The 422,422-nt window shown below is 51.4% G+C and overlaps 152 protein-coding genes across 152 annotated transcripts; 70 read left to right on the top strand and 82 right to left on the bottom strand.

Annotated features, from left to right (window-relative positions):
* The first annotated feature begins 3,889 nt into the window (after nucleotides 1-3,889).
* On the top strand, nucleotides 3,890-6,126 carry BKA58DRAFT_424849 (nucleotide-diphospho-sugar transferase). The gene is made up of 4 exons (XM_046172907.1): nucleotides 3,890-4,236; nucleotides 4,305-5,151; nucleotides 5,269-5,598; nucleotides 5,638-6,126. The coding sequence occupies exons 1-4, from the start codon at nucleotides 4,172-4,174 to the stop codon at nucleotides 5,806-5,808; spliced, it is 1,413 nt and encodes a 470-aa protein (XP_046020271.1). The 5' UTR covers nucleotides 3,890-4,171; the 3' UTR covers nucleotides 5,809-6,126.
* Nucleotides 6,127-10,709: 4,583 nt separating this feature from the next.
* BKA58DRAFT_370296 (uncharacterized protein) lies at nucleotides 10,710-12,424 on the top strand. The gene is made up of 2 exons (XM_046168982.1): nucleotides 10,710-11,666; nucleotides 11,768-12,424. The coding sequence occupies exons 1-2, from the start codon at nucleotides 10,931-10,933 to the stop codon at nucleotides 12,163-12,165; spliced, it is 1,134 nt and encodes a 377-aa protein (XP_046020270.1). The 5' UTR covers nucleotides 10,710-10,930; the 3' UTR covers nucleotides 12,166-12,424.
* Nucleotides 12,403-14,613, bottom strand: BKA58DRAFT_325815 (uncharacterized protein; the record flags this gene model as incomplete). The annotated part of the gene is made up of 3 exons (XM_046168029.1): nucleotides 12,403-14,304; nucleotides 14,366-14,393; nucleotides 14,501-14,613. The coding sequence occupies 3 exons, from the start codon at nucleotides 14,611-14,613 to the stop codon at nucleotides 12,403-12,405; spliced, it is 2,043 nt and encodes a 680-aa protein (XP_046020269.1).
* On the top strand, nucleotides 14,497-15,958 carry BKA58DRAFT_63580 (3-oxoacyl-reductase). The gene is made up of 2 exons (XM_046175660.1): nucleotides 14,497-15,354; nucleotides 15,418-15,958. The coding sequence occupies exons 1-2, from the start codon at nucleotides 14,957-14,959 to the stop codon at nucleotides 15,878-15,880; spliced, it is 861 nt and encodes a 286-aa protein (XP_046020268.1). The 5' UTR covers nucleotides 14,497-14,956; the 3' UTR covers nucleotides 15,881-15,958.
* Nucleotides 15,713-16,943, bottom strand: BKA58DRAFT_63590 (uncharacterized protein). Its single transcript, XM_046175661.1, has one exon. The coding sequence runs from the start codon at nucleotides 16,928-16,930 to the stop codon at nucleotides 16,037-16,039; it is 894 nt and encodes a 297-aa protein (XP_046020267.1). The 5' UTR covers nucleotides 16,931-16,943; the 3' UTR covers nucleotides 15,713-16,036.
* Nucleotides 16,944-21,932: 4,989 nt separating this feature from the next.
* On the top strand, nucleotides 21,933-23,348 carry BKA58DRAFT_325840 (blue light regulator 2; the record flags this gene model as incomplete). The annotated part of the gene is made up of 2 exons (XM_046168031.1): nucleotides 21,933-23,181; nucleotides 23,233-23,348. The coding sequence occupies 2 exons, from the start codon at nucleotides 21,933-21,935 to the stop codon at nucleotides 23,346-23,348; spliced, it is 1,365 nt and encodes a 454-aa protein (XP_046020266.1).
* A 1,376-nt stretch (nucleotides 23,349-24,724) lies between these two features.
* On the top strand, nucleotides 24,725-26,416 carry BKA58DRAFT_325632 (beta-lactamase/transpeptidase-like protein; the record flags this gene model as incomplete). The annotated part of the gene is made up of 2 exons (XM_046168022.1): nucleotides 24,725-25,162; nucleotides 25,220-26,416. 2 exons carry the CDS (start codon nucleotides 24,725-24,727, stop codon nucleotides 26,414-26,416), a joined length of 1,635 nt encoding a protein of 544 aa, XP_046020265.1.
* Nucleotides 26,417-26,437: 21 nt separating this feature from the next.
* BKA58DRAFT_63459 (uncharacterized protein) lies at nucleotides 26,438-28,200 on the bottom strand. The gene is made up of 3 exons (XM_046175656.1): nucleotides 27,784-28,200; nucleotides 27,514-27,727; nucleotides 26,438-27,458 (listed from the first exon to the last, which is right to left on the bottom strand). The coding sequence occupies exons 1-3, from the start codon at nucleotides 28,130-28,132 to the stop codon at nucleotides 26,459-26,461; spliced, it is 1,563 nt and encodes a 520-aa protein (XP_046020264.1). The 5' UTR covers nucleotides 28,133-28,200; the 3' UTR covers nucleotides 26,438-26,458.
* Nucleotides 28,201-29,992: 1,792 nt separating this feature from the next.
* BKA58DRAFT_450248 (heterokaryon incompatibility protein-domain-containing protein) lies at nucleotides 29,993-32,585 on the top strand (the record flags this gene model as incomplete). Its single annotated transcript, XM_046174345.1, has 2 exons — nucleotides 29,993-30,374; nucleotides 30,494-32,585. The coding sequence occupies 2 exons, from the start codon at nucleotides 29,993-29,995 to the stop codon at nucleotides 32,335-32,337; spliced, it is 2,226 nt and encodes a 741-aa protein (XP_046020263.1). The 3' UTR covers nucleotides 32,338-32,585.
* BKA58DRAFT_63479 (chaperonin 10-like protein) lies at nucleotides 32,473-34,003 on the bottom strand. Its single transcript, XM_046175659.1, has 2 exons — nucleotides 33,614-34,003; nucleotides 32,473-33,549 (listed from the first exon to the last, which is right to left on the bottom strand). The coding sequence occupies exons 1-2, from the start codon at nucleotides 33,756-33,758 to the stop codon at nucleotides 32,609-32,611; spliced, it is 1,086 nt and encodes a 361-aa protein (XP_046020262.1). The 5' UTR covers nucleotides 33,759-34,003; the 3' UTR covers nucleotides 32,473-32,608.
* A 245-nt stretch (nucleotides 34,004-34,248) lies between these two features.
* Nucleotides 34,249-34,828, bottom strand: BKA58DRAFT_406354 (ribosome biogenesis protein SLX9-domain-containing protein; the record flags this gene model as incomplete). Its single annotated transcript, XM_046171950.1, has 2 exons — nucleotides 34,249-34,770; nucleotides 34,826-34,828. The coding sequence occupies 2 exons, from the start codon at nucleotides 34,826-34,828 to the stop codon at nucleotides 34,249-34,251; spliced, it is 525 nt and encodes a 174-aa protein (XP_046020261.1).
* A 986-nt stretch (nucleotides 34,829-35,814) lies between these two features.
* Nucleotides 35,815-37,644, top strand: BKA58DRAFT_63417 (uncharacterized protein). The gene is made up of 4 exons (XM_046175655.1): nucleotides 35,815-36,237; nucleotides 36,286-36,711; nucleotides 36,763-36,905; nucleotides 36,957-37,644. The coding sequence occupies exons 1-4, from the start codon at nucleotides 36,139-36,141 to the stop codon at nucleotides 37,540-37,542; spliced, it is 1,254 nt and encodes a 417-aa protein (XP_046020260.1). The 5' UTR covers nucleotides 35,815-36,138; the 3' UTR covers nucleotides 37,543-37,644.
* Nucleotides 37,645-38,112: 468 nt separating this feature from the next.
* BKA58DRAFT_63367 (Zinc/iron permease) lies at nucleotides 38,113-39,628 on the top strand. The gene has a single exon (XM_046175654.1). The coding sequence runs from the start codon at nucleotides 38,325-38,327 to the stop codon at nucleotides 39,465-39,467; it is 1,143 nt and encodes a 380-aa protein (XP_046020259.1). The 5' UTR covers nucleotides 38,113-38,324; the 3' UTR covers nucleotides 39,468-39,628.
* Nucleotides 39,629-40,370: 742 nt separating this feature from the next.
* On the bottom strand, nucleotides 40,371-41,444 carry BKA58DRAFT_406351 (uncharacterized protein; the record flags this gene model as incomplete). Its single annotated transcript, XM_046171949.1, has 3 exons — nucleotides 40,371-40,541; nucleotides 40,604-40,974; nucleotides 41,024-41,444. The coding sequence occupies 3 exons, from the start codon at nucleotides 41,442-41,444 to the stop codon at nucleotides 40,371-40,373; spliced, it is 963 nt and encodes a 320-aa protein (XP_046020258.1).
* A 3,115-nt stretch (nucleotides 41,445-44,559) lies between these two features.
* On the top strand, nucleotides 44,560-47,921 carry BKA58DRAFT_415091 (phosphatase 2C-like domain-containing protein; the record flags this gene model as incomplete). The annotated part of the gene is made up of 3 exons (XM_046172527.1): nucleotides 44,560-45,304; nucleotides 46,228-47,537; nucleotides 47,664-47,921. 3 exons carry the CDS (start codon nucleotides 44,560-44,562, stop codon nucleotides 47,919-47,921), a joined length of 2,313 nt encoding a protein of 770 aa, XP_046020257.1.
* Nucleotides 47,922-48,202: 281 nt separating this feature from the next.
* On the bottom strand, nucleotides 48,203-50,870 carry BKA58DRAFT_63331 (uncharacterized protein). The gene is made up of 5 exons (XM_046175653.1): nucleotides 50,041-50,870; nucleotides 49,769-49,992; nucleotides 49,349-49,723; nucleotides 48,725-49,303; nucleotides 48,203-48,615 (listed from the first exon to the last, which is right to left on the bottom strand). Exons 1-5 carry the CDS (start codon nucleotides 50,730-50,732, stop codon nucleotides 48,485-48,487), a joined length of 2,001 nt encoding a protein of 666 aa, XP_046020256.1. The 5' UTR covers nucleotides 50,733-50,870; the 3' UTR covers nucleotides 48,203-48,484.
* A 433-nt stretch (nucleotides 50,871-51,303) lies between these two features.
* Nucleotides 51,304-52,735, bottom strand: BKA58DRAFT_394539 (INO80 complex, subunit Ies4). The gene has a single exon (XM_046171209.1). The coding sequence runs from the start codon at nucleotides 52,375-52,377 to the stop codon at nucleotides 51,649-51,651; it is 729 nt and encodes a 242-aa protein (XP_046020255.1). The 5' UTR covers nucleotides 52,378-52,735; the 3' UTR covers nucleotides 51,304-51,648.
* A 1,159-nt stretch (nucleotides 52,736-53,894) lies between these two features.
* BKA58DRAFT_394537 (WD40-repeat-containing domain protein) lies at nucleotides 53,895-55,844 on the bottom strand. Its single transcript, XM_046171208.1, has 4 exons — nucleotides 55,669-55,844; nucleotides 55,555-55,616; nucleotides 55,275-55,504; nucleotides 53,895-55,224 (listed from the first exon to the last, which is right to left on the bottom strand). The coding sequence occupies exons 1-4, from the start codon at nucleotides 55,736-55,738 to the stop codon at nucleotides 54,138-54,140; spliced, it is 1,449 nt and encodes a 482-aa protein (XP_046020254.1). The 5' UTR covers nucleotides 55,739-55,844; the 3' UTR covers nucleotides 53,895-54,137.
* Nucleotides 55,845-56,233: 389 nt separating this feature from the next.
* BKA58DRAFT_63261 (DNA-directed RNA polymerase II subunit RPB1) lies at nucleotides 56,234-61,787 on the top strand. Its single transcript, XM_046175652.1, has 3 exons — nucleotides 56,234-56,680; nucleotides 56,751-61,606; nucleotides 61,676-61,787. The coding sequence occupies exons 1-3, from the start codon at nucleotides 56,324-56,326 to the stop codon at nucleotides 61,689-61,691; spliced, it is 5,229 nt and encodes a 1,742-aa protein (XP_046020253.1). The 5' UTR covers nucleotides 56,234-56,323; the 3' UTR covers nucleotides 61,692-61,787.
* Nucleotides 61,788-63,033: 1,246 nt separating this feature from the next.
* BKA58DRAFT_63251 (uncharacterized protein) lies at nucleotides 63,034-64,359 on the bottom strand. The gene has a single exon (XM_046175651.1). It carries the CDS (start codon nucleotides 63,929-63,931, stop codon nucleotides 63,095-63,097), a length of 837 nt encoding a protein of 278 aa, XP_046020252.1. The 5' UTR covers nucleotides 63,932-64,359; the 3' UTR covers nucleotides 63,034-63,094.
* A 661-nt stretch (nucleotides 64,360-65,020) lies between these two features.
* BKA58DRAFT_432696 (kinase-like domain-containing protein) lies at nucleotides 65,021-67,573 on the top strand (the record flags this gene model as incomplete). The annotated part of the gene is made up of 4 exons (XM_046173141.1): nucleotides 65,021-65,390; nucleotides 65,697-66,438; nucleotides 66,565-67,220; nucleotides 67,260-67,573. 4 exons carry the CDS (start codon nucleotides 65,021-65,023, stop codon nucleotides 67,262-67,264), a joined length of 1,773 nt encoding a protein of 590 aa, XP_046020251.1. The 3' UTR covers nucleotides 67,265-67,573.
* Nucleotides 67,574-67,575: 2 nt separating this feature from the next.
* On the bottom strand, nucleotides 67,576-69,460 carry BKA58DRAFT_394527 (cyclophilin-like domain-containing protein). The gene is made up of 3 exons (XM_046171207.1): nucleotides 69,342-69,460; nucleotides 67,821-69,225; nucleotides 67,576-67,764 (listed from the first exon to the last, which is right to left on the bottom strand). The coding sequence occupies exons 1-2, from the start codon at nucleotides 69,419-69,421 to the stop codon at nucleotides 67,881-67,883; spliced, it is 1,425 nt and encodes a 474-aa protein (XP_046020250.1). The 5' UTR covers nucleotides 69,422-69,460; the 3' UTR covers nucleotides 67,576-67,764; nucleotides 67,821-67,880.
* A 2,702-nt stretch (nucleotides 69,461-72,162) lies between these two features.
* Nucleotides 72,163-73,837, top strand: BKA58DRAFT_406341 (uncharacterized protein; the record flags this gene model as incomplete). The annotated part of the gene is made up of 3 exons (XM_046171948.1): nucleotides 72,163-72,390; nucleotides 72,507-72,620; nucleotides 72,665-73,837. 3 exons carry the CDS (start codon nucleotides 72,163-72,165, stop codon nucleotides 73,835-73,837), a joined length of 1,515 nt encoding a protein of 504 aa, XP_046020249.1.
* Nucleotides 73,838-75,607: 1,770 nt separating this feature from the next.
* On the bottom strand, nucleotides 75,608-76,871 carry BKA58DRAFT_394520 (short-chain dehydrogenase). Its single transcript, XM_046171206.1, has 3 exons — nucleotides 76,676-76,871; nucleotides 75,997-76,608; nucleotides 75,608-75,943 (listed from the first exon to the last, which is right to left on the bottom strand). The coding sequence occupies exons 1-3, from the start codon at nucleotides 76,737-76,739 to the stop codon at nucleotides 75,726-75,728; spliced, it is 894 nt and encodes a 297-aa protein (XP_046020248.1). The 5' UTR covers nucleotides 76,740-76,871; the 3' UTR covers nucleotides 75,608-75,725.
* BKA58DRAFT_394518 (choline dehydrogenase-like protein) lies at nucleotides 76,872-79,436 on the bottom strand. The gene is made up of 6 exons (XM_046171205.1): nucleotides 78,923-79,436; nucleotides 78,587-78,873; nucleotides 78,414-78,540; nucleotides 77,912-78,361; nucleotides 77,096-77,859; nucleotides 76,872-77,043 (listed from the first exon to the last, which is right to left on the bottom strand). Exons 1-6 carry the CDS (start codon nucleotides 79,107-79,109, stop codon nucleotides 77,005-77,007), a joined length of 1,854 nt encoding a protein of 617 aa, XP_046020247.1. The 5' UTR covers nucleotides 79,110-79,436; the 3' UTR covers nucleotides 76,872-77,004.
* Nucleotides 79,437-79,768: 332 nt separating this feature from the next.
* BKA58DRAFT_63153 (uncharacterized protein) lies at nucleotides 79,769-80,232 on the bottom strand. The gene has a single exon (XM_046175650.1). The coding sequence runs from the start codon at nucleotides 80,138-80,140 to the stop codon at nucleotides 79,847-79,849; it is 294 nt and encodes a 97-aa protein (XP_046020246.1). The 5' UTR covers nucleotides 80,141-80,232; the 3' UTR covers nucleotides 79,769-79,846.
* Nucleotides 80,233-80,325: 93 nt separating this feature from the next.
* Nucleotides 80,326-81,659, bottom strand: BKA58DRAFT_415080 (sorbitol dehydrogenase; the record flags this gene model as incomplete). Its single annotated transcript, XM_046172526.1, has 3 exons — nucleotides 80,326-81,237; nucleotides 81,321-81,497; nucleotides 81,534-81,659. The coding sequence occupies 3 exons, from the start codon at nucleotides 81,657-81,659 to the stop codon at nucleotides 80,326-80,328; spliced, it is 1,215 nt and encodes a 404-aa protein (XP_046020245.1).
* Nucleotides 81,660-83,315: 1,656 nt separating this feature from the next.
* Nucleotides 83,316-85,496, bottom strand: BKA58DRAFT_63130 (NADPH oxidase). Its single transcript, XM_046175649.1, has 4 exons — nucleotides 85,277-85,496; nucleotides 84,974-85,228; nucleotides 84,516-84,925; nucleotides 83,316-84,464 (listed from the first exon to the last, which is right to left on the bottom strand). The coding sequence occupies exons 1-4, from the start codon at nucleotides 85,378-85,380 to the stop codon at nucleotides 83,584-83,586; spliced, it is 1,650 nt and encodes a 549-aa protein (XP_046020244.1). The 5' UTR covers nucleotides 85,381-85,496; the 3' UTR covers nucleotides 83,316-83,583.
* A 2,927-nt stretch (nucleotides 85,497-88,423) lies between these two features.
* Nucleotides 88,424-89,263, top strand: BKA58DRAFT_63058 (uncharacterized protein). Its single transcript, XM_046175648.1, has 3 exons — nucleotides 88,424-88,612; nucleotides 88,673-88,989; nucleotides 89,044-89,263. Exons 1-3 carry the CDS (start codon nucleotides 88,555-88,557, stop codon nucleotides 89,107-89,109), a joined length of 441 nt encoding a protein of 146 aa, XP_046020243.1. The 5' UTR covers nucleotides 88,424-88,554; the 3' UTR covers nucleotides 89,110-89,263.
* A 1,034-nt stretch (nucleotides 89,264-90,297) lies between these two features.
* BKA58DRAFT_444733 (uncharacterized protein) lies at nucleotides 90,298-93,108 on the bottom strand (the record flags this gene model as incomplete). Its single annotated transcript, XM_046174094.1, has 4 exons — nucleotides 90,298-90,549; nucleotides 90,618-91,418; nucleotides 92,043-93,040; nucleotides 93,093-93,108. The coding sequence occupies 4 exons, from the start codon at nucleotides 93,106-93,108 to the stop codon at nucleotides 90,298-90,300; spliced, it is 2,067 nt and encodes a 688-aa protein (XP_046020242.1).
* A 157-nt stretch (nucleotides 93,109-93,265) lies between these two features.
* Nucleotides 93,266-94,078, bottom strand: BKA58DRAFT_325770 (vacuolar protein sorting-associated protein 28; the record flags this gene model as incomplete). Its single annotated transcript, XM_046168027.1, has 3 exons — nucleotides 93,266-93,652; nucleotides 93,706-93,942; nucleotides 93,995-94,078. 3 exons carry the CDS (start codon nucleotides 94,076-94,078, stop codon nucleotides 93,266-93,268), a joined length of 708 nt encoding a protein of 235 aa, XP_046020241.1.
* A 171-nt stretch (nucleotides 94,079-94,249) lies between these two features.
* Nucleotides 94,250-96,968, top strand: BKA58DRAFT_394504 (nucleolar complex protein 2; the record flags this gene model as incomplete). Its single annotated transcript, XM_046171204.1, has 3 exons — nucleotides 94,250-95,101; nucleotides 95,149-95,239; nucleotides 95,286-96,968. Coding segments are annotated over exons 1-3 (2,315 nt in total), but the record flags the coding sequence as incomplete, so codon positions are not given.
* A 553-nt stretch (nucleotides 96,969-97,521) lies between these two features.
* Nucleotides 97,522-99,399, bottom strand: BKA58DRAFT_325621 (PUA-like domain-containing protein; the record flags this gene model as incomplete). Its single annotated transcript, XM_046168020.1, has 2 exons — nucleotides 97,522-98,886; nucleotides 99,160-99,399. The coding sequence occupies 2 exons, from the start codon at nucleotides 99,397-99,399 to the stop codon at nucleotides 97,522-97,524; spliced, it is 1,605 nt and encodes a 534-aa protein (XP_046020239.1).
* Nucleotides 99,400-100,672: 1,273 nt separating this feature from the next.
* BKA58DRAFT_63019 (platelet-activating factor acetylhydrolase) lies at nucleotides 100,673-102,517 on the bottom strand. The gene is made up of 2 exons (XM_046175647.1): nucleotides 102,016-102,517; nucleotides 100,673-101,962 (listed from the first exon to the last, which is right to left on the bottom strand). Exons 1-2 carry the CDS (start codon nucleotides 102,297-102,299, stop codon nucleotides 100,681-100,683), a joined length of 1,566 nt encoding a protein of 521 aa, XP_046020238.1. The 5' UTR covers nucleotides 102,300-102,517; the 3' UTR covers nucleotides 100,673-100,680.
* A 1,100-nt stretch (nucleotides 102,518-103,617) lies between these two features.
* BKA58DRAFT_406330 (E1-E2 ATPase-domain-containing protein) lies at nucleotides 103,618-108,854 on the bottom strand (the record flags this gene model as incomplete). Its single annotated transcript, XM_046171947.1, has 5 exons — nucleotides 103,618-104,468; nucleotides 104,523-104,557; nucleotides 104,616-104,702; nucleotides 104,733-104,854; nucleotides 105,438-108,854. 5 exons carry the CDS (start codon nucleotides 108,852-108,854, stop codon nucleotides 103,618-103,620), a joined length of 4,512 nt encoding a protein of 1,503 aa, XP_046020237.1.
* An 891-nt stretch (nucleotides 108,855-109,745) lies between these two features.
* BKA58DRAFT_394494 (uncharacterized protein) lies at nucleotides 109,746-111,252 on the top strand. The gene is made up of 2 exons (XM_046171203.1): nucleotides 109,746-110,221; nucleotides 110,271-111,252. The coding sequence occupies exons 1-2, from the start codon at nucleotides 109,888-109,890 to the stop codon at nucleotides 110,837-110,839; spliced, it is 903 nt and encodes a 300-aa protein (XP_046020236.1). The 5' UTR covers nucleotides 109,746-109,887; the 3' UTR covers nucleotides 110,840-111,252.
* Nucleotides 111,253-111,602: 350 nt separating this feature from the next.
* BKA58DRAFT_62868 (uncharacterized protein) lies at nucleotides 111,603-112,757 on the bottom strand. The gene has a single exon (XM_046175645.1). It carries the CDS (start codon nucleotides 112,591-112,593, stop codon nucleotides 111,655-111,657), a length of 939 nt encoding a protein of 312 aa, XP_046020235.1. The 5' UTR covers nucleotides 112,594-112,757; the 3' UTR covers nucleotides 111,603-111,654.
* Nucleotides 112,758-115,125: 2,368 nt separating this feature from the next.
* BKA58DRAFT_444724 (uncharacterized protein) lies at nucleotides 115,126-116,995 on the top strand (the record flags this gene model as incomplete). The annotated part of the gene is made up of 4 exons (XM_046174093.1): nucleotides 115,126-115,549; nucleotides 115,599-116,111; nucleotides 116,172-116,716; nucleotides 116,828-116,995. 4 exons carry the CDS (start codon nucleotides 115,126-115,128, stop codon nucleotides 116,993-116,995), a joined length of 1,650 nt encoding a protein of 549 aa, XP_046020234.1.
* A 217-nt stretch (nucleotides 116,996-117,212) lies between these two features.
* BKA58DRAFT_326163 (uncharacterized protein) lies at nucleotides 117,213-118,886 on the top strand (the record flags this gene model as incomplete). The annotated part of the gene is made up of 1 exon (XM_046168042.1): nucleotides 117,213-118,886. The coding sequence occupies one exon, from the start codon at nucleotides 117,213-117,215 to the stop codon at nucleotides 118,884-118,886; it is 1,674 nt and encodes a 557-aa protein (XP_046020233.1).
* Nucleotides 118,887-119,057: 171 nt separating this feature from the next.
* BKA58DRAFT_62957 (putative zinc metalloprotease) lies at nucleotides 119,058-120,800 on the bottom strand. Its single transcript, XM_046175646.1, has one exon. The coding sequence runs from the start codon at nucleotides 120,680-120,682 to the stop codon at nucleotides 119,228-119,230; it is 1,455 nt and encodes a 484-aa protein (XP_046020232.1). The 5' UTR covers nucleotides 120,683-120,800; the 3' UTR covers nucleotides 119,058-119,227.
* Nucleotides 120,801-122,175: 1,375 nt separating this feature from the next.
* BKA58DRAFT_415068 (cutinase-domain-containing protein) lies at nucleotides 122,176-123,034 on the top strand (the record flags this gene model as incomplete). Its single annotated transcript, XM_046172525.1, has 3 exons — nucleotides 122,176-122,449; nucleotides 122,502-122,680; nucleotides 122,735-123,034. 3 exons carry the CDS (start codon nucleotides 122,176-122,178, stop codon nucleotides 123,032-123,034), a joined length of 753 nt encoding a protein of 250 aa, XP_046020231.1.
* A 679-nt stretch (nucleotides 123,035-123,713) lies between these two features.
* On the top strand, nucleotides 123,714-125,345 carry BKA58DRAFT_432679 (major facilitator superfamily domain-containing protein). The gene is made up of 2 exons (XM_046173140.1): nucleotides 123,714-125,078; nucleotides 125,136-125,345. The coding sequence occupies exons 1-2, from the start codon at nucleotides 123,880-123,882 to the stop codon at nucleotides 125,305-125,307; spliced, it is 1,371 nt and encodes a 456-aa protein (XP_046020230.1). The 5' UTR covers nucleotides 123,714-123,879; the 3' UTR covers nucleotides 125,308-125,345.
* An 865-nt stretch (nucleotides 125,346-126,210) lies between these two features.
* On the bottom strand, nucleotides 126,211-127,903 carry BKA58DRAFT_62829 (uncharacterized protein). The gene has a single exon (XM_046175644.1). The coding sequence runs from the start codon at nucleotides 127,809-127,811 to the stop codon at nucleotides 126,345-126,347; it is 1,467 nt and encodes a 488-aa protein (XP_046020229.1). The 5' UTR covers nucleotides 127,812-127,903; the 3' UTR covers nucleotides 126,211-126,344.
* Nucleotides 127,904-129,107: 1,204 nt separating this feature from the next.
* Nucleotides 129,108-130,291, top strand: BKA58DRAFT_394483 (nitrilase family protein-like protein). The gene has a single exon (XM_046171202.1). The coding sequence runs from the start codon at nucleotides 129,224-129,226 to the stop codon at nucleotides 130,115-130,117; it is 894 nt and encodes a 297-aa protein (XP_046020228.1). The 5' UTR covers nucleotides 129,108-129,223; the 3' UTR covers nucleotides 130,118-130,291.
* A 439-nt stretch (nucleotides 130,292-130,730) lies between these two features.
* Nucleotides 130,731-132,656, top strand: BKA58DRAFT_394480 (uncharacterized protein). The gene is made up of 3 exons (XM_046171201.1): nucleotides 130,731-130,891; nucleotides 131,109-131,573; nucleotides 131,628-132,656. The coding sequence occupies exons 1-3, from the start codon at nucleotides 130,817-130,819 to the stop codon at nucleotides 132,282-132,284; spliced, it is 1,197 nt and encodes a 398-aa protein (XP_046020227.1). The 5' UTR covers nucleotides 130,731-130,816; the 3' UTR covers nucleotides 132,285-132,656.
* A 55-nt stretch (nucleotides 132,657-132,711) lies between these two features.
* On the bottom strand, nucleotides 132,712-134,933 carry BKA58DRAFT_450200 (uncharacterized protein; the record flags this gene model as incomplete). The annotated part of the gene is made up of 3 exons (XM_046174344.1): nucleotides 132,712-133,204; nucleotides 133,270-133,822; nucleotides 133,922-134,933. The coding sequence occupies 3 exons, from the start codon at nucleotides 134,931-134,933 to the stop codon at nucleotides 132,898-132,900; spliced, it is 1,872 nt and encodes a 623-aa protein (XP_046020226.1). The 3' UTR covers nucleotides 132,712-132,897.
* Nucleotides 134,934-135,534: 601 nt separating this feature from the next.
* Nucleotides 135,535-138,471, bottom strand: BKA58DRAFT_325651 (TEA/ATTS domain family-domain-containing protein; the record flags this gene model as incomplete). The annotated part of the gene is made up of 3 exons (XM_046168024.1): nucleotides 135,535-137,411; nucleotides 137,644-137,820; nucleotides 137,958-138,471. The coding sequence occupies 3 exons, from the start codon at nucleotides 138,469-138,471 to the stop codon at nucleotides 135,535-135,537; spliced, it is 2,568 nt and encodes an 855-aa protein (XP_046020225.1).
* An 862-nt stretch (nucleotides 138,472-139,333) lies between these two features.
* On the bottom strand, nucleotides 139,334-142,087 carry BKA58DRAFT_406319 (uncharacterized protein; the record flags this gene model as incomplete). Its single annotated transcript, XM_046171946.1, has 3 exons — nucleotides 139,334-140,833; nucleotides 141,023-141,814; nucleotides 141,863-142,087. The coding sequence occupies 3 exons, from the start codon at nucleotides 142,085-142,087 to the stop codon at nucleotides 139,334-139,336; spliced, it is 2,517 nt and encodes an 838-aa protein (XP_046020224.1).
* Nucleotides 142,088-142,374: 287 nt separating this feature from the next.
* Nucleotides 142,375-143,001, top strand: BKA58DRAFT_444713 (dynein light chain type 1; the record flags this gene model as incomplete). Its single annotated transcript, XM_046174092.1, has 7 exons — nucleotides 142,375-142,411; nucleotides 142,470-142,492; nucleotides 142,545-142,578; nucleotides 142,632-142,666; nucleotides 142,731-142,757; nucleotides 142,810-142,879; nucleotides 142,937-143,001. 7 exons carry the CDS (start codon nucleotides 142,375-142,377, stop codon nucleotides 142,999-143,001), a joined length of 291 nt encoding a protein of 96 aa, XP_046020223.1.
* Nucleotides 143,002-143,568: 567 nt separating this feature from the next.
* Nucleotides 143,569-144,643, top strand: BKA58DRAFT_473580 (uncharacterized protein). Its single transcript, XM_046175319.1, has 2 exons — nucleotides 143,569-143,957; nucleotides 144,059-144,643. Exons 1-2 carry the CDS (start codon nucleotides 143,927-143,929, stop codon nucleotides 144,397-144,399), a joined length of 372 nt encoding a protein of 123 aa, XP_046020222.1. The 5' UTR covers nucleotides 143,569-143,926; the 3' UTR covers nucleotides 144,400-144,643.
* A 155-nt stretch (nucleotides 144,644-144,798) lies between these two features.
* Nucleotides 144,799-146,756, bottom strand: BKA58DRAFT_406318 (heterokaryon incompatibility protein-domain-containing protein; the record flags this gene model as incomplete). Its single annotated transcript, XM_046171945.1, has 2 exons — nucleotides 144,799-146,372; nucleotides 146,420-146,756. The coding sequence occupies 2 exons, from the start codon at nucleotides 146,754-146,756 to the stop codon at nucleotides 144,799-144,801; spliced, it is 1,911 nt and encodes a 636-aa protein (XP_046020221.1).
* Nucleotides 146,757-147,396: 640 nt separating this feature from the next.
* On the top strand, nucleotides 147,397-148,167 carry BKA58DRAFT_394467 (scytalone dehydratase). Its single transcript, XM_046171200.1, has 3 exons — nucleotides 147,397-147,490; nucleotides 147,537-147,592; nucleotides 147,642-148,167. Exons 1-3 carry the CDS (start codon nucleotides 147,454-147,456, stop codon nucleotides 148,104-148,106), a joined length of 558 nt encoding a protein of 185 aa, XP_046020220.1. The 5' UTR covers nucleotides 147,397-147,453; the 3' UTR covers nucleotides 148,107-148,167.
* Nucleotides 148,168-149,335: 1,168 nt separating this feature from the next.
* On the top strand, nucleotides 149,336-151,347 carry BKA58DRAFT_62327 (mRNA binding post-transcriptional regulator). The gene is made up of 6 exons (XM_046175638.1): nucleotides 149,336-149,483; nucleotides 149,607-149,886; nucleotides 149,995-150,099; nucleotides 150,154-150,294; nucleotides 150,349-151,120; nucleotides 151,175-151,347. Exons 2-6 carry the CDS (start codon nucleotides 149,687-149,689, stop codon nucleotides 151,175-151,177), a joined length of 1,221 nt encoding a protein of 406 aa, XP_046020219.1. The 5' UTR covers nucleotides 149,336-149,483; nucleotides 149,607-149,686; the 3' UTR covers nucleotides 151,178-151,347.
* Nucleotides 151,348-152,553: 1,206 nt separating this feature from the next.
* Nucleotides 152,554-155,441, top strand: BKA58DRAFT_394457 (uncharacterized protein). Its single transcript, XM_046171199.1, has 5 exons — nucleotides 152,554-152,805; nucleotides 152,877-153,060; nucleotides 153,115-153,158; nucleotides 153,211-153,453; nucleotides 153,506-155,441. Exons 1-5 carry the CDS (start codon nucleotides 152,709-152,711, stop codon nucleotides 155,218-155,220), a joined length of 2,283 nt encoding a protein of 760 aa, XP_046020218.1. The 5' UTR covers nucleotides 152,554-152,708; the 3' UTR covers nucleotides 155,221-155,441.
* BKA58DRAFT_394453 (uncharacterized protein) lies at nucleotides 155,442-158,490 on the bottom strand. The gene is made up of 6 exons (XM_046171198.1): nucleotides 158,267-158,490; nucleotides 158,125-158,211; nucleotides 158,054-158,080; nucleotides 157,618-158,001; nucleotides 155,891-157,570; nucleotides 155,442-155,817 (listed from the first exon to the last, which is right to left on the bottom strand). Exons 1-6 carry the CDS (start codon nucleotides 158,285-158,287, stop codon nucleotides 155,497-155,499), a joined length of 2,520 nt encoding a protein of 839 aa, XP_046020217.1. The 5' UTR covers nucleotides 158,288-158,490; the 3' UTR covers nucleotides 155,442-155,496.
* A 143-nt stretch (nucleotides 158,491-158,633) lies between these two features.
* On the top strand, nucleotides 158,634-160,777 carry BKA58DRAFT_62583 (uncharacterized protein). Its single transcript, XM_046175643.1, has 2 exons — nucleotides 158,634-159,885; nucleotides 159,934-160,777. The coding sequence occupies exons 1-2, from the start codon at nucleotides 158,908-158,910 to the stop codon at nucleotides 160,363-160,365; spliced, it is 1,410 nt and encodes a 469-aa protein (XP_046020216.1). The 5' UTR covers nucleotides 158,634-158,907; the 3' UTR covers nucleotides 160,366-160,777.
* Nucleotides 160,778-161,838: 1,061 nt separating this feature from the next.
* BKA58DRAFT_406312 (uncharacterized protein) lies at nucleotides 161,839-165,912 on the top strand (the record flags this gene model as incomplete). The annotated part of the gene is made up of 2 exons (XM_046171944.1): nucleotides 161,839-162,783; nucleotides 162,832-165,912. 2 exons carry the CDS (start codon nucleotides 161,839-161,841, stop codon nucleotides 165,910-165,912), a joined length of 4,026 nt encoding a protein of 1,341 aa, XP_046020215.1.
* Nucleotides 165,913-166,882: 970 nt separating this feature from the next.
* Nucleotides 166,883-169,150, bottom strand: BKA58DRAFT_62471 (uncharacterized protein). Its single transcript, XM_046175640.1, has 3 exons — nucleotides 168,941-169,150; nucleotides 167,867-168,893; nucleotides 166,883-167,819 (listed from the first exon to the last, which is right to left on the bottom strand). Exons 1-3 carry the CDS (start codon nucleotides 169,061-169,063, stop codon nucleotides 167,203-167,205), a joined length of 1,767 nt encoding a protein of 588 aa, XP_046020214.1. The 5' UTR covers nucleotides 169,064-169,150; the 3' UTR covers nucleotides 166,883-167,202.
* Nucleotides 169,151-170,143: 993 nt separating this feature from the next.
* On the bottom strand, nucleotides 170,144-171,631 carry BKA58DRAFT_394450 (NADP-dependent leukotriene B4 12-hydroxydehydrogenase). The gene is made up of 2 exons (XM_046171197.1): nucleotides 171,401-171,631; nucleotides 170,144-171,349 (listed from the first exon to the last, which is right to left on the bottom strand). The coding sequence occupies exon 2, from the start codon at nucleotides 171,280-171,282 to the stop codon at nucleotides 170,218-170,220; it is 1,065 nt and encodes a 354-aa protein (XP_046020213.1). The 5' UTR covers nucleotides 171,283-171,349; nucleotides 171,401-171,631; the 3' UTR covers nucleotides 170,144-170,217.
* A 466-nt stretch (nucleotides 171,632-172,097) lies between these two features.
* Nucleotides 172,098-173,353, bottom strand: BKA58DRAFT_61910 (Maf-like protein-domain-containing protein). Its single transcript, XM_046175637.1, has 3 exons — nucleotides 173,005-173,353; nucleotides 172,573-172,954; nucleotides 172,098-172,523 (listed from the first exon to the last, which is right to left on the bottom strand). The coding sequence occupies exons 1-3, from the start codon at nucleotides 173,227-173,229 to the stop codon at nucleotides 172,285-172,287; spliced, it is 846 nt and encodes a 281-aa protein (XP_046020212.1). The 5' UTR covers nucleotides 173,230-173,353; the 3' UTR covers nucleotides 172,098-172,284.
* A 98-nt stretch (nucleotides 173,354-173,451) lies between these two features.
* BKA58DRAFT_61905 (uncharacterized protein) lies at nucleotides 173,452-173,943 on the top strand. The gene has a single exon (XM_046175636.1). It carries the CDS (start codon nucleotides 173,538-173,540, stop codon nucleotides 173,835-173,837), a length of 300 nt encoding a protein of 99 aa, XP_046020211.1. The 5' UTR covers nucleotides 173,452-173,537; the 3' UTR covers nucleotides 173,838-173,943.
* Nucleotides 173,944-176,114: 2,171 nt separating this feature from the next.
* BKA58DRAFT_394444 (uncharacterized protein) lies at nucleotides 176,115-178,418 on the bottom strand. The gene is made up of 2 exons (XM_046171196.1): nucleotides 177,823-178,418; nucleotides 176,115-177,775 (listed from the first exon to the last, which is right to left on the bottom strand). Exons 1-2 carry the CDS (start codon nucleotides 178,136-178,138, stop codon nucleotides 176,535-176,537), a joined length of 1,557 nt encoding a protein of 518 aa, XP_046020210.1. The 5' UTR covers nucleotides 178,139-178,418; the 3' UTR covers nucleotides 176,115-176,534.
* Nucleotides 178,419-180,426: 2,008 nt separating this feature from the next.
* BKA58DRAFT_61892 (sulfate permease 2) lies at nucleotides 180,427-183,276 on the top strand. The gene is made up of 4 exons (XM_046175635.1): nucleotides 180,427-180,750; nucleotides 180,798-181,808; nucleotides 181,859-182,590; nucleotides 182,642-183,276. Exons 1-4 carry the CDS (start codon nucleotides 180,645-180,647, stop codon nucleotides 183,184-183,186), a joined length of 2,394 nt encoding a protein of 797 aa, XP_046020209.1. The 5' UTR covers nucleotides 180,427-180,644; the 3' UTR covers nucleotides 183,187-183,276.
* On the bottom strand, nucleotides 183,276-184,205 carry BKA58DRAFT_61857 (endoglucanase-5). The gene is made up of 2 exons (XM_046175634.1): nucleotides 183,783-184,205; nucleotides 183,276-183,711 (listed from the first exon to the last, which is right to left on the bottom strand). Exons 1-2 carry the CDS (start codon nucleotides 184,121-184,123, stop codon nucleotides 183,366-183,368), a joined length of 687 nt encoding a protein of 228 aa, XP_046020208.1. The 5' UTR covers nucleotides 184,124-184,205; the 3' UTR covers nucleotides 183,276-183,365.
* A 3,276-nt stretch (nucleotides 184,206-187,481) lies between these two features.
* On the top strand, nucleotides 187,482-188,912 carry BKA58DRAFT_325667 (uncharacterized protein; the record flags this gene model as incomplete). Its single annotated transcript, XM_046168025.1, has 1 exon — nucleotides 187,482-188,912. The coding sequence occupies one exon, from the start codon at nucleotides 187,482-187,484 to the stop codon at nucleotides 188,910-188,912; it is 1,431 nt and encodes a 476-aa protein (XP_046020207.1).
* Nucleotides 188,913-189,894: 982 nt separating this feature from the next.
* Nucleotides 189,895-193,348, bottom strand: BKA58DRAFT_61807 (uncharacterized protein). Its single transcript, XM_046175633.1, has 3 exons — nucleotides 193,185-193,348; nucleotides 192,971-193,114; nucleotides 189,895-192,877 (listed from the first exon to the last, which is right to left on the bottom strand). The coding sequence occupies exons 1-3, from the start codon at nucleotides 193,240-193,242 to the stop codon at nucleotides 190,065-190,067; spliced, it is 3,015 nt and encodes a 1,004-aa protein (XP_046020206.1). The 5' UTR covers nucleotides 193,243-193,348; the 3' UTR covers nucleotides 189,895-190,064.
* Nucleotides 193,349-193,992: 644 nt separating this feature from the next.
* BKA58DRAFT_61779 (uncharacterized protein) lies at nucleotides 193,993-197,232 on the top strand. The gene has a single exon (XM_046175631.1). The coding sequence runs from the start codon at nucleotides 194,126-194,128 to the stop codon at nucleotides 197,108-197,110; it is 2,985 nt and encodes a 994-aa protein (XP_046020205.1). The 5' UTR covers nucleotides 193,993-194,125; the 3' UTR covers nucleotides 197,111-197,232.
* A 1,420-nt stretch (nucleotides 197,233-198,652) lies between these two features.
* On the bottom strand, nucleotides 198,653-199,796 carry BKA58DRAFT_61786 (uncharacterized protein). Its single transcript, XM_046175632.1, has 2 exons — nucleotides 199,444-199,796; nucleotides 198,653-199,383 (listed from the first exon to the last, which is right to left on the bottom strand). Exons 1-2 carry the CDS (start codon nucleotides 199,579-199,581, stop codon nucleotides 198,730-198,732), a joined length of 792 nt encoding a protein of 263 aa, XP_046020204.1. The 5' UTR covers nucleotides 199,582-199,796; the 3' UTR covers nucleotides 198,653-198,729.
* BKA58DRAFT_394431 (uncharacterized protein) lies at nucleotides 199,764-200,782 on the bottom strand. Its single transcript, XM_046171195.1, has one exon. It carries the CDS (start codon nucleotides 200,688-200,690, stop codon nucleotides 200,013-200,015), a length of 678 nt encoding a protein of 225 aa, XP_046020203.1. The 5' UTR covers nucleotides 200,691-200,782; the 3' UTR covers nucleotides 199,764-200,012.
* A 3,328-nt stretch (nucleotides 200,783-204,110) lies between these two features.
* Nucleotides 204,111-205,004, bottom strand: BKA58DRAFT_61692 (uncharacterized protein). Its single transcript, XM_046175630.1, has one exon. It carries the CDS (start codon nucleotides 204,911-204,913, stop codon nucleotides 204,245-204,247), a length of 669 nt encoding a protein of 222 aa, XP_046020202.1. The 5' UTR covers nucleotides 204,914-205,004; the 3' UTR covers nucleotides 204,111-204,244.
* Nucleotides 205,005-205,094: 90 nt separating this feature from the next.
* BKA58DRAFT_415047 (uncharacterized protein) lies at nucleotides 205,095-207,305 on the top strand (the record flags this gene model as incomplete). Its single annotated transcript, XM_046172524.1, has 2 exons — nucleotides 205,095-206,298; nucleotides 207,301-207,305. The coding sequence occupies 2 exons, from the start codon at nucleotides 205,095-205,097 to the stop codon at nucleotides 207,303-207,305; spliced, it is 1,209 nt and encodes a 402-aa protein (XP_046020201.1).
* Nucleotides 207,306-207,916: 611 nt separating this feature from the next.
* On the top strand, nucleotides 207,917-208,777 carry BKA58DRAFT_406299 (uncharacterized protein; the record flags this gene model as incomplete). Its single annotated transcript, XM_046171943.1, has 1 exon — nucleotides 207,917-208,777. The coding sequence occupies one exon, from the start codon at nucleotides 207,917-207,919 to the stop codon at nucleotides 208,775-208,777; it is 861 nt and encodes a 286-aa protein (XP_046020200.1).
* A 1,472-nt stretch (nucleotides 208,778-210,249) lies between these two features.
* Nucleotides 210,250-211,360, top strand: BKA58DRAFT_394429 (uncharacterized protein). The gene has a single exon (XM_046171194.1). It carries the CDS (start codon nucleotides 210,495-210,497, stop codon nucleotides 211,161-211,163), a length of 669 nt encoding a protein of 222 aa, XP_046020199.1. The 5' UTR covers nucleotides 210,250-210,494; the 3' UTR covers nucleotides 211,164-211,360.
* Nucleotides 211,361-211,732: 372 nt separating this feature from the next.
* On the top strand, nucleotides 211,733-213,700 carry BKA58DRAFT_325842 (amidase; the record flags this gene model as incomplete). The annotated part of the gene is made up of 7 exons (XM_046168032.1): nucleotides 211,733-211,897; nucleotides 211,962-212,083; nucleotides 212,129-212,165; nucleotides 212,248-212,513; nucleotides 212,558-212,649; nucleotides 212,698-213,496; nucleotides 213,550-213,700. The coding sequence occupies 7 exons, from the start codon at nucleotides 211,733-211,735 to the stop codon at nucleotides 213,698-213,700; spliced, it is 1,632 nt and encodes a 543-aa protein (XP_046020198.1).
* A 300-nt stretch (nucleotides 213,701-214,000) lies between these two features.
* Nucleotides 214,001-215,560, top strand: BKA58DRAFT_406296 (uncharacterized protein; the record flags this gene model as incomplete). The annotated part of the gene is made up of 1 exon (XM_046171942.1): nucleotides 214,001-215,560. The coding sequence occupies one exon, from the start codon at nucleotides 214,001-214,003 to the stop codon at nucleotides 215,558-215,560; it is 1,560 nt and encodes a 519-aa protein (XP_046020197.1).
* Nucleotides 215,561-215,963: 403 nt separating this feature from the next.
* On the top strand, nucleotides 215,964-217,982 carry BKA58DRAFT_61597 (concanavalin A-like lectin/glucanase domain-containing protein). The gene is made up of 3 exons (XM_046175628.1): nucleotides 215,964-216,445; nucleotides 216,493-217,240; nucleotides 217,292-217,982. The coding sequence occupies exons 1-3, from the start codon at nucleotides 216,367-216,369 to the stop codon at nucleotides 217,575-217,577; spliced, it is 1,113 nt and encodes a 370-aa protein (XP_046020196.1). The 5' UTR covers nucleotides 215,964-216,366; the 3' UTR covers nucleotides 217,578-217,982.
* A 99-nt stretch (nucleotides 217,983-218,081) lies between these two features.
* BKA58DRAFT_450192 (acyl-CoA dehydrogenase/oxidase) lies at nucleotides 218,082-219,725 on the top strand (the record flags this gene model as incomplete). Its single annotated transcript, XM_046174343.1, has 3 exons — nucleotides 218,082-218,173; nucleotides 218,229-219,080; nucleotides 219,135-219,725. The coding sequence occupies 3 exons, from the start codon at nucleotides 218,082-218,084 to the stop codon at nucleotides 219,499-219,501; spliced, it is 1,311 nt and encodes a 436-aa protein (XP_046020195.1). The 3' UTR covers nucleotides 219,502-219,725.
* A 7,506-nt stretch (nucleotides 219,726-227,231) lies between these two features.
* Nucleotides 227,232-229,335, bottom strand: BKA58DRAFT_370122 (amino acid/polyamine transporter I; the record flags this gene model as incomplete). Its single annotated transcript, XM_046168981.1, has 6 exons — nucleotides 227,232-227,960; nucleotides 228,009-228,344; nucleotides 228,395-228,414; nucleotides 228,470-228,900; nucleotides 228,947-229,125; nucleotides 229,180-229,335. 6 exons carry the CDS (start codon nucleotides 229,333-229,335, stop codon nucleotides 227,490-227,492), a joined length of 1,593 nt encoding a protein of 530 aa, XP_046020194.1. The 3' UTR covers nucleotides 227,232-227,489.
* Nucleotides 229,336-230,310: 975 nt separating this feature from the next.
* Nucleotides 230,311-231,932, top strand: BKA58DRAFT_61506 (uncharacterized protein). Its single transcript, XM_046175626.1, has 5 exons — nucleotides 230,311-230,656; nucleotides 230,712-230,816; nucleotides 230,861-231,085; nucleotides 231,140-231,282; nucleotides 231,349-231,932. The coding sequence occupies exons 1-5, from the start codon at nucleotides 230,462-230,464 to the stop codon at nucleotides 231,740-231,742; spliced, it is 1,062 nt and encodes a 353-aa protein (XP_046020193.1). The 5' UTR covers nucleotides 230,311-230,461; the 3' UTR covers nucleotides 231,743-231,932.
* Nucleotides 231,933-232,121: 189 nt separating this feature from the next.
* On the top strand, nucleotides 232,122-233,115 carry BKA58DRAFT_444685 (uncharacterized protein; the record flags this gene model as incomplete). The annotated part of the gene is made up of 3 exons (XM_046174090.1): nucleotides 232,122-232,332; nucleotides 232,405-232,752; nucleotides 232,820-233,115. The coding sequence occupies 3 exons, from the start codon at nucleotides 232,122-232,124 to the stop codon at nucleotides 233,113-233,115; spliced, it is 855 nt and encodes a 284-aa protein (XP_046020192.1).
* A 2-nt stretch (nucleotides 233,116-233,117) lies between these two features.
* Nucleotides 233,118-234,950, bottom strand: BKA58DRAFT_61407 (S-adenosyl-L-methionine-dependent methyltransferase). The gene is made up of 3 exons (XM_046175623.1): nucleotides 234,242-234,950; nucleotides 233,640-234,185; nucleotides 233,118-233,591 (listed from the first exon to the last, which is right to left on the bottom strand). The coding sequence occupies exons 1-3, from the start codon at nucleotides 234,695-234,697 to the stop codon at nucleotides 233,475-233,477; spliced, it is 1,119 nt and encodes a 372-aa protein (XP_046020191.1). The 5' UTR covers nucleotides 234,698-234,950; the 3' UTR covers nucleotides 233,118-233,474.
* A 413-nt stretch (nucleotides 234,951-235,363) lies between these two features.
* On the top strand, nucleotides 235,364-236,712 carry BKA58DRAFT_325864 (uncharacterized protein; the record flags this gene model as incomplete). Its single annotated transcript, XM_046168034.1, has 3 exons — nucleotides 235,364-235,430; nucleotides 235,490-235,527; nucleotides 235,579-236,712. The coding sequence occupies 3 exons, from the start codon at nucleotides 235,364-235,366 to the stop codon at nucleotides 236,710-236,712; spliced, it is 1,239 nt and encodes a 412-aa protein (XP_046020190.1).
* A 490-nt stretch (nucleotides 236,713-237,202) lies between these two features.
* On the top strand, nucleotides 237,203-238,526 carry BKA58DRAFT_61539 (cinnamyl alcohol dehydrogenase). The gene has a single exon (XM_046175627.1). It carries the CDS (start codon nucleotides 237,327-237,329, stop codon nucleotides 238,416-238,418), a length of 1,092 nt encoding a protein of 363 aa, XP_046020189.1. The 5' UTR covers nucleotides 237,203-237,326; the 3' UTR covers nucleotides 238,419-238,526.
* On the bottom strand, nucleotides 238,456-239,028 carry BKA58DRAFT_61420 (uncharacterized protein). Its single transcript, XM_046175624.1, has one exon. The coding sequence runs from the start codon at nucleotides 238,835-238,837 to the stop codon at nucleotides 238,493-238,495; it is 345 nt and encodes a 114-aa protein (XP_046020188.1). The 5' UTR covers nucleotides 238,838-239,028; the 3' UTR covers nucleotides 238,456-238,492.
* BKA58DRAFT_450166 (uncharacterized protein) lies at nucleotides 239,029-241,115 on the bottom strand (the record flags this gene model as incomplete). The annotated part of the gene is made up of 2 exons (XM_046174342.1): nucleotides 239,029-240,781; nucleotides 240,883-241,115. The coding sequence occupies 2 exons, from the start codon at nucleotides 241,113-241,115 to the stop codon at nucleotides 239,413-239,415; spliced, it is 1,602 nt and encodes a 533-aa protein (XP_046020187.1). The 3' UTR covers nucleotides 239,029-239,412.
* A 3,075-nt stretch (nucleotides 241,116-244,190) lies between these two features.
* On the bottom strand, nucleotides 244,191-244,842 carry BKA58DRAFT_444680 (HRDC-like protein; the record flags this gene model as incomplete). The annotated part of the gene is made up of 3 exons (XM_046174089.1): nucleotides 244,191-244,336; nucleotides 244,387-244,514; nucleotides 244,583-244,842. The coding sequence occupies 3 exons, from the start codon at nucleotides 244,840-244,842 to the stop codon at nucleotides 244,191-244,193; spliced, it is 534 nt and encodes a 177-aa protein (XP_046020186.1).
* Nucleotides 244,843-245,983: 1,141 nt separating this feature from the next.
* BKA58DRAFT_61332 (uncharacterized protein) lies at nucleotides 245,984-250,187 on the top strand. Its single transcript, XM_046175622.1, has 5 exons — nucleotides 245,984-246,412; nucleotides 246,585-247,920; nucleotides 248,032-249,141; nucleotides 249,187-249,473; nucleotides 249,524-250,187. The coding sequence occupies exons 1-5, from the start codon at nucleotides 246,101-246,103 to the stop codon at nucleotides 249,953-249,955; spliced, it is 3,477 nt and encodes a 1,158-aa protein (XP_046020185.1). The 5' UTR covers nucleotides 245,984-246,100; the 3' UTR covers nucleotides 249,956-250,187.
* A 603-nt stretch (nucleotides 250,188-250,790) lies between these two features.
* BKA58DRAFT_348058 (uncharacterized protein) lies at nucleotides 250,791-252,931 on the top strand. The gene is made up of 3 exons (XM_046168467.1): nucleotides 250,791-251,101; nucleotides 251,155-252,163; nucleotides 252,210-252,931. Exons 1-3 carry the CDS (start codon nucleotides 250,855-250,857, stop codon nucleotides 252,775-252,777), a joined length of 1,824 nt encoding a protein of 607 aa, XP_046020184.1. The 5' UTR covers nucleotides 250,791-250,854; the 3' UTR covers nucleotides 252,778-252,931.
* BKA58DRAFT_394390 (trans-aconitate 2-methyltransferase) lies at nucleotides 252,922-254,279 on the bottom strand. The gene has a single exon (XM_046171193.1). It carries the CDS (start codon nucleotides 254,074-254,076, stop codon nucleotides 252,997-252,999), a length of 1,080 nt encoding a protein of 359 aa, XP_046020183.1. The 5' UTR covers nucleotides 254,077-254,279; the 3' UTR covers nucleotides 252,922-252,996.
* Nucleotides 254,280-254,493: 214 nt separating this feature from the next.
* BKA58DRAFT_415032 (tyrosinase) lies at nucleotides 254,494-256,673 on the bottom strand (the record flags this gene model as incomplete). Its single annotated transcript, XM_046172523.1, has 7 exons — nucleotides 254,494-254,685; nucleotides 254,737-255,427; nucleotides 255,476-255,768; nucleotides 255,825-256,079; nucleotides 256,150-256,283; nucleotides 256,336-256,470; nucleotides 256,523-256,673. 7 exons carry the CDS (start codon nucleotides 256,671-256,673, stop codon nucleotides 254,494-254,496), a joined length of 1,851 nt encoding a protein of 616 aa, XP_046020182.1.
* Nucleotides 256,674-257,739: 1,066 nt separating this feature from the next.
* BKA58DRAFT_394383 (uncharacterized protein) lies at nucleotides 257,740-259,387 on the bottom strand. The gene has a single exon (XM_046171192.1). The coding sequence runs from the start codon at nucleotides 259,289-259,291 to the stop codon at nucleotides 258,122-258,124; it is 1,170 nt and encodes a 389-aa protein (XP_046020181.1). The 5' UTR covers nucleotides 259,292-259,387; the 3' UTR covers nucleotides 257,740-258,121.
* Nucleotides 259,388-259,484: 97 nt separating this feature from the next.
* Nucleotides 259,485-260,923, bottom strand: BKA58DRAFT_394381 (uncharacterized protein). Its single transcript, XM_046171191.1, has 3 exons — nucleotides 260,443-260,923; nucleotides 259,717-260,392; nucleotides 259,485-259,581 (listed from the first exon to the last, which is right to left on the bottom strand). Exons 1-2 carry the CDS (start codon nucleotides 260,591-260,593, stop codon nucleotides 259,755-259,757), a joined length of 789 nt encoding a protein of 262 aa, XP_046020180.1. The 5' UTR covers nucleotides 260,594-260,923; the 3' UTR covers nucleotides 259,485-259,581; nucleotides 259,717-259,754.
* Nucleotides 260,924-261,307: 384 nt separating this feature from the next.
* Nucleotides 261,308-262,917, bottom strand: BKA58DRAFT_424772 (chaperonin 10-like protein; the record flags this gene model as incomplete). The annotated part of the gene is made up of 2 exons (XM_046172906.1): nucleotides 261,711-262,917; nucleotides 261,308-261,660 (listed from the first exon to the last, which is right to left on the bottom strand). Exons 1-2 carry the CDS (start codon nucleotides 262,483-262,485, stop codon nucleotides 261,308-261,310), a joined length of 1,128 nt encoding a protein of 375 aa, XP_046020179.1. The 5' UTR covers nucleotides 262,486-262,917.
* A 129-nt stretch (nucleotides 262,918-263,046) lies between these two features.
* On the top strand, nucleotides 263,047-264,206 carry BKA58DRAFT_473546 (uncharacterized protein; the record flags this gene model as incomplete). Its single annotated transcript, XM_046175317.1, has 3 exons — nucleotides 263,047-263,322; nucleotides 263,395-263,576; nucleotides 263,630-264,206. 3 exons carry the CDS (start codon nucleotides 263,047-263,049, stop codon nucleotides 263,856-263,858), a joined length of 687 nt encoding a protein of 228 aa, XP_046020178.1. The 3' UTR covers nucleotides 263,859-264,206.
* A 202-nt stretch (nucleotides 264,207-264,408) lies between these two features.
* BKA58DRAFT_326003 (uncharacterized protein) lies at nucleotides 264,409-264,908 on the top strand (the record flags this gene model as incomplete). The annotated part of the gene is made up of 2 exons (XM_046168038.1): nucleotides 264,409-264,526; nucleotides 264,583-264,908. The coding sequence occupies 2 exons, from the start codon at nucleotides 264,409-264,411 to the stop codon at nucleotides 264,906-264,908; spliced, it is 444 nt and encodes a 147-aa protein (XP_046020177.1).
* A 1,654-nt stretch (nucleotides 264,909-266,562) lies between these two features.
* Nucleotides 266,563-267,628, bottom strand: BKA58DRAFT_60894 (uncharacterized protein). The gene is made up of 2 exons (XM_046175620.1): nucleotides 267,101-267,628; nucleotides 266,563-266,981 (listed from the first exon to the last, which is right to left on the bottom strand). The coding sequence occupies exons 1-2, from the start codon at nucleotides 267,470-267,472 to the stop codon at nucleotides 266,829-266,831; spliced, it is 525 nt and encodes a 174-aa protein (XP_046020176.1). The 5' UTR covers nucleotides 267,473-267,628; the 3' UTR covers nucleotides 266,563-266,828.
* Nucleotides 267,629-268,215: 587 nt separating this feature from the next.
* BKA58DRAFT_444671 (fungal-specific transcription factor domain-containing protein) lies at nucleotides 268,216-271,040 on the bottom strand (the record flags this gene model as incomplete). The annotated part of the gene is made up of 4 exons (XM_046174088.1): nucleotides 268,216-268,287; nucleotides 268,343-268,534; nucleotides 268,584-270,861; nucleotides 270,916-271,040. 4 exons carry the CDS (start codon nucleotides 271,038-271,040, stop codon nucleotides 268,216-268,218), a joined length of 2,667 nt encoding a protein of 888 aa, XP_046020175.1.
* A 1,184-nt stretch (nucleotides 271,041-272,224) lies between these two features.
* BKA58DRAFT_415027 (DNA repair family protein) lies at nucleotides 272,225-273,404 on the bottom strand (the record flags this gene model as incomplete). Its single annotated transcript, XM_046172522.1, has 2 exons — nucleotides 272,225-272,248; nucleotides 272,439-273,404. 2 exons carry the CDS (start codon nucleotides 273,402-273,404, stop codon nucleotides 272,225-272,227), a joined length of 990 nt encoding a protein of 329 aa, XP_046020174.1.
* Nucleotides 273,405-275,145: 1,741 nt separating this feature from the next.
* BKA58DRAFT_60835 (uncharacterized protein) lies at nucleotides 275,146-275,778 on the bottom strand. Its single transcript, XM_046175619.1, has one exon. The coding sequence runs from the start codon at nucleotides 275,690-275,692 to the stop codon at nucleotides 275,375-275,377; it is 318 nt and encodes a 105-aa protein (XP_046020173.1). The 5' UTR covers nucleotides 275,693-275,778; the 3' UTR covers nucleotides 275,146-275,374.
* Nucleotides 275,779-276,041: 263 nt separating this feature from the next.
* BKA58DRAFT_432640 (uncharacterized protein) lies at nucleotides 276,042-277,571 on the top strand (the record flags this gene model as incomplete). The annotated part of the gene is made up of 2 exons (XM_046173139.1): nucleotides 276,042-277,452; nucleotides 277,549-277,571. The coding sequence occupies 2 exons, from the start codon at nucleotides 276,042-276,044 to the stop codon at nucleotides 277,569-277,571; spliced, it is 1,434 nt and encodes a 477-aa protein (XP_046020172.1).
* A 526-nt stretch (nucleotides 277,572-278,097) lies between these two features.
* Nucleotides 278,098-279,004, top strand: BKA58DRAFT_60819 (uncharacterized protein). Its single transcript, XM_046175618.1, has one exon. It carries the CDS (start codon nucleotides 278,378-278,380, stop codon nucleotides 278,954-278,956), a length of 579 nt encoding a protein of 192 aa, XP_046020171.1. The 5' UTR covers nucleotides 278,098-278,377; the 3' UTR covers nucleotides 278,957-279,004.
* On the bottom strand, nucleotides 279,005-280,730 carry BKA58DRAFT_60818 (cytochrome P450 3A17). The gene is made up of 3 exons (XM_046175617.1): nucleotides 280,569-280,730; nucleotides 279,989-280,519; nucleotides 279,005-279,929 (listed from the first exon to the last, which is right to left on the bottom strand). The coding sequence occupies exons 1-3, from the start codon at nucleotides 280,626-280,628 to the stop codon at nucleotides 279,054-279,056; spliced, it is 1,467 nt and encodes a 488-aa protein (XP_046020170.1). The 5' UTR covers nucleotides 280,629-280,730; the 3' UTR covers nucleotides 279,005-279,053.
* Nucleotides 280,731-281,402: 672 nt separating this feature from the next.
* BKA58DRAFT_60767 (uncharacterized protein) lies at nucleotides 281,403-282,564 on the top strand. Its single transcript, XM_046175615.1, has one exon. The coding sequence runs from the start codon at nucleotides 281,430-281,432 to the stop codon at nucleotides 282,495-282,497; it is 1,068 nt and encodes a 355-aa protein (XP_046020169.1). The 5' UTR covers nucleotides 281,403-281,429; the 3' UTR covers nucleotides 282,498-282,564.
* On the bottom strand, nucleotides 282,565-283,716 carry BKA58DRAFT_60766 (uncharacterized protein). The gene has a single exon (XM_046175614.1). It carries the CDS (start codon nucleotides 283,566-283,568, stop codon nucleotides 282,633-282,635), a length of 936 nt encoding a protein of 311 aa, XP_046020168.1. The 5' UTR covers nucleotides 283,569-283,716; the 3' UTR covers nucleotides 282,565-282,632.
* Nucleotides 283,717-284,264: 548 nt separating this feature from the next.
* On the bottom strand, nucleotides 284,265-285,835 carry BKA58DRAFT_60772 (uncharacterized protein). The gene is made up of 3 exons (XM_046175616.1): nucleotides 285,644-285,835; nucleotides 285,403-285,588; nucleotides 284,265-285,337 (listed from the first exon to the last, which is right to left on the bottom strand). Exons 1-3 carry the CDS (start codon nucleotides 285,684-285,686, stop codon nucleotides 284,508-284,510), a joined length of 1,059 nt encoding a protein of 352 aa, XP_046020167.1. The 5' UTR covers nucleotides 285,687-285,835; the 3' UTR covers nucleotides 284,265-284,507.
* A 95-nt stretch (nucleotides 285,836-285,930) lies between these two features.
* BKA58DRAFT_394351 (uncharacterized protein) lies at nucleotides 285,931-288,114 on the bottom strand. The gene has a single exon (XM_046171190.1). It carries the CDS (start codon nucleotides 287,661-287,663, stop codon nucleotides 286,242-286,244), a length of 1,422 nt encoding a protein of 473 aa, XP_046020166.1. The 5' UTR covers nucleotides 287,664-288,114; the 3' UTR covers nucleotides 285,931-286,241.
* A 159-nt stretch (nucleotides 288,115-288,273) lies between these two features.
* On the top strand, nucleotides 288,274-289,946 carry BKA58DRAFT_432637 (RmlC-like cupin domain-containing protein). The gene is made up of 2 exons (XM_046173138.1): nucleotides 288,274-288,780; nucleotides 288,838-289,946. Exons 1-2 carry the CDS (start codon nucleotides 288,399-288,401, stop codon nucleotides 289,566-289,568), a joined length of 1,113 nt encoding a protein of 370 aa, XP_046020165.1. The 5' UTR covers nucleotides 288,274-288,398; the 3' UTR covers nucleotides 289,569-289,946.
* A 1,397-nt stretch (nucleotides 289,947-291,343) lies between these two features.
* On the bottom strand, nucleotides 291,344-292,393 carry BKA58DRAFT_444660 (uncharacterized protein; the record flags this gene model as incomplete). The annotated part of the gene is made up of 2 exons (XM_046174087.1): nucleotides 291,344-291,578; nucleotides 291,648-292,393. The coding sequence occupies 2 exons, from the start codon at nucleotides 292,391-292,393 to the stop codon at nucleotides 291,344-291,346; spliced, it is 981 nt and encodes a 326-aa protein (XP_046020164.1).
* A 157-nt stretch (nucleotides 292,394-292,550) lies between these two features.
* Nucleotides 292,551-294,157, bottom strand: BKA58DRAFT_60653 (uncharacterized protein). The gene has a single exon (XM_046175613.1). It carries the CDS (start codon nucleotides 293,878-293,880, stop codon nucleotides 292,708-292,710), a length of 1,173 nt encoding a protein of 390 aa, XP_046020163.1. The 5' UTR covers nucleotides 293,881-294,157; the 3' UTR covers nucleotides 292,551-292,707.
* Nucleotides 294,158-294,176: 19 nt separating this feature from the next.
* BKA58DRAFT_444658 (uncharacterized protein) lies at nucleotides 294,177-296,130 on the bottom strand (the record flags this gene model as incomplete). The annotated part of the gene is made up of 4 exons (XM_046174086.1): nucleotides 294,177-294,386; nucleotides 294,449-295,206; nucleotides 295,336-295,917; nucleotides 295,971-296,130. 4 exons carry the CDS (start codon nucleotides 296,128-296,130, stop codon nucleotides 294,177-294,179), a joined length of 1,710 nt encoding a protein of 569 aa, XP_046020162.1.
* A 576-nt stretch (nucleotides 296,131-296,706) lies between these two features.
* On the top strand, nucleotides 296,707-299,137 carry BKA58DRAFT_394340 (heterokaryon incompatibility protein-domain-containing protein). The gene has a single exon (XM_046171189.1). It carries the CDS (start codon nucleotides 297,035-297,037, stop codon nucleotides 298,712-298,714), a length of 1,680 nt encoding a protein of 559 aa, XP_046020161.1. The 5' UTR covers nucleotides 296,707-297,034; the 3' UTR covers nucleotides 298,715-299,137.
* A 379-nt stretch (nucleotides 299,138-299,516) lies between these two features.
* On the bottom strand, nucleotides 299,517-300,410 carry BKA58DRAFT_424758 (uncharacterized protein; the record flags this gene model as incomplete). Its single annotated transcript, XM_046172905.1, has 2 exons — nucleotides 299,908-300,410; nucleotides 299,517-299,715 (listed from the first exon to the last, which is right to left on the bottom strand). The coding sequence occupies exons 1-2, from the start codon at nucleotides 300,321-300,323 to the stop codon at nucleotides 299,517-299,519; spliced, it is 615 nt and encodes a 204-aa protein (XP_046020160.1). The 5' UTR covers nucleotides 300,324-300,410.
* On the bottom strand, nucleotides 300,395-301,948 carry BKA58DRAFT_394338 (uncharacterized protein). Its single transcript, XM_046171188.1, has one exon. The coding sequence runs from the start codon at nucleotides 301,890-301,892 to the stop codon at nucleotides 300,549-300,551; it is 1,344 nt and encodes a 447-aa protein (XP_046020159.1). The 5' UTR covers nucleotides 301,893-301,948; the 3' UTR covers nucleotides 300,395-300,548.
* Nucleotides 301,949-302,037: 89 nt separating this feature from the next.
* BKA58DRAFT_394337 (heterokaryon incompatibility protein-domain-containing protein) lies at nucleotides 302,038-304,561 on the bottom strand. Its single transcript, XM_046171187.1, has 2 exons — nucleotides 302,739-304,561; nucleotides 302,038-302,686 (listed from the first exon to the last, which is right to left on the bottom strand). The coding sequence occupies exons 1-2, from the start codon at nucleotides 304,502-304,504 to the stop codon at nucleotides 302,170-302,172; spliced, it is 2,283 nt and encodes a 760-aa protein (XP_046020158.1). The 5' UTR covers nucleotides 304,505-304,561; the 3' UTR covers nucleotides 302,038-302,169.
* Nucleotides 304,562-305,241: 680 nt separating this feature from the next.
* Nucleotides 305,242-306,592, bottom strand: BKA58DRAFT_60622 (NADP-dependent leukotriene B4 12-hydroxydehydrogenase). The gene is made up of 3 exons (XM_046175612.1): nucleotides 305,622-306,592; nucleotides 305,369-305,570; nucleotides 305,242-305,319 (listed from the first exon to the last, which is right to left on the bottom strand). Exons 1-3 carry the CDS (start codon nucleotides 306,408-306,410, stop codon nucleotides 305,267-305,269), a joined length of 1,044 nt encoding a protein of 347 aa, XP_046020157.1. The 5' UTR covers nucleotides 306,411-306,592; the 3' UTR covers nucleotides 305,242-305,266.
* Nucleotides 306,593-307,067: 475 nt separating this feature from the next.
* On the top strand, nucleotides 307,068-310,532 carry BKA58DRAFT_325886 (uncharacterized protein; the record flags this gene model as incomplete). Its single annotated transcript, XM_046168036.1, has 5 exons — nucleotides 307,068-307,202; nucleotides 307,302-307,546; nucleotides 307,667-307,858; nucleotides 309,248-309,339; nucleotides 309,526-310,532. 5 exons carry the CDS (start codon nucleotides 307,068-307,070, stop codon nucleotides 310,530-310,532), a joined length of 1,671 nt encoding a protein of 556 aa, XP_046020156.1.
* A 1,082-nt stretch (nucleotides 310,533-311,614) lies between these two features.
* On the bottom strand, nucleotides 311,615-311,884 carry BKA58DRAFT_444651 (uncharacterized protein; the record flags this gene model as incomplete). Its single annotated transcript, XM_046174085.1, has 2 exons — nucleotides 311,615-311,713; nucleotides 311,762-311,884. 2 exons carry the CDS (start codon nucleotides 311,882-311,884, stop codon nucleotides 311,615-311,617), a joined length of 222 nt encoding a protein of 73 aa, XP_046020155.1.
* Nucleotides 311,885-314,899: 3,015 nt separating this feature from the next.
* Nucleotides 314,900-318,346, bottom strand: BKA58DRAFT_394320 (PLC-like phosphodiesterase). The gene is made up of 3 exons (XM_046171186.1): nucleotides 318,162-318,346; nucleotides 316,062-318,097; nucleotides 314,900-315,492 (listed from the first exon to the last, which is right to left on the bottom strand). The coding sequence occupies exons 2-3, from the start codon at nucleotides 317,930-317,932 to the stop codon at nucleotides 315,318-315,320; spliced, it is 2,046 nt and encodes a 681-aa protein (XP_046020154.1). The 5' UTR covers nucleotides 317,933-318,097; nucleotides 318,162-318,346; the 3' UTR covers nucleotides 314,900-315,317.
* Nucleotides 318,347-318,939, top strand: BKA58DRAFT_394318 (uncharacterized protein). Its single transcript, XM_046171185.1, has 2 exons — nucleotides 318,347-318,665; nucleotides 318,717-318,939. The coding sequence occupies exons 1-2, from the start codon at nucleotides 318,586-318,588 to the stop codon at nucleotides 318,916-318,918; spliced, it is 282 nt and encodes a 93-aa protein (XP_046020153.1). The 5' UTR covers nucleotides 318,347-318,585; the 3' UTR covers nucleotides 318,919-318,939.
* BKA58DRAFT_394317 (uncharacterized protein) lies at nucleotides 318,940-320,703 on the bottom strand. The gene has a single exon (XM_046171184.1). It carries the CDS (start codon nucleotides 320,586-320,588, stop codon nucleotides 318,957-318,959), a length of 1,632 nt encoding a protein of 543 aa, XP_046020152.1. The 5' UTR covers nucleotides 320,589-320,703; the 3' UTR covers nucleotides 318,940-318,956.
* Nucleotides 320,704-320,762: 59 nt separating this feature from the next.
* BKA58DRAFT_60482 (RNA polymerase III subunit Rpc25-domain-containing protein) lies at nucleotides 320,763-321,999 on the top strand. The gene is made up of 4 exons (XM_046175610.1): nucleotides 320,763-320,899; nucleotides 321,072-321,267; nucleotides 321,317-321,648; nucleotides 321,699-321,999. The coding sequence occupies exons 1-4, from the start codon at nucleotides 320,888-320,890 to the stop codon at nucleotides 321,804-321,806; spliced, it is 648 nt and encodes a 215-aa protein (XP_046020151.1). The 5' UTR covers nucleotides 320,763-320,887; the 3' UTR covers nucleotides 321,807-321,999.
* A 1,685-nt stretch (nucleotides 322,000-323,684) lies between these two features.
* BKA58DRAFT_444647 (uncharacterized protein) lies at nucleotides 323,685-324,275 on the top strand (the record flags this gene model as incomplete). Its single annotated transcript, XM_046174084.1, has 2 exons — nucleotides 323,685-323,792; nucleotides 323,838-324,275. 2 exons carry the CDS (start codon nucleotides 323,685-323,687, stop codon nucleotides 324,273-324,275), a joined length of 546 nt encoding a protein of 181 aa, XP_046020150.1.
* A 144-nt stretch (nucleotides 324,276-324,419) lies between these two features.
* BKA58DRAFT_60572 (uncharacterized protein) lies at nucleotides 324,420-326,434 on the bottom strand. Its single transcript, XM_046175611.1, has 2 exons — nucleotides 326,272-326,434; nucleotides 324,420-326,221 (listed from the first exon to the last, which is right to left on the bottom strand). The coding sequence occupies exons 1-2, from the start codon at nucleotides 326,285-326,287 to the stop codon at nucleotides 324,564-324,566; spliced, it is 1,674 nt and encodes a 557-aa protein (XP_046020149.1). The 5' UTR covers nucleotides 326,288-326,434; the 3' UTR covers nucleotides 324,420-324,563.
* Nucleotides 326,435-326,913: 479 nt separating this feature from the next.
* On the bottom strand, nucleotides 326,914-328,419 carry BKA58DRAFT_60438 (uncharacterized protein). The gene is made up of 2 exons (XM_046175608.1): nucleotides 327,350-328,419; nucleotides 326,914-327,294 (listed from the first exon to the last, which is right to left on the bottom strand). Exons 1-2 carry the CDS (start codon nucleotides 328,320-328,322, stop codon nucleotides 326,930-326,932), a joined length of 1,338 nt encoding a protein of 445 aa, XP_046020148.1. The 5' UTR covers nucleotides 328,323-328,419; the 3' UTR covers nucleotides 326,914-326,929.
* A 206-nt stretch (nucleotides 328,420-328,625) lies between these two features.
* BKA58DRAFT_60411 (uncharacterized protein) lies at nucleotides 328,626-331,744 on the top strand. The gene is made up of 12 exons (XM_046175607.1): nucleotides 328,626-328,986; nucleotides 329,039-329,133; nucleotides 329,182-329,387; nucleotides 329,438-329,702; nucleotides 329,759-329,803; nucleotides 329,856-329,928; nucleotides 329,976-330,123; nucleotides 330,175-330,306; nucleotides 330,361-330,463; nucleotides 330,515-330,865; nucleotides 330,916-331,072; nucleotides 331,121-331,744. The coding sequence occupies exons 1-12, from the start codon at nucleotides 328,929-328,931 to the stop codon at nucleotides 331,555-331,557; spliced, it is 2,070 nt and encodes a 689-aa protein (XP_046020147.1). The 5' UTR covers nucleotides 328,626-328,928; the 3' UTR covers nucleotides 331,558-331,744.
* Nucleotides 331,745-332,909: 1,165 nt separating this feature from the next.
* Nucleotides 332,910-333,654, bottom strand: BKA58DRAFT_60314 (uncharacterized protein). Its single transcript, XM_046175606.1, has 2 exons — nucleotides 333,359-333,654; nucleotides 332,910-333,308 (listed from the first exon to the last, which is right to left on the bottom strand). Exons 1-2 carry the CDS (start codon nucleotides 333,459-333,461, stop codon nucleotides 333,106-333,108), a joined length of 306 nt encoding a protein of 101 aa, XP_046020146.1. The 5' UTR covers nucleotides 333,462-333,654; the 3' UTR covers nucleotides 332,910-333,105.
* Nucleotides 333,655-334,076: 422 nt separating this feature from the next.
* On the bottom strand, nucleotides 334,077-335,417 carry BKA58DRAFT_450142 (uncharacterized protein; the record flags this gene model as incomplete). The annotated part of the gene is made up of 2 exons (XM_046174341.1): nucleotides 334,077-334,820; nucleotides 334,868-335,417. The coding sequence occupies 2 exons, from the start codon at nucleotides 335,415-335,417 to the stop codon at nucleotides 334,513-334,515; spliced, it is 858 nt and encodes a 285-aa protein (XP_046020145.1). The 3' UTR covers nucleotides 334,077-334,512.
* Nucleotides 335,418-336,507: 1,090 nt separating this feature from the next.
* On the top strand, nucleotides 336,508-337,705 carry BKA58DRAFT_326044 (RGS domain-containing protein; the record flags this gene model as incomplete). Its single annotated transcript, XM_046168039.1, has 3 exons — nucleotides 336,508-336,674; nucleotides 336,724-337,417; nucleotides 337,469-337,705. The coding sequence occupies 3 exons, from the start codon at nucleotides 336,508-336,510 to the stop codon at nucleotides 337,703-337,705; spliced, it is 1,098 nt and encodes a 365-aa protein (XP_046020144.1).
* Nucleotides 337,706-338,118: 413 nt separating this feature from the next.
* On the top strand, nucleotides 338,119-340,439 carry BKA58DRAFT_473517 (sporulation protein RMD8). The gene is made up of 2 exons (XM_046175316.1): nucleotides 338,119-339,683; nucleotides 339,737-340,439. Exons 1-2 carry the CDS (start codon nucleotides 338,381-338,383, stop codon nucleotides 340,165-340,167), a joined length of 1,734 nt encoding a protein of 577 aa, XP_046020143.1. The 5' UTR covers nucleotides 338,119-338,380; the 3' UTR covers nucleotides 340,168-340,439.
* Nucleotides 340,440-341,049: 610 nt separating this feature from the next.
* Nucleotides 341,050-342,001, top strand: BKA58DRAFT_444640 (prokaryotic phospholipase A2-domain-containing protein; the record flags this gene model as incomplete). The annotated part of the gene is made up of 3 exons (XM_046174083.1): nucleotides 341,050-341,332; nucleotides 341,402-341,469; nucleotides 341,573-342,001. The coding sequence occupies 3 exons, from the start codon at nucleotides 341,050-341,052 to the stop codon at nucleotides 341,999-342,001; spliced, it is 780 nt and encodes a 259-aa protein (XP_046020142.1).
* BKA58DRAFT_394302 (uncharacterized protein) lies at nucleotides 341,653-343,306 on the bottom strand. The gene is made up of 2 exons (XM_046171183.1): nucleotides 342,784-343,306; nucleotides 341,653-342,492 (listed from the first exon to the last, which is right to left on the bottom strand). The coding sequence occupies exons 1-2, from the start codon at nucleotides 342,947-342,949 to the stop codon at nucleotides 342,143-342,145; spliced, it is 516 nt and encodes a 171-aa protein (XP_046020141.1). The 5' UTR covers nucleotides 342,950-343,306; the 3' UTR covers nucleotides 341,653-342,142.
* Nucleotides 343,307-343,369: 63 nt separating this feature from the next.
* Nucleotides 343,370-343,760, bottom strand: BKA58DRAFT_60252 (uncharacterized protein). The gene has a single exon (XM_046175605.1). The coding sequence runs from the start codon at nucleotides 343,678-343,680 to the stop codon at nucleotides 343,465-343,467; it is 216 nt and encodes a 71-aa protein (XP_046020140.1). The 5' UTR covers nucleotides 343,681-343,760; the 3' UTR covers nucleotides 343,370-343,464.
* Nucleotides 343,761-343,841: 81 nt separating this feature from the next.
* BKA58DRAFT_326002 (uncharacterized protein) lies at nucleotides 343,842-346,146 on the bottom strand (the record flags this gene model as incomplete). The annotated part of the gene is made up of 3 exons (XM_046168037.1): nucleotides 343,842-345,489; nucleotides 345,623-345,855; nucleotides 345,955-346,146. The coding sequence occupies 3 exons, from the start codon at nucleotides 346,144-346,146 to the stop codon at nucleotides 343,842-343,844; spliced, it is 2,073 nt and encodes a 690-aa protein (XP_046020139.1).
* Nucleotides 346,147-349,473: 3,327 nt separating this feature from the next.
* On the bottom strand, nucleotides 349,474-350,704 carry BKA58DRAFT_394292 (ubiquitin-conjugating enzyme/RWD-like protein). Its single transcript, XM_046171182.1, has 3 exons — nucleotides 350,406-350,704; nucleotides 349,984-350,313; nucleotides 349,474-349,928 (listed from the first exon to the last, which is right to left on the bottom strand). Exons 1-3 carry the CDS (start codon nucleotides 350,435-350,437, stop codon nucleotides 349,820-349,822), a joined length of 471 nt encoding a protein of 156 aa, XP_046020138.1. The 5' UTR covers nucleotides 350,438-350,704; the 3' UTR covers nucleotides 349,474-349,819.
* Nucleotides 350,705-350,898: 194 nt separating this feature from the next.
* BKA58DRAFT_347970 (uncharacterized protein) lies at nucleotides 350,899-352,043 on the bottom strand. The gene is made up of 2 exons (XM_046168466.1): nucleotides 351,736-352,043; nucleotides 350,899-351,684 (listed from the first exon to the last, which is right to left on the bottom strand). The coding sequence occupies exons 1-2, from the start codon at nucleotides 351,928-351,930 to the stop codon at nucleotides 351,121-351,123; spliced, it is 759 nt and encodes a 252-aa protein (XP_046020137.1). The 5' UTR covers nucleotides 351,931-352,043; the 3' UTR covers nucleotides 350,899-351,120.
* A 755-nt stretch (nucleotides 352,044-352,798) lies between these two features.
* On the top strand, nucleotides 352,799-353,224 carry BKA58DRAFT_444635 (uncharacterized protein; the record flags this gene model as incomplete). The annotated part of the gene is made up of 1 exon (XM_046174082.1): nucleotides 352,799-353,224. One exon carries the CDS (start codon nucleotides 352,799-352,801, stop codon nucleotides 353,222-353,224), a length of 426 nt encoding a protein of 141 aa, XP_046020136.1.
* A 2,138-nt stretch (nucleotides 353,225-355,362) lies between these two features.
* On the top strand, nucleotides 355,363-357,179 carry BKA58DRAFT_325701 (major facilitator superfamily domain-containing protein; the record flags this gene model as incomplete). Its single annotated transcript, XM_046168026.1, has 7 exons — nucleotides 355,363-355,598; nucleotides 355,652-355,941; nucleotides 355,994-356,125; nucleotides 356,188-356,420; nucleotides 356,468-356,889; nucleotides 356,943-357,093; nucleotides 357,144-357,179. 7 exons carry the CDS (start codon nucleotides 355,363-355,365, stop codon nucleotides 357,177-357,179), a joined length of 1,500 nt encoding a protein of 499 aa, XP_046020135.1.
* A 387-nt stretch (nucleotides 357,180-357,566) lies between these two features.
* On the top strand, nucleotides 357,567-358,429 carry BKA58DRAFT_394281 (uncharacterized protein). The gene is made up of 2 exons (XM_046171181.1): nucleotides 357,567-357,901; nucleotides 357,958-358,429. The coding sequence occupies exons 1-2, from the start codon at nucleotides 357,589-357,591 to the stop codon at nucleotides 358,245-358,247; spliced, it is 603 nt and encodes a 200-aa protein (XP_046020134.1). The 5' UTR covers nucleotides 357,567-357,588; the 3' UTR covers nucleotides 358,248-358,429.
* A 1,470-nt stretch (nucleotides 358,430-359,899) lies between these two features.
* Nucleotides 359,900-366,941, bottom strand: BKA58DRAFT_59990 (uncharacterized protein). Its single transcript, XM_046175604.1, has 4 exons — nucleotides 366,672-366,941; nucleotides 361,203-366,617; nucleotides 360,200-361,150; nucleotides 359,900-360,148 (listed from the first exon to the last, which is right to left on the bottom strand). The coding sequence occupies exons 1-4, from the start codon at nucleotides 366,831-366,833 to the stop codon at nucleotides 360,131-360,133; spliced, it is 6,546 nt and encodes a 2,181-aa protein (XP_046020133.1). The 5' UTR covers nucleotides 366,834-366,941; the 3' UTR covers nucleotides 359,900-360,130.
* Nucleotides 366,942-367,401: 460 nt separating this feature from the next.
* Nucleotides 367,402-369,759, top strand: BKA58DRAFT_394275 (uncharacterized protein). The gene is made up of 3 exons (XM_046171180.1): nucleotides 367,402-367,745; nucleotides 367,806-368,678; nucleotides 368,756-369,759. The coding sequence occupies exons 1-3, from the start codon at nucleotides 367,610-367,612 to the stop codon at nucleotides 369,475-369,477; spliced, it is 1,731 nt and encodes a 576-aa protein (XP_046020132.1). The 5' UTR covers nucleotides 367,402-367,609; the 3' UTR covers nucleotides 369,478-369,759.
* Nucleotides 369,760-389,608: 19,849 nt separating this feature from the next.
* BKA58DRAFT_394271 (uncharacterized protein) lies at nucleotides 389,609-391,966 on the bottom strand. The gene is made up of 3 exons (XM_046171179.1): nucleotides 391,623-391,966; nucleotides 390,690-391,562; nucleotides 389,609-390,612 (listed from the first exon to the last, which is right to left on the bottom strand). Exons 1-3 carry the CDS (start codon nucleotides 391,756-391,758, stop codon nucleotides 389,891-389,893), a joined length of 1,731 nt encoding a protein of 576 aa, XP_046020131.1. The 5' UTR covers nucleotides 391,759-391,966; the 3' UTR covers nucleotides 389,609-389,890.
* A 460-nt stretch (nucleotides 391,967-392,426) lies between these two features.
* On the top strand, nucleotides 392,427-399,467 carry BKA58DRAFT_59933 (uncharacterized protein). Its single transcript, XM_046175603.1, has 4 exons — nucleotides 392,427-392,696; nucleotides 392,751-398,165; nucleotides 398,218-399,168; nucleotides 399,220-399,467. The coding sequence occupies exons 1-4, from the start codon at nucleotides 392,535-392,537 to the stop codon at nucleotides 399,235-399,237; spliced, it is 6,546 nt and encodes a 2,181-aa protein (XP_046020130.1). The 5' UTR covers nucleotides 392,427-392,534; the 3' UTR covers nucleotides 399,238-399,467.
* Nucleotides 399,468-400,937: 1,470 nt separating this feature from the next.
* On the bottom strand, nucleotides 400,938-401,800 carry BKA58DRAFT_394266 (uncharacterized protein). The gene is made up of 2 exons (XM_046171178.1): nucleotides 401,466-401,800; nucleotides 400,938-401,409 (listed from the first exon to the last, which is right to left on the bottom strand). The coding sequence occupies exons 1-2, from the start codon at nucleotides 401,776-401,778 to the stop codon at nucleotides 401,120-401,122; spliced, it is 603 nt and encodes a 200-aa protein (XP_046020129.1). The 5' UTR covers nucleotides 401,779-401,800; the 3' UTR covers nucleotides 400,938-401,119.
* Nucleotides 401,801-402,156: 356 nt separating this feature from the next.
* BKA58DRAFT_59858 (major facilitator superfamily domain-containing protein) lies at nucleotides 402,157-404,193 on the bottom strand. Its single transcript, XM_046175602.1, has 7 exons — nucleotides 403,769-404,193; nucleotides 403,426-403,715; nucleotides 403,242-403,373; nucleotides 402,947-403,179; nucleotides 402,478-402,899; nucleotides 402,274-402,424; nucleotides 402,157-402,223 (listed from the first exon to the last, which is right to left on the bottom strand). Exons 1-7 carry the CDS (start codon nucleotides 404,002-404,004, stop codon nucleotides 402,188-402,190), a joined length of 1,500 nt encoding a protein of 499 aa, XP_046020128.1. The 5' UTR covers nucleotides 404,005-404,193; the 3' UTR covers nucleotides 402,157-402,187.
* On the top strand, nucleotides 403,896-404,701 carry BKA58DRAFT_59815 (uncharacterized protein). Its single transcript, XM_046175600.1, has one exon. The coding sequence runs from the start codon at nucleotides 404,076-404,078 to the stop codon at nucleotides 404,604-404,606; it is 531 nt and encodes a 176-aa protein (XP_046020127.1). The 5' UTR covers nucleotides 403,896-404,075; the 3' UTR covers nucleotides 404,607-404,701.
* A 1,320-nt stretch (nucleotides 404,702-406,021) lies between these two features.
* Nucleotides 406,022-406,853, bottom strand: BKA58DRAFT_59835 (uncharacterized protein). Its single transcript, XM_046175601.1, has one exon. It carries the CDS (start codon nucleotides 406,662-406,664, stop codon nucleotides 406,143-406,145), a length of 522 nt encoding a protein of 173 aa, XP_046020126.1. The 5' UTR covers nucleotides 406,665-406,853; the 3' UTR covers nucleotides 406,022-406,142.
* A 470-nt stretch (nucleotides 406,854-407,323) lies between these two features.
* Nucleotides 407,324-408,468, top strand: BKA58DRAFT_347948 (uncharacterized protein). The gene is made up of 2 exons (XM_046168465.1): nucleotides 407,324-407,631; nucleotides 407,683-408,468. Exons 1-2 carry the CDS (start codon nucleotides 407,437-407,439, stop codon nucleotides 408,244-408,246), a joined length of 759 nt encoding a protein of 252 aa, XP_046020125.1. The 5' UTR covers nucleotides 407,324-407,436; the 3' UTR covers nucleotides 408,247-408,468.
* Nucleotides 408,469-408,662: 194 nt separating this feature from the next.
* BKA58DRAFT_394254 (ubiquitin-conjugating enzyme/RWD-like protein) lies at nucleotides 408,663-409,893 on the top strand. The gene is made up of 3 exons (XM_046171177.1): nucleotides 408,663-408,961; nucleotides 409,054-409,383; nucleotides 409,439-409,893. The coding sequence occupies exons 1-3, from the start codon at nucleotides 408,930-408,932 to the stop codon at nucleotides 409,545-409,547; spliced, it is 471 nt and encodes a 156-aa protein (XP_046020124.1). The 5' UTR covers nucleotides 408,663-408,929; the 3' UTR covers nucleotides 409,548-409,893.
* Nucleotides 409,894-413,223: 3,330 nt separating this feature from the next.
* On the top strand, nucleotides 413,224-415,555 carry BKA58DRAFT_450107 (uncharacterized protein; the record flags this gene model as incomplete). Its single annotated transcript, XM_046174340.1, has 5 exons — nucleotides 413,224-413,415; nucleotides 413,515-413,747; nucleotides 414,050-414,410; nucleotides 414,476-414,903; nucleotides 414,930-415,555. 5 exons carry the CDS (start codon nucleotides 413,224-413,226, stop codon nucleotides 415,489-415,491), a joined length of 1,776 nt encoding a protein of 591 aa, XP_046020123.1. The 3' UTR covers nucleotides 415,492-415,555.
* A 531-nt stretch (nucleotides 415,556-416,086) lies between these two features.
* Nucleotides 416,087-417,728, top strand: BKA58DRAFT_394245 (uncharacterized protein). Its single transcript, XM_046171176.1, has 2 exons — nucleotides 416,087-416,591; nucleotides 416,869-417,728. Exons 1-2 carry the CDS (start codon nucleotides 416,438-416,440, stop codon nucleotides 417,237-417,239), a joined length of 525 nt encoding a protein of 174 aa, XP_046020122.1. The 5' UTR covers nucleotides 416,087-416,437; the 3' UTR covers nucleotides 417,240-417,728.
* Nucleotides 417,383-418,323, bottom strand: BKA58DRAFT_444622 (uncharacterized protein; the record flags this gene model as incomplete). Its single annotated transcript, XM_046174081.1, has 2 exons — nucleotides 417,383-417,802; nucleotides 418,183-418,323. 2 exons carry the CDS (start codon nucleotides 418,321-418,323, stop codon nucleotides 417,383-417,385), a joined length of 561 nt encoding a protein of 186 aa, XP_046020121.1.
* A 793-nt stretch (nucleotides 418,324-419,116) lies between these two features.
* BKA58DRAFT_394242 (uncharacterized protein) lies at nucleotides 419,117-420,919 on the bottom strand (the record flags this gene model as incomplete). The annotated part of the gene is made up of 9 exons (XM_046171175.1): nucleotides 419,117-419,376; nucleotides 419,537-419,614; nucleotides 419,680-419,745; nucleotides 419,807-419,863; nucleotides 419,902-420,025; nucleotides 420,060-420,178; nucleotides 420,262-420,421; nucleotides 420,573-420,778; nucleotides 420,889-420,919. 9 exons carry the CDS (start codon nucleotides 420,917-420,919, stop codon nucleotides 419,195-419,197), a joined length of 1,023 nt encoding a protein of 340 aa, XP_046020120.1. The 3' UTR covers nucleotides 419,117-419,194.
* Between the last annotated feature and the right edge of the window lie 1,503 nt (nucleotides 420,920-422,422).

Genomic DNA, 422,422 nt, shown 5'->3' with positions numbered 1-422,422 from the left:
TGATGCGAATGAGAGAGGGTGTAATCCGAAAGACGTTCCTAGCACGTGCTGCCGTGAGCGACCACTCTGGTGTACCGTGGCTTATGCACGACATCAGAGATCGACCAAAGTCCTATTAGACGACCACTCGCTTCACTTGGCAGTCTTGTATATTTCGACGTAATCGAAGTATGCGTAGAAGCTATTGGTACTCGTCCCGTGGCAGCGAGTGGCTTGATGGTCAACAGAGGCGCTTGGAGGGGTGTGCCTTGTTGGAATGTCCGCAAAGATGACTGTAGATGCCAAAGACTAGAAACTCAAGGTCTTTGTTCTACCTTCCTTCCGAAGGATCAGCTTATGCAGCTAAATAATTTTCACACCGTTCGCGAAGGGCCATGGCTATGCACAAGGACATAAGCTATCTGGGCGGGTTTGGGATCAGGTGTCGGCAGCCGCATACAGTACAGAATATGGATAAGGACATCGCTATAGCCCCCAACCCTAGTCGGATTATAGTGGCCTCTAATCTCCGGCAGTGCGGGATGTGTTCCAAGTAATATGACGCGTCCAACAGTGTCGCAACTGGTAGCCTGCAAAGAATGTTCAGCGACATACCCATGGGCGGATTTTCGCGCCGCACAACTGTATCGCACGACTGCTTAGGCTGTGTCGCCGTCCGGGCAGTATTACCGCTCAAAGCACAATACGTAGTGACGTGTGAGGGCCTGCATAGGTGGCTCGGCTAGAGGTGGTGTGAGTGTGTGGGGAACAGGTCGAGAGCGCTTCGGGACTGGCGATCAGCACGATTGATTAGCGCGTCGCTAGCGTCCTCCAGGGACTCGCATGACCCTGGCCCCCGCGCGGAAGGTCAAGCATCGTACGAGACTGTAGCCACATTTGATACACTGTTAAGTTTAGCATACATCCGTACGCTTGACTGAACGCGTCGTTGAGTGCAGGAGGGTTGTGGATCATGTGTTGGCGAGTACGATAGGGCATTCATTTGCCCAGGTGACTGATCGGCGCTAGTCTCTCAGTCGATCTCAAGCTGTTGTAGCTTCAGGCAAGCAACCACCACCACCATTTGACCCGCCTCGATCCGTTACCAGCCCACTTCTTTCGCCTTTGCTGTCTTACCATACTGCTTTGGTAGCACGCTTACGTCTTTCAATGAAGTGAGTCCCAAAGCACGCAAGACGCGCGCACTTTGGTATGCCTTTTCAGGTCGGTTTCCTGGGTCGGTTGCGCCCCTCTCCGTACCCAGAGGCAATGGCGGTTCCCCAAAACACTCCTTGCATGGAGTCGAAGAACGCTATCATCATCCAGCTGAGTGTGGCAGGTATCGCCGACGAAAGTTATACACTAATACCATAGGAACGGCTTGGCTGAACATACCGTTCACAGAGACACTGAGACAGCGAAGGTACCGCTGGAAACCGATGACCGAGCTGAATCTATGATTACGCCCTCCAAGAAGACACCAAGATCTCGCTCCTGGTCACCCCCGTTCAGGGTGCACATGGTGAGATGGCAAGAGCAAACCCGATCTTCGGGAAGGTCATCTGGACGTCTTCTGTTGAGAGGTTGCAGCTCCAGCAAGAAAAGCCTCAGACGATGCAAGCCTTCAAACTTTACTTGTGTAGTCAGCTGCGACATCTCATGGCGAAGAAACTACACACTTTGTCCGCGGACCCAAGCTCCGGGCAAGTGGAAGGCATCAAGGCCATCACCAGCCTTGTCCAACATTCGATGAACTTTCAACAGCGTACCAGATAAGCAACATACCCAATTTCCGGTCGGATGAGACAGCCATAGCTGAGGATAGCTTTCATTCGAGGCCGATTCAAGCTCATGCTCAAATCGCCATCTCATGCCTACTTTTGCCCAAGAGTTCATCAATTCACCTTACGTTATCATCACTGAACGCCAACCGAAGGGTTGACGTTTTTGTACCACCTTCCAATTGACTAGAGCAAATCTGTGTGACGGCTACAGGGTGCTAGTCGACTTTCACAGGTCTTCGTCTGAACACTAGCGAGATGTGTCTCAGATCTTGGCCGCTCAACCTGGTAGTCGAGTACCTTACTACGACTCTCACTGAGTAGACCCATGACAGTATTCTCCAACATGGATCTACCAAGGCGCCGCCTCGTACGTCGTATTGATAGCGTGGCTTGTCGAATAATACGGATCTGTTGTCACTTCAGTTACACTGGAAAGTGTTTCTTGGATGCATTAGATCTCGACAGCGAAAGCCCGCCTGGTCGGTCTTGATAGTAGTTGAGGCTCCATGGCGCTGGACCCTGTTCGTCTGTGGCGCGGGAGCGCTTAGCATGTTGTACATTCGTGTATGGCTTTGGCTTTCGCGAGGAACCGGCAAGCGATCCGCAATATGTGGAGGATCCTCTCTGCCCGTGTCTCTGCTTAATGACGCAACAACCGAGAATATTCTGACAGCTGTCACCTAGTATCCGTGGGGTGTGATTTTCGCCTTGCGATACTGGCATGATGATCCACCAAGATCAATGCTCCTTTCTGCGCATTGTGCAATCTTTTGTAGGCGTTGGGCATCAATGTGATTTACTCACCCACAAGGTCAAGGATACAAGACACGCAGTCTACATCTGCTCATCTGAAAGCCGGATGTAGACGTTGACGGGACCGAAAGGGAGGGCTTCATGCAGGGAAGCGCCAACAGCCATGACCCATCTTTCGTTCGATCGCTCGCATGCTGGACGCCCACCCACCTTTGTAAATTACATGCAGTATGCAGCAGCAAGCCGTTTACATGGTTGACAGTCAGGTAATTGGATGCGCGTATGGCTTCCCGCGGCCCGACGACTGGATCTGCATAAGCATGGTATAAACCCCGTCTCTGCAGCGTTCTACACGACGTTTGAGTTTGGAGGCATGCGTACCCGGACCTTGTACGTCTTCATCCGGTGCAGGTACCTTTCCATTGTTCTGGTCCAGCGGGACAAAGACAATAAATACAGTCAACCTGAAGCAACATAGCAGTAAGTCCAGGCAATTCGCTACTGTATACGGTAATGTCTCCGACGAAAAAGCCATCGGTCAACGTACGACCAATACAGCCTACTAGTGTCTAGAGGGACGGAGCACGCCAACAATACGGACCGGCGAGGCACATGGCATTGCTGCTCTAGCAGCGACACACCGTGGCGAGCCGTCGCTGTTGCAGGTGCTCGGCTACAGAGAATGGGCAATCGAGTAAATTAAGTGAACAGCCCCAGAATTTTTCCCGATGGTCAGCGGCAGCGACACAACAACGAGGGCTGCCGCAGCATGAGTGTGTATGAGTGGTAATAAGTAATTAGCCGTGCCGGAAGCATGTACAAACGGAAGATTGAGACGCCAGCCCTGCCGCCAAAGGGTAACGAAGCGCCTATCGTCGCTATTGCGCCACGCTTGGTAAGGTCCGCTTGCAGCGGCTAGTGCATGGGACTCTAAGAGGAGAGAGTGGGCAATTCAGGCCTAGAGCCATTGATCTCAGATGGTCTGGCGCCAAGCGGGGTCACATATTGACCAGGACCCATCGATCATCAGCCGCATCGTTCATAGCCCGCGCGTCGGCTTCGTATCGACGAGCTGGCGGCGTCAGGAGGACCAGTGGGCGATGGCAAAGGCATGTCAAGATTCGCCGTAGTGGATGGCGCGATGAGGTGAGAGTAGTGGGGAGGCGTGTTGTCTCGTGCCCCAACGGCACCAGCACCGGAGCGACCGCGGGGCGGTTACAATGAGGGCCCTTGTCAGCAATGCACCACGATGCAGTCGATCCCTGAAAGCGCTGCAGCTAGGGTGGCTAGGAATATGCGAGCGATTCAACGGCTGGCGGGATCCAAGCATGACGCTCGAGCTCAGTGGGCGCATCTGCTATTCCCGACTCGTACACACCCTGGTCACTACTGGAATTTCGCAACTACCTCATGCTCCAGCCATGTTCACACTACCCCAAAGTCTGCTAAGGGAATCTCATGCAGCTTAAACAGCGCCGGGAGCGAAACATGTCCTCGCCGCCCTAGCCCGCTCGCAAGCATCTGTTTAAATACCTGTCACTTCCGCTGCTTCCCCGATGCAAGCGGCTTTTCACTCCCACCATTCGATGTGATCTTCGTTTACCGTCCACCGTCGTAGTTCACGTTCCGCACTACCACACTCGTTGGCCGTCACAATGTTCCCTTTTCCATTAGCCTTGTTCCCCAATTGGAGTTGGTTTTGTATCTTTTTGGCTCTCTTGTATGTCTACCATGGCTGCCACTGGCAGCCATCCCCGCACTTTGGACGACACTGACTCGCTACCACAGTTTGTTTCGATATGTCAGATTATGGGTGAACCTGGCGAGCAACTGGACGTACACACCCATGAAGCCTGTCGACGACCCTACCATCACATCAAAGGACATGACTGTCATCATCCCAACAGTTGCCGAAAACCTGCAACAACTGAAAGAGACGGTTCAAAGCGCATACCGTCTCGAGCCGTTGAGCCTCCTCCTCGTCACACCCGACTCGCGAGTAAAGCGTGTGTACCAGATGGTAGAAGAGCTGGGTAGCCCCAAGATCATTCAAGTTCTATCCGTCAGCCAGGCCAACAAGCGTCGACAGCTATGCCGGGCCATTCCCGAGGTCGAGACCAAGATCACGCTTCTACTTGACGACGATGTATGGTTACCGGAGAAGTTTACCAAGTGGATTCTCGCTCCTTTTGAGGACCCATCTGTCGGGGGTGTTGGAACCAACCAGCAAATCCGCCGCTTCAACCGCTCCAACATCTGGGAGTTCCTGGGTGCCATCTACCTGGTGAGGAGGAACTTTGACTGCACCGCCTGCAACTGGATAGATGGTGGCCTGCCGTGCCTGTCTGGACGCGCCGTTGCCTACCGATCCGAGATCCTGCAAGACCCCAATTTTACCTACGGCTTCACGCACGAGACATGGGGCAGCGATCACTTTCTTAACGCCGACGACGACAACTTCATCACGCGATGGTTGTTCTCACACAACTGGAAGATCCAGATGCAAAACCATCGCGAATGCGAAGTCGAGACGACGCTCGAGGACGATTCAAAATATCTTCGTCAATGTCTGCGATGGGTCCGCTCCAACTGGAGGAGCAATCTGACTAGCCTGACGGAGGGTTACATGTGGATGGTGAGTGCCGCTAGTTTCCAATATTTGCACAGATTTCGCGTTGTTGGACGCCCGCCAAGCCAGCCCCTCTTTTGACTTCGCCGATTCGCACTACCTTTGCTAATCCTTGCGTAATAGAACTACCCATGGTCCCTCTATGCCGTCTTCCAAACCACGCTTACGCAATGGGCCTTCCTCCTCGATTGCGCCCTCTTCGTCTCAGTCTACCTCGCGCTGGCGGAGGCAGGATACTACGCAGCAGAGGATGACAAGCAAGCCCATGCGCAGGACTGGCAGCGCAACCTTTTCTGGGCGCTGTTCCTCGCACACTGGGTCTTCGCGAAGACGATCAAGCTAATTCCCCATTTGTTAAGAAACCCGGGCGACGTCCGCTTCGTCCCGATCTCGATTCTTTTCGGCTATTTTCACAACCTGATCAAGCTCTACGGCTGCATCACCGTGACAGAGGTATGTCATGAATCATTCATTGCGCTCTGTTCAACGTAGCTGACGGCTTGCTACCAGACCACATGGGGTACTCGCGAGGGTGCAGATGCCGACGACAACATCAGGATGTTACCTATCCCGCCGATGGCGACAATTACCCCTCCCTTGACGCCTCCACCAGGCGGACGCGTGCTTCGCGAGCGAGGCGCCGGTTTTCCGATGATGAATTAGACGACGATTTTTCCCTTTCTGGCCGGCATTCCAGGCCCCGGCCGCGCGTTTTTGGATGCATTAATGTTAGACGCATGTCAGTTTGAAGCATAGCATCTACCAGTACACGCATGGTAGAGCAGCGCTGTGTTGTTTCCTACTATTGAGCGTGGCAGCTCTCGGATACCAAAATGGGCCAGGTTGGATGCAAGGTGTTCAAGGAGTTTACGGCCATGGTCGAATTTGCAGCGTCTTTCCACGCGCCGTGTTGGTGAATACCCAACCATGTAGTCTACGCAAAAGTCACAACAAATGACAATGATGATGACCGTTATTACAGCCGCTCTGTTTGGTGCCTTCCTCAACTTTCAACGTCGCAGCTCGCTCCTGCCTTCCCCCGAGGCGCGTGGTCAGCCGCGACTGCTCTGGCTCCACGTCTCACGATTGTGCAACCGCGGCACAAAAACTCTATCCCAACATCACAGCTGTTTCCCGAGCAACACACGACCCCCTAGTCAGCCGTCTTAGGCGTCTTACCCGCGCTGCACGGCCTACAAGTAGCGCGAACCATCACCCGCATCGAGGACATCGCCTGCTTCATCGTTTACGGCAAAGATGTGGGAGTCTGGGCCGCCTCGAGACAAATAGTGGCACGTTATCTGAGACGGGCGCACTACGAAGAGCATAGGTAGGCAATACTCCCGACGCGAACCACTCAAAGACGGCAGGTGCGAAGGGCAGGTACCTAGGTACCCCTCGGTTTACGGGATAAGGGAATTGAAGAACCCACTCCCCAAGTCTCGGAACTACCTCGTATCTCCGCTTTCGGCCATGGCCCGCAGCATCGTTTAATCTGTGGCTTTGCGCAATGTCACTCTCGCAGCTGGCCTTCTACCACGCCAAATGCGCCTCTCCTCTGCTGCAGCAGTAAATTCCGTCCAGTATCGGCTGCAGTAAGCTCTGGGGGTCAGCGTTGTTCTGGCACTTTCGACTCCCCTATCGCGATCCGATGGCGCTGAAAAGTCGATGGCGTCCACAGGTCTTCCCACCAACGAAGCTGCCCACTCAAGCGGGCCTGCATGCTGCACGTCCTAGCTGAAGCTTCAAGGAAACCATGCCGGCGCCGAACTTCTCATGCACACTTGCATCGCTGGCCCTCATCAAACATCATCGTGCGTTGCGGCAATTTTCTTCCCTACCCACGACACAAATTCTGCGTCTCGTCAACAGGGACGATGACGGATGACAGATGCATGAGCCCTGGTCTTCTAGCGAGCCAGCAAATCGCACGGAAGAGACCCTTTGTCCAAACCTTATGCTGGTCATCCCGCTCCCGCAGGCCTGTGTGTCCAGAGCCAAGCTCCCACGCTAGACTGGCGCTGTCTGCGGCGCGACGCCTGACCCATTTCTCCACCTCTCGTCATAGCTGCCTGTCACTGCGTACGTAGCATTCGCAGCAAATGGGCCAGCAGGCATCGAACAGCACACATGTAAATTGATACTCTGTAGCCAAGCTGTCGCAAGCATCTGTGCCGCATCCCCGATGCAACACGCTGCAGACAGCTGTAGGCACGGACTTGCAGTTCGACACTCGCGTGCCGTGTCCCAGAGCATTTACCAATACCGGACGGAACATTGCCATTGGTGTCTGGCCTGCCAGTAGTACTACAACTGCACAGGTGCAGACTGGGCGAGCGCCACGCACTAGCCAAAATGGCAGTGAACATCTCCAATCGAGATGACAATGAATGCTCAATACACACGCTTGAAAGATGGCTCAACCTATCTGCTCCCCACGTTACACGACATGGGCCGGAATGCCTGATGATGGCAGCGAAATCAGTTTACAAGTCCGGACATTTGACATTCGCTTGATCCTGCTTGTCAGCAGCCGAAACGTTGTCCAAACAGCTGGGTCGAAGGCGAAAACTCTGCACATCTCGCTTCACGCGCGAGACACGCTGTCGGGATGCACGTTATCACACAAAAATCTTTACATCACTTCTCGTCCATCCAGTTATCTCACTTCAGGGAACTTATGCGCGAAGGTCCAAATTACTCGTATATCTTGAAGCAAGGGGCCCAGAGCGGTCATGCAATGCGTACAAATACCCACTTCATCCTCGCCAGGATACACTGCGCTAAGGCCATGTTGGCTATTACCGCGACAGCAAAGACTGTGTATTTGCGGAGTCCCTGTCGACTCTCTTAGCCTCTAAAGATGCTGGCCCTCTGACGACATCAGACGTCTAGCCTAAGTTCCAAAAGGCCCAGATCTACCCCATAAGTTGTTTGAGGCTACTTATCATGCAAGTTTTGGATCTGGTCATGATCGTGTCATGATTGTCTGACAAAATGCTGGAGCCTCCTCCGAGCGTGCGTTTGAATCGATCGCGGCTCCATACCGGCAGCAATATTCCAAGTTCGACACGGGCACACAAACTTGTTCAACCAAACCAATACATAATCTTTACATCATCAGCAATCTCCAACAACACCGAAACTTAGCCGTGCTTGTTTGGGGATTTCGGTTGCGAAATTGTGAGAACAACTTCTCTCCGTCAGTATGGGCCTTGAACTGGCGCGCCAGAGGTAGCGTCGCGCCGTGCCGGTCGTGAACCGAGATCCAGCGGCAAGCAAGCACGAGCTGCAAATCATTTCGAGTCAGGTCCCTCTAACGTTTGCGGTACAGTTATCGCCGGAATCTGCTCGTCGCGGCATATCTTCGGATATGTCTAGTAGAAAAGCTTTCATCTTCGGGGCACAAGTCACGTGCACGAGGTCGATCTGGCCAGTCTGCCCGAAACGGTTTGTATCCAGGAACGCTGCAACGTCGTAATGTGGGGAAGATACCATATATGACATCGTCATCGTCTCAACCTACTCCTTCCAGCTCCACCGGCTTGCGCGTCGTTTAATACCGCAGATATAGGTGGCCTTTTGGGAACCCTTACTAGCCATTCTTAGGCTCGGTGCGACTTTGGTAGAGTAGATCCGATCAAGCCTCGTCCGTCGTCCGCTACGGGTCCCGGCGCTTTTCTTTTTCCATGGTTCGTCGATCTTAGATGACGACGTCGCACGACATCCTCACATGACTGTACTGTCACTCCGCACAGCAACCTTGGAACACCATCTATGATAGCGAGTCCCTGCAGCTGCACGTCAAACATCGCGTAACCAAGATTAGCATCGTCACACAGCCGCATTCCTATATCATCAGCCACAAGAACACATGATCTATAGTCCACTCCCTAAGTATCGGTCTCTTGAACCGAGCGAGCCGCAACACATGCCTCTACTCCACGGCTATAAACGCGCTAAAATGACGTGCATCCTGACTGAGCCGTGGCTGACTCGGCGTCAAGAGACATCAGGGGTCTTGCCTGTCTTCTCCACAATCACGGCTACTTTCGTTGCATCCAGACTTTTCACCCCACCCTCTTCTTGCTTTCACGATCAGAACAGCCGGACGGCCTCTCGGTCCTTGATTGTGATTTAGGCGTTCGGCGCCGCACGAGTCAGCTTTCAACACCTCACGTCATACATCGCGGGATGAGGCCGCCAGACATTCCCATAGTATCTGTAAAGGGCTACTTCGGTCTTAGGCCCACTCGCTGATAGATACTGGCGGATGATGGGCAAACGGGTGTGGGTACAATAACAACTAGTGCTCAGCAAAGTGTGCCATAATGCACTATATTGGTAAGCGCTGAGGTGATGTTGGAGACCAACAGGCGAAGGTCCATCGGCAGACCCTCTCTTTTGCAAATACAGAGAGGGTCCTGCTGACAGTGGTGGAGCTGACTAAATGCTGAGATTAATAGGATCGGAGACGCTCAGCCACCACAGATTTTGACAGCTTCGGCCATACATCTAATTCGCGCATGCTGCGCGCTGCCGATACAAGAATTTCGGCAGATGCAGTAAGCAGGCTCCCCAGTCACATGCCACGCTCCACGGAAACAAAGTGACCTTCGCAGAGCCTCACATATGCACGACTTCTGAAAATTGTTTGTTGAGCTGCGCGCCTGGCAGTGTCGGTGCTTCTCCGGCCCTCTTTGCTCCGCTTACCCCTCCCTCGCTTCCGAACCTTCACGGGAATTACTGTACCGTGAGAGGTAATCAAGGGCAATAGCACCAGGATCGATGGGCACCCGCGCTCGCTTTCCAAGCGAAAGTATATTCGTACCCTCTTGCCTATGGCTACCCCACAATTGCCGTCGGCTTCATAGGCATTGAGTTTGACACTTGTCCTTGTGGCTGGGAAGCGCGGGACGACTAAGCGCCTATCACTGCACGATCGAGGCGAGCTGCCTTCTGAGACCACGTCAAAGTCGGCGTCGTGCGTGCAGGGGACGCCTAATTGCTGTACGTTTCCTCCGTGGAGCGCGTTTGGTGAGGTGTACGAATATGTGGGTTCTGCTTTGTATGTGGTATGTACTGCGCTCCTGTTGTGATGCCAAGATGCACGTCTTGCATGTGTCTAGAACCAACGGTCGTGCACTCCGGTATATCATCTGCAGGATACGAAGCATGTGTTCCGGCATCAAGCTGCCGAGGCTGGAAATCGTCGATACGTTGTACGTTGCCTTGATTTATCACCGGCCATATCGTGATGAAGGGCGGCCAAGCCGGACGGTCTTTCCTAGCCATTTGAGTTTGCTTCATATCAATCAAAATAACAGATCTTGTCGTCTCCAATAGCTTTGAGTTCGAGTAGTCCGAATGCATGTTGCTCATCAATACTGCAAGTCCATTACTAGTACTGCTATTGGGTCATTGTAGACGACAAGTTCTCTGATAGGAAAAACTAAACGTCTTCAGACACGAAAACGTCCAAATCCAAACAACATGAATCAGAATCAACCGTGATCTGCGTGAAGAAGTAGCGTTTGTTGGTACAACAATCTATACTCGGAGCCACTTACCCCGCCAACCGAAAGCATCTCCCCGCATTACAACACCACAGTACTCAGTATAGCATATCAATTCAACAAAACATCCAACCACCAGATTTCTGGGCCTACAACCAAAAGAAGAAAAAACACCCCTTTAAACACATCCGTCCCAAAGCCTCCCCAGCCACATCAGCCTCCCTAACACTACGCCCCGCGGCCCGACCACCCTACCAACCAATCCCACAATGGCATCTCAAGACATACCCATTCTAGACACACACATCCACCTCTGGCCGTCAACCGCAACATCAGCCTCAAACCATGGCTGGATGACCCCTGGCCACCACCTCTCCAAACGGCACGGCATATCAGACTACTTGTCCATTACATCCCCACAACCCGCGGGATTTATATACGTAGAAACTGATCGGTATCTTCCCTCCGCGCAGCCAAGTATCAAAGAGTCTGATAGTGATGAGGGAGTGAAGAATAAGTTGAGGGAGTGGGCGAAAGAGCCACTAGAGGAGGTCAAGTTTCTGAGGAGGATAGTCGAGGGGACGCCGGATGAAGGTGATGGGTTTACAGTTGATGAAGCGGGGAAGATGAAGGGGGTTGTTGTGTATGCGCCTTTCCATCTCTCACCGCGTGTGTTTAGTTTGTATTTAGATCTTGTTGAAGAGGTGGCTGGTCCTGAGCTCTGGCAGAGGATTAAGGGTTGGAGGTATCTGTTACAAGGAAAGGGGGAGGGGGCTGTTGCTAAAATGTTAAGGGATGGAGAAGAGAACTGGGTGCGAAATCTTTTCCGGTTGAAGGATCTTAGGGACGGGTGCCAGGCGTGGTGTTTTGATGTGGGCGTTGATAATCATAGGGATGGGACGGAGCCTATGGAGGCGGTGGGAAGGTTGATCAAGACTGTTAGGGAGAGGGAGGAGAAGGAGGGAGGAGGAGATGGAGATGGGAGGAGGGTCAAGTTTGTGTTGAGTACGTATATGTCTTCCCCTTTTTCCTGCACACCTACACCGTGGTGTTTTGCCCATTCTCACATGACATGCTACGGACTTCTCAACTAACACAAGTCCCAGACCACCTGGCCAAACCCCCCCTCTCCCCTACCTCACCCATCCCCTCTCCCATCTGGCTCTCAACCATGTCCACCCTCTCATCCGACACCAACGTCTACATGAAGTTCTCAGGCGCCTTCAACGAATTTACCGTCTCACCCACTCCCTCCGACATTCCCAGTATCCTGACCGCCTTATCTCCTTTCCTAGACCATCTTTTCAAGTGTTTCCCAGGCAGAGTCATGTTCGGAAGTGACTGGCCGGTTTGTAATGTGGGTGGGCCTACGGGAGAGGAGGGGAGCTGGAAACTGTGGAGGAGCGTTGTGGAAGCGTGGATGGAGGGGAAGGGTATGGGAGAAAGGGAGAAGGAGAGGGTTTGGAGGGGGGCGGGGGAGGAGGCTTATGGGGTGGTGTTGTAAATGGAGGACCTGACGTGATGATGTATGTGAGGGGGGTGTCTTGTTCGTGTTTTTCATTTGACGGGCATTCGAGATGGATTTATACTTGATATTGAATTATATGGCTTGATGTGTGACGATTGAGGGTAGGTTGCTTCATAGATGGTTCAAGATGGGGACTCATCTTGTCTGTGTCGATCTAGAGATGCTGCATGACAAGATTGTGATAAGCAGTAAAACCCCATCCCGTCCACCCACCTACGCAAACCCCCCTGCCCCCTCTCCACCCATCCCCAACAGTACAACAAACGTCGCCTTCCCCTGAGCAGCCGCCCCATCCTCACCCCTCCTAACAAGCCCTAGATACGCACCCAACTCCTCATCATCCGTGACCTCAACCAACACCTCACTCTCCGCCCGACCCCCTCTATGTACAACCAACCCTTGTAGCTTATGCACGATGGTACCGGGGTGTTCGCGCATCGCTATATTGTGTAGTTCATCGACTGAGGGTGTTTGGATGATGGAGAGCCAGACGGATCGCGCAGGGTATGGAGTTGAGGAGTGGGCGTGGAGGCGGAAGTAGACGGGAAGGGGCATGGAGATATTTGGAGAGGCGGGGTAGTAGGCTTGTTGAAAGTGGGCGTGTGGGTCGGGATGGCGGTGCTGGTGCTGGGATGCTGGTTGGTAGTGGCTGGACTGGTAGTGGTGTTGAGGCTGATACGAAGGGACGGGTAGTATTGCGGCGTCGCTCGCGGCTAGTAGAAGAGATGGGTCGATCTGAAGGTCTGAAGCTGTGGATAGAGAGGGTGCAGCAGGATATGTCGTCTGCGTCGTTGCCGTTCGACCAGCACTACTGTGTTGCCTCCCCTTATTTCCCGGGGTCGTCGGATGTGCAGCGACGACAGGCGGCGCAGGTCCTGGGCCCGGTCCTTGATGGACCTGTTTCTTTTTACTGGGATCTTTGGCAGTCTTTTCCTGCTGTTGGCGCTTCATCACGTCTCGGGCCAGCACTTCGAGAGCTCGTAACTTCCGCGCATAGTCCGGATCGTCTTCCCCATCTGCGAGCGCCCTCACTAGGTAATCGGACTCGTTGACCCACACTTGCTTCAACTGTGTCCAGCGGTCCTCGCCAGCTTCATGCTTATTGGAAAACTGAGCTGCTTTCAACTTTCCGGCAAAAGCGCTTCGGACGTGTCGTGTCTGTTCAGGATTGAGACCAAGAAGGTTCTTTGCATCGGCGAGCGTCATGCGCGTATCCATCGTTCGTAAGCGTTTCGTAACGTCCATACAGATAACATCAAGTGACAGCGCTCTCTGGCCTTTCGGACGGAAGAGCGCGTCGACGTTCTGCAGCACCTCTGGCTCTTGTTGAAAGACTTGAGCCAAGTGCGTGTCGTCTCGAACGAGTTGTTGTACAATCTGCGCCCACTTCTCCGGACCGGCAATAGTCTTCTTTGTAACTTGCTGCTCCTTGCAGATCTGGAGAAAGCTCTCTCGAACTTGGCGGTACATATCATTGTCCAGACCGAGGTATGCTTTGGCTTCGTCGATGGTGGTTTCGGATGGGAATCGTGGAGGTTCGCCGGGGGCGTCTGCTGGCAATCCGGCCCAACCGCGTGTTCGACGTCTTCGCTTGCGTGTCCGCCATTTCTCGTCGCTTTCGGTCTGAAGTTGCTGTTGGCGCAGTTGCTTGCGTAGCACTTCCTCCTCGCTCAAGCCTGTGATGTCGGGTTCGGGGAGTATAGGTCGCGCTTCTTCCATAGGTGCCCCACCCTCCTCTCCTTCTTCCTGAGCAGTCGCGGGCTCTTCTTCGCTTCCATCATCATCGCTCGTAGATTCCTCTGCCAATATCGCGTTTCCAAGCTGGTTGATTAGACCCCGCCCTGGCACAACCTTGGTACGCTTCTTCTTCGGCTTCTTTTGTATCCTCCCTTCATCAGCCTTTGTCTTCTTCGATCTGGAAACGCTCTCTCGGAGTAGGAGCTTAAGCCTCAGGCGTAAGCGCAACAGTTCGCGGTCGTTGATCTGAAAGCCTTCAGCCTGTAGCGTGTCCACCATATCCTTCTGCGTATAGTTCTGCTCCCATAGTTGCTGGAGTCGCGCGACTAGGGCGGTGTTCTTGTGCGCCGGATTCTGCTTCGAGGGGAAGTCCCATCGCTATGACGGTATCAGTCAAGGATTCGGAGTGGAGGCTGGAAGTTGTGCGGTAGCGACGCACCTTGAATTGCGTCTGGAAGGCACGCTTGCTGGAGCAATATTGTCAGCGTTGAGTGTTCTAGACATGTAAGATTGCGAAATGACGGTGAGCGAGTACGGCGACCCATATGTACTCTCCCGCGCAGCGCTTGCATACCTTGGAGTGAACCCTCGTATCTCAAAGTACGACATGACCTCTTCCAGACTCCTCCGCTCCTCAACATAGAGTTGATAGCATACTGCCTCTTTGTCGTCCCAAGAATACACCATCCTCGATCTCGCGGTCGTATCGCAGTATCTGGTGGAGGCTCTCATGAATTGCGCAACTGGTTCAACTGGGGAGCGCGACGCAATCGCCAAGACTTTCGGCCTCGGCTGATGATGTCCCGAACACCCAGACCGAACACGGCTCAACTATACATCGCACCTACCGAACCAGATTGCGCATAGCGGCATGTATATTATGGCTTCCTCCTGGATAGACGGTAGTATCGGACAAATTATTTCTCGCCGTCTTCTAAGAGATTCAATACCTCCAAACAGACCACCCTGAGCCCCTCCTATGCTGCGATAGTCCATCTACCATACCCCACACTCTATACCTACGAGCAACATGTCGCACGCCCGTAAGAACAGCCTGTGGACGCCCACCGCCCCGACAGCGGCGCAAACGCCTCAGCTCCTCTCTGGCAAGTCCATGATGATCACGGGCGGTGTTACTGGCATCGGCCGCGCCATCGTCCTCGGATATCTTCAACACGGCGCAAACGTCGCCGTGAACCACTTCGGCGACGACAAGTCCTCATCCCAGTACCAGACCCTCGTCGAGGAAGCAGCCTCGAACCTACAAACCAGCAAAGAAGAAATAGAGAAGAGGCTAGTAGAAGTACCCGGCGACGTAGGAAACCCCGAGACAGGAAAGAAGTTGGTGGATGCCGTAGTACAAAGATGGGGACGATTGGACGTTGTGATAAGCAACGCTGGTATCTGCGAGTTCAAGGAATTCTTAGAGTACGTTTTCCCTCATTTAGCAACGACACTGTAGAAGTGCAGAACTAACACGCCACACCTTAGAATAACACCGGACCTCTGGAACACAACCCTCACCACCAACCTCACCGGTGCATTCCACACCATCCAAGCCGGCGCAAAGCAAATGTCCACGCAATCCCCTCCCGGCGGCTCCATAATCGGCATATCCTCCATCAGCGCCCTTGTAGGCGGCGCATACCAGGGCCACTACACACCCACCAAAGCGGGTGTACTGTCTCTCATCCAGTCCTCTGCATGCGCACTGGGAACACATGGTATACGGTGCAATGCGCTGCTGCCGGGTACAATCAAGACTCAGCTCAACGAGAAGGATCTTGAAGACGAGGAGAAGAGGAAGTACATGGAAGGTAGGATACCGCTGGGAAGAACGGGGGTGCCGAGTGATTTGGCCGGTCCGGCGATCTTTCTGGGCAGTGATTTGAGCGGTTATGTGAATGGCGCGCAGTTGTTGGTTGATGGGGGTCTATTCGTAAACCTACAATGAACAGTCTCCGAAAACCAAATTTAAACACGGGGATATTTCGCTCTTCACCATGTCAGCTCCAACTCTATGCGTTGCACCCCCGTCACCGCACCCAAGATATCTTCCCTGATACGCTCAGCAGCATCCCGCTCTATCCCCTCCATCATATCTCTAATCTCATCCTCTTCCTCCATCACACCCAACACATTTTCTCGCCGCTTTCAACACACCCCTGTCCTTCCGAGTCTTCTCCCTAAGGACCCAGTACGTCTCTGGCGCCATTCCATGCAACTCTGCTCCCCTAGGATTCATCCCGCCTATTCTATCAACCAACACCACATCCATGATCTCACCCAACGGCATCGGAATCACAGACTCGTTGGGTAGATCGTGGTAGCTACATGGATTCCGCCCGCAGATTATACATGCGCGGCAGAGAGGGCAGGAGTATGTGAGTGTGCTTTTGAGGAGCCAGGAGGAGAGGCAGGGGGCGCAGAAGGTGTGCGTGCAGGGAGCGCGTTTGGGGATGTGGGTGTGGGCGTCGAAGAGGGATGTGCAGATCGGACATGAGTCGTCGTCGGCAATAGATACTGTTTCGAGACGTTGAGAGGCGGATGTGAAGAACCACAGTGCATCTGGGTCTTTTATCAAATTCGCTCGGTCGTATGCAGTTTCATGCCATTCATGCCCCGCCGCGAGAGCGCTCGCTACGATACTCCCCACATCCATGCATGGGCCCTGCAATGTTTGAAGCTCTACGATGTGAAGGTATTGATGCTGTTCCACCGTCCTTCGTTGAGGATGTTTCAACATCCCATCTTCCACCCAATCCCTAAACGTCACTTGCTCGTAGAAAGAAGGCAAGTCGGAGTAAATTCCTTGCAGTGTATAGTTCTGTGCCAGCTCGATGACTGCGGAGTCGTTGGCTTCCAGCGCATGGATGAGGGACGTGGTGAAAGTTTGGAATGTGTGCATGGAGTGGATGTAGGGGTCTGAAAGGTTGGTCAGGGGCGTGACGAAGGAGTTGTGGTGTCTTAGGTCGAAGAGAAGGGTTTTAATGGGGGAGGTCATTTTTTCAATGTGCAGGGGGCGGAGCTTTGGTGTTGGGGTTGAGGGAGGGGTTAGTAGATCGGGCATTGAAAGGAGTGAGAAGTTCTGGTCGGTTGGGTTCGCAGGGTTTAGAAGGGAAGGAGAAGGTGAACAGATGAATCTGTGGCGACAATGTGTATGTTGCGTTGTGAGGTGAAACAGAAGTTGATAACGCGCTCCTGGGCTATGGGAATTACACTGTCACCTTGATACGACGCGGATTAGTAAGGGTGAATGTATTGAGACCCTACGTGTGATCGTCTTGGATACGTGATACCTGACAATACACTTGAGGTCCTCCTGGAACAACGCCCATCATGCCAACTCCATCGCTATGATACCCATATCAACACCTAAAGGCTATAGATGCGAATGTACGAAGACCGTGAACACCTCAGTATGCGAATATGTACCGTGTAGCCGAACGTTACCAAAGAGTGCGTCAAGAGAGGATGCTGTGATCAAGAAACCTGTCAAATGTTAGAACCTGTCCGGTTCATTCTTCAAAAGCGACCCTATTCAAGAGGGAGTGCCTGCTCTGCGCGAGCATCAATGGGGGTTGGAGTGCAGTTACCTCAGCAATGTTCTGGCGCTCGATATAGCTCTCCTGCCTCACGTCTCTACCGACGCGCCAGTAGATGTCGGTGTAGTCAGCACAGTTCATCTCTCGTAGGAACTGCTCGTCGTGCGTGATGACCAGCAGCTGAAAATTGGCCTGCTTCCTGCGGCTCTGGATGATCTGAGACAAAGACTCGGCGAGACCCTTGATGTTCTGCTGATCCAGATTGGTAGTGGGTTCGTCAAGCGCAATAAGACCGCAGTTTGTGCCGAAACATTCTGCAAGCGCGAGACGTATGACTATTGAAGCGAGGACCTTTTGTCCTGCGGAACAGCGGCCTCGCATGTCCATCTCGGTGTCTTGCTTTACCATCACAACGCGGTAGTTGTATGTCCGATTACCTTTGCCATCACCATCGGACACGATGCGGATCGCGTCCACATCCGTACCTTGATATGCGTTGCGCCACAGCTCAGCGAGAATGGTATTGATCTCCTCCATCTTGAGCGTGTGATACTTCATGATCGCCTTGTCCAAAGCACCAGCATAGCGCCCCAGGTCATCGATGACGGCTTTGGTAGTTTCGACCTTGATGTGCGCCTCACGGTACTGCTCCGCAGCCTTTTTGTAGATCTTCTCGTACTCCGTCATGAGCTCCGTAAGCTGGTCATCTTTGTTTTTCATGTCTCGCTCAAGACCCGTCTTCTTGAGATTGAGGTCTCTGTATTGAAGATCCCAGTGTTCAGCTTGACGCTCGTAATGTTGCTTGTCACGCTCAGCGCCCAGATCTTCTAGCTTTTTGATCTCGACTTCCAGGGTGTCGAGGGAGCGCTTGGCTTTCCGATAGCGTAAGTTTTCACTGATAGAGCGCTTGTTCGTTTCCGTGTCGCGCACCGTATCTTCGAGCTTCTTTATTTTGCGAGTCAGATCAGACATGTCGGTTTCGATACGTGCGACTTCGCCTTGCAAGTTCTCAATCTCTCGATGAGTGCGTGCAAGTTGCTGTGGTCCGCCACGGCCGATGTAAGCATTGATTTCTTCGTTTGCCTGGTCGAGCTGGCGCACAGTGTCGGATAGCTTGGCAGCTTCGTCGTGAGCACGTTGAACGCGGTCGTTGCCACGACGGTTGACATCATCGTACTTATACTGCGCTTGCTCGATCTCGGGGTCGATGTTGTTGACGTCCTGATCGAAGCTGCGTATGGCCTCACGTTGCTTGTTGTTCTCCTTTTTGAAGTCTTCCACTCGATCGGCAAGATCCCGCTTCTCCTTCAGTTTTGACTGTGCGCTGCTCAGGTCCGCGTTGATGTCACGTACGCTCAGCTCTAGAGTCGAAATCAGGTTACGTGACTTGTCCCTGGCAGCAGTAAGCTGGTCCAGCATTGTCCTGGCGTTGCGGCTTTCCTCGGACACACGCCTTAGGTCAGTTTGAATCGCGTCAATGCCCCGCGAAAGTCCAGCAGACTTTTGCTTCTGTGCCAATTCTTTGATCTCCGCTTCGAGTTCATGTGCTCTGCTGAAGTAGGCAACAATGGTCTGCACCTCCTTTGACAAAGACTCAACCTCTTGCTTCGCGGCCTCCAGATCGTAGATAACAGCATCCTGATCTTCAAGCTGTTTGTTGAGGGTATCGCGTTCAGCAGTCAGCTTGGTTAGGTTAGCCTGGAGCGCTGGAAGTTCAGTCTCGCGGAGACGAGTCGCTAGTTCATAGCTGGGTTTAGCCTTGCGAGCAGCCTCGAGCTCAGCCATGATCTCATCTACATTGTCTGCTTCCATGTTCTTCTTCGCTTTTGCAATAATCTCCTTGAGACCGCTAATGAAACCTGCAGTCGTGAAGTCCTCCTCGTGATCATCATGAAGTGTCCGCTTACAAAGACGGCACATGTTGTGTTTCTCAGCGTATTGCAGGCATTTGCTCATGTAGTCGATCTGTGCATCGAATTTGGCTTTGTCCGAAGAGGACGCCTCGTACTCATCCTCTAGCTGTTGCAGAGTCTCGTCAAAATCGGAGACATCATCCTTCTGGATAGACTCTTTCACAGTCTTTTCGTACTTTTGTAGGTCAGCACGATTCTGCTTCAATTGCGACTCCAGGCTTGACAGCTGGAAGTTGACCTTGTCCAACGTGGTCTGCGCAATGTCGCGGCGAGATCCAGCCTCCTTGACTTTGCCTGCCTTCTCTGCCAGCACCTGCTGGAAAGTCGTCTCAAGGGTAGCGGGATCCCAGTCAGAGTCGACCAGCTGCGAAAGGCGCTGGTTGTGAACCTTCTTCATGGTTGCCAAGCTGTGTTGCTGGGTTTGTAGCTCCTCGCGCTTGACGTCAATGGACGCAGACTCGCGCGCCTGCTTCGAAGCGTCTCCAAACTCAGTTGTCAACCGCTCCTTCTGGTCTTCGAGTGTTCGTACGTTGTTGGACGCTTCGGAGATGCGTTCGTCGTAACGTTCTGAGCTCGCCGCGGTAGTCGCATTCTGAAGCTGCTTCTCGACATCTCGCTTCTTGTCTTGGAGAATGGCTTCGCTACCCTCATCCGCCTTGATGTGGTTCATGGTCTTCTGGAGGTCGGATATACGCTTGTCGTTGTTCGAGATTTGACTCCGCGCAGAGTCCTTGCTCTGGCTGAGTCCTGATTTACGTGTTTTAAGCTGGTTAAGACTGTCCTGTGCTTCACGTAGGTCACGTTGCGTCTCCTCCCTAGCTCGATCTAAAGCTTTGTTCTGATCGCGCGACATCTTATTTAGGATCTGCTGGAACTCAACCACCTGCTTCTCGGTGATGTCATAATCGAAGCCTCGGATGGCATGTCGCTTAGCAGCTTCCTTGATCGAGTTCTCGCGTTGTTGGATCTGACGCTCATAATGCTCCTTTTGCGCCTCGTACTTGCCGATCTCGCTTTGCTTCACCCCAAGGGCGTCCCTGTTGTCTTCGAGGCCATTCTTGAGCTCAAGATACTGATTCCGGAACTCTTTCGCCTGGGTGGAGTACGTAGCGACGCGTTCTTCGTACTGGTCGAGCATGTCTTGGAGTTCCTCATCCGATTCAGCCAACTCCTTGATGCTGTCCTGAAGCTCTGCAACATTTTGCTTGTTAATGTCTAGAGTCATGCGCTTGGCACGCAGCTGTTCTACAATCTGTTCGAAGCGCGCAGCGTTGCTGTAAGCGTCTTTATGCTGTTGCTGCGCCTCGGTACACTTCTCATCGACGCCGTTGTAGTCCTCTCGCAGCGTCTCAATCTCGTCAAATAGGCGAGCCTGACGCCTCTCGCTGTCCGCTGCGCGAGTCTTGTCCTCCTTGGCGTTGGCCTCGATGATCTTGAGCTGGCCCAGTTCAATGTTCCGATCCTTGCGGATCTTCTTGATGTTGTCGATAGCTTTGGTGTATTTTAGAGCTTCGAAAATCTCGTCAAACTTCTTCTTAAGGGTGGTCGCGTCGCTCAAGGGCCACAGACTGTCCTCTTGATGACAGAAGATGACGTTTTCCAGGATGGCTTTGGATACACCGAGATATTGAGGGATGATCTGATCAAGCTCGGCAACACGGGTTGAGATGGAATGCTTCTCGCCATCTTTGATCATGAGTAATGAGCCTTCTAGGGTCTTTTGACTCCTTGTAGTCTTCTTGACGGTGACTTGCATACTACGGGTGGCAACCATGCGTACCCCAGAAGTAGAGCGGAAAGACAACTTGACCTGCGCCACACCATCCTTCTCATTTCGGAGGGATGGGTCGTGGATGAAAGCGCCTCCAGTCTTGCTGCTTGATGGCAGCTCGCCGGTAGTCGCATACTTGAGAGATTCGATAATGGTTGTCTTTCCAGAGCCGTTCCAGCCGACGATGAGTGTCAGGGGTGCAGTGAACTGTATGACCTCCCCTTTCTCTGGACCGAAAGAGCGGATGCCCTGAATCATCAGGCGATCGACTTTCGACATAATGGCGGCTCGCGCTGCCGGCGCTGCCTCTTTTCTTGGTGTCTGTAAGGCTGTGCTTCTGGTGATGGGAGATCGGCTATTCGTTGTCGTACAGTTGAACAGGCGGATGTTGAAATTGCACTCCGCAGCTGGGTTGATATGGCAGCGTGTTGTTTGCTGCCTGTAAAACAGGCGCGGTAGCCTGGACGCGTTGACTAGCGGCGCGGTATCACGTGCACAAGAGGGCCGTGCGGGTTGGGCTCACAAGCGCAACACTGTTGTCGTCATGCTAAAGTGCGGGTGGGCATGCAAAAAACATAGAAATCCCATCACGTCCTCGGGGAAGCTGCCCGCGCCTATCACCTTCGGCTTTATTGCACGACACCATATGCAGCATCGTGCATTTGAGACGCCATGGCGCAATATCAAAATAGCGGTGCAGAGGTACGCTGACTGGCCCTGCATCCTTAGTAAATCTGAACAACTGTCTCATGATTGTAGATGATGCCCGGAATGCCTATGCACCCCCAGACCCAGGAGTTTAACGGGCTGCCCATGGACGATGGCATGCAGTCGATGGACCTGGATATGGGGTCGCTGGACGGAGCCGAGGGCGGTCAGAACGGCGGATTCTCCTTTGCGGATCCACAGATGCAGGCTGCGAGTCTACCAGCCAGCAGCACCATGGGCGACATGCAAATGACAGGCGCAGGCGCTGGGCCTCTACCGACGGGCTTCGGCGCCCCCAACATGAACCCCTCTGGCAGCACCCTGACCGAGTTTACCAAGCGGCGGAACTGGTCGCAGCGCGTGCTCGAAGAGCTGCGCGACCTGCTGCACATACTGACTCCCGACGGCAGGGTCCTCTATGTCTCCCCCTCGTGTAAAGCGCTCACGGGATGGGACCCCACGCATGTCATGGGCCGCTTCATCAACGAGTTCATCCACCCCGACGACATTGGCATCTTCGTGAAGGAGTTCAACGAGTCGATCGCGTCCGGAAACCCTCTCCGCTTCTTCTACCGCTTCCGTAAGACGGACGACACATGGGTCATCTTCGAGTCCCACGGCCACCCGCATCTCAGCAGCGACCAGAACTCGTTTGCGCCGCCGAATTCCATCAACTGCCGCGGCTTCTTCATGATGGCGCGCCCCTACCCGACCAAGAACGCCGCCCTCCTCGACTCCTTCCTCGAACACAAGATAGAGAACGAGCGCCTCATGAAGCGCATAGCCGAGCTCAAGCGGGAGGAGCAGGATGAGCAGGATGACTGGACAAAGAAGACGGAAGGCGCCACCACCTCGATGACTCCTTCCGAGTCGCATGTCACGCAGAATATGAGCCAGGCAGATGCCGCATCCTATGCGCAAATGCCTCCGCCAGCCAAGCCAGTCATCTCCAACACCGCCCTCACCCGCCAGAACCTCGACGAAGCCCTCGCCGCGAGCAAGCCCGATAGTATCAACGATAAGATGATGCGGTATGAAGGCGCAAATCATCTAGAAACAATCGAGATGTTGACCGGCCTCCGGTACAGGGACGGCGAGCGCTCACAGGGTATAAGTACCGGTGACGCCAGCCCCAACCTCATCCGCGGCGACGCAGGCATACAAATATCGCTAGACCGCGATGGCAGAAATTCTTCAGACAAGAAGAAGAAGCTGAAACTTGCCGACGAATACGTATGCACAGACTGCGGCACATTGGATTCGCCGGAATGGCGGAAGGGTCCCAATGGGCCAAAGACGCTGTGCAATGCATGCGGATGTAAGTGCCCAACTCCAGAAGCAAGGACATACCATGTACTAACTGCGACAGTGCGATGGGCCAAGAAGGAAAAGAAAAAGCAACAAGGCCCTACCAGCATGCCAAGTGGAAGTGGCATGATGCATACACCATCCATGCCCATGCATAGCAGTACAGGCTCCAGCTAAACTACTGTTTTGCTGTAGTCAGTCGTGGTTCCTGACGATTTTTACGCGGCGTTTCTTATGAGTCTCTTTTCTCTATTTTTTCCGGGCTTCAGGGTGTTAGGCATATCAATGGCGTTGCATTCGTAGCTCTTCACGGGCTTTGGGTCAGGTTTCCTTACAATTAGCATATGATTCCCAGGGCCATGGATAGATTCGGGCTGAGCAACGATACCACTTCTTTGTAAAGGGAATTGCAAAGTGCTAAAATAACACTTTCGTACCTAGCCGCTTCATAATCGGATTGTATCATGACGTTATGTCGATAACGGAACCACCTTCTCTCGGAGACATGCTTCCTGTCATCGGCTGCACGAAGCTCTCAAATTCAAGACGGCCCGCCTTAATCGCCGTCATCATCCACGATCTCCACATGGCAAGGCTGATATGAACCATCTCTGACCATGGGTTGCGCCACCAACTTGTCGACCAATCTGGTGACTACATCGAGCGATGCTGCCCTCTCGACAGTCGATTCATCAATGTCGACGATGAGCTTTGAAGCAACATCTTTTGAACCTTTTCAGCGAACGCGCAGAACCGAACACAAGGACCTGGAAGTTACAGCACAGAAGATGTGTGACAAGCATCGTCTACGCGGAATGTGGATCTTCCACTTTCGTACTGAGCGACCAACACATCAAGCTTTTAGCACCGATGGAACTCTCCGAGAGATCTACTACGGTGTGCTGCGGCTCAGCGGTCGTCGTTTCTCTGATTCGTTCGTACAAACTGTTCGTTTAAACATGCCTCAGAATGTACGAGCCAGCCAATCAGACCACAAAGCGCGGGCGCTAGAAGCAGCAAAGTTGGCGTAAGGGCCGCAGCCGCTTGGAGAGCCCTGCCCCATTTTCCAACATCCAGATACATAATTTTGAGATATGCGAGCTGCGGTGTACAGCCTCGCTGTTTGCGGTGTTGGTATTGATCCGATATGTTTGACGTCTACAATGGAGATCATCAGGCATGACTTGAATGTCCATGACTACCACCACGATGACTTCAACGTCATTCGGCCAGGCTGTTTGATGGGTAACAACTTCCATGAGGCGTCTGTTGAGAGCTAAACAATCTCCACAGGGCGTAAGGACTCGTTGGATGTTGCGTAGATCTGCACTAGAGTCGACGTCAGCCCGGATGAAAGAAGCATCACAGCTATGAAGTAGGCAGTGCATACACTAGTGCTACCGTCTGTCATTGAAGCCTCATTTCGCCGTATAAGAAAGGGCAGTACTATCTTCTCGAGACGCATCACTCATCTCCAGGCTCACGAAGAGCTTTCCATTTCAACAAAACTATCGTCTCTTCATCTGGCCTGTCATATACCAGTCATGTCAAACATGCTACTTCCAGTAGCCGCAGTAATCTCCTTACTAGCCCCTACTGTACTCTCCTTATGCCCACCACCAGGCCCAATTCTTCCACCTCCATCACTCGCTGCCCATACCTCCAACTTCAGCATACCAGATGCCGTCTTCAACAACTTCAGCTTCGTGCAGAACACCTCCTTTGCGATCCAAGCTTCGATCAGTAACACCACGGTCTTCCAATATGAGCACACAGCCCCTGGCCGTGAAGTCAATCAATCGCTCTTCGACACCAAGATCCGTTTAGCTAGTGCTACCAAGTTGATCACGGCACTTGCTCTGGAGTTGAGCAAAGACAAGATCAGCTTGGATGATCCAATTACAAAGTTCATCCCCGGCCTGAACGAGGAGTTCTACAGCGATGTAACCATCAAGTCCCTGACTGATCACACCTCCGGTCTTGGTCGCTTCGTACGTCCTCCACTCCTGCAGTCCTCACCCACACTCTGAACTAACACACCATCTCAGGGTTACACGACAGACATAGCATTCGGTCAAAACGCCACCGCCCTCGGCCTCCCCAAACTCAACAACAGCCTCCCAGGCTGCGACCCCATCCCCGGCGGTCGGATGTGTACGCCCCAAGAAATCCTCGACGAGTTCAACAACCCAGTCTACGCCCCACACTCCCCTTCCTCCCGCGCCATGTACAGCAACATCGGTTACATCCTCCTCGGCAAAGCCCTCTCAGCAGCGTACAATACAACCTACGAAGACGTGATCCAAACGCTCATCCTCGACCCCGTTGGCATGACGAGCTCCTCCTTCTCCGTCCCCGAAGACGACGGAACCGCCATCCTACCCCGCCGCCCCGAAGACAAAACCTGGTTCGTAGCTCCCTTCGGCAACTTGAATCCAACAGGCGGCTTATGGTCCACCCCCAACGACATGCTCGCCCTGCTTGACGCGCTCAAGAACGGGGAGCTACTCAGCAAAGTAGCATTAAGGGAGTGGATGCAGCCCACCACTTTCCTACGCTCTCTCCACCAATACGTCGGCGTAGCCTGGGAAATCTTCCGCATCGATGACCTTTCGCTCGAGTTTCCGCGCGCGATTGATGTGTATACGAAAGCAGGTGGTGTACCGGGGTATGGGAGCTATCTTGTGCTGATCCCGGAATACGACATCAGTATCACGATTAATGCGGCGGGGGGTGAGACGAGTTATTCGAGTATTGAGTTGTTGGATACAGTTGTGAGTGCGTTGGTTCCGTGGGCGGATCAACTAGCACGTCAGCAGACTGGGGAGAAGTACGCGGGGAGATATGTGCTTGAGACGGCGTCTTCGAACGATACACTTGTTTTGTCTTCGACGTCGGGACCGGGGCTGGCTATCGAGGAGTTGAGCGTCAACGGCGTTGATGTCATTGCGGCTTTGGCTATGAAGCAGAAAGTTCCGCTGGACAACTTTAGCGCGAGGTTGTACCCGACTGATCCAGATTCTCTGGGTACCCAGAACGAGAATTGGAGGATGCTACCTGATCAGATCAGCCCGGCGAAGAAACTGTGGGCGGGGTTGGAGTGTATGAGTTGGAATAATGGGGATTGGGCGAGGTATGTGGGGGAGCCGCTTGATACGTTTCTGTTTCATATGGATGAGGACACTGGGAAGGTTGAGAGTGTGGAGTTACTTGGTTGGAGGGTGAATTTGGTAAAAGTAGAGTAGCATACTACTGCCCATTTATAGCGGTAAATTGGGAGCATGGCTTTAGTAATCTGGAAACTCGGTATCAACACTACTTCTCCATGCCTGTAGACCTCCTTTGATATCACCAATATACCTCTTCCCTCCCGCATCGAGTCCAAGCTCTTTCATCTTCTTGACTGTGACCTGCGAGTCGTTGCCTAATCTGCACACAACGAAGATAGGCTTCTCAGACTGTCGTAGCATCTTAGCCCAACCCTCCTCTTCGACAGCGGACGCAGGCCCTCGGGTAGCTGAAACTGTAGAGAAAGGCACATTTATACTCCCGTCAATATTACACAGCTCAAACTGTACTTTCTCCCTGACGTCGACTAGCAGATGGCTTTCTTTCTTCGATACTGTTCCCGTGAAAGGATTAACACCTGATCGTAACTGCGCATAGTTCTTGGCTGATATGCGTTCTTCGGGGGCCAGTGGATTAGTATCTGGAAGTAAACTACCGCAGAACTGAACATAATCCAGGCTTCCAGATTCCAGCGCTTCCGCGCTAATCGTCGCATGCGTAGAACACGCAGCGCACTTAGCCTTCCGACTCCTGAGGCGTATGGATCGGAACATCGGATTTGAATAGGCTGAGAAGAGAAGAAGACTCGGCGGCTCTGCGGGTGTTGTAGTAGGTTTGTGGGTGAGGACTTTGATCGCTTCGAGTGCTTGCAACACGCCCATTACGCCGACGACGGGTCCTAGAATGCCGCCGTCGCCACATGAGACGACGGATTCGGGGGGTGGTGGCTTGGGGAAGACGCAGCGGTAGCACGGGCCGCCGTTGGGGTCGCCGGCTGGTAACGGGGGGTTGTTCAAGACCATCATTTGGCCGTCGATGCGAAGGGCTGAGGCTGAGACGAGGGTTTTGCCTAGGAGGACACATGTATCGGATATTAGATAGCGCGACGCTGGTGTATCTGTGCAATCCAGGACCAAATCATATGACTTGAAGGTCGAGATCGCTGTCTCTGGGCTCAGTCGGGATATGTGAGGGATGAGTATGACATTAGGATTGAGCCTAGTCTAGTAGGTTAGCTGAGTCTCTTGTAGTATAGACTGGTGGGTAGACGCACGACTTCAGAGACACCATCGCGCTCTCGACTTTGGTCATTCCAACTCTGGCCGTTGAGTGTAAGATCTGTCGGTGCAAATTCGACTCTTCTACCACATCGCCATCGACTAGTCCGACGGTACCAACTCCTGCTCCGACGAGATACGCAGCAGCTGGACAGCCAAGACCACCAACACCTACGATGAGTACACGGGCATCTTTCAGGCGAAGCTGACCTAGAAGACTCGAGCTCAGCGCAATTCCAAGTCTCATTGTTCAAAATGTGACGCACCTTTCAGTCCGATCTCAAGCATAATCAGCTGCCTTCCATATCTCTTGTATTCGTTCTTCTCCAATGGCCATCTTGGCGCATCCTCGGCTGCAATGCTTGCAGCCTCCGGCGCCTTTTGCTCTGGCTGGAGGATCGAAAAGACCTCGTCACGAAACTGATCAGGGACTCCAAAGTTCATGTCATGATCCATTGGATTTGTAGGATCAGTCGCTAGCGGCCTTTTCTGCGGCACAACCTTGCCCTGCTCGCGTTGATTGTGTTCCGCTTCCGCCAGCTGTTGACGCAGATCTTTGAGTGTGGCTTCGCATGTTGCAATTTGCTTACGCAAAGAGCTGATTACCGACATCATGTTGGTGGTGCCGGATGATTTACCTACATCGTGACTCTGGCACGTCCACTGCGACTGGTATGCTTGTGGCGGCCCGATGTGGGGTCGGGTCGTCGCTACCACATGCAGTTCCGCAACGCTAGTCTCGATTCTGGTGGGGAGTGCACGTGCGCTGAGCCCTTCACTCAGACACGACGCGTAGTCTCGTGGCCATGGTGAGTAAGACGCGATTTGCACAAGCCACGTTTGGCAGAAAAGATAGATAGAATTCGTGTTTCACCGATCTATGAGCGCTGTATATCCTGGAACCAGAATGTAGGAGCCTACGTGACGATGACACAAGCGTGATGGAGTAGGGAGTCGCCACGCTATAGGACACTACAGCATGGCCGTCCGCAAATGATGCGCAGCTCCAACGAGTCTTTGAAGCTTCCACGAGTTTAGGCAACATTTTCTAATCATCTTGGCTTCGCCTTGTGCATACTTGAGCGGGCAGCCTCTAGGAGAGCTCTCAAGGCTGCGGTTCACAGCCATTGCATCTTGTTGGCCCGGACTCTCAGACCGCAGAGCAAATGGCGAGGCAGAGTCATGAAGGCTTGCATATGAGGCAGTCGCAGTGGCTCATGGATGCATAAAGACACATTTCGATAGAACCTAGCCTAACCATCTTGACGCCTAAATGATGACACGCAGCGGGAAATTGCAGATTGACCTTATCGTTAGACTTGAAATCGCTGATACACGTACTTTTGCGCGAGTGTGGCTCTGCTTTCAACCTTCTGGGCAGTTGGAACCGTGTCGCCGTCCTTTCGCAACCGATAAATGGCCAATGTAGCCGGAAGACGATTAACGAATCTGACATGCTGACGGTAGACTGGTGGATAGATTGCACATGGCCGAATGATGCGCCGGATATGGATATGGAATGCAAGTCAGAAATGTCCCGTAGGCACGATTGGCTGCTGAAGATGGCTTTTGAGGCGGAAGTAGGGCGTTTTCCATGCATCATCCTGCGTGGGTGTCTGAAAGCAGGCTGAAAAAACTTCGGCGTGTGGCAATACGGCTCTGCTGATGCCAGAAGGCTTGGACATGAAGGCATACTCATGGCTGTTGTCAGGTGAGCATCTAGATCTCATTCCTGTTAGATGCAGCACCTGGCCGAGCGATGGCTCAGCTCATGTTTCATGGTAAATTCTCCTATTATAGCTAGCAGCTCGAAAAAAGCATCATATTGACGAATGAGTGAGCAAGTGGGCTGAAGCACGTTGACCCGGATCTGCGGGCGCGAGGGTCGTGTTCACGGGAGAAGCACCGAATGAGCGGGACCTGGGCATTCGTCGCGATCCATTCGTTACCAAGACTCGGCGGGCGCAAGATGAATGTCAGCATGCACCAGCTTGAATGATATCGCCATGTGCGATGCGCGATGATCTGTGCTGCAGGCCTCCGAACGAGGGGCGAGACAAGGCGGCGATAGGTCGCCGAATACTTATCTTTCTGCAAATGATAATCGTAGCCTCGGCGCAGTGCGACAAGAGATCCTTGTGCTTTGGAAGCTGGGCGTCCCCACAAGAGCGAGAGAGGTTCACTGTTCGTAGTGTTAGTGGCACCTCCACTTTTTGGTTTGGTTCAGAGCTGACCTTCCACCTTAGGCCGTCGAATGGTCTGGAAGCCGCACGCAAATGTCAGCTGCTGCTACTGGCTTCGCAGTCCAGCAATTTCACTAGTAGCGACTGCTTAAGGGGTTTCAATTGACGTATACCTGGTCAGTGTGCCGTTTCCCTAACACTGTCCTGCCGCCCCCGCGGAACAACGGGAACGAACCTCAGCACCCCGCACCGTCGTCATATCCATCACCAAACTCAACCACTCCACGACGCCATGGTATCTGTTTGCGCGACATGTAAAGGTCTCCAGAAGCACCTCCATGGATCGGACAGCGTGCAAGAGAATGGGTCAGATTCGTTCGTTTGGGTAGACACGACGCTGCCAAATCTGAGGTCTAGGTCAAGTTCCTGCCGCGCGTGCGCGCTCCTCCTCAATGGCATCCTCCTACACCACGACCGGTTCCCAAACATCAACGAAGATAATGTTAGAGTGAAGGCAGAAACATTCAGGCCAAAAAATGGAAAAGTTCCCCAAGAACATCTTTCAGTTGAGCTCCGATGGAAAGACAACGACGACCATGACGATTGCCACGAGGACGAACATGAACATGCGGCAGGCCATGCAGATCTGAAACTCGAGTTCTTCACCGATGGAGGTATGCCAAATTTTCTTCCGACGTGCTTCAGTTGATGTAATGACGGTCGCGGTCGTGGAACGATCACCTACTGCTAGCTCATTCGCTCTGCAGGAACGCGTGGACTGACAACACCGCAGACGGCCAGTCTCCTTTCTCCGCCATTGGGCGAGGAAGACATGTGACAGATAACCCACTACAGGGTACTGGTCTAGCAACAGCTCGAGACTTGATAAAGACCTGCCTAGAGACCCATGTTACATGCAGTCGCCGAGGTAAACCGACCACACTGCCGAAGCGCGTACTAGACTTGTTGTCGCGCGACGACTCCAAGAGCATGCGCTTGCACGAAAGTGAATACGTCCAAGACGAGAGGAGATATGAACACGGCGAGTATATCGCCTTGAGTCATGTTTGGGGGCTGGCCAAAGGGATCCCGAAAACTACGTTAGCAAACCTGCAATCGCACAAGAAGAGCATTCCATGGTCAACATTGCCAAGAGCATACCAAGAGGCCGTCTTCCTCACCCGAGCGCTTGGTTTCCGCTGGCTGTTCATCGATAGTCTGTGCCTCATACAAGATGACGTCCAAGAGAAGCTTGAAGACTCGCTCCAGATGGATGAGATCTTCGGCAACGCCTTCCTGACGATTGCGGCGACCTCCGCATCCGACAGCAGCACTCAACCCCTCTTCCCTCCCAAAACACAGCCATTCAAGATCCAAGCAACGGACAACAAAGGCTCGCTACATAAGATCAATGTGCGGGAGCAGCCGAGTCATTATAGTTTCAAGGCGCCTTTTGACGGAAATGCTCACATGAACGAGTGGGAGCTACCCTTCAACATGTCCGAAGAAGCAAATCTACACACGCCCCTCTTGATTCGCGCATGGCCATACGCCGAACGCCTACTTTCGCCGAGAGTGCTACATTTCACCAAGAGCGAGATGATATTGGAATGCCGAAAAGGTTACCAATGCGAATGCGGGCGTATTGACGACGGTATATATGATACGCGGCCATGCGACCAGGTCAAGCAGGAGTTTGGCAGAGTCCTACACGAAACAGCCAACAGGCCACAGCAAACTAGCAGCAACGGAAACATGGGACACACCCGGATGGACAGCATGACAAACCAACTGGCCTCCACAAACCTCACCAACGGCGCTCAGCAAGAGCTGTTACGCAGACGCGAAGAAACACTTCAACTATGGTCCTACATCATAACCGAATACACAGCACGCCATCTCACCTACGACAGCGACCGCCTGATAGCAATAGCCAGCATCGCAAAAGCCCTCTCTCTGACCCTCCACTCAGGTTATATAGCTGGCCAATGGACCTTCAGCACCCTCGGCCTCCTCTGGTATCCCAACGACAGTTCACGTTGCCGGCGCCCGAAACTAGCCCAAGGACAAAACGTGCCAAGTTGGTCGTGGGCCTCAGTCGAAGGCTCACCTATCTTCTTCGACAACACAAGTGCCATGGATCTTGCGTGCAGAGCTTCTTTTGGTCCAAAAGGCAAGCGTGCGAGTGCTTGGTCACCTATCATGGGCGAACCCCTCGAACTTTCAGGTGCGATGACCGCAGAAGTCGTTTTTCACACTTGTCCATCTCCCTCTACATCGTCAGACGCCCCACCCTCATACATGCTAGCCAAAAACGGCATGACCGTCGATTTTACCCCCGACGTCGTCCCTCCCCGCGGCGAAGACGCGCTGCAAGATGGCGAAACCCTCGTTTGCGTCCTCGTTAGCATGACATTCCGTTCTTCTATCGTCGGTATCGTCCTCAAGTCTTCGTCTTCATCGGGGAACAACACGTTTCGTCGCGTGGGTAGACTGGAGTGTTATGAGTGTACGCCTGAAGGGACGGAGCAGGAGATGAGTGAGGATGCTGAGGCGCTGTTTGAACATTGGTTTCCCGAGATTCAGGATATGACGCAGTTGGATAATTATCCGCAGAGGACTTTCACCGTTGTCTAAGGGCATGGTTGGAGGGCAGGGTAGTGTAACCTGAGTTATTGTTTGAGGGAGATTGGGATGGAAACAGCCATGTTGGACTTGTGGGGTTGGCTGGGCTTTCGTTCGTGCTTTGTGTATTCGATACCCCCTTTGCTACTGGCACATCACGGTAGCACTTTCATTGTTCGTGTTTGGATGTGGGTAGAAGAGGCTGGGAGCTGGTATTTCCACAGGCATATATACTAGGTATCATACACAGATTTGATTTCCCAAAAATCCACCCTAAAAGTCCTTACCCAACAACCTCAACAACAAACCTCTTTCCACTCGCACATCCCTCAATCATCCCCCTCAGAACCACGTCAACACCCTCGAGCCCCTCCACCATCTCAACAACCTGCCCACTCATCCACCCCTTCTCCATGCCAAATGGTAAATACATCCCCACAACCCATTCCATCAGTCCTTCATTCCCCTCCTCGTACAACGAGTCCGACCACGGTTCAAAAATTCTCTCTACACCCTCTGGCAAGCACTCCGGGCCGAAAGCAGGCTGGGTAGTGAACAGCTTTCCCCCACCTTGGGCGACCAGGATGCGGCTTGTGAGAGGGATAGTTTGGGGGGTGGATATCATGTCGACGACGATGTCGTATGGTCCACGCGCTTTGAGTTCTGCAATGACTCTTTCGGGGGGTTGCGTATGGTCGATGACCTGATTGTCACTGCCAATGAGCGAACGTACGCTGGCCATGTGCAGAGGCGACGACGTGGTGGTGACATCGTACCCCGCGCATCCAAGGTATTGCACTGCTAGACGGCCAAAACTGGAACTTCCGCCGTATACCAAAATCTTCTCCTTCTTGCTTGTTTCAATCTGTCTTACCCCCGCCTCATCATCATTTCGTTGTTCGTTCTCCCTGAAATCCGGTCTGCGCAGTCCCAATCGCCCAGAAAATAGTCCAGGCACACAACTCGCGTTCATCACCACCGCCACTAGCGCCTTCTCCTCACTGTCAGTGAACCAGCCTGGTACACTTATAATAATCTTCTCACCCGCAGCAACAATAGCGTAGCGTTGATACGCGCCATATGCATTTCCCTGTGTACCAAATCTCTTGCTAATGAGAACGCGGTCGCCAACTTGGTATTCCGTGACTTGGGAGCCGACAGCCGAAACTGTACCCGTGTAGGAAGAGCCTGGAATGAAAGGGTAGGAGGGCGGTGGTGGCGTTGCTGTAGATGCGAACGTACGAAGTTAGTATGTGTCTTACATGCATTTCGTACTATTAGAACTTGCCCTGTTTAGAAATCTTGGCTTCGATAGCATTGACGCCTATAAAATGCACCTTGATAAGTAGTTCATGGGGTGCAGGGCTAGGAATGGGCAGTGATTGCACGACGAGCGGGGATCTGGGGGAGGTGAGCACAGCGGCTTCGTTCATTTTGGGGATGGGTTCCGGATAGGTGGGTAAAGTACATGGTGGGAGGGACTTTGATGATGATGGTATGTTATATGCTTTGATGACTTGCTAGTTGTCTGCGGCTTTTTGGAGATAGCTATTGTGTATGGTCCTCGATGATTAAGCGATCATCCTGATACGGAAACTTTCCGCCGCGTATTACGCAGCACGAAGCGGGTTGCTGTTCATTCGCGGAATTACTATTCATGTATCCACTAATTGGTGTACTCTGTGTGGTGCTGACATCGGCTCAGACTGTAGGTGCTGTAGAGCTTTGAAATGCGGGAGAGCAGGTTGCCTGATCTTGACGTATTAGACATGACGGAGATCTGGTACCAGGTCAGATTGCCTTGGACTATTCCAGCCAACATCTTATGCTTCCGCGGGTATCTCTTGTGTATTTCTCGCCTGCCGATGTGTTTGACTGAACCATTGGTGTGGTCTTCGTCCTTGCATCTCAGACGCCTGGCCTTCACTGCTGCGCGAACTCGGGCTTCGTTTGCATATTACTCTGCACATGACTCTTGAGTGCCGCCCAGCGATCTTTCACCGCATCAGCGCTCTGTGTCCCGTTCCCACTCCCGCCCACCAGCTGTGCCAGATTTGCATTGAACCTCTCCTTCTCCAACTTCTCCAGCTTCTCTTTCCGCTTCTTTGCACCCTTCGTTTTCTTCATACTGTCGGGCATCTTCTGAGGTTGCACTATCCGCGCTTGGCTTGTTTCGAGCCCATCTTCTCCAGAATCTGGGAGTGCGTCCGCGAGCGACTCGAGGTTTGCGATGAGCTTGTTGTTGGGGCGTCGCCGTTTTTGGGTCTTGGCAGAGGACTTTTCGATCTTGGACACGAATGAAGAGTGTTTGATCTTTAGCTTGTCGCGCTTGGAGGATGGGTACGAGGGAATGCCGTCGGGCTTTGGGAGAGTTGCTGTGGTAGTGGTGGGACGGGCGGCGCGAGCGGACTTTGCGCGCGCTGTTGTGCGCTTCTTTATTGGTGCCTGGGGATAGATATGAGTACATGTAGGGTATTCGTGAGCTATGAGAGAACCATACCATTGCTTTGTTGTGTGAGAGGAATACTAAAGAGTTCCCGTCGCGTAGGGCTGGTGGAACGCTCTTGCGCAAAAGTTCTTATCGATAACGACAAGTGCCGACGTCAACCACCCGGTCCGTGCAACCTTCACAGACACTGGACGTACAACTCGGCTTCCGTCTCACAACACTCCATTCGGATGTAACTCTCAAGGCTGCACAAGAGTCTCCAGCTCGCACGCAGCTAAGACTGTGTGACTTTCTCCGACGTGGTCCGACGGCAGCATCGCCTCAGTGAGCTACCATGGCTCCCTCATCATGCCCCTTTGCTCATCCTTGTCGCATCCACCAGACCAAGCCATGCCTCACTCTTCACAGAAGCTTCCGGTCATCATGCACATGCTCCTATAGCTTGAAGAAACGCGTTCATCCCCACCAGGGTGAAGTCCGAAAGAGCGGCCTCACTCGACGCCACCAACAACGAAGCGGACTTCGCACCAAAAAGCAAGCTGCATCTCTTCTCGCAGTCGTGTCATCTGGTCATGCTTCAACTCTTGGGTGGATCTACTTCCATGAGCACTCCGGTAAGACTGGAGCACATCGGACTTGGCTAGGTGCGGCCCGTTCCCGATCACCGTTCTATTGGCTGTCAATCGCATACGATGCCCATCGTGATCACCAATAATACACTGCGAAGGCATAATTTCCCTTCGTTTCGTTTCTTACAAGGATGATTTCTATCGAACATGTCATAGAAGCGATTGCCACAGGCATGTCAAGGTATACGATAGAGTATTGCTTTTTTACATCCCCAAACCTCTCCTGAAACGCTATCATCTAACCTCAGCTGCCACTATCCGCGGGTTGGCAGCGCTCCGGCATGTACAACATCCCCGTATCACTGTGGCGCCACCCTTCATCCCAACACTACGGACCTGGGCTCAGCTCCACGACGACTATCTAGCCTGGATGCAGGCACGCGTGCGACCGATCAGCATCGAATCCCCCCCTCTGCCGTCATTTTGCCCTACGATTCGCTACGGGTCACGACTCGCCTCCCTTCCGCTTCTATTTGTGGTTCTCTAGACGAAACTATACGAACCCCTCATCGTCTCTGCCGCGACAAAAGGCAATCATTCGCATGAACTGCAAGATGCGTAGTCCTTGTGACTCGGACTTTAAGGGAGCATTACGAACAGTGTATGCAGCTTGTCCGGAGTTTGAGAACATCTGGCCTCATTCATACTCTTGTAGCCGCCGACATGCTATTTCGATAAAGATTCATCAAGGCTCATTTCAATGCAATCTCCGAACCGCGTCTACAGCAAGTCACGATGTGCGTTGAACAAGCCCAGCAGGACAATGCGCTCATTTCAACTCACAATCATGGTACTATTCTGGTAATGGTAGCTTGGTTTCTTGCTTGCCTATTGGTATGATTTCCTTCTTGGTATCCATTCCAATGCTGACATTTGGCTCAGGCTATATGCACTGTAGCAAGAGTTGTCGCTCGATACAGGTCTAAACATCTTCGCCACCTCTCGTCGACAGATGACGTGATTATCGTTACCGCGTCGGTCTTTGCCCTTGGAAGTACCGTGATAATATCCACGGCTGTTGATTCGGGCTTAGGGAAGAAAAAGTGTCTTTTGAGCGATGACGACCTGGAGCATATCCAACTCAAGCTCTTTGTCACGACGATACTCTTCGTTTTGACAATAAGCATAACCAAAAGCTCGGTCCTGCTGTTCCTCTATCATTTGGCCGATAGCACACTACGCAGGGCAAGCGTCCTCCTTGTCAGTACACTGGTCCTGATATGGACCATTGCAGTTTTGGCAGGCATGGTCTTCCAGTGTGAGCTGCCGACGCCGTGGCTGGTCTGGACGGGGAAATGTATCCCATTGGTGAGTCTGATCGTCATATCGTGACTGGGCTCATATCTGACTGTGATTTAGGTACCTTTCTGGATGATCGCCACTGTCAGCGATACTGTTCTAGAAACAGCTGTGATCGCGCTATCCGTACATCACATATGGACACTGCGCGAGTCTTATCGTCAAAAGACCTTAGCGACACTCCTCTTGTCCATGCGCTTCATGTGAGCGAAAATCTCTCTCTCTAGTTACAGCCTTACTGACAGCCTTTTTAGCCTAGTTGCTGCATCCATCATTCGTCTAATCTACCTTCAACAAGCATACGGTCGCAATGGAGACCTCGCCTTTGACTCCTTACCCTACGCTGTCGTCACACAAGGCCAGACCACACTGGCCGTCCTCATCATTTGCAGTCTCTGCCTCAAGCCCTACTCTCGCTTCCAAGCATCCCCATCGCAGTCTCCAAATCGCAAACCAGCACACTCGAAACAGTGGTCTGGTAGCATCACGGTTGGCGGCACGCCCTACGAATCCTACAACTCTTTCCCACCGCCAATCACACGAGAGCCTCTGTTGTCTATACAAGCCAGTATGTCAACACCAAACTCGCCGGCAGGATCCAGGCACTCGCTGAACGAAGAGATATTGCTGCCAGATACACCGGTACCGCCGCGGTCTGCTAAAAGGCCTCCTCGGCCGCCTCCTCGGCCGCCTCCTCCAAGTGAGGAGCAAAGACCGGATCTTAGTATGTTTACTAGAAGTCCTACTACACAGCAGTCACTAGTAGTGACAAAACTTACTCCTTGTCGAGAAAGAGAAAGGGGCATGGACCTGAAGTCGAGGGGCTTGTTAATTCAGTAAGACGTATGTACGTAGGTTCCTTTACAAAAGATACAAGGTAAACTGCTGGGTGGTTGCGACAAGTAGCTACAATGAATAACGCATTAGCCGATGCACCGTCAAGAACGCAGTGCCTTCAATACTGTCACGTACAACTCATTCTCATGAGTACAAAGGAATGTTTAAGCTCTACAAGATGCCGGTGTTATTATTTGGAGTAGTACATATACGCAACGAAGCGGTAGGTAGGGGTAAAAAAGCGAACACCTGCATGTCTCCCGACGCACCGACCACACTCAACACCCATCACTGGGTGCCTACAACAACGCAGCCAGACGTTCTCTTCAGGTCAGCAGCGATAAAACCTAAATCTCAATGAGCATATTAGCGTACAAGATCACCCAACGTGTACATGCAGGGTAGCTAGAGGCGCAAAAGCTTTACCACTTTCCCACACAATGACTCACCAGAAATAGCGAAGCAACGTTGAAAAAGCTTCGACGTCTACGACTTCCGGAACAGGATAGATGCCGAAGGTGCCGAGTAGTCTGGTACCTCCATGGGCAGTACGATACATACTGCACTTTCTCGACGGGTTGCAATGCCTGCTGTCCATCGTCCAACAAGGTACTTGGCATGCAGACGATAAAATGCCCGACGTCAGAGCCGCAACCACACTGAGTCCTTGAGGGTACCAATTGCAGTTCCGACACCCAGTAGCTAGAAACCACGTCGTTCGAGTCTCTGAAGTCCATACTACCTCTCATCACTTCCAAACAACCTCCTCTCTCTCTCCGCCCATCATGGCGACACGAGCGTTCGACCCCTCGAACGTCGACCTCACGACAGCGGACAAAACCCAAGTAATCTGCTACTTCACCGTCAGCGAAAACGAATACAACGGCATGCTCGGCGCAAGGATCTCCTCCATCTTTGTCATCGGCTTCGTCTCAACCCTCGTAACCTACTTTCCCGTTATTGCTCGCAGGAAGCCGTCTTGGAAAATTCCGCTCGGGCTCTACACCTTCGCGCGCTTCTTCGGGTCCGGAGTCATTGTCGCCACGGCGTTTATCCACTTGCTGGATCCGGCGTATGAAGCTATTGGCCCTGGAAGTTGTGTGGGGGAGAGCGGAGCATGGGCGGAGTATCCGTGGTGTGCGGCGATAGTGTTGACGTCAATCATGGCGGTGTTTTGTGTGGATCTAGGTGCGGAGGTATACGTAGAACGACATTTTGGCATGAAGAAAGAGGAGAGCGAGGTTTCCAACAACTCGTTTCTTCGATCTGACAGCAATAACGCCATCGCAATCGCCGCAGCCATGGTGGACCCAGAATCTCACAACCCAAGTCAACACCAAAACGGGGACCAAGACCACCGCAAACACACAGCAAGCCTTCGCAGCTACCCCTCTGAAACCTCGCTCTGCACCACCTCAACAACCGCAGCCCGTCTCTCCTTCGCCCAACAAATCGGCGCCTTCCTCGTCCTCGAATTCGGAATTATATTCCACTCCGTCATCATTGGCTTGAACCTCGGCGTCGTCGGCGACGAGTTCAAAACGCTCTATCCCGTTCTGGTTTTTCATCAATCCTTCGAAGGGTTGGGTATCGGCGCCCGCTTGTCCAACATCTCGTTCCCCCGCGACAAGGCCTGGATGCCATGGGCGCTTTGTGCGCTATATGGCCTTACGACGCCGCTGGCTATCGCGGTGGGATTGGGTGTTAGGACGACGTATCTACCAGAGAGTAAAGCTAGTTTGGTGGTGCAGGGCGTATTGAATGCGGTGAGTGCGGGGTTTCTTATATACAGTGGATTGGTGGAGTTATTGGCCAAGGACTTTTTGTTTGATAGGGAGAGGACGAAGGATTTGGAGAGACTGGGGACGATGGTCGGGTATGTGTTTCTTGGGGCGGCGGTTATGGCTTTGATTGGGTGGTGGGCTTGACGGGGGCTGGAGGTGTGAGACTGTAGATTCATGTCACGGATGCATGAGTGATGTAGTAGCTAGTCGGTATTCGGATCGTTTCCACAATCCAAGCCTACCCTGACACCGCACCGAAGCATTCCACACTCTCTCATGCCTTCACACCATACACTCTTTCAGTCCTCCCCAGAGGAGTACAAAGCCTTCATATTCTGCAAATCAGCAATAATCCTATCGATCTGACCAACTTCCTCCAGTCCAACCACCTGCTGATAGATCCCCGCAACGCTGATATTCCAATCCGTCGTCTCATCATAGAAGGAATCATACGAAGGCACCGAGGATGGTCGCAAGGACAACTCATCCGAAGCCCCACCGGGCGGCGGACCAGGTGAGGAGAAGACAGAGGATGGCGACGGCAAGAAACCTACGGGCGAACTTGGGGAGCGCAGGGCTAGCGGCGCGGGACGGTCGGGTGCTGATGTTGTTAGTAAAAAGGAAATCTTTGGGGGTTGGGGGTGGTGTGGCGTACTATTGGGAGGGTAGTCTCCTCGTCCACCGGGGGAACCGAGGGATGTCGATCTCAAAGCCTGCGATCCTATGACCTTTTCTCGCTGGAGGTGAAGGGAAGGCGGCAAAGTGTCTATGCGTGGGCTGACGGGCGAGGAGAAAGAACGTGTTGGTGTTGTAATGTTCCGATGTATGCGTGACTCGGCAGCGGCTCGTTGTTTGAGGATGGTGGTACGAGATTCCCTACAAGTAAGAAGCAGATGTCAGTTTCCGTAATGCGAGAAAGCAGCTATGACATGTATATCCGGAATCGGTTAAATTATGGATGGTAATGAAACGCTGCTGGCAGTAGTAGACATGGGCGAGAAAGTAGGAGGTGATGAGCTGAGGGGGGAAAGACATGACAGAGGCATTTCAGAACATTGCGTGACACCAAGCAGTGCCCGGATAACGCAAGTTCCCAATGCGTGCGCATCTATGGAGGAGGATTTTTGAAGTGGGCTTAGCGTACGAGGGGCGGATATCGTGAACGTCGCGGCAGAGTTCTTCGAGGCAGAAGTTGTTGAGGCGGGAGAGGTTGTAGCCCTAGTTCTCACATTAGTTCTCTCGTATCAAGATCAGCAAGTGTTGCATGGGAAGCAACTCACGCGATCAAGCCTCAACTCCCTCAGATACTTCTTAGCTTCTTGAAAGTGCTCGTCGCTCTCTTTGATCCAGTATCCGAAGAGAGACAGGTGGACGTCTGCAATAGTCATGTTGCGGACTTCGTCGGCGTACTTCTTTACTTCTTCCGGGCTGAGGTTAACGTGTAGGGACTCGTTGTGGCGGTGTCGGCTGCTGGGTGTAGGACTCGCGAGGTCGTGGGCGACGTGTGTGCCTTCGCACTCTCCGCACTCGTCTCTGAAGCGCCGGTTATCCACGCTATCGTCGTAGTCGTATTGAGAGTAGTCGCCTGGGTCGGCGGTGAAGACAGTGTGATGGTCGTATCCGAGGTCTTGGAGCTTGACAAATTTTCGGTCTAGGGACTTATTAGTTGTGAATTCGAAGGGGAGGTCGAGGGTACACACGACGCTCTCGGATCTTTTCTCTGTCGACAACGCTCATGAGATCGCCAGGCGAAGGGATGTCCGAGCTGATGAGTGTGGTTTGCTGGCTGGTGCGCTCGGTCTCAGCGCTTGTGTCTCTGCTCTCGGACTCGGAGCTCATGACCTGCGTCAATGGGCTGCTACTAACGACACTGCTGCGGTTGCGCGAGAAAAGACTGCCAAAGTTCTTGATGCTACTCTTGCGAAAGGCCTGGCGCTGTTCTTGGTCGTCACAATTATCGCTCTTGTTCTCTTGAACTTTGGGCGGCTTTGGAACGAAGCTGTCTTTGCGATGCGCATTCTTCTGTGACTTGGCAAGCTGAGGATATAGCGACGGTACTGATTTTGGCGAGAAATTGGTCGCGGCTAACGTCGCTTGCATCTGCGCGTGCGGGAAATCCATATCTTGAGGTCGACGCAGCGTGTGCGAAAGCAGTGTAATGCGAGGATGGTGCTTAGCAAGAGATGCGGGTATAGACGTGTTGCTGCGTTGACGACGTGACGCCGTTTGCCGGACTGAAAAGTGACTGAAGGGCAGCTTGCGCACTGACATCAAAAGTGAAGGTGAATGTGAGCGTGAAGTGGAGTCAATATTGCTGGGTGACGTCCGAATAGAGCGATTGTACGGCCAAGAGCGGATATTGGAGAGAGGTAGAAAGAGGAGGATAAGATGTCTAGGTCTTCCACGCGTGCGATCTCTTCCATGGTGCAAATTGTACAGAATCTACTTGAGATGAACGTGAGTCGATGCGAAATGGAGCAGTCTATGATAAGGTCGAAGTGTCGGTCTTATCTTTCACTGGACTTGTAGCGCTATCTCGATATTGAGATGCCGGTGGAGTGTGGGCTCCAAAGGAGGCCGGTTGACTCTTCTTCCGCGATTCTGCATTGATCTCCTTCAGCGAGATCAGCTGCGCTGTTGTACATCTGGTCAAATCTGGTCGAACCCATTCGACCAGAGCGTGCCGCAGCAGTTTCGTGACTTAGGACGCAACTCGAAGAGCCTTTTACCAAACTAGATGTTCAATGTCAGCTGAGCATCGTTCGACGAAATCTGCCATTTCCGGGAAAGACTTACTGCCTCAAGCGTGATGTTGTCATCCACCTACATGCCGGAAAGCATAAAGTCCGGCGACTCGCAGTACGAATCATTAGTCCAGCCGTGAAGCATGCTCGGCGAACGTGGAAGGATCTGCGATGTCGGAGGAGGACTCACTGTCACTGTGATCCGAATTCGCAATGGGCTCAATCAGAGCCACACCAGGAAGTTCAAGATGACTGGTGTTAGAGTCTCAGGAGGTGACATAATCGCCGTGTCGAGGATATCCGACTGTGTTGTAGTCCAACTGTATGACTAATCACAGAGCGCGAGATTGGTTTTCACATCAGGTTCAGGGAATGATGATTGTCAATGAATTGGTGCTGGCATGGGGGGGGGTGGCACCCATAAGACAACAAGACCATGGTAAATTCGACTCAAAAGTTACTCATCTTGTTGAGGAAGTATAGTTGACACAAAAATGGAAGGAGGCAGCGTGCGAGACAGAACCTCGCTCATGAGACGTCCCAGACTTCCTCTTACTCATTTTACCTATGTCCACGCAGTCTCATCCCAGGAAATGAAGAACAGGCGCATCTCATCTGATGCAAGCCCCGAGCCTCCATGTGCTTTCCACTAGTCAGAGAAAATCAACAGCGATAGACGGTCCAAATCACTGCAGCATGTCTGGATGATCAGGTGCAAATCCACCGCTGTAGACGTCCCACACCCAGCGTTGGCTGCATCCAGAGGGCAAGTCATGCGCAGACAAACAAGTAGTGTTGCATGGTCAGGTGAGGTTCAATGGAGACATGTGTGCAAGCTGGAAGGGAGGGAGGGTCTGATGGCGGCTGTTGAGGGTGGTCCCGACGCAGAAAGTTCCTTGGCGACCCGCATCTTCCAAGTTCCTGCTCCCCGCTGAAAGGGCCGATGCAACAACACGTAGGATCGACTTATCTCGGTCAATAGCCGTTGAGAGTCAAGCTTCACCTGCATGCGGTTCTTCTTGGACCTCGTCTCGGCGATTCTGATCCTGCTGACGGCCCGAGCTTCTGTCCCGCGGCCTGCAACGACTGCGACACGCACCATTTCCTATCAACTACCCGAACGGCTTAAGAGCAATTTGCAACAATTCATCGCTTACCATGACCCCTCACGGACGCGCATCGACTTAATCTAAAAAGGCTCTTTGACGCACGACTGTGTCTACAACTAGTATGGCATTCGTACACTCCCACCAGTAGCCTGCATGGATCAACCTCGCACGGCGCTTATGGGTGTTACACAACACTGCACAACGGTTTCTGCCGCGAGCAAGATGGCTATACCCACTTTTTGACGACCTCGATATTGCGGCGCAGTCGTCCTTCGACCAGACGCGCCCGACACTGCCCTAAGTTCTAGGTCGTCATGGAGGACGAGTTGGGGGTGACCTCTGACCACTCAGGCCTTGGGGGCCAACTCTGATCAGCGAACTCATGATCCTAGCTCTAGGCTGAGCGCCTCGGGAACGAGAACTGGAGGAGCTTCAGGGCAGCGAACCACACACAAGAACGCCTTCTTCTTATGGCCTGACATCAGGTCCGAGGATCTTACTTACACCTCGAAACGGGCAGTGGTCATGCTTAGCTGAAGGGGCTCGCAGGCTGAAAAGGTGCTTCGTGGAGCTGATTCGCTAGTCCATGCAACAAAGTTGAGCGAATGGGGGCTGTGAGCCGCCTTGCTTCGAGACCGAACCACGACAGCAGATCCCAGCCGTTCAGGACAGCACCCGATGTTGGTCCACCCCCCGGGTCCCCGTTGTTGGCACTTCCCATCCTGCAGGCGCTGCTCTATATGAATTTGCGGCGTGGTTGATGCAAGTTGTCCGCCGTCAGCCAATGAAGCGCTAAAGTTAGCGCCCCCGCGAGTTGGGTCGCCAATCATTCCCTACTTAGCCGCACATCCAACGTCCTTCATCCTTTAGGAGCTTCTGTGCCATGTCGCGACGGCGGGGTCAGGACAGGCGGCTCTCGAGTTCTGACACGCGTATAGACCAACGGGCGTAGTCCCACATTGCCACCTCAGTAGCAGGAATGTGCAGAAAGATCTGTCAGCTGTAAACGGTGTGGTACGCACCGTCGCGGCGCGGATGACGCGTGTGTGGTGCATTCATATAACAAAACTGTAGCCTGCAGATCATAGGTTGAACCGCTTTCAGCCCTCTGTTATCGTTCTGTTTCGTTTGGAGGCGCAGCTTTGGTCTCTGCCGTCTGATTTACCCAGTTGACCGGTCTCGTTGCTACGCCGCAATACTCTCCTTTCGGTACTTACGTGTCTACGGGTTCCGCCTTCTTTTACATCCTTCGCCGCCGCCATTCCCGCGCTTCTTTTCGTATTGTGCGTCCCGTTCGCACTATCACACAACGCCTCCGCGATTTAAGATTACTACCTTCACTGGAAAGCTTGTCCCTAACTTGGCATTGTCACACCCATAGACATGGCTACACTGTCGGTGCCGTCGCCTAGCCTGGGCTCAGGTTCATTGGGTAGCAGCATTCACAGACCGCTCTCCACTCACGGGCTGCCAAAGCAGCCGCGTACAATGTCACCCGAACGACCACATCGTTTCTCCGCGAAAAGTTATCCTCCTCCAGCTCTTGTACACACTCCTATGACACCACAATCGTTGGGCCCGATGTCTCCCCCACCCATGTCAGCAAAGTCCTTTGGCACTTTCATCGACTCGGAACCGTCGACGCCAGCCTACTCACCCAGGATGGACCACCAGTGGGACGACTCATCGGTGGTGCTAGTCCGTCCCATGTCCTCGTCTTCCGAACCTTCCAGCCCTACTGAGCCAGTATGGCGCATGTTACAACCACTACCGGTGAAGGCCCCACCAAAGCCCAAAGCCAGCACCGCCAGACCTCAGTCCAAAGAACCAGTCACTACTGCCAATGAGATCTCATCACAGACATCACTTTCATCGCACCCTACTAAGGAAGCGAGCTACGCCAATCGTCCACACGCGATCAAGCTAGCAAGCCTATCACAACAAGATTTCCCCCCGAAGAGCGAGGATATTCCACAGGGTGATGTTACATCACCTCAGCCGACGGCCAGCACTCCCACGACGGCTGCCTTCGGGAAACTGGCAAACAAGATGAAGTTGATGCTACGGCGTAAGAACACGAACGCAAAGAAGAAAGAGAAGAAGAAGCGAGACTACGAAGAGGTAGACCGTATAGAGGATGTACACTGGACAGAGATGTGACCTTCCCCTTATACCGAATGTTTCGAACATCTCGAAGTCCTGCGTCTATTGCTACACACGGAGATAGGAAGGAGGCTGGACGCTACGACCCCTTGGCGGTGTATCGTGAGGAAGCATCCGGGAATTAATACAAGGCATCGGTGTCCGAGTGGAAATGGAGCTGTATCAGAACTACACATCAAGACTGTTGCTTATACTCGTCCGGTCAGATTAATGAGCTGCTGGCCACCAACATCACTCTTATCGGCGTATACGTGGCGTACTTGATGTTTCCCTTGGGTTTTGGGAGGCGTTTTCGATCCTTATGGCTTTCATGAGTTGCACAAGCAAGTAACGACGATACCCAATCCTTACAATAGTCTATTAGTAGCAACTATCTTTTTATCACTAAACTTGCAAAAACCAGTGCCGATGATCATGGAACAATGAGTTCTGACTAGAATCATCTATAATGATCACACAGAGACCATCAAACAGCTTGTATCCCACAAAGGTCTTCCAACTACTAGCTAGCGCGTGCCTTTCTGGACTCATCGTTTTCGTGCCAAGCACCTGCCCGGTTACTCCACGTGAAAGGGCGATCAAACTAGCGCGTGCACAGACCATCAAATCTAAGCTCCACAACGCGCAAGAAGCAGAACACATCTCACTCAACTTGCGATCCAGGTAAATTTATAGGTAAAATGATTCCAAGAAGGTTGGGAAGCGCCGTACGGCTCAAATGCGCCGGCAAAGCACAGCCTCAAACGCGATTACAGAGGCCACTAGCGGTGACGACCCGTGCTTTACGGCCACACACAGGACGCGTTCATACAAGTCCGTTATCACGTGCCTTCTCGCGGACAAGACTCCTCCAAACCCAGCATGAGAGCCCCAAGCTACATGGAGAAGAGTCTCTCCTCTCCAATACGCGATGGAACCAACCGACCCAGGACCCCGCAACCACACTCCTAGAATCACGCTTCCCAACCAAAACCGTCCTTGTACTCCTCACCCTAGGCGGACTAGCATACTACTTTGTCGACATAGTTGAAACCGACTGGACCGACAGCGTCTACGGTGCCTTTGAAACAGGCGATGATGCCTCCCAGCTCGCCCAACCCCTCCACTTCTACTCCTCAAAGGAAGAAGTCCAACACATTCTCGACTTCCACATCCCGGATCCCAGCGCCCCGATGAAAGACCCCGCCGTAGCGAAATTCTTCTCGGAGCAATTCGACAAGCTATGTTATGGGTGGATGATGACGCCGGACGACTCCAAAAAAGGCGTAGAAGGCATGCCAGACGTGCAAATGCCCATAACACACGGGTGTCGGTTCCGTAGTAACGAGCCTTGTGAGGATTTCTTCGCACTGGGAACGTCGCCTGGCCCCGGGCAAAACCTATGGAATTACTGGACGGTGCTAGATGGCCATGCAGGACGACATACCGCGTTCTACCTCCAATGGACACTAATCCCCATGGTATCCTCCGCGCTCAGCACCCTCACTCCCCTCGCCTCAAGCCACCAGATCGAAAGCAGTATAAAAACCGCCTTTCTCGCCACCGACAAAAGCATAATGGACCGCGCCAAAACAGCCGCAAACTGGTTCCCAGCCGCAAACGCCGCCGCCATCGCCGCTCTCACGCCCGCTTTCTCTGGTTCCTGTGCGCTACTCGCTGCACTCGATCCCCAGTCCAATAAACTCCGTGTAGCATGCACAGGAGACTCGCGCGCGGTACTGGGCCGTTGGGACCCTTCCACGCAGTCCTACACAGCAATTCCCCTCTCAGAAGACCAAACCGGCTTCAACACCAAAGAGGTCGAACGCCTAGCGCAAGCTCACCCCGACGAACCCTCCGTCATCGACCCCAAAACAGGCCGCATGCTAGGCATAGCCGTAACACGCGGTTTCGGTGACCATCGCTGGAAATGGGATAACGAGACTATCAAAGCGTGCCAGCATAAGTTCTGGGGTACCGCGCCTAGACCGGGGAATCTGACACCGCCGTATATGACTGCGGAACCTGAGGTTACGGAGTGCGATGTTGTGAGGAGGGAACCGCGGGATGGGATGCTATGTGGTGATGGCAAAGCAGAAGGGGGAAAAAGCGATTTCCTCATCCTCGCTTCCGACGGCCTCTGGGATAGAATCTCCTCTGCTCACGCCGTTGATTGCGTATCCCGCTATCTCGCCTCCCGCGCCCGTGGCGGCGGCTCCGTGAAACAAGACCCGGAACTCCTGCGTAACCCTCCCGCCTTCCCCTCCAACTTCTCCAGCTTAGATCCGGGTGTAACGTGCGACCCCGCGGCAGGCGAAGATGTAGATTGGAAAGCAGAGCCGCAGTATTTCGCGATTGAAGATGAGAATGCGGCGGTTTGTCTTGCGCGGAATGCGATGGGTGGGAATAGGAGGGGGTTGTTCCTTGGGGTGTTGGCGGGGCCGGAGCCGTTGAGTAGGAATGCGGTGGATGATACTACTATTATGGTGGTCTTCTTTGATAGGGTGGGAGAAGATGGAGGGAAGGGGAAGGGAGGTAAAAATGTAGAAGAGAGTAGGAGTGGGGATGGCGAGAAGAAGAAGAGGTGGTGGTGGCCGTTGTGAAGAGCGTTCTGATCTGACGTGAATGGGTAAAGGCGAGAAGAGGGACGAAACTAGAAGGGTAAGCATCACTCAAATGATGAGACATGGGTGGCTCCGTTATTTGAGTTCGGACTACAGATGCCTGGTGGCAGGCTATGAAAAGACAAGCAAGAGAGTAGTGATGTCGATATCCTCCCAATCTCAGTCAGTCGGGCCAAAACAACGCCTTCGACGCCTTCAACCCAAGCTATGCAAATGCTCCTTTCCCCATCCTCTCAAACCAAGAAAAGAATAATGATATCACAACCCCCCATCCGAAAACCGCAATAAACCCGCCCTCTGTCGGAGTTTACGCATCTCCTCATCTTCCCAATCCTTAGTCACATCCCTCATACTACCCACCCATCCCCGTCTAAACCACAAGCCCAACCCTTTCCAAGCCCCCCTGCCCATACCCCAATACGTACATCTCCTTGCCCATTGCCCACTTGCATGCACACGCCATACCCCTCCCTACACACACGGATATCTCTCCTCGCAGTGTTGAGAGCGAGAATATACCGCGGACCCCCCTCCGAGGAATACTATTGTAAAAAGTCGCGTTGGACGTTAATGAAGGCGCCGGGCCCGCCGTCGTCGGCGAGCTCGGCAACGAGGGCTTCGGTTTGTTGGATTAGGCGTTCGAGGGCTGCGGAGGAGGATTTGCCGAGAGAGACTAGGTGGGGGAGTTAGCGTGCATATTCTGAGTGAATGGAAGTGCGAAGAGGGCGTTAGAGGCTTGCCGTCGTTGCATGACCTCCTTCGACCTCAAGTCTTGTACGTACCTAAAATGGCGCTGTTGAGCTCCTCAGCGACAGGCGCACGACCGGATATGTCAAGTAAAGGCGCCAGCGTGCTTTCCCGTGCGTCCGCGTACGCTATAAGCGCGAACGTATCTTCGAGCGCCCGCTTCACTTCCCGCCTTGGGTCGTTCGCGAACTCGGATTTCAGCTCCATGCCATATGCTATAGTTTCGCTTGTCGCGCGTTCGCTCTTTGCTACCTTGTCTTCTATGTCGTCTTCATCTCCGTCTTCCAGCTCGTCGTCTTGGTCCTTGTTGTCCCAGCTGGGTGGTGGGTTGTGTACGCCTAGTTGCTCATCGAGCTCCATCTCGAAATCGTATTCATCTGTCGCGGTCGAGTCACGCTTGTTGATGTTCGAAGTGGCCGACCGTTTGGAAGATGATGTTTGTGCAGATTGGCATTGTGCATTTAACTCTCCGCATCGCCGTATCATCTCGATGAACTTTCGGCAACGGAGTTTGAAGTAGATGTTTTCGTTGTCGCGAAGTACGGAGGGGTAGTATGCAGTGGTGTGCTTAAGCGCCTTGTCAATGTCGCCCTCGAGGATCGCTGTCCGTATTTCTAATTCCTGTTAGCCTGCGTTCGTACCCTGAGGGACGAGCTTACTTTGTCGGTTCAGCGCGTCCAGATCTTCTACTGCTGATCGGTATGAAACGTCTGCCTCGTCGTCATTCGCAAGCGCTCTTGCTTCCTCGACAATCTCATCCGAGAAAGCTCGTGTGGTCTCTACATAGCCGTCGTGCGCCAGATATTGTCCAACCAGCTGATGTATCAACGCATCCTCGCCTCCCAACGCACCCGCCTCTGTTTTGGTCCGGGCGATTTCAGCTTGTATAGCGGCCTTCTCGTCTTGTACCATCTTGTCGATATCGAAAGCGAAAGGTTCTTGACCGAAGTTGACGCGGACCATCTCACCGGGCTTCTTCATGCCTACGGTAGGATAGTACGGCATATTGGGTTTCAGATCTCGGAAAGCCGTCCCTGAACCTGTTAGTTCTACCCATTTTTCTCACTTTGTTTACTTACCTTGCATATGACCATTCTTTGTGAAGAACGCAGTATTTGTCCGAAAGTTGATGCCACAACCGATGACATCCAGTGTGCCAAATTTGGGTCCATATGACTTTCCAGAGGTGGTATTACTGAAGACCTGACCATCATCGCCATGGTACGCATACGAGTCAGGCTCCCAACCCGGTATCCTGCTGAGAGCGACTTTGGGTCCTGAAAAGCCTACTCCGATCATTCTACTGCACCGTGAATTAGCTTGTGTATTACAAGTTGTCAAACATACATACCCGTCCTTCCCCTTAGAAACGACAGTAACCTCATAGTAGTAGATTCCACACTGCCGCGGCATAGGAAAGTCCGCGCGAACCGACGCAGCTTCATCGTGTGTCTTCTGTGTGCCCGAGAACTTGGCCAGCCTCTGACCGTCCTCCAGCTCAAGCTGAGGGAACCTGTCTGAATCATTCCACCGTGTCGGCCATGGCGCTACCGGCTCATCCACAAAGACCGGCGCGCGCTCCACTATCTCATGCGTGAGACCGCGATGTGACGGCGCCATCTTGTGCAGATTGACGCTGCTAGAACTAGTAGACAGCGAGCCTGCGTTGGACGAGTGTGTTGACTTGTGTTCCCGCTGGGCAGCCAGCTTCGCCTTGTGCGCCTCTTGTAACTTCTCGGCGTGCTTGGACCCGCGCAGATATGACGGTACGAAGAACGGAGGTATATCCTGGGTCGACCCTCCCAGGCCATGCCAGTAGCCTGACTGGCTTGAGTATGAGGGCAGTGGCCCACCGGCCCTTCCGAAACTCGTAGACATATGACCGTCGGCGTCGATGGAGCGAGAGAGGCGGTTCGGGTGCGATGTTGAGCCGCTGTTGGCGAGATGTGCAAAGGCGCCAGATCGGGTGGGTTGTTGGAAGGAGCTGTTGCTGCCTGCCGACGCAGCGGCGACTCTGGCGTAGCTGTCCCTTCGAGGGTTCATGGTGAGTGATAGTGGCGCTACCAGCGTGTTCGGTGGTCGTTTGGAAGCGATGGCAAAGGGCAGACACGCAGATTACGCGAGTAGTAATGGTCGAGCGGGCGGTAATAGTCGCTGACGAGGTTTGGAGACGTCCAACAGCGGAGTGACGCGTGGGCTAGCTGTCTATGGCGCCGAGTGAATGCGGTACTCTGTGCTGGAAGGTGCCAACGGCAAGGGCAAGAATCAACGGCACCCGGGCTCCTGTGAAGCGATCGTCACAAATGCATTCATGGTATCATCAGAGGAGGATTTGCTGGAGGAAAGCTAGCGAGGGCGTGCTGTGCAAGTTGTACGTCAATGAGGTCCATGGGCGGAGGTTTGGATGCGCCGAGCTATCGGTGGAGATCCCCGCGATCCACGGGTACGATAACGCCATCCGAGTCACGCTCAACCTTGGACATTCATCATGCTATGTAGCTTCAAAAGTGGGCACTCCATGATACGAAGGCGCGAGAGGATACACACTGTCACGTTGGCGTGTCATCACATAGCATACTGACAATGCTCGTTACCGAGGTACTCCAGATGCATAGACAAGTACTTGTAGTTTGACATGGATATTCAATTCTCTCCATAATGCTATGCAAAACCCCCCTTTCCGTCTCTATCCGGACCCCATATCCGTATCCAGTATTTGTGATGTCCATTTCACAACATGCTTGTGCGCCGTACACCATGCTGCCTGTGGCAAGCCAGTGACGCCCCAGTTGGCGCCTTTTACGTAGTTATGCAATGCGCTCCCTCAACGCCAAACAAGACAAAAGGAAGCAAGGCGATATAGAAAACAGGTAGCAAGAAATGAAGTAATGTCTAGCCGCGGAAAGTGCAGGCTATGGCGGATTACGTGAATGAAAATGAGACCAAGAATGCTCATCGCTCAAGCGGGAATAGGAGCAGGAGAGCTTGCTATGCCATTCATCGGCGTTGGTACGGGTGTGCTGTCGCCGTTCAATCCGCTCTTGTCGCTGATTGCGCTGCTCTCGTCCTTCAGTTTGGACTCACTGGTGCCGGTGCTGTCGCTCTTGACGTCGTCGGCGAAGGCGCCCTTGCGGCCCGGCTGGTATGTAGGCACTTGCCACATGACGCCGGTGAAGCTGCGGACCTGGAAACCCTTCTTCTCCCAGCGACGGCACTTGGCCCCTGACCTGTCGAGGGCACGCAGACGCTCGTTGATGGCTCCCAGGTTTGCCTTGGGGCCTGCCTTGTTGATGGCTGCGGGTGCTGGAAAGGGCCCCTTGGAGTTGGGGTCGTTGATCATGTCGCCCATCTTCTTCCTCTTTGGCCCTGGCTTGGCCTTGGGTTGTTTGGGAGTTGCGCCATTTGCGCCAGCTTCCATCTGCGCAGCACTCCGCTTGCTGCCGGGCTTGGGGCCCTTCCTCTTCGAAGAGGGAGGGGCCAGCGACGACGGTGTGCTTCCGTTCATGTTGGGGGTTGAGTCGGCGGGCGTGGCAGCAGGTGAGGGTTCGTTAATCTGCGGCGCGGGTGTTGGTGGAGAGGGCTTAGCCTCTTCCTTGGGCGGTGTTGCGGGCTGGTGTGGAAACTCTTTCAGAGAGTCTGGTGACAGCTTGAGTGCGACGACGAGTGTCCTTGGTGATTTCGTGGTCATGTTCGCGTGCAGAGGAACGCGGTGGTGATGGACGGAGATGGCTGAAGCGCAGGGGAGCAGAGTTGGTGATGGGGGTTTGGCTTGCAGCGGTGAGGATGATGGACAGTGGCTCTGCCGGTCAGCGCGTTGGCGTGTCGGTGGCTAGGGTGAGCAGCAAGCTGGGTGAGCCGTGCTTCACAGGAAGTCGAGGTATCGTCGAGCTGATAAAGCGCGTCGAAGCAAGCAAAGCGTGGTGAGATGCAGAGGGGGATGGGCAGGGAGAGTGGGTGGTGAAGAAGGTTGCCGCGAGGGCAAAGAAAGGGCTTCGCCGGCCCAGCTGGGGTGGTCGGTTTCCCAGATCATATTGGGCGGGAATCGTCGCTAACGTTTTCTCATTGTATTCCGAGACTCCCAAGAGGAGGAGGGCGCACGGCCCCAGTCACGCTAGCCTGATTTGTGCTCTGGATATCTCACTGTCGCTGCTGGCAGTCAATTATCGCATGTGCATCGCGTTTTCCATTGCATTCGCCTGTCTGTTTTGCCCGCCATGGTGTGCTCGGCATGATGTTGGCGTTCGACTGGCGAGGTCCGTGTGGCATCGAGCTAAATTGCGCGTTCCATGGAGCGGCGGGCGGTGCGGTAGAAGCATCGCGCATCGCCCACCCGGAGTCTGACACCAACGCAACCTTTTCTTCATCCGAGACGCTCAGAGTCTGCAGTCCAACGGACATGGTTCTATACTTGGAATGCCCTTGTTTCTTTGGGGCTTACCGCACTGCGTCGCGCCTCGCATCCTTCCCATGGTCTTCTCTCGCAGGCGCATCGGCTTGCACAGTACCGCTGACTCTCATGCATCGCCCCTGGGCCTGATCACAATCCACAATCAGGGACAACGCCTACCAACCGAGGCCGAATGACGTTTGCTGGACGTGCTGCCGCATCCATCGTAGTCTCAGCCATCCACGATGAAATCTAGACAAGTCGCAGCATTAATGTTGGCTTAGCCTTGACCAGAACAAGTTCACGGTCATCACCTTCAGATCAACGCCAATACAGGTTTCATCGTCGTTTGTGTGATGAAGCGACGCCGCGCCACGCCATCCGAAGTCAATCCGTGCCAATAATTGTGGACTCAATTATGTGCTACCGCCTACCATATGGAGAAACACGGTGCTACATTTTTCTCAACACAATGCGAGGTGGGTACGACACATGCAGTAGGTCCAAATTACAATGTCAAAACAACACGTTGTATTCGCTGGGTCCCTCGGCTTCATCTTGCTCATCAGTCGTGTACCAAGAGAATCTTCGAAAGAAAAAATGTTGGTAACAGATCAATCGCAAGAGAAGCATTATACTGGATTGCGAGTAGTAGATATGATGCGCAACATGCTGGTGGCGAGGGTTCAATCCCTCTCTCCGCGATGTCAATAGATATGGGACTTACACAGTTACCCACAATTAGATTGGACATCTTCAATAGTGGAAGCGAAGTATATGATCAGAGAAAGGACGGCATATCAGAGGAATATGGAGGCGTATTCGCCAACATGGCGTTATAGCCGCAGAGGAGAACAAAGTAGTGATGTATTGGTAAGATTATATCCTTAGTCCTCTTCACCGTGGCGTCTATCGACCACTTGTGCAATTGGCGATGTCTTGAGTTCAAGCACACTCCATACAGTGCTGTCGTCGCAGCGCCCTCTTATCATGCGATGCGTCCCGGCACTTCTTCTTACACAGCTTGGTAGTGACGATGTCAGCAGTCGTCGATTTTCAGATCATCCGGCTCGCCGTCTCTTAGTACCGTTCACTGTAGTACCGTTAGCTCTCCTTACCTCGTCACCACTAACCGCGACCTCATCATCGTTCATCCACTCCTTATTAGCGCCAGGACTGCGGCGTCTGAACTGACCAGCACCCACAGCCACCACCTCGTCCTCACTGTCACTAGCCTCAATATCCAACAACACAGGCATCCTGAACTCTGCGTCGCCAATCGCCGGTCCGAATTCCGTGGCCGAGGTCTTAACAGGGTCTACGGTGAGGACGTCGACTTCTTCGTCTTCTGCATTCAGACGCCGCTTGTGCAGTTCTTCGAGTGGTTGAATGTCGAATTCGTCTTCGCGCTCGATGTATTCTACGTTTTCTTCTACTTCGACGAAGTCGGGGGCGAGGGCCGACCAGCGCTGGGGCTGCAGGATGGACCAGAGCCAGACGCGGCCTGAGTCTACTCCGACGGCGGCGACGAAGGGTCTGAATGGGTGCCACTCGACTACGGAGAGCTCCTCCTTGGTGCCTTCTAGGATCTTGACCAAACTGCCTTGGCCACGCTCCCACACGTAGATGTGGTGGTTCATCCAGGTAGATGCTGTGACGTATTCGCCTGTGGGACTGAATGAGACGTGGTTCCACGAGAGCCTCTGCACAAGATCCTGGAACTTGTGCTCGACTTCCAGCTGCAGTGTGTCAAAGTCCAACTTCGGGTCACTCAGGTCGGGCAGGTGGAGTGTCCTGACAATGCGATCGCTCGAGTTGAGCACGACGTCTCTGCCTGATGGCGTCAGGCGAATGTATACGATGATGTTGTTGGTGACCCGGAACGAGTAGCGGACGGCGTGTGTCTCGGTGTCTATAATGTTCAGCCACCCCTTGTTGGTGCCTGCTATGATGTGTTGGCCAGTCGGTGTAAAGAGTGTCATGGTGGTCGTCTGCTTGGCGTCTTGCGCCGTCTGCTTCTCGGAGGCATTTTCGCGTTCTATGTCGGTTCGATGGGGCGCGGACGAGAGGGAGTGTTTGACGGGGACTTCCTCAGACATGTCGACGATGACGGGCTGGTCTTCGAAGAGGGCGGCTACAAAGAGCATGCTAGACACCAATTAGAAACCCATATTCTTGCGTGATATGTAAGCACTCACTGGTTCTTTGGGTGCAGCTCCGCTATGAAGATGGCCGCTTCAAAGCGGACGGTGCGCACCCGCGAGCCATCCTTCAAGTCCCAGAGCACGCACTTCCAGTCCTGTCCAGCGCTGAGAAGATAGCGATCGTTGGTAGACCAGCTAAGAGACTGGACCTGGCGCGTGTGGCCGCGCAGCTTGCGCGCAACGCCGTTTGTCTCAATGTCGAAGATGACGACGATGCCATCGTGCTGGAATCCAATCAGCGGAAATCACATGCGAGGTCGTAACATTCGCGTACCCGTCCGGATGCAAGCAGATCGCCGCGGTGGCTGAAGCGAATTGACGTCGAGTGGCCGCTGCCTGCGCGTTGTGAGTTGCTGCCTAGTAAGAAAAGTAAGGATGTCACACTCACGTAGGCGGCCGGTGATGACATCGGGGCAGTCCTGCGCGAGGACAAAGGGATCAACCAGCGAGAGATTCATGGTGGTGCACTGCGGAGGGCGGGGAGTGCAGGGGAAGGAACTCAATTGGCAGCATCTTTACAGACGCGACTGGTGAATGAGGTCCATAGGCGCAAAGTGAGCAACCTGGAATCGGCGTGGTGCTGTCCGCGGTGGTCACTGCACGTGAGACTCGGCTAGTGTCAAAGCGGCCGCAACTCTTTGTCGCCTTCCTGCTCTAACAGCACGACGCCCTCACCACCACCCCACCCGCCATCACCAACGGCCGCTCTTACATACCTAGAGCGCGTCTTCCACCTCGCCGACCCCGATAGTGCTCCCCCGAGCGCTTTTAATACGCGCGCACGCCTCCGACCCCGAGGCGCGACCCGGCGAGCCCCCGACCCCCGTCCGCCCTTTTCACGGGTACGACTCTTCGACCGCATCTCTTCCCGCGCGCGGCGCGCAATCAGTCTTTTACCAGGCGCCACAGCTCTCGACTCAGCTACAACGGCAGTCGCACTTACTACTTAATACGCGGAGGAACCGCCCGGCGTGGCCACCGCCGACCGATAGAACGGCCTCCCGCGACTCTCTCACCCGCAAGCCCTTTCAACCATCGCCAAAATGCCTCCCGGCGCCCCACAGGTGTCGAAATGTCCGCTCCGGACGATCAAGGAGATCCAGTTCGGGCTGCTCTCCCCCGAGGAGATCAAGGCCATGAGCGTGGTCCACATCATCTACCCGGAGACCATGGACGAGCAGAAGCAGAAGCCGCGCGAGCAGGGCCTCAACGACCCCAAGCTCGGTACCATTGACCGCATGTACTCGTGCGCGACCTGCAAGGAGGACATCCAGACCTGCCCCGGTCATTTTGGTCACATTGAGCTGCACACACCCGTCTTCCACGTTGGTTTCGTCGTGAAGATCAAGAAGCTGCTTGAGACTGTCTGCCACACCTGTGGTCTGATCAAGGCTGACTTCGTAAGTCTTCCCGCGGAAGACAGAACAGAGACTTCAGATCCTAGATTTTTCATGCTAACTGCGATATCAGAACCATCCTGACTGGGCCGCCGCTGCCAAGACCAAGGATGCAAAGAAGCGCTTCGACAAAATCTGGCGCATGTCCAAGGGCAAGACCGTGTGCATGCAGGATGTAGATGATGGCAGCGACAAGAATAAGCTCCCCAAGATCGCCCACGGTGGCTGCGGCAGCAAACAGCCAGACTCTATCCGCAAGGAGGGTCTCAAGCTGACCGGCACCTGGAAACAGAGCAAGAAGGACGACGACGACGGCCAAGGCGATCGCAAGGAAGTCATCACGCCGAAGCAGGCGCAGACTATCTTCAAGCTCATGTCCGACAACACACTCCAACTGCTCGGTCTGAACGCCGACTACGCTCGCCCCGAATGGATGATTCTCGATGTCCTGCCAGTGCCCCCGCCTCCGGTTCGCCCCAGTATTTCCGTTGACGGTACTGGCCAGGGTATGCGTGGAGAGGACGATTTGACTTACAAGCTTGGAGACATTATCCGCGCCAACGGTCGTGTCGCAGAGTGTCAGCAGGAGGGTTCTCCTGCACACGTAACGGCCGAGTTTGAGGCTCTCGTTCAGTACCACGTCGCCACCTACATGGACAACGACGCCAACGGTGTTCCACAGGCCATGCAGAAGTCTGGCCGACCGCTCAAGACTATCCGTGGTCGCTTGAAGGGCAAGGAGGGTCGTCTTCGTGGTAACTTGATGGGAAAGCGTGTCGACTTCTCCGCACGTACTGTCATCACCGGTGACCCTAACCTGTCACTGGACCAAGTCGGTGTGCCCCGATCTATCGCACGTACCCTGACATACCCCGAGGTTGTCACCAAGTTCAACATCAGCAAGCTGACGAATCTGGTGCGCAACGGTCCTAACCAACACCCTGGTGCCAACTACGTCATCAAGGCCGACGGTGTCCGTCTGGACCTCAAGCACAACAAGAACCTTGACGACCTGCGGTTACAGTACGGCTGGAAGGTCGAGCGCCATATTGACGACGACGACGTCATCATCTTCAACCGTCAGCCCTCGCTGCACAAGGAGTCCATGATGGGACATCGCGTCAAGGTCATGCCCTACTCAACGTTCCGTCTCAACTTGTCCGTCACATCACCCTACAACGCTGATTTCGACGGTGACGAGATGAATCTTCACGTACCCCAGAGCGACGAGACCCGCGCTGAGGTGCAGAACCTGTGCATGGTTCCCAAGCAGATTGTATCACCACAGAAGAACCAGCCCTTGATGGGTATCGTGCAGGACACGCTTCTCGGTGTTTACAAAATGAGTCGTCGTGACAACTTCATCCCCATCGAGCAGGTCATGCCCATCCTCATGTGGGTGCCTGATTGGGATGGTATTGTTCCAGAGCCAGCCATTCTGAAGCCCCGGCCTCTCTGGACTGGTAAGCAGATTATCAGCATGGCTTTCCCACGTGAGGTCAACATTGAGAAGAAGGAGGCCGACTCCAAACCCAGTGCATACAACGACATCGTTGACAAGTCGTTCGCTATCAAAGGTGGTCAGCTGCTTTACGGTCAGGTCACAAAGAAGATTGTCGGTGCCTCTGCAGGTGGTGTTATTCATATCATCTTCAACGAGCTCGGACCAGATGCAGCAGTCAAGTTCTTCAATGCCTGCCAGCGCATCTGCAACTGGTGGCTTCTTCACTACGGTTTCAGTTTCGGTGTGGGTGACACTATTCCGGATCCTGCCACCTCAGACAAGATTGCCTCGGAAATTTCCAAGTCGAAGGCCAAGGTTGAAGAAATTATTGCGACAGCCACTAAGGATGCGCTTGAGCCTATGCCTGGTATGACGATTCGTGGTACATTCGAATCCAAGGTCCAGAAGTTCCTCAACGAAGGTCGTGAGGGTGGAGGTACCGCCGCTCAGACCAGTTTGAAGGATTTCAACAACGTCGTGCAGACTGTCGTCTCCGGTTCCAAGGGTTCCACTGTCAACATCTCTCAGATGGTTGCCCTCGTCGGTCAACAAGCTGTGGAAGGACAGCGTATTCCCTATGGCTTCAAGTACAGGACGCTGCCGCATTTCTCAAAGGACGACTACTCGCCAGAGTCTCGTGGATTCGTCGAAAACTCGTATCTGCGCGGTCTTACGCCGTCGGAGTTCTTCTTCCACGCCATGGCTGGTCGTGAAGGTTTGATCGATACAGCAGTCAAGACAGCTGAGACTGGTTACATTCAACGTCGTCTCGTCAAGGCCCTCGAAGATGTTATGGTTAAGTACGATGGAACTGTGCGTAACTCCATGGGAGATATCGTCGAGTTCATCTACGGTGAAGATGGTTTGGATGGTGCGCACATTGAGAATCAGTCCATGGACATCCTCATGGCTTCCGAGGCTGACTTTGAGGATGGATACAAGCTTGATGTCCTCACGACGGACTACCCGGAGATTCCAGTGTCGAAGCTGGAGGGTGCTACTACATTCCAGGGTGACGTTGATGTTCAACGAGCTCTGGACGAAGAGTTCGAGATGATCAAGCTTGATCGTGAGACTCTCCGCAAGAATGTGACCGACGAGAACCTAGAGTCCTTCCAGTTGCCTCTCAACATCCAGCGTATGATCCGGTCCGCTCAGGCGCGGTTCAACATCAACCCCGAGAAGGCTGTCAGCAACCTACACCCGATCGAGACCATCAGACAGGTGCAGGAAACTCTGGAGCGATTGGTCGTCATTCGTGGCACCGACGAACTGTCAAGAGAAGCCCAGAGCAGTGCGACGTATCTGTTCAAGGCTCATCTGCGCGCTCGTCTCGCATTCAAGAAGCTTGTCGTTCAGCATCGTCTGAACAAGGAGGCCTTGAACTATGTTCTTGGTGAACTCGAAGACCGTTTCCTCAAGGCTGCTGTCGCTCCAGGTGAGATGGTAGGTGTTCTGGCTGCGCAGTCTATCGGTGAACCCGCCACGCAAATGACGCTTAACACTTTCCATTTTGCTGGTGTGTCTTCCAAGAACGTCACTCTCGGTGTGCCCCGTCTCAAGGAAATTCTGAACGTCGCTGCCAACATCAAGACTCCGTCTATGTTGGTCCGTCAAACAGACTCAAAGGCCAGCCAACAGGATGCCAAGCGCCTGCGAAGCACCATCGAACTCACAACTCTCCGCTCGTTGACACAAGCTGTTGAACTCTACTACGACCCCGACATTCAGTCGACGCTAGTTGAGGAGGACCAGGACATGGTTGAGTCTTACTTCATTCTTCCCGAAGAGGACGAAGTCATTGAGTCCCAGTCCAAGTGGTTGCTCCGCATTATCCTCGACCGCAAGAAGCTGTTGGACAAGAGTATCACCATTGGCGAAGTTGCTGGTAAGATCAAGGAAGAGTTCAAGCCTAATCTGGCAGTCATCTTCAGTGACGAGAACGCCGACGAGCAGGTCATGCGTGTTCGTTTCATCTGGGACCAGAACCTTCAGAAGGATGACGAGGATGAGGATGAGCGTGACGAGCGATGGATGCGCAAGCTCGAGAAGCATCTCCTCGATGACGTTACGCTACGTGGTGTTCGTGGTATCGAGCGTGCTTTCATCCGAGACCACATCACTACCGTTGAGATGCCGGACAAGTCTCTTGTACACTCAAAGAACAAGGATGAATGTAAGGAGTGGGTGCTCGATACCACAGGTACCGCACTGGCCGAGGTTCTTGCCATTGAGGGCGTTGATGCCACCAAGACCTACTCCAACTCTTTCATCGAGATCCTCGCTGTTCTTGGAATCGAGGCGGCTCGTGCAGGTCTACTCAAGGAGCTTGGTATGGTTTTGTCATTCGACGGTTCTTACGTCAACCATCGTCACATGGCCTTGCTCGTCGACATCATGTGCCAGCGTGGTCTTCTCATGGCCATCACTCGTCACGGCATCAACCGTAACGACACTGGTGCTCTCATGCGTTGTTCTTTCGAAGAGACAGTGGAGATCCTCCTGGAAGCTGCCGGATTTGGTGAGCTGGACGACTGCCGTGGTGTATCTGAGAACATCATGCTCGGTCAGTTGGCGCCTATGGGTACTGGAGAGTTTGACGTGGTCATGGACAATGCCATGCTCCTTACCATGGTGGAGGACAACTCAAAGATGATGGGTGGCGCTGCTGGTGCTGGCAACTACCTCAGTGACGGTGCTAATACGCCCTACGACTTGGGCTCTCCTACGTACGAGGGTGGCATGGGTGTCGGCTCTTACGATCAGGTTTCGTTCTCTCCTATGGCTGCAGCTGGTGGAGGCGACGATGCCGGTGGCTTCACTGCCTATGGAGGTAGCTACGGAGGTGGTGGCTTCAGCCCATACGACGGAGGCAGAAGCCCAGGTGGCTCAGGCTTTACTGGCATGTCCCCTGGCTTTACCAGCCCAGTGTCTCCAGGCTTCTCACCAACTTCGCCTGGTTACTCGCCTACCTCGCCTGGCACTGCCAGCCCTCGTTTCGCAGCAACATCGCCAGGATACATGGCTTCGCCTACATCCCCGCACTACTCACCAACATCGCCTCGATACGGCTCACCCACATCACCGTCGTACTCGCCTACATCTCCCGCTGGTTATTCACCGACGTCACCTCAATACTCTCCGACTTCTCCCAACTACAGCCCAACGTCCCCAACGTTCATGGGTGGCGCGACTTCTCCCGCGTACAGCCCGACTTCGCCACAATACAGCCCCACATCGCCGCAGTACAGTCCCACAAGCCCTCAATACCAGGCGAGCAGCAACAGGCAGTCTCCGACTTCACCCACGTCGCCGCAATACAGCCCGACGTCGCCACGCTACTCGCCCACGAGTCCAGCAGGCTCCTTCTCACCTACCTCCCCACGCTACAGCCCTACCTCTCCGGGCGGAGCGTACTCTCCTACGTAAGTACCCTTTTGGTCATAGTTGTAGACAACCTCCGTTTATCTCGCACATGCTAACTTCCATTCCAGATCTCCAAAGCAATAACTGGGTTGACGGCGATGTAGGTATCGGAGCCCTCTTTTTCTCTCGATCTCTTCTTCTAGTTTTTGTGTATGAAAATGTTCTTTTCCTCCTCTCTCTCTTTGCCGTGGATTGATGACATGTTTGTGCATGTGGGTGGTACGCTGTTCCTTTAACTAGGCTCATGGCATTCCCCCTTACTACTACCATACAACATGGAATCCGCGCAACGAGTGATGAGGCTTCTTCCCTCTTTTCACACGTTTGTACCACTATCATCCGAAGCTGCACGGTGGCACCAAAAACCTGCTTTTTACGCGTTTCTCTTACTGTTCGGCTTGTCACGCACGCGGATCAAGATTGCATACAAACACCCTTCGTCCTTCATCTTACGTCAAGGGTTGTTTTACGGGCGTTTAATCATACTTTGGAAGAAAATTGCGCATTGGGCGTTTGGAAGCGGAGCGTTGTTTTTGAGCTTTTGCTTTGCGCGCCCTCATAACATAATCGGGGGCTTTCTTTTTGAGAGATGGATGCTTGCGCATGTTTTTGCATGTTTAGAAAGATCAGACGGACTTGCTAGCCCGATACAAATTGCGTTCGGTGGGGCTCCTTTACTTGCTGGGAGGGAAGCGATGGAGGAAAATGAGACGCATGAGAGGGAATATAGAGTCACGTTGTTGCTGCGCGTTAGCTGAGTCGGAGTAGATAATCAAGAAGAAATATGACGATGATAATTGTCATTTGTTATGTTCGCCGTGGTGTTGTGGTTTTGGTCTCGGCAGCCGCGCCATCACGTGTCTTGCTGATGGCCTTGCTTTCCCGTTAGGTGTCCCTTCCTCACTCTTCCACCTCAGTGCATCCTCTCCCTTCTGGTTGCTGAACGCTACATTTTATCGCGCCCTGTCTTTGCGAGCGACGCGAATGAAGCTCGTTCGCGAAATGATGCCAAGGTAAAGGCGCCGCTCTTGCTGTACAGCTGTCCGCGGTTGCCGTTCGCGTCAGCGCGGTGGCAGGTACTTACCTCCAGGTTGTCATGTCAGCAGGTGCATCACAATTGCTTCACTCCGCCATGATACGATGCACATGGTACAATGCGCGTCACTGCCCACGCTTGGACGATCGAGCGGTGGCATGAGACTGTCGACGGCCTATTTCCAGTTACAAATCCATCTCTTGAACACGCCTCGCTGCGCTTCATCAACGTCGCATGCAGCAGTCCACGCCTATCTTCTCTCAGTTCACATGGGGAAACGTTCATACATCATCGATCAAAAAGAGGTGGTTTTGGGATTATTTATGTGATACTTCGAAATCACGCTATGTTAGACAACGCGCACCGGTTTCACTACGTTGTCGCCGGACAACGAGCCCGTGGAAGGTCAAGACATACTCGTCTCCATCTCTACCACTCGCTCGAGTGCCGTCTACTCCTGGATCGACTCCAGGTCGTTGGTGTAATTCGTCTTGCCCTTCTTCTTACCATTCGGATTACGTCTAGCTTTGGCGTCGAGGGCTGCGTTACCTGGAGCTGAGTTATTCGCAGATCTCCGGGCGCTAAGAATGGGAGCAGATAAGCCCGGTTGCGGTGCGGCATCGGACCTGTCCTCAAGCAAGTAACTCTTGTCTTTCATCGCTCTCTGCACGATGTCATACTGTTTTCGCATCTCTACGACATTCAGACCGGTGGCGTACGCCTCATCCAGCCTGGTTTCGACCTCTTTGAGATGCTCCAGGGCCTTCGACTTTCGCTGATCATCCGTCAAAGGGACCTCTGGGGCGTCGGTATCTTTGATCATACCATATGTGACCGTCCCGCCCCGATTCATGAGATCGTATATACGGTTCGGACCGTCCTTGTAGACCGTCTTTGGGTGGTCCGTACACTGCTGGGACTTTATACAGAACTCATTCATGCAGCGGACACGATAGACTTCTCCGTCGTACGGAAAGTCGATCCACTCCAGGCAAAATCCAAACTTGCCATCCTTGAAAGCCGAACGATCCTTGGCGCCTTCACCAGGTACGTGGTGGGATGAGTCAAACAGCACGCCTGTGGCACCATTCTTTACATCATTGTGCCAGTGGCCACCTCTCCAAACTCTAACTGTCTTGGAAAAGAGGTCGTCAAAACTTCTGATGACATGATCATCGGGCTGTGTTTGCTCCGTAAAGGTAAGTCTAAGAGGAAGTGGCTTGGCCTTTTTATCTGTGTTGGCTGCTGTAGCACCGAGCTTACTCTTGATTCCCTTGAAGAAAGGCATCTTGGACTACTTCTCAGTCTCCGAATTATTTACTCTGCACGGGCCTGAGCAGTTGCAAGAGCTGTACAATGACTAAATGTCACGGCTGAGAAAGTGAAGGAGGGTATCGATTCTTGATATTGGAGGAGCTCAAAAGGTAAAGAATGGAGGATTGGGTAGGGGCGAGTATGTTCTTGCGTGTGGTTGAGAAAGCTTCACTTGAGAGCAGGTTGTGGAGTAATTTGTGCGCGTATGACCATGGCAGAGAGGGTACCTCTTGACTTACTGCCAGGCAAAAGAGGCGAAATGCAATAGCTGCAGTCGGCCCGCGACAGTCGTTCTTCGCAAGCTGTCTGCGCTCTCGAGTACTGAATACCTTTCACCAAGCTGTCGAGACACAGAAAACCTTGTGCTGACCCTAACTTATTTCACACTTACCTTTGGTGCACCATGCAGCTGAGATATCGTTGCATCTGAAGGTCTTTATTCAGAAAGACTCGGATAGCTCCTCGTCAATAGCAGAAATGCTTGTCTTGATGCTTATATTCGGTCTCTACCATCAGAAATGACGACGGCTCATTACCAGGTTACCGAAATTACCGAAGATCAAAGACACCATCAACAGCGTAATCCAGCGATGTCTTGATCCCTTCCCCTGCTTCCCTCATGGTGTGCTTACACGGTATGCTTCAATTCCAACATGGAACTACGATATGTCTTACATGGTCTAGAACCGCTTGCTTTCGTCTCATCATATGGTAGAGGTTTGTTGACGAACGACAACGCTCGGATAGTGGTCTCGGCCCTTAAAGCCAACGCTTCTTGCTCATGATCTTCCGTTATCGTCTAGGGTAATTCACTACTATCAGCGCTGTATTCACAGAAGGTATGGCCGTGCTGAGATAGATTCACTCGGTAAGTCCAGATCCCTATTCGTATAACAGTCTCCCGCCTCGTGCCCTTGTTGTTACTGACTCTTTGTCTGGAGTCGGCAACTTAACCCTCAAAGCAGACCGCAACACTCTACACTTGAGTTGGTGAGACCTGACCCCAACAGCGCCAATTTTCCCAGCGAAACATTCTGAAGAAGTTCAGAACACCTGCGCAACGATGTTTGGCTTCAAGAACAAAAAGGGTGTACGCGCTGCGACTGCGACTTTGTTCTCCACCCCGAAGACCCCCACGTCATCTCATGCTACTTCATGTAATCCATTCGAAAAGGTGGTTAACATCGGTAAAGACATCTGCCATTCATTCTCCACTACCCTAGGCCGCAAAACTTCTGAGGAGCCGTCCTCGATTGATCAGTCGAACTCACCGATTCGTCTACCAAGCAACACGCCTACAGCAACGACTTTGTCGCATCATACATCAGAAGTCTGCAACAATGATCCACCCTCACGATCATCTTCAAAATCGACTGCCCCAACCGACCATTCTCTCCCGTATCTTGAATATGGTGAGACATTCTTCGTACCGGGTATATCTCCTTCTCCCGAATCGCATCCGGGCCCAGAGCAACCATCGGTCCAGGAGCAAGACGGCTTTTCCGTGCGCTTGTTGGGACATATCGCCTACCAGATCCCCACTGAATCTGTGGATCAAGCCGAAGGGGAGATCTCTGCGTTGCCAGAGCAGCCTGCTGGGGAAAAGGAAAAGAAACATCGTCTTCGCCGCTATGCGAAGGCTGCCTATAAGAAACTCGCTCTCCCGCGCTTCATGAATCTCCGATTCTCCAAGTCTAAATCAGATAAGCCAGGCCGTAATGACTCCGCTATTGGCTCAGGTACACTTCCTGATGCTGATAAGGACAAGCATTGCGAACGCGCGAACTCCAACAAAGAAGATTCGGATGACGATGGCGGCCCGCGTTGCGACTTCAAGACGATTGAGGCAGTTCCCGATGCAAAGTACCGCGAACTGATCAAGGCCTGCGATCTTTCGTCCTCGCCCACCACCACCGTAGATGTAGTGCGCCGTACGAAGGGCACGTACAACGCAGCGACTTTCGTCACTGTTTCTGAAGGCGAACAGACTCGCAAGTACGTTGTCCGCGTCCCTGGCCACGGTACGCTCGCACACTGGCAAAAGGAAGACACCTACGTGCTGAAGAACGAAGCTCAGCTAATTGAGTACATCCGCAAGAACACAACCGCGCCTGTCGCACAAGTCATTCACTACTCCACTGGTCATGACAACGCGCTTGGTTTCCCATACATCTTGATGACGATGTTGCCCGGCACGCCTGCTAACAATATCTGGTTTCCAGAAGATTATCCCTCCGTCGATTCCCATCTTATCTTCCAACATGCGGATGTGCCGCCTCCCCATATTGAAAAGAAGCGTCTTACGTTGCTACGCTCATTGGCACAGGTAATGATTCAGATTCAGACTCTTAAATTCGATGCCATTGGAGCACCTAACTTCGACGATGACGGCAACCTCACCGGTATTGGACCCACGTGCCACTGGACACACAAAGATGGCGATGAAGCTTTCAAGCGTCCACCGGCTGCTACAACCGAGGAGTATTTTCGGGCTCGCTTCAGAGCCAAGATGAAACAGATGGGTATTCGATTTATCGATCTCCTAAACAAAGACGAGTGGGAAGAAGACGATGGGCTTGAAGATAGTGGTGTTCGAACTATCCTCAGCTTAATTCTCCATCGTCAGCCGGCGTTCCGCGGGTCACCTGGCGAGACTTTCACCCTCCATCACAATGATCTCGATCTACAAAACATTCTTTGCGACGACGAGGGCAACGTAACTGGAATCATCGACTGGGACAATGCGATCGCAGCACCACGCTGCATCGGCGCCACAGCTGTCCCCATGTTTCTCCGCAGCGATTGGTTCCCAGAATACACATTTGGTCTCGGGATCCCGCCGTGCATGGCATGGAACTACGAACACTACCGCGAGATCTATGCTGCCGCTATAGCTGAAGCCAGCGATGCTGAAAACGCGGAGTTCACGATCAAATCTGGTCTCTACCAAGCCGCTGTCGCTGCAGTAACTCAAGGTGGGGACGCAGATAACCTCATATCCAAGTTACTCCGCGAGATACCTCATTGTCGTGTGAATTATTGGGAGTTCATTAGGGGGCTGGGTCAGGGTGGTTGGGTATCTGCGCAGAGCTTGCTCGAAACGCACCTTGCGCGGATCTTTGAGCCGGCGATGCCGCCTGAGGGTCTTCTTGAGGCGCTGGATAAAGAGCTGGAGATACAGACTACTTGGTGGTCGTGCTGTGACGAGCTTATCGACTTTTATGAGGTTGAGAAGGGGGTGAAGGGCGATGAGGAGGACGATGGTGCATAAGAACCACCGCATGATACTATGGCTGTCTCAGGTTGAACGGAAAGCGCGTCCACACCTCAAACAATACACTACGCCTCACTACCGGAAACCGACGATAGCCATGTTTTTCGACTAAACACCCCACTATCTCAAACCTCATCGGTTGGCAAAGATCGCAAATATTAAGGAAAGAGACCGTAATACTGTCGCATCATCATACGATACGGCGCCTGGCTCTTCAGAAGTGTTTTGTCTACACGATGGCACCCCGAAGTGAATGGCTGGCGCAACGTGACAGGCGCTCGATAAGCAGCATCCTCTACTTCGGCGGGATGTATGCTTGAAAGTTCACGGTAGTCAAGGCGGAAAGTTCGTTTTCGATTCTGTTATCTGACAGTAGCCAAAATACGTCTAAGTCGGTCATCTCCTAAAGATGACAGAAACAGCTATAGACCAAATTCAGAAGCAAATCTATCATACACAATACCGTAACTTGTGATGAGATGTGACCAGATTGGTGTTTCTTCGCGACAGGATTCGTGTTTCGCGTTGATAATCTTTGAGGATTTGCATTAACTACTTAGAACCACCAGCCAGACGTCGCAATACTGACAGTACAATCTTGGCCCTATCTTCAAACATAAAATTCGCCTCGATCTACAGAATAGTGCTCTCATCGTCGGCGGTCCCGATCATCCCGGCGATAGCGATCCCGACTCCTCTCCCGGCGGCTGTCACGATGGCGATTTGGGCTACGGCTTCGTTCTCTCCTCTGATTATACCTTCCATCATCACCATCACGAGGCTCGCGCTTGGGACTTCGACTCCGATTCCGCTTGAAGCGGTCGTCGTGGTATTCCGTCCTTCGTTCACGTCTACGTGTGTCGTCTCTTCGTTCATCCCTACTAGTGTCTCTTAGCCGTGGCGCAGTATCCTTTGAAACATCTCGATCGGCCACCAGGTTGTTGACGACGGAGTCGGACATGATCTGGCGCCCGGAGCCATCGCGATACTGCTTCTTCTTCTCGAGATTGTCGATACCACCGAAACCGCCGGCAGCCCGTCTCCGCTTCTTGTTCGTAACGTCCCGCCAATCGTCGGCTATCTTCGAGACGGACTGGGAGAAGTCGACGTGTATGCGGTGATCGTCGATGAGAACACCATCCATCTTGAAGTAGGCCTGCTCGCAGTCTTTCTGATTGGTGTATTCGATGAAGGCGTACTGCAGGCTGTCACCTGTGCGCTTATCCCTGATGACCTCGCAGCTGAGAATCTTGCCGAATCGCGAAAAGATAAGCTCCAGATCCTCGTCTTGCGTCACTGGGTTGAGCTTGCACACGAACAGCACGTTCTCGGGCGGTGCGACTTCGGCGAATGGCAGATCACCTACCATCTCGAGCGTGAGTGCCTGTGCGCGCGCCTCACGTTCTCTGCGGACCTTTTCCAACGCTTCCGGGTCGTTGTCTTCCTCGAGGTTCTCATCGTATGCGACGCGGACGGTGGCGAGCTGCGCGGCCGAAGGTATAGGGCTCTCAGGTGGCTCCACGAGGCCGGCGGGGTCGTCGTATGGGTCGTCGAGGACAACTGTGTGTAGTATGCGGATGTCTTTGAGTGGCTGGCCCTGGTCATCGATATATGCCGTGTTTATCTTCTCCAACGTGTCAAAACCCTCTACCACTGTTCCGAATATAGCAGCTTTGCCGTCAAGATAGTCGATGTTTTGCCCCAGCGTTATGATGAACTGGCTGCCGGCGAACCGCTCGTCTGGATCTTCGGGATTCGGCGCGGTCGCCATGCTGACGGTCCCCATTTCGGCATGCTTGAGCTTAGGCTTGAACTCGGGTACGAACGTCTTCTTCGCGGGCTGTGCGGGGTCGAGCAAGCCCCATATCGAGCGGCCGCCGTCGCTGTCTTTGGAACCAGGGCCGATGGGGTCGCCAGTCTGGAAGGAGAAGTTTGGTTGGACGCTATGAACGGGGGCAAAGTTGTAGTACTTGACTTTGCACAGCTTGAGAAAGCTAAGGCGACAAATTGTCAGTGTCTGTTTATGCTCAGCTTGGGAAGACAGCGGGATGGAGCATGCAGCATGCAGGTGCGAAAACCCAAGGCGCGCGTTAGGGATTGGTTGACTTACTTTTCACAGCATTTGGGCGCATCGTCGACCAACAGGTCGATGGTGATATCTCCAAGTGACGTTTCCAGCAGCACAGACATGGTTTGGGCTATGTTGTGCCGAGAACGAGTGTTTGTCGCAAATGTTCGTTAACGCGCGCGACAGCATCCGAGACCGCGTAGCCTCGACGCTTAGTCATCATGACGCAACACCCGATGCGGCTTAGCTCCAGGTACATGTCGCGTTTCTCCACCTTCACGTCTCGCAAGCTGCTGAGCCAATACTCCCTGGGCAACGTGCCTCAGCAGCCTTCACACCAGTTCGCGCTCCAGGCCGTCGTTTGTTCACCTTGTCTATATGCAAGAGCAGCATCCTGATGCATACACTATTGGCGTTGACAGATCGAACTAAAGATGCAGGCTTCCACGCTTGTCAAGCCATTGTCCAGAAATAGTGAGAGTACCAAGAAAGAGCTCTAAGCAATTTTGAGAGGCGGACCGTTGAGTGCTACCCGGCGTCTGACGGCAATCCCTGCACACAGATTCGGGCAGCCACTGCATTGCCTGCTGCACATCGATCCGAAATCCCCGGCCCCGTCCGTCAGGGGCATTGGACCAAAGGCCATCGTTCTGTATATTGGGCACGTCTCCCCACCACCGGCTGTCAAAATCCTGGAGCGGACCTCTGCTTCTCGCTTCCACTTGCTACCAGCCGAAGCCTGACAGCCAGCCCAGACCAGAGCGACAAGTCCATCCTTTTTCGAGGACCACGGGATTATCTTGCTAGAAGTGGAGGAATCTCTGTTATCGCTGCTGTCTTCGGGATTCCAGGAGGTCTTCTGCTCCAGGGAGGCGACACAGCATGACTGATAATTACAAGTGTGGTGACACTATCACTGCGAAGACGGAGCTTCAGCAATTCTCTCATGCGTACTCACAATCTACTTGTCCACAGATGCACAGCAACGATGGATCCACGAGCCTTGTAATCTGCCTGTCATCCCAACCCCACAGGCCTCAGACCGTATGCGGGTATAGCCTGAACCAACACAGCTGTGCGACTTGATGCACAAGCTAATACAAATCAATGCATTGAACCGGGGTATGAAGCTTTAAGTTCAGAAAGATCGCCTTACGATGATGGGTCATTTGCATGGGATGCGCATCGAAGTTTGCTTGCAGCTTGGCGCTGGCCTGTGCTGCGCCCATTGGCTTGTTACATCGACAGATCGAGCAATCTCAGTCCTCACCATCTGCGTGTAAACCCGTTCTGTCTTAATACTCATAGCGCTACTAGGGCCCTCGAGGTGCAGGCCGGGTTTGTTTCAACCCATGGTATGCTCAAACTTCGAGCGCGTTCGGATAACTCACTCATAGTGAACACGGAACATCTTTCTGAATGCGCTACGTAGCATCATTCTCAAATCGACCTTAGATGTAACCATCTGGAAGCCGGGCCATCATTGGGGACAATTCTTTTCGTTCGACGCAATCCATAATAGGCTTAGGACCCACCGGAACCTTACCCCAGCTTTCCCCGTGTATCCGTTTGCCGTGGGGCTTTGGGATAAATTTGCCACCGGTAGCATACATGTTCAGTGTAGGGCTGTTGGATCGCTAATCAGACAATCCTTTGTCCAACCCCTGAAGCATTCTCAGCGACCAAACTTGTAGGGTTGGGCAGATTGCTAGCAAATGACGTGATCGTAGATACTACCAGCGGTATTGGCTCACCATTCAGCCAATCAGGGAGTCTTAAAGGAGGTCTAGCTATCATCTGCAGGTACGTTTCAGCGCAAGCCATGTACGCTCGAAACGATTAGTTGATCTGACAACAGACTTTTCGTGGGATCAAATGTGCGAATACATGCTATAAGCGATACTATGGGACCCGGGAGCCCTCAGTAGGTCTCTCTGCTGGTAGCCAGCCTGATTTTCCTCTCAGAAAGTTCACTCCTCGCAAGTGTAGCGCACCAACGCTTTCGACACCCCTGCGAGCCTGGGGCACTCGTCTTGGGCTAGGGCGAGTCGAGCAAAAGTGTCAAATCTGTGCCTCACATCCCGGATCCGCGGTAACACCATGTCAGTTACAAACATCCATCGAATGTTTGCGAAAGGTCAAGCCTAGCTGATAACGTGGCTTCTTTGTAATGGGAAAAGTCATCAGTGTTTGTCCGATGGGGCATCTGCTAAAGCCTCACGACTGTGAGATAGCCCCATCAAGGAAGAGGCGGGGGCCACAGCACATACTTCATTGGTCTTCATTCGGCTCTGGCGCTTGTCGTGAAGTAGTATTTACAGCACCTAGGCCGTACAATGTTTCACCTGTCTTTCTCTCCGCGGCGCTTGGCCAGTGCTCTCTTGGAAGCGCAGGCCCAGGTTCTTGTACATCGGCGGTGACTGTACCGCGTCCATGCATGCAGGTGTCCGGGGCACTAATGACATAGCTCCCATGGGGGACAGAAAGTTACAAACAAATTCTTGATCAACACTTACACTCGAAATCAATCTCTGGAGCCACGTTCGCCTTGCATCATTCTCTTATCCAGTATAACAGTCCTTGCCGACGCAAGGAACTCCTTTAGGCTATAAACACACTCCTGCGAACCGATCATCGCTTGACCTGCTCACCGGTCTATTACACTTTCTCCCTGGAGGAGCACCTACGGTCCAGTCACTGCCTCCTGCTCACTCTTGACTCGGGCTTTGCATCCCGCGAACGCTATCCGAATCATACCTGAGGGTGATTCGCCAATAGTTGATCTTGTTGGTATCCTTGTGAGATGTAAGTCAACTTTAAGTCATGATGACTGACATAGCTAACGTTTAGTTGATTCGTCAGTATGTCAGTCAAGGAGTACGGCAGTCCGCGACGCTGTTTGCCTCACAACTTATCGTATCCGAACTACATCTACAACGATCGCAATGCTCCGCTATCGTTAGCCCATAACACGCGAGAAAATCCACGAGGTTATCCCATGGGCGGCCCAGTGGGCGGTATGCATAACCGAGCCAGCATGGAAGAACCCATGATGGGAAACGGGCCAGCGAGACGTCGCATTGCAGTAGCGGTAGGTCAGCATGTGCTTCAAGAACTCCGGAAGTATTCACGAAATACGATTCCTCGCCGCCTGTCCATAGAGGTTTGAAAAAACGTAGTTCCTATCTTGGCTAACATCATCTCTAGTGTGCGCGTTGTCGGAAGAGGAAAATTCGGTGCAGCGGCGATCCTGGAAACGGCATTGGATGCCTCAACTGTCGACAAGCTGCAGTAGATCCAACAAAGTGTCAATTTCACAGAGTATGTTAGCCGCTCGCGTTTTGTACTATCACTCATTCGCTTAGGTGGGATCCGACACCGTACACAAAGTTATGGACGACAGGGACATGGCTTTCAGTCTCAGTGGTATGGCCACTGGGCATAACATAATGTCCATGTACTCTACGGAAGGCAACGGCGCTCTTTACGCACGCGCGATGCCGACTCAGCAGTACTCGCAACTTGACTCGAAGCCGGCCTATCAACCAACCTGGACTCTACCTTATTCCGAAGACACATCACCGGTCGACAGTTACTCTCTCGACCCCTCGCCGGCATACCTAACTCAGTCTACAGCAATCGCAAACGCAAACATGTACACGCCTGCTTATCGCTGGGCTCAGCCGACTTCGAAGTCTTTGCAGCAGGGAAGCACATACTTTGACCAGGACTTGCAATTCGCTCATACAAACGCTCGACTAGCCACACCTTCAGACGTATCCCCTCTCAATACCGGCATGTCTTCTCTGCAATTGGCTATCCCTGAGAGGCCCCATCCACGACAACCTCTCCCTCTGGACCCCAGTGTGCCTAGGAGACAACTGCCAATGCCACAACCGAGCCCAGCTCAGAGCAGTCATGTTGTAGACCAGATGCAAGATGCTCGTCTCCGCTCGGCTCAGGCTATTGGTACTTCGGGTATGGACGGTAGAGGCTCGTTTGCGAAATCGTTACTACCGTGGACCACTGACAGCGAGAGTCACGCCAACGCATCCGGGGCGACATCTGCAGATGCCTTTACGCAGCTGATATCCCCGGTCATGCCAGACAACGCGGAGAGCAGGATGAGCTACATGCCAAATACATCGTCGACCGCGGACGATGCGACTGCAACCACCACTGCATCTCAGCTAGAGCTAAACTTCAGTACATCTGGTTTTCTCGAAGGGATGAGTGCGCCGGCCCCAGCGACAAACTACTCCTATGTCCGTGAGACACGCCCAATGACACGCCCAGCCTCACAGACAAATCTATACAGCTACAGCCCTGTCTCGTCGTCAAAGCGGAACTCGATAAGTGGCGAGTCATCGAGCGATTGCACACTCGTCAGTGGTCATCGCTACACACCTCTCAGCCACAGCCAAACACGGAGCTCCCTAGGAAATCGCAGTTTGCATCGCGAGACGTGCCAGGATCGGAATATGCAGCCTGTGCAGCTCCACCGCACTTCTATGGGAAACCTCAACAGCACTTACTGAGCTACCCCTTTCAGCATCACAGCGAATCGGCTTGCCTGCGCCACTCTTCTCGTCTCGTCACTATTGCGTAGTCTGCTCCTTTCTTCACCACCGTGGCGTACTTAATGGCCTGAATTTATACCAATGTACAACATCTCACATCGCTGCATCCCTGGACAGGGAGCTTCAGTCAGTACGCTGTTCCCTTTCTGCATCTTAGTCCCGGCAATCGACTCTTCAAGCACCCCGCCATCATCACGAGCATGGCTCTCGGCCCGGTTCACGTTACGCTTTCGCACTGGCCTCAGCAACCGGTGAGCCATTTCCGAGTGGCATTCATCAGATCATCTTTCTTTTCTACTTATTCAACACTGTGTTGTAACGCTATGTATTCGTCTCGATGTTTTACACTGTATTGCCTTCAGCATCATTACTACGCTACGAAACGTTACGATTGTTTTCTGCTTGGGCGGTTAATGTCTGTCTATACTTGTACATCAGTATCACTACCATGTCTTCTCATCAAGACAAAACGCCAGGGCCGCTCCCTAAACACACCCCGCATTCTTATCACGTTCACACTCGCTCAAATTGGGAAAAGCACATGTCGCAAGCTTAGTGTGTATAAGGTTGTTGCGCATGCGATACCACGGAAACATAGGAGGTCATGTACTGGATACTTTGTACTGATTAGCATAAAAAGTGTCATGAGCGAATAATGATAATCGTAACGAAGTTCAACCCACGGTTCCACCTGCAGAGTGAAGCAAGGTACTATCACCACCTGTCGCGCTTTCTTCACTACTCTCACGTCGTCCCAAAAAAGACATGCACGTTCTCGCTTCTCCAAAAGAGTTTACCTTGAGCTGCGCAACCACAATTCAACAGTATACCCATGCCTGACTTGCAGCTACCTCAGCTCACGCCTGATCGTGTGTCACTTCTCCCCAAAAGCTTGCTGCAAAATTCCGAAAGAGGACCCACACCACCTCGTAACGAAATCCCCAAACCACCAATCTCTCTTCCACATACCGCATCCACCTCCGTCTCCCCACATACATCGCAGGCTACACACCGCCCCCATCATACGCAACCAAACGCAGTAAACAAACGCGTTTCAGAACACGGGCTTCGGCTGCATCTGGACCCTGCCGCAGGGCAGGTGCAGGCATATCCATCCCACTCGCGTTACACAGGACAGCAGTCACACACGCACAAAGCCGGTCAGCAGGTGTCGCACTACAGACATGCAGGACTGATGCGTACTATGAGGCTCCACATCTGTACCGTGCGTCTGCTGGGATTATCCCAAGAGCGTTGCATGTGTCCTGTATGAGGGTGGTGGTGGATGGGAGAGTGGTGCCGGGTGGGGTGGGGGACACAGAGGTGATGGGTTGGGAGCTAAAACGGTAGCTTGTGGTATCGAAGGATTCTGTGAAAGGCTGGTTTGGAGGTTGGGGATGGGGATGGGCAGTAGATGGTGGGCCGTGGTCCACCTATTAGAGCGCTTGCCGCTGAGGGACGCTAGTGTGTTGGGTGAAGGCTCTCGCTCAGCCTTGTCTTCCTTCGTCTCACAGCTGCTGCTTGCCGGTCGGGCATGATACATCGTTAAACAAGGAAAAGAGGTTGTGCTGGTCGGCATGGTCAGCGAGGTATTGCAAACGATTTGCATCAGGCGGTGGATGTTCGGCGGCTGTGATGTCGTTGTCACAGTACGCACTTAGGCATGCAACGGCATCGCGACTACTTGTGACATCCACGTTCAGAGCTGGTGAGAACAGAAGAAGATACGGTTTGTCTTCATACCGATGGAGCAGAAGATCTCTGACCACCTCTTCATCGCAGGCTAGTATTTGTGACCCTAATTGTCTGCTAGTGCAACCCATACATGACCCTTACCCTACCATCTTCAATAAGTGCTAGTCGTAACACCCAACCTCCCTCCATCATTTACAAGAACCAACCCATTACAAAAACTCCCCGCCCGACTCGCAAGATACAAAACTGTCCCGCCCATCTCCTCCTCTCCGCCAAACCTTCGTGCAGGGATGAAGTTTGGATCATCGACGCTCTCCATACTAGGGTCTCTGCCTTCGATAACTGCATTGGCCATCTCAGATGGGAAGACTGCCGCACTATTAGCCACGCGACGAGAGGTTTTGGGCCAGAGATAAACACACATCCAGGCGCCAGAGCATTAACCCTTATCCCATGCGGCGCAAGCCCCGTACTAGCATGCTTAACCAAATGCATAACCGCTCCTTTACTCCCCGCATACGCCGGCGCACACTGCCATTCACGCAGGAACGCACCTACGCTGGATGTAACGATGACTTGCGACTGGATGCTCGGTACTTTGCTACCTTCTTTCAACGGCTTGCCGAAGCCACCAGCTACGGCGTTCTTATTTCCTGCATCTAGTAGTTCGATGAAAGCCAGCATGGTAAAGTACGTGGCGGTGGTGTTGACGTGGAAGGTCTGCGTGAAGTCTTCCATGGACGTGTTTTCGAACATGAATTTTCGCAGCTCCTGGACGCTTGAACCGGGCACGAAACTTGATGGTGGGCCGTAGATGCCGGAGTTTGCTACGAGGAGGTTGACGTAGCCGGTGTCGTGGGTGATGAAGTCCACGGCGGCTTGGAGGGATGCTTTGGATGTGATGTCGCATTGGAATGGGATGATGTTCTCATGTTGAGAGGCTGCGGCGGAGAGTTTGTCTTTGCGGCGGCCGAGTATGTAGACTTTTGTTGCGCCGGCGGAGGCGAGGGAGTGAGCTATCATGAGGCCGATTCCTGGGAAACAGTGTCAGGAGTGGTGTTGGTATCGAGACGGGATGGCATAATTGGGGAGATAAGGTACCTGTGCCTCCTCCTGTTACTACTGCGATCATGCCTTCGACACTGAAAAGCTTTGAAGTGTCCATCTTGAATGCGACTCGGTCAGTTGTAGAGCGAAAGAGTTCCTCCTCTGAGTTCAAGTATATATAGTCCTACCTACGATAACCCACTCAGTAACCACGCATAGGCACCTCGTTGCTGCGTAAGAATACTGTGCATTGAATGTGAACTACACGTGAGATAAGATCAACGCCCGACAGGTAGCCAACAGCGATAACTCCGCAAACCCCGACAGCTTCCCCAATGTCCACTCCGCGGCTTACGAACGCCAAGGACATCAAGAGATGGATCTCAAAGCAATCCATGACGCTTCTTGATCATCTCTGCAGCCTGGATATCATCAGCATACATAACTACATGCTTTTCTCGATCATAGACTCACCTTCTCAGCTCCAGCATAAACGCTAGCCTGTGGTCCACCACCAGCAACAAGCGGCCACGTACTCGCATCCACCACGCTCAATTTAAAAGTGCCATAGACTCTATTCTGCGGGTCAACAACTCCGCCATCTTCTCTTGGCATCATAGCAGCAGTACAACATTGGTGCGCGTTACTTGGCTGCAAAATTGCTTTGATCTTCTCCTTGATATCTTGCTCATTGCTGATACCCGGTGCGGGCCCTGTCTCGATAGGACCAAGGATAGAAATATCGGGTGTAGCCATCAATTCGCGGTTCTTCATGTAGATTGCGTAGAGGATATCAAGGTCGGTTGGGTCTGTCAACGCACCGTAATCGATAAGTGGAGCGTCGAAAATGCTAGTTGAATTTATGGTGATGGAGCCACGGCTGAGAGGGCGTGTCATGTAGATACTTGTTTCAGGGCCGGTGTTCCATGATAGACCACCCACAGCCTCTATATTGATGTCCTTGATGATGATGGCACGCTGCCTTTCGTAGCCAGCGAGGATTGATGGGTCGATATCGCTACCAAGTACATCGGTTGGTGAGAGTGAGGATGCTCGGGCCATGATAGATGCGGAGTCGTTCGTCCAATTGGAAAGCGGCAGCTGAATCATGAGATTGCCAGTTGTACTAGTGAGGTCGAATGCGCTTGCTTTTCCAGCTTTGAAGAGAGCGCGTTGTTCTGTGGCATATGTGGTGTTAGACTGCAAGGAACCGCCATTCGGAAAGTGGTTCGATGTATCTGTATCAATCAGCCAACCCATAAATGGCAAGCATGGAGCTCAGTCGCGTACAGTTGTAATTCACTTTCAGAACCAGATGATCCTGCAGATTTCGACCGACACCTGGGAGACCTGAAACAGTCTCAATACCCAAACCCTCCAAATGAGCAGTGTCGCCAATCCCAGAAAGTTGTAGGATCTGCGGCGTGTGTACGCTTCCAGCTGCTATGATGACTTCTTTGCTCGCGTGGACAATGTGTTTCTCGCCACCCGACGTGCCAGTATACTCCACGCCTACAGCGGTGCTATCCTCGAAGAGAACGCGCGATACTGCTGTACTCGCGAGGATGTGGTAATTTGGTCTCGCAGCATCCCTATCATATCGATTGACTCGAGCTGAAGAACGCGTCTGGGTTTTAGGATCAACGGAGCGAAGGAGACGGAATATGCCTTGAGCGTGGCCATTGTTGGGGTCCAGGGCTGGCTGGATACCTAGCTTCAGGGCTCCGTTGTACATATCGGCTATGCTGATGGTAAGCTTCTGAATACGGCAACTGAACTGAAGAGGACTTACCACTACCTGGGTAATCATATGGAGCATGTCTGGCTTGTACTGGGCCCTCAAAGCCATGTACGGAAACATCCCAAGTAATATTGTGGCTCGCTGCATAATCCGCGTCCGGTGCTGTAAACGTCTCACTCTTCTCTTCATCAACATACGGCTCACAAGGCAAGAGTAAACCATACCTTCTTAAAGTACGGAAACAGATCAGCCCAACCCCAGCCAGTCGCGCCCAGTTCTTCCCAAGCGTTGTAGAGCTCTGCATCTGATCGATGGAAGAACATGGCGTTCACAACAGACCCGCCGCCCACCACCCTACCACATGGCACACCATACGATGTACCACCAAGCGCTGCTTGCGGTGTACTCATCAATGGTAGCCAGAGATAAGGTACCGGGAAATACGCGCCAGGAATCATGACACCATCTTCTCTCTGGTCGAATGGGCCGTATTCGATGACTAGTACTGTTACTATTCCTCGTCATTAGCTTGCAGCTTTTCGAGTATGCGAGTGATGTACTATTTGGGTTCTCCGTCAAACGATCTGCTACCGTAAGTCCTGCGATACCACCTCCTGCAATTACGAAGTCGTACGTCGTCCGATTGCTGATTTGCCTTGCGTCAATCACCTGGGCAGTACGCCCGAGACGTGCATGAGCCTGTGCAGTTGTAGCGCAGCATAGCAAGAAAAGGCTTTGAAGTAGCATGTTCAGAGCTGAGAAGAGAGTGAAGAATACGCATTTCGAAAAAGAGCCACAGGCGAAACAAACTTATCATGTAGCATTTCGACCATAAAGTGCTGACAGTAAGCACATGCAGAGCCACGAGAGACCTGTGCGCGACCTGCAGGGCCTTCCTACGCAGGAGAAGCTAGAACGAGTAGGATAAATAGCTTGTGGTGGTTCATTGGCTACTGCTAATATGATAAAGCTTGTGTCTGACTTGCAGGGCCTTGCAGGGGCTTGCAGATTGTACACTGAGTCGAAAGCGATGCATGTGCAGAATCTCTATACATATTATCAATGCCAATGCGAGAAGGAGATGCAAGAAGCGATTGGAGTGTAGGAGGAACGCGTGGGTTGGACGATACTGGTCTGTGCATACGGTAAACGCGTCGAGGTGTCCCGTCGTCATCATCCCCCATCCCTCAACTCAACGCACCAATCTGCCCACGATGACGCGCCAGCCTCGTCAGAACACACGTCGAACTGTCGCTTCTGCGAGTTCGTTCCCTTGATGCAGTCATAACCACGGCGCAATGGCAACGTAGAGCGCAAGCAACTCTATGGATATTGAGACAAGACATACGCGCCAAATATAGTCTCCTGAGCGGAGAAATATAGTCTTTTATCGTAGCAGCATGTAAGCACTTCCTCACATTCTATCGCTCTTTCTGGATTATCACAAGGCTGACTTCTCTGTCTACAGATTCATGCCTACGGCTCTATGCTCCTCCGTTGCTTCGGTGCCGAATGACCAATGTAACGCTGCGGTTCCCAACACATCCGTATAGTTCCCGACATAACCGTCTCTCGTAACGAATGTAGAATGATCTGCAGACACATCTATCGGTCCATATCATGCTGAAGTGATCGAGCTGGATAAGCAACTGCTGTCGGATGAAGAGGGGCCCGAGGGAGGGATCGTTGCGAGTATTCATGGATGGAGTGATTCGTATGGTGAAAGCAGTATGTGGACGTACAATCAGACCGCATAGGAGCTGAGCTGAGCAACACATAGGCACAGGAGATGCATAGAGTCAAAATCTCATTTCTGCTAGATACCGTCAAACAGACGAACTCTCCCTGAAAAACGCCAAGATGTAAATGCTGAATGCACCCTCACACCAACCACCCCTTCGTCATCGTCACCGTCACATACATCATAAAGGAACCTCCCACCACTCAAATCCCCTGCGCACGCCTAATCTAAACTCTGAATCTGCACCTTAATACACCCCGTCTTGGGATCCGCAGCCGTCTTAAACGCCTCAACCGCATCCTCCAACTTATACCTATGCGTAACCAACTTGCTCAAATCAATCACACCAGACTTGTATAACCGGATAGCCTTGGGCCAAGTGTTGCAGTAGCGGTACTGGAACTGCAGATCCACCTCCCGGGTACTCAGTCGCATAAATGGAATCTTCATCTCGTTCTTTCCAACACCGATGACAAAGACTTTGCCGCCGAACTTTACGGTTTGGATGGCGGCACAGATGGAGGACTCGACGCCGGTGCATTCCATGGCGTGCGAGGGCTCGACACCGTCAGTGAGTTTGAGGATGGCGGATTGGAAATCAGTGGCGGAGTGGCTAAATTCGACTTTATGGGTGAGGACGCCTGGAACGAGGGTTTTGGCAAAGTCGAGACGGCCTTGGTCGATGTCGGTGATTACGAGGGGAGTCGCGCCGGCGGCTTGACAGCAGAGAAGTGTGACGAGGCCGATGGGGCCAGCGCCGCAGACGATGGTGGGGTCACCCAGGCGGATATTTGCGCGGTCCATGCCAGCAAGAGCAACGGAGAGAGGCTCCAACATAGCGCCGTCTTCGAAAGTCATGCTGTCGGGCAACTTGTGGCACCACATAGCTGGGTGCTTGAGGTAGCGGCGCAGGAGGCCGGTGACGGGTGGTGTGGACAGAAAGAGGACGCGCTCGCATCCATTGTAGCGGCCTGTGAGGCAGGGCTCGCATTCGCCGCAGATGATGTTGGGTTCGATGGCTACGCGGTCGCCGGGCTTGAGGTGCGTGACGGACTCGTGGCATGCCATTACTGTGCCCGCGGATTCGTGGCCGAGGACGTGCGTGTCTTCTACTATCATGGGTCCGATGCAGCCCTAGAAACGGTATTGTTAGCATACTGTTCTCCTCTCTATGGATGGGCGGTTTCTGTCGGGGTTTTGGAGGAGCAAAAACGTACAGCATGCCAGAAGTGAATATCACTCCCGCAAATTCCCGTGCTCTTGACATTGATAAGAACCTCTCCCGGCTTCAAATCTCCTCCTCTTTGCACAACCTCCAGACTGGGTTCCGCCTCCGCGACCCAGAGATCATGCGCGGGGTTGGTGTAAACACCGATATTAGCCTTTGACGAGAACTGAACATCCGTGCCGTTGCCGTTAGACTTGCTGACACCGTTCGTCGCCGGCGCAGCAGCAGCCTCAGTGTGTGTGCCGTTCATCTTGGGAGTTTCTTCTTTGATATTGAGTTGTTGCTTAATCTCCGACGCCCAGCTAGTGAAGAGGGGAAGAGAAGCCATGGGACGAACGCACGAAAAAGGAACGTTTAAAGGTAGGCAAAGCAAGGATGGGGATGCAAGAAAGGTCCGATAGAAAGTGTAGGTAAACAAAAACTGGGGGACAACCGCGTCAATAAAGATCACCTGCCACCTTTACTACTCCCGCGGCCCTTCTTTTCTGCCTGTCTGCAAGCGTACACCTTTACCGCTTCCAAGGTTGCCAGCATGTACCTAATACATTACTATAACCCAGACTTTACCCTTCCGCTCCTTCGCAATTGGTGCGGGGCACCACGCAAACCCGTGAATAATACTTCCATTCATGAGAACGTCACGCCGCCCCGCCATAGTAGTTGGAGGAGACCCCACATAGTCGCGCATCACCAGTCTTTCCACGAATGGGAGGGCAGACAAGTCCGCAAGAAGGGGCAGGTACGCGCAAGTATCGGCTTCCCAAACGAGCAGTTCCGCGATGCTGTTGGACCCCTTCTACGTTCCGCCGTGGAGCTACGGAGGGGGCTAGGTGGGATAAGGCGAAAGCTATACTGCTTCGGGTAGTGTAACCTACACCGAGCTTCCGAGACTAGAGACGAAGACAGATTTCACGATAGTTGGAGACCTGGTGTTGAGTGGAGAAAACATGGGAAAACCTTGAATAGCGTTGTGTAGCCTCGGCTCGTGACCGATTTTGGACGTGGGTTGGAGTCTTTGTTGGCGTGTTGGCTCGGCGGCTTCACCGATTGCATGCAGGCCTAGATGCGTCGGTTGGGTTGTCACGCAGGTACGGTGTACGAGAGAAGGATCCATATGTCACGTTGGCGCAGACAGTCAGCAGCTGTCAGGCTGTTTTTGTTTGCCTTGCTTGGTACAATGTCGTCGCTCGTGGAGGAACATACGTGTAGAGCGACTCGGGCGCATATACGCACCACGTCACACATGAGCATCGTTTGCGCGAAGCTGCGAACACCACCCGGAAGACGTACATCGACATTCGATCAGCGCAATCCACAGAACCATATCAGCCTATAGAGCCGCCCACGCCACATGCACATCAGACATGCCGTCTATTTCCATCCCCGCGGTCCACGGTCCGTCTTGCTGCTGCACGACTGCGCCGCAATATGTGGCGGCTGGCGGCTTGACGACGTGCATCGCGCTGGCAGATGCTGTGTATATCCAGTCAAACGCACATCGATAATCTGTGCATGAAGAGAGAAAAGCAGTGGTGGTCAATCGATATCGAAAGAAGACTTGTCGCGCGCGTACGAAAATGCGGCTTGAGGCAGGTGGCCTTACACCTACACACCTACGCTTTCTCACCCATTCCCCATGATCTATCCATCGACCCATCATCGCACCACCCTCCTCTTCTAACATCACAGCTTCAATCCTTTGCCATGGCTGCCGAGATATCCATAGTGGAGAAGTAGACGACTATAGTAGTATAATGATGCGTGGCAAAGGGTCCTGTTTCACCATGCGCATGGTTCGGAAGGCTTATGTACCGAAGCTCGGTCGCAGGGAGAGAGATGAGGCGAGAAGACAGGTGCATGATCGTTAGAGGTGAGATTGAGTAGGTACTTGAGTGGAGTGAGGGTGGTTCGATGGTGGGTTGTGGGTTTGTGTAGGGTGTGCTTGGTGAATGCTTGTCTTGCTTGGTGTATTGGTTCGTGTGATCGAGTCTACCTAGGTAGGTATGAGGAAGTCTCAACAACACATCAGATGTCGAACACGTGCGTAAAATGGAATGGAGGTACGACAAAAGGTTTTCAAAAAGTCTAGTTTCTTTCTTTGCATAATTCCGCATTTGTAGTAAGACACATGAAAATGGAGTGTACCCTTGGGTTACTACTCTGAAGGCTAATCGTAACAAATACACATCAACCTAATATACGCCTTTGCATTCAACCTCGCATACCAAATACACATTCTTGAACAGCGTCGTCTAGAAATGCTCCTTCCAGAACTTGAAGTTGACCTCCTGGCACGCCGCCTGCTTACACGCCTTCTTGATGTCGCGCGCCGCAACGTTAGGGCCGCAGAAGTAGACACCAACCTCTGTGCGTAGCGTGCTTTCCAGACCGTTCATGTAGGTGCGGTCCAAGATACCATCGCGCATGCCGCAGAACAGACGCTGGAAGTCGGGACGACCGAAGTTGGTGCGGGACTTGAGTTCGGTGAGAGGATCCTTGTCGGTGCCCACGGAGTTGAGGACAATATTTTGCGCGGTGTTGACATCCATTTTCTGGGTAAGGTAGGTGTGGATGCGCAGGAATTGGTCGCCGTCCGCGCCGCCGAGGGACTGCGCTTCGAGTGATGAGAGCAGGGTCTGGAACCATTCGAAGGATGAGGTGTCTTTGCAGACCCAGATGAATTCGACACGGCGGAGACGCTTGGGGGGGTTGGGGCTGAGACGGAGGTGGTAGATGGACTTGAGAATTGAGGCCCAGGGTGTGACACCAATACCGGTTCCGATGAGGACCGCGACTTCGTTCTCGAAAACATCCTCTGCGGGGGCTCCGTAGGGTCCATCGATGCGGAGAGCGGGCATCTTTTGGCCGTGCTGAAGTGCTATCTCGTACATGCCCATGGGGTCGAGCTCGTCGTAGAGCTTGGATTGCGATTGACCGGCACCGAGAGCATCGGCGAGTGCGCGAGTGAAGTCACCAACTTGACGCACGTGAACCGAGATGTAGGGGTCGTTGGGGCAGGAAGTGATGGTAAATGGATGCCACTGGTGGTAGCTGACATCGGGGCAGTTCAAGAAAAGCCACTGTCCAGGCTTGTACTTCATGCTGGGCTTGGTGAATTGAATCTCAACGGCATCTACTTGGTATTAGCGCATTGCTTTAAAAGAGACGTTCATGTTATGCTTACCGTATGGGTGGCGAACAACCTTGACGATTTGTGTCTGGCGTCTGCAACGGATCTCACGGTAGAGACGATCGAAGAGGTAAAGACCACCGCCTACAAGCTCCCATCGCCATCCCTCGTAACCAATGCAGTGGGTCCAGAAGTTGTCGTGATCGAAGGGAGAGAAAGCTGGAGCAGTATCACGGACGAAGCAGCTGGTTGCGTGCGTGTACATGCCGAGCAGGAACGGGATGAACAGGTGATGCGTGTACCAGAACGTCTCGAATGATTGTTGGCGAATCCTGTGGTGCGCCGTGGTGTAGATTAGAAGCATGCACAGCAACATGATATGTCCTGTGATTCCACCAGCCTCGGCGTAATGGATTTGCAACGCGATTTGGGGTCGGACCTGCACACGTTCGACGTTGAAGAAGCTATCTTTGTTAGCAAAGTCAAGCTTGGTAAGATGTATATCAACTCACTTGACGTAATGCGCCGCTACGTGGAGGATAGTGAAGAATAGCATGGCGTAGGCGACTTGTCGATGGAACCATTGAGACTCATCAAGTGGCAGTACGCGCACCTTGGGACGGAGCCATCGGAGGATGTTTCTGCACATTGGCATGACGATGACCATGGTGTCCACTGACAGGACAAGACCTGCACCTCGAGATACCCATACTGAGTACTGGAGGGCGTTAAGCGGTGCTAAACGTGCGTCACCAGCTTGTTTCCACCTGGCTAAAGTTAGTGGTCGATCAACGATATGAGTAAGGGCTCCTTACCATCCTATACCGAAAAGGGCCCAATGGAATCCCCAGAAGAAGAGGTGAAAGAAGAGTTTTTGTGGCGTAAAGAGCCTGGAAAACGATGTGCCGCCGCCGCCCATGATGAGTATTCTTCCGCGGTAACCGGTTGTGTCGTCAACAAGTCCACCTCAGGCGTGCCGTTCAACGGTGATTATAGAAAAGATTAAAGAGTATACGCGTGGTATAAGCGAACCCAACCAGGAAATAAACGATCCAGTCGAAGTTCGACCCGGCCAGCCAGATACGAAGTGAAGAAAAGAATGTGGGTGTCCCGGGACGAGCGGAGTGATGTAGAGAGAGAGAGAGCGCGCGGATGGGGAGGAGGATCCAAGGCTGCCGGGAACCAAGGGTATTAGAATGTCAAGCCTTGGGAACAAGCCGAGTCAACGTGCGCAGATCAGGTGCAGATAGGCAAAGCCGTAAAACCTGGGTAGAGCGGCACGCTGTGCTGAAACCGACAGGGCCTGTTCGGTACGGATGTGGCTCAAACCGATGCCCCACGAAGGTGCCGTATACCAGGAGCCGTTAAGACGGATGACAGAGATTATGACTAGGGAGGGACGTGATGCAGAGGAAATCCGGTGGCGCCAAACCTGAATGGGCGCAAGGTCGGATTTTGAGGTATCGAAGTTGGGGGAGGGGTTTGCTGCTATGCGCGAGCGGCTAGTGTGTGAAGAGCGTCTCAGACTTGAAGCGCCAGGCACAGAACCATGTTTTCCTTGCAAATGCGGTCGTATGTTCGGAGCTCAAGATCTTCAGTTGCTCTTGGATAATGCGCAGTAGGAGTGCAGCGTATGCGGGTGAGTGGCGAGGCGATTGCCGTTTCGCTAGTGGGTTTGTTGGGGTTGGTGTTTGTGAGGCTGCGAAGCTTGCGAATCTCACGATCTACAACTGTCAAACTTCAGACGTGAGTGCGATCTGACAGATGGGCCTGAGCCGCGTGGTAGGGTTTCGGAAAGAATTTCCTGAGGGGTGCGATTGACCGTTGGCAGATGCGCTCCGATTCTTTTGATGGGGTTCACGACGGATAGGCGAGGCGTGCTGAAACGATGCACGTTGGAAGGCGGGTCGTAAAGGGATAGGAAAATCAGGATGGATATCTGAATGAATCGCTGAAAATGGTATTCGCTACGTTATGTCGTTAGGTGAGTGAGGGTAGATGCAGAGGCTGGTGATTGATGACTGCAGTCGCGGAGGGAAGCGACTTCTCGTTTGGGTGGCGGATCTGGTTCTAAACTACCGCCCCTTGCGCAGAACACACTGCATCGAAGTCGCCAAAAGACACATGGTAGGAGCCTGTTGTGGCTTTTGCGTTAGAACCGCCGAGGCTTGAATTCATCGCTGTTGAAGGCTCTCTGTGCTCGTGGTTGGTAGCACCAAATCTAACGGGCGAGCATTGGCGTGGCGCACACGGCCAATCAAGGCCTGTCTCGAAGCGCTCGAGGGACCCCCACAAAGTTTGAGCCCGCTACTGCGCTGTGCTGGCTGCATGTGTACAAGATCTCGCCTCTATTTTGGGACCGTCTCCATCGCACACGGCTCGACGGACGGCAGCATGCGAATTGCCGGCCTCGTGGATGGCCGACGATATGAAGAGAGTCTTGTTAGTCCCGCCTTAGACTGTGATATGAGAAGCGGTGTGCAGTGCGAAGAAAGCCGAGAGAAGTGGTTCTCGGCGATGTGATAGATGCTGAGTGATGGTGGAGGGCTAGATTCTGAGCTATCTTCAACTCCGACATCTGGATTACACTATCATAGATTTCCCTATTGGGAAGCAGCGTAAACAGATCCCATGGTCGCGCCTTCCTTTTGCTTGCCGTTGACCAAAGCACACCCGCAGAAAACAACATCAGGCCATTGTTCTGCCCACAACCACACATACGCTCTGATCGACAGCTTGTGAACCACGTTCAATTCTCCGACAGGAGCCCTGCCAAAAGCTTCACCAAGGGTGCGAACTGATACCGAACGAGTATCGTACCACTTTGTTTTGCGTCAACGTCTGCCATGCTTGCCAGACCCCACCGTGACGGCATTGACAGCCACGAGGGGCATCTGAAGTAAACTTCGTCGTATGATGTTGTTTGATGAGCGAGCCTGAGGAACCAGGAGCGAGCTTCGATATGATCTTCCATGCAGATGACTGATCATCATGCGCCGGGTTTGCGGTTGGAGAACCTGAGGCACAGAACAGAAACCGGGACTCAGGCATCCGTCGGGACGGATTATCTGAGTGCTGCCGTGCCGCACGTGCGATGGCGATATCTGCGGAGAATTACCTATTCGATCAGAGTGGCCGATTGTTCGCACTGCGCTGGTTTCATTGCTATCGTGTACGTCAGAGCGAGCGGTAACGCGAATCGGCTTGCGTAAAGGCGTTTTGCAAACTCTTCGTCCGCCACGATCAACGAAATAGCGGTATAGAATTGAACAATGACCTGAATAATGCCTCCGCCGAGAGACAGGCACAAAGTCTTAGACAATTGCTACAAACCACGTGAACGCGAAGATTCACGCCTAGCTCCGCCCACGCTACACTACCTTTGCCAAGCTAGCGAGCATCAGCCGTTCATAGGATTGATAGGATAGACTAAAATGGCGGCGCGATCCAGGATACTGGCACCGTGGCTGCAGAGAGGCTGGCGTCGCATGCAGCATCACAGCAGCCCAGCCAATCGCGCCGCACACACGCCCAATCGTCCACGAAGCGGGTCAAGCGGCTACGAGCGACCATCTCTCCCCCCAGCGCGCGCCGAGCCAGAAGACGAGTGCGACCAGGGTGCGCGATGCAAGGCCCTGGCGCATAAACTGTCTCTACAATTGCGGTCGACACCCGCTGTCGCTCCCCGATATACTGACACACCTCACGTCGCGAAGCTCAACGGCAACACCACGCTGCCTGAACACCTAACACGCCTGATACTCGCCTACGCCTCAGCCCACCATAACACCTACCCACTATACACTCCACTCACGCTGCTCCGTGCCTGATCTCCCCAGAAGCCTTACCGCATTCGCCACGACTGCGAACCGCCCATCCGCGACCAAGCCAGTGTCTATAACACAAAACCTCGCCCTGCCACACCCAAGCCCATCGATGCTCATCTGTCGCTGAGGGACTACTGGTAGTCGAAGGGACATTTCCACTTTCTTTTCTTCATCTTTTTTCTATTTTACCTTTACTTTCTCACCTATACGACCGCGGGCTCGGTTTATTGCTCGTATCCTTTCTTTATAATACCCGTATTTCGACAATGGGCAAGTTAATCAAGAACCACTGGGCGCGCCTCGTCATCCTCACGGCTGCTGCGTGTAAGTCTTACCCCACAGCGATCGACACCATCAACAACACCATACTAATTACAACTCCAGACCAAATAGGAGCTGCACTCGAATGCTTCTTCTGGCCCAAGATCTTCTGGGACTTCGCTACCAAGAACCTTGATGGCGCCGTAAAGCCCATCCCCGTATTGCAGGTCATCAACATGGTCCTCGGCTTCATCGGTCTGGCATGGGAATGGCCGTTGCCGCTGCTCGCTGGTACCGGACTGCACCGCTCGATTGAAGCGCGCTTGATCATCTACCCGCTCAGTGCGCTGTGTGCGCTGTTGATCTACCAAGGCACCAACTCGGGACTCTACTACATCATCGGCATGGGAGCGTACTTTTGGGCGTTTAGCGAAGGCGAGGTATGTACCATTCTGGTCGCATCAGAGTTCGCTTCTGTACTAACTGAACATCAGGTCGTCTGCCCTGAGCCATGGACTCTCCCCAAGCGTGGTTCTACAGCCCGTAAGATGACCGCATAGTCTGGCCCTTCCGTAGACAGCAACAACAATGCACCTCAACTTCGCTTCTCAACAAACCTATACCCCACCTCCGCCTTTCCATGTACAAATGTCCACGTAGACGACGTACCACTCCCATATCTCTGGCAGACCACCCACCATGATTTAGCGATTTCCTGGAACCGCGCACGAGCGGAAGCGTTCATACTCAGCATCAAAGACGAGCAGCATCATTCATCTCACGATACCAAACCCCCAACAAACGAGCAGTCGCGCATCCTATCCCAACCAGAACGCCCTAAACGATCTCATCCACTGTTCACGGCGTCATGCAGCGAATGTACGGGCGTTGGATTGTTTGCACTACTTATCTAACAAATATACAAACGAACAAAAATGAATCAAAAACAAAAACACATCATGACGCATATGCTCACTGCACATCTCAGTCCTTCCACTTATCGCTGTCCCCCAACGTTGCCATTCTCCAAGGATTCACCTTCTTACCATGTGCTCTGACTGCTGTGACATCTCTGACATGACGAAACCTGAGGCAACCCCCTCGTTTCAGCCCCATCCACCCCCCACAATTCCCTTCCCGTTTTGAGAAGCCGTTTGTATGCAGTGTGTGCCTTGGCCTAACGGGCTTCCTACAGCTTGCGCCTCAGTCAAGATTGTCAAGGAAATTGGCTAAGAGGCGGTGTCTTGGCTGGAGTGAAGGGAATGACATGCGTGGCGTACTTGCTAGGCTGGTAGTGACATGAGCGTTCTACAGCATTGACGACTTTGTGATGATAATATATGATAGATACGCCGATTGTACTTTAAAGCGTTGTGAATGCGCTATTAGTAGCATGCGTCAGGCTGCATCTATTTTTGTGAATGTCGCGGCTCGAGATTTGTGTTTGCGTGATGAGAGAGAAGAGTATTGAAGAAAGCACGTATTAAAGGCTCACTATGATGTTATCAATGTAGAAACGTGGAAAATTACAGCAATAGAATAGTCATATTTCTTTGCTTTGCAAGAGAGATCAAGGTCGTGACATCGTGTTCGTAAGGATATCCACACTCGCCGCCTCTACATGAACACCAACACCAACTGCAGCCTTAAGCCACAGTTTTCATCACCAGGAACAGCCAAACCCTATAGCACTCACTGCATCCTCCCAATCTCAAAACAAATACAATCACTACTCAATGTCATCCCGTCTACTGCCCCTCCGGCCCCTCAATCAAAATCTTAATCCCCTTCCCGCCCTTGACATCCGCAAACGCCTTCTCTGCCTCATCAAACTTGACCTTTCCTGTGATGAGCTCCTTGACACTGATCCTGCCGCCAGCAACGAGATCAATAGCAGTCTGGTAGTCGCCGGAGCCGTAGCGGAAAGAACCCTTGACGTTGAGCTCCTTGGTGCACATGGCCATGATGGGGAAGTTGATGTCGGGTTTGCCCATGCCGCCCTTTGTCAAGTATCAGTATGGTGAAGATATGGGGTATATGGTGGGTAATGAAGGGCATGATAACTTACCTGGACGTAGGTACCGCCCATTCTCAAAGCATGGATAGCAGTCTGAATACACGGCTCGGCACCACTCGCATCGATGATAACATCCGCACCCATACCGAGCTCACATTCTTTAATCAGGTTCTCGGCGTTCTCCTGCGCACTCACTCTTGCGCTCTTGAAGCTAGCGTTTGCCGCGTACTTGAGCGCAAAGTTGAGCCTCTCATCGTTGATATCGACTGTGACGATCTTTTTCGCGCCGTAGGCCTTCGCGACGGCGCAGCACAGCAGACCGACAGGCCCGGCACCAAACACGACAACAGAGTCGCCGGGCTTGATGGATGCTTGCCGCGTGATGTGTACGGCGACAGCAGTGGGCTCAATAAGCGCACCTTCCTCCATGCTCATATTTTCAGGCAATTTATAGCAGTAATCCTCCGGTAGAGTGTAATACCTCGCAAGCGTCCCATCATACGGCGGTGTAGCCGCAAACGCCATGTCAGGACAAAGATTGTACTTTCCATCTTTGCAGCGTACGCAGCGACGGCAGGGCACACCAGGTTCCATGGCGACTTCATCGCCCACTTTGAGGCTCTTCACTTTGTCGCCGACTTTGTGGACGATGCCTGCGGATTCGTGGCCGAGCACCATGGGCTTCTCGACGATGAAGTGTCCGATTCGTCCTTCGACCCAGTAGTGTACGTCTGAACCGCAGATGCCGGTCCATCGTGGGCGGACAAGGACATCGTATGGGGAGGGGAGTTCGGGGATGGGACGGTCTTCGTAGATGACTTCGTTTTTGGCTTTAAGGATGAAGGAGGGGTTCTGGGGTTGTGTTAGTTGTTTGTGGATATAGTTGAAGCGCAAAGATTATTCATGGTGGTGTTGTAAAGGTATCGCATCATGTTTGAAGGGGCATGGCGGGGCAGTCAAGCTATACCTTCTGGGTTGCTGTTTGTGTCGCCATCGTGATATATTGTGAGAATTGCAAGTTCAGTCGCAATAGTTATATGATCGATTATTTGGGAAGAGATAAGTAAGAACACGTCCTCAAAACTCACGCGCAGGTGAAATGCTAATGACGATAGAACGGTGGATCCTAGTAGCCTCGCGGCAAGCTATCCCGCCTGGGTTAGGAAATGCCCCTCCATTGCAGGCGGGAGTCTGGAAGCTGTCAAATTATCCGTAATAATTATCCGGCGCTTGCATCACTGTTCTTGGAAAGCTGGAGTGGGTATCTCGGCGTTGCTCCGAGGTCGCTATGGAGCGCCGCGGCTATGCGAATGACCAAACCAAATTGCGCATGTTCCGGTTCGTGGGACACCTTGCCGTTTCGCCTTAGTGTAAGCTCGCCGGGTCTTTTGAGAGGGTAATGTGCGGCAATCTTGGTGGAATATCTCAGCTGGCCTTTGAATTTTGCCTTTTCCAACATGACCACCAGCAAGTCACGAGTGCATCATCGTCTTGATCTTCGCTCGCCTCGGACGGGCCCCAGTCGTCGCGTCCTTTCTCTTCTCCTTCATCCATTACCTGTAGCCCAAGCTCGAGCATCCGGCGGCGAAAGTCCTTGATTTCAGGCAAGTAGGCGTCTCGGTATGGAAACTCGATTATCACTGTAGCATTGTCGTCTGAGGACAGCCAAAAGCCGATAGTATCCACCAACATGCGCGGGTGGTCTGGAGAATAGAGCGAATCTGCAGCAAGAATCAAGGGAAATTTGGCAGAAATGGGCGCGTCATCGCCAGTACTGTTGTCGTCTGGCAGTGGCTCACAGGAGGTGGGGTTTGTCCAGTCAAGCATTGCTGTGCGGACTGTCCCGCCATTGAGACTGACGGCCTCCCGATTCTGTTGCGCATTGTAGGCCAGGTTCGGGCAAATGCTGGGCAGATCTGTCAGAACAACGTCTGCGCCCAAGCCTGCCATCGCCAGTCCAACTAGGCCTGTACCCGATCCAAGCTCAAGAACTTGTATCCGATTTTGTGTGTCCGAAGAGACGAGATCGAAGGTTCTGAGGCGCTTAGCGAGCATATATGAAGCAGCCCAAGTCTTGAGGCCCAGGTCGTCGCCTGTCATGGCAGGCTCGTGAATCTTAAGCTCGAACGAGTCGGAAGAGGTGGGAATCTGGAAATTGCGCGACATGGTGCTCATGGCAGATCGTCCGGATCGCTCGCTGAGTCGGGCGCTGGTTTGGTCCCATATGCGCTCTTTGACCTCGTCGTCTTCAATCCATTGTAACCCGCTGCTTATGATGGTAGTGAGGTACCGTGTAACACCCTCCGGATTGACCTGAACTGCGGGCTCGTGCGCTTCTGCCACCGCCTTCCCATCACGATCTGTGTGACTTGTACTCTTGTGTTCCCACGAAGGCGGAGCGGTGGTGAGGAGTGCGAGGGCTTCGAGGAGGGCCTCAGCGGAGGGCTTGGTGTAAAGTTGCGGCAGGTCAAGGACTACAGATGAATTTAGCACCAAGACATGTAAATGCAAGGCGCAGGTGTATACCATCTAACATGGACATTTTGAAGCGACTATGGCGAATGCGCGGGAAAATTGTTGGTCGGTGGGGTGCAGTACTCACCAAGTCCAGCGTGGGCCCGAGCTAGCCATCGCGGGGCTAGGATGCAGGTACCACGAGCAGACATGTGTGATATTCCAACGCTGCCTATATGCCGGTCTCAAGCCTTCTTCAGAGTCGTCTTGAAGCCATAGTATGCTTGGTCCATGTCGAATTGGAACTCGCGTGACTGCTCGTCGCTGAGCTTCTCGGCGGCCCGCATTTGGTTCAGAGTAATCAGCCACTGCACAATCTTGCCTTTGTTCTCGAATTCGACATCTGTGACCTTGTTGACAGCCTGGATGATCTCAACAAGGAGAGGGTGTAGGGTGTCCTTCTCCACCAGCCCAATCTTGATGGCGTCGAGCAGAGTGATGAAGGTCTCGGTCGCGTTGACGACAAGCGTGGCGTCAGCAAAGTCGCCTGACTGAGCTGGTCGTGAAGGTCCCTGTTCGATGGTAGCCGGTATGCCAACGCGTAGTCGTTCGATAGCGCGCGGGCATTCCATCTGGAGTCGTGTTAGCCTAGTACTGGCGAAGCTCATGACTTGCTATGACATACATGCCATTCCTTTGCAAACTGGTCTAGATCACCGAATGCTCGCGCGACAGTCTCATTGGCAAGATTGGATTTGTACTGCTTCATCAAGCGGTTGCATGTCTCGGTGTAGTCGGCTTCGGCAATGGAGTCTTTCAGGTAGGCCTTTTCTATGGCGTCGAGCGTGATGATGATGCTGTATATTTCGGCAAGCGAGTCGTTCAAGTCGCGCTCGGCATTGGTCGTAGAGAGCTTGACTTCCTGGGTAAACAGTGAGGATGCGCATGCGGAGTGGGACTGAGGCGCGTCATACCTCATCAAGGTTGATGGTCGCCGAGAGATTGGAGCGCGGAATGTAAGGTGTCGGCGCGTAGGCCAGCTGCCTGCCGTAGGACATTATAGGTGATGAATCAGCTTTTCTCGTGCAAAGGCAAGCTCTGGTTGCGTGGTGCCCAGGTGGTGTTATCGATGCGCCGCAGCTCATCCATCGCGTGGGGAAGGCGCTAGGGATCCATTGCAGGGTCCTTAGCGCTGGAACTTTTTCGAGGCCCAAGTTTTTCAACCGCCAGCTGCACGCCCGGTCAACAACACCCTCTCGCCTACGAGGACACGCCAAATACCGCCGACATGCCCGTCTCCAAGGCGACCAAGAAGTTCCAGAAGGACAAGCTCGGCGACGTCATCAAGCGCCGCAAGGATGTCGCCAAAGTCAAGCAGCGGAAGCAGATGGACACCAAGAAGAAGGAGCGCAAGGCTAGGGACAATGCCAAAGCCGACGACCTAGAGGAGGAAGCGGCCAAGAAGCCCAAAACGAATGGCGCAAAGGACGACAACCTGGGCGAAATGTCCATGGACCAGTTCTTCCAAGGCGGTTTCCAGATCCCCGAGATGAGCAAGAAGAAGACCAAGCCCAAGACCGGCAAGCGCAAACGCACACCAGTCGCAGAGGATGCCTCGGAAGGCTCAGATGAGGACATGGAAGATGCGCCCGACGGCACCGACGAATCCGGCTCCGAAAGCGACTCTGGCGACGACGCAGACACACACAAGGCGCAGCTCGAAGGACTGGCGGAGAAGGACCCCGAGTTCTACAAGTACCTCAAGGAGAACGATGCCGAGCTACTGGACTTTGCCGAAGACGCCGACCTTGCAGAGATTGATGCTCTATCCGCCAGTGAAGACGAGGCCACACCGAGGAAGAAGCAGAAGGCCCAGAAAGCGCAAGAAAGCGCATTTGACGACGAGGAAGACTCGGGCAATGAGCTTGGCTTGAAGACAATCCAAAAATGGAAGGCTGCTATGGAGTCCAAACAGTCCCTGCGCGCCATGAAGGAAGTCGTTCTGGCCTTCCGCGCTGCATCACACATGAACGACTCGGAGGCTACTAAATCATACAAGTACTCCATAACCGACCCAGATGGTATGCCGATCAACTTCTACTACGATATCAAGACTAACAGCATGTAGTGTACCACCAAGTTCAAGTAACCACTCTTCACCTAGTACCAAAGGTCCTCCAACATCACTTGCCCGTCAAGGAGAGCGCTGGAGGCAGGATGTGAGTAATCACCCTACTTCTTCAGGATCCTCGCTAACAATCTCAGTCGCGTTGCTACCGACTCGAAGAAGTTCCGCACACTCACGCCCCTCCTCAAGTCGCATACCGTCTCCATACATCACCTCCTTGAGAACCTCTCCGATGCGAAGACGCTCCAGATGACACTAGATTCGCTCTCCCACATGCTTCCATACATTCTGTCCTTTAAGAAGGTCGTCCGTGAGGTTGTGCGCTCCGTCGCATCAGTCTGGGCCGATAGTGCCAACAATGACGGAACAAGAGTGTCAGCTTTCTTGGTTCTGCGACGACTGGTAGTCATTGCGGACCCAAGCATCCGCGAGGCTGTCTTGAAGCAGGTATACCAGGGTCTCGTCAAGAGCGCGAGGAATACCACAATCCACACTATTCAGGGTATCAACCTGATGAAGAACACCGCAGCCGAGCTCTGGGGCATCGATCCCACTGTTGGCTACACCACAGGCTTCGGCTTCATCCGCCAGCTCGCCATACATCTGCGCACAAGCATCACCAACAAGACAAAAGACTCGTACAAGACAGTCTACAACTGGCAGTACATCCACTCGCTAGACTTCTGGTCGCGAGTCATCTCAATGCACTGCGAGTCCCTCCGCGAAGCAGAGTCCGGCAAACCCTCACCACTCCGCCCCCTCATCTACCCCGTCGTCCAAGTCACGCTCGGAGCCATGCGCCTAATCCCAACATCGCAATACTTCCCCCTACGATTCCAACTCATCCGCTCGCTTCTGCGCATCGCCCAAGCAACATCCACCTACATCCCGCTCGCGCCCGCCCTCGTCGAGGTCCTCAACTCCGCCGAGATGAAGAAGCCCCCCAAGCCCAGCACCCTCAAAGCCCTCGACTTCAGCATCAGCATCCGCGCGACCAAAGCCTTCCTACGCACACGCATCTACCAAGACGGCGTCGGCGAGCAAGTCGCAGAACTCCTCTCCGAATTCTTCATCCTCTGGACGAAAAACATCGCGTTCCCTGAACTCGCCCTCCCGGTGATTGTCATGCTAAAGCGCTGGGTCAAAGCCATGACGAAGAAGAGCAGCGGAAATAAGAACACAAAGGTGTCCTCGCTCATCGCACTGCTCGTCCAGAAACTAGAGGCCAATTCCCGTTGGGTCGAAGAGAAGAGGAATAAGGTTGAGTTCGCACCGAACAACCGCGCCGGTGTGGAAGGCTTCCTCAAGGATGTAGAGTGGGATAAGAGTCCGCTGGGTGCCTATGTGGCGGGCCAGCGCAAGAGCAGAGAGCAGAAGGCGAAATTGCTCGAGGAGGCAAGAAAGACGGAGGATAGGAAGAGGAAGGAGGGTGAGAAGTATGAGAAGAGGGGTGGAGAGGAGTTTGCGGCTGATGATGATGATGAGGAAGAGGAAGAGGAGGTTGAGCTTGATGGATTGAGTGATGAGGATTTGGAGATGGAGGATGATGACGAGGAGAGTGATGATGAGTAGATGGTGGAATGTGGTTTCTATCGTTGTATTGTACTGGGTATATCTGGTGTTAGGTAGCGCAGATACGGATATGTGTATGTCTGCAGGAGAGATATACACGCCGTCTGTGATTGGGATACGGCCATGCAATGTAACGCGGCATGTTTCCCTAAACATCCTTCCTTGTTCTGTTCATGCGAGTGATGACGACTTCAATACAAAGATTAATTCGTTTCTCAGCGAGCTGATACGGCACTCTGGATGTCTACAGTGCTACGTTCTGTACTTTTACCAGGATAAATACATGCTGTATGCCTTCAGACTGCAGTATAGCCGATGTACAACACGAAGGCAACGAGCTCCTCCATACTGGCAAGAGACGAGTCATGCCATTTAAGGTAGTCTAGAATATGTCAAGCTTTTGCGTTGCTTTGCTACGTATGCGCGATTACATAGACTAGAGTTGATACGGAAACTTCGTGTTTTGATATACTCCACAAGGAAACTACATGTGTTGTCGCTGTGCAACAGACGCGTCTGTTTTGCTCACCTCTCTTTGGAAGAGTGAACAATGGGTATCATGATGAATGCCTGAAGTGGGAGACATAGGAAATGAAGAGAAATAAGGCAACGGTATATCCGCCACCACCACCGCCGCCGCCGCCGCCATACCACCCATCAACCCAAACGAGTTTTGCATCTGCCACAAGGACAGAACAACCGTGAGACACACTCCATAACAACCCAGATCCCGTCATGAAGGTATCACAGCACAACAAGCCACAACCTTCCAGCCGTGCTGCCTTCCACCCATCCGACGTCCTACCAACTAACACCAACACCCTTATCCTTCAACCGCCTAAACTCCCTACACTCATACTCCGTCGGTCTCCTCCCCTTCCCCTGCCACCTAATCCCCTCCTGCCCCTCACACCTCTCTAGCCTGAACCTATACATAGCCTTCTCCCTATCCACCAGTGTATACCCCCTCACTATATACAAGCCATCGTACCTCAGTCCCAATTCCGGTCGGAAAGGATTCTTTTTATTCAGCTGCGCCGATCGAATGACGCGAATGGGGTTGACCAGTTCCGCGGATTTAAGTAGGTGCAGGGTATTCTCTGTAGGTATCGAATTGCGTCCTTCGGTGCCAGAGTATTCGATAGTGCCGCCGTTGTCGACATCGTGATACGGGTTTCCGCCTGAGAGCACAATGGAATAAGCACCTTTATCGCGCTCGCCGTAGATACCTCCCTGAGCGGACCCATGAGCGCCATCGCGCACGGTACAAAGTTGCGTGGGCCACCACTGACCCAGCACCAACTCCCCCTCGCCATAATATTTCGGAGTCGTGGGAAACTGAGCCCGGTACGTATCATCCAGCCGGTCACTCGTCCTGTTATCCCCCTTATGCGGTACGATACCCCGCAGTATATCTTGATTAAGATCGCACTTGTACCAGCGCTTATACAGTCGATAAGCATCCGCCTTCAAATCCCATGGGAAATTCGTGCCTGGTTTGAAGATGCGCGGGAGACCGTAGTCTGGGCTTAGAGTCATGGCTTTGCGGAGTAGCACTTGAGAGACTTGGATGTCGATTTCGGCTTTGTGGATAAGGTCGCGGATCTTGTCGTAGAGGATTTCGAGTTCGGCAGGAGATTTGTTGGGCTTTTCGCAATCGCCTAGGGCGGCTTTGAGGGCTTGGAGGGTTACGAGTGCGAGGGGCCGCTTTTTGGTCATGGCTTCCATTCTGGGGTCTTTGACATGGATGGATGCGTACCAGGATGGCAGCGATTTTGCGATGGGGAATTTGTCGTCTGGATCGTCTGAGATGAAGAGGTCGTTAAATGGCACAATTTCTGAGTCTGATGCGTTGGTTGACGTTGCTGACGTTGCAGCCCTTGAAGTGGTAGCAGCCGTCCGCTCTCGTGAAGCGTCTGCAGTCGATGATTCTGCAAACGTCGCACTCTTCGGCTCGTCCTTAGGAGGTTGCTTCTGCTCGTCTTTCAAAGGCTCCCTCTGCTTCCTCATCTTGCATGGAAGAGATGAAGGATTAGATCGATTTTCAGAGTCTTTCTCCTGTGGCTTCTTCTGGATCGGGGTCGGAGTCGAAGACTTAGCCTGCGCCTTGCCCAGCTCCTTCGTATTTACTTTTAGCTTTTTAGGCTTGTCAGCTTTCTGTAGCGGCTTCTTCGGAACCTGGACTTGAAACCTTGACTTGCTCGGCTCTTGAGCGTCTTCTTTTCCTTTCTTAGACATGTCTTCTTTTGGCTTCTGGGAGACGGCCTCCTTCGCCTTGGGCTTGTCTTGAACTCGAGGCTGGAGATTGTCTTGGACCTTCGCTTTCTTAGCGGGCGGATCGACAGGCTTCGTACCGGGAGATGTTGGAAGCTTACGCTTTTTACCCTGTTGTGCCGGCTTGATGGCCTTGGGCGTGACCGCAATGGTGTCCGCCGCAACGGGCTGCTCTGCGTTCTTGAACGGGTTCATCTCGTGCTTTGCTCGCAGATCCGTCATCTTCTTGCTCAGAAGGCCCATCCTCTTCTGATGCTCCTCATTGTTCGCTTCCTTCTGCTCCTTCGCTTTTTGTAGGATCTTCGCGACGGCTTCTGGTCCAGTGCCAGACGCATTCGCAGCATTCTGGGCTTTCTCCAGCAGCCATGCTGAGGATTTGGCGACTTCGTTTTTGGTCGCTGCCATGATGTTGCAGTTGATATTGTGCGAGGTGGGGTGGTGGTGTGTTTGTTCACAGTATCAGGCGCGATGGGCGTTTGCCATGTACGTACCACGCTACCTCTAGGCTGCAACAACAGCAGTGCGGGGTACAAAAGAGGAGCAGTGAATATGAATACTAAGGTACTGGTAGATAACGTGGAGTGTAATAGACCTCCGGTGCTAATTTGCTGCGGCCTCGTGGAAGCACGCGTGCCGGTGATTGTGAGGCGTTTACTAGACCCTACTAGAAGCTGCGATATGTCCGTGGGACAGCTGCAACCGTAATAATTAAAACTATGTAATTGGCATCAGGAGTCGGGTTGATGCTGAAGATGAATGGGAGGAATGGGTGAGGTTTATATAGTATCTCATGGTTGACTGCAAGTGCTCGATGTCGCGGATGCCGCGCTAGTCTCGCATTGTCGCAGCGCCTTGATTGGCCCACGCGTTATCTCGTTCAACATGGGTGTATGTATTTCTTTGAATTTACATTGGACAACAGTCACAAGATAATGCGCATAGAGTCGCTAATGCCTATAGCATGCATATACGAGGGATGAAAGCGATGAGCTTACCTTGAACAGGTATTTCTTGAAGAATTTCAGTCCTTATTGTATACAACTAGTGCATGTTAGAGTCACAGTATTATGTGTCTAGAGGCAGCGCAATGCACATATAAGGAATGAGTCACAGTAGTCTAGATAACCTTACAATATTGACCTCTACATGACGAGAAGCTCAAGTAGTACAGGACAAAGTATTCCGAGGTTTGACGCAAGCCTGGAAACTGCAGTTATGCCGACACATCTTAATACTCTTCTTACCTAAATATTTTGCCGAGTTCATAGCTAAGACACAGCTTCTGTTGCCTTCCAATCACGGTACTGGCGGCCGTGCTCGTCTTTCAGAACGAGCTCACTCAAGGTTGTCGCATGCGGCGTACCACATAGCAAACACAGGAACCTCGGGTGCAAGGTGTTGCAATGATCTCTGCGTGCTTGACTGGCGACGACTTCCAACCAAATCACTACATGCAACGCTTTTACGATATATTGTAGTGTTATGTTGCGGTCTCTGCTGAGTTATCAGGTTCTGTCTTCAACCACGCATACCGTTGGGAAGTAGACCATTTGAATACAGTATCATCATTCACAAACTCATCTCTATATACCCGGGTATGTCTACTCCAAAACGAAAAAAAACAACGCTATGCCAAACGCCATCCCTTCATTCATAATTCCAATCATTGACACGTCCATCAACAACTCATGCCTTCCCCTCAACAACCTGCCCAAGCGCCTCCCCCTCAACCATAGCATCCCCCGGTCCCTTCCCAGCACTTCCAACCTTCTCCAACGGGCTCATCACCTTCTCCTCTACCCTGTCCTCTTCCCCATCCACCGAAATATTGACCCATCCCCGCACACTGTCCTTCGTACGACTCAGGATAGTAGTGTCATTGACCAAGTTCCAGCCCTTCGCCGGCCCAGCCTCCACATCCAATTCCAAATCCTCCGCACTCGTATTCGCAACCCTGACTCCATTCTCTCTCAGCATCTGCAACACCGCGCGTGTATTCAGCCTCAACACACGCTCAGGTTCTTTCGCGCCAAAGACTTTGGTTGTAACCCAGGGGAACAAGACGCCAAAATCGGATTGCGAGAGATGCGCCGAGGCAATGGGGTAGAAGATGTGGGGGCCGGGTTGGTTGTTGTATTTCGACTGTGAGGATGAGGGAGGAGCTAAGATGGATTTCGTTTCGCGGAAGTTGGAGGACCATTTGTAGAAGCCTTCAGAGGCGATGGCTAGCAGATTCTTGCCGCCAGAGGGGGAATCGTAGCAGGGCATGGGTTTAGAGCGTAGCCAGTTTGTAGCGGGGCTCTGGATGGGAAGCGTCCAGAGATCGAGGAGGGTGACGGAGTTCTGTGGTGTTATTTGTTGGACTAGGCTGGAGTCTTCGGAAGGGGTGTAGAGAGGGTTGTAGCCTGCGGCTGGGGTTGAAGAGCGGTGGTAAACGGATTTTACGAATTGAACCATTGTGCAGGCGCCGAAGGAGTGGCCTGCGTAGCTCATGGAGCCGGGTTCGTGGATGTTGAGGATGTTGGAGAACATGCTGAGCATGTTTCTTCCCTTGGGTTGGTCTTGGGCTACGTTCTTGAGTTTACGTCCTTCGTCGATCTTCAATAGAGCGTCGTGGGCCATGCCTAACTCCCATAGCCGTATCTTTAATTGCTCGTCCCTGGCTTCGTATACTTCTGTGCTCGCCTTGTGAGCGATCGATCTGTAGTCGACTCGCTTCGTCTTCTGCTTCTCTTCCGGTGTGTGGTGGATGGCGAGAGGCGAACTGCCATCGCGGTGGTCTGCTGCCACTACTACGATTCCGTGACTTGCAAGTGAGCCGCAGATGTGCGAATAGGCGTTCCGTGTCCCTCCCAAACCGTGGGAAAACATCATGACGGGCCATCGATCGGACTTGGGTGGGGGTGCGAGGAGCTCGGCATTTTGGTGTACGGGCATAGAAATGTAATACAGTAGTTGTGGCATTAATCTAGACAACTGTCAGCATCGTGCTCAGCCAGAATCCCATCTCACGGTACTTACGAGAAAACACTCGCAAACGCGCTGTTCGCCCCCAGAAACCTCGCATAAGCACTAATATATTCCCTCTGCGGGCTAGGTATCCATCTCACAGCCTTCTCATTGCTGTCCTGTTTACACGGGTAGAAGATGCGAAAAGCGACAGTTGGCAGATCCGCAGGAGGCGCATCCGCACTCGGGCTGTCCAGGTCGCTCGTGGGTATTTCTACATCCACAGAGCCGACTTTGTACGGTCCCGTATGCGGTGGGAAGCCCGGCGTAGGATTCAACCGATGGAGCCACGACATATCAGCAATCGAAAGCGGGTTCGCTGTTCCGACCGGAAGTCGCGAAGGAAGAGCGCGAGTAAGAGATCTAAAAGCGCGTGAGAGCGACAGTTTGATTGCCAAGAACGTAAGCTGCACAATCTCCAATCTTCAATCGTAAATCTATAAAAGAATCAAATAGGCCATAAGGAATGCTGCGGAGGAGGAAAGTGGAGGAGGAAAATCACGATCGGAAACGGAGCTGCACACCGCGCATATATCCATCATGGAACTCTGAAGAACATGCCAGTGACGCACAAAAGCCCATGCTCACCACGCTACTGCCAGGGCACCGGAAACTGGGCATCCATCCTCGGAAGGGCACGCGACCCCCGAGTGCTTAGCCCGCCGGTGCCATCCATGACTGTGGCAAATGTAAATTTGTGTCAGTAAGGGAGATGCCGAGGTTTCGGACGCGTTACGGCGGATCCAGAAGTTTCCTCAACGCGTCGGCAAGCGCATGTTGGGCATACTGTGGGAATTGTTCAGAGTGCAGGGCTTTGGATTGATGTGTGCTGTTGGTGTAGAGCTGGATCGAGTTCAGATGGGCGTGGGGAGTGGCTTGAAGCGTGATCGCGTGCGCACGCATTATCCTTTTTCATGATGACGACACGCCGAACGTTGAGATCCGCGCCTGGCAAGATCGCGCTAGGCTTCACGTCGCCGCGTCTGGCCACACCACGAAACTTCTCGCCGCGGTACTTTACAGCTCAGAATTATAAGGTTTGGTTGGAACTATGTGTGTTTAGCTTGGTACGGGATTCCGTTGATTTTGCATCGAGCCCGACCGACTATTGCCCCGGAGGTAAGAACTACGGATGCAGGTGGTGAGAAAAATGTCCCGATGTAACTCCGACATTGTGGGTAACATGTGATCGTCATGTAGCTCCCGAGTAGCGCGCGATCGTGAGGTAGACTGGACGCGATGCAGCATCAGTGATGTGGATTATTGATAACTCATCGAATGAAGAAATATATTGCGTATGAGTTGCGTCGATCCATGACATAGACCTGGTAGACGAGGAAGCCTAGGTTTCCCTGTGACGGTGAAATGTCGATGCAAAGTAGAGGGCAACAAATGCCGCCAGGTACCTCTATAACGATTTTGATGAGAATCAATTCCCAAACACGTTGTATTAGTAGTTATATGCAGCTGTCAGAATTGAGGAAACTTGTCTCGTTCATGTGTGCCCAAAGGTCCTCTAATCCACATTACATCGTCCATCTATCTATATATCCAAACAACGAAAACACCGGGGTATGCCGCATATACAAACTATACAAACCGAAAAGACCAACATCAACAACACCCCCCTCTCCTCCTCCCCCCACCCCCACCCAACCTAAACACATCCTCCCATTCCCCCAACGCCCCAGCCTTCTTTCCCCCTCTCCGCCTCAACCTAACCCCCTCATCTCCAAACCCACTCCTAACACTCCCGCCCCCATCATCCCAGCCCAAATCGCCATACTGAATCCCACTAGCCGGATCATCAGGATCGATTTCGCCCAACTCGATCTTCGTAAGAATCATGCGGGCCAGCCTCGTAAACAATTCCTCCACGTTCTCTCCATTGAGTGCAGATACCTCCACCGCAACGGGAATACCATTCTGGCCCGCCCACCTACTCGCTGTTTCGGCGGGGACTTCGCGGCCGTCAGGCGCGACGGTGTAGCTCGCGTGCAGATTGGCGTTTAGGCTAGGCGTCCGACTTGACTGTGAGCTCGGCGTCGGCGGTGGTAATCCAGACTCTGAACTCGGTGTACTGGCATAACTGCCATACCCCCCTCCCCCTCCTCCACCACCACCTACCCCCACAGGCACACTCCCATCCTCCACATCCGCCTTATTCCCCGCTAAGATAATCGTGATATCCGGCCCCGCCAACGCTCTCGCATCATCGAGAAAGGTCTTCAATTGCTCAAAGCTGCGCCAGCTACTCACGTCGTATACGAGGATTGCGCCGGCCGCGCCGCGGTAGTAGGACCGTGAGACTGAGCGGAAGCGTTCTGTGCCTGCTGTGTCCCATAATTGGAGTTTTATGCGTTTGCGCGAGGAGGAGGACGAGGGGGAACGTTGGCGCCGGTCGGCGATGTGGACGATTTTGGAGGAGAATTCTACGCCGATTGTTTGGCTGGAGAGGACGCGCCCTGTGGGTGGGTGTTAGTGGGGTTGATGGCGGTGGGGAGGGGAGGAGAGGGTACATTCTGATTTTACGAAGCGATGGAGGAGGCAGGATCTATAGGTGTTCTTGTTATTCGGTGTTTATTATATGTCTTGCTCTTATCGCGACTTACTTGCCAGCGCCGCTGGGTCCCAACAGTACCACCTTAGCCAAATAATCATACATGCTCCCCAGCTCCTGTTCCTTGCTCAGCACAATCCTGCCAAGCTCAAATCATGTCCATACCTACTTGTAACGGTGGCTCGCTGCTCCGCGTCGAAGCATTCGACACGGCTCGATTCCTGCCCATGGTGAACGGCGGCCGGCCTCGTTTGTGTGTCTGCGGGCGGATGTAGGATGTGGAATTCGGTGCTATTCACGGTCGCATGTGTGTTCCGGGTAGCTCCACGAAGCGAGCAAGGGCGAATAGGCGTATCTAGTGGGAAGCGGTTGCGGTGTTGTGTTGTTCATCTTGGCCTTATCTTTGTGACGCCAATTGGTGGACCCTGGCCCGCCGCGCTTTCGCGACTTCGTCACGCGCACGGCAAGCTGCCGACGGTAAGCTACTTCAGGTAAGGACTTGGGCTATCGCATCACGATTCTCAGTATATCTGCTGTTTTGACGAGTAATGACATTGGGTTAACAAAATTGATCTTCACGTGCCGAAGGCGTCGTTGTAGCGTAGATCGGATTGGATTCATACGAGGCTGGAAAAACAGTATCGGGAGTCAAGAGCTATATACAGGGACTCCCAAAAAGGAACAACGGAAATGCAACGACATACGGACAAGGGAAAGAACCAAGAAAAGGTGGTATCCTAAACGCTTCGCCAATACTAACGACATCTGCTATGCTCAAAACGCATGCGCAAGATTACTGCTGCTCCATATCCCTCAAAGGCATATAACTTGTCTCCTCCTTGTTCCGCCTCCTCGCGGCCCATGTATCACTGACCCAATCCTTGAGAGTCGAAAAGACTCCCTTCTGGCCCAGCTTCTCCATCTCCGCTTCCTTCTCATCGATCGGCGCACCAGGATCAAGGACGCTGACCTTCATCCAGCTAGGTCTGTGCCAGAACTTGAGATGCAGAGAGCTCATAACAACGCTGACGGATGAGCATGCCATGGCGGCACCAGCAGCCATGGGATGCAGTGAGAGACCCCAGGGTAGGAAGAAGCCCATTGCGAAAGGAAGACCAATGAAGTTGTACATACACGCCCATGCCAGGTTCAGCTTGATGCGGAAGAAGATGGCACGGCTGAGGACAAGGGAGGCCGGGATGGAGAGGAGATCGGTGTTGGTCATGAGGACGATAGAGGCAGCCTCCATGGCGACGTCTGTACCAGTAGAGAGAGCAATACCAATGTCGGCAGAGGCGAGCGCAGGGGAGTCGTTGATGCCGTCACCGACCATACCGATGACTTGGCCACGAGACTGGAGGTCTTCGATGATAGCTTTCTTGTCGGCCGGGGTAGACGAAGCGTGGACATCTGCGGGATCGATACCAACTGCTGCTGCAACGACAAGGGCAGAAGCAGAGGTATCACCAGTAACAATCGAAGATGTTATGCCCAGACGAGAAAGGGCAAGAATTGCAGCGCGGGCTGAGGGTTTGATGGTGTCGGACATGCTCAAAGTACCAGTGTAGGTGTTGCCGATGGCGGTATGAATCGTGGTGATACCAGCGGATCGGTTCTGGGGTCCACCTCGAGGTCTGGAGTTTGCCGCAGGTGTGAGCGGCTCTTCTACGAAGTCGGGAACGTTGACACCTTCGGATGTGAGGAAAGCCGTGTTACCGATGAGGACCTTGTAGCGTGTGCGCTCGCGGGAGAGGGCTGCTTCGACCGTTGCGATGATACCTTTACCGGTGACAGCTTCAAAGTCTCCGACTGAGCCATCTAGACTACCATCGGGTCCGAGACGAAGATGCTCTTTGGCAGAGAGAACGATAGCCTTGGCAATAGGATGCTCTGAGCCCATTTCCGCAAGTCCAATGAGTGTCCACCAGAGGTTCTTCTTATCAGCAGTACCCCAGCCTCCCTGAATGTCCGCCTGAGATACACTCATCTTGCCAACAGTGAGCGTGCCAGTCTTGTCGAAAACAACATGGTTGATCTTTGTGGCAGTCTCGAGAGCAGCACCACCTTTGACGAGAATGCCATTCTCAGCCCCAACACCAGTACCGACCATAACAGCAGTGGGTGTCGCAAGACCGAGCGCGCATGGGCAAGCAAAGACGATGACAGCGATACAAAGCTTGAAGCAGACCATGAACTTGCCGCCACTAGCGTGATCAAGGAATACTTTGGGTGGGTAAGGTAGGACATGGCTGAGAACCATCCATCCTACAAAAGTTGCAAGGCCGAGAGTGATGATGATAGGGACAAAGTAGCCAGCGGCAATGTCGGCAAGGCGTTGAATGGGAGCACGACTCGTTTGCGCTTCTTGGACAAGGCGAACAATTTGACTGAGCTGAGTGTCACGGCCGGCTCGGGTCACCATGAACTCCAGACGTCCGTTCCCGTTGACAGTACCAGCCATGACCGGTGCGCCCTTCTTCTTGAGGATTGGCATAGCTTCACCAGTGACCATACTCTCGTTCAGGTACGACTCTCCACGTGTGACTGTGCCATCAGCCGGAAGCTTGTCACCCGGACGAAGAATGACGACGTCGCCAACCTCGATGAGCTCGGTAGGAATGACCCTTTCTTCAGCAGCATTGCCATCAGTCGAGGTGCGTTCCGACTTCTCTTCAGCAACATCCCAACCTTCAGCAGCTTTAGCCGCAGCGATGGGATCCGCGTAAATGGTGGTCATGGACGGAGCTAGCGACATGAGGTTGGAAAGGGCCTTGGACGTTTGACCCTTGGCACTGTTTTCAAGATAGCGGCCTAAGCTGATGAAAGTGAACAACATGGTGCTGGTTTCGAACAGTGTCGTTGGCTTGGTGTGTGGGGAGACCAAGAGTGAGACCAACATGGAGAAGACGCTGAAAAAGAAGGCAGCTGAAGTACCCAGTACTACCAGAACGTCCATCGTGGGAGAACCGTGACTCAAAGACTTGTACGCAGATATATAGAAGCGTTTTCCGATACCGAACTGGACAGGTATAGTGAGGACCAAGCAGATGACGTCGCCGAGATAGAGGCCAGGTATCAGACGAATACCGCCAAAGTTGAGGAATGGCAGGAACATGGGGATGAACATGCTTATCAAAAACACAGGAACTGCGAACCAGGCTGAGAAGATGACAGCTCTTCTCCACTCCTGGATTTCTTTGGTCTTTGCGAGGGACTCCAGTTGGGCATCGTTGTCTTCAGAATCAGCGACTAATGCGTTGTATCCAGCTGCCTCTACAGCCTCAACGATCGCTCGAAGACCGACGATTTGAGGCTCTCGTTGAATGGTGGCTCTTGAAGAGTTGAAGTTGACTGTCGCTGAGGTAATTCCGGATCGTTTTCGTAGTAATCCTTCTAGCTCTTGAGCAGCGCTAGCGTTGGGCAGTCCATAGATCTTGAGTTGTACTGGGGCGTTCGATGTTGACGACTGCTGTATGCTACCATCGACGGATGACAGAACCTGGGCGTCAAAGCCGCGGTCCTCAATAATCTCTGCTATCTGTTCCTCGGTGAGCTTGTAAGGGTCGTGCACGATTACGGCACGGTTGGCGAGTAGACTGATGTTGAACTGGTATACACCCTCAACGTCCTTGAACCCGCTCTCGATGGCTGATGTGCATGCGCCACAGGTCATGCCTTCAACAGCAACCGTCGTGGTCATTGTCTTCTGCTGCTTGCGGCTCCTGCTCTTCTTTGCCGCTGGTGTCGCGGCCACGGTATCCAGCACCTGCGCGTCAAAGCCAACGTCTTCTATAGTTTCAGCGAGCTTTTCCGGAGATATGATCGTAGGGTCGTGTTCGATGACTGCGCGCTCAGAGAGAAGTGATATGCTGAAGGACTTGATCCCAGCCACGTCCTTGAAAGCGCCTTCCACGGCGGATGTACACGCTCCGCATGTCATTCCTCCAACGGAAAGCGTTGTGGTCGAGGTGTTTCCGATCGTCTCCTCCTCTTCATCTTCAGAATCGCTCAGAAAGTGGTCATCTGCGCTGTGCGACATTGGTAAATCCGACGAGAGCACTTCTGCGTCAAACCCCCTGTCGTCGATAATCTCCCTAACCTCTTCCGCAGTGATGACCTCGGGGTCATGCTGGATGACAGCCCGCTCCATCACCAAGCTTATTGACACATTTCCTATTCCCTTCACGCCCTGGAAGCCCGATTCAATCGCGGAGGTACACGCGCCGCATGTCATGCCCTCGACTTTGAGCGTCGTTGTCGCCATGTGCGCTGTCGCCGGAGGAGGAGCCATGATGGCTAGAAGCGCTTTTCGGTGCCGTTGACTTCAGACGGATCGCGAACTAGACTGCCGATGCTGAGCCAGATGCAGCATTCAACGGTCAGATTGGGGCGAGGGCGGCTCGTACGAAGCGGGAGGATTGGGGCGAAGTCGAAAAGCGATCGCGCGACGGTATGGCGACAACGTGAGGTAAACGCGCGAGAACAGCGGACTCCGGAGTAAAAAGGAAGGCCAGCTTCCGGTAGTGCCAGATGGCGAAGTTATTAATATGGCGATTGATGAACGGAGTGCAGCAGCCACAATCTGACCCAGTGCTGATTAAAGCCCAGCGCCGTGGCACGTCGAAAGAAGGCTAGACCGGCTCCGCAGGTGGATGATAGGCCGTTATTGTTAAGGCGCCGCCACGAGCTGATGGTCGAGCTTTTAGAGTACAAGCGCTGTGAGATGCAGGGCACACTTCAAGTCCGCAGGATGACAGAAGGAAAATTAAGAATAATAACTGTGGTATCTAGGAGTTGGTGGTTTCTTTGATGCGGCACGGACATTAGACAATAGTGTTTCCTTCTTGGCATGTGAAACAGGAAGGAACATAAAACCCTTCCTGATCCTTAGATGAGACACGCGGAGCCTCAGGGCCTGTTACCGCCTTGACCGAACGGAACAAATTCCCAGTGTCATGGCAGTTTGCCTGGATTGAGGGTGCACCGTGTCAGTCGCCGAACACGACGGGGACCGGACCTGGTGTACTTCGTCTTACGAACTGCTAAGTTCGCGCGCTATGATTGATGATGTGTGGCAGACGAATGATCTCGTGATTGCGGAGCAGGCGGTGTCGGGTACGAGTCAAGGCCTGTGTTGTTGGCCCAGGGGTGATACCTGACAAATCTATTCCAAGCTTGAGCGCAAAGGGCAAAAAGAAAAGGTGTCTATTCAACTCCCTTTGTGGAATCGAACGGTTGAATGAATGGAAGTCCGAGCGTAGAGGCGGGTGGGGTTGAGTCGCGGGGCAGTCGCGACCGACCGCGATTGCCAAGACGTACCTCACATGCAGCTGCCTGCTCGCCTTCCACTATCGATAGACAGCTACATTGAAACCAACCTTCTAACACTCCAGAAACTATTGCATATTCAACAATCCAACATGGAGCAAACCAAGGCCCTTAATGCTCTCGAGCCCTTCCTTGCCCTCAGCAAATCCGCGACTTCTCCACGAGCAGCATCGGACTTGATCGTACAAGCCACCAGCGCGCCCAACACATACGTATTCGCCGAACTCCTACAGACACCGAACATTCAGAATCTACGGAGTTCAGAAGAGTATGCTTCGTATCTTACCTTGCTCGAGATCTTCGCCTGGGGAACCTGGGAAGATTACAAGGGTGCGTTGATCATACCATAGCCGTCAAATTGTGTACTGACAGCGCAAAGCTCAAGCAAATCTCCCCAAACTCTCAGCACAGCAACACCAGAAGCTCTTGCTACTTTCATTACTGCCGCTCTCGCACTCACATGCCACCCTCACCTACAAACATCTCATGACAGCGCTCGAGCTGCCCACCACCCGCGCTCTCGAGGAGCTCATCACCACTGCCATCTACTCCGGCCTGATCACCGCGACTCTCGATCCCGCACACTCCCTCGTCTCCGTGACATCCATCTCGCCACTGCGCGACCTCGCACCAGGATCCCTCCCCGCACTTCAAAACACTCTACAGTCATGGTCACAACGGTGCGATTCTGCTCTAGCAGATCTGGAGGCACAGGTTGCAAAGGTCAAGAAGGAGGCGTTGGATCGAGAGAAGATGCGTCGGAAGAAGGAGCGGGCCTTTGAGGCAGTCATGACGGTCGGTGACGAGAAGAACACTGGCAAGCGGAATCTGATGGGTATGGGTGGTGATGACGCTATGGAGATTGATGAGGATAGTAGCGGCAGGACCACAAGGGGCACTAAGAGGGGTCCTGGAGGGTTCAGCTTCGGTGGCTCTGGAAGGCGTTAAGGGGATGGTGTGTGTAGTATCTCAATATACTGCAACACGCCACGTCCTCATAACCGTGATTCACAATTCCTCAGGGCCATCTAGCCTGGGAAATCAATGTAGTCATAGCCTGGAGGGTTCGCTGAGGACTGCAGGACTCCACAAAAAATGCAGCCTCGGGAGTTGGTTGTGATAGATACATTCAAGACTACGACAAAGGAGACTTGATGGGAAAGCCAGGAGCACCAGCAAGCCCTCCATGGCCCCATATAGCGATGGGAGCAACCATCACTCCTCACACGGGGAAGTATGAAGCACAATAATGGAAACAAGAACACCACAAACCACAAACACCCATCTTGAAAATCTGAACATGATGGATTATGACTATATGCCGTGCATGCCTTGTTGCCCATCCATCCAAAACCCTTCCACCCATCTATGTAATCCGATAACAAGAACCATTACCCCAACAAAAGCTGCAAAGGCCCAGCAGAACATCTGGGGTATCTCGCGAAATGCCCGTCAAACGCCTTGTCTTGTAAGAAAGAAGCAGAAACGCCATGCAGTGCAGGAGGAGAAAAGGCCAAAGCCAACAACAAGTACCATCCTTAAAGACGGTCTTCCTACTACCGCAGTCCTCGATCCATTCTTCGTCTTGATCATCCTCGTCGTCGTATCCTTCGTAATCATGACCTCCGTGGTGGTGCTAGAAACACATCCGGAAACATAAAAATAACCGCTGCTTCGACTCCCTCATCTATCATCCATTGGATTTCCGCCTCAGCGTGCGCATCCATTTCCATTTCCATTTGTATCTCTGCGTCTACGGACTCCTAAGCCGGAGCCGCATTCGGCTGAAACGTCTGCGGCACCGCCTCGCTGCCCTCCGCCTCAACGGTACTCTGATGCAACTGCGCGATCTGGCCTGCCATTGTCCGCAGCGCCTCCCTCGTCGCGTCGATGTTGAGTTCGCCGCGCTCAGACGCTTCTTTGAGGTATTGTTCCCATTCTGGGTCCATGGGTATGTTTAGGGCGCCCGAGGACTCGCGGAGGGCGGCGGCGTGGAGGAGCCGCGCGTTTAGGGAAAAGCCGACTGAGGAGGAGAGTTCGTTGGATGTGGAGTCGGAGTCTGATTCCGAGTCGGACGCTTCAGCCGCGCCGTCGTCGTCGTCGTCGTCGTCTTCGGCTGAGGAGGAGGAGTCGGGCATTTCTGTGTCGCCGCCGTTGTGGTGGTGATTGGGCGGTTGCATGTTTTGCCGAGTGAGCGGGTTGTGCAGGAGGTGGTTGTGGTGTTCTAGTTCTTCGATTTCAACTTCAATGTCGGTCTTGACGTTGATGCCTGCGCCGTTGTTGTGGCGTGACGAGTAGGCTCGTCGTGTGTCGACCCATTCCCCTATGTCTACACCTGTCGTGTCGACTACGCGTACGCCTTCGTCTCGCTCGTAGCGCTCCCGCGCCCAGAGTGTGCCTTCCCATCTGCAGAAGCCTTGGATTTCAGCTTCGGTCAGGCCTAGTCGGTCGAATGCGTCGAAGAGTCGCTTGTGGTGTGGGAAGCGGCCGAGTCGTTTTCGGTGCGGTTGGAAGGCGTAGTTTAGGCCTGGGTACCGCGCTTCGATTGTATCGAGCGAGCCGTAGAAGTTTGCTGTTTCGATGCGGACTTCGCCGACAAGGTTTTTGGAGAGGTGCGCGCTGAAGGAGGGAGGGTCTGTGGGCGAGGGCGTGGGGAAGAGCGTGTTGTAGACGAGCACGCTGATGGGGTTTTTGCGGTGCATGGCTGCGGTTGTGTGTTTGGGATTTTGCTATGCCAGAAGCCGAAGTTTGTTGGTAGGGGAAGTGTGCCGCCGTGCGAGAGGGAAGCGTGGATAGATGAGTTGTCGCCGTCGCTCGCAGATTGCGCGTTTGGGTGCTCGAGTGTGAAAGGACAAGGCGGAAAGTGGGTTGTCGCAGAATGTGACCGCCTCACCCGCACCTTCTCTAACTTCCTCCTTACTAAGGGGCCGGCCAGGTGTGTGTGCTGACCTCGGGCGTGACCGCTGTTTCCAAGGTTCCCACGTTCTGACGCCGCCTAGCTCTCCCACTAGCTATCAGACGCTCGTCGGAATGGTGCACACCGGGTACCTGACAGCTGACTCTGCTGTCTTGCGCGTGGAGGTTCCGAAAGTCCCGTGGATGGTAATTTGCAAAATCGCTGAATGGACAGAGGGAATCGCTCGAATCCTATGTCTTTTGCGCTATGCTGCAGATCTTGCGGGCCAGAGGGGAGACCCCGGCTTTTGCTGCGAGATTGGTCGGGAAGGGTGGACGGCGTTTTGCAACGAGAATGCGGCACGGCGAAGACGTGGGAAAACGGCGCAGCTAGCCGTCACCACACAACACAAGCTAGAGAAGTCTGAAAGTCGAGGCCGGCGAGGGGCAGGGGAAGAGCGAACAAGATGGGATCAAAGGGGAGCAGGCGGGTATAAGACATGAAATCTACTCGCGTCAAGGCTCTCTTCCCTCACCGCCAGCACATGCACGATTATGGCTCACTATTATTCTGGATCCTCACAGTTGGCCACAGGTGTAGCAACAGGGACCAGACCCTGAAGGCCGCTTGCTATGCGAAGGCTCACACCGACGATCCCCAGTTTTTGCTCTTTCACCAGACTGACCTCGGCCACCCTATTGAACATTCTGCTCGCCACCCAGCACACATGCTAAGCAGAAGCGTCGCTACACCTGTCAAGCCCCGCCGACGGTACACACGAGAATCGCCGGCCTCTTCGCTGTCAAAGGATGCCTGGTGTAATCCCACCTGCGACGGCGGGTGAGTTGTAACCCAGCGCATGAAAGACCAATAGGTCCGCCCGCCCGCCGATTATCCGGGCCCGAGTATTCGACATGGATGCCGCGGGACGAAGCATGTACGAGGAACGACTGGTCCAGCTCTCTGTTCCACTGCCATGCCTACTGCAGGGTTACTCCAACTTGGCCCTTGCTATGCAGGCCAAGCCTTTGCAACTTGCTAGCATTTCCGTGGTCGCGCTCTTGCCGGCGACGACTTTCTTCCAGTGCGCCACGAAACTGCATTTGCCATGCAGGGTTGGTGTCGGCGTGGTATTTACTTTTTGTTGTTTGAGGGTGTACCATGGAGGAATTGTGGGCGAGATGATATGCCGAGAGTCGAGCCCCTGCCGTTCCGCCTCGACTATGTTTGGAGCCGATTGGGCAGCCACTAGAATCACGTGGCTGCTGCTGACACATCGAGTCCGCGTACGCCGTGGCTGCCTCATTCCATCCATCCTTCGATCCACCACACCCAACGTTTCTAGGTTTTCAACTGAACTCGTGACGAACAGTTGCCTGTAGCCCTATGGGCCCCTAACACGCCTAATTCGAGCCCGTGACGGACTGCTGCCTGCGATCCCTTCGCGTCTATAATCCGCCGAATTCTCAGCCTCTTCCTCCCTTCCCTATCCCAGTGCAGGGGTGTTCTGCTTACCAGTGAAGATTCGTCTGAGGTAGCAATTTTGCTAGTTTAAAACTAGATATATTGACTGCTCTGGTAGGCCTTCTGGACCTTCCAGGAATCTTTGGAACCCTCTTCGTTGGTCTCGGTAAGCCAGTCGCTGCTGAATTGAAGAAGGGGCTTATGTTGTGCTTCCAGCTCAGCTTACCTCAATGCATTCTTGTACAATCCGAAGCTACTCGTACTGCATCGGGGGTCTTGCAAGAGAATGGGGCGGAGATATGCCACTGCGATACCATCAGTGTGGTCTTTGGCCTCCACATCATGTTCTGGGGGCTCAAATCAGACGACGGCACTGGTGTAGCTGGCACAAGGCTGATATCGCCGCAATGATGGCGCGTTGCATCGTGTGACGATGACAGAGTATAAGGCACGGTTGGCCTTACAGCACAATCTCAATACTTCGAGCTCTTAGTCTCTGTCGACTTTCTTCATCTTCGCCCCTCCAACCTACCCGACAGACATGTCTACTTCTCAGGGTTCTGCGGCATCTAACCCATTGGTGGCAGATAGCCGACTTTCCTTCGATAGTTTTGCAATGGCTGACCTGGCGTCTCTTCGAAGCCAACCCCCCTCACACCACTCTGTCTCCCCAATATCGTCAAGAGCAGGGCCACCCTCTACGATCAACAGTTCAAATTCCATGTCAAATATCCAGCCGCAGCAGGGACCCGCATCTCCTCCAGTGAAGCCACTACCCACGCGACAATCACGTTCCACGGGCTGGTAGTGGGAAGTGGCGGCCTTGTTACTGAGCACTCTGTACATGACGCTTATTCTGACTATCCTCTTTACCATGGACGGCAAGCCCATGATAGACTGGAAGCTTCCTATTCAACCAAATTCTCTGATAGCGGTTTTCTCTACCATTGCCAAATCGGCATTGCCAGTCCCTCTTGCCGAGTGCATTGGACAGCTGAAATGGATTTACTTCCACACACCCCAATCGAAGCCTGTTAACCGCCTCTATGACTTCGACGTGGCTACCCGTGGACCTTGTGGAGCTTTTACCTTTCGTTACAAGCTGCGATTGAGGAAATCCGCTGCACTTGCGTCTTTCGGAGCAGTATTGACAATTCTTTCGCTTGGCTTTGAGCCTTTCACACAGCAGGTCCTGAGAGTCTACTCCGAACCCGCGCTGCTAGCCAATACTACCGGGACTGTAAGCTCAAGCAACTCGTTCTCAGACGTGTCGAGTATAGAGAATGCTGGTCTTATTGGTATGTCTTTGCGTGGATCACAAGTCATGCTTCACTAACCATATGACAGGCATAGAGCATCCTCTGACCGTCGGGTTCACGGATCACGTCGCTTTGCAAGACATCAACTTGCTAAACAACGTATACTGTCCGACAACAGAATGCGAACTTGATGAGTTTACCTCTCTGGGTTTTTGCGAATCCTGCAACTCAGAAGACGTTACTTTCGATGGCGATTTCTGGAATGGCGGTAACTTCGCAGATGAAGACTTTCAGGGTTGCGGCAAGTCCGTGGAATCTAGCTACAATGCCTCCAGTCAACACTTCTACTTCAACTATACCGCGATGACAGATTACGTTACAGACACGCAGCCTTATTCGTGGGAGAGAATGTGGACTATAAAGAAGCCAGGGTATCCAGAGTTGGTGCTCTGGATTACCGCGAGCCGCTACCTGAACGAGACCTATCCCAGTATTGGCGTTGTTGACCCGGACCTTGCTGCATTTGGCGGCTACCAATTCGGTATCATCCGCTTAGAACGCAGCAAGATCGATGGGACATATAGCCTCTTCTCTGCAATGAGTGGCAGTCCAGTGTGGTCTCTATCGACTGCGTTTCCACCACAAATTAAGTAATGCATAGGAGACTTTGAAGGTTACCAGGACGTAATAACTGAACTTTTCAAGCTACCACTGCAGACTATCTCCGCATTCACTTGTTTCAAGTCGACATCTAATCTCACTCGTGTAGGCGAAATCGACCGGCTCGGGTTGGTAAACGAAACGGTATCTCACTGCCAACTAAACTATTGTGCGAAGCGCTATCACAATATCACAGTACGAAACACTGTCGTAAGCTACGATTCGGCGGAGGAATGGCCACTGCTTCCACCTGGTGACGACTCTTACAAGGTGACAAGTGGATATGATGAAGCATTCCATGCAGAGGGTTTGAACGAGACTTTCTACCTCGGCAACTACTCACGCCTCTGGCTCGCTGCTTCCACGTCGCGCATCCTCAAATCCACGACGCTGAGCATATACCTCTTGGAGTACTTCCTCGATCACACTTGGTCCTACTTCTTTCGCGGCTTCGCAGAAGTAGGAAGTAAAGTCATACAAGGGCCTGGCAACTACGCAGCTATCTACAACACTAGTGCAGCCTACGGCCCAGACACCTTTGTTGATGTAAGATGGGCTTGGCTTGCGTAGCCGCTGGCGCTCCTCGTTTACTCCACATTATTCCTCTTTCCGACGGCGCTGGATAACAGAAGACGCTCCTACCTCTTCAAGAACTAGATCTTAGCTGTGCTCGTTCACGGGCTGCAGGGCTGGGCTGCGGCCGATTATCCTGAGCTGCTAACGGTAGCGAATGAGTTGAATAGTGACCTGAAACGAGCTATGGGTCCGGCAAAGGCGTCTCTCGGAGAGAACGACGATGGTTTGCTCAAGCTTAAGCGTGACTAATTCTCTCACTCGGACAGACTGATATGGCAGGCGCGGCTTGAGTCCCGCTCTCACTTTCACTTGTACTCTCACCTCGCGCTAGCTCCGCGCTTGGACCGCTGTTTGCCTAAAACTGCAGGTACAATCCCGCGCGAATCTCCCCCTACAATCTTCTCCCAACATCAATTGCCTGCGACGTCATCTCGACTTGCCGCGCTTTCTCGACGGCCGACCCAAGATGGCGACCGGTACCGTCATTGAGATCCCCAAAACAAAGTCCGGCGCCGCCGACCCGAGTGCGCGCAGCTTCCTCACTACAATTCCACCTGAGATCCGCAACCGAGTCTACGAGTGTTTGTTCAAAAGAGACGGTGCCGTTCTCCTCAAGAATGGCCGTACGCGTCCCGATAGACTGCGAGAGAGACTGCGTTATCTGGCCCTGAACCGGGCCGATTATTTCCTTGATGGCGGTTCTGAGCAACAACTCAAGGAAGAGGACTTTTATCATGGCTTTGCTGATTGCGTCGGGTTCCTAATGTCATGCCGGCAGGTATACCAAGAAGCAGTCGGTATCCTCTACGGCCAGAACACTTTCTTGTTCTCCCATATCCTCGAAGATCAGATGCACTTTATGTGCACATGGCTATTCAGGATCGGATCACATTACCAGCTCTTGTCCCACGTACATATCGACGCAGATTCACTTGGAAATCGACTTAGAGCGTATGATTTTCTACCTCTGTTGAAGCTCATTTGGGACAATCCTCAGGCCAAATGTCAATTTGCCTTTGTGTCTCCCGAAAGTTCATTGGCTGAGGAAAGAGACGACGACGCCAGCTTCTACGGCCCACTTTCCCCTATAACTCTCCTGAACGGTGTTCTGTTCGCATTGGGCACCGCAGACGCTCTCGACCTCAGACAGTACGCCAGACATCCTCGCCTGATGTCTTCGATAACAATCTTTTGTTCCGGTGTCTACACACGTTATGGATACGTTGAGCATGCTGATCCTGATGCCCAACATTCCTTTCCGCATTCAGAGAGAAAATTCGATATTCTAGACCATGGGTCTAAGGTTCAGTGGCAAGAACCACAAGAGTTGAGTCTTCTGTCCCTTCCTGATGAATTTCTGGCGGACATCAATGTATACGCAATATGCCCATGCGATACAATGGTTGTATTCGATCTGGACACCAAAAAATCCCGGGGGTACCACGTAGGTCTTGCCGGAGTCAATTGCATGCTGCGGTATGAAATCGACCACGAGCGTACGCGAGTGTACGACGAGATCGTGATCCAAACATCTACTCAGGAGACTACGACCGACTTCAACGGCTTCAGGGCATTGCAAGAGTGGTTGAATGTTGAGAGATTTGCCAATCTGATCGATTCGGAGTGCAGATATCAGGAGCGCTCCTTCAGTATGATACTGAAATTCAGGTTGTCTGCACCAATCTCGATGGCGGATCTTCGAATCGATATCAGCAGGCTGCTAACTCTGCTTCGTTGTGACCGTGCAGACCCTAGCATCACCATCCGAGTGTTGGACGGTAGTGACACGAAGCCCATCATGTGGCACAACCTGGCACGCAAAGTATTTCTCTTACTTTCAGATGTTCTGGAGCAGTGTCCTTCACAAGCCGACAAGCCTCTTCCACAGATCTGGATCAATGGTCACGGTACTATCTTGCGCGCCACATATCCCGCTACGGCCACCTCCGGTGAGATGATCATCCCCTATTCCAATACTATCGGCAGTTCGGCCAACGTCCACATGGAAGGCTATAGCAAGATTAAGGGTCTCTGGAACAGTGCGGGCATCAAGAGCGATCTGTTTACCTTCACACGCAACGGTAGCTTGATCAGGTTCTGGTACCACTTACGGATATCTTTTTGGAGCGACTGGTGGTGAGTTATCCCTTCTATCGAGTCTTGAGGCCATTGAGAATGATTTATAGAGGACTGACGATACTTGAGCCTAGGACATATCTGATGAGAGTAGGAGGAATAGGTGAAAACTTATGATGGAAGCTGGACATACCCAATGGTAGGAGCAGAGCCAGAGAACATTGCGTAGTGGAGCGTGGAGGAGTACGATTGAGGCTACTCGGCGCGGGCTCTAGCTTGAACTCGTGATCAAAAGAATCGAGTGATGTCTCGGAGGAGGGATGTGCGGGGAGTGGGAGACGGTGATCGACAGTTGGTTCCGAACGTACATAGTGACCTTCATCTCAATCAACAACTCTACTCTATCTAGCAATTCCTCGAGCATCCAAACGGAAACGGAAGAACAGCTGGACTCTTATACCCTCCCTTCCCCACACTCCTCACCCCAAAGATAACATTATCCTTATGAATTGTCGCCGAAGTAAGATTGAACCAGTTCACATTCCCCACCTCAATAACATTCGTCCAATGCGGCTCAATCGTCTCACGATACAGAATCTCATACCCTTCCACTGGCAGTCCCTTGGGTGCATCCCACTTGAACTGACTGAAGTTATCGGACGTCGTAGTGTTGATACCAACATTCGTTGGCTCACCCGGTGCGTTGGCTAGACTCCACATAGTGGATGCTACGACCTTGGCGGCGCGCGTGTTGTACTCAAAGTCTAGCCATTCGACTAGATCGCCGTATTGCTTTCCATTTCGCACGGTAACGTTTTGGTGCTGTTGCGTGTAGTCCTCGTTGGGCTGGACGAAGCGAACGCCTGTGTAGCCTGCTTCGAGGAAAGGGCGGTGGTCGCCGCCTCTGCTGTATCTGTCGAGACGGTAGATGAGGCGCACTGTCATTTCCGTGAAGGCATTAGATGCGACTTCGTAGATGAAGCGACCCATGTTACGAGCAGGACTGTCATTATCCCCGCCGATGCTGAGACGCGATGTCATCTTTGTGGAGTTCTCCGTCAGAGGCGTGCCTTGGCAGAAGAGGCGGATGTTGTAGGGATCGATGGTGCCATCTGAGGCTTTCGAATTGCCGACCATGTCGAGGTTTATCATCCCTGCTACATTTACGGATGCATTCTTGTAGGTTTGGGCGAGGTTCTCGGCGCCGAGGAGACCTTGTTCTTCGCCTGCGAAGGCTGTGAAGACGATGGTCGTCTTAGGCTTGTAGTGTGCGAAGATGCGGGCGAGTTCTAGCGAGACGGCGACGCCTGAGGCGTCGTCTACAGCACCGGGTGCGTCGCCTTGGTAGTCGATAGGGTCGCTGTTGCGCGAGTCATAATGCCCGCCTGTTACGTAGACGCGATCGGGATCCTCGCTGCCTCTCAGTGTTGCAACGACGGTTGTGATGTTGACGGGGAAGATGATGCGCTCGTTGTCTCCAGGATATTTGATGAAGCTGTTCCAGTCTACGGTCATCCTTCCCTCACTCTCATCAGCTGCTTCTTGGAACTTAGCCGTGAGCCATGTTCTCGCAGCGCCGATGCCTCGGTTCGGGTCCGTTTGACTGGACAGGGTATGACGCGTGCCGAATGATGCAAGCTTCCGGATTGTGGCTTCGATGTTGTCGCGCGATATCTGCGAAATGATGTCCTGGAGGTCTTCATCTGGCATCTGTTGCTCTAGCGCCTTGCCAACGACTGGTAATGGCCATTGTTCCGCACTAGGGAACGATTGATGGGGATGGTGCGCGTGGATAGGTGACGAGAAAGCTGTCTGCAGCAGTGTTGCCGCGCAGACTGCGAGGATGGATGTGGACCGCATGTTGATCGATCTAGAGAACTAGCCTTGACGATGCAAGAGATCTTACCAAATTCTTCTATTCCTACATTTTATACTCCACCATTTTTGCCATCCCACTCTTCGCGACAGGCTGTCGACTGCCGGTATCTCCAACATGTCGCGATACCGCAGCGACTACCGTCATCGGAGAAATGCAACTCTTGCTATCATGGCTTTCGCGAGCGCAGATCTACATCGTAAGTGGAAGCTGGTAATGCTACCAAGACGCCAAAAGAAGGATTAGGGAAGATTTCAACAGCTGTTGCTGCATGTTCTGCTTGGCAACGGGTACCGTGTGCGGGGTTCTCCATCGAGCTTCCGAATGTTTGCGACTATGTGCGATAACATCGGTCATCTTCCGGGTGAATTGACTATTAGTAGAGCGACAGCGGCTTCGCGACGCCTTCCATTCTTTGTTGGCCGGTTGTCTAGTCGCGATGGTAGTGCTGGTGTCAGTTACCTTCCAATGTGACTGGGAGCCAGGGGATTTGGTTATGCAGTTTGTGTCCCGCTTTATGAACAGCAGATGTTGGTCGATTGTGCAGCATGTGTAGAAATGATACCAATGTCGTGATGGAAGTCTGGTGAGCACATTGGCCAGGTCAGTCCAAATCAAAGGGACACCATCTGAACAAGATGGCAAAGATGGCGCTAAAGCTTGGCGTGACATCATCGCATTGACTGGAGAAGCCACCAAATTGCAACAATGCGACTCGACAGTGACATTCCAAAAGCACAAATATCTGTCAGCAGAAGTTATGATTACACACCCAGGTACTGCAGCAGCGGCTGCTTCCCGGCGCTGCATCGAAGACTTCTCACTGATCGACGCCTCGTAGCGCCGCAACATGCTTGACATGCCTCGGCTGCACGAATCGTATCGTCGATGGTTCTCACGTTGCGCAGCATTGGCTATGTACATGTTCTCTATTCGTCCTAGAAACCCCATGTCTACCCCACGTGTTTCGAGATACCCGGTGGTACCTGGGGTTCATGAACGTGCTAACTCCAAAGAAGAAGGTAACAAGACTGGCAGCAACACCAAACACGGAGGGAGAAGCCAAACTAGGAGTACACAATAAAGGCCCGATGCATCACAATGCATGTCATTTAAAGCGTCGGACAGGAACTAGACAATCACTGGTCAACGTGAACGGATCAGGTGTAGCCATTGGGTGTCGACGGCGGTAAACAAGAACAAACGAGCTTAACGATGCGGAGGAGGAAATTGAACTGGTAGAAATAGGCATGTAGGTAAGGTCTGATGACATGGCTTGCCAATGTGCTTGCAAGAGACGATGCAGTAGCGCAGGAGATAGTACTGAAGTGGCTATAGCCATACTCGCTATGCTTCGGTAGAACGATGGCTCAGGATACAAAAGGTCAAACATTCCACCTACTCTTGGTGGATCATCGCTACCAGCCTCTTCAGACTTCCTTCGTTTCATCTCGGCCGCCCTCGACAATCGCTCATCATGAAGACTTGCGCTCGCTCCCTTCTTGCCCTCGCGGCCGTTCTCACCACTGCCCTCGCTGCGCCAACACCAGCGAACGGAGTGAGCTTCCCCATCACCGACCTCCTTGACTCGGACCTCACCGTCGAGGAGTACGCCGCACAGCTTGAGAACCAGGACGTTGAAACACGTGACCTTACCAAGCGCCAGTTCAGCGGCGACACTTACAACCAACTGACCGACGGTACCGCCTGCCGTCGCGTAACCGTCATCTACGCTCGCGGTACCACCCAAGGTAAGATCTCTATACTGATTGTAGGGGAGTTGTATACTGATATCCTTCCTAGCGGGTAATGTAGGCGAGGCCAACTCCGAAGGCCCAACCTTCTTCAATGCTCTGGCCTCGCGTGTCGGAGGTGCTAGCAACTTGGCCATCCAAGGCGTTACCTACCCGGCTAATGTCATTGGCTTCTTGGCTGGAGGCGACGCAGCGGGTGCCACCACTATGTTCAACTTGATCAACCAAGTGAGTGTCATTATCATTATTGATATACCGGTGCGATGCTGACTGTGCACCTAGGCTATTACACGATGCCCCTCAACCAAGATCGTCGTCTCCGGATACTCCCAGGGCGCACAGCTCGTGCACACTGCTACACAGAGGCTATCAGCCTCCGCCGCCTCGCGTGTCACCGCCGTTGTAACATTCGGCGATGCTGACCGTGACGAGTCTTTCGGCTCTGTTGCTGCTAGCAAGGTTCTCATCATCTGCCATTCCGGTGACAACATCTGCGACAACGGCATCATCATCACTCCTGAGCACAGGAACTACGAGATCGATGCTCCTACTGCTGCCGCTTTCGTCGCCGCACGCATTTGAGTTCGAAGTTGAGGGAGACTGGAGGCATGATTATACACGATTAGTTTAATGGTTACGAAAATTTACGCTGGATTACTTGTTGCATAATCGTTGCCTGACCTTGACTTCCTTCTCTTTTCAATGCATGGGATATACTACTCGAATGTTGCCAAAGCAAAATTGAAGATTGACGCAACAAGGTGAAATGGAAAAAGGCATTTGAGTCGACGGAAACATAGCGATGGTTTGTATGCGAGAAAATCGTCTATTCTCTGTCAAGGAGCAGTAACAGAGCGGTGAAAAGACGTTGGTCGAGCTTCAAAGCCCGTAGAGAGATGAGTATCAGCAACGGTATGGATACATAGACTTTAGAAGGCAAGGCGCCCAACATGTTGTCGTGGTCCTTATTCATCCAGTCTCGCCGCCCGCGGATGTCAAATGCTCTGCGGTCTTCAGGCAATCCCGACATAACGTGCTTTCCGCATCTCATGTCGAAATGGCGCATTCAATGCAACCTTTCGCGGAAGATGTTCATCAAACCGACGGAAACCGCACCCTACTTGGCAAGCCACTGGAAAACTCGAGTGAAGTCATAACCAAAAGGGTCCGACCCGTGGACGCTTGGAGCGCAGGCCGCCACGCGCGAGTCATTTAGCGCAGATGTCGTGCTCGCCCCATAGAAAACACCAAACGTCTCGATTGCGGTGATTGCCTCAACGTCCATCACTAAGGAGAGAAAAATTGGATACCAAGCTCGCCAAGCATCGCGGTGTCGTCCGAACTCTTAAGATATGTAGTCTCCACGTTGGACTGAGGTTCTTCACCTCATCCCATATTTTCTCTCCATCTTTCGCCTCCGCATCGTCATGTCGTCCGCCTCCTTGTCTGAGCCCTCGGGCTCCATCAAGGCTTCTGGACCGTTCTTCCGCTCGGTGCCTTTCCAGATCCTTGTAGCATGCGGTGTCTCCTTCACGGCTCCGGGAATGTGGGATGCTCTTGGTGGGTTAGGGGCTGGAGGCGCTGCCGAACCGTACGCCGTCTCTGCCGCCAACGCCCTGGTATACGGACTCTTCGCTGTCGTCTGTGTTGCTGCCGGAGCTATCAACAACCGTATTGGATTGACGTATGGTCTTGCATTGGGTGCTATTGGTTACCCTCTGTATGGCGCTGGTCTCTACACCAACAACATCTCTGCGAACACATGGTTCATGCTGTTTGGTAGCGCGCTTTGTGGTATCTCCGCTGGTTTCTTCTGGGCTGCTGAAGCTGCTATCATCATCGGATATCCTTCGCCCGGAGACCGCGCTTTCTACCTCGCTATCTGGCAGACCGCGAAGGCACTTGGACCGATTGTTGGAGGAGCTATCAACCTCGGACTTAACGCAAACCGGAAGACCACTGGATCGGTATCTTCAACTACATACATCGTCTTCATCGTCATCATGTGCCTCGGTCTTCCGGTAGCCCTATGCTTGTCGCCAGCGCACAAGGTCTGGCGAAAGGATGGCACGAAGATCGTCACTGAGCGCGCCGCGACCTGGGGTGCCGAGTTCAAGGCTGTCGGCAAGCTGTTCGTCAGCCGCCGTATCCTCCTTTTGCTGCCAGCTTTCTTCATCAGCTACTTCTACAATGGCTTCATGAGCACCTGGTTGACGACATACTTCACCGTCCGAGCTCGCGCGTTCTCCTCCTTCTTCACCAACTTTGCCGGTATCTTCTCATCGTTCATCATCGCCTTCCTGCTCGACAACCAGAAAATTCACATCAAGAAGCGCGGTCGCATTGCATTCTGCACCATCATCACCATCCTTGTCGGCACGTGGATCTGGGCAACGATTCTGCAGAAGCAAAACTACGATGCATCGGAATCCCCGGTGTTCGATTGGTTCCAAGGCGGCTTTGGAAAGAGCTATGCGCTTGTCTTCTTCTGGCAATTCGGCGGCCAGGCCTTCCAGCAATTCCTGTACTGGCTAGTGGGCCAGTACGCGACCGATCTCTCCAACTTGAGCCATCTGACCGGTATTCTGCGTGGTGTAGAGGCGCTCGGTCAAACCGTCGCTTGGGCGTAAGTATTGCCATATTTGAAAAGCATTCCCAAATCATCAACTAACAATCGCGACAGTATGCAATCGGAAGGTGGTGCAAACCACTTCGTCAGTATTGGTATCAACTTTGGCATCACGGTGCTGTGCGTCTTCCCTACCTGGATCGTGTTATCGGAGCTGGAGGGGAGCCACGAGGTTCGCGTCACGGAGGATATAGTCCAAAACAAGTCTCTCGATGACACAGCTTGAGATGTGCCAAGGCACCCAGGTTACAATACATTGCTTAAATACTTCACGACTATCGCACTGCTGCTCCTAATCTGCCTGTCGCTTTCACTAATCCTTTTCGCGCACACACCAACCGTCCTTCAGATACCATGCGAACTTTATCGACCCAGAGCCACCAGACGACATAAGTGGTATTGAAACGCCACCGTCCCAGTCATATCTCGTCCTGTTGGACTATGGAACACTACAACCGGGTGGGATCAGTCAGTTTAGCGCAATTTTGTTCTTGAATAAGACTTACACATCGGCTTCCAGCAAATTGGACTAACGCAGCTCAAAGATACTCATGTTCTTCCTAAGGCACTGAAAAGTTATCCCGCTCCACCTCCACGACTTCCAACTATCCGTTCATCCACACAGTCGAGCATAAGATTTCATCATGGAACCCCCGGATGGTAGTGTTAGTCTCCGCAAGTGTGGTTAGCACCAAAGTCCGACACGTCCAGAGATTATCAGTCATCTCGGAACGAGGTCCACCATCCTCTCCAGCGATTGAAAGCGTGATCTTCCCGCTGCCAAGGAGAAGAGTGTTTTCGTGCCAGCCACAGCGGGGATTGCTGGGGTTTCCGGTATTGGCTTCGATCGTGGGGGCATCGCCATGACCGTTGAAATTGAGTGGATTGAAGTGAGTGGAGGTTGAATGTATAATGCGCTGCTGTACGGGTCATTATGTACAACGAAGGAAGAAAGGTCAGCGTCTGTGCACCAGTGCCGTTAGTACTGCCAGGCATTGTTTCACCTTGCTTACATGAAGTGAAGTTCTTTTCTCACGACTATAGCTGGAGGTGGGACAGCAATCGACTACCTGGTATCGGTGAAAGTCCATCTGCCTGGAGAAATCGCACTCGTACCAGGCGGGCAGTAATCCGGTGACCCACCGCCTTCCGAATCAGTGTAGTCGCGCTATTAGATTGCACGCACGACATTCTAGCCTTCCCTACGCATCCGAAATCTGGAAATTTATAGCAATCCGCATATCCCACACTCAACAACAGATCTCACAACAACTCACAGGCATCAGGCCAATGGTCCGGATTCCGACCAAGCCCACAACGCTGGAGCCAGCCGATATAAAAGCGTGCAGAGCCGTCGAAAGCCTCGGCAGGCAGAGTATAGCGCGAATAGTCAAAGCCGTCTCGTATTGGGATGCCGTATCCTCGGAAGATGGCACGGCGATGTGTGCTCCAGGGTGTGTACTTTCGTATGTACTCTTGAGGATCCATCGTAGTATCTGTGCTCTCGATCTCAATAACTTGACCGAGATCATTGATCCAGATGTTGACGCAAAGATTGCGGTTGGCATCCGGGTGCTTGCGGGTGAACTCGGTTAGAGCTATTAGGACGTACCAACGTAATTCGTTGAAAGTTATTGAAGTATTCAGTGGAGCTTCGCCCTGGCCTCGCATCGCAGATATGGTAAGCCTTCCTTTTTTGCTTCCTACAGTAGAAGTGATATGAAGGAAATCGAGTATATTAATACGGAGACTCTCGAGAATGGTCGCTGCTTCGACTTCAAGCAAACAGTCCAAGTGTTGAAGGGTATATTGTTCCCTGCCGCGCCAAGGAAACTGTGCCGATCTGGCAATACACCAAAATTTCTCCAGTTTGCAAAATCTCTCAAAGTTGGTACGTTTGTCCTTGGAAGCCGTTTTGATTACACACTTGCTGGTTAACTGGAATTGACTGGGGCTCTCCAGTCTAAGTTTTCGACACACAGAAGCCAGAACCGAGCTTCCGTCCGCACATGTCCTCTTGTCCAGGTCGAAGGTTATAGTCTTTTGATAAGAGAGTGGAGATCCGCACTGTGTGACGTGCTTGATTATCTCGCTTCTGATATTTCGTGGCAGTTTCAGTATGTTGTCCAATTTGAGGAGAGGAATAAGAGTTATTGCGTTGCCGTTTTCGGAAACGCGGAAATACTGCTTATGATTCCAGTCTGAGAACGAGCGACCAAAGAAGATACATCCTGTTCTGCCATCTCTCTCAACAAGAGTTTCGTGTACTGCATCGCCGTATTTGAGAAAGCCGAGAGGATCCTGGACTAGAAGTCGGAGTACGTTGTTCAGACGAGAGAGGTCAAGGCCGGAATTAGCTAGAGTGGTTGATAAGCAACCTGGATGGTTGAATGGAGTACCAAACACAGTCTCTACGTCGATAGCGTTGTTGGAAGGCTTGTGGAGCTCTTTCACCAAGTCTTTGAACCCGATAGTGGTGGCTAGATCGAGGTATGAATCCTGGATATCACGAGAGATATGATCGTCTTGACACGTGGGGGAACATGTTCCCACCATATCGATCGTCAAGTTCTTTAGCAATCCGGATTGGGAACAAAGTGCGCTCAAGAAGATTGTTGCGTCTTGTAAAAGTGTGACAACCTGGAATCTAGATGAACAGCGTCCTGATGCAATGGTCCAGGTATTACTTTCAGAAACGTAGTGACGGCTTCGTGATAGACCCGTCGACATATTGAGAGTAATGCCTTGCCTCCGAAAAATTGTGCACGTATGCTTTGTATACCCTCGATATAGCAACCGTCCCTTTGGAAGGATACATGATCGTCACCCATGTTCTTTAGTCTTATACTCGTCGAAGATGTCAATTCTGCGGCGGGCGGCGGATACCAAAGCCCGAAATTATAGCTGTGCAGTTGATGCACCTGACTGTCTACGACTATGGACCGGGGGCATCGTGGATCCAGTTGGCTACAAAAAAGATTAGGCAGATTGAGTCAGCTGCGAGCTGGTGTTTAGGATCCCAGATGCAGTATGTTCGACAGGTGAAGGTTGATGTCGCCAACGGATGCTCTCAGGGTACCTGTCTTAAGCATTCGTTATGGCATCAGAGCATCAACATTGCTCCCATCGTAAAGGCAATGTGGTCACCTTTAGCTACGAAAGCTCACTTCGAATTTGTATGCTCGAACGCGTCGTCTGACGATGGCGACGGCCAGTCGTACTTCGACATCAACACCGCGAACACAGTACTCGAGTACCTTTGCGCAGATACCGACGGCTTCAAAAAGTACTCCCGGCAGGTTGTTGCTGTGATAACTTCGCCATTCATGTCAGCTCCGGAGCGCAAGCCGAAGGGTGCTGGGTACGTCGTGCTTGGTCGTAACGGTAGTCATCGGGACGCGCGACAATATTTCCTGCTTCACCCTGGGATGGAGAACGGCAAACTTCGCGCCACAATGCGATCGCTAGCACCCCACCTACACGGATTGCCTCCCAGTATACGGTACCGTATTTATCGATACTTTCTGGTTTTCAAGAAGGCTGCCTCTGTGAATTTGCCCCTTGTCAATCGATCAAATAAGGGAATTCTATATGGATATCTTTTATATCAAAGGTTCCTTCGACGCCGGAAGATTATTGGGGTAACGTGTGATTGATAAGACGACTTTAGCTGGACAAGTACCAGCACTCGGTAAATTGTACTGTTCCATTGTGGACATCCATCGCGGAGAGTCGGGAAGGAACGATGAGCATGGTAGAGGCAGCAGCATCAAGCGATGAACATGGTCTTCTTGATACGAACGCGTTATAAGACAACTGCAGAGAACAGAGTGTATTGCTGCGAGTATCTTCAAGTGATGAATTGTGATGCGCTCGCAGCATGTTGTTGAAGCGGTTGGTATTGTCGTGTGGTGTGGATGAGTGAAGAGACGCGTCGAACGCGTCGGTCAGCATACCCCGCCATGATCGGGGCGGCGAGTCCGAGCGATGACATCGTGCGGACATCTGGAGCTAACCCCCACCCCAACTCTACTCCAACACTCCAACGAGACCTCCAACATCGCATTGTATATACTTTGACTCTAAGGTGCTCTGGATTATCTCTCTTGCAGTCTCACCAATTCCCCACACAAGCACCAAACATGGCGTCCCTCCTCAAAAAGTCCCTAAAGCTCGCGCTCATCCAACTCGCCTCAGGCGCCGATAAGAGCGCGAACCTCACTTCAGCGCGTCAAAAGGTGCTCGATGCCTCAAAAGCCGGCGCAAAACTCGTAGTCTTGCCCGAGTGCTTCAATTCGCCCTACGGAACAAAGTACTTCGACAAGTACGCCGAGACGCTCCTCCCATCCCCACCATCGGAGTCGCAATCGCAGACGTTCCACGCATTGAGCAAATTGGCGAAAGAGGCGGGGGTATATCTTGTTGGAGGAAGCATACCGGAGAGGGATGATAAGGATACGAAGAAGCTGTACAATACAAGTTTGACATTTGCGCCTAGTGGAGAGCTACTTGCTACTCATCGCAAGGTGCATTTATTCGACATTGATATTCCCGGCAAGATCAAGTTCAAAGAGAGCGAGGTCCTGTCGCCAGGCAATAAGATCACTCTAGTCGACCTGCCCGAATACGGAAAGATCGCGATAGCAATCTGCTACGACATACGGTTTCCCGAGCTTGCAATGATCGCGGCGAGGAAGGGCGCGTTTCTGCTATTATACCCTGGCGCATTCAATCTTACGACTGGCGCGTTACATTGGGAGTTGCTGGCGAGGGCTAGGGCGACGGATAATCAGGTCTACGTTGGACTGTGTAGTCCGGCAAGAGATATGGAGGCCGAATACAACGCGTGGGGACACAGCATGATCGTTGACCCTAACGCGGCAGTGTTAGAGCAGCTGGACGAGAAGGAGGGCGTTCTCATCCGCGAATTGGAGGCGGGCAAGATTGAGGAGACCAGGAAGGGAGTGCCACTGTATGGACAAAGGCGATTTGACGTATATCCTGACGTCAGCGAGGGTGGTCGCTTCAAGGAATAGATAGAACAATGATATCGAAGACGAATGTATGCGGAAAACATGTTTACCTGAACTGTACTTTGGTATACGCTATGAGCGGATTCAAGTGAAAAAGTAGAGTTTCATATGCTGCGTCGTTGTGGGCAGGGGCGCCGAACAGGGCCTGAAACACGCGCAAAGATGGGGGAGGTAGCACCAAAGCAAGGCTTGTCACGGGCGGGTTGGGGGCACTTGCCTGGCGCACTCTGCCCAGCGGATGGGCGCCCTCGCTCTAATAGGCGGCCTACGCCACGCAAGTTGCACAACACGCTGCAAGAGAGATATGCACTGCGCAGTAGAGATAGAATGCGCGCTGAAATTATATACAGACTTCTGATAGGTAGTAGATGCTTAGGAAAGACTGCGCATAGCTTCAGCGTGCAGTTTATCTGGGTGCATCTTGGAAACGCGCCTTTTGTACAGGCTGCACGCGCGAAAAGTAAGCCTAGATTTAAATTTTGGGGGCATTAATCTACTGGTGCCCCCCAGAATGGGCTGGTGACTGCCCAAAAATCAGGGTACGTTCGCTTGTGTTTGGGCACCTGGTCGACTGTCACTTAAGGGACCAATCCCCCCGACCCCCCGAAATTTCAGCGCTCCTCCGCCCTTCCCGCGCCCTCCCTCTTCTACCTCCCGCCCGTCAACGCGTCTTCAACCTCTTCCCATACCACGCCGCCCAACATGGTCCCCAAGAAGAAGCCTGCCACTGGCGAACTGCTGATCTCTGTTGCAGAATTCAATCGGACTAGAGACCACGTACGTACCCAAATTCCCTTTTGTAGTCTCCAATCGCAATTGCGACACGCGCGCCTACCTATATCGTCGCGTCGCATCGCAAACCCACGCGGTCAGCGCGCATTATCGCGCCACCATCACGTCGCCATATTGATGCGTCTGTGTAACATTAATCGCGTGATCTACGCGACCCGGTACATGGCGATTTCACAAAGCAAAAACTTACAATTACGCGCAGGTTCTGGGCTCTCTCCACAGCCTCCAGAATGGTCTCGTCAATGTACAACACCAGATCACCGTTCTCATGGATCACTACAACAAGCACTGCGCATCAGTCCTCGGCATCGAAAAAGAAGACTTCTCAACCGAAAACGATGCTATCACATCCACCATCAAGACCGCCGCGAATGTTGTAGAGAGTGGCCAAAAGCTCATGGACAACGTAGCTGGAGACGTCGGCGTGCCTGCTGAGAAAGCAATTGACGCTGTCAAGAGCAAGAAGCGCAAGCGCGAGAAGAAGGAAAAGGACCCTAATGCGCCCAAGAAACCCCTCACTGCTGCCTTCCTCTACCACCAACACGCGCGTCCCATCGTCAAGGCGGATCTGGAGGCAGCGCTCGCTCCCGGTGGCACACTCGCTCCAAGCGCCGTCCAGACTGAGGTCAACAGGCGATGGGCTGAACTTTCCGACGCGGAGAAGGAGGTAAGCACACAATCGCAAAACCCGGCAATCGGCGTCCTACTAACCCAATCGTAGGAATGGAAGGCATCCTACCGCAACTCCATGGAAGAGTGGAAAGTCCAAATGGCCGAGTACGTCAAGCAGAAGGGCATCAAGGACGCCGAAATCGAAGAAGATGACGCGTCCGAGGAAGGCGAGCCAGAAATCGAAGCTGAAGTCGAAGCCGGCGCCGCCGACACAGACGCCTCTTCTGAAGACGAAGACGAAGCACCCGCCAAAGCGCCCTCTCCCCCCGCAAAGACACCACGCAAGCGCCAGAAGACCACCCCCGCTGTAAACGGCAACTCAATCCCCGTCTCCATCGCGCCCGCCACAGCTCCCACACCCGTGCCCCTGCCCACCTCGCGCTCCGCAACCCAAGTCACTGCCTCAACCTCCACCGCCGTCGCCGAAACCCCCGCAAAGAAAGACAAGAAGAAGAAGGAAAAGTCCGCGCCTCAGCCCATTGCTCCCGCCCCTGCATCTTCTCACGACGAACCCACTCCTCCAGAGGAGACCGGTGCGGCGAAGAAGAAAGCCAAATCCGGTCGTAGCACGCGCAACACCGAGACGGAAGGCGACAAGGAGAACGCGGCACAGGCTGCGGCGCAGGAGAAGGAGAAGGCGGATAAGGCCGGTAAGGAGAAGAAGAGGGATCGGAGTAAGAGGAAGAGTGAGGTTGCTTCGTCCTAGAACGACGGCTTTTTTCTTGCATTCTTTTTAGTTCGCGTATACCGCCCGAGAGCTTTACTGTCGATCGGCCGGATTAGACAGCGGGATGTGTCTTTGTATATCTACATTCACTCGTCGCTGTCGCTGGTGTCTTTCTTATCACGGCGAATGGGGCGCGAATGGATGTTTTATTGCTTTGTTCGAGAAGAGTACCGAGATGGGTGCAGTAAGCTCCTGCTACACTACATGCAAAATGTGCCCTCTGGGCGAGATTATTCGCGGAAGGGTTTCAATGGACTACTAGCACTGTCTACTTCATACCTTTCATGGGAGGTAAGAATGGAGTGTACATGTGTGTATCATGGAGATGCGCGAATATTACTAGTTCTTTTATTTTGTTGTTTCATGGCTTTTGACGTGAGTGTGTGTGCGGATGTGACGAGGTCAATGTGTTGAGTATAAGTGGCACAAGTTTAGAGCCGTGGTATCTCGTACGGGTATTCATCAGAGACCTATACTACAGCCAACCCCAAGGTTCTCCTGTACCGAACCCAGCCCGCTGTACAGCACCCATAGTTCCTGTACAAGCCAGTCTTCTATCCCAATCCAACGCCTCCTATGTGGATATCAACTCTTAGCCCTCCATAGCATCAGCAAACACCTCATCCTCGCTACTCTCCCCCATATCCGTGTTCATATCCATCATCCTCTCATCCACACTATCCAACCCCGTTCCCAATCTCACCTTCCCACCCGCACTTTCAACCCTCTTCCCCTTCCCCTCTCCACCACCCATCTTTTCCCCTCCCCCCTCAACCCCCCTGCCCAATCCCCCTTCAATCACGCCCTCTACACCCTCACTCCCCAAAACCCCCCTCATAACACTCATCCCATACTGCATCCTCTTCTCCTTGACATCCTTAAGATACTCCAACGTAAGTCTGCGGACGTGGGACGCACGAAGTCAGCAAATATCTTTCATGAAAATCGTACAGTAGTTACTCACCTCGCACACTCCTCCTTCGCCTTCTTCTTCCCATAAATATTCCTTACCTCACCAATTGGTCCCTCATGCGGTCCTGCGCCCTTGAAGAAACAGCATACAGTGTGGAAGGTGGGGTCGGAGGGGTGAGGTGTGTAGGACCATTCGGGTGTGGGGAGTGCGAGGGTTACGGCGAGGGAGGCGACGCGGGAGGCGTAGGAGGGGGTGCCTGAGGGTGCGGGGGTTGTGCTGGTTGCTTGGATGGGGGATGTAGACGATGAGCCGTCTGGTGTTGATATTGAGACTATCTCAGGATCGGTAGGTTGAGCTTTCTTCTTCTTCTTGATGCCGCCGACGGCAGTGTCGTCGTCGGGCCATGTACCCAGGGCTTTGAAGTGCTCGACAGCGTGGCGGGCGGCGTCTTGCCTCGCGGCTTTTTTGGACGAGAAGAGGTTTTCTATGGAGCCGAATTGCTGGCCTTCGCCTTCGCCTTCGATGGTGATGAGGCAGGAGAAGCGTTGACCGGATTGGTAGTCTGTGTATGTTGGTTGGGGGGAGTCGGTTGCGCGCTGGAATTCTGTTGTGTGTGTTAGTTGGATGAGAACTTCCATGTATCTTTGAGCAATGGGTACGTGGGCCTTGCGGTATCACACATAGAGGAGAAGAAAGAACGTACCAAGCAACTTCCCAACAAAATTCTCATCAGGTCCCTTCTCCTCTTTAACCGGCTGGACGACCTGCTCCTCAGAGTTGTCCTGCTTTTTCTTCTTTCCCTTCCCACCTTTCTTCACTCTACCCTCCTTCTCTAATTCTTCCAAGACAGCCAACGCCTTCTGACTCAAAGCCTCCTTGGCTTCTTGCTTACTATTGAACTTCCTCTCTTCATCGAACTCCAATCCCTGCAGTTCCTCCGCATCATCCAGACCAGGAAAGCTGACAGAAACAGTCCATCCCGTCTCACCGCTCCCTCCGTAAGTGAAGAGTGGTTGTGGGATGCCGAGGGCTTGGTACTTTTCATGTAGGAGGATGGTGTGGCGGGATGAGCGCGCACCTACTGCTACGGGTGTGAGGGGAGTGGGGTTTTGCTTCGTGGGTTTAGGCTTCTTGGAGGGAGGAGGTGCGGGTTGTTTGGTTTCCTTGACGAGTTTCTGAGCTTCATGAGCGTCCCTATTCTGATTCAAGAAATCATCAATGCTGATGACGCCGTCAAGCGGTGTACTCTTATCCATCGTTTCTGCGTGCGCACCCCCGAGAGAAGTGGGTAGAGGGGTGTGTGTATCGACTTCCATCTTGCGTTTCTCAGCCTTGTTGGTGGAGCCTGTTTGCTCGTATTTCGTATCCGAGCTGCGAGGAGCAGGGATTGGTTTTCTTGAACTGCTAGCAGTCGGACTTGAAGACAGAAGAGATGATGAAGAGGAAGAAGAAAGTGGAGGCACAATTAAGTATCTCTTCAAATCTTCCCCGGCCATGCTTATGGTAAAGTCGCGACGAGTAGCGTGCCGAGCGCTTGCTGTGTCGTCGCTTGAATGTGGAGCTCGACGCTGTTTGCCCCACTCAATGCGGGCAAGCAGGCGTGATCGCGCGACAGCGCGTTTGTCGAGTTGACGCGCCTTGGGTATCTTGCAGGACCTTGGGCTGAAAAGACGCTGGTAAGCATGTGGTGTAACGATAGCATTAGGTGAACACATCTGTTATCGTGGCTGAGTGCAGCAAAGGATCATGCACATAGACTGACCTCTAGGGTTCTCGAGGCGCGCAGCTTCTCTTGCGGGTGTATTAATGGAGCCCGCCTACATACCACAAGTCCTTACAGATCGTTATGCGGGATCGGATGTAGCGTCGTTGGGCTCCCCGAGGATCAAAGCTTTTACATATGCATATCTTGTCTATCTTAGGTATGTATGCAGGTTAATCGGATGTGCAGCGTAAGGAACGCCCTATCGACCATTTAATGCCTGGCCGGGAGTCCTACGCTATTGCCTTTGCTAGCGTGTAGATTTGAGCGGCTCGGGTGTGTCTGTAAGATGCATGCGTCAGTGGGTGGGCCATGTTTCATATATCTTCGCGGTGTCAAAGGGATCGGAAACCCAAAGGGCTGTTGTACGTGCCAGAAATGAGCGTTTTTCGATCAGTGCGTCGAGACATGCCGTACGAGATAGGTACCTAATCACGCCGTTGCCAGACCTCTATACACTTTCGATAACCTACCAAATCTTAATCTAAATGATACATATATAGCCAACATAAAGTCATTTCGTCGTAAACACCAATAAGGAGGGCGAGCGAGGTCTAGTAACCTCTTCCCCTTTGGTCTCTCTCAACTAGATCCGGCACACCGTAGTCTGGACCGTGTATTTGGTCTTCCATGTGCTCTATTCGATGGACGGCACCACTACCCGTGTCGTCTTGGAATGTGCTTTGGAGTCCCTGCAAACCCCAGAACGCATGATTCACATTGTGAAAGACACCTGCCACTGAATCCTGTCTTTGACCGACTTGTTGATATGGATCGTGGCCATGGGCAATTCCGTAATTTGGTGCTACCTGAGCACGACCATCATGGTTGAGGCAAGAGCGATACTGTTCTGCCGCATTCTCGAGGTGCGAAACGAGATGTGCGTCCTGCCAGTTGGGTTTGGCCGAATAGCAAGCTAGATTGGTGGAATGGTGCAGATCGTTGTTTGCGTCCACTGGAAATAGCTGTCCATGTTCGCCAACAGCAAGCCCCATGGTTGCGAGCTCATCGTGTTCTAGTCCAGCGAACGCATGCAATCTCTCGAGTCCGGTGTTTTGGCTCAAGACTCCTCCATATACCAGGGGGTTGCTAACAGGTTCGAAGTCGCCTCCGATAGCTATGTGCTCGCCGTTGAAGTTGAAGTCGTTGCCTTGTGTGTTCGGCGATGCCATGCCTGAAGTACGTGATGGTGCAAAGCTTTCCCCGGAGAGCTCAGTCGTAGTAGTGGCCACAGATGTATTGAGGTGGTCTGAATCTGGTTGCATTGATTCAAGAACATCGACAGAAAGAGGTGCTTGTAAGTACGCATTGTGAGGCGCGGTCTCGTATGAGTGGTGGCTTATGTGTGTCTGTGCCAAGTCCAGTGGTAGTTGCGTAGTCTGATAATAAGGCGTCGCGTCCGTGTGTGTGGGCGTTGGTATAGCCAGTGTACGCTCGTGATCGATATCTGTGTCTTCCGAATCTTCAGTCTTGAATGTCGCCTCGAAACAACATCTTTCTCGTGCAGCTGACTGGCCATTAGCGAACCTCACGGAACGCCACTCAATGTTGCCCACTTCTGCAGAGTCGTTCGTCTGCTGGAACCTCCAAAGAACTTTAGTGAGACGTCGAACCTCGCCTGTGTTAGCAACAATGCCATATATATCCTGTATTGCTATCACGCGTTGAAGCGATTCTTTGACACTTTCCCCGTTTCTGTGCATCAGGTTCGACTTCTTCCTCGCATGCCTCACCGACGGCTGAGTCATAAACTGGACGCATAGGACACCCTGAGAGCCTTGAGGGTCTCGCCGATACTCGCAAGTGGTTCGCGTTTCTTTCCGTTCATGCCTCGCGTGGTCAAATTGGGGATCAACGGCATTGCCGCCGCTGTTGTAGAATCGCGTCATGCATTCCACATAGGCGTATCTAGAAAGATCGAAACGCGAGTGAAGATCGAAAACGATGGTTAGGTCGGCATCTGGTGGCAACTCTGTCATCAAGTCTGTAGACGCGGTTCCGACCAACACCTTTCGGCCATTCTCCATCCAATCCTCGGTCTTGGATCGGAGGAAGTCGAACTCGTGGTATTGATGGCGCCAAGAGGCAAGATCTACCACATCCGAGCTGTCGAGCCTGCTATGCGATTGTGTTTGAGCCAAATAGTGCATAGATTGATGATCATCCTCATAGATTATCTTGAAGCCCGTGACTGCGAATGACGAAGACACCGCATCGAAGTCCGGGCCGGAACCCAGGGCGAGGTCGGATTGTGGGTCGCCACAATGCGGCAAAATGTGCGGTGAGGAGGTACTGGACTCTGATTTGGTAACAGACTCTGTGCGCTGCGCATGTTGGCGGCCATGCAGCTGTGACGAATAGGATGCTCGAGCGGATGTATTCGTAGATCGGCGCTTAGAAACGTCCTTTGGTGTGGCCATATAGAGTAGAACTGTCGTGCAGGTTAGTCTCATTTTGGTAGTCCCTAGCGGAACCCTCCCGATCACACCAGGAATAGCAACCGCAAAGCCACCGCCACTACCTTCTAGAAGAATCCTGGAAGATAGGAATGCTCTGACGACATGAAGTTAGATCGACGCATGCGGGACCGCCGCCCGGATGTTATGGGCGAATGAGAAGAGGCTGATGCCGATCGTTACACGATGTACGAAAAGGGCACTCACCAGCAGGAACACCTATGAGCTTGTCCTTGAGGACCTGAAGATGGCTGGAAACCTGTTTGCGATCGCGTCTGATACCGGTGTCTCTGTAAATAGAATCCTGGATCAGCTCATTCCGCCCTCGCTGTGTACCTTCGAGCATGTATTTCTTTCGACCCATTGGCGGCCATCGAATGAGTGCTGTGGAATATTTGTCAGATGTTGGGCTGGGATTTTGAAGTTGCGTATTGATAGATTGGTGGTAGAACAAAAGTGAAAAACGCAGGTAGTGAGACAAGCGCACGGCGACATGCGGTGTGATGAAAATGAAGACCTACCTGTCCAGAAGGCGTGCTCTAAGAAGTCAGGCCAGACAGTCTTGTCCTTCTCTTGCTGTAGTCCCTGTGCCTTTCTGTTTTCCTGTTCTTTTCTCTCTGCGGCGTCTCGCGCGACGACTTCGGCCGGTGTGAGAGCTGGTTGCTTTTCACGATATCTCTGGTACTTTTCCAATCGCTGAAGTAGTTTGTATAGTCGCCCGAGCTCGCATCTGATCTGCTTCTCTGACCTCCCGACGCCGAAGCCTGCCAATCCGATGTGTTGTGCGTGTACATTGCCAGTGTAATAGGTTCCTGTGGCGACGCTCCGCTGTGCGTGAGAGCTGTCCGAGGGGCTGAGACTGCTTCTTTGTCCCACTTCTGGCGAGGCTGTACTGATATGAGTATTGTGAGACTGCGCAACGTAACGTTCCGGGAGGACAGCTCGATGTTGTGGCGATTCATCGACCGGAGTACCTTCCAAGAGGGGAATGTCCGTCGACAGCCTGCACAAGGGCTGGGGTGATTGGACCTGCATAGCGGGCTATGGCATGTAAACTTTAGGATATGAAACGAACGGTGATGATCATGAATGAGAGGTGAAGTACGAAGCAATGAATGTTAAGCAGTTGAAGCAACGAGCGTGGTGAACGATGTCAAGAATATAGCTGGGTATGCGGCGAGGTTTGCAGGTGATTGCATTGATAAAGTATGGTCCAGATGACGGGCCCTAGGCAGAAGGACTACATGGTAGGCATGTAGGCAAAAGCACCGACCGTAGGGTGCAATACGACTTCCGCTAGCCGGAAATTGATAGAAGGGCCAGTCATCGAAGTGACAATCCAGTACCACAAAACTAAGATTGGAGTGCTTCGTGCCTTTATCATGGCCTACAAACAGTCGAAGTCCGCCTTTTGGCCATTGATCACATCTCTCGTGAATCCTTTTGCTGCTGAATGGTAAATGTAGCGTGATTAGCAGAGTGATCAAGGGCATGGGGTCAACTGTCATCTGTTCGACAGTCACCTGATTGGCCATAGGCGAAGAAAGTCATCACGGACTGCTCAAAGCAATGATAGAAGTCAGTGTCCGCAAACAACAAACTACGTCAAGTCTGCATGATCGACAAACGTCTCGTTCGTGGCTTCCTGACTCCCTTTGGAGTAGCCTGAAACGCCGTGTGGTGGCCGTGCCCATTGATGCAATCCACTGGTGATATACCCTGTCGAAGCTTAGAAAACGATGCTCTAGATATAGCGTCGTGCAGCAGGTCAAAGCACCCCTACTACTTCCTACGGACCGCGGCAAAGGGCGGCCTAGCTTGTGTGGCCGGGGAGCAAGGGATGGCGTCAAGGTCTGACAGTGTCGCGCGCGCAACTCCTATCAAAATAATCTTGCGCTCAGTCGTCTAGATCATCGGTGCCTGCAACGTTAAACTTCTTGCGACCACCTTCTGTAAGGCGTTGCAAGGCGACCTTGTTGGCCTGTGCTCCCACCTTCTGTTGCATCTTCTCCAGCTCCTTCTCTGGATCATCAGACTCCGTCTCAGCGAATGCAAGGACCAAGCGACGGCCCAACAAATGTGTGTTCTTTAATGCATTCATAGCGTTGACAGCATCGCGTTTGGTAGTGAACTCTGCGAAACCGAAACCTCGTGAAGAAGCATCGAACTTCTTGGGCACTCGTACGGATCGGAGCTGGCCGTAAGGAGTGAAAAGAGCACGAACATCCTTTTTGCTGGCTTCGAACGGCAAGTTCTTGATGAGAATCTTCGTGCTTGCCGCCTTCTTTGCTGCATCCTCGTTGCGGCGTTCTTCGGCGGCATCGGCGCCCTTGTGGGAAGCTTTAATGAGCAGCTTGTGACCTTCGAGGTCATGTCCATCCATGGCTCGCAAAGCTGCAGTGGCAGTTTCGGGACTGTTGAACTCGACGAAACCAAAGCCCATGGACAGCACGCCTCGTTTGGGGTCGGTCTTGGTCTTGACCGTGGCACTACGGAAACCTGCCAGAGGTTTGAACGCCTCCGTGAGACGCTCAGTTGTGGTGGAGAAGTTCAAGTTGCGCACGTATAAAGTGGCGGTGTTTGTTGCCTCGGGCTCAGGGTCGTCGACGAGCAGGTCAGTTGCAGAAAGCTTCACGCCAGGCTGTGAGGACTGCAAAGGCTGGGCGGGGGGCGTGGTCTGTACAAAGTTGGTTGCTACACCTTCCTTGAACAGATCCTTGGGGGCCTTTTCAAGGTACAGAATTGAGTCTTTCATCTTCCGATACGACAGCGACATGAAGGCAGTCTTTGCTTCTGCGACGTTGGAGAACTCGACAATGGCTGTCATACCTGTCGGTGGCATCAGGAACTTGGTCACCTTGCCGTGTTCCTCGAACAATTTTCGAAGCTCATCGGCCGTCACAGTGTGGGGTACGTTCTTAACGAGAATCGCAAGATCCCCTTTCGCGCTGCGTTGAAAGGCCTCTAGGTCGACGCCATGCTGCGCAAAGTACGACTTGGTCTCTTGGATGATGTGCGTCTCGGCATGCGCTTGCCTGACTGCAGCGTCTGACGAAGTGGGGTCGAGCAGCTCACCCTTGCTAATGCCCATGCGACTCGCGATAGTGGACATGACTGCATCAGCATTAAGGTAGAGCGAGTTCCAGTTGAACGTGGCCTTGACTGCCTGTTGTTTCCTTCTGATCTCCTTCTGTTTTTTTAGAGGCAGCTTGGAGATCTCGTAGTCATCGAGCTTGGTATCTTTCTTCGCTTTCGCGGAGATGATGTGAAGAAGGCGTCCCTGAAAGATGGTGTTGTCGTTGTCAAGGTATGCTTCTACGGCTTCGTTTGGGTTCTCGAATTGTACAAAGGCGAAACCTTTGCCCTTGCCATCTGCCTTCTTCAACGGCACATGTACCTGTAGTAGTCAGCGACTGTCCGTACAAAACGTCCGTATGTGAGTATGGAATGGTTGCCGCTATCAGATAAGAAAGACATCTACTAAAATACTTTCCAAGGTAACCTCAGGTGCCGAAGCATCAGTTGTCCCTATCTTGATGTTCATCATTGCATGGGCGGGTAGTGAAAGAGATGTATCATGACTTACTTCCTCGAGAGCTCCATGCTTGGAGAACTGTTCCCTGATCTCATCTTCTGTCACCTCGTAGTGCAGATTTCTGAGGTATAGTCGACCAGTCTCGCGGATCTTGTCCTCCTCGTCAGGGGCAGCAGCGGTGTCAGTCTCCTCTTCCGCGGAAGCTTGTGGCTTTGACTGTGCCTCGACAGCAACCGGCGAAGGCTCAGCAAGTGCGCGTGGCTGGACAGCTCGTGTTTGCGCGACAGCGACAGGAGCCGTACTGGCTGATGGCATTTCGTCGTCTTCCACGAGCTCCAGAACCCTGTTTGTTCTTGACCGCAGCCAGTCCTCATCCGTGACAGGTCCTTGTTCGACGGCTGGCGCTCCTTGTACGTCTTCCATCGCGTCACCACCTTCTACAGCTTCTGCTTGAGTTGCTACTGCGCTTGATTCCATGGGCATCGGCTGTGGGACTGCTAGGGCTGGCGCGTTCGCAGGCTCTTCAGCAATCTTTGGCTTCTTTGAGATGACTTGATATTCGTCGTCGCTCTCGTCCTCTGGTACAGCAACCTCCGGTACGACCTCTTCCGCGACTGCGACAGGTGCTTCGTTGAGCTGCGTATCGCCATTGGCCCAGATACTGGTCTTGGAGGGCGGCTGATAGACCTCTAGGAACTCCTTCAGCTTCGGGTCCTGCTCGGCTTCTTCTCGCTTTCGCTTGAGATCGTTCTCTTGCCGTTGCGGTCGGTACTCGTCGCTTACTGGGGCGCTCTTCTCGAGTTTCTGCTGTCGCCGCGACTTTGGCAGTTCCTTGTCGGCGATCTGCGCATGTTAGCCCCGCTTGTCGCCATCTAGTCGCAAAGTACGTACAGGTCGCGCAATTTCTGCGTAGATCTTGGTGAGCTTAATGAATGTCTTGTTGAAGTACTTGACAGCCTTTGCAGCATCTTCGGGCGTCTTGTAGCCAACGTAGCCGATGCGGCGGTGGTTGAAGAACTTTACGTCAGTGATGGGAAACTTGGCAAAGTGTTTCCGCACGTCATCTTCGGTGAAGTGAGAGGGTAAATTCCTCACGAAGATGCGTGACGACTCCATGCTGTAAGAGCTTTGCCTGCTCGGGTTGTGGTGTCGTGAGAGGAGCAGTGGATGTCAGTGTCGCGTTTAGAAGAAAAAAGTGAACGACGCATGGGCCGGTAATCCACTAGCGCGCATTAGGCTCACAGGGAAAGGCCCGAGCGCAGACCGCCGCGAGCGCTTGCTCAAACATCATGACAAGGCCCTGGACATAGCCTCACTCAACCACACGCATTATAAGAGCTCGCCTACTTTGAAGAGAGCAACACCAAATCACTCAACCTTTGATATACATACAGATCAACACCATGGCCAGCGACAAGTCAGAGGCCCACAAGCAGGATGGTAAGACCTTTATTTATGTCGACGCGTCTACCAAAGCACAAGCTAATGCAGTATGCAGCTCAAATCAAGTCCGCAGATATGGTACGGGATAGCTAGGTTGCTGCTTCTGGAATCATACTGACATGTGTGACAGAGCGACGAGATGCAACAAGAGGCCATTGAAGTCGGTAAGTCAACTACCTCCAACATGCGGCTGACGGGAAACGCTGACATTGTGTAGCACAGACGGCTATGGAGCAGTTCACTATCGAGAAGGTGGGTCTTCATTATCCGCTCAGGCCGAGACCATCTTAGGACCGTACTGACCCTCGACCCGTAGGACATTGCCCAGTACATCAAGAAAGAGGTATGATCATGCCTTCGAGAGCTACTGGAAGCGCGCGCTAATTCCTCTGCAGTTTGACAGCCGGAAGGGCGCCACATGGCACTGCATTGTCGGCCGCAACTTTGGAAGTTTTGTCACGCATGGTAAGCTGAACTATTGTACTAGGACCTTTCATACAATGATGACTGACTGGACTGCAGAGACGAAACATTTCATCTACTTCTACCTCGGCCACTGTGCTATCTTGCTCTTCAAGACGCAGTAGACGAATGCGACTGGACCAAGGCGCCCGTGACCTCTGAAAGTCTCATCCATCTTCTCTGCTCGGGTCTTTTCTTGTGGAGCCAGCATTAGGTCTCTTTCCAGATTGGGAGACGCTACCTCGCTCTCTTCAACGGAGGTCTATGGGTTCTGCGGTTCACCGGTGTTGACATGCGAAGGATAATGAAGGGCTTGTACTATCCTACTCTTAATGACTGTCACGAGTCTCTTTCCCACAAGAGTGGCTCTAGAGGCTACTGCTCGATACCATAATGAAGAGTTGATGCTCAAACCCCATCAGCTATCTGTGATGTACTTTCGCGATTCTAATCAAGTGACCATCATCCGCTGCGAATCACGATGCAGGCGCAGCAGTCCTCTTCAGACAGGAGCTAGCCGTCGATCAACTCCTCGGCCACATCTAACCCTGGAGGTCAACACCTGAACGACATGCCAACAATCTCAACCTTGAATTCTTGGACCATTTCAAATGCAATAATGACCGCACCAGAGAAACAACACATGTGGGGTGCGTATGTGGATATGTACATGTAATAGCTGCTGCGGACTTAGCCGCTAGCCGCCAGGCCAAGTGTGGCTGAGACGCATCGATGATGACGCAGCTTCCTCGGCGCCAATGGTCTTCTATCAGCAACCAGAAACCCGCGCCTCTCATCGCAACACATCTCAGACGACTCTTCTTCCTTCCAGACAAACTTCGCAACACTATAAAACCTAAATACCACGCGGTATCGCATCCACGAGCATTACACACGAACAGCACACCACGATCGAACGCGTAGTATCCGTACCACTTGTCGCACGCGCATCGTTCCACTCGCCCAATCGCGACGAGATACCCGCCCCCGAATAGGGAAATTCAAGTATCACAACAAGTACTGCGCTATACGCGCATATAACCCGCGATCATGTTCTTCTTCTTTACTTGCGGAACACACAGTACGTCTGCCACTATCTACCACACACCCTTCCTTCCTATCCCATCCCATACCGCCCCCCATCCCCTTCTGCCACCATACATATACTAAGACTCCCTCTAGCATTCACATCCCCCCTCAAAGGCGCCGAGCACCTGACCCTGCGCTGCCAGAACTGCGGCAATCCCACGGGCAAAGTGATGAAGCGCTGGGAGTGGTTTACCTTCTGCTTCATCCCCGTTATCCCATTCAGCCTCAAGCCGTATAAGGAAGTCGGGTGCCACATCTGCCATTTCTTCCAGGACATCAAGCATCATCCGGACCCTGAGCTGCAGCAGTTTGGCGGTGGTACAAAGGCGCAGGGCGGTGCTATGCCGATGAATGGTTATGGTGGGCAGGGACCGCCACATGGTGGTGCGCCGGGTTATGGGCCGCCGCCGCAGGGAGTGCCGCAGTATAAATAGCTGAGGTGAATGAGAAGGTGTATTGGAGTTGAGGGGTGTGTGGTGTGGCGCACTGGGGTGATACCACTGGGGCATGGAGAGGAGCGGTTGATGTCCAGCCCGCCCTGTCTTTGGCGTTGTTTTGTACTTTGAATTTGGCGTTTGGGGATCCGCATGATACTGATACCACCCTATTCCTTGACATTGCTATTAGTCGAATACGTCACACCTGATGGACAAAGAATCATTTGGTGTCAATCCATGTTTTCATAGAGTCACTTGCCATTCTGGTTTCTATGAAAGACGCGACCTATCTCACCTCGCCTTAAGACAGACCTACTGTCTTTCGCGTAAGTTGAGACGATTGTTGATGCACAAGAAGACTACATAAGGTGTCTTTCCAAGCATCTGTTCATGTGACTAGACAATGTGCAAATCCTCCACGTTACCCAGCGGAAGACTGGACAATTCAAGACCCTTACGTGTCTCGAGTTCCATGTAACCAATCCGCTTGTACGTACCAGCTGCCTTGTTTATGTTCTGCAAAATCAACATGGCAAAGAGATATCTCTGACCTGCTTGGAATACGCCCACGGGCAGGGTTTTGACCTGCCCAATAGGCGTGACCGGCCTGTTGCTGTCCGGATGTACCGATTCCGGTGGATGATCGAGGTAAATTCTGCGCGGACACTTCCTCCAAGCGCGATGATCTGGGTACTTGATGGCTTCGTTCGGTGCAGCAAAGGGCTGGTACGTGCCTTCCACATCCGCGAGCAAACAGCGACATCGCAGGGTAATCTTTGCGGATAGAAGCTCCCCATATTCGTCTCCTCCTCTTACAGGGGTGATTTCTTTTCCGACATAAATCGGCAAAGGTGTAGAGTGTGGAACCCATTTTTGCCACACGACTCGCCCAACGACAGACCCCCATGACCATGACGGTGCACGCCATGCCGTTGGTTTAGATGATTTGTCCTTGTGGTCAGAATACCACAATAGGTCGTACATGATACTGCTCTCCCATAATCCAGCCATGTATGCCGACCTCTTCATCGCAGAAAACTCTTTGCTGACTCCTTGCAAAGCTGGGAAGCAGTCCGTTTCGTATGACAAGTCCGAATTGGTGTATTCAGTGACAACACCATGCCACAGAGCCGTGCACTCCTCCGGGTTAGCGTGATGTATCGTGTTGAGGTATTTGGGGCTGCGGAAACTTCCGAAAGGCACTTTTCCCGAGTCCGACCAGAACGAGCACTCGCATTTGTTCTCTGTCCTACATGCCCAAAACATCTCTTCGGCCGTAAAGTGTATCACTCTGCGTGAAAGTAGGCATTCTTGTAGCGTCCAGCCACGGCGCAGTAGTGGATACTCGCTATATCTCCATGCATAATGGTTTATGCTGGGTCGAACGCAAACGTCCAACATGGAGCCGTTCATGGCTGGATACGAAGTCTTGCTGATAGGTCGTTCTGGGTGTTTGCGGAAACAGCCTTGCGATGGAACATTTGCGTCGGTGGCAGCAATGGTAAACTCGGCACCGGAATATATCTGCGCCATTCTGCTACCTTCCTTTTGCCAGTCCCCGCGACTGTCTTGTATGATACAAAGACTGTCGATCCACATATACTTGTATCCCAATCGGTAGGCAAAGGAGATAGCATCCTGGAAGGTTTGAGGAAGTTTCTCCGAAGGGATTCTTCGCTTGTGTTCGGTCAAGGTGGCCGTCGTAGTCGTCCTAATTGTCTCTTTTCCCCAGCAGTGGCTGAGACAAACATAGGGCTTGACTTCGCCGCGGGTCTCGTACAGCTTGATGTTCTTTGGATCTTGGATCAGAACGACGCGGGTTGGCAGGCTCGATTTAGCACCCTTGCACAACTCATGACCGTGATCGCATTCTCGCAACCACGAGGAGACTCGTTGGATAGCTTCATCAGAACCGGAGTCTGAAACGGCTTCGTGGGAAAGACGTTGGATTCGCCACGGATTGTCGTGACCTGGAAACATTAGTTTATGAAAGATACCATAGCCGTCGCAGACTTACCCTGTGGATCAAACACCTCCCATGACGCATCTGGGTAGCATTCCAAGACAAGTCGTGACTGTTCCACTCTCCATGATACCCTTTGATTCAGGCCGAGCTCGAATGGTCGGCTGGAGCTTTTGGAAACCAAGGCACATTGGTGTACAATCCCACAAAGTATCAAGCAGCCGGCACATCCCTTGTCAGCAGACGTTATCAGAACGCCAACAGTGACTGCGCCCGAAATAGTAGGCCACTCATTGTAGTAGCATACTTTGCATTTCTTCGCCTTCGCATATGCGGAGCTGACTCGTTTGGCACGATCACTACTGAGTAGACCCGACACAAAGGTACGCATGCCTTTCGCAGGAAGAGTCTTCGAATTGTCATCTCCAGCCCACTAAGATGGCGATTTCCACCTGAGTATCTCTGCCATTGCGAGCCTGTTGGGAAAATGCGAGTTTGCCTGGGAACTCTGGAACTGCAGCGGAGTGTATTCTTGGGGCAGATGAAGCGTTAATCGAGAATGAAAAAGAGGGCCGCGGGCGCGATCAGTACGAAGGATTCAAAGAGATGAAATATAAAACTGGACTGAAGCGCGATCGATTGCGATTGCTATGTCTGGAGGTGAAGGAAGTTTGAAGCCACGGCGCACGATCGGGAGGTTTGATGTTTCAGTGGCCCGTGCGCCTTCTCTCTCCCGCGAGGGGTCGCGGCAGCAGCTGCCCTGCAGCACATTCGAGGCAACTCCGTTGCTCTAGTGTAGAAACATGTCGGCAGAGTCGAAACATAGGGACCTCCGACTCCAAAAACGTACTCGGCCCCGTTTCGCGACCGCTGGCACCGCACCGGCAGTCTCGAGTATGCGGATGGCGGAACCCCGTTGGGCGGGGACCCGAAGCCAAACGTCGCAGAAGGGAACGCAAATAGAAGGCTAGAATATAGAACACGACAGATATAAAGACGAAGGTAACGATGGGAGGAGACATAATTGCAATACCATACTATAACAGCAATACTTTTACCTACCAGAACCACCATAAACAAAAACCATCATGTTTGAGAAGAACGAATTGAAGCCGACGTTCGATGGTTGGTCCTCTATGCGATCTCTTGCGAGCATGACTAACAAGCTTAGACGTTATGGGTTGCCAGTCGGCGTGCTATGAGTGGGCAGACAGCTACGATAGCAAGGTCGGTCAACGCGCAGCCCTGGTTGATGATAATCACTCACACATGACAGGATTGGGTCCGTCTTAGCAAATGCATCGCCCCAACACTGAAGATCGACTACCGGTCTTTCCTCGACAAGATCTGGGAAGCCATGCCCGCAGACGAGTTCGTTGCCATGGCCTCGGACCCCGCCGTACTAGGCAACCCTCTCCTCAAGACACAGCACTTCATCGGCGGCACGCGGTGGGAGAAGACTGCGGAGGACGAAATTACCGGGTACCACCAGCTCCGTGTGCCTCACCAAAGGTACACCGATGAGTCCCGCACCAAGGTTGCCGTCAAGGGCCATGCCCACAGCTTCAACACGCACTGGTACAAGAAGATCGACGGCGAGTGGAAGTTTGCTGGATTGAACCCGGATATCAGATGGTTCGAGTACGACTTCGACAAGGTGTTCGCCGAGGGCCGTGAGCAGCTGGGCGAGGCCAAGGCTGCTGCTGGCATCCCAGAGAAGCTCACTGGCCAGGCATTGTAGGATAGGATAGGGATCTGCTTACTAAGATACCACTACGAATGATAGAAGACATTATTTGACATTCCTCAATCTGGTGTGCGTTGTCCTGACTATGTTTAATAACGGATTCACAGCTCCGTAAGAGCACAACGGTCGTGATACGTTTCTGTCGAGCTGGTTGGATGAAGACCACAGCGGCCGGCCGTCTAGCTGCAGGCGGTGGGACCACTGAGAGAGGATGGAGGGGTCCATGGCGGTACAGGTGTGTGATTCGACCGGCGCAAAACTGCGCGGCTTGTGTACAGAGTCCAGCGATGCGGCGCGAGCATGGGTGAGATATCGATTGGAAAGGCTGCAGACTGCAGAGGCTCTCGGTGAGGCACCGCCCCGCACATTGCGAAAGCCCGGTGACGACTTCTGGCTGCAAGTCATCTACGCAGCCAGGGTGGGTCGCCTATTAATAACGCAGAGCAGATCGCACGCAGCCGGCACCGTTCTTCATCTGGTCGATGCCAGCGTGGCAGCCGTGTTGAGCCTCTGTAGCGAGATGCGATGGGCCACTCGCAATGGAGCCGCTTCATCCTTGGGTCGCGCAATCCTTGTATCGATCGAAAGCTTAAACCTGCACTGGTCTACGCCATCCGCGTCCCCAGGTTCGCGCAGTCATCGCTACCAAAACCAAGCGAAGTAAATCCTAGCGGATTCTCGGCGCCGTACATCATCTGCAGTTCTTCGCTCTTCTACCGACCCCGCCCACCGACCGACCTTCCTCCCACACTGCCCAACACTCGCCGTCGTCGATCGTCTTTCCTCTCCGATTTCTTCGCGTTTGTGGTGTTTGGATCTCATCTGCTTCTCCAGTTCGCCGGTGTCCTTGAGATTTTTCGGTACGTTATATCTCTTGAGCAATTTTCATCTCGTCTTGGCGGGCCGCCCACTGCACAATTTCGTGCACCGGGGCATGGGAGCAGCGGATTGCACAATCAATTCGGCCACCGCCCGTCTGCTACGCCATGTGCGTCCATCGCCTACTGACGTCGTCGCCTGCACGGACTTGGTCGCGCGGCCTGCAGCAGCTCTGCCACCAGCCTGAGCCAGCGTCGCGCATCCCGACGCGCTCTCACTGCCGTGGGTGTTGCGAGCACCTGTCGTGACATGGGCCTCGTGCGCCCGCCGCATGTGATGCCTGACATGAAAACTACGGTACTGACCCGCCCACTCAGATTTCGTTCGAGCTTCCTCACGGTCACTCCTTCGCTCTCCCTCACCACCCACTCCTTCGTGCGCGACCCGGAGTTACTGTCGCCGCCTTTCCCGACTGTCTCCTAGGCGTGTTCCTTGGCCTGTACTCTCGACTGCCTCCGCGACTGCAGTGATAGAAGGAACCGGATCTAATCGGTAAGTGCAGCCTGCCACTCTTCCAGCTCCCTCACCTCGCTCCCGCTGCCTGACCTCCTGCGCGCACATTCACCGGCACTAACAATTGCTTTTTTTGCGCAGACCATATAACCGACGCTACAGTTCTCTATCATAATTAGAGCTCATACCCTTACTCCGCACCTCCGTTAGCTCAATCGTCTACCCCGCCTGATCTATCAGTCATGTCTTTCAATAACAGCTACGGCGACCAATTCCAAGGCCAGCCCCAGGGCGACATGAACAACCAGACCCCGCAGCCCGGCGACATGGGCCAGCCCATGGACGCTTCCGGCAACGGCTTCCCACCCCAGGGCAACATGGGCCCGCCAGGCAGCGCTGGTGGTGACGGCCAAGGCCAGGGTGCGGGCAAGACGACTCTCTGGTGAGTCTGCGGACGCGCCCGAGTCGTATATTGCGCATCTTAGATGGCGACACACGCGCTCGGGCGGCTTTTCACTAGGTGGGGCACATCGATGCTAACATGGCGCAGGATGGGTGAACTCGAGCCCTGGATCGACGAGAACTTCGTGCGCAGCATTTGGTACAACATGGGCGAGACTGTCAACGTCAAGATGATCCGCGACAAGTTCTCCGGGTAAGCACGGAGTCCACACAGGAAAAAGTCTCCAGGCTAACTACCGCATAGCAGCAATGCTGGATATTGCTTCGTCGACTTCGCGAGCCCTGATGCTGCGTCCAAGGCCCTTAGCCTCAACGGCCAACTGATCCCTAACTCCAACCGCCCGTTCAAGCTGAACTGGGCCTCTGGTGGTGGTCTTGCTGACAGGAGGCAAGTCTCACCCGGCTATCTATATACGACAGTGATCACTAATAATTCAAACAGCCGCGATGAGCGTGGTCCCGAATTCAGCATCTTCGTCGGAGACTTGGGCCCCGAGGTCACCGAGTTCGTCCTCGTACAACTCTTCCAGAACAAGTACCAGTCCACCAAGTCCGCCAAGATCATGTCCGACCCCATCAGCGGTATGTCGCGCGGCTACGGTTTTGTCCGGTTCGCTAGCGAGGAGGACCAGCAAAAGGCCCTCACCGAGATGCAGGGCGTCTACTGCGGCAACCGCCCCATGCGTATCTCCACCGCCACACCCAAGAACAAGAGCGGTGGTCCCGGAGGTCCCGGCGGAATGGGCGGCATGCCCCAAGGCGGCGGCGGCCCTGGTATGGGCATGTACTCTATGGGCGCTCCCCCTATGGGCGGCTACTACGGTGCTCCTCAGCCCATGAACCAGTTCACTGACCCCAACAACACCACCGTCTTCGTCGGCGGTCTCTCCGGCTACGTCACCGAGGACGAGCTCCGCTCCTTCTTCCAGGGCTTTGGCGAGATCACATACGTCAAGATTCCCCCAGGCAAAGGCTGCGGTTTCGTCCAGTTCGTTCAGCGCCACGCAGCCGAGATGGCCATCAACCAGATGCAAGGCTACCCCATCGGTAACTCTCGCGTCCGTCTCAGCTGGGGTCGCTCGCAGAACAACTCTGGCCCAGCCGGTACTCCTTACCGCCCTGCACCACCTCCACCAGTTCCCTTTGGCCCAGGCATGGGTATGCCCCCGCAACACCCCTACGGCGGTGGCGGTGGCTACGGCCCGATGATGAAGGTAAGTCAATAACACATGTTGCTGCATCCGTGTTTGATGCTAACTCGACTATAGTAAGCGCATTCTTTCCCTCTGTATTGCTTGCACGGCGCTTCTGTCATGGTTCATCCCGTTGGCTTACTGCAACGATCCCTTTCATGACTCAGCATGACGAATTTCGAGCGATTTGGTCTTTAGTTCTATAACGGGCGGTTCTCCAAAAGTTCTCGACTTCTTCTCACGACACTCATCTTGCTGGAGGGCCATAGAAGGGAGTCTTTGTATAACAGGCCATCTATTCTCCCATTCGGGCTTTCTTTTTAAGCGTGCCACTCATCTTTCTGGGAGCATAGGGATGTAGCTAGTCATGCATGGGCCGGATGCTGCTTTCTCTCGACTTGCCTTTTCTTCACGATTGTGCGCTGCTCCTTGCAGGATTGGCCATCATTTCCAATCACACGATTCTTCTATTTCTGCGTGCTTGCTTACTGGCTTGGTTGATTCGTCTAACGTTTTGTTCCAAGTGCCTTCTAGTATTTTCTTTGCGAGCTTGTTGTTAGTTCTGTCAGCACGCGCAGAGTCTGCTGCTTTGTCAATCTTCTTGGACATCTTGCTAACATCATCGTGTAGCAACTTTCCCGTCCAGGCTGGCCAGCCTTCCCCTTACCCGCCGTCGATGAACGCAAGCCTCGGTGGCCAGCGACCCGGCAGTCAGAACGCTCCTACGGCCAACCCTGCCGGCCAGAACGGCACTCCCACATTCAACAACTACCGTTTCACCCCCACCCAGCCCAACGGCCCCAACAGCCCCGGCTTCGGCTCGCCCGACTTTGGCGGTGCCTTCTCGCAGCAATTCCCTCCACCGCAGTAATTGCGCATCGTACGCTCTCGCATTGGTTATACGCATATCAGATACTGTTTTGCCGCTTTAGCAAGGAGTTCTTGGGGCATGAAACTTCATTATCACGACGTGGCTATATTCTTTGACTGGGGAATGAAGGTATAATGCTTTAGCGAGGCGTCTGGCGAACAAGAATTATATGGTATACCCATGCAGCAAGAGAAGGCGTCAAGAGTCTGTTTCATTTCTATCGTGGCGGGAGGTTCGCGTCTTTGCTATAAGATTGCGCTTCTTTTGAGGTCATGCGTTGAGTTGTTGCGTGCGATGTGGGTATTCTGATAGATGTCTATCGAAGGAAACGTCGCAGACTGATGGTCAGTGGAGTCCTGGTACGAGGTCGCTGCAAAGGTCCTTGGAGGGTACATCATAGACTGACGGTTAGTGGATTCTTAGTAGAAGGGCTTTCTGATGGATGTTTCATGAGCATGCGGCAACATGCGTTTTGATCGAGTCATGCCCAATTTATACAATCTACACTTCATCGCATCTGCACGAACCCTCGAAGATGTGAGTCGCCTCGCGCCATGACGTTGCGCTGTGACAATCGTGCCTTCCTCATTACTGGATCTTGGGCGCACCCTCCGTCGCTCAACCCTCGACTCTCATAAACAATGGTCTGCTTCCTCCTCTCCACAAATACACATCCGGCACAACTGCCAATTGCTTGTTGCTCTTTTGGACCCGAACAGCAGCAATCGCACGCCTGCCATGCGCTACGACGACTGGGACGTGATCCTCTTCCCAAAGGACTCTCACGTACCGATACAGGAGTTCAAGACTGCCTGTTATGTCTCATCTGAGGAGTGTGAGTACCGTGCTATACTCTACCCGCATGCGATCTTCTTTTACCTCAACAGCAGTACTGACAGTATGTAGATGGCCGCCAGTTGCCCACTCTGACCTCCTACATCAGCACTCTGCCGCCGTCCACATCGTTCCGTATCTCCGTACATTCATGGGCCACTGCATCGAAAGCCTCGGCACTAATAGAGTCTCAACGAAAGGCGAACCAGAAGGTTGTATACACAGTTCAGGTCATCGTTGACGGGGCTAGAGTCTTGTGAGCTCCACGCCATGGCCTGTCGATATGGGACCACAATGCTGATTAGCATAGCCGTGGCTTCTTTGACATAACGTCGAAATGGCCCCGAGAGATTGGTATGTCATATGAAAGTCAATGCTACATCACCGTTGGACTGACAATGGGTAGCGCAAGAGAAGAGATCACTCACCGTCAACGAATACCCTTCAAGCCAACGGAAACAATGCCTTGAGTTCCCACCCTTCCATCAACGAACCCTCATGCAGAACTCATGGAATGCTCACGACCCACAAGGACGAATAAAGATCATGTTGTCGGAACAGTTAATCACGAAGACGGCCAGTCCTGGAGAGGTAGACCTCGGCACGACCAACGACATTGTTTGCTTCTCATTCCAGCATGCCCCAAAAGGTACGCCAGAGGACTTTATACCCCTCACATATGCATCGCTAATTAGGAACAGACGTCCTAGAGCAGGCGGGCATCTCATGGCCCATCCGAAACCCTCTATATCTCCCCAATGCGCTGGAGCGGACCACGCATATGTCGCAAACATCTCCGACGAAGTCCTGGACACCGAAGGCTCGCACTTTTCCAGGCGATATCAACATGCAATTACCGATCTCGCAAGCATCAGCATCCGATTTTGCTAGATCACAGAACTCATTACCCAATCGACGCTCTAATGCGCATCTGCCCTCTATCTCACAGTTTGCGAAGCCACTTTCAGGTTTCAAACATAACGGTCGTCTAGGCATATGGGACGACAATCTCAACTCGCTTGTAGATTCTGCCGACGACATTAGCATGGATACTTTGTCAACAAGAAGGACGTCGGGCTCAACTAGCGACATGGCCATGCCTGACTATATGTACGCCTCTTCACATCTGTCACGGAAAAGTCAACCATGGATGCCCAACAGGTCCCAATACGATCAAGGCATGAGTACCCAATGGGAAGATCATCCGCCGAGGAAGGACAAGGAGAGGCAGCTCGTCGTCACCCTTCGAGATGACCAGCTAGGTCAGATCATCCAAGCCATGAGTCCACCAAAGCAGAATCGTGGATTATCGCATGGATCAGGCAATCAACCCCATGAGAATACTGGTCGCCTACCGACTACTCACAACTACTGTCCCCCAAAGTCAGATATCGATCCACCCATCAACCGCCCGTCGTCGGCGGCCATGGCTCGCAAGTCATCATACTCAGACTTTAACAATGCCCTACGGAACGCATCCAACAAGCAGTCGCCAAGTAGACAGCGTTTCCACGATGCGATAAATGACAAACCGCCCACGATGAACCTCCCATCTTTCTCAAGCAACAAAGAGAACTGTCCTCCTTCGCAGTCGCGATTACCTACTGCTTTTCCAAACACCAATCGTGTCCCTACTCCCAATCCCTTTGCGCAACGGCTGCCAACCCAAAACTCAGATATCTCCATGAGAGACCCATCTCCGGCACGTTCAAGTATGTATAGGTTCACTCGGAGTGAAGCGCCGCCTCCGACCATTGAGCCTGCTAAGTTTGGGTCAGCTTACGGCCCTTCAGCTGTGAATATTAGGAGCCGGAAGGAAGGTATGGCATCTGACTCACCGAGGCTGTCGGAGCAAGCCATGCGCCATGATCAGAGCCTACTACCATCATTGAAGTCAGGGTCTCAGAATGCACATATATCCATCTTTGAGGACAAAGACGGATCCTTGCACAGTACTCAGAAGAATATCCCCGATGTAGTCGAAATCATCGACGTGGATGTCATCGACCCCCACCTAAGCACCAATGCTTCCTTCGAGAGCAACAAGCTGTCTCCGTTCAAGTCCTGCCACAAGACTGGAGTGTCACTTTCAAGCATCGACAGTACTGGCCGTCTAGAGAGACAGCTATACAGTGCCCTTGGCGAGGAACTAGGCAGCTTCGAGCACCACGTTGACACTACAGGTATGGGACCTGAACTCGCACAAGCACTCGGTGGTGCCACAGCACACTCCGATCTCAGCAGCTCCGGCATGCTGAACCCAAACGCTCACGACTTTGAGCCAACGATTAAGCGGAAGAGGCAGAGTACCTTGGGTGGCGATCGGGAGAGAAGTCCGATGACGAAGAAAGAGAAGGCTGACTCGCGAGCTGGCGACGATCAGGAAGAGGTGGTGGTGTGTATGAGAGGGAACTGATCGTATTGTTAGTTTGAAGATGCTGTCCGGAGTACTATGCGTTAGTCTTGTAGGATTTGTTTTCAGAGCGGTTTAAGCGTGTCGCTGTACCTGTTAACCCTTTGGGGTAAGAACGTGTCTTACGTATTGTCAAATAACCAGTAGCTTATAGGAAAATTGGAGCAAGAGCTGTTTCTTCTAACAACGAAACATCATCACATACACGAATATAAAGCACACACTTAGAAAGCACAACAGCTTTTCAAGATATCAGAACTAACTCTACAAATTCTCTTCCTAATAAACAAAATACCCCTGCGTCAACGGTAGCGTCTCCGCAGGCTCCGCCTCACAAACCATTCCATCCGCCTCGACCGTATACCTCTCGGGATCGACCTTCATCTTCGGCTTCGTATCATTGAACTTCATATCCCTCTTACCGATATTCCTACAATTCTTCACCGCCTCGACGCGCTTGCGCAAGCCGTAGGACTTAACGACGCCAGAGGCAATGGAAGCTTGCGAGACGAACGTTACGCTGGATGAAGGCACCATGGGCGCGAACATAGGGCGCATGATGATGGGTTCGACGGTGGGGATTGAGGCGTTGGGATCGCCCTGGGTTGTATTAGATTCCTGCTTGATGATGGAGGGAAGATTATTGAGGGGAGGAAGGATGAGGAAGACATACCATCTGAGCATACGAGCAAAATCCACTCTTAACCACCAAACTGGGCTTAACCCCAAAGTTCCTGGGCGTCCAAAGCACAAGATCCGCCATTTTACCTACCTCCACACTCCCCACCAGATGCCCCATACCCTGCGCTATCGCCGGATTAACAGTATACTTACTGATATACCTTTTAACCCTAAAGTTATCCGCATCCGTTCCTTCATCTTCTTTCAGCGTACCTCTTTGCACTTTGTTCTTATGCGCAGTGTTCCACGTACGCAGAATGACTTCGCCGCAGCGGCCCATGGCCTGCGAGTCGGAGGACATCATGGAGATAGCGCCGAGATCGTGCAGTACATCTTCAGCGGCGATGGTCTCGGCACGGATACGGGATTCGGCGAAAGCGACGTCTTCGGGGATGTTGCGGGAGAGGTGGTGGCATACCATTAGCATGTCGAGGTGCTCGTCGAGCGTGTTGCGTGTATAGGGTCGAGTGGGGTTTGTAGACGAAGGCAGCACGTTGTCGAGTTCGACGACGCTGATGATGTCTGGAGCGTGGCCGCCGCCCGCACCTTCGGTGTGGTACGTGTGGATTGTGCGGCCTTTGATGGCGGCGATGGTGGACTCGACGAAGCCGGATTCGTTGAGTGTGTCGGTGTGGATGAGCGTTTGGATGTCGTATTCGTCGCAGACGGTTAGGCAGGCGTCGATGGCGGCGGGGGTGCTGCCCCAGTCTTCGTGCAGTTTGAGGCCGCAGACTCCTGCTTCGGCTTGTTGTTGGAGGGGCCGGATGTCGGCGTCGTTGCCTTTGCCGGTGATGCCGTAGTTCACGGGGAGTGTGTCGATGGCTTGGAGCATTTGCCTGATGTGCGTCTTGCCTGGAGTGCAGGTCGTTGCGTTTGTGCCTGTGCTGGGTCCTGTGCCGCCGCCGAGCATGGTCGTGATGCCTGATGCTATAGCTTCGTGTGCTTGTTGAGGGCAGATGAAGTGGATGTGAGAATCGAAGCCACCTGCTGTGACAATCTTATGTTCAGCAGAGATGACATCGGTACATGAACCGACTACCAAGTTGGAGTCCACACCATCCATGACATCTGGGTTGCCTGCCTTGCCAATTCCAACGATCATACCATCTTTGATTCCAATGTCCGCTTTGTAGATGCCAGACCAGTCGATAATCAAAGCATTCGTAATGACGGTATCCAGCGAGTCTTTGTCTGATACACCTCCAGCTTGTCCCATGCCTTCTCTTAGTGTTTTGCCTCCGCCGAAAGCGCACTCGTCGCCATATGTAGTCATATCTTTCTCGACCTTGATCCAGAGATCTGTTGCACCTAATCTGACCAGGTCACCAGTCGTCGGACCGAACATGCTGATATAGGCCAGGCGCTCCATAGTGCAGATGTCGATGTGTGCGGCGTCGCCATGCGGTTCTGGTTCGTGAAGGAAGCCACCGGACTTCAACCTTTCCACGATGCCATTTGCAACCGACATGTCCTCGATGAAGCCTGAAGCGATCTGGTTTCCGCCCTTTATGATCTTATTACCACCAATCTGTACCAGGGTGACTGTTTTGGTGTCGCCGGGCTCGAAGCGTACTGATGTGCCAGCGGGAATATCGAGGCGGTACCCATGAGCTCGTATACGGTCGAATTGAAGTTGCGGGTTCGTCTCGATGAAGTGGTAATGCGATCCGACCTAAAATTGGTGAGTTGCATGCCTGTGGTCGCGTGATAGTTCTATACCTGAATTGGCCGATCCCCCATGCTCTTCACCTTGAGCTTGATCCTCTTGCGCCCCTCGTTCAGCTTGATTATACCAGCCTCTCCCTTGACAGCCACGATTGCGCCTGGCTGCTTTGTGTCTTCGTATACGCTCGAGTCGGGTAGCGGAAACATGTCATTCGATGGGATTGGCAGGAACGAGCCATACAGCGCCTTCTCAAGGTCTCCATCGTCGGTGCAGACGGGGTGGTGGACGGTAACGAGGTATGTGCCGGTTGGAAAGGTGCCTTCGACCATCAACTCGCCGAGCGAAGCGACAACAGAGGGCTGTACATGGCGGCGGCCAAGCATCGTCGTGCCAATTGACATGAGATCGGCGACCGAGTGGTTTCCATCGCGGATAAGCTGTACGCGTTCAGCATGCGACTGGGGATGCTCGCGAAGTCTGAGGTCGTACTTCCTGGAGATTGTTCGCGATCAAAGCCTGGCAGTATTAGCAGCGTCCACGCGATATAATGCGAGACTCACGGTGGCTTCAGCATGGTTTAGCTTCACTCCCCTTGCCAGTCGACGTTGCGCAAGGAGGCCGAGCTGCGATATGACGAGCTTGTCAAGCTGTCGCGAGATGGTCAGCAGGGGTCGTACGCGTCAATGGCACCATGTCACACACCTCCTTTGGACACAACTGCATCTTGTGAACACAAAAGCAGCCAAGGATAAGGATAAGACAACGCGATTCTACGTTGTATTGTATCCATCATAACTCAGTCTGACTCTACCGCTCTCCCGCTCTACAAGCCTCACCTCTTTGGGCCATGCTGCGGGGTTCGCTTGCGATAAAGACGCGCGCTGATAAGGAGCTTACGTCCGCGGCAACGCGCTCTTAACCTTCATCCAGCGACATCCATGGATGCAATTCTAGGCACATGTGCTTCCGGCAGACCATTCAGGTGTCGCGAACCTGCGCGTGCCTGTGTTGGTTCGAGCTAACCTTAGCATGACGTAGGGGTTATTGGTTTCAACACCAGCACCACTGAGACATGTAGATCCACGCCCAATTCGGCCTATGCCACCAACTTCTTACCTATCTCGCTCCTATCCAACCTGACGCGTCTCAGGCCTTCATCCCTTCTCCCCTTTTCAACATTCTCGTATCGCGTCGCAGCCATGATAAGCTCAGATCCGGACTCACCAGAGATACCGCCATAGCCGGTAGCGTTGATGACATCCTGGGCACGCACCACTCGATACTCCATGACTGGCAACCCGCGCGTATAGTGAACGCCATCTCCGACATATTTCCACGTTACGATGCACTCCTTGATGCGACATCTCAAGGGAGGCAACGACGAACCAGAACAAGAACAGCAAGCACCTGACCCGCCTGTCAAGAGAAGTCGAGCAACGGTCAAGCCTCCGCCGAAAGATCCAAACATACCAAGGAAGCGCCTGCAAATCAACAAGAAATGCCTCTATGAGCGCCGGTTACCTGGGAACGCGTACATCTCCGCCCATGTGAATCGACTGCAACATGGCTACTACAAGTCCAACGAACTCCATCAACCCGTCATCAACAACCTCTTCTTCGTGTCGGTACACTTTGTCTTCCATCCCCATGACCCAGAGTCGCACCGTTTCAAGAGCGCCGAAATTGAAGTTACCGTTCATGGCGACGACGGTGACCCCAACACACCCCGGAAGCCAGGCGCATCGCATCCGCGCATCCTGAAGCATGCACCAGAGCTGATGTTCGGATCCGTGTCGCCAGAGAACCTGCAGTGGAATTTCAGCTTATCGAGCTCGCTGGGCGTATCTCAGGCCCCTGTTTCTGCTTCGCTGAACCCGAAAGCAGCTATGAAGAGCAGCTACAAGGTCTTCCACATGATGAGCATCCAAGGTTCAGTACGATCAAAGCGAAGCCCACATGGATCAGAGTACGATGTTGAAGACGCCAAGGCCGTTTGGACGCTCACGGAGAACATGCTTCAGAAATCAGGTCTACCGCGCGAATTTGACTTTGTCCTGCTTGTACAGAAGCCGGAAGATGTCGAGAACATATACATGTCGGTCGATCTGAACGCGGATGTCGGAGCCTGGTACGGCACATATCCTCAGTGGTACACCAACCTTTCCAAGTATATGCCGAATCAAGATTGTATGCTCAGTTTTGAACATGACATTGGGCAAAGGTTCCTTCCAAGTCGGCCAGGGCATGGGTTCAACTTCGCCAAACTGATGCATACCCTGGATGAATATGTCATGATGCCGGGAACTGTGTATCCAACACGCGTAAGTTTACTTACTGAACGGTCTCCCGATCCAAGCTTATCATTGCAGGGTACACGGCAAGGGGAGGTCAACAACCCGAATCTGATAGAGTATCAAGAGGCCGACGAGAGCAGAGCCATTGAAGCTGCTCCGTCCCCACCCCAACCTAAGCAGCCAGCTACGCCTCCGGATAAGAGTAAGTCGTCCAGAGGAGATTCTTCTTCACACCATCGGCGTAGCTCGGTGCCCGAGAACGTGAACATTCGCGTCGTGCTGGAACATCAGTATCCGCAAGGTCTTGATCCGCGACGCTTTTCGTACTCGCCCTTGAACAATTTGGAGCCCGTGCGGTATCCGTCAATACGGCGCAGAAAGTCACGGACGGGATTGAAGGAATACGGTGCGAAGCAAGCCTTGCATGAGCTTGCCCAAGATGAATCAGAAGACAAGGGCGATAGATCAAGTGGCGGTGATAGACTTAGCGGGTATACAGTGAGGTGATCGTCAGCATCTAACGGCGTAGAGTAGTTTATTCCTACCAACTACAAGCAAAGTACCCGCGTGAGAGCCTAATAAGACCCGAACTGTGGCGCTGCAATATAAAACAGGCAGACGACCACCTTATCATTACTCGCGTGAGAACATGCAGTTCCCAAGACTCGGCTACTTAAGATCGTCACCATTAGCGCAATTTGTGACAGGTTCGTGAAATGACAGCACACCCCCATCCATCAATCACGCACACCACCTCCTGCACCAGGCAAGCCTCCGTACCTCTCCCCCCAAATTTCATCTCCACCTCTCTCCACCAGCTGAGGTAAGCCTCATCTCCCCTACCGCGCAATGCCAGTCGTGAAGCTCGCAGGCAAACGCACCACGCCGCCTGATTGGATCCTTCCAACATCCGTCCGGCCTCCGAATTCTCGCCCGCTAGGCTCTGAAACGAGATGACGGGTATTAGGCCGCATCCCTCGGGGCAGATCAAGTGGTGTTGGACGCTCTCTCGCCATCGCGCGGCCCATGTCGTGTGTTTCGTCGCTGCAGGTGTCTGCGAGGTTTGACTGGTCAGACCGTAGATGCGCTAGACAAGGGGTCAAGATGCCGACGTCCACACATGTAGCTGCATTGCTCTTTCTTCGCACGCAACGGTCCCGGTAGGTGTAATGAGGTAGGGCAGCAGAAAGGATGCGTGGGAATTGTGTGGTCTGCTGAGCGTGACGAATGCCTGGTGCCCCTCGGAGCTGAGGCCGGGGCTGAAGTTGGGCTGGCTTCTAGGGATGTTCTTTCCGTTCTGTTTATTTTTGCTGGTCCGTCATCGTTCCTTCCTACTGTGTGTAGGTACCCGGTGAGAGAACATCGTGCCTTCTTCGTCTATCGCCGCTCGGGATATCTCGCAGCGTTCCTTCCTCTTCTTCTCTGCGGGATAGAATCTCGTGCCGCCCGTCTTCTCTGTATCGACTTCTAATCTTAATATCTCCCCTTCCCATCGTCGCTCGCTGCTGGTTCTTTGTTCCGCCTTCTCGGTTTCTCTGACGTCGCACCGCTCTGCCTTTACTACGCTTATCAGCACAAAACGACATCTGCGTTCACGAACACTCGGTTGTGACTGTACTCAGCCTTTTCCTCCGAAGGAAACCGCTCTTTCGAACATCAGCCCACTCCGGGACGGTTACGACATCCGTATACGGCGACTTTGAGGTTCATCAAGTACTCTGGAATCGCCGCGAGTACAGCTCGCTGACTGGCACGAAAGCAATTGGACCGTATCCATGCCCTCGAAGCCCATGGCGTGGGTCCCGCAATGCATTCGTTAAACTTCACCTCAAGTCCGACCCGAAGCGAAACAACGAACCAAGAGCCTGGAAAGCTACCCTACACATGAAACCAATGACAGATTTGTAGTCAGCAATCAGACTGCAAACTCCTAGTCACCACCGAAGTAAACCACAAACGGTCTTGACGGCCAAGTCGAAGATGGCGGCATTTTACCCCCACTCGCAGTCACCGCGACTTTCTGAGGCGGCTTCACTGCGGATGCAAGCTGGAAATCCTATGACGCCCGTCCACTCCCCCCACCACTCAGTTACCTCGTCTGCCTCCTCCCGGACTCCCGTCCACATCCTCACCATCCACGAGTATCGCAAGCAGCAACACACGCCCACGCTATCGCGAACAGGTACACCGTCAGGCAAGACTCTTCGGAGGAAACCTGCGGCGCTTGCCTTGAACGATATCGAACGCGCACCATCGGTATCCTATTCAACGCAGTCAGACTCTGGTCCGCCACTGCGCCCTCTTCACTTTTCGCAGTCGGCATATCAACTCCACGGGGATTGCCCGCCGCCCCAGCAACCAACACTGCTCGAGCTATCGCTTCGGTCGCAGTCGGCTGAGCCTCGCGTGCAGACGGGCAGTATTACCAGTATATCTACTGGCAACTCGTCTAGCAAGGTACGTCAGTTCAAATCAAGAAAGAGGTTACCGAAACCGCCTGCCACTACAGGTCCTGTGTTTTCTCTTTCGCTTCCAAACGTGAAATCTACGCAACAACGCCAATCACCGCGTCCTGCTGTGTTGAGCTTCTCCACCGATCTTTCACACTCCAGCGGCGCGCAGACCACGCCCACACTCTCGACCTTCTCGCTATCCCGCTTCCCGCAGCCGCCCCACCAGATCGACCCGTCGCTCTCACCACCCCACGATGAAAGAGAGCCGACGCGAATAGGCGCACCTAGTTTCGCGACAACTGCGCCCGCGACACCGCCCACGACGCCCGCAATTATCCATTATCGCGGTGCTTCCTTTGACTTGGTTAACCCGCACGACTCGCTAGTGCTTCACGACATTGTTACGCCCTCGCGCGACTTCGATTCTAGTGAATATCTTCTTCTACGTTCATCTGGCGACGCGTTTTCAGAGGTATGTATTACAACCCAACTCTGTTCTCAGCACAGCTGATCGCAACAGATGGCGCCCAAACGAGCCGTGTACGGCGATTTTCGTGCAGCGCATGCAGGTATTCTGAGACGTCCCGAAGACTCGTCAGAGCATTCGCATATGGAGCTTCCACTTGAGCCATTGCCTGCTGCCGTTAGTCCCAATTCCTCGTCTTACACATCGCCTCCATACAGCCCAGAATCAGTCAATGCGCCCTCCCCGTTGGCCATCAAGCCGCCCGCGCGCGAGTCACGATTCTCCCTCAAAGGATTAACTCGCACCTTGACGAAGAAGCTCAGCAAGACCCCGGCGGTGCCACAGGGCGAGGAGTTGCAGGATATGCGTAACGAAAACGTGAGCAAGGCATCAATCAGCATGGACGGAGAATTCCCGCGTCCGCTACATCAGACCTATGTTACCACCCCCGAAACATCATACTTCCCGGTCGGCCACATGTCGCCAGCTACTCCAAGTAGTCCCCTGTCACCCGAAGGGTTCCATGCCTTCACACCAGCCTTTCCCCAAGCATTCTCGACTGGACAAAATGAGGCGGAGACATCGCGCATGCATCCTGCAGGACATTACCAGACGGAGTCGTTGGCATCTATGCTGCCGGATGAGCACTCTACGCAAATCGGACGACTAGATGATTCTCATCTGCCATGTTCTACTGAGAGCGGTTTTGCGAAACCTTACTACGATGATCTTGACTCGATCTACCCCAGTTCGTCAATCTACACCGCAGATGGTCATCGGAAGTCCATGTATCAGCAGGGACTTCAGAGCAACCGGAACAGCAGTGGTAACCCGTTCGCACGGCTTAGTGGAATAAACGCAAGCGACTTCGCAAACGAGTACAATCCCAAGAGCTCGTACAATTACGGCGACTCTAACCGCATCAGTCGGCAAATGTCACGCCCATTCGCCCAGGACATGTACCACCCTTCCATCGAAGAAGGCGATCCTAGGACGGACACCATCAGCAAGCTCATCGATGAATATAGCCCGCATGATACTACAAGTGCGCCCCTGGCCACACACTACGAAGGCAAAGGAAAGGGGATCCAGCAAACTGGTGCAGTTTCAAGACGGCCTCCAATTACCCAGCACCCAGGTTCGCCCCCTCGTGAAGCGGCTCCTCTTGCACCGGCCTTTGAGTACGATGAAGCACCTTTCCTTCCTCCGCACCTGGCAATGTCGGGTATGTTCTCTGACGAGTCACGCTACTCGTACGGAGATACTCGGGATTTGCTCCGCATCTCGCAGTTGGATGCGTCGATTCAGCCCCCTATAGCATGCACTCTAGAGCCATCTTCGTCTTACTCTCAGCAAGAAGCCAGGGACCTTGAGCCTTCATCATCCTACTCCCAGGCGGACAACCCACAAAGCCCGCATACGCCTAGAGAAGCGCTCGAACAGGCCGAACAGATCTTCCAAGACACGACCAACAAGCTTCAGGACGATAGTAAGATACCCGCGATGTGGGCTAGGCGCAATTCAGCGAGCCTAATGCTAAGTAAATCAGCCACAAATAGATCATATTGCGTTCCCGAGGAGTCCGACACACCTCTTGGTGGCGGCGACGCAGCTATTCCCGGAGACAAAGCGGACTGGGAGACGGTTGGCGGCAATAGTCGCGATTCGAAAGGCCACGAGTCTCTTCTAAGCAGTATTGCAGACTATAGCAGCAGCGAGGGTACCCGGAACAGTCTCGGTCTGAACTCGGATGGCTCCCTTCCATCCTGGGCGAAGCTAGCTCAATCACCGGCTCGATCGACATACTACAACCATCCTAGTCCTACACGCACTCAACACCCTCACCATTTCGGCTCATCGCCACCGCAGTTGAGAGCCCAAGTAAGTGTCCGTACGGCACCCGATACCTCATCTCCTCCGTTGGCCACTAGCCCTCCAGCATCGCGAACAGCACCATTGTTCCAATTTGCTACTCGAGCTGAGGACGTTAGGGGACGCGGTGTTGTGAACCAGCCATATGACTACGCTCCTTGGGCGGACCCATACGCCTTCAGCGACAAAGAGACGCAAGAACTGCTAGCTTCAGGCCCTAATGATAACATCATTATCGATGAGCATCGCGCTTCGTCCGTGGGTCAGCCGCAAGGACATTATCGGTACCGAAGCGATGATAGTATTCTTTCGACTTCGAGTACCGCTGATGAGAGCGTTTTCGACAACAGCCTCATTGGTCTTGAACGTCAGAATACCTTTGAGAAGCTTTCCCTAGTTGGGCCCAAAGGCAACCTCACTGGTACTCTTCGCGGAACTGGCATGCATGAGACGGGTAGCAGTGTCGCAGATACCAGCAGTCCTGGTGTCAAGCTCAGCTCTAGCGTCGGTCGCCAGAGCTTTCGTTCAGACTACACCGGTTTCTACGCTTCGCCCTTTCCAGCTACAGGCAGTGTAACGCGCATCAGCCAATCGCGACCAGTCTATAAGCCTAGTCCTGAGCATCGAACACCATCAGAAGCCAGTCCATTCTCCCAGACGCCAGAATTGGAAACTGTTCAAGAGACGTCTCCAAACCCTGGTGCTCGCAAGCACCTCCGTAACTCGACCACGTTCCTGCGTCAACAGCGTCGCACCAGCCGCTCGGCCGTACCTGGGCAGACGAAACTGCGACAAATGTTCCTCGCGCCTGAGGCTGCTCGATTGACCATCTCGACTCAAGAGACGCACATCACGCGCTTCATTGCCGGTAGTGATCGTCCGTCAACCAGCGACACTACCACACCTCTCCGTGCCTCACACCCTAGCCTAGACATCTACCCTGCGCCGGTCCGGACCAACATTGCCCACCAGCACTCTCCACACCTGCTCTGTGTAGAGCGCGAGCCCAATTCGGAAGATGAGATACGGCGCAACAAGCTATCGTGGCTCATCTTCGCGGCTTTCTGCCTCCTGCCACCCTGTATCATTCTCTTCCGTTTCTTAGGAGACAAAGTCATCGCCGAGCTTACTAAAGGCCACCTGGGTCACGTCACGCCACAGTCTAAGCGAACGGCGCTCATTGCTGGTATCGTCGTTAATGTTGGCCTTGTCACTGCAATCTTGGTTCCGGTCTTGGTCGCCCAGGCGCTGAAAGCTGCGTGATGTGAGTCATTGGTGGGGTTGAAGAAAAACAGGTACGCAGTGCTACGGTCATGTTATTATGTGAGCTAACCTTCATGAAGAGCAGGGCTAGCAGTTTCGTACATACTCAAAAGTGCTATCAACGACATCTCGAACCGCACGCCTTGCCACGCGGTACAACATACGAAAAGTTTGCAAGCGATCTTCATCGCAAGTTCTAAGGAACAGTTGGCCAGCAACGTTTTGATTGCGGCGTCCATTCTCTTCTTTGTAGGACCCTTTTTTTTGTTCTGTACTATTTTGCGTTGCTTTTGCATGATCTGGGCGTTTGTTCAACTTTGAAGAAAGTCATTGGGCTCTTCAAATTCTCACGCGTTGGAGAAGGTTTTTATCTGGGATGCATGATTGGCGATGGGCGAATATCCAGGCGTGCATGTGGGTTAGGATCGACATCTGGGGCTTGGTCATTATGGGGTCTACTGGTATCTCTTTTTCATGTGTCATGGCTGGCTTCGTAATAAGGTCGGCTGCTCGACGGTGGGAGGTTTCGACATGGGGAGGCGGTTTTGGAGGCGGATGGCGGACATGTTTGGTTCAGGTTCAAGAAGGAATATGGATACTTCATTCAATGATGGAGGTTTTGCCATTGATGTGCTTATTTCCATGTCCTAACTTAGTTTTACTCTTTCCGCGTCGGGGGAAATGTTTTCCATCTTGCCAATGGAACAAGCCCGATATCTGCTTCAGTGTCTACTCTACATGTTCATCTTTTAAGAAGACCACAATGCGATAAGCTGGGTATAGGACAGTAGTATAGTTCTCGGGGGCCGTGTCGTGTTCGTGACGAGGTGTAGTCTAGAAAGGCCGAGATTAAGTTCGGATGTCTCGTGGCCTGTCGAGACGGTTAGCTACGTGTGTCACAGCGTATGACACACTATATTGGATGGAAACCATGACCGAATCAGACCAGACGTAACAATGGAAAGGTGAATGCTTGAGAGCTTTTAATGCTTGGTGGTGTGTATTGATGAATTGTATTATGACTCAGCCTTGTCTGATTGTAGTCCCTAAGCATATGCTGAGAAGTCGGCCGCAAGCGCCTACATAGTCGACTGAAAAGATCGTGAAGGCGGGGAGCGGTATTAGAGATCAGCCGTGCAGGTTGGGCTGAGATGTACCGGAGGGTGATGGTGGTACTGCAGGTCGCTACGTTCAGCATGTACCCCAGACCCATCGTCGCATCACTATAGTTCAAGGGCCGCCTAACATGCGTGCGATAAAAGAAACCCCATATTTTGGGCCGCCTGGCGATCAAGAACTCCCGTCTTGCCTGTTGAACAGTGCGTTCAAACCAAGGCTAGCTTCAGTATCCTGCCTGCGAGGTCGTTCGAATGTCGGGCTCGTTTCTGTCGCAGTGATGTGTGCATTTTCGCGCTGGTTGTCGGACATATCCAGGGAAGGCAGTCGTGGTGGGTTGTGCGATGTGCTATCTCCAGACGTGCTATGCGCCATCGGAGACGCCTGTAAGGAAGTTTTCTTAGTCTTGCGTGATTTCATCTCTTTCCATACGAATCGAGCCTGGTGAATTTGACGTCTCAAAGCGATGGTCAGTTTTGATAGCGCCCATGCTGGAACGATGCCCAGCAGCATGTATAGCTGGACGAAATCCGCACCCCCCACGAAAATCATTAGTGCTGTAGATGATGCACAAAGAACCAAAGATCGAGTCGCGACTTTCCTGTCCGCCTTAGATGGGAGCGAATTCGCAATGTGACCAGACCCGCTCACGCCATCACCCTGCACGCGGACGGATGGCTCGATCAGCGGCTCGGATGCGGTAAGGTTCGGAGATGAAGTGTTTGCGATATCGATCTGGTGCAAACTACCCTGTGTTGATAAGGAAAGGGAGCTGTCCAACGCGGTTTGTTCTTCATTGATTCAGCAGAGTCATCATGAGAGTGAAGACGTGGCTTACCGTTTATGATTTCAACTAGAGCAAGCAATGGAAGAACGAGCAAACCGATCGCAACGACTTGACCAAAGCCAAGCATCCCTGCATCGCTCGATGGGTAGACGTCGGCTACTAATACCGCAGAAATCGTATTTGCCGTCCCGAAAACGAATTGGAAAGCCCACACGGGGATCTCAGAGAGATACGCTTCATGATATTGCTCAAGAAAATACCAAACAGATATCTTTGCCGTATCACACGGTGGTTTCATTCTAGTATCATAGTCAAGACGGGCATCTGCGATGATGCTTGCCAACTCCATTTCGGAGGGGGGTTTCGATCGGCTCCAGAGATACATGAATATGCGATCCATTAGGGTAGCGGTGACATGACGTTGGTAAGCGACTTCCGGAGCAGCTAGTCGAGCTATGGCCGAGATATGTTTTCCCCATAAGATTGTCAGTATAGGAATAATCTGGGTTACGAGCCGGATGACACTCATAAGCCCGGGATCCGATGTCCACTCCTCCAACGTGCATTGGACTATTTTGCTGCTGTAGCCCTCTCGGAGATTATCCACGAGAAAGGTGAACGTGAACAGAATCAGAAACACAAGCGTGAAAGCTACGCGACAATACCTGACCCATCTGTGATGGGCTAGGTGATTTCGCAGTACATCAAGTGACAAGCTGTGCGTCGTAGCTGAAAAATAAGCCAGCGACGTAACGATATGCCATTCATTCTGAGATATAGCACATCTACCTGAAAGCGCAGCAATCAGTATTGAGATTCCCGTTATAAGCTGTTGGTCGCTAAGCATCTTGATGAATTTGACAAGAACATGGCTGCGGCTTTGTTGTTTTGGCGTCTGTATGAATATGGCAATTTCCGCGCTATCGTGGCGCCCTTTTCGCCTGAATGGGCCCTTCAGTATTGTAATTGCATGCTGATCAGTTGACTGTAGCAGACCCGAAGGCAAGGTCGAGGTTAGGTACCCCCGGATCACCACCACGAAGACAGCCAAGGCGCTGAAGTAGAATGATACGAGGATCTGGCCTTACATTAGCACAATGAATCAAATGAAGATTCACTACTTACCCCAATACCTGCGATGTCTGCATTGACCTTTCTTTGTGATGGGCACTTTGGTTCCCATCCTTTGGTCCCCCACCGGTCTCTAATGCACGCAGTACAGTCGATGGAACTACCACAATTGCCCATGATTGTAGTTACTCGACCAAACAAATCGGTGAAGTATCTGGCTACTAGGAAGGCTTTGCAGAGACGTAACAGACGTCGCTCGTATGTGCTGGTGATGATTCGCGAGGTCGAGGAATGGCCAGCACGTGGCAAAGAAGGGTCTTTGAAGCCGCTGCGAACTGGAATAAACCGGAATTAAACGCAGATAAAATGGTGAAGTGGTGAATATAGTGTAATTGTCCCCTGAGTTGTGTTGAAGAAAACGTTGGTGAAGATACCCGGTTGTCGCCTTGACAGCAGCATGTAAGCAGCCTGGTCGAGCAGGTGTGCCATCAACGTCACCCTCAACGCCACGACGCCTTGATTGGATGAGTCTGGGCCCCCAAATATACCACAACATGACTGCATTGAACAAAAGGCAAGGCAGGTTTAAATATGAACGGTAGTTGCAGATCCACGTCCCTCTCAGGATCACATTCCCAACACCGCCTCAACTGGGTAATTAACGAATGCGCGTCTGGAATCTATCGCAAATGATTAGCGCATGCTTGTACGGCACAGCAAATTCATGATTGTGAAGAAGAGAAGTAGGAAGCAGCCATCAAATGGGGAAGGTGCTGCGCTACACGCTGCTGACCACTGCAGCCCGGGGGTCGCTGTGATTCATCGTAGCCTTGGCGAATATACACTGCAGGAAGGCCAAGACCGGCTACGAGTATCTGGCGATCTATCGAGGAGGTTAGAAACACTCTTCAGAATGTGTGACGTACCATAGAATATACATACCTTTTTAACGTTGTAGTTGAAAGGAAGTGATAGTGACAGAGCGGGGAAACTGCCAGCACGCCCAGCACCCGACGGCACCTCCCTCCGGGCCGAGTCATGCTACAAGCTAACCCCCCGACTGCGCTATGATGCGCGAGTCATTGACAGCTACGAAAGCCTTGAGACTCGTTCAGTCGCTTTCCAGAAACTCTACTGCACTAGTATTACAATTAGCAAGGGCCTACAACTCTCTCGAATTACATAACATGTCGTTGCGTTGGAATAACAGATTGATGAAATCAGAAAGTATACAACATCACTGTTACAATTGACACACCATTATTGTTGTTCATTCATCTTTCATTCATACAACCGGTGCAAACCGGCCTCATTGGGGTATATACAACTTTCTACTCCTTGCTCAGATCCGCAATCTGCAACACCGCCTTACCAAAATTCTTTCCCTCAAGCATACCAATAAAGCCGTCGACGGCATTATCAATACCCTCAGTAACACTAATCTTCGCCTTGAAGCTACCCTCAGACAACCACTTTTGCAGCTTCTCCTGGTGCTCCTTTGCGTGCTTGGGACCCATGTTCTCATCTCCAACGATGAAACCACGGATGGTAAGGCGCTTGGCAACAATGTTCATGAGGTTGCGGATGGGGTACTGCTCGCCGGGCTTGGAGTTGTATTGGGAGATCATGCCGCAGGCGATGATGCGACCGAAGTTGTTCATGGCGTTGATGGCGGCTTCGAGTTGCTCGCCGCCGACGTTTTCGTAGTAGATGTCGATGCCGTTGGGGGCGAGGCGGGCGAGGGCATCGGCGGGCTTCTCGGTCTTGTAGTTGAAGCCGGAGTCGAAGTTGAGCTCCTTGGTGATGAAGTCAAGCTTCTTGTCGTCGCCGACGGAGCCGATGACGGTGAGGCCCTCGTGCTTGGCGAGTTGGCCGACGAGTTGGCCCACGGCGCCTGAGGCTGCTGAGATGAAGATTGTTTCGCCCTTCTTGGGTTGGCCAATCTCGTAAAAGGAGGACCAGGCGGTTAGACCGGGCATGCCTAGGGGGCCGAGGAAGTACTTGGGGTCGAGGTTGTAGGGGTTCTTGAGCTCCATGCAGTTGGCGACGGCGTCCTTGTCTAGGACGGAGTACTCCTCAATGGGGCTGATGCCCATGGTGATGAGGGTCTGGCCCTCCTTGAACTTGTCGCTGGCAGACTTGACGACCTTGAAGATGGAGCGGTTGGTGATGGGCTTGCCTAGCTCGAAGGGAGGGGAGTACGACTTGACGTCGGGTGCACGCATGCGGCCGCGCTGGTAGGGGTCGAAGGAGGCATAGAAGTTCTTGACGAGAAGAGCTCCCTCGGGGAGCTTCTGGTCGAGGTCAATGTCGCGGGCCTCAACAGCGAGGTCCTGGCCTGGCTTTGGCCATCCCTCTGGGACCTTCTTGAAGATGACGCCCTTGTTCTGAACCATGATGATGTGTGTAGTGTGTAGAATTGGGTATTAGGAAGGTATGTGTAGGGTATTGTATGCTGATGTTGTAGAGTAATGTTAATAATTTGATACTGGAGATTGAGACATGAGCACCTATCTATATACCAACACCTCTAGCTGACAAACTGTGATTTCACCGCCGAGAGAAAGACCCTGATTGCATCATGGGTGGAGGGAGGGACCGGAGGCGCCGTCCTAGCACGGCAAGCCCAGTCGTAACGTTGCATATCGGCCAGTGACCGGCAAAAAGACGCAAAAACGAATTTCGTCCGACCACCAAAGCCACTTCTTTGGTTGAAGGCCTCGACGCGGGGCCCGAAACTTGTCGCAAATGCAGAATCTTCGAGACAACGTTGAACGACACGAAGCCATGACGAGCGCTCGCGCCGGGAGTCACCCGTTTTGGGAAAGGTGCCCGCTGCGAGATTTAAGGCTGAGCCGAGGCAAGTGGGGCGTGGATTGGTAATGGAGGGGTGTAGCTAGAAGTCGCTATGGATTCAATGCACTCAGCGGTGAGAATGCGAGATAGTGTGCTGACTTGGAAGGCTTCATGAAACGTCCAAGCATGTTTCTGATTCGTCTTGTGCATTGGCAATTGGAGCAGCATGTCAGAAAATGATCACGAGCAAGCTAAGTGCGTCTCAAAGCGTGTCGTACGAAAAGCTCTACAGTATTAATGCATAGTCTGCCGGGGGGATACGGGCGTAAGTCGGTACATCGATTCCTATGTCTCCGTTGAATGCGGTACGGGATGAATTACTTGTGTATTTGTCAACCATCATCTTTCCTTGAAAACAGTCAATTGCTCCATAGAGCTATCTGACATGTATCAACCTCAAACATTTATCATGGCCTCTATTCCGTGCAAACCAAGAAAGTTACCCTTCTTATGCGATCCCATGCTTTCTTCCGTCGTCTATGCCCAGGTGGAGATGAATACGCATGCCAGGCACTATCGCTGTCCTGGAATACCGGGGGGCTCTACTCCTCCTCCTCTTCTTCCTCTCTGCTATCCACAAAGAAGTCCCCCTCTTCTTCCTCAGGCTCCATGACCTTCTCTATCAGCTTCAGCGTCTGCCGTAACGGCAAACCAACCACATTATCATATGATCCTTCTATACGCTCGATGAGGCATGCGCCAGCTGTCTGTATACCGTAGCCGCCTGCTTTATCGTTGCCGTCGCGCGTTCTGACGTATGCGAGAATGAGTTCGTCGGTAACTGTGCATGTTAGTGTTCTACTCAGACGCGTTTGGGAGGGATTAAGTACCAGTAGGATCAAACTTCACCGTCGTCTCCTCTACATGTGTCTCCATAGCATAGCCCGGGTCTACCGCAGACTCCAATGGCTTCATCACGGCAACAGCCGTCATGACCTTGTGCTCGCCCTCATCTCTCAGCATCTTCAGCGTTGCTATATGGTCCGCCTCGCTCTTTGGCTTCTCCAGTATTCGCCCAGCGTACGATACTACGATCGTGTCGGCAGCGATGACTATGGCGGGTTCGCCGCGCTCGCGATTGTTGATCTCGGTCTTGTATACGTCATGCGCTTTGGCCGACGCGGTTTCGAGGACGTAGTTCAGCGCGCCGAGTGAATGGTCCAGGTTTTCGGCAAATTTAGATGGGACTACGTCGATTTTTGTGAGGCCGATCTAATCCAAATTAGCATATGATGCTTGTCGTCTGGTGGTGAGCTTCTCACCTGTGCGAGAAGCTGTCTTCTCCGCGGTGACGCACTCGCGAGCACAACTCTCGATCCTCTCAATTCATTCAGCGCTGGCAGGCTGAGTGGCGGAGGTGGTCCTGGGGGCGGTCTCTTCGTTAATGGTGCGCCTGATCCCGATTTGTTTTGTGGAATTGGTGACTTTCGTGCATCTTCGTATGAGGGTGGGGGGTCGGACGGTAGTAGGGGCTCTTTGACGTCCATTGCGGCGGATGAAGTATGTGTAGCGATCAGGTGATATGCAGAAACTGCACTTCGACAACAAAAGGTTAAGAAATTGGGTATGCGCTGGTGTTGTAGTAATGTTGGGGATATCTCTTGATGAAGCTATGGATTTCGGGGATGCTGAAGGGTCCAAGCTCCTGCGCCACCCGACTGCATGACGTTCGACTGGGGAGCCGCAACGCAGATCTCTACTTCTGTTTTCCTTGAACTACTACACCTAATCACTGCCACGAAGAAATCGCAACGTATTGAGAAGGATACTCTAATTCAGTAATCATAAACAGCATATGGCAGGCACGCGAACATCAAGACCGCAAGCCATGTTTGACTCTCCGATCTATACCCATTTCTACGCCGCATATTTCCCGATTCCTTTCCTTTTCTTGCGCACAATCATGTACAGCGTAGAAGTTGACATCAGCATCATCACGCTCGTCTCCTCCCATCGACTGCGCAGGTATCCAAAACTGCAATATGCCATGGCTATAGTAAGATACATAGAACGAGCGTTTTTTTCCCGTACGTGCATTCATCCGATGTTTCTTTTCCTTCTCCTCATCCCCTGTCGCTTTGTATGGGACATATAATGGCATCCACCGGTACGCATCTTGTCCGGCCAAACGGAACTGGGCTCCTTCTGGGTAGTGATAGCTTTCAAGTCCGTTGCCACCGTAGCCACACGTTCTTACGTGTACTGTTCCAGCGCTGTAGTCCGAGTTGGTTTGATGTCTGCACCTTGACTGACGTATCAAGGTGAGATACTCGTTTGAATACAAGGCCCATGTGCCCTGCAAGGACGCTATAGGGAGCGTTCCACGAGCTGCAAAGATTCTAGCAGTCGAGCGTGACTCGCACAAAAACAATGCGAAACTTTTCCAGTTGTAAAAGTAGATCCAGTTTTGGCAAGGGCCTTCTCGTAGACATCGTCAGAACTTTCGTTTGGTGGTACAGTACCTGCTTGGCCTGCGCTCGCAGCTTCCGATATCCTACGTTGTATTCGTCCTGGTTTGTGGACTTTGTTGCATGAGCTGATGGTAATGACTACGAGCTAAGAATGCATACTCACCAGCAAAGAGATCAGCACGCCTGCATAGCTGACATGAGCCTTGATCACGTAGTTTTGGCCCAGAAAAAGATGTCGGCGCAAGATACCGTGTGCAACCTTGAGGTAAAGTGGAGATGTATGGCGCTTCGTAGTGTGGTACTGGTCTGCACCAATAGTTCTTTATGAACCTGGTGGTTGCTATTTCTTTCTCCGTCCTATCCAGGATCCCAACGAACGTGTAGTCGTCTTCCTTAATATTGCCGCCTAGTTCTTCCGCTGGAATGGTTAAAGTAGTGTATGGACCATCAAGGCACGACATTGTCATGCGTTTCGAATGCTTGAGCTTATTCCGAAATATATCACCATCATCCACCTGGATATTATGGATCCTACAAGCAAAAGATTTTTGCCTCAAAATACTCGAAAGTTAAAAAATGCTTGAATCCAGGAATTGTGCTTGCAGCCTCAGTAGTTTCTCCACCACTTTTCCAGCGTCGTCCCGAACGAAGGCTACCTGCCGTCCATGTACTGGCAAGCTGCTCGGTTCAGAGAGTCGGATTATCCTTTTAGTGCAATTCCGCGTACTGTGGAGAGTACAATGTATATTCACCCCGGATGGGTAACATTGGAATGTCGCCATAGCTTTTACGGTCTAAAGTTCCATGTCTTATCCCTGATACAACATGATTGAAAGCACGAGAAGCTTCGTATCTGTACTGATGATGTAGTTTGTGCGCAGCGTTGACAGCAGATCGAACGCTGTTGTCTTCGTCAGCGTCGGATGTGCTAGATGCACCGTCTCTTGCACTTTCGTTCCCCCTCAAAATCGCCTGTCCATGGATGATTCGACGGCCAAAGTTCCAGGGTGGCCGTATAGCGTGACTCGTAGATGTCCCAATCAAAGCTGAACTCGCTGCAGGTGTAGCCGTCGAAGACTTTATCGTCAACTTCCATGCCTTTGACGATGAGCATGTCGAGGTATGCAATCGAGTGAACGTCCCAAGTCACGGTAACATAATTTTCCAGGTCTGTCCTGCGTGCTTCGCTGCTTTCGTCGTCTTCTTCCTCTCCCGAAGCAATTCTTTCCTCAAGCGATCTTTCGATGGCTCTGCCACGCGCTTCGCGCTTCGCGTGTTTTTGTCGAGCCCTGTCGTGATCGCCGGCCGGAATATCGCTCTCGCGATCTGTGGTATCTTCGCCGCTAGACTCAGTGGTCTCAAGCTCGTCCTGTTCGAAATCCGAAATTGATCCGCCTTCTCCATCATCTGTCCTGTCCTCTTCAATGGCAAAAAATTCAGTATAACCAGTACTCTCCCTCCTAACAGGATCAGGTAGAAAAATCTTCAACCTCAAGTACCCGTCGCGGAGAAAGATCAAGTGTATTCGCAAGGAGTAATGCTTAGCCTCATCAAGCGCAGATATCTAGTAATTTAGCCATAATACTTCGAAAGTGCCTTGCCATTTGTCGCAAGTTCCATCCCAGTATAACCTTAAGCTCGCCTTTACCCTAATAACCTCGGCACGTCTTGAGATTTTCTCGAATATCAATCAATCTTGCTCAGACTCGTGACGGAAGTATGCTTTATGCGCTTTCCAGAATCCGTCTAACCCAAGATCTTGCGTTCCGAGTACATAATGTAGGTCGCGCATTTCAGGAGGGTTAAGATTTCGTCGACCTGCCGCAGTCGCTCAGATAGCTGTGCTTAGATCTGCTCGACCTTGTCTTCATATCTCAGGTGCCTAATCAGTGCATCTGGGTAGACTTTATATTTGCAATCATGTTCGTGAGAAGGCGGTCTATCCTTCTTTGAATCTGATGGTATTATGGCAGATGGGTCGTGTTGCCGCTCTGCAGTGCGTATACTTGAGTGGTTGCTTGCGTAGCTCCAGATACTTACGCTCCTTCGACGTAGAGTGTTGGCCCATGATACAAAGCGCACACTGAGAATTGACTGCCGAATGAAAATGTATAGTTATTGCAACAGAGATCGAATGAGACGACCTAAATATCCGCGCAGTAAGGGGAGCATTTAATAGTTCGATCCCCTTGAGGTTGGGGTGAAGGAGGCGCTAACTGACTAACCATACTGAGTATAATGCAGCGCGTCGCGCTCGTGTTACAGGGCCGATTACCATACAAACCACGATTTACAACAGCCAAATGATAACGATCAACCCCCTCAGCTAGGTTTTGAGTATCGAGACAGCGTTATCCGATATTGGAGATACTCTACAGATCTCAGTCTACCAATTTCGTCTTGTCAACGTGGAACATCTTGAGTATTGCCTCGTATGCTTCCTCAAAATCGATCTTGTCAATTTCCTTCTGCATCTTCTCTCTGCCTAAGACAATCTCTTTGGCAATGCTGAGCCAGTCGAGGGTGTCGCTTCCTATCATATCTTTGGCGCTGCTGTCTACCTGTACCGGCAGTAGCTTGCCATCCTTCTTCCTCACGATGCCATCGACAATGACAGTCTCGATATCGGCCGGGCTCGAGTGCAGGATGATCGCGGCGACGGGATTGTGTTGCGCAGCGCCGACCATGCTGGGACTCAGAGCGTCGAAGATGACCAGATCCGCTTTGTACCCTTCCGCAATACGGCCAATCTTGCTGCTCAAGTTCGCAGCCTCTGCGCCTTTGATCGTTGCGAGATTGAAGGCGGCCTCGACACTGAGGCTATCAGGAAGATCTCGTGGAATCTTGTCTTGCTTCATGATGTGTTCGTTGTGGTGATTTCGCGCATTGCCGAGACCAAGTTTTGCTTCAGCGATAATAGAGCCGGCAGTGGCGGAATGGCAATCAACGCCAAGCGCGCTGTTGTCCTGTAGTCCAATCGAATCTCCGCTCACGCCTCCATCTGGGAATGAGGCATCGAAGCAGTAGGACCTCCCCATGGCCATCTGGAGCTCTGAACTCGGGGTAGAGCTCACGAATGCACCAGCGGCCTTCAAGAGTTCAGCATCAGCCTTGACGATGGTACCACCGTGCGAAACGATAATCTTCTCGTCGAGTAAACCATGCTTCGACGCTGCTTGTATCACACTACCTCCTAGCGATACAGAGCCGTGGGTGGTAATCGTCTTGACGCCTTTGGCATTCACCTTAGCAAATATGCCTTTGATCATATCTGCAGGCAGAAACCAAAAGTCGAACGCGAAACCCAGCGTTACTCTTCCGTCCCCGAAAGGTCCATTATCGGCGAGTTCCTCGAAGGTGTTCATGACCCAGTCCTCGAGGAGGTTTTGATGCCAGGTGAGGGGGTTGAACTGCTTGACGAGCGAAATGGGAGTGTAGCAGAACACGGATCGCATGCCGGAAGATGCAGTACCTGCGATGGCGGCTTTGGCGTGTTCTGGTGAGCGGGTGATGTGTGCGTGCTCAACCACCGTGGTCGTGCCAGCTGCGATACTCTCCAGTAAACCGGCGAGCTGACCGTAGAAGACATCTTCGGGCGAGTACTGGAAAGACTGCGAATTGCCTGCTCTTTGTCAAAATGAGGTCCTATAGTTCGACATGAAACCATACCAGTCACCATGTACTCCAGCAGCTGCTCATTGGCGTGCCTGCCTTTGAGCTGTGTTTGCCAAGCATGACGATGTGTATCGATAAAGCCTGGGCTGATGATTTTGTCAGTGCAGTCAATAGTCTCGATGTCCTGACGCGATTCAATCTGATGCGCGACTTTTGTGATCCTGCCCTCTTCGACAAGAATGTCAGTCTTGGTAGGAACGACGTGGTTATTCGCATCATGTATCAGAGCAACACCGCCCCGCAGAAGAAGACTTTTGGAAGCCATCGCACGAGTCGCCAGACCTGTGTATAATTGTCGCGCTTCCACCATGGCTCAACCAAGAGGTTATATACCTCGCTCGTTACCTTGTATGTTGCATTACGCCCCGGTCAGGGCTGAGGTCATCTCTGTTGCCTTTGACCCCTCACTCCGCTTTTATTGGCACTCGTGGACGCATCAAGAGCGAGGCGCGAGTTTTCATGGCGTTAAGGCTTCATCGAACGACGAGAAACGGAGTTTAGAACAATAGTCAGTTGTGCGCCGAGGTTTACCTGCATTTCGGCCTATCAACAGGACACACGCATCGTCGCGTGTGGGTGTCGCTGAGGTCAGCTCTGCGGTGCTAATGTGTTGGTTTTCGCGCAGGGTCGATGACGTAATCTCGCGATTGGTTCAGCGCTGCATCGGGGGCTTCATGCGAGACTCCTTCTCTTTCATTCACTCCAGAACACAAGCGGTACGTCTATCCACGACGAAATCAGATCTTCTACATTCTTATTAATTTCTGCGGCGCTGTATTTGCGCAGCATATCCTGCGCGCCATAGACAGCAGTGGACGCCTCAATTCGCAGATTTACTGACATTCGCCAGATCACGCATGATCGATGGTCAAATGCGCTATCAAGACCAAGCACGTCACGCGTCACTTCTTTCCTTACCACAATGATCTCTTTTGAACGAATACCACGATCACTCCGATTCTCCCTCCTTGCGGACAATTATTGCCCGACTAGGTGGTGGCCGAGATGAACCCCCCATGAAGGACAACAGTAAACGCTATCTTAGTCGACCATCCCACGTTCTATACGAACCCCAGACCCTCCTCGGCGATATACACGCGAAGGTGCATAGGTTTGGGCTGGCCAGACGTCCGGGACAAACCGCCACTCGCTTCTTCAATCCTCACGAGGATGTGGCCTTGTACAGCGTAGGAACTCCCGCAGATCATGCAGACTTCATACTGTTCCAGACTCTCGGTTCGTGTTGGAACCCACGTCGGTGGTTCTGCTTGCATGCGATAAAGTGTGGTAAACCAATGGCGTCCAAGCATCTAGGATAGTTACACATCGTAGCACGCGGGCTGAAGAGGCGACCCAGGCTGGTTGTAGTGGCATTCCGCTAGCTCGTGAGGGTGTGTGTAACTGAGCAGTTGCTTCTTCTCGAAGAGCGTGTCGATTCGCTGGCCCGTGTGAGTGTGATCAATGCCTCAGATGGCGTGCTACCGCGAAGTCTAATTATATGGCCTAGAATCCAGGTAAGAGTTCAGCTGGAGGGCTTGTGCATGGATGGCATCAAACCGAGACCCTGGTTGCACGGCATCTGGAGATGAATCTGGCGCTTATCGTGCAGCAAATGAGGCTGGAAACCTTACCCAGATTAACAACCCCAAATGTGGCTTTGCGGAGAGTCTTGAGTTCTGAACCGCGTCCAAGAGCTCAGCAATGAGATTGTACCTTGTTCGGCTTTGCGCACAACCACCGCCTTCCTGGCGTACATTTGGTCGAAGTATCGGAACTATCTCCGCACTCGGACGAAACACACCCAATGTGAAGACATTGGGGAGGGTGCGCTTGGATATTCGCCATCTGTTTCAGTGCATTAGCTCTTCACATCTGCCATCCCGAATGTGACAACCTTCTTACAGCACCGTCTTTCGGGCGCTAGTGTGGCTGCAGTAGGCCTGTCCAGGTAAGCATCGTGTTTGGTGCCAATGCCGCCAACCGAGATGTCGCAATCCTTGGCATCAATTGCGAACGTTACGCGAACAGTGTACGCCAGATGCTAGTTCGTTGAGATACTGCAAGACTGGGCATGTCCACTCTTCCTTCCTGGCGTTGGTCTTGCCATGCTCGTTGACATGAAAATTTCCAAACAAAGAGGAAATTGCACAAATTGGTAGCATGGACAATGTCTAGGAGCTTGTAAGATACGGTGTACACTAGCCATGGCCAACCAGCGACCCCAGATCTCCCACGCGATCCTCCAACGCCTCCAACGCCATATCTCCGCCTTCGGAAGCCCAGACCTCACAAGCTCAACGCTTCGCTGAGCCCAGCCTGCCAAATTCCTCGTCTTCCATCTGCCAATAAGTAGGATTCTGCTCAATGCAAAGCACGTCATGATCGGGCGCTGTGCAGTGATAGCATTGCTGCACTGTGATTTGCACGGAAAGCTTCTCTCGCACACTCTGCCCACGCCAAGCGCAATGTGCCGTCTTGTTAGACGTCAAATCCCTGGGATGGCGTCGGCCCATAGCACATGCGGCTGTGCCTCCGCCTTGGATCTGGAACTATGTGGCATTTCTATTTGACCGAACTTGACATTCTCCCACTACTTCTCCACGGGGGGCTCGTTCACGCAACGTACTATAAGGTTGCACCCATCTTCCCTCGGTCTGGCAAAACGTCGGGTCTTCCAGATACTCGTTACCTTGTATCACCACGCGCGTCTTTGGGTACATTTAACCCGGCCGGAACCCTACTTGACTTGATTCAATCTGTTGTTCACAAAATCCTAGGAGTCCAGGATACAGCCTTCGCTGACGACGTCCGCCAATATGGCATCCGCTGGTCAGAAAGCAGCCAAGGTGCTTGGAATCAATCTTGACTACCGAAAAGAGCCCGAGGTTTCTGGCGCTGCATCAATATCATCCGTGGAAACATGTAAATACTGTATAGTCTGTCATCCGACAAGAGCTAATAGGATGTAGACGTCGAGCGCGAACCGACCGCAAAGGAATGGCTTTCTCGGTTCAAGCCGTCAGCGACCGCCACGAAACGCTACCTACGAAGCTTGTTTCCCTTCTGGGATTGGATATTTCACTACAACTTGACATGGCTCTTCGGAGACTTCATCGCCGGCTGCACCGTTGGATTTGTTGTCATCCCCCAGGGTATGGCATACGCTTTACTGGCGAAGCTTCCTCCTGAGTATGGACTCTACACCAGTTTCGTCGGCTTCATCCTCTACTGGGCTTTTGCTACATCCAAGGACATCACCATTGGTACCGTTGCTGTTATGAGTACCATTGTCGGCAACATTGTCACAAAGATCCAGGAAAAACAGCCAGAGATCGAAGCCGTGGACATTGCCCGGGCTCTTTCCGTTATCGCTGGTTCCGTTCTCCTGTTCATCGGTCTCACACGTCTTGGAAGGATCGTCGAGCTCATCCCTCTTGTTGCGATCACCTCGTTCATGACAGGCGCAGCCATCTCCATTGGAGCCGGACAGGTCCCAGCCCTCATGGGTATCTCTGGCGTCAACACACGTGGTCCCACGTACCTAGTCGTCATCGACACCCTCAAAGGCCTTGGACGCACAAAGCTGGATGCCGCTATGGGATTGACTGCCCTCTTCATGCTCTACGCCATCCGCATCTTTTGCAACTTCATGTCGAAGAAGCAGCCGTCGAAGCAAAAGGTCTGGTTCTTCGTCAGCACACTGCGGATGGCCTTCGTCATTCTCCTCTACATCATGATCAGCTGGCTCGCCAACAAGGACATCCCAGGTCTCCACAATGCGAAAAACGATGTCAAGATGGCCAAGTTCAAGATTCTGGGTCGTGTGCCGCGAGGATTTCAGCATGCCGGTGCCCCGAACATGGACACCAAACTTCTCTCAGCAATCGCACCTGACATTCCAGTTACGATCATCGTATTAATTCTCGAACATATCGCGATCTCAAAGTCTTTCGGGCGCATCAACAACTACGTCATCAACCGTAAGTCGTTCTCATGTCTCGGATGAGGAAATACTGACCCTGCTGTTTAGCCTCGCAAGAACTCGTCGCCGTCGGATTTACGAATGTTATTGGTCCATTCCTTGGTGCCTACCCGGCCACCGGCTCGTTCTCGCGAACCGCTATCAAGTCCAAAGCAGGTGTCCGTACCCCGCTCGCTGGTATCTTCACTGCAGTCATCGTCCTCCTCGCCTTGTATGCTTTGACGGCAGTCTTCTTCTACATCCCTTCGGCCGCGCTTGCCGCCGTCATCATTCACGCTGTCGGCGATCTAATCACGCCACCCAACGTGGTCTTCCAGTTTTGGGAAACGTCACCTCTGGAAGTAGTGATTTTCTTCGCAGGTGTCTTCGTAACAATCTTCACGAACATCGAAAACGGCATCTACGTCACCATCGCGGCCTCATTCGCACTCCTGCTTTGGCGCCAGCTGTTCACTCACGGAGCCGTTCTAGGCAGAGTCAGGATCTACATTGCCAGTCCCGAAACTATGGCCAACAAGGACGATGGTCACTTCACTCCTGGAACTACCGCTTCTGTTCGTGAGGCTTTCATCCCAATCAGCCGCAAGGATGGCTCAAACCCGCTGGTCGACATCGAATCTCCGTACCCCGGAATACTCATCTACCGTTTCACCGAGGGCTTCACATATCTCAACCAGCAAGGCTACATGGATGAACTCGTGCATCATGCGCAGACTATTTCCCGCCCAACGACACTGGACAAGTACCAAAAGATCGGTGATCGACCATGGAACGACCCAGGTGAGATTGACACATGACCAGACTGCCATTCAATATACTGACTTTCACAAGGCCCACGTCGCGGACAACAAATCAACGTCGACGACAACCGACCCATCCTCCGCGCCATAATCCTAGACTTCAGCGCCGTCAACAACGTCGACGTAACATCAATCCAAGGACTCATCGACGTACGCGCGCAACTCGACCGCCACGCCGCACCCGAAACAGTAGAATGGCACTTCGCCTCAATCAACAGCCGCTGGACCAAACGCGCCCTGACAACCGCTGGCTTCGGTTACATCGACCGCGAACGTTTTGCCGCACGCCAGCACTGGAACCCAGTGTACAGCTACGCACCTCTCGATAACTCGGGCTCGAAGTTGCAGGACGAAGAGGCGCAGGATGAGATTAGCGTTGTTAATAGGAGTAAGGGTCTGCCGAGTGGTAAGGTGACTACCGTGCATGGGCAGAACAGACCGTTCTTCCATATTGATGTGGCCGCGGCTGTTGAGAGTGCTATTGCGGGTGTTAATGGGAAGTTGGCGCAGACTAGCTCGGGGAGCTCACATGAACATGAAGTTGGGCAGGCGGAGTTTACGACCAAACAGGATTAGATAGACCGTTGTATACATCTTTCGCTTTGCCAGATTTTCGGCACACTCATCCATACATCGAATACTTCTCTAGCGTGACTAGCGCAGCCATTCATATCATTCTTTGTTTCATAAGTTCATATATACAAGAGGTCACCCTCATCATAATCATATACAGCGAATCCCCTCACCCATACCACCTACTGCCTAACACACCCCGTCTTATCCGTCAACTCCTTCGGGCACGTAACCTCCTTGAAGCTCACACTGGGATTATCCGCATTCTTAAACCAATCGAACCGCCACTGGCAGCCCGGCTTAAGCTTCTCAGGGAAACCATCACACTCCGACCTCGACGAGATACCGCCATACTGCTGGCCCCAGCCATTCGGCGGAGCACCGAACTGCGCGGTACACGCGTTGAAGATTCCGACGCCACCGCCCGGCATGGCGATGTCGAAGTGGTTGTCGCCGAGGTCGCCGCCGGTGTTTGTGGTTTGCACGATCATTTTCTTGCCGGAAACGGGGCCGGATGTGAATGTCATTCTGTTGTATCGGTCGTCAGTCACATCTCATCTAAATTCTGATGTTCAGCAGAGTGGTTAAGGTAGACATACTCATAGCAAGCACAGCACCAGTCCCTCTCCGTCTTCCCCGCGAGCTTCACAGCTGCGAATCCATACGCGAGGTCGTCGTTGACGGCCCATGGCGACTGGTTAGTGCACATGTATGCCTCGCCTCCTCCGCTCTCGCATCCGCTCTTTGCGTTTAGGTTCGTGAGGGGGTTATCGTTCTTGTCGCAGGTGGCGATGGGTTTGTTGACGGGCGCTTTTCCAGACCAGGCACAGGAGCCTTTGCAGCAGTCCCAGTAGCGTGTTGTTTTGCCTGTGGATTGGGCGGTGACGGTGGCGAGGCCGGTTGTGAGGGCTAGGAGGGTGATTTGCTTGATGGATACCATGGTGGGCGGCTGGTTCTGTAGATTAGTTTTGGGAGGTGGGAGTTGAGTTTGGTGAGCTTGTCAGTTGGAGCAGATTCACTCGAAGAGAGCAGCGAGGTTTATATATCAATATGCGCCAAGTCACTTCTCCATTCTATCACCCATGACGGCACTCTTCTAGACTACCATCTACCCCACAAAACGCCTTCGACGCCTGTCCTAGATGCCTTCCCGTCCTCCCACACGGTACTAAACAGCCCTAAGAACCCTGAGAGCCCTTGCAGCCGGTGGCACAAGGCCGCAGCCGAAATGATTTCTGGATCTCAAGAACGCCCAGCACGTCAGCACCCACTGTTAGCGCTGCACACGTGTGGAAACAAGAGCAAACATGCTTGCTCAAAGTCATCATTTTCATCTATTGGAGTAAGCGGTCAACTTGGCTTGCGGTGGCAGTGGACAAAGAGGTGTGCGACGCATGCGTACACTAGGACGTGACGTTCATATATTGCGGCGGTATTGTCGGCTCCTTCTTACTCGCTGGTAAAGTGCCGGGACGTAATTCCCGGCCCACCAAGTTTAATGAGACGTCAGGGAGTTTTGCTGGCTGGAAGCAGAACACAGCGGGGTGCATATACGAGGTGTTTGATAAACGTTCCGCGAAAAGCTTGATTCTGCTGTGAACTTTGCGGCTGAATGTGTAGCTGCTGATGATCGTACAAGCATCTTGTGAGGTCAGGAGTTGGGGAGTTGGAGAACAAAGGGCGGTTTAGCGCAGTTTCAGAATCATACCGATGCTCTTCCTAGCATGGAACACGGAAATGGCCAAGGATCTTCGCATGCTGCGAAGGATGAGGCGCTCATTGGTTGATTTCTGGGATTTAATTTATTGCAGCGTCATTCTTCGGCTGCTCGGGATGTACATGAGGCTGATGACGAGAGAGGTGATGAAGTTGTGCTTGGAATGAGTGCAGTCGCCGCGAGTGCTAGAACACATTCTGCAAGCCACACCACGTAGGAGGCGTGAAATTCGGGTTTCATAAGTGCTCATCGCAGAGCGTTACCGGAACCCTTGCGCAAAGGTATTTGGGTGAGTACCACCACGGCCTTTGTCCATCTTGACATTTGTCGGTGTGACTAGTGATCAAAATTGCGTGGCGCCCCACAATCTTCGCGGCTACTTCACAACCGTTCAGCTAACGGCCTACATGCATCTTGTATAGCTTCTAACCGTGTTCCACGGTCCTGGTATCCGTTTTGGTCTTTGTTCGGTGAAGTGTAAAGTGCCGAGCCACTGTTTTGGTGAGTTGGAGACACTGAGATGTCGGAGAACGCTCCGGTGCCGCTCATTCGTGGTCTGGTGTGCATTTCAATGGGTCCTTGCCGAACTTATGAACTCAGCCCAGATGATGGGCGTGTTGGCTTGTATAACCTCTCAGCTGGCGGCTGAAGCAACAAATTCCAACCTTGCTCTTTGATGCTTTCAGCACTGTGATGATACTGGGACGGTGCGACCAGCCGTCACTTATATCTCACCATGACCTTGTCGTATACGTGAGTAGTGAGCCGTGGGTGTATGTGTAAACTGCCATTGAGCGTGTGCCCTTCGTGAGCGGCGAACCTCTCGCTGCGCTATGTGAAGCTTGACTTCATGATTCAGGCCGTAGACCCGCGAGTAGAAGGTGGATCTCAGCAAAAAGACACGAGAAGCGAAAAGAACACCGTTGAAGAAATGACATCAAACAACGCCCTCCACCTCTGATGCCACCAAGGATACCCAGAAACAATGAGGTCGAATCCGTGTGACCTGAAGATCCAGTCGAGCATTAGCACCAACCCAACGACTCTTGCAGTATGCTTGATCATCAAAAGCGCTCCATACTTGCATCAGCCGTCCATGCGCGCTCAGCGGTCAGCGCTCAACGCTCAACGTTCAACGCCGACGATCTCTCCCTTCCACATATCGGTTGTACCATATCAGAGCCGTGATGCTCAAGACGAAGTAAAGTACATAACCGGCAGCAAGGGCCCACACTTGCCGTTGAGTAATCTCGGGATATTGGACAGCGATACCCGGCTGCTGCCGTTGAAAAAACTGTTGACTCATGGTAGAAGTTTGGTAGTGTGATGTTGCTTTTGGACTGGTTCGCCGTTAGTTCGCCGTTACTTGGGTCGTACTCGGACGCTGAGCGTTGAGGAAGTTAGTATGCTTTTTGGAGGACAAGGAGTAGTTGTGAGGTTAGCTTTTAGACACAGTTGATACAGGCAAGGCTATTGAATCAAAGAAGCAAGGCTGGAATGGGATGCAGTGAAGCCGACAAAGAAAAATGTGTGAAGAGAGGCATTGAAACATGACCCCTTCGTGGTTTGCTGCTGTTCCTTCGCGGACAGAAGGAAAACATTCATGCGCGTTGTTTGAACCACCGTCGCATCGGCAGGACTCTCGTATCACGACCCGAACTTTGTCGCGCATAATTTCTTTTCAGTGTTGAACGACTCCAAGCGGAGTAGCGTGAGTGGTGGACTTGACAGGAACCGCGGAAATGAGGCATCGTGAACCGCCCATGGGACGTCGAAGCATGGAATATCCCTCACAAACATCAGGTGAGAGTACTCCTTTTGTCGACGCGCGTTCATTTGGATTGATGATGGTGATCAACACCAGGATACAAACTTCCACAATGAGGCAGCAGCAAATGCCGATCCGAATCCGCGATGCCCGAACCAGCCACTTGAAACGGGCCATGACGTAGCGCTAGAAGCGGTAGGCGCAACGCCTCATGCCCCAGGTTACCAGCTCCTCGGCACCCCATTACCACACCCAAAACTCTGACACTGTGCAGCTTCACGCCCCCGTAAGCCGGTTAGGCGCAGCCCCAGCGCGGCATCAGCATGCGCTGCAAGGTCAGCGCCGTGCTTCATAACGCGCCATTATCATCATGCCCTGCTCACCGCGGTTTGTGGCGATCCTACGCGCACGGGAATGACACGCCGTGACAGGTCCGGCGCATTTGACGAATCCACACCGGGGGCATTGATCGCCAGGTCGCTTCGGCCACTTGCACACACGGTCATGCCAAAAGGTTATGATCGCCATAGCCTACAAGTCGCTCAAGAGGAGCATGCCTCCTCCCTTGAACCTTCCTCTTCTTTCCTTATTCATACGAACTACACTCCGCTGCTACCTCGCTCCCCGCTTTACCCAACCTCCGCCGGCATCCGATGGCTACGGCACCGCATCTCCACTCTCTATCAGAACACTAGCGAGATCCATACACACGTTCATTCTTCTTATTACTATACTGTCCTTTCCAGCTACTACACTCTTTACTTAGACTTTTCGCGGTTCAGCCCGGAGCTGCACCATCACTATTAGACCGCCATGCCTAATCGCTCCTTCCTATGCCGACTAATCTTCTGCGCCGTATTCGCCGTATCCGTCCTTAATATCTTCACCAAGGCCACTCCGCCCCTCTTCCACGCCGCAAAGACCTCGGCGCATGAGCACTCCGAAGAACTCTTTTGCCCGCAGTCCAAGCTCGCCGATGACGTCTTGGTCGTCTTGCGAACCGGGGCCACCGAATCACTCGAAAAGGTGCCGGTGCACCTCCGTACCACGTTACGTTGCGTCCCCCACTATGTTATACACTCGGACTTGGAAGAGGAGATAGATGGACACGTCGTCCACGATGTGCTCAAAGGAGTTAGTGAAGAGACGAAGAAGACGAATGACGACTTCAAGCTGTACCACCAACTACAAGAGCACGGAAGGCGAGGCGTGAAACAACAAGAAGTCCTCACATCGCTATCCGGATCGTCGCAGGGTGACTACCTGCGCACCGACAACGATGGCTGGCAGCTTGACAAGTGGAAGTTTCTCCCCATGATCGACCAAGCACTCGAGGAGAAGCCAGACGCCAAATGGTATTTCTTCATGGAAGCCGACACGTACCTAAACTGGAACAACCTCCTCGAATTCCTCGGCAACTTCGACGACAGCAAGTCCTACTACATCGGCAAGCACCTCTTCATCAACGAAGTCGAATTCGCCTACGGCGGCGCCGGCTTCGCCCTCTCTGCCCCCGCCGCACGTAAAGTCTCCGCCCAACGCTCCCCCCGCATCTCCGAATACGAAGACTTTACCAAAACCCACTGGGTCGGCGATTGCGCCTTGGGAAAAGTCCTCGAAGACATCTCCATTCCCCTGCACCGCGCCTTCCCCCATTTCCAAGGCGACTCCCCCGCGACTCTCGATCCCGCGACGTCGAAAATCGATCGCGACCTCTGGTGCTACCCGGCTATAACGTACCACCACGTGTCTCCCACTGAGATCCAAGAACTCTGGTCGTTCGAACAGGATTGGTACAATAGGCATCCTATTCTCCTCCGCCACAGAGACATCTTCATGGAGCTCGTACGCCCTAAAATCGGTCCTTCAGTCACAGCCTGGGACAACATGTCCGCCGACAAAGAATACAACGCCCACGACCACTCCGCCGTTGCCAACAAACTCGAGCGCAACGCCTGGAAATCTTTTGAACACTGCCGTACGCTGTGTGAGGAGCAGGATGATTGCATGCAATTCTCATTCAATGAGGGGAGTTGCGCTATTTCCAACAGCTTCAAACTGGGTTATGTGAAGCCAGGTGCGCGGATACGGAGTGGCTGGATGGTTGATCGCGTGGATGATCTCTTTAGGAGTCTGGAGGAGCAGTGTGGACTCAGGGATTGGTTCGCGCCCATGGAGAGTCCGAAGGAGAGGGAGAATAGTGAGTTGAAGGTTAAGATGAGGAGGAAGAGGAGTGTGATGTGAGAATCCCTTGCATCACCACATCAACAGTGAAAGATCTTGCGTTACAGCAGCATCAGGATTGGCGTTTTTCATGGTTTGCGTTTTTTGGTGGTTTGCCGTTTGATTTGATGGAGATGATGATACCCCCCCAAGACACTCGCTTTAGATTCATAAGTTTCAGTACTATATACTACATCGCTGGATGGAAAGAAGGAAGAAAGGCTGCACTGCGCAGGACCTCAACTCAAGTAAAGAACAAGAACAAATAAACAAATGCTAAAGACAACTTCACAACTGCTCGTCCTTCGTCCGCCTCATACTTGATATAAGAACGTCTGTGAGCGGATTTAACCTAGTTGCTCTCCCTCAAATTTCCGAGCTTTTGCAGTAAGTGCTAGCAACAAGCTGACTGCGTCTACATCCTTGTCATCAGTCATCCTAGTAGTCCGTGGTGATCAAAGTACCTTGCTTTTTTACTTATTCGGTATCCGTCAACTAGACATGATGCACTATTCTCTTACAGGTAACGCAGCATTGCATATAGTGTATCAACAAGCTCACAGTTCGGCGTGAGTTATGCATTCATTCCGCCATGTTCTTCCGGGAACGCAATAATAGGAGCAAACTCTTGTACACATGAAGTATAGTCGGCATCTTACGTCACACATGAGTACTTTTCAGCATCACCTTCAAGCGCAGGATCCAGTCTGTAGATCTTACTATTACACATTGTCATCCCTCCATACAGGCACTAACTACATCCATCCGCGCTCCACAAAGACAAGCTATAAAGTCTCGCTTTTCGCTACACACTCGTTCAACCCACCATCATAAAAGCGGCACAGTACAGGACAGGACAGGACAGGTAAAGGTAAGGACTCTCATCATCGATGATGCTAAGATGCAGGACTATATAGCGAAATCGCAGGTCAAAACAGTAAGAAGAGAGAGGGGTATGTTGTTGTATGAAGGATGACTGACCAGGCAGCCTTCAGGACGGTGTATTGATAAAAAAAAAGGAAATCTGGCTTTCGCTAATAAGAACGCCTTCCCAAAGCCTCGCCGATGCAATTGCTATCGTTTCCGGGGTGGCAATTCATGGAGCGGGCAAGTATTAATGCATGTACTGAACTTGGAAAACGAACGGGGTGGTATCGGAAGAGAAAGAAGAGGCTACATCGCAATTGCCGTTGCGGTACTGTCGTGTTTGTGTTCCTCAGGACTATCGGCGTACGCTAGCAACGCCTTCGCATCATCGAGTCCCGATATCGCGAGGCCCTTCTCGTCTTCTTCGTGAATCGTGCTTTCTTGGATGCTCTCTTTCGAGATCTCGCTCTTCCTTTCGGCATCTTCGATTCCGTCTTCGTCCATGAGATTTGGTGGCCGTTGACGCATAGCGCGTGCCTTTTCCAGTGAGATGGTCTTTTGCTGGTAGGTGGTCGTGAAGGGAAGAGCTTCGTCTCGGTCGATTGTGGCTTTCATGAGCGCAGCCATCCAGAGTCGGCCCACGGCAAGGCTATCGACTGCGAAGTAGTGCACGATGGGTTTTGTGAATTGGACACCTTTCTGGAGTCCTGCACGAGGTGGCACAAGCTTGAAGATGAACATGCCCGAGACGTCTTCTTCCAGCCCTGGGATACCTTTGGCGCTATCCGCAGATGCTGTTGTCTGTATGGTGGCATTGTGCGGAGATGTAGGTGAGTTGGCCGCGCCTGTTAGAGACGCGTGAAGGCCAGTCATTCTCTCGTTGTTCGCTGGTAGCACACGATGCGATGATATGTCGATTAGACCCTTCTCTTCGGTATCATTCTCCGTGTAGTAGTAGGCAAGACGGCGGCCACGAAGCACGAATAGACGCGTCTTCCATGTTGTCATAAGACTCGAAGACTTCTTCTTCATCCAGCCGCTATAGTCACAGTTCTCCATGGCTTGTTGGGGGGTGATTTGCTGGCGGCCCTTGAGATATGCACTAGTGCCATGCTTCTTGGCCTTCTTCTTTGCGTCCTTGGACGTGGTCGAGCCAGCGGTAAACCGCCTGTTGTTATCGGCCTTTTCAAGCTCAAAACTCTTCGATAGTGATGTGCCAGACGGTGTGCTAGAACCCGTCCGCGAGGGTGACTGCATTGGTGAGTCCTTGTGTTGTGTGGTGGAAACATCGGCGGAGCTCAAATTCGCCTTCTCGCCGCCGGTTATTGCGTCTGATATCGCTCGAAGACCCCTAGATTGTGATCCCTTTTTACTGCTGAAGAACGAGCGCGTATGAGATGGCACAGCAGCTGGCGAGGGCGATGCACGACCTGTGCTCGAGGTCTCGCTACCTGCGACGTTGGGCGAATTTGCAATGGCGTCAATGCTGTGCGAATCATATGCGAGCTTGGTCACGGTTGGATGCGTTTCGCTCGCTGGCTTGAGAGGCCGCACAAAGTCGAATGCACTAGAGCTGCGCTCGCTTTTAGTGCTGGTACCGTAGTATTGTTTCGCGGCAGCGGAAATTGGACTTGCTGGCCGGAGAGCCGAATCTGCGCTGCCAATTCTGCTGTGTCGGCGACTGAACGAGGCGCGCTGTCCGCCTTCGGTCGTGTAACTAGCATTGCGTGAATGGCTCGCGGCGCTTTCTCTCTTGCGCAGAACGTTCCTGCTACTCTTGCGGTTGTCGACCTCGCCTCCTGAAAAGTAGCCGCGGTCAAGATCCCCGGAGCCTAGGCCGGCCTCGCGGAAGTCGAACGTAGTTCCGTTGGTACTGGAAGCATGATGGTGATGTGATGAAACCGGTCTCCCGATATCTTGTACGGACTTGGACAAAGAAGTCGCACCCATGGTCCAGTTGCGGTCGAATGATGGCGTCTTCCTGTGTGCGTGGGCGGCCATGGGTGCAGATGTAGGCGGCTTCATCAGACTAGGCGTACTAGGCGTGGGTGGTCCCTGCCCGTATTCGATAGAAGAATGGCGTCGGCTGTGATTCATACTCCGGACGGAAGCAGCGGAGGGTCGTCTAGGCGAACCGGGCGTAGGTGAGGCGGGCGTGTGCTGGATGAGTGGAGAGGTCGCGTCGATGGTTGACGATCGGCCGGCAGACGAGGCTGCACGCGGAATATGCTGACGGCTGGTGTTGCCTCGGGATCCGATGCTTTCCCTGAGCGTCGGTATGCGAGGAAGGACCGCCCCGGTTGACGCAGCCCTGCTCCTTCCCATATCGGCTGGGAACTCGTCTGGGCTCTCTGAAGGCGGCAGGAGAAGGGTCGTCCTTGCAGCTTCAGCTTCCTTCGCGTTCTTGACCTCGGACTGCAAGGCGTTAATCTTCATCCACGTGCGCAGTCGCGGTCCCATGGGGCCCAGATCGAATTCCTGCATGAAGATGAAGTTGCGGTCCACGCCCAGCAGCGCTTCGCCATCGATGTCTTGGTCGCGGAACACATCGCAGTGCTTCTTCTCCACGCCCACGTCCTCGAGGTATTCGGCGACGCGCGCAGGCGACCATGTCTTGACCTCCTCCTCGGTGTGCCAGTTCTGCTCCTCCTCGTCGGTCTCCTGCCCGTTGATGTATGACAGCCGGTGGTGGCTGCTGTACTCGCTTCCCGAGTCATTGGACCGTATCTCCTTGCCCACGGCGCTGTGGCGCGGCGTGCTCATGCCCGTGATGTGCTCGTCGATGACGCTCAGCGTTTCGTGCATGACGGGGCTTCCTATCGTCTCGTCTTCTTGTGGCGCCTCCCCGCTCAATGTCATGCTGATGCTCCTCGGGCCATTTTGTATAGATGTTCGGCGAGCAACTTCTGGTCCCGACGCGATGTTCAGGGGTTCTGTGGGTGCAGACTTTAAAGGTGGAGGGGCGCTCGTGGAAGCCGGTGGCTGTGCGGCGGTCGGCGGCTCAGAAATGGCCATGCCGGGCTGAGGCGATGGTTTTTCTGATTGCACAGACATTTGCGAGGGATTGCGCGAGAGCATGGTCGGGATGGGCGTTGGTTTGGGTGCTGGCCGTGTGTATACTGATATACATCAGCTGTGCTACTCGCAAAAGGAAGCATGACGATCAGATAGGGGATGTGCACTACTGTGCTGCCGTCGATAGCGCAACATACCTTCAGGAAACAGGCCGTTCTCTCCCGTCTCGGTGTTCTTGCCTAGGAACCAGCCATCGCCAAAGTCGTCGTCGCGCTCAATCAGTTCGATGCGGTCTCCGCGCCTCAGGCTCAGCTCGTCGGGACTGCGGGCTAGGAACTCGTCTGCAAGTGCTGTCAGCAGATGTCGCTGGCATGTGCAACGCAATGGCAGCACGGGTGAGGGGAAACATACGCACTACGACGAGGGTATCGCCAGGCCGGCAGCCCTCGGTGTGGGTTCGTAGCGCCATGCTTACAGCTGCTCTCCAAGACTGGGTCGGGTCGGGGGGGCGTGTATGCAAGCAGTCTCCAGATCAGTACAGGTGGTTCATCCTCGTGGGAGTTCGCGCTATCGGCGGGCGAGGCGGGCGCAACAGTCGGACGTTTGGCAGACTATAAATGCTGGCTACCGAGCCACCGCTACTTGAAACAGCCTGACAGGTGCGCAATGAAACAAAGTGGCGATGTTGTTTGGAGCGAGGGGGGAGGTATATTGCTTGATCCCGTCGTCGTGCGGCTGCCGGGGGTGTCGTGTCTATACTTGGGTGGTGGGACAGAGAGGCATGAAGCTAGCGATGTGCATCCTTGGAAGCAGTAGGCGACCTAGCCTGCATGCGATATGAATTACGTCGGTTGGCAAAACCACGGACGCACCGGGCGCCCCAAAGCAAATCTCGACTAGTCGCTGCGCCTATTGGCAAAGTGGGTTTGTACGGCAGCGGGCAGCCCTGGAGCGGTTCTGACTTGGCCGCTGACTATTTGCCGTCCAGCGTCCAGAGCCCCGGCGGCGCCCATGGCCTTGGCCCAAAGCGACCTGGCATGTTCGCGAAACATCGCTGTCCGTGCGTCATGGCATCGGGTATCGTGAGGACTCACTGTCGTCGCGAAGCCGGCTTTCACCACGACCTCATTGCGCCTTCTCTCACGTGTCTCGCGGCAGCCTGGACAACAAAAGCTCATTCCCCCTCCACATTCACATTCGGCACCCACGACCCGCCGCGACTACCATGCACTGAGTCGCTCATAATCTCCCTGCACGACATGAACTCCCCACATTCCAACTCGCCCATGTCCAGCACTCGAAGGCGACAAGCGCGTACTCTCAAGCGGCTATACATAACATAACAGAGCGGCATGAACCACACCTGGAGTCACGCCATGACCCCAGGAGTGCCAGACGATGCGACGGCGCAGACGCTCAACTATGCGCTGGGCAACCTTGGGGGAAGACAGAAGAGCTTGATGACGCCGCTGCCCTCCAGCGCGCCTGCCCTGCCCCCCATCGTTCCTGCCAAAGTCACACAAAATCCGTTACCCTTCACCGTGCGCGGTCGCGGAAGACCTCGCAAACAGCCCGTATTTCCTGTTCCCTCGTCCACAAACGCATCCGCAGAGAGCCTGATCACGCGCCCGACCGTCGAGACCGAGCTGCAGCCACTCTCCAACTCCACGTCTCCCCAGCTCCCCAATGTCGTTGCCCACCAGAACAGTGCCAACCATGGACATTCGGTGGCCCGCGTGCTTCCGTCGCCCACGCCAAGCGAGGAGACATTGCGCTGTCCGCCCGCAGCACCACACGAGATTGCTCCTCCCAAAAGAGTCAGCGAAGGATATGGGCAACAGATGGACAAGCGGAGGCGCAGCGAGGCTTATGCAGGGCCCGCAGCAAACCCGACAAATCCTCAGCCGGACTTTCCGCGTCGGCCCTCCGGCCACTATTCACAGCTCGGCAGTCCTATGCTGGGTCAGATGGGTCAGACTATTAGTCGCAGCCCGTCGCTCGGCATGATGGCATCGCCACAACTACCCCAGGGCATGCAATTTCAAGATCTGCGCCTCAGCAGAACACTTCCTCAGCCATACTCGCCCCAAGCGGTCTCGCAAGAACCAGTCTCCCGGCCTGTATCTCGCTTCATACAGCCTGATAACACGCCTACAACCCCCTTGGCCCTTGATTTCGTGAGCCAGGGCTGGTACACGAAGAAAGACTGTGTGCAGATCTTGATGCAATTCCAGGCATCACAACCTCCAATATCGCCTCACTCTCAGGACAGGAAACGCTTTCTCGTGCTACAGGGTGCTGTTGAGATGTCAGACTGGCCCTATCTTACTATGCATCAATGTTACTGCCTGATCACCCACGCCCCTCATATGCTACCGGCGGGGTTGAAGGCGCTACCAGGTTTACCCCAAGCGCAGAGGATATTGCACGATGTCCTTGACGCAAACCACATACTCTCGCCTAATTATCTTCACTTCTTCTCCCATTTCCCATACCCAATGCAGCAGATTGCAGCCATGTGGCCGGCCACATTCGAGCACCAAGCACAGCTGTTCAGACAGTTTGTCGACCAATCGCACAATTATAACCAAATGAAGGCGATATGTGAGCACCGTCGATGCCCGCCCCTCGCCCGAGAACTTGCTGTCGAACTCCGCATTCCTTCTCTCACGTTCCAGCGTCTCCTTTTCACCGCTTTTCTGCGGTGTATTTGCCGCGCGGTGATCATGAATCCTAATGTCAAACCATTGCTTGCAAAGTTCGAGAACGACATAGTTGGTATCTTCGAGCAGAATCAAAACTACCACTACACACGACATGCTTACTCAGCTGCAGAGACGCCTGAGCAGAGCCAACAAATAGAATACGACGAGGATCGAGTTTGGGGCTCTAAGCTGAGAGCGCTAGTCGAGACATTCGAGGCTAACCTTCGCAAGAAAGGCGCTTCATTGGATGATCATACGTACGGCGCTCCCCAACCTCAGCAACAGGTACATGCCCCACCGTCGCAACCGTCGCAACCGCAGCAAGTACAAGCCCAGTCCCAGCCACAACGAGTACAAACCAGCTCGCCCGCTGTTACACCTCTCAATCATCTTCAACGAATGCCGCCGCGCACGACTAGATCGGTTGACGCAGTTTCGGCACAGGCTGCTATCCAGCAGTTGCGTGGGCCTGGTCGTCCTCCTACGCGCCCTGCCCAACCTACTGGGGTGCCGTCGGCTCCACGTGGGGGGCCCTTGCTTCCTGCTGCTGGCTACCAACAACCACAACAGCGTGTACCCAATCCAGCACGCTTTGGTCTACACCAAGCTCATCTCCGAAGTCCAGTTCTTCGTGCACAGTCTAAATCTCCGCCCCTATACATGTTTTGTCAGAATTTCCTCAAATCCCCAACGCGGTTGTCCTCGCCAGGCCGTGCCATTGAGAAGTGGACACTCACTCTGACACCTTATGATATGCAGAGGATTGGAAAGACTATTCCAGATCAACTGGGTGGACCTGGTACTGTGAACATTAACGAAACCACGAAATCTGCCCGTCTACGATGTGTCAAGTGGCCGGGGTCTGAGTGGACAGAGGACCGCTGGGCTGTCGCTGATACGTCCTGGATACCTCACTCGTATTACACGCTCAACGACACCCCTCTTGAACCGCGGAAGAAGATTCACTATGGAAAAGACATGCCTATCGACCTCACGCGCCTGCTCAAAGAAGGGGAGAATGTTCTGGAGATTGCAGTAATGGGTCGGTCCGGCGAGACAACTCATCTCAACTACATGCTCGCCATCGAGGCCATGGTCGTATCATCCCATGAGCCCATCATAAAACACTGTCTAAACCAGAGTCGCGTCCCTGCAGACAAAGTCCTACAAGGCATCAAAAACAAGCTCTCCGCCGTCGACGACGACGACGAAATCAGCGTTGTTGAAAGCACCCTCACAATTGGCCTCTTCGACCCCTTCAGCCAAGCCAAAATGTGCGACATTCCCGTTCGCAGCAAAGCCTGTCCACACAATGACTGCTTCGACCTAGAAACGTTCCTCCAATCCCGGCCACGCAAGGGCGACGCATCCGTGGCCGATCAGTGGAAATGCCCCATTTGCAAATCTGACGCGAGGCCACAGATGCTCTTCGTGGATGGCTTCATGGAGCAAATCAAGAAGCAGCTCGAGGCCCGTGGATTGGCAAATACACGCCATATCATCGTGAGGCAGGATGGAAAGTGGACACCTAAAGCTGAGGTAAGAGAGGGTGTTTCGAGTGCCACGCCTGAATCTGTTGCTTCGAGACGATTGGTTCCAGCTGAGGTTGAGATTATCGATCTTAGTGATTGATGGTTTCATCCGATGGCTTGTATATTTTCTTGTTTTATTACTCATGTATGTCTTTGGTCATGGATGAAGAAAACAAAAGCGGTGTTTCAACCGTGGCATGGTAATGGAGTTTGTGGAGGTTATACCCCTGATTTTTCGGTTGTTCATGTATGTATGAGGCGTCTGATTATCCCGTGTCTGAGGTGCGGCTGGGTGGGGATTCTTTTGATAGCGACTGTATAACTACAAAAACTATGAATTTATAATGTGTGGTAATACAAACAACCAACTCTGTTCTAGTCTTTGGATGCACGTACAGTGCGTTCGTGTCTACTCCGCGTATGATATATGCGCTGTCCAACATCTCACATGCCACATGAGATGTCTAGAAACCGTATCTCAACCCCTAAAGTCCCTTCTATACATTTGTGCGAGCGTACAAGATAGCTCACCTCAGATACGGATCTTCGCAGCGGAATATAGGCGCATCGGTGTTCCCCCGAAGATGGAGCTCGAGGAAACACCGATGCGCCTACATGCTGGTGCCATAACCTATTCACCCCAGGAGGAGAGTGTAGGCGCTTTGACACACAGCCAGAACGATGAAAATGCAAAAACCCATCTAGACTACCCTCCATCTGATCTGCATCGCACCGTAATCACACGATCTATTTCTTCCACTTCGCACATGTGCACGATGTGGAAGAAATGGATCATGTGACTAGGGCGCGATGGAGATTGGTTGTATAGTGGGTTGAATAGGGTAGGATCGTACTGACTCCGTTCACCCCATGGCTACGCTGGTACCGAACCTATTCACTCCCAGAAGAAAGTGTAGGGGATTTAGCACACAGCCAGTCTGATAAGACCCTTTTCAAGCTTCTCTCGCTACTGAGCAGTTGGGTACTCTGTCGCGTCCCATGTTACGCGCATTGATGACGGAGTTGGTTTGTCGTGATTGTGATACAACCTCCCTTCACAGCCGCCCATTCTCGAGGTTCTTTCAAACAGTGGCCAAGGCGGTCGAAGGGAATACTAGGCGGCCGCTCGGTACGCGAGTCGAATCGAGGAGGTCGGAGGGTCGGAGGGGGAGCGCCGGAGACGACGATCACACGCGTAGTACGCATGCCCTGTGGAAATCTGGATTCTTATCGTTGCAGATTCTTCCAGCCTTACTTTGATGGTAGTCGTGCTACTTCGACAGTATTATGATTACCGCCAAACTTAGGCTTGAACGATCGTATCTGAATCAGGATTTTGGTCGCGAACTCGAGCGTGTGAGTCGAAGCTATGCGTCCTCATTACGGCGATGGTTTGGGAATTTGTCGTGTCTTTGGTTCGATCGTTTTCGTTTCGATGGGGATATGCTGGAGGTCGACAGAATGTATAAACCAGCGCGACAGGCTTTCCCTGAGGAGGATGTCGTGGGTATGTGTCACATCTCCGTTCCAATCCCAGTGTTCCTCCACTTCATCGCTGCCATGTGAGCGTCCTGCCAACCGATCCCACCGCGTCCCGTCTCGACGTATAGTGTGTAGACACTCTTTCCGAAGTCGTCGGCTAAGACCATGTCGTGTGTGTGCCGCTCTGAACGCGACCGTTCCAGTCCGTCGTACAGTCTGTGCTTTCTTCATCCATCCTCAACCCCTCCCCCTCCTCTCCTCAAACCCCCTCTCATTCTCGCCTCCCTCCACAATCCCCCTCAAACTCGGCATCCTCTTCTCCACATACTCATTCATGACCCTGAGCACTCTTGCCGGCGTACGATATGCATTCGGCGGCCTCTTACTCACATCGCTCAGCCCCACATGCGGTACGCTCTTTTCCAAATCCGCTTGCGCCATGCTCTTCATGGGGTGGAATTGCTTCCAGTAGGGCTGGCGTTCGATGAAATCGGGGTGTACGGCGCGGGAACGGTCGACGGTTACTTGAAACCATTTTGTGGATTTCTTTTGGGAGGACGTGTGCGGTGGGGGGTCGAAGGGGAGGGGTTTGGAGGGGGGTGTTGGTGCGGAGGAGGTGGTGCTGGTGGGGGTAGGTAAGGTGCGGTTTAGGAGTTGTGAGGGGCGGAGGATCTCGTCGATGCCGTCTTTCTGGGGGGTTTGCTGAATGGACGTGTCGTCTTCGTCTTCTTCGGCGGCCTGGAATTGGGCGTCGGCGTCGGCGTCGGCGTCACTGGTTACGAGCTTCTCGAGGGCGAAGCGGAGGGGCGAAGCGTCGAGAGCGCTCTGGGCGGCGGCTTCGTCGCGGTAGATGGCGAGGGCGACATTGTCGGCGGGGTTCTGGTACTCGTACTGTGCGTCGTGTGAGTACTTGTTTGGAAGAAGCAGACACGGCGGGGAAGGAAGACATACCCGTAGATACTTGAAGGTGCTGATTTCGCCGAAGCGTTGGAGGACGCGGAATATCTCGCGACTTTCGGACAGATTGGCGGGACGTGGCACGATGCGCAAGTGGATGGAGCGCGGTGCCAGCGCTCGGCGGACAGACATGGCGGTTGTTGTGGTTGTGGCTAGGTGGGACGGATGCGGCACGAATTTACGAACTTGCGATCAACAGCCATGTGGGTCACCAATTTACCAATGCTCAGGTTCGCGGAACATGCAGCAACGCGGGAAAGGAACACTAGGTTGGGTCGGGTTGATAGGTCACGATAAGAGAGCATAATGGGAGTGTGTTGCATGTTGATGATGGTTGTGATTATATAGTTAGGTGGGTGTAACGACAGCGCTCAGCTTGTCGCACCCGATAACGCCAGGCTCAACCCTAAGGGAGCTCTTCCACCCGATGGTAATATAATAATACATCTCCAGGCCCTGTCCAATGTTGCCTTGTTTCCAGCAAGATCAAGTGGTATAATGCGCCCGTAGTGACATCCCAAACGCCTTTCGCTATGCATGTAACCAAATTTCGACTGATAGTACTATGATGACCGCCTCTTCGATACGCCGTTGCCCTTGGACCGCTTGCGCATGCGCACAGGTCGGGTGACGCGGACGCAGCTCTCGCGCCTTTCGTGTGCTTTCCACACTGGCATGCTGGCAAGTGTCTCGATGCCTGAGGCAGGAACATCGTAGTCCATGTCGACGCCCTCGTCATCTCCAGAGCTGCCAGATGCGCATGTAGATGTCGAGGATGTGGAGGATGTTCGCGACGAGGACTCGCTGACGGTGCACTGCTTCTCCTCCTCGATCATCTTGACCAGCTTGGAGAGGTCGCGGGCGTGTGATGAGCTGCACTGCAGGCGCGAGCTCTGTTGGCGTTGCATTCTGAGGACGGAGGCTGCGATGCGCGAGTAGGTGGGTCGCGCCTGCTGTTCTTGTTTTGTGGAAGGCGCGCATTCGTCATCATCGCTTCCCGGTGTGAGAGGGCCAGCAGGATAGCAGCGGACAGTGGTGTCGATGCGAAGGCTTTGCTGATTGAGTTGCACGGCGAGGTCGCCCATAGTGCATGGTGGAGTAGGAGGGCGATTTGGCGTGTAATGCGGGTCTATCGCCTGTGACGTGGGCGAGACGTTCATAGCTGCCCGCTCAGCTTCGTAGGCGGAGTAGTCAGGTGACGGTGCCGGGTCGAAGGAGAAGTCGCGGAACATGGTGGCCATTGTGTTGTTGTAAAGACTGGATGGTCGGCCGGGGTAGGTATGTTATCAGCGTCGTGACAGAGAGCTAAAGACGCAAATGACGGCGGCGAAGGATACTATAAGGCGCTGCCCATGGCGTTCCGCGGCTTGGGGGCGTGGGACTAGGGCGAGACTAGGGCGCTGGGGCCAAGTTTACCATGCTTCTGGCTAGCAGCCACTGGGCACTTGCCGTTGGCGCTGCACTCCTCATTCCTCAACCGCTCCACTCGAGTAGGATTGCAATCCCGGCCTAGCTCCCAATGCTTCATCTCTATTCCCTGGCGATGCTCCCTCCTATCGCGCGGAAGATGTCGATGCGGACACTATGGCATTTGCTGCAAATTGACGGCGGCGGTCATGCGCCCCCAAACTGCCGCACTTTCATCCTCACTCCCGGCTTACTACATGACGGCAGCAGTCAGGGCTGAGTGAGGGCAGCTGGAAGCGAGGACCAAGGGCTGCCTTCTGGAAGCCTGCAAGGACTCCCTCACAGCCCAAAAGCCCGCGGCACCTCTCATTCGTCGATGCAGACAATGCGAAATCTAGAGAAGCGATCGGCGCCCATCGACTGGCTGCGGAGTTTTCTGGCAAAGCCAATAAGTGCGCAGTCTGCTGCGTCTAGTCCTCGATCCAGAAGGAGAGGCAGAAGCTCCTCGGAAGCCGGTTCAAGACGGCGAATCTCAACCACGTCCCGGAAACCGCCAGCGTCAAACTGCAGTGCGAGCTATCCTTATTCCCACGCCCAGTGTCGCTAGAGCTGCTCACTATCGCCGCTGGCGCTCCCCATCATACGGATCGGCACTGCTTAGCAGCTGAAGCTGTAGGGAACTCCCGGCACATCACACATGACCCTTCAAAATCCCATGCACGCAACTCTGAAGTTTGAACACTGGGTCATCCACACGTTTGGTGAAACCACGCGCCGCGAGATGCCACGTCCCATCGTCCCCCCTAGCAACTTGCGGCGGCTTTTTCTCTTGTTCTCTCCTATCTAAACCTCCCTTTTCTTATTCCCTATATCCAATATTCCGAACCATCGAGTCCACCACGCTAACAAGCCTTGGGTAGCATCCGCTCCGACGTTACATGTGCAGTTTTCTTTAATTTCGGTCCTTCGACCATGGATGGCTTTCGCCACCGTGTGGATCCGCCCCGGATGCTGACCGTGACCCCTGATAGTTCCATTGGGGATCAGGGTGCTCTCCCGTCAGACGTGGCTGACTCTTGCATGAAGCCACAGTTTGAGGTACCCGAAGGTCTGGGGCGACACGCCTGTGATTCGTCAACAGTGGACTAACAACCCGACAGCGGAACTCGTTTTAGGCCTTCACCGGAATGAGCCTACCTGTTTGAGCTGTAACCTCCAATCTCTCTCTGCTCCTGAATCTTGGATCCACTCCGCCTTCCCCGTTAGTATCAGTCCCTGCGTCACTCAATGCAGCGAATCATGGACACCGGATCTAGAGTTCTGTCGTACTATCCTTCGCGAACATCTTCGTTTCTATCGCACTATCGCACTGAAGACAACGGCAAGTCGCGCTGCCCGAGCTGAAGTCAACCCAGCTCACTACTCACACTCATCACCGAGCCTGAACTTGTCTTATCTAGTCAGGGTCGCAAATGAGCATGTCGATCTCGAACGCCTACTTCGCGAAACCACCAAACAGCTGTCTCGACCAGTTGTAGCGGCCTCAAACTACTTACAAATCGCGGAGGTCTGATCAACTGCTGTCGCAATCAGGAGCAGAGTAATCTACCCGAGGATCGACGGGAATCATCTTACACAGTACTATCTCCTCAAACCTCACTGCATCGAGTCGGCGTCACCGATGCACACTGTAGCTGGGGGCTGAATAATCTCATCGCAAGTGGTCTACAGCTACGGTTTCGGTGCCATATGAGGCCAAAGACGCGGGGTCTATATGCTTGCGGCATCGGTTTGCTCAGACGCATGCATAGAGGCGCGTCTTAGATGCACCAATGACGAATGTCATCGCACGCTCATCAGCTCTCTCGGACTCCCCGCGACTGCTAGTCGGAGGGGGCTGAAGACACCTCTTCTTCGGCTGGACGTACTCACAATGCACACCGCACCGTTTGACCCCATCGCCAAGCCTCATTGCATGCTATGCTCGCGCGTAACGTATGTCGGGCATCCGACCGCATTCACCTTACGCTCTGTCCACAGAAACTTGACGAAACCCATTACTCAGCTTCCTCATCCCACGGACTCGTATATATACAGGAAGTGATCTGGTCTCGCTAACAAAAATAGCCTTGCGTTGTCGCGGTCGGGCGACATTGTAGTTACACGTTGTATACTCTGGGACTGCCTCTCGATGTCGGCATACTGGGCCTTCGTCGGCGCTGTATGCAGTGACCATGGCCCTCTCTTTCCAATGACGTCCGTGGTATTCTGTAGAGTCACATCATCTTCTCAAAGCGACGGAATGGCGGAGCGATCGTCCATGCGCTGTTTCCTGCTCTTCACCCCACATATGAAATAGTGGAGCCCTCACCTATCTAGCTTTAGCTACAAGCAACGAAGCGCTATGCGCATCTTCAGCCTCGTCTTCGAATAGACTCCTGCTTGACTATGCGGGGTCTTGTCGATGGATCGAGAGGACGGTATGCGTGTGCAGATTTGCGACTGTCATCTGCTGCACGCAGGTCCAATGATACTCTCTTTGAATGTAACGTATCAGCATAAGCGTTCATGCGCTCATCGTAGCGTATACATGTGGGCACTCAAAAGATCCCAAATGGCAACTACAACCCATTTTCGGTTTCACCATCCTGCAGAGATTTTGCTGACAATCAATGTGCTCCTGATAGGCTTCAGTGGGCAACAGTTTCGATTGCAACTTGTGCAACCATCCTATGATCAGCAACTGGAAGGAGCGTCTCAACGCGAAAGACTTGCGAAAGACTCTATCTGAAAAGGAGATGGCAGGCCTCCTGAACCACCTGTCGGAGATATTCTTCAACTCGGAACCTATTCCTCATGAACCATCATTCAAAGTTCATTTCGGCCGGGTGGACGATCTGTCCAAAAGCAAAGGGAAGATTCTTGGGGTGACAATGCACAGAAGCTACGGCTGCAGGATCGAAGTAGATCCTACCCTCACCAATCCGCTGAACAACGGGGTTCTTCCAAAAGTCTTTGACAAACGAAGGCAATGTCGTCTTGGTACGCTCATCCATGAGCTCTGCCATGCTTTCTTCTGCAGACATATCTGTTCCGCACGCTGTAACAACGTCAATCATGGCGTGGTCTGGCAGCAGTTAGCCCTAGAGGTAGAGTATGTCAGCTCCAATTCATTGGGAATACGCATGGATTTGGATCGATGCTTCGGCCTTATCTGGGATGAAGAGAGTCTTGGCATAAAGTCAAGAGGACGTTTGGATTGGGACGAGTTCAACCTCGCTGATACTGTTGTTGGACGCATGGCATTCAAGAAGCCTAGACTACTTCACTCTAATACGGTCAGGATGTGTCGGGCGATGGAATCTGGTTCGGTACAAGAATAACTGGCCTACCGGCGCGGAAGTATACCTCGATCCCAAGGCCACCGCACTGCAGAACACAGCGTCATCGCCAGCCCCGCCCGCGCAACAACGATCGGTGCCACAACGTGGGAACGCAGCACTGTGACGACAGCAACGACGACAAAAGAGACTCTGACACCAGAACGCGACGCAGAAGAAACCGGATATAACCCTGAAGAAGCGTCATTTGGCTGACTCGAAGAAGGAGATGGCACATGCCCGGGTGAACGTGCGCAACGTTTCACAGGACAGGGGTCGGATAAGCGGAAGCGGAACCTAGAAAAGACCCTGATAACGTCTGTCATGCACACTCCACACTGCGCCACGTGGCGTGCGAGAAATGAACAGCCACAGTATCGGACCGTTGTCTTTGTGGAACTTTCATCACAACCCAGGGCAGGAGTCCCGAGATGCCCGTTCGCGCCCACGAAACGCGCGTTCTGGCGATAATCTGCAGCCCCAAACATAGCCTCGACATACCTGTACTCGCAGAACGAGTGTCCATTATGTCTTGGATTCAGACTCTCCAAACCTGCCTGGCATCGTAACGGCATCACCTGCCACAACGAACCCTCGTCCCGATCCTCAGACGACCCTAACCGTCTGTGCGCGGCATGCCTCGCAATCGCGACAGATAGCCCACCCCTGTTGTGCATCCGAATCCTTCAATCTTACCACCCTTACCGCCTCACTGTTCGGTTAGAGCACCATGTCCCCAAAACGGCTGTCACGTCTTTCCAATGGGCCGAATCTCGGATTTGAGTTACTCTTTTGTTTTCCTTCAATCATGTCGAATTTATAGCCCTGTATCAAACTTATTAATATTACGCCTACCCCATGGGGAATCCGCCAGTTCTGGAAACGCACGATGCAAGCAATCTTGCAAAGAAGACGAAGAAGTCGGAGAAGAAGAGAAGACGAATCCATCCCATCCGGCGCATCGCAAAGCTCATCCTTGGCAATGGAGAAAAACATCAGAAGAGACAGAACGATGTCCGACGACTTGGTGACCAGCTAGAAGAGGGGAAAACGTGCCACGGCGCATCAAGATGGCACAATCTCCTCCCCTTCCTCGAACCACTCTACGCCTTAGACCCAAAATTGTCCTTCATCGAAGACCGCATCCTGGGCCGCAACCCAACGAAATCCCATACCGAAGACTACGCTCCCATATCAACCACGCCGCCCAAATCCCTCGCCGAACTCCAAGCCCACGTCCAGGAAGCAGACCTTCCGTGCACGTGCGACGAATGCGCCCCGAAACTCTACAAAATCTCCACCCTAGCCTCCCACGGCGCCCTCCGCGACCGTCGCAACAAACACACCTCCAAAAACCTCCACCGCAAAACGCCTTCCTTCTCCTCCGAAAAGTTGCCCAAACCCACCAGCCCAGCGCCGTCATTGACCCTCCGCTTCCACGGAACCTACGAATCCATGTCCCTAGTCCGCCATCACATATCCTGGCTCGACGCAACATACCTACACCCATCCGCGCGCCCCACGCCCTCCGTCCTGCACCTGCGCAGTCTACTCTCCTATTGGTACCCGCATCTCACATCGCACAATCTCCGCTCCACGCTCTCCGCACGCCAAGTAACAACGCTCTTCGCGCATCTAAACCGCGTTTTCTTCGCCGGAAACGTCCCATCCCACAACGACCTCTTAAGCGCCGGATTCAGCTATCTAGACTCACGACAAAGTGATTGTTTCGGCAAAAGTTTCTACAACCCCATTGTAGGAACGCAGGTCCTCCTCCATCCTATGCTGTACCGTGGATACAGGCCGTTGGACACACCGACACAAACACAGCAAGCGAGGATGAAGTCGCGGCTAGGTACCCTCCTGCATGAAATGATTCACGCGTTTCTGAAAGCGTATACGTGTCGGAGTTGTCCCATGTGGGCGGCTTGTATAGGCGAGAGGGGACATGGGAGGGCGTGGCAGGTTTTGGCGCGGAAGGTGGAGCAGGTTGCGGGGGTGGTGGTGGGTGGGAATGTGGATTTGGGCAGGTGGCAGAGTGCGTTGAGGGAGTGTGAGGGGGGTGAGTTGCCTAGTGTGCATGATTTGGAGGTTTGGGGGATGGGTGGTGGTGGGGAGAAGGGGTGTTGTTGAAGGGAAGAGGTTAGAGATACATGGAGAGTTTTGCATTGCATTGCGTTGGCGCATATATTTACGACATTACCTTTTAGACGGCTGCTGTGGCTTTAGTAATGATATCCTTCTACGTTCATGTCGCTGTGTCCATTGAGTTCTGGAGCATATCTGCATCACGTTACCGATGATCTCCACATCATCCACCGCCCGGCATATCCGTTCCCACCCTCAGCGGCTCCACAAACCCATAGATCTCCAAGTCATGTCTGCTCGGGTAGCTGAATGCAGCCCTTTGGCTCACCATGTCGTTCAAAACCCCATCCATCCTCCCCAAATCGAGGCTCAACCCAAACAACCTCGCGAACTGCCCCTCAACGCCCAAAGCCAACCTCTGCCACGCCCTCCCATGGTGCGCCAGGTTGTCACTCGAAGCACGGCAATCTCTACAACACAGCGTCTTAATCACAGCATGAATAAGCTCATGCATCAACGTAGAAAGCCGCTGTATCGCTAAAGCTCTGCTGTAGTTGGTGGAACGACTGGCGCTGATCTTGACTTTTGTAGGATGAATAGCAATACATTCGACATCCTCGCCATTACGATTTTCCGTCACAGTGACGCCGATCCAGTCGTTTGTTTCTAGGAGATCGCTTTGCCAGGCGAATTCAAACGGGATTGCTGCCCCAAAGAAGAACACGGATAGCAATCGCGTAATCAGTATTCTCATATCATTGACGGACAGGGTGCGACGTGTATCATAGGATCCAAGCTTCGCGATCAGACCTCGATGGTAGAGAAGTTCCTGTATCTCCGTTGCAGCTCGGATTTGCCCGATATCCAGTTCGATTCGTGGTCTACTGAAGTACTGGATGGAGCTGCGGACTAGTTGGAGGGCTTCATATCGTCTCATTCGGGAGTGGACGACGATAGTGGGTCGCTCGCAGGGTAGGATGAAGATTTAGTTTGGGCCGTGCCATAAACAGCATGAGTAGGGGTAGTTTAGGTGATGGTCTCTTGTTCAACTCTCGCAGAGGCAATCTTTGACGAAGATTTGGGCTAGGAGGCGGCGGTAGAAGACTGATTTGGGTTCAGTTAGAGGTGTCGTGGTTGAATGGGTGATGCTGTGTCCGTTTGAAGCCATAGTAGAGTATCTGGTGATGGGTAGAGGCTGAACAAGGCGCGGATAGATCTCACTTCATATCTCGAGACCTGTTTGCCTGTTTCTTTGTGAGTATGGCCTATTGTTCACGACTTTTGTGGTACGCGGCTCTAGACCTTTCCAGTTATAAAACTTACGAGAGGAAGTCTCTCAGAGTTTTGAATAATGTGTTTACGACTGTTTCACATCACTGTAGAAATCCAGTGTCTCGATCTGGTGCGACGTGCTGTGGCCGAGCTTTGGGGCGTCTCAAATATTGTGAGACTTTACGGCCCAGTACGTATATAGCTACCACGCGATGTCATCACAAGCAAGTAGCTCAACAAATAGCAACTCGCTCAGCCAGTCTCTGCAGAAGAGATACAACCAATTCATCATGTGTAGACAGCTTCGCGATGCATACAACATGTCTATAACTTCTCTCGACGCTGAATATCCGAAGACGCCACAGGAATACATCGACATGATCATCGATCGTCACAACATGACCCGTCTACAGCGGTTCGGGAACTGGATAAACAATGAGAAATGCCGCAATCCCTGTGACAAAGCCATCCGCGCTGTAAAGTACACCAACAAGCTGGGAAACCAAACACGTAAGCGCGACCCACTGCGAAGGACCAGTCATCATGCTCTTCGACTTTCCGACGAAGTTAAAGCTATCATGTCAGAAGGACCTGAGTTTGCCACGGACGAGCAGTTGGATGCGATCGCATCCTTTCAAGAACTGCTAGAGGACAAAGCAACGGGCTCTCTGTTGCGAAGACTGGGATGGTATGATGCAAGAAGCGTCTCCAAAGACCAGATGAAGTATCTGATAAAGCTCTTATCAGCAATATTTTTCCGCGACTATCAGATGGAGCTGGAGTTCGAATGGAAAACTTCTAACGACAATGTTTTTGGCCGTTACACATGCGATGTGCACCCCAGAATTGAAATGTCGGCTTTCGACTACATGGCTGCTTCGCCCCACGGAAATCTATCTGCCCGAACCATGTCACGCCTGAGTACCCTTCTTCATGAGCTGGTACACGCATATCTGGGTTGCTACGCTTGTAGATGCCCATCGTTTGTGAAAGATGTTGAATCACTTAAGGGACACGGACTAGCGTGGCAGAGGATTGCGAGCTCGGTGGAACACAATGCTCCTCGCTTCATTCACCTACCACTAATTCTGGGAAGATTCAGCTCTATACAAGCTAATTGGAGCGTACCGCTATATTGGCCAACTCAGCAAGAAGTCAAAGAGTGGGATTTGGAGTGGTAACGTAGGGTGTCATGGAGATTGAACCTCTTGATGTGTTGGCTTAGTTAGTAAATCAAACGTTGACTATTGTATAAAACAGAATCCGCAATGTCCTGCAGCTTTTTTCGAATGTCTCTGGTCTTTGATCTCTGTGTGGGTTTATTGGTCTTCCATGTCTCGCTCACATCGAGACATCTAATCAGTACTTGCATCGATAAGTACCGTGTATTGCATTGGAGGACATGTGTTGATGTACACTCTCTCCATTATTAGAGATCAAATAATGCCACCCATAAGAATTGATAAGCTGACGTCGCGTTCTCGTCCTTACGAAGGTGCTCGACCATCACATCGGCGCGAGCCTCCCAGAACTTCACACGAGTTTCTTCACGTGATCAAAGAGTACCAAAAGGCCAGTCCCGTAAAGCTCTCACAAGGTGAAATATCCCCCATAACATGCAAGAACTGCCGCAACACTGTCGTCAAACCCATATCCGTCCACAACCGACTCGGCAACCAAGTCGACGAGCGGACGCCATTGCTCTTCTGGCGCCATCAGGCTTCTCAACTCAGCGATCTGATGATGCATATGTCAAAAGTCAGCTGTGAGCACCTCACAGATGCCCAGCTCAAGGCCATCGATGCTTTCAATGCCATGATCGAAGACTGCTCTGAACAAGCAATGCTGCAGCGACTCGGTCACCCAGACGCCCGTAGCGTAAAAGGGTGAGAAATGGAAAGGCTAATCATCCTCTTGACAACAATCTTCTTCCAAACCACACCATGGGATAGGATGGATGTGCGGTTTGACTGGTCAGACCAGCCATCTGATCCGGATAGCCTGGGTGACTGCACCTGTGCGGGTCCAAATCAACCATATGCGGTAGTAAGACTGTCCGCATCGGAAGTCAGACTGTTTAGAAACTTTCGTCACTTGAGTGGCAGGACCATGTCTCGTATGAGTACGTTGCTTCATGAGCTTGTACATGCCTAAGTTTGGTACTATGCTTGCCCATGTTGTTCGTCTTACCGGGAAGACCTTGTGAAATTGAGCGGACATGGAAGAGTTCGGCAGAGGAATCGCAAGGTCTGTGGAAAGATTCGCTAATGATACACTTGGTCTTCCGCTTGATTTGTGTCACTTTGAGGCTGTTTTCGATAATTGGGACGATACGCTGTTTTGGCCTACGGAGGGTGAAGCTGAAGGGTGGGAACTGGTGTGGCGATCGGGCATGGTATACGGCGGCGTTGGTCAGAGCTGCTACCGGTTTCATTAGCGATGTTATTACTGAGTAGAGAGGTTGAAAAGTTTTCTTGAAATATACTCTCCCGACTCATATTTCCTCTAAAACGCTGCATAACATGACATCAAACTAGAGCATGGTGAAGAGACTTCTAAATATACGTAGCGGAAGATATGTTGAGCTCGATAGGCACAAGACGCTTCTCCCACAATTCGCATCGACCAGATGCGAAGGAACACCAGTATATTTGCTTCTCGAACGCTCAATCTGTTACGACTGTGACGAGCGTGTGGAAGATATCTCAAACGTAGTCACAAGTCATGGGGAAGTTGTCCAGACGTCATGTGCAAGATCAAACTTCTGCCGCCAATACTATATATCGGCTATGCAAGCCTGTCGCAAAGAACTACAGAAGCCAGGAAGCAGTAAGACAGATAATCTTCACAATAAAGTCACGGAAGCTCAAGGTTTGTTCCACATAGTCCAGTACAAGCATGAGCCCTACTACTTCACAGCAGAGCATAACCCCACCTAAAACGCCCGATGAGTTTCTCGCTATGATTATCAAGTTGGACGAAGAAAGGAAGTCGCAGCATTTACCGAGCCACACCACTGAGCAAATATGTACGCACTCTTGTGGAAGCATCATTACTTCCGAAGGGGGTCCAGGTGCAACAGGAAATCGGCAGCGAACACCCTTGCGTTCGGAGAGGCACCATGCCCTTCGACTTGCTGATGAGACCCAGCGCAGCGTGAGACTGGGCAAAGATGGATTCAGCCTGGAACAACAGGAAGTATACAATGCCTGCCATTGCGAAGAGATCTTAGACTCGTTCGAGACAAACGTCAAGCAATCAAGGGGGCATGGGCATGCGTGGCAGCGGACAGCGAATTCGATAGAACGTGCCGCTCCAGGAATCCTTGGTTATTCGTTAGACTTGACGAGGTCCGTGTCCCTTACGAATATGTTGGCCTGGAAAAATCTGAAACATTGGCCAAGCCAAAAGGAAGTCGAAAGCTGGCAGTTGGTGTACAGGGTGTACGGCAGAAATGAAGAGGAAGAGGATGACAATTCTTCGGTCCTAAGTGCCCCGCCCAGATCAAGCCTTGAAATGCCCAAGCCCGTCGACAGGGTGAGTGGCGAGGAAAGCGTAGAGAAGTAGAGTGTAGGCCAGATCGAAGATGAAACATGTTTGCTTTGCTATTTTAGTTCGGTTGACACTGCTGGTCGCGTGTAGCAAAGAAGCGCAATAACCTGGTGTAAAGTATGCTTGATGAGTACCAACCATGTCAGCGCGAGACGTGCAGACGCGCTCGACAGCCACTCATGTTGATGCTGCGACGACGGAGAGTATTGACTTGGGTTGTAGAAAGGAAGCTGCGAGTATTTGTTTGCTGCCATCATCATCGTGCAGGTGCGGGGCCGAATTCCGCGCTAGGCACCCGCTCCTATCGCAGCTGAGCACCAAGTCCTAGGACACAACCAAGCACAGCTCTGTCACACGTGGCGGCATGCGAGCTACAGAGGAGCGTTGGTAGGGTCGATGATATGAAGCCTTCCACGGAGAGACTTCGCTCTATGCCTACCGGAGACACGTTGACCGGTCCGTGGTTACCACATCGGTTTGAGAGATTACTCAACTACTTCGCTCCTATAGACTCTTCGTATCACCGTATACCCGCAGATAAATCAGGCAACGATACTCTTCGCCGGCGTGGTTCTTCAAAAGCTATGGTTTACGGAGTCCTCTTAGGCGCGTTGATTATTGGAGGCGCAGGCTCGGGATGGTACTTCAAACAACCTGTCGGAAAAGTTCAGTTTCCGAGCTTGTACGAAGCCGATATCGAAACGGTGACGAAGGGCTTGGGGCAGAACCAATTCACCAGTGTGGATCTCGTCAATGCAAGTAGCTGAACATTGAACACTATCCGCGGCATCATTGATTAACGCTGTGGAATAGACTTACATCGCTCGTATCAACGAAGTGAAAGACGTACTACGCCCAGTAGTCGAGATCAATCCCGATGCGCTGGAGATAGCGAGTGGGCTTGACGAGGAGCGCTCGAGGGGTATGGTGCGAGGGTGAGCACAATGTTTGAGATACTCACAGCATTCGCTGATTTATAGACCGCTACATGGCATTCCTATCCTCATCAAAGACACGGTGAGCTCTTTACCTCGCGTGGAGAAACGAATACCTTAATCTCGGGTGAAGCATGTTATACTGACGTCAACCCCAATTCAAGATCGCCACGAAAGACAAGATGAACAACACTGCTGGATCTTACGCGCTGGTCGGAGCTAAGGTTCCATCCGATTCGACCATCGCAAAGAAACTCAGAGAAGCAGGCGCCATCATCCTGGGGAAGACAAATCCCAGCGAATGGGGCAGCTTTAGGATACCATGGAACTCGAGCAACGGCTGGTCGGCATACGGTGGACAGACATATGGAGCGTTCTATCCTCATCAAGATCCGTCTGGTAGTTCCAGTGGGAGCGCCGTTGCAGCTTCGTGAGTAAGACTACCGAGGTATAGAAACCAGCTGATAATCGAAGGCTTGGTTTGGCTACAGTTACCTTGGGCGGAGAGACGTATGGTTCAATCATCGACCCCGCCAGTTGTAATAACATCGTTGGAATGAAGCCAAGTACGTGCAATTGAACTCAACAATGCAATATCATCTGACTGAAGATAGCTGTTGGGTTTACCTCTCGTCATCTCGTGATCCCAATCAGTGAGCGCATGGACACCATCGGCCCCCTAACAAAAACCGTCAAAGACTCCGCCTACGTCCTCCAAAGCATCGTGGGCATCGATACACAGGACAACTACACCTCTGCCATCCCAGACAACGCCGACAAAGACTTCATCGGCGCCTGCAAACTTTCCGCCCTCAAGGCCGCACGACTAGGCGTACCTCGCAACGTAATTAGGCTCATGTCCGACAATACAACAGCATCCATAGTCACAGCATTCAATTCCACCCTAGACATACTCCGCTCATCTGGCGCCACAATCCTAGAAACCGATTTCCCAGCCGCCCAAGGCTTTCTCGACGACAGCCTCCTAGGCCTACAAATCATGTCCGCTGATTTCGTCGTAAACATCGAATCGTACCTCAAACGCCTCACCTATAACCCACACAACATCTCCACCCTGGCCTCTCTCCGCGAATGGACACAGAAAAGCCCACTGGAAGGCTACCCAGCCAAATCAACAGGAGTTTGGGACTTTGCGTTGGGGAATTGGAATAATACGACTCCAGAATTTTGGCAAGCGTATCAGAAAGGTCTGTACTATGATAGCGAAGGAGGATTGCTTGGAACGATAAAACAGCATAAACTTGATGCTGTTGTCCTGCCGTCGAGGTTTGCATGGTACTTTGCTGCTGTTGCTGGGGCGCCAGTTGTTTCTATACCGATGGGGACTATGGGGGATGAGCAGCCGGTTGTGGCTGATCCTGATGGGTTGGTGCAGTCGGCGCCGGGTATTCCGTGAGTTGGTACTGGATTGTGGTTTTGTGTGTGAGTGCTGATCGTAAGGATAGGTTTGGGTTCAGTTTCCTGGGTGATAGGTTTGCTGATGCAAAAATTATTGGGCTGGCTTATGCTCTTGAGCAGCGGACGCTTGTGAGGGGTAAAGTGAAGCCGATTGTTAAGCCACGGACTGAGCTGGGAGATGTTGTTGGGGAGACGTAGATTTTTGGCTCCCTGTCTTTGCTCTTGATTCTAGTCAAAATAACAGCAGTCAGCGCACTGCTATAGCATTCAGCATTTTTCTTTCTACGCTGCACATGGCGGATATCAGGTCGGCATCCATAGGCTAAGGAGCTTTGTCAGTATCAGAAGAAGACCGCGCTGGGCCAACCAGATGCCCGTCCATACAAATCACGAAAGGTGGACCTTTAAGGGTACACGAAGCGAAGAGCGTTTTGGCAGCGACCACCCGGGGTCTGCAATAGAACCATGCTACGACATGTGTAACAATTAGAAGCTGCAATGGGCCGATTTTATAATCCTTTCAGCCCCCGCCGGTCGATAGTCGCAGCCGCAGATGCAGATGTAGCTACGGATGTAGGAACAACCCCCGGACCCACTGCGGAGCAACCGCTATCGAACGAACGCACAACGGTGCCGAAAAGCCGTCACGCACCCCACCCCTCAGTCGGCACAACCCCAGACAGACTAGACGATATAAAAGACTACGTGCGCGGTGTCAACAGCTACATCCAATGGCTCCAAGGCCTCACCGAACACGAACGATCGAACGTCACCCGCGTTACAGAGATCAAGCGCGAACTGAAGAGTGCGCACCGCGATCTAGAGAAGCTCAATGCTAAATTATACTGCGAAATTGGAGATGAGATCGAGGCACTGGTCAAAGATGCCAGCAGACATGCTTGGCGGTCGTATAAGAACGTGGTGAAGCTTGAAGAGAGGCTGAGAGGACCGAAGAGCGGCGGCGATACCGGCGTGAAGTTGCGCAGGATTTCGGGGCCGCAGAATGGAGGGAGGAGGAATACGTGGACGGACAAGGGGAAGGTTGAAGCGTATGTTCGCGGTGAGGCGGAGGAAGAGAAGCAGGGGTTTCGTGACGCTCTTGACGCGCGACGACGGTCTGTTGAGAGCAATCATTACGAAGATGCATACCACATGTCCGGTGCCCTACCAGTCGGTGATATACAACCGCCAGCTGCAGTCCAGAGAGTAGGACGCGCCAACGCGTTCGAGGCGCTGAGGCAACTACCGCGTCTTATCATCTACGGAGCGCCGTCACAATGCTCGGAAAGTCTACACCTACCTACAACGCATCCCCTCAAGTTCCCACAACCGAGAAACGAAGTCAAGCTGCGCGTACAAGAAGAGGAGGCTAACATGGATCCTGTTCTGCGCGACCCGTACAAAGAGCGCCGGGGTAGCTGCAACGGCTTCATGGTTACTGAGATGACGATGCAAGGGATCGAGGATGCTCGCTTCGTTTTGCCTTATCTGCACTACATGAAGCTTCACGAGCTGCGTGCGATCAAAGAGTGGCTGAGCAATGCAGGCTTCATTGCGAGCTCGGGTTCGATGAGTCGAATGGAGAAGGCTCTTCTGTGTATACAACTCCTGCAAACTGGCTGTCGATACGAAACGTTGGCTGTGATCCACTCGCGCTCGCCGCGCCAGGTCATGGAGTCGTGCAATGAAGTCATGCGGGCTTTGCTGCAATGGCATCGGATGACGGTCGACGATGGCGACATAGGAGATCAGGCCGAGTACATTGTTCTCTGGGGTATCTGGCACAAGTATGTCTTCTCTGATGGCAGAGCAAGACTGTACTTTGGTTTCGACTGGACGTGTCTCGCCAAAGTCCTCGTCGCACTTAACGTGTACATGGGCCGCTGGCGCATGCAGGGCAAGTTTGCCATGGACGGTCCTGCATTTGCATGGGGCAAGTTCTTCGTGCGGGTCGATGGCAGAGAAATCCCGGATACGATAGATGGAAACCAAGGAGAGCGTAATGACGCCGAGAGGAGGTCTCTGGACGAGGTGGCTCGGCGGGGTACAACTGTGTGAGAAGAAGCACAGACGGGTGAAGGACTCTTTTTGGCACGGTCAAACGGCCTTTTCCCTCAGGACGCAGCACGGCAATTCGGCTCGTATAGAGTGGCGCGCAGGCCGGCAATGGTGGGCCATGACGATGCGGATCCATTAAGCGTTTAGGATTCGTTCTCCACCCCGTATCGCTATCGCAGCGGCATATCGCATGGCAGCGCGAGTGGCGTAGAGAGCAGACGGTCGCTTCAAGGGTCGCAGTGCAGAGTGCCTGGTGTTTCATAATCTCCTTGGCTCCCGGCCTGGCGCAAAGCCACCCGCGGTATGCAGGTGAGACACGATAGCGCGAGGTCGCACAAGCGGCTGGGGGTATCGTTTGCGGCCTCGTCGAGACCAATTGACAGCAACGGACAGTGAGTGAGGCGAGTGCAATATTCAATGAACAGATCCTCAGCAAACAAGTCATGAACTGCACAAAGCGCTCAGGAGAGTCGCTATTCTCGGGGATCGACAAGCGCCGTTTGTAGTTTAAGGTCCGCCGACCAATCGCGAGCGGCAGGGAGCATTTGTGCACTAGACGACTCCTTAAATCTGCGTGCAGGGCAGCACCCCAAATGCTCTTCACCACGCAGTCTCTAAAACGCAGCCCTGACGCTCCCTTGAACGACTTTCCCCTCGTTTTCCTTTTCTCGTCTCGAGAATCCACTCTTTACTCAGCACTCGCTATCCCAGTCACTCCTTGATACAAACACCAACAGCGCGTCTGGTCTACGCGCACTACTACGCTCTTTACACATCGTGCTTACAGATCATCGTAATCCGCCGAGATGAAGTCATTCGCCCTTTCCACGGCTGCGCTTATCGCAGGCCTTATCTCGACGACTACTGCGCAGACTCACACCGACTGTACGCGACTTGGATGTTACTTGCGATAGACGTACTGACGTAGACAGGCAACCCTCTCAACACCACAGGATGTCCCGACATGGAGGCGCTCGGCGGAAACGCCACCTTCAACTGGAACAAGACCGGTATCCCGAACAACGACAAGATCTGGAGGATGCCCAACCAGGGCAAGATCGACTGGAACGAGAAGGGCGCGACCTTTGCCATTGAGCGATCCGGCGACTCTCCCACGGCGAACTCGGTCTTTTACATGCTCTTCGGCCGCCTCGAGGTAGTCATGAAGGTGGCTACCGGCAAGGGTATCATCTCCAGTGCCATCCTGCAGTCCGAGGCGCTCGACGAGATCGACTGGGAGTTCCGCGGCGACGACAAGATGATCCTGACCAACTACTTCGGCAAGGGAGACACCGAGACCTACGACCGCGGCAAGGACTTTGATCTTGGCTTTAACCCCCAGGACGACTACCATAACTACACCATCGACTGGAGGGAGGACCGCATCAAGTGGTATGTGGACGACAAGGAGGTCAGGGAGCTCACCCCGGAAGAGGCCAAGAACGGCACTCGTTACCCTCAAACACCCATGAACATCCGTCTCGGATCGTGGGCGGCGGGTGACCCCAACAAGAACGACCCTGGTGTTATTGAGTGGGCTGGTGGTGTGACAGACTTTGACAAGAGTCCCTACATCATGACCATCCAGTCCGTCTACGCGGAAGACTATACCAAGGCTGCCAAGTACTCGTGGGAGAACATGGACGCCTCTGGTGATTGGGAGAAGGTCAAGGTCATCCAGTAAGTTCATCACGTCCGTCTCTCAACCAGCACAGCGCTAACACGACGCAGGGGTAAATCCGAGACCCTCGAAGAGATCAAGTCTCCCCACGGTGTCAGGAACCGCTTCAACGATCTTTCCAAGGGCGCCAAGATCGGCATCATCGCCGGTATCCTCGGATTCGTAGCCATCGCGTCCATCATCATCCTCTTCTGCTGCATCAAGCAGCGCCGCGCAGGCAGGAAGGAGGCCCAGGCACTCCTCGCCGAAGAGCAAAAGGAGGCTGCCGAGCTGAGCGAGTACAAGGCGCAGATGCAGGCGGGCAGGTTTGCCATGGGGTCCAACAACCGCGTCTAGGCGTCATGAGGGGGGGCGAAGTTGGAGTTGCGGATATAACAATTCTTAATAGGATGGGGTTTTCTTGCAGCTGGAAGGCAGCTTTCCTTGTTGAATAGAGGCTGTTGTTCCCTTGTCATGTCAGTGTTACGACTAGTTGATTTCTTTGTTTCTTGCATGCTACCTTATATACCCTTGCGCTGCTTTCTGTCGACCAAGGCTATAGCTTAGTATCTAGTTTGCAATACACTTTCCACAGCTTGATGTTGTGTAGTTAAGAAAGATCCGACAGCATGCGGCTCTGCAGCACAGCAGCGCAGCGGCACAGTGCGTGAGGTGGGCTCGTTCTGGTTGGTGGCGGCTGACATGTGACGGGCGTTCTCCACAACCCCGGACACATGGCATGCATGGTGCGGCCTGCGCCGGCTAACTTTAAGCTGCCTCGGCATGTGAGCGGCGGGCTTCCGTCGTTGACTTGCAGGACTGCCACATTCGTTTCTTCTCTTCTGATCCAATATTGCAAAAATGGCCTCTTTCTCACGATCAATAAGACCCCTCACCCGCGTTGCTACTGCCTCGTCGCGTTCGCTGCGACCGGCTGCCCGCCCCGCCCCGCAGTATGTGTACACCAAGAAAGTGACAATATACAGGACTAACACCATGTCTGCGCAGATTACGATGCCTCTCTACGACAGCCGCCCGCCGGGAAGCCATTGACATCTCAGATGTGCCACCGACGCCCATTACCCACCTGTCTGAGACGGAGATGCTCATGGGCGAGTCCGTCTCGAAATTCGCCAACGAAGCCATCCTGCCCAAGGCCCGAGCCATGGACGAGGCCGAAGCGATGGATCCGGCGGTAGTAGAGCAGCTCTTCGAGCAAGGCCTCATGGGCATCGAGATACCCGAGGAATACGGCGGCTCAGGCATGAACTTCACATCAGCCATCATCGCCATCGAGGAGCTGGCGCGCGTCGACCCCAGCGTGAGCGTCATGTGCGACGTCCACAACACACTCGTCAACACGGCCATCCTGAAGTACGGCTCCGAGAAGCTCAAGAAGGAATGGTTGCCTAAGCTCGCCACAAACACAGTCGGTTCCTTCTGTCTGTCAGAGCCTGTATCCGGATCCGATGCCTTCGCCCTCGCCACAAAGGCCACCCGAACAGACAACGGCTACAAGATCAGCGGAAGCAAGATGTGGATAACGAACAGCGTCGAAGCCAACTTCTTCATCGTCTTCGCCAACCTCGATCCTAGCAAGAAGTACAAGGGTATCACTGCGTTTATCGTAGAGAAGGGCACACCGGGCTTCTCCATTGCGAAGAAGGAGAAGAAACTTGGTATCAAGGCGAGCAGTACCTGCGTCATCAACTTCGACGACGTCGAGATCCCCAAGGACAATCTGCTGGGTAAAGAGTTTGAGGGCTACAAGTACGCTATTGCGCTGTTGAACGAGGGTCGTATTGGTATCGCAGCACAGATGACGGGTCTCGCGCTGGGAGCTTGGGAGAACGCCGCTGGGTAGGTCTACACCATTCTCACAAACAAATCGGAACACGCATTAACATCATCTAGCTACGCCTGGAACGACCGCAAGCAATTCGGCCAACTAATCGGCGAATTCCAATCCATGCAGCACCAACTCGCGCAAGCCTGGACGGAAATCCAAGCCGCCCGCGCCCTCGTCTACAACGCCGCGCGCAAGAAGGAGGCTGGTGAGGACTTCATCATGGATGCTGCCATGGCGAAGCTCATGTCGAGTCAAGTCGCCGGACGCGTGTCAGGACAGGCGATTGAGTGGATGGGTGGTATGGGGTTCGTGAGGGAGGGACTGGCGGAGAAGTATTTCAGGGATTCAAAGATTGGCGCCATTTATGAGGGGACGAGTAATATTCAGCTTACGACTATTGGGAAGCATTTGCAGAAGAGGTATACGAAGTAGATATACCTTGGTACTGAGTAGATGGATCAAATGTACTAAGTATACGAAGCAAATGAGATGAACTTCAGTATAAGGCGTGAAAGAGGCATGTCCATTTGAGAAGTGAGTGTAAGGGCTACGTAACAGTTGATATATGGTCCGCGTCCAGGTGCGAACAGCACAAGGATTGTATCTTGTGACCAAGACAAAATGGAGATCGGCTGTATTGACGGCTTGAATTCATTATAGCGTAGGTCATCTATCGCATGTCTTACCGTTTTGCTACTCTACTACCGTGCTGTGAGATTTGCGTAGGCTTCGACTCTAGTCATCATTTTAAATGCGTTGGTGACTCAGCTTTCGGTATAGCACATCGAAGGGGTATGACCCCTCGTTCATGTATCCTGATGTCTTACTGCTCTACTACCGTGTCATGAAACTTGCATATGCATCCACTCCAGTTACCAACTACCACTTCCGCGCGTGTTGGGATCCGAATTGATATTAATATCTGAGTATTGCAGCCTGTCCTTTTTTTCTGATGTGGAAGCCGGTGCAGCCATCAAACAGGAATGATGCATGAAAACATCGATGTTTCTTTTCTAGAATGACGACGACTGAGTCGTAGGGTGGTCCTCTGCAACTTCGGTACTCAAAAGCAACGTACACCATGTCGCGGAACGTATCGAAGCGTCCCGATGAACCCAAAACGCGTCAGGATCTAGACCCTTCATCGGATTGAAGTTCTTGTTGTAGGGCCGTTGTGTGGCCGTGTTCGTATCCATTTCAAGAGGACCGAGATACCTGCTAGACGTTGTATATTATTGGGAATCAATAATCCGATTCCCGACATGCTGTAAATGTTCTTTTGTATTGACAAATATTGGCCAAATTACAGGCCGACGCGATGAACCAGATCGTGGGCTCGCTTCAAACATCCTGGGGAGATCGTAGCGCGTAGCGGGGACATGCAGCATTACCTCATCGCCGCAAGTAGCCTAGTGCATATATCTGTCAAATCTCATTCTTGATATCAGCCATTGGCAAACAGCTCGCTGACATGTCCTACTCAAATCACGCCACGCGTTCCTACGTGACTTGTCGCCTGGTAGCACCTGCCCGCGCAATCATTGTGAGTGGGCGAAGCAGTCATCGCAACCCGAGGTCATGGAAGAGACCTTCCGGAGGGGCATGTCTCTCCCCACTCTCGGTCCACCATCGACGCCGGCCTGGGAAGACCCATGCTACTCGACTGCGCCAACGCTTCGCGACCGGAAAATATCGCAAGAACCATGGTATGCCACCCACTGACAGCCGGAGTCGCTCCATCGTCATAATTCATCTTGGTGCGACGGCTGTCGCGCATCCTGTCCTTTCAGCCTGAGGCGCGTGTGTCAGCCCAACTTCCCACTTCACCGTCTACGTCTATAGATTCTATAGTCGCATCGAATCCTACAGTCTCTCTCGCATCCTTATCATACCCCTGTTTTCCTTGCAGCCCGCATCTCGCCTGTGACAGTGGCCCACCACAAATCACTCCTTTAGCCCGTTCCGTGCCAGTCCGTCAGCGCCAACGCAATCCAGGCGGTTGCAGCAGTTCCCCAGCCACATTGCATACAGAGTTTTGATCATCCTCTGGCGCAAGTCGCGTTCTCGTCACCTCATGGTCGCATAACCCACCGCCCACCATGGCGCCCTCCAAGGCCAAGGACCTGGACCGTCCAAGTGCTAGCGAGCGCATACATTCTGGCCTGGAGAACATCCTGCCAGCAAGCTTCATCGATATGCAAAAGTGCGCTGGCGACTTCCCCAAGGAGAACAAGTCACATCTATCTCCACACTCTCGGCCGTCTGCGACCCCACTCTCCAACTTGTCGCGTTCCGTATCGTCCATGACAGACAGCTTCATGCTAGAACACTGGGGCCCCTCTTCTTCAAAGTCTACGCGATCTGAACACGATGGCCGAGACAGCGCAGAAGCCCCACCCAAGGGCGAGGACGCACCTACTGTCATATCGAATTGGGCGCATCTTTCCTACATCAAAACCCAGCGTAATACGCTCCGCGCTGAACTCAAGGCTCACCAGGTCGCAGGGGCTGAAGCGAAGCGGTCGGTGACATCACTGCGGCGTCTTGCCTTTCGCATGGCCGTGAATATATCGGTCAAGGAGAAGCAGATCGCAACTACTGCAAGGAACCTGGCCAAGAGCCGGACAAGCCACTATGTCGAGGGCAAGGATGCACAGAAGAGAGTGGAGGAGTTGAAAAGGGCGCTGCGGGTTGAAGAAGGCAGGAACAAGGAGATTCTTGAGGCATTGGAGCGGGCCTCTGTGCTGACACTTCAATGTGAGTATACCGCGTCGAGGTTTTACCACTGCTGATGGATCGTACAGATTCTACCCCGAAATCTGAACCTCAACACAAGCCTAAAGGTCTCTTCATCTCACCACCACCATCCCCACCGACGCAATCAAGTGTCCCTGACAGCCCCACCCTCGCGCCGAGGACTCCAACACGACCGTCACCGTCGCCATGGCACGATCTAGATCTCGAGCTGACTCCTCGACTATCAAGCCCTTCCGAGATACGCACCTCCGACAGCCGTCTTATACGAGCGAAACGCGAGTCAGATCGAGCGCTTGCTGCTTGTCGAAGCCGCATAGAGCAACTACAACGTGAATGTGCAGCAACTAAGGAGGATGGAAAGCTCCTAGAAGCCACACGAGAAGGTCTGGAACAGGAGATTCACAGTCATCAGTCGCGGATTGCTGCTCTAGAACGCTCGAGGTCTACAGTACAGGAGACGCTGGAGTCGATTAAGGCGCAGTTGACTGTCACATCAGGTTCCGAGGAGACACTCAAGCAGGAGCTGAAGGCCAAATGCGATGAGATCGCAGAGTGGGAGCAGAAGAATGGAACTATGCATCATACGATTGAAGCGCTACAAAAGGAGAAGGTCGACCTGAACAATCGTCTAGACGAACGAAATGCCGAGATTAGGGAGCTCGAGATCCGTACAGCCACCTTGGAGGAAACTCTTCACTCTTTGCGCAACAAGGTCGAGACGGCTGACCGCTACGAGTCATCATTACAGGACCGTCTTGCAGAAAAGGACAGCACATGCCAGGATTTGCAAAAGCGACTTGACCGCGGACAGGAGCACATCTCACGTTTGGAGCAGAAGATTACCGGCTACGAAAAGGATGCGGCTGAACACTTGCGGAAGATCGAGATCGGTGGAAGTGTCATCTCTACGCTGCGCGAGCAACTTCAGGAGTCGCAATTGTCAAGCAAGAATACCGAAGACGCCTTGACAGCTTTGAAAGAGGAGCTGGAGCAGCTCAAGACTAAGTTGGAGGCTGCGAGCGATGGGAGCCGAGCGCTGTCTACGGAGCTTGAGACTACCCGGACCGAGAAAGCCAACGCCCTCAAGGAGTTGCACAATGCCCAAGAGAGCCTTGAACGCGAGGTCAAATCGAAGACCGACTTTCAAGCGGAGCTGAAAACTCTACATACCTCTCACGATGCCATTGAGAAAGACTTGCAACAAGCTCAACAGCGCAACCAGTCTTTGGAGGCGGCCGATGCCAACAGTCAGGCCCAGCTAGAGAAACTTCGTGATGAGAAGGCGGAACTCGAAGCCGATCTCAAAGACTCCCGACAGCTGTTGTTCAAACTACGTGAGGAAGTACGGATGAGAGACGCCGAGCTTTCCGACCTGCAGTCTGTCAAGTCAAAACTTCAAAAGAAGCTTCAAGTATCAGAGAAGCGGGCGTCGAACCTTGAGCAAGAACTACATCAAGTGAAAGCGTCAAAACAAGCCGCGGATGAACAGCATGCGGCAGAAATTCAGAAGAACGCCGAACACCTCCACGAACTAGAGGCGTCCATGGTCAGCCTTCGCACTGTACTTGACTCATCAAAGAAGCTAGAGGCGTCCTTACGTCAAGAGCTGGATCGCGCGCGGACATCCAAGGATGCAGTTGAGAACGAGCTAGGGCAGGCACTCCAGTCGAAGACAGATCTTGAAAGTCAGGTTGAGCACATTCAATCAAGACTCACATGGACTGAAGGTGACCGCGACAGCTTGCAGACCAAGATTACCCAACTTGAGAGCGACCTCAGTTCTAGCTCTCAGGCCAAGATTAACCTCGATGCGCGACTCTCCGCTACGACGAACGAGAGTGACTCGCTCAAGGTTCGCATCTCGGAGCTGGAGGCTGCACTCAAAGACAACACCGACGCGAGGACAAAGACTGAAGAAGCATTGTCGATTGCACAGCTGAACGACGAGACCTCTGATAAAGACCTTGCGAAACTTCGTGGGGAGCTCAAGGAGGTGGAAGCAGCTAGGGATGGTGTGCAACAAGAATTGAATGACGCGATGAATTCCAACGCTGATCTTGAGACTCAGCTCAACACAGCGAAGGATCGCTTAATCAAGGCTGAAGAAGCGTTATCAGCAGCACAGCTGGACGGCGAAACCTCTAGCAAGAACCTCGTGGATGTTCGTGGGCAACTCGAAGAAGTGGAAGCAGCTAGAAAGGGTTTGCAACAGGAGCTCAAGGACATGATCGGCTCCAACAAGGACCTGGAGACTCAGCTCAGCGCAGCGAATGATCGCTTGGCTAAGACGGAGTCTGAGGCTCACGACGTTCGCTCGCGACTTTCAGAGTTGCAAGATGAGGTCACAGAACTTCATCGATCAAAACAGCAACTCGAGGAACACCTGCTGGCCCACAATGCATCCCACGAAAAGCTCGATGAAGATCTACAAATTACTCGGTCCCAACTGCAGGAGGTTCAATCTCAAATCCCACACCTCGAGGCGCGACTAGCATCTAGTGAAGAGGAGCTCGAAGCTATGTGCCGAGCTAAGGCAGTTACTGAGAAGCGGCTCGAAGAGACGCAGGCTGCCAACGCTAGCTTGGAGAAGGAACTCGATATTGCTCGACGAAACAACCAGGACATCAAGAGTCAGCTTGATAGCACCACTACCATCAATGCGCAATTAGAGAAGGATCTCACTACGACTCGTTCCAGGATGGAAGAGTCGGACGCACACAATACCGAGCTCACTTCTAAGCTAGACAACGCAGAGAAAGAGCTTGACAGCCTCCGAGAATTGAAGGACGATATCGAAAAGAAGTTGGGCGAAGCGTTGGCTGTCTCGGCAAGCACAGAAGAAAGTCTCTCTTCGATTCGCACCCGTCTGAACGAGGTTGAATCGCAGAATGCCTCCATCTCCGCGGAGCTTACCAGCACGAATGAAGAGTTAAGTATCCTTCAGCAATCGAAGACCGAGTTAGAGAGCAAGGCAGACAGCGCTGAACAGCAAGTCGGCTCTCTTCAGGACGATATGACGAAGATGCGCTCACGCATAGCCGAACTAGAATCAGACAGCACTGACTTGGTCTCTAAGCTGTCGGCCAGCAGCAAAGCGCTGGATGAACTCAGATCAATTCACAAAAAGCATGAGGAGTCTTCTCAATCCGCGTCAGATCGCAATAGTGCGCTTGAGGCCGAACTTCGCGCTGCTCAGATGCGGCTGGACATTGCTGAGTCGGAAAGCCTGGAAATGCTCAACGACCTCATTGCGGCCAACGAGGAACTCGGATCTCTTCGCGAGTCGAATGTCACACTTGGCGCTTCTGAGAAAGACCTGTTCGCCCGCCTTAATTCAGCAGAGGAGGAGCTCGAGACCGCGCGTGAGAAGAACGCAAAGCTGGAAGGCTTCCTTGAGCGTGTGGAAGCGGACATGGCCGATGCTCACTCCGCCGTTGAGGATACCGAGAGGCGCTACCACGAGTTTATAGAAGAGTCGCAGGCTAAGCTTGATGCCGCGAAGGACTCCAAGCAAAGGTACAAGCGCAGGCTTTCAGAAAGAAACAACGAGCTTGAGATCCTCATCAACGAGAACTCAGATCTGCATCAACAGATCGGCGACCAGACGCGAGAACTGGGTACACTCAAGCAGGGCAAAGGCAAGCTGGTCGAAGAGCTATCGAAGAAGGAGAAGTACATCGAAGAACTCGGATCTTCTACCGATAGCAGGATAAGATCGATGAACTCGGCATATGACGGTCTCAAGCGGAAGTTTGAAGAGCAGCAGCAACAGCATCGAGAGCTAGACGGCAATCACGACAGCGCTGTTCGTCTAGAGGCCGAACTGGAGAGGAAGATGACTGAGATTGAAGAGATGCGGCACCATCAAGATGAGTATGCTGCATCATTCACTGCGCTCGAGCAGGAAGTAAAGGCCTTGCGAGACGACAAGCGAGCATTCGAGACATTGATCGCGACACTGCAAGATAAGATCAGACACCTGGAGGCCCTGGAGCAGTGGGATGAGCCGAAGGAGAACAAGGAATCGAGCGAACTAAATCGCACTTCGTCGCCCCGCCACATCACCATCCAGGACGGCTCTTACGACACCGCTCCTCCGAGCCCCATCTCGTCTCATACCAGGAGTTCGATCGGACACATCAGCATGCAATATGAGAGGCCGCAAACCAGCGCAAGTACCGTATCCCATGAGGGAGAACCCGATTCCTGGGGCCTGCAAATAGAAAAGATACGCATGCAACGCGACGACGCAGCCGTCCAACTCAAAGGCATGAAGAAATCGCGCCACAACCTCAAGAAGACTCTGCGGGACACAGACGCGCAACTCCACCGGTTGGAGAAGGAGACTAAAACGTAAGCTTCTTCCATCAGACCACCACATCATGAAATTCCAAGAACTAACAAAACCCCCCAGTAAACGTCCCCAAAACCTCCTCCGCAAGAAATCCCGTCCCATGACACCCAACCCCCTCACCAACACCACCGAATTTGCTCGCACCACCACACCCTCCCCCCGCATCGGCACCTCATCCCCCCAAACACCCGACCGCCCTAAGACCTCCCACGCCATATCCTCTTTCTCGCCTCGCTCCACCGTAAACGCCAATTCGAGGCATAGCACTTACATCGCTCCTACCGCTCCTATGACGCCTGAGACCAAGACTGCACCCTCGACGCCTGAACGACCCAAGACAAGTCATAGTATCAGGCATAGATTGAGTCATAGACCAACGACTAGTGGTGCTGAGGAACATGTACATAAGGGTCATGGGCATGTGAGGAAGTGGAGTTCGGGGCTGAGGAGTTTGTTTCATAAGCATGGTTGAGAGGTACTTGTTTTCTTGCTTTCGCGTTTTTTTGACTCCTCATTGTGTTTATTTTGCGTCTCTTTTCCTTTGGCCCAGGTCGGCTTTTCGCTTCGTGTTTTTATTGTTCGTGTTGTAGTATATTTTTGTCTTCGCTTTTGTATTCTCGTTAGTCTTTTGTTCATGTCAATATTGTGCATTCTTGAGATACCAAGGGATAGGGCTTATGGAAGGGGTAAATGGGTTCTTTCTAGGGTATCGTGGGTGGTCTTGCGGTCGCAGGCACGAGCGGATCCATGTCTTTACAGCTATTTACGTATATATTTGGCATGTAGATGGACGTTAATACAGCATTGCTCTTCATTTATCTATTGTAGACTACAACACCTATTTAGCCCAAACTGAATTTACCCGTGAGCACAAAGGCTATCGTTCTATGGTGTGAAGCTCTAGAAGTGATGCAGGAGCTTAGATTTACGGAACTTATCGCTATGTGATGGAAGCGTATACATAGTGTGCTATTGTTTACGTGACGATGACTAAGCGAGTCGCGGCAATGACGTGGGTCTCGCAACACACCTGAGTCTTCAGCAACATCGCCATCTACCTACGCAAGGGATTTGAGATGCACGATTGCTTCTCATTATTCATTCTATCGATGTCTATGTATCTATCGCGATAGTGTAGTCTCTCTTTCTCGTCGCAACGGCGCTACGGGCTCTGTTGCGCCCTGCGCATGTTTACGTGCAGAATGAAAGCCCGCGCAAGCTAGTGTGTTTGTTATGCGGACGTTGGAAGTCGCACTTGGCTCTACTGAGCTTCGCGCTCGAACTTGAAGTCGTTCTTCACCTCGAGCTACTACAAGGCTACCTCGACGATCGGGCCAACATATGTCTTCTTGCCTCTGACAAAATACCAGACGACGGCAAAGATTACCGTTCCTCCAAATGTGACTGAGCTGAAGTTCATCGATTGCGCATCAACCTCAACCGAGCCCGGCCAGAACGAGAAGAACCACAGTACGAAGAGATAGACACAGGCGAAGATGTTGTTGGCGATACCAAATGCGCCCGGAACCTTCCAAGGGCCCCATTGCAACGTCTCTGGTCCTACCATCGCTGCTCGCGCGTTATAGGGGCTTATGCCCTTCAGACGTCGCCACAGAAGTAGGGCGCAGACGATGAAGTATGAAGCGTAAAGGCCGCCGATACTGAGGTTGACGATGTTACTGAAGGCGACAAACGAGCCGAGTGCGATGAATGACAAAAGCACACTGATGACAGCAGTGATGAGGATCGTGTTGACAGGAATGAGCGTTCGGGGATTGAGCTGCGAGCGTTAGCATTAAGATTGCTATGACTGGGGAAAGCTGCTCACCTTGGTGACTTGAGCAGAAAATGGCATAGCGTTGTCTCTGGCGAAAGACCACATCTGTCGGGAAGTCGCAGCCATGAGGCCCACCAGACAGCAGACGCCAAGGGTCCACATGATCATAGCCATGGTCGCAGCCCCAGCAGCTGACCCAGTGCCTTTCAAGAACACGTATAGGTAAGGGTATCCAAGTGTTGCTGACGACGCCAGGACATCGTCCAGATCCCCAAGACAGAACAAATACGCAATCAGCATCGCGAGACCAAGTGTGCCGTTCAACAACACGCTGATCTGGATAGCTCGTGGAACAACTTTGGACGCATTCTTGACTTCTTCGGCCATCTACATTTGGATTAGCACAACCGCAACCGATCGGCGGAAGAGCAGCTTACATGCACACATGAATCAACACCTATCAGGGTTAGCATCGATGTTGGCCCTAAGACATAATCAGGAAAATCACTTACCAACAAGGGCGAACACGGATGATGGAAGTCCGACCATGAAAGAAAGCGCCTGCGTCGACCAGCCCCCGGAGTTGACGAATGTGGTGAATATTGAGGCATTGCTGTGAGGAGCGAGATACACAAGCGGGATCAAGATTGCAAAGAAGCCCAGGATATGGAGTATCAAGATCAAGCCTTCGAAGTGTGCAAGTGTTTTGCTTCCAACGGTGTTGATGATGACTGCGAAAGCGAGCACAGCCCAACCAAGCAGCATTGCCTGGTACGGCTTTGGTGAGTAACTTTCGTCACACATGAGTATAGTGCTCTGCAGAATGGTTCCTGCAAGATATGCAGAAGAGGCGGTAGTGGCCTGCCAGCCAATGAGTGTTACCCATCCGGTGATGTAGCTCAGAAACCTTCTATACGATGGCGGGGCTAACATAGCAACCCAGCTAGGAGTATGTCAGCTAGGAAAAATATCATGACCGGTCTCCTTACTGATACTGTCCACCTGCCGTAGGCGCCATCGACGACAACTCCGACAAAACCGTATAGATGGACAACGAACCAATCCATATGAGGATATAGCCCCAGAATACGCCTGCGGGACCACCATTGAGAAGACTGGGAGTCGAAACTTGGAGAATACCTTCCCAAGTCACCAACACAGTACACGACTACGAAGACCCAGTCAGTGTATGTCTCACGTATCCCGTACACCAAAAACTTACAAACCCCAAGATTTGCATGAAGCCAAAGTTGCGCTTCAGCACCGGTTTCTTGCCCAATCGCATGAGATCCCTGTCATCTCGAGTGTAACCATCATGCTCAGCGTCCTCGATGGCTGAAGTGACAGCTTCAGCTTTCGTTCGGTTGCCAAGTTCCATGACTTCGGATCAGTATGTACAGAGGTAATCAGACACAAGAGATAGTGACGGGCACTGTAACGGGGGCGAGGCAAACAAAAAGAAATGTAGGCACTTTGACTCGCTATAATGCGCAGCGTCGCGTTCAAACGTCGGTTATGCGAAGATTCATCCAGATTGTCTCGCTAAACACATGCAGCAGGTTACATGCTGTGCCGCATTCTCTGCCGCACTGCATGCCGCGCGGGGGTCTTGATAACGGCCTTCTCAGGATGGATGCTGCTCTCTCATGCGCAACTTCGTTCACATTCGGACATGAGACACAAACTCGCGATTTTGCGTACACACCAAATATACCATCAGCTCAGTGTCACACAGGCGCTCTGTACAGCGTGAATCGACTTCGATTCCTCAGCTCTTCCCAGCCCAACAATCGCACCCTTACCTCAATGAATAAACCCCTGCTCAGTCCGCATCCTGCAGGATCCGGGTGGAAGCTGGTCAAGGTGCCGCGGACGCTACCGTCCCGAGCGAGGCTTAGCGTTGGTCAAGCATGGGACGTCTTGAGCAGCCGCCATGGTCGCATAAACGCCCACGGTATGTCCCGCAAGGCTCGTTTACCGCTGCCTTCCTCTTTGCGTCTTATCGAAATGTGCACACGGTCTGCTTCTCGTCTCATTGGTGGTGTAATATGGACGTCTGCACGCATGTGGCGCAGATCTTCTAAGCGACCTATTACATCGTCTGAACATCACAACATACTTGCAACGCATATGCAAGCTGCCCGTGAGGGTAGTAATAGTGTAGCAAGCTTCTTTCGTGCCCTCGCTTGTGCTAGCTAATCGTGCATGCAGGCTCTTGAAAGGAGCATGTTCACACGCCTACGTGGGGGTGATACCAGCCGAGCGGGCTCAGTAATTCCTCGATGAAGAACTCCCAGGTAAGATGGAAGCAGTACCAGGTTCTGTTTCTCGCCTTGAGATGTCCGTGGACACCATGCGGTGTCAGCATGTTGGATTGAGGCGCAGAGATAACGACAGGAGAAGGCTGTGTTCTTCGCGTTGGAACATATCCCTAATGCCGCAACCTCGCGGTCGACCATCGGGACATCGCAGCCTTTCACTCAAACCCCCCCCCTTCCCCTATCATGTTTTCTCGACGCAAGGCTATGGACGCTGGTAAGCGTCCTGCGTTTCACGAAGGCCACGCATCGCCATTGATTCAGATTCTCGCATGGCTATTCCTTGCCTTCTCGATACTAGCAGTCGTAGCGCAATTTGCGACGAAGAAAGCCATGTCCAAGCGTCTTGTCAAAGCCGACTTTGTGCTACTAGTGGCTTTGGTAGGTCTCTGAGCAAGAGAATCATGACTATGTACACTGACAAACAGCGTTGCAGGTCTTCGCAGCAGGACAGACAGCGACTCTCCTCAGTCCAGCGGGTCAGCCGATTGGGAATCTACAATCTGGCCTCGAACCGGATCAAATTAATGGGGCCTGGAAGGTATAGAGTACGGAGACTTTGGCACGCAACGCTGACAGTGTTAGGCTCTGTTCAGCAGCGAGATCCTGAGCATCCTTGCAATCGTCGCCGCCAAGAGCTCTTTACTCGTCTCACTGGCGTCAGTGACGCCTATCGACACACACTGGAGGATGATGCGCGTTACAGGTGTTCTGACGGTGCTATGGGGGTTGAGCGCCGTTTTCCTTATTGCATTCCAATGCCCGTCTCCGCAAAGATGGGATATCACGAACCCGAGGTGTATGGATCTGGTAAGTTTGATCAACTACATCTCGTATTATAAATCAGCGGCTAACACTGCCCAGTGCGCCGTACGCACCTATAATGCTGTCATGAACATCGCGACCGACCTTGCGCTCGCAGGTGTACCGACACTGATGGTACTACCTCTCCAAATCACACCCGAAAAACGTTTCACACTCATCACAGGCTTCTGGTCTCGCATAGTGTAAGCCGTGTTACTCACTCTCAATCCATCTTATCATTCAGCCCAAACTAACACACACGGTCACAGCGTCGTCTTTGCCTCAGCCGCCCAGATCGCATACATCCGCAGCCTACCCCCAAACAGCGATCTTCTCCACTCAATATGGCAAATCGTCGTCTGCGGACAAATCGTACAAGTGGCCAGCATAATGACCTCGACCATCCCCTTCCTGAAGCCTTTTATGATGAGTCTCGACTCTGGTCTGCTTAGCGCACAACATGCGGGTGTTGCTACGACGTCGGGTTACACATCCGCGGGTGTTACAGGGCATCTGTCGAGTTACATCAAGATTGGTAGTCAACAGAATCGCAGTCCGTCTGTTGTGAGGAGAGACAAGGACGTCGATATCTGGGTGCGGAAGGAGATTGTGGTGAAGAGAGAGCCGAGTATCGAGTTACGTGATATTGGCAAGAGTAGATAACATCGAAACGCCGACGAAGATCCACAAAGTCATACCCGTCTTTAGCTTCCCCGTTGTGTTGGGCTTTCCTCTGAAAGCAGTACCAGAGCCTCGTACTCTCTCGACTGCGTCACGCGATGTGTTGCCCCCGGGCCACTATCCATTGCGCGCAAGGCGCACCTTCCATTCACCTTCACTCACGCACTCTGCGCTCGGACACTCCTTGCAACCTACTTAGCTCTTTCCCCACTTACAAACGCGAGCCCAGGTAGTGACGTACCACCACCGCGCTCTCACCTCCTCAGTCAAAAAGCTCCTTCCGCCTACTTCCACCTGCCTCCCACCTTCCTTCCTCTCCCCCACCAACTCAAATCACCCAACAGCCAGTCCACGAACCACCATGCGCTTCCTCACCACCATCTTCCTTCTACTCGTCAGCCTCGCCGCTCTCGCAAGCGCAGGCGGAGGAAATAAACCCGAGACGATCGATTACGATAATCTCGTGAGGGAATGCGTCTACAAGTGCAACTACGGCCCTCACTGCAGGCACTACTGCGAGTGCAAGCTGCACGATAGGATAGGCAAGGATACTGTCGTGTGTAAGAATGACGGTATGTGGAACAGCTGATACCCTACGGCAGGCATGGGGTGGGAGTTGGGATTTTTGCTAATACAAAGCATAGCGTGCAGGACTGCTCCTACAGGTTGCGAGAAGTACGAACTCAGTGGCAAGGTTCGTCGAGACCAAGCTACTTCCGTGGCTGTTGATCAGGCTGCGTCCGCGACCGTTGGTCAAGCTTCGTCCGAGACTGCTAGTCAGATTCACCCCGAGAACATCAATTACAACGAAGACGCCCCCGAGGACTTTGTTCAGACTGCTGATGTCAACGGCAACGACAACACCTGCGCAACACAGGGCTGCGACGTTGGCTTGCCGTATTGCCTCGAGAAGTGCGGCTTTGGTCCCCATTGCGGGGGTTACTGCGCCTGTTTCTTGCACTCGAACCCAAAGTCAATTTGTCGCCAACAAGGTACGTGACAACATTCTGTAGATGCCAGAGCTTCTTCGCATTTCCATCTATACTAACTCTAACATAGGCTGCGTCGAGGCTCCCCAAGGCTGCGAGCGATGGCAGTTAACCGACCACGACAACGCTCTTGCTGGCCCTGAAACCGCCGACTACGAGCAAGTCGCTGCCGCTGCCAACGCTCGAGAGGGAAGCGACGATGACGACGTCAACAGTGAACACTGTCAAGCTTGCCGCGATGCCGGGTACGAATGTAGCAAGAAGTGCGGCAGCGACGATATGATATGCAAGGCTCTGTGCCTGTGCGCGAGCACTGCGGGAGATAACTGCCTCAAGTGCAAGTCCGTCGACTGCCCACGCACTTAAGAGTGAACGGTCGTCGTGTGTCGATGAGCCATGATGGCAATTCTGACCACTATGTTGGAAGCTGGATAAGGCTGCGGAAATTCGGGTATTCACGTCCGAAACTGGAGCCGGTTCCTCTTCTCCTCAAAAAGATTCATGATCTGTGTAGATCCGATATCCAATGACATGCTTCCTTCATGACATTCCATCATGCTGTTGCATATGTGTGATGGGTAGAGATACGCGCTGGTTCCAAGGCTACTCGCCAGAGTCGTTGCAATCGCAGTCAAGCCGGTTCGTCTCTAGATACTGGGAAGAGTTGAGCCCGAGCGTGGAGCCGTATCTCGGAGTGTGTGAGGTCGATGCAACATGCCCATCTTTCACTTCATGGGCTTCCGAGCGTAAACGACCGTTCCGGGCAAGTACGCGTGCGTCCGGTAGCTTTTCAACTCCTTGCGCATCTGCGCTAGATGCAATTGAGCTCGTGCGACGGACCACTAGAACATGTCAGCCACATCCATCATACCAACCATAATAATACTCACCCCGCCAACCTGCGTCAGCAATCTCAACATAAACCCCTCCACCCCATCCATCAACCGCAACTGATTCCACCTCCCAATATTCTTCAACTTCTTATCCGTCGGCCACCCATTCATCGGCCACTTATACTCCATAACCGTCACATCCACAAACCCCGCTCGTCGTATCCTCTCGGCACTCTCCTCCCAAATCGTAAAAGTCTTGCCAAATCGATCGCCCATCTCCACGACTACTTTCCCCCAGGTATGGTAGAAGTGGTCTGGCCCCATGCTTCCGTCGTCAGATGTAGGACACACGGAATGCTCTACTATTTCTATCCAGCCACCCGGTTTGGTGTGCTTGTAGGCTTGCTGGAAGAAGAAATCCCAATCGGGGATGCAGCCGAAGAGTTCGCGGATGTGGATGAAGTCGAAGTGGTTGGGTGGGAAAGTCCATTCGAGCGAGACGTCGTCGATTTCGAAGTGGCAGTTTGGGGGGACCCATTCGGGTTGGATGGGGGAAAGGTCGGTTCCTGTTACGGTTGCGGAGGGGTATTGGTCGGCCATGTCCTATAAGTATCCATATTAGCCTGCGTTGGAGGAGTCCTTGGTATTGGGGAGCGTACAATGGCCCATATACCGGTTCCTGTGCCGCAATCTAATATCGTCTGTGGGTTTACCAGCGGCGCGAGATGCAGCTTCTGGTCGAGCGTCAGGAGGTACATGTGGTGCGCGAAATCCAGTATTTCCTTGGCCAGCTCATCATTCGGTCCCCAGTATGCGCCGTCGCGGTATGCGTGGTACTGCCTGCCATTTTCCATGCGGTGGTGGAGGATAGACGAGGCTAGCGAATCGGTCTCGTCGCCAAGGAGGCTGCCGCTGTCGAAGGCTGAGTCGGACGAGAAGCCAAGACCATCATCGTCGTCTACGGGGGAAGCTTCGGAGTCTTGTGGCGTTGCGTGGTGTACAGGGGCGTGTTGTTGTGGGTACGAGGAAGGCGCGTCGTCCCCTAGATGTACGGCGCTATCCTGCTGGTGCAAGCCGATGCCCTCGAAAGGCTTCTGAGAGGATGAAGACGCCATGATGCTGTCGTGTGAGTGCGCGGGGAGGAGGTGTGGGAGATTTCGACGCGACGCGCGGAAGCCAGCAGGTTACATATTGGAGAGTTGGAGCCGATGCACTGGGAAGGTGCTGGACGCTGGCCCGCCGCTGACTCTCGTTTGGTGGCTTCGGTCAATGGGCGAGGGGTCTCTGGCAAAGTGGAGCATTGCACCGATGGCGCCGCGTTCGCGCAGCATCCTCGAGCAGATCCAGCGGACCGGTCGTCTGCTCCGGTCGCTGTGATTCGTTCAAGCGCGTATAATGCACGTCCAAAAGGAACGGTGCTGCATCGCCTGCATGACAGTTACAGGCGTCGGGGTAAGCGCGTCCATGGCAGCACTTTACCGATGTTGTACGAAGACTCTGGGTGTCTGAGGCAGCAGGCCATTGGCGAGCATTCCGACAAGGTCGAAAAGGAGGGTGTCGATGAATGCATCGCGTGATTGATGGACTGGCTCATTTGCGGCCCGCAAACGGCGTCATTCCTTTCATCGCCCGTTGCCTAATCGGCCCTTTTAGCAAGCGGCACGGGTTGGAGAGGGTGGGCCAAGAGCACCTCTACAGTGGATACTCGAACTTTGTTGTAGAAGACGAAGAACAGGTTGAGAGTATGACCAAAATCCATCGATGATCTCTGGCGACTTGACATGGAAAAACCAACTGCCGACGGCGAAGCGCATGCGGCGCAGCTCCCTATCCTCGTCATTGGCTCTGGTAAGCGACGGTTGACGCCGCATACATGCTGCACGACGGTCGGTCTGACCAGCTCGCAGGAACCGCTGGACTTGCACTCGCACAGGGGCTCCGCAAAGTATGTACACCGTCTGTGTAATGCAAAGGGTAGCCTCATTCGATTAACTAGGCGAATATCCCGTGCGTCGTGTTCGAGAAGAACGGTGCCACGCATGGCGAACGCGACTGGAACATGGGGCTTCACTGGGGCGCGCCAGTCCTGAAAAGCCTCATGCCAGATGGCTGGTGGGATCGCATCCAGAGCGTCCAGGTCGATCCAAATGTCCCCACGAAAGAGCAGGACACGTTGAAGTGGCTGCGAGGCGATACCGGAGCGCTGGTTGCAGCCATCACCTTCGGGCCTTTCTACCGCTTACGGAGGAGCAAGTTGCGCGACTTGTTAATGCAAGGCCTTGACATACAGTTCGACAAGCGCTTACACGACGTCTCATACTCACCTGATGATGACTCAGTCACTGCACATTTCGCCGATGGAACTTCGACGACGGGACGCATGTTGGTTGGCGCGGATGGAGCGCGCTCTTCCACGAGGCAGATTCTACTCGGCAAGGAATTGGGCTCCATCAACCACATACCGTATGCGTGCACGTTTGTCCAGTGCAAGTTTACCGCCGAGCAAGCCCGTTTCTTGAGGTCATTTCACCCGCTATATCTAGCATGTGCGCACCCGAATAACAACTTCGCCTTCTTCGGCATGCATGATGCGCCGGACGAAGATGACCCGGCTTCCTGGACCTTCTTTTACTACATCTCATGGCGAAGTAGTTTGGAAGAGCAGGAAGCCACCAAGAACTGGACCGGTGCCCAGCGCCTCGCGCAACAAAAAGAATTCGCAAAAGAGTTCTGCGACCCGTGGAGGAGTGCGTTTGAATGGACGCCAGACTGCACGCCTGTGTGGTACCTCGGGCTCACGGACTGGGACCCGGGCATGGAAGGCCACCGCTGGGATAACCATCGCGGCTTAATTACTATGATGGGCGATGCTGTACATCCGATGACGTACCAGCGAGGTCAAGGCCTCAATCACTCTGTTACAGACGCTGGGAAGCTGTATGAAGCTATTACTAAGATCCAGGCTGGCGAGGATAGGAAAGCTGCGGTGGACGCGTTTGAAGAGGAGATGATTAGGCGGGGAGGCACAGAGGTTAGGGATGGCACGGCGAATACTATGATGCTTCATGATTGGGAACGCGTTAAACAGAGTCCGCTTTTTACAAAGGGGATGAAGAAGACTGAGGCTTAGGGGGGCGATAGACGTTCTCGCGGCAATTGTCAATGCGTCGCGTCGCTGTAATGTAGCATAAGTGAACGGACGCTTGAGCAATCTCATAAACTGCTTGGCATTTGACAAAATATGCCTTGTTTCTGTACTTTGAAACGGTGCAATCAAGAATAGGAGAATCCTAGCTGTATAGCATAGTGACCTATCAATATGCGTTGAAGATGCTGACTGATGGTCGCGTTTTAGCGCGACAGTGCACCTCCAGTACTCACAATCCCCAACATCACCCACAGCTTCATTGTTCGCTCTCGACACCTACAGAAACACCAGCTCGCGCCGTTGACTCCATCACAAGTCCTTGCGATGATCATGGTTGCTGTTTCTGATGCACCGTAAGCCCCGCTCAAGCTGCAGCGAGATGCCTCGGATAACATTGTCCCAACACCATGACGTCGGCCATCCTCGGTCCCAGCTGCGCGATGCGTGATTGCAGCTCTCAACGCTCGATGTTTACTATTTTTTTTTTCATTCCGTGATAGCTAACACTGCGATCAATTTCTATATCATTATACTGACATAGCTCGAACTATCTTACCCCGCCTGAGAATTGTCAGAAACCCCGTTTTCCAACGAAGATGACCTCCCCCTCCGAATTCCACGGCTGGCTAGGCCACGATAAGAATGCCGCACAGGGCAACATGACCTGGTCATCCTTCCAACCCAAGCCCTTCAACGACATCGACATCGACATCAAAGTCTCCCATTGCGGCATCTGCGGCACCGACATACACACTCTGCGCTCTGGCTGGGGCGCAACCCACTATCCCGTATGCGTCGGCCATGAAATCGTCGGAAACGTCGTACGCGTGGGAAACAAAGTCAAGGACCTGCGCTTAGGCGACAGAGTGGGCGTAGGCGCGCAGGCGTTCAGCTGCTTGAAGGACGACTGCGAGGAATGCAACGCTGGCATTGAGCAGCACTGTCCGAAGATGGTGGGCACGTACAATGCGAGGTACCCGGATGGAAGCTGGAGCATGGGCGGATACGCAGACTATGTCCGCGTCCCAGCGCATTTCGCTATCAAGATACCCACTGGGTTGAAGAGCGAAGAAGCGGCGCCTATGATGTGCGGCGGCATCACCGTCTACGCGCCACTGAAGAACAACGGCGCAGGTCCCGGGAAGAAGGTAGGGATCGTAGGGTTGGGGGGTCTAGGCCATTTCGGTGTCTTATTCGCGAAAGCACTCGGCTGCGAAAAGGTTGTAGCGATAAGTCGACGCAGGAATAAGGTCGACGACGCAAAAGCTATGGGTGCAACAGATTACATCGCCACCTCTGAAGATGACAAGTGGGCGCGTAACCATAGCCGAACCCTCGACCTCATCGTCAGCACGGTCTCCTCTCCAGACATGCCGCTCGAGTCGTATCTTCGTCTTCTCCGTACAGGCGGTTCATTCATCCAGGTCGGCGCACCAGAAGACAAGCTTCCTCAAATCGCCGCGTTCGGCCTTATTGGCAAAGGATGCAAGATTGGGGGTAGTCAAATTGGCAGTCCCAAGGAGATTGAGGAGATGCTCCAGTTCGCGGCTGATAAGGGGATTAAGCCTTGGGTGCAGAAGCGTAATATGAAAGATGCGAATAAGAGTGTGGTTGATATGGAGGAGGGACATGCACGGTATCGCTATGTTCTTGTGAATGCGGATCATGGGGATAGGGCGAAGATGTGAGCGACCGCGTTGTCTAGCCGAATCTATGTCATTCACATTTCGCAGCCAGCAGATCAACTGTACCGTCAACGTAGTCAAGCGCGGTGCTTGACATGTTGCCTCCGCTTGCGCCTGTTGTTGTTTGCTCCACTGAACCAGATTGTCTTACACACACCCGTCATTTTCGCAGTCCCCTTCCTGTATCTCACACCCCATAGCCAACAATCCTTTTCGCAATGCGCAACAGAACTAGCTTCGCACCGCCCCTGCATGGCCTCATTGTTCGCACAGTGCAAGTCACCTATCGCCTCCTGGCTCACACGCAAGCCGCACCTCCACCCATCAACCAAACCATCTTGAACACGCTCGCGGATCTCATGTATAGTTCCAAGGACTACAAAGATGAAGCAGCTTGCGTGGAACAGTTGTACGGTGCGCATTGCAGTATGAGAAGGATGGAAAAGAGGTGCGAAACCCAATCCAAATATCCTTGTGATGAACTGTGATTGCTAAAGTCAACTAACCAACAGTGGAGAGGCGTCTGAGATCAGCAGCACGGAGCTGCAGACTTGTCAAGATCGTATCGGAGAGACCTGTATGGTGAACGTTTTGTTAAGTAGACCAGGCATTCGGAAGCGGCACATGACTTACTCCGCGACTAATCAAATCCGGTTTTCACGTCACATACACCACATCATCGGACGAGGTCGCGGTGCTTGAGCTGCTCCGGCAGGAGCAAACAGATGGCGCAGTACATAGATACAATGTTATGTTTATCTACACATTTATCCAAGGAACACAAATGGATCCCATGCGGGGAAGATGAAATGCTTAGCACAAATACCACCACAAACGTCGCCTCCTATCCCTGCCAACGCGTCACTCGTCACATCACTTACCACGGATCGCTACACAACCCCCTATACTCCTCACGAACGCGTGTCCATGTTGCTTCCGCAATACTACGACTCGTCATCGTGTAGAGCCAGTCTCAATCGCCTCACGCTTCCAACACTTACGGCCCATGGCCAGGGCCGGTGGCGGATTCCGCTGTATGCTGAGGAATATGCGCACCGTGTTCTTGACCGGAAAGCGTTGTTAAAGGGATGATCTCCGATGGCTGTGGTACAGCGTCCGGCGAGATAGATCTACCTGTAGCGTCCGACGTGCGTTGAATGATACCCACATCCATCGACGCTCCTATGCCGGAGTCGCCGGTGGACGATGTAGAAGTGACGGATGATGGGTTTGGTGAAGTACGCCCCTGTTCGGCCGTGCCATCTGGATCGGATGTTCCGTCGCCCCCATTCCTCGTCACCAACCACTCGGTAAAGACTTTGAAAAGCTGCCACGCCGCCTGCAAGAGCACCAAGTCGGCGATCATGATTGAAAGGACCAGATCACCCGTGGACTTTAACTGCGGCACCTGGCAGTAGTATTGCTTCCTGATGACGGAGGAAACGATGCCCAGAGGACCGCTGGTCGAGCGCTGGGCATCGAAGGGATCGCGCTCCGGGCCGAATCGATCAGTTGACAGGTATTCGTGTATAGAGGTGAAATTTGCCGTGAAATACTCAAGTGCTGTCTCGTTGTTGAGGATGTTTGGCGTCTCGACCTGTCCCAAGTCTGCGAGGACAGTCGAGTAGGCTGCTTTGGCTAGCATGTCAACCGGTACCCAGATGTTGGGATAGACTCTTCGCCTGTTGAGGTCGCCCAGAGTGGTTGAATTCTCGTTGCCACTGCCGGGCCAGATGTTCTTGAAACCCATGCCGTTATCCCTGGCCACGATGAAGCGGTAATTGGGAGTGAAGAAGTCTATGTCGGCAATATCGTCTACTGATTCCGTGGGCATGAGATACACCAGGCCCTTCTGGATCCCTTGCTTGCCCGCATCAATCTTTTTCTTGCGATATTGTTGCATGAACCAGGTCGTGTAGCCCCAGTAGTTGGACATGAGCGACTCGCCCCACCACAGGCTCGCGCGAGTCTGCTTGTTATGGGTGAGGAATTCCCTACCCGAGGAGCGACCCTTCATCCGCGAGAGCGTTGTCGATGATGGAACGTAGTTGTAGGTTTGCGTCAGGTTGAAGAAGACCGTACCTAATAAATTTGAGATCTGGCACGTAGCATACGTTCGGACTGCAGTGTTCCATCCGGCGTAACGAATCTGGTTGGTCGCTTCGTCCAAGGCTTGAAACTGAATCCCGATGGAGACAATAGAACATTTCTCTAAGATGTTGTTCTGATATGTTAATGACGGCAGTTCGGTTAGCTGCGTGTCTTGCTCTGTCCAGATAGCTGTGAGTGTGTATGAGAGAGCCGTCTGGTTCGTGAAGAAGGATTCGTGCCTAGAGAGGTCCACGGGCATGCACTTGGGTTGTATCCTGTACGTACAGGTACAAAGTCAGATCAGTCAGGCAAGGTAGGTCAGGTGTAAGTCGAGCATGTCAAGGACATAGCAGCTTTGCATTCGGATGTAACGTACTTGTTGGTGAGGATGTTCCAGGATGGCCAGCCATCTTGCGATCGCTGGGCGATGGTTGCGTTGGGGTTAAATGTTGTCTCGAAGACTAGATCGAAACCGCTAATGGCGACATTGATGTAGGTAAATAGTGCCGTTAAGCAGAGTCCGCCAACAACAACAATTGGAGTATACCACCGGTACGGGTAAGGTCGTACCACAGGGTAAGCAAAGCGAGCCTGATGGGGTTGTGGCATTGCTCGTGAATAGTCTGATTTGAGTCTTGGGTGGAGCTTGCAACATGGCGGCGGCAGGTCACTACTTAAATATCGCACATCCACCAAACAATGAGAATGTAGAAGATAACCTGGCCGAAGCCGCCCGGTGTAAAGCGACAAGTAGCCGCATGGATACATGAGGCACAATGAGGCGCCCAGGCTGGCACTGCCATGCCTGTGTCCCCTCAACGAAGATGCAAGGTTGACAGCTGAAGCGAAGCTGGTTGTTTGCAATGACATTTTGATAGAATAAGGTAAAGTCTTCATGTACATCGGAATTGCTTCGTATTCGTGTAACACTACACAAGTGGCTGGTCCAATCAAGCTGGCCACTAGACGACCCTGACGCATGTTTGTCGTACAAGACCACGACATCCTGACCGGGCGAGGTGGTCTGGATCATCTGAATTTGAATTCCCATGACGCGTCGACGAAATGCCTTGTCTTCGCTATGCTGAATTGGCCGTTGCCAAGTCAGAAGGCTGTGCTCGAGGAAACCTTGGAAGATACTCAGGTAACACAAAGCCGTTGAGAAGTATCCCGATGTACACACCGGAAGTGTGGAAGGAACAAAATAGAAGAAGGAAAAGCAGAGGCCGTGGTCATGCGGAAGCTGGCGGCAAGCAAAAGATTGAGGTAGCCCTGGAGACATGTAAGGTGGCATGGCACGCCATTGCATACCGTGACGTGCCAACTCTCTGTGATAGACAAACATCACTATGAGGCTCGCTTCAGAAGAACGCTCGAAGCTGTAGAGACTACAACCCCACCTTTAACAACGATGGAATGCGCCTTTGACTCGGACTGCGGCCTCGTCTTGGTTCGGGCTGATCACCTTGGCTTGTACGACGATACTAGATAAGTACGTAGGCAACTAGAATGCCATCTTCCCGCCACAGAATCCTTGCATATCGTATCGCTCCGTCATGACAACACTACTCACTACTCATCCGCCCACCCCTCCTCCCTCGCAACCACCTTCTTAACCTCTTTAACCACCTCCCTCAACGGCTTCAAGATCCTCCGCTGATATATCACTAAAATGCACTCCACATCCCAAATTTCCACCTCTCCTTCCTTCCCCACTTCGTATTTACCCAACAGCCCAAGCCCCTCCGCAACCTCCCCAACAGGCCCCTGCGCAGACCTAAACTTCTGCAACGCGCATGACGCATCTCGGTAAACATACTGGCTCTTCTTCACAAACCGCTGGATAGATTCTTTCCGCTTACCAAGCGACATCAACCCCATCTCGTGGGACTCCTCCACTTGGGCGTCGATATGCGACTTCACGCCTTTTAGCATAATCAAAGTTCGGTGGGTGTTGGAGCGTGTCATGACGGTGCCCTAGATATGTGTTATTTGGTGGGTATGGCGCTGCTGTAGCTGAAGACGATGTTTCTTTGATGCTAGAGTTTCGAATTCGGGTTCGGAGTCGTAGGCGAAGTCGGTTTGTGGGGCGGCGTTATTGCTCATGCAGCCTTTGATGTAGAAGGATGTGAAGCCTGGCATTGTGGGTGGATTGATAATTGAGGTTTGGGTAGTGTGGTGGTTTGATGTGTTGAGGTGCTTGGGTGGTTTGGTGGTTGAGGAGGGCAAAGAGAGTGAACGCTCGGTGAGACTCAGAGACCGAGTCGTTAAAATGGATTGACAGGAGCGTTGGTGGCAGGTTTCGAGGTGCTGGTTCCTGCTTGTTGCTTGTATGTAGCAGTGAGTTTGCGCTGTGCATGAAGGACCGCGTACTTGATGTCACAGTGATTTTCACTTCACAGGGAGTGAAAGCCATGAGGTGGGGAACGAACGGAAAGATCTAGGGTGACGAGATGATATCAAACTGCTAAGAGTTGCCGCTCATGATGGTGGCCAAAATTAAGAAGCAAGTTATACCTAGGATATTCTCATGAAACATTGAAATCCCATTTTCATCAACGCCTCCCCTCGACGTTGTCTACAACACCAGCACGTACAACTTCAGCCTTGCGACCGCGGAGAGAACAGCCTTATCCTACAATAAAAATGGTGACCGCGAGAACCGCAGCTATAAGGACGCCAGTTGCGGGCTCAATGGCGGCGATAATGCTGATTGCAAGGACGCTTGCTGCCAGGCTATACGTTATGACCGGGTCGGAAGCTGCGCAAGGACATCGACGTGTATGGCAGCCTGTAGCAACGCTGTCTACTGTGCAGTTGGCTGTAAGGGCGGGGACAGTTTGGTGGCGGGGGTAGGCTATACTCAATGCATGAAGTCTTTCCAGACCGCGCTTGGATGCCCGCATGGTGGTGCATTGACAGGCGGCTGTGGAGAAGTGGACTGTTTTCATGGTGGAGTCGAGAAGTTTTGAGTTGTGATAGTTGGTGCGTTAGAATATGAATCGAGTAATGTGAACGGTATGGAGAACTATTTACAAAAACCAAATGTTCGTACCAGAGGCTGTTGGCAGTGCAACTTCGGAGTATGATGTAGCTGAACGCTGAGGAGGGCTGTGTACACCATGTTTAGATGTGTTTGGAGAGGTGTACTAGGCCGTGGTACCTGTAATCCCACTCGGTGTTGTTATCAGTAGTCAACTTGAGTTGTGGAAGGATGATGTTTCGTTGTCACAATGTACAAAGTAAAGAGTGGCGGCATCTTGTCATTCTGAATCGAATGAAGGTTGATTGTATTGATTACGAGCCTTAAACAGCAGAACAATGTCGGGGTAAGTGTCGCAAATGATTGCTCTTCGTTCTCGGTGAGGCTCAAAATGCCCAATCTAGGTCTTTTCATACTTGCTCTTGTTACCAACCTCAGGCTATCGCTGTCCAACCATGAGGGTGCAATCTCAAGTCAAATACCGATACTTTCCAGACCAGCGGGATTGCTATACTTGGTCAAATGAACCGAAACGGCTCAAGAGCCGTCTGCGGGTGAACATGTAACAATCCTGATGTGTTGACGGGCCGCTTTCGACATGTTATCCAGTTCTCTCATGGCGTCATCCAAAGGGTGCATGCAATGGTACAGAAATCCACGAGTGTACTATCGAAGCCGATCCTCTGTCCGAGAAGTCAGCTTCATGGGCCCACGACCATCTTGTTCATCTTTTCCAACTCACGCATTTTGTTTAGCTCATCCAGAATCAACTGCAGCTCGTCCTCGTCCATGTTCAGCGAGGGAATGAGGGTGGTGGCCTCTTCTGCGGTGTCCGGGGTAAGCGTTCCTAGCATGCTTGTCAGCACCACATCCACTCCCTTCCGATTCGTATATTACCCAGCAGCGCCTTCTCGACAACGGAGATCTCAGGGTGCGCATCGAAGAGGGCAGCGATTGAGTGCAGACTGTCTTCCTCCTTGTAGCGGGCGAAATTGTCTAAGTAGTCGAGGAACTGCGTGATGGTTCTGTTGCAGTCAGCCCAAGCTCTTTCCTTGATGCCTTCCACAAGTCGCGCCAAGACGAGGCGACTCACATGCTGTCGTTGTATATCCTATCGCGTAGTGGGTTGTTCTCGGGATCCTTCTTCTTCCGCGCCTCGTGGACAGCTGTGACGACGGCGCGCGCTTCGGAGACGGAGAGGGCATGGACGTCTTCGAAATCGCCCAACTTGATCTCAGAGCCCATCTCCTCCTCTTGCTGCACCGGGGGCTTCGGGCGCGAAACGAGCCTTGGGGCCTTGAAGACGGGTGGCTCCTGCCTCTGGGGCGGCGCGTGCTCTCCTTCTCCTTCCATGATGGTGAGGGGCGTAAGGCTGTGTGGTGGATTGATAGACAACGGTAGGCAAAGTTATAGACGCGGTCGGTCAGTTGTGATGGTCTTTGTTGGATATGCGCAGGTTCTTCGGTGGTGTGCGAGCTCGGTCCTGCTAGTGAAAGCGGCGGAGCTAGAGTGAGAGCGGGTGAGAGCGAGTGAGAGGTATTGAATGGCAGTGACGACAAACGTGCCTTCCAACCGCGAACAACGGCCTCACCTGATGGAAATCGCGACTGTCGAAATGCCAAGACCCTCTGAAAGCGCTAGCGATACCCATGAACCTTGAAACGAACAGCCTTCCCCGCCCGGCGCGCTGACTTTCATCGGCCTGCAGACGGCCTGCAGTGCGTTATTCTCCAGGAATAGCCTGCCATGTACCGAGGATGCTGAGGGAAATATCTCGTGTGTGCACTGGACGTATAATATCTTGTGTAACGTATTCACAACCCACCAGCTAGCCGCATGCGCACCGGCAACGCAGAACAAGTGCATAATGGCATACTAATGCCGGCTCTCTTAGAGGGCTAAAATAAGCTCAAGGGGTCCCAAGGCGCCGATGCTGCTGCCGGCCATCTGCCTGTACATCGCAATCAGCGTGAACCAAAGCGGCTAGCGCCGTCTGCGACATGCAGTCCACTCCTCGAACATTGACCACAGCCGCAGTGACACAGGAACAACCACCAGCCTCACACCCCAAGCCGCCTCCTGCGAATTTTCCGCCAAGCGACCACTGATTGCGCTTTTGCGAGTTGCATGTCTGGTGCTGCTCCCTCTTGTTACTTGCCTTGCCCGCCCTGACCGCGTTTCATCCACCGCTCAGGGTCCTCGTCCTATGCCCCCCATAGCACGCCGGGCCTAATTCACCACACGCTTCCTCCTCCGCGGCGACCGCATGCCGTCCGAGTTGCTTTTGCGCCCATTGTACATAGCATCCCTTACACCCTGCCCTGCCCGCCCTGTCAGACGCTGCGCATTGCCAGACAGAGCGCGCTCGCCAACACATCGCCGCCCTTCTACCCTTGGCCACCTCCCCGGGTAGATCCACCGCGACTCGACACCCCTCGTCTGCAGCACCTCTTACCAACGCCGCAGCTTATACGACAAACGTACTCTGACGAACCCGTCCCTGCTAACTCTCGCCTCCCTGTCGCGCGCCCCCGCCCACCTCGGCAACGCCACGAACCCGTTCCGGACCCTGCATCGTAGTGGAGGATTGTCGAAGCTGGCGTAACTGGACATGGGAACACCGGCGGAGGGACCGCCTCCGATGGATCATCAGGGCGCCCAGTCACAGTACAACTACGACCCGCGCAACAATGGCCTCTCTAGACGCGCCACCGACGAGGCCGCATCGTCGTCAAACAGTCTTGCGCCCTACGACCGCACCAACTACCCCTCGCGATCGTCGACCGATCCGGGGGACCAAAACCAGGCCGTCGCCAAACCCAAGCGAAGTGGGAAGATATGTGGAAAGTGTGGGGAAGGACTGACTGGACAATTCGTGCGAGCGCTCGGCGATACCTACCATTTGGAATGCTTTACTTGTCACGTAAGACACCCATGTTGTTTCTTGAACTGGAGAAAGTGAGCGTACGCACGTCTTTCGCTCTGTAGCGACGGGAGTGCGCGTACTGCTGTTTTGGACGGACAGCTCTCGATTGTCTGGAGCGCTAGATTTTTCTACATAGCATCTCTGATCACAGTGCTGACCCGCCTTCTAGGACTGCGGTAAAATCGTCGCCTCCAAGTTTTTCCCCGTCCCCGACAAGCCACCCGGCCAGTACCCCCTCTGCGAAACAGACTACTTCCGACGTCTCGATCTGCTCTGCTTCGAATGCGGGCAAGCCTTGCGCGGCTCATACATCACAGCGCTAGATCGCAAATACCATATTGAGCACTTTACGTGTTCCGTATGCCCTACCGTTTTCGGCGCCTCGGACAGCTACTACGAGCACGAGGGCAGCGTCTACTGTCACTACCATTACTCGACCAAGTTTGCCCAGCGGTGTAACGGCTGTCAAACATCGATTCTGAAGCAATTCGTTGAGATCTTCCGAAACGGACAGAACCAGCATTGGCATCCTGAATGCTACATGATACACAAGTACTGGAATGTCAGGCTTCATTCGACAGGCCAACCAGTCATTGAGCGACTGCAGGATGCCGATGGCGACGCGACAGATGAGGTGCGCGAGAGCGTTCGCCAACAGGAAGAAGAGATCGAAGCCAAAGTCAACTGGATCTGGAAGACCCTATCGGCTTTCGAGGAAAAGTCCGCGACCTGTATCTCCGACATGCTCCTGCACGTCAGTAATGGTGCTTACGTCGACGGTGTCATGGCAGCCAAAAAGTTCATTGTGCATGTCGAACTGCTTTTCGCGGCCGCCGACGCGCTCGATGCGCAATTGATCGTCAGGACACCCAAGGGATTGACCTATTCGCGCGAATCAAAGCTACTTTGTAAGAAAGTGGTAGCCTTCTTCGCGCTTCTTACCCAGTCCCAGGGTACTGGCGTACGACGACTGGGCGTGACCCAAGAACTGCTGTCCCTGGTTACCGGCCTGGCCCACTACCTGAAGCTCCTCATTCGCATATGTCTGCAGGGTTCTCTAAAATTAGAGCGCGAGACCCGGAGCTCCACCGGCTTGACCAACTTCCTTACCCAAGTAAACTCACTGGATGCGCGGTTGGAGGACGAGGCCCAAAGAGACCAGGCGGCTGAGTCCGCGCGGCTTGTCCCAAGATGGGCCGACGCATGTCCAATATGCGATGCCCAGGTCGAAGACAAGTGTTTACACCTGAACAACATGTCGTACAATTACAGCTGCATGGTTTGCCGGGGGTGCAATGCCGACTTGCGCCATAGCCCTCAGAGCGCTTATTGGAGTAAATCGAAGCGAAGCATCTTCTGTCCGGCATGTGCAGCAGCGCAGCCAGACGCTGAGAACGGTTTCGAGCAGGTCACCAAGCTGCGCCAATATGTGCACCTACTAAACGTGGCGCATGCGCGTCTTATGGCGACCCTACGATCCAGTGGCGCATTGCCACACACTTCAGGTAAGAATAACTCTCCGTAACAGATCACCTCGTCACCACTCATCTTGACACTCCGACTCAGATTTCTGGAGCCGCTTCCGAGATTACATTCGTCCCACTAATGACTTGTAGATGATCCTAACCTGGCAGGCTATGATTCCACACAGGGACATCGCCTTGGGGATGACCCGCCGCATTTGCGACCGGATACGCGATCAAAGTCGTACGGAGGAACATCAGCGACAGACAGCCAAAACAGTAACAATGCCGCCTACGAGCAGTCCATGTCTGACATCAAGCGCCTACGATCGACACGACTTGACAAGCACCTATCCAACACGATGAAACGTGCGCGCGCATCGCGAATTATTGACGGTCCAGAGGGTCTCGAAGGAGAAGGACAGATGCGAGGAGGCATGCAAATCGTCCAGGAACGCGAGCTTGGGAGCGACGCTGATGCTGTAACACTCGCTGTGAACTCTCTCGCTTTAGACGATATTGCTCGCATGGCTGCGTTGGAGCAGCAACGAGAGCAACGTCCAAACGCATTCCGCGCTGGCGGAAGCGCATTACTGGGACGAGAAGATCAACCAAAGCTGCAAAATGGCCACCGTCGTGACTTCTCTGGCGCCCAGGACCTACAACTGATGACCGAAGGTCGCTCACGAACCTACTTTTCGGAGCTCTCGCCACTTGAATACTTCAAGCTGAAGGGCCTTGCAGTACTCCAGCTTGGCCTCTTGCTCGACGACAACCAGTACAACCAGGGCGATCTGCTCGATCTCATCGAGTCGAAGAAAAACAACTTCTGGGGCAAGATCGGATTCGGCAAAGCGTTCAAGGCCGACAAAAGCAAGCCGAAGAAGGGTGTTACAGGAGTCGAGAAGCCGGTTTCCGACAAAGCAACTTTCCGACAGTCGCTTGAGTACCTCGTGGAAAAGTATGGTGATGAGTGCACGGAAGGTGTAGGACCGGGCGCTCTCAAAGTTCCAGCTCTGCTTCAGGATTGTATCACTGCGATGAGAAGTATGGACATGTCCATCGAGGGTGTTTTCAGGAAGAACGGCAACCTCAAAGCTCTGCGCGAACTTGAGGAAGAGATTGACGCTCACGGTGTTCAGAAGGTCGACCTGAATACAAAGAACCCGGTCATACTTGCCAACCTCCTAAAGCGCTTCCTCAGGTTAATGCCGGAGCCGGTCTTGACATTGAAGCTGTATAGGCTGTTCATGGTGGCTAATGGTGAGTCGCTCGTTTCTGTCGCTGGTGCTTTACTAACAATAGCAGATATCGAGGATGAAGCGCAAAGAAAGAAGGTCTTGCATCTCGTGCTTTGTCTGCTGCCCAAGGCCCACCGTGACACCATGGAAGTCCTGTTCTGTTTCCTGAACTGGGTTTCGTCATTCCACACTGTGGACGAAGAAACAGGCAACAAGATGGATACATGGAACATCGCTACGGTCATGGCTCCCAATATTCTACGAGAGAGCAACGACAAAGAAGTCAAGAGCGTGGATCAAGGCGCGGTCAAGGTCGTGTTTGATCTCATTGAAAACAACGATGAATTCTCGGAGGTTTGTTGCGTCACCATGCTACCGTTCTGTTCTCATACTAACGTCGCCAGGTACCTCCCGAGATTATGGAGCTCCTCAGCGATGAAGTGTCCGACATGAGCGCGAAGGAAATCATGCGCCAATGGGAGCAGCGGGGGAAGAACCCTCTGTCAGCTCCTACGCCGTCACCTAGAGACCAAACCGGCACAGCTTCCAGGAAAGACCAACGCAATTCGCCTCAAGTTACGACGGCGGACAACAACCCCTCGGCTCAAGCTGGTGAGGCTTCTGTTCGCCAGATACCCGGCGGGAGTGGTCAACCTATGGGCAGCAATCAGCACAGTCCCACACCAGGGTATGACCGAAATACACCTAACCCTGCCTTCGCCCAGAATCCGCAAGGCTCCTCCGACGGCCATCGCACTGCATCACCTCATCGGCACAGCTACCGCTCGCCTGGCTTCCAAAAACACACACAGATTGGCACCGCGGGCGCTGGATGAGACACGACCACTCTCTTTTTGGAACCCTACCGGAGTACATGGCGTTGATTGCATGCAACCATTCTTGCATGGCTTGAGCGAAAAGCATTCAATGAGCGGCGAATCCTATTCTATACCCCTGGCCAGAGTCTACGTTATGACATCTAGACTGGCCAGTCCATCTTCACGCATCGGCTTGGCATAAGTTTGACGAACCTGTTTGATTGCATTGTAGGCATCATGCGCTTGCGCGATGCGTACTGGAAGGAACAACATTTTTGCTGCAGCATTGGTATGGGCGTTTTCTGGGTAATCACATTGTGCCATATACGATTTTGGCATTGTTTACTAGTGGCGCGAACATGCGCGTGCGAGTGCGAGGGCTTGTAGAGGTGGTGTTTGAGAGTGTGAAGAGTACTGGGATTGGGGGATGAAGGGACTTGCGTGGCGGAACTGCGTAGAAGCTGCGTAGGTCGCTGCAGTAGATGCCGAGTCGAAGGTGTGGACAATGTACGAAGTCGCGAGATGTAGTCGTCAAAGGCTCTTCTTGCCTACTGCTGCTAGATGGCTACAAAAGCCTGTGTAGGTATCTGATCATTCTCCCACTCTCCACGTCATTGTTTTTCCCGTTGTTTACGGTGCGAAGGACGCGCCTTCCTCCTCATCTTCACCGTGCTTGGCAGTTGCCGCTGGCTTGCACTCACCTTCATGAAGCTTCCCCCACACCCTCCACAGCGAAACTTCACTTTGCTGCCTGTTTCTTGCTTTACCTCAATCTTCCCACGCGGGCGCTGAATTCGCTGCGTGCAGCACAAGGCCATCGCTTCGCAGCACTACCTGCCTGACAGAAGGCCTTAGACGGTAGCTTTCGTCAACCGCACCAACCGGTGCTTGTACTTATATCACGCATCGTGCGCACGATGGATCCCGCCACTACCAAAGTCATCCTTGGGCTCCATCGCGAGGACTTGAACGCCGCCCTTCAGAGCCTGTCCAAGACCAGCCCTGACGACCGCGAAGGGGTCGCTTTCGCCGCGTTTCGCGATGAGCTAATGAGAGGATGGAACAAGTTACACGACGCAGTCTTTACACTCATCATCGTTCGAGAGGACAACGCTGTCCGAGAAGCTTTCACTCAACACTCGAGTGAGGCGCAGCAGGCTGATCGTGAGTGCAAGCGTTCTGGTCATGGTAAATGAATCAAGGCTAACATTATGAAGGCAACTACGAGATGGCTTGCAGACTTGTAGGTCTGCCGGTACCTCAACGCCCTGTGGTGTCGAACGATCACAAGGCACACGGAATCGCAATAGACAAGCAGTTCGAAGGGGTGAACGGCATGACGCCCGCTCAAAAACCTCTCCGCTTCAAGTCCGTTGGGACCCAGTCCGCACCTACCAAGACCAAGCCCCCTGCCGGGAACAGCTGGTGGCCCGCCTTGTCACTGAACAGCTTCAAGCGTGCGCGCGTTGAAGATGCGGATGATGAAGACAAGAACTCATTTACACCACACGCACATGGATCTACAGTCAGAAAACGGTACGCCTACATTGAGCCAGCAGCACTTCGGGAAGAAAATGACGGGCGAACCAAGCGAACCAAGCTTGAATTACAGGCAAGCACAACTCCCATCGATGCAACCGTCAGTGTCGCCTCGTCCGACGCAATCAACAAGGAAGGTCATGGCTTGCCTGCAGCGGGATCCGGAGCCATCTTGTCCCGCAGATGTTCTGCGTGCTTAGATATGTATCCCATCCGAAACACGATCCAACTTCAATGCAAGAACGCTGGCGATGCTGAGGCTCATGCATACTGCCGCGACTGTCTCATCCACCTTTTCGAAGCTTGCATCACAGATTCTTCGCAATTCCCACCGCGATGCTGTAATCAGATCTTGCCAGTTTTCGCGTGCATTCCCTTTTTGCCGCCCACGCTCTTCGCTCGATTTGTGGCCAGAAGAGAAGAACTGGAGACGCCAAACCGAACGTACTGCAGTAACGCTCTCTGCTCGGAATGGATCAGACCTGTCAACATCGTAGCAAACGTCGCGACATGCCCAACATGCATCCAGACAACCTGCGAGACTTGCAAACGTGGTCAACATGAAGGTCTCTGTCAAGACGATATGGATGTGAAGAAGCTTATGGACGTGGCCAAGGAGAAGCAATGGCAGACTTGCCCTAATTGCAACGAGATGGTAGAGCTAAAGGGTGGCTGTTATCACATCACGTACGTACGACCGTTACGCGTCTCATACGTTCAACTGACTTTTTAGATGCCGCTGCGGACATCACTTCTGCTACCGTTGTCAGGCAAGGTGGCGTACATGTAATTGCGGGAAGAATGCGCGCTACCTTGCGAATATACCAGTACCCGCCAACATTGCCGCTCCAAACGTCGTCAATCCTGCGAACATCGTACAGCCCGCGCCACCATTCTTTGGTGCACCAGTACTGGCCAGCAATGCTCCCATTCACGTTGCAAACTCCGCTTACGTCGTACCTCCCGTTCCGCCGTTTGCCTTTGCACCAGCAGTCTATGCTCCAGTGCCGAATGCCCCGGCTTTTCAGCCTCAATACCAAGCCCAAGTTCAGTTCCAACCCTTCGGTCAGCATCCACAGCAACAACACCTGCCCCAGGCCGGCAACAATGCGCAGGACTACGGTCACCTGGGCGACGACCACGAGTTCAGGCGATTATATAAGAGTAAGGGCGTCGACACCAAATGTGATTACTGCGGGAACCAGGACCGCTGGGTCCATGGCTGTAACTTTAAAGGATGTCACCTGCGGGTTTGTTGGCTATGCACGAAGCGTTACCATCCCAATTCCACTACTACCTGAACGCCACCGTATACATCTCGAGCGCAACACATGTCAGGCCGAGAATTTCAGTCAATGTGTTGCTCATAGATAGGTCCTATACTACTTGCGTAGATAGGTAGCTATATGGACATACATGCATGGCACTCTTCAAAAGCATGTATGCAGACTCAGTTTAGCATAGCATTTGGTCTACGTAAGATCTAAATGTCGCTGATGCAACTCTCACTCCACAAAACTCTATTTCTTAACAGCAACCACAAACAACCTCGGGTATCCCAAAAGCACCTTCCCATCCACCAACTCCGGATACTCGCCCTTCAACCCCCTCTCATACTCCTCCAAAAATGCCTTCTTCGCCCCCTCACCCTCAATCTTATTCAAATAAGGCTGCAACCCTGTCCCCTTGACCCACTCCACAATCGCGCCCGCATCCTTGAGAACATGCATATACTTTGTCCTCCACACATTGACCAAACTCGCCTCCCCCACCAAAGCGTTATAAAACGCACTCGGCTCCTCAATCGGATCCAGATCCGGTCTTGTCGTATCCTTCAAATCCCCAATCTGTGTCCCGGAAAAGGCGTCTGACCACGCTTTCCCTGATTGAAGGGCCGTCTCACGCATCATCCGGTGCGACGGTTCGTGATAATTATCCGGTACCTGGATCGCTATCACGCTCCCACTTTTCAGCGAAGAAAACAGGCGCACGAGCGTGGGTATGCGTTCCGAAGAGCGGAGCCAGTGGAACACCGCGTTGCTAAATAGTACATCCGTCTCTCCGTCTACCCTAAACGTCGCCAAGTCTCCCCTCAAAAAATCCACACCATCCTTCCCGTCGAACTCCGCGTTCGCCTTCTTCAACATGTCGGGACTGCTATCCATGCCCGTGATGCGCGCCGAGGGAAACGCATCGAGGAGGACTTTTGTACTATTTCCGGGTCCACAGCCTAGGTCGAATATACGGGGGGCTGAGCTGGTAATGTTGGGTTGGATTTGGGATATGAGGTCGTAGACGGGACGGAGGCGCTCGTTGTTGAATTTTAGGTATTGGGTTGCTGACCAGTCTTTTTTTGGTGGGGGTTCTGTTGACATGTTTGTGGTTGGGGAGGTGCTGAAGGGCTGATGCCAGGGTTGGTGCGGAAGGATGTTATTTTGTGATGGTTTTTGGAATCGAGGTTGGTGAAGTGTGTGCCATGGGTTAAATGGGTATGATGTCGATACGATGGTGGATAGACTGCGGATATGTATCCGCGGGTGGAATGTGGCTAGGCGGGCCGATTGAAGGGTTCGAGAACTTCGGAGGAGTGGGTAGGCCATTTGTGCAGCGTCTTTGCATCAGCTGGGGAAACGGCTAATGATGCTTGAGTAATGCTTGAGGTGATTAAGTATGTACAAGGAGTGACAAGCTCTTCGGAAAAGCGCCGTGCTGCAGCGAATCAAATTCAATGTGTGGGGTAACAGGTTAGCGGATGGGGCTAAGATCGTCTCATGTCCGGTGTGACGCATCGCCGGAGAGGTTCACAGCTTTCTCCTTGTAACCGGAAAAGACGCTCTCGCAACCTCACGAAGCACGGTTTAGTGGTGAGACGATTGTGCAGTCGATTGGTCAGAAGAGAAGGGCTGAGCATTGATTCTGATTCGTTCTGCCACCACATGTTACTTGCTACGTGAGAGGACACAAGGAAAGCTATCGACGCTTAAAGGGAAGTTGCTGAGAGCGCGAAGGCGCTAAAATCATGGACGCATCATCCCCGGAGGACCCATCTTATCACCACCAGACTTGCCTGCCGTGATCTCGGGGTAAGCTGTGGTTCCATCGTCGTATTCGATCGGCTCTTCCTCGTTGTCTGGTACGCGCGCGCTGGTGCTGGACACCTTTACTGAAAGGGTCTTTTGATCTGGGAACTTGATGTGTTTGCCATTTTGCTAGAATTGTAAGTCAGTTCTGATATCAGTCATGACGTTGAGCGAACTTACATCGTACACATTCCAGGTCAGCTTCTCGGTCAAGAAAGGCACTACGTCGCTGGGCTCCAGGCTCTTTAAGCTCTTATTCTCGATTTGCTCGACGAGATAAGGTGTGATGCTTGTCGTTCCGTTTATCAATTTCTCCGGTACCGACGGATCTTTCTGGGTGTGCACGTTGTCGAGTCGCTCCGGCATCAACATCATCCAGCTTCCCACCTCGACGACAGGATCGGTGTGAAACATGCTGCCGAGCGAGTACTTGACGATGAACGATGGTGGAAGTTTGGAAGCAATGGCTTGTGTCTCGATGGTCCAGTCGGTGTATGTGCCGTTGCTGTCCTGAAGCGTCTCTCCAAATGGCGTTGGTCTAGTACTGGCAACCTGGACTTCGGCTTGTGCGCGCATGCGCCCGCCGTACATCGTCGCAATGCTTGCTGTGACAGCGGTCTGATAGGCAGCGTCCGATGAGAACTTCCAACGCTGTGTTTCCGGATAGGCATAACCTAAGACGGTAGTGTTGCGACAGTCGTTGAAGGTCATGAATTTGCCGGGGTCCTTTCTGAATGGGAGGAGTTCGGTGTTCGCGTCGACGTCTTGGTAGTCGTCAAGATAGACGTTTCCATGCGGCCCGATGCTTGACTTCTCCATCCAAAGATCGGGGTGCGCTCCTTGGTATAGTGCGAGTAGGCGGTCGACGTTGCTAATACTTTGTTAGCTCAGCACCTTCACACAGACAGTGCGCACTTACGCATGATGCAGCATGAAGAGGGGTTCGTAAGACGAATACTCCAGCGGCCACATATGACCGGGTGAAGACGTCGTGGGATCATAGCCCCCGCCGATGACACCATGTATCCAGCCATGCGGGTCTTCAAGTATACTAGAGAACTTGGAGAAACTGCTCGCTCGGAAAGCAACACCAATCTGAGCTATCAAATTGGTGGACTGGTCGTTGAAGGCACCTACGAACATGGATTGTCGCGCCGTCGCATTGGCGGTAGCGTCGCTCGGCCATCGTATCGTCGAGCTCATAGAAGCCCACTGCACGAAAAGTCACAAAAATTGTACCACGAGTTTCCAAAATTGGGATCGCTTACCTTTTGATTAAAGCCAGCGGGTATGGGATTGAACTTGTAGGAATACAGCGGATTGGACACCATTGTCAGACTGCCGTCCATATCCGTCACCGCTATTTCGGAGGCTGTAAAGAAGTCTGGAACAGGGCCGGTAGTGGTCCCCTGGGCCCAGTCCCAGTACGGTATGCGAAACTCGTTTGCTGCCTTGAGATACCGTTCGATCTGGTCGGCGGGTGCTTTTGTAGCGATATCATGGACATGGCTTGAAAGTGCTTGCTAAGATGAGTCAGTATCATTGTCGTTATTGCTTCAGGGAATGGTGAAGGCGCGAATGTATGGAGCTCACCTCAAATAGCGCAAGGTACGGGCGATGCCAACCCAGGAACAACTCATTGCCATGTGGGCAATAGCCCGCCTTGCCGATCTTGTTCGTCTTTCCTGGTGCATCTCCCCAAACATCGTAAGGCCTTCCATGTATTGCTGGGAAGTATGTTAGTAAACGATGGACAATGCTGAGAGCGGATGAACTCACATGCAATACCGTAGTATGAGTTGGGGTTATTCTGCGGAGTTGTATGAAGCTGTCGAAGCGCCAAGATGTAAAGACTCCATTGGTCTGGAGCGTTGTTCTTCAAGTCCCTCACCTCTCGGCGCACATAAACGTTTCCTGTGAAATGTCAGCGGCGATTCATAGAGGTGTGGGCTAGCTGAGTACTGACCGTTTTCGTCCCGCGACTTCACTCCGGTCACTACGCCCGCCACGGACTGCCGGACGGCGTGGGAGCTCTTCCTTTCCGATAGAGGCGTACACGTGACATATGATATCAAAAGCCACGGTATTAAACAGCGGGCGAGCCACGGGATGAGCATGGTGAGCGACTGTCGCATTAAACGTGGGGTATATCTGCGGAGAGCCGGTCAGAGGGAAGCAGAGAGATATATTTGTACGTCAAAGCCTGCAGTCCCTGCGTGTAAAACAGACTAGCCACGAATAAAGGTGATATGCAGTGAGAGTGAATGATGATCGCGCCTGTCATCCACAGTCGTCATACTAGGTCAATCGGATGTCGCATAGGCATGCAATACAGTAGCAAGGTCCATTGCGGACCAGAATTGTTGGCTTCTCTCACCTATGTTGTTGTTGTTGTTGTTGTTGTGATGACAAGAGATGTGGTAGCGAAAATGTGCCCTGAACCAAGGAATTTGCTGACCGGAATGTGACGCACTCACCTTGTGACGCGATGAACACGAGAAATATTGCACGAAAACTGCGAGTTGATCGCTGGGTTGGGAGGAAATACCGCCAATGCGGCAACGCAGTATGAGAGGAGGGCGCGGCGGGTGCGTTGTAAGTTTACCCTCGCGCTGGCGTTCTTCTAGAAGCGGAAAAGAGAGATGCGACGATGACAGTTGGTGACTTAAATTAAGGGCGAAAGCTAGCGATTGAGATAGAAAGACAGCGTGTGATGTTTGAGTCGAAGGTGCATCAACGAAAGAAGCATTGTCAAGGGGCTTGTTGACGTGCCAGGAATGTGCTTTTCTGATCACGACCTCGTCTCTCCCGCACTGATAGTCATCAGGTGGTAGGAGCACAAAATAACATCGCTCCAAGGTTTTCGCGAATAGCCGTTGTGTGAAACATCAGCAGGATACATTACCATAAGCAATCTTACTTAGTTTCGACCGCGGTTTCGGAACGCAGACTGCCTGTCAACGCCAAATATGGTTCGCACGACGCATAATCTTTTCAGCCTAATCCACAACTCAATATATAGATGATGGGATGGTAGGCACAGTTATCGGCGTTCGGTCACGCCCGCGGAATTCTGCATTCAATGTTGCACGACGCGTGGAGCAATGCGCAACATGCTGTGTACCCCGCGCGGCTACGTGTTTGGCTGACGGAGATTGCCCAACCTGAATTCACCGAAGCAGATGTCGCGAGTAAAGTCTCTACAATCCTAGCTTTTCCATTAATCTTTTGTGCCGTTTGAGGCTCACAAGGCACCGACTCGCCTAGCGGATACTTAAGGCGTCCGATGGTGGGGAATAAGGTAAACTGATACGCATACATGATGGTAGAACGTTGCAAGAATCCGGAAATAGTTGATTGCTGATTTAAATGGCTCCTAATTGAGACGCTAATACAGGTCATTCGTGCCGTTAGCCGTAGCTGACTGCGTTGTGCATCCTCATACAAGTATTCCGCATCGGACCACATGCGCAAAACGCTCGATAGTCTGGCGGTGATCTCGTTCATTATATCGTGTGTATCATCAAAGTGCCAGTCGAACTGCTGGAAGTTTCGGACCGAGGGTCTAGATGTCGTTATATCCGAGAAGTGTCTTGTCTAGATCTTTGTCCGCGACTGCCCAAGCCCAGGCACGACCTGCCTCGCCGCACCACAGGGAAGATGGATCTTCCGATTTCTCGAGCATACCGTCTTTGGCCATGGACTTGATCTCGTGACCTGTGGTGTACGTCAAGAAGTGTTCGAATTGTTTCCCGTCCAGAGCAAGAGCGTTTCCTGTGATGCCGTGACAGAGACATGGCTCCTTGGTGAGCAGGCCTCTTTCCCAGATGCATTCTCTAGCTTTTGCGACAACACGATCAATGCGTTCCTGAAGTCCCGGGAAGTATTTTCTGATTGAGAGAATGGAGTTGACTACACCTGGTGCTCCGTGACAGACTTCAACAAGCTTGTCACGACCTGGTGGGAGGGATGACGGGAAGTTGCCGCTCTCGTATTGATAGCTGAGCAAGGCACCTAGTTCGGCCTCCAGCTTAGACGCCCAGGAAGGGTCGGTGAGTACGATCTGTGTAATGATACCGATTGCGCCATGAACGGCACCCACGTATGCCTTCCCATGCCACTTCCAGGGACGCGGGCTTTGCATGATGTTCTCGATGACCTCATCGGCCGTGTCTTCGATCAGCTCAGTCACGTCCTTGTTGTGAGCGAACGCCCCGCGAACCAAGCGGAGGAGATAGAGATAGCCAGCACGACCGTATAGCCATTCATTGGAGGTCTCATCCTCGAGCATGACTGCAGCATGATCGCAAAGCTCCTTCACGGTGTCTGGATCTTGCGCAGTCACGGCGTACAGGGCAAGCAGAGACATGATGTCGTTGGAGATACCGCATTTCTTGGGAGACGGAGGCGGGAACTCCTTGATATGAGCCTGTGCTTGTTCGATGTAAGCCGCAGACCATGTGTTCAAGGGGTAGTCATCCAGCTTAAGATCCGGGTATATGTTGTGCAGGGCATAGAAGAGGTAGGCCACTGAAATCGGTCCGTAGTATAAACCACCGCCTGGGGGTACATGATGCGGAGGATAGTCGGTAATCAGTCGATCCAATGACGCTAGCAGTTGCTTGTGAGGATCTCGTCGTGCCAACGGCGCATCATTCCGAAAATAGCGGGGTATCGAGGGAGGCGATGCTGCTTGTGTTGCCGATTCTGTAGGCGGCGCGCCGTCTTCGGACATGATGATAAGAGTATATTGAAGCGAGTTGATTCAAATGTCTCGTTAGAAAGCGAACGGGTAAAGTTGGCGCAGATTTAGGCATGCGCGAGTGACGGAAAGGTGTGAGATCGTAGCTGCCCGACTGTGACGTCAGCGGGGCTAGTCGTCGATGATTCGTCAGCTGCGGCAGTCGCAGGCTGGAACGAAAATTGGCGAGCATCACACCAAGAACTCCATCTGTTGTGCTAGTGCCATCTCGAAGTTTCTAAGCTACCTGAGCTATGGGGTATCTATGGATGTTGGGTGTCATGGTACATTTCCTTCTCCTCTGATACTGTGATCAGCACTACCAACTTGACTCATAAGATTCTTACGTCTAAATCCGACGACCCGCGTCTCGTACAGTTACAACATTCATCACATTTCGCTAATCTAATGCATGCCAGAGGCTTCTGTTGTAATATCATCATGATTGAAGAAAGGTCTAGCCGTGGGCAGCATGGCCTGGCCATGGTATTGGCTCAGCGGGAAGCTCAGAGAGACGTGCCATCGAGGCGTTGCGATGGAGTTCATGCTGACCTATCTCTCGACTGCCTAGCTGTGGTGGATTTTCTGGTTTCGTGATAGAGTCTGCTCTGTAGAGTGCTGCTATTTTCTGCTGGAATTGGGTAGATGCTTTCCCTGACTTCAAATAATATCGTGTACCAAAGACCAAAGCGTAACACATGGGCTTACTTGATAATTGCGATGTCATGTCGTCACCAACTAAGGGAGAAGGATATGATGCCGCTTTATATACCTTCGTCCGCCGTCTCCTTCTGAGGTACAGGAGTATTGAGGCAAGCAATGCACACAAGATGACTGTGCCTAGCACTGCACCGACCACGGGCGCTATAATCGAGGATTGAGCGTGGTCCGCTGGTACTGGCGCGTTGGTAGATGATGTCGCTATGGCTGATGGACTCTGTGTGACAGTCTTCAACGAGGGCTTCTCTAAGCTAATCGTAAATCCAGTGTCAAGGGCCGGCCCAGAGGTTGTTCGAGACACCATTGAAGAAGTCATCGAGGTGATCGAGGTGATCGATATCGATGCGATCAGGGTAGATGACGGTGCATCTGAGGCTGCTCGTGGTCAGCTTTCACAATCATTCAACAAACTGGAGTGTACTTACATCGCCCTGGAGTCCGGTCCTCGTCTGCAGGACAGGTACTACCTGGCATGCATGGGTCTATCGTGCAGCAACCACGGAAATAGTTGCACTTGTAGAACACACCTCCCTCCGGATATGAGCCATCGTCTCTTCTTCGAAGTGCGGGTATCATTGTGTAAGGTTAGATCTCTTGATCAATGATAAATGACGATGGGACGAGAGCGACCCGATATGAAGGTGCAACCACGACCATGATCAAGCCTCATTAGTATTTTGCATCAAACCATCATCAGACGCAAAGGCAATGCTGTCGTGGGCCGCCTAGGCTACGCAAACAAAGTGGTGCATCGCAAGGGTGCTCCTTACAGCGCTTCCACGTGAAACGCTCTGCCCGATGCAGCCATGAGGTCAAAGAATTATTGACGCTGTTCTTTGTGTGCCTATAAACGTCGTACGGAAGCTGAACTCATCCTCAGGAGTCGCGTGGGTCGATGTGTTGATGAAATTATGAATCGACTTCGGGTGCAGAAGTGGCTAGCCCCACCTGCGGCCTCGACTTCCCCTTCTCGCGTAAGAATTAATGACACCGTCACCAACAACAACACAAATATTGCGAACGTCGCCCGGCCATCGCATTCCATATGAAACATTGACACTTGGCATATGATGCATCCGGGTAGATTCGTGAACGCGTAATCGCACTCGTCTTGACGGTCAAGCCAGGTGATCTTACACGACTACGCGTATCATTTCGCAGCAACAACGCGACGCGATCTAAGGCCGGGGTTATGGACTATGTTCATGATTGCAGTGCGGAGAACGCGAATGTTGCGAGTAAAATTATTGTACGGCAAGATACAAGACTTCGACTTAGATTGACAGAGATTTAGATACCATAGACGAGCTTCTCAGCACTGACAGGTCGCATCCATGGTTCAGCGCGGACAATTCGTCTCTCCTCCATACCACCCACACCAAGTAACTGGAAGCCATCCTGAACTACACTCTCTAGGCCACCCGGCATCAATCTGATCGGATTTGAACTCAGCTCGGAACCCATACACGCGCTGAGCCACGCATAGAACGCCACCGCAAACCCACGAGCAGCTGGTGATCGTCGCACCGTGAAGCCTTGGTATTGAACCTCTTCGCCCAAACCTTCCCACACCGCGCCGTAACTTGGCTCCACCGAAATGTTAGGCGCCTTCCAAGCTCCACCTTCGCGAGATCGGACAATGGCTACCTTGCCGTTGCGTGCGAGAGTTGAACAGGTGTGCTCGCCGAGCTACCCTCAGAGATGCAATCAAATGCATAATGGATGCCAACACCTCCTGTGAGCTCTCTGATCCGCTCCAGCCAATGGAGGTCTCGATAGTCCACGAGAGCATTGTAGCCGTAGGGCTCCGTTTTGAGAAACTCCCATCGAGCTTTGCTAGCGACGCCGTACAATCTGATAGCCTTACCGCTGGATTCGGCGCTGAGTCGTACCATCTGCGCAGCATATAGTGCCACTGACGTCGATGCGCCGTAGATGAGAACGTTGGTTGCACACGGCCCATCCGCTTCGTTGTGTTTGGCCCTCCAGTCTGGGTGCTCTTGAAAGGCCTGGTCGCGATCGTAAGCGAACGGAGCTTGCAGGCCCAGCCGGTACCATATCGCTTGCGCGGCCGTGAGGGCTACGAGGCTCACACCAGCAGCCTGCTCGATGGTGACTGGCTTAGGTATTCTCCAGACTAGATCCCACGGCGCGACGACAAATTCTGCGAATGCACCTGATCGGTCATTGACGCTGCAAGCACCCTGCAAAAACCCTCCAACCTCATCGCCGACGCAAAGGCTCGCCTCCACGGGAACATTGCAGCCTGCTTCGACCATGACTCCAGCGAAGTCGCTCCCAACGGTGCGACCGGAGCTGCCCAGTGGATGCGTAACGTATAGTGGGTCGATAGGGTTGAGCGCTATGGCTCTTACCCGGATAAGCAACTCGGTTGACGAAGGTACCGGCTGCGGTATATCGCGAATATACGCTGTTCGAGCTTCTGCTGCGAGCACGAGTGCTTTCATAATTGTTGGCGCTAGCTCGTTTGAGTATGGGTGGGTTGAATGAAATCGAGGCAGGTTGGAAAAGTGAATTTCCTCGCGTATCTTTGGGCTGGTGCCTGAGGAGACGGCCTTGACCAAGGCCTTTCTATAGGAAGAAAGAAGTGTGCGTGTAATGCTGAAGGGCGCACATTACTAATGCCGTGCAGGATAAGCGATGTTTAGCTGGGAGTAGCCTATCATAGGCAACGCGATGTAATGGTACTGTCAAGTCGAACACTGGTTGGAAAATTCTCTCTAGCTGTCACGGGTGAATTTAAGGAATCATGCCCTTCGTTCTACATTCTTCAGTCGGCTACCCGCACGGTACTGTAGACAGTTAGCGCATGCATTGTGCGAGGTCCAGGACTATATCTTGGTCTTTCTCCGTCCCTTCTTCATCTCTTTAACCATTCACTTTATAACTCATGATAACATACTTCCAAGCCACTTCACTACTCATCTTTCAAGCTTTCAAACCAATCTACTATGCACCATTCCGTACTTTCAAACCAAAATCATCTGAACAAGCATCCTCTCTTCAACATGGATTGCTGCAACAACATCTGCGGCGTTGTCCTTACCAGGCGCCATGCAGAAAACTACCTCCAGCTCACTCGAAGTTTTCACAACAATGCTACATACATGCTGGGCTGCGACAACAAATCTGGCGTAACAGGCCAAAAGCAAGACACTTGGTCGCTCCGCTTGGCCCGACATCCAGACCCCCTGGATGCAAAGATCACAGACATGAAGGCGAGAATACAGTCGCGCCACGTGAGCCCCGTCGAAGACTGGAAGAGGATCAAGTACGAGTCTGCAGTGAAGTGGCCTGAGTCACCACCCATAAATTCACTGTGGAAGATCTTTTCGAGGGCCATTGATGATAACTAGCCGATCTATGAGATGAGAAATTGGTCCTCGCACGAATTTGGGAAGCGGGGCGGTACCCTGGGGGAAGAGAACCAAAAGTTCAAGGGATTACAAGAGGCATACGAGAGTCTCCTCCCAACTCTCGAGGAATTGCTGTCGAAGCTCAAATCGGGGCTTGAGGACAAAGCCGCTTGGGCAGGAAAGTCTGAGGTGACGACTCGGCGCAACGATGAATATTTGTCTGAGTATACCAAAGATACGATGGCGGTCCAGCTGGAAAGGCAGCAGCCCATGAGAAGCTGGAGGCCAAGAGGAAGCAAGAGGAGATCAACACTGCTGCTCAGTTGGCTCGAATAAAGAATGGCGGGGACGCATGGGGATGCGAGGAATGGGTTGTGGCGGAGGATGCTGGAGAAGAACGGGCTAGTGACCCTGAGGAACTTCCGGCTACGGTCACGTGCACCAACCCCGACGAAGGCCTGTGAAGCTCAGCATCAGATACCGACGACGATTCGTTGGACTGTAATAACGACTTCCCGCCTACATCGACGCACCACGACTACGAATCCGGGTACGATTCCGGGTTTGAAGACAACGTTGACGCCACGAGTTTGACGTGCGAGTCCTGTGGGCACGCGAACACCTCCATGCTGCAGCATGCCGCAGCCCTAGAACCAGTATGTAGGAATTGAAGATTACCAGGCTCGGCCCGTTAGCGGCACGAAACATCCGATGCACCTCCACTCTATGTGAAGAAGTGATGTGGCTTTGCGCACCCGACCACCCCTGTCTAGTCTGTTTCAAGACCATTCAGACCGCAAATTTCCTGAGACTGCGTAATTGGTGGTACGTGTTTGTGGATCAGCTAATCCTTCTCATATAAATGGAAAAACACATTGCCGTGATAGAAGTGGCAAGGGATGGGAATGGGCTTGGTGTTGTATAAGATATCCCATCGCTGTGGCTAACCAAACTCGCTTCACCCCAGTACCTCACAAGACCACACGCTCGTTACCCAGTACCTAGACCAGAATGATGTTCAACAATTACTCCATCGCAGCAGCCTTCATACTAGCGACAGCCGTCACCGCAACCCTCGACCCAGCAACCTCCAACACAAACGGCAGCTACCCATCCGCGCCCTCCTGCTCCCGTGCGCTCCCCTCTCCTACCCACCCCTACCATCCCCAAATGACTAACCCCTTATAGCAATTAAAACAAGCAAAGCAATCCAAGCGGCAGAATGCAGCCACAACACCCGCACAGCCGGCCAGACCTTTGCCGTGTTCACCCAAGACCACCAGTACGACGGTAACTATGGGTATCCGTACGGCACATGCGAAGCGTATAACTGTGCTCCTGGGAAGGTAATGGGTAAGAAAGCGGGGACTTGGACGTTCTTTTGGGCGAAGGCGGGCGTGGAGGGCGAGGAAAGTGGGGACGGGGCCGGGTGTATTAAGAGTCCGAAGGATGGGAGTTGTGGGTGTGAGAACTCGGATGGTACTTTCGTATATGGGGGGACCAACTGCAAGTAGCCGAGTCTGCGACGGAGGGGGTTCTCGCGATAGGTCTTTTTGGTTCGTTTCGGTGTACATATCTCAGCTCAGCCTGATCAACCTGGAATTCTTGAGACTCGGTAAAAAATCTCGAGCTCCGAAAGACTTTCTGGTGACGTTACTCCATCTGTGTCGCGTTATGAGTAGGTGCTTCGCAGCAGGAGCAAACACATGCATTGTTTCTGAACTACTTTTTGTACTCTTCTTCGGCATGGACAACTTGCGTCCGTCTTTTAGACACGCTGAACGCGATAATACCCGCCCGCGAAGACTGACGGAAACACATGAGTGTGTTGGGGCAACAATTTAATCCCTTCGTCAGCATAACGTTCTCGGGCAGTCTTTTGATGCATTTCAAGGTCTGCTGTTCAACGAGACAACGTTATGACGTTTATCTGTAATGTATTCAGAGAGCGGAAGAACAGAACGACATCAGTATGTCGTCGGTTATGTTTCTTTCGGAAAGCGCAAGCTATGTTGTAGGAAGAAGGGTGTACGGCGATTCATGCGTGCTTCATATACGCATGCTTCATATATATATGCTCCATATATGTATGCTTCATATATGTATGCATAAGTGCTTTGACAATTCGGGCAACATACATGGGTTTGTGTGCAGTTTTGAGCGCGAATGCCTGAGTATAGAGGACTTGGAGACTTCGAGCTCACGCGAGGTGCGAGTTGGTCCTTTTGGACACCAGGCTTTGAGTAAAGTGTGAGTGCGGTAACATCTTAAGCTCCACCTCATGGTCCATGTCTGGCTGGAAAAGCGTTCTGACAGAGAAGACAAACCATACATAAATACGGTATGGCTTCTTAGTGGCGCTTTGAAGTGCCAGCATATGATACCTTTTTGTTTTTAGCTCAGCTAGCTGGAGGACATCAATGGTTTGAGGTAATCTTTTGCGCAAAGCATGAAGACATATAGCTCTTGTCTGGGTTTTTGAGAAGAGCGAGCCGACAATATGATGATTGAAAATGTAGATTTAGGTATTGAATGACGGGGAAGAAGTTGTAGAGTGAGAGACTGGGAGCACGGAGGCCGAATTTACTAAGTGGTCTTTGGGCGCAGGCTTGGATCATCATATTCTTCTCCTGGTTCCAGTGCTTAAACATAGTCCTTATAGAATTGCCTTTGTGACATTTCGGCGCTCGGCGGAAGGACAGATCATGTGCAAGTCTTCGTCGACAGTGAACCTTGATGGATTGAGAATAGTTTCATCTGCAATAAGGAGGAAGGATTCTGCCGGGGAGGATGTTGATTTGAAATGCGGAAGCGTAGTCTTGGTGCTCAAGCGCGGGACAGAAATCACAGAACTCGTTTGTACGATTTTGGAAACAGCATATGCAGTACATGATCTCCGCATTTTGTGATTTCGTTCAGAACAGCCGACGTCGCATAGAGCAAACAATCCAATCTCTCGATGTAATGTCCGCCGGCAAAGTCATCGAAAGCTTGGAATGGGTTTTGGAAGTTTGCCGACCGGAAAAGGAGGAAAACCGAACATGGCGACCAGAGATGTGTCTTTTGAGAAGCGCAGACCGAGCAGCGGACATCATGGTATACGCCCAGCACTTTTGGTAAAGAGAATGGAAGAAGTGTTGTGTGGAAAGGAAGAATGGAGTGCGAAGCTGGGAGGCCTTATATAGACACTTCTGGAAGGTGTACACGTGCGCCGATGCGCTAGACGAACTGTTGAAAAGAGTATTGATGTGAAGACATGGTACGCGTTGGTATCGCGAAAACTCTTAGCAGCGATCTGCCATATATCGACCGTAGGAAACCAAATCCAAGGACTGCCCCGTCCATGTAGAGTCTCGTCTATCATCACTGCAAAATCCACTTTGCCGCAGTATCACTGTCTCTAGTTGTTCACTGGTATCGAGAACAGGACTTCATCATCGTGCTTCAGGTATCTTCCCCCTCATCCCCGGCGGCAACAGCGCGTCCGCCTTCCTCGCAGCATCCACCTCCTCAGCCGTCGGCTCCTGCGGTACATCGACGATAACGCTGGGGTCTTTCGAGCGCGAAGCCAGCATCGCGGCGCGTTTCTAGTCGCATATGTCAGTTTGGTATGCTCAAACCCCCTAGTCCGCCATCCACCAGCCACGATCGCGTAGCCACGACTCATGCCCAAACTCTGAAGATGAGTGGATTGATGTGAACATACCTCCCTAATCCCCTTCCCCGCATCCACCCCTTCGCCTAGAAACTCCGCATCAATCCCTTCCCCATCGTCCGGCGATCGCATCGAGCCCCTCACACCACTCATACCACCCACCGCCTCCACCGTTGTACTAGTACGCCTCCTCAGTTCCTCAGGCGTTATCGCACCGCCGTCCAACTCGACCGGCGCATCGTTTATTGCGGGTGTGTTTGTATCAATCAACGGTGTTTGGCTAGAGACTGCTGGGCTGGTCTTGTGAGGGAAGGTGGAGGTGCGGGAGACGGGGGAGATGGGGTCGCTTGGTGGGGGTGGGGAGATGATCGAAGTTGAGGTGAGAGTGGGAGGGGATATGGTGGGTGGTGGTGGGTTTGTCATCGTGCGTGTCTGGAGGCGGCAGAGAGATGTTGATATCTCTGGTGCGAAGAGTTCTTGGTAGAGGTTTAGTAGTAGTGGTTGTGGAATACGCACTTCTCAGCCTCGTCACGTCGCTTTCAGCGCTGGATGTCGAAGATGTGAGGTGCGTGACGAGCAAATATCGCAGACGTACGTAGGCGGCACAGCTGCCTTTCGTGCCACCCAGGCCTGAGGCAGCCCGCCTTCCGCAGCCTCACGGCCAAACAAAAGCCCGCGAGCGCGTAAGCAAGTCGTGACCGCGATGACGTTTGCCTGTCCCCACGCGCCGGCGATTCAGGGTCCAGCGGTTGGAGTGGGGCAGCGACGCGGCAGCTGGCCGGGGTTGAAGCTTGGTATGGACCTTGATCGTCGCGTGCTATATCGGGATACGAAGTGGGCGAGCGACGACGCGCAGACACTTTGGAGATTTCGAGATTGATTTGGCAGAAAAGACGTGGAAAACTGGGCATGCATGGGAGTAGTATGAAACATGCGCAAAGGCTGAGCTGAGTTCATTCATGTTTCCATCGTAGCGCGGGGCACATGGCTTGCTGCGCCTCCTTCTTCCCGCCCTTTCGCCTTTTGTGCACCCAATAGCTGTGGATATCTAGTAACACTATCAAGCCTCGGCCTCCGAAAGTACAATCATGCAAATACATACGACGCTCAAGTTACACAATCATAGGCTCATTACCCGCTCGTAAACAACGTGAGAGCGCGAAGTACTAGTTAGACTGTTTCGGCATCAAGAACCCCATGGTGTACGCTTCACCAGAATTCGTTTTCGTGGAATCAGCCTTGTTGCTGTCAGCTATCAGAAGTATGCAGTGAAGTATGGTGGAGAGAACTTACGCCCATGTAGACATCCTGCCCGAACATGTTCGCTCGATTGCCTTGGATGGGTTGCTGATTCGGTGCCTGTCCCGTCGCTGGCATCCCGTTTTGCTCTGTTTGCATGGGCATACTACCAAGATCCATGGGGAAAAAGTTGTTGGTTGCTTCCATGCCAGGGTTAGGGCCTTGGATATACGAGTCCCATGCGTCCTAGTCATGTTAGCAGAGTAACACTGACGGAATCGTGACGATGACGTACCCAGTTGATATTATCTGTTGGCGGAAGATCTAGATTCTGGAATAGATTCGCTCCGAACAGGTTTGAAAACGGACTTGGTGCATTCTCTGGCCCTGATGGTCCGCTTGTCGGCTGGTTGTATTGTGGTGTCAAGCCCGTCGACGGCTGAGGCATAGGGTCGTTTAGCAGATTAGCCATACCTGCTGGGTATCGCTGATCGAACATGTTGGCATTGGGCGTCATGCCGCCGGTACTGAGTAGACCAAGCGTCATCGCGGCCGAATGTTCGGGTGCGACGTTGGCATCTTCCATGGGTGCCATCGTCGGGTATGCCGACGTAGCTGCTTGGAAACCGTTGGGTGTCTGTTTGGCCAAGCGGTTCTTCTTCAGTTGATCCAACATGACACTGAGTGTTGTGTGCGCTTTGTATGCTTCCATAGAGTGATCTTTTAGACCATCCCAGATGCCCACCGCTATCTCTATGGCTTCGAGCATCTCCTCGCAACGATCTGAACTCCACACGAGTGTGTCTCCTGATGGTGGAGAGCGAGATGGCGCTTCCCTAGCAGTGTGGTAGAGATCGGAAGAAATGATCATCGCTGCAAGAAGGAAGTCGACAGTGGTCAGTGATGAGATGAACCATTTAACGTTGCGCAACCGACCGCCGGCCTGGCATTCCCGGTGCAAGGTCGCTTGGTGCTTGAGAAGCATCATCGAGGCTTCAATAACCGCTTTCCTGGAGTAGGCAAAACGTGATTGCACTCTTGCATAAGACAGGTACTTTCGATGCAGTACGCATATTATCTTAAGGAAGAGGAGATCCAATGTGAAGCGTTGCATGATCAAGGTAGAAGGGTCGCGCGCCGCTTCATCCATCCCTCGCATCTTGAGATGCGGCGAAATGTTGTCGTGTAGCTCCCGAGCCTCCGCATCTAGCTTCATGACTTCCTCGTACGAAGAGCATGTCAGAGTATCTGTGCACTCGACCGCTTCTCCGAGCTTGTAGATTAATCTTGTCCGATTGATGAGGAAGAGTGTTGGTGTAGCTTCGGTTTCTGGTCTCGAAGGAGGTAGTATCTTCATGTCCTTGTAGAGTTCATCGTCGTATATATTCCGCGGTATCTCAGTGTTGGTATCCCGCGGTCGGACGATGGGTGGCAACCCAGCCTGTGCAGAGAAAAGTAGATCAAATGAGCGGACCGCAGCCCAGACACGTCTTCGCATCTCCGCCTGGAAAACTGGTATGCCAGCGTATGGAGCTGGATCCCGATGCAAACCCATGCGCATCGCTAGCCGCACAATGATCCCTGTGCTTATCAAGATGCCAACTTCTGCATCTCTACTACGAGCATACTCTGCATGAACATGCAAGATCAAGGTCTCCATCATTCCTGTGATGGGCTGCGTAATATCTGACATGATCAAACATTGCGCCGTCAAGTCTCCATATTCTCTTGACATCTCCCAAGACTTGTTGTGGTATTCCGGAGGCTCATCACCAGCTCGTGTGTACGACTGTAACGCGATACACATCATCGCAAACACTGTGCCAAGCCAGATAACAGGCGTGTCTTCTGGTTGTGCCCAGTGCCTGTCGTATTCCTCCTGAAACGAAGGACCGTGTATGATGTGAATGCCGGGATCGTATGTGTTGAAGAAGCGCGAGACGAGGAGATCGGCTGTGGGCTTTGGCGGAAAGCGCGATAGGATCTCGGCTTTGGAGGTTGGTTTCTGTCCGCCCATCAGGAAAGATGTACCAGGCGGTCGATCTTCGACGTGAGTTGCCTTGAATCGCTTAAGCTGATCTTCGTACTGTTTCTTGTGCTCGGCGAAGTAATTCTTGACTTCAGACAATTCTCCCAGAATTGCGTACCAATGTGCTTCTGATGCGAATACGGTGTGGTTGTTGTGCACCTTCATTACTCCAATTGACTTTGTAACGGTCTCCATCTCGCTTTCATCGTTCACGTCCTCCTCAGGTATCGACTCGGGAGCGCCGGTGCTGATGCTTGTGATCATCTGGCTTGGATCAAATTGCTGGTCGGGGCCAGCATTGGCCATGCTGTTCGCGATGGCTGCTTGAGCAGCGGCAGGTCCCGCGCTCTGCGCGCCATTGGTCATGAGCGAGAGAACCAGCCCCTCGAGACGGTCAATGCGGTTTTGCATATCATCGGGCGTTGTGGCGGAGCCGGTGCTGGCTGAGCTCTTCTTGCGGTTGCCTGGAGCAGCGTACGTACATGATGCCGTATCTCCGCGTTTGGTACAGTTGTCGCAGGGATGGCCTCGATTGCATTTCAGCCTACAATGGTCAGCATGTGACGATCATCTCTTCGCTGTCGTGATGTGTGCCTACTTTCGATGCCTGCATGCTCCACATGACAAGGGAACTCGATTCCGTTTACGTACAACTCTGAACTGCGGATCTGGCGGCGACTGTCCTGCGCTCGACGAAGTTGTTGAAGGCGGAGTGGGCGGCATGGTCGCGATCGTGTCCGCAGGTGTGGTATGAGACAACGGAGAATGCGGACTTAAGCGCTAAAGTCCGTTCGAGATATATGATGGAATCTCACGTCTTGGTGGTCGCCTAAGCTGCAGGACTAGGGTGTTGACTGGTCCAGACTCGTGTCGTGCAGACGTTGGTGGTCGCTAGTATGCGCTCTGCAGAGGAGAGTGTATCGAAAGGTTGTAGGGTGTGGGATTGTGCGATTGCGGCCTGGTGCGGTCTTAAATCTTCCGGAGCTGAGCTATCTCCATGCGCCAAGTGCTATGACTCTGAGGCGTGGACTTGAAATGGCGATACTGCCCTGGTGTTGACTTGTATGCGACTTGCTTCCGCCCTTCCCACCAGTGGATGTCGTCCAGTACGGCGGGCTTTCCGCTCTTCTTCTTCAGATGCTGCCTCTTTGATCACGCAGACGTACACTCCGGTCGATGCGTAGGCAATCCGTTGTTGGGTCGTTCGTCTAGGCTCGGCTTACCCAGCACTTCTTATGAGGGGGAGGTGCAGCTCATGTAGTGGGCAATCGACCTCGCGGTGAGAGGAAAATGGTCTAGCGGTAGATCGAAGGCTTGTTGACACCTACTAGCCTCTGTCAGCAGCTGCACATTCACAGAGCCATGCGCCGGTTCGTACTTACTCTCAAGCAGGCTTGCACGCACCGCCAGCTTTCCGTCTAACGCGCCCGTCTCCCGATAGCGACCTCTGATGGCGTAGGCTCCCCAATTAGGCCGTGTATGATATGCGCTAGCTTCGGCGACTCGAATACCACAAGACAAGGGGATCGGAAGAGGTTGTTGTGGTGTTGTAGTCAAAGGCTGGTACAGCCATGGGCAGAATTAGGCGGCCTTTAACTCCGACCACCCTCATCCGTCGCCGCCAAGATGTCCTGCGACATGCGACTTTTCATCGTGTCGCCATCACGCATATCCATGTGACGGTACCGTTTCGGTCAGCGCCTTCAGTAGCGAGATCATCTCCACCACTACCACTATCTCGCCTTCCCATGGCTCCTCATCGCACGCTGTCTCTTCCACATATCAGGATTGCTCGTGGTCGCGCTTGCCCCAGGCGGGGTCGAACTAGCCTACGCTCAAGCCACCTGCTCGCTGGCGGCAACTCAGGCCCGCTACGGCAACAAGCTTTTGACAAGTCTAGAGCCTACTCACAATTTCCAGATCACCACTTCCTGGGCATATGGTCATACGATGATATCAGTTTGGTTGGAACTCACACATACTCGAGAAGAAGCAGAAGTATCTAACGATATACACAATTTAGGTCCGGACGCTCACATCAGTCCCTTCGCATCCATCATTATCATCAAATTTGCCATATCTTCAGGCTCCATTACCAGGCTCCGCGCTATCAGCACAAACATCTCCAGACGCTTTCGTGTCCATGGCCGCCGTCCAAAGCACCATCTTCTCAGCCTTTGCGTCCCATTTGTGCACTCCTCCCGTGCCAACATTATACTGGTAGTAGTTCTCCGTACCGCCCTTGATCATCGCCTTCCTGAAGGTGATATTGATCCTTCCCTTGCCTGCCTCAGGGCCCGCACGCTTAGGGATACTGTGTAGCCAGTTTGCCTGCGTCTTCCCGCGCATCAAAACCATGTCACCAGAACCCAGAGGCAGCTTGATACCCTTTGGCTCCTCCGTCACAACGCCTGCCTTGGGTGGAATAGGCTTGTGCTTCATCAAGAAGTCGCGCTTCGCACCGAGGCTGAACGATGCGATTGCTGGGTTGGGACCGAGGAACCTCTCATCATCTGAGTGGTATGAAATGCTATCCTTGCCATCGGCGTAGTAGTTGACGAGGCAAAAGTTGAAAGTCTCGCCAGTTGTGCCTTCAGTCACTTTCCTGAGTTCCTCCAGACACTGTGGGATTGGGCGAGGTGCGCACTTATAGCGACTCTTCTCGACTGGCTTTCCAGTCTTTGCGTCTACGATGCTGCCATCAGCTGCAAAGCGCGATGTGTCGTCAACTCCAAAGACAGTTGTGAACCGCGGCGTGTTGATCTGGGTCTGCGCTCCCCCGCGGGTAATATTGTATTGCACGCGGTAGAACGGGAGTTCCTGTCGAAGGAACTCGAAAAGCCCTGGCGCAATACTGTGGGGTACGTATGGCTGATAGTATACAAGATCCAGATCCAGCTGGTCGTTCATGAGCTTGCCCTCCTCGGCAGGTGCGAATCCCAATTGCTCCGTGAATGGGGCAGGCAGATGTGGGATGGCGAAAGGGTAAGACGCATGGCTTGACTTATGGAGACTTGCTTCATACCTGGGCTTCTTGGGCTCAGGACGCTTGAAGAACGAGTCGATGGCACCTCGCTTTAGCGACATGGGTCTTGAGGCTGTGTTGATCCACACCTGCACCGGTTTCCCACCAACTATCACCGGCTTGAGGAAACTCACTGTTACTACCTGGAAGCAGTACGGCTCAGTTTGCAGACGACTAGGACCTTCAATGGCCAAGGAGGGAATATCAGGCTCGCAGCGAAGTAGCCTAAAATGATATTGCTAATAGGTTCTTGTTCCACTTTTCTAGTCCTGGTCTCAATTATAGTCTTGCACAGGCGACGAAAGATCGAATCCCCGGGCGCCTCGATGGGCGATCTTCCGAGGGCGCGTCTTGTGTGCACGTTGAAGGCCGTAAAGGTGTTCCAGAGGCCTTCGGCACTGTCTGCAGCTGGCAAGCCTTGTCTTGGAGAAAAAGTTGGAGGCGGGTTCGCGTCGCTGACTGCAGGACCCGATCCAATTCCAAGCGAAGCCAAGCGTTGATTTAGTCCAGTATGGGCGAGGCGTTCAGGGTGAAGTGGATGATGCGCGCTGAGTCTATGAAGTCGTTGGGCCCTCTCCGAAACTTGAGATTGAGGGACGGAACGACGAGACTATTGTACGTGACGATTGTGACGTTCTTGAGCTCGTTGCGAGACTCGGAAACGAGGGACAGAGCGACGAGGTCTACTTGGAGCAGAATTGAGGGATGCAGAACGTGTAGTGACCATTGTCGCGACGCGTCTCTGCGCTGATACTATTCTAATAGGTCGATGACGTATGTGATTGATCTGCACGGACGTCGATGTGATTGGCCGACTGCGAGCGACGATTGGTTGGGTCTAATGAAGCGCGTGTGGACACTATAACAACAACTAAAAGTAATAGAGGAAATAGCTAAGTCAGATCTAGATAAAAACATAGAAAGAATCTGTATTAGGTAGGTAGAGGCTTAAGTTTTAGGTAGGCTGTTAAGCAGTCTTCTCAAAATCATGTTTTGGTCGCTGCTGCGCCGCTGCGAATCTACCAAAGTTGTATGTTTTTACACAACGTAGCAATAACAGCAGAAAAAGCTTACTGCAAGGTGCAGTGTCACTTTCTATATCATCCTAACGAAATCCGACATCTCCACGAGCGCTGTGTCGCGAGACAATAAAGTTTTCGTTCGTGAGATTGAACTGCGCGACAACGACAAAGGCCAACACAGTCGCGCACACATTACACGCATATCGCAGCGTCTGACTTGGTCATGATCTCACTTTACAGTTTCACAATGGTAGAGAAGCGATAGAATCTCACGCCAGATACAACCTCACGAGCATGTGTCGTTGTTCTATCAATCCATAGATCAGGGTGACAGCCACGTGATGACACGCTCAAGCGGGCCTTTCCAGGTGCGCGATCCTGTCAACCTCGGAAAGACCTCGCTACTCCATCATGTTTCATCAAACCTTTGCAGTTTTAAGACTCGCCTCGATCTCGCGCACGAGCGCACAGATAGCGGTCGCGTCCTCTAATCTATATGCAATGTTACCCTATGCTCGTTCCAGAGGGCGCGCGCGATGTGACACGAGATGAAGCCCACACGCGTTCGTGCTCAGGAGTAGCGAACATTATGACGACGCGACCCGCCAGCAGATCTCGCGACTCTCAATCAGAGTAAAACAGCCGCGCAATGGTACCCGCAGAATGAGTAAACTACTAGCTCATCATAAGAGCTATGTTTACGTTCTCAAGATTCCCGGTTGATGCAGGGACAAGTCCACGGGCCACCGACACATTCCGAAGAGCCGGTAAACGCGACTCCTGGTCATCACAACAACAACCCAGCCAAAGTCGAATCTAGCTCTAGTGGCTGAAGATTTTGATTAAACTAGTCCATACAGTGTATCGATCGCATTACATCGAGAGTAGCATAAGATATCCAGCGAACACATCAACCCAAATCTTCTTATTCGTTTTTTGTAACGGAACGTCTCTTGAACCTCCCCCTTTCTCTAGACCACCCTTCGGGTTCATGCTAAGCATGCATGGACCTACTTCTTCTTCTTCTTCTTCTCTTTACCTCGATCCAAGAAATCTTCGAGTTCTTTACCTTTCTCATTCTCTTTCGACTTTTCCTTTGCTTTCCTCTTCTGTTTAGCCTCCTCCTGCCATTTCGCCTTGCACGATAAACAGCCTGGCTGGTTCTTGAGATGTTTCTTGCCTGGACATCCCTGACGGCACGGCATCTGGTGCTTTGTGCAGTATATCAGTCTGCCAATACTCGGGGTGCAGTTGCCAGGGCTCTCGTCGCCGACCCAGCCATTCGCGCCCGGGCAGTGATGCTTGTTTGTTGTAGGACCTTTACCCATGATTCTAATGGTTGAGAATATAAAATTGTCTTGTTGTTCTTTGCAGATGGTGTTGCGGTAAGTAGAGTGTTTTCTTTAGGTCAGCGGAGGCGTCGTTGGTAGCACGGTTTATATACACTGACTTCACGGGATGCATTGTGAAGATGTGAGATTTTTATCTTGAGGCAGTCGATTAGTTCGAGCATTCACACCGCGCGCGCAGTGACGGTCTTGAAGGGAAGTGACCCTGTGCACCAGCAAGGCTTGGCACTAAGCAAACAAAGAGCTACCATGCAACATTGCGCACTAGAAACTTCAAAAAGCTCCTCCCCGTACACTACAACTGTTTCCCACACCTCTCTAAGACACCATGTCACCTCAATCTTCTCTGCCTGTAGTTTCGGCTGAACACGTTGTGGACACATCACGTCATACTGGAGGTGATACTGCCGCTATTGCGACGAGCACACAATACGACGCTTTAAAGTACATAACAAGCGCTCGCACTGAGCAGCAGGACGATGAGCCGCAAGATGATACGGTCTCAGAAACGAACACTGTTCTCTACGGGCAGGAGCCATTTGAGACATTACAGCACAAAGTCGTCGAACTAGCCGCCAAAGTCTTCCGGCGAAGCCCACAAGACATTTCAGTTCATGAAATGAAGGGTGGCTCCTTCAACCGAGTCGTTAGCGTCACGCTCTCAACAAAGCCCAAGAGTTTTAGCTGGATCTGGTTCACGTTCCGCTGCCTGAGCGCACGCAAGAAGAAGGCGACCACACAATGCGAATCATACATTGTACGTGTTCCGCGAATGATGGATGATGGTGACAATGGCGCCGAAGCCATGGCCGAAGACATGAAGCGCCAGGTGGCGGTATTGAAGACGGCTATTTCACGACTACCTTTGCCGACTCCTGATGTCGAAAGCTATGATATTACCATGGAAAACATTTTTGGACGACCATATATGATTCAAAAGCGACTTCCTGGAGAGAACCTTGCGGGAGGCTTTTGGCGTAAACTCAACATACAACAAAAGCGTTGCATGGCTAAGCAAATCACCGCTCTCGCCTCTACCATTGCTTCTGTGGAAGGTCCAGCCGGCGATATAGCGTCGCGAAACTTATCCTGCCCTTCGAAGTCTCCGATCAATATCGATACGTTCTACACGCCGCCTTACGATGATCAGCCATCATCCAAACCGACCTCGTCCTGCAAGCCCCTCGACTTCCTCCTTGAGCGCTGCGAGCAATATCGCGCTTACGACGCATTCGAAGGAGTCAACTTTGACGAGGTCTGGGTGAGCTTCGCTAGAATCTCGAAAGCTCTGGAAGCTCGTGGCTTCCTCGATGGACCGTGCGTACTCGTTCACGGCGACCTCAAACCTTACAACATCCTGGCGGAAGTACGTAGTGACACCGAGGCAGTCATCACAGGCGTCATCGACTGGGATTCAGCCATTATCGCCCCTGAGTTCATGGCTTATAGAGCTCCTTTCTGGCTTTGGACGCCTGAGGAGATGAATAGCGACGAGGAAGACAAAGAATGGGTAGCGGTTGTGGAGCCAAACACTGAGGAGGACAGGATCATGAAGCAAGTGTTCCTCGATAATGCGTCGGAGAAGTTCAAGCGCTTTGCCTTCCCTAGAGAGGCCATGATGGCTAGGCGCATGTTTGAGATAATCCAGAAGGGTATGCCTGATGAGTGGGAGCATGAGGAGGCACAGGGCATCATTATGGAGTGGGATGATCTACACCCCGAGGATGACGTTCGATACCGTAAACCTTACTCTGACTCTGACACGGAGTCTAAGTCTGATTCCGACTCGGAATATACATCCGATGCGGGTAAAGACGAAGCTATGGTGGTGGAAGAGGAGTCTGTCGTTAAAGAGTAGTAGGAAAACATGTTCGAGATGCGCACAGCATTGTGATACCTGATTATATAGTTCTCATCTTATATCACAACGCTTGAGCATGGCATTGTACCTCGTACACTTTGTCTAATTGGTGTTCCAACGAAGCGTAGGGGCTGCATCTACTCCCAAGTGCTTTGAGCAATGCAGATAAGCCTCTAGGGAACTACACGAATGCGATAGATTCAACACATTATTCTTCCAATACCTTTATGTCACATAAATGACGGTGCTATTACGGAAATGATAGGTTGCTTCTACCTGGGTAGCCATGCGCTACCACGGTACCGAGTACCCGCTTTGAAAGGGGTAGCTTCGGAAGGCTCGTAGCATTGACCTGTTGAGTATCATATTTGAAGCTCATTCAGGCTCACAGTACAGAAATTGACGGCTCCCATAACCTTGTTGACAGACGTTGTGTACTCACAAGCATCATGTTAAATACGTGGTCACTGCGATCTTATTCACGACGTAACGAATCTTCAAGGTCGAGAAAATCATATGCTAAAGTTTCCCTTTGCAGACTTCTGTTTAGCATGATAAAAATAGAGAAATACCTAGGTATCTGTTTTGGCTCTCTGGTACCAGGATAAAGTACATGCGAGCATTTAAGCTGCATCCGTTGGCGCATCTCGACATGGCACTCCAAGAACTTAGCGAAGTTGACCTAACCGCAACCGAGCCAGAATTTAGCACCACCTCAAACGCCTTGTGAAAATCCAATTGATCATTGCCAACGCTGGCAAACGTACGGAGAGGAGATTGAACAAGCAGATCGTAACAAGAAAATGTGGCGGATGATGATCGCCGTGGCAAAAGCTCTCGATCGCCGTGGATTGCTTGAGCAACGCTTCGATCTTGCACACGGCGACTTGTTCCCTCGCAACATAATCGCTGAGATTACTGATCCAGCGACTGTGAAGATCACTGGCATTGTAGACTGGGACATGGCTTATTTAGCACCCAAGTTTATGGCTCTTCGACCTCCATTCTGGGCTTGGGTGGGCGACTCCATGGGTGAGAGAGACGAAGATGTGGTAACGTATGAGCCACCTATTGAGAAATACGAGGCACTGAAGCGAACTTTCAGAAGTGCGGCATTAGCCAAGTTCATCAAATTTGGCCTTTCTCGCGAGAGCGCTATCGCACGGAAGCCTTTTAAGGTCGTAACCGGTGGCTTACTAGGTACGGATCGTCGCTGTCTAGCGCTTCAGCTGGCAGAGCAACGTGACACTTTGTATCCGGAAGATGAGCTTGAGCATCTTGGAGCAGAGTGTTGGAGCAGAGTGGACTTGAGGGACGTCCACTTGATTGTGCTTATAACTCCCCTCGCGAATCGACAACCGTATGATTTGTTACCTTCCTAGCTACACGCGTGCAGCATTCGATAAAAAGACTAAAGGATAATCTCAAAGAATCTCGCAACCCCCAGAAACGCGAACCGGTTACTGAAGTTGAGAATTTTCATCCCAGAGTGATATAGCAGTGATGACCCTTAGGAGCAACCAAGAAGTTGTTGTCCATCTCCATCATCTCATCTTTCATGGAGTCGGCAATTCTGGCGCCACGACAATGTCGGAAGAAGAGAGCAGCTCCTAAGCGAAGCTCCATGTACGCCAAATGTATGCCAACACACACCCTTGAGCCGCCTCCAAAGGGCATGTATGACGCCTTCTGATGTGCTGACATCGTGCTCTTGTCCAAGAACCGAAGACCATCGAATTCGAGGGGATTCGGGAAGGCAGAAGGATCGCGATGGTTCGTATAAGCCTGAGTACTGACCACAGTATCAGCGGGGATGTGATGTCCGCTTATGACAGTGCCTTGTTTCGGTACAACCCGGGGTAAGGCGCCAGGAGCAGCGCCGTAAAGCCTCAACGTTTCCGCGATAACGCTGTTCAATAGAGGCGCAGTCTCGAGCTCTTCCTTTGTTAGCTCATCGCTGAGTTCTGCAATCTCGTTCTCGAGTCGAGCTTGCAGATCGGGCTGCTTCAGAACCGCCCAGACGAGATAGGTAAGCGTCACCGCGGTTGTATCCGATCCGGCCACAATGAAGCCACCCGCTTCCTCTCTTATGTCTTTATTCGACAGCGCCGTAGTCTTGCTGTCTTCACCAGCAGCTACCATTTGACTGAAGAGATTCTTGGCATTGCCACCCTCACTACGCATCTTCTGTATCGCCCGCTCGCCGTGTTCGTGTACGACATCATCGATTGAATAGAGAAACTTTACCCGTTTTATGGGGAGGTAACTAAGAAGCTTCCAGATGGTAGTTCCAATTTCAGACCGAATGATCCCGCAAATAAGAGCAGCCTGAATAGCATCGATGTATGGTGTTTGCTACCTCTATTGTTAGAAGATGCTTATATAGTAAGACTGAAAAGGGGTGAGTTACATACCTTACCCAGCTCAAGCATTCCGGAGCTTTCTCCAAAACTGAGATGAGCAATGACGTCAGTCGCCATGAGTGTCCACCATTTGAGGACATCGGCTCCTTGCGACGAATTCAATGCATCGCGTCGAATTCTTTCCACAGCTAGACTTGCTTTCTTCCTAACCTCCACATCCCAGTTGCTGTTCAAGCTGCTGTTACTGAAGGGTCGGGCAAACAGCTTTCTTCTTGCGGCATGGGCATGCGGGTCGCGCATCGGAAATATGCCGGGTGTGTCAGACGGAATAAGGGCGCTATAGAATTCTGATTTTAGATATCCAGCACCGATCTTGTGTATTTGACTGACACCGGCTATATCTGAAACGGCGGTCTCATTTGGCGAAATCCGTACGACGCCGCCATAACGCTGGTGAAGATTGTCCACGTAGAAGATTCGTTTGCCTGCAATCGTCTGGTATCGGAGGACGAGATTGGTGTATTTAGTATACCATGGTCCTGGCAGCTTTGACAGTGGACCTGTATACCCTATCCACACTATCTTCGCATTGTTAGCCTTGACATGGATGAGTCTGGTATGAGCCTTCTACCCTGATGATGTAGGCCGATACCACCAGGAGTGCGGCTAAGACGCCTCGCTGAAGTGCCATTTTGAAGTCTTTCGACTGAGTTCGCAGTTCCCGATGGTGTAGAATTTGATCCAGTGAAGAACTGGTCTTGTGACTGTATTTCGAAGACGTTGCTTCAGAACTTCAGCTACGACCTCGGGAGGGCCCTGTACATATTGCCAGCACTTTCGGAATGTGGAGGTCAAGATCGTGATCGGCCCGCCGTTCTTCAAGACAATCGTCCGGTTCAATGGTGACGCACATCCTGTAGGGTTGTTCTTGGGCCGCCTTGGGAGTGACATGCCTCACAGAAGCCCGCGTGCTCACCATGGGAGACTTGGTGAATTCGCTCAAAGCTGCCGGTCAAAAGCATGGATAGCACCGACCAAACAGTGGGTCTAAAGTTATCCGAGTGTATACAATCAAACGCGATCGGTCGGTTGGAGCGGACTGATGAGGGGGGTATTGCAGTAGAAGGGGCGGAGCGGTGTATCGAGTTCGCCGCCTCCATCCACAAAGAGCTCGGATGTATTGTTGCCCCGAATGAATCCTTATGCACCCTAGAAGGCGCTTCGTTTAGTGTCGGCCGTGTTGTGATAGGTGACGGTATTACCCCACAGAAGCCAACGGACTCCGCGGACGCCACAGCCGCCGCCGTATCTCGTACATCGCTCCCGAGGTCGTACATTCTAGCATTAGCTCACCCGCTAAATGCCATGACGGTTAGCTGCCAGCGGCAAGGATGATGACGTAAGAACTCGTCACGAGGCTCAACAATCTCACTAAATTCTGTTCTTGCCATCACCAGCTTGCACATCTCTATTCACCATCACTAGCGAATTAATGGCACGAGCTGAGTTGAAGGGAGATGTACAGCGAGGGTTCGCAAGCTTGCCATCAGAGCTGTTCCTCAACATTCTCGATCAACTTGTGGGTACCCACAACGGCCAGCAGCCTGTAGCGTACGCGCCGTCAAACACCATCACCAAGACATTGCGCGCACTCACTTTGGTGTCGCGCAATACTTACCTTATAGCCACACAATATCTTTACTCTCATTGTCTTTATCTGGATAGTTGCACGACTTGTGCGCGATTTCGAAGAACACTCGGACTAAACCTGGGGCGTCACCCACAAGCTCTCAACTATGGAGAAGCCGGGCGAAACGAAGGACTGTTCGCGGAAGCCCAGGCACTCCGTCATATCACCTCCATATTCGTTTCGCCAACCGAGGTGCGCAGGCTGATCGAAGGGAACCATACGCCTTTGGTGCGACTACCACAGATCATCGATCTCTGCAATATGATAGGGCCTTCGCTCAAGAGACTGGCTTTAGACCTCTCTGCAATCTATGCGCCACCAAGTGAGGTTGAGCAAATCAGGCCACATGTCACCGAGAACAGGGTCTTTTCACACATGATGCACCTTGAAGAGCTCATTGTCAGCTACGATGTGGTCAACTACTTTCGACACCCACCACCCAATCTAAAACGGCTTGCCATCACTACGCAGGAGATGACAGATCTGGAAATAGCGTTCTGTCTCAAGACACCATCTCTGCAAACGCTTGTTATGATGCGACCCTTCAATCTAGCAGCCAAAGACATCGACACCCTATTCAGATCATACGACGGCAGAAGCCTCGACGTTGTCCTGGTAGATGTAAATTCCAACCACCGGACACCTGAAAAGACTCGAAATTGGACAGGACAAGACGCAGTACGGATCTGGGAAGCCGACGTACCTATCAGCTTTTACGGCGACGATGACGACATCATACTATGCGATGCCTGGATATGGAATCACGGAGTCGGCGGTACCCTATGGAGTCAGGACAGGCGGCGAATGGCGTCTTGGGAAGATGTTGAGAAGCGTCTGGCTGGCCCAGTACACACATTTGTGGAGGTGTAGCCCCGAGGCTATTGCGCATCAGGTCATCACTGCTTGAGCAGCACCGAAGTGGCATCAATATCGGCCTCACATTCATTGTGCGTACCTCTTCTTGAATCATCTATTACACACGACAGGATCCCTCACCACAAGACGTCATATACGTCTTTCTGGTACAGGCATCTGGTTCCCCCACGTCACACCTTCTTGTACCAGCAGCTCACCAGGAAACTTCTCTTTCAATAAGCCCCGTCCGACTATATCGTCTGCTTGTGTTTCCAACTCTTCTACATCCCATGTAGTATGTATATAGCTGCCCTTCAGCCGATCCGCTCTTCCCCCGCCCAGCCAAATCGAGAACATACCGACTAGCTCCGGACTATCGAACGCAAACGGCTTGAACATATCACTCGTTTTGTTCGTCCTCACGACCCCAGGATCTAAAGAGAAAGCCTTCATATCTGGGTATTCGGTAGTGAGGAACTCGATGAGCCGGCGATCGGTTTGTTTCGCGATGCCATAAGAAGAGAGGCCGGGGGTCACCACGGTGCCCGCACCAGACGTGATGGAGATGAATGTCCCGGTTGGTGCCGGACCAAACGTGCGGATATATTGGTGGGCGGGGAGATGTGTGCTGCGGAAGTTCGTTGTCATATCGGCCCACCACTCGTCGTTGTCGTCTGTCTCGTCTATCCTACTCAGATGTGCGGTACCGACGTTTGCGATGACTACGTCGAGTTGGCCAAAATCCTCTCTTATCGCATCAAACAGTCTGGCGACTTCGGCCGATTTTGTGGTGTCGCAAGCCATAGCCAGGACCTGTACTGTGGGATTTAGTCGCTTCAGCTTGACGATGACGGGCTCGAGATCGTCTGCATCGCGACTGCTGATGGCGATACCCGCTGCTCCCGCCTTTGCCCATGATGAAGCGATTGCCCGACCGATTTCTTCCGAAGCTCCGGTAACAAGAACGTATTTGCTAGCGCCAGTGTGTTGCATCCCTTCGAGAGCGGGATATGGTTGGCGATAATATGTACTAGTGAACTGGCACATCTTTGTGAGCATATCCGGGTCAATATGCTGGGCGACCATGACGACGATGTGAAATTGTGTGATATCCTTCTGTGGATGTGGCAGATGACTTCTTGAATATCATCACGTACCCCATAGACGCCTTCCCGCGCGATTAGCGTGCTATCAGCATTCGCCCGACGCGATACCACTTCAGAGTCATCCTCCTCTCCCTGTGGTGTTGAAGCCACAACAATCGGTCACCAGCACCTTGGTTCCATCCTTCGCGTGCTTAACCCGCGGCCAAGTATACCCGAAAGACAACGTCGATGATGGTTATATGCAATCTAATGTTTCTTCACACTCCTAGAATCTCTTTTACAGCAGTATCCTGCATGTGCTGCTCTGATAATGGTGTAAGGCTATACGACCAAGCCAGTCACAAATTGCCCATACAACACTCCAGTATGAACGGGCAGGTCTAGGGCAGCCTGGCAGATGATGTGCCGGAGCTAGACACCATTCTTTGGGCATCTGGAGAGGCAGCTATCTAAGTATAGAGTATTCCTAGGGTGAATATGTACAAGAGCTTCTCGCTACTATCCGCGGCCTATTAATAGGCCGCTAGCATGCAGGTTGTAGGGCCCACCGCACCACTAAGGCACCGATAACAGGGTGATTAGAGGTAGATCTTGCCTGAGTGCTGTCCATACTTTCGCCTTACGTTGTTGTGAACCAATGCAAAGCTATCAGACGTGTTGGCGATCTCGCTTGTAAGCGTTTGGGGGCGGAAAGTGCGGCCAGATTTTACCGGCGGAATTCTGCCGGTCACTTCTTAACATGGAATGCAGCGCGAACCTCGGAACAGCACGTGTGATTTTGTGTAATACTGAGGTCTGTTCGGTTAGGAAGCATTGATCCGGGATCTGAAGCGGTCTTTGTGGCTATCGCCGAGGCAAGGCACATCTGCTCTCATTCTCGGATTCACTTGCAGTAACGACCGCATCCTCTCCCCACAATCTACGCAACAACGACCTCCTGCACTTTCGCATCAATTCCTCCATCCCCGTTCCCTTTCCCCTTCTTCCACGCTTCCGCCCTCCCATAACTCTCCCTGTACCCCTCCAAAATCGCCTCTTCAACCGTAATCTCCCTCCACCTCTCCTCCTCCCCCTCCTTCCTACAGTTCGGCAGGCAACCAACCACATAGTCCGGATTGCCAGAAAAGAACACGGGGATACTATACCTCTCCTGCCCACTCACATTAATAACACGATGCAAATTTGACACATACCGGTCGTTACTCCACCGCATCATCAGATTACCTAGGTTGATGACGAAAGCACCGGGGGTGGGGGTTACGTCGAGCCATTCTTTTGTAGAGTGGTCGTAGACTTGGAGGCCGGGGACGGTATCTTGCAACAGAATGGTTATGCAGCCGAAATCTGTGTGGGCGCCTATTCCGCGTGTGAGGTGGGCAGGGCTGGAGGGTGGTTGTGGGGGGTAGTGCAAGAGGCGCATCGTTGCTACTGCGCCGGTGGCGAAGGCGTCGAAGTAGGTTTCTTCCAGGTCGAGTGTCAAGGCGAGGACTTTCAAGATGTCCTTTGCGAGGTCGACGACGCGAGCGTAGTATTCCAACGATGTGTCTTTGAAGTCTTGGACTGAGGGGAGGGAGGCGGCGGACGGCCACATGTTGGGTCCGGAATTGAGTTTCTTGTTGAGGAAGTATGGGTGGGTTTTTGGGATTTCATCGCCGATATAGAAACCTTCTTTTAGTTCGGGGGAGGTGCCTTCTTCGAGGATTTGCGATTTTAGGAGCTCGTAGCCGCGGTTCCAGGTGTTGGTTGTGTCTAGGTGGAATGTGGATGAGCTGATGTGGCTATGGATCATTGCTTGATGGTACGATCGGACATACCTTTGTTCACCTTGTTCTTCTCTTCCAGTGGTAAATCAAAGAACTTCTTGTTCCAGTCCATCATCCTGTTCTGCAAGTCGATTGGCACGTTATGGCCTGTGATCTGGAAAAAGCCATTGTGTAGGCAGCAGTTTCGGACTTCATCTACGAGCTGTTTTTTGGATGCTGGGTTGTTTTGATAGAACTCTAGTGTTCGTCAGCAAGCTTTCGACTGCGAAGCTTGTCTGGCGGGTCAACGTACTTGAGAAGTCTAGGATAGGAGGCGCTTCACCGGCGTTTGGCATGATAGGCTCTCTCGGTCAAGTTCAGTGCGGTATCAAGGTAAACAGCGTGAGTGAAGTGACCAAGTGGTTGGAACCTGATGATACCTAGGTACCTAGTAACGTTCCAAGGTTGGGTGTGGTTTCCGGAAAGCCGCAGCGAGCTATCGAGACGTGTCGCCCGCAATTATACCATGATTAATCGTTACTCTCGCTTTCGCGATTGCCATATACCCGCTGCCTCAGCTACCCCTCATGAACGTTGCGCTATCGATAACGGTCTAATGTTGTCGAAGATGGGGCAAGTGGGATTGTGAAGTCCTTCACCCCACTTTTGCTTCAGGTTGCAATTGGCTATGCGACACATCATCTGCACGATGCATCATGCGCAAAAGGAAGTCTTCTGCTAGAATCAAGGTGTAGTTTTGAATACAGGCTACCTGATCGCATGTCTTCTCCAGCCACATCTGGACAGTACTGCGGCCCTTACTCACTCGTCTCTCAAGCCTCATCATATTCATCCAGCACGTCATCGAGCTCAATATTGTGTTCAACGGGCTCCTATATGGTTCCGTCTCCCTATCCAGCAGCCGGGTCTCCATCATTCGTATGGATCTCATCATTTGCATATGCTGCCGCAGGCCTCTGTTCGTAATACAGCTTCTGCCATTCATCTATAATAGACCTGGCTTCCTCTTTGTCTCCATCGTGATGAATGCTGTCCCGGAGCAGAGCGAACATTCTCCTCGCGATCGTATACTCTGATTTATAGGCATATTGCCTCCACTCATCACTCGCCGCTTCCTCCCACAAGCTCTTCAATCGCCGGTAATCAGCATCTTTTGGCTTATCTGCAACTATCATTTCATTGTACTCGTTGCCGCTTGATACCAATAACCAGAACGGTGCACAGTAAGCGACGAACTTGGGGCAGAAGTGTGCGAACTGTGCATCCCAGTCCAACAATCCGGTAAGTGAGAGCGATGAGTCGTGCTCAAGTTCTACGAGCAGGTTTCGCGCGTAGAGGTCGGGATGACAGAAATAAAACTTGTCATCGTCAGCAATGAAGTTCATGTCGTAGAGGAATTGTGTGATGATATCGAAACAATTCCATATCGTTTCGTTACTGTGCACACCGTACCTCTGCAGCAGTCGCCACCGACGACTTTGGTCTAGTAGGAATTGGCGCGTAGTCATAGATACCGCGGGGCTGTTCGCGGCTCTTGCTAGTACCGGTGCTGGACCGCGACTGGTAGTGAAGGTATGAAGTTCCAGAGCTATACGCCCGGGAGCATGTACGAGCCTATTCGCAGCTGCAATGAGGCCAGCCTTGGGGTATTGGATGGTTTGTAGCTGCTTCATGAGACCAACGACGATGTACATAGCGCTTTTCTTCTGGGAAAACGTAAGACTATTCCAGATTCTGAAGAGATTCTGGCCATGAAGATGGGTCTGAAGGATGTACGGCAGCAGTATAGCATCACATGGGCTATCATCAAAGCATAGGATGTCAGGAACCATGTCTCCCAACATGATGCGCGCGAACTTGAGTGTTGGTACGTCGTATTCTGTGCCCGATTTCTCGCTTGAAGGTTTCTTTCTTCGGCTCCTCAGGATATAGTTCTTTGGTTCTTGAGCTGCGACATACTCTTCGTGGTTGATCAAAAACGAACGGATCCATGAGATGCTCAATATCTTGGGGGGCAGAGGCCTGAAAGTAATCGCAGTAATGCGGTTGCACGCTCCTCCTCGCAAGCGCTCAATGTGAAAGGTCGCATTGGGGAATCCAGCGGAGCAAAGCTGCGTGACTCTCACATTGAAAAACTCGAATGGTTCCTGCTCGTATATCGCAGTCGAAGGCAGAGACAGGCTGAAAAGATCCGTATCTTTGGAGTCGTCGCTTCGCTCTTTGTGGTGAGCTCTCGCTTCGATGTGTCTTCTTATGTTCGTCGTACTAAACCTCGGATATGGCATGGACGTAGTAGGGTTTTGCGCTTCCATGGACAGTGTTGTAACTTGTGCGCGCAGCTAGATGAGTAGTAGAACGCCCTTTGAAGCCTACGAAGGTGACGTTCCTGCGACATCGCGACATTATCAAGGAGATATTTGCAGGTGTTTGCAGGGTTCGAGCGTTTGCACGTACCAGAAGCTCCATAAGAAGCGGGCCGAAGAGCTCAGACGCTTGACATGAGAGCGAAGGAAAAAGAAGTACATCATTTTACAGAAGAATGCGACTGGCGAGATTCAGAGAACAAGAAATCTGATAAAGCCAGAAGATTCTTGAAGGGGCCGCCGTCCTGGATGTCACCGTAGTAGATTTACATGCGAGGGACATCATGGGCGTGTCTGCACATAGGTTCAAGGACCTTGAGTATGAGGAGCACGAACATAGTAGATAGGAGAAACAATGCGACACGATGAGAGCAGACACAACCGAATGATTGGTGTTGAGATTCGAGAGATGACGGAATATCTTCCGTCATCGCGTCCTGTCTGATCGGGCAACGGGAGCTCCACCATCCGTCCACCGCCCCACCTTCGCATTAGTGTTGCTTGGTCATGCTCGACATAAGCAGCCCATTGCCCGCCAAGCCTCACGCAAACACCCGCCGGATTGTTAAACCTTTACCAACCAAGCAAGCTCACGATGGCACTCACACGCCATTGCTCCGAAGCGCCCCTCGAAGATTCTCGTCATCCTAGTCGCGTTTTGCATAAAGCGCCCCCGCCCGACCCATGAAGACGCTTTCCTCTCTCTTCATCGCCATCATCGCAATCGCACTTGCAGTCTACAACAACGAGTACATGCTCTCGAGACTTACACAGTCACTGAAGCACGTCACCTCCCTCGCAAAGACTACAAAGCCCTTCTACAACGCCACCGAGGATATGTCGACCATGTTCCGCGGACTGCCCGTCATCCCCGACGAGAAGTTCACCACCGATGCGCCCCGCAAGATCGCAAAGTCCTTCCTTGCCGTTGAGCAATCTGAAGGCGCAGGAGCGAAAGTGAGGAGGAGTGTTGGCACTCCCAAACTTCGCAATTTCTCTCCATTCCTCATGCTCGACCACTTTGCCATTCCACCAGGCGCAGGTTTCCCTGATCACCCACACCGAGGTACGTGATGAGCGCAGACGAAGTACTCAGGATTATCACACTGACTTTATATTCCAGGCCAAGAAACCATCACATACCTCCTCTCCGGCGCCGTCGACCACGAAGACTTTGCCGGAAACAAGGGAACCATCGAGCAGGGCGACCTGCAATTCATGACAGCCGGTCGCGGCATCGTCCACGCCGAGATGCCGCGCCAAAATGAGGACGGCGCGCCCAACGTCGGAATGCAACTCTGGGTCGACCTGCCCAAGGAGCTGAAGTCATGCGAACCCCGCTACCGCGACCTACGAGCGAAGGAGATCCCGGAGACAACCGCGGACAACGGCAAGGTACATGTCAAGGTCATCAGCGGACAAGCCTACGGCACCGAGAGTCTGAAGGAACTGGCATACACACCCGTATGGCTACTCGACTTCACAGTCCAGCCCGGCGGCAAAGTCAAGCAGCCCCTACCCAAGGGCTGGAACGCCTTCGCATACCTCCTCAACGGCACCACCATCTTCTCGTCCGACGGCGTATCCCGACCCATCGAACAATACCACAACGTCGTTTTCGAGAGCAACGGCGACAGCATCGAAGCATCTGTAGAAGAGGGTGCTGAGAAGCCATCGAGGTTCATTCTCGTCGCTGGTCTGCCGCTCGACCAGCCCATCGTACAATACGGACCCTTTGTTGTCACATCAAGAGACGAGGTCATGCAGGCTATGATGGACTACCAGAGCCATTCGAATGGCTTCGAGAGGGCGAACAACTGGGAAAGTGAGATTGGGAAGAGCATGGTGCATTGAGATGCTTAGTGCTGGTAACTCTTATTTTCTTAACATCCTTTTCTGTATATACCAAATCATGATTCCTTTATTCCTACTCTCACAGCATTCTCCACTATCCCATTCGCTGTCTCATTCCCATTCTGATCTACAATCAATAATGCTGCCGTTAATTCCCCAAGAACGATACCACGCTGAGCAAACATTGTCTCATGACATGTCTCGTGCGCTCTGCGATTGTCTCGCCTGTTCGCCACTAGGTCTCCAAATATCCTACCGAATTAATGCCTCATCTGTTTCCTTCACAAAATCCACTAGACCTTCACTTACACCGTTCTTTACTCAGTGTATTCAAGATACATCCCAATGTCAGAATCATCTACCACTCAAACCTCATCGAGTTCGGCGCTATGTTCCATGTGTCCGCAACCCGGCACGATAGTTTGCCTTGACTGTGACTGCAGCCGATACTATTCGAAAGCTTGTCAAGAGGACGACGAGCCTACTCACAAGATTCTATGCAAATCGTACACGGAATTCGACAAGAGCTTGGCTCCCTCTTCGGAACACTTTCGCGCAATATTGTTGTCAAAGGATGGAGCGGGTCCTATCTTTGTATGGCTACGCATTGAAGACTGCAACCAGCCTGATCAAGCTAGTATCATCCACTTCGACACCGTGCCATTTCCACCACGGTCTCAGGTCCACTGATTGCCACAGTCAACAGGCGATATCGACGAAAACCGGGTTCTACAGCGGCCCCATGAACCAATTAGCATAGTGGGATTTCTCGCTGCCGGCATAAACGGTGAGACAAGATTCGCAGGTAAGCCGACTGGTAGCGTTGGAAGCATCGATCCAGAGTTATTGGATGGCTACAACGGGCCACTGCTATTCTGCGGTCTGCGATGCCACCTCGACATGATATCCTTTCGGCACATAGTAGATCATCTGCGCTCCTATTAGTACGATGCCAGGATCGTGGCCGAGAGGCAAATACCAGGCCCCATCAAGGGCGTTCGTGCGAACTGCCTCGGCGACACCATTATCAGTAAGCGACCAGGATACGAACCGAGCAATATAGCCCACGACACCTTCTTCCACACTCATAGTCCATTAAGATCCCAGTAGGCGAGAAGATCGGTATCCCATTAGAGGTACAGCTAATTGAGTATGCTGTACCGTGGAGGAATCGTCGTCTCGATGGTGACACAACTGTCAAATATTCACTTAATTTTGACGCGCGGACACTCAACCCGGCGCAATGGCAGATTCTGACAGGCTCGATTATGATCATTCGCAAAGACTTCAAGCCGCTTCATTGCGCCCACGTAGACGCACTACGCGAGTACTGTCTTCGCAAAAGCTTCAGTGATGCCTAAATATTCGATTTACCCGGAGGACCTCATGACCCTGGTGAAGACTTGACTCCCCTTATCGACATCAATCATCAAGCAAGTTCACAGTAGCTACTCGCTCGTGCTTCGAAAGACGGCTTTGAGAGTTTCTTCGCTGACTTCCTGCAGAGTGGTGGAATTACGGAGTATGGAGCCGTTGCTTCGCTTTATGAAGTCTAGTCGGCAGGAGATTATGGTTATGCTATGTAGACAGGGATCATACTAACGCACATGGTATTCCGATTGGGAAGGCTTGTATCCTCATGTATCGGTCGATAGTTAGCAAAAGATTAGTATGTACACTCAAATGCACAACAGCATGTATTCCGCAGCTATAAGAAACTGAGCCATTCATATTCTCCTCCATGTGACTATCTTTCTGTTATCTCCATACAGAGCTCAAACACTGACACACCCACTCGAACTATCTTCGACAAAGATACCGCCGTAAATCTGGCCTTCACCACGAAGTGGTATATGCTCTTGGTACCCATCATAAACCACCGTCTCCGTCTCCGTCGGCTTCTTCGCAATACCAATCTGTAATTGTCCACCGCCAGCATTGTTGTTAGGCGTAGCCTTCGTAACCGCCTTCAGCGGCTTATCACCCTCGGAGTAATAAATCCTGATCGTGCTGATCATCTCGTTAGCTTTCACCTCCTCAACCAAATCTCATTGCCCCAGAAGAAATAAGCCCACTTACTCTTTAACGTAATCCAACTGTACCCCAAAATTCTGCCACTCCCCCTTGAGTATCCTCGTCTCGTACACAAACTCATTCTTCGCATCCTGCACCTTCCACATCTCCCTCTCTTTTTTCGTGTCAACTCCCGTCCCGCCATCACCTACCAACACAACACCCCCTACAAACATGAACTGGTTACCAGAGTAATCACCCTTCTCATGCCACACATTCATATACTCATGACTCAAATTCAACGGCCTATGTTCATCTTGCCGAATACTCCAATGGAACGTTACGATACCGTTATCAGAGGCGTCAGCGCCAGCATCGTTTTGGTCGTCTTTGAACAAGAGGCCTGCGCGGCGGAAACCCGTTTGGAGATTTTCGCCTGCGCGGAAGAGAGAGCCGTCGTCGATTGTTACTTCGACTGGTTTGTGCTGGAGGGGGTTGTCGAAGCGGGATAGGAGAGTGGTTCTGGCGGAGGGGAAGAGGAGGATGGAGGACCAGGTGCGGTTTTCGCCTTTTACGTAGTCTGGGTTGTAGGGTGTGGCGCCGGCGGCGGTGTCAAAGGATTGGAGGGTTAGATTTTTGGTGATGCGGCCGTCGAAGATTATGGGGCATTTGATGTTACTTTTTGGGGCGTGTGGGTGGAGATGGGGAGGCGGAGGAGGAGGAGGAGGTGCATGTGGAGGCGGAGGTGGAGGTGGGTGTAATGGGGTCGCGAGGGCGAGGCCCAGGAAGGGAAGGAGAGAGAGGAGATGCATCTCGAAAAGCTATTTCTGAAACACTGCCAATGATCACGACGATGAACTTTGTATATGAAGATTTTATAGGTATCATGACAGTGTTGCGCTAGTGAGCCCTATGCATATTGGCTAATTAAGCAGAGCGGCAGAACACTATGGGCAGAGTTCTAGTGCAGCCACATTTACCGGAACACTATTCGTACCAGGCCGACGGACCTGGACGCCGGATTCCCTCGCACCGTGCAACGACACATGTCATTCTTCTCGAATTCACTAGTGTTGTTTCTAAACGCGTGGTGAAAGCTTCCTGACGTGATGAACGCAACCGCGCGCTAGACCTCATAGGGTGAGGAGACATCTCCATACTTCTGTCGTCCTTCCTTGTCCATCCATTTCGCCCAGTACCGCTCGAAATCCTCTTTGGAAGCTCTTTGGAGTAACAGGTCCCCGTGCATCTCAAAAGCAACATCAAACTTGGACACCAGTGTCCATGACTCCTCGCTATCCAGGATTTCTCGAACTTGTGCACTACCAATGATGCATAAATATGCCATCAGAGCCGCGATGTGAGCGACAAGCAATGGCTTCTTGTCTTTTCTCGCGACGTAAACACTACCCAGGCTGGCTGACCACTCAGAAGGGTTGAGTTGTGCGAAGCCGAAGTTCCAAGCATGGTGCAAGCAGTTACAACCGCCGCTACGATTTCTCCAGGGCAGTGCCGGGGGTATAGCGCGAGCGAGGAGATCGATACCGAGTTTGGAGACAATCCACATGAGGAGGTTCTCGTCCTTTTCGTAGAAGCTGCCGGTGACTTTGCAAGCCTCGAGTGTCGGACGATCACTGACCAATCGATCACCAATGCAGTTGATGCGGATACCAGGGATGTGGCCTTTCTTTTGGTCTCCAAGTTGGCGGAGTGATTTGTCGTACTCCATGTACATCATGTCGACGATATGCCGGAAACTTGTCACGTCCAGATGTGCGCGATGGCCAACGAAGAGTATATTGCCTTTGCAACATTCTAGTAGCTCGTGCGCAATATTTCCCATGCTTAAGTTTGGGGCGCCATTCAACCATAGTTGATCGGGTAAAGTTGGGCAGGTTTCAAGACAGCCGAGCATGTGAATGGCGTCGTGAGAGCGTTTCAAGACGCAATTGTAGATTGAGTCTCCATAGCTGACAAGTCCCTTGGTCTGATCATCCAGCATCATGTAGTATTGAAGAACAAAGCCCTCGTCGCCGGGCTGAGACGTCATCCTTACCCATACCCATTCGGGCGCGGTCTTTCTGGCCTTGAAGAATATGGCCTTGAATAATGCAGGTTCAGGAAGAATTTGTGTCTTGTGGTTTCGATGGGCCCTGCAGAGCAGCTTATGAACGGATTTGTCGTCCTGCAGGCATTCTGTCGAGCAATAGAAGCTGCATTTCCATGTCGTGCACGTGCGTGTAGCTTTACGGTGGCACATGCAGCAGAGGCGAGCAAGTATTATCGAGGCTTCATTCATGATGACGTTGTTAGTCGGATATCGATATCGCGTACGATTGGAAGAAGAATGAAAGACAAAATGCCAGGGACGCTAGAACAAACGTATTAATCTCCTCTGAGAACGGAAGGGAAAGTGCGCGAACGTGCGTCTAGCACCCACCAAGTGCTTTGACAATGGAAACCTTCCTATAGAAAGAGCTCCAATTTAGCGAGACACTCTGGTCACTCTGCTATGGTGAAAGCACCGAGGTGGCAGTGCAGACAACGCTTTTTGCATGATCATAGCCAAGACATCCATCATAGCCAAGACATCAATCATAATCGGTAGAGATTAGTCATTTTTCTCTTCACTTTGCCGGGTTGGGGTTGTTGCTCGTTGCCGCCCCAGAATTTGAGGAAGCCGATCGGTTTCCAGGTCCACTGTGCCTCGTCGTTCAGAGCATTGTCCAAGATCCACGTGATGACGGCGGTGAATGCGACAACTCCGATAGCACTGACCCAATAGACCCAAAATTCACTTCGGTTCTAAGATCCCACGTGAGAAGTTAGTAAGTGTATCACCAGTAACATGCTCATGATGATCTTACCGGTGCGTAGTTGTCTTGCATACTGAACAAGCTACTCGTGTATGCCAACGGGATGAACAGCAGGGCGAGAAGGTTGAGTCGTTTGACGCGTTTGGCCTCTTCCAAGTTCTGACGGTTACCTGCGATCGATGCCAGTCCGGTCATCGCTTGGATCAGATTATCGGCGCGCTCCTTGAGGATCTTGAGACGGAAGTAGACGTATTGAAAGTCTTTCTCGCAGTCTTTCCACGTAGACGCATGCAACCTGACGGACTTGTTGATCTGCCCATCTAGTGAATAGTCGAGACTGAGCAATGCATCTTCAAGGTCGTCGCGGTAGTTGCCGCAACGACGCGATATAGTCTGTAAGCTCTTCCATTGACCCTGCTCTTCAACCCATGCGGTAGTAAGACGAAGCTCCAATGAAGGCAGCATTGCTTTTATGTAGTCGACAAGCTGGAGGTAGTGCGCGGCGACTATCTTCTTGAGGAAAATTGCTGATGTATTGGGCGTAGCCCACTCGTCCTCGGAGAACAGATCGGAGTGTTGCTGGTAGTAGTGGAGGAGGTCGCGCAGCATTGACGTATGCGGATGTTGCGTCTTGCTATGTATCTGATGATGAGGGACGGGCGGAATGAAGTCAACATAGCCTTCCTGAAAGGGCGTGTTTCGAAGTTCGTCGCGTACATTGGCGATTGGACGAAGCGTGTTATCGTCGGGATTGAATTCTTTGGGCGGAGGGCTTAGATGAAGCAGCTGGGGATCACACAATATGACCACTGCGTAAGTCAGCTAAAATCACCCAGACTTCCCCTCACTGCTTTTGTCTTCAGGACCGGTATCGGGCTTCTAAGGCGGCGACATGTCTTCAGAGAATGATCTTAGGATCGAGCGTGAAATTCACGTACCATCCCAGCCGCCATTCTCAGTCTTGCGAGACCACCACCCGACTTTACGCCGTAGTATTCCGATCGTGCTATTCTCCTTCTGACGGGATGCTGTCATGCCCACATGCCGTCGCGTTCGCTCGCAGAAGAAATAGCGGTTCTCAAGCGCCTTGTTGAACTGTCGTAACTCGCAATACTGGAGCTGGAAAGCTTGCCGTGGGTCAAGCAAGCTGGGTTGGGGCAATGCATCGCTCACTGGTGTAAAGTCGTTACTCCAGACGCACGTCCTTTCTTGCCGCTGAAAGAATGAAGGATCCATGAAAAAGTGACCGCCAACGGCTGCGACATAATCAGGTGCTAAACCCTCCATGATATAGATGCGCCGGCGGTTGTGGTCATGTCTTGCTGACTGAAAGTGCTTGCGAAGATCGTTTTCGCTCTTGAATTCAGTGGTGGTGAAACCAGATGCTCCAGTAGCAGGAGCGTCCAAGAGTGCGACGAGCGCGTTGCCGTCTTTCAGCGGCTCATCCCTGTTATTTGGGTCGGCCTTCTTCAGCCCAGGATTGGATCCGCTCAAGGCCTCTATATATCGGCGATATGGGCCTGTTCAAGATTAACGACACCTGCAAATGGCACTTGGACAAGACATCTTCTACCATCAGAACACAGCCACGATCCAATCAATGGTCCTTCGTCTTTCAACATGTTTGGGCTTGGGGTGACCGTTCTCGAAGTTGCAGCAACGGAGGTTTTAGTAGCTTTTGGAGCCTCGGCGATAGTCCCCATCTCGACTGCGTTGACACCGTCGTTGGTCATTGATGCAGATGCGCGTAGCGTGCCCAATATCAGAGCCCGGACAAAATATTAACTTTTGAGAAGCTGGCGAGCAACGCGTTGATGCTAAGGATTCAGAGAGCGTTGTCGTGAATAAGACGGGATGAAGGAAGCGAGCCCTCGATTTTCCGAAGGGGCCGCGGCTCTGCATCGAGGCGGAGCTTTGTCTGCATCAAATGGGGGCCAGAATTGCGCCACGTCATCCGTGCATTCGCAAAGTTCCGCTTGTGGACGCATGCTCAGGTTTTGTGTCTGTATCGCAGGCACATTGAGGCTGTGGAACGCGGCCGGTGAGTATTGGGAGGCGGGGAAAACCTGAGGCAGCCTAGTTCGCACGTCGCGCGCGGCTACGCATCCATCTCCAGCCGTCATCGAAGTCTGCTCTCGTTGCCCACTGTTATAGAGACGATAACGGTTGGAAGCGATGCTGATGCTTGCCACATTTAGTTACTGGCAGATGGAAGGCGGCAACTGAGACAGGGGTCATTCAAAGAAGGTCGGATCACGTCACGTGAGTGGCTGGAGCGTGAACCTTGGCGCGCTCATTCCCGAGCGTGTTCACTGCGAGTTGCCACGGCGAAAGTCTACACATTTCGTCGCCACACCACTATCGATATGAACTGAGACATGGACCGATGACTTGCATAGCGACTAGTGGGGGCGCGGGCTTCGATTCATGTTGCCCCGCATGCATGCTCAGGTGGCTGTGGCTTACCTGCAGCTTGATGGCGAGTCTCCCACATCAAAGGCCACCATCATGACTTCGGGTTTTTTCCGCAAACCTTCTGGCCGTCCACGCCTAAAAGGCTCATTCAGGTTGCATCACACCACAGATCTCGGTGGATAAACGCGACCATACTGAGCCCATAACGACGAGCGCGCAAACATGAGGCTCCTCAACACGCGTACCCTAACACTCACGGCATTCATTGGCAAAGCGCCTGACTATGTCATCCTATCACATCGATGGGAAGAGGAAGAACTTATCTTCGAGGATGTGATGAAAAGCCCTATCAGCGACACGAGCAGCCCGGCCCGAGCCAAACGGGGGTTCTCCAAAGTGCAAGGGACTTGCGCACTCGCACTCAAGGATGGATTCGATTGGGTCTGGATAGACAGTTGCTGCATCGACAAATCCAGCTCTGCGGAGCTTCAGGAGGCGATCAACTCGATGTTTCGATGGTATCAAGAGGCCCAGATTTGTTACGCTTATCTAAGTGACATTCCGGATAGGGAGGCTGGTTTTGATGCATTCAAACAGAGTCTATGGTTCACTCGCGGTTGGACCTTACAGGAGTTACTGGCACCATCCAGTGTCGAATTCTACGCGACTGACTGGACCTCGATCGGCTCCAAGGCTTCGCGAGCCGCTGAAATTGCCCATATCACTGGAATCGACCTTGCCGCTCTTCGGAATGACTGGCACGATTTGAAGGACAAGTACTTCGCTGCAGAGAAGATTTCATGGTCTTCGCATCGACTCGTCACTAGAACCGAAGACATAGCTTATTGTTTGCTCGGGCTCTTCGATGCTAACATGCCGTTGCTGTATGGCGAAGGGGGGCTTAAGGCATTCCGCAGGTTGCAGCAAGTAGTGTTTGAGAGCGAAGCTGACCACACGCTATTCCTTTTCAGAAACAGCGAGCCCGCTATCACACCATTGCTCGCGAACTCGGTCAGGCAGTTTTGTCAGAGAGATCGCTGTAAAGACTGCGTGTCCCAAGTAACATGCCTTCCTGGCCACATCACGTATTCCCAGATGCGGACGACCCTTGACACTAGATGGCCAGCATTCGACGAACACTACCTGAAGCTGGTCAAAGGCGGTGTAAAGCTCAAGGTACATCGGCTACCGTATAAATCCAGCCTCAAAATTCAGAGCTTGAGATCCGGTGATGTCGCTCCTAGAGTAGGCCCGGACAAGTTGGTCGCACTTCTGCCTGTCACTCTCGTAGGACATGAACGCCACGTCATAGGAATCCTTCTTACCCGACTGCCAACATCAGAATATATTCGCCACGATGGAGTTCCCTTCTTGGTAGATATGAAGAGATTTCGCGGGATTGAAATGGAGCCCCAGACTCTAATGGTATCTGACAAGTCCACACGTCCTGCACATGTCGCTCATGATTTCGCCCGTTTTGAGTTCCACAGTTCTTCGTTCACCTTATCATCTTGGAGTTGCACTACCAACAGTTATGAGCACCCGAAAGGATCTGGCACGATAATTACAGTTTCAAAAACTACCTCCGACCGCTTTGCTTTGACGATAAGGACATCCAGTACCTCCTCAGGTTTATCGCCAATCATTGTACTGGGCAACTCCATAAAAGAGCTTCAATTGCAAAGCGTGGAGATGCAAGGCGATGGGTCAACATCGCGATTGGAATCAAAACTGGATAGCTTTACAAATCGGATGAATATTCCTCTGGTATCAAGACAGGGCTGTATCAAGGTTGCTCTTCGTCGGTTATGTACCACATATACCGATGACATTCTCGTTGGTAAAGTCGGTGCTCGTTACCGAGTGGATGTGGAATACATCGGAAACAGCCATCAAGATTAAAAGCCTGGAAAGATAGACGCCGAGACTCAAGACATCGATACGGATGAAATATCTGTGTACACCACGGCCGCAGACTGAGTAGCAGATTACGTTCGTCTCCGCCACACAACATGGCTGCACATGCGCTGTCGTATCTACCTTGGACATCTTCTGTATCCCAGCGGGCGCCAGATGCCAATAGAACGCGCTAGGTTCCCTGTGCGCAATCGTATTATCACCATGGCTCTTCTTCTCTAGCAATACGCACCTACCCGTTCTTCAATCACGTTGTGGTCTTTCCTGATGAGGAAATCTCCCAATTCGTACGCAACCACTGGCGTTTGGTGCTCATAACTATGTGTGTGTGTGTGTGTGATTATCGAGCTTTTTCGCCGTTCTTGCTGAAGAGGCTTAGCATCGAATACATGGATAGCTTTGGAGAAATTGATGGATCTGGTACTGTGATTTACATGGAAGTGATGTTGATTTTGCAGCCGTACGACTTGAATGCAACGGACGTTGCGTAGCTATGGTATGAACTCAGTTGGCCCGTCAATCATGAGAATGTTGGCATCTGAGAAACTCTGGCGATCTGAAGCTCTTTTTGCCGACCCCAACCATCTGTATGGCGCCAATAATGGTGATGACAGAGACATAGATGTCACATCAGGCTGGAATCGATGCGCATACGTACCGCTCGATTCCGTGGCGTTCGATGCGCTTGCTATGCTCTGAAAGGGCCTAGTGAATAAGAGCCTCCACGACTGGGCTGGGGAAGGCGTCCGGCATGTGGTGGCGGAGCGCCTTGTCAGCCAACGAGGCACTATCGAGGCGTTTGGACAACCGGATAGTATGTACGATACGTGGCAGTACGCCTGGTACGCCTTGCAAAAGGAGTCTTGGAGCCTTGCACCCCATGGTCGTTGGCTATCTCATTGACGTAGGTGATACGTCCACAAGAATGCGATATCATCGGTTCAGTGCCGAAAGGAACATCAGATTGAGGCGGTGCCAGATCGGTCCTGAATATGCGCGAGTGGCCATCTCAAGTACATATGTTTGCCCGTTCATGTACTGGAATACGCAGAGCACCGGTCGTTTTGAGCTTTTGCCCTAGATCACCATGACGCGACCACTTCCAGCAAAAGAAGGCCATATCCCTTTACTGCAAGGCGTCTTCAACCGACCGTGTAGTATACCATCGGCTGTCATACCGCCTACGATTCATGAGGTTGTGCACTGGGCAGAACCCAATGGCTCGTTCCCGCAGTAGATGGAGTCTCACTACGGGAGCAGACCACGAAACAAGACGACAGTGCCCCCGATTCACCAGTCGCATGACCGCCATCGGCGTGCCACCAGAGACCACCAAGTCTGTAACGAGGTTTAGTAGCTCGTTCGGCAGACTGTCGAGTTGCGCTTTGTCATCGCCGATATCTACCATAATATCAACTGTAGACGCAACCATTGTCGGTCCTGAAATCCTCTTTCTGTATTCCAAGGATATAATGTATGAGGGCGAAAAGTGGAAGTTGACATCAAAGACGGTTGCGAAGTATGCCCAGGTGGCGGTGCTAGCCGTCATGCAGCAGACCCTTGTACCAAATTTTGGAAGGCCTTCGTGTGCCATCGTTCAGTACATCAGCGACGCAACGTAACGATGCTTGGGGACTTTTTTAGTCGTTTGAACAAGTATGGTGCATCACAGTCACAGCAGACTATATATTGATATCATTTCATTGTCCCATGTCATGGATGCGTACCACCAAAGGGAACCCTCGACACTTTCGTAAATGCTCAATACGCCTGCAATGCCCAGATAGATACACACCCAGCCCGGAAATCTTCAAAAATATCATACGCTCAAGGCAGTAGGAGCCGCCATCTCCTGCGGTGGGATGGCCACAGTTGCTTCTGGCTCCACTTCAGGCACCTTGACGCGCTTGGCCTCAGGCTCGTCATCATCCCGTTCCTTGCGCTTCTCCTTCCGCTCGACAGCATCGCTTTCTGGATTTGCTGCTTCCTTGACCCGAGCGCGCTTAGAGGCTCGCGATTCGTTTTGCGGTATGCCCAGATGCTCGTCAACAACGTTGGCCTGCTGTAGTAAGTCGTCAACGTTCTCCAGGCCCAGCGCCTTAATGCAATCCGTGTAGCACTTTGACTTATTCATCGCCTGATACGCTTTCTCCTTCCCTGGGATCATCTGACTGAGCAGATACTTTGTGTTTCCCCACCGGTTCTCCACTTGTAGCGCGAAACGCATGTATTCGGTAACAACGGTCTTCCACTGCGACTTCCACTCGTGTGGCCCGCCTTCTGCGTCGGGTCGGAACACGCTGGGGTTCTTTTCGGCTGCGGTCGCAATCATTGCGCCGTCGACATTGAACTCTTCCGCGAGTTTGAGGGCTTCGGTGCGCGATGTGACGTCGCCGTTCATCAGGCATGCCACGCCTGCTTCGTGGCATATCTCTCCAATCATCTTGAGTTGGTCTCGAATCGCGCGCTCTCTGGGTCGCATGGGCGTGGTTCGACAGTGCACCGTGAGACCCGTGATGCCGGTGCGCACCAGTCTCTTCACCAATGCTGCTGTCTCTTCTGCCGTGTCCAGGATTCTGATCTTGACGCTAATTCCGATCTCGAATGGCTTTCCCACTTCTTCCACGAGACTCTTCAGGATGTCGCAAAGCAGGTCTGGTGTCTTGAGCAGCGCTGCGCCCATGCCGCCCGAAGTCGAGAATGGCTTGGGACAGCCAGAATTGACATCAATGCCTGCAACATCCGCTGCGACCATCTTGGCGGCCTGGACTGCTAACTCCGGATTCGCCGTACCAATCTGGTATATGAGCTTTCCCTTCTCCAGCTCCGGATGTATGCGGTATAAAACGCTTTCGCGATTCTCGGGATCGAGGGTGGGGTTTTTGATCTTCGAAGTCGGCAGGCGCGAGAACTCCAGTGTATTCGTGTGCGGGTTCAGTCGCTTCGTGGTGCCAATCATGGCGCGATCGATGGTTTCGGGTCCCCAGACCAAGTCGGCGCCGTACTTCAGCGCGAGGAGGCGTGATGGCAATTCACCGGAGCGCACCATGGGCGCAAGCACCACTTTGCCACGGTAGTCGACGCCATTCTTGGGGATGGGAACGCGGGCGGGCTCGTTGGATGCCATGGCTCGTGTTATCGATCGTGATAAGGTCCGAAGCATAACATGCCTTCACAGGGACACCGCGGAGGTTTGGGAAGTGAGTGGGGAGGGAAACAGTGGCGGCGTTCTGAAAGTTCAGCGCACGTGCCCTCTGCTGGTGGGGTTAGCGCGTGGGCGTCACTGCAGGTACAGCCTGACAGTTCCCTCACCATCTCCTTCACATGACGAACTTTGCTGGACACCTCGGAGAAGATGCTAAATATCATGCATTTTTTGCAGGGATACTCCTATCTATCAGCTTCGAATCTTTCAGGTCCTTTCGCAAAACCGCTCTCATTTATACAAATACGAACCTTTCTCCCAGATAAGCCGCTTCCTTCTCCCGAGCTTCCTTCTCCCAGGCTTCGCCCTCGAGCTTCAAGTCTTCTCGCCGCTTTTGAATGTGTACATAGGTGGGTTGGTAAGTCGATATCGAAGCCGCTTCCTTCTGGCTTGCGCCAGAGGACTTGCGTTCCAGAGTATATCCCTTGTCGTTCTCACAATCTGGAGAATACACATAAGCATCGCCTACAAATTCCCAAAGCTCCGGCTCATCGTCCACGGCATCCTTGACCTTTCTGATCACGTATAGGATTGGCGCCCCATTCGGCGCTATCAGAACATCATCAGGCATCACACCCGGCATTGTCGAGCTGAGATGCCCTTTCTTAGTCTTGAAGAGTCGCCTGTGACGGGCCTCCTGCATGGCCTCGAGAAATTTGTAAGCGTTCGGATATTGGGCTTCCGCTTTTAGAAGCTCTTCAGAATCCTTCACAGGGCTGTAAAACCTCGGGTATTGAGGCTCTGTCTCTGCACTGAGTAGTGTAAGCTTATCAATAGGTATCGATGCAAGCAAGAGTGACCTACTTCAGTTGTGCTGGGTTGACATTGATATCTCTCAGTCGTCGTCCCATCGCTTGAAATTCAAGATACCAATCGTACGTTATTGTCTCGTCTTGGTAAAGCTTTAGATTATCCACTAGCGTACGCCAGTATTCTTCGAGAGATCCATCGTCATCACCTTCCGCTTTTGACCGTGTCAATGTGCGACCAATCGCAACATCGGCGATCGTCGATTCCCAATGCGAGATAGCTAGCAAATGACCCCTCTGTTCTGGTCTGGGAGCATCTCGGGTCGAAGAAGAAAAAGGCATCTGCGCGAACACCTTGACGACTTCATCGAGTACCTTGCCGGCTAACTTCAATTGGTCTTGTTTTATAAAGGTAGGGTACCAACGTTGCAACTTTCCGATAGTTGTGTACCGAGACGGACTTGTGGAGTGATATCTCCTTGGCATATTAGTCGACGGCCCTGAGCTAGATAGATTCGGTGCCCAAGATGGCAAACCTTGGCGTCTATCAAGTGCGCATGCCCAGCTAATCCACGTCCAAAAAGTTCCAATTTCCCGGTCCCAAGCTATCTCCAGTATGAACTTGGTGACTCGAGTGAACAGGTCTTCTACTGATACGTATGGTACCTCTGGGTCGAGGCAGGTGCGCCAGAAATACTTCGGTTTCATCAAGCCTAGCAGACCAAGGACATGATCCTCGGGTCTGAGACATACTTGTGAACGTGACATGATGATCGCGAATGCTAGCATCATGACCTGAGCGCCCTTCTTATTATTAACCTTAGGGCCAATGAATTCTCTACCCCAACCGTGCCGTGCCCAACTTCGAACCTGAAATACCGTAGTGCTCCACGCCGCTCTTCTTGTCCCAGTACGCACGGAGTCGTCGCACAGATGGGCGGGATTTTCAGCCTCATAGAACTCTTTTTTGAAGAGCCTGTAGAGTACTTCATCTCTCATTGCATCCTCCATAAGTTCCCAGCTGCATTCATTGTCTCCACAAAGGAAGGTTGGCTCTTTCGCTAATGCCGCTTCTTGTAGGACCCACAGCCTTTCAAACCAGTCGTTAAACACAAGATGAGACAGTGCGGACTTCTCAGGCAATGTTGCAAAGCCCAATTTCTCGTACAGGTCGTCGATTTTCCTGTGCGGTTGGCTGGATTTTGCATCGCGCAAATTTTCAAGAAAGCGGATAGCGGCAGGAATACGCTCTTGTTGCTGCGCAGTCCCGAGCCATATCCAGACTTTGTTCGCATGCTGGTAAACGAGATTCATCTCCCGGATCTGACCCATCTTCTCTCCAGGGTTCGCCTGGTCGATACAAAGCGCATCGATCCAGATCGGTCGCATCGTTCTGCCTCCTCCGCGGCGAGCAAGATAAGGTAGAGCATTATATAGATTGCGGTGCACTTTCGCAACACGTCCGTTCAGACTGATATCGAGAAGTTCCGAATCAGAGCCCCAAACATAAGATAGCGCATCATACTCGAAGTTGTTGTAGATTGCTTCAAAGTGAAAGCGGTGTATCTTCCAATGGTAGCCGTCGTTGATCTTGGGTGAGGGAGTGAGCAGACGGATGCAGCACGGGCGAATGTAATGGTAATGGAAAGGGTTACGAGCTATAGGAGGTGGAGGAGATGGAGGAGGTGGATGTCGGTATTCGTAAAATCGTCTTCCAAGGAGACGGCAATTGCCCTTGCATCCGAGGCTGTTGTCGGCTGCAGTCGTCGTATCTGGGTCTGTCGATCTAAAGTGTAATAGCCTCGCCACCTTCGCTTTCATCTTGTATAGAATCAGATCCTTACTAGATCTTCTTGATGATTGTGGAGTATGGATAAGTAGATGCAGAGTGTGGTATAGAAAACTGAGTGTCTGAAGTGCGGGGCGCGACTTCCGCATCCTGGGGAAGGTGGCACAGTCAAGAAGCATGTTGACTAAGCTCGATCGAGATTAGGCTATTCACTGTGCATTTGACTACACGCGGTCGCTTAGAAGATACCAGGTTGGCTGATAATACATACACACTCGCGTTATCCTAGATATGTTTTGTTATTAGGCCAACTGCTTTTTGGGAGTAGTGCTACCTCCAATTGACATGCTTAACCTCCTCGCTGATCGCTGCTGAAGGCCCATGTGCCAATCATCCATTCCTTGCGCCCATGCATCGTGAACCTGGTCCGGAGTCTGTGTCTCGACCTGCGATCATTCCGGAATTTTTGGGCATTCTTCACTTCGCTTTTGGCCCAGTATCCAGCGAGAGCACGCATGCACCCTGGTGGATCGACAATAGCAGTCTTTGCGGCGCCATAAAAGAGTGCTTTCAGAACGTCTGTGATGAGCAGAACGTCAAGCGAATCGTCGATACAAGTCTCAGTAATCTCGAAGCGCTCGAGATTGAGATTCTGGCAAAGCTCAAATATCGACTTGTAGTTGTCGTTGTACATGTCCACGAACGTTACTTGGCGAAGTGTTTCTCTAAACAGAGCGACACGTAAGGTTAACACATTCATTCAGCAGGAACTCGATTAATGATTAGTTATACCTCTACAACCTCGCTTTGACTGCCTCGGGATCTGCGACCTGCACCATGATTTTGCCTGCAGTTATTAGTGACTTCACTCTTCAATCGTGATTGGACGGACTTACCAGTGTTCTTTCCCTCGAACAGTCCGACTAGCGCGTCCTCGGCCTTGTTGATGCCTCCTTGAATGATTGTCTCTTTCCTCTTGAGCTTGCCTTCCGAGAGCCACTGGGCGAGCTGCCTCCTGGCCTCGGCGTACTTGTCCGCGAAGTCAAAGACGACGAAACCTTGCATGCGAATGCGCATTGAGATGATCATCATGTAGTTCTGAGCTCGGTTAGCTGGGCGCATTACAACGATTTGAGATGTTTGACATACCTTTGGCCCTTGAGGCTTCTTCTTGTTGTACTCGGAGATCGCACCGCACATGACGAAGCGCGCGAAAGGCTTCGCTCGAGAGAGAGCAAGATCAAGGATCTCTCCACCCACATTGTCAAAGTACACATCAATTAGGCCCTTGGTTGCAGCCCTGAACTTCTTTGCAAACTCTGGGTCCTTGTAGTTCAGCGCCTCGTCAAAGCCGAGTTCCTCCTTCAGCCATGATACTTTGCTGTCCTCGCCAGCGAGACCCAGAACCTTGGCGCCCTTCAGCTTCGCGATTTGGCCAACCACGCTTCCGGTAGCTCCAGCTGCACCACTAACAACTACAAAGTCACCCGCTTTGACTTGGCCAATCTCCAAAAGCCCGAAGTAAGCGGTAAGGCCGGTCATTCCCAGTACGCCCAGCGCATCGGTTGGTACAGCCCCCTCCGGCAGATCCAATGACTCAATATGCTTCTCATTCAGCACCGAGTACTCGGACCATCCACACATACCAGTTGCGTACGTGCCAACGGGAAACTTCTTACTCTTACTCGCGACGATGAGGCCAATACCGCTACCACGCATGACGGCACCAATCTCGACCGGAGGAATGTAAGAACGCGTTGGGTTCAGCCAGCCGCGCATCGCCGGGTCAAGTGATAGGTAGAGTGTCTGGAAAAGTACCTCGCCATCTTTGAGTGATGATGCCGATGGAACTTCTTGCTGCTTTGGTGTGAAGGTTTTGCCGGCGACAACAGCGTCCACTGGCCGTTCGGCGAGATGGATAGATGTATATGAAGGCATGATGATGGATTTGATTGATTGATGGCAGACTTCTGAACGCTTTGGTCGACTTTCACGGTAGTGATCCGGGAGGGGAGACGAGGAAGCAAGGTTTCTTTGAATGGAGACTGATGGTATGGGAAGTCAAAAGCAGAGACAGCTCGCTCGTGTTTGTAGTTCGCGTCCGCACAGATCCTCCACAGGTGTCCTGCGGAGAAGATACCGAGGCTCGGGTGGTCGTTTCCCGATTAGGACCGCTACGCATCCAAGGGCCGAACAAAGGAATCTCAACGGCGGTGCAAGTTACTAATCGAAAGCTTGCAACGGCCCATTGTGTACAGAGTTGTCAGTCGCAAACTACCAGGCATCTCTTGAAACGCTCCGCACTCTGAGTAGAAATTTTCTGAAGTGTTGGTGCCCAGTTCTCGCGAATACTCATAAAGTCCCGTACAAGATCAGGTGAAGTTTCCAAGATCCTAACAGCAGAACGTAAATACAGATCTGACCGTAGATAAATCAGACGCTTTCTTGAAGGAATTACTTGCAAACGCGATGATAATTGTATCGAAAAGGAAGTGCCCATGAATGCCAAGCCACTAAGAACATCTGACTAAGCGCATCTCGAGCTCAGCATCATCGCGAAACCCAGCGGTACCAACGACCGCAAGCAACTTCACGATGCAGTCACTACGCAGAACAGCAGTGGCTGCTGCCCGGACGAGCCGCACCTCACTCACGCGCCAGTCGCGCCGCTTCGCACACGATGAGCACGCTCACGGCCACCCGACCCCAGCCGCCGACGAGCCCATGGGCGTATGTCAACCGCCCTTTACCCCTCCCAGATGGTCCTAGGCTTCCCCCAGGTTATCGTAGCACTACACGAAGAATATTGCTGACTCAATTGGCATGTAGTATGGCTTCTTTATGACCGTTGGCGTCATCCCCGTTGGAATCGCCGTATACGCCTTGTCGCGACCGGACGGCGAGAACAACGAGCCCTACATTACCCGCATGATCTCCAATGCGACGGCTGGGCTACACGAGAAGTGGACTTCGCAGAACGACCACCACGTGCGTATGATCGAGCAGGCGGGTGAGGACAGGGTGCTGTTCGCGAACACACGGCCTCAGGAATACGTCGACATGAAGTTCCCAGAGTATGTATACCCAGAATGCGGCATGCAGCCCTATAGGAGGAGGAACTATGAGTTGGAATGAAGGCGATTCAGCGCACATGGAGGGGGGATTGGTGTGGAGTCTCAGGCTAACGAATGCAGGATCATGAACGTCGGATCGCCATACAACGTTCCCGCCGGAAGCCAAGTGCAGATGGACAAAGTCATTGAGAAATATAAGAAGCTGGCGTACGAGGACAATGAGCGCAAGCTGGAGAAGTTGAGGAATAACGACATCTCGTCCGAGACGCCCGTAACGGGCCCGAAGACCCGCGTTAAGAAGGCGCCTGACATGTTCTAGATTGGGATGAAATCGGCCTGCTATATGTACATACTCAAGGAATGATATCCGTTTCATTTGTAGTGTCTGTTACTGTGCTTTGGCAGTCGGTACTTAGTATTCAGTATCGCATCGCTATCCGACCATTGTTTCCTGGCCGCCCTGATTCATTGTCAGACAGCCTACCTTTGGTCTTTACGGTGGAAAGGCACACAATAAACCAGAGACTTGGTTTGTCAATGACCACGTCAAGCCTCAATCTACGGAAATATTCCCCAACCATGAACCACTGACGAAACCTTCTTCTCACAGTATATTTAACGTAACGCTCAGGGTCATTTATGGACGACGGGAAAAAGGCAAGACTCGGGAGTGCGTTCAGTTCGTCTCTACGCAAGTCATGAGCTCCTTGTGATGCTTGGGTGGTTTTCACCAGTAGAGCTGATGCTTTTGGAGATTTCTCTGGTTTTAGCGTGCTGCACCCTTCCCTCGGCGGTTGGGTCTATTCATAGAGAAGTAACGGGCCGATCTGCGTGAAGGGTGGCGGCCGTTGTTACAAGTGAAAATCACGTTCAACCATGTTGCACAGTGACTCCCAGTACAGTCATGCTGGGGGCGGTGAGGCTCAGCCACGTTGGTAGTGCAATGTGGGGTATACTGTCTACAATATTATGGTGACGGAGCTGGCAGACTTGCGGGTGACAGTAGGCTCAATATTCTGGTACATGAGCATCATGGTGATGGCTGCTGGCTTTCGTGGTGGTAATTCGTTGCAAAGGCATCAAATCTTGGAGTACCAAGGACTCCCCAGCACACTCGTACGCTTCGCAATGTCCCGGCACGAACGCGTTCATGCTGACGAGCCTAGCGGTCTTACGGTGTTTCGTGCGGGAAACGCACACGTCACGTTCCGTAGGGCAGTTGCTAGGGTTGCGCCCCACTTGACAGCGGGTTCCTGAACTGGGATCATCGCTGATTGGCGAACTGCTACACCAGCATTACCAGACCACGATGAATCCAAGGTGAAGTGAAGGGGAGGTTTGTAGGCGCTTCAAATGGCTAGACTAGTTTTCACTGCAAAATGCATTGCTTTTGACTTGGCCGCTCCTGTTGCTCGTTGAATAACGACCGTTTGGAACCTCATCCGCCCAACCTCGCCGCCTGCCAAATACGAATGAATCAAGAACAATAGAGGTTGCTAACGATTTGTGAAGATCCGCCGGAGCACGACAAGACCATCAGCAAGGTATGAGTCCTCCTCAACCCAGTCATCTGTTGGTGGTGCGCAATCTCCGCTAGATTGCTGCAGTTGCATTCTTTTTCGTGCCTTTTCGTGGGCAATTGCTGAGCAGCAGCACTGGATCTTGGTCGACGGCTCTCGAAAAACCAAAACTAATCCATAGACAGATGTCCAGTCCTGTCGCATTGCGCACTCGAAGCATGCCGCTCCTTCCCTTTCGCAGAAGGAAGGTAGTTGCGGCCGCTACGGCTCCAGGTAAGTTAGCGCTAGGGTGGACCCCTGGTGTCCCCAAACACAGCGCATCACCCATCGTCCTGATTGACGCGCCGCATAAACATCTTTCCTGTCCGCGCTGTGCTGCACAATTGCATTGTTTGGCCCCCCGATGCCGCTTCCTGAAACGCGCCTTCATAACGTTCGATGCTAACCCTCTCCACCAAGACTCGGCCCCATTGCTCCCCGAACTCAACTTCACCGCCCGCAAGAGGAATGACATGAACGGGTCAGCTTGGACCACCGACGACACTTCTCGCACTGCGAACGCCGCACCAGCACGCACGACCTCGACCACCACCATGCCCTCATACACATCGCCCCGCAACGTCTCAGGCCCGCTAGCTGTCGACAAAGCCGCCATGGCTGCCGCCGATGAGAACAGCCCGTGGGCCCGCCCCAACCACTACAGCACCCCCAACTCAAAGACATCGCAATACATTGATAAGATCACACAAGAGAATGACCGCCTGCGACGGGAACTCAGGGCAGAAAAGCTCGCAAGAGAAGATGAAGCCAAGCGTGTGTCGGCTGCACAAACCAAAGCCGAAGACTCCCGCGCCGAGTACCAACATCTCCAAGTGCTTGCCGACACCAATGCGCGAGCCATAGAGCGGAAAGACCGGAAGCTAGAAGAACTCAAGGCCACACTCGACGCCGAAATACAAAGAAGGAAGTCCGCCGAACAGCGAGCCGAAGAAGCGCTGCGGATGCTGGGCGACACACGATCCGAGACGCAACGACAGCTTTCGCAAGCATACGAGATGAGGGGCATGGCAGACACGAACCTCGAAACAGCACGAGACGGCTTCAAGCGCATCACCGACGGCTACGAGAAGAAGGTCCGCCAAATCAACGATGAGCTTAATGAGTTACGGAGAAAGCGCCTCGAAGACGCCGATAAGATCAAGCGGCAAGCCATCATTAGCGACCAGCTACAACACGAATCTTCGCGATCCACACGGGCCGAGGCCAAGCTGGTCAACCTGATGGAGGCATACAAGAAGGAGCACCGGAAAGAGATGGATGCTCTCATACAGGAAGCAGAGCGGCTGCGACGCGCACTACCAGAGAAGGAACGAGAGGCGCAGAAACTTGTCGATTCGTTGGAGCAAACCCGCGATAAGATGCGATGGGTCATGACTCAGCATGAACGGCAAACTGGGGGCAAATGAACGTCTCATCTCATACTCCACACGTCACCCAACAACCCGTTAAAGGGGCCATCGAGCGAGACGCGATATAGGACCGAGCCAGCATGCGCACCAAGCACGATCCGGCTTCTGCGCTCCCACACAACACGACTATAATGACCAAGCTTTGTTTCCCGGGCTGAATGGCAATTTGTAATATATTTGGATATGGCGTTGGAGTTTGGCATACATCACCACATATGCTGGGATGAACAGGCGTTCATTGGGGATCGTAGTCAGGCTTGACATTCTGACATTGTACGCGCAGGACACTGTATGGCTGTCTTCCGATCTAAAGGCTCGTAACTATTGGTCACCTATCTCTCTTAATTCATTCAAGCATTTGCATGTCGCACAGTCCTAACCAGTCATACATTCATCTCTATTGCTAATACTCAAATTGTGAACTGGTCACTTCAATAGGCTGTGATTTATCTTGCTATCGCCCGCCGTTGCGCCAGCTGCTGCTGGTTCTTGGGCGCTCTTTCCCGGACCCTGAGGCGCCAAGCAAAGCTCCATCGGCCCCTTCCACGCTCAGCTTTGTTTACACCACATTCGAAAACGTTATCACGGCGCAAGATGGCGCCATCACGATAATCCAACTGAACTCAGAGTATCGTAGGTACGCTTCATCATATACGCTGCTCTCCTAACCGTCAGCCATCTGCACTCCACGAACTACGCTTTCACTTTATAGTGTTCACTCTGGGCATGACGGTAAGAGTAGCCACACATATCCACAAGAGGCACTCACTGATCACCAAATTAACACACGTAGATTGAGCTCGAGTCTAACGCTCACACCAGCACTAAGCCACCTGGAACCGTCTGAGTTGATTACAGATCCACCAATACAAGTACAAGTACAACGTTACTAGGCCAGCAATTGAAAATGCGGACAAACAACCCCCAAACGCAATATGCGGAAGTCACTCTACGCGCGCCATGACGACCGCCGGAAAGCACGCGAAGTCTCAAGTTCGGAAGTTACGTATGTCCTGCATGGCGATCAGTCAATGCCACAGCGTCGCCTCAGTGTATACTCACTGTGGTGTAGCGCCCGTCTAGTTAACGGGAGTACCGCACTGAATGCAGCATTTTCCAGGGATAACCCAGACTGTGTCTCCACGCTCGAGACAGGCAGGGCAGCGACGACCGGGTACCTATAACGATCAGTGGACGCCCCATGACGATGTACGCTTTCGACTCACCGGCATAGTGACGATGCCTTCAGCGTCATTCATACAAGGAATGGCTACTCTGTCGATGGGCGTGTGCATCCACATGACGCTTCTGGGTAGGTGCCAGTGTTGGAGTTGCATCTTGGAGGACATGGTTGAAGCAAATGACAGTGATGATCTAGAAGAGACAAGCGAGCAAAAGATGGCTGAAAGATTGAAGGAATGTGGAGCGACACTAACAAATCAAGGTGAACATATCGAGTACCTCCCATGTAGGCCAAAGACGCGTCTTTATACATTCTCAACTTCCCGAACGGCTTCTGTGCACCAAAATCCTCTATCGCTAGCGTAACCCTTGTGCTTCGCAGTACGCTTGTAGCGCCCGCATCGGTCTGCAGTTTTCCAAATTCAAGGAGACGACTCTCTCTCGTGCCTCTGACCTGCACGATGTGCATGGGGCGTCGTACACTGTCAACGATAACAGATCAAGGAAAGTCTGCGCCATGTCTATCCACCTGCCTGGAAGCATACGGACAGATACATGTCAACCAGTATCCCGGAGACGCTAAACTTCCAGATCGTCTACCTAACCGAAAATCGCTCTAGAGCATGTCAACGGCTGTATACACTGGCGCCACAAAGATTTGGACCGCGGAACCAATACTGGTACGCAAGGAGCTCAGCTGCATACTGTACTGGATCATTTCGATGTTGACGACAAAAAGTTACGTTCCGCGTGAGGCGTACTTCACCAACATGCGATGAAACAGCACTATTCCCATCATTCCGAGTCGGACTCGCCAAGCTACTTTGAGATAATTCAATCAGAACTTAATTGCGCCACTATGGCTTGCTACCCTATCTTTGCTGATAGTCTACGTGCGGGTCACGGCACCGTCAGTCTCGCTGAGCCTCGTCGCTTTTTCATTTTGTCAAGTTCGGCGCTAACGAAGCCACGATTATCTACAAGCCTTGTAACATGCAGCCGCAAGCAGACTTATGCCTTTTCCCCGCCTTTCTGCATAGTCTAGGCTCTCGGTGCTTTTGCAGGCTTGCATGAGCCAAACCGTTTGGCGATACATCCCGTGAGCCGCCGCCCGTTTGGACTGCGATCGCCGTTTCGCTTTTTAGCTTATACCGATAGCCGTCCTTCCGTGGTATGACCATCTACGACTGTCGCACGTTCACAGCGGATGTCAACTCGAGCTGTCCAATCTAAGGCGTCTGACAAACGCAGCCAAGCCACGAGATCGCGATCTTAGATAGCTGCTGGTCGTTTGTACCATAACAAACCTTCGAACCCCGGTCCCTATCTTCCTCAGAACGAGGACGCGTCCAAAGCTCTTGTTTGTGGTGCATTATAATGACGAGTTGAAGCTTTTGATCGACCAGTCATAACTACCCTACTGACATCGCTGAGCTTCCTCTATCAGTGGATCTTCGCTCTGGTGTTTTGTCGATGGTACTAACACATCTGACTTGACACGTCATTATTGCCGACCTGAGGACTGACACGAGGATGCGAGGGCATCAACCACCATTAGTCTAGCACTAATTGGTAGACTGCATCAGCCAGACTAAGGGGCCGTCCCGTCCGCTTGCCATGTCGAAGAATACCGCGTGGTAACAATGGCACTGTCATGCTTTTTTTTTCAGCGAGTGACCCAGCGCGCGGAATTACTTAAGTCATGGCCATGCGACAACTGTATTCATCAAAACTACCACAAATTCGGATTGAGCAGGATACAATATTGCAAAAACTTGCCCCAATCCAGACATACTGTTACCTCCGGAAAGATGAATCATCTGGTGCTAAGGACCCGCTAGGACTGACGAAGCACGTTCGATAGTCTTTAACAATCTTTCTTCTGGCCACACACTGGGCTCGAACAGCCGCCTCGAGAATATATAGTCTTTGACCTAACGCCGAGAGTTGGAATATCTCGCACCATGCTGGGTCTAATCCGTGTGGCCCACCCGTTAATCTTGTCACCTGGCGAGAGCTGTCGGTCGCTTTACGAGCGAGCTAGCTACGCACATCATACTTCGCCGCTCGGTGCCCACTTTTGATCTAGTGCAGGCGCAGCAGGCGCCACACCGATGAAATTAAAAGATTTCTAACCTAGCCAAAGCTCTTGTAGTATCCGCTCGGCACGTCTTGCTCATATCTAGCTCATCGCTACAGATTGAAGCACACCTGGATTGGGCATTCCATAAACCACCGATGAGCAGCCGACGATTGCTGCATTCGTAGCCATCTGCAAAGCCTATGATCTCACTTCCCGTCGATCGACACGAGGGAACTTGCACCAGTACCAGTGAACCGCGACTGGCCAAACCAACCCGCGTCCTGCTCAAACGACCAAGGAGACACTTCAGCATAATGCAAGGTACCCTAGAGGTACAGCTTCAACGCCACGCGAAGTGAGTTTCAACATTTTCGTCACACAGCATCGTTCGATGTAGGTATAGCCAGCAAGTTCTATTCGCCTCCCTAATTTCCTACGATACTCTATCCAGTTACACCCGCGCAGCAGGTCTGCGGCACTTGATTCGGACCTAGTCGCATCGTGGGACAATGTCGCTTCGTAACCGTCGTGAGAAATGACATCGCACCAATATAACAGCATCTTCGTCAAAGACTCGACTCAACCGCGTCCGGGTCGACGCGAACCTACAAGGGGAACCCCGTAGTGCAGCGAAACACCGAGCTGATGGGTGTAGCGACACACCCGGGAGATGATTCCCAGCCAGGCAACATGCACAGTAACGCCACAGAGCCGCATAAGGTCGGAAAGGTGGCCGTTGTTGACCATCAGCCTTGCCCTCCGATTTCAGTTACACTGCGGGTGTCACTTTTGTCTGCCTCGAGGAGATGTGTGCCAGACGATTGCCGTGTTAACAGTCGCAGTGTCGTTCAAACCGCGGCTGTCTCTCGGGTGATGCTGCCGCGTGAGACGAGGTGATGTCAACACTTTCAGCCAAGGTATTGTGCTTGCTGGCATGAATTAACCTTGTATTTCTCGGACTGGCACTTCTCCCCGTCGCTTTTCGCGAAGGCGATCGATGTTACTTTCTACGCGCATATGCTCACACTTGGATAAACACTATACCCCGAAACTGCCGACATCAACTCATCAAAGGCTGGATGTAAGCAAACTGAATGATGTCACACAACATGCAAATACTATTGTAAAAGATTCAGTATATATGTTCTTCTTATGATATACAATTGCATAGCAGATTGGATGGGTACCGCGCAGTGTCTCACACACACATACACCAGGAATAACATGCAGCAAACTCCAAGACGGGTCGTCCGTCACCGTCATAACGACGCAAGCCTTCTCCTCAGCCCACTACGCGGCTTATGCTTCTCACCCCACACCTTATGAACCAAATGCTGAGGCCGCGACAAAGTCTCATGATCAAACTGCTTCCCACGCTGCACCCGCGCGCCTCTCGGGAACAACTAAATCACAGCATTAGCCACGACACCGCACCTAGCAAAGTGTGCACCAGCTCCAAGAAAACAAGAAGATAAGTCGGTAAGTAGTAACGGTCAGGAATAACAGATATAGTTGATTCAAGCCGTACTGACCGTCTTCGTGATGCGGACTAATAGCACACCCTTGGTAATTACACCGTTTGAGTCGTAGAGATGCAGCATGCGGAGGCCGGTCTGCAGGCGGTCGAGGCGGAAACACGCCCACGCGGCTAGGTCATCTTTGCCGAAGCGCTCTTTGTCTATGACTTTGAATCTGATAGCAGTGAGTTAGCATGAGCGTGGTGAATTGACGAATGAAGATTCGAGGAATAGTGTGTCGTGGGAAATCATCGCCGGTGTCCGATTGCGCATAGCAAAGCTATTCTCGCTGCGGATTGAAGCGGTCACGAGACGGCCGATGGATGAAGCCACAGCAGTATACCGCGTTGGTACTGCAGCTGCTCCATAGCTCGACACTGAATACCGACTCGCTGTACCAGACGAAGAGATATGCAGTGTCATCGAAGAAACGACAAGGCGCTGGCGCTAGAACGGCGTGAACGGGAATAAGGACGATCTGCAGGCGCAGTGATCCCGACCATCATTCAACAGCCGTGCCACGACTGCTCACTCGGTATCTCTCTTTCAACGTTCGCCATACAACGTAACAGCGCGTATGCAGCGAAACGATGCAGAGTTACCCAGCCGGATTCAATGACCGCTATTCTACCATCTCTCTCGGTAGACCAGGAAGAGTATCCGTGCGTGCGAGGGCAACATTGCGGCTCCCATGACGACCTGCATGTACCTGATACGGAGCGAAAGAAAAGAGATGAGACTTACCTGACAAATGTCAGTTCCTCCGTAACACCACGAACACCAACGAACTTGACGACTTCGCCGCCGAAATCGGGGTTCGTTGTCCTTGCCGTATTGGTCTCCTTCTTGGGGTTCTCCCCAGTGTTTCTTCCATCATCGGGCACATGTTCGTTATTGCGTTCTTCGTGCGACTCAACATGCAGCTCAATCCTGACGTAAGGCTTGAGATCCTTAGGGTCGTCTTCGTCGGGCGGCAGAGGGATATCTTGTCCTGCGAAGAACTCAATGCTCAAATCAAGGTCGTGATGGGGAATTGCGGTCTTCTGTGTCGCCTCTTTGCTCGTGCTGCGGTAGCCTTCTGGTTTGAGAACCCATCCAGCAGTGCCTGCGAACATGGCTTCGTTTTGCATCATACCGGCGTCCCAGCTTTGCCAATTCAGCGCTACTATCTGCACACCTGCACGCCAGAAGACGGAGGGATTCAAGTTTGTTGATGACCACCGCAAGGCTTTGGGGTATGCGCGCATGAAGAAATGTTTGTTGTGTTCGAAGAGTCGGACGGGGTCGTTCTCGTGGACTTCCATCAGTGTTGTTTCTGACAAAGAGAAGACGTGGGTAGGAACCTTCGCTTCTGGAGCATCGAGAGTTTTGTATGAGTAGCCTCCCAAGTAGACACCCAGCCGTGATAGTGACTCAATGACCTTGGGTTTCGGCGCTGGAGGCTTCTTCTCCGCATCTGGTTCAACAAGTTCTGATGAGTCGTCCGAAGTCGCGGACTCAATGCTCATAGTGTGCTGTAGCTGTGGCGCTGAAGCTGGCGCTGAAGCTGGCGCGGCAAGTGTTGTAGGTTGTTGTTCAGCCGCAGCTGGCTTCAGGTGTCCGCGCTTGACTTTCACCAAGATCTTGTTCTCCAGGTCCTTCAAGGTGGGTAGTTGAGCTTCTTGCAGACCCTGCGATGGATCGAGAGGTAACTCAAGTAGCATACCTTTCCAATACTCGTTCATGATCTCGACCATGATCTCCTGCTGCTCTGGACCAGCGTGTACTTCGAGACTGACAATCAAAGGCAGGTTCGACGTAGCAAATGCGTATTCCCTGATGATTACACACACAGCGCGAAACGTCATGTATTTGGTCAGAGTGTAACCGTGCTTTACAATAGGCTCGGCTCTCGATGTGTAGGAAGCGGAATGCCATGGCTGAACCTTGTTGTCGTCCTCTTGAGGCGGCTCTGATGTCTCTTGTTCTTCCTCCTCGGGTTTGTCCTTGCTGCCAAACTTCATGGCTAGCCTTTTACGAATGCTTAGACCGGACTTTGATTTTTTCTTGTTTTTTCTCGCATCGTCTGATCCTGGGTTGCCCATCGCAGCTTCCTCGTCAGAGCTGGAGTCGGAAAGCTCGTCTCCGTCCCAGACATCGACCTCGACGCAGCGACATCCTCGCATCAGGACGTTCTTGTAGGCATCAACGCTGGAGTCGCTTGACAGCTGGTTGCCGGTAAGGTATGTGTTGTGGCTCGAGGAGATGAAGTAGTTGGAGATGGGATGCGACTCGTCGACTGGTGGCGCAGGCTTCAAGACGCTTGCTGAGCCCGACATGAAGTAGTTGGCGAAATTGGAGAATGACCCGTCAGCCAGAATCTCAGCATTCTGCCCGGAGCATTCCTGCTCTTCAGTCAGCCACTGCTGTTGACCTTTCTTTGTCGTCAAGTCGTAGTGCGTTGTGATCTGGTCGTATAGCTTCTTGAGGTGTTGCGTAAGCAGCGGTGATAAGGCATCGACCTTGCGAGCTGCAGCAGAGGCAGATGCTGTACCACCGCCTGCTTGAAGTTCTGGGTTGTCGGCCTTGGGCGTACCCAGCTTGCGGTCTTTGTCTTCGTCTTTGCCGGGCAACATCTTGTGATGATGTTACGGATACAGCGGGGTCGAAGAGAGAGTGAAGTCAGGAGGAGCGGCGGGAGGGTTTATAGGCGGCAGCAGAGTGCAGAGTGGCAGCGGTGTATGATCCTTGACGCGTATGCGTGCCTGAGTAATGGCTGAATCCAGGCAGCTCAGCTGGCTCTGGGATGTCAGTATCTCCTTCCCAATTGCGCAATCGGTTAATGGGCGAGTATAGTTAACATACATGAAATACGCATCAAAGATATGCCCGACTTAGTTTTGCGACTACAAAGCCTTTGTGGAGTGGTAGCGGGATCTAATTGTGAAGGTATGAGGGGTGCGGGCCGCGACGTTGACGCGGGCGCAATAGCCTCATGGTCAGCTCGTGCCTGCCTTGGCTTGCCGCATCGGCGTTTGATCATCCAATTGGTGGAGCACATACATCGCTAATACTTGCTGGACATTGACACGCAACTTCCGACGTTTGCTGCATGCGCAAGGTGAATGGATGGGGGCTGCCCTGTTTGCGGCGCTGAGTGAAAAGGGTCTAGCTTTAACATGTGCCTCTGCAGCCTCGCCAAGCCCACCGACGTCACTCAGGGTCCAGCATGGCCAAAGATACCATCGTTCGATGAGCACTGACATTCTTGACGCAAATCACATTCACAATGGTCAAGTCACGGAAAGAAGCAGAGAGCGAAGTCCGGTCTTGGGGTTTCGACCATGTGTTTACGTGGACCGATAGCCCGTGAGTATACAATCGCTCTACTACATTGAATGTAGACCAACTTCCTCATAGCAATGCGCACTACTCGCCACACAAGCACAGCGGGAAGACGACACATCTTGTACTCAACGGCTCCATAACGTACACATACCCTGGTGACCCCGACGCGACGAAGGAAACAATAGGTCCCGGCGCTAGATGGGATGTCGATGCGAACAAGGTGCACGAAGTATGGGTAGGGAAACAAGGTTGTACATATGTCATTGGAGAATGAACTATTGAAGCACTGCGAGCATGCCCGTTCAGCATCGCTTAGCCCAAGAACCCATACTGTCCCAAGTATTTGATGGCATCGAGTGCCAATTGGTCTGCCTTGACCAGCTCTTGCTCTACCATGCGCTCGTACAATCCCTGTAATTTTTCTTCCTTTGGAGGATGTTGGAATTTGCATTTGCGGAGATAAGGGCATTTCCCATTGCGCTTCCAATTGCTACACACACTCGTTGCCTTCTTTGCGGCGACTGATGCCCGCGGGGGAGGAGGAACCTGAATGGCTGGTGGAGAAATCTTTGAAGATGTGGGTTCTGGCGCTCCGTCGCTGTCGTCTGACTCAGACTCGGACTCCTCTTCCTCTTCTTCGGAACTTGATACCACAGATGACTCGGATAACACTGAACTTTCAGACTCAGACTCTGTCTCGCTCTCGTATCCTAAGCCCAGATCCACTACGCTCGGCGCAGATTGCTTCTTTATCATGCTTTCATGAAGTTTCTTACGTAAAGCCGCGAGTTCTTCCTGTCTGCGATTTTCGGCATCCCGCTTCGCACTGTCTTCCTTCTTCGTGCTACTATCCAGCTTCCTTTCACGAGGCTTCGGCTGTTGAATTTGATTGTCGATGTGGTGCTCTCTCGGTGGCTTGCCGCTCACTCTGCGCAAAAAGTCAAGCTCGGCTGCTCGTTTCTTTGCGGCTTCCTCTGCCTTCTCCACGATCCTCTTTTGTGTCGGAAAGTTTCTTCTCCTGTCCTTGATCCATGCAGCGACCTCAGCTCCTGTTTGGATGCTAATCATCTCTCCTCCGTGCTCGAACGCGAAGCCTCCCCCCTTAAGCTTCTCCGTATACGCAGCTTCTTCGTCGATGTCCTCTTCATCGCTACTCTCATCGGGAACAGGCTGCTTCGAAAGTCCCAGATTGACCTTGCGCTTCTTGTTGTCCGGTCGCACCACAGGAGGTGGAGGCAGGGAGAAGCCGAAGCTGGGCACCTGTGGGGGTACAGCGGCCTTGGCCCTCGGTGGCTTCGAACTTGGCTGCGGTGGGTTCCGCTGGGGCTGTGCGTTGCTGTTTCGGTCGTTCAGTTTTCTCTTTTGACCGGCGTGTTGAGGCGGCGAATACTGAGGGCTCGGTTGGTGCTGATGGGATTGTGGAGACGGGGGGAAGGGCGCGTTGCCCGTGCTTGTCATATGGTTGGCGTATGCTGCCATCGACTGTACACCAGCCGGTGTCGACATGTATGACATGACCTGGGCAAGAGCGTTGGGGTCGTATTGCTGCTGTGCCGCGCCATATGTTTGGGCGCCGCCGGTGAAGGACGTATTGTTGTAGGCATTCGGGGAGGCGCCGTTGGGCGGCGCATTCGCCTGATGTTGTCCGTTGCCGGCATTGTAACCTCCCCTGCTATTTGCGCCGCCTCTGTTGTTCTGATAGCCTCCTCGCTGGCCTCCTCTGCCGCGCCCATCTCCGCGACCGCGACTCTGCCCATGACCACCTCTTGGATTGCCTCCAGAGTTATTGAAACCCCCTCCCCGGTTTTGATTGCCGCCTCTCCCGCGACCCCTATCACCACCCCCTCGGGCAGGGCCGCCCCGTTGACTCGCGTGTGGTTGCTCGCTGGTAGTAGCCTTGGGCGGCGGCGGCGGCGGCGGAGGAGGAAATCTGAAAGACGACATTACGGTGGTTGAAAATCCGTGTTGCGCGCGAATAAAACTGCTAAGACATTAGGTATAATAGTTACAAGAAGCGAATGATGGTAGGGTGAAAATCGCGAAAACGCTGGGGTAGCTGTTGCAGGACATGCGACACGCCTCGGGAGTCCGCAAATCCCAAAAGTTCCTTATCGATATCACTAGCGCAGCGCCAGTGGTTACCCAAAGGACTCTCACCATCAACTCCATTGTCTATATCCACCATGTCCAGGTAGCGACCGTTTCTCTGCCCTCATACCCATGAAGCCTCCAAAGCTGCGATCATGTTCATCCTTGTAAGTTGCTTACAAATCTAGTGTCGTCTTCATCGCCTACGCGCTTTCGCGCTGCGCGTCAGAAAATTTGAGCGGAAGAGAAAGACGGGACTTGGCTATGACTACGCGTAGAGCTCAGTCGCCGGAGATCGCGCGTGCGCATATTGTGGGTCTTGTACTGATTATTGCATAGACCACGATTCAAGACTTGATACAAATCAAGCCACAGGACTTCGAGAAGCCTAGCGCACAAGCTATCAAAGATGTAGTCAACGACAAGTACAGCAACAGGATCGTTCCTGGCATTGGCCTTTGCCTCTGCATGTGGGATCTCATTTCAGCTACCGAAGGTTTGATCGGCCACGGGACTGGACTTGTCAATGTCAACAGTCAGTAATGTCGCGCCGCTTTCAAGATGTTCACTCACACTAGTGACAGTCGAATTTCGTATGACTGTCTTCCGCCCTTTCCGTGGCGAAATCATCTACGGAAGGATCAAGTCATCCAACGAAGAAGGCATCATCCTTGACCTGGAGTTCACCTCAGAAGTCTTCGTTCCCTACCAGAACCTGCCAGAAAACTCGTCCTTTTCTAAAGCCGAGATGGTGTGGATCTGGAACTCTGAAGGCACAGAACTTTTCTTCGATAAGGGTGAGCCAGTTCTGTTCAGGGTAGAGCATGAGGAGTGGTATGATCAACGGCCGACCATTATAGAAAAGGATGAGAAGGGCGAGATCATTGAAGAGAGACCGACGGCCTGGAAGATAATAGTAAGTCGTGTACAACTTGTGTTTGAGATAACAACTAATGTGAGATCTAGGGCTCCATGGCTCAGCCTGGTCTTGGTCCAACTCTTTGGTGGGCCGAAGGCGGAGAGGAGGAAGAGGGCGAAGAGGGCGATGTCGAAATGGAGGGCGCCGAGGAATGAGCGCTTCTTGGTGGCCACTATACGCTATTATTCCCATTTCGCCTTCGAGAATTGGGCGGGATCTCACGGCGGTAATTGGGTAGTTGATATATCAACGCGAAGCGGAAGTCACTCACAGCTCTCCAGCCACCACGAATCTTTACCCTGATTATCAGTTCTATTTGCTACAAGAATATTCCGTGGTCAATAAACTTGGTAATACAGCGCTTGGTAAGCGCATTCCAAGATGATCTCCTTTGTCCTAGTTGCATCTCAAGCAAAAAAACTCTATTCAAATGCTTGCCCCACAGCAATCCGTATGCTTCCATCCACCACACAACACCAACAACAAGATCACCATGTCCACAAGTTGCACTCTCTACAACAAGAAGACCGAGAACTTTAGATGGATGTATTTCCGCTTGATCTCGAAACTTATCGCCTCTACGAATTGATACTACGTACCTACTGGGACGACCCAAAATCGCCACCCGACGAGCTACTTCAGTCCAGAATACGTTCATCGGTCTTCTGTATCGAAACACTATGCGCCGCGATCGAGAAGAAATGCACTCTCACAGCCATCAAAGCATATCTACAAACATACGCGGGCAACCCCGGGTTCAAAGAGACATTAACCAACCACGGTTGGCCTCCGCTGTATTATGCGGCTGAACGCAACTCTGCCGAGACGATTTCACTTCTTCAGCAGCTTGGTGTCTACACTGAAATTCCGAACAACACCTTTGTCATCCCCTTGATCGCCTACGTAGCAGTTCATGGTTAATCAGAGGCTATCGACACCAGCGAAGTCATGAAGCTTGTGCTTGCCAATAGGGCCAATCCTACAGTCATATCCATGGACATATTGGTAAAGTTCCTCGAAACGCCCGGAGATGAGCTGAACACTGCGGTTTCGGTGCCCAACTCTGCCTTGCAGAAGTCAGCATGGTGTACCCCAACGATCTGACCGGTTCTGGCTCGATCGCTCCATCTGACCCATCGATAGCTCTTGTCCTTGACTTACAACATAGCCCCGCTGCGAGCCCGAATGCTTGATATCGCAAAAGCAAACAAGATGCTGGAACTCACGAAGCTTCCATACTTTCTTATCGGCCAGCGATGTGCGACGACATTGGTCATGAAGAAGATCTACTCGTACATCGCCCATCACGACGAAACCACTGATCAGGGCGTTCGCGGGTGCGTCTGGTCACGGCAAGACAGAACTAACCAGATCGATGGGACACCTTCTATCCGTGGAGACTGCATCGATTGATTGCGCCAGTTGCCGTGACGATTGGGCACTCTTCGGGTCACTGCAGGTTGGGACCGAAATGGACACGGATCAAAGCTCAATAAATTCCTGGCTGACCACAGTGGAAAGCGATCGGTTGTGTTCCTAGACGAGTTCGACAAGACTAATCAGAAGGTCCGGGACGCTGTTCTCCTTATCATGCAAAGTGGTAAGTCTCCCACGTCTTTGACGATGCGCGCGCACTATAAGCTAATGTTGAGTAGGCGAGTACGAATTTCTAAATTCATCAAGTTGGTGTTGTAAGCAACAGTATATATATACGTAGGATAAATATAGGTGCGTAGGTCCCCCAGCCTATTCGCAATGGAATAGTAAATAGGCGTAGAGCTTCAAGCTAAAGCGCTAAGCTGATAAGCTTACACGTTAATTTTTTAATCTTTTGCTAAAGGAAACTTTAGTACTACAGTCTATTAATATAACGCTTATTTGTAGGCGTCTATTGAGTATAAGGTTAGGTCTGGTACTACGATGCTTGGGTGCGCAGAGTAGGCGAGTAAGAAGATCGCCGTCGCAGCACCGGTGTGGACTGAACACAGACAATATGGATTGTTGCGACGAATTCCGGTGACGACGAAATCAACATGTACTATGCCAGGTACATCGAGAGGCTCAGTGAGCAGCAAAAGCACAATCTCGACATCAGACCCCTCCAAGAGAGTCTGGCACAGAAGTACAGTAGCAAGTTTGGGGTATGTCATCCTCGTTCAGATGCGCGTATCCGCTAACCAGTGTAGATGCCATTCACCGGACGTCTGCATCTCTTCGTTCCATTCATTCCCTTCTCACCCTCTGAGTGCGCGGTTGTACTTCACAGGTTCATGCTGGAATACGCGACCAGCATCCGCCAACCAAGCGATCATAATCCTAGCGTCATCCGCTACATCGGACATTGTAAACTATCACTTATTGACGACGGCAAGATATGCACTGCCTTGACTGACGAGTACTATAGTAAGGATTTTGGCGTGCGAAGCTTAGACAACGCTGCTAGGGAGATCAGGGACGAACTTGCTGACAAGTCCAGCGAGACCAACGTCCTTGCCACGGAATATCTCAACAACGGACCTCTTAAGACGTCCATCGTGCGTCGATTCCTTATTGCAGATGATGTGTATGAAGTTGGAGTGTTCACGGATGGAACGAGTGGTGAGGAGGAGGCAGATAGTGAATAAGGGGCAAATAGTGAGGACGGTGTTGCCGGATGAAATCAATGGGGATGAAGATTGTTCTCTTTCAGATCTTAACGAGTATGAGAAGCAAGAAATGAGCAGTTTCTAGTCTTAGATTACGATGTATCATGCATCCGCACCCTGATGGGTACGGGTTGGATGTAGCAGGCCAATATGATCAGTCCTTGGATGTGCTGTATGATGATCAACCTGTTCAGCCTGTAAGAATAGATTCCAGCGCAGTCACATGTGAATGATGTGAGAGAGAGAAGCATATTTGTAGTGACATTGTCATCTATCAATGCTATCAAGTAGATCCAACATGTGTTTCTGACGTCTCATCCTCGCTGATGATTTATTGTTTGTTGACTGTGGCGCGTGCGATGATAGGGGCCGTTCATGACCATGGCTTGCTTGCGGCGCAAGTGGAGCGACATATGTTACAGTGTTCGGAGATACATTGATGCTCGTTGGTGGCCGTGGGCTTGAAGAGACAGAAGACACAGACCAGTGCCTACCAGAACCAGCCTGACCTCGTGTGATCAGAGAAGGGTGTGTTTGAGAGGACACAGAATCGAGCTCGAATCTCGGCGGCGTGACTGATGTTTCGTTGAGAATAGCGGTCGGCTCGCTAACCGTATGCGATATGACCGGTCTACGTCTTGGGATAGCCGGTAGCTCAGAAACCGATTCTGGATGCTCATGCTTGTATGCTGGGTGTGCGGGCGGCCCGTGGTTAGACGTATCCCAGCTCAGCCGTAGACTATGCCTTGACAAATGGGCTGGTTCATTACCGGGCAGCTCCACGGCCAGATCCACATCCCCCAACAGCTCCGATAAAGTCTCAATCTTGCTGTCTTCAAAGGCATAGGGTCTTGGGACTGGCGTTGGCGCAGTAGGATGAAACGCATACGGATTCACTGGTCCGTCCGAGTTTGTGCCACTCATGAAACTGTTGCCCGCCAGTTCTGCTGGCGCTTGATGCCTCTCTGGATATGTATAGGCCCATGTGTCTTTTCTGACTGACTGTATGTTATGCGCGTCATCACGCACTTCACTCGGCGATGATCGCGAGCTTCTATGGCTCGGCTGATCAATACTGAGATGACGCTTGGTATCTTCAGGGTATGTTTCCGAGCGGGGACTGCGCTGTTCAGCCGACGCATAAGTAGGTGGCGGACTGCTTGGTAGGCTGGGAGGCAATTGATATCGCGGGTTGTATGGCTTGTAGTCTAGATGGTTTGGCATCGCTTGCGTTTGTCCACATAATGACCGTAAGGTAGACTTCACCGCATCCGTGGTCGACGTGTCTTGTGTGTATGGTGCTTCATGAAGGGACGACTTCTGGTTCACTGACCACGAATTGTTGGTGGCAGGGTAAGATATCGTTCGATTGCTGTCCCCCAAGAAGACCTTCGGTGAACCATCATCGAGTTGAGCATGGCCGGTTGATCTTCTGTGCCGCGACACGATGTCGTCAAAGTAGGTGGTGTCTTGATACGTTGGCAGCGCCCTAGTACTGGGAAGGTCCTCCAAGCGATTCAGGAAGCTGAGTACGTTGGACAGTTGTTGATGGCATGCCATGAGTTCGCTTTTGCGGTCGGCTAGTCGCTCGCGGTCGTTGAGAGTGTGTCGAAGTTTCTGAGATTGGTCCAAGACATTTCGATACTGCCCGGTACTGCCGCAGTCGACCCATCTGCCGATCTCCTCCAAGGCAGAGGTGGTGTTCTCGATACAACTTCTTATCCAAGGGAGTCTTTCGGGTGTCTGTGCGAGTTTTGTCCGTACCGAGACAACGGCCACCAAACGCTCAACCTCGGACAGGTCGTTACGAACGATTTGTATAGTTCGCAAGAAGACTTCGCTCTCGCTTCCTACATCTGCGCTACGTATCGCAAGATCAGCGAACTGAAACGCCTTGCTGACACTGGCGGATCTCGTGGGTATAGCTGTTACATAGTAAGCCCTGCGCTGCGCTCTGAATGTACAGCATACATACCAATCATTCTGCTCATATCATCAGATTCTGATGAGTTCGAATAGCAACGGAAAAGCTCCTCAACGACGCCTGATGCTCATGATGATACGGAGATGCAGGTCATGAAGAACATGTTTGCGAGCATGACAGCTGCCGGTGGGCGGCTCATAGACCCCCAACACTCTGTAAGCAGCGAAAGAACCAACAAGGCTGAATCTGCGGGTACTGGAAGACCCGTCATGCTGTGTTGCCGTGCTTCGAGAACCGATCTGCAGCTCAATGCTTTTTCCCACGGGCTGAGCTCATGCGTCTGCGCTCAAACATAGGGTCATTACTCCGCGGGGCATGATGCCGGGCCTATACCAGATAGTCGTACCCATGGAGTTAAATGTATCTCACGACCGAGTGCCTGCTGCGTGTGTCGCGATGGCGAGTCGCAGATTGGACGGAGCAGAAAGTGACGCTCCCTCTCCGCGCTGGTGGCACTGGCGCTAAGACACATGGAGTATAGTGCAAAAGTAACCATCAACTTCGCTCTTCAGCCTCGTCCCTTCCTCCTGTGCGTCTCCGCCCGCACCCCTTTGCCATATCCTAGACGCATCTCAGCTGATCAATAGGTGCATTGCATACTGCATAAACTATCGATGAAACGCCATTTCAGCCTCATCACAACCCATTCTCATGCCGCAATCTCCTTTTCCAGCAGCACGCGTGAAGGCACCAGCACCTGCCCCTGGTCCCCGATTATCTGTACCAGTGCCGGGAACACTGTCAACCCTCCGTGTTCGCTAGAAAATCCAAAATGAAATACCCCGGGCTGTTCGAAGAGCAGAAACGCGAAGTTTGCCGATCGCGCAAGAATCATGTTCAGATTCTTGCTGCGCTGAGATTCCAAGCCACTCTGCACAAAAGGCGCCACGATGGCGTCCAGGTCTGCAGCCGCACTAGCGAATCTATGGAATCGGTCTTGCGTATCCTGGCCAACTCGACCATGCAGGAGAGCACCAGTCATGGCCTTCCACTTGCTGTACAAGGCTGATTGCGCTGAGTTGTGGAGTTAGCTTCCCATTACAGACTTCGAATGGCTAGATGAACATACCGGCGTTTTTACCATTTCTTCCAGGAACCGCTGAGGCGAGCGGCGCAAGCTCCCCCGGAAGTAAGCTCTCGACGCGTTCTCCAGTGCATCTCGAGAGCACACTCCAGGCTACAACAAGGCGAAGCGTTTCGGCTCGAGTCGAGATATTCAAGAGCATACTTGCAAGTACGGAAGAGCTCGTTCCAGTTGCAATCGCTAGCTCTTTCATATTTGCCTGGTTGATACTGGCTGCTGGGACAGGAGAAACGTGGTAAAACTCTCGAACGTGGTTTTTGATGTTATCCCGTATCTTCAAGGCTGCGTCGGTGATAGTATCATCTGATGCAGGCTGAGGTAGCATATCGTCGATATCCGTAGCATGGGCACTCGTAACGACTGCCGGGTCTTTCTCCAATCGCCCGCCGGCGCCGCTATTGGGTGCATGCGGCGGTGGTGGAGCTAGCGTTGGATTGTATCGTCTATTCTTCTGACGGCGTGACAGGAACAGGAATGCGGCTCCAGCGATCAGAAACCCGGCGAGCAACATCCCAATCGCCACTCCGGCGACTGCACCCCCTGTAAGTCCTTCCGAAGCCGACGATGAGCCAGCAGACGCCGTCGGAATCAGGGTACCCGCAATCTTGCTTGTATACGATTTGATTGCAAGAGATCCAGTCGCGGACGCAGAAATTGTCAACTGTCCGGTTAGCTGTCCAGTTGGTGACGTTGGACAGACCAATGTTTTCGATGCCTCGTTCCATGTCGCGGAGACACATTCCGAAGTTACAGCTTTTGAAGCAGCTCCTTGCGAGCGCGCAACGGGCATCGAGCTGGTCTGGGGTGTTGCCACAGCTGCCGTTGTCATTGACGATGTTGATGCTGCCCCTTGTTGGGCTGCTTGGTCGCCTGTCGGGGTGGAAGACGGCGCTGGCGTTCGATTTGAACCAGATGCCGCTGACTGGGCTGATGGTTTCTGCCTGTGCTCGAGCTTCATGTCGCAACACTTACTCACAACGAGTCAGAGCTAACAAAGATGTCAAGACCTTGTACTTTCCTGAGAGAAGTTGGGATACCGTTCTATAAGGCACGCGTACTCGCTAGCGCAGCCCAGTCAGAAATATGCATGCTTCAGCTGTACAATCCTAGCGCAGGCTGCGAAGCTCTGACCGCAATATTTCTTCGCCGGAAATGGTAAATGTTGACGAGGCAGATACCAGCAACATGGTGTTGAACCCTACGACGTGGGGTCCGAATGCATTTTTGACGAACGGTCATCAGCACGAGCCTGCGTGGCGTGTCGCTACTGCATATCGGTTTGTTTCACCGAATGAACATTGCCTAACACCGCCACAAATAAATTGGCATCACCGCAAAGCCCAAGATGTACTTTTTGAGAATGGTCTCGACCTGTCGGCTGGAGCGAAGCGTGAGGCTGAGCCAAGGACATATTTCCACTAGTTGACCAGGGAGTGCCGACATATCTCAGCCTTGCCATATCTCGCACCGGGAATCCATACTTGATGAGCATCACTACGTCTTGTTGAACTCAGACCAAATTGTATTGCTACAATCGCTATTACACACCAGACACACTTTCATCATGGAATACTCACAGTCCCGACCGGATTTAGTTGTGTCCATCGATTTTGGCATGACATGTAGGTACCGACTCGTAGGTCAGTAGTATATCAATCCTAATCGAATCCACAGGTACTGGTGTCGCATATTGTAACGTAGCGACCGGGTCCGATAGCGTGCGCCATATTCAACGATGGCCTGGACGGACTCAAGCAAACGAAAACAAGGTAAGATCGCTGTTCGCGTACTATGATATCCGAACTAAGTAATCGCAGGTGCCGACGTTGCTTGTATACCCACAAAATTCCGAAGCGCCGTCATCATGGGGGTTTCTTGCCGAAACCGCACAGGAGGGTAGTGGCGCAGGTCACGAGAGTAGGGAATGGTTCAAGATCATGCTTGACGAGGACCTACTGGAACAAATGAGATCCAAGTCTAGTGAGCCATCGAAAGTACCACTTATCAAGGAAGTGGAGAAATGGTAAATTTGTTGGTAGAATCCAGCCTGGCAATGAGCTAATGATAGTCTAGGTACACGGATTACTTCAGCTACCTCTACCGTACGATCGAAGCACGACTACGAGGCGAACTCGCGAGCCGATGGGAAGACGCGAACATTGAGTTCATCTTTTCAGTACCCACGACATGGAAGCCAATACCAACCGTAGAGCGATTCAGAAAGACTATGTCGGCAGCTGGTTTCGGGTCATGCGCCAACCATACAGCATCGATCGGGCTGACGGAAGCCGAGGCGGCCGCAGTCCACACAGCGCGCAGCATGCCTGGCATCTTCAAGGTACGACCGGCGTATGAAACTTATCAAACCTGCGCAGACTTTGACATCATCGCCAGGAGAATGAAATATTGTTCGTATGCGACGTCGGTGGAGGTACAACGGTGAGCAAGCGTTCAAGACCCTACTCATAGCTGGGTGGCTGAGACGTCACAGGATCTATCGGTCTTCCGTGTAAAAAACATACAAGGTGGCTCTATTAGTCTCGAGCAGATCGACGTAGTATTTGGTAAGCTTTCCACGATGAAGCACATGATCTCGACTGACTCCACGAAGGTGCCACCATCGGAGCCGCACAACTCGACAGTTTGTACGAAAAGGAGGTGTTACAGCGACTGGAGCATGCCGACCGACTCCAGCCGTTGGGTCTTCTGGACATCCACCAGGCGGCATGGGAGATGCGCATCTCTAAGGAATACCAAAAGTTCGTCGGTGTCATTGATGAGAATGGTAAGAACATAACTGACCTACTCAGTGCGAAATGCGATTACGGTTCAGAAGAGTCTTTAATGGATACCGAGACCTTTGCGGTGCGGGTACCCAAGCTCGACAAAGCGTATGGCAATCGAGAATGCGGTATCAGCGGCGGCGATATGTACTTTCAGCGGTCAGACTCACGTGCGCGACCCATTCGTGCCATCCCGGACTGACAACCTTACAGAGATGATCTGAAAGGCTTTTTCGACACTCAGGTATCGAAACTCTTTGACATGATGGACAAACAACTCGCTCGTGTCCTGCAAAAGTTTCCCTCCGAACAAGTGGTACGTCAGATGACAAATTCTACTTCGTGGGTGTCATCTGACCAACCTTAGTCTCACCTCGTACTCTCTGGTGGCCTCGGTAATTCCGCATACGTTCAAAACTGCCTACGAAGCCGTTACGCATTCGGCAATACACCACATCCCAACGTGCAGCATATGCAGATTCGCATCGCTCCCGACCCTCAACTCGTGGTCTGCAAAGGCAACGTGGCCGACCGTATTCAAAAGCTCAAAACCGGACAATCGGTGCTAGGTTGGCGATGTAGTCGCGCATCCTACGGTACGATGTGCAAGATGTTGTACGACCCGTTCAACCTCGCGCACTTTGGAATGAGGACAGAGGTAGATCCTTTGGACAAGAAAGAATACATCATGGATTGCATCGACTGGTTCATCAAGCAGGTAATAGCATTATGACAACATGGACCAAAGAGAGACGCTGATGAGATCAGGGTGAGCCAGTATCCAGCGACTTCCCTATAGTAAAGAGCTTCCTACGAAAATGCCCACCAGCCTCATCCAAGAACCCCAACCCACCAAGGATCTACCCCACGGAAGTGATCAGCACAGAAGTAGACAAATCTCAACTCCCCATAGTAAAGAACAACTGTAAGTTCATCTTTCCGTGACGACGAAGCAAGGTACTCACATTTCCAGCGTGCCGCTCCATCTGCAAAATCGAATCCGACTTCTCCTCCCTCCCACTTTCCCTCTTCAAACTCAAAAACCGACACTGGTGGAACTCCGGCCCGAAATATCACCGCATCAATTACGTCGTCAAAGTGAACCTCGGGCCCGCTGATGTATCCTTCGAACTGTGGCACAACGGTATCAAGCTGTCAAAGGATAATTCCATCAAGGTCGAATGGCAAGCAAGTGGGCCGCCTGATCCGAATGCGACGACTATTGCGCCAGACTTCCCGATGAATAGTTTGCCGGCGGTACCGAGTTATGAGGCAGCGCATCGCCGTACGGTAAGGTCGGATGGGGATGGTGGCGGTAGGCTGGGGACGAGTTGGGGGAAGTGGGACAACAAGAATGGCGTAAGATCTCAGGTGATGTCGGCGTCGCAGAATGGGTCGAGGGTGTGGTAGCGGAATATTTTGCTGCCGCTTGCTAGTGTTGCAGATGATCCCACCCAGAATTGATTCCCCGAAGGCATGTTGTTGTCCTTGTTCGTGCGCGCTTGTCGTCCGTGTATCCATCATGGTTCCGTTGCAGCAACGGTGGCGAAAGCGCATCTCGAATTCAAGCTTCTCCTTCGATCGTTGAATATTGTGCTCAAATCTTATGTCATGTTCTTCGTAGAGTCTCCAATATCTTCCTCAGCCTCCGCTCCTCTATGACAAGCTTCGTCCAAATTTCAGCATAGCACCACAGCCACATTATCGCCACCACAGCTATGGACGCCAATACACTCACCCAAGTGATGAGGGACAAGTAAAAAGCATGATTAAATAGCGAATCAGCTTTCTCTACAGCAGTGGTTCGCGGATCGAACAGCTGGCACCGACATATAGGACATGAATGCCCACCTAGAGATTTGACGAGTTTTGTAAGGCAATCTCGTCCGATAGCGTGGTTGCAGGGAAGGAATAGCGTTGCCGGGTGAGTAGCGTCGTTGTAGGGCTCATAACAGAGGTAATATGTATTGTCGTTGAACTTGTTGGTAGGTTTCGCGGGAAAGGTCCGCCAATCCAGGAAGGCGTCTCTGGTGAGATAGAGGTAGAGGAAATCTTCGTACGGGGCTTGTGTTCAGTTGGGTAGTTGGTCTGTAGAGTCAGTCTGCTAGAGCGTGGAATGCAAGGGCGTGTTATGTATAGGTGAGCGGTGGGTAACCAGGGATGAGGATGATGCTGAAGATGGTCGGTACCATGAAATCAGTCTTGCACACTAAGCGAACAGGAATGCGGCCGATTGCGAACTTGGATAAAGGAGTGGTAGAACCAACAAACGTAATTAAACTACTGAGCATTACCTTAACGCATATAAGTATACGTGTCGTAGCTTGATGCTGCCAGATTCCCATGAACGACGCTTAAATTTCTTCGTCCCTCTCCCGCTCCAGAATCGCCCTCTCTACCATCGGAGGTGGCGATCAAAAAGCCCCCAATTATAGACGGTCCCTCCGTAAAGGAAAGCTATTACGGTCTGAGCAAAGCACAAACGAACCAATATAACAGAGAACGAGGTCGTTGTGAAGATGACACGGTCGCGCCAACTCAATGGTCGAGAGTCTACGGTCGTCATGGGTGTGCTGGAAGGTCAAAAGTAACAGCACTTTTGAGCCTCTGGCAATGCCACTGCCATGGCAATCGATAAAGCTCGCTTACGAGATAGAAAGCGTCGGTCTTCACCGCCAAGACTATGGGATGACCTGAACTGATCATTATATGAAGATAGGCGGCTTGAACGATCGGGAATATCCGTATCGCCACCCACATCTGGAGTTCTAAGATCTGGTTCCTCGGATATATATTGGTAAGGTGCTGTAAGATAAAGTCGATCTGGTAGTACGGGTTTGACATGTAGAACCAGGAGTTGATGGTTTTGAGTGGAAACCTGATCAAGGCCGGAAGTCTATACCAGAACGGTTTGAGTCTGTACCAGAATGCTCTCAGTCGATAAGTAGCGAAAAGTATTCAAAGTTGCAGACGCATAAGGTTGTCTAGAAGGAGACATCCGAGGAAAACTCTGAAAGGAGGCTGAAACCACACTGTTCGGCAGATGGGACATTGGTCTCCATTCTGGGCGTTGATCATCTCTTCGAGGCAGTCGCGTCCGAATACATGGTTGCATGGCTGCACGCGAACAGCGCGATGATCTTCGTCGTATGAGCCCCAACCTAAGAATGTTAGTACACATTTACATAACAGTTTAGGGGGAAGTACGTACAGAACATGCACTTATTGTCGTTGAATTTGTCGTGGTCGCTAGCGCGAACAACAATCTTCTCGAGGAACGTCTTCTTCGTAACACCGAATAGCTTGTCGAACATGATTATTGCTTAGGTTGTGGAGGTGAGGTTGGGAAGCTGTTTAAGGGGCCATGCGATCTCAAGTAGTCGTGCAGATGTGAGTTCACTCTGATGTAGAGCAAAAAGAAATAAAGGAGAGGACGCAATGTGAAATAACTCAAGTCGTTGGAGAGTGCACGATGAGGTGAAATAGACAGAGCGTTCACCCGTGACTGCTGCGTATAAGTAAACTCTTACAGACAATTACTTCGTAATAAAGCGAGAGGCGACCATTGGTGATGTTTGAAGTGGCTGGTGTCGGCGCCACATCAGGCCGTCTACCTCAGATTAGCCAGAACCTGTAGTTTTCCCCGGTATATCCTAAAATCGAACGACTAACCAAAGGAAACAGATGATCGGAAACCCTGCATGGCAGGCACGGAGGAAAGACGCGGGCAGTCTCCACGTGGATCCGCGTCACGGGCGCAGTTTAGCCGAACACTAGCGCGCCGGCGCGCCAGCTACAAAACCCCGCCAAAAACATTTCTTGCTCCTCCAACGGCCTGCCTTGCCAACGCTGCGTTTCTTTGCACACATACAGACACTCTTTCGAGAGCTCGTCCCACCATGCAAATGAGAAATTCGGAGTAATCTTCACTTTTCATCACGCCCACTTGTGGGCTGTACTGCTCGTAAGAGCCTGGCGTGACTCACGTCTGCATCTGGCATCAGAAAACTCAGGGCGCCAGAAAGCGCGACGTCCTGCTTCGGCGGGAGGGAGTGTGGAACTGGTGTCCCTATGGGAGTCGGTGCGAAGATTGTGTGCTTTGATCCTTCGGGTGAGAGGTGACACTGTAGTACAATACGCAGCGTACTTGACTTTGAGTAGCCCTTTGGGCGAAAGAGGGCATGGTATCATTCGATTCTGATTACTCTGGCGAGGCAGGCCGTTCACATTTTTTTTCTATGTAAGTGCGCTTTGCGCTGTCTGCTCTGGCTCGAGGATACTACTAATAATAAAAACATGCGAATCCGACCAAACGAAGCCCTACGACTACTGCGCGATTTTCCCTTTGCCTTCTGTCAGCAGTGCCTACGCCTCCGGCTCCGATGCCACGTCCTTCTCCAGCGCATACATGATGTCCGTCCGTAACGTATACTTAGTTCCCTTCACAACGTCATCGCCAGAGTGAATGAGAAAGCGATGCTGGAAGAGCAGGACGCGTCCGGTCTTTGGCTCGACGTTGATACGGCGCTTCATACTGCTATTGAAGAACGTAGTGGCGCCACCCTCGAGCTGTTTCTCCCCGCTCTTTAATACCGCGTCATTCAGGTAAAGATGCAGGGTGAAATAAGAGCGCTCGGTGCCGTCAGGCGTCTCGTACGTGCCATCGCAATGCGCTTACGTAGTCAGTAGCTGCATTATCATGTCAAATTGCAATACATACGTTTGAAATACTCTCCGCCGACGTACTTGAGATAGCGTCCACGTTCGTTGAGTCTGGTCACCTTCCAAGTCTCTCCCCGTTTTGCTGGGCCATTGCCTGTGACGTGGACCCAATTCTGCAATCGATGGATTTCAGGCACCGACGCCTCTATCCTCGCCCATAGCTTGGCCATGATGTCTTTGTTGTCCCAGATAATACGCCCACACTTTCTCGTGTCCTCATACATAGCCTGCATGCCTCCACCAATGTTGACTAGAGCCCTTTCCCACTTGCCGTTCGTGGTCGCCTCGGCTGCTTGCAATAAAGTGTTGCACTCGTCTTCGGAGAGGACGCCATCAAGTATAACAGCCCAGGACTTTTCGTCTTCTAACAGGCCAGCCTTTCTGAAATCAATTTTTGACCTGGTTAAATTCGGCGCTGGGCCCTCGAGGAAACCATCGGGAAGCGTATATGGGGAGGGCGGAGGGCTAGGCTGGACGGATGTCCGACGTTCATGGGCGCGAAGCAGGTCCTCCTTCAAGTCCGTGGGTAAGGTTCTGGTAGCTGCCATTGTTGATGGGTATCGCACTGAAACTCAGAATGCGCGCAAAGGAAGCATGTTCTGAAATGAAGGGCTTGAATCAACGCAGACTATAAAGGCTGCGCCAGGCTGTGAAACCATCTGACTGCTGCCTGGAAGCCGCCGCCTCAGGCGAGAAGTCCTAATTTCGTAGGGCGTCTTTCGTGCATTGCATGTTGACCGCCCTCAAGGAACACATACAAGCTTCCAAGAGCGACTTCTTGCTCATCTTATGCTTTGGTCGCCCTCGAAGAAACAAGCAGTAGCTCCACGACGACCGGTCCCTGGCCTGGCCAAGAGACAGTGATCGGCGAAAAGAAAGCACAGTAGCTCGACAGGTGGCTTCTAGAGATACGGCTGCCGCCTTCTGCGGTGTGCCGTTGAAGTTGCACCGACCATGGGTGACAGCTTTCATTGCAGCTGTCCAGGTGTTGCTGGGTGCTGGGGTGGCAGGGACTATCACGTAGAAAGGCAGTAGCTATTCGCGGCCCTTCTCGACCCTCACAGCCTCGCGTTTCAGGCACACGGGCTGCATCCGGGCTGCATCATCATCGTCACCGCGCACAACTGATCCACCAGCTCATCCACAGGACACGAGTCGGACGCAGCACAGCGAGGGCAGTTTCATGTGACTCGTTGCTTCTCATCGACACCAGCGCCGTCGTGCAGTGCGCGACGCAACCCCATCGCAAGCCACAGCCGCTGCCTCCCTGCTCCGCCAACCGTCGCGCCAAGCTAGAGGTGCCGACTTCACTCCTAATTTCCCGCTTTCACGCCAGCTTCACGACGCTCCGAGGCGCTGACGCGACGCCGCAAAGCTCAATTCTCCGCGACTTGCCCATCGTTGCCCTATTGCCCCCAGCTATCAACACGTTGTCCCTGGCGTCGCGACCGGCCGGACCATCACGCTCGCCGCCGTTCGCTCAGCAACCACAGCACTAGCCACGCAAACACACCGCCCGCCGCGAGCCCTACGCCAGACCCTGCATCTATCGTCTATCGATACCTACCACTCCTCACCGACCAGCGACGATCGTCGCGCGCCTCTCGTTATCGCCATATCTTCCAACTCACCGCAGTCATGTCGCACCCCCAGGATGCCGGCTCCCCGGTGCCTCCAGCCCACCGCAACCGCTTCCCGACCCTCTTCGAAGTCCTTAGTAGGACAACAAGACCACCGCTAGATCTCTTTTCCTTCTACATCTACATGCGAGACCAGCAGCGCTCTGTCGACTACTTGGACTTCTGGTAAGACACTCCCATGTCCAGGCTCCCGGGCCACGCTAACCACCAACAGGCTTGATGTGTCGCAACATCTGCAGCTATGTAGGCTTTACGTCCGACGGCTACACAGGAGCATGATTGAAGAGACCCCTGACCTCGAGAAAAATAGTAGGCGTTCGTCCTATATGTTGGACAACGCTGGAGAAGGCCCTTCTAACGAGAAAGGTGACAATCTGTCTGACCAGCGCTTGTCCGCCTTTCTTCGTTCCGACCGCGGCAGCCGCAACCACTCGCCACAGAACAGTCAGGGTAGCAACCAGAGCCGAGAGTTCCCGCGTCCAAGCCTGAACTTACTAGACACTCCAGGTGATTCGAGCTCGCCCGGCCAGAACTCGTCCACCGACAACACACAGCCACGCAGAGAGGACTTGCGCGCGTCGGCGGAGAAGATATTGTACACGTACTTGCTCCCTGGGTCCGAGCGGGAAATCATCATCCCCCAGAGTATCCTGACCGAGGTTCAAGAGGCCATAGAAGGGCCGGAGCAGCGTGCGGATCCCGAGCTCTTTGATAGTGCCAAAGACTACGTCTTTCAAGCCATGGAGCGCGACGCATACCCAGGCTTCTTGCAGAACAAGGGCCTTGGCAACCTCGTGCCCCAGAGCATGATGCTCCGTCTGATAGTAGGACTGATAAGCTTCTTTGCTGCCATGTGGACGTCCTTTATTCTCATATTCCTCGACAAGTCAAGAAGCACGCGCTGCTGGGTATGTTGCCCATTTTAGATTCGCTCGAGGATTAGCTAATGTTGTGCGCAGATCATCCTCCCATTCACCATCGCCATCTACCTCATCTTCACCCACCAGTACATGCTTGACCCAATCCTCGCCCTGGCTGGATTCAGCGAGTACACCTTCTTCGACTTCAACCGGATCAGGGAGCCATTCGTCAAGAAGACGCTGAACAGGCGCTCTGTCACTGTCATGGTCATGTTCCTGGCTGTCACGGTAGCTGTCTGCTGTCTCTTCATCTTCGTTCCAGGCAAGCGCCTGTAAGCCAATGCAGCTGCATGGCTTGTTTTGATACCACATGTAATGTTTGTTTATTCTTGGCGTTGTCAGCTGTTCGAAAGGGATACACTCCCGGAAGCAGCGAATACGAAGCGCGGAGGGGGACCAAGACCAGCGGGGACATGGAGAAGATACCCCCTCGCTTCGTCGCATCCGACCTCCAGCAGGCTTTCCTTTGTTTTTGACCTATGCTTGGATTGGCCATGTTCTGGTTATGGACGGCTGTTCTCTTTCTAGAGCATGGTGTTCCGGCGTTCTCTGTGAGACGATCAATAGCGAGTTCAACTGAGATATAAACCCCGCCAATCGATATCCATCTTTAGCAGTGCCCAATTGCTATGTGAAAGTAGTCAAGCGTGAGATGTATGCACCCCTGATTGACGTTTGGCGAGCCGTTAGGTGTGGAGTCGGTGCATGCACGCCAAGGCGCAATGACGTGAACCGCGGCCGGCTTTCACGACGTCGAAGTGCACCTCTACGTCCATTATCGGCAGAGTACGCGCATCACCAGTCGCGCCCTGTATAGCTCTATCGGAACCACTACCAGCACTCCATAACATAGAGCTGTCAGCTTCTAATCGCTTGCAATCGCGACATTTGCAGTGCCAAACCTTCTTGCAGCTACAGGCACTAGCGGAGTGGATAGCAGCAACCAGCAAAATGAGCGGGCCAACAGCTAAGAGCAAGAGAGGGCCGACGGTGCTCATGACCGACAGCCGCGACGCTGCACCCCGAGCACCCCAACGACCCGGCGCGGTACAGCGACAGGCGACGGGCGCGCGCTTGATCTCGGTGGACAACATTCTGCAGTACGCCTCGGACATTCCCTCGCAACAGCAGCGACGCGGCCCTCCCGGCAACCGCCCCATGATGCACACGCGCACCCCCAGCGGACGCCATCCGCTCGATCCCAGACTCTCTGGCCGCCTGATCCCCCAGCACATGCCCACGCGCTCGAGCAAGCTCAGCGAGAAGCTTGTCCTGCTGCCCGAGACGGACGGACAGGAAGAGGACGAGAAGGGCGACTTTGACGACGATGAGTACGAGGGCCCGCCCACCGACGAAGACCTTGCGCGACGGACGCCCAAAGGCGGTCCAAACGACAAGAGCTATGCAGAGCGCCTGCCCAAAGCGAGGCGGACGGACAAGCTCTCGCGCGTCACGGCCTACTGCACTGCCCAGGCCTACAAGATGAAGAGCACCGCCCAGTTCGTCAAGGACACACACAATGCACGTACCAAGCTGTACGACGACTGCCTCTACACCGTATACCACCTCCCACTGCTGCCAGGAAACGATGGCTACCGAGTCCGCAGTAGCCCGGCGCTCAAGAGCCCAGGTGGAAAGACGGTACTCGACGAAGAAATCGAGCGCAACGAGCAGCGCGATCACCACGAAGGCTACTTTGGCGACGACGAGACATACTACGTGCGCGACGACCACGAGCTCGACCAGCCCTGGGATGGCATGCACGACCGCCGCGACTCGACTGAAAACTCTAGAATTGCGCCCAATGCTCTAACCTTTGGCGAGATGTTTGTCTTCTCCTACGGCATCGTAGTCTTTTGGAATTTTACCGAGAAGCAGGAAAAGGACATCTTGGCCGACCTCACCTTCTCCGCCGTCGCTACCGGTATCAACATCGCAACCCGACCCTTGGCTGAATCTGACTTCGAGACGGAAGAGTTCCATTTCGAATACAACCCCGAGATCCAACGTCCCCGCGTATACAACGACATGATTACCCTCAAGAGCGGAGACCATATGATCAAGCTGGCTATGAGCCATGCCATCGCGCAGAGCACCAAGCTCAGTCTGTTTGAAGAAAGCATGAGCCGGACTATGCTCGCCGCGCAATACGTACCGAAGCGCTTAGCGTTGACGGGAAAGCTGGGCATGAGGAGAACCGACGTAGTCAAGATGATTGGACAGCTCTTCACCAGCCGTGTGGAGGTGAACCTATGTACGTGTTCAACTACCCTCTCACGACCCACTGATTACTAACAACTCCACCAGCATCCAATATGCTCGACACCCCAAGCTTCTTCTGGGACTCTGAACCCACCCTCCATCCACTCTACACCGCCGTCCGCGAGTACCTCGAAATCAAACCCCGCATTCAAGTCCTCAACGAGCGATGCCAAGTCTTCTTGGATCTGGGTGAGATCCTATCCGACTCCATCAGCGACAAGAAAATGACCAAGATTACGTGGATCATCATCGTACTCATTGTCCTGAGTATCTGCATAACGTGTTTGGAGGTGTTGCTTCGGTTCGCTATATTGCAAAAAGGCAGGACCAACGTTCCTGTGGCTGGAGATTTGGAAATCAGGGCCGTGGGTGGACTCAAGGGTATGGGTCCGCCCGCGTATGCTGGCCCGGGTCTACTCGCTGCGCGTAGTCTGGTTTGGTTTGGTAGTGGGGTCAAGAGTCTACTTGTAGGTTAAGCATAAGATGCGTGATGTAGTACAGAGGAAGGAGAAGGGGTAATATAGATTACGGGGATATGCATCAAGAGTGTCGCCTCAGACATGTCTTTGGAGGCCTAGTGCTATTCGGTCGCTTTGTTATCATTGTTTTAGGCATTAGCGATGGGCGTTTTCTGGTCGGCGCCAGGTGTGTTCTTTGGTTCTACAAATTCTAGACTGGGAACACGAGTAATATTCCAGGGCCCGTTTCCAACCCAAATACATCATAAGCCTACCTTCGCCATCTTCCCCTCTTGCTTCTATCCATCGTGATCAAGCGCATCCCCTTCATTTTCTAATTTTTCTAATTTCGAACACAACAAACCTGGGCATCATTAGGCTCCAGTCCTCATGTTCCCTTGTTTTCCATTGTGATCTAGCGCGATCTTTCATATTGACGATACGTGTAGTCTTGAAGGGCCCATTTCCAGACAAGATATGCTATCCATCTCTACCTGTCATGTTTCCCTCCCGTCCATCGTGACCAAGACATCCCTTCATATCGGGGCTGTGTAACATTCAAGGGCTCCATTCAAGACCGAATATATCATCACATGTCGAATGTAAGCCTTGGCTTTAGTGTATCGCAACCATGGTTCTCAGTAAGATCATCAGACTCTGTTCCTGATTTGGGTCTCTCGTCTATCGTGATCAGGTGTTTCCCTTTATATCCCACATTGTTGGAAGGTTCGATCTCGTGATTGGTAGGAGCATCCATCACTCGTGCGGTCTATGTAGTCAGGTACAGCATGTACTTCAAGTCATCACTCTTACACTCAACACAAATTTCCCTTCCAGCATCTTGGTCATCCATCTTCCCATCGTTATTCTCGCCAACTACCACCGACCATCCATCCAGCCATGAAGTTCACAACCCCCCTCCTCACCACCCTCCTCACCATAACATCCCTCATCACCGACGCCTCCGCCCACAAAGACAAGAAGAAAATCCAAGCCGAACTCGACCGCGACATGACCGCCCACACCCTGGAAGCCAAAGCCGTAAATCGCATGGTCTTTATCGAGCCTCTCTGGGCCTTTATGAGCATGTGGCGTAACCATGAGGCCTCGTACGGTGTTACGGGTCTGATCTGGGCGACGGATGCGTGTACGGGCGTTGATGATAGGCCGTTTAGTTGGGACTGTGAGTTCATGTCTTGGTTTGTTTGGGGAGTGGAAGGGGTTTTGGGAGTTCGAGCTGACGGTGGTGTAGTCAAACCAGCTTGTATCCGACATGACTTTGCATATAAGAATTTCAAAAGGCAAGGGAGGTTAGGTCATGTGAGTATTCCATTCCCCTTGCGTTCACTGACGTCTCTCTTCCGCTTCCGTTCAGCTTTTGAACTTTCCTTGACATACATAGACTGACGTTATCACACAATAGCAAGCCCGTAAGAAAATCGATAAGAACTTCAAACACGACATGTACGAGCAATGCAAGCAAGAAAAGCACAAGCACATGTGCCGCATTGGAGCGAAGATCTACTACGCTGGTGTGAGACTCATGGGGAGGGATCTCGATGTTGAAGCGGAGCATACTACGATGAACGGGACTGAAATTGCCAACGCTACCACCGACGATACTGCTACCATCGCTGCCGTCGCCACCGACTCGGATACTGAGACTAGTACTGAGGAGAGGGCCCAGAAGGTCTTTGCGGCTCGGATTGCGGAGCTGCTCGCGCATCCAGAGGTGCTGATGGAGATGACGGAGAGGGATTTAGAGAACGTGGAGACGGCAGTTGATGAGGGGATTGGGGACATCGAAAAGGGTGATTCGGTGCAAGAGGAGATCGTCGCTATTGGTCTCTAGAGAGGTATGCGAGCTGTTGAGACGGCACAAGATAGGACATCCGCTATGTAATGGTCCAAGAGATCTCTGTATCTCCATCCATGTACGATGTCTATCATTCAGTAGTACCATTAGCAATACCATCACGTCTACCCCCACCCTCTACTCCTTATCCACAGCAAAAGCCTTCAGATCATCCATCGCCACACCCTTCAGCGCCTTCTCATTCGTCGCCTTGAGCACAACCTTCGGCACCTTCTTATCGTCCATGCCCGTCCTCGCATCAAACGCCTCCTTCCACCTGCTCACACAAAGACACCACTTGCAGCCATCCGTCAGCCCCACTTGGCGCAAATCGTTGCCTCGCGCGGCGGAGAAGTCGAGGAACTCTTTCGACACAACACCTGCGATGGCGTGGTTGCCGGCGTCCGAGGCGGGCACTTCGCAGTAGCCTGAGCGCGTGAAGCCGGTTAGGGGCTGTGTCGAGTGCAGCGCGAGGGGTTGCTTGAAGACTGTGGTGGGTTAGCCGTGGTGGGCTGGTGATGGGTGTCCTTGTAGTGTCGTAGCTAGCATGGCCATGCGTTCATGAGCGAATTGCAAACACCCGCCGTAGCGCATGAGCGACATTGGGACGACGAAACGCGTGCCTGGAGATCTCGAGTCTGCGTCGAAACCGTTTCATGCAAATGAACAGGATCGGGATGTCGCGTAACCGTTTGCGTGGATCCCGAACGTTGAGACGACCAATGCGGAGTCTCGATGTCTTTTCTCCCTACTCTACTGAATCATGTGATCTTACGTACCGTTTAAGGACATACTGCCAGCTTCTTCCTTTTGCTTTTGCCCGTGATTCTGCGCCGGCGTTCTTTCCCACTTAATCTGCACGTCGTGAACGTGAGCGTATTTGCGTTTCGGAGCTGAACGTGCTGAACGTGCAAAGTTGGAGAGGAGATTGCGTAGTAAGCGCATGAGTGAGGAGATGGCAGGAACACGCGCGGTTATTAACGTGCACACAATGGTTGACGGCTTGACGGGTGGTGTGCTCAAGATGGCGTCAAGAGAGCGTTAGAGCGGAGGTTTAGCGCGTAGGGCTGAATGGATGACGTTTGGCAGGGGGGTAGCTGCCGCAGATCTCGAGAGCTGCGCGATCGGCTGTTGCACCATCGTGGGCCGCGGCTGGGATCTGGGCGTTGGGCGTCTTTGCCGGGGGAGCGGGCCTGGGAGGGGCGATCGGCGCGCAACGATCTAGATTGTGATGCCATTGCAGGTGTTGATGGGCGCATTTGATCTGTCGTCCCTGATCTTGGTACTCAAGGTCTTGACGTGCTGGATATGGTACTCATGCAGGCTAGGGCACAGATGTGTTTACCCAGTGTGTGGCGTTAGCGGACTTCGGGCTGTACAGTATACACAAGCACCAGCAAGTGATCGGCATGTCTAGACAGAGTTCAAATGGAGGTTTATTCATGTTGAGAAAGGTCGCTTCATCTGGGATAGCATTGTTTTGGGATGACCGAAACAGAGCAACTGCACCGTGCAATTGTTCGTAAATGACCCTTTTCTGTAATTGACAGCATTAAGATATCATCGCAGTCGTGGATGTAGAGAGCGATCATGGGCGAGACGTATTGATGGATAAGGAAAGTAGAAAGTATACAAAAACACCGTATCCCAAATGCATCCTTGACCGGTCTTGCCATACAAACGCCGCCAGTAGGAAAGATCCAAAACACCTTTTTGTGGGTATGCAATTCGCTGCCATCCTCGTGGAATCGGTAGGCCGTGGGTATATATGCAGGTTGTAATGTAGTAAGTCATGTGCGCACTAAGCGCAGCGTCGTGAATGACGGAGAGTTCGTGCTCATCGGTGCACGGCACCCGCCTTGATCTCCCTCTTCATTTCCTCGAGCTTCTTGTGCATCTTCAGGAGGTCGTTCCTCTGTGCCTCGGTCGGGGGCTTCTCCGCCTCGGTCAACTGCCAGTACAGCTCCTCGTACCTCTTGTAGTACTTCTGGAACTTCTGCGAGAGCTCGACAGTCTGTCGGAAGCTCAAGTTGGGCATGGAGGGTGAGGTGGTTGATGTGGACGAGGCGCCTGGGGATGCGCGTGGGTTGTTGTGGTGATAGCGCGAGGCGAGGCCGGTGTCGATGTTGGCGACCTTGCGGACCTTGGGCGCGGTGGTGGGTGTGTTGGAGGAAGAAGAGTCGTCCGACTTCCGCTTCAGGGAGCTAGTACTAGAAGGCGTAGAGCCGTTGGCCTTGGCGTTGGTGTGTGAGGGGGTGTGAGTAGGAGTTGCGCGGTCGACACTCGGCTTCTTCACAGCCAAGTTATGGTTGTGAATGTCGCTGTCGATGTCGTTCGCCTTGCGCTTGAGCGAACGGTCAGAGTTAGCACCGGACTTGGCGGGCGATGGAGCTGCGGCAAGTGCCTTGTGGACTGGGTGCGAGTCCTCGAAGTCGCTGGCGTTGACAGGCGGCGAGGCGGACAGAGGCGAGGGATTCTTCGGCTTGGTGTTGATGGGCATGGTGGGCTTGAAAGGCCGGTTGGCGGGGCGGTCTCTCTGGGAATCACGGCCAGCCATCTTGGGTTTGGCGCGTGGGTTGGTGGTGCCTTCTGAAGCAGGTGCTTTCTTGCTGCGGATTTTCGAGGCGTCGGTAGCAGGTGTGTTGGATTTGGCAGGTGCGACGGGGCGCGGAGTAGAGCTTGAAGGCGTCGAAGAGGCTGGGGCTGTTGCTATTGTGGGCTCCTCCTTCACCTCTTTCACCCTCACTTCCTTCGCGGCCGCGGCTGCCTTCTCACGGGCCAAGTACTTCTCCTTCATGGACGACTTGGGCTTGATCTCTACTTCCTTTGCGGCCTTGGGCTTCTTCTCAACTGCAGGCTTGTCGGCAGCCTTCTTCGTGGCCGTCTTCTTCTTGGTGAGATCAGATATCTTGTGCATTGGGGTGCTCGCTTTGGGCTTAGCCTCCGGCGCCTTCACCGTCGAACGCGACAAGCATATGCCTTGGCCTCTCTGGTCACGGGGCAGCAGGATCTGCCAGAGCTTGTCGTCTTTTGCCAGCCGCTGGCGGTCGAACGACTTGATGGCGCCATCAATGGCTTGCTGCCGGTCCTCTGCGCTCTGGTAGGGGAACTTGAACGGATTCACCTCACGGAACGACTTGTCTGTCAGCTGCCACTTGTCGGCGTCGGCAGTGGAGCGCTTGGCTATCTTGGGCAGGACATCTCGTATGTTGGCCAGCGATGTCCTGCAGGTGGCGGCGAGAGAGGCCTCGGTGGCTGGCTCCCGCGCAAGGAGGTGGATGATGGGGACTCGCAGCGCGCTGACTATCACGTCATGGCTGTTGCTCGGTTGCGAAGTAGGAGCCCGTTTGTGCATGGGCGACGACGACGCGCTGAGCGATGGCGAGCCCAGCATGGAAGGAGCGAGGTGCGATGCCTTGAAGCCCGTCGACGGGAAGCGACGATGGGCTGGCGTGCGCCCGGGAGCAGCATCGCCGACGATGGTCCTGCAGCAATCTTTGTCAGTCCTGGTGTACACAACTTCGTCTCATCATGGCAATCATCCGCGACAGGGGTGCTCGAGTCTCTCGACTTGATGCCAGAGATCGTGGGCAGCCATGGGATACCGGGGAGGCATACTTGTTGGCTTCCTTGAACTCTGATATCGCAGCCATGTTACTCCTAAGCTGCTCCAGCGCCGAGTCTACGCCTGCCGTCACGTCCTCCGCCTTGTGTACCATCAGACTGTGGTTGATCATGCCCGCGAACTCAAGGCTGCCCGGGCTGCCAGTCCCGCTGGACTTGTACAATTCGTATCGATGGAGCTCGCTGCTGCTCTGCAGCATGTGCGTCTTGTCGCCATACTTGAGTTGCTGTTTTTGTGGTTAGCCCAGCTCGTGCCAGCCCCCATTCCGGGTCGAACCACCCGGGAACACCTAGGTAGGAACATAACACCAAGCGTGCACACATACAGGAGTCCGCCCGAAGATTATCTGCGGTGATTTTCCGCTCCTAACACTGGCCAGGAGCTCGTCGACAATGTCCTGGGTAATGTCCACCTGCATGGCCTGCACAGGCGGTCGTCTGTCGTCCTTAAGTCCGGCGTCGCTATCCGGAGCTCCGACAAGGGCTATGCCGCCTAAGGGGAGCAGCGAGGTCGCCATGTTGGTAGTGTTGGCGTCTATGGTATCAAAGAGGCGGAACGAGGTGTGAAGCTCGCACCCGGATGTTGCTAGGAGAGGCAATGCATGGAGAGAGCACCCAGGCACTGAGCGAAGAGCAAGCAGTGCAGTCGGGTCCGAGGCAGAGACCCGTCACAGACGTCTCTGGCGTTTGAGTGAGGCGTTGGTAGGCTCGAGGAGGACGGAGGAACGAACAAAGGACGCTGCTCGGAGGACCGTCAGACAGGTCAGACAGTCACTGTCATAGCGCGCCCGGAATCCAGCGAGCAAGCGTGCACGGATATCAAGGTACGATGCTGAAACGATTGGTTGTCACGCACAGGATCAACGGCTGGGAGAACCAGACAATGTTGCTATGACGATGCAGTGTATTCACACGCAAAAGTGAAGGGTAATGAGCTGGACGGAGGCCGAGCGAGTTGCGGTGTTGGGCCAGCACACATGCCTGAGAAGGCGGTGGTGCCGACAAGGGCGGTCGAGGCATAGCACGATTACGCTTCAGGGTGCCAAATCCAGCGGCGGCCCGCTTGCAAGGTACCTCGTGCTACCTCAATCTGTGGCCGCTGCAAGGCATTGCCATACACGCCCACTGGTCCCATTATGTTTTATTAAAACAGCCATGCTTGCCACGGTACGATCCGATCATCGCAGTATCTGAAAAGCGCAAAGCGACAGCTTTTGACTCGAGACTCGATCTCCAGTTGCTGCGCCATATTCCAACACGCTGACCAGAGCTGCACGGTGTGCTGAGTCTGGCAAGCCTGGGCGGGTCCACCATCACTCGTGGCAGAACTGCGGGCAGCAAATGGCCTGCGTTTAAAAACGACGGGCGCGGAATTTGGGAGCCGGGTGCGCCAGGCAGGGTCGGGTATGTGCTGTACCTGTTTCGAATCCAAGCTGCCCTGTCCGTGTTTGAGACCACAGCAAGGCCATGCTTCACGTTGGCCTGCAGTTGCCTCTCCGATATTGTCAGTGAGGCTTTCTCCATCCACCAGGGCGCATCGTCTGATCAGAAAGATTCCTCACGGGCTGAGGCTTTCGGTTGGGGACATCGCGTCACCCGCGCTGTCATCCGGCGCGGCGGGTTCGGTGCTGGTTAGATCAGCTTCATCGGGAGGCGCCATGACAGGGTCATCCAAGCCCGACCTATTTTGGTGCCTGCGGAACCCTCCACCGAGAGTGGGGAGCTTGCTTCCTCGAACGACTCACTCATGGGAGCTACGGTCGAACTCTGCAAATACCAGCGGCTCTCCAAGCTTTCGTCAGTGTCTCGAAACGATTTCATAATCGATCGCTGATTTTGTTGCGCTTCAAGGTTTTCATGCGAGTCATGCCATTCTCTCCAACCCCCCACCTCTAGCAGTCAGCCACATTCATCGACTACGACGAACCATTTGACCAGGCGTACGTCGGTAGGCAGGGCTGCTTCTATGATTCGCAGAATATCATCGGCTGCAGCGTCAGGCGGTATGGTGGAGACTAAACCAGAGACTAGAAGGCCATCCGCGTCGGAACCTCGCGTCCGGTTCGACGGCCAGCAACAATAACCGAATGCGTGAACGAACATGTTACTCAACATGTGCATGCGTAACGACGGCTGCAGGCAGACGAGCAGCGTGTGTTCGTGGTTGCTTCTGACCTTCCCGAGCACCTGCAGCGAGACCAACGCTGACCTGCATATACAGTCCGTATCGCTCGCCAGTGTTGCCCACCCAGTCCACCTAACAAACATTGTCAGCAAGCCGTGCGAACAGCTGATGTCAAAGATTAACATCAATCAGCCGTCACTCCCGACCTCATCGGGTCTGCAAAGCGTCTTTCAATTTGGAGACCTTCCGTGTTCTGGAAGGCATCCGAGGTATAATATCTGCACCCCTGACCCCGTCTTTTGGCGATATTGCAATGCGAGGCCATGGCGGGGTACGTAGATGAGGTACCACAAGCTGCCGTCACAAGATCATTAAATCTCCATGGGAAGTGAGCACAACGATGTCAGTGCTATTACTTTTCGATGGGTTCGCCCCTCGTTCGTGCAACGTTGTGTAGAAAAGCAATGCACTGCAAACTTCAGATCGAGATTGCGCATCGGAAACCGACCCTTCCAAGGAACTTGCCTCGCCTTTGTCCAGCGACTTTCTAGGTCTACAGATGGCTACTCCGGCAACTGGGGTGATAGAGTATTCGCCTTCCGCTTAATTCGTGCTACCCGATCAAACCGAGCGCCTTTATTCATGATTGGATTCTATGCTTGACGAATGAGGCTGATACCCACTCCGCATGAGGACTTTGCTTTTCTCCGCGATTCTGCGGTACTCGAAGCCGCACATCAGTACACAACGTTGATCTAGAACTACCCCTATACTATGCAAATGTCATTAACATTGGAAAGCAAGTCCGAGCAAAAACACTCTTCACGAACGCTACGTCAGCACCGTTACGGATGACCCTCCTGCTACATCACAACAGGTCCGCATCATTTCCTAGCTACGCGCGCGACGCAATACGAGGCTTCGGGAGATTGGGCGCCGGACAGAGTGGCTCCCACATGGCTGGCCACGCTTCCAATGTCCGTAATTGATTGTGGTAAACCTAGAATACTAAGTCTGCCTCAACAGCCGCTGCAGAGGTAATAGCGTCACACCCAGACCTTCCCATTGCGCATCCCCGATCCGAAGGGCTTCCCAGCCTCCCAGCCACGACACCACCACCTCAGAAACGCCGTCATGCATAACGCCCTAACCCAGACCCCATCTAATCTCCATTCAGAGGTTCATAACGCATTGCATGGGTTTGTAATTTCGACTCGTACATTGTCAATCCGCCATGTATGTCGTCATTTACTTGACGTGCGTAGTTTGAGCTTCTTGTCTAGAAAGTGTAGAAAATTTGGAAGAAGCAAAAGCGTGGATTGCGTACCCTGATCGGCGAGGCGGTGGTGATCAACTGATGTGCAGGTCGGTCAGGCCCTGGGGGGCGGCGCTGGGCGCGTGGGCGCAAGTGCAGACTCCGAAGGTGCAGCGTGACCCCGGTCTTTGATCCCGCGTCGAGCGGCAGTGGCGTGGGGCATGGCGATCGCGCTGGTGAGGCCGCCAGTGTTCAATGTTGAGCGACACCGCCATGTTTTTGCGCACACGAGCAGTAGATGGTATCTTGTGTCAGTGCTATCCTTGTGTTGAATCTATCGTTGCGGGGCTCACATGGACTTCACGTTGTCGCACATCGAGGCGATGGCTGGGTAAGTTGGTGGGATAAGCAGCCACTGATGGCATGGCACTGCAAAATCACGCAACAGATCAAGGACATCAAGAAAGGCATGTTGTGAAACATAGATTTGTCGTAGGTATTCGTAAGTCCTGAGATGGTAACGCCACAAGACATCAAAGTCAAGTTACTGCGACCATGCTTTGACACTATCCAACGCCGTCGCAATGCGAACCAATATAAAGCGCCGAATGCAACTCCATGCCGAAGCCAAAAGTCAACCCAGCATATCGATGCTGCTTATGATCTCAGGTGATGTCAAGAAATTGGCTTAGACCCAACGCCCCGCTGGAGATACGCAACAAACTGTGCCGTCAAGTAGCATGCCGGCCCGATTGTCAGACGCACCGAGCCGCGAGGCACTGTCAGACCCAAGTAGATGCGACGAAGGCGCTCAGGCGTCCAGGTCCTCGGGTGCCTTATGGCGGGCGAGGACGAGGCGCTTGTACTCGGCGGGGTCCTTGTCCCAGAGCTCTGCGGCCTGACCGTTGAGCGGGCTTGAGCTGTGTTGTTGTCAGTACATGGCTGCGCCTGCATAAAGACATGTCTTTGACTCACTTGTTCGGCTCGCCCAACAAGCTCTGCAGACTCAGCAAGACAGTGGTGATGTTGTAGATGGCGCTCCACTTGTCCTTGAGGATGTCGAGACAAATACGGCCCGAGAAGTCGACATTGGGGTGATAGATGGGGGTCTTGTAGAGGACGGTTGGCGGGCTGTAGGGGTAGTTGTTGGAAAAGTCCATGGACAGCTTGAAGACGAGGTCGGCGTAGGGAGTGTCTGCCGGGCCGTCGATGGTGGCGGTCCAGACGGTCATGTTCTCGTCATCGGGGAACGCGGTGATGCCGGGAGTGGGCTTGGTCATGATGTCCATGAGCTCCTTTTGCAGACTGGGAAAGCGTTAGTGGTAGGTCCGTAGATGATGGAGCGAGTCGGGTTGGGGAGTAGAGGGGCCTGAACATTGGATAGGAGGGACACGAACCGCGCTGCGATGTTGGCGTTTGCACCGCTCATGTTGTCTATATCGAAGTTGAAGACGAGACTTTTGGTGTAGTTGCGTTGCAAGTTTGTAGAATCTACCACGCAGTCGCGAGTTGCAGCGGGGCAATTTCTGTTCTGATCGCAGAGAGATTAGCAAAGCACCGGGACCGTCCGGTAGTGCGAAAGAGACAAAGAGGCTGGGGTGAATCCGGCTTCTTTCGTGCTGGTGTGCGAGGGGATAGGAGGGTGCGTGGGACGGCGTGGCTAATGCAGGCACGGCGTGAATTTGGTGTTGTGTTGATTTCCCTGCGTCTGCCTGGCAACGAGGGCCCCGACACGTGGACATCCCTGCACGCGTTTCCCCACTCACCGTCGATCCGCCTCGTCCAATTAGAGCGCGCGAGGTTCGCGTTCTTTGACACAACGCCTGTGTTTCAAGGCGACTCATCGTTGAGGTCAATGGTCAAAATTGCGTGTCTTTGTATCAAGAGTTTGCCAATTCGCATTGAGAGGAATTAGATTGCCCATGAAAAATGACAATGAATGCCTCCAAACGGAGCACTTCCCAAGACTGAATGCATACGTGAGAGATCATGTATCGAAATTGGTGAATGGACGAAACTCGATAAGACGTGTAGTCGTAGCAAGTATGCTGTGTCAATTACTGGAGATACGGAAACTGTTCGCTCGGCCCTTGCTGTCGCACCTGGACAGCATCAGTCCTCATCCAACCCCTTGATCGTCTGCTCCTCTACAAGCCTTCTTTCCAAGCTGCATCTCAGCACCCTCTTATTCCTACCTATCCCGTGCTCCTTCAAACAATCATCCTCTCGATCCCAGTACACAGCCCAACCATATCCACCCTTCTCCTCTTCCACAGCAACAAGACATTCCTCTCCTTCCAACGTCAGCCCCTGCTCGTCTTCTGTCCAGTCCCAAGGCCCAACTGTATGTTTCTTCGCTTCAACACGCGGTCCGTAGCGCAATTCGCGCGTCGTCTTGTTGGCAAAGAGCCAATTAAGTTTAGGCTTCGTCGGTTTCGAAGGTGCTTTGGAGGGCGTGGGAGATGGTGTAGACGGTGCGGATGAAGCGGGCGATGGAGGTGGTGAAGGTGGTACAGTACTGACGAGGCCTAGCACTGGTGCTGCAGGCATCGGACGATGCGGTAGTTCTGAAGACGGGAAGGGTAGGTAGAACCCAGTGAAGGGATGTGGTGGTGGCTCGTCGTTCGGGCCAGATGTCGGTAATCCTGTCTCTGCGTCTTTGGGCCAGAGTCGTATCTACACACGCGTTAGCCCGTCCAAAGGAAGAAGCAGATTCGTCGCATGTACCTTGCCATCTTTCAGTACTACAATCGCGCCGTCCACCTCGTCCCTCTTCCTACTCTTCGCATCACAGAATACATCTATATAGAACTCTTCTTGGCGCTCATCACTTTCCGCTTCTTCGTCCAGCAGCCGCTGTTGGTGCACCGCTTCGTTGGCGCCAATGGAGATGGGGATGCCGGCTAGCGTCAGTGCGTACATTGTGTTGTTCAAGTAGGTAGACGATTAATCAGAGTGGGTGTCGCATGGGCGACGTGATCAACGCGCGTGGGAGACATGCTGTGGGATGATGCTGTAAACAGGATGTATGGCAGCGCAAGCTGGGATGTTGAGGTGGAGTTCGGCACGATGTTGTCATAGTGGGACGGCTCGACTTCGGCTAAAGTTACCATGCCTCACCCCATTTCCCTATGCGATATTCGCTGCCAACACCAAACTTCAGACTTTGCCTACCGCTTTATATGTCGCTTGACTTACTCTCATATACTCAGTCTCGGCGACGTATCAGCCGCAAAAGGCTGTACAGCAACCGTCTACGATGGCTGCTGCCCGTGCATTTCTCCATCTAATCTTCTCAGGATTGATTGCTCCTAGATTTGCGTCGACAGAATGTCAACCTTAGAGCTTTATTTTCTCAGGTCAGCATAATCTTATTGAGCGCCCATATCGATGACATGTTTTTTAGACGCCGTTGATGCCATTGTAGGGGGCTGTGCAGAATTACATTCTCCCTCACTGCCTGCTTAGGTGACAATGGATTAACGAGAGTGGGGAATATGCCCGGTATCGTTACAATCGATTTCCCATGAGGAACATGCGGGCTCCAGGAGAGTGAGAGTAATCACATATCCAGCGTGGCTACCATGTTGCCCCGAGGACCATCCAAGGTAGAAACATCAGACCCACAATGTAGCAATCGCGAGCAGCTTCTCTTCTCGGGGTAGCTACGGCCTCATCATGCCGCGTACCTCAGATGGTAACTTCGAGCACCTCGCCACCTCCAGTTCGCAGTGCACAGCATCTGTCGTTACCACTTCCATCGCTATTCAATCCACCTCTTTATTTCGGCATGGAGACCTCCGCCATCAGATCAGCGGTGTTACAGCCTTTCAGTACAGATCAGCTGCCTGAACCAGAAAGCGATTCTCCGCTATTCCTACCCGCCGACGCGCGACGACGCTGGTACCTCGGCTACTTGGAGCACTGGAAAGACCTCCAGCACCGTACAACAAGATTCTGGGAGAGCGAAGGCGTCAAAAAAGCGTTCGATGAGCTGAAGGATCACAAACTGGACGAACCGCGAGGCATACGCGCCGCCAGCGAAGACGATGAAGGTCCAACGCAGTTCGAGAACATGTCCCGGCGTGAGGTTCTCCAAGTCGTGGAGGCAGTCTTCAGCAAATTACTCGCCACAGAGACGGGGAAGAAGGTAGAGGGAGACAACCCAATAGAACACATCTTCACTTCGCGAGGCCGATGCCAACCGCACAGCTAAACCAAGATTCTGGATTGACGCGAAGCCTGGAGGTCATGTGTAATGTGAAACTAGAGAAATGTTGATTTAGCGATCTTACACATTCATCATGCGAAGCGAAGCCGAGTCTTTTTCTTGCCAATGTCTAGACCTATCTATCCGCCAACTGCAACTTCTGTGGCTTATGTCGATGTGTACGGCGTTCCTTGGCCGTTGGATCTGACGGCGCGTTGCCTCGGAACTTGTTCGGTTCCAAGCCAGCTCATTGGTAGAATCGTGCGCTTCCAATATCGATGGTGTAAATGCGGTTCTTGGATTTTTTTATGTTTAGGTGCCTCACGAGAAGTGTTGAGATGCCACGCGGGAACATCGTAAATGCCTCGGTTCTTTTCATGCATGCGCCGCGATTGGTGACAGTATACGAGTTACCTAGGTCTGGTGGTGTTGAGGACTTATGAGCCACACAACATTGTGTTCGCGGCACGCCTGATGGATGCATCTGCGAAGCTGAGATCTTAGTGTCGTTGGCTTGCGAAGTCAGATCCATGATAGCCTCGGTCATTTGAGTAGGAACCTAATGCTGATTGGATAATTTATTGGGAAGCCAGAGTCTTGGGAAGGTTACCGATTAGGCTCCCAAGCACCGGGTTACTATGCAACGATCGCCATGTTCCGAGCTCCTGGTTATGGGTGCATGAGATATGGTTTCCATTGAATGGTGAAATAGACATTGCAAGGAAGACATATATGTTGTAGATACAAGAGAAGCATATTCCTCAGGTACGTTGCGTATATTCTCAACTGGTATCCATGATTGGGGCTCGTAACTCTAATCGGCATTCGGGTCAAACACTCGGGAAGCAACATCCCCTTACTTACAAGAGAGTGGCAATGGTGAAATTATCTCGTGCAGAGCGTAGATGTCAAGTGGTGTGATCATGCCACGTTTGTTATGGTGCGCACCCGTGGACACATGCACAGCATCCCTTGTTGTTGAGTCTAGCGACGGATAGTGAAGGAGTCATAGGCGAGGCGCTTGTGATGATGGCAGGTTCGGGACAAGATTGGTGGATTCTACTGGTCTAGACTAGAGGCACTGTCAATAAGCGAGTCGATGTGCTGAAGGTTACGCTTTCGGTTGTGTGGTATTCCATGCGGCGTCATTTTCTCGCCAAAGCCCCACACATTCGCGGCTGCTGTACCGAATTTCGATGTGTCTCTTTAGATATTAGAGCAGTTCTGCTGAGCTGATACAATGCTAGACTCCTGGATTTGCGCCGCAGTCCAAGTCGCTGGCTACCCGGGTCTCGCGCGGAGGTAGGCGTGCCGCAAGCGTCTGCAAGGAAATCTTCCTCAGCGTCAAGCATCGCGAGAATGATCAGAATGACGCCGACAAGAGCCTGCCAAGGCGCCGGAGGCTTGGAACGGGATATCAGTGCCAATGCCCTAAGCTTCAATGCGGCTTGAAACCACACGCGCCGCAAAGCAGGTCGGAGCAGTCCCCCACCTGGGACAAGTCTGAAAGGTGAAATGTGTCCATGTGGAGTTCCTCCAGCGTCAGGAACGTGCCCGGTTACCCCGCGCGTGTCGTGGAAACGTGGCGACGCCGATCGCTTGACAGATGGGTCGCACAACGTGAGGTCGAACAAAGAAAAGCACGCCAGTCGGGCCTTGCCGAATCTTCAGCTCTCGTTCCTCGAAGTAGCTTCGCCATGGCGGACGATAAGAACAGGCGGCCGGCTCACGAGAAGGCTTCACTCGTAGGTCATTCGGCGTGTTAGTGGATCCGGAAGCCACGGCGGGTTTCGCTAGCATGCGGGGTCTCCACACGCCAAGCCTCTCCCCAGCTTTCATCGCCCTCGCTTTTTCGCTCCTTCCCGCGGGTGGCCTGCTTTGCTGCTGATGGCATCGTGCTGTACTCGAAGAGTATCCACACGCTGGACGAATGAGTGGTGAAACCCCGAGCCTCGGTACTTTGCCTGCGGGATGCGTTCCCAACACGCCCACTTCACTTGGCAGCGGGCAGGCGGGGAGGCAAACGGCAGGTGCTTTTTGACATATAACGCGTCTATCGTGTGCGCCTACCATGCTCCTACCCGGACTACCCACCTTCACCTCCTACTGCCCTCGAGGTCGACGTCTACCCTACGCGCCCCAACATGGCTCACCAAGTGGCTGTCATGCGTGACGACGACGCGTTCGAGAAGAGACCCGTCTCTCTTAGGGAGAATGTCGACGGCTCCCAGGACGGCTCCGGGTACGAGTGCGAGTTCAGCGAGCGCGAGCAGAAGAAGATCATTCATCGCATCGACCGACGCCTCGTTGTGACCGTGGGAGTGCTCTATTGCATCAGTCTGATGGACCGCACCAACCTCAGTGCCGCTGCCATTGCAGGGTTCGTGAACGACACGTGCGGAACTGCGCGTTACCAGGACTAACAGCAACTAGTATGACCGTTGACCTTAAGCTCTTCCTCCTAGAGGGCTCGATTTCTCACTACTCCATCGTCACCATCGTATTTTTCGCCTCCTACATCATCTTTCAACCCCCCGCAACAGTCATCTGCCGTTATCTTGGACCTCGCAATTTCCTATCGGTTATCGTTGTGCTGTGGGGCGGTGTCATGATTGGCATGGGCTTTGCTGATAGTTACGGTACCCTGTCCGCGCTACGAGTCATCCTGGGAGTCCTAGAAGCTGGCTTTTTCCCGAGCTGTGTCTACTTGCTGTCCACCTGGTGTAAGCACATGCCGGCTCTTGGATCGTCACAATTTGCTAAGACCCCTCTCAGATACCCGATTCGATATCGGAAAGCGATACTCATGCTTCTACATCCTTGGAAGTTTGGCATCTGCCTGCGCCGGTATTCTTGCTTACGGCTTGATGCAACTGAAGGGACAGCAGGGTCTGAACGGTTGGCGCTGTAAGTCATCGGCCGGATACGCCTTGCAATGAGACTATGCTGACGTTACACTTTCGAATTAGGGATCTTCATCATTGAAGGCGCGCTCACCTGCTTCCTTGGTATCGTCGGTTACTGGGCTCTGGTAGATTTCCCTGACAAGGCCCACAAGTCCTGGAACTTCTTGACTGAGCGTGAGGCCATGTTCATCATCGACCGTGTCAACAAGGACCGTGGTGATGCCAAGCCAGAGCCATGGTCCATGGCCAAGTTTTTCAAGGGTGGCGCTGACATCAAGATCTGGGGTTTCGCGATGGTAAGCCCCAAGATGACCTTTAATCTCCCATTCGCTGACGGGTATAGATCTTCTTCAACACCACGACGGTCACATACGCCCTGGCGTACTTCCTGCCCATCATCCTAACAGGAAACATGGGTTTCAGCACTGGCGCGGCCCAGTGCCTGGTTGCTCCTCCCTACGCTTTCGCCGCCATCGTCATGTACACCACCGGCTGGCTTGGAGACAAATATCACCTTCGCGGACCCATCATCCTGTTCAACATGGTTCTCTGCCTCGTCGGCCTGCCCATCATGGGTTTCCATGCCAACTCGAACGTTAGATACTTTGGCGTTTTCTTGACCACCGCTGGCGCAAACAGCAATATTCCTGCGACAATGTCATACCAGGCCAACAACATCAGAGGCCAGTGGAAGCGCGCGTTCTGTTCTGCCGTCTTGGTTGGTATGGGTGGCGTTGGTGGTATCGCTGGAGGTCTCGTTTTCAGGTATGTACCTGCAAGTTACACTCTATCGACCGTGCCATTCTAATGTCGTGTAGGGAACAAGACAAGCCCGGGTACGAGCCAGGACTGTATGCCTGCATCGCATGCTGTCTGCTCACGATCGTCATCGTAATTCTCATAACATTGAGATCGTGGAGCTTGAACAAGCGTGCGGACCGTGGCGAGCTCGAACTAGAGTACAACGATGTATGTTTCCAATCTCCTACTCATATGGCAATACATTAACGTGCGCACAGGACGGCGACCAGAAGGGCTTCAGGTATACTTACTAGAGTTACACTGAGAAGGCGATCAAAGCAATGATGATTCTAAATGAACTTGTGATACCATACCTCACGATCGAGTCCACAGAAATTCGTCTCCGGCTTCGGACAGCGTCCCGATATTAATGAACTCAAGCGACCTATTGATTGATCTTGATAGGCGTGTCTCGAGCGTACATTTGTGCAACGTGATAGTGATAGAGTATTGGGTTTGGGTAGCTGCATACAGCGTGGGCGTGCGCAATCTGGCTCCTGTTATATGGTATCTGGACAGCCTCGGGATGAGTAATCTTCTTCTTGGTGTTGTTCCACTCAAGTATGCATCGCCCGCTTTTAGTGACGCGACGTTACGCGCTGCCGAAACTAATGTCATAAAGCGTTGGATGGCGAAATGTGCGAACACGCTTCTTATCTGGGTATGTTGATGGCACAATTTTCGCGTCTTGGCACGTGCGCGCCTGTCAGATCTCAATTTGGATTCCAGGGTCTTACTGGACGCTGGACACGTCGGAAGGCTACGGCTTGCATTCCAATGAAGCATATGCGTAGTCACATATGCCTGAATATCTGGTTGCTAGGATGCCGCTATCAGCCCAAACACCGGCCAATGCTCGTTTCGCTCCCGATAATCGTCTCCACCTATTTGGGACAGGTCACAGTCTTCCAGAGTCCTCCTTCGAGCTGTATAAAGCATTCACTATTGCCGCCACTGATATCACCGCTCACAAACACTTTGCGCACATTTAGCAGAGGTAAGAAGATCTCATGGAGGGCGAAACGGACCTACCAAAACAACAGCGTACGCAGCAGTGGCAGCGAAGACTTCTGCTCGTCCTGCGTTCGTGCAAAGCCTCACACTTCAGTGCAAACATCAATGTGTATACGGCTATGAGCTCTAGCTTTGCGTTTGGGTTGCTCATGATCGCGCCGATCAGCAAGACTGCAGCAAGCGCCATGCTTATGGCAGCCACAACCTGTGCTACAAGTGTGTCATTGTATACGTTTGACCTATCGAGTTCCTCGCTTGGCGAATGTTTGGTGAAGAGCCAGTGGTTTCTCAGCGAACGAGACAGGTAATCTTGATTTGAAGGCTTCTGAGGAGCAACGAGGTCTTTTGTGTCTTCCAGAAACTTGCTTGCGCGACCAAATATCAGCTTCCTCGAGGAGATAGGCATATTCTCGATTGCGGATTTGTTAAGGTAGTCAGTGTAGGTAGTCAAGATTCGTTGGCTGGGTTTACCGAGTTGGGCGACTCAAGCGCGCAAGATAAGGGCTTCGTCGGACCCACGTGTCAGCATGCAGCGCTGGATATGACGAAGAGACCAACAGTATTCTTTGAGAGCTCTTTGCAAATCTTTGAGTGTGACTTCCAGCTGCAGCTCGAGGCTGTTCAGACTGGGCGTCACCCTTTCACACAGGACCTACCACCGCTGAAGCGGCTAGCGGGTGTCCAGATAGGCGGAATGCCTGATCTTAGATTCCAGAACTTCGATCTCGTCTTCGAGTGTCATCATCCGACATTGCAGCGACAATATACCGCGCGCTGCAAGTACCCCGAATTTGTGAAACAAGCGGCTTATCGTTAGGATCTCGAGCGATCCATTTGGACAGCGACGGATGGCCATTTCTGACGTCTGCGAGCTCGATAACAAAAGGCGAAGTACTTGGGGCCATCAATTTTGAGGGTGTGCCAGAGCGTTCACCGGACTGATCCGATATCATGTGCTATACCCAGTTAATGATGTATAGTTCGCAAAGCGATCAACTAGCAAAGTGGAGTAAACTGGCCAGACGAAGCGATCATTATCAACACGCAAGTAATTCGACAAATATGTCGAGAAGCAAGTTAACGCTCGGCTGAGCTCAACCCATCCAGTTATGGTGCCGATCACACAAACGTGGCGAAGTTCATGCACCTTGACTGCCCAGCTGCGGTCAATTTTGAGCGGCGATTGAGGCCGCCCCTCCACATATATCCTTTGTGTCCTCATCTCTACGCGTCCAACGGCATACGAACCTGGCTACGATCAAATTCGCAGTTGAACCACCTGATCGCAATTCAATCACCCACCGAAACATCTCAAAGCTTTTACTATCATCCCAACCAAAACCACAATCTCAAACCAGGGTGATACAAGACCGAACAATGCTTTGAGCTAAATTACCCCCAATTCACTGAGAGTCTTCGCGTGCGTGATGCCTTCCCGCACTCGGAAGCTTCGATGGTAGCTAACCACGTTCAGATGAAGTACCAAAAACGGCACCATGAGTCTCAACATCTCCCGTCACAAGGGCGACTTCCTGATCAACATGGATTCTTCCGAAAATGAAAAATTTTGCGAAATGACACGTTGTAGCTGCGAAGACGACCTGATCGATGCCCTGCCCCTTCGAGACCGACGTGCCGCCCGCGAGGTGGAGAAGAGACGGCGTGCACAATGGGACGGGGAACAGGCTTTGGGACAGGCTAGTCTGAAGATGACGCTGTTAATTCGGTAGCAGAGATGCATCACTAGGTATTCATCTATCTAGGGCATAATTACGCCCTTGGTACCAGAAGAACGGAGTTTCGGGCCTGGGAGACTCTTGATCAACGGGAAAGACAAAGTCAGAGTGGGAGCCTTTGGGGAAATATACAGGAATGGGCGACGGTGTCGTACACAAAGCATGTTCTGCGGCTTGTAATCTATTATTATGATACACGCTAAAGGAAATGAAGTGGTATCCAGCGAAAGATCAAATTGTCCAAATGTGTGACAACGCCCCGCCCAATGCTGACGGCATAGCAAAAGGCTGGAAATGCGACGCCTTCATCAACCAAACTCCGTCCGTCGCTATGCAAACGCTCTAATGAAAAGTGAAAAGAAAACACATGTAGAAGAATGAACCTCCCTTATCAGAGATGGCCTGCTAATCAACAAATTCCTTGGCCTGATACTCGTGTTAACGACGACCAGTCGCTAGTACGACTTGTATTTCTGCACGAATGTTAGTTCTGTCCACATCACTAGTAGAGTGGCACCACTTACGTCTTCAATCTTACGCCTCGATCCGGAATCAAGCGCGTTGCCTACGCCTAGCAACGTGTTACTCACCGCTTTCGTGGCACCGAGTGCAGGTCGCAAGATGACAGTCGGTCCATGTCGACGCAAGGCCCTTGCAACACCCGTACCGCTACCCTCTTCCATAACCTCTGCAGGAATTGCGATTACCGCGTCCCGTGCAGTGAGCCAGTCGCGTTCGAAGTGTCGGGCCGCGCTGCGAAGACCAGCGCCCACACCAATAGGCTGATTGGCGTAGTTCGATACGGCGCGTGGCTCTTCTGTATCGGAACTAGGGTCTTCCCCATCCCAATCAGAAGATTGATGGCGGCTAGATGAGGCAGTCTCTGGGTTGAAGAATACCTCAGCGCCTTCCAGGAAGGTTTGCGCGCCGATCGCCACCTTCGCACCCAGACGTGCTGCCTCTGACGTTGTGTTTATAGCGAATGCGTATACACCCTTCTGCAGACTGCGCACGATCCGACCATCTTTCTTATACTCGCGTATGGGCACAACGACGAGGTCTTTGAGGCCGGAACCGACATTCACAAGAGGTCGCACGGCTGCCAGACCCGATAGTACGCCCGGTAACTGATTATCCTTGACATCCGGTGTCCAAACGTCATTGAGAGTCTTGTTAAGTTTGTCGAACGATGTGATTCCGTACACGATTGCATGGCGTAAGGTGATGTCCGAGCCGTCGAGGACGAGAAAGTTCATGAACTCCGTTGTGTGGCCGGACCGGAGGCCGCGATAGTCCACGCGCTTTGGCTTGTAGTCCAGCTTCAGCTTGACCGCCATCACTTCCAATCGCTGAATGAAAGGTTGGTCACCAGCCGGGCTGCTAGCGGGCGCGGAATCATCTTTGAACTCAAAGAAACGCGTGATAAAGTCCAAAGCGTCTTGGTCGACATGCAAGCGGAGCGGAAGGATAGTCACCTGATGATCAAATTAGCAAGAGCTGGGATGTTCATCATGCATCAAGACTCACTTTAATGACGAGCTCTGAAGCCGCTAGATCAGTGATCGGCTTAACTGTGTTGAGTTCAAGATTTATCATTGGACGAATGAGCTCTCTCTTCGCCGGATCGATTGCGCACGTGACAAATTTCCTCCAGGTAGAGCTGGGAATGTGATCGAAAACCTCTAGATCTCGTACGCGGACATTCACAGAATTGACTGTCTCGCCTGTATCCGGTGGAAAGACGACAAGGTCGACTGCGACCCCGCTGAGGGAGAATGCAATCTTCTTGTGTTTACTACGCTCGAGCTTGAGACGACGCCTGGATTTGGTAGTACTTCGAGGCCGTAAAGTAGCTCCAGTCGAGCGTGTCGCCGTCGACGTCGCGTAACTGCCCGTCTCGCTGGCAAGATCGTCAATATCATGGTTGATACGTCGAGCTAGGGCTCCTTTCTCGTCCTTCACAGGCACACCAATCCAAACGGAGTTGAAAAGGAAGTCTTGCTCAACGAAGTCATCGTCATCTTCCTCTTCTCGTCCCTTATGCCGTCGCTCTTCGGCGCGAGCCTCAACGTCATCCACGGCTTGGCTGATAACACTCCGTGTTCGAGGCCAGTCATAGCCGTCGTATAAGTTCCAGATGATGTTGACGTCGCGAACGCGTACCTTTAGTGGGGCGTCTGCAACCTTGAACTCATTGGATGGATGATATTGGTTCTTGGCAGAATCCCATTTACGAGCTTTACCCTTAGGTTCGATTTTTGACTCTCCGAAGTATTCGTCGTCGAAATCAAAGTCTTCTTCTCCTTGAGTGACTTCATGCTTCTCCTGGAAGCTCTCTAGGAGAGCTCGATCACCACGTTGGCGAGTTATAGGCGGTGTAGCCAAAGCGCTGAGATCTTCTTCACCCAGTAGGCTGTCGCCCAGTTCCTCATCAGTCGGTAAGGATTGTGAATTGTAGAGTCCCCCAACGAAAGCAAGATTCGTCGGCAGATCATCCTCAATCAAGTCAGCATTGCTCATGAAGTCATCGGTTTCGGCTTCTTCGTCTTGCCCCAGTTCATCGCCAGTGAACGACTCCATCATTTGCTGTAGTGGTACGATAGTACGATATTGTTCTGCGGTCGAGGGTGGCGTTGGGGGCTGTAGACCGCTCAGAATTGTGATGAGCGTCTGTGTAGAATCTGCGCAAGACTCAATAACAAACAGCTCATTCTTGAACTCCACGTCCACTAGCTGTGGGTGTTCCTGTCCATCACCTCCAATCTTAACAAATATCTTTGCGGCCGAAATCGAACTTAGAGACACATAGCCCAAGTTCTTCAGTCCAGATAAGTGGCCATTGGTAGTGGGTACAGTCGAGACAGGCCCGTGGTCTTCTTCTAGGCGTGCTATGTCATCTATAGCATGCATTGAAGCCTTGCGCAGGTCGACCGTGACAGAGTAGTCGTTCTTTGCTTGCTTACCCGCAACGTGCGCTTCCGTGAGGACAAAGAGACCCTTCGAGAGTGACTTCCGAGGATTGAGACCGATTGCGCAATCCCTCAGCAGAAGATCGACCTGAAGCGGCTGAGAGACGGCTGTAACTGGCGAACTCGCTTGGGAAGATTGTCGACTGACAGTCTTAGGAGAAGATGCGCCTGTGACAGTTGCGACGCTCGACGCTAGGCCTAGAGCCAGATCATCTACCGTGCCATCCTCAGCAATCCCCAGTGCTGCCATAATTGTGCTGACTCGGTATTCAATGCATAGGTTGAATAACTTGACTTTCACCATGGGTTCCATCTCATCGCCCACCATCCTCAGCATGATGACGGGTAGTTGTTCCGACGAGCGTAGTTTCACAACTTCTTGGACCAATACTTCGTCGTTGCGCCGAACAGTCGCTTTGCCAACTTCAACAGCCAGCAAAGCAGGAACTCCGACGTGTGCTAATGCAGATTCCTGCAAAATGACTGAGACATCTCCAAGTTTATCATTCACAGTGACGCGGGCATCCAGCCGTTTCACCGATGCGAGACTTAGAAGGCCGGGACGATCGTCATCTGGCAAGTATTTGGTGACCTTCGACAATCGAGCCAGCTCTATCCCAAGAGTCTCAAAGGCTTTCATGTGTTCAAGATCTGAGACATGAACACCAATTTCAGCAATTTCAGCTCGGAGAACGGAACCTTTCTTCCGCTGACGTAGCAGGGTTTCGATGAGAATGTCGTCGTTGTTCTCGTATGGGTTCTTTGATGGCGTGATCAAGGATATTAGCCTAGTCAGATCCTTTTCCTCGGGAGCAAAGAGAAAATTGATTTCAGTGCCTTTCAGTTCTCCAAGGAAAGGTGCAGTCTTTGGGACGACCTCGGTGTAGGGGCCAGTCAGCTGTGTCTCGGATACTTTGAGGCGCACATTGCTTTGCCGTACAGCAATGCGTACCGTTGTCGTGTGAAGCTGCATAGAGCATGTTTTCCCCCTGAGGGTCAAAGATACCTCACCGAGTTGTACGTCGATCTTCGGAGATTTCGTGGATGGTGGCGGTTCTTCGACCGGGAGAGGTAGGCCATCACCAAAATGTACACCGCGAGGCCGACAATGTGCTGGGGATATGGCAGGACTTGCAACCGCGCTACTAGAGTTGATGGAGTTGCTCAGCTCTAACATGCCGCTGAATCCACCAAAGGAGCCCAGCGCGTCGTCCAGTTTCTGGATGTCGAACACAACATTGAGGGGACGAGTGACGATAGTGATGCGATCGTCCTTCCCCTGCTCATAGTCCAGTTCTATATCGTGATTGGGGTGTTCCAGCGGAGCATTGACCGAGCGTCTGGATTTCGGCCGCGAGCTGTGGAAGGAAATGATGTCGTGATCCAAAGATGCTAGTTTAAATTTGCCAATATGGATTTGCATTCGCGAAGTATGGGAAGACTTCTGACAGTTGAGGTGTATCGCTGAGAGGTTGGCTCTCAATATTGCGTCCGAAGGTTGAGGTTCCAGTTGGTGCTCTGCAAAAGGCTCTTCCTGCGTAGATTCCGCCAAGACGTGGTCCAACCACGACAGAGCGATGCCCTGCACGGAAACTTCAAGACTTGTGAAAGGCGATTCCAAAGTATCCGTGGGCTCCGATTTCACCGGTCTTTCGTCTGAGGGCTGTTCCCCCGTCAGAGCTTGTATTGCCCGAGCAAACATAGCAGCCATGACGCGGCCAGTGGATATGTCCATATGACCGACTACGGAGCCGACGTCGACAATAATCGAAGCCACGCCTGTTGACGCAGGCTGCACTGATGGCCGGGACGCTTGTAAGGACTTGGGAATAGGTCTTCCGCGAGACGATGCTTCCAGTGAGGGCTTTCGACGGTGTGAAGAAGAATGTGCATAATTGGAAAACGACCCTGGCATCTCCGTAAAAATGGAATCTTCACCCAAATTGGAAGGCCCAAACGCCATACCTGCCCCATGATCGACTTGCTCGCTTGTTGCATCACTATGCTCTTTATCACCGAGGGCCATGGGAAACCACACAGTAATCTCATCTATAGTGAGAAATCGTTTGGCTTGTTTTCGAGGACCCGGCGCGACAGGCGTAGGGGTTTGTGTAAGCTCGGGTCTTGGCGGCAAGACCGAGCTCTGGCGGCTCCCCGGACGTGGAGTCTCGCATCCATCTTCTACTTCCGGCAACGGCGCTAAAATGCTACCGGAGATCATGTCCTCTGGTATCGGTTCCGACCTATCGGAGCTGGAGTCTTTACTTGAGCCTGACGAAGAGTCCCAGCCTCCGGGAACGTGCCCAGCATGAGCAGAAATGGCCTGCGTCGCACTCACTGCGCTCATGTACATACTTTCAGCCTCATCGTGCGTGAAAAACCGTGACTGAGCCATGTCTTCATCTGGTGATGGCGATGAATCAAGGTGCTGATGCGCGCTGTCGGAGAGCTCCTGAGGATCGTCCGTTGTTGACTCATGTGCCGCAGCTAAATTATCAATACTAATGTGGGGTGCCTCGACATGCTCCGATTGAGACGGTGAGTCGATCGCATTCGAGACTGGTAAGGAGCGGCCCAGAACAGACACAGTGGGTAAACCTAACATGGATGCATCACTAGCGGCTTCGGAGATATGAGTATGTCGACTTGAGCTTGCACCGTCTAGCCCCCACGTCGCCGCTTCCGATGACTGTTCCATCTCTGGCGCATCCTCAAGATGTGAATTGACCATGTTGTTCTGCATCGCGTAGTCAAGCAAGCCCTCGTCGTCATACAATACACTACTCCCGCCAAGATCAGGTAATGGGTAATGTTGTTGAGACTGGCCGAGTGAGAGCTGTGGATGTTGATCATTTACGCCATCATCGGAAGTAGCGTCTGCAAAACGATCATGGTCTATTGTTTGCAGCGATAATGCTAGCTGTGCTTGGTCCGGAGACATAGAACGTTCGGGTGACGCAGCTTTCCCGTGACAGATGGCAATTTGAACTTGTGTTGGCGAAACGATCTGGCTGGATAACGCCTCCTCATCGCTCCGCAATGTTGTCGAGCTTATCATTTCCTCTTTCATGAATTGCCTAGACTCAACAGGCTGGTCTTGAACTTGACTCGTCGCAGGATCGCTGGTGGTTGCATGGCTACTTGACGCCTGGGATCGAGACGTAGCCGGAGATGACGGCTGCGAGAACTGATATTGGGATACGAAGTTTTTGACATCAGACACTAGGCGCCCGCAGATGTTTTCCACACGCATCCTTCGCTTACCTAGCTTCGAATTGGCGGAAGGCAATGTTGCAGACCCAGCCTCAACGCAAACGTCTTTGGCAGTGGTCGAATCAATCGCTATACGCTCAACGTGAAAGCTGAGAGAAGAAGATGAGGTCTCGCTTGACTTTGACGAGTCTAGGGCATCGTTCGGGAAGTGATCCTCCACATCTATGTCGATGTTGTTGACAACTATGCTTAGACGGTCTAAGGCGGTATTCAACATATTGCGAAGATATGTTGGGAGTGTCAGAGGCGCTCCAATACCAGCAGAAGCCTCTTCGCCATCGTCACTTGATGCGACCGACTCTTGCATATACGTAGGTTGAGACTCGAGCTCATGCTGCAGCTCGCGGATTTCGTCGGCAGGCTCCGTCTTTATGAATGACTTGGCCAGCTCGTCGACGGTCGGCAGGTAGTCATCGTCATCGTCTGAACCATAGCTGTACTGGTTGTTTTGGGCAGAGGATGGCGAAGCGGCCATTGGAGGTGGCGAAGATCGCGTCTGAGTGTGCTGCTGACGAGGATTTGAAGGAGAGGTACCTTCGACATCCTCAGTCAACCGAGCTTCTACTCGTATGCCATGTACCTCTATCGATATCTGGGGGACGCCGAATTCGAGGACGAAGGTAACTCGGAGGAGCGAGGCTTGCGCTTTCAACAGCTGGGTCTCGGGAGGAAGCGTGAGGTGCAATAGTGCTAGCAGCTTCTAAAATATGGTATTAGTACTAGGTGCACCGTAATGGACGTCTCCGGGACGTACCTTGACATGCAACCCGACGTCCCGAACCTCGAGTGTGGTGCGTTTCCCGATATCGACGCTCACGAAGTCGGCAGGGTCTTTGTCAAGTATGTCGATGTGGCGCAACCCATAGAGAAGCAGTTTCCGGCCTATAGAGCTCGAGAGCGCAGAGAAGAAAGCCATGGCGGTGGAGAGGCTGGCGGCCGGGTTGGGGGACGCGTTGGTTGCAGGCTGGTCGAACGCCTATCGACGGGAGGGAAGAGGCTCCATGGATAGCAGAGCGTGCGTGTTGGTGGCGCGTATAACAGCTACGAAGCGCGAGAGGCCTTCTCCTACCTGTGAAGCGATGCACAGTGGTGCCTGCCAAGTCTTGTTGCTTCACCAGCCACGGATGTGAAGTATGAACGATCCCGGATCTAGGAAAAGCGGTACTGTAGGGGCATCAGCAACGGGATTAGTGAAGGTGTGTGTTCGCGTGGCAACAAAAGACGTGGGTGATCACAGGGCGAGGTTCCGCCGTCTAGCGTCGAGGTTGCGGTGCTATGGAGAGCAGATGATGTGTTATGCCATTGCAGGCGACCGTGCAGCTCGCCCCGCGCATGCACCAGCGCGCGCTAGGCAATCGATAAGCAAAGCCCCAACGCGTCAAGAGCGCGTGCTGTGAATGTGACAATAGTGGCATTTGCAGTGCGGCTTGAACTTCACATGCCAGGGAGTGAAAGACATCTTCCCTGTGTTCCCGCACGCCCTTGCTGGTACATGTAATACGTGCAGGCGTCCATATCTCGCCACTCTTGGCACGATTTAGACCCTGTTACGTCAGCATTCACTAGCTCCGTTCAGGAAGGAACTCGCGGAAGTCACCGATAGGGCGGCGTCTGACACTCGTGCAACAAATTGCGAACAACATTTCCTTCACCAGACGTTCGTTATCCTGAAGCGCAAACACAGTCACTATCATGACTACTAACGATGCTGCGAACGACGACGAGTGGGCGCAGGCCGAAGGCGTCCCGAACCTAAGCGACCCATTTATCCAACAGTACCTACAGGGCCGAGACGCTCTGGTTCAGCAAGAGAAGAGACAACGAAGTGGTTCGTGAACCAAAATTGTTCGCTTCTGCACATTATGTGCACTGACCTAACAGCCTCCAGACTATCTTTTCCGCCAGAATCTCTCGCCCATGGCACAAGAAGCATGCGCCATCGTCTCCCAGATTCGATTTGAGGAGCAACAGACCCTCTGGACAAAGGAATACGAAGACAGCCTACTAACCGAACATGTCGATGTCTTTCCAGGCATGATGTTCTCACTTGCCAAGGAGCGCATGGAGAAGAGCAAGCTGTGGCAGATAGTCAAGAGAATGCCCAAAGGCGCACTCTTGCACTGTCATCTGGAAGCTATGGTGGACCTTGACTGGGCGCTTGAAGAAGCTTTCAACACTGAGGGTGTCTGCATTGTTGCCGATGGCCCAGTCACCGACGACAAAACCAGGCGCAAAACCGGCTTCTCCTTCACCTACTACAAGGACGCGAACGGTGACGCTTCAATATGGAACGATAACTACACGGCGAACACGCCGGTGCCCGTAAATCAAGCCGCAGATGCCTTCCCAGATGGTGGCAAGAAAGCATTCATCGAGTGGATTCGCTCCCGCGTCACTATCACCCATTCAGAACACCTCTCCCATCACGAAGGCCCCAACGAAGTATGGCGCAAGTTCATTTCATGCTTTCCTATTCTCGGCTCCCTCATCTACTATGAGCCCATCTTCCGCAAGTTTGTACGCAGGATGTGCAAGGCCCTGGTCGACGACGGTGTACATTACGTTGACTTGCGTGCAGCGTTCTATACGCCCTACCGCAGCAGCAAGAAGGAGGATTGGGACTCGGACCATTTCAATTTGCTCGAGCATTTGGCGGATGAAGTTGAGAAGTTCAAGGCGAGTGAAGAGGGCAAAGACTTCTGGGGCGCCAGAATGATCTGGACGACCATCAGACAATTCGGAAAGAAGCAGGTGATCGAGAGTAAGTTGCGCACCACTCATACGTTTTTCAATCAATGCGTTGGAGAGACTTTTATTACCTTATTAACCGTCGGCCAGGCATGAAGCAATGTATCGAGATGAAAATCGAGTTCCCCGAGATTATTGCCGGGTACGATCTCGTAGGCCAGGAAGATCTTGGCCGACCACTTTCGGACCTTGCCCCCGAGCTTTTCTGGTTTCGCAAGGCCTGCGCTCAGGAAGGCGTTGACATACCGTTCTTTTTCCATGCTGGGGAAACGCTGGGCGACGGCGATTCGACGGATGAGAATCTCTTCGACGCTATTATCTTGGGTACGCGACGCATAGGACACGGGTTCAGCCTTTACAAACATCCCCTTCTCATCGACATGGTCAAGGAGAAGAGGATCTTGGTGGAGAGTTGCCCGGTATCCAATGAAGTGCTACGGCTTTGTTCGAGCATTATGTCACATCCCCTACCAGCGCTGCTAGCCCGTGGTGTTCCCTGCTCGCTCTGCAATGACGATCCCACCATCCTCGGCCAAGGCGTATCTGGCATGTCGCACGACTTCTGGCAAGCGCTGCAGGGATGGGAGAACCTTGGTCTCGAAGGGCTGGGCTCATTGGCAGAGAACAGCGTGCGTTGGGCTAGTCTGGATGATTACAGTGCAAAGGAATGGACCCAAGATATCAAGGATGGAATGTTTGGCAAGGGCGTACGGGCCCAAAGATTGAAGGAATGGGTTAGCAAGTGGGAGAAATATTGTGCCTGGATTGTCGAAGAGTATGGCGTGGACGAGAACGTAGACCAAGAGGAGTAAGTATCAAGCATTCGAGGCTGAAGCACGGCACACAAATGGAGGAATGAGGTTCAACATCGGGTGTGCCCAGATGTACCACTTCGACTTTGTAATGCAGGTATATCTACTATATAAACAAATCTGTAACACACTCCTAGATTATATAAACAGATCTTGTCTAGCTTTGTTTAACTTAAAGATTACTCTATTTACTTCTATGTTACTATAACGAACCTAAGAAAAGTAGAAGCAATCTACTATATATAAGGAATGTTACAAGACACTATAAGCACGTGTTTAAGAGCTTACAAGAAGCGTTAATTATAGCTACGTACAATATCTAGTGTAATATAAGACGTTGCGTAAAGAACAGAGCAGAATATAAAGTAGTAAAAGATATAGCTAAAGCTATACGCAGCGCTTAGGCCTTAGCTAGCTAATTAGTAGATTTTAAGTAGACTAGCAAGCTATCTAAAATCTATATGTTTAGGTATTAGAGAAACTATAGTAGTTACTATAATAGTACCTCTCTCTTACTCTTAAGCTCTTATAAGTAGAGATTATATTATATAGTATAGTAGTTTAGTTGCTAGCTTTATATTAGTTTTAGGCTATATAGTAAGAACTTTACTTTTACTTTTACCTTACTTTAGGTAGCTCTAAGATATTAGAAAACCTCTTATAGAAACTAGCTATAGCTATGTTATTTTTTAGGTTTATAGTAGGTTTCTAGATTATTTTATTATAGTCTATCTATTTAATATAGTATTTATGTTGTCTATAACGCTTATTATAATAGAGGTCTCTAATACTTTCTATAAAGTATTCTTCTTTATTGTCTATAATAACAAGTTTAGATAGTAGAATAAGTTACTCTAGTAGGTACTTCTATTTTAGCGTAGTAGACTAAAGTAAGAATATATAAAATACTAAGTATATCTTTATAGAACTAGGTAGTTTAAGATAATACGCATAGAAAGAGATCTTTTTAGCTACTTAGTATAGGCTAAGATTCTTCTAATTAAGCTTCTTAAATACCTATTATATTTAGATATTACGCGCGTTTAACTATACTTTATTACTAATTTTATATATTAGCGTAAGTAGGTGTTTATAGTTTACGTACTCTTACTATAGAGCTTAAGCCTATATTATTTCTTTATAGATAAACTTAGTAATATTATATATTTTATCTACTATTACGTTTACCTTATAAGCTTAGAGAGCTTAGTAAATAGAATATATCTTATTAGTAGGTAGCTTAAAGCCTATTTAGAGATTCTAACTATAGTAAGCTATTATTAGAGTTACTCTAGTAGACTTAGAGATAGTATTATTAGCTTTAAACTAAGTAGTAGAGAGCTATTAAACTTAATTATCTTATTAATAGTTTATATACGCGCGTAAAACTTATTCTATTATAGTATTAGCGTTCTCTATTTATCTATCTATCTTAAAATAGTAGCTAGTTAAGAAGCGTAGGTCTATTCTTAGTTAAGCATTTAGCTTATTATAGAAAGTAGATATAAACTATCTACTATAGTCTAAGACTATTATATTAAAAAAGCTATAATTATACTAGATATAGTTTAGGAATATATATACTATATTAGAAGCCTCTATTTTATTATAAGAGATTATATATTAGTGCTTAAATAAGTAGTTTACTATAACGTAAAGCACCAGTGAGCCGGCCACCCCAGTGAGCCGGCCACTTTTTCTTGGCATCGCGAACACCATGTACGAACTACAATGCTATCTCAAAAGAAGCCTAACTTATCGTACAACGAAGGCAGAATTGATCTTGCTCTTCAGGCCTATACCTCAGGCCAATTTCAGACCCTGCGACGCGCTGCTGCTGCCTTTAGCGTACGACATCAGCGGCTCTCTGATCGGCTGCACGGAATCACAAATCGACACCAAACACGACCTGGAATCCAGAAGCTTACCTTAACAGAGGAGCAAACGATCGTACGATATATCCTTGAGCTTAATTCCCGAGGGTTTGCCCCCCGGCTGCAAGAGGTAGCAGATATCGCAGATAAATTACTAGCTGTACGTGGTGGGACACCCGTTGGCAAGAACTGGGCAGAGCGCTTTGTTCAGCGTACGGAGGAGCTTAAGATGGCCTTCAACCGAGCGAAAGATCGTCAGAGGATACTCCAAGAAGATCCAGAGATTATCGGCGCGTGGTTCACGCTCGTCCGAGAGACAGTAGCCAAGTATGGCATTGCAGACGACGACATCCACAACTTTGATGAGACAGGCTTCCAGATGGGCGTCATTGGCTCAATGAAAGTAGTCACAGGCTCAGAACGTCGTACAAGACCAAACTTGATCCAGCCAGGCGATCGCGAGTGGGTTACAGTCGTGCAGAGCATCTGCGCTGCTGGGTACGCGACCCCGCCCTTCATCATCTACAAGGGACGCGTCCATATCTCAGCATGGTACGAGGAGACTTCAATACCGTACGACTGGAAGCTCTCTGTATCAGAGAATGGCTGGACAAACAATCAGCTTGGCCTTGAGTGGTTAAAGCACTTTGATGAGCATACAAAGTCGCGTCAGGTAGGGTCGTACAGGCTGCTCGTCTTAGACGGCCATGAGAGCCACCTCAACCAGGATTTTAAGGACTACTGCCTCAAACAAAAGATCCTAACCCTCTGTATGCCTGCTCATTCATCGCACATACTTCAGCCACTTGACGTAGTGTGTTTTTCGCCATTGAAGCTGAAGTACTCTCAGCGCGTACGAGACTTGGCACGCCGACGCGTCTACCACATCAACAAAGAAGGCTTCCTTCCAGCCTTTAAAGACGCGTTTTTCGACGTATTCACGTACGAGAACTGCAAGAAGGCCTTTGAGGCAGCAGGACTAGTTCCTATCAACGCGCAGAGGGTCCTTGATCGCCTTGAGGTCCGTCTTCGTACGCCACCACCAGTCGTCCTACCAGAAACACCCTGGCAGTCTAGAACACCAAGTAATACGTACGAATTTGGGTCGCAATCAAGGCTAGTAAGGGAATCATTCGTACGATCTCCAACAAGTGCTCAAGAAGGCTTCTCAAAGCTTGTTAAAGGAGCTGAAGAGATGCTGCATGAAAATGTTCTTATCAAAGCCCGCGTACGAGAGCTTGAAGAGCAAGTAGCAGAGTTAACAAAGCGCAGAGGGCGCAAAAGGAAGCGAATTCAGACAGGCGGTACACTAGAGTTTGGTGCAGGCGCATTGCAGGTAGCTGAAAGTGCTTCTGCTGCTTGTACGAGGTCTAATAAGGGTAGTAGTAGAGGTAGTCAAAAAAGGACCCAGCCAGCTCAACGGCGCTGTGGCAACTGTGGAGAGACTGGACACAACGCTCGTACGTGTCAGAAAGATGCAGAAGAAGATTCTGAATCTAATGTAGCTACATCGTACGAAGGATCTGTAGAGGATGTAGAGTAATTTTATGTTTCGTACATGGTGTTCGCGATGCCAAGAAAAAGTGGCCGGCTCACTGGGGTGGCCGGCTCACTGGTGCTTTACGTTAACTATAATATTTTTGTATTCTTTAGATTCTAGTAAGTTAATAATAAAGTTAATAGAGACGTCTACCTAACGTTATTTAAGTATAGGTAGTAGCTTTAGTAAGCTATAGTACTTTTTATAGGAAGCCTTTAAATATTAGTAAATATAGTAGTAAGAAATATAATAGTAAATAGTCTTAAATAGTTAAGGCTAGTAGTATTTCTACTAGATTAGTTTAAGTATTTTTTCTTAGCTAGAGTAGCCTTCTAATAGGAAATTATAGACTATTTATAGAATCTTAATCTTAAGTTTATTACTATTAGGTATTACTAACTTACTATAATAGTAGAGGCAACTCTTATAGTCTTTATAGTTACTAAGTATAACTATCTTAGACTATTATATGCTATTATATAATAGCTTTAGCGTTTCTTAAATAAATAAGTCTTTAGGTAGTCTATTACTTATAAAATAGTACTTATTATTAATAATCTACTAGATAGATCTATTTATCTCTACTAGTTTAATTACTATAAGTTCTTAAAATAGGTTAGAACGTAGTAGAGTCTATTTCTAAGCTTATCTTACTTTCTTCTAAGTAAGCTAGTTCTAAAAGTAATAGGTAAGAGTATTAGGCTTCTTACTATACTTACTAGATTAGTATATAATTATAAACTAGAATTGTAATAGGTATTTAGACTAGTAGACTTAATAGTAGCTTAGTTACTTTATAGTAGTAAAGTACTATAAGTTCTTATAGTTACTAATTATATTAATTAAGAAAATAGTGCCTTCTAATTCTAGTCTCTACTATTTAAAATAGTAAATAATAGTAAGTAGCTTTTTATTATAGATCTTATAGTTATTCTTAGTAGAGTTTATTTTTTTTAAGTAGTACGCAACTAGATAAAGAACGCTATTAGGTCTAGATTAAAATAGTACTTCTACTATAATATAGTTAGAAGCGTTAGCTTTAATAATAATTAGTAAGTCTAAGTTAAAGTATTATAATATTAGTATAGTAGTAAAAGTATACTTTAAAGCATTAAAAGCCTTCTAGTAGTTATTATTAAAGAAAAATATAGTATTTTTCTTAGTTAGCGCTACTAGTAGAGTAGCTAAGTAGAAGAAACTATCTATAAACTATTAGTAGAAGTTTATAAAGCCTAGAAATACTTTAATATTTTTAATATTATTTAAGTACTTCTAATTTATAATAGCTTATACTTTTTTTAGATATATTTATATTCTATCTACTCTAACTATATAGCTAAGGTAGATTACTTTAGTCTAGTAAAACTTATATTTATTTATATTTAGTTAGAGTCTAGCTTCTTAAAAGACATTTAGAATAGATTATATATACTTCTTATATTTATAGAGATTCTTACTATAAATTAAGATATTATTAAGGTAGGCTATATAGAAGACGTCTAGAAATAGGCGTAGTATATTATTTATAAAGTATTAGAATATGCTTAGTATATTAGCTAGTCTAAAAAGTTTTACTAGGTATTTAAATAACTTATATTAAGTATAGAAGGCTATTAGCTATTTATCTTTTTTAGTAATTTTTAATTAGTTAAAAGTAGTAATAATATTAAGCTTTATATAATACTTAGCTTTGCTTAGTTAGCTTAAGGTCTCTTAGATTAATAGAATTAAGTAATAGTTTTTAATAGTAGTAGCGTTTAAGGTATAGTAATTAATATAAAAGTATAGTCTACTACTAGATTTCTTAATAAAAATAATAAAAGAGGTAACTAGAAAAGAGCTTACGTAAATAAATCTCTTTAATAGGTAATTTTTAAAGTACTTATACAATACTTTAAGTTTATTCTAAGATATACTATATAGTAGGCTAAACTTATACTATTTACTAAGTATTAGTTTAATCTTATAGTTATAAAGCTATTATATAGGTAGCTTATTAGACTTTTCTTATAAAAAGACGTTTATTAAGTTATAATACTTCTAAGAGACTTTTATAAGTAGATTAGTATACTTTTTCTTAGTTAGTACTTTATTAATATTAGTAATACTAATAGTATAGATTTTATAGTCTCTTTTACGTGCTAAGCTTATAAATAAAGTAGTACCTATATAGTAAATATTAAGTTCTAGCTTTAACTTTAATAAGTTATTCTACTTATCTATTAGCTAGGTACTATTAGAGTTAGGTATAGGTTTAAGTATAAGTTTATTTAACTAGTGCTTTATTTTAAGTAGCTAGTTGTTATACTATTATTATAGTATATACTTAAGTTTTAAGTTTTAAAAGTAAACTTTATTATATCTATTATTACTTTACTATACTTTAAAAGAGAGAATAGAAGTTTTAGTAGTTCTAAGATAATATTTTTTATATTTTTAAGTAGTAAAGATTAGTCTTTTCTTATTATAGTCTAGGTTTACCTAGTACTTATTTATTTAGAGTTAGCTAAGTATTAAATTATTATAGCTAGTATTTATAATATAAAGTTATATAAATTTATTATAATTATTATATTATAGCTTTAGAGTAATAGTGTAAGACACTTCTCTATTATTAAGTATAGTTCTAGTAAATCTAGTTAAGTAAATAATATAAAGTAGTAAGTTTTAATATAGTTTTAAGTTACGTGTAAGATCTCTATAAATATATCTAATACTAGTAGCTCTAGTATTAACTAAGGCTTAAAAGTTACTCTTAATACTACTTTATTAAACTATATAAAGTATTATAATATAATATTTCTAGGTATTAGTCTAAGATTTAGACAGAAGTTTAGTAAAGATTTAGTAAGTATATAGTTCTAGAGAGTAACTTATTCTTAGAATAAAGCTTTTCTCTTCTAGAATTAGTTATAAGAACGTTATTCTTAGAATTATAAAAGTTATAAGAATTCTAATAAAATAGAACTAGTAGACTAAGTATAGTTATAGTTACGCGCGCTATAGAATTAGATATACTAAGTAGGTAGAGAAGCGCTATAATTCTTAGAGATATAACCTTTCTAGTTATACTTAAAGTAGTAGTCTTTTTTAATTCTCTTTTATTATTTAGAGAAACTAGTAGAGGTGTATACTAACGCGTTTATCTTTATTACGTTAAAGTAGGTTCTAGAGTAGCATTATAAGTAGTCTAGTAGAAAATAGAGGTTATTATTATATATAAATATTAAGTTAGCGTAATTATTAAGGTTACTAGATAAGGCTTCTCTAACTATTATATATTAAAGTTTATAAAATAGAGAGTTCTAAAGAGACGTAATTAAGCTAATCTTATTTAACTTAGTGTTAGTAGCTAGTTATTAGAATTTAGTAAAGTAAGAGGTAAAGCTACGCTTTTCTTAATAGAGTCTACTTAATTAACTAAGAGCTATTAGCTTCTTATTTAGATTTTTATAGGTAGCTTTAAAAAAGGTAATAAGCTAGTCTATATTATAGATATTCTTATCTAGAAGTAGGTTAATAAGAGCTACTACGTTCTTCTTAAGTCTAGAGTAAGTATATAGTAGGTAAAATCTTTTATTTAAGTATTAGTTTATGTTTCTCTTAAGCTTATACCTAAGCTTTTAGATAAAGGTAGAGAGGTTCTTTTATTAGCTATTAAATAGAGGTAAGTTAGATAGGTAGTTAGTTTAGAGAAGGTTCTTTAGGTTTATATTAGGCAGCGTTTTAGAATTTAAGCTAATCCTAGATAGTTCTTCTAAATAAACTTAATTTCTCTTAGCGCTAGCTTAAGTAATAGCTAAAGTAATAGTAGAAGTAGACCTAGTCTTAATAAACTTAAGCTCTTAGCAAAGCTCTAGAATTTATTAAGTGTGTTAGTTCTCTTATTTAGTTAAATTAGTAAGTAGTACTTTATTACTTACTTTTAATATAGTAAAACTAGCTTAAATAGTATTTAGCTAATTTAGAATTGATTATTATATATAAGGTTACTCTTAAGTAGTTATAGTAGTATAACGCAATATAGTATTATATAACACTATAAGCATATATTAAGATCTTATAAGAAGTGTTAATTATAGCTACGTATAATATCTAGTGTAATATAAAGCGTTACGTAAAGAATAGAGTAGAGTATAAAAGTGGTAAAAAATATAGATAGAGCTATACGCGGCGCTTAGGCCTTAGCTAGCTAATTAGTAGATTTTAGGTAGTCTAGTAAGCTACCTAAAATCTATATAATTAGGTGTTAGAGGAACTATAGTAGTTACTATAACATAAAGGTTCTTTACTATATCTATATAATATATAATTTTAAGTATAGTATGTTATTATCTTTATAGCTATAGTAAAGAAGTAGAGAACTTATAGAGATAGAGAGAGAATAAGTAGATAGATAATAGTAAATATAGATAGTAGCTATAGTAGTCACGTAATATAGCTACTACTAATATAGCTAGGCTTATAGATAATTACGCATAAGATATAGATTGTTAGTAATTATATAGGTATCTTAGGTTGTCTTAGAGGCTTTGTGCTAGTATAGATAGACTTACTAGGTTTTTTTTTAGTGTTGCGTAATTAGATAAGGTAGATATTAGTGCTACTACTAATTAATAATCTAGAAAACTATTTGTTATATATAATTAATATAAAGTAGTTAGCGTATTATAATTACGCGCGTAGTAATTATTATATTAGTAGTAATAATAGTAGTATAGGTGTAAGTATTATAATAAAGCGTAAATCTATACTTATATTAGAGATTTTTAAGTTTACTATTAGGTAACACAGTAGTACGTCATTACGTAATTACGTAATAATTACGTAATTCTAAAATGAGTACACTATAGGCCTTATCTCTTAGGTCTAGAGAGGGAAGCTATAGTTTATTATAGTAGAGTGTTAATGTAGAGCAGAGCAACAAAACGTAGTTAGGTAACTTATTATAATATTCTTAATGTAGGTGTATTTTCTAAACACCTTATACTTACTATATATAGCTATAGGAATTAATAAAACTCTTTCTATAACGTTTAGTATAGATCTAGTACATTAATAATATAATTATAAGTAGTAATAGTAATAGAGGCTTCTTATAGACTTAGGGGTAGACTTAGAGGTGTACGTAGTTAAGCTATAGAGCTATATTCTCTCTTTAAAGAAATTAACGTAAAAATAAGCTTTTAAAATAATATAGGTGCTAATAGTAATTATAAGTAAGCTCTTATTAGTAAGAGAGCTAGAAGTTAGAACGCAGTATAATATTAAATAGAAGCCTTTCTATTAACCTTAGAAGTAAGAAAGTTTAAGACAGCTTTAAACTATAGTACTATTTATATAAACTCTAAGTTTAAGACAACGTTGTACTATAGTACTATAAGTCTAAAAGTATTTTACGTAGTTAAAGCATAGTTTAGAGAATAGTCACTTTACGTAGTATTTATATATAAGGTCTATAAACTTAAAAAATTTTTTTTTTTATTTAATATTTTTCTTAATACCTTTATACACTTTAAAAAAACTATAAATATCCACTAATATATCTTCTAACTACTAAGAACATATAGTATAAATTAACTTCTCTTTTATACTTATAATAGAGGCTTTTATTCTTAAAAAACCTAGGCTATTAGTATAATTAAATATATAACTATAGTAGAACTTACTACTTATAAAAGTAGCTTATTTAACTTTCTAGTTCTTACTAGAGACACTAAGATAGTAGACCTAAAAGCCTTAGCTATATAAATAGAGCTAGTAAAGAGCTTCTAATATAATAGTATTAGAATTATAGTAGTAATTAACCTAGACTAAAAACGTCTTATAGACTTATATATTATAGCTATATAGTATCTAGCTTATATAGACTTCTTTTCTTCTATTATATAGATAATTATAGAAGAATAGTTAAGTTAACTTTTAATACTAGACAAGAAACTAGCTAGTTTAGTAGTTATACTAGTAACCTAAGAGAAGCTTAAGTTTATTAAGATTACGCGCAATAATACTTCTATTAGCTAGAAATAGAAAGTGCTTTACTAGCTCTAGAAGGCACTAGAATTATAGTATAGTATTAGGCTATACTAATAGACGCGTAATAAAGAGTAGAGTAGAAAATTAAGATAATAGAGAATAGCGTTATGTAGCTAATATAGCTAGGCTTATAGACAATTACACATAGAATATAGATTGCTAGTAATTTTATAGGTATTATATAGGTATCTTAGGTTAGGCTTTGTACTAGTAATAGGCTTACTAAATTTTCTTTTAGTATTGTGCGATTATATAGAGCTAGTATTAGTGCTGCTACTACTACTACTAATTCATAACTTAGATAACTGTTAGTTATGTGTAATAAATGTAAAGCAGTTAGCGCGTCGCAATTGCGCGCGTAGTAATTATTATATTAGTAGTAGTAGTAGTGTAGATATAAGTATTATAATAAGGCGCAAATCTATGCTTACGTTAGAGATTTTTAAGTTTACTATTAGGTAACATAGTACTACGTTATTGCGTAATTACGTAATTTTAAAATAAGTATACTATAGGCTCTGTGTCTTAGGCCTAGAGGGAATAATTTACTTATATTAGCTTTATTTAGTATAGAGAGCTTCTAGAATAGAATTTAGTCTCTTATTATTCTAGTATTTTTTTTTTACTAGTCTCTTTATAATTAGTAGTAGTAAGAGTATAGTTCTATTAAGTAGTAGTATTAGATAGGCTAGTTTAGTAGTTAGTTCTAGCGCTACTAGCTCTAGGCTTTTTATAGTACTAGCTTATATAATAGAGAATAAGTAGACAAAGTAGTTAATAGTAAAATAGACACTTTTTTCAAGTTTTAGAGACGCTAGTAGTATTAGTAGTATACTGCTAAAGTAAGTAGTAGCTAGTATAAGTAATATAGTAGGCGTATTTAGTAGAGTTAGAGGTAGTTTAAAGTTCTTTTTTTTTAGTATAACTTAGCTCTAGTACTATAAGCGTTTATTCTCTTTTTTAGGTAGATTCCCTAACCTTTTAGTTAGCGCGTTAGGCTTTATATCTAACTTTCTAAAGTAGTATATAATCTAAAAGTTAAAATAAAATAGAAATTTAGACTAGTAGGCATATTATTAGTTTAGTAGCTTTATAGTAGTAAAGTATTTAAAGCTCTAATAGTCTAAAATAATCTTAATTAGTAATAGAGTTCTCTGTAGCTTAGATCTCTATTTCTTAAAGTAGGCTATAATTATAAGTAGTTTCTTCCTCTTTAGGCCTAAGAGATAGAGCCTATAGTATACTTATTTTAGAATTACGTAATTATTACGTAATAATATAATTACGTAATAGTATATTACTATATTACCTAACAGTAAACTTAAAAATCTTTAATATAAGTATAGATTTGCGCCTTATTATAATACTTATATCTACACTACTACTACTACTACTATTATAATAATTATTACGCGCGTAATTATAACGCGCTAACTACTTTATATTAATTATATATAACTAATAGTTATCTAGATTATTAATTAGTAGTAGTACTAATATCTATCTTATATAATCGCGTAATACTTAAAGAAAATCTAGTAAGTCTATTTATACTAGTATAAAGCCTTTAAGATAACCTAAGATATTAATATAATTACTAGTAACTTATATTTTATATATAATTATCTATAAGTCTAGCTATATTAGCCAAAGTATATAACTACTATAGCTACTATCTATATTTACTATTATCTACCTACTTATTATTTATCTATATCTATAAGTTCTTTAGTTCTTTACTATAGCTATAAAGATAATAAAATATTTACTATTATCTACTTACTTATTCTCTATCTATATCTATAAGTTCTTTAGTTCTTTACTATAGCTATAAAGATAATAAAATACTATACTTAAGATTATATATTACCTAAATATAGTAGAGAACTTTAAGCTTCTACCTCTTATAAAGGTCTTCTAAAGTAATCTTAATAAAGTTTTTCTCTTAAGCTATTATTAAAACTTATATATTAAGAAGTTTCTTCTTAAAATACTAGAGTTACTATAGCTATACTTTTATAAAGGCTTACTTCGTAGCTAAGAAGTCTAACCTCTATTTTATAAGTACTACGTCTACTAAGAAGATAATAACTACTAATATAGTATTACTATATAGGTTTTCTAGAAATTTTTTATTATTAATATTAAAGTTAGTGCTATAAGTATAGCTAATCTAGCTACTAGTATACTTTAGCCTAACTCTTCTATTAAGAAGAACTTTCTTTAGTATATTACTCAAACTATAGTAGTAGTTATTTACTATTTTCTAAGTAGTAAGCTATACTCTATACTTAGAGTTTATCTACTTAATTATTAAATATAACTTATAGTTTATATTAATTATATTATTATTATTTTTAGAATTAGTATTAGAATTAGAATTAAAGATATAGAATAAAGAGAAGTATTTCTAGTGTAAGAGAGAAGTTTTTAACTTTTATAGCTATGCTCTTCTATCTCTAAACTAGACCTTTATAGAAATTTCTATACTTATAGTACTATAATTTAATACTATCTTTAACTATAGTTAACTTACGTAGTACTATAGTTTAACTTAATCTTTAACTATAGTTTACTTATAAAGCAGCACTACTACTATAGTTTAACGCTACTTCTACTATAGTTGCCTACTAAGTTCTATAGCTAATAGAAAGGCTTCTATTTAATATTATACTATTTTTCTATACCTAGCTCTTCTACTAATAAGAGCTACTTATTATTACTATTAGTATCTAACTCTATAGCTTAGAAAGCTAATTTCTATATTAACTTCTAAATAGAGAATATTTTAATATTTCTAGAGCTTTATAGACTTATAGCTTACCTATTACTACTTTTAAGCCTACTTCTAAGTCTACTAGAAATATCTCTATTACTATTCTGTCTATAAGTATATTATTATTGAAGTATTAGATCTATAGTGAATATTACTAAGAAAGAGTTTTATTAACACTTATAGCTATGTATAGCAAATATAAGGTTTTTAGAAAATATACCTATATTAAGATTACTATATAGAGTTACTAACTACGTTTTGTTACTCTACTCTATATTAACACTCTACTATAATAAGACTAAGCTTTAAAAAAAGAGACAAAGTCTTTTAACTATAATAGAACTTAAAAACTAAGTAGCTAAGTAAGTAACTAGATAATCTTAAAGTATGTTTATTTAAGGTCTTAGAGAAAATACATAAGATAAACTATAAACTCTAACTACCTCTAGGTATACGTATCTACTCTTTCTTTTATAAGAAGCTTCTAGAACTAGTACCTTTAAATACTAAGCTAGTAATAGATATAGAGCTTAAAGATAATAAGTATAAAGTTAAAGAAATTAAAGACCTATAGAAAATTAGTTATTAGTAGAAATACTATATTAAGTAGCTAGAATAGCTAGAAAGCTAGAATACTTAGAAACTAAAAAAAGGTTTAACAAACTATAAGTTACTAATACTTGAGTACTACTAGAAATATCTAAAGAAGCAAGAACTATATTCTTAAGAGTAAGAAAGTAATTAAAAGAAAATTTAGAAGAAGCGTTAGTCTATAACTAGCCTTAGTTAGCTAAAAGTCTAGGTAGTAATAGTTTAGTTATTAGAAAGTCTATACTAAAGGTAGAATCTCTCTTAACTTACTCTTTCGCGTAATTCTAAAGATTTAGAATAGTTAGATCTTAATTAGTAAATACTTACTCTTATCTTAGTCTCTAAGAGCTCTAGCCTACTTTACGCTAGCTAAGCCTCTAGCTAAGCTATTTCAAGATACTTTTAGCGCTTTTTATACTAAACCCTCTTCTACTCTACTTCTAGAATAAATAAGCTACACTTAGCTTTTACTATAATAAAACTAGCGTAATAACTTGTTATTATCTCTATGAATAATATAGATTCTTCTTTTTCTAATACTTATAGTAAAAAGATATCTTAAGACTCTTCTCTTTTATATAATTAGTATAGACGCAACGCTTAGAGGTTAAGTTCTAGGTATAAGTATAATAATAAGACTAAATCTTAGGTATAGTTAGAAAGGCGTAGAAAAAGAAAAAATTAGTATAATATAATAGACCTACTAAGACCTTATATGTAACTAATATACTATAATATAGTATAGAAAAATAATAATCTAGAGTTTTAGAACAATACGCTTAAGAAAAGAGATAATATTATAAGTTATAAAGAGATAATATTATAAGTAATAAAGAGAATTTTATATTTATAGTAGATAAAGAGTTAAGAACTAACAAGAGTCTATAGTAAAATGTAATAAGTACTATAGAGCTAGAGATTACGTAATATACTATCTTACTAAGGCTAAATATTAGAGATAGTAGTATAAGAAGAGATAGCACTACTATTACTATTAGGTCTTAGTCTAGAGCAGGCTAGACTAGACCAAATTAGCCTAGAAGAGCTAATTACAGAGTATAAGTACCTAAATATTACTACTACCTCTTAGTAGCGATTTATCTCTAGTCTACTAGAGGAATTTATTAAAGATTACTAAGAACTTATATACCTAGTATCTTACTATAGTATAGTTCTAACAATTACAGATATTCTATAAAAATAGAATAGATAGAATAGTAGAGCGAAGATAAGAAGAATATAAAAATATAAAGATTTTATTATTACTTTTATAATAGTTAACTTAAATAGTTTATCTCTTATATAGATTGTTAACTAGTTATTCTATAGTTTAAAAAATCAGATTATCTTTACTTATAGTTATTCTATAATAACTCTTTTCTACTAAATTACTAGACAAACCTTATAGACTACTGCTTTAGTCTACCTCGTCTTAGTATAGACTAAGCCTAGAGAAGTATAGCCTAACTCTATGTAATAGCAATAGTAATAGAGCTTCTTATAGACTTAGAGGTAGACTTAGGTATAATAAAAGAGTTATATCTTATTTAATAGCTTAAAGCGTAGTCTATAGTCTAGCCTCTTTTAATAGTTCTATTTACTATAACTAATAAAGTATTGTAGAGTAGAGGTAGTTTTAGTAGAGTTTTAGCATAGGTGTTTTGCGAAGCCTACTAATCTACAAAGTGTACACCTACGTTAACCTTTAGATTATCTTAGAATAACCTTTACAAATCTCTTTCTACAATTATTTCTTGTTACAGTAACTACTATAGTTTCTCTAACACCTAAACGTACAGATTTTAGGTAGCTCGCTAGTCTACCTAAAATCTGCTAATTAGCTAGCTAAGGTCTAAGCGCTGCGCATAGCTCTAGCTATATTTTTTACTACTTTATATTCTACTCTATTTCTTACGCAACATCTTATATTATACTAGATATTATACGTAGCTATAATTAACGCTTCTTATAAGCTCTTAAATACGTGCTTATAGTATCTTATAATATTATATTATATTACACTACTATAATTACTTAAGAACAACCTAACGCATTATAATTAATTCTAAATTAGCTAAATACTATCTAAGCTAATTCCGCTGCATTAAAAGCTAGTAATAAAGCACTACTTACTAATCTAGCTAAATAAGAAAACTAACACTCTTAATAGATTCTAGAGCTTTGCTAAGAGCTTAAGTTTATTAAAACTAGGTCTACTCTTACTACTACCTTAGCTATTACTTAAACTAGTACTAAAGAAGATTAAGTTTATCTAGAAGAGCTATCTAGAATTAGCTTAAATTTTATAATACTACCTAACGCAAATCTAAAGAACTCTTCTTAAACTAACTATCTACCTAACCTACATTTATTTAATAGCTAATAAAAGAACCTCTCTACCTTTATCTAAAAGCTTAGGTATAAGCTTAAGAGAAATATAAACTAATACTTAAATAAAAGATTTTACCTACTATATACTTACTCTAGACTTAAGAAGAACGTAGTAGCTCTTATTAACTTACTTTTAGATAAGAATATCTATAATATAGACTAGCTTATTACCTTTCTTAAAGCTACCTATAAAAATCTAAATAAGAAGCTAATAGCTCTTAGTTAATTAAGTAGACTCTATTAAGAAAAGCGTAGCTTTACCTCTTACTTTACTAAATTCTAATAACTAGCTACTAACACTAAGTTAAATAAGATTAGCTTAATTACGTCTCTTTAGAACTCTCTATTTTATAAACTTTAATATATAATAGTTAGAGAAGCCTTATCTAGTAACCTTAATAATTACGCTAACTTAATATTTATATATAATAATAACCTCTATTTTCTACTAGACTACTTATAATGCTACTCTAGAACCTACTTTAACGTAATAAAGATAAACGCGTTAGTATACACCTCTACTAGTTTCTCTAAATAATAAAAGAGAATTAAAAAAGACTACTACTTTAAGTATAACTAGAAAGGTTATATCTCTAAGAATTATAGCGCTTCTCTACCTACTTAGTATATCTAATTCTATAGCGCGCGTAACTATAACTATACTTAGTCTACTAGTTCTATTTTATTAGAATTCTTATAACTTTTATAATTCTAAGAATAACGTTCTTATAACTAATTCTAGAAGAGAAAAGCTTTATTCTAAGAATAAGTTACTCTCTAGAACTATATACTTACTAAATCTTTACTAAACTTCTGTCTAAATCTTAGACTAATACCTAGAAATATTATATTATAATACTTTATATAGTTTAATAAAGTAGTATTAAGAGTAACTTTTAAGCCTTAGTTAATACTAGAGCTACTAGTATTAGATATATTTATAGAGATCTTACACGTAACTTAAAACTATATTAAAACTTACTACTTTATATTATTTACTTAACTAGATTTACTAGAACTATACTTAATAATAGAGAAGTGTCTTACACTATTACTCTAAAGCTATAATATAATAATTATAATAAATTTATATAACTTTATATTATAAATACTAGCTATAATAATTTAATACTTAGCTAACTCTAAATAAATAAGTACTAGGTAAACCTAGACTATAATAAGAAAAGACTAATCTTTACTACTTAAAAATATAAAAAATATTATCTTAGAACTACTAAAACTTCTATTCTCTCTTTTAAAGTATAGTAAAGTAATAATAGATATAATAAAGTTTACTTTTAAAACTTAAAACTTAAGTATATACTATAATAATAGTATAACAACTAGCTACTTAAAATAAAGCACTAGTTAAATAAACTTATACTTAAACCTATACCTAACTCTAATAGTACCTAGCTAATAGATAAGTAGAATAACTTATTAAAGTTAAAGCTAGAACTTAATATTTACTATATAGGTACTACTTTATTTATAAGCTTAGCACGTAAAAGAGACTATAAAATCTATACTATTAGTATTACTAATATTAATAAAGTACTAACTAAGAAAAAGTATACTAATCTACTTATAAAAGTCTCTTAGAAGTATTATAACTTAATAAACGTCTTTTTATAAGAAAAGTCTAATAAGCTACCTATATAATAGCTTTATAACTATAAGATTAAACTAATACTTAGTAAATAGTATAAGTTTAGCCTACTATATAGTATATCTTAGAATAAACTTAAAGTATTGTATAAGTACTTTAAAAATTACCTATTAAAGAGATTTATTTACGTAAGCTCTTTTCTAGTTACCTCTTTTATTATTTTTATTAAGAAATCTAGTAGTAGACTATACTTTTATATTAATTACTATACCTTAAACGCTACTACTATTAAAAACTATTACTTAATTCTATTAATCTAAGAGACCTTAAGCTAACTAAGCAAAGCTAAGTATTATATAAAGCTTAATATTATTACTACTTTTAACTAATTAAAAATTACTAAAAAAGATAAATAGCTAATAGCCTTCTATACTTAATATAAGTTATTTAAATACCTAGTAAAACTTTTTAGACTAGCTAATATACTAAGCATATTCTAATACTTTATAAATAATATACTACGCCTATTTCTAGACGTCTTCTATATAGCCTACCTTAATAATATCTTAATTTATAGTAAGAATCTCTATAAATATAAGAAGTATATATAATCTATTCTAAATGTCTTTTAAGAAGCTAGACTCTAACTAAATATAAATAAATATAAGTTTTACTAGACTAAAGTAATCTACCTTAGCTATATAGTTAGAGTAGATAGAATATAAATATATCTAAAAAAAGTATAAGCTATTATAAATTAGAAGTACTTAAATAATATTAAAAATATTAAAGTATTTCTAGGCTTTATAAACTTCTACTAATAGTTTATAGATAGTTTCTTCTACTTAGCTACTCTACTAGTAGCGCTAACTAAGAAAAATACTATATTTTTCTTTAATAATAACTACTAGAAGGCTTTTAATGCTTTAAAGTATACTTTTACTACTATACTAATATTATAATACTTTAACTTAGACTTACTAATTATTATTAAAGCTAACGCTTCTAACTATATTATAGTAGAAGTACTATTTTAATCTAGACCTAATAGCGTTCTTTATCTAGTTGCGTACTACTTAAAAAAAATAAACTCTACTAAGAATAACTATAAGATCTATAATAAAAAGCTACTTACTATTATTTACTATTTTAAATAGTAGAGACTAGAATTAGAAGGCACTATTTTCTTAATTAATATAATTAGTAACTATAAGAACTTATAGTACTTTACTACTATAAAGTAACTAAGCTACTATTAAGTCTACTAGTCTAAATACCTATTACAATTCTAGTTTATAATTATATACTAATCTAGTAAGTATAGTAAGAAGCCTAATACTCTTACCTATTACTTTTAGAACTAGCTTACTTAGAAGAAAGTAAGACAAGCTTAGAAATAGACTCTACTACGTTCTAACCTATTTTAAGAACTTATAGTAATTAAACTAGTAGAGATAAATAGATCTATCTAGTAGATTATTAATAATAAGTACTATTTTATAAGTAATAGACTACCTAAAGACTTATTTATTTAAGAAACGCTAAAGCTATTATATAATAGCATATAATAGTCTAAGATAGTTATACTTAGTAACTATAAAGACTATAAGAGTTGCCTCTACTATTATAGTAAGTTAGTAATACCTAATAGTAATAAACTTAAGATTAAGATTCTATAAATAGTCTATAATTTCCTATTAGAAGGCTACTCTAGCTAAGAAAAAATACTTAAACTAATCTAGTAGAAATACTACTAGCCTTAACTATTTAAGACTATTTACTATTATATTTCTTACTACTATATTTACTAATATTTAAAGGCTTCCTATAAAAAGTACTATAGCTTACTAAAGCTACTACCTATACTTAAATAACGTTAGGTAGACGTCTCTATTAACTTTATTATTAACTTACTAGAATCTAAAGAATACAAAAATATTATAGTTATAGTAAACTACTTATTTAAGCACTAATATATAATCTCTTATAATAAAATAGAGGCTTCTAATATAGTATATATATTCCTAAACTATATCTAGTATAATTATAGCTTTTTTAATATAATAGTCTTAGACTATAGTAGATAGTTTATATCTACTTTCTATAATAAGCTAAATGCTTAACTAAGAATAGACCTACGCTTCTTAACTAGCTACTATTTTAAGATAGATAGATAAATAGAGAACGCTAATACTATAATAGAATAAGTTTTACGCGCGTATATAAACTATTAATAAGATAATTAAGTTTAATAGCTCTCTACTACTTAGTTTAAAGCTAATAATACTATCTCTAAGTCTACTAGAGTAACTCTAATAATAGCTTACTATAGTTAGAATCTCTAAATAGGCTTTAAGCTACCTACTAATAAGATATATTCTATTTACTAAGCTCTCTAAGCTTATAAGGTAAACGTAATAGTAGATAAAATATATAATATTACTAAGTTTATCTATAAAGAAATAATATAGGCTTAAGCTCTATAGTAAGAGTACGTAAACTATAAACACCTACTTACGCTAATATATAAAATTAGTAATAAAGTATAGTTAAACGCGCGTAATATCTAAATATAATAGGTATTTAAGAAGCTTAATTAGAAGAATCTTAGCCTATACTAAGTAGCTAAAAAGATCTCTTTCTATGCGTATTATCTTAAACTACCTAGTTCTATAAAGATATACTTAGTATTTTATATATTCTTACTTTAGTCTACTACGCTAAAATAGAAGTACCTACTAGAGTAACTTATTCTACTATCTAAACTTGTTATTATAGACAATAAAGAAGAATACTTTATAGAAAGTATTAGAGACCTCTATTATAATAAGCGTTATAGACAACATAAATACTATATTAAATAGATAGACTATAATAAAATAATCTAGAAACCTACTATAAACCTAAAAAATAACATAGCTATAGCTAGTTTCTATAAGAGGTTTTCTAATATCTTAGAGCTACCTAAAGTAAGGTAAAAGTAAAAGTAAAGTTCTTACTATATAGCCTAAAACTAATATAAAGCTAGCAACTAAACTACTATACTATATAATATAATCTCTACTTATAAGAGCTTAAGAGTAAGAGAGAGGTACTATTATAGTAACTACTATAGTTTCTCTAATACCTAAACATATAGATTTTAGATAGCTTGCTAGTCTACTTAAAATCTACTAATTAGCTAGCTAAGGCCTAAGCGCTGCGTATAGCTTTAGCTATATCTTTTACTACTTTATATTCTGCTCTGTTCTTTACGCAACGTCTTATATTACACTAGATATTGTACGTAGCTATAATTAACGCTTCTTGTAAGCTCTTAAACACGTGCTTATAGTGTCTTGTAACATTCCTTATATATAGTAGATTGCTTCTACTTTTCTTAGGTTCGTTATAGTAACATAGAAGTAAATAGAGTAATCTTTAAGTTAAACAAAGCTAGACAAGATCTGTTTATATAATCTAGGAGTGTGTTACAGATTTGTTTATATAGTAGATATACCTGCATTACAAAGTCGAAGTGGTACATCTGGGCACACCCGATGTTGAACCTCATTCCTCCATTTGTGTGCCGTGCTTCAGCCTCGAATGCTTGATACTTACTCCTCTTGGTCTACGTTCTCGTCCACGCCATACTCTTCGACAATCCAGGCACAATATTTCTCCCACTTGCTAACCCATTCCTTCAATCTTTGGGCCCGTACGCCCTTGCCAAACATTCCATCCTTGATATCTTGGGTCCATTCCTTTGCACTGTAATCATCCAGACTAGCCCAACGCACGCTGTTCTCTGCCAATGAGCCCAGCCCTTCGAGACCAAGGTTCTCCCATCCCTGCAGCGCTTGCCAGAAGTCGTGCGACATGCCAGATACGCCTTGGCCGAGGATGGTGGGATCGTCATTGCAGAGCGAGCAGGGAACACCACGGGCTAGCAGCGCTGGTAGGGGATGTGACATAATGCTCGAACAAAGCCGTAGCACTTCATTGGATACCGGGCAACTCTCCACCAAGATCCTCTTCTCCTTGACCATGTCGATGAGAAGGGGATGTTTGTAAAGGCTGAACCCGTGTCCTATGCGTCGCGTACCCAAGATAATAGCGTCGAAGAGATTCTCATCCGTCGAATCGCCGTCGCCCAGCGTTTCCCCAGCATGGAAAAAGAACGGTATGTCAACGCCTTCCTGAGCGCAGGCCTTGCGAAACCAGAAAAGCTCGGGGGCAAGGTCCGAAAGTGGTCGGCCAAGATCTTCCTGGCCTACGAGATCGTACCCGGCAATAATCTCGGGGAACTCGATTTTCATCTCGATACATTGCTTCATGCCTGGCCGACGGTTAATAAGGTAATAAAAGTCTCTCCAACGCATTGATTGAAAAACGTATGAGTGGTGCGCAACTTACTCTCGATCACCTGCTTCTTTCCGAATTGTCTGATGGTCGTCCAGATCATTCTGGCGCCCCAGAAGTCTTTGCCCTCTTCACTCGCCTTGAACTTCTCAACTTCATCCGCCAAATGCTCGAGCAAATTGAAATGGTCCGAGTCCCAATCCTCCTTCTTGCTGCTGCGGTAGGGCGTATAGAACGCTGCACGCAAGTCAACGTAATGTACACCGTCGTCGACCAGGGCCTTGCACATCCTGCGTACAAACTTGCGGAAGATGGGCTCATAGTAGATGAGGGAGCCGAGAATAGGAAAGCATGAAATGAACTTGCGCCATACTTCGTTGGGGCCTTCGTGATGGGAGAGGTGTTCTGAATGGGTGATAGTGACGCGGGAGCGAATCCACTCGATGAATGCTTTCTTGCCACCATCTGGGAAGGCATCTGCGGCTTGATTTACGGGCACCGGCGTGTTCGCCGTGTAGTTATCGTTCCATATTGAAGCGTCACCGTTCGCGTCCTTGTAGTAGGTGAAGGAGAAGCCGGTTTTGCGCCTGGTTTTGTCGTCGGTGACTGGGCCATCGGCAACAATGCAGACACCCTCAGTGTTGAAAGCTTCTTCAAGCGCCCAGTCAAGGTCCACCATAGCTTCCAGATGACAGTGCAAGAGTGCGCCTTTGGGCATTCTCTTGACTATCTGCCACAGCTTGCTCTTCTCCATGCGCTCCTTGGCAAGTGAGAACATCATGCCTGGAAAGACATCGACATGTTCGGTTAGTAGGCTGTCTTCGTATTCCTTTGTCCAGAGGGTCTGTTGCTCCTCAAATCGAATCTGGGAGACGATGGCGCATGCTTCTTGTGCCATGGGCGAGAGATTCTGGCGGAAAAGATAGTCTGGAGGCTGTTAGGTCAGTGCACATAATGTGCAGAAGCGAACAATTTTGGTTCACGAACCACTTCGTTGTCTCTTCTCTTGCTGAACCAGAGCGTCTCGGCCCTGTAGGTACTGTTGGATAAATGGGTCGCTTAGGTTCGGGACGCCTTCGGCCTGCGCCCACTCGTCGTCGTTCGCAGCATCGTTAGTAGTCATGATAGTGACTGTGTTTGCGCTTCAGGATAACGAACGTCTGGTGAAGGAAATGTTGTTCGCAATTTGTTGCACGAGTGTCAGACGCCGCCCTATCGGTGACTTCCGCGAGTTCCTTCCTGAACGGAGCTAGTGAATGCTGACGTAACAGGGTCTAAATCGTGCCAAGAGTGGCGAGATATGGACGCCTGCACGTATTACATGTACCAGCAAGGGCGTGCGGGAACACAGGGAAGATGTCTTTCACTCCCTGGCATGTGAAGTTCAAGCCGCACTGCAAATGCCACTATTGTCACATTCACAGCACGCGCTCTTGACGCGTTGGGGCTTTGCTTATCGATTGCCTAGCGCGCGCTGGTGCATGCGCGGGGCGAGCTGCACGGTCGCCTGCAATGGCATAACACATCATCTGCTCTCCATAGCACCGCAACCTCGACGCTAGACGGCGGAACCTCGCCCTGTGATCACCCACGTCTTTTGTTGCCACGCGAACACACACCTTCACTAATCCCGTTGCTGATGCCCCTACAGTACCGCTTTTCCTAGATCCGGGATCGTTCATACTTCACATCCGTGGCTGGTGAAGCAACAAGACTTGGCAGGCACCACTGTGCATCGCTTCACAGGTAGGAGAAGGCCTCTCGCGCTTCGTAGCTGTTATACGCGCCACCAACACGCACGCTCTGCTATCCATGGAGCCTCTTCCCTCCCGTCGATAGGCGTTCGACCAGCCTGCAACCAACGCGTCCCCCAACCCGGCCGCCAGCCTCTCCACCGCCATGGCTTTCTTCTCTGCGCTCTCGAGCTCTATAGGCCGGAAACTGCTTCTCTATGGGTTGCGCCACATCGACATACTTGACAAAGACCCTGCCGACTTCGTGAGCGTCGATATCGGGAAACGCACCACACTCGAGGTTCGGGACGTCGGGTTGCATGTCAAGGTACGTCCCGGAGACGTCCATTACGGTGCACCTAGTACTAATACCATATTTTAGAAGCTGCTAGCACTATTGCACCTCACGCTTCCTCCCGAGACCCAGCTGTTGAAAGCGCAAGCCTCGCTCCTCCGAGTTACCTTCGTCCTCGAATTCGGCGTCCCCCAGATATCGATAGAGGTACATGGCATACGAGTAGAAGCTCGGTTGACTGAGGATGTCGAAGGTACCTCTCCTTCAAATCCTCGTCAGCAGCACACTCAGACGCGATCTTCGCCACCTCCAATGGCCGCTTCGCCATCCTCTGCCCAAAACAACCAGTACAGCTATGGTTCAGACGATGACGATGACTACCTGCCGACCGTCGACGAGCTGGCCAAGTCATTCATAAAGACGGAGCCTGCCGACGAAATCCGCGAGCTGCAGCATGAGCTCGAGTCTCAACCTACGTATATGCAAGAGTCGGTCGCATCAAGTGACGATGGCGAAGAGGCTTCTGCTGGTATTGGAGCGCCTCTGACACTCCCAACATATCTTCGCAATATGTTGAATACCGCCTTAGACCGTCTAAGCATAGTTGTCAACAACATCGACATAGATGTGGAGGATCACTTCCCGAACGATGCCCTAGACTCGTCAAAGTCAAGCGAGACCTCATCTTCTTCTCTCAGCTTTCACGTTGAGCGTATAGCGATTGATTCGACCACTGCCAAAGACGTTTGCGTTGAGGCTGGGTCTGCAACATTGCCTTCCGCCAATTCGAAGCTAGGTAAGCGAAGGATGCGTGTGGAAAACATCTGCGGGCGCCTAGTGTCTGATGTCAAAAACTTCGTATCCCAATATCAGTTCTCGCAGCCGTCATCTCCGGCTACGTCTCGATCCCAGGCGTCAAGTAGCCATGCAACCACCAGCGATCCTGCGACGAGTCAAGTTCAAGACCAGCCTGTTGAGTCTAGGCAATTCATGAAAGAGGAAATGATAAGCTCGACAACATTGCGGAGCGATGAGGAGGCGTTATCCAGCCAGATCGTTTCGCCAACACAAGTTCAAATTGCCATCTGTCACGGGAAAGCTGCGTCACCCGAACGTTCTATGTCTCCGGACCAAGCACAGCTAGCATTATCGCTGCAAACAATAGACCATGATCGTTTTGCAGACGCTACTTCCGATGATGGCGTAAATGATCAACATCCACAGCTCTCACTCGGCCAGTCTCAACAACATTACCCATTACCTGATCTTGGCGGGAGTAGTGTATTGTATGACGACGAGGGCTTGCTTGACTACGCGATGCAGAACAACATGGTCAATTCACATCTTGAGGATGCGCCAGAGATGGAACAGTCATCGGAAGCGGCGACGTGGGGGCTAGACGGTGCAAGCTCAAGTCGACATACTCATATCTCCGAAGCCGCTAGTGATGCATCCATGTTAGGTTTACCCACTGTGTCTGTTCTGGGCCGCTCCTTACCAGTCTCGAATGCGATCGACTCACCGTCTCAATCGGAGCATGTCGAGGCACCCCACATTAGTATTGATAATTTAGCTGCGGCACATGAGTCAACAACGGACGATCCTCAGGAGCTCTCCGACAGCGCGCATCAGCACCTTGATTCATCGCCATCACCAGATGAAGACATGGCTCAGTCACGGTTTTTCACGCACGATGAGGCTGAAAGTATGTACATGAGCGCAGTGAGTGCGACGCAGGCCATTTCTGCTCATGCTGGGCACGTTCCCGGAGGCTGGGACTCTTCGTCAGGCTCAAGTAAAGACTCCAGCTCCGATAGGTCGGAACCGATACCAGAGGACATGATCTCCGGTAGCATTTTAGCGCCGTTGCCGGAAGTAGAAGATGGATGCGAGACTCCACGTCCGGGGAGCCGCCAGAGCTCGGTCTTGCCGCCAAGACCCGAGCTTACACAAACCCCTACGCCTGTCGCGCCGGGTCCTCGAAAACAAGCCAAACGATTTCTCACTATAGATGAGATTACTGTGTGGTTTCCCATGGCCCTCGGTGATAAAGAGCATAGTGATGCAACAAGCGAGCAAGTCGATCATGGGGCAGGTATGGCGTTTGGGCCTTCCAATTTGGGTGAAGATTCCATTTTTACGGAGATGCCAGGGTCGTTTTCCAATTATGCACATTCTTCTTCACACCGTCGAAAGCCCTCACTGGAAGCATCGTCTCGCGGAAGACCTATTCCCAAGTCCTTACAAGCGTCCCGGCCATCAGTGCAGCCTGCGTCAACAGGCGTGGCTTCGATTATTGTCGACGTCGGCTCCGTAGTCGGTCATATGGACATATCCACTGGCCGCGTCATGGCTGCTATGTTTGCTCGGGCAATACAAGCTCTGACGGGGGAACAGCCCTCAGACGAAAGACCGGTGAAATCGGAGCCCACGGATACTTTGGAATCGCCTTTCACAAGTCTTGAAGTTTCCGTGCAGGGCATCGCTCTGTCGTGGTTGGACCACGTCTTGGCGGAATCTACGCAGGAAGAGCCTTTTGCAGAGCACCAACTGGAACCTCAACCTTCGGACGCAATATTGAGAGCCAACCTCTCAGCGATACACCTCAACTGTCAGAAGTCTTCCCATACTTCGCGAATGCAAATCCATATTGGCAAATTTAAACTAGCATCTTTGGATCACGACATCATTTCCTTCCACAGCTCGCGGCCGAAATCCAGACGCTCGGTCAATGCTCCGCTGGAACACCCCAATCACGATATAGAACTGGACTATGAGCAGGGGAAGGACGATCGCATCACTATCGTCACTCGTCCCCTCAATGTTGTGTTCGACATCCAGAAACTGGACGACGCGCTGGGCTCCTTTGGTGGATTCAGCGGCATGTTAGAGCTGAGCAACTCCATCAACTCTAGTAGCGCGGTTGCAAGTCCTGCCATATCCCCAGCACATTGTCGGCCTCGCGGTGTACATTTTGGTGATGGCCTACCTCTCCCGGTCGAAGAACCGCCACCATCCACGAAATCTCCGAAGATCGACGTACAACTCGGTGAGGTATCTTTGACCCTCAGGGGGAAAACATGCTCTATGCAGCTTCACACGACAACGGTACGCATTGCTGTACGGCAAAGCAATGTGCGCCTCAAAGTATCCGAGACACAGCTGACTGGCCCCTACACCGAGGTCGTCCCAAAGACTGCACCTTTCCTTGGAGAACTGAAAGGCACTGAAATCAATTTTCTCTTTGCTCCCGAGGAAAAGGATCTGACTAGGCTAATATCCTTGATCACGCCATCAAAGAACCCATACGAGAACAACGACGACATTCTCATCGAAACCCTGCTACGTCAGCGGAAGAAAGGTTCCGTTCTCCGAGCTGAAATTGCTGAAATTGGTGTTCATGTCTCAGATCTTGAACACATGAAAGCCTTTGAGACTCTTGGGATAGAGCTGGCTCGATTGTCGAAGGTCACCAAATACTTGCCAGATGACGATCGTCCCGGCCTTCTAAGTCTCGCATCGGTGAAACGGCTGGATGCCCGCGTCACTGTGAATGATAAACTTGGAGATGTCTCAGTCATTTTGCAGGAATCTGCATTAGCACACGTCGGAGTTCCTGCTTTGCTGGCTGTTGAAGTTGGCAAAGCGACTGTTCGGCGCAACGACGAAGTATTGGTCCAAGAAGTTGTGAAACTACGCTCGTCGGAACAACTACCCGTCATCATGCTGAGGATGGTGGGCGATGAGATGGAACCCATGGTGAAAGTCAAGTTATTCAACCTATGCATTGAATACCGAGTCAGCACAATTATGGCAGCACTGGGGATTGCTGAGGATGGCACGGTAGATGATCTGGCTCTAGGCCTAGCGTCGAGCGTCGCAACTGTCACAGGCGCATCTTCTCCTAAGACTGTCAGTCGACAATCTTCCCAAGCGAGTTCGCCAGTTACAGCCGTCTCTCAGCCGCTTCAGGTCGATCTTCTGCTGAGGGATTGCGCAATCGGTCTCAATCCTCGGAAGTCACTCTCGAAGGGTCTCTTTGTCCTCACGGAAGCGCACGTTGCGGGTAAGCAAGCAAAGAACGACTACTCTGTCACGGTCGACCTGCGCAAGGCTTCAATGCATGCTATAGATGACATAGCACGCCTAGAAGAAGACCACGGGCCTGTCTCGACTGTACCCACTACCAATGGCCACTTATCTGGACTGAAGAACTTGGGCTATGTGTCTCTAAGTTCGATTTCGGCCGCAAAGATATTTGTTAAGATTGGAGGTGATGGACAGGAACACCCACAGCTAGTGGACGTGGAGTTCAAGAATGAGCTGTTTGTTATTGAGTCTTGCGCAGATTCTACACAGACGCTCATCACAATTCTGAGCGGTCTACAGCCCCCAACGCCACCCTCGACCGCAGAACAATATCGTACTATCGTACCACTACAGCAAATGATGGAGTCGTTCACTGGCGATGAACTGGGGCAAGACGAAGAAGCCGAAACCGATGACTTCATGAGCAATGCTGACTTGATTGAGGATGATCTGCCGACGAATCTTGCTTTCGTTGGGGGACTCTACAATTCACAATCCTTACCGACTGATGAGGAACTGGGCGACAGCCTACTGGGTGAAGAAGATCTCAGCGCTTTGGCTACACCGCCTATAACTCGCCAACGTGGTGATCGAGCTCTCCTAGAGAGCTTCCAGGAGAAGCATGAAGTCACTCAAGGAGAAGAAGACTTTGATTTCGACGACGAATACTTCGGAGAGTCAAAAATCGAACCTAAGGGTAAAGCTCGTAAATGGGATTCTGCCAAGAACCAATATCATCCATCCAATGAGTTCAAGGTTGCAGACGCCCCACTAAAGGTACGCGTTCGCGACGTCAACATCATCTGGAACTTATACGACGGCTATGACTGGCCTCGAACACGGAGTGTTATCAGCCAAGCCGTGGATGACGTTGAGGCTCGCGCCGAAGAGCGACGGCATAAGGGACGAGAAGAGGAAGATGACGATGACTTCGTTGAGCAAGACTTCCTTTTCAACTCCGTTTGGATTGGTGTGCCTGTGAAGGACGAGAAAGGAGCCCTAGCTCGACGTATCAACCATGATATTGACGATCTTGCCAGCGAGACGGGCAGTTACGCGACGTCGACGGCGACACGCTCGACTGGAGCTACTTTACGGCCTCGAAGTACTACCAAATCCAGGCGTCGTCTCAAGCTCGAGCGTAGTAAACACAAGAAGATTGCATTCTCCCTCAGCGGGGTCGCAGTCGACCTTGTCGTCTTTCCACCGGATACAGGCGAGACAGTCAATTCTGTGAATGTCCGCGTACGAGATCTAGAGGTTTTCGATCACATTCCCAGCTCTACCTGGAGGAAATTTGTCACGTGCGCAATCGATCCGGCGAAGAGAGAGCTCATTCGTCCAATGATAAATCTTGAACTCAACACAGTTAAGCCGATCACTGATCTAGCGGCTTCAGAGCTCGTCATTAAAGTGAGTCTTGATGCATGATGAACATCCCAGCTCTTGCTAATTTGATCATCAGGTGACTATCCTTCCGCTCCGCTTGCATGTCGACCAAGACGCTTTGGACTTTATCACGCGTTTCTTTGAGTTCAAAGATGATTCCGCGCCCGCTAGCAGCCCGGCTGGTGACCAACCTTTCATTCAGCGATTGGAAGTGATGGCGGTCAAGCTGAAGCTGGACTACAAGCCAAAGCGCGTGGACTATCGCGGCCTCCGGTCCGGCCACACAACGGAGTTCATGAACTTTCTCGTCCTCGACGGCTCGGACATCACCTTACGCCATGCAATCGTGTACGGAATCACATCGTTCGACAAACTTAACAAGACTCTCAATGACGTTTGGACACCGGATGTCAAGGATAATCAGTTACCGGGCGTACTATCGGGTCTGGCAGCCGTGCGACCTCTTGTGAATGTCGGTTCCGGCCTCAAAGACCTCGTCGTTGTGCCCATACGCGAGTATAAGAAAGATGGTCGGATCGTGCGCAGTCTGCAGAAGGGTGTATACGCATTCGCTATAAACACAACGTCAGAGGCAGCACGTCTGGGTGCGAAGGTGGCGATCGGCGCGCAAACCTTCCTGGAAGGCGCTGAGGTATTCTTCAACCCAGAGACTGCCTCATCTAGCCGCCATCAATCTTCTGATTGGGATGGGGAAGACCCTAGTTCCGATACAGAAGAGCCACGCGCCGTATCGAACTACGCCAATCAGCCTATTGGTGTGGGCGCTGGTCTTCGCAGCGCGGCCCGACACTTCGAACGCGACTGGCTCACTGCACGGGACGCGGTAATCGCAATTCCTGCAGAGGTTATGGAAGAGGGTAGCGGTACGGGTGTTGCAAGGGCCTTGCGTCGACATGGACCGACTGTCATCTTGCGACCTGCACTCGGTGCCACGAAAGCGGTGAGTAACACGTTGCTAGGCGTAGGCAACGCGCTTGATTCCGGATCGAGGCGTAAGATTGAAGACGTAAGTGGTGCCACTCTACTAGTGATGTGGACAGAACTAACATTCGTGCAGAAATACAAGTCGTACTAGCGACTGGTCGTCGTTAACACGAGTATCAGGCCAAGGAATTTGTTGATTAGCAGGCCATCTCTGATAAGGGAGGTTCATTCTTCTACATGTGTTTTCTTTTCACTTTTCATTAGAGCGTTTGCATAGCGACGGACGGAGTTTGGTTGATGAAGGCGTCGCATTTCCAGCCTTTTGCTATGCCGTCAGCATTGGGCGGGCGTTGTCACACATTTGGACAATTTGATCTTTCGCTGGATACCACTTCATTTCCTTTAGCGTGTATCATAATAATAGATTACAAGCCGCAGAACATGCTTTGTGTACGACACCGTCGCCCATTCCTGTATATTTCCCCAAAGGCTCCCACTCTGACTTTGTCTTTCCCGTTGATCAAGAGTCTCCCAGGCCCGAAACTCCGTTCTTCTGGTACCAAGGGCGTAATTATGCCCTAGATAGATGAATACCTAGTGATGCATCTCTGCTACCGAATTAACAGCGTCATCTTCAGACTAGCCTGTCCCAAAGCCTGTTCCCCGTCCCATTGTGCACGCCGTCTCTTCTCCACCTCGCGGGCGGCACGTCGGTCTCGAAGGGGCAGGGCATCGATCAGGTCGTCTTCGCAGCTACAACGTGTCATTTCGCAAAATTTTTCATTTTCGGAAGAATCCATGTTGATCAGGAAGTCGCCCTTGTGACGGGAGATGTTGAGACTCATGGTGCCGTTTTTGGTACTTCATCTGAACGTGGTTAGCTACCATCGAAGCTTCCGAGTGCGGGAAGGCATCACGCACGCGAAGACTCTCAGTGAATTGGGGGTAATTTAGCTCAAAGCATTGTTCGGTCTTGTATCACCCTGGTTTGAGATTGTGGTTTTGGTTGGGATGATAGTAAAAGCTTTGAGATGTTTCGGTGGGTGATTGAATTGCGATCAGGTGGTTCAACTGCGAATTTGATCGTAGCCAGGTTCGTATGCCGTTGGACGCGTAGAGATGAGGACACAAAGGATATATGTGGAGGGGCGGCCTCAATCGCCGCTCAAAATTGACCGCAGCTGGGCAGTCAAGGTGCATGAACTTCGCCACGTTTGTGTGATCGGCACCATAACTGGATGGGTTGAGCTCAGCCGAGCGTTAACTTGCTTCTCGACATATTTGTCGAATTACTTGCGTGTTGATAATGATCGCTTCGTCTGGCCAGTTTACTCCACTTTGCTAGTTGATCGCTTTGCGAACTATACATCATTAACTGGGTATAGCACATGATATCGGATCAGTCCGGTGAACGCTCTGGCACACCCTCAAAATTGATGGCCCCAAGTACTTCGCCTTTTGTTATCGAGCTCGCAGACGTCAGAAATGGCCATCCGTCGCTGTCCAAATGGATCGCTCGAGATCCTAACGATAAGCCGCTTGTTTCACAAATTCGGGGTACTTGCAGCGCGCGGTATATTGTCGCTGCAATGTCGGATGATGACACTCGAAGACGAGATCGAAGTTCTGGAATCTAAGATCAGGCATTCCGCCTATCTGGACACCCGCTAGCCGCTTCAGCGGTGGTAGGTCCTGTGTGAAAGGGTGACGCCCAGTCTGAACAGCCTCGAGCTGCAGCTGGAAGTCACACTCAAAGATTTGCAAAGAGCTCTCAAAGAATACTGTTGGTCTCTTCGTCATATCCAGCGCTGCATGCTGACACGTGGGTCCGACGAAGCCCTTATCTTGCGCGCTTGAGTCGCCCAACTCGGTAAACCCAGCCAACGAATCTTGACTACCTACACTGACTACCTTAACAAATCCGCAATCGAGAATATGCCTATCTCCTCGAGGAAGCTGATATTTGGTCGCGCAAGCAAGTTTCTGGAAGACACAAAAGACCTCGTTGCTCCTCAGAAGCCTTCAAATCAAGATTACCTGTCTCGTTCGCTGAGAAACCACTGGCTCTTCACCAAACATTCGCCAAGCGAGGAACTCGATAGGTCAAACGTATACAATGACACACTTGTAGCACAGGTTGTGGCTGCCATAAGCATGGCGCTTGCTGCAGTCTTGCTGATCGGCGCGATCATGAGCAACCCAAACGCAAAGCTAGAGCTCATAGCCGTATACACATTGATGTTTGCACTGAAGTGTGAGGCTTTGCACGAACGCAGGACGAGCAGAAGTCTTCGCTGCCACTGCTGCGTACGCTGTTGTTTTGGTAGGTCCGTTTCGCCCTCCATGAGATCTTCTTACCTCTGCTAAATGTGCGCAAAGTGTTTGTGAGCGGTGATATCAGTGGCGGCAATAGTGAATGCTTTATACAGCTCGAAGGAGGACTCTGGAAGACTGTGACCTGTCCCAAATAGGTGGAGACGATTATCGGGAGCGAAACGAGCATTGGCCGGTGTTTGGGCTGATAGCGGCATCCTAGCAACCAGATATTCAGGCATATGTGACTACGCATATGCTTCATTGGAATGCAAGCCGTAGCCTTCCGACGTGTCCAGCGTCCAGTAAGACCCTGGAATCCAAATTGAGATCTGACAGGCGCGCACGTGCCAAGACGCGAAAATTGTGCCATCAACATACCCAGATAAGAAGCGTGTTCGCACATTTCGCCATCCAACGCTTTATGACATTAGTTTCGGCAGCGCGTAACGTCGCGTCACTAAAAGCGGGCGATGCATACTTGAGTGGAACAACACCAAGAAGAAGATTACTCATCCCGAGGCTGTCCAGATACCATATAACAGGAGCCAGATTGCGCACGCCCACGCTGTATGCAGCTACCCAAACCCAATACTCTATCACTATCACGTTGCACAAATGTACGCTCGAGACACGCCTATCAAGATCAATCAATAGGTCGCTTGAGTTCATTAATATCGGGACGCTGTCCGAAGCCGGAGACGAATTTCTGTGGACTCGATCGTGAGGTATGGTATCACAAGTTCATTTAGAATCATCATTGCTTTGATCGCCTTCTCAGTGTAACTCTAGTAAGTATACCTGAAGCCCTTCTGGTCGCCGTCCTGTGCGCACGTTAATGTATTGCCATATGAGTAGGAGATTGGAAACATACATCGTTGTACTCTAGTTCGAGCTCGCCACGGTCCGCACGCTTGTTCAAGCTCCACGATCTCAATGTTATGAGAATTACGATGACGATCGTGAGCAGACAGCATGCGATGCAGGCATACAGTCCTGGCTCGTACCCGGGCTTGTCTTGTTCCCTACACGACATTAGAATGGCACGGTCGATAGAGTGTAACTTGCAGGTACATACCTGAAAACGAGACCTCCAGCGATACCACCAACGCCACCCATACCAACCAAGACGGCAGAACAGAACGCGCGCTTCCACTGGCCTCTGATGTTGTTGGCCTGGTATGACATTGTCGCAGGAATATTGCTGTTTGCGCCAGCGGTGGTCAAGAAAACGCCAAAGTATCTAACGTTCGAGTTGGCATGGAAACCCATGATGGGCAGGCCGACGAGGCAGAGAACCATGTTGAACAGGATGATGGGTCCGCGAAGGTGATATTTGTCTCCAAGCCAGCCGGTGGTGTACATGACGATGGCGGCGAAAGCGTAGGGAGGAGCAACCAGGCACTGGGCCGCGCCAGTGCTGAAACCCATGTTTCCTGTTAGGATGATGGGCAGGAAGTACGCCAGGGCGTATGTGACCGTCGTGGTGTTGAAGAAGATCTATACCCGTCAGCGAATGGGAGATTAAAGGTCATCTTGGGGCTTACCATCGCGAAACCCCAGATCTTGATGTCAGCGCCACCCTTGAAAAACTTGGCCATGGACCATGGCTCTGGCTTGGCATCACCACGGTCCTTGTTGACACGGTCGATGATGAACATGGCCTCACGCTCAGTCAAGAAGTTCCAGGACTTGTGGGCCTTGTCAGGGAAATCTACCAGAGCCCAGTAACCGACGATACCAAGGAAGCAGGTGAGCGCGCCTTCAATGATGAAGATCCCTAATTCGAAAGTGTAACGTCAGCATAGTCTCATTGCAAGGCGTATCCGGCCGATGACTTACAGCGCCAACCGTTCAGACCCTGCTGTCCCTTCAGTTGCATCAAGCCGTAAGCAAGAATACCGGCGCAGGCAGATGCCAAACTTCCAAGGATGTAGAAGCATGAGTATCGCTTTCCGATATCGAATCGGGTATCTGAGAGGGGTCTTAGCAAATTGTGACGATCCAAGAGCCGGCATGTGCTTACACCAGGTGGACAGCAAGTAGACACAGCTCGGGAAAAAGCCAGCTTCTAGGACTCCCAGGATGACTCGTAGCGCGGACAGGGTACCGTAACTATCAGCAAAGCCCATGCCAATCATGACACCGCCCCACAGCACAACGATAACCGATAGGAAATTGCGAGGTCCAAGATAACGGCAGATGACTGTTGCGGGGGGTTGAAAGATGATGTAGGAGGCGAAAAATACGATGGTGACGATGGAGTAGTGAGAAATCGAGCCCTCTAGGAGGAAGAGCTTAAGGTCAACGGTCATACTAGTTGCTGTTAGTCCTGGTAACGCGCAGTTCCGCACGTGTCGTTCACGAACCCTGCAATGGCAGCGGCACTGAGGTTGGTGCGGTCCATCAGACTGATGCAATAGAGCACTCCCACGGTCACAACGAGGCGTCGGTCGATGCGATGAATGATCTTCTTCTGCTCGCGCTCGCTGAACTCGCACTCGTACCCGGAGCCGTCCTGGGAGCCGTCGACATTCTCCCTAAGAGAGACGGGTCTCTTCTCGAACGCGTCGTCGTCACGCATGACAGCCACTTGGTGAGCCATGTTGGGGCGCGTAGGGTAGACGTCGACCTCGAGGGCAGTAGGAGGTGAAGGTGGGTAGTCCGGGTAGGAGCATGGTAGGCGCACACGATAGACGCGTTATATGTCAAAAAGCACCTGCCGTTTGCCTCCCCGCCTGCCCGCTGCCAAGTGAAGTGGGCGTGTTGGGAACGCATCCCGCAGGCAAAGTACCGAGGCTCGGGGTTTCACCACTCATTCGTCCAGCGTGTGGATACTCTTCGAGTACAGCACGATGCCATCAGCAGCAAAGCAGGCCACCCGCGGGAAGGAGCGAAAAAGCGAGGGCGATGAAAGCTGGGGAGAGGCTTGGCGTGTGGAGACCCCGCATGCTAGCGAAACCCGCCGTGGCTTCCGGATCCACTAACACGCCGAATGACCTACGAGTGAAGCCTTCTCGTGAGCCGGCCGCCTGTTCTTATCGTCCGCCATGGCGAAGCTACTTCGAGGAACGAGAGCTGAAGATTCGGCAAGGCCCGACTGGCGTGCTTTTCTTTGTTCGACCTCACGTTGTGCGACCCATCTGTCAAGCGATCGGCGTCGCCACGTTTCCACGACACGCGCGGGGTAACCGGGCACGTTCCTGACGCTGGAGGAACTCCACATGGACACATTTCACCTTTCAGACTTGTCCCAGGTGGGGGACTGCTCCGACCTGCTTTGCGGCGCGTGTGGTTTCAAGCCGCATTGAAGCTTAGGGCATTGGCACTGATATCCCGTTCCAAGCCTCCGGCGCCTTGGCAGGCTCTTGTCGGCGTCATTCTGATCATTCTCGCGATGCTTGACGCTGAGGAAGATTTCCTTGCAGACGCTTGCGGCACGCCTACCTCCGCGCGAGACCCGGGTAGCCAGCGACTTGGACTGCGGCGCAAATCCAGGAGTCTAGCATTGTATCAGCTCAGCAGAACTGCTCTAATATCTAAAGAGACACATCGAAATTCGGTACAGCAGCCGCGAATGTGTGGGGCTTTGGCGAGAAAATGACGCCGCATGGAATACCACACAACCGAAAGCGTAACCTTCAGCACATCGACTCGCTTATTGACAGTGCCTCTAGTCTAGACCAGTAGAATCCACCAATCTTGTCCCGAACCTGCCATCATCACAAGCGCCTCGCCTATGACTCCTTCACTATCCGTCGCTAGACTCAACAACAAGGGATGCTGTGCATGTGTCCACGGGTGCGCACCATAACAAACGTGGCATGATCACACCACTTGACATCTACGCTCTGCACGAGATAATTTCACCATTGCCACTCTCTTGTAAGTAAGGGGATGTTGCTTCCCGAGTGTTTGACCCGAATGCCGATTAGAGTTACGAGCCCCAATCATGGATACCAGTTGAGAATATACGCAACGTACCTGAGGAATATGCTTCTCTTGTATCTACAACATATATGTCTTCCTTGCAATGTCTATTTCACCATTCAATGGAAACCATATCTCATGCACCCATAACCAGGAGCTCGGAACATGGCGATCGTTGCATAGTAACCCGGTGCTTGGGAGCCTAATCGGTAACCTTCCCAAGACTCTGGCTTCCCAATAAATTATCCAATCAGCATTAGGTTCCTACTCAAATGACCGAGGCTATCATGGATCTGACTTCGCAAGCCAACGACACTAAGATCTCAGCTTCGCAGATGCATCCATCAGGCGTGCCGCGAACACAATGTTGTGTGGCTCATAAGTCCTCAACACCACCAGACCTAGGTAACTCGTATACTGTCACCAATCGCGGCGCATGCATGAAAAGAACCGAGGCATTTACGATGTTCCCGCGTGGCATCTCAACACTTCTCGTGAGGCACCTAAACATAAAAAAATCCAAGAACCGCATTTACACCATCGATATTGGAAGCGCACGATTCTACCAATGAGCTGGCTTGGAACCGAACAAGTTCCGAGGCAACGCGCCGTCAGATCCAACGGCCAAGGAACGCCGTACACATCGACATAAGCCACAGAAGTTGCAGTTGGCGGATAGATAGGTCTAGACATTGGCAAGAAAAAGACTCGGCTTCGCTTCGCATGATGAATGTGTAAGATCGCTAAATCAACATTTCTCTAGTTTCACATTACACATGACCTCCAGGCTTCGCGTCAATCCAGAATCTTGGTTTAGCTGTGCGGTTGGCATCGGCCTCGCGAAGTGAAGATGTGTTCTATTGGGTTGTCTCCCTCTACCTTCTTCCCCGTCTCTGTGGCGAGTAATTTGCTGAAGACTGCCTCCACGACTTGGAGAACCTCACGCCGGGACATGTTCTCGAACTGCGTTGGACCTTCATCGTCTTCGCTGGCGGCGCGTATGCCTCGCGGTTCGTCCAGTTTGTGATCCTTCAGCTCATCGAACGCTTTTTTGACGCCTTCGCTCTCCCAGAATCTTGTTGTACGGTGCTGGAGGTCTTTCCAGTGCTCCAAGTAGCCGAGGTACCAGCGTCGTCGCGCGTCGGCGGGTAGGAATAGCGGAGAATCGCTTTCTGGTTCAGGCAGCTGATCTGTACTGAAAGGCTGTAACACCGCTGATCTGATGGCGGAGGTCTCCATGCCGAAATAAAGAGGTGGATTGAATAGCGATGGAAGTGGTAACGACAGATGCTGTGCACTGCGAACTGGAGGTGGCGAGGTGCTCGAAGTTACCATCTGAGGTACGCGGCATGATGAGGCCGTAGCTACCCCGAGAAGAGAAGCTGCTCGCGATTGCTACATTGTGGGTCTGATGTTTCTACCTTGGATGGTCCTCGGGGCAACATGGTAGCCACGCTGGATATGTGATTACTCTCACTCTCCTGGAGCCCGCATGTTCCTCATGGGAAATCGATTGTAACGATACCGGGCATATTCCCCACTCTCGTTAATCCATTGTCACCTAAGCAGGCAGTGAGGGAGAATGTAATTCTGCACAGCCCCCTACAATGGCATCAACGGCGTCTAAAAAACATGTCATCGATATGGGCGCTCAATAAGATTATGCTGACCTGAGAAAATAAAGCTCTAAGGTTGACATTCTGTCGACGCAAATCTAGGAGCAATCAATCCTGAGAAGATTAGATGGAGAAATGCACGGGCAGCAGCCATCGTAGACGGTTGCTGTACAGCCTTTTGCGGCTGATACGTCGCCGAGACTGAGTATATGAGAGTAAGTCAAGCGACATATAAAGCGGTAGGCAAAGTCTGAAGTTTGGTGTTGGCAGCGAATATCGCATAGGGAAATGGGGTGAGGCATGGTAACTTTAGCCGAAGTCGAGCCGTCCCACTATGACAACATCGTGCCGAACTCCACCTCAACATCCCAGCTTGCGCTGCCATACATCCTGTTTACAGCATCATCCCACAGCATGTCTCCCACGCGCGTTGATCACGTCGCCCATGCGACACCCACTCTGATTAATCGTCTACCTACTTGAACAACACAATGTACGCACTGACGCTAGCCGGCATCCCCATCTCCATTGGCGCCAACGAAGCGGTGCACCAACAGCGGCTGCTGGACGAAGAAGCGGAAAGTGATGAGCGCCAAGAAGAGTTCTATATAGATGTATTCTGTGATGCGAAGAGTAGGAAGAGGGACGAGGTGGACGGCGCGATTGTAGTACTGAAAGATGGCAAGGTACATGCGACGAATCTGCTTCTTCCTTTGGACGGGCTAACGCGTGTGTAGATACGACTCTGGCCCAAAGACGCAGAGACAGGATTACCGACATCTGGCCCGAACGACGAGCCACCACCACATCCCTTCACTGGGTTCTACCTACCCTTCCCGTCTTCAGAACTACCGCATCGTCCGATGCCTGCAGCACCAGTGCTAGGCCTCGTCAGTACTGTACCACCTTCACCACCTCCATCGCCCGCTTCATCCGCACCGTCTACACCATCTCCCACGCCCTCCAAAGCACCTTCGAAACCGACGAAGCCTAAACTTAATTGGCTCTTTGCCAACAAGACGACGCGCGAATTGCGCTACGGACCGCGTGTTGAAGCGAAGAAACATACAGTTGGGCCTTGGGACTGGACAGAAGACGAGCAGGGGCTGACGTTGGAAGGAGAGGAATGTCTTGTTGCTGTGGAAGAGGAGAAGGGTGGATATGGTTGGGCTGTGTACTGGGATCGAGAGGATGATTGTTTGAAGGAGCACGGGATAGGTAGGAATAAGAGGGTGCTGAGATGCAGCTTGGAAAGAAGGCTTGTAGAGGAGCAGACGATCAAGGGGTTGGATGAGGACTGATGCTGTCCAGGTGCGACAGCAAGGGCCGAGCGAACAGTTTCCGTATCTCCAGTAATTGACACAGCATACTTGCTACGACTACACGTCTTATCGAGTTTCGTCCATTCACCAATTTCGATACATGATCTCTCACGTATGCATTCAGTCTTGGGAAGTGCTCCGTTTGGAGGCATTCATTGTCATTTTTCATGGGCAATCTAATTCCTCTCAATGCGAATTGGCAAACTCTTGATACAAAGACACGCAATTTTGACCATTGACCTCAACGATGAGTCGCCTTGAAACACAGGCGTTGTGTCAAAGAACGCGAACCTCGCGCGCTCTAATTGGACGAGGCGGATCGACGGTGAGTGGGGAAACGCGTGCAGGGATGTCCACGTGTCGGGGCCCTCGTTGCCAGGCAGACGCAGGGAAATCAACACAACACCAAATTCACGCCGTGCCTGCATTAGCCACGCCGTCCCACGCACCCTCCTATCCCCTCGCACACCAGCACGAAAGAAGCCGGATTCACCCCAGCCTCTTTGTCTCTTTCGCACTACCGGACGGTCCCGGTGCTTTGCTAATCTCTCTGCGATCAGAACAGAAATTGCCCCGCTGCAACTCGCGACTGCGTGGTAGATTCTACAAACTTGCAACGCAACTACACCAAAAGTCTCGTCTTCAACTTCGATATAGACAACATGAGCGGTGCAAACGCCAACATCGCAGCGCGGTTCGTGTCCCTCCTATCCAATGTTCAGGCCCCTCTACTCCCCAACCCGACTCGCTCCATCATCTACGGACCTACCACTAACGCTTTCCCAGTCTGCAAAAGGAGCTCATGGACATCATGACCAAGCCCACTCCCGGCATCACCGCGTTCCCCGATGACGAGAACATGACCGTCTGGACCGCCACCATCGACGGCCCGGCAGACACTCCCTACGCCGACCTCGTCTTCAAGCTGTCCATGGACTTTTCCAACAACTACCCCTACAGCCCGCCAACCGTCCTCTACAAGACCCCCATCTATCACCCCAATGTCGACTTCTCGGGCCGTATTTGTCTCGACATCCTCAAGGACAAGTGGAGCGCCATCTACAACATCACCACTGTCTTGCTGAGTCTGCAGAGCTTGTTGGGCGAGCCGAACAAGTGAGTCAAAGACATGTCTTTATGCAGGCGCAGCCATGTACTGACAACAACACAGCTCAAGCCCGCTCAACGGTCAGGCCGCAGAGCTCTGGGACAAGGACCCCGCCGAGTACAAGCGCCTCGTCCTCGCCCGCCATAAGGCACCCGAGGACCTGGACGCCTGAGCGCCTTCGTCGCATCTACTTGGGTCTGACAGTGCCTCGCGGCTCGGTGCGTCTGACAATCGGGCCGGCATGCTACTTGACGGCACAGTTTGTTGCGTATCTCCAGCGGGGCGTTGGGTCTAAGCCAATTTCTTGACATCACCTGAGATCATAAGCAGCATCGATATGCTGGGTTGACTTTTGGCTTCGGCATGGAGTTGCATTCGGCGCTTTATATTGGTTCGCATTGCGACGGCGTTGGATAGTGTCAAAGCATGGTCGCAGTAACTTGACTTTGATGTCTTGTGGCGTTACCATCTCAGGACTTACGAATACCTACGACAAATCTATGTTTCACAACATGCCTTTCTTGATGTCCTTGATCTGTTGCGTGATTTTGCAGTGCCATGCCATCAGTGGCTGCTTATCCCACCAACTTACCCAGCCATCGCCTCGATGTGCGACAACGTGAAGTCCATGTGAGCCCCGCAACGATAGATTCAACACAAGGATAGCACTGACACAAGATACCATCTACTGCTCGTGTGCGCAAAAACATGGCGGTGTCGCTCAACATTGAACACTGGCGGCCTCACCAGCGCGATCGCCATGCCCCACGCCACTGCCGCTCGACGCGGGATCAAAGACCGGGGTCACGCTGCACCTTCGGAGTCTGCACTTGCGCCCACGCGCCCAGCGCCGCCCCCCAGGGCCTGACCGACCTGCACATCAGTTGATCACCACCGCCTCGCCGATCAGGGTACGCAATCCACGCTTTTGCTTCTTCCAAATTTTCTACACTTTCTAGACAAGAAGCTCAAACTACGCACGTCAAGTAAATGACGACATACATGGCGGATTGACAATGTACGAGTCGAAATTACAAACCCATGCAATGCGTTATGAACCTCTGAATGGAGATTAGATGGGGTCTGGGTTAGGGCGTTATGCATGACGGCGTTTCTGAGGTGGTGGTGTCGTGGCTGGGAGGCTGGGAAGCCCTTCGGATCGGGGATGCGCAATGGGAAGGTCTGGGTGTGACGCTATTACCTCTGCAGCGGCTGTTGAGGCAGACTTAGTATTCTAGGTTTACCACAATCAATTACGGACATTGGAAGCGTGGCCAGCCATGTGGGAGCCACTCTGTCCGGCGCCCAATCTCCCGAAGCCTCGTATTGCGTCGCGCGCGTAGCTAGGAAATGATGCGGACCTGTTGTGATGTAGCAGGAGGGTCATCCGTAACGGTGCTGACGTAGCGTTCGTGAAGAGTGTTTTTGCTCGGACTTGCTTTCCAATGTTAATGACATTTGCATAGTATAGGGGTAGTTCTAGATCAACGTTGTGTACTGATGTGCGGCTTCGAGTACCGCAGAATCGCGGAGAAAAGCAAAGTCCTCATGCGGAGTGGGTATCAGCCTCATTCGTCAAGCATAGAATCCAATCATGAATAAAGGCGCTCGGTTTGATCGGGTAGCACGAATTAAGCGGAAGGCGAATACTCTATCACCCCAGTTGCCGGAGTAGCCATCTGTAGACCTAGAAAGTCGCTGGACAAAGGCGAGGCAAGTTCCTTGGAAGGGTCGGTTTCCGATGCGCAATCTCGATCTGAAGTTTGCAGTGCATTGCTTTTCTACACAACGTTGCACGAACGAGGGGCGAACCCATCGAAAAGTAATAGCACTGACATCGTTGTGCTCACTTCCCATGGAGATTTAATGATCTTGTGACGGCAGCTTGTGGTACCTCATCTACGTACCCCGCCATGGCCTCGCATTGCAATATCGCCAAAAGACGGGGTCAGGGGTGCAGATATTATACCTCGGATGCCTTCCAGAACACGGAAGGTCTCCAAATTGAAAGACGCTTTGCAGACCCGATGAGGTCGGGAGTGACGGCTGATTGATGTTAATCTTTGACATCAGCTGTTCGCACGGCTTGCTGACAATGTTTGTTAGGTGGACTGGGTGGGCAACACTGGCGAGCGATACGGACTGTATATGCAGGTCAGCGTTGGTCTCGCTGCAGGTGCTCGGGAAGGTCAGAAGCAACCACGAACACACGCTGCTCGTCTGCCTGCAGCCGTCGTTACGCATGCACATGTTGAGTAACATGTTCGTTCACGCATTCGGTTATTGTTGCTGGCCGTCGAACCGGACGCGAGGTTCCGACGCGGATGGCCTTCTAGTCTCTGGTTTAGTCTCCACCATACCGCCTGACGCTGCAGCCGATGATATTCTGCGAATCATAGAAGCAGCCCTGCCTACCGACGTACGCCTGGTCAAATGGTTCGTCGTAGTCGATGAATGTGGCTGACTGCTAGAGGTGGGGGGTTGGAGAGAATGGCATGACTCGCATGAAAACCTTGAAGCGCAACAAAATCAGCGATCGATTATGAAATCGTTTCGAGACACTGACGAAAGCTTGGAGAGCCGCTGGTATTTGCAGAGTTCGACCGTAGCTCCCATGAGTGAGTCGTTCGAGGAAGCAAGCTCCCCACTCTCGGTGGAGGGTTCCGCAGGCACCAAAATAGGTCGGGCTTGGATGACCCTGTCATGGCGCCTCCCGATGAAGCTGATCTAACCAGCACCGAACCCGCCGCGCCGGATGACAGCGCGGGGTGACGCGATGTCCCCAACCGAAAGCCTCAGCCCGTGAGGAATCTTTCTGATCAGACGATGCGCCCTGGTGGATGGAGAAAGCCTCACTGACAATATCGGAGAGGCAACTGCAGGCCAACGTGAAGCATGGCCTTGCTGTGGTCTCAAACACGGACAGGGCAGCTTGGATTCGAAACAGGTACAGCACATACCCGACCCTGCCTGGCGCACCCGGCTCCCAAATTCCGCGCCCGTCGTTTTTAAACGCAGGCCATTTGCTGCCCGCAGTTCTGCCACGAGTGATGGTGGACCCGCCCAGGCTTGCCAGACTCAGCACACCGTGCAGCTCTGGTCAGCGTGTTGGAATATGGCGCAGCAACTGGAGATCGAGTCTCGAGTCAAAAGCTGTCGCTTTGCGCTTTTCAGATACTGCGATGATCGGATCGTACCGTGGCAAGCATGGCTGTTTTAATAAAACATAATGGGACCAGTGGGCGTGTATGGCAATGCCTTGCAGCGGCCACAGATTGAGGTAGCACGAGGTACCTTGCAAGCGGGCCGCCGCTGGATTTGGCACCCTGAAGCGTAATCGTGCTATGCCTCGACCGCCCTTGTCGGCACCACCGCCTTCTCAGGCATGTGTGCTGGCCCAACACCGCAACTCGCTCGGCCTCCGTCCAGCTCATTACCCTTCACTTTTGCGTGTGAATACACTGCATCGTCATAGCAACATTGTCTGGTTCTCCCAGCCGTTGATCCTGTGCGTGACAACCAATCGTTTCAGCATCGTACCTTGATATCCGTGCACGCTTGCTCGCTGGATTCCGGGGCGCGCTATGACAGTGACTGTCTGACCTGTCTGACGGTCCTCCGAGCAGCGTCCTTTGTTCGTTCCTCCGTCCTCCTCGAGCCTACCAACGCCTCACTCAAACGCCAGAGGACGTCTGTGACGGGTCTCTGCCTCGGACCCGACTGCACTGCTTGCTCTTCGCTCAGTGCCTGGGTGCTCTCTCCATGCATTGCCTCTCCTAGCAACATCCGGGTGCGAGCTTCACACCTCGTTCCGCCTCTTTGATACCATAGACGCCAACACTACCAACATGGCGACCTCGCTGCTCCCCTTAGGCGGCATAGCCCTTGTCGGAGCTCCGGATAGCGACGCCGGACTTAAGGACGACAGACGACCGCCTGTGCAGGCCATGCAGGTGGACATTACCCAGGACATTGTCGACGAGCTCCTGGCCAGTGTTAGGAGCGGAAAATCACCGCAGATAATCTTCGGGCGGACTCCTGTATGTGTGCACGCTTGGTGTTATGTTCCTACCTAGGTGTTCCCGGGTGGTTCGACCCGGAATGGGGGCTGGCACGAGCTGGGCTAACCACAAAAACAGCAACTCAAGTATGGCGACAAGACGCACATGCTGCAGAGCAGCAGCGAGCTCCATCGATACGAATTGTACAAGTCCAGCGGGACTGGCAGCCCGGGCAGCCTTGAGTTCGCGGGCATGATCAACCACAGTCTGATGGTACACAAGGCGGAGGACGTGACGGCAGGCGTAGACTCGGCGCTGGAGCAGCTTAGGAGTAACATGGCTGCGATATCAGAGTTCAAGGAAGCCAACAAGTATGCCTCCCCGGTATCCCATGGCTGCCCACGATCTCTGGCATCAAGTCGAGAGACTCGAGCACCCCTGTCGCGGATGATTGCCATGATGAGACGAAGTTGTGTACACCAGGACTGACAAAGATTGCTGCAGGACCATCGTCGGCGATGCTGCTCCCGGGCGCACGCCAGCCCATCGTCGCTTCCCGTCGACGGGCTTCAAGGCATCGCACCTCGCTCCTTCCATGCTGGGCTCGCCATCGCTCAGCGCGTCGTCGTCGCCCATGCACCAAACGGGCTCCTACTTCGCAACCGAGCAACAGCCATGACGTGATAGTCAGCGCGCTGCGAGTCCCCATCATCCACCTCCTTGCGCGGGAGCCAGCCACCGAGGCCTCTCTCGCCGCCACCTGCAGGACATCGCTGGCCAACATACGAGATGTCCTGCCCAAGATAGCCAAGCGCTCCACTGCCGACGCCGACAAGTGGCAGCTGACAGACAAGTCGTTCCGTGAGGTGAATCCGTTCAAGTTCCCCTACCAGAGCGCAGAGGACCGGCAGCAAGCCATTGATGGCGCCATCAAGTCGTTCGACCGCCAGCGGCTGGCAAAAGACGACAAGCTCTGGCAGATCCTGCTGCCCCGTGACCAGAGAGGCCAAGGCATATGCTTGTCGCGTTCGACGGTGAAGGCGCCGGAGGCTAAGCCCAAGCGAGCACCCCAATGCACAAGATATCTGATCTCACCAAGAAGAAGACGGCCACGAAGAAGGCTGCCGACAAGCCTGCAGTTGAGAAGAAGCCCAAGGCCGCAAAGGAAGTAGAGATCAAGCCCAAGTCGTCCATGAAGGAGAAGTACTTGGCCCGTGAGAAGGCAGCCGCGGCCGCGAAGGAAGTGAGGGTGAAAGAGGTGAAGGAGGAGCCCACAATAGCAACAGCCCCAGCCTCTTCGACGCCTTCAAGCTCTACTCCGCGCCCCCGTCGCACCTGCCAAATCCAACACACCTGCTACCGACGCCTCGAAAATCCGCAGCAAGAAAGCACCTGCTTCAGAAGGCACCACCAACCCACGCGCCAAACCCAGATGGCTGGCCGTGATTCCCAGAGAGACCGCCCCGCCAACCGGCCTTTCAAGCCCACCATGCCCATCAACACCAAGCCGAAGAATCCCTCGCCTCTGTCCGCCTCGCCGCCTGTCAACGCAGCGACTTCGAGGACTCGCACCCAGTCCACAAGGCACTTGCCGCAGCTCCATCGCCCGCCAAGTCCGGTGCTAACTCTGACCGTTCGCTCAAGCGCAAGGCGAACGACATCGACAGCGACATTCACAACCATAACTTGGCTGTGAAGAAGCCGAAGTGTCGACCGCGCAACTCCTACTCACACCCCCTCACACACCAACGCAAGGCCAACGGCTCTACGCCTTCTAGTACTAGCTCCCTGAAGCGGAAGTCGGACGACTCTTCTTCCTCCAACACACCCACCACCGCGCCCAAGGTCCGCAAGGTCGCCAACATCGACACCGGCCTCGCCTCGCGCTATCACCACAACAACCCACGCGCATCCCCAGGCGCCTCGTCCACATCAACCACCTCACCCTCCATGCCCAACTTGAGCTTCCGACAGACTGTCGAGCTCTCGCAGAAGTTCCAAGAAGTACTACAAGAGGTACGAGGAGCTGTACTGGCAGTTGACCGAGGCGGAGAGCCCCCGACCGAGGCACAGAGGAACGACCTCCTGAAGATGCACAAGAAGCTCGAGAAATGAAGAGGGAGATCAAGGCGGTGCCGTGCACCGATGAGCACGAACTCTCCGTCATTCACGACGCTGCCGTAGTGCGCACATGACTTACTAACATTAACAACCGGCAATATATAACCCACGGCCTACCGATTCTTCCACGAGGAATGGCAGGAGAATTGCATACCCAAAAAAGGTGTGTTTGGATCTTTCTAACTGGCGGCGTTTGTAATGGGCAAAGCCGGTGTCAAGGAGCATTGGGATACGGTGTTTTGTGTATACTTTCTACTTTCCTTATCCATCAATAAATCGTCTCGCCATGATCGCTTCTCGACCATCCACGACTGCCGATGATATCTTAATGCTGTCAATTACAGAAAAGGGTCATTTACGAACAATTGCACGGTGCAGTTGCTCTGTTTCGGTCATCCAAACACATGCTATCCCAGATGAAGCGAGACCTGTTCTCAACATGAATAAACCTCCATTTGAACTCTGTCTAGACATGCCGATCACTTGCTGGTGCTTGTGTATACTGTACAGCCCGAAGTCCGCTAACGCCACACACTGGGTAAACACATCTGTGGCCCTAGCCTGCATTGAGTACCATATCCAGCACGTCAGACCTTGAGTACCAAGATCAGGGACGACAGATCAAATGCGCGCCCATCAACACCTGCAATGGCATCACAATCTAGATCGTTGCGCCGCCGATCGCCCCTCCCAGGCCCCCGCTCCCCCGGCAAAGACGCCCAACGCCCAGATCCCAGCCGCGGCCCACGATGGTGCAACAGCCGATCGCGCAGCTCTCGAGATCTGCGGCAGCTACCCCCTGCCAAACGTCATCCATTCAGCCCTACGCGCTAAACCTCCGCTCTAACGCTCTCTTGACGCCATCTTGAGCCACCACCCGTCAAGCCGTCAACCATTGTGTGCACGTTAATAACCGCGCGTGTTCCTGCCATCTTCACTCATGCGCTTACTACGCAATCTCCTCTCCAACTTTGCACGTTCAGCACGTTCAGCTCCGAAACGCAAATACGCTCACGTTCACGACGTGCAGATTAAGTGGGAAAGAACGCCGGCGCAGAATCACGGGCAAAAGCAAAAGAAGAAGCTGGCAGTATGTCCTTAACGGTACGTAAGATCACATGATTCAGTAGAGTAGGGAGAAAAGACATCGAGACTCCGCATTGGTCGTCTCAACGTTCGGGATCCACGCAAACGGTTACGCGACATCCCGATCCTGTTCATTTGCATGAAACGGTTTCGACGCAGACTCGAGATCTCCAGGCACGCGTTTCGTCGTCCCAATGTCGCTCATGCGCTACGGCGGGTGTTTGCAATTCGCTCATGAACGCATGGCCATGCTAGCTACGACACTACAAGGACACCCATCACCAGCCCACACGGCTCCCACCACAGTCTTCAAGCAACCCCTCGCGCTGCACTCGACACAGCCCCTAACCGGCTTCACGCGCTCAGGCTACTGCGAAGTGCCCGCCTCGGACGCCGGCAACCACGCCATCGCAGGTGTTGTGTCGAAAGAGTTCCTCGACTTCTCCGCCGCGCGAGGCAACGATTTGCGCCAAGTGGGGCTGACGGATGGCTGCAAGTGGTGTCTTTGTGTGAGCAGGTGGAAGGAGGCGTTTGATGCGAGGACGGGCATGGACGATAAGAAGGTGCCGAAGGTTGTGCTCAAGGCGACGAATGAGAAGGCGCTGAAGGGTGTGGCGATGGATGATCTGAAGGCTTTTGCTGTGGATAAGGAGTAGAGGTGGTGGGGGTAGACGTGATGGTATTGCTAATGGTACTACTGAATGATAGACATCGTACATGGATGGAGATACAGAGATCTCTTGGACCATTACATAGCGGATGTCCTATCTTGTGCCGTCTCAACAGCTCGCATACCTCTCTAGAGACCAATAGCGACGATCTCCTCTTGCACCGAATCCCTTTTCGATGTCCCCAATCCCCTCATCAACTGCGTCTCCACGTTCTCTAAATCCCTCTCCGTCATCTCCATCAGCACCTCTGGATGCGCGAGCAGCTCCGCAATCCGAGCCGCAAAGACCTTCTGGGCCCTCTCCTCAGTACTAGTCTCAGTATCCGAGTCGGTGGCGACGGCAGCGATGGTAGCAGTATCGTCGGTGGTAGCGTTGGCAATTTCAGTCCCGTTCATCGTAGTATGCTCCGCTTCAACATCGAGATCCCTCCCCATGAGTCTCACACCAGCGTAGTAGATCTTCGCTCCAATGCGGCACATGTGCTTGTGCTTTTCTTGTGCATTGCTCATGTCGTGTTTGAAGTTCTTATCGATTTTCTTACGGGCTTGCTATTGTGTGATAACGTCAGTCTATGTATGTCAAGGAAAGTTCAAAAGCTGAACGGAAGCGGAAGAGAGACGTCAGTGAACGCAAGGGGAATGGAATACTCACTGACCTAACCTCCCTTGCCTTTTGAAATTCTTATATGCAAAGTCATGTCGGAAACAAGCTGGTTTGACTACACCACCGTCAGCTCGAACTCCCAAAACCCCTTCCACTCCCCAAACAAACCAAGACATGAACTCACAGTCCCAACTAAACGGCCTATCATCAACGCCCGTACACGCATCCGTCGCCCAGATCAGACCCGTAACACCGTACGAGGCCTCATGGTTACGCCACATGCTCATAAAGGCCAGAGAGGCTCGATAAAGACCATGCGATTTACGGCTTTGGCTTCCAGGGTGTGGGCGGTCATGTCGCGGTCGAGTTCGGCTTGGATTTTCTTCTTGTCTTTGTGGGCGGAGGCGTCGGTGATGAGGGATGTTATGGTGAGGAGGGTGGTGAGGAGGGGGGTTGTGAACTTCATGGCTGGATGGATGGTCGGTGGTAGTTGGCGAGAATAACGATGGGAAGATGGATGACCAAGATGCTGGAAGGGAAATTTGTGTTGAGTGTAAGAGTGATGACTTGAAGTCCATGCTTGTACCTGACTACATAGACCGCACGAGTGATGGATGCTCCTACCAATCACGAGATCGAACCTTCCAACAATGTGGGATATAAAGGGAAACACCTGATCACGATAGACGAGAGACCCAAATCAGGAACAGAGTATGATGATCTTACTGAGAACCATGGTTGCGATACACTAAAGCCAAGGCTACATTCGACATGTGATGATATATTCGGTCTTGAATGGAGCCCTTGAATGTTACACAGCCCCGATATGAAGGGATGTTGGTCACGATGGACGGGAGGGAAACGACAGGTATGAGATGGATAGCATATCTTGTCTGGAAATGGGCCATTCAAGACTACACGTATCGTCAATATGAAAGATCGCGCTAGATCACAATGGAAAACAAGGGAACATGAGGACTGGAGCCTAATGATGCCCAGGTTTGTTGTGTTCGAAATTAGAAAAATTAGAAAATGAAGGGGATGCGCTTGATCACGATGGATAGAAGCAAGAGGGGAAGATGGCGAAGGTAGGCTTATGATGTATTTGGGTTGGAAACGGGCCCTGGAATATACTCGTGTTCCCAGTCTAGAATTTGTAGAACCAAAGAACACACCTGGCGCCGACCAGAAAACGCCCATCGCTAATGCCTAAAACAATGATAACAAAGCGACCGAATAGCACTAGGCCTCAGACATTGGGCGACACTCTTGATGCATATCCCCGTAATCTATATTACCCCTTCTCCTTCCTCTGTACTACATCACGCATCTTATGCTTAACCTACAAGTAGACTCTTGACCCCACTACCAAACCAAACCAGACTACGCGCAGCGAGTAGACCCGGGCCAGCATACGCGGGCGGACCCATACCCTTGAGTCCACCCACGGCCTGATTCCAAAATCTCCAGCCACAGGAACGTTTCCTGCCTTTTTGCAATATAGAGAACCGAAGCAAACCTCCAAACCCGTTATGCAGATCAGGACAATGAGTACGATGATGATCCACGTAATCTTGGTCATTTTCTTGTCGCTGATGGAGTCGGATCGGATCTCCCAGATCCAAGAAGACTTGGCATCGCTCGTTGAGGACTTGAATGCGGGGTTGATTTCGAGGTACTCGCGGACGGCGGTGTGAGTGGATGGAGGGTGGGTTCAGAGTCCCAGAAGAAGCTTGGGGTGTCGAGCATATTGGATGCTGGTGGAGTTGTTAGTAATCAGTGGGTGAGCGGGTAGTTGAACACGACATAGGTCACCTCACACGGCTGGTGAAGAGCTGTCCAATCATCTTGACTACGTCGGTTCTCATGCCCAGCTTTCCCGTCAACGCTAAGCGCTTCGGTACGTATTGCGCGAGGCATAGTCCGGCTCATGATTCTTCAAAACAGACTGAGCTTGGTGCTCTGCGCGATGGCATGGCTCATAGCCAGCTTGATCATATGGTCTCCTCTTCTGAGGGTAATCATGTCGTTGTATAGCGGGGACGTTGGATCTCGGGGTTGTATTCGAAATGGAACTCTTCCGTCTCGAAGTCAGATTCAGCCAAGGGTCGGGTTGCGATGTTGATACCGGTAGCGACGGCGGAGAAGGTGAGGTCGGCCAAGATGTCCTTTCCTGCTTTCCGGTAAAATTCCAAAAGATACGATGCCGTAGGAGAAGACAAACATCGCGCCAAAGGTTAGAGCATTGGGCGCAATTCTAGAGTTTTCAGTCGAGTCGCGGCGGTCGTGAATGCCATCCCAGGGCTGTTCGAGCTCGTGGTCTCGCGCAAGTAGTATGTCTCGTCGTCGCAAAGTAGCTTCTGGTGATCGCGGCTCGTTGCGCTCGATTTCTTTCGTCGAGTACCGTCTTTCCACCTGGGTTGAGCGGGGCTACTGCGGACTCTTATCCATCGTTTCCTGGCCAGCAGTGGGAGGTGGTATACGTTGTAGAGGCAGTCGTGTACAGCTTGGTAGGCATGGTGTGTGTCCTTGATAAACTGGGCGGTGTCTTTCATCTTGTAGGCCTGGGGCAGTGCAGTAGGCAGTGACGCCGGAGCTTGTCGTCGCCTCGCTTTGGGCAGGCGTCTGCCATAGCTCTTGTTTTGTGGACCCCTTTGGGCGTCCGTCGCGCAAGGTCTTCGTCGGTGGGCGGGCCCTCGTACTCATCGTCGTCACCTTCTCCCTTTTCCTCTCTGTCCGTCCGTCTCGGGCAGAAGGACAAGCTTCTCGACTGAGCTTGCTCGAGCGCGGTGGGCATTGCTGGGGGCTCAGCAGGCCCAGAGAGTCAATCGACGCGGATGGGTCCGGGGGGTGCGCGTGTGCATCATGGGGGGTTGCGGGAGGGCCGCGTCGCTGCTGTTGCGAGGGAATGTCCGAGGGTACTTCAGAATGTTGTCCACCGAGATCAAGAGCGAGCCGTCGCCTGTCGCTGTACCGCGCCGGGTCGTTGGGGTGCTCGGGGTGCAGCGTCGCGGCTGTCGGTCATGAGCACGTCGGCCCTTTCGCTTAGGTGGCCCGCTCATTTTGCTGGTTGCTGCTCTCCACTCCGCTAGTGCCTGTAGCTGCATTTTTGGCACTGCAAATGTCGCGATTGAAGCGATTAGAAGCTGCAGCTCTATTTATGAGTGCTGGTAGTGGTTCCGATAGAGCTATACAGGGCGCGGGACTGGTGATGCTACCTGCCGATTAATGGAGTAGAGGTGCATTCGACGGTCGTCCGGCCGCGGTTCACGTCATTGCGCCTGGCGTCATTGCACCGAACCACACCTAACGGCTCGCCAAACGTCAATCAGGGGTGCATACATCTCACGCTTGACTACTTTCACATGCAATTGGGCACTGCTAAAGATGGATATCGATGGCGGGGTTTATATCTCAGTTGAACTCGCTATTGATCGTCTCAACAGAGAAGCCGGAACACCATGCTCTAGAAAGAGAAACAGCCGTCCATAACCAGAACATGGCCAATCCAAGCATAGGTCAAACAAAAAGAAAGCCTGCTGGAGGTCGGAGCGACGAAGCGAGGGGGGTATCTTCTCCATGTCCGCGGGTCTGGTCCCCCCGCGCTCGTATTCGCTGCTCGGGAGTGTACCCTTTCGAACAGCTGACACGCCAAGAATAAACCAAACATTACTGTGGTATCAAACAAGCCATGCAGCTGCATTGGCTTACAGGCGATTGCCTGGAACCAAGATGAAGAGACAGCAGACAGCTCCGTGACAGCCAGGAACATGACCATGACAGGACAGAGCGCCTGTTCAGCGTCTTCTGACGAATGGCTCCGGAGGTTGAAGTCGAAGAAGGTGTACTCGCTGAATCAGCCAGGGCCGTTGGGTCAAGCAGTACTGGTGGGTGAAGATGAGGAGATGGCGATGGTGAAGGGGAGATGATATGCGCACAACATTAGCTAATCCTCGAGCGAATCTTAAAATGGGCAAACATACCAGCAGCGCGTGCTTCTTGACTTGTCGAGGGAATATGAGATAAAGGACGTCCACATGGCAGCAAAGAAGCTATCAGTCCTACTACAGACGGAGCATATGCTCTGGGGCACGAGGTTGCCAAGGCCCTTGTTCTGCAAGAAGCCTGGGTATGCGTCGCCTCATGGCTTGAAAGACGTAGTCTGTTGGCACTATCAAAGAGCTCGGGATATCCGCAGCTGCTCAGGCCCTTCTATGGCCTCGTGATCGGTATACTCTGGGGATGATTTCCCGATCGGACCCAGGGAGCAAGTACGTGTACAATATCTTTCCTCCGACGCGAGCGCAAGTCCTCTCTTGCGTGGCTGTGTGTTGTCGGTGGAGAGTTATGGCGGGCGAGCTCGAATCACCTGGAGTGTCTAGTAAGTTCAGGGCTTGGACGCGGGAACTCTCGGCTCTGGTTGCTGCTACCCTGACTGTCTGTGGCGAGTGGTTGCGGCTGCCGCGGTCGGAACGAAGAAGAAAGGCGGACAAGCGCTGGTCAGACAGATTGTCACCTTTCTCGTTAGAAGGGCCTTCTCCAGCGTTGTCCAACATATAGGACGA

The sequence above is a fragment of the Alternaria rosae genome (assembly GCF_020736505.1).
Source record: "Alternaria rosae strain MPI-PUGE-AT-0040 chromosome Unknown BKA58scaffold_13, whole genome shotgun sequence".
Lineage (NCBI taxonomy): Eukaryota > Fungi > Ascomycota > Dothideomycetes > Pleosporales > Pleosporaceae > Alternaria > Alternaria rosae.
The sequence above is the reverse complement of the archived record's forward strand: the minus strand, read 5'-3'. Positions and strand labels throughout refer to the sequence as shown.

Coding starts and splice junctions, on each gene's coding strand:
- BKA58DRAFT_424849 (XM_046172907.1), top strand. CDS start 4,172: ATGTTCCCTTTTCCATTAGCCTTGTTCCCCAATTGGAGTTGGTTTTGT. Junction 4,237..4,304: donor TGTATCTTTTTGGCTCTCTT/GTATGTCTACCA, acceptor TCGCTACCACAG/TTTGTTTCGATATGTCAGAT. Junction 5,599..5,637: donor GCTGCATCACCGTGACAGAG/GTATGTCATGAA, acceptor TGTTCAACGTAG/CTGACGGCTTGCTACCAGAC.
- BKA58DRAFT_370296 (XM_046168982.1), top strand. CDS start 10,931: ATGGCATCTCAAGACATACCCATTCTAGACACACACATCCACCTCTGG. Junction 11,667..11,767: donor GAGGGTCAAGTTTGTGTTGA/GTACGTATATGT, acceptor CACAAGTCCCAG/ACCACCTGGCCAAACCCCCC.
- BKA58DRAFT_63580 (XM_046175660.1), top strand. CDS start 14,957: ATGTCGCACGCCCGTAAGAACAGCCTGTGGACGCCCACCGCCCCGACA. Junction 15,355..15,417: donor GAGTTCAAGGAATTCTTAGA/GTACGTTTTCCC, acceptor GCCACACCTTAG/AATAACACCGGACCTCTGGA.
- BKA58DRAFT_63590 (XM_046175661.1), bottom strand. CDS start 16,930: ATGACCTCCCCCATTAAAACCCTTCTCTTCGACCTAAGACACCACAAC.
- BKA58DRAFT_63459 (XM_046175656.1), bottom strand. CDS start 28,132: ATGATGTCGGTAATCAGCTCTTTGCGTAAGCAAATTGCAACATGCGAA. Junction 27,728..27,783: donor GCTTGAGATCGGACTGAAAG/GTGCGTCACATT, acceptor CGAGTCTTCTAG/GTCAGCTTCGCCTGAAAGAT. Junction 27,459..27,513: donor GCGATGGTGTCTCTGAAGTC/GTGCGTCTACCC, acceptor CTACTAGACTAG/GCTCAATCCTAATGTCATAC.
- BKA58DRAFT_63479 (XM_046175659.1), bottom strand. CDS start 33,758: ATGAACGAAGCCGCTGTGCTCACCTCCCCCAGATCCCCGCTCGTCGTG. Junction 33,550..33,613: donor AGCCAAGATTTCTAAACAGG/GCAAGTTCTAAT, acceptor TCGCATCTACAG/CAACGCCACCACCGCCCTCC.
- BKA58DRAFT_63417 (XM_046175655.1), top strand. CDS start 36,139: ATGTGCGTTGAACAAGCCCAGCAGGACAATGCGCTCATTTCAACTCAC. Junction 36,712..36,762: donor CGGGGAAATGTATCCCATTG/GTGAGTCTGATC, acceptor ACTGTGATTTAG/GTACCTTTCTGGATGATCGC. Junction 36,906..36,956: donor CTCTTGTCCATGCGCTTCAT/GTGAGCGAAAAT, acceptor CAGCCTTTTTAG/CCTAGTTGCTGCATCCATCA.
- BKA58DRAFT_63367 (XM_046175654.1), top strand. CDS start 38,325: ATGGCGACACGAGCGTTCGACCCCTCGAACGTCGACCTCACGACAGCG.
- BKA58DRAFT_63331 (XM_046175653.1), bottom strand. CDS start 50,732: ATGAACCCTCGAAGGGACAGCTACGCCAGAGTCGCCGCTGCGTCGGCA. Junction 49,724..49,768: donor AAAGAATGGTCATATGCAAG/GTAAGTAAACAA, acceptor TAACAGGTTCAG/GGACGGCTTTCCGAGATCTG. Junction 48,616..48,724: donor GCTCAACAGCGCCATTTTAG/GTACGTACAAGA, acceptor TCCCCCACCTAG/TCTCTCTCGGCAAATCCTCC.
- BKA58DRAFT_394539 (XM_046171209.1), bottom strand. CDS start 52,377: ATGACCACGAAATCACCAAGGACACTCGTCGTCGCACTCAAGCTGTCA.
- BKA58DRAFT_394537 (XM_046171208.1), bottom strand. CDS start 55,738: ATGAATCTCTCGCTGGTTGATCCCTTTGTCCTCGCGCAGGACTGCCCC. Junction 55,617..55,668: donor TGTCATCACCGGCCGCCTAC/GTGAGTGTGACA, acceptor CACAACGCGCAG/GCAGCGGCCACTCGACGTCA. Junction 55,225..55,274: donor GAGCTGCACCCAAAGAACCA/GTGAGTGCTTAC, acceptor ATTGGTGTCTAG/CATGCTCTTTGTAGCCGCCC.
- BKA58DRAFT_63261 (XM_046175652.1), top strand. CDS start 56,324: ATGCCTCCCGGCGCCCCACAGGTGTCGAAATGTCCGCTCCGGACGATC. Junction 56,681..56,750: donor GTCTGATCAAGGCTGACTTC/GTAAGTCTTCCC, acceptor CTGCGATATCAG/AACCATCCTGACTGGGCCGC.
- BKA58DRAFT_63251 (XM_046175651.1), bottom strand. CDS start 63,931: ATGCCTTTCTTCAAGGGAATCAAGAGTAAGCTCGGTGCTACAGCAGCC.
- BKA58DRAFT_394527 (XM_046171207.1), bottom strand. CDS start 69,421: ATGTCTGTGCTGCTGGAAACGTCACTTGGAGATATCACCATCGACCTG. Junction 69,226..69,341: donor GCGCCCAAATGCTGTGAAAA/GTAAGTCAACCA, acceptor TTGTCGCCTTAG/CTTTCTCAAGCTGTGCAAAG.
- BKA58DRAFT_394520 (XM_046171206.1), bottom strand. CDS start 76,739: ATGGACACTTCAAAGCTTTTCAGTGTCGAAGGCATGATCGCAGTAGTA. Junction 76,609..76,675: donor AGTAACAGGAGGAGGCACAG/GTACCTTATCTC, acceptor ACTGTTTCCCAG/GAATCGGCCTCATGATAGCT. Junction 75,944..75,996: donor TAATGCTCTGGCGCCTGGAT/GTGTGTTTATCT, acceptor ATAGTGCGGCAG/TCTTCCCATCTGAGATGGCC.
- BKA58DRAFT_394518 (XM_046171205.1), bottom strand. CDS start 79,109: ATGCTACTTCAAAGCCTTTTCTTGCTATGCTGCGCTACAACTGCACAG. Junction 78,362..78,413: donor ATATGATTACCCAGGTAGTG/GTAAGTCCTCTT, acceptor CCATCAGCATAG/CCGATATGTACAACGGAGCC. Junction 77,044..77,095: donor TTTATGCTGGAGCTGAGAAG/GTGAGTCTATGA, acceptor GATGATATCCAG/GCTGCAGAGATGATCAAGAA.
- BKA58DRAFT_63153 (XM_046175650.1), bottom strand. CDS start 80,140: ATGTGTTGCTCAGCTCAGCTCCTATGCGGTCTGATTGTACGTCCACAT.
- BKA58DRAFT_63130 (XM_046175649.1), bottom strand. CDS start 85,380: ATGGGCGGCGGCGGCACATCGTTTTCCAGGCTCTTTACGCCACAAAAA. Junction 84,926..84,973: donor GTAGCGGCGCATTACGTCAA/GTGAGTTGATAT, acceptor TAACAAAGATAG/CTTCTTCAACGTCGAACGTG. Junction 84,465..84,515: donor GGTTGTTCGCCACCCATACG/GTAAGCATAACA, acceptor AATACCAAGTAG/ATGCCGTTGAGATTCAATTC.
- BKA58DRAFT_63058 (XM_046175648.1), top strand. CDS start 88,555: ATGGGCAAGTTAATCAAGAACCACTGGGCGCGCCTCGTCATCCTCACG. Junction 88,613..88,672: donor CATCCTCACGGCTGCTGCGT/GTAAGTCTTACC, acceptor TTACAACTCCAG/ACCAAATAGGAGCTGCACTC. Junction 88,990..89,043: donor GGGCGTTTAGCGAAGGCGAG/GTATGTACCATT, acceptor ACTGAACATCAG/GTCGTCTGCCCTGAGCCATG.
- BKA58DRAFT_63019 (XM_046175647.1), bottom strand. CDS start 102,299: ATGTCGTGGCTCCATCGGTTGAATCCTACGCCGGGCTTCCCACCGCAT. Junction 101,963..102,015: donor GCGTTTGCGAGTGTTTTCTC/GTAAGTACCGTG, acceptor ACAGTTGTCTAG/ATTAATGCCACAACTACTGT.
- BKA58DRAFT_394494 (XM_046171203.1), top strand. CDS start 109,888: ATGCAGCTGCCTGCTCGCCTTCCACTATCGATAGACAGCTACATTGAA. Junction 110,222..110,270: donor AACCTGGGAAGATTACAAGG/GTGCGTTGATCA, acceptor GACAGCGCAAAG/CTCAAGCAAATCTCCCCAAA.
- BKA58DRAFT_62868 (XM_046175645.1), bottom strand. CDS start 112,593: ATGCACCGCAAAAACCCCATCAGCGTGCTCGTCTACAACACGCTCTTC.
- BKA58DRAFT_62957 (XM_046175646.1), bottom strand. CDS start 120,682: ATGCGGTCCACATCCATCCTCGCAGTCTGCGCGGCAACACTGCTGCAG.
- BKA58DRAFT_432679 (XM_046173140.1), top strand. CDS start 123,880: ATGTCGTCCGCCTCCTTGTCTGAGCCCTCGGGCTCCATCAAGGCTTCT. Junction 125,079..125,135: donor GGTCAAACCGTCGCTTGGGC/GTAAGTATTGCC, acceptor CAATCGCGACAG/TATGCAATCGGAAGGTGGTG.
- BKA58DRAFT_62829 (XM_046175644.1), bottom strand. CDS start 127,811: ATGTCGACGGGTCTATCACGAAGCCGTCACTACGTTTCTGAAAGTAAT.
- BKA58DRAFT_394483 (XM_046171202.1), top strand. CDS start 129,224: ATGGCGTCCCTCCTCAAAAAGTCCCTAAAGCTCGCGCTCATCCAACTC.
- BKA58DRAFT_394480 (XM_046171201.1), top strand. CDS start 130,817: ATGGTCCCCAAGAAGAAGCCTGCCACTGGCGAACTGCTGATCTCTGTT. Junction 130,892..131,108: donor TCAATCGGACTAGAGACCAC/GTACGTACCCAA, acceptor AATTACGCGCAG/GTTCTGGGCTCTCTCCACAG. Junction 131,574..131,627: donor TTTCCGACGCGGAGAAGGAG/GTAAGCACACAA, acceptor ACCCAATCGTAG/GAATGGAAGGCATCCTACCG.
- BKA58DRAFT_473580 (XM_046175319.1), top strand. CDS start 143,927: ATGTTCTTCTTCTTTACTTGCGGAACACACA. Junction 143,958..144,058: donor CTTTACTTGCGGAACACACA/GTACGTCTGCCA, acceptor GACTCCCTCTAG/CATTCACATCCCCCCTCAAA.
- BKA58DRAFT_394467 (XM_046171200.1), top strand. CDS start 147,454: ATGTTTGAGAAGAACGAATTGAAGCCGACGTTCGATG. Junction 147,491..147,536: donor ATTGAAGCCGACGTTCGATG/GTTGGTCCTCTA, acceptor TAACAAGCTTAG/ACGTTATGGGTTGCCAGTCG. Junction 147,593..147,641: donor CAGACAGCTACGATAGCAAG/GTCGGTCAACGC, acceptor CACACATGACAG/GATTGGGTCCGTCTTAGCAA.
- BKA58DRAFT_62327 (XM_046175638.1), top strand. CDS start 149,687: ATGTCTTTCAATAACAGCTACGGCGACCAATTCCAAGGCCAGCCCCAG. Junction 149,887..149,994: donor GCGGGCAAGACGACTCTCTG/GTGAGTCTGCGG, acceptor AACATGGCGCAG/GATGGGTGAACTCGAGCCCT. Junction 150,100..150,153: donor ATCCGCGACAAGTTCTCCGG/GTAAGCACGGAG, acceptor ACCGCATAGCAG/CAATGCTGGATATTGCTTCG.
- BKA58DRAFT_394457 (XM_046171199.1), top strand. CDS start 152,709: ATGCGCTACGACGACTGGGACGTGATCCTCTTCCCAAAGGACTCTCAC. Junction 152,806..152,876: donor TTATGTCTCATCTGAGGAGT/GTGAGTACCGTG, acceptor GACAGTATGTAG/ATGGCCGCCAGTTGCCCACT. Junction 153,061..153,114: donor GTTGACGGGGCTAGAGTCTT/GTGAGCTCCACG, acceptor TGATTAGCATAG/CCGTGGCTTCTTTGACATAA.
- BKA58DRAFT_394453 (XM_046171198.1), bottom strand. CDS start 158,287: ATGCAGTTGTGTCCAAAGGAG. Junction 158,212..158,266: donor TGCAGTTGTGTCCAAAGGAG/GTGTGTGACATG, acceptor ATCTCGCGACAG/CTTGACAAGCTCGTCATATC. Junction 158,081..158,124: donor TAAACCATGCTGAAGCCACC/GTGAGTCTCGCA, acceptor TAATACTGCCAG/GCTTTGATCGCGAACAATCT.
- BKA58DRAFT_62583 (XM_046175643.1), top strand. CDS start 158,908: ATGCACTCCTTGATGCGACATCTCAAGGGAGGCAACGACGAACCAGAA. Junction 159,886..159,933: donor GAACTGTGTATCCAACACGC/GTAAGTTTACTT, acceptor TTATCATTGCAG/GGTACACGGCAAGGGGAGGT.
- BKA58DRAFT_62471 (XM_046175640.1), bottom strand. CDS start 169,063: ATGGGCAATTGTGGTAGTTCCATCGACTGTACTGCGTGCATTAGAGAC. Junction 168,894..168,940: donor CAGACATCGCAGGTATTGGG/GTAAGTAGTGAA, acceptor ATGTAAGGCCAG/ATCCTCGTATCATTCTACTT. Junction 167,820..167,866: donor TCTAGTTGAAATCATAAACG/GTAAGCCACGTC, acceptor GAATCAATGAAG/AACAAACCGCGTTGGACAGC.
- BKA58DRAFT_394450 (XM_046171197.1), bottom strand. CDS start 171,282: ATGGTTCAGAACAAGGGCGTCATCTTCAAGAAGGTCCCAGAGGGATGG.
- BKA58DRAFT_61910 (XM_046175637.1), bottom strand. CDS start 173,229: ATGGACGTCAAAGAGCCCCTACTACCGTCCGACCCCCCACCCTCATAC. Junction 172,955..173,004: donor GAAGACAGCTTCTCGCACAG/GTGAGAAGCTCA, acceptor AATTTGGATTAG/ATCGGCCTCACAAAAATCGA. Junction 172,524..172,572: donor GGTGAAGTTTGATCCTACTG/GTACTTAATCCC, acceptor TAACATGCACAG/TTACCGACGAACTCATTCTC.
- BKA58DRAFT_61905 (XM_046175636.1), top strand. CDS start 173,538: ATGGCAGGCACGCGAACATCAAGACCGCAAGCCATGTTTGACTCTCCG.
- BKA58DRAFT_394444 (XM_046171196.1), bottom strand. CDS start 178,138: ATGGTGGAAGCGCGACAATTATACACAGGTCTGGCGACTCGTGCGATG. Junction 177,776..177,822: donor GCTGGAGTACATGGTGACTG/GTATGGTTTCAT, acceptor GACAAAGAGCAG/GCAATTCGCAGTCTTTCCAG.
- BKA58DRAFT_61892 (XM_046175635.1), top strand. CDS start 180,645: ATGGCATCCGCTGGTCAGAAAGCAGCCAAGGTGCTTGGAATCAATCTT. Junction 180,751..180,797: donor AATATCATCCGTGGAAACAT/GTAAATACTGTA, acceptor AATAGGATGTAG/ACGTCGAGCGCGAACCGACC. Junction 181,809..181,858: donor CAACAACTACGTCATCAACC/GTAAGTCGTTCT, acceptor CCTGCTGTTTAG/CCTCGCAAGAACTCGTCGCC.
- BKA58DRAFT_61857 (XM_046175634.1), bottom strand. CDS start 184,123: ATGGTATCCATCAAGCAAATCACCCTCCTAGCCCTCACAACCGGCCTC. Junction 183,712..183,782: donor TGGTGCTGTGCTTGCTATGA/GTATGTCTACCT, acceptor CCGATACAACAG/AATGACATTCACATCCGGCC.
- BKA58DRAFT_61807 (XM_046175633.1), bottom strand. CDS start 193,242: ATGGCGCTACGAACCCACACCGAGGGCTGCCGGCCTGGCGATACCCTC. Junction 193,115..193,184: donor CGATACCCTCGTCGTAGTGC/GTATGTTTCCCC, acceptor CAGCACTTGCAG/ACGAGTTCCTAGCCCGCAGT. Junction 192,878..192,970: donor GAACGGCCTGTTTCCTGAAG/GTATGTTGCGCT, acceptor GATGTATATCAG/TATACACACGGCCAGCACCC.
- BKA58DRAFT_61779 (XM_046175631.1), top strand. CDS start 194,126: ATGAACCACACCTGGAGTCACGCCATGACCCCAGGAGTGCCAGACGAT.
- BKA58DRAFT_61786 (XM_046175632.1), bottom strand. CDS start 199,581: ATGTCTGTCCGCCGAGCGCTGGCACCGCGCTCCATCCACTTGCGCATC. Junction 199,384..199,443: donor GCACCTTCAAGTATCTACGG/GTATGTCTTCCT, acceptor CACGACGCACAG/TACGAGTACCAGAACCCCGC.
- BKA58DRAFT_394431 (XM_046171195.1), bottom strand. CDS start 200,690: ATGGCCACCATGTTCCGCGACTTCTCCTTCGACCCGGCACCGTCACCT.
- BKA58DRAFT_61692 (XM_046175630.1), bottom strand. CDS start 204,913: ATGCACAACAGGGGTGGGCTATCTGTCGCGATTGCGAGGCATGCCGCG.
- BKA58DRAFT_394429 (XM_046171194.1), top strand. CDS start 210,495: ATGAGCCCTACTACTTCACAGCAGAGCATAACCCCACCTAAAACGCCC.
- BKA58DRAFT_61597 (XM_046175628.1), top strand. CDS start 216,367: ATGAAGTCATTCGCCCTTTCCACGGCTGCGCTTATCGCAGGCCTTATC. Junction 216,446..216,492: donor TGCGCAGACTCACACCGACT/GTACGCGACTTG, acceptor TGACGTAGACAG/GCAACCCTCTCAACACCACA. Junction 217,241..217,291: donor GAGAAGGTCAAGGTCATCCA/GTAAGTTCATCA, acceptor AACACGACGCAG/GGGTAAATCCGAGACCCTCG.
- BKA58DRAFT_61506 (XM_046175626.1), top strand. CDS start 230,462: ATGTTTTCTCGACGCAAGGCTATGGACGCTGGTAAGCGTCCTGCGTTT. Junction 230,817..230,860: donor AAATTAATGGGGCCTGGAAG/GTATAGAGTACG, acceptor TGACAGTGTTAG/GCTCTGTTCAGCAGCGAGAT. Junction 231,283..231,348: donor GGCTTCTGGTCTCGCATAGT/GTAAGCCGTGTT, acceptor ACACGGTCACAG/CGTCGTCTTTGCCTCAGCCG.
- BKA58DRAFT_61407 (XM_046175623.1), bottom strand. CDS start 234,697: ATGGCGTCTTCATCCTCTCAGAAGCCTTTCGAGGGCATCGGCTTGCAC. Junction 234,186..234,241: donor GAACCGGTATATGGGCCATT/GTACGCTCCCCA, acceptor GGATACTTATAG/GACATGGCCGACCAATACCC. Junction 233,592..233,639: donor TGCTGACGCAGGTTGGCGGG/GTGAGTATTATT, acceptor GACATGTTCTAG/TGGTCCGTCGCACGAGCTCA.
- BKA58DRAFT_61539 (XM_046175627.1), top strand. CDS start 237,327: ATGACCTCCCCCTCCGAATTCCACGGCTGGCTAGGCCACGATAAGAAT.
- BKA58DRAFT_61420 (XM_046175624.1), bottom strand. CDS start 238,837: ATGCGCACCGTACAACTGTTCCACGCAAGCTGCTTCATCTTTGTAGTC.
- BKA58DRAFT_61332 (XM_046175622.1), top strand. CDS start 246,101: ATGGGAACACCGGCGGAGGGACCGCCTCCGATGGATCATCAGGGCGCC. Junction 246,413..246,584: donor TGGAATGCTTTACTTGTCAC/GTAAGACACCCA, acceptor CCCGCCTTCTAG/GACTGCGGTAAAATCGTCGC. Junction 247,921..248,031: donor CGCATTGCCACACACTTCAG/GTAAGAATAACT, acceptor AATGACTTGTAG/ATGATCCTAACCTGGCAGGC.
- BKA58DRAFT_348058 (XM_046168467.1), top strand. CDS start 250,855: ATGGATCCCGCCACTACCAAAGTCATCCTTGGGCTCCATCGCGAGGAC. Junction 251,102..251,154: donor TGAGGCGCAGCAGGCTGATC/GTGAGTGCAAGC, acceptor AACATTATGAAG/GCAACTACGAGATGGCTTGC. Junction 252,164..252,209: donor GGTGGCTGTTATCACATCAC/GTACGTACGACC, acceptor CTGACTTTTTAG/ATGCCGCTGCGGACATCACT.
- BKA58DRAFT_394390 (XM_046171193.1), bottom strand. CDS start 254,076: ATGGCCTACCCACTCCTCCGAAGTTCTCGAACCCTTCAATCGGCCCGC.
- BKA58DRAFT_394383 (XM_046171192.1), bottom strand. CDS start 259,291: ATGTCCGAAGACGGCGCGCCGCCTACAGAATCGGCAACACAAGCAGCA.
- BKA58DRAFT_394381 (XM_046171191.1), bottom strand. CDS start 260,593: ATGATACCCGCACTTCGAAGAAGAGACGATGGCTCATATCCGGAGGGA. Junction 260,393..260,442: donor GGACCGGACTCCAGGGCGAT/GTAAGTACACTC, acceptor GACCACGAGCAG/CCTCAGATGCACCGTCATCT.
- BKA58DRAFT_60894 (XM_046175620.1), bottom strand. CDS start 267,472: ATGACAAACCCACCACCACCCACCATATCCCCTCCCACTCTCACCTCA. Junction 266,982..267,100: donor CGGGGAAGGGGATTAGGGAG/GTATGTTCACAT, acceptor ATATGCGACTAG/AAACGCGCCGCGATGCTGGC.
- BKA58DRAFT_60835 (XM_046175619.1), bottom strand. CDS start 275,692: ATGGGTAAAGGTCCTACAACAAACAAGCATCACTGCCCGGGCGCGAAT.
- BKA58DRAFT_60819 (XM_046175618.1), top strand. CDS start 278,378: ATGTGGCGGATGATGATCGCCGTGGCAAAAGCTCTCGATCGCCGTGGA.
- BKA58DRAFT_60818 (XM_046175617.1), bottom strand. CDS start 280,628: ATGGCACTTCAGCGAGGCGTCTTAGCCGCACTCCTGGTGGTATCGGCC. Junction 280,520..280,568: donor TATCGGCCTACATCATCAGG/GTAGAAGGCTCA, acceptor AACAATGCGAAG/ATAGTGTGGATAGGGTATAC. Junction 279,930..279,988: donor GAATGCTTGAGCTGGGTAAG/GTATGTAACTCA, acceptor CAATAGAGGTAG/CAAACACCATACATCGATGC.
- BKA58DRAFT_60767 (XM_046175615.1), top strand. CDS start 281,430: ATGGCACGAGCTGAGTTGAAGGGAGATGTACAGCGAGGGTTCGCAAGC.
- BKA58DRAFT_60766 (XM_046175614.1), bottom strand. CDS start 283,568: ATGGTCGCCCAGCATATTGACCCGGATATGCTCACAAAGATGTGCCAG.
- BKA58DRAFT_60772 (XM_046175616.1), bottom strand. CDS start 285,686: ATGCCAAACGCCGGTGAAGCGCCTCCTATCCTAGACTTCTCAA. Junction 285,589..285,643: donor TCCTATCCTAGACTTCTCAA/GTACGTTGACCC, acceptor GACGAACACTAG/AGTTCTATCAAAACAACCCA. Junction 285,338..285,402: donor GAAGAACAAGGTGAACAAAG/GTATGTCCGATC, acceptor CATTCCACCTAG/ACACAACCAACACCTGGAAC.
- BKA58DRAFT_394351 (XM_046171190.1), bottom strand. CDS start 287,663: ATGGAAGCGCAAAACCCTACTACGTCCATGCCATATCCGAGGTTTAGT.
- BKA58DRAFT_432637 (XM_046173138.1), top strand. CDS start 288,399: ATGAAGACGCTTTCCTCTCTCTTCATCGCCATCATCGCAATCGCACTT. Junction 288,781..288,837: donor CCCTGATCACCCACACCGAG/GTACGTGATGAG, acceptor TTTATATTCCAG/GCCAAGAAACCATCACATAC.
- BKA58DRAFT_60653 (XM_046175613.1), bottom strand. CDS start 293,880: ATGAATGAAGCCTCGATAATACTTGCTCGCCTCTGCTGCATGTGCCAC.
- BKA58DRAFT_394340 (XM_046171189.1), top strand. CDS start 297,035: ATGAGGCTCCTCAACACGCGTACCCTAACACTCACGGCATTCATTGGC.
- BKA58DRAFT_394338 (XM_046171188.1), bottom strand. CDS start 301,892: ATGCTTCGGACCTTATCACGATCGATAACACGAGCCATGGCATCCAAC.
- BKA58DRAFT_394337 (XM_046171187.1), bottom strand. CDS start 304,504: ATGAAAGCGAAGGTGGCGAGGCTATTACACTTTAGATCGACAGACCCA. Junction 302,687..302,738: donor GTCAACCCAGCACAACTGAA/GTAGGTCACTCT, acceptor TACACTACTCAG/TGCAGAGACAGAGCCTCAAT.
- BKA58DRAFT_60622 (XM_046175612.1), bottom strand. CDS start 306,410: ATGCCTTCATATACATCTATCCATCTCGCCGAACGGCCAGTGGACGCT. Junction 305,571..305,621: donor AGAAGCCTCAAGGGCCAAAG/GTATGTCAAACA, acceptor AACCGAGCTCAG/AACTACATGATGATCATCTC. Junction 305,320..305,368: donor GTTCGAGGGAAAGAACACTG/GTAAGTCCGTCC, acceptor TAATAACTGCAG/GCAAAATCATGGTGCAGGTC.
- BKA58DRAFT_394320 (XM_046171186.1), bottom strand. CDS start 317,932: ATGTTGCCCGGCAAAGACGAAGACAAAGACCGCAAGCTGGGTACGCCC. Junction 315,493..316,061: donor GAGGAACTGACATTTGTCAG/GTAAGTCTCATC, acceptor CACTGCTATCAG/ATTCAAAGTCATAGACAAAG.
- BKA58DRAFT_394318 (XM_046171185.1), top strand. CDS start 318,586: ATGGTCAAGTCACGGAAAGAAGCAGAGAGCGAAGTCCGGTCTTGGGGT. Junction 318,666..318,716: donor TTTACGTGGACCGATAGCCC/GTGAGTATACAA, acceptor ACTTCCTCATAG/CAATGCGCACTACTCGCCAC.
- BKA58DRAFT_394317 (XM_046171184.1), bottom strand. CDS start 320,588: ATGTCGTCTTTCAGATTTCCTCCTCCGCCGCCGCCGCCGCCGCCCAAG.
- BKA58DRAFT_60482 (XM_046175610.1), top strand. Junction 321,268..321,316: donor TGGACTTGTCAATGTCAACA/GTCAGTAATGTC, acceptor CACTAGTGACAG/TCGAATTTCGTATGACTGTC. Junction 321,649..321,698: donor CGACGGCCTGGAAGATAATA/GTAAGTCGTGTA, acceptor TGTGAGATCTAG/GGCTCCATGGCTCAGCCTGG.
- BKA58DRAFT_60438 (XM_046175608.1), bottom strand. CDS start 328,322: ATGAAGCTCGAGCACAGGCAGAAACCATCAGCCCAGTCAGCGGCATCT. Junction 327,295..327,349: donor AAGAAATGGTAAAAACGCCG/GTATGTTCATCT, acceptor TCCACAACTCAG/CGCAATCAGCCTTGTACAGC.
- BKA58DRAFT_60411 (XM_046175607.1), top strand. CDS start 328,929: ATGGAATACTCACAGTCCCGACCGGATTTAGTTGTGTCCATCGATTTT. Junction 329,388..329,437: donor ATCAAGGAAGTGGAGAAATG/GTAAATTTGTTG, acceptor ATGATAGTCTAG/GTACACGGATTACTTCAGCT. Junction 329,929..329,975: donor GCAGATCGACGTAGTATTTG/GTAAGCTTTCCA, acceptor GACTCCACGAAG/GTGCCACCATCGGAGCCGCA.
- BKA58DRAFT_60314 (XM_046175606.1), bottom strand. CDS start 333,461: ATGTTCGACAAGCTATTCGGTGTTACGAAGAAGACGTTCCTCGAGAAG. Junction 333,309..333,358: donor CGACAATAAGTGCATGTTCT/GTACGTACTTCC, acceptor TAACATTCTTAG/GTTGGGGCTCATACGACGAA.
- BKA58DRAFT_473517 (XM_046175316.1), top strand. CDS start 338,381: ATGAGCGGGCCAACAGCTAAGAGCAAGAGAGGGCCGACGGTGCTCATG. Junction 339,684..339,736: donor CCGTGTGGAGGTGAACCTAT/GTACGTGTTCAA, acceptor CAACTCCACCAG/CATCCAATATGCTCGACACC.
- BKA58DRAFT_394302 (XM_046171183.1), bottom strand. CDS start 342,949: ATGCGCTTACTACGCAATCTCCTCTCCAACTTTGCACGTTCAGCACGT. Junction 342,493..342,783: donor TGGCAGTATGTCCTTAAACG/GTACGTAAGATC, acceptor AACCCACCACAG/TCTTCAAGCAACCCCTCGCG.
- BKA58DRAFT_60252 (XM_046175605.1), bottom strand. CDS start 343,680: ATGGCAAGACCGGTCAAGGATGCATTTGGGATACGGTGTTTTTGTATA.
- BKA58DRAFT_394292 (XM_046171182.1), bottom strand. CDS start 350,437: ATGAGCGGTGCAAACGCCAACATCGCAGCGCG. Junction 350,314..350,405: donor AACGCCAACATCGCAGCGCG/GTTCGTGTCCCT, acceptor ACGCTTTCCCAG/TCTGCAAAAGGAGCTCATGG. Junction 349,929..349,983: donor TTGTTGGGCGAGCCGAACAA/GTGAGTCAAAGA, acceptor ACAACAACACAG/CTCAAGCCCGCTCAACGGTC.
- BKA58DRAFT_347970 (XM_046168466.1), bottom strand. CDS start 351,930: ATGTACGCACTGACGCTAGCCGGCATCCCCATCTCCATTGGCGCCAAC. Junction 351,685..351,735: donor TAGTACTGAAAGATGGCAAG/GTACATGCGACG, acceptor ACGCGTGTGTAG/ATACGACTCTGGCCCAAAGA.
- BKA58DRAFT_394281 (XM_046171181.1), top strand. CDS start 357,589: ATGTTGATGGCACAATTTTCGCGTCTTGGCACGTGCGCGCCTGTCAGA. Junction 357,902..357,957: donor GATATCACCGCTCACAAACA/CTTTGCGCACAT, acceptor AAACGGACCTAC/CAAAACAACAGCGTACGCAG.
- BKA58DRAFT_59990 (XM_046175604.1), bottom strand. CDS start 366,833: ATGGCTTTCTTCTCTGCGCTCTCGAGCTCTATAGGCCGGAAACTGCTT. Junction 366,618..366,671: donor ACGTCGGGTTGCATGTCAAG/GTACGTCCCGGA, acceptor ACCATATTTTAG/AAGCTGCTAGCACTATTGCA. Junction 361,151..361,202: donor CTTCAGAGCTCGTCATTAAA/GTGAGTCTTGAT, acceptor TTTGATCATCAG/GTGACTATCCTTCCGCTCCG.
- BKA58DRAFT_394275 (XM_046171180.1), top strand. CDS start 367,610: ATGACTACTAACGATGCTGCGAACGACGACGAGTGGGCGCAGGCCGAA. Junction 367,746..367,805: donor AGAGAAGAGACAACGAAGTG/GTTCGTGAACCA, acceptor AACAGCCTCCAG/ACTATCTTTTCCGCCAGAAT. Junction 368,679..368,755: donor AAAGAAGCAGGTGATCGAGA/GTAAGTTGCGCA, acceptor ACCGTCGGCCAG/GCATGAAGCAATGTATCGAG.
- BKA58DRAFT_394271 (XM_046171179.1), bottom strand. CDS start 391,758: ATGACTACTAACGATGCTGCGAACGACGACGAGTGGGCGCAGGCCGAA. Junction 391,563..391,622: donor AGAGAAGAGACAACGAAGTG/GTTCGTGAACCA, acceptor AACAGCCTCCAG/ACTATCTTTTCCGCCAGAAT. Junction 390,613..390,689: donor AAAGAAGCAGGTGATCGAGA/GTAAGTTGCGCA, acceptor ACCGTCGGCCAG/GCATGAAGCAATGTATCGAG.
- BKA58DRAFT_59933 (XM_046175603.1), top strand. CDS start 392,535: ATGGCTTTCTTCTCTGCGCTCTCGAGCTCTATAGGCCGGAAACTGCTT. Junction 392,697..392,750: donor ACGTCGGGTTGCATGTCAAG/GTACGTCCCGGA, acceptor ACCATATTTTAG/AAGCTGCTAGCACTATTGCA. Junction 398,166..398,217: donor CTTCAGAGCTCGTCATTAAA/GTGAGTCTTGAT, acceptor TTTGATCATCAG/GTGACTATCCTTCCGCTCCG.
- BKA58DRAFT_394266 (XM_046171178.1), bottom strand. CDS start 401,778: ATGTTGATGGCACAATTTTCGCGTCTTGGCACGTGCGCGCCTGTCAGA. Junction 401,410..401,465: donor GATATCACCGCTCACAAACA/CTTTGCGCACAT, acceptor AAACGGACCTAC/CAAAACAACAGCGTACGCAG.
- BKA58DRAFT_59858 (XM_046175602.1), bottom strand. CDS start 404,004: ATGGCTCACCAAGTGGCTGTCATGCGTGACGACGACGCGTTCGAGAAG. Junction 403,716..403,768: donor AGTGCCGCTGCCATTGCAGG/GTTCGTGAACGA, acceptor AACAGCAACTAG/TATGACCGTTGACCTTAAGC. Junction 402,425..402,477: donor GCTGGAGGTCTCGTTTTCAG/GTATGTACCTGC, acceptor AATGTCGTGTAG/GGAACAAGACAAGCCCGGGT.
- BKA58DRAFT_59815 (XM_046175600.1), top strand. CDS start 404,076: ATGGTAGGCGCACACGATAGACGCGTTATATGTCAAAAAGCACCTGCC.
- BKA58DRAFT_59835 (XM_046175601.1), bottom strand. CDS start 406,664: ATGGTAACTTCGAGCACCTCGCCACCTCCAGTTCGCAGTGCACAGCAT.
- BKA58DRAFT_347948 (XM_046168465.1), top strand. CDS start 407,437: ATGTACGCACTGACGCTAGCCGGCATCCCCATCTCCATTGGCGCCAAC. Junction 407,632..407,682: donor TAGTACTGAAAGATGGCAAG/GTACATGCGACG, acceptor ACGCGTGTGTAG/ATACGACTCTGGCCCAAAGA.
- BKA58DRAFT_394254 (XM_046171177.1), top strand. CDS start 408,930: ATGAGCGGTGCAAACGCCAACATCGCAGCGCG. Junction 408,962..409,053: donor AACGCCAACATCGCAGCGCG/GTTCGTGTCCCT, acceptor ACGCTTTCCCAG/TCTGCAAAAGGAGCTCATGG. Junction 409,384..409,438: donor TTGTTGGGCGAGCCGAACAA/GTGAGTCAAAGA, acceptor ACAACAACACAG/CTCAAGCCCGCTCAACGGTC.
- BKA58DRAFT_394245 (XM_046171176.1), top strand. CDS start 416,438: ATGCGCTTACTACGCAATCTCCTCTCCAACTTTGCACGTTCAGCACGT. Junction 416,592..416,868: donor AAAGAAGAAGCTGGCAGTAT/GTCCTTAACGGT, acceptor ACCCATCACCAG/CCCACACGGCTCCCACCACA.